The 576716-nt window shown below is 36.0% G+C and overlaps 8 protein-coding genes across 11 annotated transcripts; 4 read left to right on the forward strand and 4 right to left on the reverse strand.

Moving 5' to 3' along the window:
* Positions 1–23036: 23036 nt before the first annotated feature.
* LOC145662111 (methyl farnesoate epoxidase-like) lies at positions 23037–402471 on the forward strand. Of its 3 annotated transcripts, none has more exons than XM_081727445.1 (9): positions 23037–23290; positions 184319–184434; positions 233323–233571; positions 235701–236119; positions 243310–243409; positions 297473–297653; positions 302379–302493; positions 310705–310843; positions 402245–402471. In XM_081727445.1, the coding sequence occupies exons 2-9, from the start codon at positions 184347–184349 to the stop codon at positions 402352–402354; spliced, it is 1401 nt and encodes a 466-aa protein (XP_081583571.1). In that variant the 5' UTR covers positions 23037–23290; positions 184319–184346; the 3' UTR covers positions 402355–402471. The 3 variants fall into 3 exon arrangements, with proteins under 3 accessions (XP_081583571.1, XP_081583572.1, XP_081583570.1); XM_081727444.1 differs by lacking the exon at positions 402245–402471 and adding an exon at positions 334752–335384 and having other exon boundaries at positions 23074–23290; XM_081727446.1 differs by lacking the exons at positions 233323–233571; positions 402245–402471 and adding an exon at positions 334752–335384 and having other exon boundaries at positions 23073–23290.
* LOC145662843 (uncharacterized) lies at positions 46204–61675 on the reverse strand. Its single transcript, XM_081728760.1, has 4 exons — positions 61060–61675; positions 53626–53774; positions 51913–52069; positions 46204–49144 (listed from the first exon to the last, which is right to left on the reverse strand). Exons 1-4 carry the CDS (start codon positions 61121–61123, stop codon positions 48666–48668), a joined length of 849 nt encoding a protein of 282 aa, XP_081584886.1. The 5' UTR covers positions 61124–61675; the 3' UTR covers positions 46204–48665.
* Positions 75741–94971, reverse strand: LOC145662844 (uncharacterized). Of its 2 annotated transcripts, XM_081728761.1 has the most exons (6): positions 94848–94971; positions 87308–87441; positions 85962–86210; positions 85061–85481; positions 82108–82283; positions 75741–80670 (listed from the first exon to the last, which is right to left on the reverse strand). In XM_081728761.1, exons 2-6 carry the CDS (start codon positions 87416–87418, stop codon positions 80548–80550), a joined length of 1080 nt encoding a protein of 359 aa, XP_081584887.1. In that variant the 5' UTR covers positions 87419–87441; positions 94848–94971; the 3' UTR covers positions 75741–80547. The 2 variants fall into 2 exon arrangements, with proteins under 2 accessions (XP_081584887.1, XP_081584888.1); XM_081728762.1 differs by lacking the exon at positions 87308–87441 and having other exon boundaries at positions 94848–94958.
* LOC145661679 (uncharacterized) lies at positions 97526–98983 on the forward strand. The gene has a single exon (XM_081727006.1). It carries the CDS (start codon positions 97526–97528, stop codon positions 98981–98983), a length of 1458 nt encoding a protein of 485 aa, XP_081583132.1.
* On the forward strand, positions 99458–100744 carry LOC145661680 (uncharacterized). The gene has a single exon (XM_081727007.1). The coding sequence runs from the start codon at positions 99458–99460 to the stop codon at positions 100742–100744; it is 1287 nt and encodes a 428-aa protein (XP_081583133.1).
* Positions 117647–118615, forward strand: LOC145661681 (uncharacterized). Its single transcript, XM_081727008.1, has one exon. It carries the CDS (start codon positions 117647–117649, stop codon positions 118613–118615), a length of 969 nt encoding a protein of 322 aa, XP_081583134.1.
* Positions 402472–419307: 16836 nt separating the features above from the next.
* LOC145662112 (farnesoate epoxidase-like) lies at positions 419308–450551 on the reverse strand. The gene is made up of 3 exons (XM_081727448.1): positions 450428–450551; positions 427396–427534; positions 419308–419554 (listed from the first exon to the last, which is right to left on the reverse strand). The coding sequence occupies exons 1-3, from the start codon at positions 450539–450541 to the stop codon at positions 419373–419375; spliced, it is 435 nt and encodes a 144-aa protein (XP_081583574.1). The 5' UTR covers positions 450542–450551; the 3' UTR covers positions 419308–419372.
* A 1480-nt stretch (positions 450552–452031) lies between these two features.
* On the reverse strand, positions 452032–464714 carry LOC145661682 (methyl farnesoate epoxidase-like). The gene is made up of 3 exons (XM_081727009.1): positions 464385–464714; positions 458125–458224; positions 452032–452216 (listed from the first exon to the last, which is right to left on the reverse strand). The coding sequence occupies exons 1-3, from the start codon at positions 464712–464714 to the stop codon at positions 452032–452034; spliced, it is 615 nt and encodes a 204-aa protein (XP_081583135.1).
* Positions 464715–576716: the final 112002 nt, after the last annotated feature.

Genomic DNA, 576716 nt, shown 5'->3' on the forward strand with positions numbered 1-576716 from the left:
GTGTAGTGCTGGTTTCGGCTGTTTTGGAACTGGTTCGTTGGATGCTAACCAATGATGATGGCGCCATGGAGTTTCGTACAGGAATCACTTCTTATCATATGTCAATACCCTGTACAGAAATGGCTCCTTCCTCAGACGAGACAACAAAGAAACACAGGTGTCTGCTCGTGTTGTCTTCTGGCCCGGAGTCAAATCATATGGGATCCATCAACCCAACTTGTAGTGCTTCCCAATTTGATGGAGGTGCTGCCGAATGGTTTCTCCATTCACATTGAGTTGTAGTCCTAGTTCCTCATATGTCTAGCCACTGTTCGTTTCAATTGTTGCTTAAAGATCTTCATTTTGTACGTGTGTTTGTCTTCCGGTATATGGTGTGTCTCCGAGTGTTTCGTCACGTCTTTAAGCATGATAAACCACCGCTGCACTGTCCGAGTAGTCACGATACCCTCACGAAAGGCCTGGTATATACTCCGCCCCACTGCAGTGGCGTTTTACCCCAGTTTGAACTCGTACAGCATATAGGTTCTTATGACGCTCTGTTGATGTCCCATGTCCACTCTGTCCTTACGCGAGTTCACGGTGTAACTGAACTGCCACAACCAGGTAGTATGTTGGACAACTGACCTTCACTCTATCTCCATCCGCATTCAGTTCAGTGTGTGAGGGTCAATTGAACACATACCTCCACAAAAGCGGCGGAACTTTCTTGGTTACCTTTATATACAATGTTCCACTCTTGAAAGCGTTTGTTTGTTGTTCTGAAAGAAAGGAAATATACTACAGCATATTCATGTTTAGATCTAACATTAAACGTACTAACCTCCATTGGATTTAAAGCAGACATGAACAGAATTTCCAACATGTAGAAGGTGGGTACAAAATCGACAATCAGTAACTCCACGATTGCAGTCATAGACAGCGGCTCCGAAATAGAAGCTAGGTGCAAAGTCGACAACCAATACATAACATCAACAATTGGGTGTTTGAGCTCGTTGAAGATTTAGTATATGTTTCTTAATTCACAGTAATATTGAGTGTAATAATCTCAGGTGCACTATAAAGAGTAACAAAGTCTTGAAGAAGTTAAACAGCGTTGAACAATCGATCATGAACCCTGAAACATTACAGGTTCTTAGTTCAAATAATTGGAGTTGTTCGATCCCTCTAGGCATTGAGTAAGAAACGCACTGTAGACTCTTCTTTGGAAGAACACTAATTGTTAGGTAAAAGTTGAATCTTGTTGTTTCTTCTCAATTTAAAACTCAATAACTTTTGAGTCCTCGTGTACAGATCACATTTAACTAATCATAAAATATTTTGCACAAAATGTTGTGACTTGGCGTGAGTGCGTTCTGAACTTTTTCCAAGTGTTGTGATCATATCTCAAAATTTGTTCCACGCTGTCCATGGGATTTATAATTTGTCACCATCAACAACGTATGACCCTAGAAGAACCAAGTAAAATATTTGGTTGACGAAGAATGTATCAATCGTGTATTTTTTCAATTTCATATTTTCTGTACTCTTCTGGTCGTTTACACAAATTATTTTTTTTTTCACTTTACACAGACATTTATTGACAAACTTGTTTTCGCCAAAATTTGTCTTAGGTGTGATAGAATCAGTTTACAAAGTCTTTGAAGCTTAGGACCTGATAAATTTCTTTGAAAATAGAAGTACAACTACTTTTGCGAATAATACTTTTATAATAAATGTTTCTTCTCCAAAATTAAGTGCAATTGTAATCTTCTGATTAACGAAACACTCAAGTTATAAACTTCGTCTTAAAGTGAACCCATATTTAAAAGAAACATTAGAAGTACATAAGATCACTATATTCTTGAAGCAAGAAATTATTGCATCTACTTCACAGATATGTATATTGTATTATTCATGATCATGTAGAAGCTATCTCCTTTATCAAACTATATTTTTCAATGCTTCATAATAAATTCTTCCAATAACTTGAAGTTAGGCTGTGTATTAATCCCTTAATCATCCAACCGAAGCATTTCTTGAAGACATGATTAAGAACTATACGTACACAGTTTACCTCTGCATCACAAGTCACTTTCGATGGTTTGGTCCTCATAGCACAAAGAATATTATTTTTTTTTCCATTGCATAATATCAAGAATGTAACAAAGGTAAGTTTAGATTCATTACTTAATAAAAAACACATGCAACTTCTTCTTCCATCCGTCTTGATTCCTTAAGGATTTTACATTTGTTTCTGGATCCAAACAAAGACCTTTGGTTGGTAGATCTGACGAATGAGAATCTGCCTGGAAAGAGAGAACACTTTTAGGAACCTACACCTCTTAAAATAGATATTTCAATTATATTGTCTCTCAATTAATGGTGCCATCACTGCGATGGTATCATTAATGGTATCATTTAATGGTAATGGAACTGAATTACTAGCTGGGGATTGTTTTTTCCATGATTATACTTAAGACTACATGACTCATCAATAAATAAAGTATATCAACGCTGATTTATCAATGACTATGCAACTTTGCTAGTCAAGAATATCTCTTGACAAGACAACACACTTGCTGCTAATATTTAAGCAAGTCTTCATAAATGGAAGTTCTTAAAATTTATTAACATTTGGATGAATTATTTTGTATATTCATAATTTCAACCTAAGAATCTAATGAAAACGAACAACAGCAATAATTTACATTTAACAGTTAATATTGTGCGAAATCTCTGATAGCAAGACAGAACGCACCAATCTCCCATAATGAACGCACTACACCCATAATCTCAAATCAAATAATATCAAAGTCTTACCAATTCTTAAATACCGTCTTTTGCATTCAAATATGGTAGTTGGTTGAAAGTATATTTTAAATAACCCAAGTACATTAACTAATTGTAACCAAATATTAGTGTTATAATTTTAAAAGGAGACTAAAACCTTTGACAGAAAAAGTTTCTTTTATTTACGACACCCAATGTTGTAGTTGGGCTAGTACGCAGTACGGAAAAAACAGATAACTAAGCGTATTCCTTCTGTCGGCTTAGGTGCCCTCAGTAAGGGGGGGGGGCAATTGTCCCCTCTGGATTTTAGAAAAGGGTTCGGTTCTTTGTAATACATGTCAAAATATATTTACTGCAATTCAGTATTTAATATATTTACTCCAGTTAATAAAGCTATGTAATGCGTCAATAATAACATGAGGTAACATATGCATCAAAGTGTTTATATTGGAGACTTCGCTTGTGTCGGTCTCCTGCCTATCCCTTGGAAAGAATCCTGCAGATACTCTTATCTTCTATATACATCTCCGTTCCCTAGCAATTTTGTACTACATACTAAAGATAAATATGTTGATTCCCAAGTCGGAACGAAATCTAAGCCGAGAATTCGATTATGGAAGGTTGTCACTAGTGAACAAATCTTGAACGTCAAGTTGCAACAGACCTTTTTGCTTATAATTTGCCATTTTGTTTTAGTTTTCCAAAAGGAGTTTGACAATGTAATTGGAACGTAAGGCACCGAGAGAAGGAAATAATAAAATAATACAAGGAAAACGTTATTGATATTCGCAGATTAGACTCAGATGAAACAATGTTTCGGGAAAGTTGCTCATTCCATGCTGCATCTCCAGTTCTATTGAAATATCTAGACAATTCTTTCATCTTCCAGTGAAGTAATTTTCCCAAAAGTGGTTTGCGTACTATGAAATAATTGTGTACAGCAACAAAATAAGTTAACGGGAAGGTCATTTAAGTCTTTTGTACCTAAGAGTAATTTCTGTATTCGACATTTGGAACTTTTTTTTTTTCTTGCCACACAAAAATGAAGGTAACAAGCAAATATCTAGATATTTAAGACTATCTAGAGCCAGTCCGATTTCTTCGAGGTGGCAGAAGTGAACTCTGAAGGGGCCAATGACAAAGATATCAAGGAACCACTGTTGCCAATCTCGGAAAACAAAATTATCGATTTTTGCGTTTAAAATTATCGTATATTACAAAATATTATGGTATATTCGTTATGAACGTGACAATTGTAGACACAAGTATAATACTGCTAATAATAGCAATAAAATATAATAAACTTACCTAGTAATCTCCAGTTTCGAACTCCAAATCGGTGTTTGCAAGCCTTGCTTGCACACAGATGCAATGTATATGACATATACACTTTTGTATAAAGTTAAGTCCTTGCCTAGCCTACTTGTAACAGAATTATCTTTTCCTATCATTATGTTGCACCCATCGGATGTGAAGTCTATTACATTTTCGAATGGGATATTACTATTTGTAAAAGCATTATAGAGGAACTCATAGAGACGATTTGCAGTTTCACCTTCATGTGCAGCTTCCACATTTTTCATCACAATAAGTTTGCAATAGCTGCCGAAATTTTGTTTGTATTTATTTCCCTACTATTTTGATCAAAACATCATATATAAATACACATTTTTTTTTGTCGTCGAAATATCTGTAAATTCATCGATTATTAAACTGAATTCTGTTTCTGTAACATATCATTCATTTCCTTCAAATGCATTTACTAATATGACACCTTTTATCACACCTGTTGTCTTAGTTCTACCTAATCGAATCTTTTTTAGAAATTTTAGAATCAGGGAACGCACTTTTAATTACATCTGTTAAATGAGCTGCCATGTTCATAGAAAGAGTAAGTTTGGCTTAAAAAAAAAAAACATTACTTCAGCTCGCTTACCTTGTGTCTTCCAGGTGTAAGAAGTAGACGTGGATGATGAAAAATCGCGTTTTCTTTAGGCAAACCTTACTCGTTTCACTAAACTTACATGTTTTTTATCCTTCAGTGTGAATTTTACTACAGTCAACTCAGCAGTAAATTCGGTTCTGCAAACGTTCCCCGGGGTTTTATACACGTTATCACTAACAGGTTCTAACCACTCCATGAACACAGCATCTGTTAGCCACTCTTTCCTGAATTTTTGTTTTAAGTGTTGCAACTCACCTCGTACCTTTATAAATTACACTGTACGTAATTTCACTTTCCACAACTAGATCCACGATTACGTGTTGTTTGCCACGGTGTAGTTTGTCACGACTGGATTTTGGTGTTGTTTGCCACGGTATTTTTCTCTCTGATTTATCTTATATCATAATCGTGAAGATTTATACAAAATTGACTCATAAGTTGAAGGTTGCCAGATTACTATATTATAACAATTAAATCTATTAAATTTATAAACAGGATATATACAATACAAACGGTCTCAAATCCTCTAATCCTAGTTCTGCGTATTCATTAAGCATTTCTCTCCAAAGGGACTTTAGGAGTGTTTTAGTTTATTCTCAAAATTTAAATTATATCTGAATTTTCCATTTCTGACTTTGACCGTAAGCTATTTTAATGGATTTGTATTTTCGGTCGTTTGACATTAAACAGCACTCGATTGCAAATTAATTTGTTTTAATGAGTAGGCTGATTCTATTGAGATATATTTATATTTAAGCATAGTTGAAAACAATTTAGAAGGATACTGTTACGCATTTATAGTCATGGCAGGAAATATTAATATCTCTATTTCATCAGTTTGAAGTGTGATCTTACACTTACATTTGTTTTATTAAGGTTTTCTATTATATTTACTTGCTGTTGTTTCATACTATCAGGAAATATTTTAAGATATAATATCAATAAACCTGAGTTAAATAAATGGTCTTCGTGAAATAAGAACTTTTTTTAATCTTTGGAAGTATAGTTTTGTTTTAATAACATTTTTAATATTTTATATATGTTCATGCATTGAAAACAACATTATTAAACAAAGCAAAAGAAACAGTATTTAGTAAAAAAAAAAATCAATTTCGGGGCACCCAAACACTTGAAAAATGCGAAGCAATCAATAAACACAACATGTTACAAAATTAGACGTCTTCATCTTCATCGGTGGTTTTCCAAGTAGATATTCCATTGTAGAATAGTAATGTTTCGTTAGGCACACACTTCATCAACTTCTCTCGACGACTCACTGCTCCTATCACTCATTGTTCATAACTTTTAAACCATCAATGTAATAACATATCTCATTCACAAGAGAAACGATAACGGTTTGCGCAAGTGACGGAGTAAGTGTCAACACATACAAAGATTTAGTTTTCAACCGGAAGCTCTGCGCTCCTAGCGCCATCTGAAAGCCGGATTATACGTGACATGACATGACGTGACATCTTTGAGTTTTACGTCTCACGCATATGCCGGTTAGGCTAAAGGAGACGGTGATGATGAGAAATGTATGAAATGGTGGAATGAAGAAAGTGGGAGGAAACGGGAGAACCCCGAGGAAACCCACGCACACGGTGTTTGTCCACCACAAAGTTCACTTGGCGGGTACTGTTTTTCCACTCACCGATTTAATTGTACTCTATAGAAAGCCTGCTGCAGGATATCAGAAATGAGTAAGAAATAGCAGAAGGGCTACATGAGCTTCGTAAGTTTACACATTTGTTTTACAGTTCACATTTTGTAACTTTTCCTATTCCTAACACCGCCTGAACATATATATTTCCTAAGCAGGGGCAAAAGTGGCTCAGTGGTAAAGCATTCATCTCTGGTGCTTGGGGTCTCTGGTTAGATTCCAGCTCACAGCTGTGGGCTTTGTGGTTGGCAAATACTGTGTGCGTGAGTTTTCTCGGGGTTCTTCTGTTTCCTCCCACTTTCTTCAATACACTAGTTTTTATTCATTCTCATCATCATCATTCTTTGTGTTAATTTGTTTGAAGCTTAATGTTCTCTTTCAGCAGCGTGTCTGATGAGACCTCTCTCTTTCCAAAGACGAGAACACTTACCACTTGTCTCAGGGAATCAGAAACAAAATTGCCTGGCAACCGTTCCTTTCAATCCAAGTGTGTGTTTATCTTCACGATAATCAAATCTGATAAGATCGTAAGACTGTGGCAAAATCGTGGCAAACAACACAAAAATCTAGTCGTGGCAAACAACACCGTGGCAAACAACACGCCACCAGATCCTCACCGATTCTAGCTTCTTCTTCTTCTTCTTCTTTTTGCATCTAAAGGAGCTCACTCACACGCGCGAATAACAAAGCCTTCTATCCGACATGAGCAATAATTATATTTCCGCCTCCATGTAAATACATTGTAATTGAATTTAAAGAATGGCTGCAGGGAGTTGCCTTTCGCCAATTCTCCAATCGTTATTGATTTATTCTAGCGAGAATTACTGTTAAAAACCTCCCTGTGTTTTATAATTATTTAATTCACATCTACAATTTATTTGCAGATTCAAAAACTGTAAAACAGTGTGCGTCGTAAAATTATTGTATATTCACCTATTATCGCAAGAGCATTATCGTATTAAGGTTTAAATTATCGTATATCACGATAAATTATCGCATGGTTGGCAACCGTGCAATGAACACAACAAAACTATTTATTTATTATTTATAAAATCTCTAACAGAGCTGTAACTCCTTTTACGAAGGATATACTCTGGTGACAAATATTATGGTATAAAACTCCAAAACTACGATGGTTGCTGTGAGACATTTGTTAATCTAGCAAAAAGCATACCATTTTTACCAGAAGTAAGTGAAATGCCCTAAATTGAATTTAAGTTGATAAATAAAATTGCAAGGATTACATATGTTGTTTTAAGTAATTTTTAAAAAGTTCTCTAGAAGTTCTGTTTCAAAGGGAGTAAAAAATAATTTAGAGTGAACAGTGCCTGCTACAGTCGTCCCTAGCTACAAGTTTAATTTAAGACGTCCATCCGATCATTATAATTTATTTTGCATTTCTCTTGTAGAATTGGATTTTGCATGTGAATAGGGCGACGTTTGTACCAAATGACATTCGTTTTGATGTACGAAGGGACAATACTTTGAATCTAATGATCACTATTTGCTGTAATGATCTTACAAATATATCTAGTTTTGAAACCAAGATGCCTAATTGCATATTCATCACAAGTTCTTTCAGCCAATGATTTGATAAAACCGTGGAATGTGCTGGAATTCCCTTATATTATTCTGTATGTAGTGAATGATGCCAAATGGTTTCCTTTTAAATGAGAATTTCAATGCAGGGAGAAGGAAAACGTCACACGGAGCTAGATCCGGTGAGTAGCTGCAATGGTGTTCGACGGGGACGGTGTATTTGGGCAAGAAGTAGAACACAATTGCTTAAGTGTGACACATAACGTTTTCATGATGTTAATGCCACATTCAGATGCCCACTTGTCCAGCCGGAATCGCGTAAATATTGTAACACAGTTGCGTAGACCTCCTTATTGACAGTTTGCCACATGGAAGAAATTTGTAATGTACGATCCCGAACATTTAAAAAAAGAAAAAAACACAATACAGTAGCATTTTCACTGAGATCGGTCTTGTCTGGCCTGATCCAAGTCACTTCCAATGGGATGACATTAGGGGCCGCGGTGGCTCAGTGGTAGAGCATTCACCTCTGATGCTTGGGTCACGGGTTCGATCCCAGCCCCCGCCAAGTGGACTTTGTGGTGGACAAACATCGTGTGCGTGGGTTTCCTCGAGGTTCTTCCGTTTCCTCCCACTTTCTTCATTCCACCATTTCATTCATTACTCATCATCACCGTCTCCTTTAGCCTAACCGGCATAAGCGTCGGACGTAAAACTCAAAGATTTCATTTCACTTTTTGGGATGACATTAGCTCGGTATTCCGTACCGTAAACCCATGATTCATCCTTGTGTTGATACTGGCTAGACTTGTTTAATTGTTGGCGATTTTTTTCTTGGGTGACGATTGCTAATGTTGACATGAATGTCCTGGTTCTATGTGACAATTTGGCACGAAATTTGCCAATACACGTCTAGGTCTTGTAAGATTTGTAAAATTTGGAGTGGATGGAAATATTTAAGTCCCTCGCAGTCTATGATCAAATCTTCTGCACCGAAAGCGCGTACACTAACCGTATAACCACGGACCTCTGCATTGATTCGAGCGCCATCGAGCTCTTCACATGATTTATAGACTCAATGCTGAAAAGAGACATTAAACTAAAATGTAAATTCTTCTCTGGATAATCAATTGGAATTTTGTATTCATGTTTTCGATATGCTAATGCGGACAAGATGTCTTCTCTAATGACATCGTTACTGTTATATGAACCTGCAAATAAAGGCCCTTTAATCAAGAGGTCAATAGAAGAAACACTTATTTTATTCTACTTGATAAGGAGCTTACCAAAGCTGCCTAAGTAGTGCACGTAACCCACTCGGGTCAAGACAGAGTCTTTCGCCAGTTGAAGGAATTATATTCCTTAAATGTTTCAGCGAATCATAACCTGAAAATAAAATAAAATAATAATAACTGACATGCAATTCAAAGCAATTTAATTACTATTATAAAAATTCAGAATAACACATGTTCGAATTTTGACAGTTTTTAAATAGTCATTACACATTTAAAAACTCGAATCTTTTGGTTAGCTAAGTATTGCAAAAGCCGTAGTGAATTTGGTGCTGGCGGTACTAGTGTAGCTTTAAAAAATGCTTTGATTCAGGAAAGCGCGCAATGTGTGTGGTAGTACATCGCTGTGAAAATCCAGTGAAATTTTCACCATGTATTGCACAAGGATTTTTCGTTATGTAGTACTATCAAGACACGGACGGGAACATTTTTATCGACAGGAAGTGAGCTGAAGCATTATCATATGGTTAAATCCGAGTGTGAGATGAACCTCTATAGTCCATAATGGTCTGTTTAACGCATAAACAATGGAAATCAATATCCACATTACCACTTTGGACTTCTTCCTTTTGGAGTACATCAAAGACGCACTGTTTTTAGCGAAGTGCTAGATCCACAAGAACTGAAGGACCGTATTGAGAATACTATTATTTCTGTAACCCCTCAGATACCCCAGAAGACGTAGGGTGAGCCTGAATACAAGATGAACACTCTCCATATAACACAGGGAGCTCAGTGGAGCTATACTGAGCTATGGTATAACTGCTTCCAATAAAACTTGGCGGCTTTGTATCACAAATGTATGTTTTTCTTTCTAGCTACTTTTCACTATATTAAAATAAGTTTCCAATCTCAAACTGTGTACAGGAGTGGCGGGTTCGCTTTCAGGTATAAGCTCACGGAGCTCAAATCCCCATTAAACTAAATTCCCGAGTTATATAATCTCGGTGTTCTAACTGGACGTTAAATTGCCGATTAGCACATATGACACAAATTCATGCACACGCTGGTGAAAGGGAACCAATTTGAATCAATTTCTGATAAATTGCAAGAATGATGACTTCTATATGTAAATACATTTGTACTACATTCTGTAGGATGTTGATAACAAAAGAATAGTTAAGGGTAATTTGCTAGCAACAGTATTTCCGCAATAAGTTATTGTCCCTTCACCAGCCAAAGATTTTTTTTTTAAATTAAAAAATCAGTATATTGTCCACTGGCATGTAGGTCCACTTTTTTAATATCTACAAAAGTTAAATGTTATCATGATTCTGTAATATACGTAGAGTTTGGTGCAAGAAAGAGACATTTCTTTTTTAAAAGGAACGTTTTAAGAGCAACATAAACTTCTTTGAATCCTTCCTTACCAAAATGCTCTAACACGGGGGTTCTCAGCCTAGGGGTCGGAATCCTAGCGTCGTGAGAGGAATACATGGAGTTCAGAGTGACGACGCCAGGTTTAATTCCTTCAGAGACGCAAGTGCACGGACATACTTTTTTTTCTGCGGAAGGATAGCTACCTCATTAGCAAATGCCGCCATGTGCATTTGGTCCTCCATCTACAATGACTGCAGAACCGGTCGAATGTGTAAGAACATTCGGATCAGTTTTGGTACTTGGACTGCTGTGAGTGGCTCGGTTTCATAAAAATGAAATGAATTGGTTTTGCCGGCTAGGCTAAAGGAGACGATGATGATGAGAAATGAATGAAATTGTGAAGAAAGTGGGAGGAAACAGGAGAAACCCGAGAAAGCCCACGCACACGATATTTGTACACCACAAAGACTCGATTTCGTATTCGAATCGAAACCGGATACTGTGTGGTTAGCTATTTCCGACCAGAAAGCAGTACTATGACAGCGAACCCCAACCTAGTTTGCCGAATTTTTCCGAAAATTTAAATCGGCCTGTTCTTTTTGTGTTTGTCAAGTGTTTACATACGTCTTCGTATCATTAGCAGTATAAGTGTAATTTGGTTGAATATCCGCTAGATTTCGTCGCTTGAGCTCTGCCAACTATACCCCAGTGCCTTGCTAAAGGGGTATTTTTTTTGTGTACCGAAAATACTGTAAGCTTTATATCACCTGAGCTACCTTACAATAGAACGTGTCGGGGGGCGTCCGTCCTCTTGCATCCCTCTCGTGTAGTTATTAGGAAGTCACGAATTAAGTGAAAAAGATAAATGTACTTAGCTGTGCTCTATTTGTTGATATTATCAACAATGGAGAAATGCTTTCGCCGACAACTGGAAAGATACTGTATTGGTTTCGTTTTAGATCGTTCGTTATTCTTTACGGAGTTCGATAGTATGTAAACCTTACATACACATATAAGTGCAAGCGATAAATAACCATCGTCAAGAAGTTTATTATAACCCGAAAATCACCTATGACCATGGGATCGTGATATAAAATAGATTTAAAAAGCCTATTGTAACACATTTTAATTCAATATACAAATTGTAGCATTAGAACTTTATAAGAGAAAATTCCTAATATTAATGAAACAATTCAGTTTCATTTCACATTCTGAAACTACACTAGAGTCCCGTTTAACCGAATTTGATGGGGCTGATGGTGCTACGGTTGAACGAGAATTTACTTAACGGGGCAGACTATTAATTATTTTTCAAAAGCTAACAATTTTTCTTTTGCCCCTTTTTCGTAAGTGAAAAGAGATAATGAAATGTAGCTTACCATAATAATAGATAGAAAATAAGAATCGGAAGAATTTTCAGTGTTGCCATCCGTAGAAGTTACAGTGTGACCAGAGTTTGAATTACCCAAAAATCTAGGTTATGGCAGCGACTAGAAAAATGAACTGTCTTTGTTCCTTGTTAACTACTTTTTAAATAATATTTGCATTTATTTTGTAATAACTTACATAAGTTAATATAAAATAAATAAGTTATTACAAAATAAATACAAATATTATTTAAAAAGTAGTTAACAAGGAACAAAGACAGCATAATACGTAAGTCATCGATTACCGCTGAGTTCATATTTCTAGTCGCTGCCTTAACCTAGATTTTTGGGTAATTGAAATTCTGGTCACACTGTAATTTTTACGGATGGTGACACTGAAAATTCTTCCGATTCGTATTTTCGGTGTAGAATAACACTATATATTATTGTGGTAAGCTACATTTCATTATCTCTTTTCACTTAAATCAAAAACGGGCAAAAGAAAAATTGTTAGCTTTTGAAAAATATTTAGTAGTCGGAAAACCGGAAAATGTTTTTCTTTTGCTGTACAGTACTTTATACTGTATGCTATAGAAATCTCAATCAATAGAGGTAACTTCTCTTTTACAGCACAGCACAGTGCACGTGCTAAGAATAGATGGTGTCTTTGGTAAATAACTGTTGGACCAAAACAAATACTGTACTAATTGTTGGTGTTTCTAGATAAAAGTCGGGCACAGATAAAATCTTTTCTTAACAGATTCGCTTCAACGGAACTGTAATATATCATTAGCTTCCAAACTATGCTGGATCCAATATTGAAATTGGGAGAATTACCATTTTTACTTCCAGCATAGGATAAGAGCGTTGTTTGTATAAATAGAGGGATAAGGGCAGAGATGAAGCCTATTCTTGTGAAATCCATATCAAAATCATTTTTCGCTGGTTGCTGTTGTTTCTGTTCCGACGCCTCTAACAGAGAGAACACAGTGTCCTTATATATGACTAATGTAATCACCGCTAGTACTTTCGTACTAGATCTAGTACCTTTTATAATATTTTAATGTTCTAGTACGTTAACCAACAAATCTAGTACTTTTGCCTCCTCTTCTTTTCTCATAAATACATTTGGGAGACAAAAAAAAAAAAAGCATTTCATGAAAATTTTGCAATGTATACGAAAATTTCACTTATTTCTTGTAACGGATGGCATCTAGTATCTCCCCGAACTACGTTCATGGCTACAGAACCGAGTACCTTATTTTAGTCTAAATTGTGATAAAGGCAGAAAAAACGGGCCCTGCAGAGCTTCTAACCCCGTTCGCTCGCTGTCACTCGCTCAGCTATATTTTGTGAACTAAGTAACACTGGAAATGTATGTGCAAGATCGGGGGAGATATTAAATATTAGCCCTGATAACTTTCTTCTGTCTGTTTTTTTTTTTTTTTTAATTATTATTATTTTAATAGTGTTATTTACAAGAGCAGAAGTGGGACATACTTGCCGTCCGGTCGCCTACTCCAACGAGAAGGAATTCTTGCAGTGGTTAGTTGTCCCTCACTTGACAATTCATAGAGCTCGGGAAACTGAATGATAGATCAAGTGCTTCTTTTTGAATAGCGGTAAATGCTTTTGGGACAAGTATTAGGATATACATAATGTGTGTATTTGTTTGTATGTATGTCGATAGCTAAAAATATCATACAACGATACGTATGCACCAAAAAAATCCTGGCGATACAAGTAGTTGATGGAGAAATGATTTCAACAAATTCCTTCAAATGGGAAGTATTTCATATGTCAATGGAGTTCTAAAATATCCTGGTAGTGACACGTCTTTGAAAAAGACGAAATTCGTTATGTTAACTTCTGAGTGTGACCCCTTTAAGCCAATATTCTACAACTGCTTCAAGTTTGAAAATGTTATTATTCCTGTTGTTTACCTTCATTTTTAATATTCCCGCGCAAACAGTAGCTTGTAAGTGTCTCTTCACTCCTCTCATTTTTATACTTTCTTCATTCTCACCGTTGTGATTTCTCCGATTGGGAAGAAAAGCGTGATTAACTATCACCATCAAAACGACGAACACGTATTTCAGATTTTCACCGTTTCTGATTTTCACTTAACGCCTTGTATACCACATCGTAATTAAAAATCACATATAATAACTTTCTTTAAATAATATGTAAAAAGTTATTATGACTCTTATTGAGACGTTCGGGTTGCGAGCGAAGCGAGAACAAAATTTTTGACAAATCCATTTCTTTGCAAACCGAAATATTATTGATTTAATAGGGCGCCAATACTTTTTCTGAGCGATGCGTCGTTTACTCATTACCAACATTTTTCCTTTCTTATTCGGCGTCCTCTTGTTATCAGCGCTCGGGACAACCGCCCCTCGAGCAACTGCTCTGATGGGGATTATGGAAATATCTCAAAATAATATGCCTTATTTGTTTCTCTCCCTCGCAGAATTTCTCTGTCATCAAATATGTTCCAACAACTTTGAAGTCAAAAACAATTGTCGTTCAAAGACTTGTTCGTGAACTCTGAATGCCATGTTGTATAATTTGTGAAATGATCCGATATTTGTAGATTATTGGTTACTATACAATAACTATTTCAAACAAAATTAATCAACACATTTGTCGTTTGTTTCAGATTAACTTCGCCCCCGTTCTCACTTAATGCAATGATTTCGGAGAAAGAGGAAATTTATTTTCCTGACGTGAAAGAATTACCAGCATTTAAAATTTTGAAAATATTGTGATCTTTTTAAACATAATTATCTATGAACATTTTATAATTCAGATAGCAAGAAACCTTCTAATAATATATTAATACCGTAAAATGCCATAAATAGGGTGAAAAGGGAGCAGATAAAATTTTAATACCGGTACATTTCCCCAGATCTAATACTTTTTTCTGCATAGGTTAGTACGAAATATTTTTGTTGGGTTGTCACACTGTACCTAGGTATATGAATCTTCGTAGTTTACATAGCATAGTTCGGAACTTGAAAGACATTCATCTGCAAAAAAGAATTAACCGGATGTTTCTATCGGATGCAGGCTTTTAACTTGACTTAAGCTCTGAGTCATTCTGTATTACTACTAGACAAAAATTAAATGAAACGCCGATATTTACTTTAACATTCGGTGAACCTTGTAGGAAATTAATAAATGGTACATGGGCGTCCGCAGAAATTTTTTCAGGGAGAGGACAACTGTTTGTGTTATGTTTCACAGTACTCTCATATTTGCAAGGGTTATATTTAGTGGATGCCTTGCACGGAACTAAACCCAAACCGTTCCTGTAATCTTTACTGCAAACGTAGTGTTTGTCTATATTAGTTTGAGCTCCGTTAGTGGTGTATTGTATGGGAACTCACAGGTGCCTATTAGGTGAACGTGCGTGGTCTCCAAAGAACAATAAAGTCAGGAAATCGGGAAGGAAAGGTATTTTACATAATGAGATAAGAATGCAAACAAATTAATTTGAGAATGTCTCCATCTTACAATATCTTTATATATTCTTCCATATACCTTTAGAGCAACAAATGAAACCAAGTTTGAAGAAAATAACCTTAGGTACTGCCGGTTGACACACCCTGTGTGCAAGTTTATATGCGAAACGCAAAGAAGTCGATTAATAATTTCGATATATTTAAAAAGTCCTTAAATGTGTCGAAGAAAGTTGATTCGACTAATATATGAAGGGCTCGGGGGAAAACACGGTAACTGACATTTTGGGTATTTTGAAATTTTAGATCTCTGTGTTCTTCATCATACGAACAGTCGATTGGTGGCGAAAATTCGTCAATCCTCGAATAGCTGGCAGAGTAATACGCGTTAAAAGTGTTTACTCTTACGACTTCCTGCAAGTAAATTACGGTAAATAGCAAAGATGGCAGCAAGAAGGTGGCAAACATGATTTTGTCACTTATCGTGTTTTTCCCCCCGAGCCCTTCATATTAATGCCGTTCTTCATTGACAGATATTGTTTGTCAGATATGTCAAAAATCACATTTAGGTTCCAAAAGTCAGAGGGGGCCAAATACCCTCCCTTGCCCTCCTCTGAGGACGCCCAGGGAATGATGAAATAAATAGTAGAAGATGGGAAAATCCTTGAGAAAATTCATACAAACCATGTTTTTAACCACAGATCAGTCTTCTTTTGTAAATCATACGGTATTTTATAACTCAATTGGCCTGTGATCAACCAAGTAACACTTGACAACAGAACTGAGTAAAACCACTGACCAACCATTCACTCTCAATGAAAAAAATGGGTGCATGTCAATAAGGCAGAGCGTCTTTAAGGGGGGTAAGAGAGGAGCTTCCCCCCAAAGTTACCGATTTCTTAACAAGTTGGCAAATTAAAATACCTAGTTGGCAATTTGCAGAACACCGTTTTGTTCAATTGACTTAACCTTTTATTTGGCAGTGTTGCTCTCAAGCAACATCGTATTCTATTGCGTTATCTGCACGAATTATAACTTCAGTGATCATTTAATTGGCATTATTGCTTTCATGTACATGATTTGCGGGTCGCTTGTTTAGATATTTCTATTCTTCATCAAGAAACTTTATCTCCTACGTTCCGCGAAAGTTCATTTTTTTAATTTTTTTTTTATTTGTGGTTACTTGCTCTGTAGGAAGATATTGCGATGAAACTGCTGCTAATTACTGAAAATATTCTTGATACTTGACCATAATAGAGCAATGCTGCTCAGTAGCAACACATAAGACTTATTTTATGGAAATATTGCTTTGAAATAAACATCCTGTATTTTGTAACCAAAGTACAAAAATACTTTGAAAATTACGAAATTATGATCAGGAAGACACGGTTCAACCATAAAAGCAAACTAAATATTTTAATGGTAATGCTATCAATGCTTGCCAATTAAAGGGTTAATTGGTGTAACATTTTCTTAGGTACTCAGTTGCTGTAAATTATTATCAGTTCTTTTCTAGACTTGACATAAATTTTATGTAGTTTCGTATCTTGAAATAAATTGATATATTCCTTTAAAGCTTAGTTACTTGTTGGAAGTGATCACACTTCACTTGTGATCTCACATAGATTGTGGAGATTAATGAGAGAATAATAAGAATTAATACGAGATATTAATGAGATAATAAAAAGAGAATAATTAATGAGAGAATAATAAGAATTAATAGAGATCGTATTAATAAAATAAGAGCAAGTCAGTGACTGGTCAGTAAAAACTTTTTACTGTACTGTGCATACTGTATAGTATGTAAATTTCACAAATTAAGAATTGGTTTCTAATAGTAAAATATCATAGGGAAGTAGATTTTGATACCAGAGTGAATATATTGTGTAATCGTGTCTACTTTGTGTGTGAATAGACCTTTCGCTTTAAAACAAAAGGTGATCATATTAATACAGAAGAAAGCAATAGCTGATTTCAGTTCTGTTTTGCAGTAAGACTTTCTATTTACAGGGCTTTTCGAGTAGAGACAACTGAACAAAATGTGTTTTGGAAATGGTATCACAGTAAGTTTCTGAGAGCGTTCGGTGGGGGAGAAAGTTACAATGGATGAGTGAAGCAGTGCCATGCTGTGGGAGGAGAGCGGGGCAACGGCCCCGGGCGCCGATGTAAGGGGGCAAAATTCGAGAGAAAAATGCATGTGCACATGTACAAAATGGAAGGTAAAAAGTAATTAAAATTCCTCAAAAACAAGGAAAACTATTGTTTAATTTTAAAATTTTTCTTACGTTTCGCGCCAACTATGGTGACGCTTCGCGGCTGGTTTGTCGAACTCACTCATATGTACAGGGTCGCTGTCCTATACTGTCGCCCCGGGCGCTGAGTTACCACGGCACGGCACTGGAGTCAAGTCATTTTGTCACTTCTCCTATGAACGTAAGTACAAGATTCCACAAGTCACATTTTTGGGGGGCAAACAATAGGCCTACGTCTACTAGGTGAAAGCATAGACCGGTGTGTGTTTCGCTTCATTTTCATCCAATCGTGTTGCCTTTCCTACTTTATTTTTAATCCCTTGTTGCTTCTTTCGGAAAGTTAAACAAAAATTGCAATTCTTCCTTTCTTTATAGTATTTGTAAGTCAAAGCATTGCGTAACTATTGTATTTTACTTATGTAGCTCACAGGGCCGCAACTTCGGGGCAGGAAACGAGGCAGTGCCCCGAGCGCATGGCTGGAGGGGCGCATAAAAGGGAGGTTAGATATTAGTATTTTTCCTGCCAGTATTTAATACATTTCATCAGAATGCGAAATCATGAAATCGAAGGGGAGGAATTATTTTGCAAGCTTCTGACATTATTTCACTGTGTTATCCACCAGCAAGGTTTTAGTGGGGGAATTTTGTCAAAAAATATTTAATGAGGAATTTCCCCGTTCCCCAAGGATTTCGTAACCTGTTTTTCATCATAAATTTCACTATTTCAATTCGATAATAAATAATGAATTTAATGTAGAATAAACTCTCATACATTAAAATATGTACCTGGTATAATAGTGCATTTTTCTCTTCTCTAACTACATGCATTACTCATTTTGGTAGAAAATCATTCTACAAAAACATTCTCTCAGGTTTTCTCCCTCTTCTCTGTCAGCCTTGTTCCGCACCCTACTCAACAAGCTCCGGCGTTTTACCAAAGGTCCTTAAAATATAAAGTAGATGAGCTAAGGAGGTGTGCAGGTTAGCCTGATCTCTCACTGAACCCCTCAATTGAAGTTTATGTAAATTAGATTCCTACATCACAAGCAGTAAATATAGCCTATCTTATTCTACGTTTTTTAATGCATTTCTACAACCGATTGTAGCTTTAGAGGTTCTTCTGAGGTTTGGCTGGCGAGGATTACCTGACACAGCCATAAGTTGTCATATTATCAGTTGTACATCGTGGGTGATGATAATGATCCTGAGTTGAGATGTAAAATTGGACTCGATAGCGGAACAATGGCTGTTCGTATTGTATCTCAGACGGGGCATAGAATGGGACGAATATGAAAATAAGGTTGTAATTTTCCACAGGGTTGGTAAAAGTGAGATTAAGATTTTCGAAACACTTGGCAATTTTTTTTTTTTATCAAAACTTGGCAGTTTCAAGTTTCATCCATTCCCCAATCTTGTAATGCTCACTACGCCGCTGCAAGAAGGTATGTTAACAATGTTAAATACAAGTAGCTATTACGTAGCATGTTATCATATCAAATAAATGAACTGCCCTCGTGATATTCTTAATAACTAAAAACTTTTTCCACATCATGACACCGTAATCCGAAATATATATATGACAAATAATATTGACAGGATTCGCCCTTTATCATTGGTCAACATTGCACAAGGCATTACATATTAATACTTTGAAACAAAAGCGATCAGTACATTCAATGTGCACCTTTTATTCCAAAATATATATATTCCTACAAGAATCTGAACACTATGGTAAATTTTACAAATGAATTAACCAAAACATTAAAGTAAGAAATTATCAACTCACCTCACGTCAATCTTCTATTTCTTCTACAATTAATTTAATCATGTGTGTAGGCATGGTAACAATTTTTAAATTATTACAACAAATAAGTTCAAAATTTTATAATTTAAACGAACTTCTATTTTGTTTTCTATTGTTCACACAATACTCTGACACGAACCAGTACAAATTATTTAAATTTTCTTTTCTTTTTCTTTCTTTTCCTAGATTAACGTCCAACGTTATGCATCGAGACTCAGTGAGAACGTTATAATAAGATAGATAATGATGATGATGGTGGAATGAAGGAAGTGGGAAGAAAATGGGAAAACCCTAAAAAAACCCACGTACACGGTGTTTGTCAACCACAAATTTCGCTTGGCAAGAGTTGGGATCGAACCAGGAACAACACACACCAGAAGTGAGCCACTGCAGTCCAGTATTTTCTATACTAAGAATATTATCCCCAAAATGCTCAACAGAATGGGGAAGGACTTTCGCAAATCTTTATTAAATGTACATAGTACAGCATAGGCCTATGTGGCCTATTAAAATTGACAGTGGCGCACTCTGGGGAACGTACGCAGAATTTTATCACGGAGGTTCAAGCACTCAGTCTTAAATCTTTTCAGGATAAACGTATATATAGGTTGAACTTGATAACAAAAGCCTGGAGGTGATTCCTAACACTGAGATAAGGGGAAAAGTATATAGACCAACCAGAGTGTAGAAATGCTTCCTTTTGGTGCTATGCCACTTGATTTTTTTTTTTTTTTTCGTAAAATGCAAAAACAGTCACAACTCGAGATGTCGGATTGAAGTCTGTAAAGTGTCCATTATCTTTAATCGTAGATTCCATTAATACACAATTGGATGTAGTGGAGGGGCAGCGCAAGAGTGATCCCCAAGAAAACTGGAATATTCATTCAAATATTTTATCATACGTTGAATGAGGAAGGTGAACAATAATCAAGTACAAGATTACAACAATCAAAAGTAATAGTACATCATTCAAATTACTTAAAAGCACCAAAAGAAGGCGACTTAAAAAAAGTTGAAATCTTTTCTAAAATGATTATACTTTATTCAGCAACTCAGAGAAACTTCAAAAAATCCTGTGTCGGGTTTGGTCACTATGGCCACATTGATAGCCTATCTCCAACGCCAAAAGGTTTCATGGAAAAAATGGTATTCACTTTAACCGACTATAATAAAGGTTGTAAATACAGCAGAGATATAAACTAGACCTCGTTAAAAGGATATTTCATTAGTTGTTCTTATTGTGTAAAAATTGAGAAAATTTACACTTTCTCAAAATGGAGAAAAGGGAAAACCCACAAAACTTCTCAGAAGTGAAAAATTGAGTTTTTGAATAAATATCTTTATTATAATATTGTAGGGAGAAGAATTGTGATAAGGCATTAGAAGTTGGACTTGCTGCGATGAAGAAGATTGAGGGAAAGCAATTCAGTGAAATTCATCTGAAACGCAAGTCAACTGTAAGTCTTTGGACAGCTTAACAAGATCAGTGACTGTCCGTTAGGGTGGAGAGTTATGCACTTTTGTTGGAAATTCGATGACGGCTAGTGCGGAAAAGGTGCCGTTAGTGGCACCGGCCTTACTGAATTTTTAAAATTTTTTTGGACTACCCCTTACCCTGCCCCAACGGACTTGAGGTTATTAAGTGTTTGGTTAGGCAACATGCACAACACCAATGACAGAAAAGCTACTTGTGGTCGTTTTTAGAGTTACCTGATGGCTATAATACAATTATGTTATTAAAAGAAACTTATAGCAATGCCAGTAAATAATTTTAAAATGTTTATGAGTCAAAGTACAGCCATATTAGCTCAATTGTTGAATTATGTCCAGATTTTGTTTGGAACGCCACGTTAACGATGATTATAGGCATAGCTCTTGATATAACACGATTTGTTTTTGGCAACTCTTCGCTTGTTATGTACACCGACAGCAAATGCCATCTAGCGGCAGGCTACATAACTTCCTGGTTGCTTACTTTAGCCAGGCTCTTCGAGCGTCGTCGCAACGTCCGACTCCGTCCAGAATATTCACGCACCTCCTGCTCGCCTCGTCGGCTCCAGAACCTACGTTTCTAGAAAATTCTCGCTCGAAGTTCGGCGGTGGTATAAATATTGCGTACTTCGGCCAACCAATCCAACAGGCCAGTTTATTGCAGCTTAAGCTTTAACGGTTTTAGTTCGCTACTGTTTCTCTTAAGAGAGAGAGATTTTGCATTGTACCTAAAGTTACCTTAGTGCGATACGATTCAGAGACATTTTGTATACTTTGGTTTCCAAGTTCGGAAGCAATGAAAAGCAAGATGAAGAAAAAGCCTCATAGCAGACCAAAGCGAGAAAGTGTGAAACGAGGCTTATTTGGCACTCCAAGTGAAATAAGTGATGTGCAGTTACCCACGTACGCTGACCTTATGCGACATTATCATTGGTTCCGAAGTGGTTTAAGTGGTGACGAAAGTGTAACTAAATTACCCTGACTGACATTTGCAAACTAGTTGGACAAAGAGTTGTACATATTTGGCGTAAAGCAAGCATTCCTGTGGTTTCAGAATAAGAGTTTTTGACATGCTGAAAACATTTTATAATAAGTGTCACACCAAGGAAAAACATTTCAGTCGATAAGGACATGAAGCAACACTTCCTGCAGGTTGTGTTGCACACGCGGAAAATTCTCTTTTTGATATTGAGTCTTGCAAATGTAAAACCGCCGAAGATTGTAACTGCGAGAGGACACGCAAGATTCCAAAACGAGAATTCAAGTTTCTTTTGGACCAGAGAACATATCGGAAAATGATCATTGTTAACATTGACGTCCGAACAAGCAAATCTCTGTCAAAGATGTTTTCCCGTAAAGTGAACAGATTTAAGGGGCAGATAACCAAGAAAGACGCTGGAAGCGTTGAAACAAGTCCATCAACTATGGAGGGCATGGATGTACCAAAAGGGACATAGAAGATGAAGTACCCCATCAGGATTCTCCCGCGCCTATAGTCGGACAATTTGTCCATGCCGACCAGATGCCGCAGTGGGATTACCGGCGCCGGACACCGGCGTCTTTCCGCTCGATTTTCGACCGCGACGATCAAAAAGAGATTCCTTCACCAAAAGAAAACAAAGAGAGTTAGATGGTAATTTGTTGCTTTAAAATACGAATTAGGGCTTATATTTCCCTCGTATAAAGCTTTCTCGAAACAGACGGCAGACAGTCGGACGACGACTGCAAAAAGAGACTGCCGGCAATTTCTTGAAAAGCGACGTCGGCACGACGTCGGCGAAAGTTGCAATAACGCGTACCAGCCGCAAAGAGTCGAATTTTGGAAAATGAATATAGCCTGTATATTCTTTAATGATGAAGTAAAAATTGAAACTGTCCGAAGGTTTTTCTTGTGGGTGGGCACTAATTCCATAAAACATGTCTTGTGAAAACGGAGTCGGCAGAAAGTCGGCATACAGCGGACGGAACTACAGCGGCAAATGTTGTCGAAAAGACGCCGAAACGTTGACGGCGTGCCGACAAGTAAAGGAGCCGAAAGAAGGTCGGCAAACAGCGGATGGACCGACCTTGAAAAGATGCTCGGACAGGCGCCGAGCCGACAGTGCCGCTGAAGAGCCTGATTGCAGAAATCGTAGTCTGGTTGCGCTGCTTGTATGTTCGGTTCGCGTTCTTCATTTGTCACATGGTGATGCAGTGTGGGTGAAGGATTCAAACTTCAAACAAAGTTCGTTGAGGTTGAGTTTACAAGTGGGGAAAAATGTTTATAAATATAAAAATATTCGTTTAAAGTATATATCATACTGCATCACTTCCCGAAGGAGCAGGACGCTCATAGTTTTATGGATTATTCATTGAGTATGAAGTGAGAGAGCAATATACATTTGGTGAGTTAATTTAATATTATGCATATACATTTCAAATTGTCATAAATTTTATATGTTGTGTTACATATGTTAATTGGTCGATTCTGTTATAGTATGTTCCCGCGCACTGGCGTCTGTGGCATGTAAAATTTGGGGGGAAGGTATCAAAGAAAGTGATTTAAATGGTACTACCTAGCCCAACCTGTGCATTAACTTCGATTCTATTTGTTACCTTTCTGCTTACCTTCACGGACCCCCTAAGGTATATCAAGAACTCGATTAAATTTGTAGGGTCCGCGCTGGTTCAGTGGTAGAACGTTCACCTCTGGTGCTTGGGATCCCGGATTTGATCCCAGCCATCGCCATGTGAACTTTGTGGTGGGCAAACAGCGTCTGCGTGGGTTTCGTCGGGGTTATCCCGTTTATTTACACTTTCTTCATTCCACCATTTTATTCATTACTCATTATCACCGTCTTCTTTAGCCTAACTGGCATAACCGTGGGACAAAAAACTTAAGGATTTCACTTAATTTTTTATTTAAAACAACGAAGGACAGTTAAGAAACTGTAGTACACGATTTTCTTCTTGAAATTGCAAAAGGTTGCATGCCTTAGTTTTTAAGGTAAGTGGCTTCTAACTCAACGGCAATGTATTTCTACACAGTGTACGAGAGCTGTATTTTATGTTTAGAACTGAAGCGTTACTAGTATGAAACCATAACAAGTGATATCGAAATATGTATGACTACCAAAGCCCACATGTTTTCACTACCCTAGCTTACGCGTATACCCACCGTCGCCGACGCACTTGTTTCCTTCGAATGCACACCCGCGCGGGCCCACCAACGTTGCCCTGCTTGACTCAGTTATATAGAATTCGTGCTTTTTAGTGGCCAAATAGCACCAGGGGCGGATCCAGGAGGTGCGATCAGGGCGATTGTCCCGCTTTCAAATGAGGAAACTTTCTTATTTTATATATAAACAAACCCATTACAGAGTTTGGAGTACTCAAAAGTAGCTCTAAGTAGTAGTATTACAACCTCCCTCCCTCTCCCCAGAAATCCGTCCTGGATCCACCCCTGACTAGCACAGATTGGTTTGTGTTTTTTGCACTGTAGTTTTTATGCCCCTAACCTAATGTAAAGTAATCGAACGTAACTTAATCTAATCCAACCAAATATAACCGATCGGAGTACGTTTTGGTACATTTTTTTTCGATTTTCAAATTTGTTCTGCGATACAACAGTAAATCCCTAAATTAAGGTTAGGTTAGATTGGATAATTTTTAGATTAAGTGCTCTGACGTACTGCTAGAGGTGATAGCTTGATTTTGTCTTTTGTGAAAGTTGTTGCAGGGAAGGTTCTAGATTACTGGTCCCCCATACAGGTTAGTAGCTGTGTTGGTTTTTTTCTGCACTAAAGTTTATACATTTAATTTACACATTATTGCCGAGCGAGCGTTAGCGAGTGAAGGCGGGTTAGAGCCCCGAAGGGCACGTTGTTTTCTGTCTTTATTACTGCTCAATGGGAAGGGGGACCAGTGATCTAGAACCTTGCCATTGTTGCATAATAGAGTGAGAAAGTGACCCGCAACCTTTTCTTATGGCAAAAATACTTAATAAAGCGAGGTGGTATACAGGCTGGACTCTTATAATACAATCAAAGGAACGCTATTTCCAAGCAGAAATCCTACTCCAGGGGAAAACGTCAGCGCGGTGAGTGGTACACTGAGAAAATTAATCGGTAACCAACTGGAGGTTAAAGGATAACTTGCCTGCTAGAAGCAGTTAATAATTTTATCTATGCCAGGCGTGATATTTTCATGTCGCCCAGTGAAAATATTTTAGAAGCAATAAGAAGGAAATTGGTGAAATAATTAAAATTTTTCATCAATTATTCCGGGTGGTGCGCCGAAAATAAACCTGAACGAACACAAGTTCGGATTTGTACATAAGTTTTAAGCCTAAATAACAAAAAGGAAGATAATTATCTTAGAGAAACGTGGACAATTTCTCATAATGCTTGTGCCATGATAAGGTTTGTGTTCCTTTAGTATTCTCTAGTATTTAGTGTCTCTTTAGTAACCTAATAAGATCCACTAGATTATATACTGCAGGACTTGTTTCACATGTGAGCGAAAACTTCCAATTAAAAAAAAAAAAAACAGGAGAAATGAGGTAGTGGTTAAACGCTCTTGTGTACAGGTTTACTTGTGGCGCAATACTAGAAAAAAATTGAAAAATTATAATTCTTTCACCAGTTTATTTTGTATTGTCCCCTAGACGGTTTCCAATGGGCGGAATATATTTTACTCGGCATAAATAAAATTCAAGGGGACCTCTAGAAGTAATTGTTGAAAAATTATAATTCTTTTACGATTTGCGTATAAATAAGGCTTCCAGATGTCTAGCATAAAAACAGCGCAAAAGAACACAAAACAATCTGTGCTGGGTGGCCACTAAATAGCACGAATGCTATCGAACCGAGTCAGATAGGGCGAAGCTGATGGGCCCGCGCGGGAATACGTCCGAAGGGAGCAGGCACGTCAGCGATAGTGTGTATGCGCAGAAGTGAAGGTAGTGGAAGGAAGTGCGTTTTGAGAATAATACAAGTTTCAACAACACTTGTTGTTGTTTCATACTAGTAACTCTCCACTTGTAAACAAAATACAGGTTCTGCACACTGTGCAGAAATATGATGCCGGTGTACACGGTGCAGAAGTAAGCTGCCCGTGGAAAATAACATCTAATAGAGCCATTTTTCATATGCACTCATTTGTTTTATTCGTCGTAAAGCACTTGTAATGATTTAACATTAGTAAACCTAAGATACAGTTGTATTACATTGTATGTAATTAAGTTACCTGTAGAAATTCGTTCCTTATAAACATGTCTTTTCATGGAAAGTATTGAAATTTACTTGTAAATCTTCCAAAATGTAATGCACCAAAACTACACCTGCACCAGACTGTCTTATTTTGATTTTTTGCGGGCCGCGGTGGCTCAGTGGTAGAGAGTTCATCTCTGGTGCATGGGATTCCTGGTTCAAACCCTGCTCCTGTCAAGTGTACTTTGTGGTGGACAAACCCGTCCTTAAACCCGTCAAACGTATGAGTGATAACGTCCCTCGGTGTCGCCGAGTCGACTAGCACAATATTCACGGAAAATATTTTCTAAAGTACATAATTGCTTATTTTACTTCAAAAGGCTATAAGCATAATCCATACATTAATTTGTTCTATAACTATCTCAAGCTAAGGTAAGTTTTTTTTTAATTCATTTACTGCATTCAGAGCTTTATAAAGGTCTTATGTTGAATGTTGTTGTATACCTTAACGTGAAAGGATATAATTCGCCCAAGGAAAGTCTAAAATTTGATAAAAATCACTTACAATGTGATCACCTTAGTTGTACCAATAATATACTAACAAATAGGTCAAAAACCCAGGTGGGATTTAAAGTGGGTTTTTTCAGGTGGGTCCAACCCGAAAAACCCCACCGGGTTTTTTCGGGCTGGGCCCACTTGGGCAAACTCTGTCATGAACTTGGAAATTTTAAGCGTTCAACTTCTTAATTTTTGATCTTTATTAACGGATTTCCATCAAGGTAGTAATTCAGCAACAAAAACAACTTTATTGTCCATACATCTGATCTATTATTTAATCGTGGAAAAGGGAGACTCAAAACAGGAGCGTAGTCAAGCAAAATTCGTTTTGTAGCAGTTACAGCGGTGATGTCTGATCTTGAGTTGTGATTTTGTGCAGATAGTTGCACATTGACTGATACTTGCAGTAAAGTTTTCTTTCTTGTTTAAGAATAGTGACAGTGACAGTGATTTATCATACAGTATTAATGGTGTTACAGTGGAAAGTACAACGTTTAATTGCTTCTTATTATCTATATATATAAAAGAGAACGCACAAATCCTTTGTGAACTCATCACGCTAATACGGCTGAACCAATTTCTTTCATTTTTGGGGGGTTATTAGGATTTGGACCCTAGATGGTTTTTATCATATCACTTTAATTTTTAATTACCAGTGTCTTGAGATAATTGACCATTCAAGTGTCCATACGTACAAATCCTTTGTTATTAGTTCATCATAGGTAAAAATAAACGTATTTATATGCAACCCGCATGACCATGTGACTCGGCGGGTTAACATAAATGACAGGCGCTATAATTTTAACATTTACTGCAATTTGAAAGCGAAAAAGTAAAAATTATCTAAGTAACAAAGTTTATTGCGTTCCGGGGTGACCGCAGCGAAGCGGGGTGAACGCTGCTAGTAATAAGATAAATGAAGGCAAGCAGTTTGTTAACTTTGATGTGAAGTTAAATGTTTTACGGTATAAGTGATAATTCACAATCTCGTCTTTAGCTCCGAATTTATGACTTTAATGTGAACAGTTGAATTTCATAACGATTTCTGAGTAATCTAAAATACTACTAGAACTATACTTTGTTCAAAGATGCTTCACTTTATTCGGTTTAGCTTCAATAAACTTATTACAAGTACCTATTTAACTGGAAATTAAGACTATTTAAATTCAAACAAAGACTGAAACATAAAAATAAAAATTATAAATAAAACTTCGTTTAAACTTAAGCATATGTAATAATAAAATAATTTGTTTGCTGTATATTAAATATGTTCTTTTAATAACGTAATACGGTTTATGTATTATGTCTTATTCTTTAAATGTTGGAGTCTCTGCTGCCGAGTTATAGTTTTGTGATTTTTTTATAGCGTTTTTCAAAGTTATGTTCATTCGATTAAATTCTTATTACAGATGGTTTGTGTTTTAGATATGTTACTCAAATTGACTCATAGGAGAACATAAAATGTATTTGTTTTGCAACTTTTATCATTTTTGCCCACCTGATCGATTTTACCCTTAGTTTATTTAAGTATATATGCATTTTATTTGTTCCACTAACAAGGTTTTATTTTAAGATGTAATATTTTGTATTCAACCGAATACAAAATTCTCAATTGCCAATACAATAGTGCCGCAAAACCCTGACGCGTATCGAAGTTCTATTTCAAAGTAATATAATGCTATCTTCACTAAATATAATATTCTATTTTAATACATCTTTTTGTCTGGTGAGGGACTTAGGGATTTATTGTTTAACTTGCAGCTTCAAGGTAATGTTTCAAAGATTTGTCAAGAAACTCCGATTCCTATCATTGGATATATGGCAGGATTTCTTTTCTTTTCTGATTTTCGCTTGGGGTGTAATAAAGATTAAGTAAAAGTTAACTGTTTCGACGTAATTGAATTCTTCATCAGTGACTAAAGTTTTGATTACTCTTACAGGTTTTCTTATACATTTTTAAACGTTGATTTGTATCAAAGTAACGTATCAGTCTATTCTGTTCTCCGTGTTCTTCGCTTATCACTGTCATAGTAAAGTTGCTTTGTAAACATTTTGTAACATCCATTAAAATTAGATACTATAAATAGCTAACATGTTTATTAGAGAATTTAGAAGCAAATGACTGCTTCCATTTTAAGAATGAAATATCTAGTTTAACGTCTCACGATCACGCACTGAGGCTAATGTAGACAGTGATGGTGAGAAATGAATGAAATGGTGGAATGAAGAAAGGGGGAGGAAACAGAAGAACTCCGAGAAAACCCTATGCGCATTGTGCTTGCTCACCACAAAGCTCACTTGATCTGGAATCGGTGCTTTAGTTGAGAACCGTCCAAGTTGAGAACCGGTGCTTTAACTTACAAACCATAAAATTGAAATAATAATCAGTACGTCAAAGGGCCAAAGCTTTTCTCTGCTTCTAATGTGACTACTAGCTCAAACACGTTTTACACTCAGTTAGCTACTCTGATTTCACTCAAGGTAAATGCACCTCGCTGCCTACTAGCTCCGAAGAATGTAAAAATGTCTCACTCAGTTGACGATCTCTGGTCTAGGGCTTAGAGCGTTGGACTCATGTATGTATAGTCCCGGGTTCAATCCCCTGATGGAGTACCCCAAATTTTTGCAATCTACCCAGCGTCGTGATGTACACTGGGATCATTTAAATAAAAGACGTATCGGCCATTTGGTCTAGAATTTCCCCGGTACACCTGTTGGAGGCAGGTAACACAATGGGTTGACTACATATTCGTCACTCAGGTAGACGTAGTTCCTGCAATCTCTAACATATAGCGTTGAAGCCGGTTCATTGCAACAAGGTCTATTACACTGTGGATTCATACACATAATCCCTAACGGCTGAGCTATGCGGATAACTTATATTTTGCAGTATTATTATATTTTAATTAGTTTATTTGACTCTGTGAATAATTTTTCGAGTTAATTTTATATTCACCATCTATTTGCAATAAATTGAACAGAATATCAAAAACTCTGCAGTATGGAAATGGAAAGTAGAATTCACATTAAGGGCGGTGGGATACTGTCATGACTCTTTATAACATTTTTCTGTTTTTATTTCAATTGTTTCATATTGTTCACAATGTGTAAAAACTCACGGAGCTCCTGTTCTATTGTGTTTTACAGGACTATAAAAGCTTTATATTTTACAGGACTATGAAGTGCTTTATAATTTTCAGGGTTAAAATTTTGTATTGATTTTAAGTTTAAGATTTTATGTCGAACCCAGAAATGTGTCCCAGTATAAACCGTTGAACCACTTAAGTTTGACGTGAAACAAACCCATTCCACAAAACTAAATTCTTTCCCTTTTATAAAACTATACATTTTTCGTCTTTCTTCAAATGATACAGAAAGGTAGTAACATAATTTTATGGATTATTAAATTGACCCTCTACTGTACTTTTAGAAATCTGTTATGTTGCAGCCGAATTTTTTTTTTTAATTTCAATTAGCAAATTACTATAGGAAATTAAGGAATTACCATTTCGCATTGCATTGATAATCCTTTTCTATACTATTATTAATTAATATTTCCAATTATTCATTCTGAATCATTCTAAACAATGCTTTTACCTTTCTGTATAAGAAACCTTCCTCAGATTCATATTGAAAATAAGTACGTCACTTTATGTGGTTTTATAAACTAGAGAAAAATTTAGTTTTGTACATAAATGTTTATTTCACATCGCTACGTTAAGTGGTTCAAAAATTATAAAGCGAGAACAATTCTGAATTGGGCATAAACTTTTAACCTTCAGAAAGGTTAAACACAATTTTAACCCTGGAAACTTTGTCAATATATGGACAACAAAGCAAAAGAGGTTATAACAAATTGAGTCATGGTTATTTCAACTAATAAAGGAGGATATATTAGACGAGATACTCGGTTACTAGAATTAACTTACCCTATTACATTAACCGAGTAAACGGGTTATTTCAATTAACTGAACAGGTTAAATTAACCGATCTACTCGGTTAAACATTTGCCCTACCTTATTACATTAATCGAGTAAATATGTTATCTTAACTAATTTAATTTGTTATATTAACCGATCTACTTGGTTATACTTTGGTCCTACCGTATTACTTTAACCCAGTAAATGGGTTACTTTCAGTAATTGAATATGTTATATTAACCAAAATACTCGGTTACTGCAGTTGATGCACCCTGTTTCATTAACCGAGCAGTCGGTTATTCCAACATACTAACTAGGTTACCGGTTACAAGCTATGATTGATAGTGGTAACTACGTGATCGGTTAGCGTACCCCTGTGAGTTATTACACTATAACCTAGCAATATTAACGCAAGATTGGTATCACCTTCTCTCGTTAACCTTTTTGGCTTGGCTGCTTGCACACACGTCTCTGTTTTCCATATATTGACAAACTAACTTGGTTACTGTCCACCTTTTTCTTGTTTACTAGTAACTTTTTTTTTTTTTTTTGCGTGTAGGCTCGGTTTGAATCTCTCCGTCACCATATACCTTTTATTACAGTATTTTTATTTATAATTTTTACTTCATTAATTTTTATTTAAATCTCATTTTCCATTGGGAGTGTGACCCCTGTACTTTAAAAAATTAGAAAATCATTGACCTTTAAAATTCTTTTTCCAATAGTTGATGGGAAAACAACAACTTGAAAAGACCGTATTCCGACGGATTGCTGCGGCTTTTTTTTTTTTTTTTTTTCGAAGAAAGCGTTTGCAACTAGCAAATTTCGATTGCATAGAACAGTGTTGTTCCTAGTAGTCGTGATAGTGAAAAATGTGCTTTCAGGGGGAAAATGTACTGACTGTTATAAGTTTTTCACATTAGGCCCCACAGACATGTTAATTGAATTATTCTTAACGTTCATTATTAGCTGCTCAGTTGTTATTTTTAGGTCGCTTTTAAGCATTTGTAAGTCATTCACAGATACTTTCCCTCTATATAGCACTTAAATCGTACTGAGAATTGTAGAAATGTACTGCGTATGTACCGAGTGCAACATTACTGGTGGGAATCCGCCATGATTTTCATTGCAGTGCTACGCATCTTTTCTGCTGCCTGTCGACTGGTCGGAAAGGCAACTTTCCACCGGCGGCGCCGGCGCATTTTATGCGCCTTTCCGGTTGTTTGCCGACTGCTCGAAAGGACCTCTTTTCGATGTCAGCTTCTCAATTCTCCCACAGTCGGCATCCGACCTTTTGCCGCAGTCGAAAAGTAGCCCTTTGCCGACTGGATATCAACCCTTCAGGAAGGCAAAATTTTCACCACCTTTTACAGTAGCTTTGCGTAAGTTTGCCTCCGTGCTATGATTTCTCATGAAGGGCACAATTGCAAGTTCTGAAAGTATATAATACTTTCATGTCCCATTCAATTTTTTCTTTTTTGGCTGAGAGTGCTGCAAAAAAGCAAAAAGGAACAAATTTTATACTGGGACACACAAAAAAATGCAAGTATTTTATACTTCAAGAACTTGCAAGGGTGCTCCTTGTCGAGAAATCATAGCATGGAGGAAGACTTAGGCAAGACTAATGTAAAAGCTGATGAAAATTTTGCCTTCCTGAAGCGTTGATTTCCAGTCGGCAAAGGGCCAGTTTTCGACGGCGGCAAGAAGACGGATGCCGCCTGTGGGAGAATCGGGAAGCCGACGTCGAAAAGAGGTCCTTTCCAGCAGTCGGCAAACAGCCGTAAAGGTGCAGTAAAAGCGCCGGCGCCGCCGTCGAAAAGAGACCGGCTTAAGGAGTCGGAAGAGGGTCGGAAAGAGGTCTTTCCGACTGTTTTGCCGACTCTGGCGGTCGGCAACAGTCGGCAAAGAGTCGGCAAAGGGCATTTTTTTTTTACGCTTTTCGACCGCTTGCCGCCTCGGCAAATGGTCGGCAATTTTGAACAAGTAGATCGTCGTGCCGCAGCGGACGGGTACCGGCTGCCTACCGGCGGCCTGCCACCGTCGACGGCGGCAATCCCTCTTGCCGACCGCGGCATCCTGATGGGGTTATAGCATTAGGGATATTTTGGGCCCCGTATTTCGGAAATATCTGCGTATGGGCCCAAACGCCAAAATACGGGTCTCCTACTTTGGCCTCCCGTATCGCATATCCGGACCCCAGCCCAATCGGTTGTGTACAAGAAAAGTCATTCGATTCCTAGTTATAGCATATTGGGATATTTTGGGGCCCCTATTTCGGAAATGTCTGCGTATGGGCCCAAACGCCAAAATATGTGTCTCCTACTTTGTTCTCCCGTAACACGTATTCGGAACCCAGCGAAATAGGTTGTGTACATGTAACGTCGTTCGCTTCCTAGCTATAGCATGTAGGGATACTTTCGGGCCCCGTATTTCGGAAATTTCTGCGTATGGTCCCAAACGCCAAAATACATGTCTCCTACTTTGGTCTCCCGTAACACATATCCGGAACCCAGCGAAATCGGTTGTGTACATGTAACGTCATTACTTTCCTAGTTATAGCATGTAGGGCCACTTTGTTGCCCCGTATGTCGGTAATTTCTGCGTATCGGCCCAAACGCCAAAATACGTGTCTTCTACTTTGGTCTCTCGTAACACATATCCGGACCCCAGCCAAATCGTTTGTTTACACTTGAGACCGTTTCCTCGTTAGTTGGAGTATTTTAACTTACTTGATTGTTCCGTTCTCTACATTTTCCTTTCTGTATACAGGGTAAATTTGAAGGTCATTTCACAAAGTTTGAGAGAAATATCAACTCACATGAACAAGGAAAATTCGTGTAAACGCTTCCTTAGAATCGTTCATTTTCAAAGTTAAAGACTGCCGGAAGCGTTGGAAATGGATCTTTGAAAGAAATGTTTCCAAAACTACTAGCCATTGAATATCTCCTTAGACATGTAATTTTTCTTATACAAAGGTGCATGATTCAGAAACTTTAAGTGACGGCGTAAAGGACTGCAGTAAAGGAGATGGAGGATTCCAGAGTAGTCAATTAGGAAAGGAGTTTCTGTTTCATAAGTTATGGAAATTACGAACGTCACCATCAAGTAGCGAAAAAATGTTGACAGACCATCCATATCTTGAACAGAATCAACATTTTTTTTTTAACTCTGCGTAGTTGGATAGCTACAGGAAACATTGAGTGTAGTGGACAAAATGAAATGAAAGGTTTTCAATTTTATAAAACATTATCGTGCCATATAGGCAATAATAGGCAGGTGGTTAATGCCATTTAATGATTTTGGAAGACTTAGTGCAATGATTTAGCGGGAACCAGTAGCATAAAATTACAAAATAATCGTTAAAGATAATTTCTGAGTAAAACATAAATCTGCATCAGATTGTTATTGGTAGTATAGTGAGCTTATACTGCATTGCCTATCACATGGAGATCATTACTTAAATGATCATGATATTTCATTCAGATGTGGCAGATGGGAGAATAAGAGAGACTGAATAAAATAAGAACAATAATAATGTTTGCATAATGAAACTAAATTACATATAAGTCAATACTCAAATAGTATACAAAAAGAAAGAAACGTACAAATATAACAATATTATGTAAATAACCAATAGATAATTTCAAATTATCGTACTATACCACACATTAGCTACACATTTTTTTCTGAATTTATATTTAAGTCCTGACAACTGTTACTTAGACGCTTCTTCGTTATCATGTTGAAGCTCGAACTCATTCGGTTGAAAAATGATCGAATGAGTCCGATTGATGGATAGAATTGGAATGAAAGCTGTATGATACCTTGTTTTAAAACTCTGACACTTTATATGCACGAATATCCTTGCTTGTAAAACTATCTTTGTTTTTCTCGAAGTTCGTGACACAGTGTTGTCAAGTTTAGAAAGTTCAAATAATACTTCTTGATAAATAATGTTCTTACACAGAAAAATGTCAAATATTGATTGATACTGTTTTTCTGTCCAGTTTTGCAAAATTCATGTTTTATTTCTCTACAACACAACGTCACAAAATATTTTTATGTTCTGCTCAAAGCAATGGATAACAGAAGCATTGATAGAGGTCAACCGAATGCTATGTTATGGTTTGTGATTCATTGTTATGGGAAATATATTTTTTTTTTCCTTTCGCACAACCTCGACCATACATTATAGTCACTAGAAGATTTGTATCGTCGTTCGATGTGATTACAACCAATATTGAATATTTCTGGCGATGTTAAAAGGGACCAATTTGTAATGACAATGGATCTAGGTCCTTACAGTAGACACTTACTGTCTCTGGTTCGATCCCCGGCAAAGTAAGCCCTTCTGCTGGACAACATCGTATGTGGGTTTTCTTGGGTGCTCGCATTTCATCTCACATTCTCATTTAAGCAAGTTTTTCATCATAATTCACTTGCTTTAGTAATTCCCTCCCATAGCTAAAGAGCATAAATGACAATATCTGTGGGACGTTAAACAGAAAGATCTCAATTCATTTCATTTTTGATCAAAATATGAGAATTTTAAGTGTTTACACACGAGAGATCTCAGATTAGTAAAGTATAACTCAAAATATAGGTGAAAACGAATGTTTGTTATTGTTCTGCAAATCATTATAATGTTCTATATTACGACTCTGTGAACATTCACGTTTAATGAGACTTCTTATAAAGTGTTGACGTGACATGCATTATACACTTTTCAAGGTAGATGTTAATTACTGTAGAATTTTCTCCCTCATTAACAATAATATACAATTAATTGCTCCTCGAATTCACAAGGAGATATTTTTAAAATTTCCTTTTTGGATTTCATTTTCCTTAAACATTTAATATACTTGAAGTAACTTGTAAGATACCGGGTATGTCTTCCTTGTTCTAGATACCAAGAAGTGTATTGTATACGTACAAGATTCATCTTTTGTTTTGTGTATGTAAGTAAACGTTCTGCTTAATATGCAAAGAGTATTTTCGTCATTTATTAAGTTTTCATATGAAAAGGCAAAACTAATTTCAAAATTACTTCATTCCTACGGTTCTTTAGTTTGTGTACTATTGTTTACAGAAACAAATGAAATTTAACTTACCATAATGATCTATAACATATTGAGGCTCGGCATAATACTATCACCTCATGATTGGCACAGTTAAAACCTGAGAATGTGGGGCTAAAGACTACGAGATAAGCAGTACTAAATTCGTCTGCGTAGTGAAATAACTAATGCTAACAATAGCTGTAATGAAAATTTTAATCTAAAGATTATTGACCATCTCAAATATTCTCTGCAAGAGTATATTTTAATAAAATGATAACGAATATAAATCAATGGACATGAGCCAGCGTACTTGCTTATTTTTTTCAAACATTCCCTTGTTGAACACATTTGTTTGTTCCAGAGCACCAAAAGGCTCAGTACGCACTTATGGACATTTTAAATGCGTACTTTTGAATAATTGTGAAAGTAAGTTTCAGGAAATAAAGATGCTAAAAATAATAACCGTAACTTAGATCATGTAATAGATGACGGTTTACGAATATTGTTGTATCTTCATACATTCGACTAATGTAACCTAAAATGACTTAATCAATCCAATCTAACTTTATTATAATAATCCTTCGTCCATATTTTGTTATCGTTTAAATTACAACAATTATTATAATCTTATCTATGTTTAAATTTTAATCGGGTATTCACGTTAGTAAAAAAACTGTGAAAATATATCCATACAGGGCTATGGTCTAACGAGAATGAATCAGTTGGGAAATGTTATGCCAAAAGAAATCTATAATATTATCTGTTGAAACATTGGTGTAGCTAATACTACTAGTTCCGTGGTTCGGCCCCAGGTCATGTGAATTCGTGGTAGGCAACATTGAATCTGTGCAATATCTTGAGGATTTTTCAATTCCTCTCATATTGTCATTTCAACAATTATTTCATAACTATTCATTTTGATCCTGAGTCGCGCTTGACCTACAGGCAGTGATGTAATTTTTCCGGAAAATTTTGAAACGGAAAATTTTCTGGAAAATTCTCCAATTCATAAAAACATACGCCAGTTATTCCTACATCGTTGCTTAACCGTAAAATTGATTTGTAATAAATATTGTCTGAAAAAAGTTTCATAAAGTGAAAATCTAACGGTTCTTCATTTCTGCAAAAATGTTTCAAAAGCTTCAATGTATTCTTCCTTCGAAATTCACTTTTGACCTCAGAAAATCATATTTCGTGAATTTAATACGGGTAATACGATGTTTTCTCATAGCTTTACACAGAGCTCCTTCGTGGCTAAGTGGTTAGCGTACGCGCCTTTGGCGTGGGAGACCCGGGTTCGATTCCCGGCGGGAGCTCATGTGGTTCGGATTCCACGTTAATCAGTAGGTCCACGTCTCATATAGCCTCGCTGCTGAAAGGGGCGCTAAACTAATAACAACAACATAGCTTTACACACAATAAAAATCAACGCATTTCTTCTTATTTTCTGTTACAAAAATAATTTTCATAAGAAACTGGAACTTTTATGTAGTTACTTCAATACATAAGTGTATATGTGAAGAAATGATGGAATTTTCTATTTTTGAAATAACTGATAAATTCACAAAGGTTTCTTTTCGCTTTCCTGTTATATTTTAAACAATGGGATGGAATATTTGTACTCTACGAACTCGATTTATGTTCCCTACACTTCACATACACAAAGATATATATGTACACACACACACACAGAGAGAGGGAGATAGAGAAAGAGAGAAACATTGTGTAAGTTTTTACTTGTCAACTTGAAATATTAGAAAATGTTGTTTCCCGAAAGCTAATTGGAAAATGTTGATGTCCAACTTTCCTCTACAGGAATTCAATTTTATTGCTCAATGTTCAGTTAAATATAGTGGAAAATTTTCCACATAAGATCATAATGTTCAAAATTGTTCGGATTATTAAAAGTTTTCCACTTGTTTCTACATCATAATGAAAATTTTCCGATCCACGAAAATTCCTTTCACTTGTTTCAACATAGAAATAAAACCTTTCGATTTATTAAAAATTGTTTTACTTTTTGCGACAAAATGATGAAAATTTTCCTACTTATAGAAAGTTTTTCAGTTTTCCAATACACGACAGAAAATTTTTCGATTCATGTAAAACTGTTTGACTTGTTCGTGCGTAGTACCGGAAATTTTCTGAGTCATGAAAATTTTCAGATTCTTTAAACGATCTTCCACTTTTTACCTTTCTATACATGAAATCAATCAATTTTATGTTTAATGAGGAATTGTTACTTGATCACTGATATTGTTTAGAACGGAAAATTTCCGTGGATAATTTTCCACCTCACATCACTACCTACAGGACAAAAGTGTCATATAAAACATTTTTTCATTTCATTTCATTAAGAAGTTTAAATTTAAGAATAATAGGAATGGAGAAGTGTTGTAAAAATAATAATTCTAATAATAAGATTATCAATACTACAAATAAATAACATACAGCGTAACTCTCATAGTACGATGGCTACCATTTATATTTTGAGCCTTGGCAACACTGATTGTAGTTAAGCGCCATTTTTCGTTTGCATAGAAGCTTTTGACATTGTTGATTAAAACGTACTCCAAATGTTTTGTACGTAGCTTTATTTGTGTTGTGTACGTTGACTTGAAGATTGCGTGACAACGGAAAAATGAAATTAACTCGTGAAAATTTCCATGCGATGATTTATTACGATTTTCGACGTGGATTATCAAGACAAGAGTGCATCAATCAGCTTACTTTCACATTTGGCGATGAAGCCCCACTGTGAAACGCTAGTATAACGATTTTAATCGTGGCCGCCATTCGCTCACTGACAAATTCAAGAAAACATTTATGCTGTGCAAAACCTAATACTGCAAGATCGTCATGTGACATACTGTGAGGTTGAGGCAACCTGTGAGAAAGGTTTGTTCTCGTCGGATCCCACATAATTTTACAAAACTCAAAGGAAAAAAACTACTCAATAAATACAATGGCGGTGCTTCAAGAGACGTATATAAGATTGTAACAGGTGACGAATCATTGATATATGCATATGAGCCGGAACGTAAACAGCAGTCGACTGTATGGGTGTTTCAAGATGAACCAAATCCAACAAAATATGTTTGGTGCTCGAAGCACATCGAAACAAATGGTTGCCTGTTTTTTCGGGAAAACTGCTCATGTGGTAACTGTGTTTTAGAGGAGCGTAGAACGGTCAACTCTGAATGGTAGACAATAATTTGTTTACCGGAGGTCTTCGGTCAAATACGAAAAACAAACAAGCGCCGTCGGATCATTCTTGATCAAGACAACGCGAGCTCTTACACATCTCGTCTAACAATCGACTATTGAGCACTCAAAAAATCGAATTGATGGGTTATCCACCGTACAGTCCTGATTTAGCACACAATGACTTCTTCTTGTTCCCGAATGTCAAGAATAAATTGGGCGCACAATGATTTTCGTCGGCGGAAGAAGCTGTTGATGCGTTCAAAAACCATATTATGGAGGTACTTCAAGAACATTGAAGAAATGCTTTAACAATTGGTTCGAAGGAATGCAAAAATGTATTGACCATAAAGGAGAATATTTCGAAAAACAATAAACCAATCTTCAATGACAAATTACTGTGTTTTTATTGTTAGGCTCAAAATATAAATAGTGTCTCTCGTAGTCCAATATAGTTAATATTGCTCGTCTGATGCCCCAATATTTGTAGATTCGCCAGCTAAGAAGAAATTGAATCTAAGAATAAACCATACACTACTTGATATTTAATAATTTAGTCTTTCGAACTACTGAGTACCGAGCGAGATATATTGGAAACTATATTTATAAATGACGGTGTTAATAATTTCGTTTCGTATCGACCATGTTCTGCTATTTCATATAGTGTTAATAATTCGTTATTTTGCAAAAAAAAAAAATTAATAATTTTAATTCATCTGAATAATCACTCCGAGATAAAGTATACTGTTCGAGTTTTATTTCGGATTAGTCTTGCCATCAGACTCGATAACTTACTGGGCTTCGATTCCCCTCCGGGGAGCCATATCATAAATACAGCGTATAATCATTAAACATCATTTATGACTACAACATAATACTGGATCGGATTGTTATTGGTAGTATAATGAGCATATAATAAGTTGCCTGTCACATGGAAACCATTATACTAATGATCATGACATTTGATTCAGATGTGACAGATGGAAGATAATCTGAATAAAATAAGAACAAGAATAATGTTTTCAAAATGAAACTAATTATTTTCTCTGAGTATAAAAGAAATAATTACATAAAGTAAGTCAATACTCAAATAAAGTACAAAAGGAACGGAACCTACAAATACAACAATATTATGTAAATAACCTATAAATAATTTCAAACTGTCATATTATACCATACATTATCTACACTTTTTTTTCTGAATTTATACTTAATGTCCTGACGACTATTACTCAGAGGCTTCTCGATTATCATGTCGAAGCTCTGGTTGACCAATGATCGAATGGGTCCAAAAGATGAACAGAATTGGAATGAAAACTTTATGATACCTGGTTTTAAAGGTCTGATATTTTATATGTATGAATCCATGTTTCCAAAATCCATGTTTTATTTCTCTACAACACAATGTCACCAAATATTGTTATGTTCTCAAGAAAGTAATAGATAACAGAAATATTTGTAGAGGTTAACTGAACGTTATGTTATAGTTTGTGATTGGTCGTTATAAGAAAGTTTGCTTTCCCTTTCACACAACCTTCACCATAGGCTACTGTCACTTTTGGATGTTTTCATTATTTTACTCACCTTCCGTGAGTGAAAAATATGTTTTGGACTGTGCATTGTGTTCCATTTCAATTATATAGAAGAAAATTTATGTATTATTATGATAAATCACTTATTAACAACATCAGAAATGCGTTCGGATCAAGACAATATTGTAAATCTAAATCGTTAGTGATGCCTTGATTATATTTGGGTGGATCATATTAGGGTCACAGATAATATTGCATGTGTTACCCCAGGATATCGTGACGGATGTAATGGATCGGCAATTTGAGAGACTCTTATATGATGTATATAGCGCTACGTGGTCCAGAAATATTTAGAATACGATAAAATTTTGAATGTCCGCCATGTTTTGCGGATCTCTATCCGACGGAGACGGAACATATCTAGATGTCCTAGGACCTTGAATTGCAACTCAAAGCCTACTATCTCGGACCCTGGATGGCGTTGGTTAGATGCAGTGCTAGAGTTTGATGAATTACCACAGGAGGTGCTGAATGGCCTCATTTACAGTATGTGAGCATGCTTAAAATGTCTTTAGTCGTTCGGTGTGATTACAGCAGGTACTGAATACTTCTGATGACGTTAAAAGGGCCGATTTGTAATTGACCGGATGAATGAAAATCCTTACAGTAGAACTTTGCTGCGATTCTGTGTGATTTGACCTTTAGTGTTGTTACTGGTATCTTTTTCTCAAATCTGGCTATAATTGTAAGCTGCTGTCGTTATTTGGAGTCGTGTACCATTGATGAAGAACTTGATGCCAGTAGTCATGAGACTTCCGAAGAATATTACTTAAATGTTAGATCGTGTATAAAAGTGCACGGCCATAGAGACACAGGAAGAGATACGTGAAAGAATAGGAAAAGAAAATAAAGCTAGTAAGAAGAAAGAAAGAAAAAGGGAAAGGAGGAGACTAAGATGACTTTTTGAAGAATAGCTCATTAGAAAAGATAACAGAAAGAGAAACGATAAGAGGGAAAGAATTACAAGAAAGAGGGAAAGGGAAGAATAACTAAAGAAAAAAAAGAGCGAATAAAAGAAAGAAAAGATGTTGGGATGATTAATTAAATATAGTTAAAAGCCTGCAATACGTTATGTGTGACGTAGACTTATCAATTTTAACATCGAAAGAGGGAGAAATCTGTCTATGAGCCTGTTGCAGCTAGACACATATTACTACATACAGCACCGATCTAGATCTAAATCAATCCACCACATGCAGTACTTTGATCTAGTTCAGTCGATGAGAAAATGTATTACTTTTCGTGAAATTTTTGCAAAAATAGATAACTTTGGACAGTGATTGTGCACTCTTTTCTACAGAGGTTAACGATGTATTGTAAGTTCGAAATTGAAAATTTTATAGTTGTTTCAACAACTGAATATTGTAAAATATGGTTTATCTTAAGTTCTTTATTTGATTTCAAAACAGTTTGGTTATTCTTATCACATTTTTTTTTTACTTATTTACCTTCATTAGAAGCTAAGAGCCACAATTGATCAGTATGTATTAAGAAAACGATTGATTCTTCAGTCATAATTGGTATTCATTACTACCAAAATTTAAGTGTAAGATAATGTGTAGTTTCTTAGATTCATATTTACACAATAAATATATTCGATTATTCAATGTTACTGTAGGCTCCCAAACTTAAGAAACTAAACCTCATTCATACCACCATCTACTCATAATAACATACATTAAATTGTATTAGGTACATTATTCAAACTTTTCTTAAAGGAAAGGTATTAACTACAATTGAACAAATATTTTTATTATAATTATGAAGAGAAAAAGAAAGAAAGAGGAAAATACTCGATTTATAAGTAACAATTGATCTTTCATCAACATCAAGTTATAATCCATGACATATTTTACCGAAGTGTGATAACTTACAAAAGAAAATTATAATTTATTCAGATTACATCTGTTAACCGAGTAACATAGTTTCTACAACTAACTCTGAAATTCAAAATTTACTCATGAGAATTCTTATTATTGAAGTGAAGTTCACTTCGGTTCACAACAACACATGAGATTGTTATTAATTTAAGTATTTTAGATATGACACATGTTCAAAATTTACAAGATAATTAAATATATTTGAATAATCATTAAGCAGCTTTGCATATATGCAAAGTTTACTTTGAAATTGTATTGCACCATGTAGTTTCTAGTTCGGACATAGAAAGCAGCTATGCGTATCAGCTAAAATGTTCTTTCACTAATGAAGTTCTGAATTTCCCGATAGATGTCATAGTAAGCCAGCGTTTGACTCTTTGTATTAGTTGCTGCACACCGAGTTGTCATCTTGTCATCTTTGAGCTTTCTTTGTTCGTTTAGGTGGATAGATTTTGAACTATTGATTTCTTTTTGTGTTAGACAGAAGTATAATGAGTGCAAAAGTGCAAGTACGCTGACATTCATTGCGTTTTATTGGTTCTATATGGTTCTAATGGACTTTGCAGATATCAACGTGCAACTTTGCCTAGACACTATATGCAAACACCATAAAATATCCCATAGATCCCATATTATTTGCATTAATGGATTTTAAATAAACTCACTTGTTTCCTACACTGAAACCACTCCATTAAAAAAAAAAAATCAGTCTGATCGGAAAAATGGTCCGTTAAAGGGTTAAATTCAACCTTAACACAATGAATGATTAGAATTATTAATATAATACGAATTCTTAAAACCTTGAGCTACTGAAGGTAGGTAGAACCCTATTTTTTATAATTTAAAATACGAAGGAAAATTCTCCTTTGGTAATAAAATAAATGTAACCCTTCACACAGAAAATAGTTGTTCTTGAAAAAGATCTTTTATCCGAGTTTTTAGCCCTCATATTTCTTTGTAAAAATGAATAGTATACACTTTGCGCTAACACAGCGTATATTTGCACTTAGCATCTTTATTCATTTATATCCTTTTTCTTTCTTTCTCAATTTAAATCGCCACAATTTAGTTTCAAACTTCGACATTAAGTAAAAGGCATGGCAGCCTATAAAGTCACAAATCAGGTAATATACGTTATCTCTCGCTAGAAATTTTATGTTCAAGGTAATTGACTAAGTTATTTTCAATTTTATCTTTTAGTATTCAGGGAGCTTCAGGGAATTTCAGGAATAAGCAATAGTTGATGCAAACAGTATCCAGTAAACACCTTGAGTAGGTCGGGTAGTAATCGGATTTCACATTAAAAGGCCAGTAAATTTATTTGGTTTAAGTATTCCCACTTTGCACATTGCACTATTAAAAATCACTTGTATCTTGTAGATTTCTAAATGAAAGGGGGGGGAGTAAATTAGAAGATTAAAAAATTTCATTGGATCAAGATTTGATTAGATTGATTTACAAATATTTCACCGTAGTCTGCAATCTTTACTTTGATTTCCATACATGTGAGTTAGTAAAATACAATAGAACACAATTTTAAAGGAAAATATTCCAGACAATTTGCACGCACTGATGTCGGCGGTATGATAAACTAAGGCACCATCTAATGTAGTCCGGATAAACAAGAGTAGGCATAGCAAAGCACGTTGTATCATAAATCTATACATTAATAACTACGCCTGAAGTCATTCATCTTAAAATTCACATCCATACATTAATTTCATATATATATATATATATATATATATATATATATATATACAAATACGTGGTGCTGAATAAAATTACTCTTAATATCACTATTGAAATATCAAAATTATATAAACCCCAACCGGAAAGCAACCGCGTTATATCAACAAGTGCATACTCTAAAACAACTTTGTACCATAAAACTGAAGTAGTAGGTAGGTCATTATACAGGGGGATGGAAAAAATCACTGAAAATTTTCAATAGAAAAAGACCCTTCTAAATAATATATTTAATTTTCGTAATCAGTAAGCTTCAAGAATACAGTGCAATATAAATATTGGCGCTACTGACTAAATTCACCTTTGTTGTGAGGTGACAGTTTGAAAGCTATATGCGGAAAGATAATTGGGACATGGAAAACCGAATACTCAACTTATATCTTCCGAAAACGAACTAGATTTAGCGCTTGTCAGAAAGTTATTGATCAAAGGATGAAATACGGAACCATCAATCCAGACCGTACGCTCACAAGTGCTGAAAATTTGGAGGGAAAAACCGTTGGCTATAGATCAGATGTCCAAAAGGTATAATCCAAAGGTACTTGACGCACGAAAAATCACTCCTCACGATCGGCACAGGATCAAATTTCAAATCTTTCCCCGAAAATCTAAAATAATTTAGGTTTAAGCTAACTATACACAGTATATATATATATATATATATATATATATATATATATCCTGATACCGATGGAACGACCATACATTGGCGATTTGCATTCCATCAGGCGACCTGGTCGATCAGGTGACACTATATGGTCGTCCAGTGTGAAACCGTGTTAAATGGTGTCCTCTCACCATCACACTGAGAAAATTTTTGGGGTTAAATTAGCCAAAATTCGGTTGCCAGTAACCAAGTTGCTTTGTCAATATAGAGCATGCCCAGAGCTCGGTTACTGCAACCGAGTGCTACTCGGTTAATTAACTGTCGTGCATTTAACCGAGTAGTTGGCTAATTCAACCGAGGGGGTAATCAACCAAGTAGTACAGGGTAAAAATAACCGAGCAAAATTCGTTAATGTAGCAAATGTACTTGGTAAAAATAACCCCCTGTACTCGGCTGCCTTAACCGGGTATTATTATTCTTGCCAAGGTACTTGGTAAAAATAACCGTCTATGCTCGGCTGATTTAACTGAGTATGTTGGTTACTGTTGCCAAGGTAGTTGGTAAAAATAACCTTCTAACTCGGCTGATTTAACTGAGCATGTTGGTTACTGTTACCAAGGTAGTTGGTAAAAATAACCTTCTAACTCGGCTGATTTAACTGAGCATGTTGGTTTCTGTTACCGAGGTAGTTGGTAAAAATAACTATCTAACTCGGTTGATTTAACTGAGCATGTTGGTTACTGTTACCAAGGTAGTTGGTAAAAATAACCTTCTAACTCGGCTGATTTAACTGAGCATGTTGGTTACTGTTGCTAAGATAGTTGGTAAAAATATCCTCTCCACTAAGATAATTCTCAAAATATTTTTCAGATCTATAGCTCTTGTCCGCGCCAGTCTAATCTCCAAAAGACACGTTTCTTAGCATAAATCTGTTGACAGAAGATAGGTACATAAATTATTGTGAAGTCAAGTTTTGATTGTTTCCTTAAGGAGATTTATGTCGAGAAACGCGTCTTTTTGCGAATAGAATGGTGCGGATAAGAGTTATAGTTCTGAAAAATATTTTACGAATTATCGTAGCAGAGATAATAATTTTACCAACTACCTTATAAACAGTTATCAACTAGCAGAGATGTTTTAAATACCAACTACCTTAGCAACACTAACTAAAGAAGGGAAAAAAAAGCTCTGGATGGGCCACTGTGTTGTCAGAAGTTCCTGTCAATAGCAATACGCATTTACGTAAGACGACGTAAGAAATGAAATATGAAAACAAATATGAAATAAAATATGGAATCAAAATATATATATATATAAAAAAAATATGAAAACATTTAATTTGAACTGAAATAAACAAGAGTACGGTTCTATTTTCAGTTCAAAAAATGACAAAAACGCAAAAGAGTAGAAAAATTTTTTCCTGATATTTACGGAACATAACCGTAGCTAACTCTAGGAATTTCTGACACTCAGATATTGCAAGAGGGAAATACGTATTACTTATTGAAAGAAAATCAATTATTTATGCTACATAATACACTTTATTTCATGAATTCTAGTAAGTAGAGAAGAAAGAAAACAAAGGAAAGCACATTTATGACATAGATAAGATTCAACAAAACAAATCTCTCTTCGTAAGAGAAATACAGATAATTCAAAGCTTACTTTTTTATTTTTAGGTAGTCAATACTCTCTTTCAAAACAAGTACCTGATTATTTACATTGGTACCCTTATAACTTTTAACAGAAAAAGAAAATATTTGAACATACACATATATCTTATATAGGCCGAATTTGTAAGTGCAAGTAAATAATTTTGCAGACCACCTATGCTCACTTATAGCTTATTCTCTTTTTGTGCCGCATTGATTCGAGATTGGTTGTAGTTTGACGTCCTACGTTTGTACTTTGATGGCTAAAAGAGGCGTGAACTTATTGATTAAAATGAATCCGAACCACTTTTTCGTTCAACTGTACTCCACCGGTAATCGAATTAGGGACCACGCACACAGAGGGTAAGGATTCTAGCCACTGGACCAAGTAGGGTCTGTATTGGTTCTAGACTCAAGAATAAAAACACGCTCAATGGCATAGGAGAGCACTGAACTAGTTACTTTCCTTTAGCATAGTTTTTTTTTTAATGCGAGTACAAATTGGGTGGCATTGGCTAAGTGGTAGAGCGTGAGGTCCGTGGTTCGATCCATACTCGCGCCAAGTGAGCTTTCTGGTGGACAAACACCAAGTTTGTGAGTTCTTTCAGGGTTATCCCTTTCCTCTCATTTTCTTTATTTTACCATTTCATTCATTGCTCATTATCACCGTCTCCCTTAGCATCAATGCAGAAACGTGGGACGTTAAACTAGACATGTCATCATTTCAAGCGATTACAAAGAGTTGGAACAGTTATTTACTTACACCTAAAATTCCGGAGTACGATCATAATTAACATGTTTACCAAATATGAAAACTTAATAATAAAAAAAAATCAATATAACATTCATAACATTTATATAGACTTGAAGGTCTTCCTAAAGAATATAAAGGTAAAACAAAACAACTGTCTAATAATGAACATTAATTCTCAAACGCACTATTGAACACGTTCAATGAAAAGTCACTCGAGAAAAATCTCCTGACGTGTCTCTGCCGTGACTACCCACACATAAAACTGATAAATGTTAACTTTTAAAATATGGACAGTTTCGTCTTTATGAACTTCACATTTTAACATAATGTTATTTTTAAGTACAACGTTTCCCCTTCATTTTCAAAATTACATTTCAAAAGAGCTGGGGAATTTGTTTTGAAAGCCTTACTGAGAACACCATTTTCCTGAAATGTCGCATATGATAATTTTGAATAGATCTTGATTTTATTTTATTTGGAGGTACCAGCAACAAGACTACATGCGACACGGACCTACAGCTTAACCTGGAATCCGAGCAACATGAGCTCCCATCGGGAGTCGTACTCGGGTCTCCCACTCAAAAGGCGTATATGCCACCCGCTTAGCCATGGAGGGAACTCAATTACATTAATAATGTACATGAAACTGTATGAAACTATTTGATATATTTAACTTCAAAATTAAATTTCTCATATATTTCATATTTTTATATATAGTAGGACGTCGATAATCCGGACGTCAAAAATCAGAACGTGGTCCCTAGAAGCTAGTGACAGTACACTAATTGAGTTTTCTTTGTCTGAAGTCAATGACTTTACAAAAGCTCATTCATATGTAATTATTTGGCATACATATTTTTATTTTCCCTTAGGCCTATAAAAGATAATTTTAAGAGTGTTACAAGAACAGTGTAATTTAGTGTACAAGCAGGTTCTTCAGAAACATTAAATGTAAATAGTCTTACGTACGGTATTGTAATTACTGTATGTACTGTATAACACTGTATCGATAAAAGTGCATACCGTACAGTATATTTAAGCCTAAATGGCTTTCTTCTGGTCATTTTCGAAAATCCGAACTACCTGTGGCCCCAAATAGTTCGAATTTTCGACGCCATACTGTAATTTAGTATTTTTCATAACAGACACTGAAGGCCGCACTTTGAGATCTTCCTCTTTGCTAAGTAAATAGTATACGAGCCTTTGGCGCGGGACACCCGGGTTCGATTTCCATCGGGATGCTACGATAAGCTGTAGGTCCACGTCTCATAGAGCCTTGTTGCTGAAGGGGAGTGAAAACTCAAAGGAACTGAATTTATTAGCTTCTTATTTCTCTCAGCCCAGGGGTGGAGGTCGCATGTTTTCCATCCCTGGGCTAGGAGAAATAAGAAGACAATTATAAGTGACAACGAAGTATCACATATTGCTTACCGTTCATATTGAAAAGTTATTATAACAATTAATGACTGTTACATTCAAGTTACACTTTTATACATATTATTACAAAAGCTATGAAACTAAATATACTTGGATGGTAATTATTTAAGAATTGTTGTTTCGTAAAAGATAAAAGTCAGAATATAGAACATGTATATTAAGCTACTCCAATGTCACTAAGGAGAGTGTTGATGGCTGTTGATTCCTTGTCGTAAGTTGACGATAAATGGTAACATGATCTTTGAAGAAATGCCCACACATCATGAGATTCTACCGAATAACTAGCATTTAAGGACCATATAATCTTAAAACAGCAGTCCACGGCACTTATTATATTTGGTAACGTATATACCACATCATCGACTATTACGTGAAAGCCACTTACTTCATTCAGTTCTCTTCCTACAACCATGACGTATGGCTGTACTGTTAAATGCAGATCTTTGAACTTCGCTTGCCTTGCACTTATGCTGTCTTTTAGTTCTGTACACGTTTGTATTCTTGAGATGAAGCCCTCTTGTACTTCGGCCTTAGTTGGTCTCCAAATCTTCTGCGAAGTTTTCACATGAACGCTATTTACGTTCATAAGATAGGGTATGAGTAGAAAAGCTGCTAATGTTGATACTTCTTCCGAATCTGGAATAAAGTTGAAAAGTACTAGTAAATAAATTTATAAATGAATTTCTTACAAATAAGATTTAGTTCCATTGCAGAAATATAATATTCTTTGATGACGACAATGACAAAACCTTCACACACAGTATTTGTCCCCTACAAGTTTCACTTAGCATGAGTGGGATCAAACTAGTGACTCCACGCACCAATGTGAGCGCTGTAACATTCAGCTACTGAAACTGTACGAATTCTCTGCATAACTCGGCTTTATTATTGCCGTGTCACGAATGAAATTTTCTCAGTTGCTACTAATTATAATTGTATTGTATTGTATTGTATTTATTTTCATCCAGGCCCCGCCAAGTGAACTTTGTGGTGGACAAAAACCGTGTGCGTGGGTTTTCTCGGGGTTCTCCCGTTTCCCACTCCGGGGTGCTCCCACTTTCTTCATTCCACCATTTCATTCATTACTCATCATCACCGTCTCCTTTAGCCTAACCGGCATAACCGTGGGACGTAAAACTCAAAGATTTCATTTTTTTTATTTTCATCCTTTTTCATACAAATTGTTCACAGCGTGAACGTATGAGTTGGACACGTCATAAGAACACTGAATGTGTACATATGTATAGGTTTAAATCTACATGCAATATTAAAATAATGTGAATTTATGTTAAAAAAAAAGATACAATTTTTCATTATCCTAATTTACATACATCGATATAAAACAGCATAACAGTTAATAAAACCTTACATTATAGATATACAAAATATATATACTTTAAACATTATTTACTACAGGCGAGATATTCTTCTACAGAATAGAAACAGTGCTCGAGTAGGTAGGACTTGACTGCTTTATTGAAACCAGATATTTTGTTTTTTAAAGTGGAAGGAAGCTTGTTATAAATATTCACTGCCATAGGAAATGTACTATTCTTATGTACTTTTAAACGTGAGGACTCTACATGAAGGTCAGACGCTTGTCTTGTATTATGCATATGAATAGTTCAACCGGAACCTGCTTGTATCTATCTGTATATCTTTTCTTACAAATTTTAGAAGTTCATATATATATAAACATGGAAGAGGTAAGATTTCCAGAAATTTAAATAGAGGTTTACAAGAAGGTCGAAGTTTACTTCCGGTCATAAACCTTAAAGCTCTCTTTTGTAAAACGAATATGGAATTTAGCAGTGCAGTAGATCCCCAGAATGTAATACCATATTTCAATTTAGAATGAAAAAGTCCAAAATGAGTTGTGAGCAGAACATGTTGACTGAATGAAAAAAAAAAAAAAAAAACTAATGCAATTTCCATAATATTTCAAGCGCTTTTAACCGGAAAGACATTTTTAAAACAAAAAATCTTAGGACTTTGTTTAAGAAACTACAACTATATAAGTATTTATCCAGTTAAAACCCCAATGACTAAAAGGTCTGCCCTGCAGAGGCAAAGTAGGGCTGGGAAGTATCGTTCTGAACCATCTTTGCTGGTATTGTCCCATAATTTGTTTGGTACATCTATAGACAAACCTTGTTTCTGAAGATCTTACCAAGGGATTGAACAGTGACCCTGCCGACAGAAATAAAGATAGCATAATAGCTATTGAAGAAATATGTTTCTCATGCAGGAACTACATGCCTTGATCTAGTTTAATTTCCTGCTGTTGTGACTGTAGGTTGAGTGAAAAGAATAGATGAATGATAATAATAGACTTGCTGGAAGGAGAGTAAGAGGAAATTGAAGTACCATGAAGAAACCTATACACACCATTAATACACAATTGGTTACTCAGCAAAACCAGATATACACAAAACACTTGTCATATTTTTCAAGAAGAGACAGAAGTGACGAATTACATAATGTAAACAAGTAAGTATTATTCCACAATTTAAAGGTACAGTATACTTCAAATATACAAATGCAATAGTAAAACCCTGAATCAATTTGCGAAAACTGTTTGAGCTACCTATTACCGTTTTTGGGTTGTAGTCCTTACTGTTGAAACAGGAGGTAGTAGATTTCTACCACTTCCGGTTCAAGGAAATGGGATCTAATCTTGCGATGCTAAATCAATTCCCAAAAGCCGCTTGTCGATACCACTGACTATTTCTTATTTATGACCATTAATGTTGAAACCGGAAGTAGTAGTGAATTTCTACAGTTTTCGGATTTAGTATAAACGCAAGAGTAGAGATGGTTTATTTTCTTGAAATCGTTAATCGATTTCCGGAAACCGTTTGTCGCTAGGCATTACCATTTTTGAGTTATGACCATTAGTATTGAAACCAAAAATGGTCCATTTCCACCATTTTCGGTATAAGTGAATGGTTGTTGAAGGAGATGCAACCAATTCTTTGGATGCTGAATCGATTTCCGAAAGCCGTTTGTCAATAATTCTCCCAGTTTTTGCTGTGACTGACAGACAAAAAAAAAAAAAAGAAACTCTCTTTATATATATATAAAAAAAACTTACTTCAACCCTAAAAACCTGGTTTAAACCATAGAACTTGCTTTCTAGTTAGTACAGATATTTTTCTAATCTTTTTTCATATTTTCCTAAATGATATGTAAAAAAGAAAGTCCATCTTTAGCGTAGAAACTTTTCTTTCCTTAAGCAATTCGTTTCAGGATTTCCATGAACTTACTTCAATAGAATTAATAAAACAATTTACTCTGGATGCACACTTACGTTAATTGTCAAAGCATAGTAATACCCTTTTTTGGGATCACTGTTTAAAGGTTCTGCTTTGTTACATACTTTTACACAGGGAAAAGTTACGTACCGTTCTTGTACTGTAGGAAATGAAACAGTCGACCATCAGAGTTTCGTGGTTTCTTCTTTTTCGTGGCAACGTCAAAAAGTTTTGATTTTAATACTGGGAAAGTTTCAAATAAGCTGATTGTGTTGTCTGAGTACATGTACTCATAGTCCTTAAGGAGCTGGTAAGAAAAAAGTAATTATTTTCATTATTGTAGTAGCTAATTGCAATATAAATTAATATTACTTACAAAGACATTAAGATATATTATCATTACGGTGTTTCGCTGCCAGTACTTGAGCTAGTTAAAGAAACGTGCCTGAAGAAATTACGCCTACGCCTTTTGCCTGTACTTCGTTAAAATACAGAATACTAGTATGTTTGATTCTTTCTTGCTTACAACAAAAGGCCTGCCATTAAGTGAATATTGTATATCTTTCCACATTTACTAGTTCGACAATAAGAAACATTTAATAAATGATGTTAGTAAGCATGCATCCAAAATCTAAATGAGATAGATATGAAATTTATTCCAATGAGCAATCCTGCGAGAAATACTGATAGCGAAGAACAGAAAGTAGATGTTATAACACGACAAGAATACCTTGATATATTTCCAAGACCAAATGAAAAGCGTATGGTTACTTCTGTTAACAAATGTTCTTTTATGCATCATTTTCTATTACATTTTTAAAATTAAGATCTTAAGCCATTAAATACATTCAATATTAAATATAAGTTCAAAAACCTCAAGGTATTCTAATATCAACTTATCCCGTTTGTCGTGGATGTCAAATAGAAGGAAGACGTGTGGTCATTTATGCTTCCCTGTGTGTGGTCATTTATGCTATTATTTTCTGTTGTGCTTACTGTATACTGTGATCGGCAAAGAAGCGGGAGGTATCATAGTTGAATTTTATGCAACTCTGTTTCAAAGTAACTGTTTATATAAGGAGCCTGTTTGATTTCTGCTGTTACGACTAAAAGGGAACAGTTATTCGCCAATGGGAATGTCTCGTCTAACAATCATTAACGGGGAAATTAGAACATCTTTAGGGTAGCACGTATGCTCCTTGCTCTCTGGTACTATATTTTATTAGGTTTACAATAATAATTTCTAAACCTATATTTAGTCACAAACACCTTTGTTGGAATTTAATATCCCAAAATGCCATTATGTAAAAGTTATTATGACAAAAATAGCCTATGTGCGCAGGTCATCACTACTGGAACATATGTATTAGGTAATTTATCACAAATGGAATAGTATTGTGCAATCAGAGTTATTAGTTAACTATATTTCAAATCAGAAGTAATTAAAGGTATAAAACACATTCTAAATTTAACATACTAACATTATATGTTCCAGCAGTGGTGAGCTTTTCTGCTCTAAAACATCTCAATAGCTCAGGTGTAAATAGAAAATAGAAATAAAAACCAAATAGGTATTATAATGGTTGGCTAAGCTGAAATTGGTGTACAATTAATGTTAGAAAAATATATTTTATAAAATTTCCCTGACTTTCCCTGATTGCCAGTCTTTTCCCCTAACCTGCAACATTTTCTCTCAGTTCTCTCTGAGAAGTAGGAACCCTGTTCTTACACTTATGCATAGCATCGTTTGGAAGTGTAATATAACTATACGATACCTTTAAATACTTCAGAAGCTTTGTCATTTATATACTTCAGATATGTTAGTAATGATAAAACTACGAATAAGTAAAATATACAACTAACCGCAGAATCACAGTCTACTAGTGGATGCATATCTTTCTTCCACATGTTCCAATGTTTCCTGAACAATGCTCTGTGTCCCACTTTTGGAAACAGAGAATTTATGTCTTCGCCTTGGAGCATGGCCATTATGTTGCTAGTAATTTCATTCTCTGGAAAATATATTAAATAATTACACTTCTGTAGGACAAAATAAGACTGCAAGGTGTGATGTGATTACGGGGGCAGACTACTAAAAATGATACAAAAGCTAACATATTTTCTTTTGCCTGTTTCTCGTAAGTGGAAAGAGATAATGAAATGTAACTTACCACAATAATAGATAATGTTATTCTACACCCGAAATATGAATCGGAAGAATTTTCAGTGTTGCCATCATAGAAATTAAAGTGTGGCCAGAATATGAATTACCCAAAAATCTAGGTTAAGGCAGGACCAGAAGAAAGAACTCAAGGATATTTGATGACTTATCATGTACTGGTTCCTTGTTAACTACTTTCTAAATAATATTTGTAATTATTTTGTAATAAGCTTTCTGTATTTGTATTTATTATAAATTTTCTGTATTTGTGTTTATTATAAAGCTTATTAATCATCTCTGCCGATGTTTGAATGGTGCAAAATTTCAACGTTTTCTGTCTTAGTTTTTCAGATATTTCCAGAGTTTTAAATGCCTCACCCTATATATAATAGTAGCTTCACATACCCATTTCGCGGCGTCTGACCAACAATTCCACCCTAGTAAACAGAATTTTCGAAATTCCCATTTTTACTAAGATATCAAAAACCACTGAAACACGTGTCAAATTATTTAAAATCAGAATTCCAAATACACAACTTCAAAATTTCTAACTTAATGGCCCAAAAGGGTATTCCGAAGAATGCTAATGATTAGGAAATATGCCCATCTTATTAAAATACTTTCCCCTCTTCCTCGTCGAATTTCCATAAATCATTCCTTAGAGATACTCTATGTCACGAATCCTACGTCCCTTCAAGTTTCTAAGTTAAGCAATTTCCATCTTATTAAAATATTTCCCACCCCATTTTCCCCCTGCCATCCTTTTATTTTCTTCTAGGCAATATGTCAAAAAACCCCGAAGCACGTGTCTAATTATTTTAAATGAGAAGTCCAAATCCCAAATTCCATGTTTTTAACCTTCAATGTTTCGACATATCGATATTTACTATAATACTTACAAACACACACCTCTCTTCATTTTCTTTTTTTTCTTCCCATTTTTTGTAAAATATAATAAAAAACTGAAACACGTGTCACTGTTTAAATCAGAAGTCCAAATACAATTCGTCAAGTTTCTAACCTTAAAGAATTAGGAGATACGGTCATCTTTACAATATTTCCCACCCCCCTTTCCCACATACCCGCCGAATTTCCAGAAATCCTTGTTTAGTACTACCCTACGTCACAAACCCTATGTACTGACCAAATTTCAAGTTTCTAGCCTAAGCGGTTTGGCTTGTGCGAGGGTCAGTCATTCATTCAATCAGTCACTCAAGATTTTGCATTTTATACATAAAGATCTGATATTGACCCATTGCACGATGGCACCATACTTCAAAAGAGGTTGGTTTTTATCCAAATTAATATTAGCTTTCGTATAAAGTAATTGTATCACCATATAGTATAAGGGAATCGTTTAAAAAATCACTCTCCATTATAAAGAATATTGTATGTACACAGCCTTAAAATTTGTAATAATTTCAAAATCGAATAAACTAATCACCATATAGTATAAGGGAATCGTTTAAAAAATCACTCTCCAATATAAAGAATATTGTATGTACACAGCCTTAAAATTTGTAATAATTTCAAAATCGAATAAACTAAGTTGAAGGTTATGAATTTGTACTACTTCCGTTGGTAATGAGTGCTGCGTCTCAAGCACTTACAGCAAAAGCCAATAACTACCATTATCGAGCATCGAACAAATGAACCACAGTGGGGACTTGTGGTCTTGCACTATTAACTTTGTCCTCTGGTTATTATTTTGACTAAGACACAGCCACAACAAGATTTTAATAAAATCTATTTAAACTTTCACTTATTAAAATTTAACTTTTTTAAATACCGGAAATCAAATACGGAGTAAGTTCAATATCTGAAAGGAGCATGCAGCACTGAACACTTTGACCTTAGTAGAAAAAAAAAATATCTTTTTTTTTTTAAGATACTTTCAATATTCACACTCTAAAACTATAGTATGACTTACTGAAAGACTTTATGCCTAATTTCTACCATCTTAAGACGTATAGTACGTATAATAGTTAAATAACAATAAAATACATTGTATTAACACATTTTACATTACTAGATCCTAAAGACAACTTTCAACTTTATGTCGTTTAGCATTTATTAAAAATTCAAATTGTGATAAAATTTAGTTGTGATTAAATTTACACTTGTTGATCTTCCAATTAAGATTTAAGAAAAGTAATATTAAATTATTAGAAGACTAACATTGCCCTGCAGACAAGTAGGACAAATTCAAAGAAACAAATTTTATCACATGATCTCACCCCACTCCCTTCTTCTTTGCTCCTCCGAGTGCGAGTTATTCGTTAGAAAATCTTGTTTTTGAACAACCATTCTTTAAGCTATCAGAAAACATTTGAAGAAATCGGTGTATAAACTGAATTTGTTACATGAAAACTTTTATCTAAATTTTTCTAAATGATTATTGTAAGCATTACAAAAGATTTTTTTTTTCTTTTGCGCAGCGATTTGACCTCTTCATTATACATGTAGTAAAAGCTCTGTTATTACAATTTTGCGGCTATTTACTGATTCCTTAATTTTAATATTAATAAAAGGAAACAGCTACTATGGAGGCTAGTCGTGAATGTATCATATCCAATTAAAAATCTGCGGAGAACACATAATCACATATTCAATTTCTACAATATTTATTATTTTTATATCTATACCGTTGGAGAAGGTAACTTATATTATTTATTTCCATTACTTTTACTTTCGCATTCTCTGTTTATTTATATTTCTTTTCAACACCCACATTATACCTAAGCAAATAGATTATTGACAGAAAGCTTCAGACTCTCCGCGCTCTCGGTCCAGTCGTAGCGTTTTAGCATCTTGGAACCTGAGAGGATGCAACTTTTGATAACATATACACTGGTTAACTCATTGTAGATTTACTACCGGTATTTTATATTTAAGTCACAACAACTTTTCACTTGCACTTACTAGAATCTCATAAAGATGCATAAGCTATTGAACATTTCATGGACACTGTTAATTATCAGAGCTGCAACATCGTACACTAACACTAATTTTTATTTAATAAACACGGAGGAGAGGAAAGGACTCAAAGCAAAAGGGGAGAAAATACAAAACCTGAGACTTTCTATCAGTAAACAAACAGATTCACATTATGGGCCTCTTCTATATTCGCTTTCTTTTCATATTAAAAGCAAGAATAAAACAACTCCTAACCAAAATTGACACTTTACAACACAAAGATATATATACTAGCTGAACGTACTCGATTCGCTGCGTCAAACAAAAGAGCCCCTTTCACCTTCAGTGTTGCTAACAACCTCTGAAGAAAAAAGGCTAGATGGCCCTAACAAGTAAGCTTTTTTTGATTTTGAGCTGCTAACCTAATTATAGATTCTAAATGCCTTTTTGTGTGTGCGATTAAAAGTAAGTTATAGTAAAATTTGAAATGTTGAATTTTATTCAGTGAAGACTAACAGGTAACATATATGACTCTCAATAACAAATTACTTTGTGAAGGTAGACAGCCAGAATTATCAGTCGAATATAAATAAATCATAGATGACGTCGCAGCTAGCAGAGGTGTGGAACTGGATGCACCGTCGTTGGATTGCGTATTGGTTGTGTAGGCTGGAGGGCGCCATGGTTTAGTGGTAGAGCATGCGCGTAGCCTCTGGTTTGATCTTAGCTCGTACCAAGTAGGGTTTGTGGTGGACAAACACCGTGTGCATGGGTTTTCTCAGTATCCTCCCACTTTCTAGATTCCACCATTTCATTCATTTCTCATAACCAGTTGTTTTAACCTATGTGGCGCGGCATATTTGTGGGTCGTAAAACTCAAAGATTTTTTTTTTTTCTTTGTGTAGGCTGCCATTCTCCCAATTTTCAGTAGTATTTCTTTCGATCCTTACAACAGTATAATTTCTCCGCAGACCCACACGAATCATCATGGTTGCATTGAGTGTTTTCAAGCTAATTAGAAGTCCTATTTGTTTCCTTTAATAAACTAAAACAATCTCCGTAGCATGAAGAACCGAAAAAGTTAATAAATTTGTATGAGGAAACTCTCATTCTTGCAATGAAATGCGAAATTTAAAATAATTTAAAAGCACTTGACCGTTACGGGAGCGACATTAAAATTATTTCTCAGTCGACAATTATTGTTAAGTAGCTGTAAAGCTGTAGGTAGGAAGAGAGAAGAAGAAAAATTAAGAATTTGTTGCGTAATAAAACACCCTTTCATGGGAAATCAATTAATACGATTGTATATAATGACAAATATTCTTCTCTTTTTATGTTTACACTTTATTTTGAAAGAAACAAAATGAAATGAAATCTTTGAGTTTTACGTCTCACGGTTATGCCGTTTAGGCTAAAGGAGACGGTGATGATGAGTAATGAATGAAATGGTGGAATGAAGAAAGTGGGAGGAAACGGGAGAACCCCGAGAAAACCCACGCACACGGTGTTTGTCCACCACGAAGTTCACTTGGCGGGGGCTGGGATAGAACCCGGTACCCCAAGCACCAGAATTTCAAAGAAACAGTATTGCGTAATAAAACACCCTTTCATGGGAAATCAATTAATACGATTGTATATAATGACAAATATTCTTCTCTTTTTATGTTTACACTTTATTTTCAAAGAAACAGTATTTTTAGAATTAATTTAAGGGCTAATAAAAAAGGGAAAAAATGGCAAAAGAGCTTCATCAAATCAGCTATATTTAAGATTTTCGTAAATTTGCATAGCTAAATGCCTCTTTAAATAGGCTAATTTTTTTCTTTCCGCATCTTTTCTCCTCCTTTTCACTAAAATATCAATACAATTAAACACGTGTCAACTTATTTTAAATAAGAAGTCGAAACATAGAACTTTCTAAGCTTAAGGGATTCAGAGATATGGACAACTTATGAAAATAATTTCCACCCTCTTTTCCACACCGAAGCCGTCAAATTTCCAAAAATTCTTCCTTAGTGGTATCCTACGTCACAAATCATATGTACTGTCAAAATTTGAAGTTTTAAATTCAAGGGTCACTCAATAATAATGCCAGAAAGGATCATAAAAATTTCGCTAGTATTTACGAACAGCCTCAATTGTGCTGATACATTTCATTTTTCAACACTATGATACCTCCCTTGCATTGCTTTTGCAAATTACAAATCTTGTCATTCAGTTACACCAACTATTTCTCAATTAATAGTTATTCTGGTCAAATTCATTCATTCACTTTCTTTCGTCTTTATAATCATGCATATTGTACGAATTTGTGCTTGTGAACAAGACTCGTCAGGGTAAAAGATACATAAACATACATAAGTCTAATATACATACAAATTAAATTGAAATACTAAGCTACGTCTACTATATAAAAGAAACACAAAAATAGGCATTGCAAATACTATCAGTAATCAAATTCATTTAGCTACACATCGTATATAAAAGAAATGAAATAGATATCAAAGGGAAATTCAGTTTGTAACATGCCGTGACTTTCGGCATTACATACTGCATTAAATACCATATTTGCCGTCACTGTCATGAAGCCAACAAAATAAGCCACAATTCGGTGCTGCAGTAGTTTTGGCGCACCACACTTTGGAAGATTTACAGGCAAAATTTTAATACTTTCCATGAAAAGACACATTTATCAGGATGAAATTTCTGCAGGCTACAGAATAAAACAAAATAATACAACTATATTTTAGGTTTACAAGTGTAATATCGTTACAAGTTCTTTACGACCGATAAAATAATTGGAGTTTCTATTTTCCACCGGCTGCATATTTCTCCACAGTGTACAGATCCTGTATTTTATGTGTAAAAGTGGAGCATTATACTAGTATGAAACCATGACAAGTGTTAATGAAACTTGTATCCTGGCTTAAACCCACTTTCTACTACCCTAGCCTTCGCGTATACTCACCATCGCCGACGCGCCGTCCCTTCGGATTCAACCCGCGCTAATGCGACGGCGAGTTAGCTTCGCCCTTCCGTCAATCGGTTAGATACGATTCGTGCTTTTAGTGGCCACCTATCATAGGTTGGTTTGTGTTTTGTGCACTATAGTTTTTACGTTACACATCCGAAAGCCGTATTTATGCACAACTTGTAAAATAATTGTAATTTTTTAAGGTAATAGTTAAGAACAGCTACTTCTCATCTCCCGTGCACGAGGACACATCTTAATGTTGCACTACCTAAACACCCTAAGTACAAGGGCAAGAACTCAGTCTATTACCTACTTTTTAACATCCTAGATAGTCAATGAATAATTCCTGAAAGTATGGCGTTTCTCGTCCTTCCCTAAATGGGAAGTACGGCTCCTTAACTATAACCTTTTTTAAGAACTCTTTTGTTTGCCTCCTTGAATTTTATCTATGTCACGTGAAATATTTTTATGCTGCCCAGTAGAATCCTTTTAGGACACAATAAGAAGAAAACTAGTGAAAGAATTTTAATTTTCCAACAATTCTTTCGGCTTACGTCCAGTTTCAAACCTTCAAAAATGCAGTTAAACCATTAATGATTGTTCGATTAGGTTAGTTTAGTGCTCCCGGTAATACTTTACTTACACGAACTGTGATTTTAGCCGCTTTTCATAGAAGTTGGTTTTCATTTCATAATATATTCTATTTTCTTGTGTAATTCTGTAAAAGTCAAAGCGGAAATATGGTATTCAACGTACCGATTCACCATCCTATACGACTATCATGCTCCTCGATCATCGGAACATTCATCGTATTGCAAATAGTATCAACTTCTACATGCATTTTCTCTGTGTTAATGAAATTCGTACCCTTGCCAAAACCCACTTTCTAATACTCTAGCCTATTAAACATAACTTTACTGCCAAGATTACACACATAAATATCACCTAAGAACTCCAAATCATTTCTTACTTAATTTCTCTCCTGTACTTTTTTTTTTTTTTTTTTTTTTTAACGGAGGAGAACCTTTAAATTTAACCCATCCTTCCTAGTGGTGCGCCAAAAGTAAACCTGTACGCACAATTCAACAGCATTATCACATCAAATTTATGTGTGAGGTGTTTCGTACAGACGTAAAGTGAAAGCTACGTTTTAGTTTATGTTAAGAACTAGCAAGACACTGCTATTTTTCGAAGGTCTATGAGCCGGGTGTAACGATACATACATACATGATCAACACAAACTTACCTTCGAATAATGGTATATATTGTTCCAATTTCCATGTTGTTAATAATGTTCTTGTTTCCTGCATCTTAATCGATTTAACGGAAATATTACACCACTTTCCTCTGTGATTACACTATTGCATACACATATGCCGCCTTACAGATAACCGCGACAGAACAGCGATGTTATTTTTTCTTTATCATAAAGCAGAGCGCCAATTTCCCTGCAACGGCAATTTCATTGTCTAAAATACCACACGTACTCGGTAATTATCAAATGCGTTGCGTGTTTACCGATCTCTCCTTATTTGAAGTAGCCGAGTAAATTAGTTAGATATAATTTTTCAAAATTAGTAGCCTAGAATTAGGTTAAAACAGCAAAGTATGATTTAACCGAACACTGCTAGGTTACAATAACCCAGAGAATTTCTTCAATGAGAGTATTTTTAACAGAAATTCGGCTACTGTCAAACGAGTTTTCATTTAACCCTGGCTTAGCAAACCCTCCATTTTCTCAGTGCACTAGTGCGTAGAAATCAACTTTGAAAATTGACGTTGGTGGTCCCAACGGAGCTGAGATAACTTTTTTTTTTATAACTGCAGTTCCGGGTTTCATCGGTAGGTGCGCGACAGTCGCGAGCGTATAGCTTGTCGAGCGTATAGATCTATATACATCAAGGCGCGTTGGACCACCGAAAGTTCTCTTTCGCAGTTGGCAGGTGTGCTCACCCTTGGCTCGTGCATGCACTTTGTTCTGTTTGCAGATAGAGAGATTTCTCATGGTTACGGAAGCTAGGAGAAACAACATGAATGAAGGAATCAAACAATGATTAAAAAATAACTGAAAAAACTGACAGAATATTTTATATAGTAATATACAAGACGATAAGAATAAGTAATAATGTTTTTTAGCTTGTACATAGAATACAAGTGACTATCTACAAATAATTATTATAATACGTTGTATGTATTAATCGTGTCGGATGTCAAATACTTTTACAAGCAGAGTTGGGCGTCTTTGGGCCACTTTCACGTAACAAAAGTCGAAAGTTACTGGCAGAAGTTTAAAAATGTTTTATATCCATTTATAAGAAAATTGTCAGTCGTTTTATACTAGTTTCCTTAAATCTCGGATCTGTTTCCCGCAGAGCCGTAGCTAGAAGGGGTCGCGCGGGGCGGTCGTCCCAGGCGCTGATAGCTAGAAAGCTCCGAAAGAGCAAAAAGAAAGAAAAAGTGCTAGAAATGATTAAAAAAAGTATTGACGTCCTATTAAATCAATGTTGTTGTCGGTTTCCAAAGCAATAGACTTGTTAAAAATTTTCTTGCTCGCTGGGCTCTCAACACAAGAATTTCACTAACAGTTGCAACAAGTTTTTACTTTTATGTAACAGTTTCTAACTATAACACTCCGATTTTGATAAAATTTGGCAGTTAGATACTACACATAAAATACACGAATACGTGTTGTTTTTTTTTTTTTTTTTTAATTTTCTACGGAGAAACAATTATTGGGGACAAAAGCCCCTACCCAATATTTCGAAAGTTGACGCCCGAACGCAGTATGAAGTGGACCGAAGTGAATGAAATTGTGCACAGATATTGTACCTAGTAGATGTAAAATGAGGGAATACTTGTTTCGTATTTTCCTGAAACAAAGAAATAAATGGGTGGGGCAAAGACCCTTCCAAATATTTGATTACAAAATATGAAAAGTGCTAATGAGTATACTTTGGAAGTGCCTAAATTGCATAGAGAATCGCAACGAAAGTGTGTTAAGAAACAATACACAAAAATATGCTAACCCGTGTTTTGTAGTTTGTGCGGAAAAACTGTGTGGAAGCCAAGGTCCTCTCCTAAAAAAGTACATAATAAAGCAGAAGCGCAGGAAAGAGTGGACCGAAGCGAATAAAATATACATAGATCTTGTATATGTAAAATAAGACAATACGTGTTTCGCAAGTAGCTAGGGGCCGCTAATTTCAGTCTTTGAACTTGAACTTTTGAGGGCAGAAACACGAAACCTCGAAATTCACTGTATTGATTCCTACTTTTAGGTCATATAACTAATGGTAAAATTTCACTATTTTCGTACTAGTTATTTCTACATATAGCGTATTTTATAGTATTTCGGGGTGCGCATTTAACCCCTACAGTGTTTTCCCCATAAATAAAAACACGTGTCAATTTATTTATTGTTTACTGTTGATGTGCAACTTTGAAGCAAATCAGTACGGGACACTTGGGAAACACGAAGTGCTTTATTTTACATATACAATATCTACACACAATTTCATTCGATTCGGTCCACTCCTTCTTGCGCTTCTGCTGTAATATTTACTTTCTTCGGAGGGGCCTTTGCCCCAACACTATTTTTCCACAGAAACTAAAACACGTGTTCGCTTATTTTTTGCCTATTGTCCCTACAGAAAGTGTTGTAGTAATTCTCTTTATCGTTTAGGCACTTCTAATATATACTTATTCGCACTTTTGATATTTCATAATCAAAGGTTTGGAAAGGTCTGTGCCCCACCCACCTGTTTTATGTTTTTTTTATTTTTAAGAAAATACGAAATACGTATTCCTTCGTTTTAATTCTACGGTATCTATGCATAATTTCATTTACTTCGGTCCACTTCTTGCCTTTCGAGCGCCAACTTTCAAAATTTTTGGTTGTTGCTTCTGCACCCTAAAACTGTTTTTCCGTAAAAAAGAAAATACGTATTCATTTATTTCATGTGTAATATCTACCTGCCAAATTTTATCAAAATCGGGAAGTATTACATGCACTTGCGAAGTGTTACATGTTAATACTTAAAGAAAGTTATTGCTGTACATGGTTTTTAATGATGATATGATATATATAGGGTGCTAAGTAATGATTTATAATGTACTCAAGAGCGTTTTCAAAATCAGAAACAGTCAAAGTCTGAGTCTGAAATACGTTGATGGTGATGAGTTTGCTTACTTAATCATGCTTTTCTACCCAATGGGATTAATATTTCTGTGAGAATGAAGATACGAAAATGAAAGGAGTGAAGACACACGAGAGGGAATGCAAGTTGCTGTTTGTGCGGGAATATTAAAAGTGTAGGTAAAGAAGAGGAATAATAGCACTTTCGAACTTCAAGCAGTTGTAAAAAAGGAGTGAGCGAATTTCCTCTTTTTCAAAGACTGATCACTACAAGTGTATTTTTTTTTTTTTTTCATTCCTTTGATAGGCTATATGAAATGCTTCCAATTTGAAGGAATTTGTTGGAATCATTTCTCCATCAACCACTTGTATCGCCAGGATATTTTCGTTTGTGTATACGTATCTAGTTTTGAGGTTTTCCTATTAGCATACATACCAAACGTATACACATATATAGTATACTGTATATGTGTGTATGTGTGTTACTGTATTTTTAATATGTTAATTAATAATAAGCAACCTTAAATTCAGAACTTCTATTCATTAAGATATTAAGTAAGTACTATTATTTCATAATGTAGCGAACTATATATTTGGGATTTGAAATACAGCATTAAACATATTCTTTAGCTCCATAGATCAATATTGGGAAATTCGCAAAGAAGGCTCCTTCTAAATGTCCATTATATTTCACAAAATATATTTTACTGTAAAAGAAATGAAATTAAAATCCTATTTACTTACAGAATAAAATTACAAAAATTTACAATTATTACTAGACATTAATGCTATAATTGATTTCGAACATCTTAAAAGCACATAGTTTCTAATGTACTGAAATTTCATTTCTTATCGATAGTATGAAATATTGCAAATAGTTGTACTGTAAGTTTCCATAACTGTTCTCCAAATGGATTTGTATAGAACCAAAGGGAGTTTTGTCAAGTTTAACAAAAATTCCAAACTAAACCTCTTGAAAGTAGCTCTTATTTGTAAAAGAATACATAATTATCGCTTTTGGCTGTTGTAATGCTCTTTTAAGCAGCTTAATAAAAATTCAGTGTAGCCTCATAACAAAAACTGCTTTTCTTATGTTAAAAAAAAGAAAGCTTGGTAAGGTGTCTGTACTGGGTGCCGAAATCTGTAGTTACGGCTCTAGTTGACGGTATTTTTAAAAAAAGAAAACTCTGTTGACATGTAAAAAGTTCGAACGGAGTGCCTACAAAACGGAATACCGAGCTCATTCATATTGTACGGTATGCTTTAACAATGAGAATGGCAAATAACTTTAAAACGTCGGCACAATCAAGCCCTTAAATGAGATATGAAGTTCCTTTTCTGAACATTTGTAATCTTTAGGTTGAAATTGGTAAGGGTAATTTTAATTTTTCATTGTTGGGTAAAGACAGGAAGAGTGTGCTAATATATTTACTGATACAGTCAACTGCTTTCGACCTTTTTGAAAAGTACGAGTAACTTCATGTGTTTAGGTACAACTCTTCCTCGTTGTTCAATAACTTATTTTCCTCCTTAATGATTCTTTGTTTTTGGCTGGCTTTTCCTATGTAAAAAAAAAAAAGAAAGCTTGGTAAGGTGTCTGTACCGGGTGCCGAATTCTGCTTCACCCCTGGCGACGAAATCTCTAGTTACGGCTCTGGTTCACGGTATTTTTTAAAAAATATGTTGGCATTAAGAAGTTCGAACGGAGTGCCTCAAAAACGGAATACCAAGCTCATTCATGGTGTACGGTATGCTTTAACAATGAGAATGGCAAATAACTTTAAAACGTCGGCACAATCAAGCCCGCAAATGAGATATGAACTTTTTGAATTCATTTCTGAACATTTGTAATCTCTAGGTTGAAATTGGTAAGGGTGATTTTAATTTTTCATTGTTGGGTAAAGACAGGAAGATTGTGCTGATATATTTACTGATACAGTCAACTACTTTCGAGCTTCTTTAAAAGTACGAGTAATTTCATGTGTTTAGGTACAACTGTTCGTAGTTATTTCATCACTTATTTTCCTCCTTAATTATTCTTTGTATTTGGCTGGGGTTAAAATAATTGAAGTAAATGATGTAAGTTGGTTCTCAAAATAATTTAGTGCAAACATTACTACATAATTATTGGTTAAGTAATTAAGTTCTATTATTGACGGTTTTATTCAAAATAACTTATAATCTTTCACACTGTGTGTAAATTAAAGAAACTTTTTCGAATAAAAAAGTAATTTATCAATACTTGTATTTTCATTTCCAGTATGTCTTTCTGATAATGTTTGTGAGATTTTACATGTTACAAGCTTTGCTTACTTAATATCTATTAATATCATCACTGAGCAAATCAGAATGTTTTAATTTAGAAAGTTGAACATTCACATTCAACTTGATAAACTAGTCCTATTTTACCCCGACCGAAGAAGAAGAGAGTTGTTCCGCTGACAGCTCTCATGGTTTATTTATACTTTTCTCGAATAATCTTGATTGAGTACGAAATTTTAATTATGTTGTCCTCACTACGCAAATTGAATGAAAATTCTTGTGATTACTGTATCTTGTTTTCTGGTTCGTTGAAGTGATGTCTGAATCTCAATCAGCCTTCACACTTTTGAAGACTTGGACTAGGATGTTTTTTTTTTTTTTTCAAGGAAAGTCCCCAAAGGATATATTGTCTGCACCAGAGATGGAGTAGGTCAGTGGGTCAAGTTTTGTGAGTGGGTCAGTGGGTCGTGGTCAGCAGGGCGTGACCCACTGCTACCTACCACCCATCGTGACTCACTCTGACTCACCGACACACTCAGACCGACTGATTCACTCTATTCAGTGCATAGTAGACAGCATCTTCTGAACACTGGTGAATGTGCCTGTGTTTCACTTTCAAGGCCTCCATTTTATTCCTTTTTCATTTTTTTCTGTTTTCTTATCTGAGATGAGTATATCTATGTGAAAAAAGAACTTCAGGTATTTTGGATATTGATATTTGTAACAGGTGTAACAATAATATTACTTACTACCAGGCTTTCGAGATACAGCCTAAGAGTTTTTAGAGGAGCTAACTACTGAAAAAAATACATTTTTGAATCACCTGTAATACATGAATTATTACATAAAAACGAATGTAACTTTGTGTGAGTGATGATCACGGACAAATGGCAACGCTAAATGAAACGAATTGTAGATAGTTAGATAGTTAGACCCTAAACCCAACTGGGATGTTATCATATCACTTTTATTATAATACATGTACTAAAGGGGGAGAGGAGGTTCAAGTTTTTACGAAAAATTGAGTATCTCACAAGCCGTTCAACTTAGGGAGTGAAATTCAGAGTATTAACTCTTTATTAAAAATAAACAGAACTTGTTCTAGCAGTTTTTAAATTTCTCTTCTATTGGGGAGAGTTTCTATATATGGGAAATTGGTAGTGTGCTTGAGCGATTGACCGTAGAAATTCAAACGCGATTAGTGATAATTTCACAGCATTGTTTAATTGCAAGTGTAAACTCTTGAGTCAGTGGACAGGAGGACGTGGATCTTGGGTTAAAGTTGATTACCATGGGTTTTAATGGGTAGTGGGTCAAAGTACGTCACGTTAGGTAGTGGGACATATTCGATCACGGTTTGTCGAAGTGGGTAATGGTGGATGGTGGATCACAGTGGGTCATTGTCACGATGGGTGGTGTGTCAATGGGTTATGGGTCAATATTTCATTGACCTACATCTGAACAGTGATTAGAAATAACGAATTGAAGCAAGCATCATTCCTTCTGATCACTGTTCAGACATTTTCTCCTTCATGTATTTTCCTTGGAACAACTTAAACATGATAGTCTAAACTAATACTTGAAGGCTCTGAAGGTTGCTTGAGATTCCACCTTCACTTCTTCAAGCTTTACGTATTATAAGAAAAGTAACAATGCACTGTAGTGCCTTTCTTTGCTAAACAAACGCATGTTTAATTAGATGCATAACCGCGGTCTTAATTAATGCGGATAATCAACACTATTGCATTCGCTGTCACTACTGGAAGTAAGATTTCTTTATAGGTTAATTGGTATTTTAGGCTTCAAGACTTTTACTTACTCCCGATGTGACACTCGTCAATGAGCACGTAAGGTTTTAATGAAAAATGAGATTGAATTAAATTGTTTTATTACGAAGCAACAGCCTGTGAAAGAGGTTTGATTTAAAGAGGATGAGTGTCAAGAAAAAAAGAGTAGATTTTGTTGCGGAGGATGATAGGTAAATATAAAAGCTTCATAGTAACTTTACGTCTTGGTAAACTATTTTTTAAGGGGATGACAATAGTTTCAAGAAGCAAAGAAATATGAAGTTTGTTTACAGGGTGTCCAAAAATTCCCGTATCATAGATTGTTCAATGTGCCCTTTGTTGAATTCTACCCATGTTTTGAAGCGGAATGGTAATGGATGAAAATACGGGGGGGGGGGGGGGGGCAATTTGGACAAATTGCTTCCCTGATATATCCTTTGTTTTTGTGCAAAGATGAACCCCGTCGCGAATCTATACGCTGCATTACAACAGAGATTAACCGTACTCCAGAAAGCGTAGTTCATCGAACTCAAAGCAAGCCTCGGGCTCCTTGAGGATCAATACAGTTTGCCTAAAAACTAGTGTTCAAGTAATTTGGTATGAGCAAGACGTAGTGTGCTAGGGCACCACCTTGCATGAACCCTGCTTTCTTTATATGTTCTAATAACAAAGTGCAATATTCTTATCCATGTTCAAGAAATGACCACACAATACTAGTTTGTATTCATGATCGTGGGAAGGAACAGTCGCAGCTTAAATGGATGTAGTTTTCTTTGGGATATCGTGAATGGCTGAGCGTCTTGTCTTATCCTCCTGTCTCCGTTTCGTTTTTAAATACCGTATTTACGCAATCCTAAAAGGCACATTTTTAATTATTTTTCAGCCCCAAAATTGAGGTGTGTCATACATTTGAGTGTGCAAGTGTAGGCCTACATTATGCACTGTCAGTAAGACCCAATTTACAGCAGAAAACGATTGAGGTTTGCCGGAGATAGCTAATCTCGTTATTCATGATTCTGTGAAAAATGTGTACTAGAAATACCCACATTTTCTGAAAAATGGGAAATTGTTTTATCTGGAAACTGAAAATGGAAGACGAAAAATTTTCATTGTGTTTTCACATGTCTATTTATCTTTTTCATTCTTAAAAGTCAGTGCCGAGTAGTTTTTTTTTCGTCTCACATTTGAGGGCGTTTTAGACTCGCGTAAATACGGTATCAAAAAATGTCCTGCAACTCGCTTTAATTGAAACCTACGCTTGAAACTGCTAAACTTTTATTCTTATGAACTTTCAGTTAAGATGCATATTCAACAATTTTTCCTATGGCCACGGACTGTCATCCCAACGAAACTATGTTGGGAACCTCGGAAACACTTAATATATACAGAAGTGAACGTAATGTTTAAAATTGTAAAAATAAATAAATAAATAAATAAATAAAAAATAAAAAAAATCTCACTAATTTTTACCGCAAATTCAGTTTTACCAATTTCTTGTATATTACAGCACTTTTGAAGTATTCTGTAGATATATAAATGAAAGTCAATGCTTTACTTTTACATAACAGAAAATTACATTTGAAGAAAAAAACGCCATACAGTTTACCACAGTTGCATATTCACCCATTTAAAGGAAAATAAACGTTTTATTTTAAAAGAACTGAACACTGTTTGCAACTGAAAGAAATGTTTTCAAACCTCAGATGTTATTTCACTTAACCCATCTCAGGAATTTTGCAGATATTTTAAAGTAACATGTATACAGAGTGTATCGATCACCCGTCCCAGGCTTTTTTTCGGCTCGTAGTGCACGTATACACTCCAAACAACAAACAGTGATTCTTTCATATTTGGTTCTTCAATTAAGTCAAACTAGAATCAGGTATTCTTATTATGATAATGCCGTTAAGCGATCAGCTTACTGCTTCACATGGCATTTGATACATAGATTTTGTGTTCCAAATACTTCTCTGAAACACAGACTGTCACAGCGAAAGCAAGGAATGAAATTACCTGTTGCGTGTAAGTTAGAAGTTGCGAAAATGCTTCCCCGATATGTATGGAAAAGCTGAAATGCCATGTGAAACAGTTAGCTGGTCGTTTAATATCATTATCACGGTAAGAATAACTAAAACTAGTTTGACTTAGCTGAAGAACTAAATATCAATGACAGGTTCAACAAAGATAAACAGAGTGCTCTGAAAGGTTATTATACGAGTTTAAGAAGTGATTTTCCAATTTATTTGTTAGAACACCTGTGTCTACAAGTATATTGTAATCTTGGAGTTTTATTTCCCACGCTTATGCCGGCTAGGCTAATAAAGACGGCAATGATGAGAAATGAATGAAATGGTGGAATCAAGAAAATGGGAAAAAACGGAAGAACCTGGAGGAAACCCACACACGGTGTTTGTCCACCACAAAGGTTACTTCCGGAGCTGTGATCGAACCAAGAACTCTATGCAGCAGAGGTGAACGCTCTACCACTGAGCCACCGCGGCCCGTAAGTCTACCGTGAACAACAACTTACAATAAGGAACAAATTGCAAAGTTCTATACAAATTAGTGCACACTGATGAAGAAATGTTCTTTTCCACCACCACGAATACTGAACGCTCATGAGATTGGTGTATCGTGTGTTCATGTTAATCCCAAAGTGATATGTGAAAAACGGAAACGAGTTCTGGGCAAGTTGACGTCGGGCTAGGGTTACCAGACATCCCGCTTTTCAATGCAAGAATTAACTGTCCCGAAAAAGGTTTTCAGGACGCCTGTTTTCGCACTTCAGATTGAAAAAGAATCAGCCCGCAAGAACTAGTATGTCTCACCTGAAAACGGAAGGTAGTATTTTTGACTCAAATGATGACGCAACAAAGAAAAGAGTATCTCTTCAATCATAAATGGGAGAGTGTGTCGTAATTATCGCAATATTTAGGGCCTGTTAAACACAAAAGCTCGGAATTCGGAACAAGGGACACCAGGCAGCTCTTCCGTTACCTCTCCGCATTTTTTATACATCCTTTGTGGGGCTTCATTTGTGCTAACTGTATATAAAAAGAATGAACTGGAAAATTGTAAGTAGCTACTAATCTGGAAAAGACAGGTATAATCGATTCTTACCAAATGAGTAGGAACCGTGATATTAATGGCTATATAGCGTGAGATTGGTGTCCCGGTTTTTCGCTTACAAAATCTGGCAATCCTACGACGGGCGAAAGAAGTCGGAATATAACATTGATATTCTACGTGAGTGCTACTGGTCATTTTGTACCACCCCTCTTCATAGTCGTATTTCCGCGCCAGAGAATGAGTGAGGGACTGTTGGTTGATGCTCCACCTGAGAGTATTGCTGTAGCACAAAGTACTGATTGGATAACGAGTGATACTTTTTTTTTAACTTCGTTGCAACTCTTTGTGAAATTCTGTCATCCTTCCCCTCACATCCCAGTTTTGCTAATTGTTGATTTACATGGCAGCCATAAAGAACTGAGAGTGATTAAATATCACAGGATTCACCACTCAGTATTCCTCCACATATCACTCACAAGACTCAAGTCACTGATAGGTATTTCACCAGAACATTCTGGGTACGGATGAGACGACCTTCAAGATTAATATAGGTCAACGTACACAAAGCTCACTACTAATCCAGCGAGAATGCTCACTGGGTACGTGAAGTTGACAATCATCATATCTCGAGTCTAAATGTCTGGTGTGGTATAATGGGGGGCCAAATTGGTCCTTATTTCTTCGAAGGTACTTTAACAGAAGTAGGATTCGCTAATTTTTTGTCAGATGTTCTTTGTGAGCTCTTGGAAGAGGTCTCATTAGCAACTCATGAAATAATGTGATTACAAGATGGTTACTCTGCTCATTTTGCAATAGCTGCCGGATAAACTGTTGCTCATTTATTTCCAAACAGGTGGATCGGAAGAGGAGGCCGTTTCCTGGTCAGCTCGTTCTCCGGACCTGACTCCTCTCGATTTTTCTTTTGGGGACGTGTCAAGGAGCTAGTTTAACAAGAGCGTCCTATTACAAGGGAAGACATAATGAACAAGATCTATAATGTCTGCCATGGACTAAGAGGAAATGAAATGTTAAGAGCAATCTACAATGTCCCGGTGCGCATTCGAATGTCCATCGCACGTGCTGGACGATCATTTGAACATTTATTGTGAGTTTTATTTTTTTTTTGGGGGGGGGGGGTGAAAGGAAGTACGATATTTTGGTGAGAATATTCAGAACTTGCAGTTCATGTTATTTATTTTATTTATTATCTTCAGTTTGTTTATTTGTACTATTCTTGAACAATTGTTTGTGCAATGAGTTCCGAAAAGTGATTTATTAAAATGTTTACATAAGTTAAGAAGACGAAGAGAGTGACAGTGACTTCGTAAGTTTGAATTTTTGGGGAGATGGGGGTTGTTGTTGGACTTTACATCCAAATTTGTTTCATACGTAGTATAAAACCAAAGAGTGTTTTTCTCTGTTTTTCTGTTTTAAATTGGTTCCGATTCCGAAATTTAAACTAGTACTGTCCTGCAATATTGTTTTCGTTTCTTGATAAGTGGACGAGATATGCCCTAACGTTTGACACTGAATGTTGTAGAGTTTTCAACAATTGTTTAATAGAACATGTGGTATCTGATATTCTTTTGGAGTCATTACCAACTAAAACTGTTTTTCTTAGTTGCAATTCAACAGCAAATAACACATAGATGCCAAACGGTAGAGTTTAACGAAAAATGTTCCCGTAAAAGTTGTTTCCTTTTCAATAATACTTCCAAATAAATAGAAATTGATACCACTCTCCATTTGAACCTTTGGAGTTGATCCCCTGTGGAAGTAATCTCGCTACGCCACTGAATATGAAAGAATGACAGTTTGATTCTTCACATACGATTTGGTCATTCATTTTTTGTTTGTTTGTTTGAAGTGTCTACCTGCACTACGAAGTACGAACTGAGAAAAATGCGTGGGACGGGTGGTCTGATAGCAATTCAACAACAAATAACACACACAGATGCCAAACCGTATAATTTAACGAAAAGTGTTTCCTGCAAAATTGCTTGTTTCTAAATAATATTTCCAAAGAAATCGAAACTGATACCACTTTCCATGTAAATTTTTTGAAGTTGATCCCCGTGGAAGTATTCCATTTAAATTTTTTGAAGTTGATCCCCAGTGGAAGTATTCCCGCTACGCCACTGGATACGGAAAAACCACTATTTGATTCTTCACATACAATTTGGTAGTACATTTTTTGTTTGAAGTGTCTACGTGCACTACGAGGCGAGAAAAGTGCCTGGGTCGGGTGATCTGATACTCCTTGTATATATTAAAAAGCTGAACGAACAGAATAAAGAGCTCGTCGCTCCATCAGATCAATACATACATATCTGTTACCATAACTAGAGGTGCGTAAAACATCTATACAAAGCTTTGCTGGAATTCCGCTTCATTGTAAGGCTAATTGGATGCCCAAGCAAACGTTGGTACTTTTGCATGAATGGGCGCAGAAATTGCCTGAAACTGTATGCAAAGAAGCATCTATACTGGACTCCGAAGAGGTACTTGAGTGAATTGTCTCCAGAAGAACGCCAGTTTGTAAACAGGCAGAAATACATCAATTTTGAAGAAAAAGAGTTGACTACGGTATAATCCTCAATGTCTAGATACGATATATCCAAAAAAAAATTCTATACTCCATCCGTTCTACCGGTTGCAAAAAGGATACGTTTTGATGTCCATCTTTATGGCTGCCATGTCCATCAACAATTAACAGAACTGGGATGTGAGGGGAAGGATGACAGAATTTCACAAAGTGTTGCAACGAAGTTAAAAAAGTATCACTCGTAATCCAATCAGTACTTTGTGCTACAGCAATACTCTCAGGTGGAGCATCAACCAACAGTCCCTCACTCATTCTTTGGCGCGGAAATACGACTATGAAGAGGGGTAGTACAAACTGACCAGTAGCACTCACTACTGGTGCATCTCTGGTGCAGATATTATATCCTTTGGGAACTTTCCTTGGAAAAAAAATCATCATAGTCCAAGTCTTCAAAAGAGTAAAGGCTGATTGTGATTCAGACATCACTTCAACGAACCAGAAAACAAGATACAGTAATCACAAGAATTTTCATTCAATTTGCGTAGTGAGGACAACATAATTAAAATTTCGTACTCATCAAGATTACTCGAGAAAAGTATAAATAAGTCATGAGAGCTGTCAACGGAACAACTCTCTTCTTCTTCGGTCGGGGTAAAATAGGACTAGTTTATCAAGTTGAATGTGAATGTTCAACTTTCTAAATTAAAACATTCTGATTTGCTCAGTGATGATATTAATGGATATTAAATAAGCAAAGCTTGTAACATGTAAAATCTCACAAACATTATCAGAAAGACATACTGGAAATGAAAATACAAGTATTGATAAATTACCTTTTTATTCGAAAAAGTTTCTTTAATTTACACACAGTATGAAAGATTATAAGTTATTTTGAATAAAACCGTCAATAATAGAACTTAATTACTTAACCAATAATTATGTAGTAATATTTGCACTAAATTATTTTGAGAACCAACTTACATCATTTACTTCAATTATTTTAACCCCAGCCAAATACAAAGAATAATTAAGGAGGAAAATAAGTGATGAAATAACTACACTGAGAAAAAAAGGACTAGGATTTCCGTGTGGATACATCGTATTTACGCGGGTGCGCTCCTTAAGTAATGCAATTTCATGTATAAAAGTACAGCAGGAGGGAACACCATGCCAGGTCTGGAGTTCGTTGTCGTCGCGTCGAATTATCCGTGACGTAATGAGTCACAAATGACGTAACGAAAAAGTTTAGCACAGCCTGTTAGTCTGGTGGTTACCTCCTGCTTTTCTGTCATTCACAAACTGTTTTTACGTGAGTTAACAACAGTCTGAAATGTTGAATTGTGGTCACCAACAGCTGAGAAGGACGGAACTGCATTACTGACAGTACGTTACCAACCTCATGTAGTGGAGGTACATACTGCTTTAAAGAAGTAACTCAATTTCAATTAGTGGTCACCACAAGTTAAGCAGGAATCAACTCCATTACTGGCAGGTTGGTACATCTTGCTGTACTGGTGTGTCCCCTAACTAGCATGGTGTAACTGAAGTAGTGAATGTGTGGGCCACCCGTATAGAAAGGGTGTTCCGCAAGTAAAAGCATGACGGCACAACATGCAGTACTGTGTTCCCAACACAGTACTGCATGTTGTGCCGTCCTGCTTTTCTAGCAGTCAATACCATGCATAGAATGTACGGACCAACAGATTTTACGTTGATTCAGCACGTACCTGCTGACTACATATAAGCGTAATGCAGGGTTGCATATCATGTAAAGTCAAGACTGAAGAGTTAATCTTGAAAATGATCTTCCTCCGATTAACACTTCAGCTTTTACTTTACAGGTTTAGAATTCTACCCTGCACTACGAGTTACATAATCAACCGGTACGTGCTGCACCAACCAAAAATCTGTTCGTACTACAATGCAAAGGGTCCTTACATTCCTGCATGTTTGTGCTGTATCAATTGCCAATTTCCAACAAAGTACTTACCTTTACCATGGATCTAAGGATTTGTAGTTGGGTCTACGGAAACTTCCTTCTCCACATATTTACGTTGTATTGCCTTATACTTATCACATCTATGGATCAGCCCGTTAATACCATGACACAACTGTGGGACTTTCACTTTCAAAAACTTCATACATGGTCACTAATCTGTTTACCAAAGCATCCTTGTGGTATGAGTCCAGAATGCTTTGTGAACATTGCACATAGCGCAATTGGAAAAGTGTCAAGCAGTGGCGTACGCATGGGAGGGTTTGGATTTTTAACACCCTTGAGAAAAAATATTAAAAAATAAACATTCACAAACTGGTATAATATTAAGATATGAGATACCAGCACTTTGAATTATATGAACTAGGAAACTTGAAGAGCTTCTGCTTACGCCACTAGTGTTAACAATTGGGGAACCCACCTTTCCGTCACTTTCCTCACGTGCAGAGTCTCACTCAACATGGTGTGAACGGACCGCTACTCACCTTCACCTCTCTAGCTAAAGAATTAGTAGTCATACTTCTATCTTCAAGCATTAAGCTGCTAATTTTGTTGCCAAACTTAGGTCTGTAGACACTGAGTGGCGAACTTTAGTCATCCTGTATACTTGTGCGATCATATCTAAATTCTTTCTTCCAGCGTTTTACTGTAACAAGATAGGCATCCCTCACTATATACCATAATGAAATAAATTATTTTCAATAGCGTACATTTTAAACTTCTGTGGGAGTAAGACAAACTTAACGCTTTGGCATTGTTTATTATAATTTCAGGATTCTCACCTACCTGGAAAAGTGAGGGAATTTTAAGTATGGACTTTTACATTTCTGTTGGATTTTTCTTTTTGCCTTACCCCGAAATAAAGTTATTTGTTTTGAAAAATTTTCTACCTAAACACACAGACAGACAGACAGAGAACGAGGTACGGTCTACTGTCTGCTTTGCCTGCTGAGAATGGACTATCGTTCGTCCTCATGACCGGTCCATGAACAAAATATAACTTAAAGAGAAGTGGGTACCTACAACCAATTCTTTGTACAATTATAAGCGAAACACATATTATGAATAGAAAACACCAGTTGAAATTTTACAAACGTCTTGTATTATGGTGAAAAATTTACATAACTTTACACATTCTCACACATGAAACATTGTTACATTCTTCAGGAGAAAAGAATAAACATTGTACTGAACTACTATATTTTACTTCACTTCTAATTTTAAAGCATTATTGCAAATTACTTTGTTACAAAATAACAAAAATGCAACACATGAAACGTATGGTAATTGAAAAATACAAAAACTTGCCATTCTCGTTCAAAAAATATTAATTGCGTTTCAATATGGGAGTACAAGAATTGTTCCAACAAATGTAATACAACAAATAATGTAAACAAAATTACAAACAAAAATACAACACAAAATTATGAAATACGAATAATGTAAAGATTATGAACTTTTACGATAAAGTGTAAATAGACACTTAACTAAGTACGAGGGATGTTCAATTCCAAGTATTATTTTCTATCATGAGCATGAGAGTACACACTTACTATTACTTATAGTGTGCTATAGACGCTGGACAAAGCGTATCATTTGTTAAATAACCTATAGACATGTTCGAATGCATATGTGGAATTTGATGTTTTTGAATAACATAAACGCGAGTGAAGTTTACACATGACTTCAAGCTGAATAGAGTTAAGATAACCATATAATAATCTGTATAAGTTCTAGGATGCATATTTAAAAAAAGAAAAAGAGAAACACACCTTGCATGTGGTGCTTTATTATCTTTGTTGAATCTCCCTTTCAATATATCTGCCTGCGCTGGGGCCTTGCTTTCGAAAACTCCTATTAAAAACTAAAAGAAATAACATAATGTGATTTTTAAAGCCATGTAATACGAAACACTCCGCATGTCCCTAAACCACTAAAATTCTTTCACCTTAACAGCTCGAACTGTGTCCTTTCGTTTTGGAGATGTAAACGTATTAAAATTATTTCCATTATAAAAATAAATTTGTGTTCTGGAGAACAGAGTGGAATTGAATCATTTAGCAAAGTAGTGTACACAAGAAAAGTGAGAAGTGTAAATTATTAAAAAACGAAATATTTTCTTCGATACGTTTTACATCTTCGGAACAAAAGGACACAGTTCAAGCAGTTAAAGTGGCAACGTTTATTGTTTTGGGGACATGTGGAATGTTTTATTTTAGAACTTTAAAAGAAATTCACACACTTTCAATTTATTCTAGTTTGCAGTAGGAGTATTCGAGAGCGGGACCAAGGCTCCAGCGCGGGCGGATATATCGAAATGAAGAACTAACAAATACAATAAAGTACTACATGTAAGATGAGTTTTTTTCCTTGTTAAGGTAATTCTGTCAATAGTTAACCTTTGAATAGTGTACATAAGTACAAGATAATCTCAAACGAGGTTGCTCAGAGTCACAGTCTCTGTTAGCACTTGGCAAGTGAGATTATGCCCAATACTACTTGGAAGGGGTGTCGAAATGTTTTATTCATATATTAACATTGAAATATCTCTCGGTCAAAGGTGTACTCGTCGCATTGGGAGGATGACAGTCCCTAATGGATGGTCTAACAGAAACTCTTCTTAGAGTGAATTGTAGTACTCACTAATTGTAAAATGCCGGATGATTGGACTCATCTGAATATTTTACTAATTTTCGTCTTCATATCAAAGAAATTTCACAACACACTGTTCCACGTCAACACTCACATACTTTTCTACCATATCATCTAACAAGTGATTTGTGTGACTCATAGATTTTGCATATAATTGAATAATAGTAAATAATTGCCTTTTATAAGCATGACATAACAACATTTGTGTGTTTGCATCTCTTATACTCATGAGAAAGAAGCTTTTTACAATTACAATAAAACAGGAAAGACAAAACCTATTAAATCAGACCTAGTACAGTTCCCTTTAACTTCCCAAGAAAAAAAAATTCACAACACAGTGTTCCACGTTCACACTCATATACTTTTCTACCACATCATCTAACGAGGGACTTGTGTGGCTCATAGATTTCACATACAATGGAATAATAGTAAATAATTGCCATTTATAAGCATGACATAACAATATTTGTCTGTTTTCATCCCTTATACTCATGAGAAAGAAGCTTCTTACAATTTCTATAAAACAGGAAAGACAAAACCTATTAAATCAGACCTAGTACAGTTCCCTTTAACTTCTCAAGCAACAAATAAATAAATAAACAAAATAAAAAATAAATACATAAAATATAAAATGATGGAACTCCATGTAATCTAAGCTAGCCAAGCTATTCTAAGGGCATTCTGACAGTTATGTATATCTTACTGTCGCACATGATAGTAATTGCATTCGGCACTAAAGAAAACAGAGCAGAGGGTTGAAACCAGTCACTCTCATTGGTTCTATGTACATGATATGCAAAATAATAAGTCCAATTCCACTGTTTGAAACAGAGAACATAAGAAAAAAACTCATCCATCATCAGCAACAAATATTTTAGTAATTTGTGCAAAAGCAGGAGTGTATCAATGCATAGATCTACTGTGACAACAGAAGAAATATGTAACCTCTGACCCTTAACTTTAATCCACTTCACTACGAACAAGTTTGATTGCCGCAGATCAAACCGCTCACACAGGAGGTGATTAGTTAAATTACTAACTGATACTTTCTTTGCACATGCAAAGGCATCCAACGTTTTGTTTTCAATAAAAATATCATTGAGGAGTAGCTGTTTTCTTAATGCTATTGTTTTAAAAATATTCAGTCGGTTACAAGAGGCCTTTGCAGAAAGAAAATCTGTAATCATAAATTGCAACTGTTCTGTGGAATCAACACAAACTCGGCGATTAAGTAGCCTATCCATAATTTTACGTTACATATAAATACAACTCCCGCGCACCTCACAGTCTGTGGGTACATACGCTCTAATTATCAGACCCAAGTGTCTTATCAATACCATCATCTCAGCAGCTGATGTTTTAATTCTTACATTGCAACCATCAACAACAATACAGTTTGTGGGTTTTGAACCTGAGTCGGGCCATAATTAAAAGCTTTCAATTGCTTTCTAAAATGTTAAGTGAAGTAAGTTTAGAACGAATTAGTAAAAATTCAACAAGAAATGGCATGACATAGCGACAGCAACCTTCAAAATAATCGTGAAGAATATCAACAGACACGTGGTCAAAAAGTTGAAAGCCATGCAATGTATCAAGAATGACACATCTTTCTTTTATACCAGTTTTTGATTTATTCTGTAACAATACAGCATGTTCATAATTTACTATTGTCCTTATGAAGAACAGATTTTCAAAACACATGGTCTGCAACTGTTTTTTATTTACTGAACATATTCGACACCAACAGTCTGCAACAAAACTTTCCACAAACCTCAAAATACTGTTTAGACCAAGATTATCGCCTGAGAAACAAACATGAAACCTTATATTACCTGTGTGCACATCTGTGGATACATTAATACCAGTATTACGCAAGAAGTTAAGTTGTTCACTTACTTGCTTAAAAACTGTCATTAACAAACTGTACTCTGTCTGATGCATGAAATAATGCTAAGAGAAATATGTGATTCAATTGTGAAAGCAAATGGCCAGCCAGAAAAGGTAGTGATAAATAAACAGCACCCAATTTATGAATGGTATAATGGCTACCAAGAGGATTGCTTATCTCGGAATAATAATAATAATAAAAAAAATCAACGGGAGCATTAAACTATCCTGCTCTTCAGTTTTGGCCATGATGTCTAGCCAGACTCTGCTTTGTATTATGTTTTCCATACCAGCTGTACAATTTTGTAGCCGTTTCAGGTTCCGCAAAATTGGTTTTAAAACTTCATTCATACATAAGAAATTCTGAAAAACTGAGGCGGAGTCTTTCTGCTTCTCACTTGTTATTCTCTGGAGTTTTTCTGCTTCTCATTTGCTATTTTTATTATTTTGTCACGGACCCTAAGGATGCCACTAAACTGTGAATAGTTTTTTCCAGGTTCCTTGTAGTCAAAATCGGTAAGTAACTGAAATAAAAAGCAGTGTTGATGTCAGAAACCTATTAATATCTATGTCATATATAGCCTATTACATAGAAACTACTGAATTATTAACATTTGGGAGTAACTATATAAAAGTGCCTTTTCTCAAACCAGTCAGGTATTAATGACCTCACCATGGAGAATAGGTTTGGAAACCAGAAGGATAAAGATTTGTTTTTCACAGTTAAAAATCAAATCGCGCTTTAGGTAAATTAAGGTAATCTGCTATATTCTTGCTAGTATTCATGCAGTTGAAACATAAACCAATCATATATATATATATATATATATATATATATATATATATATTGTTCATTTTTATTCGCGGATCTGATTAGCCAGCGAGCCGCCATTAGGTCATCAGTGATTTAAGACATTTAAGCTACACATATTATGAAATAATTCAAAAGTCATGTGCGTCCCTAAATTTGTTACAAAATTTCATATATAGGAAATAGATTGTCACGATAGTTGATCAGGCAAAGAAACAATTTTTAGAATTTATGTTCTTTCGTCAATTACTCGAAAAACATTAAGCAGATTTTGATGGGATTTTAGTGGTAGATAAACTTACTGGCGAACTTCAACTAAGTTTGACTGTTTGGTTTATAATTGTTTTCATGTTCCCACGAGATACGGTAGTTCTGGGTTTCAGGCCAGGCATAGAATATGAGGTCTTATCAAATCCAAACGCACTACAAAATGGTTGTATATATTAAGGTGCTGATGATGATCACCTACACTTCCCCCTGCATCACACTTTATTGTATCATCTAGGAAACAGAAATGTTTCTAGGAACGTTAGCGAATGGCACTAAAGTATTATAAATCATGACGGACCGTATAGCTGACAATCTCAGTTTGTGAATTGTGAACATATTTAAGTAGGTACCCTCGTTAGCTTTAAATTGAAGAATGGAGAAATATACAAATATTACGTTTATTTCCAAAATTCTTACCTGCGAAGACACAGGACAACTGATATAATTTAACCCTTGAAGCTATATAAAATATACTCCAACTTACACACTACAAAGTTTCTGACTTGCTTCTTGAGAAAGAAAAAGATAACGACTTACTCAAGAGAAACATCTAAACCAGCTTTCACATATACAAAAAAAAAAAAAAAAAAAAAGAAAGAAAAAAGAAAAAAAGAAACTTAATAGAATGAAATATAAAACTTGTTTGCTCTCAAATTTGATCTTACACTTTTTGTAATGCAATATTTTGTAGTTTTCTCTTACAAGAAAAAGCATACAATTGAATTTCGTATCTATGAGACAATTATTCGTCAAAACTGAAGCTGCTGCTTGTGAGGGCTAAGATTCATAAGAAACGATAAAAATTATTCGTATTTAGCATTTGATTCGAATATTGTGAAAAAATAACCAATGCACTAACATATCCCCCTACACCACTTACCAGTTGATATCCCTGTTGTTGCTTCAAGGCTGGGTATTTATTGAAATACTCGCTCAGAGTAACTTCAGTATCTTCTAAATATTTTAGCCGAGAGTCTACGGTTTCCTTCCAATACAGGGACCATGGCTGGATTGCATTACTCAGCCACTGCAGGTGTTCAGCCACAGATGGAGCAACTGAAAGAAAGTAAATATTGAGATGACGCTTCAGGTATCTGATTTTAATGCTTTTTAATATTTTATCTTTTGTAAAAGTACTAGAGACCAGATATGTAAAAAAAAACTTTTTTTCTTTGGCAGAAGGTCGTCGATGTTGATGGGAACTATTTTTGATCTTCCACGTACGTCTAAGGTGACATATCGATGTTCGAAAATGCGGGTGGAAAAGGGACAGAACTTTCTTGGTTACCGTTATATAAGAGTGGCATAACATTATTAAGAACTAACTCTAAAAATAAAAAATAAAATGTTCTAAGGTATAGACATTTCTTATGTATATGAATTCCTTCTATTACGTTTCTTATTATAGATTTATTTTATTATAACAACTGTATACAATTTTAATAATAGGTAAGTGCTTCTTCTGTAAATAAGATTTTAGTTTAAAAACTGATCATTTATAAAATGTGTTAGGCATATCGTATTTTTTTCTGACCTTTACAGTAAGTATTAAGAGGAAACGGTGGTAATGTATAAAAAAACGTGGATGGCAAATTGTTCATGATTCTCTCTTGAAGGCAATTTTGAAATCTGGTTCCTGCTCTATTTCGCTTAGTATTGATTGTAGTAAATAAATCGAAGGACTTGTGGCAAAAGCAACCCTTGTTGAAACAAGATTTTTTTTTCAGAAAAATGAAAAGAAAGCTGCATGTTTTACAAGGTGTCAGAGACACGTATAAAGAAACAGATTTGCAGAGTTTCTCATACTGTATACTAGAGAAAGCTCTCTTTTTATTCTTCAGAGAAATTTTGTATTTTAACAAGGGTTATTTTGGAAAAAGCCCCTCAATTCATATTAAAACTGGATAACTGTAATTAGTTTATACACAGACTTAATTATCAGGATTATAGACTTACAGGCAGACAAGATTATATATATATATTAATCATTATCAGCTGCTGATATATACCGCTTGTGGGAAGGTAACTCTTGGGCCGCGCCGTGATCAGTTTCACACACGACAGAATAAAGTCGCTTTAACTCAGGCACTATTAGTCCTACACTAATATAAGCATGCATTTTTTGGAAGAGCATAAAATGGCGAAAAACGTTTAGAAGACACATTTTTCCAAATTCGATCTTGTAAATAATCTGTGGCTAAAAACTGACTTCACACGCAACCAATACTAAGTGAAAATAACAAGAAAACCATTATATTTAGCTCAAAAATGCACTGAAATTAATTTGAAGACAATTACGCAAACAAAATGAAAAAACTTTGTATGCTTTAGCTTCAATAGTTACGAAGATATAGTGAATAATACAAATGGCTAAAATTTCGGCTTTCTGGCATCCGGCTCTGGTGTTTTTGTGATCAGTGATGGGTATATATTCAAAAAAATATCGGATGCCAAATTGTTACATGATTTGCCCTTAGACCTCAATTTTTTAGCCCCGATGCTTAGACTATACTAAGTAATAAAAGTACTTCTGAAAGAAACTCACATTACATCCAGTGCTTTATTATCCTTATTAATTCTTTCTTTAATATTTCTGCCTGCGCTTCTCCCTTGGTCTCGAACATTCCTACTACGAACTAGAAGACACTGTGATTTTTAAGTTTTGTAATATGAAACACTCGACGTGTCCTCAAAACAAAACACATTCTTTCACCTTAAAGTTCGAATTATATCCTTTCGTTTTGGAGATGTAAAACGTATTAAAGAAAATATTTTGTTTTGTTTTAATAATTTACACTTCTTTCACTTGTTTCTCTTGTTCATTTACACACAAGGATGTAAGGTGAGTATAATCTATTCCAGCCTGTTCTCCTAAATACAAGCTTGTTTTAACAATGACAACAATACGTTCACCTCACCAGAACGAAAAGACACAGTTCGAGATGTTACGGTGAAAGAATATTCAGTGCTTTGGGGACATGTGGTGTGTTTAGTATTACAGGATTTAAAAACAAAAATAAATAAATAAAAGAATAATAACAATAAAATAGCATGTAAATAAATAAAAATATAATACAAATTCTAGTATATAGTAGGAAGATTTCAGACCAAGGCTCCAGCTCGGGAGGCAATATTGAAGAAATGAAATATTAACCAGGATAAAAAGCACGAGATGCAAGGTAGGTTTCTTTTTCTTCGTTAAATATTCAACCTAGAGCACCTACACGTTATTAAAATTACTTATTTACACTTGTATAGTGTGTGTTTTTTGTCAGATCTTACTAATAGTTCTCAGAAATGGAATAACGGGAAAATTTTAGTGTTTACATGAGTCATTCGGAAACAAATGCAATTAGCAGGATTTGGACGTGAAAAGAACATAGCAAAAATTTGAAAATTTAGTCCTAATACAGCAATACCCATACATCAATTCGCGGGTTGCACTTTTCTTGTGTCTCCAGCTGCTCTAGTGGCTAGCACATATGCCTTTAGTGCGCATGGTCCCGAGTTCGATCTCCGTTGGGAGACCACATAAAACTTAATTCCACCATCATTCACTTTCATTAACCATCCAGCTCCTTTTGCTAAAAGGGTATAACTGTGGGCCGTTAAACTTAATTATTGATAATTAATTATATGCACTTCGCTTGGGAGATAAAGTCACTATCACAAAAACGATATCTTGTCTTGTAAGCTGATAAAAGATTCCATTCACCAGAGTGAACCTTTTCTTTAAGGCTTAAGTGCTTTAAAATATTTAGCAGATAAAGTAAATATATTATACAATAGATCCTAGCACTTTCAAAATATTTGGCAACTGAAAAAATACTTACCGACTTCAGTATCATCTTCAGTACAGCTGGAATCTGTTAGTGTTGCTGGTGATGAGGGTCTTGAGTTTCTTGACCTACTGAATCCAGGAAGCTCCCCAAGTTTGCGGAATCTTCTGCGCCTTGATATATAAGCTTCATACAAGATGCCACCAGCGTTCCGTTTCTTTCGGTAAGGGATAGCACTTAATGAAGAAGTGAAGTAAATAGCTGGAAGCTCCTTCGGAAATATTTTTCTTATTTCAAGAGCTAACTTAGTAAAGGTTTCTGCGTGAACTTTTAAGGATGTGCTATCACCTAAGATCGCTCTGATTATTATTCCACCAAGCTCTTTTCTCTGCCTCTGTGTTAAGAGTCCACCGGTTGTATTTCCTGCTGCAATAAGACCTTTCCCATCCATGGAGCTCTGTAGTACTTTGAGAACCTGTAATATAAATCACCGAAACATATATTGCATATTGGATGATCTAATGTTCATGCTTAATAGAAGAGAGTTCTATTCGAGAAAACAGATACAAGCTTGAACAAAGGTAATGTATAAAGAGCGAAAGGTAATTTAAAATCTTCAAGGAAGCATAGTGCAAATGCTGCTACTTAATTTGTCGAAATACTTTTGTATGAACAGTGACTGAATATACAAGGAATTGTTCACAGTAAAATAAACATGGTATGATAAAATTGAGAACAATGAAACTGGGACTATGTATGTGAACAGAGTGAAAGGTACCTTTTTTTTAAAATAACGAATTGTCATTGAGAACTTGGTTATTTCTCACATCTATGGTTTCGAAGTGGCCTCGTTTAGCAGTGCATTACGAAGCGTCTGGAAGTACGTTGCTCCGTAAAGTGAGCCCAGCTATACGTACAAATATAAAATAAAAAGTTCATTATATCAATAACTTACAAAATTATCATCCTGTTCCCTGTTTACTTCAAAATCTTTCCTTGCACACAGTAGTTCATAAAGCTGAATTTGCTGATTTGAAGTTGCTAATTCTTCTCGTCCAACAATTGGTTCCGAAGTGTCCGGTAAAGTTTTTGCTGTGTTCGTTCGACGCTGTAAAAATACTTCTTCTGCACCTGTTGCTTTTAATACACTCGTAGATATGTCCAGTATGGAATCTTCAAACTCCGGTTCAAAGGAAGGATTAACCTACAAATAAACATATTAAATACATACATACTGGAAAGTACGGTTGAGAATCATTATTCAGAAGCAAACTTAATACACTAATAATAAACTTTTTAAAAGTTACAGGAAAGCGTATGCAAGCCACAACAATTAAATACGAATTGTCACTGTCCGGAGAAAAAAAAATCGATGAGTGATTAGAAAAGCTTCACGAAAAGCTGAGTATTTTACAGTAAAAATGAGAAACAAACTTTATAAAAAGACGATATGAAACAGTAAAATTCTAGGAAATTAGTATCTTGAGCTAAATTGCTAGAGCTAAATTGGTGTAACCATCCTCTAGGCTACTACTTTGTGATTTACAAGTTTCGGTCCGAAGAGATTGGACTTCATCACCTAACTAAGGGTGGTTATACTACGTACTTAAAATTTCAAACCTATTAATAAAAGCAAGTATTTACTGACTGCATTCTCTGTCTTTCCCAAGGCATCAATAAAGGAAAAGTCTCTGTGTGGGACATCAGAAGGCAACTAACGAAAAAAAAGAAGAAAAAATACTCGGATCTGACAACACGGAGCGACCCAGCATTGTGCGTAGCTAAAGACACCGTAATGCAATAGGCAGAAAATTCAATGAAACTCACCTTTGAAGCAGTTAATATATTATTCATTATATAACATTTCACGTATATTCAACTAAAAAAAAGTATTCCTCATATAAGCTTAGCACTAAGTATGAGATTTAAAAAAAAATGGCCAAAATTACAATTAAACTGGAAGTCTTGACAATAGTTGATTGTTGTTGCACATTGTAAAACAAAACCATAAGAATGTAACAATACAACACTATCTCCTACAGAACCCCATCTCCCTGTTTAACACAAAGATGTGACTTGTATATTCTTCGCAGGTAATTATACATGAAACATTTTCAATGGGTGCTTAGTACAAAGTATATGCTCATGATCAACTATTCGCACAACGTACATTATGCAAGAAGAATGTTATAATATATTCTTGTTCTATAAACTACTTTTTCCACACTAAACGTTTTCGTACCAAATTTCTTTGTACAAGTACTGTGTCAACTCATAAGTATTATTTGGAAATGCTCTTACATTTTGAGTGTCGACAGCTTGAGACCAAACAGTCCAGTTCTCCCAGAATTTAGCACGGAGGCCGATCTGTGGAATAAGCTGCTCCATGTCCCTTTCATTCAGGAAACGCATGGCTGTTATATCAATACAGTTTTCTTATATAGAAAAAAAAAAAGACAATGTATTAACTTGTGCTAATAATTATTTACACACAGCAATGAGTTGATGAAAGTGTTCTTATGATAATCAAGACTTATGAGCAATCAGAGCAATTTCTTCATCTTTTTTTCCTTCGAGGGAAGTTCTACATAAAATATCTCACGGGACGAAAGTAAACAAATTACCAGCAAACACTAACTGCTGTATGTTTAGTTTAAATGGATCAAATAATATTTTACTGCAATAAGTAATTAGGCTACATGCTGGAATTGGACGAAAACAATGCTATTTGCAATTTTTATTAAATTTTATAAAAGCTGCAAGCTGTTGTCATTATTTATTGAAGTTCGGCGTCCCCTTTCAAACCAAGGCTGTGTAAGAAGTGGGTCTGCATTGGACATCGAACCCAGGACCCCGTGCACCAAAAGTGCGCGAGCTAACCACTTGATCAGCTGTCTAAATGTTGAATATTTGCTACTTGTGTGGTTACATTTTTGCTAAAAATTATTCAAACGGAAACTGTTAGAGAATTCTACCTTAACATTTGTTCAAGCATTAGAAGCCGTAATTTAATTATTCGCAGCATTAAATAACGATCTAACGCGACAGGGCATAGGATGTATTGTCAGGGGTGTAGCCACAGAGGGAAAATGGACCTGGAACCTCCAAAGGAAGTTCATCTATTATGTTTCTATGAAACATGTTTAATACTTATAATAAATGAAAGTTTTTAAAATAATATATTGCAAATACAATTATTTTCGTTAAACAATTAAAAATAAAACGGCATTTAAAAGACGAGACTGTTTATATACTAGTACATCATAGGAGACTGATTTAGTGCTTCCACGTATCGTGTCTTGGGCGCGAGACTCGGATACGATTGCGGGCGGGCACGTTGTAGCGTAGCTCCACTTCTTACATAGTATTGGTGATGAAACGGACGCTAAAATAAACTCTCACAACAGCAATTTGTGAGAATTCATGATTAACACTGACAACGAGGGTGGGCAAAAACCTTTTTTTTTTTCATTGAAAAAAACACAAACTTTTTTTTGTTTGTTTAAACCAGGATTTTATGGTTTAAATAATTAGCACCAGGGTGGATTGATTTAAATCAGTCTGATTTAAATCACGATTTTAATCAAGATTTAAATCACTTGATTTTTTAAATAAAAATCGTTGATTTAAATCAAATCCGAAATGAATTAATTTAAAGTGAAAGTAAGTAAAATCCCGTTTCTCTTCTGTTATTTCGATTATGGAAGATAATAATCATAATACAATGAGACTCAAATGTATGTAAGCACAGTATAAAAACGATTACCATGTAGGGAACGAACAGGGAAAATCCCGTTTGAACGGGTTACGGGTGAACCCTGCTTTCTTCTCTTTGTAACACAAGGTTTTAAAATTTCTATTGCAACGGGGAAATCACCATAGACATTTAAGATGAAAACTCTTTTGTGTCCACGTCTATTTGTTTGTTTCCAGATAATAGGGGCGTATTTAGAGGGGTCCGATCCCCTCTCCGAAACAAAAAATAAAAATTGATTTTAAAATTTTGGGCGAAAGTTATGTACTAAATACATAGAAGTTCCTCGGGGTCGTAATACGACAAATTTTGGATGCGTTAAAATATCGAATAATACTTTTGATAAAGTGGATACTTGATCCCATTGCAGAACATGCCGCAATCTGCGAGTGATCGCAGAAAATTTGCCGGGCCTGTGCACGAAAAATTGTCAGAGGAAATAAAATAGCCAACAGAAAAGTATAAAAACGTGCCTGCTATGTACAGATGTCTTAAATGCACGAACAACTCGTATTTGAACTGTTTTTCACGTCACCTAAAGCATATTTTTAACAATCACAAGTGTTTCTTCTGCTGGAACTGATCAGCTTGATTTTTTTATTTTGGAATTCCTGCAGAAAATTTTTGACTTAACAAAAGCTCATCGCATAAAGACAAAGAAAGTTCTGCTATCGGCTAATATATAGGATCAGAAAACGAAGAAATTAAATATCGACTAAAAGCAGGGAATTCGTGTTATTATTCAGTTCAAAATCTCTTATCGTCGCGAATTGTGTCGAGGAATTTGAAGCTTTAAAATATATAAAACGATAATTATGCCTATTGTGGTGTATGGTTGTGAAACATGGTCGCTTACGCTGAGGGAAGAACACAGACTGAAAGTATTTGAGAATAAAATCCTGAAACGAATATTCAGAGCCAAAAGGAACGGAAATGAGGAATGGCGAAAACTTCATGATGAGGAACTGCATAATTTATACCGTTCACCAAACATTGTTAGGGTCATCAAAACTTGGAGGCCCAGGTGGGCAGGACATGTAGCGAGAATGGAAGAAACTAGGAACGCTTTCAAAGTTTTAACTGGAAGTCCAATCGGAAAACGACCATTAGGAAGACCTAGGCGCAGATGGGAGGACAATATTAAGATGGATCTTGCAGAAATAAGAATACAAAATAGAAACTTAAAACAAGTTGACTAAGGATAGAAGTCAGGAGAGCTTTTGTGAACATGGCATTGAACCTCCGAGTTCCATAGGTCATAGAGTGAGTTAGTTAATTTTAGGCGAAATTTATGTACTTTATATGTATTTCGTGCCGCTAGCTAGTTCCAATTGTTTAAAAATATGCCCCTGCCAAATATCAGTAACTTTCGTGAAAAGGAAAGTGTCATGTTGATATACATTGCTGTACTTTTTCCTTAATGCTTAAGAAACATTGTTTAGTATTGAAATAGGTTAACGATTGAGAATTAATTCAAAATTAAAACCCAATACTTTCCCTTAAATGGCATAATTGACATTTAATACTAATTCCTAATGTTTTTTCTTCAGTTCGCGACTTGTATTATACGAAGAAAAAGATTTGATTTAAATCAAAAAAATCGATTTAAATCAAAAAAATCAACAAAAATGATTTTTTTGAAAAAAATCATGATTTTTTTCCACCCTGATTAGCACTATATATTTATATCACATGTGGAGAGAAATAAGTTTGTTTCGCCTTTGAGTTATTATGCAACAACGGGTTATGTCGGAAGGGGTCACATAAGCTTCAAGCGGAATCTAAACTGCTACTCGGCTTACATCCAAGAGAAATTATCCTCCATTTAAACTCGAAACCGAGAATAATTATAGCCACAAATGCGATACTCTACCACTCACTCACGGACTCCTGATAAAAATGCATTGTACTGATCTTTACATACTTGTTAATATAATTATCAAGAGTCATTTCAGAAGGACAAAAAGATAAACAGTTGCACAAGTGAAACCATTATACAGAATTACATACGGATAATTTCAAAATACTGCAGAGTACATAACTAATTTAGTCCAAGTTAGTTCACTACGACTTTTATTAGTCCAAGTTAAAGAAATATAACAACTTAATTTGCATATCAGTAAGAGAAGTGAATAAAGATACGAATTGGCTCTGACCCACTTATACATAAATAGATACCAAAGATACTTCTGATTTCAATAAATGTCTCTCGTGAAGTTTGTATGACCCCCCCAAAAAGTACAGCATTTCGATCAATAGTACACATTATTAAAACGAAACAATATTTAAGCTTTTGATTCCAATTGCATAACAATAATAACAAACTATAAAAAATCACAAAAGAAACATTCATAAACTTATACAAAAAAGAAGTTGCTTTTGTAGTGTAATCTCTTTGAGTAATGAATGGGGAATTTGGATCTAAATATAATACGAATAATATAAGGGAGTGAAACGTGATAACCCACAAATATGAGTTCATCAAGATTTTACGAACACTTACACTTTTATGAACATTTTTCGTTTTCTGGTTTAAACCAGTTTTCTTTTCTTTTTTTTTTTTTTTTAACCAGCCAACCCTGCCACAGCTCCTTTCAGAAATTCACCTTTGCTATAGAAACTAGGCTACATAATATTGATTATATTTAATTAATATTGAGCATCCATCAACTTTAACCTCACAACCCTTATTGGGAGGTCACTTGCTGCAACTGAGAAGCTCCCATGCACCACGGTCCTCAGCTAGTCTCTGCCTTGGCGTAACAATTTTCTGTTTTGATATCCTCCTCACTTCCTCTTTCTTTCCTTCCACCATACCCTCTAGCACGTCCCTCATAATACAGTTCCTTCTCAGTCAATGTCCCAACCAGTTCCTCTTCCTCCTCTTAATTACATCTAATTTTTTTTCTTTCTCCCATACTAATTCTAACACCTACTCATTAGTTTTTCGTTCAACCCAGAAGGGTTGTAGGATTGCCATATTTAAAAAATGAAGATCCGGGACGCTACTAAATGCTTAAAATGAAAAGATGTGTTATATACTAACTTCCTTCCTTCCATTAGATAGAGTTGTTCAGGTATTGCGTAATCACAGTTTTGGTCATTTTAGTAGACCTTCTCTTCCCTAGTTAAGCAAACGAAAGCAGATGATTTATCCCTTCTCCCCTGGTAAGCAATTTCTTTTTCTCAGGATCTATTACGTTTCGAGGCTTTCAGAGCCTGTTTTAGCTCTTCAAGATATGATGTTTCCTTTAACACGTTTTGTCTGTTCGTTTTTTTTTTTTTTTAAGAACTGTTAATTCATTGACAATATGTTCTGGCGGCGTTTGTTATCTTGAAGAACTTCTTTCGTTTATTTTTTTAACTTAATTAAATCCATGATTTATGTATTCAAGTCTTTTATTCTTTCTTCAATTTTTCAACTTTTGAACTGCCATACTCAGAAGTTGAAGAGAATAATTATATACCTAATCTTATGAAAAAAAATATGATATTTCCTTCCTTTCTTCTTCGCTGAAAGCAGGGACATTTAAGCGTCCCGAGAAACATTTTCAGGACGCAGATCTCGATTCCGTGACAGTCCCGGAATTTCCGGGACAAATGATGACCTTTCATTAACCATACATCAAAAGTATATAGTTGAGTAAATAAAATAGAGTTTTTAACTAAGTAAAATGGGACAATCACGAGGAAATGCATGTTTACGGTGTTTGTCTACTAAAAAAAAAACACTTGAAAGAAACTGAAATCGAATATGGGACCCATTAGAAGTGTCACCGCAGCCCTGAGTATTTGCATTAATATTAATTATACATTTATTGTGTTTTTCCCAATTCTGGAGGTCTTTACAACGGCAATAACGCAAGTGAGACGGATAGGGCAATGCACATCAAAAATTCCTTAGTGTGGTACTTTTATTTGAGACTATTCTGGGGTTAAGTGCCGTATTGCCGAACCAATTTTAGGAAATTTACCGGGTCAACTGGAGAACTTATTTAAGTTTGTGAGGAGGAATGAGTGAAAGTCAGGTAAGTGAAATAGTAAAAGTGAAGAACGTTGTCTTTGTTGGCTGTTTTTGATGTTGTAAGCAGTACTGTATGTGGAGGCGGAAGGACTTTTTCGCGGAGAGGTACATTTCTTATGATATAGTAGCGTGAAAGACATGACGTTGGGGAAGAAGGAAGAGCATTTCGAGGGCTATTTAGCGAAGTATTTATTTAAGGAAAGGAAACCCCAGGAAACTGTTGTACACAATTTTCTTCTTGAAATTGGAAAAGTTTACAAGCCTGAGTTTTGAAGGTAAGTGACTTCTAACTGAACGGGAATCTATTTCTGCATAGTGTACAGAAGCTATATTGTATGTTAACAAGTGAAGCGTTGCAAGTGTGAAACGATGACAAGTGCTCTTGTAATTTTTACGATCGCCAAAACCCAGATATTTGTAACCATTCTCGCTAATGCATACACCCACCGTCGATGACGCGCCTGCACCTTTCGGATGTACCCCCTCGCTCCCCTCGGCCTTCCTGCCATGACTCGGCTAAATAGCATTTGTGCTTTTTAGTGGCCACCTAGCACAGGTTGGTTTCTGTTTTGGCATTTATTCCGAAATTGGGCGTCCGCTTTCGCCACGTTTTTTTCGCTGTTATCTCTTTTCCACACTTTCTGCAATTTGTTATTAGGTTCATTAATCCGTGCTCTTCACAAACTTTTAAAAGATTTTGCTCGTTATCAACGTATTGCTTCATAAATGTTTAAACTGTTAGTTCATTGCCCTTGTACACTCGCCATTTTGATAACATAAATGCTCGTTTCTTTCCCACAATGCAACTGTTCAGTTACCTTGCGCCAAATAGTTCCCTCCGCTCGCCGTATAGTCCCATGTTTATAACCGCTTATATATAACAAATAACCAGATCTTTCGAGACTCTTATATATTATCAAACACACAAACGATCAAATTATCCATATCCTTCCTGTAAATTTTAAAAATTTTGCTGCAAACGGACGCCCAACTCTGGAACTTAACCCCCTGTTTTTGCGTTTTAGTTACTATGTCCCTAACGTAAAGTGACGTAACTTTATGCAACCCAACAAAATATAGGTGAATGCGGTAATTTTTTTTTTTTCGTTTTCAAAGTGGTCCTACGATACGGCACAAATGCCCTATTCTGTATTTCACCTTCAGTTTAAATGCTGGTGCAGATTAAGAATACTCCATCAAATTAAGATTGCATTTATCTCTTTTCTTACTTGAAACGATTCCCTACATTCTGGACTGTTCTTACATTGGCGCATGCCCAAATAAATCCGTACAGATTGATAACATGGTGCAAACTGATGTGTCTTGGAAATTATCATGTTTCCCTATTACATAGATTTATTTAATTATGAAACCTACTTGTAGTGCCTCAGAAATTGTTTCCTGGCATAGGTGTAGCTGTACCGAAATACTAAGCAGTAGGCCTACGGTTTTAAGGTGTAAACAAAATTAACTACTCTGATGACTGAAAGGCAAGGTTCTAGAACACAGGTCCCCCTTCTCATTTAGCTGTAATAAAGACAGAAAGCAACGTGCCCTGCGGGGCTCTAACCTGCCTTCACTCGCTAACGCTCGCTCGGCAATACTATGTAAATTAAATATTAAACTTTGCTACAGGAAGGAATCAACCTAGCTACTAATCTATATAGGGCGACCTGTGTTCTAGAACGTTCCCTGATTGAAATGCATAAAATTCATATTCGTATAATTAATTGACAATAGCTCTGCATTAGATAACTCACTCACTAAATTTGCTCAATCAACATAAACTAAAATAAATCTCAGTATGCAGCTAAAAGTTACTTGCGCATATAGAATGTAGCATGTGCCCTCCAATATTTAAACGCTATCGACGCCACTTTTATACTTTGTTAACAATATTCCCCATCTCGCCGCACCTTTGAATAACGTTCAATGTATAAGTGTGACGAGCTTTAAACTTCTTTTCGGAAGTAGTAAATACACAATATCAAATTAATATTTAAGTTAAATTGAAAGTTTGGAACCAACTTTGTAAGGTTCCATTGCTGGAGTAGTATACTTACTTCTTCATCCATTACCTTCAACGTATGGTTCTTGTTTTTTAGTCCTAGCTTCCTTAGCAACCACGTTAATAGCTAGTTGTTTCCCTCTTTAAGTGTTGCCAACAAGTTGACACAAGAAGTCGCTAAATGGGAGATGAAATGACTCCAATTTCGGGTGAAAAGTCGCAACAAAATTATTAATGGAACTCTCTCTCTATCTCTCTCTCCCTCACTATATATATATATATATATATATATATATATATATATATATATATATGTGTGTGTGTGTGTGTGTGTGTATATGTTTTAAATTTGTGGTCAATTCAGATTGAAAGAATCATATGTAACTAAGAATAATTTCATTTTTAGAACGATATATGTATTTTTTAATTTATGATCAATTTCAGTTCAGCAAAATCAAAAATGAGTTTAGAAAAACGAACAAAGAATTGAATCTTACATCCACTTCACTTTTACTTACGTTTCTACAAATTATCAACTTACTCTTGCTAACGTATTATTTTTGCCTTTAAACGGAAGCTCTGCAACATAAAGGACATTATAAATTGGAATTGGTCTCCGTTAGCGGACAAGAGATAACAGCAATCGTAACGAAAATATGGAGACACATGCTATATACTTTCCCAGCTCATCAGTGCTTACGCTAATTTAAATAAACAAAAGGAAAACAAACATATATCTAAGCTGATTCGACTAATAGTACTTCATTATAGGACAAGTTGTTGGTAGCACAAAAGTCGCTAGTTTTGTACGTAAGTCGCCAAATTCTCATTCAAAAATCACCAAAACAGTCGCTAATCGAAAAAGATATTTTTGTCGCTATCCTGAAAGTTGAACCCCCTAGATTTAGCAACTTCTCCCCCGAATTGGCATCACTGCCCTCTTTTCCACACTTTTTCGTCGCAGAAGAACTAGACTGGCTGTGATTGGATAATTTTATTCACATGATTGATTTCGTGTTAAAAACATCTTTCCTCTCTCTCCTTCTCACAGAATGATATGACGTCATATTACTCTCGTAATGTAGGGAGTCACAGATTTAGAAAGAATCAGGAGGGAACAGCCGTAGGAAGGTGGTCACAACATTATATACGTAAGTTCCCACCGTCGGAATGGGTATGGCGTTAATTCTAGATTTGAAATGGTGGTCCCACAATACAAAATTTTCGCTGGACGGTGGTGTAGACAGTACTACGGATGAAACAACATTACTTAATGAGGTGACGCGCGTAAACTGGTAAAAACAGCATTTACATGCCGACTGGAGTATGCATTTCTCTCAGTGTACGAACAGTTGTACCTAAACACATGAAATTACTCGTACTTTTAAAGAAGCTCGAAAGTAGTTGACTGTATCAGTAAATATATCAGCACAATCTTCCTGTCTTTACCCAACAATGAAAAATTAAAATCACCCTTACCAATTTCAACCTAGAGATTACAAATGTTCAGAAATGAATTCAAAAAGTTCATATCTCATTTGCGGGCTTGATTGTGCCGACGTTTTAAAGTTATTTGCCATTCTCATTGTTAAAGCATACCGTACACCATGAATGAGCTTGGTATTCCGTTTTTGAGGCACTCCGTTCGAACTTCTTAATGCCAACATATTTTTTAAAAAATACCGTGAACCAGAGCCGTAACTAGAGATTTCGTCGCCAGGGGTGAAGCAGAATTCGGCACCCGGTACAGACACCTTACCAAGCTTTCTTTTTTTTTTTACATAGGAAAAGCAGCTTTTATATTATGCTACACTGAATTTTTATTAAGCTCCTTAAAAGAGCATTACAACAGCCAAAAGCGATAATTATGTATTCTTTTACAAATAAGAGCTACTTTCAAGAGGTTTACTTTGGAATTTTGTTAAACTTGACAAAACTCCCTTTGGTTCTATACAAATACACTTGGAGAACAGTTATGGAAACTTACAGTACAACTATTTGCAATATTTCATACTATCGATAAGAAATGAAATTTCAGTACATTAGAAACTATGTGCTTTTAAAATGTTCGAAATGAATTATAGCATTAATTTCCAGTAATAATTGTAAACGTTTGTAATTTTATTCTGTAGGTAAATAGGATTTTAATTTCAATTCTTTTACGGTAAAATATATTTTGTGAAATGTAATGGATATTTAGAAGGAGCATTCTTTGCGAATTTCTCAATATTGATCTATGGAGCTTGTAGAGACTTTTATAGTGAGTTTGTATCATTGCCATTATATTTGCATAACGTTTCTCTTTTGTTTATAAAAACAGTGTATGTGTGTGTGAGTTTCAGCAAGTTGAGCACCAAGAGATCCATACAAGACGGTCCTCCGGAATTCGTACAAAAAAGACAATATAACAGTAAGTTGTAAGTGTTTCAGTTGTTGTGTAGTTAGTGCAAATAAACATTTATTCATTTATCACCATTAAGTTGTATTGTGAACATTTATTCATCAAAAGACAAAACATTGGTCCTCCGGGCCGGATCACAGTGAACTAGCGTTTGATACAAACTGTGAATGTATGTGAACAATTGTTACATTGCTCTTTATGTAGTTCTGTTCATGTGTGCAGTGACGTTTATTAATTCTTCTGGAAATTATGTGAATAGACATAAGTGAGAACACGCTCATCAGTGTGGACTTTTGTTTATTAGTTAGTGTGGACTTACAATATTTTTCAAGATGGAGGACTCAGACAGAAGCAAGTTAGTGAAACAACGTGGTGTGTGCAAAAGTCAACTGACAAGAATTCAAAACTACGTAAGTAATATTAATTCAACAACTACAATTAGTCAGGTGAAAGTACGTAAGACTGCAATGATTGAGTTGTACAAAAAGTTCGATGAAGTACAATCACAGTTAGAAATAAATTACGAACAAGTAGAGGACGATGCATATAGGGAGGACTTTGAAACCAGTTACTATGGTGTATTAGAGCAACTAGAGGATTTTATTATTCAGCGTAGCCAAGAATCTCATTCAAACAATTTCTCGAAACATGAGAATCAGGTATCAAATGATCAATTAAAATTGCCTCGTGTTGAATTGCCATCATTTGAAGGACGATACGAAAATTGGCTTTCATTTTCAGACAATTTTAAAGTTATGATTCATAATAACGATAACGTGTCAGTGTTGCAAAAGTTCCATTACCTTAGGAGTGCATTGAGAGGGGAAGCGTACGATTTAATAGCGAATCTGCAAGTTACAGAAGCTAATTATAAAACTGCATGGCAATTATTAAAAGACAGGTATGAAAATAAGCGTTTGATTGCAGCTACTCATGTCCGTAATTTGTTACATATTAAATGTATCACAAAGGAAACTACATCAGAATTAAGAGAATTTATTAATACAGCTACTAGTAACTTGAATGCATTACGAGCTTTAGATTTGCAGACACCACTAGAAGAGGTTTTGTTAGTTCAACATTTCGTTTCTCAATTAGACAGTAACACTAGGCGTGCGTGGGAGTTACAAATCACAGATCATTCTTTCCCTCCCTTATCAGAGTTCTTTGCTTTCTTAGAACGTAGGTGTCAAGCATTTGAAACTATAAAAAATACACCATCGCAGGAAGTAATGTCAAGGTCAAGGGGCGATAAAAATAGACAGAGTACTGAACCAAAACAAAAAGAAAAAACAACCAAATCATACGTGACAACAACTCAGTCTTTCGGTAACTTTTGTAAACAAAACCTAATACATCAGCTGTTTAAATGTCCTGCATTTTTAAACGCTGAAGCAAAAGAAAGACAAGACTATGTTCGAGATAATTTATTGTGTTTCAACTGTCTCAAAAAAGAATGTAAAGTAAAGACGTGCAGATCAGGTGGCTGTAAACGCTGTTCCAAAAGGCATAATACCTTGCTGCATTATGATGTAATGTCAAAAGCAGATGAGAAATCCAGTGTTGCTAATTCACAATCAAGAAATTTTTCGAGTCATTCTAATACGAATAGGGAAAATATAACACAAGGTTCTTATTGCATTTTCAAGGGAAAACCAAATGTTACTGTTATGTTATCTACTGCTATAGTAAATGTACGAGATGCAAATGGTAAATTACATCCATGTAGAGTATTATTAGATTCTGCCAGTCAAAGTAATATTGTAACTGAAGATTTAGTTCAAAGGTAGCGTCTACCTAAAAATAAACACCGAGTTCCAATTCAAGGTATTAATAGTGTGATTAGTGAAACAAAGCATTGTGTAGATGTACATATAGAATCAAGAATTCGTGAATTTTCAATTGATGTAAACTGTTTAGTTTTGCTCAAAATAACAGATAACATTCCAAGTAGGCCAATAGATCATGCTGATTGGAACTTGCCGACAAACATAGTGTATGCAGATCCTAATTTTCACCAACCAGATACTATTGACATTTTGTTAGGCGCGGAAGTGTTTTTGGAAATTTTGCGATCGCATAAACTAACTAGACCAGGGAATTATCCAGTAGTACAAGAGACTGAATTTGGGTACATTTTGGCGGGTAAAGTTCCTACAACAAGAGATTCTAGTATACCACAAGTGTCATTTTTTGTGCAAGAAAGTAGCCTTGATAGACAGTTGCAGACATTTTGGGAGCTCGAAACTATACATTCAACAGTCATGACTCAAGAAGAAAGGCAATGTGAACGACACTTTGAGGAAAACACTACCAGAGATAGCAGTGGTCGATTCGTTGTACGTCTGCCAATTAAGCCAAACCATAAACCATTAGGAGAATCATATAATTTAGCTCTTCGTAGATATTACCAGCTAGAAAGACGGTTGCAGCAGTGTCCAGAAATTAACGAGCAGTACTGTAACTTTATGAGGGAATATGAAGAATTAGATCATATGAAACCAGTGAAAGAAGAACATGAAGATAATGGTATGAAATGTTATCTGCCACATCATGCAGTATTGAAACCATTCAGTACCACAACAAAGCTAAGAGTGGTTTTCGACGCTTCTGCAAAGACTTCAACGGGGGTTTCATTAAACGACATACTTATGACAGGACCAACAATCCAGCAAGATTTACATTCAATTGTCACGAGATTTCGAACCTTTCCTATTGCTTTTACGGCGGATATTCAGTCAATGTATCGAATGATTAAAGTTCATGAAGATGACATTGGACTTCAAAGAATTCTGTGGAGATATTCATCAGTAGAACCAGTCAAGATTTATGAGTTGCAGCGGGTCACATATGGTGAAGCATCATCACCATATTTGGCGACTGCGTGTCTTCGAAGGTTAGCGGAAGAAGCAAGAAGTAAATATCCTCAAGCAGCGACAGTATTGGAACGTGATTTTTATATGGATGATGTAAGCTCAGGATGCCATAACGTTGAACAGGCGTTAAAGCTTCAGAAAGAACTTATTCAATTATTGCAAAGCGGTGGGTTTACTTTAAGAAAATGGTGTTCGAATGAGCCAGCATTGTTGGAAGTAGTGCCAGAAGAATATAGGGAAATTCACTTACCGTTTGAATTTGAGTCCGAGTCAGGTGTTTCAACATTGGGTTTATCGTGGAATCCTGCATCAGATAAGCTTCTCATCACCAACAAGTCAGTTAAAGAATGTCTCACGACCAACATACCAACCAAACGTCAAGAGACTTCGACAATAACAAAAATATTTGATCCTTTAGGACTTATAAGCCCTGTAGTTACTCCGTTCAAGATTTTCTTACAACAAATGTGGATCCATAAGATCAATTGGGATGATCAAATACCATCAGAGTTCTATCAGCAATGGTTAGATCTGTGTCATCATCTTCCAAGTGTTAACGAAATACAAATTGATAGATGTGTAGTCAACTTGCGTACGGCTGTTGCATTTATGTTAAAACTGTGGACATTTCAGGCAAAACTACTGTTAAACTTTTGGGTTCTAAATCGAGAATAGCTCCTATTAAAAAGGTAACGTTACCAAGACTTGAACATTGTGCGGCAGTACTTTTGAGCAGGCTGTATCGAAAAATAATTCCGATATTAAACATTTCAGTGAATAGTACTTACTTCTGGACCGATTCAAAAATAGTGCTTGCATGGATATCATCTCCAGCTGCCAGATGGAAGGAGTTCGTGGCAAACAGGGTTGCAGAGATACAGGAGATCACATCAGTCAACCAGTGGCATCATGTGTCGTCAATGGACAATCCAGCCGACATTATTACACGGGGAATGGATCCGAAACAGTTGAAGGAAGCAGATATTTGGTGGCATGGACCCGCATGTCTTGAATCATCTGCATGGCCCGAACAATCAGAAGTGGTAGACGAAGATGTTCCAGAAGAAAGGAAAGTAACGAGCATATCTTTAGTTAGTTATGAAGGTGACATAAGCTTTCTGGAAAAATTTTCATCATTGTGGAAACTATTGCGAGTTATTTGTTTGTGTCGTCGTTTTATTTACAATTGTAAAAATCACAACGAGAAGAAAGTAAGAACTATTTCCACACTGAGAAAAAAAAAATGTAGGTGGCATACTTAAAAACGTAGGTTACATTCGTAATTCCTGTAGTTTCTGGACTTAACGTACAACCGTATATAACATCCTGCAGCAAACGTATAGCTGAAAAAGTATGTATTATACGTACTGTCTGCACAAGTGCAATGACGTCATTCGTGTGACGTTATCTGCAGTAACAAGTATATACGGAGGTAATATCTAGCTTTGTGACGTCAGGGTCGTATGTAGCATGTGGGTTAATAATGACGACATACACTGACTATCAGGACGGAGCATGATTTCAAGAAGTATGCAATATACGTTCTGTACGTATGTTTCTTGCGTTCAACCCCGAGACAGCATCTATATTGTACTTGTGCCCCATACGTACGACTAGATACAGTATACGTATTGTACGTATGTATTATACAGATTTTCCTTATGTCGCACACAGCTTGTCCAGATACAGCATACAGAATATCCGTATGCACCATACAGAGTGCATATATGTAGCTTACAGACTGTCTGCATGCAGCATATAGATTATACGTATGTCGCGTACAGGTTGGCCATATGTAATGTATAGATTGGATGTATATAGCTAATAGGTTGTCCATATGAAATATACAGATTTTACCTGTATCGAATACGTATTGCCTTCTTGTAATGTATGGATCGGACATATGCAGGATCTAGAGTGTACGTATAGTGCACCATTATTAAAGTGCTGCAACATACTGCAAAGTGCATGATACATTCTTACTGTAATGTTGTCAAATATTGTTTTGCTCTGTATGAAAACAAAAATAGCTTAAAATATGGTTGATCTCCTTTGTGCCAATAATAATAAAATTAACAATACTACACTTTTCAAATCTTAGTTTGGAGCAGTGAAACTGTCCAAAGAAATGTATTTACCTGCAGGGTGTCCTATAAGTTTGGGCTTCCTGCTAATTCGTTGGAAAGCTACTGCAAAGTCAAGTGTTGAAAAGTGACACAAGCGTTAATTTTAAAATTATGGGCACAAAGCAGGGGCGGATCCAGGACGGACTTCTGGGGGGGGGCGGTCGGCGGTAATACTGCTACTTTTAAGAGCTCCAAACTTGTTATGGATGGGTTTATTTATATATAAAATAAGAAAGTTTCCTCTTGTGGGGGGGGGCGATCGCCCCGATCGCCCCCCTCTGGATCCGCCCCTGGCACAAAGGAGGTTAACCATATATTAAACTATTTTCGTTTCCATACAGAGTAAATCAATATGTGATATATTACTGTAAGAATTTATCATATGGTTTGCAGTTAGTTAGTTGCAGCACCTCAATAATAATGCAAAATGCACAGCCTTATACAATCCTATATTCAAACTCAAACAAGATTTACGTACAATCATTTATTAAGCTGTTATCATCCATTGCTTGTACGATATAAAGATTATTTTACCTCATTCTTTTCCTTAATAGTATCTTCTACTAAAGTGCAGTTGTTACCACAAGAGGCCTGAATAGAATTTTCCAGAAATAACTTCTCTGTACATTTTAATTAACAGGTTTTTTTTTTTTTTTAAATGTCGCAATAATTAAAAGTGTGGTGTCAGCCGGAAACGCATTCGCTTACAATATTATTCCTACTCAGTACTCGCCATTAAAAATGAAACACCAAGAAGGAGACTGGGTAGATGCGCCAAAGTTCCCAGGCCGATACCTAATAGTAAGTGCAGAATACTCTTAAACGTTCGCTGTATTCGCTGTGTGACAACGTGGTGACAGCGGAGGCGTTGTGCAGCCATCGACTAAACATATTTATTCTTCCCTGCTATAGACATTCTGCAAATTTGGACTTTCCTGGATGCATCCTTCTTAGTGCAACATTTTAAGGAAAGAGCAATTTAACAGTCTCATACATTGCTTAAAGAAAGAGCAATGATTCTCAGAATTACTCGGAAGATATATATACACAATAATTTAAAACGGTTATTTCAAACTTTGCAATTCAAAGCACGAAAAGAACTATAGATAAAGGAACACTGATTTTAGCCAAATAGTAATTAGTAAACTCAATCACACTCAGTACCATTAGTTGCTTGGTGTTATCCGTAAGTCAGAGATCACGGTATCTCATTTCGTATAGATTTTTGCATTTGTTTAACGCTAAAAATGTATTTTATCGCTAATTGAACCCAGTACCATATATATACCGACAGGACGTACCTTAGTCACAAGGTGACATGAGTGAAACACTAAACTATTCGATTGACACCTGCGGCCTTGTCAACACTAGAGAAAGTTACAAAGTGATTAAGTAAATACGGAACATAGTTCATACAAAGTATAGCGATGTATGAAGTCTCCGTTTCATACGACTTGGATAAAGGATACATCTGAAATAGCAACAAAGAAATATATAATGATTTCTCTGGATAATTTGGATTAGTCCAGAATTCGAACACACACACGCTGGTAAGTCCAACATTTTTTTTTTTTAACTTCTTTCTTCGGATTCCCAATAAAGTTGACTACTGAAAAGCTGAGTTATAGATTCTGTATTAAAACAACACCTTCGCTAGACATGTTCAGTATACACATTGTCTTACATACAGAACAATACATTAGTTATTAATGCATGTCTGAAATAATAGTGCTTCGTATAGAATTTTACTTCATCCAATCGCAATAGCACAAAGATAAAAAATATTGCTAGGGATAATGTTCTTATTACAGAGAAAAAGAATTAAAATGACTTAACATTAACAATCATTTTCTTTAAACAGAGATAATATTTTATTATAATTTATGGAAGAAAGAAATAATTTGTAGTACAGTTTCTTTATTAGGGTTATATATTCGTACAAAATAATGTAAGTACAACTGAGTCTGTCTTCAGAAAGGGCGTACTTTTAGCCACAACCTACACTGCTTCTTTTGACTGTCTTTCAAGCAGAATCCTGGTTTGATGCACGAAATACCTGCAACAAAAATCAGAAAATATTTAAAATGTTATATTCAGTGTGCTTAATTTGGTTGTACTTAACAATACAAAGTATCTTAACATTTTTGAGATTAAATGGACAAAATCTGTTAGGTCAGGTATGGACTTTTGGGTTGCACGTAGAAAAACTATGAAGTGTTTATTGATGCTGAACAACAACTCAAAATGTATTACCATTCAAAAGTAAGTGGGTACCTCAATGGTGTTCGGGCTACCATGGGGTACCTAATGTCTGTATTTTTTAGATATATGAAAATATATGTCTCTAAAATGTAAGGAACTGACATCTGTTTACCGAAAACCTCAACTCGGTAAGCCTTATGGATATCGAGATATGGGAAAATAAAGAGCGACACTACAGAACTGTGGAGTTTGCGTACTAGATGGTGCAGTTTCGGAAACGTAATTACGAGGGCTTACAACAACCTCAAAAGTAGTTTCAATTAAATACACTACACACACGCCCTGATGGGGGTTTTCGGGTACCATGATATTCCCAGAACTCTCATTTCTAAATATTCTAAAATATGTCTTAATAACGTTTTAAAGAACGTTAGAGGTGTGTGTTTACCGAAACCGCAAGTCGGTACGCCTAACAGTTACCGAAATATGGTGAAATAAAAAGCGACACCATAGGTACGTGGAGCTTGCATATTAGACAGTACAATTTAGAAAATTAATTAAAATATGACTATCAAGATATTGTCAAATAAAGGGAGGATCCATATAGTTATGGGGTTTTCGTGTTAGGTGGTAAAATTTCCGAAACCGATCATGTAAAGTTAATAAGCATCAGTAGCAATTTCATCTTAAAATAATTAGGTATTTCCATGGAGTTTAAGAACATCATGGGGTCTACCAAGATTAAATTTTAAAAGTTTTGTAAAATATATTTTGACATTTGTAAAGAGTATTAGAAATATGTATTTACCTAAAAGTTCCAGCTAGTACATCTAGCAGCTAGAGAGACACCATACAATAAAAGCGTATTAGATCTTGAAATTTCAGAAAACAATTATTGATCCTAACAAAAGTTAAATAAGATGGTACTTATATGGGTTAAGTGAGAACCTCAGACTCGTCAGTACAATTTCGATCGAAAGATTAATTCAGCTCTAAATTTTCTTTGGACAATTCCAAGCGTTCATCGGGCTCTGAAATAAAGTGAACATTTTTTGTCAATATCTAATATAGCAAGCGAGATATAAGGAATTATGTATTTTATGACGTCGTAAAAATAGAGACCCACATGGATTTGTACTTTTGAGTATTTGCTGTAAGAAGAAGAAATTTCAGAAAACAACCGTATATACCTTAATAGACAATTAAATGGGCGGGGGCACAGTGGCTTAGTGGTAGAGTGCTTACCTCTGGTGTATTGGGTTCTTGGTTCGATCCACGGCCAAGTCAGTTTGTAGTGGACATCGTATTCGTGGGTTTTCTCGGGGTACTCTCCTCCCACCTTTGCATTCCATCAATTCTGTCAACAACATTCACTTGCTTTAATCATAATCTCCCTGAGACTAAAATGCATAATCGTGGGTCGCTACACTGAAATATTTCCTTTTATTTAATTTTAAAATTAAATAGGGAGTTAAGTATGATCGTATTTCTATGGGTTAAGTGAATACTCCAATAGTTTCTGCAAAAAAAAAAAAGATAAGTTAAATACCCTACCACTAAGCTACTGTGTCCCCGCCCACTGAATTGTCTATTAAGGTATATACAGTAGTTTTCTGAATTTTTTTCTTTTAGGAAAGACCCAAAAGTACAAATCCATAAAGATCTCTATTTTCACGTCATAAAATATATAATTCCTTATATCTTATTTACTATCTTAGATATTGACAGCGAATTTTCATTCTTTTGCACAGCTCGATGAACCCTTGGAATTGCCTGAAGAAAACCTAGGACTGAACTAATCTTTCGATCGAAATTGTACTGAGGTACTGATTTAACCCATAAGAGTACCATCTTATTTAATTTTGTTGCGACCAATAATTGTTTCCGAAATTTCAAGCTTTTATTTCACAGTGTTTCTCCAGATGTTAGATGTACTAGCTGGAAGTTTTGGGTAAATACATATTTCAAATACTGTTTACAAATGTCAGATTATATTTTCAAAAGCTTTTAAAATTTAATTTTGGTAGACTCCATGATGTTCTAACACCCCATGAAGATATCTAATTACTTTAAGATGAAATTGCTACTGGTGTTTATTAACTTTCCATGACCGATTTCGGAAATTTTAGCATCTAACACGAAAACCCCTTAACTGTGTTGGTCCTCCCTTTATTTGACAACATCTTGATAGCCGTTAGTCATATTTTAATTCAATTTCCGAATTGTAGCGTCAAGTATGCAAGCCCCACATACCTATAGTTTATTTTCCCATACCTCGGTATCCATAAGGCTTACCGAGTTGCAGTTTTCAGTAAAAAAAAAAAAAAAATCAGTTCTTTACATTTTAGAGACATGTATTTCCATATATCTAAAACGCAGAAATTAAGTACCGCATTGGAACTCCATTGGAGTACTCACTTACTTTTGCATAGCAGGGTAAAAACGCCAGTGGTTCTCACTTTAAGGTTGAAAACATACTATTTTGTCTCTTCTCTGAGCATCGTGAATCTGTCGGAGCTGTACCATAGTTGGAAAGACTCACTGATCCTTCCTATAATGACCATGTAGTTAGAATTAAAAAAGGAGTAGCCGTTGGAGGAAAAACAATATTTTAAAATCCTTGCACCAGTAGTCGTCACCTTAAAATCAAAATGTTCCAGTAGTAGTCAGGATTTTCTACCAGTGTTCGTCACTCAAATAACTTGACATAATTTATTCAAAAACGCACTGTGTATCAGTTTAGGGTTAAGAATACAATATAAAGTAGTAAGCTTAATAACTTTGCATCACTTTTAGCACTCAAGAAATAAAATAAAAACGTTTTTACATACTTTTTAAAGCAATTTCAGAGAGAAAAATGTTAACTGAATTCAAAAGTTAACTGTATATCACTTCCACGTTAAGAGTACAATATTAAATACTATGTTTAATAACTATACGTCACTTTAAACTCTCAAGAATGAAAATAAACGTTTGTACATACATTTTAAAAACAATCTGAGAAACAAAATAAGTTAACTGAATTCAAAATTTAATTATACATCACCTTAAGCTTGAGAATACACTATAAAATACAGAGATTAATAAAAAATGAAATCTTTAAGTTTAACGTCCCACGATTATGCCGGTTAGTCTACAGGAGACGGAGATAATGAGAAATGAGTGAAATGGTGGAATGAAGAAAGTGGGAGGAAACGGGAGAACCCCGAGAAAACCCACGAGCACGGTGTTTGTCCACTACAAAGTCCACACGGCGCGAGTTGGGATCGAACCAGGGACCCCAAACACCGGAGGTTAACACTCTACCACTGAGCCACCGCGCCCCCCTGAGATTAATAATAATGCATTACTGAAGAATGAAAACAAAAATGTTTTAGCTACCTATATTGTATTTACATGTTACCGGTATTTCTCATTAACTTTTTTTTTTTTTTTTTTTTTGATACCTCATGATCAAGTGTAGGGATGCGCAAGAGAAAAGATTTGAGATTGTCTCCTCTCGAAAAGGTGCCGCGAAAGTTATGTCTCGTCTCGAAAACTGGATCCGTTTCTATTGGAAGAGCTCTATCTCGTCTCGAATTTCGTAACAAAAATTCTGTCTCGTCTTGTCTCGTGCGCATCCCTAATCAGGTCCATAGCCAAAAACTTCATTTCGGAGGGGGTTCGATAGGGCTTTGGGATATCCGAATTTAGATATAGATAATCGATATTGACAAACTATCGAAACTTGTTCGAAATATCGAAAAATACAGCAATATCGAAATATAAACAATATCAAAAATCGAAAATATAGAAATATGAAAGAGATCAAAAATATGGATATATCGATCAAAAATGGATATATGATCTTGGAATACGATTTGGTGGAATAATGAGGGAGAAAAATAATCATTGATTAAATATTAAATTGAAAAGAAATAAGAGCCTGACGCTCAAATACTTATCTATCCGGCACCCATCTTGATCCCCATAAAATATCATGAAGTGCTTGATTGATTCTAAACCCAATAATAGTAATAGTAATTTAACAACAAACACAGAATATATAATTTACGCACCTTGAAATGTAGAAAGTAGATTGTAATCCCCAGCTTTCCAATAGACGTTTGATTTCTCCAAATGAAGATTCGGATATCTTGTTTCTTCTCAAGCAATAATGGGTTACAATAATCAGTTGCAGTCCAAAGCCAAGTCACTAAGTTAAGCATGAAAATAAAGAATTCATTAGTTAGATGCATACAAAATCCTACGCATATAAATCCGAATCTACTTGTATTAAATTGTAAATTTAAACAAACTAAATTATACTACTTTGGAAAGCGTCTCCAAATATAATGTTTTCATTCTAAAGTGAAGGAATTTTTAAAATCGGATGACCCGTTTGCGCTGTACACTCGCTATGCGTCCAATGTGAAATGAAAATGCAACATTGCCATTTACCTGGACCCACAACATAAGTGAGTGAAGTTACTGTCTTTTACGCTAACATGTCGATGGCCAGCCCCCGTTTCAAACAGTAACTTCATTCACTTATGTTGTGGGTCCAGGTAAATGACAACGTTGCATTTTCATTTAAAATTGGGTGCATAAAGAGTATACAGCACAAACATCTCGTCCGATTTTTTTAAAAAGTGTTCACTTTAGATTGAAAACGTCATATTTCGAGATGTTTTTCCTCTTACATTTTGTTGTAACTCTGATAATAACAGAGTTATCCTATGTCAGGGAACGTTTGAGACATCCTGTATACATCATAAGAAGTTCCTTTCTAAATTCTACACGGATGTGGTTTCATTGAATGTGAGGTGGGTGATACACATTAGGCCTTTTGGGAGTACGTCACACGGACGACCGTAATTTTGTGTTCAAAATTTTTATGAATTGATGGGATATGTGATACATATGGCCACGGACTAGAATTTTCTCAGTATGTCAAATATGCAATCAGATTTCATGCAGCTTAATTTGGTGAAAAGCTATTGCCAATTGAACGTTACATTTACCTCTTTCTTGCAGATGTTGAACCATGCCGTTAGCACGTGAGGAATGGATCGAAATAATCAAACTGTGGGGCGGGAGGAGTATATGTGCAGTGGTTGCCGATTGCAGTCATCCACAATGTGACTCTGTGTCACATGTTTCAGTGTCACAGTAATTAACTAAATTTGAGAAGACGGGGACATTCGTGAACATACATCGTAGCGGTTCAAACTCGCGGAACCTTTTTCCTTCCCCATTTTGAACCGGTACATGAAAATGCCATTTTCTCCATGTTTGCCTGCGCCGATTTTGAAAATTCCTTCACTAATCGATTTCTCTCGTCGAGTACTACAAGAAACAGTTAAAATCTCGCGGGCCCTTTTTTCTTCCCCATTTTGAACTGATACATGAAAATGCCATTTTCTTCATGCTTGCCTGCGCCGATTTTGACAATTCCTTCACTAGTCGATTTCTCTCGTCGAGTATTACAAGAATCAGTTAAAATCTTGCGGCCCTTTTTTCTTCCCCACTTTGAACCGGAAAATGAAAATGAGATTTTCTCTATGTTTGCCTGCGCCGATTTTGAAAATTCCTTCACTAATCGATTTCTCTCGACGAGTACTACAAGAATCAGTTAAAATCTCGCGGAACCTTTTTCCTTCCCCATTTTGAACGGGTACATGAAAATGCCATTTTCTCCATGTTTGCCTGCGCCGATTTTGAAAATTCCTTCACTAATCGATTTCTCTCGTCGAGTATTACAAGAATCAGTTAAAATCTTGCGGCCCTTTTTTCTTCCCCACTTTGAACCGGAAAATGAAAATGAGATTTTCTCTATGTTTGCCTGCGCCGATTTTGAAAATTCCTTCACTAATCGATTTCTCTCGACGAGTACTACAAGAATCAATTAAAATCTCGCGGTCGTCTTTTCTTCCCCATTTTGAACCGGTACATGAAAATGCGATTTTCTGCATGTTTACCTGCGCCGATTTTGAAAATTCTTTCAGTAATTTATTTCTGTTGTCGAGTACTATAAGAATCAGTTAAAATCTCGCGGGCCCTTTTTTCTTCCCCAAGCCAATATTTTTGTATATTTTGAATGTATTCAAGTATGGAACAAAAGTATTATATAATTCCCTTATTAGGTTTCTCAACTTCATATTTTTCAACTTAAATTTTATTTATTTTAATTATTTATTTTCTTGTGACTCAATATTTAATTGCAATCGTTCATTGGGGAGAAGGGTGGCCATTCTCAAATATATAAATATAGTATTCTTAAAATTTATGTGTTCTCGTACTATTAGTTTCTTCCACTAGACCTGGAAATTGAAAAATTAATACCTGGAAAACCTGGAAAATTCAGGGAAATTGAGTTCCATATTTATATATGAACACTGCTATTTACAATTTTTTTTTCGAATAGGGAGAACTGTACAAAAGGGTGTTTTGGGAATGGTATAACAATAGGTTTCTGGGAGTGTTGTTCGAAATGAAATCTTTAAGTTTTACGTCGCACTATTATGCTGGCTAGGCTAAAGATAACGGGGTGTTGTTCGCAGTGTTGAATTCAGACATTTACACCCGGGGGGGAATGTCAACTGCTCGGGGGAGGGTTATTTTTCTGTATTTTTTTCAAGAAAGCAGCATATTTAACAATTCCATTCACATACACATCTTACCTAATATTGAGACTAATTGCTGATAAATATTCAATGAGATTATAATTTTAAGAAAACAATCGTTTGATTTCATCTAAAACATTAAATAAAGACTGGCAAAAATAGTTTAGACTAAACTTTAACTGCTATTTACAGTAACTATTTTTATTATTTCCTATATTCAGTAATTACTGTTTGTTACTAATGTAAAAATTTTTAAAAAGATTTAAATTAACTGAAATATTTTTTCTCCTAAAACAAACATACTTAGGAATATCTTAATAAAAAGTTATCATTCTTTCTCACACTTCTGATTCTAAATAAAACATATTAGCCTTGGTTTCTTCACTGCATATACATCAATAGTTTAGTTGACGAAATCTTCAGTAGGATTAGTGCCGTGTCGTGGAAAATCAGCGCTTGGCGCGAGAGTATACGACGGCATCCCCGTATATATGAGTGAGGTCGACAGACCAGCCGCCAAAGGTGGGAAAATTTTAAAAAGTAAACCCTGCTTTTCCTTGATTTTGAGCACTTTTCATTACTTTTTTCCTTTCATTTTATATATGTCCACATGTATTTCATTCCTCTGTTTTTCTTTCCTTCTTTTTTCTTTTTCCCTCCCGAATTTTTCACCCCTTACTTCGGCGCCCGGGGCCGTCGCCCCGCTTGCCCCTCCCCCATGGAACGGCACTGAGCAGGATCTTGGCCACCTTCAATAGCAATCTTTCACTTATATACTATTATCATATTGATAAATTCTATATAAGTCTCTAATCAAGGAGGGATAACTGTTCCTCCCTGATCCCTCTAAATGACGCCCACTGAATCTCACCCTTTAACTGAATTATTTTTAATTAAAGAAAGATGTGTTTACTTTAACAATCGTAAAACACATTTACGTCTGTTACTTCCGATGCGAGAAATGGGATTTAGGCGCCCTATTTCAAATAATGTAGGAACTGTATATTTTCAAGAACTGAAGTCTGCTGACATGAGAGATTATATGGAATGATCGAAAGATCTTCCCTATCTTTCCTTTCGTATCTCAACCTGTGCTAGTGCTACCAACTAATATATAATATAGGGCGAGAGTATAGTACCTACTAAAATACAAACCTTTCTTCAACAGTTAACAATTTCATGTTCTGCCAAACTCAGTCATAGCGTTAAGAAATACAAGTTTTATTCACTATTTGGTATTCTATCTTAGATGTTACATGTTAACATTTATATAGAATGGGTCTGCGTCATTTATATGTATATTGAGAGATCGGATTTCGTCTGCACGTACACGGACAGAAAAGCAAATAATTGGGTGAAGTAATTTCTACATTTTGTGACTGAAATTTTGGGAGTTTCTCCGGGGGGGAATGAATTTTCTTCGGGGGGGAGATTCCCCCCGGGCTACCCCCTGAATTCAACCCTGGTTGTTCGGTGGGGGTCAATGTTGCCAATTTTGGGTAAAGTCGCTAAATAAGGGGAATTCGACCTCAACGATAGCGTAGGTTGACCATAAAATTTTCAGTTAAAAACGGGACAGGTTCTTGCAACCCTAGACTTTTAGATCTACCTTTGTTCTTATCAGTGCCTTGATATCAGATTTCCTCCTCTCTCTCTTTGTTACAGAACGGGTACTTATGAAAAAGGAAAGACACGTTGAAATTTGTTCAACACACAACCAACTGCTAAAACCTCTGCTGCCTTTCGAGCAGTACTGCGAACTATAGAGTATGTTTAATATAGGGAATTTCAGTTCAATTTTTGCCTCTTTGTTATTATTAATTATTAATACTTTTAAAAGGAGTAAAGATACTGGGTTTGTTATTTACTTCTTTCATTTACATAGAACGGGACGAATACTACTTTTTCCATCTACTGACGGGACGGCCGGGACACGCCACTAAAACGGGACTGTCCCGGTCAAAACGGGACGTATGGTCGCCCTACGATAGCGACAAAAAATATTTTTTTCCGATTGGAGACTTTTTTGGGTGATTTTTAAATGACGATTTACCTACTTACACATTTAGCGACTTTCTGCTCCAAACAAAATGTTCATCTGTAGAGAAGCATTATTAGTTCAAAACAGTTTTTACGTTCTTTTTTTCTGTTTGTTTGTTTTAATCAGCGCAACTGATGAAGAGTTTGGAAATACAGCATACTCACTGCCCCACAATCCTGCATTGTTATGTTACCCTTGCCCTCTAACGAAGAACAACTACAAACTTGATGTCCTTTAGTTCGCAGAGTTTCCGTTGAGAAACACACGTAATACATCATTACCGATAGCAACAAGATTAGCTATAGATTGCGTGAATAAAGGCGAAGAAGATGTTTGTTATATTTGTCCTTTGGGGTCTTTTAATTATTCTGCACTTTTTCTTTTACAAAAAAATGATCCCTGAATTAAAGGATTGGTTGCGCCCTATTTACAAAGATGTGAGTAGAACCAGCGGCGCAAATCTGTCTTCAACATTGGGAGGGGGGGGGGTAAGACCGTTACCATACTTTTTTTTGACGATGTCCAAAATACTTATGAAGTTGAAAAACAATGTTGTGGAGGATCAGAGTTGTTTTCAGCGTTGGGAGGCTGCAGATTTGAGGCTTATTCTGGGGGACATCTATTTTATCTCACGTTCCTTTGTAGCAATCGGACAAAAATAATCAAATTTCTCCCAAAAAACACATTTCAAATCGGATTATTGGGGAGAAGTCCCCCTCAGTTCCAAGATTGGAGGGGACATGTATCCGTCATCCCCCCCCCCCCCACGGATTTGCGCCAGTGAGTAGAACATATTGTTTAGTTTACATCTACAACTTTAAAACAATGCTTATAGACAATGAATTTCTCTATTATTTTTTATAGCGACTTTTCACCCAAAATTGGAGTCGTCATATCCCGTTTCGCAAACTTATTGCCAACATTTTGGAAACTGGTTGCGAAGAGAGCTACAATGGATGAGTCGAGTTATTTCGTCGCTTCCGCTGTGAACCTAAGTACAAGATTCCAAAGAGATTAAGAAAAAATGAAATGAAACCTTTGAGTTTTACGTCCCACAGTTATGCCGGTTAGGCTAAAGGAGACGCTGATGATAAGCAATGAATGAAAGGTGGAATGAAGAAAGTGGAAGGAAACGGGAGAACCCCGAGGAAACCCACGCACAAGGTGTTTGTCCATCACAAAGTTCATTTGACGGGGGCTGGGATCGAACCCGGGACCCCAAGTACCGGAGGTGAACGCTCTACCACTGAGCCACCGCAGCTCTTAAGAGATTAAGAGTCACAAACATAGTCACTTTCAATTTTGTAATATATATAGGTCTATATATTGCATCACTGACTAATAACTAAAATCCTTGGATTGTATATATAAAAGTCGCCCCCTGCCCGTAAAAAGCTTCATTCGAACTCGGAATCGAACAATTGCATCTGTAAAACAGTGCTGATTTGATTTTAACGTTCCTTTCAGCAGCAAGGCTGTATGAGACGTGGACCTACAGATTAACGTGGAATCCGAACCACATAAGCTCCGGCCGGGAATCGAAAAAATGAAATGAAATCTTTGAGTTTTATGTCCTACGGTTATGATGGTTAGGCTAATGGAGACGGTGATGAGTAATGAATTAAATAGTGGAATGAAGAAAGTGGGAGGAAACGGGAGAACCCCGAGAAAACCCACGCACACGGTGTTTGTCCACCACAAGGTTCACTTGGCGGGGCTGGGATCGAACCCGGGACCCCAAGCACCAGAGGTGAACCTTCTACCACTGAGCCACCGCGGCCCCCGGCCGGGAATCGAACCCGGGTGTCCCACGCCAAAGGCGTGTTCACTAACCACTTAGCCACGAGGGAGCTCATCTATAAGGCAGTGTAAGCAAACAAAAAAACGCACACTGGATGTTTGCGCAACTGAGGATCAAAACATTCTCAATGGAGTATGAGAAATAGTTAACGCCAATCAAAGTGTGCTTTTGCTTATTTATTACTTCGTTAATACTTAATTCCTTCTAGAAATAGTGAAACTATACTATGAAGAAACACTAATAAACTAATAACAATTACGTTGTATTTCTTACCACACCACGACCATTTTTACCACCCATAGAATTTGAACCTAGTACTATACTGCATTAGTCACGCCGTAACGAAAGATGAACATCTGGCACTCGTAGCTGTTGAAGCTACCTGTATATCACGCGGCCTGCGTTGGTACTCCTCAACATAAATACCTCACAGCCCAAAGCCAGGAAACATCACAGACAGAAGACAGGGGCACAAGCAGTGCCTGACACTTCACGAACTCTAAACCCGCCAAGACTCAACTCAACATGACCTTCAATTACGTTCTAGAAACCAAACCAATGCTAAGGCACAAACTTACCAACTTCCTATATGAAAACACAAGAAAAAAAATCTAACTTTTTTGGTTCCAAAGTGATGACATAACAATAATACTAAAAAGGTTTTAATTTTCAGTAACCCAAACATTAATTAACTAGGGAACATAACAAAGCAAAAATAAATAAAAATAAAAATAAATTAAATTAAAAAATAAAAATCTGACAAGTAAACTCTCCCTGACTACTTTTTTTTTTTAAAATTTCAGTGAGGCTGTAAAATATGTTAGTATCTTCGTAAAATATATATATTTCAATGTAAACAAGTTCTTTAAACAAAAGAAAGCTTTGTAGTAGAGCGCTTACCTCTGACGCGTTAGGTCCCTGGTTCGATTCCTGCTCCCGACAAATAGCCTTTTGGTGAACACTGTAGGTGTGGTTATTCTTAAGACTTTCCAGTTTCCTTACATTTTCTTGATTCCACCATTATCATGTATCTCATTGTCACCTTCTCTCTTACATTGATGTACAATCATGGGGCGTTAAACTAAAAGAAAAAAAAAAAAAAAAATTGCAAATATCCTAGTAAAAATGAGTTTTCTAGACTACACAAGTGGCCCCGCGTAGGGTAGTCGCTAGCGCTCTCGCCTTCGGTGCGAACGGTTCCGGGTTCGATCCCGGGGGAGAACTCGGTCGAAAAAGTATCAAAAGATTTTAAGTCCAGCCATCCTGAATGAGGTTTCCTTGGGTTTTCCTCATTCACAGCAGGCAAATGCCGGAGTGGTACCTAACATATAGGTCCCAGGCCGTTTTCTTCCTTCCCCAATCCTTTCTTCCCTTCCTTTCCCCGGATAGTGTACTCGCCGAGGAAAGTCATCCCTCATAAGGGGTAACAAGGCCATTGATGCCGAAAGCCCAGAAATCTAAATCCTAAATCTTCACTACACAAGGAAATTTCCTCCCGCCAAGTGAACTTTGTGGTGGACAAACACCGTGTGCGTGGGTTTTCTCGGGGTTCTCCCGTTTCCTCCCACTTTCTTCATTCCACCATTTCATTCATTACTCATTATCACCGTCTCCTTTAGCCTAACCGGCATAACCGTGGGACGTAAAACTCAAAATTTCATTTCACAAGGAAATTTCCGCGCTGAAAACGGTTTATTAGCAATTATGTTAAGCAGTCCTGTAGTAAATCTGCACCAAGTAATAAATCGTCACATATAAAATGGAATGAATAAACACATAACATTCATTTTGCTACCTTGAAACATAATATGTTTCAAAACATTAATATTCAAAGTTTTTTCAAAATTCAGATTCACCCATTCCATTCTCCTCAATCATTTACGAGTTACAATAGTAAGAATTGTAGTCATAAACTACATTACTTACTTAGTACTATATTAAAGCAAGTTACACTAAAAGAATATATAATTAATGGGAATATTTAACTAAAGTAATAGTTAACTATTGTACTTACCCAGGCTTCCCAGGTTTCCTTCCTCTCTTCTGTTCCGTTTGTAAACAACCTCGTTTCGCAAGCAAAAGACGGTAGTTCAATGACGTCAGCCATGGCGAAAGAAAGAGTGTCTATAGGCGGTCTGGATCTTACACACAGATGGACGTATATAACGTATAGCTGAAGTATTTAACATACGTATACGTATGTAAAATACAGAAGATTGTTAGATATCAGACATCCTGCAGAGACATGATGTAATATCTAAGCGGGTAAAAGGCAGTACCTATGTAGTATATGGATAAAGTACGCTCCGTACAGATTTCCTTAGTAAACATAACGAATCCTTGTATTTGTACAATATACCGCTGTCCGGATAATGGATTTTTCTCAGTGCACTACTGAAATTGGTGATACTTTACAACAATGCATTAAGTTAATTCAACAGATCAGTTATTCGCAAGAATTCAAGGACTTAGCTTTATCAGGCCAAGTTTCATTCCAAAGTGAACTTAAATCTTTGTATCCATTTATAGATAATGAACAGTTGCTACGAGTGGGAGGGCGACTAAAAAAACTCCGACTTACCGTATGATAGCCGACATCAGATCATCTTACCACCTAAAGAGCATCTCACCAAATTGATAATTGAAGCGGAACATAGAAGATTGTTACATGCTGGACCGCATTTATTGATTTCATCATTGAGGCAAAAATATTGGATCCCACGAGCTAAACAAGTCGTTCGATCTATCATTCATCAGTGTCTAGTTTGTTTTAAATTGAAAGCGTCAGCCTCAGAACAACTCATGGGTCAATTACCATCAGCACGAGTACAGCCAGCTCGAGCTTTTATTCACGTAGGGGTGGATTTCGCCGGTCCCCTAATGATTAAGCAAGGAACTAGATCTCGTAAAGTGACCAAGGCGTATGTTGCAATATTCGTGTGCTTAGTAACCAAAGCGATTCATATGGAGTTAGTGGGTGATTTGAGTAGCCAAGCATTTTTAGCAGCTCTTCGAAGATTTGTATCCAGAAGAGGCAAATTTTCGAACATCTATAGTGACAACGGAACCAATTTCATTGGAGCTCAGCGAGAACTTAAGGAGCTTCAACTACTCAGTTCACAACAATTTCAAAACTCAATTCAAGATGTTGCAGTGCAAGAAGGATTTACATGGCATTTCATTCCACCCAGAGCAAGTCATTTTGCAGGCATTTGGGAAAGTGCAGTGAAGTCCTTTAAGTTTCATTTAAGAAGAATAGTAGGTTGCACGATTTTGACATTTGAAGAACTCAACACAGTTATAACACAAATAGAAGCCTGTTTGAATTCAAGACCAATCACCGTTCTATCCAATGATCCCGATGATCCTTCACTTTTGTCGCCAGGACATTTCCTTATTGGTGAACCTTTGATGAGCATTCCTGAGCCAGATCTAGTGGATATTCCGACCAACCGATTATCAAGATGGAATCACCTTCAGAAGATGAAGCAGCATTTTTGGAAAAGATGGTCTCAGGATTATCTACATGAACTCCAGCAGAGAAGAAAATGGACAACAAAACCACCTAACATTTCTATTGGAGATGTGGTTCTAATCAAAGAAGACAACTGTCCTCCATTGTCATGGAAATTAGGTGTTATTCAACAAGTGTTTCCGGGAAAAGATGGACTAGTGAGAGTAGTAAGTGTAAAGTGTAAGACAGGGACTGTTAAAAGACCGATTACTAAAATTGTACCTTTACCTAAAAATGATCATGTGGATTGTGTGTAAATTGATTGACTTGGTTCAATCAAGAGAGGGGAGAATGTAGAGACTTTTATAGTGAGTTTGTATCATTGCCATTATATTTGCATAACGTTTCTCTTTTGTTTATAAAAACAGTGTGTGTGTGTGTGAGTTTCAGCAAGTTGAGCACCAAGAGATCCATACAAGACGTGCCTCCGGAATTCGTACAAAAAAGACAATATAACAGTAAGTTGTAAGTGTTTCAGTTGTTGTGTAGTTAGTGCAAATAAACATTTATTCATTTATCACCATTAAGTTGTATTGTGAACATTTATTCATCAAAAGACAAAACAGAGCTAAAGAATATGTGTAATGCTGTATTTCAAATCCAAAATATGGTTCGCTACAACATTTTGAAATAATAGTACTTACTTAATCTCTTAATGAATAGAAGTTCTGAATTTAAGGTTGCTTATTATTAATTAACATATTAAAAATACACTAACACACATACACGCATATACAGTATACTGACAGCAGTTTGGAGCCAGCACTTCTGAATCACAAAGGGGACCTCCTTTTACAGGACAACGCTAAGTCCCACGTGACTAGGATGACCCAGAACACCACTCTACGTCTTGGATGTGAAACACTATTGCATCCGCCATACTTCCCGGACACTGCACCGTCTGATGATAACCTGTTCCATTCCTTGGATGCCTTAGAGAACGCCAGTGCAAATCCTTAGTAGAGGTGCATTTTGATACCTTCTTGACACCTTCGCTTCACGGTTCACCAAGGTCTACCGTGATGGAATTCATGGCCTTCCAGTACGTTGGCAGAAGGTCATCGATGCTGATGAGGACTATTTTTGATCTTTCAGGTACATCTTAGGTGACATATTAATGTTCGAATGTGGTGGGTGAAAAAGAGACAGAACTATCTTCGTTTCCTTTATATTTAGAAACATTTCTCTATGAATACAGCCCCTTAACTTGAGAATCTGTAGCTTCCTCTTCTTCTGTTGGCTCAGGAAATTCTTCATTCATTTACTTTATGATTCCTCCTGTGTATATATATTGGTTTTTCAGTTGTATTCTTGGCTTCACTTTATGTGCGAGCCTTGCACCTTTGTGTAGATAAATATGTAACTCAAAATCAACTTTTCTCAAGTGATATTGACTTTTCTCATGTGTATATTGGCTTCATTCTATATCTGGGCCTTTCACCTGTGTGTAAATAATTCTTCTAATAATATGGTTAAGGTTAAGGTAGGTTAACATTTCACATCCATTTATATGTAACAATAAATATAGAGAACGAATACTTTTATTTATGGTATCTATTAATGACGGTATCCTATATAATTCCCTTCTCGTTTTGTAACATGCGCTCACAAAAATTGTTTTTTTTTTTGGCTTTCCTTTGTGCTAAGCTTTCAATAGTTTTTTTTTCATAAGATGTTGATTTAGCAACCTTGCTCTCTATAACTAATGTTGCCAAATCTGAGAGCCTTTCCTGTCCCGTGGATGAACGTAAGTATGTTTTAATGAGTTTTAGTTTGCTGAAACTTCTTTCACAAGTTGCCACACTGCATGGAAGGATAAGAAAATTCTAAGAGCCACTGAGACGTTTGGACAGACACTTTGAAGGCCATTTTCGGTAATCATGTCAAGTATATTCCTTGGGGTGGACTTCTTGATGTCCGGCAAGAATACAACAGCCTGGTCATTAAGACACTTAATTTCTACACATAATTCTATAGCACTCAAATCGTCTTGGTATTTCAAAGCGATATGCGCGCGCGATTTTTTCAGGTCCTCCGAAGGCATTTCACACAACTAGCTTCCTCTGAGAAAGCTAAAGTCCTTGTTTACTTCTTTGAGCCTGTCCATTCTACTAAAGAGTTCTTCCCGTAAGAGGTCAAGAATTCTGAAGAAAGATTGTCTAAGGCGATCTTCTACAGTAAAATGTCTTCCTTCATCCTCTGCTGACATTCTCTTCTTCTTCAAGATACACTTTTCTCTGAACTGATCTTCTACATCGATCAAATTAACAGTAACCATCGCTTCCGAGAGCCATCTGTTAAATCCATAATTCTAAACCTGGAGATTGTGTTCAAAAGATCAGATAAACAATCAAGAAACCTTTGCAAACTCAAATCCTCATTCTCAGTGTTTCTTCTGGACATGTTTCTAGTGGGCACTACCCACCGGAGCTTTCAGAATGCCCTTCCGCAAGAGAACAAAATAATACGTCTATAATAATAAATAGAATAGTACCGTTTGAAAATAATATGTGCCCCTCCAAATACTAAGTATGCCCCCAAGGAACATTTTTTTTTAACGAAACACAGCTTATTCTCTATTTCTTTGTTATCTCTATTTATTTCATGCAAAACCGAGTCCCAAAATACTAAATTAATTACAAATTTCAGGTCTTTGATTGATTTCAATAAGTTTTCGGCAACTGATTTGACTTCAAAATTAGAGGAAGTGGCTATAGTTTCACCAAATAGGGCGAGAACATTTTTCAGCTCAGATTTCCTCCCACTTTCTTCATTCCACCAACCATCCCATCATCGTCCATTAGTGTTGCCACGAGACGAGACGAGACGAGACTTCAAGGTGTCATGTCTCGTATCGTGCAAAGCATGTCTCGTCTCGAAAAAATGTGCTCGTCCCGTCTCGTGTCTCGTCTCGAGAGGTTCTGTTCCGTCTCGTCTCGTCTCGTTTGTCTCGTTTTGTCTCGTAAAAATATAGCAGCATACCATGGGAACGAAAGTAAAATGTAGCAGGCTGCACCATGCTAATCAAGATACAACTAAATTATTACCCAGAACACACAAGACAAGAAATGTCACGGTAGCTACACCGTGAAGCCTTCACCTCTGGTGTATGTGGTAGTCGGTTCGATCTCGGTTAGTGCCATGTGAGCTTTGTGGTGGACAAACATTGAATGTGTGTGGGGACCGCGGTGGCTCAGTGGTAGAGCGTTCACCTCTGGTGCTTGGGGTCTCGGGTTCGATCCCAGCCCCGCCAAGTGAACTTTGTGGTGGACAGACACCGTGTGCGTGGGTTTTCCCGTTTCCTCCCACTTTCTTCATTCCACCATTTCATTCATTACTCATCATCACTGTCTCCTTTAGCCTAACCGGCATAACCGTCGGACGTAAAACTCAAAGATTTCATTTCATTTCATTTCATTTTTCGAATGTGTGTGTTTTCTCGAAGTTGTCTAGTATCCTACTACTTTCTTCATTCCACTAATTTCCCCATCATCATCCATTCGGCCAAAGTTGCCTAAAGGTCTTAAAAATAAATTCAAATAAGCTCACAAGGCCAGGACAAATAGTTTACAAGATAATATATCTCTACTGTTAGTTGTCTGAGGCTTCTCGACCTTGGCTTTTTTTTTCTTTTTTACATTCTGAAACTGAAATTTGTTTCACCAGTTTCAATACACGAATATACAGTAAAATGCTCATAGGTACGTCGAAGATGAAGATACTAATATCAAATAATGTTTACACGACAAGCACAGTTCGATGTAAAGGTGTCACCATCCCCGACACTACCGTATACTATCAACCACTTGCTTTATAGTGTCTGTATATATATATATGTGTGTGTATATATATATATATATATATATATATATATATATATATATATATATATATATATATATATATATATATATATTAGCGAGAGAGAGATGGATAGATACCGTATTTATCCATGTATGCCGTGCATCTTTTCTGCACAAAAACGAAGTCAAAAAACAGGGTGCGCGGCATACACGAGGAAATGTAGAATTGACTGAGCCACCAAGTATTTAAAATCACCGGGAGTTTTTATTAGCCTAATACTGGAATATTGTGAGTAATTTTACAAGAGTAGAAAAGTTTTAATATAAAATGACAAGTTGCAGCTCATCTTTCCTCTTTGCATCAACCGGCCTTTCAAGAACTACTTGCGGCGACTGTACACTAAATGGATGACAACTGCAGTACACGAAACTACGCCAACTGGCAGAATTAAGAAACCTGCACTCCGCCTTTTGTGCGAATGGATTATTGAAGCATGGAATTCAATTCCAGAGGATCTTGTCTTCCGCAGCTTTAAAAAATGCTGCATTTCCAATGCCAGCGATGGGAGCGAAGACTTTAGTCCGATGGTGATACGTGCTCCAGCTCCTCGGCGACGAAGAAAGCTAGGCACGGGAGTGATTTCTGTTAATAATCACAGTATTGTTGGATTGTCTCTGTGTATAACAATTTTAATGATTAAAAGTAGGATGAAAAATACATTGTACCTTTTTTTTCAGAAAATTGATGTGCGCTGCTTACATGAGTTTTTATTTATTTATTTTTTTTCAATTTTAACGTTCCAGAAATTGGGGGTGCGCGGCTTACACGGGGACGCGTTATACACGCGTAAATACGGTATGTAGATAAATAGAGAGATAGATATGTGTGTACACTTTGATTTCATATATTCCAGCCTTTAGGTTTCACAGTGTTAACCCATACCAATCAAAAAACCACTTTCCATTTTAGCATGTTTAGATTTGTTGCAATTTTTTTTAAAAAAAAGCTCGGAACCAAATAATTTTATTGAGTAATGGAAAGTATTTGATTGAAATTTTATATGTTACTGCACAGTAAGCTCTACTTAATGTGCCATAGTAATGGGAGCTGAACGACACATCGGACGAAAGAATGCTTGGAGCCAGTTTTCACCTCCATGGTTCAAATCTGTTCCCATAACCGCGGGATGTGTGATACTATATGGTGGTTGCCCCGTTTGTGTAACAAACTCATGACAGTACACCCAGACTAGCTAGTGGTCTAAAAAAAAAGTTGATTTTTGGGTGGCCATTTTTAATTAAAGTTTCTTATATTGTCGTGATCTATTCGCAATCATACAACGTACATCTTCATACCAAGCCGAGCGGTCTGCGGCGATAGACCATCGGCTTGAAGTCCCCGAGTTGAGTCCCGGAAGGGTCATGTGTATGGATTTTAACAGCATTTGTTTTTTCGTATTGTGTCAGGGGGGGGAAGTCGTACGGGATAAAAGGATTTCAGTCTGAAAAAATTGGAGAGAATATCCTCCCCCAAGATACTTTCATGGGAGTAAGGAATTAGTAAAAATATAGGATATACATTTTATAGCAGGTTTAAAAATATGGTTTGGGTATCCTATTTCTTTTCTGTTAATTATGTTCTTCAATGTTCGAATTTTGATCATTCTCATGTTATTTTCTGCTTTCAACGGAGTTCCATGAATATTATACCAAATGTTCTTTACATTTATCAAGTTCGAAAGGTTTTATGCACCTGTAAGAAACCATTTTTGAAGATAATTCAGGTCCTAATGAATATTATTCACTAGGAAAGGGAAGTATTCCAGTCCTCTCAACGTGGAAGCAGAGGGCAATTTCGCACTCTGGTCAGATCAAACATTTCCGCGCAACAAAAGGAAGGCCCCCCTGTAAAACCTCTTCACCTCCAGTGGTATTATTAGTACCATAAATTTGCTGAAAGCAAACAATTTGAAGAGTTCGTCGACAGTATCTTTGCTTTCCTTTGTCCTTCGACCGGCTTCCAAACAAAGAGGTGAATTTTACATGAATGCTGTATAATAAGCGAGCGATTGGTAAAATGGTATAAGTGTGTGTTTATGTGTGTGTATGTGTGTGTGTGTGTGTGAGAGAGAGAGAGAGAGGGGGGGAGGGAGGGAGAGAGAGAGAAGACAAAATTTTAGTTGCAAGATGACATACTTCAATTGCCGTTTCGGTTCATATAGCAAAAAGAATACCGCAACTACAGCCTGTGATGAGTGTAGACCTTACCCAGTTTTCCAATTGAATAGCTGGTGGTGGTAGTTCGGTTTCTTGACCTTGTAAAAATCTTCCCTGTCTTTGATTTTGTTTGCCACCATTCCAGCCAGAAATGAAAAAAATGAGAATTCCTAAGTTTACAGCAAGGGGAATTGGCGACAAGACATTAAGGATGATATTCTTGGAAGCTCATGTATCACGATTGTTTCATTCAATAGACAGAGGACAATTTTCTATGAAGGCTTTTCAACATGTTTTCTCACAAAGGGGATTTTCCTTTTGCAACCTATATGGACCACTGGCAATTTCAATCTTGGCCATTCCCGCCAGCGTTTTCATTTTCGAGACACGAGACGAGACGAGACATTTCACGAGACGTCCCGTCTCGTGTCTCGTCTCGTTTTCGAGACGGGACAAGCATTCTGTCTCGGCTCGTGTCTCGTCTAAAAGGGTTCTGTTTCGTCTCGTGGCAACACTATCGTCCATACCAGTGTTTCTTTCAGAAAAAAATCTCCGAAGGGGTATTTTCAGGGTCTGGGGGGGGGGGTAACGTTGGAAACCAAAAGTTCAATGATTTCTGAATGCAAAGTACTCTCGATTGAAAATATGTTCACAGAGGAGTGGTGGAGCGTATGGACGATTTAAAGATAGAATTTTCTTACGAAGAAAATAACAGACATGTATAGAATACTCAGTTAATACTTGATTGAAGAATTACATTCGTACTTGTAAATCTACTTTATAGCACATTTATGATTCTAATGATTATAATACCATGCGATTTTTTAAAATTAAGAATTTGTAGTCCTACCTATTATGTTCCTCACAGCTAACCTGCCGACAAAGCTGAGATGGACACCATTGTTTGCAGTTCAATCACTAACACTTCATAATATCACTAACACTTGATACTTACATTGGGAAAGCTTCCAATAAAATGAAAGCTACATGGCAAATTATTCGGAAAGAATCTGGGGAACGAAAACCCTCCTCTAAGATAACTAGCGTTTCTTGTCAAAATAAAATTATTAAAAATCCGACTTAAATTGCAAATGCTTTTAACGATTACTTCACGAATGAAGTTGAAAAGCTTATCACTAATAACGTGAATAATAAAATATCTAGCAAACAATACGTTAGTAGACATAACGATATTTTCGAAAAATCATTGTTCTTGCACCCAGTAACTAGTCAGGAAATCTTAAATACTACACTGAAAATGACAAATAAGAGTTCTTCAGGATATGAGGAAGTTCCTGATAAAATTCTAAAGCAATGCACTTATGAAATTGCTGATATCTTATACTTCATAGTAAATAACTCAGTAGTGGCGTTTTTCCTGAGGTATTGAAGCTAGCAGTTGTTAAGCCCTTATATAAAAGTGGCAAGAAAGATCTTACATCGAACTATAGACCAATATCATGTCTGTCTACCTTCTCTAAACTTTTTGAGAAACTTATGTATATAAGACTAGTTAGCTTTCTAAATAATTTTAACTTAATATCTCCTGCTCAAAATGGCTTTAGATCAAATAAGTCTACTGAAACTGCTCTTTACTCCTTTCTCTATTCTGCTTTAAATTCAATAAACGCTAAGAAATATACAACCGGCATATTTCTTGATCTTAGCAAAGCTTTCGATACAATTGATCATCAAATTTTACTTAAAATATTCAAAGATTATGGTATTAGGGGAAATGCTTATGATTGGTTTAAATCGTATATCAACAGAAGGCAAACTGTTGAAATTAACTGTCAAACTTGAGACACTCAGGGAGTAAGCAAATGTTATTCAGATACCAAAGAGCTAAAATTTGGAGTTCCTGAAGGTTCCATCTTAGGCCCTATTCTATTTTGAATATATATAAATGATTTGCCACAATGTTTAGACTCTGCTAAAATTCGTTCTGTATGCTGACGATACAAATATATTAGTAACTGGAGAAACTTACGTTGAGTTATGTAATGCAGTAGATTCCACCATGTCTGCCGTCAATGACTGGATGGATAGAAATAAACTAATACTAAACACAACAAAGTCTTCGTGCATGTGCTTTCACGTAGCAAAAAAACGAGATAAGAAAACGCCCTTGTGTAGCAATTAACGGCAAAACGTTGAATTACGTCTCGGATATCAAATTTCTTGGCCTTTGGGTGTCAGATACATTAGATTGGAAAATTCACATTCAAAAATTATCTAGTAAATTGGCTCAAACCTGTTACATGTTAAAGCTTTTACGAAATAGTGTCAGTCAACATGTTCTGCTCACAACTTATTTTGGACTTTTTCATTCTAAATTGAAATATGGTATTATATTCTGGGGATCTACTGCACTGCTAAATTCCATATTCGTTTTACAAAAGAGAGCTTTAAGGTTTATGACCGGAAGTAAACCTTGAACTTCTTGTAAACCTCTATTTAAATTTCTTCAAATCTTACCTCTTCCATGTTTATATATATATGAACTTCTAAAATTTGTAAGAAAAGATATACAGATAGATACAAGCAGCTTCCGGTTGAACTCAGATATTCATATGCATAATAAAAGACAAGCGTCTGACCTTCATGTAGAGCCCTCACGTTTAAAAGTACATAAGAATAGTACATTTCCTATGGCAGTGAATATTTATAACAAGCTTCCTTTCCCTTTAAAAAACAAAACATCTGGTTTCAATAAAGCAGTCAAGTCCTACCTACTCGAGCACTGTTTCTATTCTGTAGAAGAATATCTCGCCTGTAATAAATAATGTTTAAAGTATATATGTTTTGTATATCTATAATGTAAGGTTTTATTAAGTGTTATGTTGTTTCATATCGATGTATGTAAATTAGAATAATGCAAAATTGTACCTTTTTTTATACATAAGTTCACACTATTTTAATATTGCATGTAGATTTGAATCTATACATATGTACACATTCAGTGTTCTTATGACGTGTCCAACTCATACGTTCACGTTGTGAACAATTTGTATGAAAAAGGATGAAAATAAATACAATACAATATTCACATACTTATACTGAAAAACTGAACTGTGAAGCACGTAAGTCTGTGCTGTGAGACAATTCTTCCTCCCGAATACACGCACCCAGTGACATCACAAAATAACTTCATTCTCACGTTTAAAAAAAGGCAATTGGTATTAGTTATTTCAAAAGTACTTTTCACTTCATGTAAACGCATTATTCTTTGCTTTTTGGTTGCATAACGTTCCATAACTTTGGAGAGAAATTCTTCACTAGTAACTTCTTCAATGGAAATTCTCATGCAATGGTCCAAGGAAGTTTCCCCTATTCGATTCCTCAACGGTGTCATTATTCTGTTCATGGCACTGAAAGATCTTTCAATGGTGGCTGTTTGATATTGGCAATGTTAGAATTTTTGCACTGGCTTTTTTAAGTTCATCGTATCCAAAAGATGTTAAAATGTATTTTAATGGCGATATCTTGTCATTCACATTTGGTGCCAGAAATTTGAATGATTGAAGATCTGCGTATAAGTGATCTTCATCTATGCCGGCTACAGAGACTTTTCACATCTGATTCTTTGATATGTTGAATAGAATCAAATGATTGAAAAAATGAACACCCTGAAATCAAATCAACAGCTTGGTTATTAAACCTTCTGCCCATTTCAGTGGCTACAGCATCAGCGAATTTAGCAAGCATTCCCAAACATTTCTTTTCTTCAGATGGATCTGACTTGATTGTTCGGATACCTGAAAGTTTAACTTTCATTTCGTCGTAAGTAGTAAAAATGGTACTAGATTCTTGTCTTGCTGCTTTATTTGCATCTTCAGAAATTGACTTCAGGTGAGCCTCAGTACGTGAAATCAGCTGGCGTAAATTCGCTAACTGACAGCCTTCCTTTTGCAGGTACTTACTTAGATTTGACACGGACCCCAATATCTCTACCAACAAGCACAATGTTAGAAGAAAGGTCGAGTTTTCCATTTCAATTAATATTCCACCTGCCAAGGAACAAAAATCTCCACCTTCTTTATGTAAGTGCTCTAACGTAATCATTATTGATCCATAACATTTTTTAATGGTTTGAATGGTTTTGTGATGACTGAGCCAACGTACATCCAATGGGTTCTGGAATTTTCAAAGTAGGGTCCTGTAACATTTTTTGAACATCTTGAAGAGCAGCTGCTCTTTTTCGAGATTGGCAGAATATCTTGCAAATGTCCATCACAACGTAAAAAAAAAAATCTTTTTACACATGGAAACAAATTTTTTGCACTTGTCACTGAAAGGGCCAAAAGCATGCGCTCTACAATGTATGTACGGGACATTTCTCTGCATTTTCTGAAATTCTCTTCTGCACCCCAGAAACACTACCAGAGAAATTGGAACCCCCATCGAATCCACATGCCACAAGATTATCAAATGACAAATTTCGTTTGGTTATTTCATTTTCAATACAATTTGTAATAGTTTCGGCGGTAGTGTCCTGAAGCGTAGTTATGCATAGAAATCTCTCTCTCACTACGCAGCTGTCAGTAACATATCTCACACAGACAGAAAACTCTGATTTATTCGATGTGTTAGTTGATTCGTCAGCCATTAACGCAAAAGGTTTCTCTTTAAGTTCAGCAGCAAACTCCTCATCTAACACTTCTCCCATGCACTCCAACATCTCACAAGCTGTGTCTTTGCTGCAGTATGTTGCACGCTCACTCTTTATCTGAAGCTAGTCGTTTAAACTTTGGATACACGGAGCCATCAAATTTCTTACAATATGTTCATATTTACTCGTATGAGCCACTTCTTCTTTCACAAGAAAATATAAAGTGCGCAAGAGAATTTTTACAGCCTGTTTGTTTTCTTCGATTTTAGTGCTGCTTTGTTGCTGTAAAATTGAACGAATAGATTTATTTTCTTGTAAAATTCGAAGATTTTCTTTCACCATCGCACTATTTTGTGATATTCAGAGGAAACATGCTTGTGGAGTTTCCCTGTATCAGTTGCTTTCCTGAAATTTGTGAACGGATCTGTAATGAATACGCCTTTAGTTTTCTGTGCTACATTTAAATCATTTCGATAATATCTTGAACACACACTACAAAATGCACCTCCTCGATTTTCGTCATAAACTAACCACTTGTATTTATCTGTCCAAGAAGTCATGAAACGATATTCATGTTTCGATCTTCCCTGTACAGCAAAACATCCGGTGTTAAAAGAAGTTGAAGGAAGAGGTTCCTGTCGGTGAGATGAGGAAATAGTGGGAGTGCCTTCTGGTACTCTTGAACTCTCTTCGAGCGATGACCCATGCTTTATTTTTTGGTAAAGTATGACAGTAAAGTACCTGCTTTTCGTTTTGTGCTCATCACTGTGATTTTCAATCTGCCACTTCAAGTAGAATAAATAAATAATAAAAACGAACAACAAAAATGTAACTTGAAAGTTAGTTACAGGACGCAAAATCGAACAATCACGCAATAAACACTATTGTCTCTACCGACTCCTCCCAGCGCACATTTTTCAGGTTTTACAAGAACAACAGAAAATTGAAGTTTTCTTGTGGAATTGTCAAACAGCCTGCATTCAAAGTTTTGAAGTAAGCCATACAATACTTCACACGCCAACAGTACGTTGCAGTTATAGACCTGTCTCAAAATTGTCCCGGAACCCATTTCTCTCTCTTATAGTAATAAAATGAATTTAAAATAAATATAGAAAGATAAACAGGCAAGGAAAGAAGCATGTTTTTTCAGAGGTGCATTTCAGGCCTGGGGTTAGAGGAGGGATAAAGCGAACCGTCTATTCCAGCTATGAGCCGATTGCCACGAAGCAACAATCACTACCGCCATACGACCTAACTTCATTGTTTCTGCCCAATACAATTTTGCAAAAGGACAGCTTACAACCGTTGTTTCGGTCCACTCTTTACTGCGCTTCTGCTTTATTATGTACATTTTAGGAGAGGACCTTGGCATCCACACAGTTTTTCCGCACAAACTACAAAACACGGGTTAGCATATTTTTGTGTATTGTTTCTTAACACACTTTCGTTGCGATTCTCTATGCAATTTAGGCACTTCCAAAGTATACTCATTAGCACTTTCATATTTCGTAATCAAATATTTGGAAGGGTCTTTGCCCCACCCATTTATTTCTTTGTTTCAGGAAAATACGAAACAAGTATTCCCTCATTTTACATCTACTAGGTACAATATCTGTGCACAATTTCATTCACTTCGGTCCACTTCATACTGCGTTCGGGCGTCAACTTTCGAAATATTGGGTAGGGGCTTTTGTCCCCAATAATTGTTTCTATGCAGAAAATTAAAAAAAAAAACAACACGTATTCGTGTATTTTATGTGTAGTATCTAACTGCCAAATTTTATCAAAATCGGAGTGTTATAGTTAGAAACTGTTACATAAAAGTAAAAACTTGTTGCAACTGTTAGTGAAATTCTTGTGTTGAGAGCCCAGCGAGCAAGAATATTTTTAACAACTCTATTGCTTTGGAAACCGACAACAACATTGATTTAATAGGACGTCAATACTTTTTAAATCATTTCTAGCGCTTTTTGTCTCTTATTGCTCTTTCAGCGCAATCTAGCCATCAGTGCCAAAGACGACCGTCCCGCGCGATCCCTTCTAGTTACTGCTCTGCGGGCAAAGGATCCGATATTTAAGGAAACTAGTATAAAACGATTAAAAATGTTTTATATCTATTTATAAGAAAATTGTCAAACTTCTGCCAGTAACTTTCGGCTTTTATTATGTGAAAGTGACCCAAAGACGCCCAACCCTGCTTGTAAAAGTATTTGACATCCCACACAATTAATATGTATGATAATAATTGAAACAACGTATTATAATAATTATTTGTAGATAGTCACATGTATTCTATGTACAGTCCGCGGCATAAAATTTGTTACAAATAATCTAAGTCCAAATTAATAACAAACTCTTGCCCAGTTTTCTTATGCATTCCCGCAATACATGTATCAATCGATTAGTTGCTTCTAGTATTTATTACAACTCCTCCCCGTCCTCCACCTCCCCTTGTCTAAAGCAGTGTGTGTGACGTAGTACACTCTTTCCATTCAGCTGAAAAAGAAACAGGAATCAAGTTTACAACGTTATAGCTTTAAAACAGTTTTTTCCATTCGTTTGTTCTGAAATATTTTTAAGAGCCTAAATTAAAGGAAAGTCACACAATCTTCCCAGAGCTTCATAAATATCTTTAGTTTCATTCTTTTCTTTCTTTAAAGAGTGCAAGCTAGTAAGATGCTCCCTAAGAAATCTATTGAAATTGCCGAGAGCTCTAAAATATCTACAGACAGAAACGAGTTTTATTCAATGATTCATTTAATTTCTTTTCAGTAAGTGCATGCAAATGTTTCAGGGGCGTCATTTGGGCAGGAGAGGAGGGTGTAATTCCCCCTCTCTTGAGCTTCATAAATACGTATTTTTTGATCAAATGTATAGTAATACACTAATAAAAAGTGAAAATCTTACGTCGCCGGAGAATCTCTTCCTTCCCCTCCCCCCCGAATAAAGTCTAAAAGACACTGGTTTTAACAACAAACCTATAGAGTTACGATAGCACATTGCTAAAGAGCTTACATTTGGTTTCAAGAGTCGAAGGTTCGATCTCAAGCCATATGACTTCCTGGGTGACATTGAGAGAGAGAGAGAGAGAGAGAGAGAGAGAGAGAGAAGGGGGGATTCAAGTATGGAGACAGAGAGGGATGATTTGTATACACAGATTTAGAATTGGGGGGAAAATGATCGGAGAGCATTCGTATTATGACGAAAATTCTGATTTTGTGAAAGAGAAGAAGGGAAGTTTTCGAACTGCGAGGATCACATTAGGCAGTTGTCGAATTAATGTGGAGAACTCTTTTTAGAGAATCAGATGATTACGAAAGGAGAGAAAGATCTTCAGAACTGAGGAATTAAGATTTTAAAAAGTCAGATTTCGGCGACGGGTTTCGAACCATGAACCTTGTGGTTATCGAACCATGACTTTATCCATTCTGCTACGGAGGATTCTATTACTCGTTCACATACGTTTCCCTTAGCTGCGTTGAAAGCTACCTTAAGGGGATATTCCAAAAGTTGACTCGGTAGATGTGCCGTTCAGTTAGGACGTAAACCTCTTGTAACTTAGTTACAATGTGCAAAATGAACTTCCTCTTCTTCAGAACACTTTTTAAAGCTTTAAAATTTGTTACTATTGTTTCAATTAAGTTACATTTGATAGAACCATCTGATAAAGTAGTGCCAAGCCCTGTGCGTCATTGTCTGTTAGGTGAATAGTTAATGTAAGTTACTCCTACGTGGATGGTCCGAGCTTCCAATCAAGACCATTCTTATTGATTATTTTATTTGAGCTACGCTCATACTGTATATTCCACAAGTTCAAGTTTGAAGTAATGTAGTCACAGCTAGTTTAATTCGAAATAATTTTCCAATATTATATTTGTTACTAAATTTAAATGGCACTCCTCACTGTTTGTAGCCCTGCATAAATGCAAAATTGTTTTAAAAGTATGTTTTACTTTCAAGTATTATTGATTTTTTTCAAATTGTCCTTCAAATTTATTTTACAATTATTTTCTATTTCTTAATTATAACATATTTTCTATTTATATTGTATTCTATGTTACACGTTTATTATTTATATTTTATGTCTTACCTGTGAAGATTAGCTTTTGACAATTCAGAGCAGCAGGGACATACACAGGATGCAGGCCTTTGCAATCCAGAGCTTTTGCCCCCACGAAATCACTACTTTTTTGTATATGTATTATATATGTATAATTTTATAGATGGTGATAGCAGGGGCGGATCCAGGGGAGTGTGTTTGGGGTGATCGCATCCCCCAGCATAGGGAACTTTTTATACTTTTTATTTAAAAATAAAACACATCGTAACTATTTTTCATCTTTGTATTATAAACATAAATTAAAACCTAAAGTAGATAGGCCTTACTTTCTTAAGAAAGGAGCTCCTCCGTGGCTAAGCGGTTAGCGTACGTGCCTTCGGCGTGGGAGACCCGGGTGCGATTCCCGGCGGGAGCTCATGTGGTTCGGATTCCACGTTAATCAGTAGGTCCAAGTCTCATATAGCCTCGCTGCTGAACGGGACGTAAAACTCAAAATCAATCAATCAATCAATTTCTTAAGAAAGTTAATTCAACAGAAGAGCTCTTTCTCATTTCCTATTTTTTTCTTTTCTTTCTTTTCTTTTCTTTCTTTCTTTCTTTTTACTTTTCTTTTTTTGCAATCCGCTCTTACCTTGATTTGACTTCGAACGACCGCCCCTCCCAAACAATCATCCTGGATCCGCCTCTGGATGATAGACATTTTAGTAAAATATGCCCTCAAACGCTGAAATAAATTTCTGTCAAGCTTTCGATCGCTGAAATAAATTTCTGTCTACGGCCCTGCAAAACAGTGACGATTTTAGGGAGTGATCAGTTAGTAATGCCTCCCTGGAACAACGACACTTCCCCAGAAGTCATATCTCCGCTAATTCAGAATGTGATTTGTGCATTATCACTTTTCACTCTCAGTGTCTTGAAACGCACCAAAAAGGAACTGTTCTGAAGTATTTACTGGTTCTCCCTATGACCCCATTTCAATATGGCCAACCTTGGACATATACATATCTGAAATATCACCTTTTATGTCAGTGATCCCGAAAACTATCCATTCGACACAAATATAGGATATTTTCGATTCTTTATTCCTGTCACCCTCCCATTGTCAACTCGAAGCCAACCAAGGCTTATTTTGGACTTACGCAGCATCCACAGTGTCACTTTTCATCTTTGCATATGAATTCGACACTAATTTCGTTCGTATTTGACTACTTTTACATGTCACCTTCACCTCTTGGTAGGGATTTTTTCAGTATCTCGCCCCTACAACTATGGAGAAATTTCAACGAACTAAGTATAATTATAAATTATCATCTGAAACACAACAGTACGGGTGATCTTTTTCGCAGAGGAATTCGTTAACTACTGTTTCAGTATCAATGTATTAGCGTTTTTTGCTGTCCATGCTGAAGATTGCCAAGGGCTAAACTTCATCTGCACTATTGTGCAATGAATATAGGTTTTAGTGGTTTAATTTACTGAATACTCGCTTAGATGTTGCTCTCGTCACAGGAAAAGTGATATATAGTTATAAAAGAAAAATGAAATGAAATATCTAATTTTTACGTTCCACGATTATGCCGACTATGCTAATGGAGAGAGTAATGGTGAGAAATAAATGAAATTGTTTAATGAAAAAAGTGGGAGGAAACGGGAGAAACCCGAGGAACTCATGCACACTGTGTTTGTCCATAATAAAGTTCATTCGGCGTGAGCTGGGATCGAACCAAGGACCCCATGCACCATAGGTAAAGTTATAAAAGAATAGGCGTCTAAACAAATACGGAACACTCCTATCAATGAGAGTTATATACGATTAGATTTTTAGTTATTTCATTCTAAGTTAAAATTTCAATCAATCATGTTCTTCATTACTGTTGGAAAACTTAAAGTTGTTGCTGCAAGAACGTGATAAATCTTTTAGTAGACTTCGCAGTCCCCTCCACAGATTCTTTTTCATGTAAGACTAAAGTAGTCTCATTCTAGACATCGAGGAAAAATAGTGGAATTACGAATTTTCAATGGGCCCCGTTTTACTCTGGGCTCCCTCAACACACTGCCGTTAGTTACGTCACTGTTCAGGATGCATGATGCAGCTTCTGCTTTTAGGAATACTTTCTAAGGCAGTACGAGTTTTTTTTAACTGCTGTGTGAATTAAGTTGTATTTGCTAGAAGTGTCGGTTAAAGGAAACTAAAGATCCTACACTCAAACACAAATAATCTCTTTCGAAACTCTAATGGAAAACGAAACGAATCGTCCTAAACATGTTACGCTTTTGAAGAGAAAAAGAGGAAAGCAGTAGTTGCACATACGCTTAATGGTGTTTCTTGGATACAAATTTATAACTTACAAAAGTCATGTTCACGTCATGGTTTGATAGATGAAGGGTTAGTAAAAGGAATTCTTACGCTGGTGGTCGTGGGTTCGAATCTCTGCTCTTCTTGTTACTTTTTTCTCTTAGCTACACTTAGTTTGTGCATTCCAAACCTCGAAGTTTGGTTTGGATTATTTATGAAAGCAGGTAGAGAATTAATTGTAGTCGAAGTTAGTTTCAAATATGAGATTATAATTACATATTTTGTCTTTAACTTATTACGTATCAATTTTTATATCAAATTTTCCAGTCTTTATTTAATTCATCTTCCGGTGTAATACAATGAACATTTGCAGAGCGACGTCAGTCGGACGAAAGTACTATATTCCATTGTTACTCTAATATACCTAGGTATTTGTTCATATATTTATAAATTGTTTACTAAGTAAAAACTTATGGCGGTCCACATTATGTGTCATATAATAGACCGTACGAAGGCGGACATAGCAGAATGCGTATTGCAAATATCCCTGGTGATAAAAAGTAGGGGTCTTCTTCACTAGATTCGAACCACTGTTACAGGCGGTTTTGGTTTACATAGTAAGCATAATACCACTCGGCCACCAAGTCTCGCACGTTAGCCTCTTTATTAATGCAGAATATACTGAGACACTTACATTCACTGGTGTCGCGTAATGTATTTCATAACATTTTTTTAATAAGTGGGTCGAATTAGGTAGCCCTCGAGAGGGCTGATGGTGTTGTGTGCGAGCATTTATTAATAGTGTGTATAGTCCCCTTGGGACTCGATTACAGCTGCCATACGCCGTGGCATTGAATCCATCAGGCGAGAGATATAGCGTTGGGTGCAACAGATCGACCACGCGTCTTCAACACGCTCCCAAAGATCATTAGATGTTCGTGGAGGATTGTTCGACCAGGTTTCCCGCAATGTTCTTGCAACAGAGGCCCACATATTTTCAATAGGGTTCAGATCTGCTCCATGAGGAACCCAGTCAACTATTTCGACATCAGGTTGCCTCTGCAACCATGTCTGAACCACATTTGAGTTATGTTTCGAGCTATTGTCCTGTTGCAAATATAATATGCCGTCACCTACATGAGCTTTTATTTCCAGAAGCGTTTCATCCAGATGTTCCACATACTTGTGGGCGTTTAGGCAACCAGGAATCCTGTAGATTCCTCGGAAATTTGCAGCCTTGCATATCCATGCCCAACAGTAGACAGTTACATGCCCCATTCGACCAGAACGGGAAACGTATTCAGAGGCATACCTTTTTCCAGGGGGGCGGTAAATACGCTTCGGCCCGAAGTGTGCACTGGAAAATATTTTTTCGTCTGTGAAAACGACCTCGTCCCACACACGTGCAATATTTAACTGTGCAAACGCCAGACGGTCAACCATGTGGTCTTCTGTTAGTCGCTCCTTAACAGCTGCCCTGTATGATCTCAAACCAAAGGATTTGAGTCTACGACGGACAGTCGTAACATCGCCTGGGAAATTTGTTTCCTCTCGTAACTGTCGGGCAGACATGAAAGGGTGCTCAAGGCATTGGGCATTTAAACTCTGGTCTTCTTCGGCAGAGGAAACTCTTTGTCACCCACTTCCTCTTTTACGTCTTACATCTCCTGTTTCTTCATATCTCCTCCACCACCTCCGTGCTGTAGCACGGTTAACGCCATATCTCGCGCCTACCTCGCTATAGTTCATGCCCGCATGCTCAATTAAAGCAATCACGCTGCTTTTAACAGAAGCTTCGTAGTGAGCCATTTTCACAGCAGAAGCAAAATGATAGCTTTGCTTAGGTGTTTGAACGGAACGTGCTTCATGTGACGTCACGTAACAAGGCGGAGTTTCCTCGCATTGCTGTAGACGATATCGTACGCCCTCTGCTGGGTGTTTCGTGACGGAAAAATTGCTTTTAAGCAGTTCATGACGACCGCTTTGAAATCAAATGTAAAGTATGAGAATTAAATTTGTCATATCTGTAGTTTGGTGTAGAGACAAAACAAAATTGGAAACCAAAGGTTTAAGAACAACTCAGATTATTAATATAAAACAAGTCAAAGATTATTAACTTGTATTATCATACAAGAAATGCGAGAATTTTGAAACAAAGAAAAATAACTTAGAAATTTGCAACTGAAGACAAAAAACCTAACTTAAACACACTAAAGGGTATGAGTAGGGGGATTAATGGGGACGTCAGCAATGAGGCTATATGTCCCCGTCTCGATTAACGCGAGGGATGGATTTTACCATTTCACTTTGACGGAATAACGTAGAGGATGGAGAGGAGGGGGAAGATACATAACAGCTATAAATATAAAAATAAAAGTGACAATGTTCGGTGGTGAATAACTCTTGAACTACCCGATTGTTCTCAATCACATTTTGAACATAGATTAAATTCGAACCTGGGAAGCTTTTTGTTATTTCATTTTGATACTAGCAGCGTTCACCCCGCTTCGCTGCGGTCACCCCGGAACGCAATAAACTTTGTTACTTAGATAATTTTTACTTTTTCGCTTTCAAATTGCAAGCGCCTGTCATTTATGTTAACCCGCCGAGTCACGTGGTCATGCGGGTTGCATATACATACGTTTATTTTTACCTATGATGAACTATGGAGACTTGAATGGTCCATTATCTCAAGACACTGGTAATTAAAAATTAAAGTGATATGATAAAAACCATCTAGGGTCCAAATCCTAACAACCCCCCAAAAATGAAAGAAATCGGTTCAGCCGTATTAGCGTGATGAGTTCACAAAGGATTTGTACGTTCTCTTTTATATATATAGATTAGAACTTGCGGAAGAGGAGGGGAGGGTAAATATATGAAAATGAATAAAACTTAATAACTCTTGAACAATCCGACTGATTCCAATCAATCAAACATTCAATATAGATAAGGTTCGGACCTGGGATGTTTTCATTTTTTGCCTTGACGGCACAATGTAGGGGAGGGGAAGGGGGGACTATGTAAAAAATAAAAATAAAAATGCTGTCTTGGTGACTTCATCACGCTTAAACCACCAAACTGATCTTAATCAAATTATCAACATAGATGAGGTTCGGACCTGGGGTGGTTTTTATCATATCCTATTGATGGTAGAACGTAGGGTAGGAGGAGGGGAGGGGAGATATCTATAAAAATGAATAAAACTTAACAACTCTTGATCCACCTGACCGATCTCGATCTAATTTTCAACATAGTTCGGGCCTAGAAACTTGTGTTTTAATATTTTCACTTTGACGGTAGAACATAGGAGAGGATACGAGAAGGGGAGATTAATATATAAAAATAAATAGAACAACTCTTGAACTATCCAACAGATTTCGATCAAATTTTCAACGTACATGACATTCGGGCCTGGGATAATTTTTGTCATACCGTGCCCCCAACATGGAGAGGGGAGAGGGATACATAAAATCATCGAAAATGACCAATATCAAAGAGTGCTTTAGTAATAGTAAAACCATAACATATTACTATTTTTCTTTAATTTAGCCCAGCGAAATCGGGGTGCGACTTAGATTCGAGGACGTCTTAAGTTCGAGTAGTTATCGAGAAATAATTAAAGATATTAACGTGTTATTGAATTACTTTGCTAATAATAATAATAATGATAATAATAATAATAATAAAACTATTATTATTATTATTATTATTATTATTATTATTATTATTATTATTATTATTATTATTATTATTATTATTATTATTATTATTATTATTATTATTGAAGATTTGATCATTCAAATATTGAAAGATCAAAATATTCAAATACCTTAAGACAATTAAACGTGTGTCATCGCCGACTAATGATCACCAAAAATTCTAAATTTAAACAAAATATTCACACATGGTTCCGACTTGAGAACCTCCAGATTATTAGCTAGCGCCTTGAGCACAGATCCACGCTCTATATGCGCTAAACGGTATGTTTTAGTATGTTTAAATTAGATTTCCTTGCCTCCAGTTACAAAATTCTAAGTTAGTATTTTTCGTTCTTTCAAAATTTCTTTCGATTTTTTTAAATCATATAAGTCAATAATCTTTGGCATAGTTTATATTAATAACGTGGTTGTTCTTAAACCTTTCGTTCGCTATTTGGTTTCTTCTCCACACCAAACTACAGATATGACACATTTAATTCTCATACTTGTCATTTGGTTTCAAAGCAGGCACCATTATCTGGTAAAGCAATTTTGTTCGCCACGATTCATGAGTTTTGTAACAAAACACGTCAAGAAATGAGTTAAATGAAGGCTACAAGAGTTTATATCAAAGTTGAATATTGTGAGCTACTGACAAACATGTAATAATATCTCGTATTTGAAAATAATGTTAGCTACTTTTAATTCACTAACTGGTATTAGATTTAATTCAAGCTTAAAGAATTGGATTGAACAAACTCAGTGTAGCTTAAAGAAAAAGAACGTAAGAAGAACGGACGAGAATCGAACCCTGGACCACCAATACAAAAGTCCTGTTCACTAACCCCTCACCTAACAAGCCATCAACTTCTATAAGTTTTAAATTTGCAAGCAAAAGATACGATTATACGTTTGTGCAATCAATGTTTTGCTGTTCTCCTCTTCAAGAACGTAACATGTTTACGACGATTCGTTTCGTTTTTCATTAGAGCTTCTAGAGAGATGATTTGTGTTTGAGTATAGGATCTTTTGTTTCCTTTAACTGACAGTTCTAGCAAATACAACTAAATTGAAACAGGGGGCCGCGGTGGCTCAGTGGTAGAGCGTTCACCTCTGGTGCTTGGGGTCCCGGGTTCGATCCCAGCCCCCGCCAAGTGAACTTTGTGGTGGACAAACACCGTGTGCGTGGGTTTTCTCGGGGTTCTCCCGTTTCCTCCCACTTTCTTCATTCCACCATTTCATTCATTACTCATCATCACCGTCTCCTTTCGCCTAACCGGCATAACCGTGGGACGTAAAACTTAAAGATTTCATTTCATTTTTTCAATTGAAACAGCTGTAAAAAAAAAACTAGTACTGTCTTAGAAAGTATTCCTAAAAGGGAGAAACTCCATCGCACCCTGAACAGTGACGGGAGTGCGTTAAGCGAGGCCAACAGCAAAATGGGGTCCATTGAAGATTCGTAGCTTCACTTTGAAGGGTTTTAATTAATTTCACACTTTTTCCTCAATGTCTAAAATGTAACTACTTAGCCTTAGATAAAAAGGAAGTTGTGAAGGAGCTATAGACTGTGAAGTCTACCGAAAAGATTTATCACGTCCTTGCAGCAACTATTTGCAGCAAATATTTCCAGCAAAAGGGAATAAGTACATCAGACCTAAGTTTTCAGAAACGCTAAAAAACCTTCCCGAGGGGTATTTGTATTTGTTTCAACAAGTGTATAACTCATTAATTGTAGCAAAAGAACTGACAAACTCTAAGACAAGAAGAAGAATCTTGTATTGTAGCACTGCAATTGGTGAGAAAAGCTTAAAAGTGGAAAAAATATTTTTATGTACTTATTCCCCTTTTCCAATCAGTGGTTCAATTATGATCCTATATTTTTGAGGTGTTAAAAATAATAATAATAAGAAGAAAACTTATTAACTGGTAGGTTACGCTGGACTCTTAATTGTGTATATGGAATAATGGAACGTGGGGTTATACAGAGGATTTTGGATTTCTGTTGGCGATCAATTAATCTTTACCCTAGTAAGGAATACTGATTGGTCCGGATTTCGAACAGTAACGAAGATCAAGATTGATTGAAATTTCAACTTAGAATGAAATAAATAAAAATCTAATCTTATACAACTCTCAATGATAGTAGTGTTCCGTATTTGTTTAGACGCCTATTCTTTTATAACTTTACCTACGGTGCATGGAGTTGTTGGTTAGATCCCAGCTCGCGCTGAATGAACTTTATTATGGACAAACACCGTGTGCATGAGTTTTCTCGGGTTTCTCCAGTTTCCTTCCCTTTCTTCATTAAACGATTTCATTCGTTTCTCACCATCACTGTCTCCATTAGCGTAGTCGGCATAACGTGGGACGTTTCGTTTTTCTTTTATAACTGTATCTCACTTTTCCTGTGACGAGAGCATCATCTAAACGAGTATTCAGTGAATTAAACCACTATATTCATAGCACAATAGTACAGAATGAACTTTAGCTCTTTGGCAATTTCCAGCATGCAGAGCAAAAAAAAAAAAAAAAAAAAAAAAGCCAATACATTGATATTGAAACAGTAGTTAACGAATTCCTCTGTGAAAAAGATCACCCGTACTGTTGTGTTGCAGATGATAATTTATAATTATACTTAGTTGGTTGAAATTTCTCCATAGTTGTGGGGGCGAGATACTGAAAAAATCCCTACCAAGAGGTGAAGGTGACATGTAAAAGTAGTCAAATACGAACGAAATTAGTGTCGAATTCATATGCAAAGATGAAAAGTGACACTGTGGATGCTGCGTAAGTCCAAAATAAGCCTTGGTTGGCTTCGAGTTGACAATGGGAGGGTGACAGGAATAAAGAATCGAAAATATCCTATATTTGTGTCGAATGGATAGTTTTCGGGATCACTGACATAAAAGGTGATATTTCAGATATGTATATGTCCAAAGTTGGCCATATTGAAATGGGGTCATAGGGAGAACCAGTAAATACTTCAGAACAGTTCCTTTTTGGTGCGTTTCAAGACACTGAGAGTGAAAAGTGATAATGCACAAATCACATTCTGAATTAGCGGAGATATGACTTCTGGGGAAGTGTCGTTGTTCCAGGGAGGCATTACTAACTGATCACTCCCTAAAATCGTCACTGTTTTGCAGGGCCGTAGACAGAAATTTATTTCAGCGATCGAAAGCTTGACAGGAATTTATTTCAGCGATTGAGGGCATATTTTACTAAAATGTCTATCATCCAGGGGCGGATCCAGGATGATTGTTTGGGAGGGGCGGTCGTTCGAAGTCAAATCAAGGTAAGAGCGGATTGCAAAAAAAAAGAAAGAAAAAAGAAAAGAAAGAAAGAAAGAAAATAAAAGAAAAAAACAAATTTACAAAAGGAGAAGTAGCTCTTCTACAGAATTAACTTTCTTAAGAAAGTAATGCCTATCTACTTTAGGTTTTAATTTAAGTTTATAATACAAAGATGAAAAATACTTTCGACATGTTTTATTTTTAAAATAAAAAGTATAAAAAGTTCCCTATTCTGGAGGATGTGATCGCCCGAACGCACTCCCCTGAATCCGCCCCTGCTATCATCATCTCTAAAATTAGATATAATTTACAAAAAAAAAAGTAGTGATTTCGTGGGGGCAAAAGCTCTGGATTGCAAAGGCCTGCATCCTGTGTATGTCCCTGCTGCTCTGAATTGTCAAAAGCTAATCTTCAAAGGTAAGACATAAAATATAAATAATAAACGTGTAACATAGAATACAATATAAATAGAAAATATGTTATAATTAAGAAATAGAAAATAATTATAAAATAAAGTTGAAGGACAATTAAAAAATACAATAAAACTTGAAAGTAAAATATACTTTTAAAACAATTTTGCATTTATGCAGGGCTACAAACAGTGAGAAGTGCCATGTAAATTTAGTAACAAATATAATATTGGAAAATTATTTCGAATTAAAGTAGCTGTGACTACATTACTTCAAAATTGAACTTGTGGAATATACAGTATGAGCGTAGCTCAAATAAAATAATCAATAAGAATGGTCTTGATTGTAAGCTCGGACCATCCACGTAGGAGTAACTTACATTAACCATTCACCTAACAGACAATGACGCACAGGGCTTGGCACTACTTTATCAGATGGTTCTATCAAATGTAACTTAATTAAAACAATAGTAACAAATTTTAAAGCTTTAAAAAGTGTCCTGAAGAAAAGGAAGTTCATTTTGCACATTGTAACTAAGTTACAAGAGGTTTACGTTTTAAGTGAATGGCGCATCCACCGAGTCAACTTTTGGAATATCCCCTTAAGGTAGCCTTCAACGGAGCTAAGGGAAACGTATGTGAACCAGTAATAGAATTCTCCGTAGCAGAATGGATAAAGTCATGGTTCGATAACCACAAGGTTCGTGGTTCGAAACCCGTCGCCGAAATTAGATTTTTTTAAAATCTTAATTCCTCAGTTCTTAAGATCTTTCTCTCCTTTCGTAATCATCTGATTCTCTAAAAAGAGTTCTCCACATTAATTCGACAACTGCCTAATGTGATCCTCGTAGTTCGAAAACTTCTCTTTCACAAAATCAGAATTTTCGTCATAATACGAATGCTGTCCTATCATTTTCTCCCCAATTCTAAATCTGTATATACAAATCATCGCTCTCTGTCTCCATACTTGACCCCCCCCCTCTCTCTCTCTCTCTCAATGTCACCCAGGAAGTCATATTGCTTGAGATCAAACCTTCGACTCTTGAAACCAAATGTAAGCTCTTTAGCAATGTGCTATCGTAGCTCTATAGGTTTGTTGTTAAAACTAGTGTCCTTTAGACTTTATTCGGGAGGGGGGGGGGGAGGAAGAGATTCTCCGGCGACATAAGATTTTCACTTTTTATTAGTGTATTACTATACATTTGATCAAAAAATACGTATTTATGAAGCTCAAGAGAGGGGGAATTACACCCTCCTCTCCTGCCCAAATGACGCCCATGAAACATTTGCTTGCACTTACTGAAAAGAAATTAAATGAATCATTGAATAAAACTCGTTTCTGTCCGTAGATATTTTAGAGCTCTTGGCAATTTCCATAGATTTCTTAGGGAGCATCTTACTAGCTTGCACTCTTTAAAGAAAGAAAAGAATGAAACTAAAGATATTTATGAAGCTCTGGGAAGATAGTGTGACTTTCCTTTAATTTAGGCTCTTAAAAATATTTCAGAACAAACAAATGGAAAAGACTGTTTTAAAGCTATAACGTTGTAAACTTGATTCCTGTTTCTTTTTCAGCTGAATGGAAAGAGTGTACTACGTCACACACACTGCTTTAGAAAAGGAGAGGTGGAGGACGGGGAGGAGTTGGAATAAATACTAGAAGCAACTAATTGATTGATACATGTATTGCGGGAATGCATAAGAAAACTGGGCAAGAGTTTGTTATTAATTTGGACTTAGAATTTTTGTAACAAATTTTATGCCGCGGACTGTACAAGCTAAAAAAACATTGTTACTTTTCCTTATCGTCTTGTATATTACTATATAGAATATTCTGTAAGTTTTTTTCAGTTATTTTTTAATCATTGTTTGATTCCTTTATTCATGTTGTTTCCTCTAGCTTTCGTAACAGTAAGAAATCTCTCTATCTGCAAACATAACAAAGTGCATGCACGAGCCAATGGTGAGCACAGCTGCCAACTGCGAAATGAGAACTTCCGGTGATCTAACGCGCCTTGATGTATATAGCTCAGTGGTAGAGCGTTCACCTCTGGCGTTTGGGGTCCCGGGATCGATCCCAGCCCCCGCCAAGTGAACTTTGTGGTGGACAAACACCGTGTGCGTGGGTTTTCTCGGGGTTCTCCCGTTTCCTCCCACTTTCTTCATTCCACCATTTTATTCATTTCTCATAATCACCGTCTCCTTTAGCCTAACCGGCATAACCGTGGGACGTAAAACTCAGAGATTTCATTTCATTTTGAAGTATATAGAGCTATACGCTCGACAAGCTATACGCTCGCGACTGTCGCGCACCTACCGATGAAACCCGGAACTGCAGTTATACATAAAAAAGTTATCTCAGCCCCGTTGGGACCACCAACGTCAATTTCCAAAGTTGATTTCTACGCACTAGTGGTGGTGAGAGGACACCATCTAACACGGTTTCCCACTGGACGACCATATAGTGTCACCTGATCGACCAGGTCGCCTGATGGAATGCAAATCGCCAATGTATGGTCGTTCCATCGGTATCAGGATATATATATCCGTGTGTGTGTCTCTGTGTGTGTGTGTGTGTGTGGAAAATAAGCATTATAAGTCAATAAATAAATAAATAAATAAATAAATCCCTAAACAAACACTTACATTAATAACTAAGACCGACAATGACTGAATAGTTTACTACTAAATGTTACAATTTACGGAATCGCTAAAAGTAAGGACATTAGTGGGAGGGAGGGGAGGGAGTAGATAAAACTATTGTTTGGAAAAGTTCAAGACGATAGTTGGAGTGAGAAAATACAGTTTTTAAAAGGGAGATAAATATACGAGAATTGCTACCGAAAACGGTATTCAAAACTAACAAAAAATACGACAAGTGTCGATTTTAAAGCCAAAAATTTTATCTTCATAGGGCGATCAATTGGGGCTCAAATACAGACACACTAGTTCCCTATCACAAAAGATGATAGTCCGTGTCCCGGATGAGAACTTCGCAAAGAAAGAAATCTTTATGGAACTTTCACTACTCGCTGTCTCTGGCCCAATCCGCCGAGGTTACGGCCAGTCTATACTGGAGGTCTACTGTGCTCTCTTAATTTTGAAATTTCCACCAAACAAAATCGTTCGAAACCCCAACGAAAGCGAAAGGAAGAAATTGGTTTGAGACGAAGAAAATAGCTCGAAAAAGGGAAGAAAGAGACGGAAATATTAAGTGCGATAGCCGAAAATATAAAAGAAAAAGAAAATTAAAAGTAATTTTGCACAAGCAAGTTATGGTTGAGCGAAATCTTGCTAGTCAATTCCATCGAAAGGTTCTGATCCCTTGAGCGTCATTATTTTAAGTTACTACTATAATTAGAAACAGAGGAAATAGGGAAGAGGAAGCGGCGCTTTCATACGAACAGGGTACCGATAAAAGAAAGAAATTATACACTATTGATCGCCCTATGCAAATTCCTATGCAAACTCGATCTACGTTTTAGTAAGTAGGAGTAACTCGAAGATTCACTTGAAGCAAATCAAACAAGAGGCAGTGACTAAAAATCCAAGTTCCGTAGTCGATCACCCAATATAGTCAGTAATTTGTCAACAGCATTCTATATTATAAATTTAGTGCATCACTGTCAAAATAAAATGTATTATATTGTTATTCATCGGAATCCACCTCGTCCCAAAAACGCTAATGTTTGTCCGCATTCAAAATATGTGACTCCCCGAAAAATAACATACACACAAACACACTTCGAAAAGCAACTCGTCCCTTACTTTTCATTAACACTGTTAAACATCTGTACTAAAATTTAATCATTTCATTAGTGAAAACTGTTTAATTTTAATGAACTTGACTTAAAATATCGATTTCTGATTTATAAATTTAAATCACTATAAACACTTTCTGTCCACTACAAAATTTCGGAACTGATGGTCACCGTTTTACCACTCCTTCCTTATACATACATCCTCACACACATACGCACCTATCTATGTTACCAAGATACAAAGGGCTTCATACTTTGCTACGACGCAAATTCATACAAGAAGAGGAATCAGTCAACTCTTCAATAATAATAATTAAATACTCACTTACGGAAGAGGGCGCAAGCTTCTGGCACCGAAAATAACTAAATATAACTTACATGTTAGCCTATAAGCACTTTAGTGCATTTATACATTTCCAATATATCGTAATTACCAGTCCGTTCCGGAGGAAGATAATTAAAAAAAATAATAACTCTTGAGTAAATGTTTATTAAACGCTGACTAACAGAAATGAATACCCGAAACTTCATATTCCCGTTCTACTCTCAATAAATACTCACACTCCAATATATGCATATATCGAATACCGTTATGTCGTAGCTAATCATATGTCGATTACATTATTTACTATATATTTGCATATGAAAAGTTTTAAATATTGCATAGAATTTTCAATCCTGTATCGCGAATCAAAATTTCATTTATAGAGCAGTCAACAGAAAAATTTTAATGATCTGTGCCGCAGCTACAAATGCCATTTCATAACACGTAGTTTTAATCAGTGTTTACTGTTTGATTTGTTTACTGAAGTTTAATTTTTGGAAAATCTGGAGCAGATAGGCATATATTAAAATAAATCTACGGTACCATTAACTGTCATTGCAGATTTAATAATCATATACATGAAAAACCTGAATGATTTTCCAGACTTGAGAAAAATGTAGTGATTTTAAGATCACTGATCACCTTAAGTTCCCCAGCAGAAGACAAAATGAATCACGAACCGCGAACTTCGGTTCCTAGTTTCGTACAGAGGTCACGGAGAAGTCTCGCCTCGCCTACAACACATAAAAAATAATTAATGTTGAAATTTTAAGAATAAGACAATAAACGCAAATGTACGCATTTTATATGGAAGGTACTGAATATATGTGGGAGGAAAATTACTAAGCGACAATCTCTGAAAATTATGCGCACTGAACACTTGATAATTTCATAAAACATTACTGTTTTACTTCACTTTTCTTCACTATTTGTGTATCTAATAATGCGGCTTCCAGCAAACTTTGAAAATTTTATTTTTGTGGTCTTGCGTTGAAATATTTATTTTGTTGATATATTTGTGCAGCTCCAGGATTAGGTTTCGCACACACCAAGTACGTCAACAAGAAGACAGCGCCAAAACTACAGAGGTCCGAGGTCATTGACCAATCAAAATTCAGATTTTAACCAACTGGAGAGTCGACTCAAATGAAGAAATGAATGAAACTAGATAAATCTGGTTATTAGTCGAACATACGTATCTCATCGGGCTGAGCGGTGAAGTAAATATCCCTTTTTTACGCGCCACTGGCAATGAGATCGATGTTCTCATCCAACAAATAAAAAAACTCATTTAACTTAAGAGGGAGAAGGAGTGCGCCACAGCGGCCGGAATATTGGTGTTCAATTTAACATGGGATCTCAACCATTTTTTAGGCAAATCATGGTTTCATTTCGTTCTTTCGCAAAAATGTCTCAATAGCTCACTCAATATGATGCATCTCATTTTAAAGGTGCAATATGAACGCTGTGCGTGATATTTTCTTCTTATAAATACAGATAATTATAATCCAAATTTCCATAAGAAAATGATCAAAAGTAAAGGGAAAAGTCTTCTGTTTTATTACAGTAAGGAAAAGAGCTAAAAACTTCGGACTTTTTTGAGAATGGAGTACTATCTTTGTATTTGTGCGCTACTGTACTATTTTTTCGCTATTTCCAAAGACATCCATTACACAATCGATGAGAAATTATATCCTTCATAATTGAATCTACAGAAATCAGATTTTTTCGTGTTCACGTACTTGGCCGTCTAACTGCTAGATGACAGTATAGTCATTCCTCATCCCACTTTCCTTCTCAGCGGGAGCCAGTCCTTTTGAAAACCTACTTTGAACTTCTTAACAGGGGCGGGAGGAAGGAAATCATTGTGAAGAACGGGAACTTCAAACACGAGGAATGGCAAAATTTATGACCTCTTTGGTTGATGGTTTCTGTTTGAGCAGTACAGTGTATTTGTAGATGGTTTCTATAAAGTAATTTGTGTTTGTGTAGCGATAAAGTCAACCTTTCGAACCAAAGTCTTTGTTTATCTATTCCAAGAGAGAAATGAAAAGTTCCTGCAGGACTGAGAATATACATGCAAGAGAAAAAATAAGCTACATTATTATAATCTTTAGGATAGATTAATCCCCGAAATATTCTTTGTTTACCTTTCAAACAATCATGAATAATATGGTATAAACAGTGTGCGAATTAGATAATCTATATTGGAGGGGGGGGGGATAAAATTAGACCAACAGGACATAAAATCTGAAGGTGCAAATTTCAAAATGAGACAATAATGCCTTACCCCAATATATATATATATATAGGCCTATATATATATATATATATATATATATACAGGGTGGGCCATTTTAATTAATCCACGGAAATATCTGAAAAATGATAAAACATAGAAGAAATGTTTCAAGTACACGTTATATATTGCTAAGGGGGAAACCCAATTCCGCCAAAAGTACCCCTCCCCGTCCCCCTAAATGGGGGTAACGGGGGGTAACTTTGAAATGTCAAATGGGAACATGGGTCGAGTAATACCTCATTCGAAAGGTCTTGGAAAACTAAGTAACGCTGTACCAAAAGATGTTCCATATTGTGCACCGGTTTCAAAATGGCCGCCATAATATGGTTCGGAAACTCCAGTACCCCTAGTGTGAAAACCATGGAAGGTAAATGAATGGAACAAAATTGAAATACGTAAATATCATAGGGCATATCGAACGGTGTGGTTCCTGTGATCCCAGTGGCCTCCCTAAAGGGGTCTTGGGGGCTAACTTCAAAATTTCAAATAGTAACATGAGTCGAGTGGTACCTCGTTCGATAAATCTTGCAAAATCTAACATATTGCAGGAGAAAACGATTGAAATGGCAGTATTCTCAAAAGGCCGCCGAAACATAGTATCCGTGTCAGAGAAAAGGTTTAGTACCCGTAGTATGAAAGCGATTGGAGATAAATCAACAAAAGAAAAACTGGAGTAGCTAACTGACGTAAGGCACATCGAGAGGTGTTGTCGGGGTGACTCCAAGGGCCAACTGAAAGGTATCCGGGGCCAACTTGAAAATTTCAAATAGCAGCTTGAAGCGAGTAACATCACGTTACACAGACAAATTAATATCAAACAGCTTCTGTAAGAAAATTTTCGACATGAGACACCGTTTTCAAAATGATCGCAAAGACATGGTGACTGTGTCTAAGAAAACGTCTAGTGCCCATAGTATAAATCGGGTTAGACATAAATGAAAATAACGAAAATTAAATAGGAAAATCACGGAGGCGTTCCAAGGCTCGAGAATAATACAACAGAGATAAAAATATTAGAGTAAAATTGCCATAATGTATAGAGAGAAATCCAAGTCCTGCAAAATAATCTCTCCCTGCGCTCTGTATGTGAGTGGGGTGGAAAGTAAAGTGAAAGTTCAAACGAGAACTCTACTTTAATTCGTAAATTAAGGCTAACCTTATAAATAGGTATGGTGTGGTTGAAACATTTGTTTGTAAGGATGACGCTGTAGTGACTAAAAAAAGAGAAACTTTTATGCAATGCGTGGTGGCTATTCAGAAAGCATTTTTCGGGGATATACGTACACACCGTTTCGTCCCTCAAGCTCACAATATGACATGAATGCTAATAGTTAATCAAAATGTAACTGGGGCCATCCGCGTTAACTTAGTGCACCAATTCTCTATGCATAAAGTCTGCCTTCCAAACAGCATTGGGTAGGTCAAGCGTACGCCCGAACCGTTGTTCGGTCGGACATTGAAATTTTGAAGTTAGCCCACAAAACCCCTTTAGGGAGACCACTGGGATCACAGGGATTACATCATTCGATATGCCCTATGATATTTATGTATTTCAATTTTGTTCCATTCATTTACCTTCCATGGTTTTCATACTACGGGTACTGGAGTTTCCGAACCATATCATGGCGGCCATTTTGAAACTGGTCCACAATATGAAACATCTTTTGGTACAGCGTTACTTAGTTTTCCAAGACCTTTCGAACGAGGTATTACTCGACCCATGTTCCCATTTGACATTTCAAAGTTACCCCCCGTTACTCCCATTTACGGGGGACGGGGAGGGGTACTTTTGGCGGAATTGGGTTTCCTCCTTAGCAATATATAAAGTGTACTTCAAAAATTTCTTCTATGTTTTATCATCTTTCGGATATTTCCGTGGATTAATTAAAATGGCCCACCCTGTATATATATATATATATATATATTACAGTGGCGGATCCAGGATATGATCAAGGGAAGGGCTAAACCATAATTTGCCGTTTTATCCAGTGTAAAGCAGAATTGAAACCCATTTTATCCAGTGTAAACCTGAGCGTCAAGGGGGGGGCTATAGCCCCTTAGCCCCTCCCTTGGATCCGCCCTTGTATATATATATATATATATATATATATATATATATATATATATATATATATGTGTGTGTGTGTGTGTGTGTGTGTGTACATTCTGTAATAAATAAGAGATTTATTAATTTAATAAATCTACCGACAATAACTATGCACGTATATATTTTCTGACATACACACACACACCACCAAACATTTCTGAAAGTGTTTAAATATTGTACTCAATGTTGTCCCCGTAGCTTTCTAAGATTTATTTAGTTAATAATTCGGCCCGAGCGATAGCCATAATCACAAGCATATGTTAATTTTTCCACTCATATTGAAATCTTCCACTTTGCGTTATTACATACAGGTAGAAAAAAAAACTTCAGTCTTATGAAAACCACTAAAATTATCAGTTAAACCGGACATACTTTTTTTTCAAAAAAAGAAAATCTAGATATTAGCCTATCAAACAAGAAATGGATTGTTGCTGTAGCCGATTTCTGACATCAATGTCAAATCGAAGGCCAAATATTTAAAATCTCTCAATTCAAATTTCGAGCTTGTGCTTCTACTACCCGCTAAAACTGAGCTTTTTTCCCTCCAAATATCGATTCCGTGATGGGGCTCAGGAAGTCAATACTTACAATTACTTTACTGTTAGGTTGCAGATGAGTTGATTCACTATGGGCTACGTTATTCAAATAGTTTTTCAGACAACATTATTAGCGTGGACAGCAAACTATACAGGGAAAAGAAAGATGGAAAAATAAAGGGTTAACTTTTTAAAACACCGCTCCAGTTGAAATGCTTATACAGACACGGACAATGACACGGAGTACCAATCGTATTAACAAATGCTGAAACAAATCTTCAATTATGCACTTATTCAACTAAAAATCACCTTCACTAACATGTCTGCTCACTAGGTGCGTATCCCCAGCGTGTACGTTAACATATACTTACGAGAGAATACCTATATCTCATATTTTAAGTATAATTTCAGAAGTTCATTTCCGTAAACTGTAAAAGGCAGTGATTACTATGCTAATTACCATAAATTAAATGCAACTTTTGAGTTGCATACACACAAACTACTAGGGAATGAAAATCATGTGCTAACAAAGAGTACACTGGAAAACGAAATAACATGTTATAACAAAAATTAAAATAAGATGATAATCGATACAAATGTAGAGGATGAATATGACATGTCCGAACTTCGCCAAGTATGGTGGAAGAAACTATTTGCTTACTTCTTTTTGGCCTACCGCTAAGAACATTTATAAATCCATATGTGGCTTTGTTATACGCAATTAGTACATTCAAATTATTTAGAACATTAGTACATTCGAACCATGACGAACTGAAGGGTACGAAGGTACAGTTGCAAGTAACAACCATAGTCATAATAATATAGTTCAACTAAACAACGTTGAAAATAGTGGGTAATTAGGTTGTAAGTAGAAATGACCAAAACTGAATAGTTTACATCGATCATTCCGAAGAAATTTGAAGTTATAGAAATACTGAGCATAGTTTGGGGGGGAAAGCGAGCATCCCCGGTGGGGATACTTCAGCTGACTTCTTTGGGGGGAACACAATGTGATTGATGGGGGAAATCCCCTCATCCCCCCGATAATTCGCACCCGGGTATAAAGCCCTATACATATATATATATACAATGGCGGATCCAGGATATGATCAAGGGAGGAGCTAAACTATAGTTTGCCTCTTTATCCAGAGTAAACAGGATTGAAGCCCATTTTATCCAGTGTATACCTGAGCGTCAATGGGGGACTATAGCCTCTATAGTCACCCTTGCATCCGCGCCTGTATATGTATACTATTTACAGTGCCGAATCTACGTATAAGCTAAACAAGCTATAGCTTAGGGTCCCGCTCTCTTGGGGGCCCTATAATCTAAAGAAAAACTGGATATAAATTTCTAAAATATAAGAAAATTAAAAAAATAAAATAAAATTTATACATACGTAGCAACAGTGTTTCCTGCTGTTTAGGCTATGTTCATGTAATTAATGGGGCTCCTTCTACTAGTCCGCTTCCTAAATTATCTCTAGTTTCTTCATTGCTGTATGTAGGGTGCCTATGTTCATCTGGACACATAAAGGACCCCATTGCCTTCAACAGCTTGGGGCCCCACTAAACCTAAATCCGACTCTATCTATTTATGCATGTTTGCTCCCTCTCTTTTCGAAGCAGTGTTTCTTTGATATTGCTTCCAATTCCGGCAGGTTTTACCAAGGGGGCAAGAGTCCTTACTCATTCCAGACATTCAAACTAAGGACTGGACTACTTGCTTTCAACATTCTGTCCCCCATGTTTCCCGGTCTGAATCAATTGTCTAAAGCCCATAAAACATTCAAATTCAAATGTAGATGTTGCTCGTCAGTGTCGACATCTAAATATTTCTCAATCAACGGTAGGGGTGTTTGGTACTCTCAATCTGTCTCCCTATTATTAGCAGAGAAACACTCTATATTCGGTAGTATTTTTACGGTACCTTACGGTACCTTACCAAAATAAACACCCTATGCCAAGGACGCAAACATTAACAATAATAAAAAAAGATAATAAACATTTTAAAGACATTCTTTCATTAATCAAGTCGCACTTAAAAGTAAAAAAAAAAAAAAAAACAATTTTGTTTATGCGACTAAAAAAATGGGATGCGCTGTAATATAGGCTTACAGTTACTTTATAAATTCTTAAAATGACAACAAAATTCTTAAACAAAGTTATTTTTAACTTTTTAGTGGGAATTGATTAACAAAAGAATGTCTTTAAAAGGTGTTTTATCATTTTTTTATTCGTTGGACACATTTTCCAAATCCTAAAGTGATATGCAACCAGGGAAACCAGGGCTAGTTAAAGGCTAGTATTTATTTTAGGATAAGGAAGTTGAAAATAATAAAAAAAAACATTAAAATTTGCTTTTAAAATAAGTAGATATATTGCAAAGTGTGAAAGTAACAATGGAATATTGTATTGTCACCGGACTTACGTCGCTCTGCAACAGTTCTTAGTTCTATGACGTCAGCAAATAAGTTCAATTTATACGACCACTTATTTAATGTTTGTAACAAACAACTGTTACGTCCTTGTACACTCATGTCCAAAATGATTGTCGCATATCTATAGCTGTCTTCTTGTAAGAATATAATGTAATAATGATTTTGCTTGGTACTTTTAATACTGATACTATGTGTACAATCGGGAAATGTATATGTGGTAGATTTCATAGGAAAATAATTATAAAACAAAAATTAGAATGAGTAAAACAAAATGTTGATAAATGGACAAGAAAGTTTTATTTTCGTTTTATTGTTCTTATTTACTGCTCTTTTGACATGAAATTTCCTACATACATGTCTTTGCCGATTGTACTCCCATGCGCAAAAAAAATTGCGCGTATACTGTAACTCAAGATTTTTCGCATTTATTCCATTTTCCTTACGTTTATGGGTAAAATTCAGTTATTAGTATGTGGAGATAATAGAAAGCAATTCATCTAAGGAGATATTTCCAAAAAATATAATAAAATAATAAAAATATAAGCAAAAAAACAAAATTATGCTCGGTTTTGTGTATACTGGCAACGATGATTTCTAGGGATTTTTTCAGTAGCAGATCACAATTGCGGAGGGAATTCAGTAGGGGAATCGAGGAGTTGGATCAAGGAACTGGATAGTGGACTAATATGTTGCATTTATTGGTTAAAACCTAGTGTGTAGATTGCCTGCCAAATATAAATTAGCTTCTGTAACTAAGATGTCGTACGAAAATATAGAATTAAACAGAAAAACTCTTATCTTAAGGTTCGAAGCGATACGCACCATGGTTATGAAGATTATTTCTTAAAAAAAAAAAAAAAAGCCAACACAACGTAGCCTCCGTGGTTAGGTGGATAGAGTGGCGGAGTCGTAGTTATTTTATAATTTTGACACCACATCGAATCCCATCCCATCCCATCCCATCCCATCCCATCCCATTTTTTTTTACTAAACATTATAGGAAGTGTATAATTTTGATGTTAATAAGAACCGAAACAACATAATAAGGAAATAATTTATTGGTAGTATCCTTTAATCGACGTATTTATTCAGTATTAGAATATGTGTACTATTGGAAACAGTTATTGTTTTCAGTTTATAGTCTTGCATGTTACTTCCCGTTCTTGAACAGCAGACAACTCACTTCGGGTTTGTGTGTTAGGAAGAACATAAGCGACCTTGACAGTCTGTCAAGTCTTACCCCTTGTTACATCGACCTGCTGTTAAATGATCGTTTATGTGTGTGTGTGTGTGTGTGCTTGTTTTTTGCTTTTTAGAGTATTGACTTTCTCTCTCTCTCTTTTTTTTTCATATCCACAAGTGCAAGAATGTTTTCGTTGAACGTAACTAAATTATACAGATCTATGTATACGGAACACGAATATAGAATAAATATGAACGATAATCATACCATATTTCTACATTATATAGTAGCGTGAAAAACTGATATTAAAATGATATAACAAACAGGCATAATATTTTTTTTCTAGCATTGCAACACATTAAACGTAACTCATTAAATTTTGGGAATTACAAATTATCACCTTACGTGTCGTTGTATTCCTATTCTTTTTCACGTTCAAGCGACGAAAGAAGAAATTGTAGTAATAGTGATAAAAATCGAATTCGAGATTTCAATGAATTCAAGTTTCACGCCCCCACATATCGAAAAAGTGATTTTGATGTCTGTCCATCTGTTCGTTTGTTGGTTCGTCATGCTTTTACATGCATTCAAATAGAGGCCATACTGTTCGACGTATCTGGACCTAAGTCTAGACATGAAGTTTTTATAACACTTTATCGTTTCGAATTCTATATTCTCCGACACATAAAAATAAGGGTAGTTTACTGAAGAATGAAAATTTAAAATAATTAAATTGTTTCAAAAATAGCTGTAAAGATTTTGCTTATTTTTTTTTACAAATATAGTTTGAATCATTGCTCTGAAAAGAAAATACATAAGGTGTAATTTACTGTATGTGATGCGTTTTTTCGAAGAATTTTCTCAATCACATTTCATAAATAGTTGTATCATTAATAACCTAACAATATGACACAACTCGTTCGTCCTGTAAACATTCAGAAGGGGTAGTTTACTCTTCTCCGACGATTTTCCCATTAACGCCTGACCCAATTTTGTTCATATTTCATAAATAAATGTTACATATATAACCTAACGTTATGGTTTCATTCCATCATCCTGAAAGTCTAAAAGTGGTATATTACTTTTCGGAGCAAGTTTTATCCTACGATTTTGTCGAGAACGACTCAGGCAATTTTGTTCGTATTTCATAAATAGCATAACTCGTTTGTCCTGAAAAGATACACAAGGGATATTTTATTCTTGGGGATGACTTTTTTGACGATTTCTCAGAAAGTACTCAGACGCTTTTGCTCATAGTTCACATACAATTATTTCCTTAATAATTCTAATATATGGCATAAGTTATTTCTAACAGAAATATGACCAATGGGTACTTTACTTTTGGACATAAGTTGCTTCGAACAAAGTTTTCCAAAAACACATTATTTTCTTCGCATTTCCCAAATAAATGTTTCAGTAATAGCTGCAGCCTAACACGAGTCAGTTTAAGAAATTCGAGAGAGAAAATTCAGTGCGTTTCATCCGTACCCATTCTTAAATATATTTTTAAATGTTACACCTAATCACAATTTTCCTAACAAAATCGAAACTTCTATTTAAATGTGCCTTGTTGTTGCCAAATGGTTCAAGTCCATTGGTTCTGGATTTGATTCCCGGTGAGAGCTAGTGTATTTTTATCCAACGTTAAGGTATAGGTGATAAGTAGGTGCAAAGAGAAAAGTGTTGAAACAACCCTAACCAACCTAATAAATAATACAAAGAAATAATACAATATTACGAAATTATAGAAGAAACGTTGTTAATATTAGATATTTGCGTGTGAGATTGTCCAACCGATGACTGTCAACTCCAAAGGTAAGAAAGTGAAACATCCAATACCAGGTTAACCAGTGGTCTCTAGGTAGACCTATCCTGCTAGGAAGTGATTAAGATACCAATAAATGTTGTAATCGCTGGGAGACATGTTAGGAGAATACATTGTGAGAGAGACTTTAATTCATGAATAGTCTGCACCTTCGTTGGTGTATTGAAGTGCGTAGGTGGTGTGTGTTTAGCACATCGGGTTCCTTTGTTGTTAGTCCCAGCTTTCTAGACCGGATGCAGTTATTCCCGGTAGAAAATACAAAAAAAAAATATACATTTCTATTACTATTAAAGTAAATAATTACACTCATTCCCTCAATGTGACACTTGTTTGTTTAATTGTATACAGAGTGCTGATCCGTGGAAGAATCGTACATAATAATAGATAAAATAAACTCGACAAATATTCTTGTAAATAATAGGTAAAAGTTTGCGTCACACTGTTCATTTTGCTGGACATGCCAGTGTACCACATTATCCGGTTGTGGCACACTGGAATATAGGGTTTTGCTTTCTAATTTTTCCCAACTATTTTAACTGCTTCAATTGAAATGAATTTATAATAATAAGAGAGTGAATTTAGTCTTCTTACCCTTCGATTTAGAAATAAGGTCCGCTAGAATTGTATATACAGGGTTTTCATAAAGTCTGGACGGATTTAATTTGCTTATAATTTTCATAAAAATGCTCATAATGAAATCAAATAAAGTGCAAACGGTAGCGGAAGGATTAAAATTTTAGTTGGCAACACTGTTAGATAAGCGGCAACTCTGAACACGTTGAGAGAGGGAGAGGGAGGGCAAGGGTCAGTTTCTTACCAAATTCCATCCATTGTTGTTTCAATGTTGACTGTTAAAAGTAAGTTGTAAGCTGTATTGGTGTGTGTGTCTTTTGGTTTGGAGAACTTAAAGGACAAAATCATTTCGGATCAAACACGGCGGAACGCTGTGAGTGGATTCCAGCGCCGCCTACGCGAATGTGTGGACGTAAATGGCGCCCAGTTGGAGGTGTGGCGTTGAATGAACTGAGCTGGTGCAGATTATAGGTAAAAATGTAATCCTTCCGCTACCGTTTGCACTTTATTTCATTTCAATATGAGCATTTTTATGTAAATTATAAGCGAATTAAATCCGTCCATACTTTATGAAAACCCTGTATATAAAAAATAATAATACTCAGAATTTTATAGAGTGGTTTGTTTTATTCGAAATGACATACTTCCTGCAACTGTTTGGGTTGGATTTATTTTAAATCAAATCTTTAAGTTTTACGACCCACGGTTATACCGGCTAGGCTAAAGGACACGGTGATGATGAGCAATGAATGCAATGGTGGAATGAAAAAAGTGGGAGAAAACGGAAGAACCCCGAGAAAACCCATGCACATGGTGTTTCTCCACCACAAAATTCACTTGGTGCGACCTGGGGTCGAACCAAGGATCCCATGCACCAAAGGTGAACGCTTTATCACTGAGCCACCGCGGCCCCTCTGAAATTATTTATAGGAGAGAGTGACTACTTTTATGAAAACTTGATATCGAACACAATTGTTTAAAAATACCAGCTTTTTGTGAAATATTGCTTAATATTCAGGAAAACTTAAGTCAATAATAAAATAATAATAATACTAATAATAATACTAATAATAATAATAACTATTATTATTATTATTATTATTATTATTATTATTATTATTATTATTATTATTATTATTATTATCATCTTAAATTAAAAACTCTCTGGACCTAGTGCATTGGCACAATTCCACGATTCAAAAAAATGTGTTTACTTATCATATAAGTGTAGAAGGACTTAATCCCTGTTGCTTTCAATATAAAAAGAAAGTGTCCAACTGTCAAATGATATGCTACATAAAATGCCCTATGCATCATAATGTAGTATAGAGTCATCATTCCAGGTTGTCTAAAGAACACTTTCGTTTTAGCAAGAAAGGAAGAAAATAGAAAATACTGAGTTTTAACCTAGTAGAAAGTTTGTAGATTTAAGGGAAAATGCACAGAGTTGTTGGATATAAAATGTAGTTCCGATTAATGGAGTAAGACACCGTAAATATTTTATTGTTTGAAATATACTGGGAGTGACCAAGCCATTACATATGGAAATATCGAAAGAGATACGTTAATGGTGTTAGTTTCAAACGTTTTTAGAAATGAAAAAATTAAGGAAATCTCTAAAACTCTGATATCACAGATCCAAATTGACTGACTGTTAAGTAAAACTGCTAAATCTGAGTAAAGCAAAAAAAAAAAAAAGTATTAATGACCTGTGTTAGTTTCAGACATATCATTCTCATATCAAAACTACGATAGAAGTAAATTATGAATAAAGGTGAATTCACAGTTCTGGAATACCAATAAATGATTTTGCTAGATGTAACTTTTCAGAAAACTTTTTTATAAGGCTTTAGATTTATTATTATTATTTTTTTGTTTGTTTATTAGCTTCTCCATGCCGTAAACGTCGCCAACTCCTAGTGGCTCACTTGCCGGTAAATGGCGATCGTCGATATAGCGACGCGTCGAAGGATTGCCGCTAGCGTGCCACTAGTGGCAGGGATTCGTCGAGTCGAAGCAGATATCTAGAATCGGGGGTATTGAAGTTACCACAACATAAGAACGAGGACTTCATTTTGGTCCGCGCTCGTTTGATTTGTCACGGAGAATCGTAAAGGGACCAACATGAACTATCCCAGTCATGTGCATGCGGTTATTATTATAGGAAAGGAGGGCAAAGCGGATCACTTAACTTCAAGGGCCTCAAATGGCAACTAAAATTAAGACCAGGAAACCAAAGTTTTGAGGAAATATTTTATGATTATTAAACTTTCAAATAACAATACAATAGTAACGAGAATTGCATATACATAAATGATATTGCTTAATTACTGAACTACTGCAATTTATCCACTTTGCCCCACCGGTAGGGCAAAGTGGATCATGATAGTGGGGCAAAGTGAATAAGCAAAACTCATACATTAAAAGTCAGTGTTTAATACAGATATGCAAAATAGAAATTGTATAGAAGAACAATATATGTGTACACAGTCTAAGACAATAAAAAAAGACACCTAAATGAACTGCTGTACCTACCAGAAGATTAAAATGTTTAATATTTTGTGAGTATTAGCGTAACACATTTAAATATAGAATTAAGTCTAGACAAAGCTTGCATACGCATGATCCCTAAATATGTTTAAAAAACCTCAAGTCCATAGAAGTCTTTTTTCTTATTAAGTAGGCATCTAGTATCTTTCAATCTATAGTAACTCTAATGAGTACAATTTACGTAGTAGCAAACAGATTTAAAAAAACAATAATAAGGCTTAAGGCTGAAAATAACATCACATCACACGCTTGGTTTACACAGATATCAAATGTGTCCCTTATAATAATATATGTCTTGTTCCTTATAATAATCGGTACAGTTTTCGTGAAACCATGACAGACAAATAGAACACTGAATCCAGTCTTCATTAAGTGGATCTGAATAACATTCATGACAGAACTTGCATTGGTAACTACCGTCTTCTGGTGATTTTGAATGTTTTTATTTGTAATTCCAGATGTACTTGGGAGAGCTATACCCGCAGCAAAACATTTCTTCTTGCAGGAGAACCTTGAATGGTAGATTTCCTTCTTTTCTCTGGTACTTCCTTTACGGAAGTTGCACCAGTACTTGGTTCGGTAGACATAGTAGACTTGCTATACTTCTTCGCAATCTTCTGTTTTAAACATTCCTTGATAGAGGTACTCGTTAGTTCCTCTGCACGTAGGGACCTCAAGCTTCCCCCTCCCCGAACAAAATTTCACCGTACGCCACTGTAGTCATTAGTACTGAACATGTATGGAACATTTTACATAAATTGATTCGAGGCAAAAAGTAGAGAAACGAAGAAACAAACAAAGATCTGAAGTTAATTAAAATCATTTTAAAAGATGTAAAATCAAACTAATAGTTTCTTAACAGTTGTATAGAATTTCATAGTTTAATATAGGATAAGTTGCGTTAATAGCCGCTGCGATTATTTAACTGAACTCTTATCTTAACCCAACTTACTACTACAACAACTACTGATGTTACTCTACTACGACTACCACCACTACTACTATTACTACTGCTATGTTTTTGTTCGGCGAGTGTTAACGGAACAAATTTAATATGAATTTCAATATTCAAATTAGCTGTGTTGCAACGTATACGTACCGTCAATACCACATTTAGTGCCAAACAGATGTTCTAAAACAGTACTGTATTATGCTTGGGGCAAAGTGAATCGCTATTCGCTTTGCCCCTTCTAAAATTATTCACTTTGCCCCACACTACCACGTGAGACAAAAGACTGTCTACAGCATATGGACGACGTATTTACGATAATTCTCAAACATGATAACAAAGGTAAGATCCCACCCTGTCCATGTATAGTGTGTTCGCAAACATTCTACGGAATAGTAAGAAAATATTTCAAAATCCTTACCTCTTGAATTTTTTAGCAAAATGCGTATTTTTTTTCTTTCTCCTCTCTCGTCGAAACAACAACACGTACACATAAAACAGTAACGCCCTTCTTTTCTTTCACTAGTGACGTCATAAACTGGGGCAAACATTTCCTGCCCTCTGTTTTCAGTTGACTGTAAATTGCGTTATTCGCTTTGCCTCATATATCCACTTTGCCCTCCTCTCCTCTATATATTATTTTTCCCTGACAAATTGTTATTATAAGGACAATATTTGAGCTCCGGGGGTCAAGAGTAACTCCTGCCTTTACATCATGAAGTGAAAAATCTTGAGGTGGGTGCGTATAATTGTATGAATTTAGTTGGCAACTGTCGCCGATCACTAGCAAGTGAATATGGGCGAACTATGAAAAAAGTAAATAGACGCTTGCCATTTTGTTATAAAATTACATGACGGGTGCATTTGATTTGATTCCGAACAGTTGTCTTCAAATACACACGGTTAAAGAAGCACTCTGATTAGAAATATTAAAAAGACTTCAACGATTTATCACTCTACAAGCTGTCTTCATAATCGCCTCCGTGACGAATTCGGAAGAACACGCAATTAGTAACCCTAAGGTTGATGGTTCACGCCCAGCTCAGAGCACTTTCGTTTTATTTATTTATTTTTTTTTTTTGTTTTTAGACTCATCTTGATGCAGAGAAATTACGCATATAGGCGATTTAACGTATGTTAGGGGAATAATTTTGTGGTTCGTTGGCGTTCCGTCGCTTCTCTGCCGGTAGTGGTATAATTTTCAAAACGGAAGTGGGACCAATTTTTGGCTGCGGGAACACCAATTTTTGGGGACATGTCACTAGTTGCCTATCGGTGGTCCACCGACGCTTACGGCATGGGATTGTCCTCTCACGAGTGAGGCAGATTGTAATCGACCAAGAGTGTTTTGGAAAAATGGGAAACATCTTCCGACTTCGACTTCTGAATAATCCGTTTAGGATCAAGTCGAATCAAGGCTGCGCCACGGGAGAACAAGTGAGGCAATCGTTCCAAGCACTACGCTCGACAGCTTCCGTCTCATTCACGACTTAGACTCTTCAGGAAAAGTAACAAGTTTATTACTTGTAATTTATGCTTTGAGTCAAAGTATTTTGCAATAAACCATCGTTTTGTAAGATATTTTTACGATTGTATACTATTAATTTCGAAAATTGTACTCATAATATAATTTCCCATCATGGATTTGAAAAAATCAAAGTTGGAACAAAGAAACATATCCGATCCACATGTCTCTTCATGTTTGATATGGAAGTCTCATCTTCATTATTGACCCTTAATTTATTTTAGTCCTAGGCAACGCGAATCGACGGGATGGCTCTAAGTGGTTAAGTAATCAGGAAATTCCTGCTGTTATTTCACGAAACACAACAGATCTTGAGGGAAAAAAATTTTTGCTTACCAGGGGGAGGGAGTAAATCATCTGCTTACGTTTGCTTAACTAGGAAGAAGGCAAGGGCGCCGATCCTGGGGGGCCGGCCCCGCTCAAAGCTCAGGCCTCCTTTGTATTTATGAATATACAATATTTGGCATTATTTGAGTGTAATTTGTCTTAAAATCCTCATATATATATCTTCTGCATTTAAATGCCCCCCCCCCCAATTTAAAGAGAAATTGGCGTCCTTGGAAGATCTAGTGAAATGAATAAAAATGTGATAACGTAATACTTGAACAACTCTATCTAATGGAGGAAAGTAAATTAGTATTCAACACTTCTTTCAGTTTTAAGCATTTCAAAGATTCTCGTAATTTAGTAGCGTCCCGGATTTGCATTTTTGAAGTACGGGAACTTTATCTATACCTTAACGTGGGAATCGGTTTCGGAGCATGCACTTAAGCCGCTTTGCCATAAGAGGCACAAGGAGTTTTTCTTTCGATTTCCTTAGGAATATTGCGAATGGTATAACTTTTAAAACTATGTTTAAAAGAGAATACACATTGACATAATACGATGATAATCTGATACCTAGGAAATATATTGAATTGTTTTTAATTTGTTCTCACGCTTCCAAATCAGTACTTATGCTTTTTTTATTCCAGCCTTTTAATATAAGCATTTCAGACTATTGTCTGTTCTAGGACGATACAATTCTAGTTCATGTATATGCTAGCTTTGGAAATACAGTAGAGTTTCGCTTATCCGACATAAACAGGCAGGCAGAACGCTGGATAATATGGATGAGTTAACAAAAGACCTATTAAAAGTAAAACTTATGATATAATTTTACATATTACGCATCTAATAATAATGTTTTATAACAAATAACTGCACTGCACTGAATCAGGGACGTATCCAGCGTGAGGGCCTGAGAGCTGTCTCTCTCCGAAACTCAAGCACTTTTTAATAAACTTGCCTTTACCCTTTTGAGGTTCTTTTATATCAGTTTACTAGTAGTCAGTGTCCAAACTTTGGGCAATGTGCTGTTGTCTTGTTATAATTCTAAGAACATACCATAATGCCATTATACCAGGTGCAGTGGCGTATTTAGGGGGGTGGCTTCCGGGCTTAAGCCCCCCACGAAATCTTACTTAGTATAGTAAAGTAAATGAAATATCTTGGAGAATTTTCACATTTCCAGGCAAAGCCCCCCCCGAAAGTTAGCAAAGCCCCTCCCAAAACAAAATCGTAAATACGCCACTGACCAGGTGGAATTAAAGAACAGTTTTAAATAGGATTAACATTTCGTTTCCGTTCTGTTTTTAACTTTAATATATTAGAACGATACACTCCATGTCTTCTTGCTATTTTTGTTATGTGATATACGTAGCAGACAGTTTTCTTTAGTTACATTTCTCTCGAAAATATGTTTCATTTTGTTTGTGCTATAATGCAGTTACCAAAATAAACCGGTTTATAAATGAAAAGTAGGAAAAAGTTTAAGAGAGGTACAGAACTGTTGCATTATTATTATTATTATTATTATTATTATTATTATTATTATTATTATTATTACTATTATTATTATTATTATTATTATTATTATTATTATTATTATTATTATTATTATTATTGATATTTAAAAAATTAGAATTACGTGCTTACGAGGATTCGTGTTGGGCCCCCTCCGAATAGAAAACCTGGATACGTGTCTGCACTAAATGATAGACGTATGAGTCAAGGTGTAGACGGGCGCGCTAGGTGGTAGACTCCACAGCATGAAAAATAGATTAAGACCACAACTTGCAGATCTTCTTGCCGATTGGTGCTATTTGCAATGATATATCGGATCATATGGTATGTGGAACAAAGGATGGTCGGATAAGCGAGACCATGGTGTATTGGTGTTTCACGCACCTAAACATGTAAAATGTTTGTATAAACAATTATCTTTCACTCCCTAGCTAAATTTGTGGGTATGATCACACACCTTGCCTCATAAAGTATAGTCTTATAAAGAAAAAAATATATATTTTTTTTTAGCTAAAACCTAAAGAAAAGCCAACTTCATTTTCTTTTTAATAATGGCATACTAGTCCACTTCATCACGATAAATCACGTTTGGTACTAAGATGTCTTTTCCTGTCCGTATATATCCTTCACACTTCGTTGGAGACAAAATTGTTTTTTCCCCAAGAAAACAGGATGAGAGAAACTATACAACAGCATGAACAGAAAATAATAGCTATTAACAATAGTTCTCTAATCCTGGATAAATACGTCATTACAGCAAAATATCAGTAAGTTGTCCTTAATATATTGCTTCGGTTCTTATTAACATGAAAATTATAATGTTTTGTAAAAAAAAGAAAGAAAGAAAGAAAGAAAAGAAAAGAAAGAAAATAAAAAGAAATAGGATGGGATGGGATGGGATTCGATGTGGTGTCAAAATTATAAAATAACTACGATTCCGCCACTCTACCCACCGAACCACGGAGGCTACATGGTGTTAGCTTCTTTTTTTAAAGAAATAATCTTCATAACCATGGTCCGTATCGCTTCGAACCTTAAGATAAGAGTTTTTCTGTTTAATTCTATATTTTCGTACGACATCTTAGTTACAGAAGCTAATTTATATTTGGCAGGCAATCTACACACTAGGTTTTAACCAATAAATGCAACATTTTAGTCCACTATCCAGTTCCATGATCCAACTTCTCGATTCCCCTACTGAATTCCCTCCGCAATTGTGATCTGCTACTGAAAAAATCCCTAGAAATCATCGTTGCCAGTATACACAAAACCGAGCATAATTTTGTTTTTTGCTTAAATTTTTATTATTTTATTATATTTTTTGGAAATAGCTCCTTAGATGAATTGCTTTCTATTATCTCCACATACTAATAACTGAATTTTACCCATAAACGTAAGGAAAATGGAATAAATTGCGAAAAATCTTGAGTTACAGTATACGCGCAATTTTTTTTGCGCATGGGAGTACATATACTAACATTATAAGAAATACCGGGCGAATTCATTCCAAATTATATTCCTACAACAACATATTTATAGACATGCGACAATAATTTTGGACATGAGTGACACATGTGAAGAAGGTGACACATCTTTTAATTCTATTGTTGATGAAGTGGTCTATTTCCCCAAATAAAAACCAACATCAAGAAGGGTATATGCTTTCTCCTGCCCTTCTAAGCCGGTCTCCAAGGCTGAATGTAACATTGCGGCCCTTTCCTGTAGTAATAGAAAAAACTCAGGATGGTCAGCCACTGGTATCGAACCCAGGACCATTCGAATTTGAAGGCAAGAGAGAGGGTAAAACTGGTGATCATATTTTGAAATAAGGAAATTAATTCCACTAAAAAAGAGTCACATTGTCAATACATTTCAGATCTTGGTCTGGGGTTTCTGCCTTTCAATTCCAAGTTTTTTTTAAAAAAAAAACACGAAGGCCCTAAATAAATTAGAATATCGACTCTCCCGTGTTTTTTTATATTGGCATGGTTCTTTATTTTATCAGACTCTTCCCGCACTATTCTGTTATTTACCACAGGTAGAATCCCTTGAGAAAGAGACAGGCGACAAGTGCTTTAGTTCTCTATGGTATGTTTGTGACCGTTGTAACATTTAGATATTTGAGTGGCTCAGACACAGAGCTGACGGCTGATATCATGTTGATCCCTCTTATTTATTTTTTTATTCAGTTCTGTTTCTCTTTTAGCCAAAAGAAAGGGATTTCACTCTTCTGTCCCATTTGCAGCCGTAACCATCCCCCTCCTGCGCTATCCAACTTTGACCACATGCAGGGGAAAACGAAGGAAAAGGAGGTTTGCCATTTGCTTTGACGGCATTTCAGCAACAACCCCATCTGCTGCCAAAATAAGTAAACATTTTGCCTTGCAAGGAGAAACTGAGGAAGGCTGATATATTCGATTTGTCAAGGTCACTTGAGTCCCGCCGACTCTTAAGCATAAAAAGCATAAACAGTGATTTGTTAAGTGCAAATTTCGAATTTCCTACTTGGTAACAAGGATATGTAGCCAAGTAATTGTTTTAAATTAAAGATGCCAATATATGGAAATAATATATTCCTTAAAAAGACTTCCTCCAACACATTTCTTCCAAATCCCAGAAAAAAAATCAGGTATTTAATTTAAGAGAAAAAGTTTATCAAATCGAATTTATGTTTATATTTAAAATATAAGTATTTGATACTTTAAACATGAATAATTACATGTGGACTTGTACAAGGATTGTCAAAGATCATAAGGGTACTACTATTTTCTTAAGAAAACAATAACGGTAATTCTGGTTATAACCGTCAGGTTATATGACTCCGTAGATGACATTAATCTCCCACCTTCATCGTATGTCAGTATCTCATAAAGTCTTTATGTTCTGACACGAGTGTACGTATACTTCTGTTGGAAATTAATTCCCATCACCCGTACCAATGAAGGGGACACTGTGGCTCAGTGGTGGGGTCTCTGGTCTTACCTTTGATGCGTGGGGTCTCTGGTTCGATCCCAGGCTAAGTAAGTTTCTGGCGCACAACATCGTGTACATGGGATTTCTAGCGTTTCGTCCCACATTCTGATTTCACCAGTTCTTCCAACCATTATTCAGTTGTTTTAATCATTCTCTTCCATAGCTTAAAGGGCAGAACGTGGGATGTTAAACTGAAAGATTTCAATTCACTTCATTTTGGAACGAAAAGCGAGAATTTTAAGTCTTTATCAACGAGAGATCTCAGATCAGTAAAGAAAAATATAACTATTAGGTATCCAAAGTATAGGTGAAAACGAATGTTTCTTACTATTCTGGAAATCGTAATAATGTTCTATATTTAAGACTATGTGAACATTCTCGTATAATGAGACTTCTTATAAAGTGTTGTCGTGACATGTATTGTATACTTTTCAAGGTAGATGTAAATTACTGCAGAATTGTCTCCCTCATTAACAATAATACACAACTTAATTGCTCCTTGTATTCACAAGGAGATATTTTTAAAATTTGATTTTTTGTATTTCATTTTCCTTATTAAACATCAAATACACTTGAAGTAACTTATAACGTATATATTTACTTGCTCTAGATACCAACAAGTGTGTTAGATAGATGCAAGAATCATCTTTTGTGTTGTGCGTGTAAGTACATGTTCTGCTTGATGGGTATGGACTATTTTTATTTATTTATTGAACGAATTCCCAGATACCAGTGTTGGGCAAAATCAATTGAAATCAATTGCAATTGATCAATCAATTGAAAGTAATTGCTCTGAAAATCAATTGCAATTGATTTCAATTGCAATTGATTTCAATTTGTAATTGACAATTAATTTCAATTGCAATTGAATTCAATCATAAAATTTGCAATTAAATTTTCGTCAATTGTTAATTGTTAATTGGTCACCAGGCAATTGAAACTTTTAATTGTTAATTGTCAATTGCAAAGGGTGCAATTGAAACATTTAATTGTTAATTGCAATTGACAATTGAAACTTGTAATTGTTAATTGCAATTGAAATCAGCAATTAAAACTGAAGATAAGAAGATCTGTGTGTATTGTGTTGTCCACTTGTTACTGTTTTACATATTTCAAATAAGGTACTTATAAGAAATGCTGGATACCTACCATCCCTCCCCCCCCCATGGGAAGAAAGCCGGGAAACTAAGTATTTTTTAAAATATATTATGTTTATGGTTCTATTCCCCTCGAAAGAACTCTATATGCCCGTCATGCATACAATAGGAATGGGCACCAACGAGTTCGAGCGAGTTTTCTTTAAAACTCGACTCGACTCGAAGCAGACATCTTTGAGCTCGACTTGAGATCTCGGCTCGAAAATTTTCCCCAACTCGACTCGAATTCGGATCTAGTTTCCAGTCGAGTCGAGCCAATTCGAGCTAAATTCTTTGTGTAGTTCCAAGTACTGCTATCTTCAAGTATCCTACATAGACAATATAATTATCAATGATACTACTACTACTACTACTATAATTAATTATCATTATAACCCCCTGTACCTGTATAAACATGGAATATAGGCGGTTTGTATCTGAATACTAAAAATTAGTTGACTGTCGATCTCGGTCGTCAAGAAATCTTCAGGAGGCAAGGACATCGGTCACGAGGTTCTTGGTTTGAGTTCAGGAGGAGCAAGTATTCGGGCTCGAGCCAAAAATCATTAAAAGTTATGGGACTCCAGCCAAATATGTTCAAAACTGCTCGACCCGGGTTTAGGGTTGTCAACAGCTGAAGCGGCTCGCTCACAGCTTATTCACTTATCGAGCCGAACCGAGAAGTGAGCCGAGCCAACAGCTCATCCAACCGAGCCAGCTCGAGCCGATGGCTCACACGAGCCGAGCCGAACCGAGCTGATTGCTTACCCCAACCGAGCCGGTTCGAGCCATCGGCTCAGTTAAGCCTATGGACTCGTTTCAACGGAGCCGGTTCAAGCCATTGGCTCAATTGAGCCCAGTCGATGGGTAATCCCAACCAAGCCAGTTCAAGCTGTACGCTCAGTTGAACCGATCCGAGTCGGTTGACATCACTATTCCGGTTGGGCTTCTACTTTGGCTAAAAAATTGGACCGTGCAGTTCTCAGCCTTGATGGTAAGAATTACAAAAAATGATATGAAATCTTTAGTTTTACGTCCCACGATTATGCCGGTTACACTAAAGGAGACGGTGATGATAGGAAATGAATGAAATGAAGAAAGTGGGAGGAAACGGGAGAACCCCGAGAAAATCTACGAGCACGGTGTTTGTCCACCACAAAGTACAAACTGCGCGAGCTGGGATCGAACCAGGGACCTCAAGCACCGGAGGTGAACGCTCTACCACTGACCCACCGCGCCAACTGGTAAGAACTACAGTATATACTTATATTGGTGCTCACGGCGTCATTAACTTGTTCCACCACCAACGAATTTCAAGGTACTTTGTTTTGCATCTTTTGTGCGTGTTTTGTGTCGCTTTATGCGCCTATTCCCACATTTTGTGCATCACCGGAAGTGGGTCAAAATGGGCCTACAAATATGGCGGAACAAGTTATTGCTCTTCCGCCACCAATGAATTTCGAGATCGTTTCCTTCACATCGTTGTGCCGTTTTGTGCGTCTACTTCCGTTTTGTACGTCGTGGGATGTGGGTTAAAATGAGTCCTCAAGGTGGGACGAAAACGATCGAGAGTTCCGCCACTATTAAATCTCAAGGTCGTTAATTACACATCGCGTACCCTTTTGTACGTCTATTTCGACGTTTTGTGCTTCACTGGAAGATGGTCAAAATGGGCCTCGAAGGTGGGACGAAAATGACCCACTGCTCCGCCACTACCGAATTTCGAGGTCCTTCCTTTCGTATCGACTACTGAATTTTCGTGTTGTTTCGTGCCCCCATTTCCACGTTTCGTGCGTCATCAGAAGTGGGTCAAAATGGGCTTCCAAGATAGGACGAAAATGACCCACTGTTCCGCCACTATCGAATTTCGAGGTCGTTAATTTCACATCGCGTACCCTTTTGTGCGCCTATTTCGACGTTTTGTGCGTCACTGGAAGACGGTCAAAATGGGCCTCGAAGGTGGGATGAAAATGACCAAGAGTTCCGCCACTACTGAATTTCGATATCCTTCCTTTTGCATCGACTAGTGGATTTTCGTGCCGTTTCGTGCCCTTATTTCCACGTTTTATGCGTCGCCTGAAGTGGGTCAAAATGGGCTTCCAAGATGGGACGAAAATGACCAAGAGTTCCGCTACTATCGAATTTCGAGGTCGTTAATTTCACATTGCATACCCTTTTGTGCGCGTATTTCGACGTTTTGTGCGTCACTGGAAGACGGTCAAAATGGGCCTCGAAGGTGGGACGAAAATGACCCACTGCTCCGCCACTATACCTACCGAATTTCGTGGTCCTTCCTTTCGCGTCGACTAGTGAATGTTTCGTGCCCTTATTTTCACGTTTTGCGCGTTACCAGAAGTGTGTGAAAATGGACCTCCAAAGTGTGACCAAAATGACCCATTGTTCCGACACTGTCGAATTTCTAGGTTGTTTCTTTCGCATCGTTTAGTGATTATTTTTTAAAAAGTTTTCTGTGCCTACTTCCTCGTCTTGTGCGTCACCGGAAGTGAGTTAAACGGGCCTTTAAAGTGGGAGTTAAATGGCTCACTTTTCCGCCACTATCGAATTTCGGGGTTGGTTCTTTCGCATCATTTAGTGTGTATTTTGTACCGTTCTGTTTGCCTACTTCCACGTTTTGAGCATCACCAGAAATGCGTCAAAATGGTCCATCAATGTGTGAGAAAATAGAGCCATTGTTCCGCCACTATCGAATTTGGGGGGGTCGTTTCTTTCGCATCGTACAGCGCCTGCTGTGTACCGTTTTGTGCTCCTATTTCCACTTTAGTGCTTCTATTTCCACTTTAGTGCGACAAAAAAAAATGGGTCAAAATGGCCTACAAGTATAGCGGAATAACTTAATGCTGTTCCGTCACTATCGAATGTCGAGGTCGTTTCCTTCACATTTTTATACATGATTTGTGTCGCTTTGTGCATCAGTGGGAGAGGGTCAAAATGGACCTTGAAAGTGGAATGACTCTGCCATATTTGTAGGTCGCCTTTGACCCACTTTCGTTGGTCTACAAAACGTGAAAGTATGCGCAGAAACGGTATAAATATGCACTAAACAATGCGAAAAAAGCGACCTTGAAATTCGATACTGGTGGGAGAGTGGATCAGTTTTCTTCCCACATTGAATGCCCATTTTGACCCACTACCATTGAATCACAAAACGTGGAAATAGGCTTACAAAACGGTAGAAAACACGCACAAGACGATGTGAAGGAAACGACCTCGAAATCGTTCCTGACGGAACAGCATTAACTTGTTCCGCCATATTTGTAGGATAACATTGACCCATTTCCGGTGACGCTGAAAACGAGGAAATAGGCGCACAAAACGACACAAAAATGGAAATTTAGCTTAATTACATGGAAATTTTAAGTTTGTAAGCTTAATTATATGGAAAATTTTATACATTTTTCCTTTACGTTGGTCTACTTTACATTGATTTGGGACTTTTAAATTTTATTCAGTTTTCCACTGAAAAGTATCTATAATTCAACAAGTTGATTTGATCTTGGGGTTTAACGTCCCGGTCAGCAGCGAGGCTATATGAGACATGGACCTACTGATTAACGTGGAATCCGAACCACATGAGCTCCCGCCGGGAATCGAACCCGGGTCTTCCACGCCAAAGGCGCGTACGCTAACCGCTTAGCCACGGAGGAGCTCTATAATTCAACAACGAAATAATTATTAGTTATAATCATAATAATTATCTATATAATTGAATTCATTGTAATTTGGTCCATAACAAACACTTTACCATTTCGTACTAGCTGTTATGCCCGTTCTTCGAACGGATCAGATAAAATATCAATGTAAACAAACTGAACAACGGGAGAACAATTAAGAAACATTTCTAACATTGGATATATTTTGTGTGAATATATATCCAACAACGTATATGTGTTTTCATTGGGAAGGCCGATGAGGGCTGAATTTGAACGTAAACACTATCGGGGGTGTCACTATAGGTCTGAGCAACCCCGATAAATATGGATTCGACACAAATTCTAGTAGTTTTGCATGTCCCAGTGAACGCCCCCTCAGACCCCCTTGGTTCGTTTTTTGAAAAAATCTCCTCTGGCCCCCACCAACCCCCAACTAATACAGCGAAAACAATGAATGTGACACTAACATCTGCCATTTTCTACTACTTTTTACATATGCCGGTAAAAGTCCCTATAATTCTCTGGTTCCAATTTTGAAAAAAAAAACAATGCCTCTGGCCCGCAGCCGATGGGGGCTGTATTTGGAAGTCAACGCCTGTGGAAGTATCACCATTCATCTCAGCGACAGCGAAAACTATGGATTTGACACTAATATCGGTCACTTTCCATTATTTTTACATGTTTCGCAATTCCCAACCCCCTGTGACTCCCGGCCCGCATACAATGGTGGCTAAATTTGGAAATTATCGCTAATGAAAGTATCACCATTGATCTCAGCCACCGCGAAAACTACGGATTTGACATCGGTCATTGTGGATTATTTTTACATGTCTCGTGATCCCCGTTATAATGCCCCCGTTTCTTAGCTGATGGGGGCTAAATGTAAAGGTAAACGCGGTTTTGAGTTTCAACAATGAGCTCAGCTACCCCGAAAACTATGAATTTGACATTAATATCGGTCATTTTCGATTATTTTTTTTACATGTCTTGGAATTCCCCCCTCTGGTGACCCAAGGCCCGCATACAACGGTGGATGAATTTGAAAGTCATCGCTAATGGTAGTGTCACCATTGATATCAGCAACCGCGAAAACTATGGATTTGACACTAATATCGGCATTTGGGATTACTTGTACGTTTCGGCATCCCCCCCCTTCCCGTTGACCCACGGCCCGTAGCCGAATACGGTGAATTTGGAAGTTAATGCGATCGGAGTTTCACCATTGATCTCAGCGATCGCGAAAACTATGAAATGGACACTGATATCGGTCATTTTCTACTACTTTTGCATGTCCCGGTAAACGCTCCCCTGAGACCCCCTGGTTCGATTTTTTTCGAAAAAGCTTTGCCTTGGTGTGGGACCTGGACCAAGGTATCTTTGACCAAAATTTGGTAACTCTCGGTCGACTTGTCTGGTCCCCAGGCCGGTACCGGTAAACGTCCCCTGGAGACCCCCCTAGTAAGGAATTAAAAAAAACTCTTCGTCTTGGTCTAGGGGCCGAGACCAAGCTACCCGTGACCAAATTTTGAAAAGTTTCGGTCCACTCGTCTCGTCCACAGGTCGCACAAAGATAGACAGATAGACACACGAACAAGAACAATTTTATTTATATTAGAAAGGTCAGATCCGCCGTTATTGTATTAGTGCGGTGCTTGAGCTATTGATCGTAAAAATTCAAACTCCGATGAGTGATAATTTTATAGGCTTGTTTTATTACAAGTTTAAACTCTTTAGTCAGTAGAGAAGAGGGCGTGAATCATAGGTCAGAGTTGATGACAATGTGTTTTGGTGGGTCTGTGGGTCACAGTGGGTAAGAGTGGTTTATGGTGGGTGGTGGGTCAGTAGGTCACGGTGGGTCGTGGGTCACGACGGGTGGTGAGTCAATTGGTCGTGGCTAAAGTTTTCATTGCCCCACACCCTCTCTGAACTACAGTGTTGAAAATTAATCAGTGAAAATCAATTGCAATTGATCAATCAATTGAAAGTAATTGCTGTGGAAATCAATTGCAATTGAATCAATTGCCAATTAATTTCAACTGCAATTGAATTACAGAATTCAATTGCAATTACTTTCCACTGCAATTACTTTCAATCAATTGATCAATTGCAATTGATTCTCCTTTTTTAATGGCCAACTGCAATTAACAATTAACCATTACTTATTTCAATTGTTAATTGCAATTAACAATTAAATTTACGGATTAATTGTTAATTGTTAATTCAATTGAAATTTGCCCAACACTGCCAGATACAGCATAATTGTGAAATTTAACACAAGGAAATGTCAACAAGCGGGAAAAAAAGAAAAAGAATTTAAAAAATGAACAACAACAGTAAGATCAATAGTATTACCAACGATTGCACAAGTAATATTATTTGGCCAGCACGCGTTTTATTGCTCTTTCAAGTACCGGGTAGCTCGAAAAAATGACAACCTCACTAGTTAGATTATTATAATAGTTCGGTACTAAGTGAAAAAGAGACCTCTGTATAATTGTCAACTTAGGGCGTGCAAGATGGAATAGGTGGGTATTCCGGCTTTTGCGGGAAGGGACATGTAAGGATAGTTGTTGAATTAGGGTTTTTGATCTTAGGTTCCCATCAACAATTTTATGAAGACATATTTGTCATTTATTAAGATTTAATATGAAAAGATAAAACTAATTTCAAAATTGCTTCATTCCTACGGATCTTTAGTTTGTATAATATTGTCTACAGAAACAAATGCCATTTTATTTACCAAACACATTGAGACTCAGAATAATATTATGATCTCGTAGTTGGCATAGTTAAGACCTGAGGATATGGGCTAAGGACTGCGAGATGAGCAGTATTGAATTCGTCTGCGTAGTGAAATAACAAATGTTAACAATAGCTGTATTGACAATTTTGACTTAAAGATTACTGACCATCTCAAATATTCTCTGCAAGAATATCTTTTAATAAAATGATAACGAATATAAATCAATGGACATGAGCCAGAGTACTTGATTATTTTCTTTTTCAAACATTCCCTTGTTAAACTCATTTGTTTGTTCCAGGGCATCAAAGGGTATAGTACACACTTATGAGCATTTAAATGCGCACTTTTGAATAATTTGTAAAATCAGTGTTAGTAAATAAAGGCGTTGAAAAAAGATGTAACTCTGATCACAGAATAGATAATAGTATTACTTATATTGTTGTATCTGCATACATTCGACTAATGTTACCTGAAACGACTTAATCAATTCCAATCTAACTTTAGAATAATAGCCTTTGTCCATGTTTTGTTTACAACTGTTACTATCATCTTAAGGGTGTTTAAATTTTAATCAGGTATTGATGTTTCAAAAAAAACTATGAAAATATATCAATGTAGAACTATAATCTAAGTATGAATCAGTTTAGGAATGCCACACCGAAAGAATAGCATAATATTTCGAGACGAAATATTGGTGTAGCTAATACCACTAGGTCCGGGATTCGATCAATGCATGTTGGAGAACGCTGAGTCAGTGCAATATTCTTGAGGTTCTTACGTTTCCTCTCACATTCTCATTCCAGCAAATTATAATCGTCACAACTATTTGCTTTCTTTGATCCTCAGTCTCGCTTAGCCTACAGGTCATAAAGTCAGATATATATATTAATTCATTAAAAGGTTTAGTTTTGGAAATAATATGAATTCAAGGATATTATACAAAAGACAATGGTATTAATAACAAGATTTACAACATTACAAATAACATTTTTAGTACAGTGTAACTGTCATAGTAGTTATAATCAATGTTCCTCGTCTGATGTCCCGAGATTTGTATTCACACAAGCTAAGAAGAGATGGAATCTAAGAACAAATCTTACATTTCTTGATATTTCACAATTTAGTCTTTCCAATTAGTGAGTTAAATTAACTTCTTGGACCATCGACATGCTTTGACCCATGCTATAACCCAGAACCGGAAATGTATAAATTTGTTCTAACCACTGATTTTCGCGATTGGTCAACTTAGTAAGATATCTGAATGCCAGGGATGTAATGGAGGGTATACGCGGGTATACGGCGTATGCCCACCTCTAATTTTTGGGAACCACCGTATAGCCACCTAAAATTTACGAAGTACGCGGGTATACGCTACATTCGATCCGTAGCGTACTCATTTCAATGGAACAAACAACAACTGGTTTTCATGTACTGTATTTCAAAACAAAAAAATCTCACTAAACAGCTGGTTATCAGGCTGTTGCCGCGAATGATGTCTAAATTCAAGGGCACCGATTTCTCTGTAACTTTGGGGGGTCCCAAACATAAAAAATACATATAATAATACATATAATAAGAAAAAATACAAATAAAAATACATATTTATAAAAAATACAGGGGGCCTACATGAGCTTTGGGGGCCGAGCGGGCCCCCCAGGATCGGCGCCCTTGTGTAAATTCTTTTAAAATGTTTGTGTTTTCGGGGTATGGGAATCTAGTTTTCCGAGAATCTCTTCTATATTGGAAAACAGCACTCTGAAGCTGCACCCTTTAGCATGGGAGACCCGGGTTCAACTCATATGGTTCGGATTCCATGTCAATCACTAGGTCCCGTTTCATATAGCCTCGCTGCTGCAAGGGGTGTTAAACCTAAAATCAACTCAACTCTGAAGTTCAAGATGTCCCTACCTTCTGAAAGCTGATTTCTGGTATTATAATAAAATAAAGCCAAGCTGTTTCCAAATGTTTTTCTTGGAAACTCTTAGTTCTTTTGTTTCTAAAGATTAGTGAAAGACAGGCTTGAGTGGTTAGGTGAGGAGCAAGGAGGGTGACGTGTAGGTCCTATATTCATGTGGTGACATTGAAGTTGTTCTATTTTGACATAGCAATGACTAAAGTTTTCATAGCCTCTTTGATCCAAATTCAAAGTCTGCCGATTGGATACAATTTGAGAGGGACTATACGGGATAGAACAAGTGTCTTTTTGATCGTGGAAGGAGGTTCCGAAAAAGAAAAACGTTTGCTTTACTTTAGTTCAAGGGTAAAGAGGAAATTAAATTAACTTGCGCCAAGAAATCGTTGATCTCCACAAAAATAACAAAACACGTGACTTATCGTCGGTCTAGTTTAAAGCATTCACCATCGTTCCCAATATCATCAACTACAACAGTGAACCTCGGATTAGTACTGCTCATCTGTAATCGCAATTGACACCAAAGAAAGCGGCGATTGATTTCGTTAAATATTCAGCAGCTAGTAGGGTCTACTAGTACTATTTCTGCAACCTACTGGGCAAAAAAGGGGTAAAAATAAACATTTTTCTTTGTTGTTTCGTTTTCGTTTAGCTAAAAAATATTTGAAGAAAATTTGTTAACAGTAGGGGATAGAAAAGTCAGGAGCTTGTCTTGTAGTGTATGAGCGTGTCACAGCAATCTTCAATCATTTCAGTGCGTCATTTCGGAAATATTTGGTTTATAGCGTGTAAACTTTCTTTGTGGGTTTACGAATTAAGAGTCGCTTCACAATTTCGAAGATGTCCAAGAAATTGTTAGAATTGATTAAGAAGGGAAAGAGACAATAGTTACGTAAATTCCATTGGTGAAAATGTAAAAGCAAAGATATCGAGAAATAGCGAAGAAATTCCAAAGAACATGTTAGTTTGCCAGGTGTAACTTCAGAGAAAAACGTGAGTATATTTATTTATTCACAGTATGAAGGTTGTTATGGTTCTCCGACTTGATGATAAAGATGTCAGAGGGATAACGTCCTTCGTTAAAGGCATTGGAAAGAGACTACTTGCGATCTATAAATTCCATTCCGACATTTGCTGATGCGAGTGAAGAGAGACCTCTCTTAGGATAGCTGATCTGCAAAGGCTTTTTCACACCTTCTTGACCGATTTATTATTATTATTTTATTGGACTTTACATATGTATGAACGGCCCTAGATTTGAATTTTGCTGGAAACAGCTGTTCGACTAATTCTATTTAAAAAATCTATAGCCAGCCATTCTCACTGGTTTTTCCAAGCTCTTCTTTGACACATTAAGTGAATGCTGGAATAGTACATCAGCTAAAAGTCCGGGCAACGCCCTTTTAAAATATCTTTTATCTGATAGTGTGCTCAAGGTTTAATAATTTAATAAGCAGTGATGAAACATCTTTCAATACCTGAGAAAATGTCTGATCACGGAAACTGTAATCTAACTACACTGCTTGACAAATGCTAAGGAAAAGTGGCGTTTTTCGGAATAACTCAGACATTGGGGAAAGAAATGAAACAGTACATATGCAGTAGAGAAACAACATGGAATTATTCTAATGGAGAATGCTACAGATTGCGCCATATGGAAAAAGAAGAAAACGAAAAAAGAAAAAGATGCTCTACGGAGCATGTCCAGATACCCACGCAAAATGAGTCTTTTTGCCAGAAGAACACAGATATGAGTACTTCAGTAAGATGTGTGACCTCTTCGGAACCAATGCACATTTTGCATCTCTTATTCGTGCTGTCTACTAAACTAGTGAGGAGTCCACCTGGGATATTGTCCCTTTCCTCTCGCAAGGCACCTGTCTTTTTTGTATGGTTCGGGGAGGGGAAGTTCGTAGTGAACCACGTCTGTTAAGGATATCCCAGGCATGCCCAGTAGGACTAAGGTCCTGAGAACAAGTAGGCCATTGCATACATGTAATATATTCACGTTCAAGTGTGTCCCATACCTCAGGGATCTTGTGTGGGCGCGCATTGTCGGCCGTAAACAGAAAGTCTTGACCTATCGCACCTCAGAAAACGACGAATATGATTCAGGAAAATTTCTCTGCAATACCGCTGCGATATCTGGCCACCTCGCTCAAAGGTGTGAAGAAGGATTCTGCCATTGTGAATAATGCCTGCCTACACTATCACACCTTGGCCTTAGCTATCACGTTCATGAACATTCTGTTGTGCATAACGTACGTTTTCGCTCTCTCCCAGTTGCTGGTGGCCAGAATCCCTTGTCACAGTAAAACGGGATTCGTCGGAGAACATCACTCTGGACCACTGTTGCTGATCCTAACCAACTTATTCCTAACACCACTGTAATCGTTCGCGACGATGACATGTTTGAAGTGAGATACATTTAATAGGCTTCCCTGCATACAAACCAATCTGATTTAAGTGCCAAAAAATGGTTCTGACAGATGCATGTGTACCGACATCGGTTGCAAGATCTGCAGCTATCTGACACGGAGTGCGGTCTCCGTTCCTTTTCGCGACTAGGGATACATATCAATCATCTTGAGGTGTGATCTTCCTTCGACGACCACCGGCATGCTTTCGCATTACATTTCCACTTTCCGCACCCTTTTTCAACAGGAGATGACACTTTCTGACACTCCCATTGCTATCACCACAGTAGTGACATTTTGGCCAACCTTAGCCATCCAGCTGTACGTCCACGATCCTACGCACTCATATGCTGCCTTGAAGCCATTTTGCACTTAAATATTGCCCCACTACAGTGAATTTGATATAACTGAGTTCCACCAGCTACGGCGCTATTTACGTCAAACACCTTACTCACGGGCGTCTCTGGGGGGCAAGGGGGACGCGTCTCCCCAATATTTTGAAATACAAAATATTATATTTTATTCTAAATTAATTTATTTACTAACGACAGAATATCATGTAAATAATAATAATAATAATATTTATTTGGAATATAATATTCAAGCTGTGCAACGATTGTAATCGAAAAACGAAATTTTTGAGTTTTACGTCTCACGATTATGCCAGTGAGGCTAAAGGAGACGGTGATGATGAGTAATGAATGAAATGGTGGAATGAAGAAAGTGGAAGGAAACGGAAGAACCCTTAGGAAACCCACGCACATGTGTTTGTCCACCACAAAGTTCACTTTGTGGGGGCAGGGATCGAACCCGAACCCCAAGAATCCGGAACCCCAAGAATCCGGAACTTGAACGCTCTACCACTGAGCCACCGCGGCTCCTACGATTGTAATCGAGTTCTTGATATACCTTAGGGGGTGCGTGAAGGTAAGCAGAAAGGTAACAAATGGAATCGAAGTTAATAAACAGGTTGGGCTAGGTAGTACCCTTTAAATCACTTTCTTTGATGCCCCCCCTAATTTTACATGCCAGAGACACCAGTGACCTTACTGCATGCACTTTCGACTGAATACAAAGCTTTCGTGCACTGTTTCTTATAGATACTGGGTCCAGCTCAACTACACCCTCTGCATTGTATTTGACTGTAATTGATCGGCTGCCTGGAATGTTACGTGACACAAATAATTGTTCCATAGCATTTTGTCAAGTAGTGTAGAAGAGCTAGATTTGCGGGTTTTCTTACTTGCTTCTTCGGATTTAATTTTTTTAAAAAATCACTTTTGAATTTAAAAAGTGGAAAAGCTCCCACTTCTAGTTTACAACTTTTGTTTCTTTTAAGAAAGACTTTTAGGAGAAGAGCATTTTTGTCTTGATCTATTTTTCCTTTTTTCCATGATGCGTATTTATTCTATTTTATTTAATGTACTTTATTTTATTTATTTAACAATCACAAATAACCATTTTTATAATGGATATTTAACAACAATAATAATGTAAAGGATTTGGGAAGATATCGGCTAGGGCCTGTTTAATAGGTACCACACCCGTGTTGTCAAGAAATACCAAGTTCAAGGGTTTGGGGAAAGTAAATAAAAAATTTCACATATTAAATCAAGGTCTCATAAATACTTGTGGATTGATGGGTCAAGGTTTAATAAAATCTTGCGTAACATCCCGACCATCTTGAATGTGGTATGTTTCGAAAACGTTTTTTCTAATATATATATATATATATATATATATATATATATATATATATATATATATATATACGAGGGCTAGTCAAGAAAGACTTGGACTGATTTTTTTCTAGGCAATTTATTATTACTCAGCAACAGGCACATGATCCTTTTCAAAGTAGTCCCCGCCCATTTGAGTGCACTTTTTCATTCGAGTCTTCCAGTCCTCAAACACGTGTCGCAGGCCATTCTTTGAGAGGTCCTTCAAAACCGCCTCTGATGCCTTCAGAACCTCGGAATTATCGGAGAAGCGGCGTCCACGCAGTCTGGATTTTAGGGCAGGGAATAGAAAAAAGTCGCACGGTGCGGTAGGCGTCTCCACCATCCTCAAACCTTTGCAACAGCTCCCTGCAAGTCTCCACTCGAACGGCCTTCTGCTCTGGTGTCAGGAGTCGCGGAATCCATCGCGCACACACTCGGCTCATGTGGAGGTGGTCATGCAAAATTTTGAAGGCACTGCCATGAGATATGCGTAGTGCGGCTGCCAGATCGTCGATACTGATGCGGCGATCTTCTCTAATAATGACTGCTGCCGTGTTAATGTTCACCTCAGTAACAGCTAACGCTGATACACCTGGTCCACCAGCTTTCGTGATTGTCATTCGGCCCTCTTTAAACTCTTTGAACCACCAGAACACGGTACTTCGTGGCAGAGCGTCATCTTTGTAGGCTGCTCTCAACATTCCTAGAGTTTCTGTTGCACTTTTCCCCAGGCGATAGCAGAACCGTATAGCTGCAAATTGTTCATCTCGTAATGACTCCATTTCTTCTACAGGCGACTTCTAGAGGCGGCGCAGAACATCACCTGCAATAAAACGTCGTGGTTACCAAACATGCAATGATTCCTTAACAACATTTTATATATATGCACAGCAAGACCCACCCTACTTGTATGCCAAACTATGAAGCTCCAGCGTTAACAGAACTGCCGGGAAAAAAATCAGTCCAAGTCTTTCTTGACTTGCCCTCGTATATATATATATATATATATATATATATATATATATATATATATATATATATATATATATATGTGTGTGTGTGTGTGTGTGTGTGTGTGTGTGTGTGTGTGTTTGGGAGTGCGTGTGTGTGTAATAAGGGGTGGAGAGTATACCCACTTAAAAAATTAGCATTACGTCACTGTCTGAATCTAACAAAAGCAATTAAGCTGACCCACTTACGTATAGACTGCAGGAATTCAATTAATTTGTTTTGCGTATTAGAATTTTCTTTTTCTTTTTCTTTTCTTTTCTTTTCTTGTTTTTCTTTTTTTCTTTTTCTTTTTTTTTTTTTTTGAAAACATTCAAGAACAATTCTTTAGGGTTATTATCTAATAAAAATTCCTTCTGCTTGTATATAAATGGTTTGATCTTTAACAGTGGTCGCCCAACTTATGGATCTACTATACCTTTTCAAATCCTACTGTTATCTACCAACCAAAAGAACTACCCAAAAACCTTATGTTTGTTCATTGCGTTCACGATCTGCAGAAAATACGATCTATCGAATTTGTTACCGCAATCTACCAAAAATGCCCCCACGAGCTACTAGTAACTCGGAATCGACGGTTTGGTGACCACTGATCTAAGCACTAGGTTTGCACCACGGCCCTTAATTTTCTTTTAACGACTCTTCTAAACTAAGATTTAAAGCATTATTTTACAAAAGCGGAACGCTAGAAAAACAATAATAGTAGTATATTTAGTAGACATAAATAAAGCATGTTATTGTGTTTGTGTTGTTAGATATAAATCGTCAAGAATTAAATTAGATATGAGGGTAAAATTCTAACTTATGTTAAATAATAATGAGTGGGTAGAAGGTACTATTTTTATTCAACCGAACATATTACAAATTCAGCATCATCGTATTACTCAAACAAATTTAGTATTATTCTGATTCATATTGCTAATCGACTCCCATCATAAACGTAATCTTTTCTCGAACCCATAGCAAACAAAACTGTCTCAAGCTTCCCAATATCGCCCTGTCTTACAGAAATTCACACTTTCCTCTCGGATTTTGAACTTACACGCCATAAATTGGTGAAGTAAATATCGTATTATCAATAGAGTAGTTGTTATACTCAATGAAATCGCGCCAAGCAACACAACTGATTGCTAATTCCGATTATGTACCTATTTGCTCCAGAGTAACATCTTAATCTATTGTGTAAAAACTCATCCTAAGGGTACCAAATTTCACTCTACTCTCGTAATACTAAATCTAAGACTAGATTTGATTAAGACCATTCTTTTATACTCTTTTTCCTATGTTTTCTTTTCTTTCAGTTTTTCTTTTAACATCTCTTTACTTTTGCCCTTGATCAAAATTTCCGAGCGGACATGTCCTGCTACTCCCAAATTAACTACGTTCCTGCAATTAATGATATAATGGTTCGGATACGGTAGAGGAGTGAACTCACTTCAACTACGTGACAAGGAGTTCTAAATGCAAATAAGGGCCAGTACATTTTCACCATCTCTGTAATATAGTTTGTAGGAAGCAATAATATTCGCCACAATTGAATCAAATGCAACAGCTAGAATTTGAATCTTTGTTCAAGAAAAAGTGCAGTCAATAATCATAGAATAAATTTTGCATATTTTTGATATCTTATTTCATTCATTATTGGCAAAATTTTAGTTTTGGTCTGGAAGCATGTTTCTAAAGAACAAAATTAAGAGCACTCTATAATGAATGTAACGGTTTACTTAAAATATGCACGAATCAATCCCTGATTATTTACACAACTTGTTCTTACACAAAGTTTGAATATTAATATGTTGAATCTGATAGAATTATTTTGAATGTTGTTGTTTCCCAGATAATAGATTAGAAAGGTATGGGAAACGTGCTGCCTTCTAGTGCTAGTAGTCGAGCCTTTATACTTTCCTTAAGAAATGCCGGGAGAAAAGCATTACAAATATCAAGCTAGACATTTAGCATATATTCAGTAAGTGTGAGACATATTTTTTCAATACAACCTCTAGACTAATATTCCAAAGAAAAAAGTCTGGGTATAATGTTAATCATGTTAAAATCTTGTTTCAGATAACATTTCGATTTATATCAACCTAAGATGATTACATGGATTCTATTCTTTGGCATCGTTATGCTGTGGACATTATTCAGCAAGTCAAAGACAAGCAGAAAAGGATTACCTCCAGGTAGGCTTCTTAAATTCAATATTTATCTTTCTTCTCCTAACGTTTGAATATCTCTTTGATTTTGAGTTTAGCGTCCTTTTCAGCAGTGAGGCTATGTAAGCTACAACTTAACATGGAATTCGAACCACCTGAGTCCTTACCGTGATATAAGCAACCCGTGTCTTTCACCCTAAAAATGCTTAGCCAAGAAGGAGGTCAATATCTCCTTCGAATTCCAACATTGTTTCTCTGTGAGGAGTATATATACAGCCTCAAGAGAATTGCAAACGACATAAAGTATCAAGAAAATCGATGTTATATTGGCCGAAGTACAAAGAAGAACAAGAAGGAAGCTTTGGCTAACAATTGGGGTGCTCAATATCCCAAGGACACATGTGCAACCTATTAATTTTACAATTTCCCTATAAATTCATCATTCTGCTGACAAGGTATCTCTCTCCTTTAAATGTACCACTCTTCAGTTTTACTGTATAATTTTCAATGAAAAATTGTACCCTCGAAAACTCTCAAGGTCACAACCTGTGCTCAACACCCACCTTTTACACCGCTAGCCAGGAGACAATTCTGATCACTAGCTTCTACACTAACTTTTCACCGTAAACCCAGCAGGACCTTTGTCACTAGAACTCATGATGTTTATGAGAAGGATCGTAGAATATGAGTGATAAACCTCGAAGCTCTGAAGCCTAATATCACACCACTATCCATCCTCTGAAACAATTTGTTAGCCGTGCTAATGGCAAACGGCTTCTATAGGTTAAACTGAAATTGTCAACATTAAATACACTTGTTTGTTTAAAATTATGTAGAAGGCCTTTCTCCAGAACTCTACCTACTTACTAAAAATTATAACAAAGTAATAATTCAATGAAAATTTTTAATTAAAGAAGAAGGATCGATAGGGAATTGAAACACGTACGAGAGCTTCAGCAACTCAATTCAGTAAAATTTTGATTTTAGTAATTCTGAATAACTTCTGCTAATACTACTAGTTACAATAATAATAATAATAATAATAATAATAATAATAATAATAATAATAATAATAATAATAATAATAATAATAATAATAATAATAATAATAATAATAATAATAATAATAATAACTGATATCACAATTTCAGTACGTGTAATTTAGACAATATCGTGCGCATCATAAGTAAAAAGGTTTATAAAATGTGTATTGGAGAGGTTGATTCATACATATTGAGCCAGAGTCATTCTGTAACTGTGCTGCACATGCTCAACCCACTGCCGTAAGATTCCCTTGAGACAAGCAAGCAACAGTATCTCGTTAATCACGCAGTACAGTTGTATGTTAGAACGTAGTCTGATAATGCCGAAACTGAACAGATTCTGACAGGGGTACATTCTGACCCTTTCCGACGCTAACTTCACGGTGTTTTGCGTCTTAGAAAAGTGTCAAGTGTGTAATTTTTTTGAGGTCATGTCACTATTAATCTATTATAGGAATATATGCGGAATAGAGTCCTGGGTTCACCACACAGTCCTGAACAGTTAGAAGTATACCTGCCTTGAAGAGGACTCCACCCTTATTGTCTATGGTTTGGCGTATGCCGACCTCCGAAAAACCTCACACACAGGGGTACGATGGCCAGCTGATATAGTATATTGCAGACGATAATCAACCGTGTCCTTCACAGAAATTTAGGTTGACAATCGTTCGCAAGAATAGTGTGCATAATCTCAGACAATATCCTGTGACTGAGAACAACTACAGAAGGCTGCTTAATGTCATCTCGCTGGTGATCAGTGGAAATTTGTTGTTACCTTTGATGAGGAGTGGAATTACTTCAATAATTACGGTACATTTAGTGCCATTTCATACAAACCTATTGACATCAAGGGCCGAAGCATGTTATTCCGGTAGAGCGAAGAGAGTCTCCCAAAAGAATAAATGCTAATGGCTGGTTTCTCGTAGAGGGCCAAAATGAGTCTCCAAAAGCTGGCACAAAAACTCAAAATCAACGCTGCTTTCCAAACTCACGTCCTGTCTGAAATAGGTTGAACAGCACTCAGACAAAGCATCCAGCCACAGAGTGATAGCATTGCTGAAATTCTATTGCCCATGAAACAGGATACTGGAATTTCGGCAATCTTCTTTTCTGATAACCATGTCAAGAATAATAACGTTAGCCCGTTTTCCGGTTTATATCCAGTCGAGTCAACAAAACATTGAGAGGTCAAAGGTTAAAGGTAAAGGAACTTGGTCCGGGGTCAATGAACTAGCAGTACATATGATCACCGCCTCAGTAGTGTAGTTATCACAGGAGTTCCTTGGCCCCAGCAAAATTTTGGCAGGGGAACGTAGGACCACCACTTTAAATTTTTGAAATAGTCAAAATTAAAAAAGAGCCCTGGTGACTCAGTGCTAGAGCGTTCACTACTGGTGCATGGTGACCTTTGTTCAATCCCAATTCGCGCCAATTGAATTTTGTGGTGGGCAAACACCGTGTGCGTGGGTTTCCCCGGGGTTCTCTCGTTTCCTCCCACTTTCTTCAGTCCCCCTTTCATTCATGTCTAATCATCACCGTCTCTTTTAGCTTAGCCAGCATAATCGTGGGACGTAAAACTCAAACATTTCATTTTCAAAATTAAAAATTTTGATATGATAGCATAGGACCAGGGTATATACCTGTGTAAGTTTCAGGGGTCCACCTCGTTCTCTTTTATGGGTAAAAATGACCAAAAGTTCCAATTTTGGAGGTTTTTCACCCAATGATCAGGTTTTATTTTAAAATTTTATATAGTACTATAGGTCCTTAATAAATACCAATATATATTTGGGTGGTCCATCTCGTTCTTCTAATGAGTTAAACATTGTGAAAAATTAGTAAACACATGTTTGCCATGAAATCTGTTATTGATACAATGTATTCCATTTGATAAAATCCTATTAAAATATTTGATTATATAAGTATGTACAGAAGTTCATTCCATTTCAGAGGGCATGACACATTGGAGCACCCCTTTAAAGATTTAGGAGTGTACATTGCCAGATCCCTTAAACTTTGGAAATTGCTAAATTAAAAAAATGATATAGTAGTATAGGACCCTACGAAACATCAATGTACATTTTTGTGGTCCCTCTCGTTCCAGTTAACGGTTAAAAAGTTGCAAAAATTAGTATAAACACGTGTTTGCCATGAGGTAGGTTATTGACCCAATTTATTGCCTTTGATGAGGTGTTATTACCTTATATGATTATATGGATATGTTCACCCAGCCACAAAAGTAATTCCCCCCCTAAGCGCTCTAATTCCATTACTTGGGGTCCAGGTCTTTTACAGTTGTGAGAGCGCCTAGGCAAAAGCATCCCAAGTTACACGTAAATTTTCTCGGCTCTGACAGCAGTTGGTAGCCCTGATCCAGGTGTTTATGGAGTAAAATTGTAAAGTAGGTGACTAACGAAACACTTCTCCATATCAATCTCTCTGGTTCAGAGCGTGTTGTCCAATGAACATCATATGTTAATTTCAATATTGCTGTATATGTAATGTATTTTTTCATCATACTGTATAACCAAAGAAATAAAAACACTGATCATATCTGAATCAGAAAATGCTTGAAAGTAGCTGAAAATATCAAATCTAGAACAACTACTGGAAATAACTTTGTAAATGATTGCCTCCATTAAGAGTTCTTCTTCAATTCTCCTCATTCCAACATCTTCTTCTTTCTGGAGGAAAGAATATCTTGCTTATCACACTGAGTGTGCCTTGAAATTGAAATTGAAACAAGAAAGCTTGAAAAACCTTCAGCCTGGCCTTGACTCGAACCCGGGTCTACCAAATAGAAGTTTAACACGCGAACCACACACCCAACGCGCCATTTAAATTTCAATCCAAATTAACACCTAGTTAAACTCGTTTCATGGAAAAATATAAACAAAATACTCAAATATAACAAAAAGTACATAAACAAAATAGAAATAAAAATATAAATAAGAAAATATAACCAACTTGTGTGAGGGTCTTAATGACTTACTCGAGATTTCCTTGTTTAACTAAAAAAAACAAGTTATATACACGTTGCTCAATGAAGAAAGTATCACGAAATGTTCTTCAGTTCAGCCTACGTCATCGGCATAGCCTTAACTTTTGGAGGGGCAACTGCCCACCAGAGAAACTCTCCACCGTTCGAGGGGGCCCATTTTGAGACAAAATTTTCTTACTCCATATACGATAAGAACATGAAATTAGAAATGAAGTATCAAATAGTGTCGCTACATTACATAAAGAAAACAGCACACGAAAGGTAAATAGAACAAAAATGTGTAGTGGATCCATTTGAGTAATATTTATTCGTATGGCTTTGAGATTTATCAATATTGTCCCCTTAATAAGTTTGCCATGTATGTAATGGGCCGAAGGAGTAACTAACGGAGCCGCAGAACTTGCCGTGCGGGAGGGCCCACAGGCTCCGTTGGGCCCATAAAGATTAAGAGAAAAGTTTAGAAAGGGGACCCCATAATTAGAAATCAACTTTTCCATGGTGCCCAAATAAGCTTATTAATGCTTGACCCCCCAGAAAAGAGTTGAGTTGATTTTGAGTTTAACGTCCCGTTCAGCAGCGAGGCTATATGATACGTGTACCTACTGATTAACGTGAAATCCTAACCACATGAGCTCCCGCTGGGAATTGAACTCGGGTCTCCCACGCCAAAGCCCCCCGGAAAAGAATCTAAGATACGGCGCTGGTCATCAGTTGCAGGGATGGTCCCGATTTACATTACATTTCATCTTTAATATAACTTCTAATTTCCAAAGAAGAAAAGACGATAAAATTATTTTCACATTCTTCAAGTTGTACCAACACGAGTAGAAACAGACAGTTCTATGTTTATGTTCCATAACTACTAGTTCATTTTCCTATAATCATATATGGAGTTTGTGGCAAATTTGGGCCACATAATCATGAGGCTGCTGTTATCATGAGGCGCAACCCACTAGGGGTTCGAATTACTCTGACGAGCAAGGTCGGAATTTTAATTGTCCACAGTCAGGAAATCCGAACTGAATATCTATCGGTAAGACGTGTGTTCTGGTGCTCTGCAGCTAAGTGCGGAAAAAGTGGGAAAACTGCGCGCGTCGGGTCGCGAGTGGTATCGTTCGACGCGGTGCGTTACAACGAACACGGCAAAGAAAACGCCAATAAAAACGGGCCAACGGTTCAAAATTTATAGGCAAAAAACTGGCTAAAATAACCCCATATAAATACATAGAAACCTGAAAATGGAAGGAAAAAAATTCTAAAAAGTAATTAGTGCAACGTGTGCATCCGGTTTGAGGTGGAAAAGTATCTACTTTACACGGCAAGGTCAATGTAAGTACTTTCAACATCTTACTGCATGCAAGAACATTGCTTTCAACTTTTATTGTAAGCAACATAAACTTACTAGATACAACGTTAAAAAAAAAAAAATTGTAAGTCCATAGTGTGTAAAATGGACCAAAGTGCCAATTTCAGGACCTCGTAGCGCCCAAAATTTAAGGACCAGGGGATTGACTTTTTTTTGGAGGTGGGTCCTCAACCCCCTTCACTCTCCTCCCAAAGTGCCCCCTCCCCCATCCGAATTCAGGAAATTCTACCAAGGTTGTCGTCTGGGCCAACTTGGTTTGACCTTTGACTTCATTTTTGGGAGAATATCGGTGACCCCCCTCCCCCGAGATATTTTATATTATTTCATTTCTGTTTTTTTTAAAGTTATTTTCCCCTTACCCCCCGGAACTTACCCCTCTCAATCCCCCCTGATAGTTTAGGGTGTCTACAACTAACATACAAAGTTTCACAAAAATTGGTCGGTAAATAAAAAACTTTTGCCCATCGAGTTTCTGGGGTATTGTAAAAACTGGCTAATTTAACATCAAAAACAGGTTAATATAAGGGGAACAAAATGTTTCCGAGGTCGCCGCCAAGTAGTGCAAGAGGTACACCAACTAGGGACCAATCACCTACAAACCCAGTAGTAAGGGTCCAGAAACCGGAAGAGGGCGAAGCTCGGAAAAGAGAAAGGGAAGATACCTCTCCACAGGACAAACCATCAAAAAGAACAACTGAAGGAGAAACTACGGAAATGGAAACTATAACACTATACGAGAAAAAAATGGTATTCCTAGAAGAACTACTAGATTGGAAAAAGATCGGTAGGAATAATCTTAACAAACTAAAAAAGAGAGTAGTGATTTGGGTTAAAGATAGGTCGGTACTAGAAGGTAAATTAGAACAACTAGAAAAAGAAAATAAAAGACTAAATGCATCAAATCAAGATCTACTACGAGAAAAATTACAGCTGGAAATGGATATGAGGAAAGGGAAAAAAGGTAATAAAGAAGAGGAATTGAGAATCATTGAAAAACAAAAACAAGACATAAATAGAATGGAAAAAGAAATAAATCATCTTAAGGAAGAAAACAATGATATAAAACAGGCGAGAGACCATCAAATAAGACATATGGAGGAGGAAATAAGAAAGCTAGATGAAGACAAAAAAGAACTGAAACAAGAAGTACAAGAAAAAGCCAAAAAATAACGAAACTAGAAGACGAAATGAGACAACTAGAAAAGGTACAAAATAAAACAAAAGAAGAATTAATTGAAACACAACAGTTATTCGGAAAAGCGGAAATAGCAAGAGAAAGTGACGGCCACCGTTTTAGAATGAAAATACAAGACCTACAACAGGAGCTGTTCCAACAAGATGCTATGATGAAGGATTACATAAATAAATTAGGGGAGAAAATTGAAAAAATCACCGTTGAAAAAATGGAAACGGATGAAAAGCCGTCTTGGACAGAGATAGTCAAAAGAAGAAGGCCCACAGAGAGGGAACTAACAATCCAAGAAGTAACAGCCAAAACCAAACCAGCACTGATAATAAAACCAAACCAAGGAGAAACAACCAGACAGACAGCTGAGAGATTAGCAGGTACAATTGACCCACGAAAAGAAAAACTAAAGATTACAGGACTAAGGACAACCAGGGACAGAGTAGTAATAGAAACAGCAACAAAAGACGACATCAAAAAGATTATGGCTAAAGATGAAATTAAAAGAAACTTCCAATGCGAAGAAACCAAAAAACGAAATCCAATGATGATAATTTATGGTATACCTTCTGACTTAAAAGATGAGGAGCTTATACAAGCTCTTATTGAGCAAAATTTCGAGCAAGAAGACATGGAAGAGGCAAAAAAGATAAAAGCCAGGTTTAGAGCTGGCAAAAAACAACAAAAAAGATGCCATCTCGTCATAGAAGTAGAACCAAAAATAAGAAAAATCTTAGTAGAGAAAGAAAAAGTGTACATTGATTATGAAGCACATCGCATCAAAGACTTCCTGGTAGTACCACAATGCTTCATCTGCCAAGAATTCGGACATGTAACAAAGTATTGTGATAATAAAGAGAAATCAAGATGTCGATACTGCGGCGATCTAAGACACAAAAGTGAAGAGTGTGATGAGAAGGGGAAAAAAATCTGCGTACCTTGCAAATTACGTCACAAAAATTGTGAGAACCCTCAGACCGAAGAATGTGTTTCATACAAGGTAGCACGAGAGAGAATAATCTCAAAAATCAACTATGGAGAGTGAAAAAAATACAAACAAGGGAAAGAAAAAGAGTCCAAGTAAACGAAGAAGGGACAAATTAAGATTAGAACAATTTATTGAAAGAAAACACAAACAACAAATACTTAAATCCGATAAAGCGACGCAAACGGAAATTATAAATATAGAAATAGAGAAAAACATCAAAATAAACTCGATAACACAAACTGAAATGCATAGATTTATAAACAGAGAAAAAAGGAAAAATATAGAAGACTCCAAAATCCAAATTGAACCAAATGGGAGAAAAATTAATGATAGTATTACAAAAAAGGGTGAACTAGCAACACTGCTAGAAAACAGGAAAAGGAACAGTAAAAAGACTTTTAAAGAAGATGATTATAAGTGCATGGAAGAGGTACCAAATATTTATACTTCCTTTGTACATGGAGAAGAAAAATATCTCTTCCCAGTACAGGAAGAAAGAAAGGAGCAAATACAAGAGAAGACAATATCTAGTACAACGTGTGGAAGCGAAGACACTGTAGAAAAGCTAGAAGAAGAAAATAAAAGTAAAATGCAGGGAACAAACCAAGAGCTATATGAAGAAATAAATCAGACATATAGGCTAGCAAAACTAGAAGAAAAACAAATATTGGCTACAGCACTGAGGCAAATAGTAAGAGATTTGCATGTAAATGGTAGATCAATAACTTATCCAACTCTGGAAGAGACAGATAGAATTGAGCTAAGAATCTATAATTTACCAGCAAATGGATTTGAACTTCTAGATCTGGTGGATCAAGTTTTTGAAAGACGAGGAATATACTGGTCCTTAGAAAATGTTTATAAACAACTAGTTAGAGCACACGGTAGAGTATATTATGATCCTACGAAATCAGGTGCGGATGCTTACGTTTTTACGAGATATGGATGAAAACTATCCCACATTAAAAATAATGCAAAATAACGCACAGGGAAGCAAGGTGGCAACAATGGAATTAAGGAGATTAGCGGAAATAAAAAGAATAGATATTGTGGCAATACAGGAGCCATATCTTCTAAATAGCAAATTAACAACCTTTCCTGTGGGAAGTAGGATCATCTATGGAGGAGAAGAGCCAAAAGCTGTGACTGTAATCATAAATAAGGAAATTGAAATACTGAAGCTAACTCAGTATGTAGATAATTGGATAACAACAGTGGAAATTAAGTGGAAAAAAATTAAATTTTGGATAATTAATGCGTACTTTCAATACCGCCTACCAACTCAAGATTTTGTAAACAAAATACAGAACATAATAGGACAAAGAGGTAATAATAGTATTCTGCTGTTGGCAGACACAAATGCAAAGTCGACAATTTGGGGAGCACAAAAAAATGATGACAAGGGTGACTTAGTAGAAGATTTAATTATTCAAAATGGACTGCAAATCTTAAACGTGGGAAATAGACCAACCTTTATAGGAAACAGAGGAAAATCATACATAGATGTATCATGTGCAACCACTGAGTTAGCAAACAGAGTAAAAAATTGGCAGCTGGGAGACAGTAACACGCTAAGTGATCACGAAATTATAACCCTAGAGATTCAGGCAAACGAAACAACCAAAGTAGCAGAGACATATAATATAAAGAAAACAAACTGGAATAAGTTTAAAGATAATTTAAAGTTACCACAAATAGAAGAAGATAGTAATATTACACAAATAATACAGGAAATAGAGTTAGTAACCAAAGAAGCACTAAAAGATGCTACCCCAAAAAGTAAGGAAATTAAGAAATACGAAGACTTTTGGAACCCCAAACTCCAGAGGTTGAAACGAATAGCAACATCAGCAAGAAAAAGCTACCAATCAACACTTCATCCCATTCTGAAGGAAAGGAGATTGGAAAAATACAGAATTGCTAAAAGGGAATACAAAGAAGAACTATTAGAGGCAAAAAAGAAAAGTTGGGATTTATTCCTAAAAAAGAATATAGAATCAGATCCATGGGGAACACCCTACAAACTAATTACACAAAAAGTCAACCCTCTAATATTGAGCACAGTTAAAAAACCTGATGGAATGCTAACTACGAACAGAGAGGAAACATTAACGGCATTAGCAAATAAGTTCTTCCCAAAGGATATAAAGGAGACAGATACGGAAAGTAACATCGAGTTAAGAAACAAAATGATGGAGGAAACCATTGATACTGTACCCGAAGAAGATCTGGTAACAAATGAGGAGATGGAAAAGATAATGAAGAAACTTAAAAACAAAAAAGCACCAGGAATAGATGGACTAAAGAATGAAATATACAAAAAGGCAAAAGATATTTGGACACCATATCTAGCTAGACTTTTTAACTGGTTACTTAAGAAGCAACTTTTCCCAGATTCCTGGAAAGTTTCAAAGTTAAGTATCCTATCTAAAGGACCAGAAAAGGACGCCTCAGAAGTTGGATCTTATAGACCCATTTGCTTGCTTAAAAACATTTCCAAAATTTTTGAAAGAATAATCCTAAACAGGTTAAAAAAATATAGAGACGTTAAGGATGATCAATTACAATATGGTTTTAGAACTGGAAAAACAACAGAAGACGCCATAAATAGATTAGTAGACAATATAAAGGAAAAAAGGTACGAACGAAAATATGTCTTAGCACTCTTTATAGATATTGAAGGAGCTTTTGACAATCTTTGGTTTCCCTCTCTTCTAGAAAATATCAGAAAATTAAATTTGCCTAAATACATAATAAACTTAATAAGAAATTACTTATTAAACAGGAAAATCATAATACCGAACGAAGAAGGAGACATAGAAATTGAGACCGAGAAAGGTTGCACACAAGGTTCTATCCTGGGACCAACTTTATGGGACATTGAGCTACAACCATGCTTGGAAGTATTAAACAAGATGCAGGAAGTGGACATAGTTGTTGCATTTGCCGACGATATTGCAATAACAGCAAGCAGAATAGAGACGTTAAGGAAATAGCAGAAGAGAATTAGAAATTAAAACTGCAAAAATAATAGAACAATTAGACAAGTGGAGCAAAGATAGTAAACTAAAACTATCAACGAGCAAAACTAAATACCTAATTTTTGGAACAAAGTTACAACGAAACCCAATAATAAAGCTAAATAATATAAACATAAAAAGAGAACAAAAGATAAGATATCTGGGAATAATATTAGATGAAAAACTAAATTTTGATGCACATTTTAAATATATAACAACTAGAGGGAACAGCATAGCAAATAAATTAATTACGATAGCTAGAAACAAATACAAACTACCATTGAAAATAATAAATTTGTACCAAGAAACCATTTTAGCAGCTGCAATAACATATGCATCAAGTGTTTGGATTGGGAGAACATTAGAAAATAAAACATATAAGAATAGATTAAATAGACCACAAAGAAACATACTAATAAGATTAAGTGGAGCATTTTCATCAACATCATATAGCTCATTAAGTATAATATTAGGAGTAAAACCCATGAATATTGTAGCTCTGCAGAGGGCAGCGAACTATTGGTTAAGAAAAGGAAATCTAGACAAAATCAGGAATACATTTGATAAAGAACTAAATACCGAAAAAGAAATTGAAGATCATATGATAGCAATTTGGAATGAAGATTGGCAACGGTATGAAGGAGCTCACAGAGTACATCAGATATTTTCAAACATAAAAGATAGACTACAAATAAAACATTTAAATCCCACTTACGGAATAATTCATTTCCTAACAGGACATGGACCGTATGAAGATTACTTGTATAAAATAAAATCCAAACGAACACCAAGCTGTGAATGTGGAGAAATTGGCACACCAGAACACCACATTATGTGGTGCCCAACAATGGAAGATGACGTGATACTAAGAAGGGATATTCGAAACAAGACTTTACAAGAAATATTAACTAGTAAGGAAGATTGTGAAAAATTGAAAAAAATAACTAATGAATACTCAGATATAAGAAATATGTACAAAAGAAATTTAAACAATGGAGAGAATTAAAGTGATGGGTGAAAGAAAATGAACGAATGTGAGACTTGTTCCTGGACCGGAGAAAAGACTCCAGGAGAGGAAACACAGGAAATGCGTGTCTCCCACCGGGAACAAATTGAATGAATGGATGCACCTCCAGCCAAGGGACTGGAAGAGGAATTCCGGTGCAAGAGTGTGTGAAGAAGAGTGCGTGAAGTGGAGAGTGGTGGTGGGTTCACGGGAGGGAATAGGGTAATGGCAAGAAAGGACAAAATGGAAAACACCGCATTTACCGTTTCGGGCGCCAGGTGAAGTTGGTGAGGATAGCACTGGGATACAACGGACCGGGGTCCACACTAAGTGCTCCGAGTGGACCCCGGACCCAGTCTATAAGAACCAGCCAAGATACCAAGGAACGCAAAATGAGCGGTTAAACGAAATAAATAAATAATGAATACAGTATTAGAGTTAAATGAAAAGATAAATTTTTAGTATGTGGAAGAGAGAAAGTAGACAATAAATGGAAAAACATACAGGCTGAAAAACTAAAAGCTTAAGTTAAGCCAGAAATTCGTATGGTGCAAGGTGAAGTTAAATATATATATATATATATATATATATATATATATATATATATATATACGAGTATATATAAATAGAAAGTCATATAGGTGAAAAATGTGTCAGTGATTATTAGTGTTAGTCACAGCAAAAGCATACAGTGTAGTGTAGTGTTAAGAATATTAGTTTTGGTGCACAAGTGTTAGTGCGGAAACACAGGTGAAAACCATTAGTGCAGTGAAAGAAATAGGTGAATACCAAAGAAATATATTTAAATATATATAAAACATATGGGTGAAAAACCTAATCATACAGGGAAAACCTGCAAGAAACAAGAAGAAGCCTAAGGTAAAAAGAAGAAGCAGCCAATAGGTAAAAACATACATACGCAGAGAACACAGATACCAAACACACACACAGAAATACACAAAAAACAAGCAATCTAGATTCAAACTTATTTGTTAAATTCTTAGTTTTTTTTGTTTGTTTTTCGTTTTTGTAAATTTTCCCTTTTTTTTTGGTCTCTTTTCCTTCCCTATCCTTTCCCTCCCAAATTTTCCATTTTTTTTTCACTTATGGAAATAAAGAAAAAAACAAAACTACTATAGAAATCATTCGCAATGATGATAACTCGTCGGTTTTCGAATGCTCTAGGTAACCGACTAAGAGTAACGCGACTGAGCGAATGTAAAAAAAAAAAAAAATGTCCACAGTATTTCTGTGTTCGTGTTCCTGTACTGTTTGAAATACGTCGAAAAGACATGAGGTGCCAGAGGTGAACAATACTCCGTTTCGGGCGATTTGTTTGAAAGAATTTGTTAAAGCAGGAAACTCCCATTGCAGCTACCTGGGTTCAAATTCCGTCGTGCTAATTATTAATTTTTCTGAATGGGAGGATATTTATGTAATTGGTATTTTAAATATGTTCTTCCTTTATTATTATTATTATTATTATTATTATTATAACCACAATGGAAAGAAAAAGTAACATAGTCGAAGGTATTCATAGGAATATAAAAGATATAGAGTATTTCAGATGTTTCTTAGGTTTACACATGAACGCAATAATATTATTACGTTTATGGATTTACAGATAGAATTATCATTTCATGGCAACAAGAAATGGAATATAAAGATTTGTTAGCTGATAACAGTAATGAATTTAGTTTGGCCCTTCTTCTAAGTAGAAAGGTGAGTTGACTTCTTAAACAGAATCATTCCCGTGACTAGCGTTTTAAGTTCGATTACAATTTGCAGTCTGTGCACAGCTACGTACAATTCCTTGGGACTCATTTTTGGCCCTTGGCGTGGGAGACCCGGGTTCGATTCCCGGCGGGAGTTCATGTGGTTCGGATTCCACGTTAATCAGTAGGTCCACGTCTCATATACCCTCGCTGCTGAAAGGGACGCTAAACTAAAAATCAACTCAACTCATTTTTGGCCCATACTACAACAGTAAGGACGTGTTTGGCCCTTATGTGTTAATCAATTCTTGTCCAAACACGTTACTTGCCAGACAGTTACGAAGGTTGATACAGATGACGTAATTTTGTGTTATTGGCGTTTCACCTGTAAAGGAAGTTGTCTCAACTCTTAGACCCAGAGAAATTGAATATTTTTCATGTTAGTATAGATCAGAAGTATCATTTTTATAGATTGTAAAAATTTACTGGATTGCCACAACCGGAATCGATCTCGTGTCCTCAACATTACGAAACTAACATTTAAGCCAGTACTCTAATGCAACACTGTTGGTAGAAGGAGAAAATGGAGCTGTAGTGAATTCAGTAATTACACACATTTACGATTCCAGTATAATAATGCTGAAACTTTCTGATTTCAGTCGTGATAAAATAGTAAAGTATTATGCAGAAGGAATAGTCCAGAAAAGTAACTTTAAATTGGTAACTCATATATACGGAGGCGCTGCCATATGCTCTCGCCTCGGGCCCTGAATTTTCACGGCACGGCAATGGACAGATACTTATATTGATTGGATTGTGGTGTTTCAGGGCACTGAGTTATTGTTTAAATTTAATTCATTTAACGAACCTCTCTGCTCATTGCATTATAGACAGCATCTTCTGACGCGACAAAACGTCAATGAACCACAAAATTACTGCCCCAAAATATGTTAAATTGCCAATATGTGTGATTTGATTACATTAAGGTGAGTCTAAAAACACTAAAAAGTACCAGAAAATTACCTCGGAGGAGATTCAAACCAGCAACCATATGATTACTGGGCGGATGTTTTTTCCGACTTCGCCACGGAGACGATGAAAGAGACATCGCTTGTAAAGAGATAAATCGTTGACATCGTTTTAATCTGGTCAATCAGAGTGCTCTTTCAGCCGTATATATGAGGCGATAACTTTTTGGGATAAAATAAAATGCGTTCGCCATGTAATTTTACAACAAAATCGAGATATCTGTTTCGACTCGACGAAACCCTGCCAGCAGCGTGACACCGTCTCATCTCTATATTGACGATCGACGTTTACCCGCAAGTGAGGCTCTAGGTGTTGGCGACGTTTACGGTATGGGATAGGTTCTTTTTCATATAGCCTTGCTACTGAAAGCGACGTTAAGCTCAAAATCAACTTAACAAAAAATACAGTGCTTCGCATCATATATCCATATATGCTTATCAAGCGCTTTATAATAATTGCTAAAAGCTTGTTTATTATATGGAGCGCTTAGAGCACAGGGCAATAAACCCATTAAGTTGTGAGAAAAATATACATAAAATTTGTAATGTAAGCTTCTGTATGTTGGTCTCCGTACCTTGATTTGGGAGTTTCAAATTTCATCCCCTTTTAAACTGAGAAGTATCGATAATTCAACAAGAAAATAATTAGACCATGATAATTTAATTGAAAGTCATCGTAAGTTTGCACATGACATACACTTTACCATTTTATATCGTAAAGGTAAGATCCGTCATTATTGTAACAGAGCGGTGCTTGAGAGATTGACAGTAGAAATTCAAGCTCCGAATAGTTAGAATTTCACGGATCTTATTACTGGTTTTATTAGAAATATAAATTCTTTAGTCGGTAGAAAAGAGGACGTGGATTATGTGTCAGAGTTCATGACGATGTGTTTTGTTGGGTCACGATGGATGTTGGGTCAAGTTATCATTTACTCACGCCATCTCTGATCAAATCTGTAAACACAAACTAAACAAAGGCAATACTACTACACAAAACCCTTAACATCTTAGCTATTCATGACAAAACTATTGCATGATCCGAATAACTCTAATATATCCACAAACCATCATTTATCATATTTTACCGAAATACGTTACGACTTTTCTGACAATCTGATATTTGAAAAGTTGTTAATGCGCAAAGTTCATTGATCTCATCACTTATTCATTTATTCTCTTATGATCATCACAACCTTTATTGTATTTCCCATAGATATAGAAAGGTGAAATTTAGTATCCAGGTTTGGTGTAACGTGCAAGTAAACCAATGAAAAGCAACAGGATAATATTTTCCTCCTCCAAACCACCTTAAGTGGAGTGTGTTGATTATTCAACAAAAAGACTTGAAATCCAATCAGAAAATTCATAAAATATAAAATATGTAGCCAAGTATTGACTTTGCAATAATAATAATAATAATAATAATAATAATAATAATAATAATAATAATAATAATAATAATAATAATAATAATAATAATAATAATAATGAAATGACAGAATTACAAATCAATTACGTAAACGTTTTTCCATTTAAGAAAAACTGACTGCCACGACGCTGGGCCGAACTTGAGAGGGCAGGGGGCCACTGCCTCCCAACCCCATTGAAACTACCCGCTGTTCAAGGGGTTCCCATTTTAAGACAAAATTGTCTTACTCCATATGCGATACTAAAATGAAATTATTAGTGAAGCATCAAACTGGTTCACTACATTACATAAACAGAACAACAACACACTAAAGGTAAATAAAACAATAATGAGTTGTAGGCCCATTTTAGTAAAAAAAATGTCTACTATTAGAGACACTAGAAATAGTATATATTCGTATATTATTGTCAGATTTGTCAATATTTTCCCCTTAATGAATTTGTCGTGTATGGAACGGGCCCAGAGGCGTAGCTAATGATCGCGCAGACCTTGGTGTGCGGAAGATTCCAAGAATTTCAGATATCCTCTGATCTTATTGGCCGATACAAATAGTACATCAAGAGTCATGACCTACATATAGCGGAAATTAAGGCAAACTGCTGTCTGCCCTCGTGGCCGATTGTTCTAGGGCAACGTTCTAGTAATGAAAATACTTTTTGGCATGGGTTCAAACCTTGCCCAAGAATTTTTTAAATTTTCATAACACTTGTTTCATTAAAATATGCTTGCAGTTATACTGTACGGATCCATGGTAATAATTATTATTATATAATAAATATAATAATAATATGTACAAGTAGTAGTGGTAGTAGTAGTAGCATCATTGATAATAATTTTATTATTTTTGTAGGATACTTGAAGAAAGTACTTGAAACTCCACACAGCATTTGGCTCGATTTTCTTCGTTTTGACCCAACTCGAATCGAAACTCGAGTCAAATTCGAGTCAGGTTGGAGGAAATTTTTGGACTTGAGTTCTCGAATCGAGCTCAAAGATGACTTTTATGAGTTGAGTCGAGTTTGAGTGAAAACTCGCTCGTGCCCATCCCTACAATTCTTCTTTACCTTCTAGTTTCGAAAGAAGAAAAGACAATAGAAATTATTTTCACATTCTTTGAATTATATCAACACGTCTAAAAATAGTGCGTGCTATGATTATCTAACATAACTACCAGTTTATTTTCATATCTTTGCCTGAGGAATTAATGGCAAAGTGTGAGAACAGAGAACTGCCATTACAGTCATACAGGTTCGAATGCCGGTGTGCCATTTTTTATTTTTCCTTGATTGGAAGGTATTGTTTACGTAATTGGTATTGTAATTCTGTTATTCCTTTATTATTATTATTATTATTATTATTATTATTATTATTATTATTATTATTATTATTATTATTATTATTATTATTTCAAAGTCGAGACTTGGCTACATATTTTATATTATATCAATTTTCTGATTGGATTGCACTACATTAAAATGGACTTGGCGGAGGGAAATATCATCATGTTGCCTTTTATTTGTTGCATGCTACACGAACCCTGGATACCGTATTTCAGCTTTCTATATCTACGAGAAGTACACTAAAGGTTTTGATGATCATAAGAGAGTAAGGTTCGTTAAATTAATTAACTTAAAAAAATAAGTTAGTGCCCTGAAACACCAGATTCCATTCAATATAAGTATCTGTCCAATGCCGTGCCGTGAAAAATCAGGGCCCGAGGCGAGAGCATATGGCAGCGCCTCCGTACATAAGATATGTCAATTTAAAATTGACTTCTCTGGAATATTCTTTTTGCATAATACTTTGCTATTTTACCATGTCTGAAATCAGAAAGTTTCAGCATTATTAAAAGTGTGTAATTACTGGAATCTTAAAAGTGTGTAATTACTGAAGTCACTACAGCTCCATTTTTCCTTTTCCCAGAACAGTGATGTATTAGAGTAGTGCTTTCAGCATTAGTTTCATAATGATGGGGACGCCAGTTCGATTCCGGTTGTAACTGTTCAGTAAATTTTTACAATCTACAAAACTGGTACTTCTGATGTATACTAACATGAAAAATATTTAATTCCCCTAAGTCTAAGAGTTGAGACGATCTCATTTACAGGTAAAATGCCAACACAAAATTACGTCATCCGTATCAACTTCATTCCTAACCATCTGGCAAGTAACGTGTTTGGACAAGAATTGATGAACACATAAGGGCCAAACATATCCTTATTGTTGTAGTATGGGCCAAAAATGAGTTTCAAGGAATTGTACGTAGCTGTGCACAGACTGCAAATTGTAATCGAACTTACAACGCTAGTCACGGGAATGATTCTGTTTAAGAAGTCAACTCACCTTTCTAGTTAGAAGAAGGGCCAAACTAAATGCAATACTGTTATCAGCTAACAAATCTTTATATTCCATTTCTTGTTGCCATGAAATGATAATTCTATCTGTAAATCCATAAACGTAATAATATTATTGCGTTCATAATGAGTAAACCTAAGAAACATCAGAAATACTCTATATCTTATCTGTTCCTATGAATACCTTCGACTATGTTACTTTTTCTTACCATTGTGGTTATAATAATAATAATAACAATAATAATAAAGGAATGACATAATTACAACAGCAATTACGTAAACATTATCTTCCCTTTCAGAAAAATTAGTAACTGCTACGACGGGATTTGAACCCAGGTAGCTTCAATGAGAGTTTCCTGGTTTCACAATTTTTTTAAAAAAAAAATGCCCCAACCAGAATATTGTTCGCCACTGGCACCTCATGTGCTTTCGATGTTCTCCAAACACTGTAGGAACACGAACACAGAAATACTGAAGACAATTTCAATTCCGACCTTGCTCTTCAAAGGAATTCGAATCCCTGGTGGATTGCGCCTGATGATCAGCAGCCTCATGATCATGTGGTTTCAATTTGCCACAAATTCCTCATATGAATATAAGAAAATAATCTAGTAGTTATGGAACATAAACATAGAACTGTCTATTTCTACACGTGTTGCTAAAATTTAAAGAATGTGAAAATAATTTTGTCGTCTTTTCTTCTTTGGAAATTAAAAGTTGTGGTAAAGACGAAATTTAAATAAATCGGGACAATCCCTGCACCGATGACCAGCGCAGTAACTTAGATTTTTTCTGGGGGTGCAAGCATTAATAAGCTTATTTGAGCCCCCTAGGAAAAGTTGTTCTTCTAATTCTTGGGACCCCTCTTTCCAATTTTATTTTAATCTTCGTGGGGGCCCCAGAGCCTGTGGGCCGTCCCACACGGGAAGGTCTGCGGTTCTGTTAGTTACTACCTGGGCCCATTCCGTACTTGATAAAATTATTAAGGAGACAATATTGATAAATCTCTAAGCCATACTAATAAATATTATTTCTAGAGCCGCTAATAGTAGGCATTTTTTACTGAAATGGATCCACGACTCATTTTTGTTCTACTTACTTTTTGTGTTTTGTTTATGTAATGTGGCGACCCTATTTGAAGCTTCGTTTCTAATTTTATGTTCCTATCGTATATGGAGTAAGAAAATTTTGTCTGGAAATGGGGACCCTCGAACGGCGGGGAGCTTCTCTCGGGCGGGGCAGGTGCCCCCTGCTCCCATAAGTTATGGATCTGCCGATGACGTAGCCTCAATTTGAAGAACGTTTCGTAATATTTTCCTCCTTGAAGAACGTCTATATAACATGTTTTTGAGTTAAACAAGGAAATCTCGAGTAAGTCAGTAAGACACACAAATTGCTTATATTTTCTTATTTATATTTTTATTTACATTTTTTATATTTGTTTTTTCTGATATATTTTAGTATTTTCTTTATATTTTACCATGAAACGACTTTAACTAGGTATTAGTATGGGCGGAAGATTAAATGGCGCGGTTGGTGAGTGGTTAGGCATTGAAGTTCTATTTGGTGGACCCGGGTTCGAATCTGGCGAGGCTTGTAAATTTTTCAAGTGTTTCTGTTTCAATTTCAATTTCAATGCATACTCAGTGTGACATGCAAGATCCTCTCTCCTCCAGAAAGAAAAAGATGTCGGAATTAGGAAAATTGGAGAAGATCTGTCAATGGAGGCAATTATTTACAAACTTATTTCCAGTAGTTGTTCTGGTTTGATATTTTCAGCTACTTTCAAGCATTTTCTGATTCATATGTGATCAGTGTTTTTATATCTTTGAATATACAGTATATAATGAAAAATACACTACATACACAACAATATTGAGATTAACATATGATGTTCATTGGACAATACGCTCTGAACCAGAGAGTTTGATCTCAGAATGGAGAAATGTTTCGTGCGTCATCTACTCACAATTTTACTTTCATACACACTTGACTCAGTGATACCAACTGCTGTCAGTGCCGAGAAAAGCTCCGTGTAAGTTGGGTTGCATCTGTCTAGTCGTTCTCACAACTGCAAATGAGCTGTACCCCAAGTAATGGTATTAGAGCGCTTAGGAGGGGAATTACTTTTGTGGCTGGGTTTACATAGGTCAGTTTTTTTCATAAGGTATAAGAATATTGGTGAGCACCTTCATAAATTTGGGAGCGTTACCTAGGGCTAGTCCTTAAATTTGATAAAGATCAAAAAGTAATAATTGGTAAATGTTCTCTAGAACATAAATAATTACCACCATAAATTTGGGTGGTCCATCTCGCTCCCTTTCAATGTTAAAAAATTGGCGAAACTTAATACGACTTCATGTTTGCCATGGGATGGGTTATTTCCCGAATTTATTCCCTTTGATATCTTACCTAGATATGAATGAGTATAGGGGTTCATTACCTTTCATAAGACAGGGGTACATTGGTGGACCTTTCTTAAATTTTGTCATGGGTACACCAACTTACCCATTAAATTTGGGATTACCAAAAGCAAAAATTGGTAAATATTTTCTAAGATTCATTATAAATTTAAATGGTTCATCTTGTTCACTTTCAAGGTAAAAAAATTGACAAAGATAAATACGATCACCTGTTTGCTTTGACTTTGGTTATTAACCCAATTTATTTCTTTCATGAGGCCTTATGATTATAGGACTGAGTATAGGGATACATTTCCTTTCAAAGACATGGGTACGTTAGTGGATTTTTCTTAAATTTTAGGGATAGTTCACCGACTCAGGCACGTAGCCAGGATTTCGTGAAGGGGGAGGGGTCCGTGAGATGAAATGCTGTGGTCATCACACCAGGGGCTCGATCATTCTAACTATTTTACTGAAACATATATTGGTTCGTTTAGCCAGTATTTCGTAATGGGAAGGGGGGCGTCACATGAAATTCTGAAGCCCAGGAGCTTGTTCAATCTAAACTAGTTTACCATCAACATATATTGGTTTGTTAGGACAATAAAATGAGGATATGTTGGCAAGTATTTTAATAATAAACTAAGAAGAAATCTTGAGTAAAATAATAATTATAATAAAACGTATTGAAGATTTTACAATATTTACGTCCTTCCTCAGTTTATTCAAATATAAGAATTTTCCTTTCATTATGACCTCAAATATTATAATAAGTACATGTTCATTGTTATAAAAAAACTACATACTTAATAATGCCTTGTAAATTATTTTACAATATCTACGTTCCTTCCTCTGTTGAATCAAATGCTATCAGAAATTTCCACATAAATTTTTGTTCTTATTATTTCGTCAACTACTTTCGGTTCCAAATGACAGATTAAAGGAACATTAGAATTTTTTTTCTTGAAATAATATGTTTGATACTGTAAGGATACGATGACGAAAAATTATGATAAAATATGTACACACTGTTACACAACGGCACTATGATTTCGGAAGCTTAAAATCTTCCCGACTAGTAGCAGAAATTCTGGGAATTCAGTAACATTTCTTGAAATTTCAAATTCCCTGACTCTTCCAGGATATCTCGCTTAAGCCGAGGGTCAATTGTTGGTGTAGGTATATCCAACATACTACCTGGTTGTGGCAGTTCAGTTACACTGTGAACTAGCGTAAGGATAGAGTGAACATAGGATTTCCACAGAGCATCATAAGGGCCTGTATGCTGTACGAGTTAAAACTAGAAGTGAACTAGAGCTGCAGGGAGGCGAAAGATATGCCAGGCCTTTGGTGAGAGTGTCGTGATTACGCGGACAGTGCAAAGGAGGTTTGACATGTTTAAGGACGGTGGCGAAACATATGCTGGAAGACAAACCCATGTAGAAAATGAAGATCTTCAGGCAGCAATTGATTCAAACAGTAGCCAGACGTAAGGAACTGGGACTACAGTTCAGTGTGAATGGAAAAAACATTCCGCAGCTCTTCCAGCAACTTGGGAAACATTCAAAGTTGGGTCGATGGGTCCTACATGATTTGTATCCGGGCCAAAACACCTGTGTTTGTTTGCTGTCTCGTTTGAGGAAAAAGCCATTTCTGGACAGGGTGTTGACATGTGATGATACTTGGGTCATGCTCGAAGCTTCACGGTGCCGTTATCATTGGTTGAGCCGGTCCAAAACAGCCGAAACCAGCACTGCACCAAAAGATTGTCGTCCTGCGTGTTCGGTGGATTTCTTGCGGCATCATGCATCGGGAACTACTACCAGCTGGTCAGAGCATCAACGCAACTGTGCACTGTCAGCAGTTGAGCCGTGTTTCTAGAAAAACTCAAAACTCTGGAGACATCACTTCCGAATCGCAAAGTGGTCCTTCTCTTACAGGACAACGCTAAGTCCCACATGGCTGGGATGACCCGGGACATCATTCTACGCCTTGAATGGGAAACACTATTGCATCCGCTGCCCGGATATTGCACCGTCCGATTATCACCTGTTCCATTCGTTGGACAATCACCTTAAAGGACTCCAGTTTAAAACCCTAGTAGATTGTAAAATGCACTTAATTCATTCTTTACTTCATGAGCCAGCAAGTTCTACCCCGATGGAATTCATGCCCTTCGAGAACGTTGGCAGAAGTCGTCGATGCAGATAGAGACTATTTTGATCTTCCAGGTAAGTCGTAGGTGACATCGATGTTCGAAGATGGTGGGTGAAAAAGTGGCAGAACGTTCTTGATTACATTTATAATTTATCTTCTTTGATGTGGTTTAATAAGTCATTAGAACATATAGTTGTCTACAGGAGTTCATTTCTTTTTATAGGACATGTATACTTGATGTTTCCTTTTCACAATTTTTGAAGGTACATGTATCAATACTATGAACTTTGCTAACAACTCACTGTCTAAGGTCATTATTTTTAGTGCAATCTGATTTTTTTATCCTTGAAAAGTTATTTTTGACGCAACCAGATTTTCTGATCATTACTTTTTGTGCAATTAGACTTTGTCATCACTGGAAAGTTATCCTAGTTGGAATCTGATCGGCTGATCGTTTTAAAATTTTTGCAGTATACAATTTTAAAAGTTATGACTAACATTTCTCAATCATTGTTTTAATTTTTATTTTAAAATGTATAATTTGAAAAATATTGGTTTGAGGGGATTTAGTGGAAACATTTTTTGTTTACAAATTTAGTTCGAAAGCTTTAATTTTAAATTATTTCTTGCTTGAAAATTTTAGTTTTATAAATTTTAGTTTGAATATTTTCGTTGCACGTTTTTAGCACTCTCCGATAAATATGATCAAAGAAATCAAAACAGCTTATTTATGAATAGAATAGTTAAAAAAACTGATAAATTTGAAGGTTAACCTTGAAGTGTGAAGTAATTCTGGGTGGATTTTAGGTTGTAAATTTTTATTCAAAAATTTTTAGTATAAAAACTTTTGTTTTTTAAATTTTTATATTAAAACCTTGGTTTGAAATTTCTTAATTTGAAAGTGGTATTTTGAATTATTCAGTTTCAAATATTTTGCTTTGAAACTTTTTAATTTGAAAAATGTGGTTCCGTTTTTTGCTTTTAGTCCAGAAATATTGTTTTAAACTTTTTAGTTTAAAAAACTTTGGTTTGAAAATTTTAGTTTCCAATTTTGTTTTAAGATTTTTAGTTTCAAAATTTTGTTTTGAATTTTTTCAATTTGAAAAAAATTGGTTTAATTTTTATGAACATTTTCTTCGATAATTTCCATTTGGAAATTTTGTTTGAAAATATGTTTGAATCTTCTAAGTTCAAAGTGTTAATTTGAAAAGATTGAAAATTTTGGTTTGAAAACTTTGTTTGGAACTCTTTAGTTTAAAAATTTTTGTTTCAAACTTCGTTTACAATTTTAGTTGAAAATTTTCAGCATTAAAGTGAAGTTTTGAATTTTTTAATTTGTACAATTTTATTTTGTAAACTTTTATATTCAATTTTTTTTAAAACTTTAGCTCGAAAAATTGTTTTCGAGACTTTTAATTTAGAAAATTTTGATTTGGAACTGTCTATTTTGGAAACTTTGTTTGAAATTTTTAGTTAGAAAAGTATGTTGAATATTTTTAGTTTGAATTATATTGTTTGAAATCTTTTAATTCGAAAGTTATTTTTTAAAAATATTTAGTTTAATATTTTCTTTATTCATTGGAAAAGAAGCATTTCGATAGCAGTAATAACTGTTTAGAACAATAACCTAGCTACAATAGGTCATAATAATGCAAGAGTACATGTCATTAGAAGCTTGTACAGCATCAGCAGAATTGTATTACATCCATTTATGTCGCACACATATATATTTACTTTTCGAGACATTATTCTTTATAACGTCATCATGGCTACCTGTCTGCAGTTTCAAAACACAAGTATGATCAAAATATTTACCAATATTACTGATTTAAAACAAAATGAACATTACACTGGTATACAAATTTTGATCAAGGTCGTGCTTATGTTGGTTTTGCTTCGGTTTCTTAATAATTTGCACCCGCTGAACACGAGTATGGCAGTTATTTTCCCGTAATGTCAAAAGTTGTGATAACATAAGCATATCAGATTTTGTTAAAACAGTAACATATTATACAATTGTATCTTATGAGAACATTAAACTACAAGCATAACACAAACACTGTAGTCGTGCTTCTGTTGATTTTTCGTCGGTTTCTTAATAATTTGCACCCGCTGAACACGAGTATGACAGTTATTTTCCCGTAATGTCAAAATTTGTAATGATATAAGGATATTAGATTTTACTCAAACAGTAATATATTATACAATTGTGTCTTATAGGAACATTGAATTACAAACATAACACACATGTTGGACTTCAACTTTCTGCGTAACAAAAATCTACATAACAATACATAAATACTAAAATATATGAATATTACATTTCTTATAAAAAATATATACAAAATTACTTGAGATTGGAGGAAAGTGTTCATCAAGTACTGGAATTCCGTAGTCAAAAGTGAAAGTTAGTGGTTCTTTTTCTTTTGTGGGAAACGTTCACTTCGTCATGGACTAACCCCCAAATATAATCACCCATCATTGCATAGTCCCACATTTCTTGGTATCTGCTTTCCATTACCTCAATATCCTTATGGAAACGTTCCCCTGCTCTTCGCTGACATCTTCTTAATTCTCCCTAAAGAAATCCAAGTATGAATTAGCATATGTAATTTTAAAGGCATTCTACATCCCAATGCTCGATATTGATCAATGAGTGTCTTAACTTGGTGTTCAAACGCTTTACTTCGGTTATGCACAAGAAATCCCGTCACCAATTTATGAAAGGCCTCCCAAGCGTTTCTTTCCAACTCCGTTGTTTTTTGTTTAAGTGGAGCACTATTAAGCATGACATGAATCTGAGGCCCTGTTAAAATTCCTGCCAGAACTTTTGCCTCTGATAAAGCTGGAAACATTTGTTTGATACATTGTAGGGCAGGTGAATTGCGACCACAAGATTTCACAAATTGTTTTGCCAATCCCAGCTTAATATGTAATGTTGGCATGAGAATCTTCTCCCTGGGCACTAATACTTCATTTATCACATTATGTGTTCCTGGAATAAGCTCCGTTCTTTCAGGCCACACGGTTTGATCATAATGTTGGTTAGTTGTCCGACTGTTCCACAGACATAGAAAGCACAAATATTTAGTATAACCACTTTGCTACCCAAGAAGAAAACCAATAATTTTGAAATCCCCACACACGTCCCATTGATGTTCCTTATATTTTGTTTTCTCCAACATCAGCTTCACACTTGAATAACTCTATTTAATCAATTTACAATTCTGCTATGTATCATTAGAATCTATATTCTCTGTTTCGTACTCCGAACAATTATCTTTAATAACAGATGCGATACCACCTAGCGAGTATCGAAGTAAAAGGACGCAAATTACTCTGCATAAATCAGTATAGGAGAAAAATAAAACATGTTTATATCATTGAAAACATTGATACTACATAAAAATAAGTGCCAGATTCGTGTTCAGGGGGTCAAAATACATAAAAATTAATCAAGAAATAATAATAAGCAAAATTTTGTATACCAGTGTTATGGATTCTTATCTACCCAAATGATGCCTACAAAATTTGGATTAAAATTCCAAGTAAAGCTCAAAAATGATAAGAATATTGTTTTGCCTCAAGATATTTAGCCATGGACGATTCTAAACAAGAAGAACTATTACGTTTCCTAAACAAGGGGTGTGTATGCTTATTCGACAGAGTAGTCGTTGGAAAGAGTTATCAACTCCAATTTAGTACACAGTATGATTTATGTTCATGTTTAGAAGGTTGGTTTTAATATTCTTACGTTAGCAAATTGCATTCCAATGACGTGTTATCATGACATCAACAATAACCCTATGATATTTTAAAATTTATCATGCGAATTAGAGCATTCTGGTTGGAAAGATGTGTATTATTAACGATATAAAGAATTCCTATTTGTCAACTGTTATTCCATACATGTATTTAAAATAAAAAATATCATGATATTTATCAGTGCTACATCATCCGAAACTGTCATTCGATTGGGCAAAAATTTTGGTGCGTAATTGGATCTCGAAGAATTGGAAACACGACTCTACCAAATGAATGATTATTTCATGATGAGTTAAATGTGATAATTGTCAAATCATTACGCTTAAATGATGAAGTGGTGCTGCATACAATTCTCGATGAGAAAGTGGTGTTGTTTTGTGAGAAAAGAACATTCAATGTACTTCGCAATATGGTGTAGATAACACAAACGAAATGGACCATATTCATAAATGCATTCCACCGCGCGAAACTTTCAGTTGAAGTCTGCTGCAACACAGACGCGTTTTTTAAAAAGTATTGTTTAAAAATGTGTTACGCATCTTGTACAACATGTATATAAATTACGTAAATCTCATGACACATACGTCCATTGATAAGCAGTTTATTTCTGATAACATGGGCATAGACCTTCCACCAAGTGGCATTGTAATAGATCTTAGAAGATTGCGATTCGAACTTAAATTATATCCTAAATACAAACGAATGGAAGAAGTACAAAATAAATTGTATCAACAATATCCACATTCATTATCTGACATGGTTGTATGTGGCTAACAAAGTGGAGTGGACATGTGGTTATAAATAAAATTATCACTTTTATTGATTTGCTTTTCATTTCAACTACAATCCACAGGTATCAACAGCAAATATCACGTTCTAACACGTAGTATTATATCATGATAATGCAGTGATGCCAGTTGTTTGTGTTGTAAACTGTTCCGACTCCGTTCAAAACGGACCCTTAACAAAGAATGCAGGAATTCTCAGACCAAAAAGTTGCAAACCAAATATTTCAAACAAAAATTCAAAACACTCCCAAACTAAAACAATTCAGAAAATTTTGAAGCTAAAAAAATTCAAACAAAAAATTCAAAACATAAACATTTCAAAATAAAAGTTTCAAAAATAATATTTTGAAACAAAAAAATTACAAAACAAAAATCGAAAGGAGTTTCTAACTAAAAATTACAAACAAAATTTTCAAACTAAAACTAATTTTCAAACTAAAAATTCATAATCCAAAATTGTTCTAATTAAAAATTCCAGAACAAAACTTTAAATTTAAAAATGTTGAAACAATCTTTTAAAACCAAATCTTTTCAAACTAGAAAAATTCATATCATTATTTTGAAAGTTAAAATTTCATAAAAGTTTCAAACTGAAAATTTAAAAATGTTTAAAAAATTTTCAAATTACGACATTCAAACATAATTTTAAAATAAGAAACCTTCAAACCAATTTTTTTAAACTAAAAATTATCGAAACAAAACTTTTAAGCAGAATGTTCAAAAGAATTTGTATAAAATGCTAGTAAACGTTTTAAACCACATTTTTTCAAAATAGAAATTCAAAACAACGTTTTGAAACAAAACAGTTTAAAAAATAAGTAAAAATGAAAAAGTAGAGAAATTTTAAACTAAAAATTTTCATAGAAATTTTTCAAATTTAAATGCACTAAGAATGATTTCACTTTTCAAATTTAACCGTCAAACTTTATCAGCCTTTAGTTATTCCATTAAGAAATATACGGTCAGCAATTAACAATTGAGGCTTATTCCGGAAGAATGGCACATTGGCCTCTGTGCCCTCTTTCTGGAAATCATTGAAAATGGAAACCTCATGTTATACTGTATGTGGTGCGAAAATTTCATCTCGATATCTTTATTTTTGGCAGACTGGCGATATTGTTTCTGTAAGCCTTTGCACTACTATTTTGGCGCACAGCTGACTTCAGACCCTAGCAGCAGAAGCTTCTTTCTTATTTGACTGTTTAAGAAAGAAAATTTCAGAAATTAAAACAGTAGTATTGTTATTAGATGCTACAAGTGGACAAAACCAACAATACAATAACAAAATGTTGACTGATTGACTTATTTTAGTTTAGCGTCCCTTTCAGCACCGAGACTATATGAGACGTGCACCTACTGATTAACGTGGAATCCGAAACACATGAGCTCCAGCTGGGAATTGAACCCGGGTCTCCCACGCCAAAATAACAAAATGTTGTTTTTGGTTCGCTAAAGTTCATAAAGTGGAAATAATTGTTTATATTCTGTGCGTGGACACTCGTTTAGACAGTGCGACTGCAACTTCGAGTTTGTTCGAAACAAAATAAAAAAAACTCTGAGCGAATTGGATCTGCTAAGCCATTTTAGAAGCCTTCGTTATCTGTCGACAGAATCCATCTCCTTTTGAACTGGCAATGGATAAAGATTTGATTAAGGATTGGGACTCAGCTCTTGCTCCTTTCTTTCGTTCCAACCCATCATCAAAAACTTCAAACCACACCATTGTGTAATATGTAATAATAAAGTACACTGTATCAGGCGTTCTGCTGTGTTCTAGTACGTACATGCCAACATCTTATCTTTCAAAAACTAATATCGAAGAATTGAGTGATATTGACCCTAAGCCTGGCCCTTTTGTTGGAGTGAGCGAACAGAAATAGAAAGATGTTCGGTCCTTAATGAAGTTCTTGTCACCTGAAGACAGTGACTGGATTGAATATATATTGAATGATTATGAAGAGGACTAAATCCATAACACATCTATTGCCACGGGTAATAGCTTATATTTGCTTTATTTAGAATAAAGACATTATTGTGATGCACTAATAGTGTGCTATTTCTTCAACCAACAAGGATTTTTGAAAAAGGGTACATAACATTTTATACAAATACGTTTATAAATATATAAAATAGTATATATTTTCCACTTAATACAAGCTATTTATTAGTCAAATAGATCTTTTATATTAAGAAAGACTGTAATAGGTATTTGCAAGCTTATGTTATTGTTATATACTATGATAAAATTTTTAAGGCTCTTTTTCTCCATTCACGAAAACGGTCTATGTGCCCTTCTTCCCGAATAGGCCTCACTTATCTGATCCCATTTGTGAGTGAGTGTTAAAAAAAGTTGACAGAAAATGGATCAAATTAAAAATTCCTAAACCAGAGTTTTCAAACAAAATTTTTAAACAAAACTTTCGAACCAAATTTATGAACAAAAACTTTCAAACTAAAATTTTAAACGAAAATTTCCCAACGTAATATTTTTCAAACCAAGATTCTTTAAATTACACATTCTCAAATAAAAAATTTAATCAGTGTTTTAAAATTTTTAAGTAAAACTTTTAAAAATGTATGCAGTATGGATTTGAAAGTCATCAGCCAATCAGATGGCAACAAGAATATCTTTCTGGTTATCAACCAATCAGATTGCACAAAAGTAGTGATCAGGAAAGCAGGTTGCGTCAGAAATAACTTTTAGTGATATCCAAATAGATTGCACCAAGAATAATGACCTTAGACAGTGAGTTGCTGTTAATGTTCAAAGTATCGTTACATATCAATTGATTTATCAGGTAACAGGTCTTAAAAGTCCGGTCTCAGAGCACACTTCTAAGATACAAAGTGTGAAATTGGTAATCCCTAATAGCAGAGACAACTTGCAAATCTCTTACTGTAAGCTTGAATTCCAAGTCGGCTTAAATTCGCCTTGATTGCAAAACGTGCAAGCATGTCGCAAGCTGCATTCCAGTAACGAAGTTTCATGGGGGCAACCTTGAATATAGTGTTTCATTCAAGCTTGATGTAGATGTTTTGCAAGTCAACAAACAATGAACGGCCAGTGATGGAATGACGCTCTCATAGGGGTGTAAGGCATCGCATGGAAATACATCAAAATGCTGGTTGTATGAATGCATGCATGCATTTCAAGTGCAAGTGTAGAAAATTAAAATTCAGTAACGGGCCAACTGGCCGAGAGGTTTCTTGCTACTAGGGATATATATCAATAGGTAGCTTTCATATTTCAAGTCTAAAATTTATATCTAGGTAAAATCAAACAATTAGATTTTTAGTAGCGACAATGATCTTTAACTATGAGTTGTGACTAAAGTTCAAAGTATTGATTCATAGCAAACGTTGTCTATTAGGATCCTGGTACTAAATTTTTACACCAATAACCTTAGATTATGAGTTATCACTGTTTCAACGTGTTAAGATGGTCAAAATACACAAATTTTGGTTAGGGTATAATTTATTTTATTGAATGTTAAACACAACATTCAAGTTCGCCCTTTATACAGAGAACATTTGAATCGTATTTTTTTTTTTTTTTCGTAAAATCGACACATGTCAAGTTTTGTCAGACGCGAAGTTAACAATTATTCTGCACGCTACGCTTAGATTTTTATTTTGGGAAATATATGCACCTCTCAAGCTGTTGACCGCTTGGTATATTATAAATAAATAGACGTTTTCGGATAAACTATAGTGTGTAGTGTAGTCTTTCTCATTTGTCTCAAAACTTGCTTTTTCTGACATGTGTTGTTTAAGAGAAAAAGTTTCATTTACTTAATTTTATTTATCACAACTGCCAAATTGATTTCATTCCCCTTTCTAAATTTAAGAGAAGTGCATCAATATACCTAAGTTCTGTGAAGAAACGAATTAACCATTTGCGTAACTATAATGATATTGTTGTAATTAGATCTCAACTAAAAAAACGTAAATTAGGTCAATAGCCTCCAGTTTGAAATGTTGGAAATTTTTTACGCTTAGAAAGGAATAAGCAGATCAACCCAAATTTACATTGGGGTCTAGAAACGTTTAGCTAACTTTGTTATTTAGTAATTCCTAAATTTAAGATTTCCTGTGTACCGTCACAAATTTTGGAAAGGGAGCATCAAAGTACTTCTCCCATACGTTTAAGATGTTGGCACCAATGTACCCATGTCCAGGACCTCTTTACTTATCCGTATCACCATGTAAGGTAATATAGTCAAAAAAGAAAACCAGTTAGTAACCGAACACGTAACCATAGTAATAGTTGGCAGTTATTTGCCCATGAAAGGAAATGAGATGATGAACCTTAATTTATCAACTAATCCTAATGAATATTTACATTTTTTTCTTTTGGCAATTCTCAAATTCAAGGGGTAAGTGTACTCCTTCAAAAATTTAAGAAAGGTCCACGAGCAAACATATGTCTTATGGAAAGTAATGAACCCCTGTACTCATTCATATAAGGATATGAAGTAATAAATCCTGATTAAAGGGAATAAATTGGGCTAATATCCAACCTCATGATAAAGAAATGGTCATATTAATTTTTGCAATATTTTAACCTTGAAAGCGAACGAGATGAACCATCCAAATTTATAGTGCTATTAATTAATGTCCTACAGAATATTTCCCAATTATTGTTTTTTGATATTATCAAATCTAAGGAGTGGTCCTTGGTACCCGTCGCAAAATTTTAAAGAGGTGTATCAACGTTCCCATGCCTTACTAATTTTTGGCAATTCCTTAACCAACAATTGGAACGGGATGAATTACCGAAATTTATAGTGGTATTTCGTAGGGTCTTAGGTTACTATACCAAATTTTTAAGTTTATCAATTTCCACAATTTAAGGAGTGGGTCAATGTATCCCTCCAAAATTTTCAAACGGATACACCAATATGCCCATATCTTATGAAAGGAAATACACCCCTGTACACTTGTATAATTTAATAATAGGTTATCAAAGAGAATCCATTCTGTCAATAACAGACCTCATGGCAAACACATGTTTACTAATTTCTGACAATGTTTAACTCATTAAAGGGAACGAGGTGGACCACTCAAATTTTTAGTAGTATTTATTAACTTACTATGGTACTACATCAAACTTTAAAGTTGTCTATTTCCGAAATTAAAAGATTGGTCAATGTCCTCTCCGAAATTTTCCAGGAGTTGATCACTATTCCCATGCCCTATGAAAGGGAATGGCACATGTGCTCACTCATATAACCATAATAAGATACTAAGACCTCATCACAGAGGATAAATTAAGTAAAAAGAACCTTCAAAATTTGAATTTTTGGTAAATTTATTTTTATAAAGAAGACGAGATGGACTACAAAACTTACAGAGGTACTTACCCTGGCATTATGCTACCATATCGAACTTTTAGATTTGGCAATTTCCAAAATTTAAGAGGGGTGGTCTTAGGTACACCTGCCAAAATTCAGGAAGTAGGCAAATATACCCCAGCCAAAATTTTGACGGACCGTTCTTAGGTGGCCCTAGGTCACTGACCCCGTGCCAAGTTCCTTGACCGTTCACCTTTGATTCTACAAATTTTTGCTGACTCGGCTACATGTTATTTGAGATACTACTGCTTTTGTGCTTTTGGGCTCCTAAAATGGTGCCTATGAAACGTTTTGTAAAACATTTACGTATCGATAACATCGATTATTTTAGGGTGTATGAAAATTATACGATATTTAAGAGAATAACATGTCTAAATTCAGAAATATACTTTAGTCCGAGCGAAATAATTAAAAATATTCCAATCTATGTTAATAATTGTATTAAGAGGAAGAGTCTGTAAATGAATGAGTGAACTAATATAAAAATTGTAATAGATATTTCAGAAGCTATACATGATAATACAATTTATTAACCGATTTTAATTGGTCGAAAGAAGTTTAGATATGATCCTAAGAACAAGAAAACAGTACAAAAATTTCAAGTTAGTAATATTGTAATGTGTTTATAAATATTGAATCTTTATGTTTTATTATACATAAAATTTCCATTTAAAGAGTTTCTAAATAATATGGCAAGTGATATTGAATTTTAAAATAAAGTACAAAACAGAATTGAAACCAGCTATTGGCTTTAGAAAGCTAGATTTAGATAAAGAATATGGTATTGTAAAGAGGGAACAGATAAGCACTACGTTTGGTACGAGTATTTTACTCGAATGTGAAACTAAAATAAATATAAAATTTTCGCCATATCTGTCATATCTTTCCATTAATTATCGAGTTACTACATTGATCTTCAACTTCATAATTTCCTATTTTACTTTTTATTTTGTGATCTAAAACAGTTCCATTACCATTTTTATGTTATACTATTAATATTTCGGTGTAATTTTATAAGAATGGTTTGTTACTATTGGCTCTATTTATTCTATTATTAAAGGTTCTATTCCCTGTGCTTGCTATTTAATTTGTTTAATCATATATGTATTTATTCTGTTATACGTGTCACATTAACTTATAGAACAATTATACAATTGAGCTATATTTCGTATCTACTCTAGCACTTTTATTTACAACCGAAATATATTCTCTAAATTTTTTTGTTCTTTTTCTTCATTAACTGTTTAGGTACTTTAGAATGTGTTGGTGCAAGATAGAGACAATCTAAATTCATGTCTTCCTCTTGTAACGTAATTTCTAACACAGTCTTCATTTTTTTTAAATATAATCTCCAAACATAAATATAGAGTATTTTTTTTACATTTATGAATAGATACAATAGAGTCATTTGTGTTTAAAAAATGTTATTTGTTTTCTAAATTTTAATTCTGCTTCTTTAAATTGTTCTTGTAATTGTTCTTGTATTGTTCGGCTAATTCATTATCTATCTATCTATCTATCTATCTATCTATCTATATATATATATATATATATATATATATATATATATATATATATATTAGATAGATAGATAGATAGATAGATAGATAGATATGTGTGTGTGTGTGTGTGTGTGTAAAGAGAGAAAAGTAATTATTATTTAATTGAAAAGGATGTAATATAAAGTTAAATAAGAGAAGAGTTAGGGACGTACAGTAACACAACGTATATCATCAGGTGTAAGTTCTCTATTCGATGTTAGTTGTTTCCTTTATTAATAATTCCATTTATATCCCAATCAACAGTTTCTTAAGCTTACTCACTTATTAGATTCAAAATACTTTGAGTGTTTCTTTAATTTTAGTGACAAGATTTTAATATATTCGTCATCCATGTTTTCACTTAATGTTATAATCATTTTTCATTGTTCTAGAAATGATTTAGTACTAACAATCTTTTTATATTCATATTGTTCTTGCTAATGTTCAATTTAGATAAAAAGCCAGTTATTACAGCAGACTATTTAGCTGAGGACGTTATAATTGAATAGACAGTAAGTGGAATAAATTCATTAATCAAACCAGTTGTTACAGATATGTATACAGAAAAGTGATTAAGGTGTAATATGCTGTACATATTTAACAAAAGTTAATATTTTGTTTTATTTCTTTCAACTATATTGAAATTTTCGAATGATATCTTCTATTAACTATATTACTTCTTCCCTTGGAATATTTTAGGCAATTCAAACTCATTCATTTATTATATAATAAAATGTTAAACTGTTTTTTAAAAAGAAGTTATATTATGAATTACATAACAGTAATAACGATTTAAGTATAGAAGTTGTTGCATTTTACAGTCCTAATTTCAAAGATTACACGTAGTTCATGGATGGAATATGGAGGTTAGACTACATTTATACCAGACGGACAATACAGCTTAAAGAGTTCTAACGGTTATTTACAGTCTCAATCCATAAATATAACCTTAACAGAAGATCATAAAAAATAGTGCAAAGTAGAAATAGGGAATATTAATGATAAAATGGGAAATATAGTTACTATTTATGGATTCTATTTTGCACAATTATTAGAAAAGAACAAGACACATACTTGAAGAAAATTACCAGAATTGTATTCTTTTGAAAGAATTTAAGTTCATTGTAATATAGTTGAGCAATGCTTTTTTAAACATAGAGATTATACTTACAGAAACCATATTTAGCACCAATGCAAAGCTTAAACATAGTATTATTTATGAACCCGCTTATCTCTTATTTTTCTCATAACAAGAGATTAGATTGATGAATTTGAAACAAAAGTAAACAACAACAGTCATACTTTTACAAACAAAAATTTTGTAATGCCCCAGTATTCTGAATCTATACCGAGCATTACATATAATTCAATTCGTGTTTTTGTAGTTGAATTTTGTTTATTTGCATTTCTGAAAAGGTCAATTTAAAAATATTAATTATGTTTAGTGTTAAATATTTAGATATGGGAATTAAGATTTGTGGCCCGCATTATCCGAAGAAAAGGATTAAAAGAAAAAGAAAATTTATTAAATTAGTGGATATCTGTTTTCTCTGAAAAGTTTTGTATGTCCGAAAAAAAGAGATAAACTTACTAAAGATAATTTTAAATAATTCTTAAATATTATGCTATAAACGTGCGGGAAAATTATAATAAAATCGTTACTGAGGAACTTATAACAGGTAACTTAATAATTACGAAATAAAACAAGTTATTGCTTATTTTGAAGGTGGAAAAGTAAAATAAAGAATGGCTATGGGCTAAGTAATTTTTGTTTGGGAAGCTAATCTTCCATTGGAATCGCAATTCAAAATTTCTTATATTCATTGAATATGCATATTGTACTTAAATCTACATAATCTACTCCGACAAAAGATTCATAAAATGGCGGTACATTTCTATACTGGAGCAATGTGTTCACAAATGTGGTAATAGTTTGTTCTGTTCTGACACCTCAAGAATAATGTATTCACGACGAATGGTATTTTACGTGGAGCTGTGCTGCAGGATAGATATTCATCATCAGTAAATTGTTATTATAACGTTGGTATTAACTGTGTAATCCCTGGTATTAAGACATTGGTTTCGATTCCCTGAAACAATATCATCTAGTTATTAAGGTATATGAAAAGATAAATATAAAACTACGTAATGAAAAGATAGTAAAGCAAAATAATAAAATAAAGAAAATATATTAATAAAAATTAAGGGAATAAATATAATAAACTAAAATGAATGATTTTCGATATAGGGAAAAGATTTTAACAAGATATTGGGATCACTGTTAATACATCTACTACATCCATGAACCTGAAAGCAAAAATATTAGTAGTAATTAAAATATATGAACATTAGAATAACTTTATAAAATCAAAATTACTAGCTTCACTAACATATTGGATGTTAAAAAGACAAACTATACAACAATTGCTCGAACAGTCAATTAAAATACATTATATGCATAGGAGCCATATATACAACGATATTGTATATCTGTGCGAAAAATTACTCCCATTTTCTTGTAGTTATTTTGGACAACGGTGCTTAAAAGTGCACAATTGTTTTGATAAGAAGAAGAAAAAGAAATGTAGAATATATGTTGATTTTATAATGGTAATTCGGTAATGTGAGTTGTTAAAAACAAGATAGCTAGTTTGCTTGGTTGCTATGACAATGTTTTTTTTTGTTTTGTTTTTTTGAGAATAAAAAGTTAATGGTGTTCTGCATTTGATGTCTCTAATTCTCAATGCATGCAATCAGTAGTTTTTACAAGTACAGGTAAATAAACTTAAGGTGTTTATCCGTGTTTTCTTATATTGCAATTCGGACTGTGGGCATATATAACGAAATTAAAAACATAAACGTCATTTATCGTTATAATTATTAGTATTATAATAAAGTCGCCAATGAAATTGGATGACACAATTCATTTTACAGTTTTATTGTGTTTATGAGAGTGAGTTGGAACAAAACAAAACGGAGAAGAGAAGCTTCCCAGGTGCTAAAATATAAATAAATATATGTCGCATAGTGTTGAAGAGAATAGTGAAGTGAGTGTGACTGTTTACAAGTGTTGTAATCTAGTGTCGAGCGCCACGGACGATCCAAGTGGTACTAATAGGAACAGTGATAGGTTATAGCGTGTGACGTCTGTATTTATTGGTACCAATGTTTATTGGTACAAATGTTTAAATATTGATGAGGCACAATTCAGTGATAATCAATCCTAACAAAACTTACCTGGGAAATTAATCTTTACTCTTTTAATATACAACTGCAAACCTAATGGATACTTACCTTCTGGAAGTTACTTACCTGGATTCATGCTAAATACTTAAACTTAGTTTCCCTGTTCGCGCCAAGTGACTTTGTGGTGGACAAACACCGTGTGCGTGGGTTTTCTCGGGGTTCTTCTGTTTCCTCCCACTTTCTTCATTCCATTTCATTAATCTCTCTTCATCACCGTCTCCTTTAGCCTAACCGGCATAAAACTCAAAGATTTCATTTCAGTTTTTTAAAAACTTAGTTTACCTCAAATACGTCTGGAACTTGCTTTCTGTCTAAATTTATCCTTATATAGCTTAACCTAACTTTCTACTTTTCGGAATTGATAATACTTACCTGAATTCTAAAAGCAAATAATAAGTATATGTAAGAACATTCACTTATGGAAATGTCGAATATAAAAGTGGAAGATTATCTGAGTATTTTTACACGACTGTGTAAACATTTGTAAAACTAATTGTTCAATTTCATATGTTGATAGAATCGATAATATAGTGTTTTGGTAAAATCAACATTTTCATTTAAATTCTGATGGTTTTATTGTTAACGACATTGTTAATACATTCTTTATGTTATGCCTTTTTCTGCATTTTACATGACATTGTAAATATTTAGCCTCATGTGATCTTGCATGTTTCTTCACGATCTAACCTAAGGTTTTTCTCGATTCCGCAAGCCGAGATAGCGACGTTTAACTGTGCCACAGGTTGAGTTTTTCATGTTTTTCAGGATGATGAAAAATGGAGAATTTCACCAAAGAACTTCAACATCGTAATACGAGGTTAAAACGAAATATATATATAAAAACACTTCGCTTTAGCCCTGATTCGTTTTACGTATCTTTAAATTATCATGTTATTATAATAAACATATCAGCTACTAATTACTAACCATAAACATGAATTGCGTCCAGATATCGTCGATTTATTCTTCTGTTTTATACGTACATTAAATATCAACAGCAACCATATCTTTCGTATACGTATCCTCTAATTTCGTGTGTATATCTCCGTAAAGAGCTTTCCCATAGCAACTAATAATCTCGACAATAACAACATGTTCTATCAATAACAAACTAATAATCTTACTCATGACAACATGTCCTGTCAATAACAGCGTTCTTTCTTTTAATTATATCTAAGCTATATGCTTAATTATTGCGCCTCTGATCAATGTTGATAATATAGGTACAGATTAATTATAATAGGGATATATCGCTGTAGATGTCGCCCAGAACGGGAATTCCGTAACAGTATTACAGAGAAGGAAAGAACCCTGTATATTTTCAAAACATTCACTTTTTGAATAGCCCTCGTACTAATTATTATTACATCAATCCTCGTATTAATTATTATTATTACATCAATATAAATATTTTTCTTTTCTCTTCTTTCTCCATATATATATATCAATTCATTTATAACAACATTTTTCTTTTATTACTAATTACGTATCATAAAACGTCGATTCATTATAAATATCATTTATGGGTCTATTCAAAATTATAACTAATTGATGACTTACGCAGAGTTACTAGTTAGTTGTTCCTCTTTTACATTGAACGATAACATCCATATACAAACAACATTATTTATAATTAAGATCGTCATCTTATCAAAACAACAACAAGATCAGAAGGCAATAATTACATTTAAAGGCTTCAATTTAAAATCAATGTCATAGATTTCAAGTTAACATAATCAAATCTCTTTTGAACATGTAAAGTAAAATAAAGGTAAACATAACACTCAAAGTTAATACAAAGATAAAATAAATTAATCACATCATAACATGTTGCAGAAATATAAAGTCCAAATGAAGTATTCACAACACAACTCGTAACATCTGAGAGAATAAATTAAGAATTGTTATCCAAATTTAATTTAGTTAACATATCAGGGTTGAAATTTTAACCAGCTTTAGCCGTTTACCTGCTCCAGCTTTTCATATCTAAATTATATTTATCATCAATATTATTCACAAATAAATTAATAGGCGAATTTTGCGTCGAATAACCGTGGGAACCTTCGGCTGGTATGGGATTAACCCCAACCATATCAGCGGGTTTTAGTTTAAATTATGATTAACAAATGGGTCAATCAAAGTACATTGAACACCACAATCTTGGTTATTTTCACTTGATCCATTTCCTGTTTCATTCATTACTTCGGTCCTATTCCGACAGTTCCTGCCATCTCGAGATCTCCAATTGAATCTGTTTTGGGTCACACTGGTATGCATGACATTGTTACTGTAATTACGTCTTCCACGAAAGTTTCTTCCGTTCGTCCAACTGTTCCTCGGATTATTATAATTCGTTCCATTTCTACCGCTAGAATTGAATCTTCCATTAGCTCCAGTTCCAGTACGTATAACAGATCTTTCACTAATTCCAATGCCAGTATTGTCACGTGACCTCTCATCGCTGCGAAGATTTTCGGTATTTTCATTAGTTATATTCAGGTTTCTGACAGGAATTGGATTGGGTGGATTACGATTACTTCCGCTAGGGTTCGGGAATTGATTCTCGAAGTTTTGAACTAAAATTATCAGATGATTGAAGTTTACGCATTGAGCAGACAACAGAATCTGTTGTAATTTATACGGCAATAAAATGCGTACGGAAGCGATTATTCTGGATTCTGGCTGAAACGGATTGACGAGTTTAAGTTCATTATATGCATTGATTGTAAAATCCGTAAGAGATTTATCGACCCGAGGTGAATAGTGTCGAGTTCGCACCATCGCATCACGGTTAGCTAACAAGAAATCATTTTCGTAATTAGCCAACAGGGCCCGTTTAAATTCTTCGTAGGATTTTATATGGTCGCGAATAGCTTTAAACCACAAGGAACAAGGAGGAAGTAACAGATGTGGTAACAACTTCATAAATTTAGATTGATCTACACCCATAATCTCGCACTCTGCTTCAAATTTTTCTAAGAACGAGCTTGCGGTTTCGTCACACTTACCGCTGAATTTAGTCATGGCCTTAATTTCACTGACCTTAACGTTTATTTTGCTATAGTTATGTTTTTGTTGGCGTTGATAATGGTCTGGAACCCTTTTGTACTTATTTATCTCCTTTCTTCTTTTGCGATCTGGACTTTGGAATCGCCTTCTGTGGTTTTCCACAACTAAACCATCATCAGTAGAACTCTTAGAAGAAGATATCCCGTCAGTTTCTATTAATGGAGTTCTCGGGCAGTGATGCAATGCTTCCTGTTGAAGATGCAATGTTCCCTGTTGATGATGCAATGTTTCCTGTTGATTGGGAGTACCCAAAGCCTCCTTATACATAGGATTATTGTAGTCACATTCCCTCTCTTGTAACGATCTGATTTCCTCTTGTATGTTGGATATCAGTATGCTATGTGAATTGACCTGGGCAGTAATATTCACTATCTGATTTTTTTGTTGGGCTGTCGTCGATTCCACGGCTTCAACGGCTTTCTTTATCGACTCTGTTTCTAGAGCTAGTTGATCCTGTCTATCTTGCCATTTGTTACTAAATTGTTGAAACCTAGTATCAACTTCTCGCGTCATATCATTTGTAATTTTGTTGGTAACTTCATCAGCTAATACTTGCAAATTTTCTTTCAAATTGTATTGCAAGCGATCAAAATTTTCTTGCACACCTTGTACTTTATCTGAAAGAGATTTATGCTGCGCTAGTATCTGTTCTAGCTTTTCATCGTTTGATTTCAGCTTTTGATCGTTCAATTTCTGCATCTGTTCTAACTTTTCATCATTCAATTTTTGTTGTTGATCCAATTTAGTTTGTTGTTGATCAAATTTAGTATCAAGTAGTTGACTAAACATATCAATAAGGTTAGAATAGGAATGTTCAGACAGAGTTACGGCATTTCCAGGTATGGTTTCATTTGAAATGCTGGGTACTTCTTCAATCTCGGAATTCTGCATATTAGCAATTCTTTGTATTCTCTTCCCACTTCTCAAAGTAGTGAAACTCATAAAATACGTATATACATAAACTCAGTTCTTACTATTCTTCGGAACTAAATAGTATAGTATAGTCCCGTGTCTTCGGCACCAGATAAAACGAAATATATATATAAAAACACTTCGCTTTAGCCCTGATTCGTTTTACGTATCTTTAAATTATCATGTTATTATAATAAACATATCAGCTACTAATTACTAACCATAAACATGAATTGCGTCCAGATATCGTCGATTTATTCTTCTGTTTTATACGTACATTAAATATCAACAGCAACCATATCTTTCGTATACGTATCCTCTAATTTCGTGTGTATATCTCCGTAAAGAGCTTTCCCATAGCAACTAATAATCTCGACAATAACAACATGTTCTATCAATAACAAACTAATAATCTTACTCATGACAACATGTCCTGTCAATAACAGCGTTCTTTCTTTTAATTATATCTAAGCTATATGCTTAATTATTGCGCCTCTGATCAATGTTGATAATATAGGTACAGATTAATTATAATAGGGATATATCGCTGTAAGGTTAACACAATAACATCTGGTCTTATATATTATTTCTAAAGTATTAAAGACAAATGAAATCTTTAAGTTTAACGTCCCACGATTATGCCGGTTAGGCTAAAGGTGACAGTGAGAATGAGAAATGAGTGAAATGGTGGAATGAGGAAAGTGGGAGGAAATGGGAGAACCCCGAGAAAACCCACGAGCACGGTGTTTCTCCACCACAAAGTCCACACGGCGCGAGCTGGGATCGAACCAGGGACCCCAAGCTCCGGAGGTGAACGCTCTACCGCTGAGCCACCGCGCTCCCTTATTAAAGACAAATAGAGAAAAAAAATAAGTATATGTTATGGTATATATGTGAACAGGCGTTTTTAGATAATTGACTTTATAAAACGGAGCATTACAGGGAAATGTTTTCTGGCTCCCCAAAAGCCAGGATGCTGATGGTGTTGTTTATAACGATTTTAGATACCAATTAAAATAGTAATATGATAATGAGTTTTGGAGTAGCTCCAGTTCGCTATGAGAGCCATTGTGCAATGAAAGTTCTGAAAATTAAAATGATGTTCGTCTTTGAGAAATTCTCAATTATTTAAATGGTGGTACATCTGTTCACAATTTCACCGTCTATGGCATGACAAGCTAAGGTTGCATGACATTGGACATTATTAATATTATGATAAAATCTTGAATGAAATAGGATTACACAATTCATTTTACAATTTTATTGTGTTTATGAGAGTGATGTGGAACAAAACGAAACGAAGGAGAAGAGAAGCTTCTCAGGAATTAAATATAAATAAACAGGTGTCGCATAGTTTTGAAGAGAATAGTGATGTGAGTGTGACTGTTTACAAGTGTTGTAATCTAGTGTCGAGCGACAGGGACTGATAGGAAGTGGTACTGATAGGAATAGCGTGTGACGTCTGTCATTATTGGCATCATTTCAAATGTTTAAATATCGATAAGGAAAAATTCAGTTACTAAGTAGACCAGAAGTCGGATATGCGAGTCCTGCAAGAAGAAAATGAAAGATTCTGAAAGTAGTGAATTGGAAGAGGAAGTTTCTGTAGTAGAAGACGGGAAATCTAATGTGACCAAGTAAAAAGAGAAAATGAAGGTAACAGAGACCCATAACGAAATTAGAAGAAGGAAAGAGAACAAACCAGAAAACAGGAAAAATTTATGGCTCTGAAACAAGGAAAGTAATTTCAGAGAACCTAGGTGACAAAATTACTATGAATTCAAAGAATGATGATGGTGATTCAAATGCAATGGAAACTTTATCCACAGCGGACATGATGAAGATTATCTTCCAGCAATTGAAGAAGAGCAAAGATAAGATCGGAAAGAAATTACCTGATTTTGATACACGCTTAAATACTATAGCTAAATTTGAACAGGTTTTAGGCGTTTTTTAAAAAAAAGTCTCCGGTAAGAAATAACAAAAGATTTTGAAATAGTAAAGAAAGAAATACTGGAAGTAAAGAAGAAAGAGGAATCTAATGAGATACGCATTGAGGGAGTTGAAGAAGCACTGGATGAACTTTTAAAGAAATGCGATAACTTGGACACGAAAATCGACCCAGTCAGTGTATCACAGAATGACTACACTAAAAAGGTGAACACCAATACGGTAAAGTTGAAGAAACTGGAAGATCTTAATCGGCGAATGAATAAGGTAGAAAAGGAAATGCAAGAATTGAAGATATTGAACAAAGACTCGTCTGACTCGGAGAATGATGAAACGAGAAGTGTGAAAGAGATATTAAAATACCGATTGTGAGTAGTTCAACGATGTGTAGCAACACGGTGCCGACCACTAGTAGTAACTCGGTCGGTCATTCATATAATCATGAAATGGGAACTATGTCAAGCGTAATACCTAACAATTTCCGATTTGAAACTCCGGCTTGTACACCGAGCATTGAAGTAATTTCTGAAAAACTTACACCAATACGCACAACACAATAGGGTGGATCAAATTTGACGATGACACGTAATCTACTAGGAGGAAATAATCAACTCGCCGCTAGTCATGACTTCAATGTTAGCGATTTAGCGCAGTTTTCCTAAGTTCAATGGAAATTGAATGGCACAGCGAAAACTTTCATTGAAGAATTGACGAAAACTCTGGGATTATTTAACCTAACAGAAACCCAGAAGTTGACTATTGTGTCTAAATGTCTAAATAGAGCCGCTGAAACTTGGTCTAGATATATTCAATCGCAGGTGAGGAGTTACAATGATTTTGTTCGACTTTTTCATCTCAATACTTATCCCCTAATGTTGAAGGCGCACAAAAAAGACTATTAGAAAGCATGAAATACGATCAGAGTAAGCACCAACCCATGTATGATTTCGTACGGGACGTAGTGGAACGATTCCAAAGTATTTCGAACAAGGTGGATGATGAGGAATTAATGAATATTGTATTAAGCAGTATACCCACAGAAAACGCAAAAATCTTGGGAGTTGCTTTTGCAATGAGATGCTTTTGAAACTAGCCAAAATCCAAGGATTGAATCATAATAACGATAGGAATGAACCAAGGGATACCGGTCGAAACAATGTACAACGCGTGCCACGCTTAAAATATGTCAAACAATTTAAAACCTATTCAGCTTCACAGACGGACGGGATAGTATCACCGAATATCTCTCCTGTCCCTCTATGGGTAAACGTAAATATTCCTATGAGAAATTCCTTTCAAATCAGAAATACCTTTCAAAGATTATGAAGATTGTCTCTTAAAAGGTAAGGAAATATACGAAACACAGAATACGATTGGAAATGAAAAGCATAATGTGTATTCAGTGGAAGAAAGTAAATTAGCATTAAGTCTTCACGATGATAAAAGATACATATTAAAAGATACATACATATTCTAGGTTGCGGACGCTATAAGAGTGGTTTAAAGAAAGAAGATTTAATAAATAAATTAAAATAAGGATATTTTAGAGAAATGTATTTTTATAGCGAGATTTATATTTTGGCCAGTCTGATATTGAGTGCCAAAATCAAACTCTTGTATTCTTATACGCTATGATAATTCAGGTATAGTAATTTCCGTAAAATGCCTTATGTATTTTTGTATATAAAAAGTTAAAAATGTTAAAGTGCGCTCAAACTCATTTGTTGACTTACTTTTTTTTTTTTTTTTAGAAAATATGTTAAGAGGAGCAAAGGGCCACATTAAAGAAACGAAACTCTGCCGATATAAAGATAACTTCAAAATAGGAAGCACGTGTTTTGTCGTTTTTGCGAGAAAAGTGTTGCAGGGGCAATGGTCCCTTTCGAAATGATAAAGGAGTACACAATCCTTACGGAAATTGGAATTCGGTGGAATTCCTTGTAACCGTGATATGTTGTAGATATTGTATTCCTGAGAAAAAGTCTCAATCGACACAACCAGAAATCACCGACCGTTTGGTCACTACGCGACTAATATTTTTGAAAACAGCCGAAGATAACTTTATTTTAGATTTCGGAAACGGAAAAGCGTGATATGTTGTAGACATTGTGATCCTGAGAAAAAGTCTCAATGGGCACAACTACCAATCACTGACATTTTGGTCACCACAGAGCCGCTTTTTGGAAACAAGAACTAAGACGAAAATATAAGACACGGAATACTAACAGGAATTAAGAACAAAATATATGGAATCCACGGTATTAGGTACATAAGAAGAAATTGAAATAACTAATAATGAAAAAGTTGAAGCAAGAATTAAAAATTAAAAGAAGACCTGAAGTTCCAGAACTGGACGGATTCAAAAATTAAATTTATAAATGAAGAACTGATATCTGGGCAACGTAAATAACCAACTTATTTAATATTCTACTTAAAAACAAAGTTCCCTCGTCGTGGATGAATCAGAATTCTTAATTTATTTTTTTTAAATGTCAGGATAAAGATTAATGAAAAGTTGACTCTCATCGCCTTATTTGTCTCGTAAGAAATATCTCAAAAATATTGAACGAATAATATACAACATGATTCAGAAGCACAGACACTTGGAACAATATGAATTGAAATACGGATTGAGAAGGGGAAAATCTGCTGAGGACACGCTGAATGCATTTGTAGATCATTTGAAAGAAATAAAATGGAGAAAAATATACATTGGATATTCTTTGACTTAGACTTGACCTTCGGCAATCTGTGGACACCATCTCTTACTGAAAGATTAAACGAATTATATTATACCGCGACATTTGATATACATAATGAAGAATTACTTACTATAGACAAATAATCATTCATGAAGACCTAGGTGACATTAAAGTAACTACACCTTCAGGGTGTCCAAAAGAATCCATACTAGAACCAATCATGTTGCATATAGAAATTCAACCATGTCTGAAAAAAGTAAATCAACTAGAAGAAACGGAACTGCTCATCCAATTTGCAGATGATTTGCAATAGTCGTCTCAGTGAACTCCAGGAATGAGCTAGAAGGAATAGCATGGGTAATCATAAAGCATTTACTCAAATAGTGTGAAGAATGAAAATTAAAAATTTTTGAGAAAAAAGTATATAATATTCGACACTAAATTTCAAAGAGGCCCAGCTATTAAAATATAGAACCCCAAGATTGAAAGTTAATCCAAAATTTGTATACCGATTAATAATAGACGACAAACTAAATTTTGGGGATTATATTAAATATGCAACTCAAAAGGGTCAAACGGTATGTAAACAACTGATATTATTTGCTTTAAGTAACTATAGATTACCAATTAAATTAAGCAAGACTTGTTGGGAAGGGATTTTTAATGTCTCAATAAATTACGGATCCGTTGTGTGCGCACATACCATATTTGGGAATAAATCATTGAAAACTAAAGTAAATCATCCAGAGAGAAATTTATTAATACAACATATGCCAACATATTGGATCGAAATCCGGACGTCGACGTATATAATTTATATCCACACATAGCTCACGTAATAATAACCATGTTAGCATTGGGGCTATTTAAATTGCAATCTCATAATAAAATTAACCATTTAATTTTAGGTAGAGCAATAATTTGTTAAGATGGTAATGTCTTAAGTGGATAAATAAAACTATAGATATAAGATTAGATAATTACCCAAAAGTGGTGCTCTGGCCTTATAACAAAAAATAATAAAGTCTCTCATATTTAATTAGGAGTTAGGTTTTGATGTGAATGAAATTGGTAATGTAGTCGAATAATAGAAGAGTGTTATCAATTCGTAACCACCATGTACTCACCAAGGTTTTGATCGGAGATTTAAGAGGTCGAATCTTCTTCTATGATGGTCACTTCAAAACTCTCTCGAGTTCACAAGTCTTTCTGTCCACTCAACTTTTCTTCCTATTTTTTGGTAGCGTCAGCTCTTCCGCTTACAATTACATTTTCAAAAATTTCCTCATGACTCGAAGTAGGAAGTGTTTGTTATTGAGTTGACACATTGCTGCATAACATAAGTTATATTTCCTATTAAAAGAATGTTTTTATCCAGACATAGTTTTGAGTTGTTTCGAGACTTCCTTAATTGCTCTAGACATATGAACGACCTAACAGCACCAGAATAGGAATTGCATTTTTATTTCCATTTAAATATGAAAATTTACAAAATATTAATATCAAATTAATAAAATATAATTTACCCCTTACCAACTAACTTCAGTAATATTACAATAAGGCTCTGTGGTACCTACGGTACCATAATTAACAAAGCTCTGTGCGTTCTATTATGTATCAAGCCGTTATATTTGTCGACATTTCAGAAAGCGGCTACCTATTGGTTTAAAAATGATAATAAAAGTAAAACAAAAGCTCTATTAGATAAAAGTATAGAAAATGTAGAATAAATAGGAAAGATAATTGGCCAAAATTGGAATAAATATTGACAGAAAAAAGGAACGACAAGAAGATTATATGACTATCTTTGACAAGTATTTGACTTAATTTGGAAGTGTCTATGTCTACCCAACTAGAGGACTCATATACGTTTTAAGAGAGCGCGGTCCTTACAACGCGCATCTATTCAGTGAACCAAACAGAAAGTGACAGATGTGAATGCGGAGAACGTGGAAGACAAGAAAACAGTGTACTGTGGTGTCCACTCCTGGAACAGCACATAGAGTAGTGATGAAATCAGACAAAGAGTGATTATATACATCTTAGAAAAGGAAGAAGATTACATAATCCTGGCACGTGTAGCATAGAAACTTTCAGAATTATCAAGAAATGTATTTCATAGAGATAACATAAATTAACAGTGGCAATTCAAGTACGGAAATACAGTATGGAGAATGTATATATTATGGAATGAGGATTTCTCCCGGATCGAAGGAAACTCCAGAACGCCGCAGGACTTCCGCGCCCTAGGAGGAAGGAATGAATTAATAGTATATGTGGGCTTAGCGCATCTCCGGCCTCATTGTCCGATATAGAATTCGTAATGCTCCAAGAGTGTGATGTGACGGGTATCGGGTCATTACTGTGTACATATATATATAGGAGTGTCAAGTCGTGAAAAGTATAGTGTAGTATTAGTGCTGTGAATCAAACACAACCAGGTGACTACAGTCTTATAGGTAAAAACCAACCATGAAAGAAGAGCCAAGAAACAGCGGAAGCCACTCGTAAAGCAAATTTAGACTAGAGTCAAGCCTAAGTAGGTATGTAAAGTAAAAACGAAATAAACTCTCACAGACTATATATTCAAGATTAGTTAAATAGGAAAGTGGTTTGTTTAAGTGCTTGTTGTTCTGGTTTGTTAGTCAATTTTTTGTTTGCTTGATGTTTGGTTTGTGTTTTTCCCCTCTTGTCCTTATCTCCTCTTCTTTCAAATAGTAAGCAAACATAAAAGGAATACGTTGAAGAAGAAAAAAAGGTTGCAATAATAATATCCCGTTTCGATACAAAATCTTGAAGCACCAAAACTTGAAGTGGCTAATCTGAGCAATGTAAAAGAATCCTATCCTGATTTTGATTTTTAAATTTCTGTATGTATTTTTATTTTCAGAACCTTTATCACTTCCTTTGGTGGGTAATGTCTTGTATATGACGTTTCTTTGGTTACGAGTTCGCTCTTGGAAACTACTGTTTACTCATATATCAAAGAAATATGGTCCAGTTGTCACCTTTAACCAGTGTGGACTTAAACAAGTTTTTATCTCAGAAAAAGAAGCAGTGAGCAATGTATTAACTAGCAGATGTACCCAAGGCCGTGATATGATGCCAGTTTTAAAATATGCATATTCCGGAACGGGAGGTGAGAAGATTATTAAATCCTATATAATTATGATCATAATTGTGGTGAAATTTTAATTTTGTTCGCTGTTCATATAAAAATCAATAAGAAGCAAATGAAACCTTCGTAATCAGGAAACATAATTTATACGCTTAATTTAATCAAATAGATGTCAGAAGTCATAAAAGCATAAACAATACACAGCGTTGTGTGAATTGATACTGTATTAAATTGTTGGATCATTTTGTACTTATGGATTAATGTGAGCGTAGCGAAACTTTCACCACTCGACTCGGCCGGCATTTCTGTGACTCTCCGCCTATCTTTCTGGCGTTTACACTTAGTCGATTTGCGTTCGATTCAGTTGAATTGACGTCACTTTCAACTTAATCGACCGTGTAAACGGGACTTCAACTTAATCGCTTGTTGATCGAAGGCGACTAATCGACTGGCAACTGAATTAAAAGACGTTCTATTTTGTGTGGTTGAAATAATTGAACACATCCAACAATCTGATTCGGCCTAGTTGCTTCGATTTAGTGGCAAATGCAGCGAGTCGATTTAGTCGTGCGACTAAATCGACTAAGTGTAAACGCCCAATTTCTATGATAACTCTCTTAAAACTTGTCCGATTCTCACAAAACATAATATGTCTTATTGTAACTTGCAGAAATTACCATATTGTTTGGGAATACAAGTTGTCAAGAGCAAGGGTATAAAAGAGGATAAAATCTATTTCCATGTTTTAACTTTGAACATACACAATTATACATGTAACTTAATTTTCCAATGAAAACCTCATAAAAATTACTCGCTTTTGACAACACTCTCCGTATATCTTCTTTCTCGCATTGAAATGTCCTCACACCTTGGAGATAAAATTAGGGTGAACAGATTCTGACAAGCGCAAAGTAGGACACAGTATAATAGTACATGATACTTCACTGCGTTGACAATACGTATGTTCTTATTTCATTTAACGTGATCCTTAAGTCAACCATTAATTAATTTATTTATTTTTTAAAAAAAGCACCCAACAAAAATGTTGAAGGAATTCAACACAATTCCATATGCTTGATGAATGACAAAGTGGCTTATTTTTATGAACGTACAGTGAAACTTTGTGTAGGGCTGAAGATTTTTCAGACCGAGGGATTATTTTAAGGAATGAGGGAAAATTTAGACCGGAACAAGAGAACTTCTACTTAACTTGGTTAGCATTACTATCGTGACTTGAAATAGAAATCTTTCCTATCTTACCAATATCTCAACAAGGCCTTGTCAGTAAAAACAATGTATTGCAAAACGATTATTTGTTGATTGTTCTCTTTCTCTAATCTTTTGAGGTGTTAAAAACACAGCGGTTCATCATTCAGGAAAAGACTGACTGTGATTCAAAGCATTGTGAATAAGGAAAGAAACATAAAATATTGCAAATAAGTTAACTCAGGACATTCCGCAGGACACTTTAGAAAAGAAGGACATTTCTCGATTTTCTAGGCACATTCGCAACATGCAGAACAGCTCTTAAAATAAAAACAGAACTGTACAGCAAAAATCAGTACGTCTGATCACCCTAGGTAAAATCCGCCAAGAATCAAAGAGTGGATTCACTCCACCTTAATTTTAAAAAAATCCATGATAAGTTACAGTTAAAATGTTCGACTTTTGTGCAATACGTTGTACATTTTCTTTTATGTTGCCTTATTACCCCCTCTCTAAGCACTGATTTAGAGTTAGCAAAGAATAAAGTAATTGATTTACTCTCCCTCGCCTCCGTATTTCTTTTAAAATTCCATGATAAAATTTACAAAATTCATTCGGTTTCGATATAATATTATGCATTTTTTGTGTGACTGTTTTTCGTAACGGGCACTGCTTAGGATTAAAATCAAGGATAAGAGATGAATTTAGGCCTGTAATGTAACGTGGTACTGATTACCCTTTCCATTAAAATGTAATCGAGATATTTTTCGTAAAAATAGTAGAATTAAGTAATGAAAATAGCTTTAATAACGAAAAATATAGATCGGTAAACTATCTGCGTATTAACATCAACTTAGATTTATTTTACATGTATCAATCAGTATCTGAAAACAAGTAGATTATGCTCATTGTCATTAATAACACCTCTGTTTAATTTCCAACAGGAATTGTGTTTACCAGTGGAGACCTCTGGTGGAAGCACAGAAAGGTATCTATGACATTTTTGAAAGAGTTTGGTTTTGGAAAGAGGAGCATGGAATCAGTGATTGTTGAAGAGTGCGAATACTTTGTTGCAAGTGTAAAAATGAAACTTGTGCACCCAGGAACGGCGGCAGTTCAAATGGAAGAAATATTTCATGCACCTGCACTAAACACCGTATGGAAAATGATAGCAGGACATAGGTTCAATTATAATGATTCTCTTTTACTGGAAATGATTCATATACTTACTGAATTAGAAGAGAGAATGACTAGGTCAGGAATGATTTTAAATGCGTTCCCTTCGCTTCGTTTTGTAGCACCTAATTTCACTGGATACAACGCACAAGTAAAATATCGTAGTTTACTTGCTTCGTATATTAAGGTAAGTTATGGGTTGTTTAAACATTTTGTAATAACTTATTTCTTGTATATACATATTAAACCAATTTCCTAATTGTTAACCAACTTCAAGTAAGGGGAAGATTCTTAACTCGACCCGTTTATGTATGTATGTATGTATGTATGTATGTATGTATGTATATGTATATGTATAAATAGGTGTATAAGTATGTATGGATTGAAGGTCAGGATAACTCAGAAACGCCTGGAGGTATTTCAACGAAACTTGCTAAATGTATCACAATTAGAAAAAAATACTGTGAGGATAAGAGGCCCTTCACACAACTAAGTTAAGTAGAAAGGGGCGACATAGAAAAATAATCATAAACAACTAATATTAGTTTCGAAGCCATAATTGTCGGGATCACTGAGATGAAGGATGATACTCCTGATCCCGTGGGATGATCGACATGGGATGAGAAGGGGTGAAAAATAATAATCCAAAAGCGACAGAGATGATGTCAACTCCATAGTTTGTGGAGTCGTAAAAAAGACCGAAACATTGGAAATGACCTTGGAAGAGAGAATGATTAGATCAGGAATGATTCTAAATGCTTTTCCTTCGCCCTGCATCAGAGGTAAGCACTCTACCGCTAAGCTACTTTACAGCCAAATAGAAAAACAAAAAATAATAAATCGTAGTATACAGTACTAAATAATTGTTTTCAAGAAAAGTACTTTTAAAATAATAAATTCTATGTGTACGTAACTAAATAGAAAAGCATGGTAAGCACTCTCATATACTTCTATAATTCTATATAAAATAATATGAGTATTCCTGTGTGTGTCTATCATAAGATTTTAGCATAGCAACGAGCTATCAAATTTGATTTTATCGCATACGGAGCCTTTTATCGATTTTATTCTCGAGATGGGTTGCATTGAATCAATTCTATCCACAATTATGGCATTTTTAAGAATCTTGCATATATACAAACAACAATATATATTTGTTTTCTGGGGGTTATATAATATGAGGTGATAAATAAATGAGCAATAGAATGGTTACGATATTAATGACTTCTTTGCTTCACGCTTTTCCATCCAGTTTTGAATTTCAACCAGGCAATGACGGATGTTCACAACAAGTATAGGTATTATACATTGATTGTATTTGAGAGCGTTCCTAATATTTTTCTTTCTAGTCATGCGTACACAAAATCTATTTTTAACTATTTTCTTGAAAACAACTATTTTGTACTCCCTAGTACGATGGTTCACTTCGACGGAAAGCATACTTTGAAAGTATTATTTTTTAAATTTTATTGTTTTAACGGCCCACTCTTATGTAATTTAGGGTAAATGAAGATGGATTAATGAAAATGAATTATTATGAAAATAAATTGTTTGTCTTCTCTCATCAGGAATATAACCCAGGATTATGAGCAATAAAGATGCACGCACCAGCCCCTAGACCAGTAAAGAGGATCATAAAATTTGTCTGTATATTTTTTATTCTTTGTTTACGATTGTGGAATTTAGAACAGAAAAATCTAACTGCCTATGTAAATTGCAGTACACTTGCACTTGTAAGAACACTTTGATTTTATTTATAGATGGAAAAGTTTTGTCTTCTAGCGAACCATCATCGTCGGGGGACGGATGGGGCTGACAGGGGGGCTAGTTATTTATTCATTCATATACTAGCCAAAATCTGATTGTTCTTGCATGCCCTCTCAGCAGCTAATAGCGCCACGAGATTCGCGGGTGGTTGGTTTGGATCTTGGGAAGTGGATTTCGCGAGGATATCTTCCTCCACCTAAGGTGGACGTACACGCATTCTGACCTCCTGTTGTAAGAGTCCCGTGTTTGTGTTGTCCGTAGTCCGTCTTAGAAAGTATAAAAAATAAAAGAACACTAGAATAAGAAAAAAAAGTAAAAGCACAAAAAGACACAAATTGCACATTTTGTTTTCGTTTGGACTGGTGGGCTCTATTCTTTTGTTCGACAAGGTGTTTCTTTAAGTTCTAATTCTTCTTTCTCAGTCGCCATGCGTTTTTGTCAACAGAAATGGATTTCTTGTATAACCACTCCCCTTGACAGCGTCGGTTCACGGTGAGGGCGTGCTTATGGGATAGCCAGGGGGCGTAGCGTAAGTTCTCCTCGCAAGCGCCCTAGTGTAAAGTTGCGGCGTTTACACATATTTTCTGTTTATAAATGTACATTTAATAGAAACTTTTAATGGGTACTAACAAAACTGACAAAACTCACATTCTCCTAAGAGCCCAAATAACCGAAAACGAGACAAAGTCTCAAGTTGTAGATAGCATAGAAAAGGCAAATATTAAAGAGCCTGTACTCCGATATTTTCAATTAAAGACAAACATACTGATAGTACCAATGCTGATAAAGTTATTACCTATTATCTATTCCATAGGTTAAAGATATCAAGAAATTACGGAATGCCACTTATTGGTGGAACTGGTCGACGATAAGCAAACACCGAAAGTACTCAAATTGACTAACATTTGACCAGTGAACATGTTGGTAGAACTCCATTACTTACTGAACGTTTCTTGCGAAGTTGGAACCTCCTAAACGCACTGAAGAGGAGGTTAAATTAGAGCTAGCTGATTAACATGCTGCAGGGGTTAGTCGCATCAAAAGTAAGAAGTCAGGTAAACCCGTTGCTACTCCATCACTAATTCTTACTTTCAGTTTGCCTACACTTCCGGACAATATAAACGCTGGTTGGTTCGTCCATATATCCCGAGTTCCCTTTGCAATTTGAAATGTCAATACTTTGGGCACACCAGCACGTCGTGTAATGCGAGTGCATATCTTTGTGCAAATTGTGGCTAGGGTAGTCAGGGTGTGGAGCATGGAGAACGACAAATCCCTTTTGTGTCAGCTGCAAAGATGAGCATTCTGCTTGGTCTCGAGACTGTCCAGCCTTTCAACGTGAGAAACTGTCTGGCATGTCTGGCATATAAAATTGGGAAGGGGGGAGGAACTTCAGCGAAAATGATTTAAATGGTACTACCTAGCCCAACCTGTTTATTGTCTTCGATTCCATTTCTTACCCTTCTGCTTACCTTCACGGACCCCTTAAGATACGTATATTAAGAACTCTGTTATAATCGTTTCACAGCCTGAATATTATATTCCAAATAAATATAATTATTATTATCTATATGTTATTCTGTCGCTAGTAAATAAATTAAATTAGAACTAAATACTGAATATTTTTATTTCAAAATATTGGGAGACGCGTCCCCCTCGCCCCCCGCCAGAGACGCCAATGCGCAGATCTAATGATTGTTCAGAAGATCACTGCTGCTGACGCTAAGCGGTGTTTAAAGGAATGCATCTCTTCTTCGCTTTCTACGCAGCTATTTCGTGTAAATCTGTGGCAATCCAGACATCTGACGTTTCTACTCAAAGAGACCTTGTTCACTATCAAAGTCTATAAATTCTGAACTCAATCGCATCGGTGGGCGAATCTCCCAAAATCCCATGTGTTTCTATTAGTGGCACCGAAAGTGATCTTGTTTCCGACAAAAGTTCAGAAATTCAGACCCCAGTCGCAACCCTCGAAATCCCTACTATTGTTAGTATTATTGATAGAGATGCAAAAAAGCCGGCTTTTTTGAATCGATGGTTTTTTTTTTCACATAAAAAGCAGGCTTTTTTGGGAAAAAACGAGAATTTTGGAAATTTTGGCTTTTGTCATTTTCATGATTTTTCAGTCCAAATAGCTTTCTTATAGTATATTCTATAGTTAGATAAGAATTCAATGACCTAATTGCCATATTTCGCTCTAAAATTCACCATCAAGGTGGATGGAGCACATGTTTTACGAATTAAAGCTAACATGAAGAATGTAGTATTTGAGGGCAATTTTAGAGGTTATTTAACTTTATTTTAAGTTTTGAGTTATCGACATTTTTCTTCTCGGGATCATTTCAGTTTGTCATCCGTGTTTCATTTCTAAGAGCTTAGTACTCTAGCTTCTAGCGCAAAAGTTAAACTTACGTTTTCTATATATCCGTCAAAGCGTACGTTTTTCAATATATCCGTCAAACCGTACTTCCACATTTCTGTTATACTGTAGCTGTGCAACGATTTAGCAATAATTTTCCAGATACAACCTTGAATACTAATTTATACAAATAATCAGTAGTGGATTTAGAAAAGTACTTTGGGAGGGATTTCTCTGATTGTTTCGTTTTCTAAAATGTCCTAATTTTATTTGGGAGGAGCTTGAAGTTTATGAGTACAGGTATAACTAATATTTCGTTTCGTTTATATATTTAGCGATAATCTTCCGGATACAACCTCATTGAAGATTACTTTATACTGAGAATCAGTGGCAGATTTAGAAAAGTATTTTGGGAGTTTTTTTCTTACTAATGTTTAGTTTTTCTAAACTTCCGTAATTTTTATTTGACGGGAGCTTAAAGTTTATAAGTAAAGGCATAACTAATAGATATTTCGTTTGTTTTAGACATTAAGTAATTTTGGGAAACAGGCTTCAGTCCGAAAGACCGCCCACCTAACCTTCGCAAAACCGTCACTGCTGGTAATTAGTAATAATAACGATTTAAGAACAATAAGAAAGGAAGTCGGCCAACTCACAGTACACGCACTATTTCTATTTCACAGATGGAATGAAGTAAAGCTTTATCAGAATGGTCGAATGCTGAGTTCAATCCCGGACTTCCCGATAGAAGCGCAAAAGCTCCACTCAGTCATGTTTGTTGTGCAGTTATATTTATCTTAAGTTAAATATATTCCGTAGTCCTTTTTTCTGGGGGGGGGTGAGGAGAGTTCCATAATGATATGAAGGATGTGACCCAAGAACATGATAACTAACAAATTTTCAATTGCTGAGTTATGCAGCACCAGATAGATAGCAACGCATACCGCTTCGTTTAATACTTCATGTATAGTCTTATGTGAAAAATTAGCTTTCCGACTTTCAAAATGGATTGTGCAGCAGAAAATCTCTAATTTCTTAAAATAGTAAAATTGTGGGTTACCATGTTCTTGCCTCATACCCTTCATATGTTGAATCCCTCTTGTTAAAAATTCAGAAAACTTGAGGACTGAGTAAACCGTGATGGTGGTTATATAAAACTGTAGAATTTCAAGAATATACAAAACCAAAAGCTCTAGATGTGCAGCCTTTAATTGTATCGTATTAAGTATTTTTCTTGTTTTAATTTTATTTTGTTCCAAAAAGAGGGTATAAAATATTTTGAAAAATACTACATAGAATTTTGCTTGTTATTTGTGTATTTTTAAAATAAGTATTTACTTTTTGGGTTGGCTGGTTTACACCAGCTGTTTTTTCTTTTTTAAAAAAATAAACAACTGGTTTAAACCAAAAAAAAAATAAATAAATAAAAATAAAAAGAACGAAAAATGCGAATCGTGTGAACTTCATGGTGACGTTTCCCCACATCAAACTATCTGCATTAGATTTATTTCCTTTTCACCTTTTAATCAAAGTGTCCCATGTTAAATTCTCTGTCGAACCACAACCTTTCTTTCATGCGTAAACAAAGTAGCGGTTCGGATGTCACTTTAAGCGAATGTCTTCTTCTTGATAACCTCGGTATTATGTAAGAATGTTCAGCCTGAACATACGAAACGAAACCAAATTGTATATTTCTGCATGCCTGAATGCCTGTTGTTTTATAAAGAAGCCAAGGTTACTTAAATATATTGATAGAAACTGGCAAAATTTATCGATTGCCTACGTAGCTTCCAAAATTAGCTTAGACTGGACTTTCAATTATATGTACGTACTAAATTTGTAATTCAATACCTCAGTTTTAGCGTACTGATTATGATACGTTGACCTTTAAATTTTACATGCAAAGCAATAACAGGATTTTTCCGTTATTGTTTTACAATTAGAGTAATGACGGGATTTTCCCGATGGCTACAGCGGGAGTTTCCCAATTTAAGAAATTTACTGACCGGACTTCTTTAAGCTTATGTGACCTCTTCCAGCATAGACTAACCCCATTGTTGCATAATAACACCAAGGCGAAACAAACTTATTTCTGTCAATATGTAATGTAAATACATAAAGCAAAATATCTAAACCCAAAAAAGCCTGGTTTAAACCAAAAAAACCTAGTTTAAACTCCCCCCAAAAAACGTGGTTTTGGCATTTTCAAAAACAACCACGGTTCTTGTCAACCCTGCTTATTTTTGTATGTAGGAGGTTAGAAAAAATATTATTATATACATTGGTTAATCGTTTGGAATTCATAATGTAAATATGTTGAGAAGTAAAACTGTTTGAAATATATTTTCGAAATTCATGGTTTATTTTCGAGGTTTTATATTATTATCGATATCAACCACTAATTAAATGACTTTTTGTGTTACAGAGAAGCGAAACAAAACATGGTTTATCAATTTAAAGCAGAATTTTGAAAAAAGCCCAAAATTTCCCAAGCAAAAAAGCGAAGCAGAAAAAACCGAGTTTTTTTCAAAAAAGCCGGTTTTTTTCCGAGCCCTTGCATCTCTAATTATTGATATTTGTTGGTAGTGTTATATATTATTATTGTTATATTTTTATTATTTTATCTTCTTTTTCAGATTTTTACTCTTCTTTTGCGGCAATATGTTTGCTAAATTTCGATTTTGTATATTTTTTTTTATTTAAAACAGTTATATTGATCGTGATGGGAGGAAATAGTCTCTATTACTATTATAACTATTTTTTGTTATTAATATATATTTATTGTTATTATATACTGCATTGTTGTAAAATAACTAACATTTCCAAACTTATATTTATATTCTTGTATTTCAATATACAATTATATATTTTATTCTAGTATACTTATTATTTTATTTTTTCTTTTAGACTTTTAGTTCTGTTTTGAAGCAATATTTTTTATATATATTGATAAATTGTTCTTATTTTATTTTTTAAAGCCATATTGATTGTGATGGGGACAAATAGCCTCGATCCTGAAGTTCCCGTCAAATAGTAATCAAACAATCAATCAATATAAATGCAAGATTTCTAAAATATAAGTTATTCTCTCCCTTGATGTGTCTAATGGTAAACAAATCTATAAATATAGTAGATCCATTATCGAGTATGATCTCTTGCCTTCTGGAAATACTAATAACACTGATAAATTAATTATTTTTAAGTTTATTAAATAATTTCCGTGTTAAAAACTCATATTGCAATAATTTCAGAAACAAATTGAGTATCATCGAGAATCATCTGTCAATGGCTGTGAACGGGATCTCATAGATAGTTTACTAAACGCAAGTAAAGAAGATCCTGATATAACAGGTATAATTATCCATGTATAACCATATGAACAGTTTGAGTTTCTTTCTTTATTTCTTTACATATTTATGTGTTTATGTTTAAAGAATGATGAAAGACACTTCCACGATTTAGTGAAATATATATTTCTCTGTTCGGAGGGAAAAACAAATGATTTAAGTTTTAGCACCAAAAATAGAATTCTTTGGTAAAATGGCATTTATGTTGATAATGATATTTGCATAGTGGTAAAAATAATACTATTCTTTATGTTCTTCCGCCTTGCATTAAAGGTTTTAAGCCATACAGCACTAGTGACCTTGGTATCCCTTCCAGACTCAATCTCTCCCTTCTGTTGATGGCAAAACTGTTCAGCGGATTTTTCTAGACTTAGAGTAAGCAGAAACAGTTCTTGGCAATATCTGATTTAAGGTGTACGAACGTTAGTACCTCACTGTGTGTGTGCATCAACATGTTTCACGTTCTTTCTCGAGAAGTTTGCAACACTGATCTGCGTTTGCCATCTCTTTTGTCTTTATTTTTATTGCTGCTTCCAATGATGACATCCAATTTAGGTCATACGATTTACAAAAACAAAATCTTCTCTTGGGTTGGCAACACTCTTCATCCATTTATGTTTGTCAGTACACAGGCAGATGTCACCCTTTCTCTAGTTCCTTCGTACAAAGTTTCGTTTCCCTGTCTCTTTTAGTTTCTCTGTCATCACGGTTGGAATTTCTAAATTGTATTATAATATGAAAACGTCATTTCATGACTTTGTCGTCAGGTGTGCACGGGTTAACGTTCTCATAGAAAGCTGCTATTTTACTAATGCGTGTTAAAGGTCATATAGAATGCATTTGGGTGATGCATTTGGTATATATATATATATCGGTTGAATGCTAATTTGGTGCATTTGTTGTTTGGGGATATTCTACAAGTACTTTGGAAGATTTTCACCTCAGTATATGAACCGGGGGTTGCAAATCAATAGTTTCTGTTGAAATTTGCCGGCTGACGAGAGGTGAACGAGAAAGTTTTAGCTAGACCTACTTCCACATACCGTAGAGCAATGAAATTTTGCATGTGTAATCCTACATACCTATGGAGGTCATGTGGTAATGTAGAGCTCGAATTTCTGCACCGTTGCTGTTCTATAGGTCTGAACGTGAACTAAGGTGTAGTGCTCCAAAATTCATTCTGCACATCTGAAAGCAGCATGGCAACATTGCAGAAATAATTCTCCCTAGGAAATGACTGTATGGTAGGGAAGAGGTGGAATGAATATACTTTGCGGTCAAGAGAAGACATGAACTATGACGGATTTCTTGGTCGTGAATCTGTTTGGCCAAGATTTGGGCAATGAACGGGTGTTTTTTTTTTCAGGAGGCAGACAATTTTTGTCAGCATGCCATGCTCCGGGATCCAGCAAAGCACACAGCAATGAGATATAGTATATCCTGGTAATTGTGGTACCCTTTGCCTGGGTAGTGATAGCAAGTAGTGATACCCCATGCTGATCCGGTAATTCATCACTTTGGTCGCTCAGAGTTTAACACGGACTTTCTTTGGTGTTGGTACGTCAGCACTAGTGCTCTCACCGGGTCGGGTCGGGTCGGGTTGAAGACCGACCCGACCCGACCCGTGATCCGATCCGATTGACCTGACCCGACAACCCGACCCGAACAACACAACCCGACAACCCGACCCGAGTAGCCTGACCTGACAACCCGACCCGAGCTGACCCGACTAGCCTGACCCGAACCGTTTGAGAGCACTATGGTCACGACACTGGGTAAACGCCAAGATGCACTCCCATTAGGAATTAAACCCGGACCACGTGTACCGAAGTCTTACACGTTAACCACTAGCTAGATCAAGCGGGGGATTTGTATATGCATCTTAATGAATATTTGGCACTTTTGAGGTTTGGTTATTTCTTTTTATAACTGATACCAATGTCCGACGTGGGAGATCTTTTTTCTTGCTTTAGTTCTATGTGACGAAATTTTTCTTCAAGGTCAGTGTTCTCACCTCCTCGGACGGCAGGGGCTCTTCTCGGAAGGCAGTAGGAAGAGTCTATTGGAGGAAACAAAATGAAATAGTTTAACAATGATAAGGGTTGAGGAAACGGAAGAACACCTGTGATATTTCCAACCCTTCAACTTTCATTCCAAAATAGGTTCTTATGATTCCAGGACCCACGCCACTTTGATTTTTCTTTCTCGGTAATTCAAACGTATTTTACAGTATATATAGTTGCAAGTAAGAAGATACATAATATGAATTTTGTAATTTAAAATTTAAAAATACAGTATGATAATTAATTATAAAGTACTAATTTTATTTCATCACTTTCAGCCCAACAAATGAAATTCAAACAATTCGCACCCTGGGTCTTGGTCATCAATACTGCGTCTTAATTTTTGTATTGCACAGTCAAGTCTTGGTCCTGCATTTCGTAGTCTTGGTGGTCTTTCATGCTATACAAGAGCCAAGAATGCTCGCCTCATCGGTACAAATGAAGACTACTATCCATTTCATAAAGATAGGCCCCTGACTTGGCGGTGCTGCCATGACATCCAGTCAAAACTTATATTACATTGTCGTACCTCGTTGGAATTGTTGGAATGTTGTCTTTTCAATACTTAAGACATACAAATTTTCTTTGTACTGTGTAGTGAGAAAAAAATCGAAATTAATCAAAAAGTGCGTATTTTTTCGTACTTTTTTGGTAAATCAATATTTGTAGGACTATATCTCGGAAAGGAGATAACATGAAATAATTTCCTGTGCACAATATGTAGATGCATATATTACCTGTAAGTTCTAAAAAATTCATTACTCAACACGTAGCAATTTTCTTGTTATTCAGTAAAAAGTGAGACATCATTATCTCTGAATTGCTGCGGTGTATTTACAATCTGAAAAAAAACTTTTAGAAAGATCTTAAAGTAGCTTTTTCAACCAAACTGTTTTGACTTGTTTTAAAAGGTAAACAATCACAAATATGACATTATGATTTTCTCAGCTTGCGCCCTTTCCTATCGCAGTTTATACGGAGTGCTACGTTGCCACATTTTCCTGGCCCTATACACTCTCAGCCGGACGGGTATTTAAATTTGTCATGCACACTGTCCGGCACTTTTTAGATATTTTTAAAATGTTGTCTCCACAGATTTTGAATCAATTTCTTAGAAATTAACAGGATATACGATAAATGTGCCAAGTGTTCAAAATTAGAAAAGCGAACTCTTATTTTGTTTGGATTTGCATGTGATGGTCCTCTAAAAGTTGTTGCTTTTTGTCAGTTTTTCACTTACTGCACCCAGTACAAAATACACTTGCACAGAAACAAATACAAGCACAAACTTTATTATACGACACAACCAGTCTTGGGAAGTAACGTAACGCAAGTAACGCGTTACTTGTAACGCGTTACTTTTTAAGTAACGTTTCCTAGTAACGCGTTACATTTCTTCCAAAGTAACTGTAACGGTAACGCGTTACAAATTTTTAAGTAACGTACTTAGTTTGCGTTACTTTTTTCGCGTTACATTTCGAATGAGTAACTACAATATATGTATATTTTTTTTTCGGAAACAAATGTTTCTTTCCTGTAAGTGAATTTCTCAGAATGAAACAATCGAGCATGAACTACGTATGTCAAGAGAAACAGAGAAGTTTGTAGTGTCACTTGCTGTTTTTGGAAGATAAGGACAGCCTCCGGGAAATCACGTGTACTGATTGGAAGCACCTGGAAGATTTTGTCGTAGATTTCGCAGCTCTAAATCTATACGTTCTGTGAGTGACCTACGAATGCAATGGTATCGGTAGTTTATTACTTTGATTGGTGTTGTTTTTATAAAGATGGAGAACGAAAATATTTTATTGTTCGAACATTTGAAAGAAAACTTTTTCTTAAAAGCTGAAAATGATGGTAGACAGAATTTAAAAGTAAAGTGGTGCCCCTGCGGGAAATATATATCAACAACTAGGGTGCCATAATTAACGATATACAGTAAGGGGTTAATATGAATAAACTGTGTTCTGATGAGCAGGCCTACTTTATTGATGTAACGTTTATTGTATAATATTAGAGTTCTTTTAGATCAGTTTGCGTATCCTAAAGTCCCGTTGATTATAGAGTTTGGAACAACTAGCTTTAAAAAGCATGTATCGATTTTAGAGTTACTGGCAAGTTTTGATTCACCCCCAGTTCATGTGTTCTCATTTTATTAGTAATAGTGTAATGTTTCTCTATATTCTGTATTTTTAATTTTACATAACAACATTGTTATTATTTTATAATTAGTTTAGCAGAATAATAATAAGAACCATTTTTTCTAACGCATAGGAATAAGCACGAGTCAAGATTAAACTCGACTCGACTCGAATTCAAGTCGAGTTTCGAGTCAAGTCAAAGATAATATTCTCGAGTCGAGTTCCGAGCCGATTCAGTATTTCGCGTCGAGTTTCGAGTCCAGTCGAGCTTGATAAATGACTCATTCGTTTTAACTCGTCTTGAAATCATGGCTTGATTACACTGGAAAGCGAAAGCCATAAGAAATGTAAGCTAAGCGGTAATATGGAATACTTTTAGCGTTGCTCACTAGAGGGAACACCGCTCGCATCTCGTTTCGTCTCGATAGCGAGACCACAAGAGATTTTTTATAACAAGCTCAGTTCAGCTCGACTTAACTGAGAAGATGGCTCGAGCCGGCTCGCTTGGGGTGAACCATCGACTCGAGTTGGCTTGGTTGGAATGAGCCATCTGCTCGGTTCGGCTCAAATGAGCCGAGGACTCTAGCCGAGTCGGTTGGGTGAGCTGTTGGCTCGGCTCACTTCTCGGTTCGGGTCGATAGTGAATGAACTGTGAGCCGAGCTGCTCGAGTCGTTGACAATTCTAAACCCGGGCCGAGCAGTTTTGAAGATATTTGGCCAGTGCTCTATAACTTTTAACAGTGTTTGGCTCGAGCTCGAATACTCAACCTAGATCCTCAACCCAAATTCAGAAGCTCGTGAACAATGTCCTTGAATCCTAGACTTCACGACTACGGAGGTTGGCAATCAACTAGTTTCTTACAAGTAAACCTTACGTTTGGGTGAATCGAGTTGCTGACTGAGACACATATGAGAAAGTAGTACTAAATGTGGTCAGTATTTCAGTGAAGTTTTAGGTGCGAAGCTCCAGGGGTTTAGGAGATACAGCTACCAGAACATCACATGGAAGTACAGAATAGTCTTCATACAGTTGGAGGTAAAAACTCTGTAAGACCTCTTGTAACGACAAAAGATGAATAACAAATATATGGGTACATATTAGGACTAAGGGGAAGTCATATAGTAAGGGTATACCTGACGGCGGCCATCTTGAAATCCGCCATTTTGAATTAAGGTTAAGTTTTTAAAATAGGAATAGGGTCATGTGATACATGATTTAAGGCGCAAATTTAATCAGAAGAACAATGGTGACGTTAATTTTGATTTACGCGCAATTGGTAAAAAGTTACAGGGAAATTAAATATTGTTGCTGCATATGTATTAGTCCTTTACCCCACCTTGTAAATTTTGTGTTAATGATAATAATTAAATAAAAAGCAGATGAATAAATATTAGGTCTATGGTAAGAGTTGCCTTGATGGCGGCCATGTTCAAATCCGCCATTTTGAATCAGACAAAAGTTTTAAACAAAACGCATAACAGTGACACCTTATTAATAGCAAATTTTACCATAACTCCAACGGTTTAACCATTTTTGCTTTATCATTAACCAGCACAAAATTAAATGGATCTCTCCTTACGACTACTGCTTTGACGGAATTGTTAACGACAAATGTGTTAAGTGTAACTGGATTGCCTTTGTCAGGTGAGCTCACTGTGAGCAGGGCATTTGTGCAAGTCATAAAGCAAAAATGGTTAAACCGTTGGAGTTATGGTAAAATTTGCTATTAATAAGGTGTCACTGTTATGCGTTTTGTTTAAAACTTTTGTCTGATTCAAAATGGCGGATTTGAACATGGCCGCCATCAAGGCAACTCTTACCATAGACCTAATATTTATTCATCTGCTTTTTATTTAATTATTATCATTAACACAAAATTTACAAGGTGGGGTAAAGGACTAATACATATGCAGCAACAATATTTAATTTCCCTGTAACTTTTTACCAATTGCGCGTAAATCAAAATTAACGTCACCATTGTTCTTCTGATTAAATTTGCGCCTTAAATCATGTATCACATGACCCTATTCCTATTTTAAAAACTTAACCTTAATTCAAAATGGCGGATTTCAAGATGGCCGCCGTCAGGTATACCCTTACTATATGACTTCCCCTTAGTCCTAATATGTACCCATATATTTGTTATTCATCTTTTGTCGTTACAAGAGGTCTTACAGAGCTTTTACCTCCAACTGTATGAAGACTATTCTGTACTTTCATGTGATGTTCTGGTAGCTGTATCTCCTAAACCCCTGGAGCTTCGCACCTAAAACTTCACTGAAATACTGACCACATATAGTACTACTTTTTCATATGTGTCTCAGTCAGCAACTCGATTCACCCAAACGTAAGGTTTACTTGTTAGTATTCAAATACAAACCGCCTATCTTCCACGTTTATATACAGTGTTGTTATAATTATTATTATTATTATTATTATTATTATTATTATTATTATTAATAATAATAATAATAAAAGTTGCAGTAGTAGTAGTGTCATTGATAATAATTATATTGTCTATGTAATATACTTGAAGAGAGTACTAGAAACTACACACCGGATTTGGCACGACTCGACTCCAAACTCGACCGCAATTCGAGTCAAGTTGGAGGAAGTCTTTCGAGTCGAGTTCTCGGGTCAAGTTCAAAGATGTATGTTTCTAGTCGAATCGAGTTTCAAAGAAAACTCGCTCGAACTCGCTCCTGCCCATCCCTACGTGTAAGGCAGTATGGCATTTTATCAATGTTACATTATATAAAAATATTCGTATAACAAGTAAAAATTTGTCCTTGCATTTACATAAAGCCATTCAGAAGTGCAATAATAATAATAATAATAATAATAATAATAATAATAATAATAATAATAATAATAATAATAATAATAATAATAATAATAATAATACCGGTAGTAATAGTACTACGGAAAATTGAAGTATTTTTTTTCAAATATTTAAAGTTTCGGACCTAAAAGTAACGCGTTAGTAACGCGTTACTTTCGAAGTAAAGTAACAGCTATTTTTGGGGGGGAAGTAACGCGTTACTAACGCGTTACATTTTAAGAGAAAGTAAAGTAACTTGTAACGCGTTACATTTTTACAAGTAACTTACCCAACACTGGACACAACCTTAGTTGATATGTAATATTGAGTTTACACTTCACAGAAAATCTGTTTTCAGATCTAGGAGTCCCAGTACTTCTCTTTAGTGTTGTACATTTCGAAGCACTTTCCCCCGCAAAGTCCAACTTTATATATCAGGCAATAAACCAGGGATGCAAATAAACAACAAAAGTTTACTCGCCCAAGAAAAAAGTTACTAGCCCACATCACATAATAAAAATAATTTACTTAACTTCCATATGATATTAAATACTCGTCCGCACCGATGAACCACATGCCCCGGGCGAGTGGTCATTTGCATTCCTGCAATAAACGCTAATATTTATTAAAAACTTCCTTTCACCTTGCGGATGCTACGTACTTGTAGTTTGGATTCTACGTTTATCAGTAGGTCCACGTCTCATATAGCCTCACTGCTGAGCAGGGCGTTTAATTCAAAATCAACTCAACTTTTTTTTTACTATAAAACTTTATCGGTAAAAACAGCTGAAACACTTTATATGCGGAATACTCTGTAGATAGCCCAGATTTTGATCAATTCCCGGGACACCACTAAACAGGGGTTTTGCGTTTACTTGAATTTTATCGCTCCAAGCTACATCAGAATCTGTATTTGTTTTCTCTCTTTCCCGGCGCAGCCTCAGGTTCACTTGAAACCGAGTTAATACCTTGTTCACTCCCGAATACGCCACTGAGCACAGAATAATCAATGCCATTACTATTCATTACTAACTCATAACCGTCTGAGTCGGAGTCATCATCAGTTCTGCAATTTCATTATCGCTAAAAATTTTGCCTCTTCTTTTTGTAATACCGCCGCTCATAAAGGAATATCCATATATATATATATATATATATGTGTGTGTGTGTGTGTGTGTGTGTGTGTGTGTGTGTGTGTGCAAGTTTTTGACGCCTACGAACCGAAGGGAAGTGTTGAAGACGTAATCAGTGCGACGTGATTAGACGCAAATACAGCCCTCGTCAGCTACTTACTCATTGCATTGTTTTCTTTCAGCGAAAGAAAACAGAGGACCCATTCTGTTACTGTACATTCGGCAGGGGAATTGATCGCAGAACTTGGGTGAACACGTGATTGCCAAGGCTACATTTTTTTTTAACCTTTAACATGTTCCTAAGCTGGAAAGTGTGTACTGATAGATCTTGAGGTAGAAATGGAGCCATTGTTAATAAGTTTTCAGGAAGATAGCAGGAGCAGCGATGAGTCAACAAACCCATTACGAAAGTGAATGAAATAAATAGATTAAGAGATGAGTTACTTCAACGTTTTATTTTGATTACATTGAGATGTAATGCATTATTATTATTTTTATGATGTTGTGAAAGATTATAATAAATACTTTTTCCTATTACATTCTTTATGAAGTAGGCTTCGCGTTACAGGCTTCCTGAACGCGACAACACTGTATGACAGCGGTGCCGCACTTCCACTTACTGATGCTGTATCTTCATATAAACGCGGGGAATTTCAAGATTGGGCTGCAACATGGCTCACCGCTTAACGCAGAGAATATGTTGAAGTAAAAAATTAAAAAAAAAAAATAAATACTCTACCAACTAAACCTTTTTTGTTAATAGTTTCAAATATTTGGAACACTAGACTTCCAAACTTTCGAACAGTGTTTTGTACGTTTCTCTACCTACCATGGTAAAGGAGATCAGAGCGTCGTACATTTGTTTTAATTACACAAAAAGTATCAAGTGATGAAAATTGAATTTTTCACAACTTACAGTTAATGGATGCATCTACATATTGTACACAGGAAATTATTTCACGTATCTCTTTTCTGAGATAAGTCCTATAAACATTGATCTACCAAAAAAGTACGAAAAAATACGCACTTTCTCATTAATTTTTATTTTTTTCTCACTACATAGTACAAAGAAAATTTGCATATCTTAAGTATTGAAAAGACAACATTCCAGCAATTCCAACGAGGTACGACAATGCAATATAAGCTTTGACTGAACGTCATGGCAGCACCACGAAGTCAGGGGCCTATCTTTATGAAATGGATAGTAAGTGTGATTTTGATGATGGTTTTTCATACTATACGGAAAGCAAGAAAATATGCTAATCGCTGCTTGGTGATCACCAAAACAAGGCCAAGAGCAAGATTACTATGCACTTCGTCTTGCATACCCAATCTTTATCTTATTCTTGTATCGATGTTCTGGGCTTGGTAAAATAAAATGAAATATTCAGTTTAAGGCTCCTCGATTCTGCACCGAGGCTAAGGGATATGGTGACCATGAGAAATGAATGCAATGGTGGAATGAAGAAATTGGGAGGAAACAGGAAAACCCCGAGAAAACCCACTACACGACGTTTCTCCACCACAGAGCCCACTTAGCACAAGCTGGAATCCAACCATGGACACTATGCACCAGAGATGAATTCTCTACCACTGAGCCACCGCGGCCCTGCTTGGGCTTGGTCGTCCATATCCAACCTTTCTTTTGGCCTTGCTTAAACAACTTCTAGTTTTGTTCTAAATCCAGACTCCATATTGGCGTAGATATTAATATTACAGTCGATTAGTAAAATCAATCTTCCACATTTAAAAATTAGAGTACACACAAGTACAAAAATAAGCATTTACCATAAAAATACTAGCTGCAAGTGTTCAAAATAAATTTATGGTTTCTATAAAATCAATTGAAAATTGCTATTTTTAATTAGGCAGCTAGTGAAAAACAGCAGCTTTCGACTCCAGCCGAGTTTAAGCTCAACCTAAACTCAGTTAACCAAAGTGAACTGACCCGACTGACCCGACCCGAGCTGACCCGATTGACCCGACCCGAATAACCCGACCCGAGCTGACCCAATTGATTCGACCTGACCCGACCACTCGACCCGAGTTAACCAGACCCGTTTGAGAGCACTAGTCAGCACGTTGTCATTGATTTGTCTAGGTTTTCTCTGGACTTCTTTACTCTCACCACGCGAAGACCGAGATGATACCTTCTAGAAGGCCAGGGCCAGTTCTTTCTCAAATCCTAGACCCACCTAAAATACATATGTGAGCCCGGAGTAGGAGGTCCTAACCCTTCCTTGAGTCATTCCCTTGCGTAAATACCTGCGCAAAAATGCAAGCCGAAACTTACTCGACGATCGGACACGCCCAGCTTGAGGAGTCTGAAAGTACAATGGTACTTTGGGCTGTCATCTGAATTCTTGATAAGGATGTCAGAGAAGGATGTTTTCGATACTTCAGTTTTCTGTTCCACACGGAATTTGTCTTGGTTCAGTAAACCTCGTTCATGATTTGTCCCCAAAATGCGGAGACTTTATGCTGGTTCATTTCAGTCAGAACATGTGTTTTAGTATACAGCATTGATTTTGACGTTTCGCTCCACCTTTCGAAGGCGCAGAACCACAATCATGAACCCTTTTGGGAAACCGTTCTAGCTGACTGCGTCAGTTGTTGGACCCACGACTCTGTGCCGTATATTTCCGTATGATACGATTTACAGTCGCATGACATATACGAAAATTACACACTTGACACATTTTTACGACGCGCAACGCCGTGAACTTAGCGTAACAAAAGGGTCAAAATGAACACATCCTACAATCTGCTTAATTTGGGTGCATCATACCACGTTTGACTACACTGTTTTACTACGTGACTAACGAGAAGTGTTGCTCGCCATGTCGTAATCTCACGGCGGTGGGTTGCGGATGCGCGGTGCATTTAATTATGGCTTTGGTTCAGTGTAAATGACTCAACTTCTGTAGTTTTTGTGCAGAAAAGTCACCTATACTATAATTAAACCAATCAACAAAAATTGGGAGCTCAACAGATGAGTACTCAAACATCAAATTTTTGCAACGCATAAAACAATGGTGACTTCAAAGTCGGACTGCCAAAAGGAAAGAAAATTCTATCTTCTCTACAGACCTTTAATCGTCCTTGTTCCATTCGATTGTCTAGTTGCTTCCGTCATCATTTGTGAGATATGCTGCACATTGATCACAATACTCCAAATTTATCGTACTTTATTTTTGTTATGTATTTTACTTATTATAGCTTTTGTCTCGTGACAATATAGGTATAAGAAGAGACAATTTTCTCCAGGTGAGACCGAACAATATTTTCCCCGCGGACAAGGCGCCCTAACTTTTATCTCATAATGGGTACACGATAATGTTTTGTACTATAACAAAAACTTGCAATACAGGTTTGTAAAAAATACAGATAATTGACAATTTACTTCACTGATTTGAGGTGAGGTGATTTTGAGTTTAACGTCGCGTTCAACAGCGAGGCTATATGAGACGTGGACCTACTGATTAACTTGGAATCCAAACCACATGAGCTCCCGGTGGGAATTCACTTATTTGATCTTTCTTTTCTTTTTTTTAAGTTTTACGTCCCACGGTTATGCCGGTTAGGTTAAAGGAGACGGTGATGATGAGAGATGAGTGAAATGGTGGAATGAAGAAAGTGGAAGGAAACGGGAGAACCCCGAGAAAACCCACGAGCACGGTGTTTGTCCACCACAAAGTTCACTTGGCGGTGGCTGGGATGGAACCCGGGACCCCAAGCAACAGAGGTGAACGCTCTACCACTGAGCCACCGCGCCCCCTCACTAATTTGAAAACAAACAAGAATTTAGTAGTAATTAAAAAGTAAATCTGTATTTTATTTATAATTATATTCGAATATAACTTGTGACATTAATTCTGAGTTGTAAATCACAATCAAACGATAATCAACAATGGATAGACACCCATTCGGTTAGTCAACTGTGTTTTGCAAAATAACTTTCTAGCTTATTTTGGTCCTTATAAAAGAATAAAGAATAAGACAATAATATGAAAGAAAATTCAGAAAGTTATACAAATTTTGCATTACAAATAATAACTGATTTCCTGTTCCGGGGAAAACTATGGCTTCCACGTTCAAATATACTCCTGAAGAACGTTAACCAAAGAGCCGTCGAGAGTTCATGACCTATCGTCATCGCAGATGGTTGTCTAAAGAATACAACAAAATTGTAATACGTACGAATATCAGGGTAATATAGAAGAAGTGTTGGTATTTCGCAATCAAGTCAAATAATGGTGTTACCGGTTGACTTAATATATTGCTTCAAGTTGTCCTGAAACAGAACAACAACATTGTGCAATTGACAATAATTGATCCTGTGGTTTTTAAATTTCGCTCACACGTTCAAATTGTTGTGGATACAAAGTTGGATTGATGGTCTAACCATGTGACAGAGAATTAGTGCGTGAGCAGCGGTCTATAACATTCCACGGACATAACCGTTTTGGTTAAAGAAGATAGATGATAACTGAAACAGAATGATCACGAAAGAGTTAGTGGAACAGAAATGCGCGAGAAAACTACTAAATCCCGCCAATGAAAACTCACGGAAACGATTTGTGTACAACAAACTGACATGACCCTGGATCGAACCAGGATTTCTTCACACTAGAGGTGAGCGGTCTAATATGAGTCACGGTTCAGCTTTAAGTACCGAGCATAGCATCACTATCAGAAAACAAATAAAGTCTCCCCACTCTTCTAGTGGGCGCAAGGAAAGTAAAGGGAAACAATTTCACAATCATGCCTATCATAATCATCCTTCAATCTAAAGAGCATAACCGCGCGACATTGAACTATTCTTTTCATTTTATTTCCAAGAAACAAACATGAATATGATAATCAAAGGATATCGCTTTTGCTGTAGTAGTGAAGGTTTTGGATTAGTAAATATAGTAAATCTTTCTCATTCAAATTTAGTGCTCTGCTCAGGAGATGACCATTTTCCTGATGAAACAAAGAAATTCAGGGATTTGGTCGATTCTTTTCAGCCCTAGTAAAATCATGTGATACACATCGTCTGACCCTGCACTGTTTCCAAAGCTGGTGCAGATATTCGCGACTCATTTTTGCACTCAGATTAAATTATTCTCACAATGACAGACATGTTATACTATTATTGGCCTCAGTAGTCATCATGAATATTTCCTTGTCTATGGTTTGTGAAACAGGGATTTAGGATTTAAATTTCTGTGCTTTCGGATTCTATGGCCATTTAGCCCGTCACGTTTGAGGGATGACGTCCCTCGGCGAGCACACTATCCGGGGAAAGGGAAGGAAGAAAGGATTAAGAAAAAAAGGAAGCGATCTGAGACCTATATGTTAGGAATCACCCCGGCATTTGTCTGGTGTGAATGAGGAAAACTCAGGAAAACGTCACTCAGGGCGGCTGGCCTGAAAAAGCGTTTTACACTTTTTCGACTGAGCGCCCCACCGGGAATCGAACCCGGGACCGCTCGGTTTGTGAAAGACTATTACGTTCTGTGTACTGAAAAGATTCTCGTTGTTCTTAAATTTGTTAAACCACATGTTTCACTGTCCTCTCCAAAACTCTTATGTACACAGTTTAGTTATCTTGCCTGTCTTTCCTGGAGTTAAAAATGTGACAAACTACTTGGTGGATTACTATAAATTTTGATCAGAAAGTGAAGAGTCAAAAGCTCTGAATTGAGTTCGTTGACGGTTGCGATATTCAAACCGGCCACTTCTGGTTCTCATATTGAACACTGTAGAACAGAAATAGTCGTGTAGACGATTAAGGATCCTAAGGATACATTTATCGCCATCCTTAACTCGCTAATAAAACCGGATTTCATAGAAATTTACTACAAATTTTGGTTTCAATATTATTCTACATAGAATAGGAACGACAACGTACTGGGAGGAGTTGAAGATTGAGAAACAGGGAAGAAACATTTCCAGGTGCAAGTATTAAAAACATAACTCATTAGTACCAGATCCTGCCAAAAGGTACAATACTTAATAATAATAATAATAGTAATAATAATAATAATAATAATAATAATAATAATAACAATAATAATGCTAATAGATTTCTTAAAATTCAACTCCACACGACTAAAACTCTTTATGCTATAATGTATTAGAAGGTTTTATTATGTTTAAACAATAAGTTTGTAACTTACAACTATGCCGAATACAGCGTAATTGACACTTGATTCGGTAAAAGCGTATTTAATCTTTCAGCTAAAACTTTATTTACTGTCCTGAAGAAACTCGATAACAAATCACTGTGCTGTTTTCATTAAGGTCAGCGTTAACGATATTTCGATCATTCGAGTGGGTTGGCATTCGAGTAGATTGACTGCGCAGTACTCTAAGGAAGGGATGGTTGCATAAGAATTTGTGATTAATTTTGAAGAGTTTTTATTTTGACTAGGGAAATAACGTAGGTATAGAGAGTCAAGACACAGATTTCAAGCATCAGTGCGCTGTCATCTCTGTTTTTCAATTTATTGCCTTATATGTTAAGTTAAAGACCATAACATCTGTCACTTATAGCGTAGATCATCTTACTTTTTAAAATTGCCCCTTTAGCTTATTTTTCCAAAAAAACTAATCTCCAGGCATTATGTAGAGAGAAGAGAAAGAAAGATACAACATCTGTAAGATTTATGTAATTCACTACTAGCGCTTTTCACTCTTCAGGAATTTACTACGACATGTTTCCTAAGTCCTAAATTTGTGCACGAATTATATCATTAGCCTCACTGTAATTATTTGGAAATGGAAACTGATTACGCTGAACGTGAATATGTTTCGCTATCGTAAAGCAAGAACCGTAATAAATGTAAATAAGGCTCTCATTATTATATAAAACACAGAAGTATTTATTCCGTATATATAACATTATAATACAGTAAGTAAGCAACATCATAATCACTAACGCCCGCAGAATTTTTTCCAACGGGAAGGGGGGGCAAAAGACCCATATAGAAAAATCTTTGAGTTTTACGTCCCACGATTATGCCGGTTAAGCTAAGGGAGACGGTGATGATGAGTAATGAATGAAATGGTTTAATGAAGAAAGCGGAAGGAAACGGGAAACCCCGAGAAAACCCACGCACAGGGTGTTTGTCTAACACAAAGTTCAATTGGCGTGGGCTGGGGTCGACCCAGGGACCCCAACCAGCAGAGGTGAACGCTGTACCAATGAGCCACCGCCTCCTCTGACTCAAACGGGCCCGCGTCAAAAAGGCCCGAGTCAAAAGGTCTCCGCAACAAAAGGATGCGAGAAAAGACCCGAATCGAAATAAAACTCATCAAAAGGGCCCTGGTCGAAAGGGGCCGAATCAAAGCGCCCATCATAAATAGAGCCCGGGTCAAAAGGGTCCCACGACAAACTGACCCAAGTCAAAAGGCCGTGCGTCAAAAGGGCCCAGGAGAAAAAGGGTTTCGCTACAAAAGGTCCGTAGACAAACGGCACGAGTAAAAAGGCCCCTCATAAAGAGAGCCCGGGTCAAACGGGTTCCACGACAAAATGACCCAAGGAAAAAAACCCTGTGTCAAACGAGCTCGGGTGAAAACCCACGCAACCGTGTTTGTCCACCACAAAGTTCAATTGGCGTGGACTGGGGTCGAACCCGGGATCCCAAGCACCAGAGGGGAACGCTCTACCACTGAGCCACCGCGGCCCCTGAGTCAAATGGCACCGCGTCAAAGAGTCCGGGTCAAATGGTCTAAGCAATAAAAGGGCGCGAGTGAAGTCCCGAATCAAAACGCCCCTCATCAAACGGGCCCTTGTCAAAAGGAACCGAATCAAAATGCCCCTCATAAAAAGAGCCCGGTTTTTTCTTTTTTATGCCTCCACTTAACTCTGCCTTGGCCGATTATTTTCGGACTTATTTATGGCAGACGCAGCTGCCTCTTGCCTTTATTCTCTCTCTTATACCTAATGATTCTTTATTATCTCCATGTCTTTTCGGCTGTCCAACCTCAGCAGATTGAGGTGAGGCACATTTCTTTTTAGCATGGCACCTAATATTTAAAACCATGCCCTTATATTTCTGTTTTTTTGTTTGTTAGTTTGTTCTATTTTCCTTTATTTATCCTTTTACATGCAGAAAATAACCTGAAAGAAGAAAGAAAATAATTGATTACTACATAATATAAATGATTGGGAAGCAGCGCATTCATCACCCTGAAAAGTAAAAATTTAAAAAGAAGAAAGGGAAAAGAAAAATGAAAAGGAAAAAAGAATAAAAGAAAAAGAAAAAAGAACAAAGAAAGATAAAAAGAAAAAAAGAAAAAGAAAAAGAGCCCGGGTTAAAGGGTCCCTCGATAAAATTATTCAAGTCAAAAGGCCCTGCGTCAAATGGGCCTAGAAGAAAAGGAGCCTGCTGCAAAAGGACCCGAGTCAAACGGCCCCGGATGAAAAATACCGAATCGAAAGGAACCGAATCAAAACGGCCCTCATAAATAGAGCCCGGTCAAACGGATCCCACGACAAAATGACCCAAGTCAAACGGGCCCAGGATAAATGGGTCCCGCTACAAAAAGTCCCGAGTCAAACGGGCCCGAGTCAAACGCCCCTCATAAAAAGAGACCGGGTGCAAAGGGTTCCACGACAAAATGACCCAAGCCAAAAGGCCCTGCGTCAAACAAGCCGGGGTGAAAACCCACGCAATGGTGTTTGTCCACCACAAATTCAATTGGCGTGGGCTGGGGTCGAACCCGGAATCCCAAGCACCAGAGGTGAACGCTCTACCACTGAGCCATCGCGGCCCCTGACTCAAATGGCACCGCGTCAAAGAGCCCGGGTCAAATGGTCTCCGCAACAAAAGGGCGCGAGTGAAGTCCCGAATCAAAACGCCCCTCATCAAACGGGCCCTGGTCAAAAGGAGCCGAATCAAAATGCCCCTCATAAAAAGAGCCCGGGTTAAAGGGTCCCTCGATAAAATGACCCAAGTCAAAAGGCCATGCGTCAAACGAGCCCAGGAGAAAAAGGGGCCTGCTACAAAAGGGCCCGAGTCAAACGGCCCCGGATTAAAAGATCCCGAATCGAAAGGAACCGAATCAAAATGTCCCTCATAAATAAGCCCAGTCAAATGGGTCCCACGACAAAATGACCCAAGTCAAAAGGCCCTGTGTCAAACGAGCTCGGGTGAAAACCCACGCAACCGTGTTTGTCCACCACAAAGTTCAATTGGCGTGGGCTCGGATCGAACCCGGGATCCCAAGCAGCAGAGGTGAACGCTCTACCACTGAGCCACCGCGGCCCCTGACTCAAATGGCACCGCGTCAAAGAGCCCGGGTCAAATGGTCTCCGTAACAAAAGGGCGCGAGTGAAGTCCCGAATCAAAGAGTCCATCATCAAACGGGCCCTGGTCAAAAAGAGCCGAATCATAATGCCCCTCATAAAAAGAGCACGAGTTAAAGGTTCCGTCGATAAAATGACCCAAGTCAAAAGACCCTGCGTCAAATGGACCTAAAAGAAAAGGGGCAAGCTGCAAAAGGGCCCGTCTCAAACGGCCCAGATTAAAAGATCCCGAATCGAAAGGAGCCGAACCAGAACGCCCCTCATAAATAGAGCCAGGTCAAACGGGTCCCACGACAAAATAACCCAAGTCAAAAGGCCTTGCGTCAAACGAGCCGCGGTGAAAACCCACATAATGGTGTTTGTCCACCACAAATTCAATTGGCGTGGACTGGGGTCGAACCCGGGATCCCAAGCACCAGAGGGGAACGCTCTACCACTGAGCCATCGCGGCCCCTGACTCAAATGGCACCGCGTCAAAGAGCCCGGGCCAAATGGTCTCCGCAACAAAAGGGCGCGAGTGAAGTCCCGAATCAAAACGCCCCTCATCAAACGGGCACTGGTCAAAAGGAGCCGAATCAAAATGCCTTTCATAAAAAGAGCCCGGGTTAAAGGGTCCCTGGATAAAATGACCCAAGTCAAAAGGCCATGCGTCAAACGGGCCCAGGAGAAAAAGGGGCCTGCTACAAAAGGGCCCGAGTCAAACGGCCCAGATTAAAAGATCCCGAATCGAAAGGAGCCGAATCAAAACGCCCCTCATAAATAGAGCCCGGTCAAACGAATCCTACGACAAAATAACCTAAGTCAAAAGGCCCTGCGTCAAACGAGTTTGGATGAAAACCCACGCAACGGTGTTTGTCCACCACAAAGTTCAATTGGCGTGGCCTCGGATCGAACCCGGGATCCCAAGCAGCAGAGGCGAACGCTCTACCACTGAGCTACCGCGGCCCATGAGTCAAACGGCACCGCGTCAAAGAGCCCAGGTCAAATGGTCTCCGCAACAAAAGAGCGCGAGTGAAGTCCGAATCGAAACGCCCCTCATCAAACGGGCCTTGGTCAAAATGAGCTGAATCGAAATGCCCCTCATAAAAGAACCGGTGTTAAAGGGTCACTCGATAAAATGAAGCAAGTCAAAAGGCCATGCGTCAAACGGGCCCGGGAGAAAAAGGGGCCTGCTACAAAAGGGCCCGAGTCAAACGGCCCCGTATTAAAAGATCCCGAATCGAAAGGAACCAAATCAAAATGCCCCTCATAAATAGAGCCCGGTCAAATGGGTCCCACGACAAAATGACCCAAGTCAAAAGGCCCTGTGTCAAACGAGCTCGGGTGAAAACCCACGCAACCGTGTTTGTCCACCACAAAGTTCAATTGGCGTGGGGTCGGATCGAACCCAGGATCCCAAGCAGCAGAGGTGAACGCTCTACCACTGAGCCACCGCGGCCCCTGACTCAAATGGCACCGCGTCAAAGAGCCCGGGTCAAATGGTCTCCGCAACAAAAGGGCGCGAGTGAAGTCCCGAATCAAAGAGTCCATCATCAAACGGGCCCTGGTCAAAAAGAGCCGAATCATAATGCCCCTCATAAAAAGAGCCCGGGTTAAAGGGTCCCTGGTTAAAATGACCCAAGTCAAAAGGCCATGCGTCAAACGGGCCCAGGAGAAAAAGGGGCCTGCTACAAAAGGGCCCGAGTCAAACGGCCCAGATTAAAAGATCCCGAATCGAAAGGAGCCGAATCAAAACGCCCCTCATAAATAGAGCCCGGTCAAACGAATCCTACGACAAAATAACCTAAGTCAAAAGGCCCTGCGTCAAACGAGTTTGGATGAAAACCCACGCAACGGTGTTTGTCCACCACAAAGTTCAATTGGCGTGGCCTCGGATCGAACCCGGGATCCCAAGCAGCAGAGGCGAACGCTCTACCACTGAGCTACCGCGGCCCATGAGTCAAACGGCACCGCGTCAAAGAGCCCAGGTCAAATGGTCTCCGCAACAAAAGAGCGCGAGTGAAGTCCGAATCGAAACGCCCCTCATCAAACGGGCCTTGGTCAAAATGAGCTGAATCGAAATGCCCCTCATAAAAGAACCGGTGTTAAAGGGTCACTCGATAAAATGAAGCAAGTCAAAAGGACCTGCGTGAAACGGGCCCAAGAGAAAAAACGGCCCGCTGCCAAAGGCCCGAGTCAAAGGGCCCCGGATTAAAAGGGCTCGAATCGAAAGGAGCCGAATCAAAACGCCTCTCATAAATAGAGCCCGGTCAAAGGGGTCCCTCGACTAAATGACCCTCGTCAAAAGGACCTGCGTCAAACGGGCCTTTGTCAAAAATGGGCCGGCTATAAAAGGGCCCAAACGGCCCCGCGTCAAAATGTCTCCACAACAAAAGGGCCCGAGTCAAGAGGCCCGAATAAAACGCCCCTCATTAAAAGAGCCCCAGTCAAAAGATCTCCGCAACAAAAGGGCCCGAGAATAGTTGGTTAACGCAAAAATTTGTGATTTAGGTAGCGATAATAATCATAACAATTATAATGACTGCCTGCATTTTTGCATTACGTTACTATACTGAGAACTTTTGCGAAGACTGTTAAGGAATGACAACCAACGTCAGTAACAGAGGCGACTTTTGATGGAAGTTTCAATTTTAAAAATTAACGTTTTACGAATGTAATCCACGAGAATTGCGCAAATGTATGGTGGAATTTCATTTACGGTGGAAAACATTAATGGTCTCAAAACAAACGTTCAAAAAAAGAAAAAAACACAACCACATTTTGTTCATTGTTATGCAAATTTTATTATATTATTATTATTATTATTATTATTATTATATTATTATTAATTTTTCTATTATCACCATTAATAATAATAATAATATACAAGGTCAGTGGTAGCCCATGCTTTCAAACCAGTATACGCCACTGCTCGAAACTATTAACTTTATATTAACATCGGTTGTCTTTCGATCATTTTATGTTACTCCGTCCCACTCCCCAAGGTGTGCAGGGGTGCCTTCTTAATCCTTGCCCCAAGGCAAGAAAAGCAAACAATATTTTCGCAAACAGCCAGGCTTAGAGAGGGAGTGACTAAGAACGCACACAACTCGCTGTATAGCTGCAAGAGACCCATGGGTAATTAGTTGCCCTCTTGTTACAAGACGTTTAGTCAGTACCTATCAAGGTCAGTTCCAGCAGCAACAACTAGTTCCTTCTGTTTACTTTTCACGAATATTTTACACCTTCATGCGTACAGGTCACATTGCGTAGATTAAATAACATGTGTCAAGTATATATTCCCAAAAAGATATGAGTACTCAAAAGGCAAAAACATGTATTATTTTTGTTTTCCCCTTTTCTATTAGCCAGTGAAAGTGTGTATGGTTGTTTCACATCCCTCTTGTAGTTTGCTTACTATTCCTTCTTTTTAGTTGAGCTTTTGGCTATGAATACCACGCGACAAGTCGTGGTTCTTATGATAATGGCGTATTTTCGCCCCGAGAAATTATGGAAATGTACGATGAACGTAGTTTGTAGGAAGATTTTAGCATCAATTTGTGACACACATGCCTTTTTTCATATAGCCTCGCTGCTGAACGGGACGTTAAACCAGTGGCGGAGTACACACACACATTATATATACACAGGGTGGCCCATTTTAATCTTTCCACGGAAATATCTCAAAAATGTTTGAGCATAAATAAACTGAACAAAAACTAAAATAGGAAATACCATGGGCGATGTTGAGATGCCCCCAAAGCCGCTTTTCAAGCGGGCCCGGGGCTAAATTAAAAATATGAAATGGAAACATGGGGCGAGTGAGACTTCATTCGATAGATCTTTAAAAACTAAGAAGCGATGTGGCAAAAGATTTTTCATATCGGTCACCGTGTTCAAAATGGCCGCAGAAATATGTTACCTGTATCACATAAACGTCCAGTAGCATTAATATGGAAACGGTTGAACATAAATCAACCAAACAAAAACTCAAATAGGAAAGTCGTGGGGCAAATCGAATAATGTTTTCGCGGTGTCCCCAGGGCCGCCTTTCATCTTAGCCCAGGCCAAACTTAAAAATTTTATATGAAAATATGGGTCACGTGATACCTCGTTCGATAGGTCTTCATACACTAAACAACGTTGTAACAAAAGATTGTTCATATGGGCCATCGTTTTCAAAATGGCCGCCAAGACATCTTGCCTGTATCAGATAAAACGGCCAGTACCACTAATATGAAAACGGTTGAAGATAATGACAGATGAACAGAATAAAACTCCTATAGGAAATCACAGAGGGTATTTATCATTCCACGGCTCGAAAATGTTGCAACGGAGGAGAAGATGATTAGAGTAAAGGTGCCATTATGCAAAGGAGGAAATTAATTCCTAGAAAACGGTCCAACGATAAGTAGGTGAAGGGGACGGGAAGGAACGGGAAGGAACGGCGAAACAAACGAGAACCTTAGTTTTTGCAAATTGTATCTACACAACAAAATTATCTGATACATGTTTTTTATGAGATATATGTCTGTAATGGAAAAAAGTAGGTAAAATTCTTGTTAAACGGTACCTTCCATTTTGATTGCAGGAAATAATTTGTGCAAAATGAATCAACTGAAATGCGAAACCAATTTGTCGAACAATGTAACTTTAGAACAATGTGTAGAAACGTTGGTTTTCTCAAAAGTCGTCTGCAGAATATTGGTTCATTACAGTAAAAGTCACTTGTACACTCCAAGTGTTTCAGGAGCTCCTCCGTGGCTAAGCGGTTAGCGTACGCGCCTTTGGCGTGGGAGACCCGGGTTCGATTCCCGGCGGGAGCAAGTGTACGGATTGCACGTTAATCAGTAGGTCCACGTCTCATATAGCCTCTCTGCTGAATGAGACATTAAACCCAAAATCAACTCAACCAAGTGTTTCAGATAAACCATATCTATTGCAAGTAAATGTGGGGGTTCTCATTTGAAATTTTACCATTCATTTCCACTTCACCTCTTACGGAAGGTGATCGGAAAGATAATTTTCTAAGAATTAGAGTTCCCCTTCAGCATTATAACTTATACTTTAATAATCTCTTTCTCCATAGGATCATTCTCGAGGCGTGGAATGAATAATACCCTCTGTGATTTGCTATAGGAGTTCTATTCTGTTTATCCGCTATTATTTTCAACCGTTTTCATATTAGTGATACTGGACGTTTATCTGATATAGGCAACATATTTGGCGGTCATTTTGAATACGGTGACTTATATGAAAAACCGTTTGCAACATCGTTTTTTAGTTCTTAAAGATCTATCGAATGAAGTGTCAGTCGCCCCATGTTTCCGTTTAAAATTTTTAAGTTGGCCTCGGGCCCACTTGAAGAGCGGCCCTGGGGACACCTCGATATCATCATTCGATTTGCCCCATGGTGTTTCTTATTTGAGATTTTGTTCAGTTTATTCAACCGTTCTTGAGATATTTCCGTGGAAAGATTAAGATGGGCCACAATGTATATATATTAAACCTGTCAACTTGGCCACCTGTCTATCTTGGAAGTTGGCCGCATTGAAACAATGTTTATCCTATGATGATAATGATAAATTTACCTGCATATCTTGGCCACGCAAAGTATAATTTTGTTGTTTTTCTTAACTGTTTCGTATTCCCATACGCGAAGCAGATGTTCTGTATTTGTAAGTGGAGACAAAGAAGCATAGGTTCCCAAGATTTGTTCTTGCAATCAAAGGCCAGAATACTACCCTGATAAAGGGTTGGGGAAGGAAGACTTGAATACGAAAAAGCACGTACAGGAATTCCGAAAATGATTGCACGTATATGTTTACCCTATCTGTTTTGGTAAAATCATTAGCTATAGCCTATCAGCTTCGTTCATCAGTGGGAAGCTTTAGTAATTCCGGAAAATTCTCAAGGCTAAAGCTAACCATCTCAATTCTCAACTATTGGCACATGACTTCTTGTCAAAAGGTAGTGGAGGTTTTGAAATATGAATTCCCTTAACATTTCTCAAAACATCTTTTGCTCCGAGGGAAACACTTGTAGCTCATTAACAAAAAGTAATTAAATGATTAATCTATATACATTATTTTAAGGTAGCTGCCGTGCCATTACTTATTAACAACCAAGTAATACTAGAAATCCTATTCTAAAAATACACGAATCACACTTATTTTCTGTAAGTTGGCCACTTTTCAATGGAACCAATGTTGGTCAGCATAGACAGGTTTCGCTGTACATCTATATATATAGTATTTGTGAGGCATATGTTTACTCTCTTCCTTTAAGTATGAAATTTTATAATTAGTGAAATTTGGTGAATAGTTTTTTTTTTCGAAGCATAGATTTCTGAATGGTACCTCATTTGCAAGAAATGGGGACATTGCTTCCCCATACCATCCTTAGGGATAGTCATTTCTAAATACCTTCGAAATGAACTGTAAAGTAAAAAAAAAAGATAGAAGTAAAAACCAAACACCTTACAACACCTAACTTAATACCTAATACCAAATACCTTACCTAATTAATACCTTACAGTCTTGTAAATGAGCTCCACACCTTATTCTTCATTTCGGCGAAAATATTAATAGCTCTTCCTTTGAATTCAAATATCCTACAAAGCTTCCATACCAAGTTCTTTATTGTAAGTGTCCGTAATTCAGAAATTTTGTTATGCTCCTTGTTAAGTAAGTTAAACTCTTTTCAGGGCATTCATTGAATGTTTACAAAAAACTGGAGTTGATGGAATTCTCAATACCATATCTAGCAGCTTCGTTGTTTCCTGATATATGCTTTGAGGTTCATTACTGAGAATATATTTCAAGTATTTAGGAAGAGAAATGTGTTTGTTCGATCGGAACATATGTTGATAAGTTCATTCTTAAGCTGATCTGAGCAAAAAGTATTAGAAAAGGTGGATATCAAGTCATTCAGTTTGCCCTATGGAATACTTTTTTGATGCATACTAAATATTCTATAATTTATTAGTTCTTTAATGACCAGTTTTTGTATTCAAATCTTTCATCTGCACAGTTATTGAGTGAAGAATCTAATATAAATAAAGTAGTTTGTTTGTGTGTCTATCTAAATATCTTGTGTCTGTGTGCGCCAGCGGAGCAGACGAGTAGACCGAGTTACCAAACTTTGGTCACGGGTGCCTTGATCCAGGCCCCAGACCAAGGCAAAAAGATTTCTCTTTTTCAAAATTCGAACCGGAGGGGTTGGGGGATTTACCGCAACATGTAAAAGTACTGGTCACTCTCGCGAAAAATATAAAAGTGATAGAATTGCCAATACATCTAAACTTTTCGTTAGGGAGTCTTATTTTTTTTTATTCTGATGTCGGAGATATATAGGGACAATATATATATATATATACAGTTCTTCAAGGATACAACAATTTAACATATTATAGAGGGAGCTCGAAAGATGGTTTAAAATAAAAACAAATAAGAAGAAATAGCGGTCTATTTCTGTCACTTACAAATCCAGCTTAAAATGAAGATAGGTAGCCCTGTAAACGTAGACAGAATAGCAACTGTCTTTTCGCAAGTACTACAGTGAAACCTCTATCAACGGACATTTCCCGTAACGGATATATTTTGTAATCCCCAAACAATGTAATAGGAAAAAACATATTGATAAATCTCTCTAAAGCGGACACTTTCTAGTACGGACACGGACAGTCTTTCCTGTCTTTTATAGGTATTATTTACCTCCGTATTACGGACACTTTCTCTAGAAACAAGTTGGAAAGTGCAGTAAAAATACATTTTTAGTAATTCATACGGTGTCATCAAGGAAGCATTGTGACATTTTGCCTCCTCAACTGGCTGCTCAGTAACCCAGACGAAGTCTCTGTTTAACAACACTCTCATGTCCTTTGCTCACATCCACTCCCACCCAAACTGTTTTAGACAGAAAAGTGTTTGACAGTGACCCACAATTTGGGATGACACGTTATAGTACTGTTCCGCTGGAATCTGTAAGCAAGCAGAAGACAAGTTTGGTATTTTTGGCCCGCGGGTACACATATTATCAGAAAAAGACACTACTGGACTGCAATTAACTCAGAAATTAAAACAATATAACGAAAATGTAGTAAGTAGTAGCAAGTGCAAAGACCAGAGAACTATATCATCTTATTTCCATGTTGTGCCTCGAACATAGAGTATTGGGTGGTGGAGGATAATTCAGGCATTTTTGTAATATTCGTAAATACAGGATTCATGCATTTGTTTTCTAATTTTGTATTACCTTGTTTACTAATTTACGTCATAAAATATTGAAACCTCTCTAAGGCGGACACCTCTCTATAGCGGACAATTTTTGATTCCCCATGGCTGTCCGCTTTAGAGAGGTTTCACTGTACTACATAACACGAGTCTTTGGACTTCGCACGTGGTTGTTTGTTTCTGCTACGCTTCTATAGGAATAAGTTTCAAGGTTTCGCGAGATCCATTGCTTTCTGTCTTTCATACGCAAGCATTTAAGAAAAGCTCAGAATAAATTATAGGAAATTTTAAGTTCAGAATCTAAATTGCAAAATTTTAAGTTAGTAATTTAGGCTTAATGGCTTAATACATATAACATTCTAAAGGGTAGACGCTGTCTACCCTGTCAACCCTCAGGCCTTGCCACTGCGTTAAACTCAAAATCAAAACTCAACGCATACCTCTTTTTATTTAAAAATATTGTGTGGTATACATATGCGGAATTCAAGATAGCTACTATGATGTATACTAAATCATTTAACAAAGTTTCTACACCAATGACAAATTTTAACATTTGCTTTTCCTCCGTCTATGCATCTCTTTGTTACTGCCCTATCATGATACGTTTTTTCTATTAGATACATATGTCAAACATAGCACACTCTGTCTCAAACAAATGATGTGTAATAAATGAGTTTACATTCTCATTTGTGGGAATATTCGAGCCTAAGTTGAAGTGTAAAATCATAACCTTTTACATTTAAAACAATATTGTGTGATATGTAATATGGCGGAATTCAAGATGCCTTCCATGTTGACCACACTCCAAATCAATACAGGTTTTGCAATAATACCATTTGTAACATTTATTTTTCCTCCGTCTGCGCATGTCGTTATTATTGTTCTGTCCCAATACTTTTTACTAACCCTGTGTGCAGATCCACATATGTATTCTCACAGTAAAATTAAACTAAACTTTTCCACAGAATATTTTTCATGCTATACTTTGATCCAGGGGTAGAAATGGAATTTTACAAGTAAGGAGAAAATCAGCAATAGTTAAAGTTTGATTGGGCTATGTCACGAGAATACAAACTCAGAAAGACAGGAGTCAGGAGCAGACTGGCCAGAGCCGTTAGGCTGCAATCGCGGCCTAGGCCCTCTCAGAAAAAAATTATGAAACAATAAAGAAAAAGAAAGAGAGAAAAGCTAAAACAGAAGAAAGCTAAATAATTCGGTAGATCACTGTTATTATGCTGCCAACACAAACTCCTCTTCCATCCTTTCATCAATCAGTAAGTTATCTTTTTCAATAAGGTCCTTTTGTTACTCGATTTGCGGCTAGGTCCATCTTTCACTATGGTCTTTTATTATCAGATACCGTGATTTAGTTTTACCTGGGGCCTTGGACCCTTCTTTCAATATATTGGACAGTTGGGACCTTCTTACATTACATTGAGCAGTTGTGGCTCTGAGTCCTTTATTCATTATATTGGACAGTTGGGGACCTTCTTTCATTTCATTGAGCAGTTGGGCTCCTAGGCACTTTCTTCATCATGTTGAGCTGTTGGGACCTGGAACATTATTCATTATGTTGGGCAGATGGGGCCCTTTCACCGTTGAAGACTGGGGTCTGGTTTGTAGCGGAGTCCATATTTAACCACAGGCTGATTGGTCCTTTATGGATGTTAATACATCTTGTAGGTCTATATTTGATAACTCAAAAATGAAAAAACGGCGTATTTTTAAAAAATTATTTTCTATCAAAAACGTTTACAAAATTGCAGGAGAAAACAGGGGAAGACGGCAAGAAAGCGGGCATTTTCAGCATAATGGTTGATTCTATTTAAGATGTTTCAGTGCTGAATCAGCTTACTATAACAATTCTATGCGTTATAAGCGGTCAAGTATTTGGGCGCTGTTAGCAGTTGTCGTAAAGAGTGACACTATAAGACAAGTAACTTAAAATGAAAACAAAAGAGTACTTTGTGCCACCAATGTTTTGATCTCTGATATTGTAAGTTGCTCTTTTGATGGAGCTGCTAACTTGAGTGGATGCTATAAAGGAGTTAAAGCATTACTGGAGAAGGATAATCCTGAAATCATTTACACCCAATGCATGGCTCATGCTCTTAATTTGGCTATGACAAATTTGACTGAGTAGATCCCTGAAGCTGCAAACTTATTTGGTGTGGTTGAAACCAGTACTGTGTTCTGTCTGAATACTACAAAAGAAAGAATGTTTGGAAGAAATTGATTGATGTAAGCCACGAGGAACATGACAAACTACGAAAAGTTCAACAAGTTGGTGCAACACGATTGTGAAGCAAAAACAAGGCACTGAATGCGGTAGTCGACACTAACGAGTTTCGCTACGAAACATGAAGTCAAGACGAGACGCTTTCTTGCCGTCTTCCACTGTTTTCTCCTGCAATTTTGTAAACGTTTTTGATAGAAAATAATTTTTTAAAAATACGCCGTTTTTCCATTTTTGAGTTATCAAGTATAGACTTACAAGATGTATAAACATCCATAAAGGACCAATCAGCCTGTGGTTAAATATGGACCCCGCTACAAACCAGACCCCAGTCTTCAACGGTGAAAGGGCCCCATCTGCCCAACATAATGAATAATGTTCCAGGTCCCAACAGCTCAACATGATGAAGAAAGTGCCTAGGAGCCCAACTGCTCAATGAAATGAAAGAAGGTCCCCAACTGTCCAATATAATGAATAAAGGACTCAGGGCCAGAACTGCTCAGGGCTGTCTATCATCATCAAGATTTCTTTCATTTTTATTGTTCCTCAATGATGATGTACAGGACAGGAGTTTTAATGCGAAATCAACATTTCAAGCTAAACTTTGCTGAATAAATTGACAGAATTTAACACTGTAATGATGTGCTCTTTGTTTCAGGACTTGTTTACAGAAACGAAGCATGTTTCAAAATATCTGCAGTCTCACGGGTTGGACTATCGTACAACCTGGGGACTTGTAGACTACTTGCTGCAGTAGCTTCAGAAGAAAATAGAGGCAAAAGATGTCTGTTTAAGCTTTACGAAAATACAAAAATATTTTGTGTGAAAAAACAACAGCTTGTGCAATCTGGTGTAGAGATAGGAATGGAAAAAGACTTTCCGCCCAGAAGAATCTTAAAGAAACAGAAAATGTCAGGAGAGCTTGCGGCAGTTGAACTGGGAAAGAACTTAAATATAAGTGAAAATGATTTATTCAGAATAAAAAACTTCAACGAAAATTCTGAATACAGCTGTTACATGTGTCAGTGATAGATTTCAGCAGCCAAATGAACTCCAAATGCTGGATCGAAGCACTTTTCGGAAATCGGGAAAAATGGTGTGTCAGCAGGAGCTTTCAGAGTTCTTGCGAAAAAACTAAATATAAAATATGAGGAAATATACAAAGATCTCCAGCAGTTCTTTTTCGTGTATTATGTCACAAAACGTTCTGGTTTTTGATTATCCTGAAGAGAATGATGCCCCTGAATCCGTGGAAGATGATGATCATCATGCATCTGAGCATGCTATGGGAGATGGGACATTTTGGATGGGATTCACGGCAAGAGTTATAATGATGCTGCAAACACCTTGTGTCAAAAATTTTTGTCCTGTGCAGGGAAAATTTTGTACCAATTTCTGTCAGTCTAGTCGATTTTAATAATTTATACATTGCATACAAACATGCGTTGTCTCTACCATGCACACAAGTGACATGTGAAAGGTGCTTCTCAAAGTTAAAGTTAGAGAGTAAACAAATCTCAGAGCTAATTTGTGTGAAGACATTTTGGACACATTTTTACTAATGAAAATGGAAAGAGATATGTTAAATTTAGTGTCTGTGAACGAAGTTATTCAGGAACTCTGCCATTCATAATCTGAACTGAAAAGAATCTTAACGTTTTAAAATTATTAGTTCTTTAGTTGTTCAGCAGTTTTTTTTTTTTTCATTTTCAGTAAAACGTCGTGTTCATTCCAGAGTCAAAAGTTATTATTAGTTGTTTGTAACAATTTTCAGTAAGCTGTTCTGTTTTTCCCATAGTAAAAAGCTATTGGCTACTATTTGTTTAGTGTTTCAGCTACTATACAGAATGTGTCTAAAAAGTCCCATGACATAGGTAACTCTCCTATTATCAGAGTTACAACAAAATGTAGGAGGAGAAACCGTCTCCAAATATAATGTTATCAATCTAAAGTGCAAGAATTTTTTAAATCAGACAAGCCGTTTGGGCTGTACGCTCTATATGCGCATAATAACATGAAAATTAACCGTTACCATTTACCTGGACCCAGAACACAAATGAATGAAGATACTGCCTATTAAAAACTTTATTTGAAGACGGTATCTCCTCTTACATTTTGTTGTAACTCTGATAATAACAGTTATCCTAAGTCAAGGGGACTTTTTAGACACCCCGTTTTCTCTGTGTATTTCTCTTTCGACAGTGCTTTGACTTAATTCAATATTCATTTATGAATTGATCTATTTTAAAATTTTACCGAAATTTGTCTGCAGCGCGGCTGTATAAGATAGACCAGGTTTGTTTCGGGGAGGCATGAGCCCTCGAGCTCATAGCTGGTTGCGCCACTGATTGTACGATATTTTAGAAATTGATATTATAGTCTGAGAGCCCTCCATGGTAACCGCGGCCAAGGCCCTAATACACCCAGTCCGCCTATGACGGGAGTGCAAGCAAACTTTCATGGAGAACGACTTAAGCGAAAGCGTTTGTTGCAAACCAATCAACAAGCAAACAAAACTAATATCACCGTTCAAATTTCCTTTTTGTTACTAATAACCACAGATATATTTCCTTTTTTGCACAAACACTTCAATTTACTAAGGACACAAACCCCTTGTTCATGCTTGATCTCCAATCTTGCTTTGAACTAAAGCTTTTTACCTGTGAAACAGTATTTACCGCGCCCTTTTGACGCGGGACCTTCCTGACTTGTGCCACTTTGACGCGACGCCCTTTTGACTCAGGCCCGACTGACGCCTGGCCGTTTCAACCCGTGCCCTTTTGTAGCGGTGCCCTTTTGACCAGGGCCCGTTTGACGTAGTTCCCTGTTGACTCGGGCCATTTTGTCGCATAACTCTTTTGACCCAGGCTTTTTTGACGCAGCGCCCTTATGACTCGGGCCCTTTTTTCGCGGAGACTTTTTACCTGGGCCCTTTCGATGTTCTTTTTGACTCAGACATTTTGTAGCGGGACCACTTTCGACCCTGGTTCGTTTGACGCAGGGCCCTAATGACTCGGACCCTTTTGTTGCGTAGACATTTGGCCCAGGCCCTTTTGACACCGGGCCGTTTGACTTAGGATTTTTGTAGTGGAGCCCATTTCACCTGGGCCCGTTTTACACTGAGCCCTTGCGATTCGAGACCTTTTGTTGTGGAACTCTTTTGACCCGGGCTCTTTTGATGAGAGGCGTTTTGATTCAAACCTTTTGACTAAGGCCCTTTTGTTGCGAGGAAATTTAATCGGCCCATTTGACGCAAATCTGTTTGACTCTTCCCCTTCTGTAGCGGGACCCCTTTTTGACACGGGCCTGTTTGACGCAGGGCCTTTTGACTCGGGTACATTTATCATGGAACCATTTTAACTCGACCCCTTTTTATGAAGGGCGTTCTGATTTGGGCCCTTTTGACTCAGAATCTTTCGTTGCCGAGATCTTTTGACCCGTTATCGTATTGACTCGAGTTCTTTTGTAGCGGGACCCCTTTTGACCCGAACTCGTTTGAGCCACGTTCCTTTTGACTCGTGCTCTTTTGTCGTGAGACCCTTTTGACCCTTCTGTTTTGATGAGGGTCGTTTTGATATGGGCATTTTTGACTCCTGCTCTTTTGTTGCTGAGATGCTTGACCGAGCCCTTTTGACCCCTGTCGTTTTGTTGCTGAGACCTTTGACCCGAGCCCTTTTGTCGCTGATCCCTTTTGACTTGTGCCCTTTTGTTGCGGAGCCCTTTTGACTCGAACCCTTTTGACGTGAGACCGTTTTGACTCGGGTCTTTTGTAGCGGGGCAATTTTGACCAGGGCTCGTTTGACGCAGGGCCCATTTGTCGCGGACCCTTTTGACCCGGGCCCTTTTGATGAAAGGTGATATGACTCGGGCTATTTTTTGCGGAGAAATTTTGAACAGCGCCCTTTTGATGCGGGGCCGTTTGACTGAGCCCTTTTGTAGCCACGATAGTTTTTGACCCGGGCCCGTTGGACACAGGACCTTTTGACATGGGTCCCTTTGTTGTGGGAACCTTTTGGTCAGAGACTTTTTACAAGGGGCGTTTTGATTCGGGCCCGTTTGACTGGTCCCTTTTGGAGCGACGTCCATTTTTGATCCGGGCTCGTTTGGCACAGGACCTTTTTACTCGGGTCTTTTTGTTGTGCAACCCTTTTGGCCAGAGCCCTTTTTATAAGGAGCGTTTTGATTCGGGTTCGTTTGACTCAGGTCCTTTTGTTGCAGAGGCCTTTTCACCTGGGCACTTTTTACGCGGGGCCGTTTTGACTCGGGTCCTTTTGTAGCGTGGCCCCCTTTACCCGGGCTTGTTTGAGGCAGTTCCCTTTTTACTAGGACTCTTTTGTTTTGGGACCCTTTTGACCCGGCTCTTTAGATATGGGTCGTTTTGATTCGACCCCATTTGACTCTTGCTTTTTTGTTGCTGTGACCTTTTATCTCGGTCCCTTTTGATGCATGGCTCACTCGGACCCTTTTGTAGCGTAGCCCCTTTTTGACACGGGCCCTTTTGACGCAGAGCTTTTTGACTCGGGTTCTTTTTTGTGTGATCCTTTTGGCTAGGGCCCTTTTTATGAGGGCGTTTTAATTCGCGTCCCTTTGACTCAGGCCATTTTGTTGCGGAGACCTTTTCACCCGGGCACTTTTGACGCGGGGCCCTTTTGGTCTGGCCCTTTTGTAGCGGGTCCCTTTTGTTGCGGGCCGTTTTGACTCGGACCTTTCTGTGTTTTCCCTTTTGTCTGCCCTTCTGACATGGAACCCTATATATAAGGCAGCAGCTGAAATACCTGGGACAGGGGGCCTGGTGGAGTATGAGTAAATCAATGATCGATCGATCCAGGACGCAGTAAAATTAATTACACCACTGTTCATATCTCTTTCTTTAAATTCTCACAACATCATGTCTGGAGATGAATGTTTTGACTAATGGGCTACAGTGGCGAAAGGCGATATACGCTATCAATATTAATGTTATGGATTTTAACTTAATATATATAGGGCAATAAAATGAAAAACTCTATATCGGTATTTTGCCCCCCCCCCTTCGTTGGAAAAATCCTACGGGCGTTAGTGATTATGATATTTCCTCGTTACTGTATTATATTGTTCTATATACGGAATAAATACTTCTGTGTTTTGTATAATAATAAGAACCTTATCTACATTTATCACGGTCCTTGCTTTACGACAGCGAAACATATTCACGTTCAGCGTAGTCAGTTTCCATTCTCAAACAATTACAGTGAGAGGAATGAAATAATTCACGCACACATTTAGAACTTAGAAAAGTGCCCTGCGAACATGTCGTAATAAAGTCCTGAAGAGTGAAAAGCTCTAGTAGCAGTTGTTAGCAGTTATTAACTTAACATATAAGACAGTAAATTGAAAAACTGAGAATACGAATATTTTCAGAGGACAGTGCGGTGATGCTTCTAATCTATGCCTTTAGTTCCTATACCTACGTTATTTCCCTAGTCAAAATAAAAACTCTTCAAAATTAATCACAATTTCTTACGCAACCATTCCTTCCTTAGAGTACTGTGCGGTCACATACCCGTCATGGCGATGTAAAGGCACTTTTGGCGACGAGGATACATTTGAACATATTCATATATCTTTGGGGTTCTGACTTCCCCCGAAATCTTTATTTCTACCTGTAAATACATTCCACTTTCAAATTCGAATATACGAGTATTTTATCTCATACTGAATTTGAGTTCAAATGGAAGCTTTCAGCCTTTGTGCACATGTGCCTGTTGATAAACGTGATGTATATATTCTCTGTTTTAGTTATATTTTGACCATTCTCCATTGGTTGCGGTAGAGAATTAGCGAGTAAAAAGGGGTAACTACTTGTAGAAAGGGGTAACTACTGCTTGTTTCCATTTTTGAAATAATTTTCGTAGTCGAAGTTGCCAATGTGATTCGAATTTGATGGAGTACGGTCAGTGATATACCTTTTAAAACCAGATTCTGCGTTGCGTAAGTGTACTGAGTCTAGGGGACCCGAAGATATTCGGTGGTTACTAATGTTTCAGAAGCATTTCCAGTGTATGGAGTTAAATTTAAGAGCAAGAGGTTGAGATACTTTCCCTCCTCCAATATTCCAGAAAATAATTCCGTGAAAGCTTTTGTGAAGTTATTCGATTTCGTTTAATGTGATGTATATATGATTTTTCGGACTTTTCTGCTTAATATTTAAATTATTCAAAAATTGGGTCAAATTCATCGTTCAACCTGAACCTATGTTCTACGGTAACTTTCGTAAAAAATATTCGAATTTGGTGTAATATATGTATGTCGTATAGGATCTATTACTTATGAGGCACATAGTCATCACAGTGGCTTAGATTTAAAATTAATCAAGGATCAGAGAAGGACTACCGCGATATATTTCATAGAAAATGTTAGATTTTTACATAGTACAATGTGTGTGTAGCATTTGAGTTTTCACTTTGTCTTAAAATAAGTCTAAAATAGGGACGAACTTGATCCAATAAAAGCAGATATCATTATGGTTTAAAAATAAGTTTTACGATTACTTTTGTGAAAATTATTCAATTTAGAAATATGCTGTAGGACATATGTCTTTTTTGAGGAGTTCACATATTCCCCTTGCTTGGAGTTTGTCAGCCAGACATGAGAATTCAGTTAATGTTCGCTTCCAAAATTTTAAAAATAAATTTGTTCTGTTACCTTTCACAGAAAGAGTTTTGAAATGAAATGAAATGAAATCTTTAAGTGTTACGTCCCACAGATATGCCGCCTAGGCAAAAGGAGACGTTGATCATGGGAAATGAATGGAATGAAGAAAGTGGGAAGAAACGGGAGAACCCCGAGAAAAAGGACCTACAGGGTGTTTGTTCACCATAAAGTTCATTTAGCGCAAGCTGGTATCGAACCAGGGACCTCATGCTCCATAGAAAACACTACCAATGAGCCACTGTGGCAAGAAAAAAGTTTTGAATATAGCTTTTGTTTCGGAGGGGGAATTCCTGGTCGTCTGTACTGTTTGGAGTTGAAATGTTTCAATGATGAATCTTCCTGGATTTTACATTAAACAATTTTCAGAGAATTTTTTATAAAATCATTCTGAATTTTCAGGGTATACTCAGTGCCATGCAAGTTCTATTGTTTAGGGTTACAAATACTGAAGAGGAAATAGAAGGATCGCACTTTTGAACAATACACGACAGCATCACTAGTTTTAACCATGGTTTAACTAACTCTGGTGGAAAAACACCATGTGACACTGTAGTTTTCAAGATTCTCCCTTTTCATCACACATTATTTTTTCCACCATAATCACGCATCTGATCATCACTGTTTCTCTTTGCTAGAAGCATAATCATGAGACGTTAAACTTAAAAGATCACTCATAATAATAATAATAATAATAATAATAATAATAATAATAATAATTATTATTATTATTATTATTATTATTATTATTATTATTATTATTATTATTATTATTATTAATACTAGTAGTAGGAAAACGAAAAACACTTTCTGCAATCTACTAGATTACTGTTCGTGTATAATTTGATACTTAAAAGTATATAAAGGGACGCGCAGAAGTGTAGTTCTCTTAAGTTTAGAGTTCTCTCTTTTTGGGCACTGACCATATTCCAATGTAGAAGAAATTCTTTCAATCCTTCTTCAGCAATATTTGCACGAAAACATCTTTTGCTCCGAGAGACATCCATGTTGCAGCGACAATACTCCTACTGACCCCTTTTTGACATTAAATAAAGATTGTTTTATTAAAATAATAACTAATTTATACCAATGCATCAATACTAGAAAAGGAAAGGACATGAATGGGACATTAGTTCTCTCTGGCAATATAAAAATGAAATGAAATCTTTAAGTTTTACGTTCCACGATTATGCCGGTAAGGCTAAAGGAGACGGTGATGATTAGAAATGAATGAAAGGCAATATAATAGACATATTCGCAATTCCGTGTTTCAGGAAGATAAAATCCTTTCAGCATCATAGTAATGCAAGATCAACTCTAGCAAAATTTTCCCAGGGTCAATGCAACCCAGCTTGATATTACACATGAAATATTTCTGTTATGGATGTATGGTCTTTTACAGTACAAAAGTTCTAGCGTTATAAAGGGAACAATTATACATGTTTTCTTGTTCATTTTTCTCACATGCAGTTTCAGAATATCAAAGGATCGGTTTCTTTCCCCCGGAGCCGCAAAACAATACTCAAATAACGCCAACCGACAACCATCCTCCTGGCTAAAACCATCCGTCTATATGATCCACGATGTTGCTTTATACATTTCTTAATTGCCAAGAGTTATATTGCATAGAAATAGCTCTGATGGTAAGGGTAATCCAGATTTTGGAGGAAGATTATGGATCCCGCAGACCCATTACCAATATACGTCCCTGCTAATCAAAATTTAATAATTTATTCGTTGGATTACTGTATGAATATACTCAAATTTGCAACATGAGAAGTTTCTACATCTTAAGCTCGATGCTTTGAAATCACAAATAATAAACTATTTCTGCAAATTAAAGGAATACAAACTTCAAGTTTAATTAAAATCAGAGACGTTTTAAGAGAATTATCATATCATAGACGGAAGAACATTCGAACGGACAGGCGTTCGGCAGCAATCCCATCAACTTGGGAAGCACTACAAGTTGGGTCGATGGGATCCGCATGATTTGACTCCGGGTCAAAAGGCTACGCGAGAAGACACTGCGTCTCTTTACTGTTTCGTCTGAGGAAGGAGCCATTTTTGGACAGGGTGTTGACATGTGATGAGAAATAGGTTCCGTACGAAGCTCCATGGCACCGTCACCATTGGTTAGCATGAAATGAACATGTTCCAAAACAGCCGAAACCAGCACTGCATCAGAATAATATCCTTCTGTAGTTTGTGGACTGCTCGCGGCACTCTCCATCTAGGAACTGCTACTTGTTGGTCAGAGTATCAAAGCAACTGTGTACTGTCAGCAGTTGAGCCCGTGTTCAAAAGAACTCAAAACTCTGGAGCCAGCATTTCTGAATCATAAATCTCCAGGGTTCTGGATTCTCCTGTCAAAGGACAACGCTAAGCCAGACGTGGCTAGGATGTCCCTGCACACCATTCTTCGCCTTGGATGCAAAACACTGTTGCGTCCGCCATACTACCCACATATTGCACCGTCCCATTATCAATTGTTCCATTCCTTGGACAATCACCTTAGAGGGAAAGTGTTCAAAATAGAGTTCCCTAGTAGAGTTGCAAAATGCACTTGATACATTCTTCGCTTCACGGTCCACCAAGTTCTACCGCGATGGATTCTATGGCCTTCCAGAACGTTGGCAGAGGATCGTCGATGCTGATTTGGACTATTTTTGATCTCCCAAGTACGTCTTAGGTGATATACCAATGTTCGAAAGTGTTGAGTTAAAAAGCGAGAGAACCCTCTTGGTTACTTTATAATATTGGACGCGTCATCAAATTTCCAGAAAACCGTCACAAGGCATTGCTTGCTTTCGTTACATAGTAGCTCACATAATTCGACTTAAGGTTCACCCTAACTTGATGAGATGGTACATTCTGCTGACCTAGGTTTAAATTAGTATTACTTCCTGTACTTTTCATGGTTCTAAATATGATTTTAGTATCGGAAGGTTTATCTGCAATATAGTCCTTCTTTTGTTTATTCTAAGGAAGAGGCGTTATACACTGTAATATCTTGTCTAATGCATCGTTTAATTCATCTACAGCTGGTTGTTCTCTAAGTCAGTTTCTGCAGGTGCATTGGTCTCCGGTGTTTGCAATATGAACGATCGGAGAGAGGAGGTAGAAGCTGGATTCATTGACTAATCAACATAAATTAGATGCAAATGCTATGTGACATGTGAAAATAAATAAAATTCTTCTTAAAATCTAAAAATTAACGGAGAATATTTTATCCGATTCCTCACCTTATTTAAATAGAAAGTCCATTCCCCTCTCTTTGATTGCAGCAAATCAGTCTATTACATGCTGGTTGAAGTCTGGTATTCCCATTATCAGGCCATTTTCGATGGAAAGGATAACCAATGCTGATAACCTTTTTGGGGATATTGCCTTTCTTTAAAATATCTTAATTATTTTCAATATAGTAAAGCACCTTTCTCCTTTTGCTGACGTCATAGATACAATTAATATTAATTTCAGAATCTTTGTAGATTTAATAAATATTTTTTCTAAATTATTGCGAACAATTAATTCTAGCAAACCCACAATCGCTGTAAGTGATCCAAATTCCTCTGCAGCATAGACTGAAGACGGAGATTAGTATTATAAAATTCTGTAAACTCAACACACTTTATTCATAGTTTATCTAGGAAAATTTAACACTAACTGGAAATATGTCTGGTGCAAACAACATTACTCTCATGAAACGTCCTTTGAATTTAAGCCGGGTTTTAGCTTCGCGAATTATGACATCATATACTTCTTTTGCTTCTCTGATCCATTGTGTGCTTTCACTCTTCTTTTTCGTTCTTCCTTTGCAAATTCCATTCCCTTGCTCTTGTCTTCATCAATTTGATTTCTGACTGTATTAATGTTCCTTTCAAGGTTTAAAATGGCCTGTTGTGCGGAAGACAGATCAAATTCTCTGTTTTGATGATACCCACACAAAATTTTTACACGCGATATTATTTTGTTGATTGAAATGGTGACCAAAAATTGAAATGGTGACTGATATGATTATTTTATGCCATCAGGGTGTATCTGCCTTTTTCATCTCATTCATCGTTAGTATTTTATTCATGCATTGAATGATGTCTTTTTCATGATCAAGTACGGTATTTACACTTCTATACATAAAATGTCAACGAGTATTACTCCCCCGAGGTAACCATTTGTGAACTACGGAACTCGAAACTGCGGTTATCTCTGGACTACCAGATAAAAATGTGCAAATGTATTTCTAGTTTACGGAGGTTTGATCGAAAGTAAATTGACTTGATGAGCACAGCAATGTATACATGTATATGCGACATTAAAAAAGTTTCTTTAATTATTGCTTGTACCCCCTCAAGAGAACCAGACATAACAGAAGCTCCGTCATAAGTTTGTGCAATTATTTTCCGTGAATTTTCATGAAAACGTTTGAGGTTTCAATTATTCAAGCAAATAAGAAGCTAATGTTTTAGCACAAGGTGACCAGACGTCTCATTTTAGCCAGGACAGTCCCTTTTTTCAACCGTTGTCCCGTTTTTCTCTTATTCTCAAACGGGAAGCCTAAATGTCCCGTCTTTAAGCAAAAATGACCGTGGTGTCCCGTAATTATTAATGAAAATATAAATGGCCAATGCAAATTCTACACCCTTCCGTATCAATATTCATTGGGAAGGTTCAGCCGTGTCTGGAACTTCTGAATGTTCAAATGAGAATTGGGTGTCCTGTAGTTCAAGTGGGAATTGAGTTTGATTTTTGAGTATTCAAGTAGTTACAAGTATTGTTGGGTAGTACTTAAGTTAGAAATGATGTGTTATCATTCTTACTTGGGTATTTTGTAAATTGAAAACACTGTTGAGTACCAAAATGCAATCTGGAAATCAGTTATTTACCCTCCCTCCGCGTCACCGATTCGCATGTATCCCGTTTTTGCAAGTAAAGATTCTGCTCACCTTGTTTTAGCATCATCCTTTTGTGCTGAAATAAAATTTCAAAAACGTTCTACTGGTTGCTCTTTACTATGTACCAGAAAATAATAACCTATAATAACCAGGAAATAACTTGGTTAATTTCGTATGTTATTTTTGCCTTACAAACCTCAAGCATTATTTGTAGGAGCTCATTCTGGATCGTTTTGGATATCCCTTTAAACACTGTAGCTATATCTAAGTGGTTTCTCAAAGCAACGTCAAACTTTAATCTGAAATCTATTAATACCCTAAAAACTCTTGGGCTGGAGAACGAGTCAGTTTCATCACGCTCTCTTAGAACTAGTTCAAAAACGCCATGAAAACGAATATACAATTATTACTACTACTAACAGGGGAGAGTTCCCGATATCGCACCAGGTTCTAAATCGCACCACCTGTAGTCTAAAAAGAACCGTATTACTAACATACCATCAGGTAGTTAAATTAAATACTTAAGTATACTCCCATAATTTTACAGTAAGATGACTACGTTCAGTAAGTTATGTGTGTGTGCAGATGCAGTGGAATAAAATTTTAGTATTCCTTACTAATTTTCGGGGTATTTCACAGTAGAATAGGAATTAAAGTAAGATAATTAGCTTATGTTTCAATAAGTAGTAATAAACAAAATACCATTAATATTATAGTGAGAAACTCACATTATTCTTTTTTAATTTGTGAGGTGTATAAAGAATCATTTGTTTTAAAAAATGGCTTAGTTTCCTATATCGCACAACTACAGTGTGTCCGAAATCGCACCAGTGAGATTTTGGCACCCGCGGTGTGTTTTTCTTGGTTTCTTTCACACAAAGTGGGTACATGACAATATGGAAAATGGTCTCCCGAGTCTCTGAATCGTGCTTTGAGAGAGTATATAGAAAATAAAGTGACGCTGCCCAGTCCAGTAGCAGTAGGAAGTAGGACGACCAATAAGCAACCAGAAAGAACAGAAGTTCTCTTATCAAGTCTATACAAAAAGCATTTTGAAGAACAACGGGAAAGGCATTTAAGAGTATCCAAACGTGTGGAGAGACCTAATCTTTTTGAGCGTTCAGCTAGGTCTACATGTGCTTCAGGAATCCTTAACACCAAAAAGTGTACTCCAAAAGTAGATACATCAAAATTACAATGATCCGAGCTACATATTCGCAGCGTTTCAAATGTGGCTTTTGAAATCAATGAACAAGATTGGTTTTACAGCCTTTGCCAACAAAATTTAGTCGAAGATATGGTATAGTGTGTTTTGTGTAAAGTCTGGATACATGAATCTTGTGCGGTGTTTCAGTAGATGAACGTGCATTCCAATGTGATTTTTGTGCACATAAGATGTAGCTGTCTGTGTTTTCCATATATATACCTGTAGATATATTTACATTTATATTATTATGAACAACATTGCTCATGGATTATCGATCACTGAGTCAACAATATGGATATTTTCTTTAATGATATATTCTTCCTCGTACTAATAACACTGAGATAAAAGAATGTGATATGTCATGGAAATATTAATTTACTTATAAGTTATGTTTCACTTAGCTAATTTTTAAGGTGTTATTTCTGTGCTCGGTTATTTATATTGCAGTATTTTGTTCTCTTTTAAGATATATTACAACTCATCTTAATATAACATTAATAAAATAATATGATATTCCATGGAAATAATAATTTGTTTTACCCATATGCCTTACTGTAAACTTTACATGTATTCAAATGGCAGTGCGATTTTGGCTTCACACAGTGCAATTTGGGAAACATGTTGCGTAAATCGTACCAATCGTAGGCTTCTAAAATATCATAATTTTTATCATGATAATGATAAGAAATTGTTATGCAATCACTATGAAAGAATTGGAAAACTATAAAGTTCAATACAATCAAATTTCTTCAAATGTAAAAAGTGGTGCGATTTTGGCTACTCTCACCTTTTTTTTTTTTTTTTTTTTTTTTTTTACCTTGAGAAACTTTCATTGTTGCGCAACGCTGCAACACTAACATTAACCTTCACTTCTCTAAATAAGATAACTTTATAATATATAGCAACAACACCATTTTATAATCAATACACTTAAGAATCCCACTTATATCGAACCAAGGATAAGAAATCTTATTTTGTATAATATTCTTAGTTTAATATTGGTTAGTATTAATTAAACTTACTATGAATAACGCTATGCTGAAGTCTTAGCTTCAGCACATGTTAGGAATATCTGCTGTAAAAATAAATAAAAGTTTTAGGCATATAAGGACTGCATTTCCAAGACATGCTAAATCAGTTTGTTAGAATTCTTCAGGAAGGGCAAAAACTTATATCTTTTTACAATGAAACACTGTGACAAGTGATATTGCAAACAGAATTTACCACAGAAAATAATGTGTTTTGACAAAGAATAATTACAAAATATAACGTAAGAGGTTGCATAGTATAATCTCCCATATTTAATTCAAAACAGGACATTTTTGGATTTAGTATGTTTTGGAAATACATTCCTCTTATAGAACGTGTTGTTGCTCGTTTATTGTTATTTGTGACTTAATAGTTTTTCATAAGTATAATTCGTGTGAAGAAATCGGAAATGTGTTAATTTCATTCCAGTATTATTTTGATTTATATCGATGAATCTAAGTAAACCACAAATATGTAATCGTAAGTCAAGTAACGTACACCTAACGAACGCGTTGCTGTTCTCAACACGTATAGTGGAAAGGCAAAGCTATTCACCACATCCATACTCATTGTCGGTGTCCCCGCACAGACAAAGAAGCAGCTGTGAAGGGTTGTTAAGTAAGAGAGACTTCAGGATTTAGATTTCAGGTTTTCGGGATCTATGGTCATGTTAGCCCGTCACGTTTTGAGGGTCACGTTTTGAGTATATTATCCGGGAAAAGGGAAGGAAGGAAACGGCCTGGGACCTATATGTGAGGACCCACCCCGGAATTTGCCTGGTGTGAATGAGGAAAACCTCATTCAGGCTGGCTGGCCTGAAAAAGCTACTTGCAGTTTTCCGACCAAGCGCCACCACCAGGAATCGAACCCGGAACCCCTCGCATCGAAGGCGAGAGCGTTAGCGACTACTTTATCCGGGGCCACGGTTGTTAAGTAAAAGAACCGCTCTAAAGCTATGTTTGAAAGTTGGACCAGTGTGCATGGGTACAGATTGAGCCAAGTCGTGGTGAAAATCAGAGTGACATCAGGGAGTCCAGGAAGCTTTGGCGATGAAGTCTAACGATATCTGATGATGACTTGTTGGATAACTACCGGTATGTTACGACAAGAGGCAGAGAGAGTTTATGACACTGACGATTTCAGAAGGTATTCCGAAATATGTCTCCAATCGTACTAACGTGAGTTACTAGTTCTGAAATCATTATTGGTGAAGTATTCATTAGGGAAGGGAGTCCTGTTTTCGATTGGACTTGGAGTACATGAGGTTAATGCAATTACGAGAACAAGAAGAAGAAAAAAATCTAAAATTTCATCGCATGTTTTAAATAATAGCAGGTCCCAATATCTTCACAGAGCCAATGATAGAGGGAATATAAAATTTCGGCAGACTTTACCAGGGATGAATCTACATAAAGTTCGAAATTGTGACGCTGAGGAACTTTTAAGTGATAAATTGAACGAGCATTTTTTATATGACTACGAAAGTGTAAAATGTTTCACACTTTTTATATCACAAGTCGTCGGCGTTCAGATTGGAGAGACGAGAACTTAAACCTGAGATTAGAATTTTACAATCCTAAAACTTTCCCGGTTATGCCACTGTAGTCTTCGGTTGAAACTACCCACTAACCCTGAGTGATATTCCATATCCCAAGATCCCCCGGTTATGAACTGTGACAGCAAGTACTAAGTTTCAAAACCTAGCATCGTTGTAATAGCATCTAACAATCCTCGATTAAATTAAAATGGGCTCCCTCTTTTAATTGTGTCATAATCGTGAGTGCTGAACTCAAGATTTTGTTTTAATTCAGAAACAGAATTCTAATCATTAGTGTTTCTCCAAAATCACGAGTATTTTCATTCTTAGAATTTACAGTATGCATATATTTTCAGACTTGATCCACTGTATTAAGAAATTATGTCATAGTAAGTTCTCCACGAAAGGCGATGCTTCCGGCCTAAGTTCATCATTTATAAAATTACACACATATACGAGGGGTTTACGTTAAGTAAGTACCGTTTGAAAGAAAAAGTAAACAGATTTATCCAAGTCAAATTTATTTTTACATGAGAGAGCGCACGTTAATCTATTTTTCGACACAGTTTAGTCCAATGTTCAAACACTTGTCAGAGCGGGTAACTAACTTGTTCAAACTTTCCTCAACGAAGCATCGCACCTGCGTCGGCAATTATAGGGATGTAAAATACCTGGGTATTTATTTCAGCGGGTAAATACCCGGGTATTTACCTAAAATAGGTATTTTAGTGGGTATTTTACGTTTCAATTAGCAATAAATGGATTTTATCGTTCTCAATGAAAAATATAATGGTCATTTGTATCACCTGCAACAAGAGCACCAAATAACCACCTAACGAATCATTTTTACTAGTAATTAAAAATGAATTTGATATTTATTAAGTAATACCGTCGGATTTCCCACCTACTCACGACAATTTTCTTTCTACTTACACTAAATTTCCTTCTATTACCGTTGGCGGAAAATAATTATCTATTCTACCCTGTGAATTCTTACCTTGGTGGGCCTCTGAGGCGTCCAATCAACTACGCGGTAGAATTTGGTAGTGGATCAAACCGACACGAAAATTTAAAATTTATGACAGAACGTAACGATGACTAAAGTAAGTGAAGTCAGTTGTCACCAAACCAGTCATACACTATTATTAAGTATTCTGCCTGCCAGCAGCTCCTGGTATTAATGACACGGAATTTAAGTTCTTCCTTAGGTTCGCCTCTCATGAAACTTTCTCCATTTTTCTCAATCTGGCTCATCTTTTATTTTACAATACATTCTCCAGTTTTTCAAATCACCGATGAACACACTAACTAAAGTATTTAAGTAACAGAAGGATCTATATTACTAAAGAAATACGTTTTCTTTTGGTTTACCAAATTTATTAATGGCGGAAAATGAATTATTAATAATTGGTTTCCTATTTTAAAGATCTAAAGTTTACAGCAATTTTATTATACATATATATTGCTAAGATTACCTTAAAAATTTTTTTGAATATTAATGGTGAAAACAGCCTTTTGAATAACTTAAAAATCTGAATTGATATTACAGATACGGCTAGTTACTTTCTTCACGAAAACTAATGTTATTTTTGGTATTTTATCTATAGGCAATGAGATGTACTGAGTTGTCGAGTATGCAAAGAATTGGACCAATAAGTTTTTTTTATGTTTTAATCCTGGTTTACGAAATTAATAAATTAATATGTTTAAGAAACTACACTGTAACAACGAAGTTGTTGATATAGTCATATCATAATAAAGAAACTCGACTTTAGTAACTAATAACCTTGAAAATACTTAGAAACTTTAAAAAAATACACATTTACCGATTACGAAAATTGCAGAATAATCAAGATAATTAAATTTAATAAATTGGTCGATTAAATTATTTACTAAATATGCCGTTGAAAGAAAATTATCCATAAAATAAGGAATAACATTTCGTAAAAAACTTAAGTAACTAATTCCTGATTTATAGAAGTGTTTACAAAATGGAGTTTAACACTAACAATAATGTTCTGTAAAATAATTTGTTGGAATAGCATATTTAAAATTTTAATGTGATAAACAACATTAAGCTGTATAGTAACTCAGTAATATTTATACTTTAAATTATTCAATATAGAACAGCAATTAACCTCTACCATATTTGAAGTACTATAAAACGACCACAAATTTTACCGTCCTACTCAGAATCAACCGTAAAATCAGAGTCGGAATCATCACATAATTCTTCAATATCAATATCACTATTATTACCTTCTTTACTTCCTTCTATGTCACCCATTTCTCTGTATCCTCTTCCAATGTATCTGGTGTTTTGTTCTGTTCCATGCCAACAGCTGGTGACTTGGTCCTTGATGACACTAGTCCTGAGTGTTGCATCCGTGAAACTTCAGGAAATCTCTTATTTAAAAGCTTCCAGTTATAAGAAGGATGTGTTAGTTTTTCTATCCTTTCCAATGATAAACGATTTATTGTTTTACTAAATGTAGAGAGAGAGTTCTTTCTGTGGCAGCAGATGTAGCCGGAGCACAAAGGTTTCGAATGGCGACATTAGCTAATTCAGTGATGACTCGAAACCCTCTTCACCAAAGTAGTGAGCTAGTTTGTTCCACTCCGTCCCACAAAAACTTCCTTGCCCAATTTCCTTCCCTGTCCCTATAGTCAGTCAACTGTGATCTCAGTAAAACAGAATTCAATCCCATTTGTTTTCCAATTTCACAAACGAAGTTTACTCCATCCAGCAATTCTTTAGCGGTCAATATGCAGCCGTTAAAAGTTGGATTGAGGAGATCTGCAGCCAGGTGAATTGGACCCAAGCCGGGTTCACTTCTTTGTTTAAATTTTTCCATCATTGATTGTTCTTCTGTTTTCGAAAGGATTGGTGATGGTAACTGTTCTGTCAGAGTTAGATGAAGGTTCTGGAATTTTGAGTGCACAGTGTCTATCTGATACTCATTTTACTCGAAGAACTTAAGTAAATCCACTATAGGTTTCAAAATGGCTACAAGGTTTTCAATACAAATCCAGAATACATCATCAAGAAGTATTTTCTTGATTTCTGAAGGTAATGACGATTCCTCACTCACGCGAGCGTCTAAAGCCCAGTTTTATTGACAAGCACACTTTGGAGGCATTGTAAATGGTTTCCCCATCTTGTTTTTCCAGACAACTTCAACGAAATTGTAACCCTTTTCTCCCTTGAGTTTTGTGTACATAGTGCTACGTTTGATTGTTTTAACAACATCAATTACACTTCCCAGTAATGTATTTACCGATGAACTTCCGATGATGTCATAACAAAGCAAATTGAGAAAATGAGCAAGACAACCCAAAGATACTATACTAGGATACTTCTGTTTTACTAATTTAAAAGCTTCTCTCATGTTGGACGCGTTGTCTTCTAAGATTATTAAAAATTTTTCAGGGTTATGTTTTGACAGAACATTCATAATCTCTTCAGACAAGTAATGTGCATTGTGTTAGTGACAACGCAAAATCAACAAAAACAGGTTCAGGCTTTAAAATGACGAAATAACTGATAGATTCATTTCTTAAGTTACTCCAACCGTCACACTGTAAATATAGGTTTTTTGATTCCTCTAACTTCATTTTAACTTCCCCTTGCATTTCACTGTGTTGAGCATCCTAGTAACTCGTAGCCAGGCGATATCTTGATGGGAGAGAATACGAAGGACGAATTTTCTTTTAAAAAATTCAATCCACAAAGAGTGGTCAACAAGTGACAGGGGACACCACTAACGAAGATCGCTTTTGCAATGCTTTCCTTCAACGCTTCCTGTAAGACTACATTAAGGTTCCATACGTGGGCATTTGTTTTAAGAAACATCAATATTAAGATTATATCAAAAATCCGAAATAGTAACGTTGAATCTAAGGAGCCATAAAAAATTAAGAAAAGCCTGTATATTTTATGGAAATTGATGTATTTTTTTCGTATAATAAATGCGACTATACCTACTATATCAAACTCACTTTCTCCTTTCATTAAAATTACTCCAAAATGTTCTTTTAAGTTGGAAACTAGTAGACATAAGATATCATCTTTTCATGATAATTTTGGTCGTCTTTATTCAATTAGGTGTAGCCTGTGATATGCAATGCTTTAGATACATGACCCAGCTTTCGTTTATCCTTTATTCGTATGACGGTTGTCTGAGTTGTCTGTGAAACATTTCTGAGAACTTTAAAATTTTCCAAATTGCACATTTCGGGAAAAAATGTTGGATTGAAAGAGTCTCAAAACATCTGTTCTCAAATGAAAATACACAATAACTTGGTAGGGTTCTTGAAAATCGGCGGCGTATCGCAGACTTTATATTTAAAACTGTCTTCCATGGATTTAACGAAGAGGGATTATATACGATTTTTATGTTTGGACAACCTAAGGCTTGAAGTCATACTACAATTTCTTAATTGTTTAAGTCTTGGCGAAACTAATCCAAGTTTGAAAACCGTTCACACCTTGGTGAAGAAAGGGCATAGGTGGATAAGTATAGTAAAATACCCCGAGATCAATCTTGAGACGAAAAGAGGGTGGTAATGTAGGTACCCCCAGGAGACAATAATTTCTCATATTTCAACTCTGACTCTGATTTGTTCGTGAGCAATGACGTAAACTCGGAAAAGTTAATTATTTCTCAAGATTGGCTTGATCGTTGTTGTTCAAACTTAGATGCATGTATAGGTGTACACGAGGACTTCGTTTGAAAATTGTAACAGCTCATCCCCAGCATTTCCCCTTTTCAAAACACTTGATTCAATATTTTCATCTTCTCTTTACCTATGAAGTTCTTCGAGAAAAATATTTTTAAAAAATAGGTTTTAGATGTCATTGTAACCTAGAATAACATATAATACCCAAAATTGTATCGTGGGTGAGTCATGGTCAAAATTGCTTGCAAACCCACACCGCACATGAACGGGGTCAATTGGTTATTATTTTGCATATTTATAATGAATGAATGAGAAAACACGCTCGACAGGCCCCAATATATTAAAAAAGGTCACTGGTATGGTTAACAATTCTTAAAACGTCAAAATAATTGAACTTTCAGAAAATACCCAAAAAATGTAAATACCCATTTTTTATTTACCTACCCACTGGGTATTTACCCGACCCACATCTCTAGGCAAGTATGCATTGTTTCGTTTGAACTCCACCACAGCGCTAGTGTCGGCGCTCCGTGGATGTGTGATAGTTTCACTTGTTCATTGCCTCTCCACTTACGCCAGTACGGTTCAATTGTCGAGAGTGTACTGTGTCCTGCATAGTGTTGTAAAAAAACGGTTTTTTTTCTGTGAAGTTTTCTTTCAATAAAAAACACGGTTCTTTTTCATGTTTTAATTTTTTTCTGGCAACTATTATTTATTGATTTATGTTGCAGATTATTGAAATAATCAACAGAACTTGAGTCGAAGCCCTCGTAACTTACAAATCGTTTGTTTCTTTGTACCTGTACGAGCAAAATTATGTGATTATTCCTTTCGTGGCCAGGTCATTTGGTGTTTTCCTACACTTTCAGTTAGTGACTTCTTGCTCAGAAACCATTCATTCGATTGATACGGTTAAGGCCTTGTCTTTTAGAAAATGGATGTGGCTATGTTTTGGTGTAAGTTGCATTGCAGTGTTAAATACGGGTGGGAAATTGAGGGAAATGTAAGGGTGAAAATTTACAAAAAATTCCCTAACTGAATTTCAAAATTTTTTGTATCTAGCACCACTACTGCTATAGGGATTCAAGTCACCTAAAAAAATTTTGGTGTGTTGACAAGGTACAGTGAAATCCTGAAGTCACTGGCTGCCATTCAAAGAGGGAAAGAAAAAAATCTGTCATCATACACATGAAATTTTGACCCTTTTTACGCCTCAGAAGCTAAAATCAACAGATAGGCCGGGACTACAGCTTCTCTAATTATCCTATTGAAACTTTTTACGTTGCGTTCTGTAGGGCAAAGAGGAAACTTTCAGATAGTGGTACCTTTCTTTCAATGTAGCCAGCAAGAGGAGAACAATAGAGGAGAAAAGTGAACTTTTCCGAATTTTTCACCTAAAATCGGGAATTACTTGCTTTGTCAAAAAAACACTACCATCAGACAGACGAAAACTATCTGAAAATAAACCTTAGTACTCCACGAATATATCCTACAAGTACCATGGCGATATCTAACAAAGCAAGCATGAAATGTTTTTAGAAAAAGTATCTCATTCTACCTCAGAAATTCACAGTTTTCTTAAATTTTCCAGAACATAGTTTATTAGAAACCTCAATTGTACTTCCCCTAATTATTCTAGTGAAACTTCTTATGGTGCCCTGTGTAGGCTAAGGACGAAGCTTTTGACACTGTTAAGTTTGTTTGAGTGTAGCCAACAAGAGGGAAATAATAGAAACAAATAAGGAAATTTTGCAAAATTTGCCCCTAAAATCTGGAATTAAAATTTTCTGTAGCTGGCAACACTGCTATCAGACACACACACACACACACACACACACAAACTATCTTAAAATAAGCTTTGGTATCCCTCTAATATATCCTATAAGTATTGTGACGATATTTAATGAAGTAAGCAAGTCAAAAAAAATATTTCATTCTACCTTAAAAAAATCAGTTATCTTTCCAATTAGAGAACAAGATATACTGGAAACCTCAACTGTACTTCCCCTAATTATCCTATTGAAACTTTCTATAGTGTGTTGTGTAGGGAAAAGACGAGACTTCCAGAAACTGGTACGTTTGTTCCGATGTAGCCAACAAGAGAGAAATAATAGAGACAAAAAAGATAATTTTTCAAAAATTACCCACTAAAATCTGGAATTAAAATTTTCTGTAGCTGGCAACACTGCTACCATACAGACGCAAACTATTTTAAATTAAACACTGGTACACCACTAATATATCCTACAAGTATTATGGCGATATTTAAGGAACAAAGCTTCTAATTACCAAAAATATATTACGGTAAACAGAAAAGTACGGGAAAATCAGGGGTTAGAACCTAAATTCGAATTTTTCGTGCGCCCCTAATTATTTCATTGGAACGATCTGTACTTGCGTTTGTTAAGTAAGGACAAATGTTCGATTGGCGTAAGTTGACTTGCACTAGGACTTATAGGTACGGATTTATAAACAAAAATTTCGATTTTTTTTTGACCAAATTTAGGGAAATTTTAATTGCGTGCAGGCCCGTCCAATTGATGTCAACAGTTAGGTATCCATCCGAGGTATCTATCTGGCAAGTCTTAAGGGGGTATTTTTACAACGAAGGAAGCTACAAGGAAAAAAGAAGTAAAGGAAATTCGAAATTAGAAAATTCTCGAATTTTTGACTGGTGTGAAATTTGAGAAGGAAATTCGACACCAGAAGAAAAATAAATTAATATGATTAACTATGGCCCAACCATATTTGGCAAGAATAATATCCTAATATCTTAATTAGTGTCCACACAGGAGCGGATTAAAGAAGTGACACACCCGCGTGTGCCACTTTGACCACCTGGGCCACCGAGTGTACATTTGATTACATTTTTCTGACTACTAACCCGTGTTGTTTTTGTAGTTATAATCTCGACGAATATAATATCGTGGTTGTATACAATAACTTTATAAGGAAAATTTTCTCTCCTTTTTACATCTTAGTTGGTGAGAAATGCAGGGTGTTTCAACATGAATATTGGAGTTTTAAGTCTTCGTAGTACTTATTACATTTTACGTACAATTATGAGCAATGCATCAAGGAAAAGAGCACCTCAAAAAGTTTTTGCTACAAGTGTTCGGTGTGAGATTCATTCGTCACGCGGCACACATCTACTAGGTAGGCGAGAGAGGCCCATAAACTTTCCGCCATATGGCACAAAACACATTTAATTTAGGGGAGTCTCGTTTCAACTGTACCATCTCCTGAGGATTTGCTGCCGGTCAGATGCAAACATTATAAGTGTTCACATTAGCTCTTAGATGAAATTTCGGTTTATCACTGAAGACGACACGAGCCAGAAAATCTTCATTGTTATGCAGCAATATTTCACTTGCGAAATTGGCACGTAAACCGTAGTCTGTAGGCTTTAGACCTGTAGCAATTGCAAACGATAAGGACGCAGTTGCAAGCGTCTCCTTAATATTCTTCACACAGACAGTTGCACTGTACAGATTCAGTCTTTATTAAAACACAAAAAGCTTTCTGCTCTCTAGTCTCTATTTTCGCTACTTGCTCTTTCTAACGGCAGACAGGAGAAACAATGCATGTACATGCATGCGTACAAAATTGTTTGAGTTGCTCTTTCATTTGATATAATATTTCTAATTGTAAGTTAATTGTAATAGATACTACAAAGTTTCAACCCCTAATATTAATTTTGAAACACCCTGCATCACTTCAACTTGTGTCATCCTATATTCATGTTTTTTTGTATATATATATATCGTCAGAGCCGGCCCTAGGCAATTTGTCGCCCCGTGCAATGGCATAATTTGCCACCTCCCCCTTTCTCTAGAAAGAACAAATCTTAAAAGTCATGGTTTTAAGTATGCTACTCCAGCATGAACAACGAAAAAAATGGTAAGTGTAGTCGCACTCAGAAAGGCTTAAATACTTACTAAAAATGCAATCCCGTTGTGTCTGTTTTTTCTTTAAATATTAATCTATTATGTTAGTGAAAGATAATGCAAACACACCTGCAGATGAAAGATGTTAATCCTTTTTATAGAATTCAATATCGAGCTTCAATCTCAATGTATCAGTTTGCAATTCCAGTGCAACTAGCTGTTTCATCTTTATTTCTTGATTTTCTTCTACATCTGTTAACATATTTTTAAAAAAAACTTCTTTCTATCTTCAATGATAAGGAACTTGTTTCTGACAAAAAAAAAACAAAAAAAACTAGTTGTTATGCCAAACTGTGATAACTTACTAAATGGAACAGACAACAATCAAGCAATTTGTGCTCGGATTTATTCGACCATTTGCTTTAGCATTGTGCATATGACCTTAAACTAATGCAACCTAAACATAATTTATGAACGTAGTATCAAATAGGCCAGCTTAGTAAATGTAACTACCATGATCATGAAGTCTGTTGCCAACAAGAAATATTATATTTAAAAAATATACTTATGACAGATTTTGAAGGACCCTCCAAACTTGCCGCAAATGCACGTGTTACATATATGGTAGAGCCGACTCTGCATATCATGTATATCTAGTCGACAAATTATTTATATATGATGTTTAGAAAAATACTATTAGGCAAATTAGTGTTAGTTTTTACCTTTAAACAAGTTATTTGAATTTTATACTGTTCGTGACATTATTTTCATACTTATTAAAGGCCTGCTTTCACGAAAAAACAAAATTTCATTTCTACATTTATTTCTTAGTTGATATTGATGAAAACTGCTGAAATCCGAATTGTTAATAGGTATAGTATTCATGTAAATTGTAAAATATTTGTAGCGTATCAATATCTAGCGTTTAATTTATGTTACATTTTACGGTGATTACACCTACATAAAAATATTTCATACATAAATAGACGTAAGATGCATTACAAATAACTATTTGAAAAAAAAAGAACAAAATTTAGAAAAAAAACGAGACACAATGCTTTTTTCTAAAAAACGTACATTTCTGAAAAAATACGAACGTTTTTTTTTCTATTTACAACACTAGTCCTGTGATCGTTTACAATGTTTAAAAGAATTGTTTAACCCGCGGACTGTGAGATTCGTTCTGTTATCCGGTTTCTGAATGCAAGGAACGTTGAACCAGTCGAAATTCATTGTCAAATTGTAGAGACTTAGAGTGTCGTCTGATTACTCGTTCTTGCACCTAAAGCTCGAACTCGGCAGTAAGAGCTTTGAAAGTGATGGGGTTACAGTTGTCTTCGCTGGCGGGATGTTTCTAAGAGGAAGATTTGAACAATTTGTCACCCGGTATGACTAGTGTTTGAACATTGGTGGAAACTGTTGAAAAATAGGCCCGCTTTTGTTTGTGTTCAGTTGTGCAAAAGCTTGCGAGTGCATTTGTTCCACTTTCCTAGCTCCTTGATCATTGTCCTGTCTATATGGTAAGGGAATTAGCTCCCGCTTGCACCTACGACACCCATCGTCGAACTGGACCGCGGTACTAATGCATTTTATGTATCAGCAAAGTGTCATTTAAATCCAATCCCATTTCCGGAAGTTAATATGTTCACATGGTTACGTTACACCTATCCTAACTATAGGGTCATTTATGGACATTTTTACACGTTAATCAATAACTCGACAATATTCGAAGTGTTACGATAATTTTATTCTGGAAAATCGATAATATTTGACAATAATCCTTGCCCTAGCTATAAAACACAAAATCCTGCCCGTGAATGCAGTACTTGTAAATGCAAGAACACATAAACGGAATGGTGAGAATCAGTAGATTATGGAATTCTTGCGGGAGAACTCAACACTTACTATTGGAGATGTCGATGCTATAAGAACAATGAAATCCTTCATATCTTTGATAACACTGTCCATTACAACAAACATAAAACGCAATGAAATGCAAGATGTTAGGTAGAACATAGGACAGCAGTTACTATGTTTGACTGTTAATTGTCACAAATTAGAAAGCCTAGTTTTATCCTACAACGTGTGTAGGAGGATGATGAAAGGTTTTGTATTTTTTAAATACAATAATTTCCAAACTAATTTTAGTGTATGAAACATAATACAAACTTGGCGTTTTAAAGATTATAGCATTTTCAAACTTGGTTTACTTTTATGTGTATTTTATATTTTTCAGATGACGCTATTACTGACATTATTTCTGATATCTTTCTCGGAGGAATAGATACATGCAGCAACACACTAAGTTTCATTGTTCTATACATGATTTTATATCCTGACATTCAACGGAAGATGCAAGAAGAAATAGATCAAGTGATCGGAAGGAACGAAAATCCAAGCATTGAACATATGAATAGGTAAGAATGAGAAACATATTCAAATTAAAGCAAATATTAGCATCCTTGAATTTTGTCCCTGTAAGAATGTCAATAATCTATAGTGAAAGTATAGATGTAAACTTCATTTTTGAAAAGTAGTAATCATAATAAGAGAAGTGTAATTTTCCAAAAAGATCGAAATCAAGTGATGGGAGGTAGAATATAATTATTTGAGTGTTAATTGTTATTCAAGTAGTACGCCAGATTCTATTTTCGTTCTAGATTATAACTTAACTAAACATCACTACTCTCAACCAGACACGCAACAAAGCCATGAAGTTCCCATCGTATTTTACAGGATCTTCACTTGTTTCAAATAGGTTGTTATCATCTCTGTGGCCTCTCAAGGAAATATTTTGATCATCATGCAGTAAAATAGTTTTTATTGTGGGCACAAGTCGGGATCTATTTTCCAAATCATGTGTCCTTCTACTTTCATTCAAATGATTTGTGATACTTTAATTAGGAGTTTCTAAACTAGTCATAAATGACAACTCTGTTTCGAATTTGTCATGGTAGATATTTGTGTATGTTTGCAAAAGTTCCCATCCTTGCCACAAAACATTGCATATTTTTGTAATAGCTCGATAACTAACTTCTTTAAAGGAACTGTTTGTTGACCATCAGTTAAGGTTTGATTGCAGAAAACAGCACAATGTTTGCGAAACAGTCCATTCTTGCTCTCAGAGAATACAGACCAAAGATACTTCCGAGTTTAAGATGTACAGATACCGGAAATTAATACCCTACCTTAGGAACTCAGGGATTTCTCAGAATTTCATATTTCACGAGATCACTTAATGCAGATATGTTCTCTAAGTACCAATATCGCCAAACTGAAGTTGAAATGTTTAGTCTGTGGCTACACCAACGTGTCACTTCAAGGATGACACAATAGGCAGATCTTCAAGAAACACACATTTCATTAACTGATGTTACCTGCGAAGAATTGTCACTTTGTTTTTCTCTTCTTAATAACAAAACGATTCAACATGCATCAATGAATAACATTTAACACAACCACAAAATAAAATAACTGAAAAAAGCACTTCTTCGCGTACTACAGAGGCACAAAACCAACCATACTATAAGCAAACAAGCAGTGCAATCTTCAAAATCAATAATTAACAAATCACTTTACACGTTTTAATGAAGAAGTGAAACGCACAAATGAGCAGAAATATAGTTTTACTCAAGATACTGCTAATGTTTTTTTTTTTTTTTTTTTTTTTTTTTTTTTTTTTTGCATGCGTAACAATTGATATAACAACTCGATTTTGCGAATCGGAGCAGAGAGTAATAAAGTATTTACTCGCTAACCGCTACTATATTGTTGTCGGCAACTTTAAACTTTCGGAAAATAATCTGTTTTGGCGTACTATTTATTTCTTTAACAATATTTCGTGAACAAGGTACATGTGGTATTTATGAACCTGTTGAATGCAGTTATCAGAAGGTCCAGAATTTATTTCGTCTATCGTTTTTTTTCATAAAATTAAAAAGATATTCACTAAGTCGTTACAATCTTTCCTAAATTGAAAAATCATAACGAAGCATTACGAAATTAACCAAACAAGCGAAGCTATAGTGGATAGTACTCTTGCTTCGCATTCGGGAGATCCTAGGATTATATCCGATAGTCTTTACTGACCTTTTTCCATGGCTTTTATTAAAAAGATCACTCGAATTAAGCGATGGTATCTTTAAACACAGGCCCTGGTCGACAGCCTCCTTCTGGATATGACACTCATGAAAGCTAAGTTGTTCTATGGGAGAGACTCCAGTATTACCATGAACTGGAAACGCATCTCGATTGAGGGACACTCGAAACCTTTCTTTTAAGGAAATCTTGAAACATTTTCTCACAGCGTTTGAAGAAGAGGCTTGTTAGGGACTATGGTATATAATTTAATCTTCAGGTATATAATTTAAGCCCCCTTCTGCATCCGCTACTGTTATTAAAGTGTTCGAAATAAAATGACTCACCATATTTTTTATCACACCTCGTAAAAGCTCTCGATAATTATCTACCGAATTTGAAATCCTAAACTATAAATTAATCAACATGATTAAAATCAATATCAACATGTAAAATGATTTCAATCAAGTAATGTGTTTCCCAAATTTATACTTACCAAATTTGATTCCTAAATTTTCTGAATCAAACAAATTTTTGTGGTTGAGAAATTTTGAGTAGAAGATTTACGTAAAGGTAGCTGATTGTTATGCAAATTATGGTTCATCTTTGCACCTTTACGTTCAATTGTTTACAATAAGTCTTTGTTGACAGGAATGTTGTTTGACCTTGACTACACTCGTGCACATGTGCGAACAATGGTTGGAATTTAATACGGATTTTTGTGTAATAAATTAGGTTCATTGAGAGCTGAGTTCTCCTTGTTCTTTGTTGGCAGAGTAGTAGTTCGACCTTAAATGCTCACGTACGTAGAAGAAAATTCTTTAGGGAGCGCAGCTGCATGCTAATTTTCTATTGTTGAGAGGAATTTCATTTGACCTTGAGTATGCACACGCGCATGTTTTAGAATTCCTAAGAACAGGTCGGCTTTTATTGTCCTTTTGTTGGCAGAGAAGTAGTTTAACCCTGAATGCTCACGTACACATGGAAAAAATTTTAGGAATTTTTTCTAATGTTGACAGCAATGTAGTTAGAATGTTCACGTGATTGGATATATAAGTGAGTACGGGGACATGTGTGAGCTTGTCGTTGTTAGGAGGACATTTTGTTGTGACGTAAACGCTTAATTACTGAGTTTCAGGAGACTGTTGTATGTATTCATCTATGGCCCCCGTACGGAAGTTAGTTTTCAGCGATCTTGACGGCGAGGAGACGCAATCATCTCCTGCGCGAAGGAAGAAGTTAAAGCCCGACAAGAGGCCGGATTCCCCGGACTGCGTTGAAGTAGTACAATTATCATCTTCGGATGATGAAATTTATTCATCATCGTCAGATGAAGAAGGAGAATTTGATTAACAAAAACACCGTCTCCAACGGTTTTCCTATCGCCACTTGCATTATCATCGGTATTAACAGGTTCGACTTGAAAATTTTGGAGTTTAAGTTGCTTATGCAGTAATCAGTAAATGGACCGTGAATGTATAATTGACGCTTTACTAATTGGAAAACTGATAAAATTTTAATTCGAGGTGGGTGTACAGAGGGATTGGATAACCAAATGGGACATAAGTGCCTGTTTATGAGTCCAGAGGAATTAGAAGAACGTGCAATGAAATCTCTGCTTTACGTCGAATTGGAAGATATATATTATGTATACGCAAGATCGCATATTATTGGGATATTTACTCAGGAACATTTTATGGAGCATTTTTTGATTTAATTGAAGAAAAGACGCTAATTTTATGAGTGAAATAGTGAGAATTTTTGAAAGTAAAGACAAGAAGAAATAGTATGGAAAGTTAAGGAAGTGACTGTGTTCCTGTAAATAGTATCTTTATTAGTAAAAAATATTTCGCAAACTGATTGACTGAAGTGATTGTGTTTGAAAAAGATGTATTCTCATGTTGGCGCTTGTGATTATATTTGTGTATCTTGTAGTGACAATAATACTAGTGACCTGTTTTAAAAACTATAAATGTGTACTTACGTTTAAATATCATCTCCTGTGAACAATATAGGTTGAATCTTAACACCAGTCTTTGCTTCTTCATTATATTATAACTTTTTCTGTACAGCATTTATCCAACGAAATAACTCTTGTTGATTTGTTTGAAGTGTTTGAAGAACATGATAGCGAAATCTCAAGTATAAACTGTATACGAAAAACTCGTGAATGTTTAAACAACATGGAGTTTGTCGGACAAATAATTCCGTTTTTTTCTGCAACGAAAACATGAAATTTCACCATGTGTTAACGAATACACTATTGACATACAAGATTTTAGGATTTCAAATTACGAATTTATTATTCGAAAATTTTGTTTAGCTGCATGTGATGATACAGTAAATTTACATTGTTTAGTACAATCTCCATTTGAAGACAATCAATTATCTTCAGGATGTCAGAAACAAATTACAGTAGTCAACCGTTTACATTTATGATCCGATTTTCTGTACCTTGTTTTAATTCATAACACTGTGATACGTTTTGCTTTGGAAGGCAATAAATTAACAAATATTATATCGAAAACATTTCCTTGTATAAACAGTAATAAAACATCTCTTCATATATACAATCAAAATTGATTACACAAAACAAATATTTGGATTTGACGTCAGAACAATTTGCTGACAATATATTTCATCACTATGTGTGATCCTCAGTCAAAATTTAAAACAGTATTTACATCATGTTATAGTTTGATATACACCTTACCAATCATGCTAAATTTGAGAAGGTTTACATTAACATGATCCTTGAAAATTCTAGAAGCTTTTAAACACATTCAGCAGTTCACCGACTTTTATTTTTGAAGATTTTAAAATTTAACAGGCGGGTACCAAACATTTAAGAAGCTAAACACTCCACCATTGATTTATGAAAGACAATATTGACATGTGTGGCTATCAATATGATCATATACTGCAATTAAAATATATCTTAAAACAAAGTGACGCACAACCCAATCACATTGTGAAGCGTATTACTTATATTTATATTTTTCCCAATTTATTTACTAACACATAAATGTCAAATATATTAAAATGGTATCTTCGTATTGTTCCAGAATGCATTATACCGTTGCGGTTATACATGAAGTGCAAAGGATAGTGTCTGTTGTGCCTGTACTTCCACGAAAAGCCACTGAGGATTTTGAGATAATGGGATATTCTATTCCTAAGGTAATATTAAAACATAGCCTCTATGTAATGAATTTTTTCATTTTAATGTATATTGTGTTTCACACTAATTTAAAATTTATCTTAATTAATGACCAGATAGTCAGAATTTAAAAGCAATGTTGTAAAAAATACTTACTTTACCTTAAAACAAATTGAAATATGGGGTATTTTAAAACGTATAACGCATTATAATACTTTCGATTAAATTCAGTTAATGCTAATGTATTAATTGCGCAAGGTCTTAATATAATTGTAAAATAGTAGGAAAACTTCTGCACGTTTGAAATGTAATGTCAGTTTGTATTCTGGTCAAAATACAGCAAAAATATATGATGTATACTGGAATAAATTTGTTTAGAGAATGTGGTTTAGCATTGTACCTTCATTTATATAACAGTGCTACTGCACTAAAACTAATGCTACTTTCAGTAAAATATTTTAGGATTGTAACTTACTATTTGTTATTTTTATAGCTATTCTTTACCTAAGGATAGGAGAAGTCAGTTGAATACCAGCATAGTTAATGAAAATTCTAATATATCTCAAAAATGATGTATTACAAAAAGTAAAATGTCTCACCAAAAGAATGTCTGACCTTTCGCCTAGAAACGGCGAAACGTAGAAGGTTGAACATACTTTTGTTTGTGAGAGATGAGCAGGTTAGTTAGGTACGTGTGAAGTGCTCATTTTTCTGTAATATAAGGGTAATATGAGCACTTCATAGGGCAGACATAAGCAGCATTTTTTAAAAAATCTTTTCACATAAAATATAAAGTATGTACAAAAAATATACAAAAGAAAAAATAAAAATTAAATGATCACAATAACTAGCAAAAGATAGTTGCACATACACTTAAAACAGTTCATTCCAAGAGCCCTATCTACTGGTGTGAAGCAAAAAACTGGGCACTAAATCTACTACAATAATCACCATAAACTCGTGGCACTGAATGTTTACACAAAGTAAATGATACCTGTGGGATATTTACTCAGGAACATTTTATGGAGCATGTTTTGATTTAATTGAAGAAAAGACGCTAATTTTATGAGTGAAATAGTGAGAATGTTTGAAAGTAAAGACAAGAAGAAATAGTATGGAAAGTTAAGAAAGTGACTGTGTTCCTGTAAATAGTATCTTTGTTAGTGAAAAAATATTTCGCAAACTGATTGACTGAAGTGATTGTGTTTGAAAAAGATGTATTCTCATATTGGCGCTTGTGATTATATTTGTGTATCTTGTAGTGGCAATAATATTAGTGACCTGTTTTAAAAACTATAAATTTGTACTTACGTTTAAATATCATCTCCTGTGAACAATATAGGTTGAATCTTAACACCAGTGTTTCCTTCTTCATGATATTATAACTTTTTCTGTACAGCATTTATCCAACGAAATAACTCTTGTCGATTTGTTTGAAGTGTTTGAAGAACATGATAGTGAAATCTCAAGTATAAACTGTATACGAAAAACACGTGAATGTTTAAACAACATGGATACCAGTCTCGGCATATATCACACTTAATCCGTTCTTCACCTTTGGAGTCTTCAATAAACTTTCCGTCACAAATATGGCAAATACTATCATTCTCCTCACACTATGTGGATGAGTCTGTCCTCTTTTCTAGCGTAGCATTCCTGGCGTTTTCTCAATGTAACTATTATTATCCACTTGAGCTTTAGATTTCGTTATGGATGTCTGCTTGTTCACCTTCGCACACAGACTGTGACAACACCCCTCCCATACAGGAGTCTGGTGATAGACTGGAAATGGATGAAATGTAAACAATCGGAGTATGAACTTAAAGCTTGTAGAATTTATATCATCCAAGTTATTAGAAATTGTTATTACGAAATATACTTTAGTTAACATCTGCGAAAGCTACTTACGTCAATTTCTCTCATTACTTTCAAAAAATAAGTATGCTTATATTACACTGAATTCAAATGCTCATATTTCACCGACTGCGAATGATAATTTAACCTTTTATATTTGGCAACTCTTTTTTTAGAAAAGAAGTGAACGAATGACTAGCCTTGTGTTTCTAGACATAAATGACTATAAATCCAGTGACAAATTGTATATAACGCATGGATAGCTAGTTTTAGCTTATTATCCATTCCCTGATTTAACTATAGCTCCAAAAAGCTACATTTTTAAATTCTACTTACCTGTAAACTTGTCTTTTATTTCGCAACAACTGCAGCGAACAAACCTGGGCTACCTTCTACAAGTTCATGAAACTCCAAACAATGCTACGAACTTCGTTGATTTCCTCTTGCGCAAGATATGTGTGTGTTGTGTGAGTTTAAGCTTCCTGCTGCTCATATTTTCGGACTGCTCTTAAGAAACTGACTTCCCTATTATTAAACATGCGGGTTAGATGCACTGACGTTTTAGTCAACTGAGACTCGAAGTTTAGTTTCGTCTTACACTGTACTTAGATGTTATAAACTGATTGTAACTTCATCAATCACGGAATTCAAAACATTACATTGTGCGAGATGGAACAAACGCACAGGAATTACTCTAAATTTATGATTATACTTTATACAACAACAATATATTTACCACTTGACTAGCGATAACATTCTTCGGTTACTTTCTTCGAAAGCGAACGTTACTTCGGTAATTAATGCTCACGTTTTTATAAAAGAGAATCAAAGTATATTACCGGTACAACTTTGGACGAATTTTATGTATATAAAGCTTTTGATAAAACTTTAAAAATAGCAGAAAGGTATCCTTGAGTACTTTACAAACGGAAACAGAAACGTATGAACGTTTACCTTGTGCCAAGTTTGAGGTCAAATATAACTCACAAGATGAGTGGAAAAATGAGAACATTCAGCAAAACCGTACTCTTAAAAACGGATTTAAAATAGCGGTAGTTCCCTCGTTGCTAAGCTGTCAGCGTATACAGATTTGACATGCAAAGCTCAAGTTCGTTTCCCGGTGGGAGTTCATGTGGTTCGGATCACATTTTAAGCTCTAGGTCTACTTCTCATATAAGATAAACTCAAAATGAAATTTTGAAAACGTTTACTGGAAATACTGACTTGTAACCAAATATTTGTATTGGACATATATCATGGTTTGAAATATTTCGTTATTAAAAATTTACTATAATGAAATATTCTACCTTACGTTTGTAATATTTTCCTTTCCTCATTCACTGATTTAAATATTGTCTGTTGATAAAACGGAAAAAACGCGTTATGCATATCGTTTACAAACAACATATGAATAGCTTAGAGCGGATATTGCTGCATCTGATACATTTTAAAATATGTCGCAAAACACCTCACTTTAGACTAAGAAACGACTAGAAATGAACGATAATAATAAAAGGAATAGTAAAAGCACGGTACATTCATACCACAAGCAGTATTCGAACTCTTTACAGACAGATCTTACGAAACCCAGCCTAATACCTTAAACCCCTCGACCATACAACTAAGTAAGATGAGCTAATATTGTAGCAATTATTAGGAGGTGTATCGAACGGTGTTCATATAACCGTCTTCAAAGAATTTGTATCATACTCTGGTGAAGTGCTATTGTGATACATTGTTTCATTCAACACAATATACTTCTGATCAAACTCTGCGAATTTCACTAAACCTTATTGCTAGATGACATAAAACATGCAACATATTTATGATGTTGACCATACTTGTTCCACCAAGGTTAACATAGAATGTACAGTAGATACATCGATATCAAGCATGAACGGAAACTTAAGATGTTTCTTTCACTTCCAACTTCATACTTACAATTTGGGAAGACAAAATACATTTGGCGTGTTACTTTTTGAGCTTTCCTTGTACTTGTTTAAAGCTTTTACAAGTTTTTAAACAATTTTAAAACGCAAAACTGATTTTACCAGATAATCATCTACTTAATTTCTTCAGGGAAACTTACAGCAAAAAAATCTGCAAGTTTATATCTATGATTTTGATCATAGCAATTCGATATTTTCAGTTAATTTAATTTTATATTTAAATAGCGTTAGTAGAGATGGTTGAAAATGAAACTGTCAATCCTTTTTTTCGAAATTCAAAATAGCGTTGTACAGAAAAGTTGGGTACTGATGTAGTAGTAATTCTGCAAAATTAATTAAAATCACACACGTATTGAGGTTGGTTGTACATTTTCTCGGCACATTTTCTGGCAAAAAACGTTCGAACAACTAACATTTACAAAAATGTTAAAATCTGAATTCTATTTTTTCAAGGGGTTTCTGAATGAAATCCTTATAAACGGTTTTTGTCTTTACAAATAGTATCATATACAATTTTTTTCCGTTGAAACGTGTTGTGATTGGAAAGTTTTAAGACGGTTAGCAACACTGGTCAGGAGGAGTAAATATAATCGCCATGGAAGCGGTGGGTTGGTGGTTCCTTGAGACATGTTGAAACATGCACCAAGATATCTTTATTCAGTACCGCGTAGCAACCAGTTGAGTGCGGGTGTGCGTGTATGTCTTAAGTGCGCAAAATGGATGAAAAATTGGAACAACGCGTTTGTGTGAAATTTTGTTTTAAAACTGGGAAATCTGGTTCGGAGACTTATGAACTCTTAGAAACAGCTTTTGGGAGGTAAATGTCCGAGCCTGTCAAACATGTTTATCTGGTTTCACAGATTCAAAGATGGCAGTGAGTCAGTAGGGGATGACACCCGGTCCTGCCGGCCTTCAACATCAAAAACTAACGAAAACATTGTGAAAGTTGGTGATTTAGACTTACAATTAGGGAGATGGCTGAAGACCTGAATTTAAGTTTCTATGTGGTTCAGTCAATTTTAACTGATGATTTGAACATGCGTCGAGTGTCCGCGAAATGCATCCCAAACATTTTGTCACACGAGCACAAAAACACTGAATTAAAGTGTCCCAAGAACTGTTTAATTGAACCGAAATGCATTCAGATTTCTTGAATAGGGTAATAAGAGGTGATTAATCATGGGCTTATGAGTATGACCTAGAAACAAAGTCCCAATCTTTTCAGTGGAAAAGCCCAGATTCACCAAGACCATAGAAAGCCCGACAAAGTCGCTCGAATGTGAAGAGAATGTTGGTGCTTTTTTCGATTCTTAGGGTATCGTGCATCACGAATTTGCCCATAGAGAGTAGACAGTCAACCAGAAATACTACAAAAGTGTCCTTCAGCTTCTGCGCGAAAATGTGCGGCGGTAAAGGCTGCTCTCTGGAAAGAAAAGAATTGGATTTCGACTTGTACCTCTCTTCTAAATTAAAATTGTAATTGAAAGGGAAGAGATTTGACTTAATTGAAGATATTCAAGCAAATACGGAGAGAGTGCTTCACACCATCACGGAACATACTTTTCAGGAATACTTCCAGAGGTGGAAACACCATTGAAATCGGCTTATTGATTCAGCAGGGGACTACTTTGAAGGAGATCCATCACAATAGCCTGAAAGTACTGCCATTTTAAAATTACATGCCCAGTATTGAAACGTTCCAATCAAACCTCGTATATATGTTTCGCTACAATAGAAAGTCCCCAAAATTACATAAAATAAAAATATTAGTTCTCATGCATGAACACTTCAGTTTATACGGAATAGTAACAGTAGGTGCTATTAGTGCAACGTTTGATAAAGATTTCTATATACTTTGAGCCGAGTTGAGTTGATTTTGAGTTTAACGTCCCTTTCAGCAGCGAGGATATATGAGACGGGACCTACTGATTAAGTGGAATCCGCATGAGCTTCCGCCAGGAATCGGAGCCGACTCTTCCAGGCCAAACACGCGTACGTTAACCGTTTAGCCACGAATGAGCTCTTCTATATACTTTATTGCTTATACTGAAACTCATGAGGACTTCTTTACAGGTGGACGTAAAATAATAATTATGCCTTCGTTTATGAGTATTCAATTATAATATTTCTTTGCGTTTGATCATATACGGCCATAAAGAACGTAAATAGAGATACCCTTAGGAATTTTTACCAGAATCGCAGACTTCTCATTGTGAACTTATTTATACTGTTTTGTCTGTAAACCTTATAGTTCTTTCCTGGAATTAGATTATTTACATCAGAATGGCAACTTCTGTTGAAAAAGAAGATACAGTGACAACAATGAAAGCAGCGATCCCAATTTGGGAGCGCCAAGAAACCTGAATCGAGTAACTTCACCAACATATGAAGATATGACATGTTACTTTCAGTCTCCCAGGTGTAGTATTTCGGAAAAAAAGGAATTGTTTCGGGAATTGCTGTAGAGTAACAACCCAAATTAAAGATATTGGAAAAGATCTTCGTTACCAGTAATATCTCGTCAAAGATTCATGTAAGCGATTATAACATACTAGGTGAAGATCAGAAACACATAAAGAAAAACATTAAAAGCAAGAAGAGCATCATTTTTAAAATTCTGTTAGTATGTTCCAAAGTAAAAGGAGAACCCGTCCAGATTGATAAAGTGCACTTGTGAAATTATTAGGAAGGTTCCAATAATTGAGCACGATTTTCTTATTGACCAAAGAGCAAACATAAATATAGTTATAGTAAACATAGAGAGTGTAATACAAAAAGATAGAAAAAGCTAATTATAAGAAGATTCTATGGAAAAGAAAACTTACAACAGTAATGTCACTCAACTGAGAACTTGGCCAGGCGTAGATTCAATCTATTATGTCTCCATCTTCTCAATCTAAAATGATATTGGAAGGTCCTGCCATCGTGCCTAAATTTATAATACAGACATTGCCAGAACTCAGAACAAAAAATATAATGAAGAAGATCCAATACCATATCTCAAATACGTTTTAAGTTACCTGTATTTACCTGTTAGGGGGTGCAGGTGAAATTGCAAATTCTCTATTACAAGATATTTGTGTGGTTATCAAAAGGAACATGACGAAAGTGGGTGACAGAAAGAGTGTAAAGGAAGAGAAAGATACAATCTGAACTTCGTATGTAAGAATTTGGTGAAATTGGTAATATAGACGTTCTCTATTGTGATGGAAGGTGATATAGAAATAGAAGTATTCAACAAGTAAAGTTTTGTAGACAATTTTACAGGCGAATCATAATTGAGGAAAATGTTTTTCTACTCGCAGAACCACATTAGAAATAGGATACAAGCATTTGAAATTCCTCCCTTGAATTTCGATCAAATAAACTACGTGAATCTATTTGGGGCATTGTTAAGAGGTGTCACGGCTAAGGAGTTAAAGCTCATGTTAAGAACAGAATTACCAAAGAATGTGAAACTTCTGAAATTGTTCGATTACACACAAACATTGAAAGTTGTATTAAGCTAAGGACAGAATATCAGAAAATGTTGTGGATCAGCAAATCCACAACATTTTCAACTGATGAAATGAAGAAATTGGGAAAGTTTCTATCAAAGAAGGATTTCATTGCTACACCGGACTCCGAACATTAAGGACGTGCTCAATGGTTGGGTGGTCGGTCTTAGTTTGGGTGCACTCGACCTACAGGCACCTGTTCATGGCGACTTCTGGGTTGTTTCTAATTAGAGACAAGCGAAAAATTGTATTATCAAATCATCATTCCTAGATTTATAAGAATATGTTTAAAAAATAATTTTCTTAAATTCACTTTTACGATATAAATCGGTTTTGATTAAAATCGAACTTTATGCTGTCGAGGTTCTCAAAATATCAGTTGGTCAAATGTTTTGAGCTTTGAAATAAAAACTTTGGAGTATTTCTTGTGAATATGACTCTTCCTTTAACGAAAATATGATAGTAATAACCTTGAAAACAGCAAAAAGTCCTAGTTTTGCATGAGTGTCTAAAACTGGCGCCAGTTTCATTTCAAAATGTTCTTCCAATTGAAACAAATTTTGCACACTTACTTCATATTTAGTACACAACTTTTTGGCACAATGGTGTTTTCAATTTTGGAAAAGAATTTGAAAGTCTCATTTTTGACCCATTCTGGTATGCAAGGGCGCCCATCAGGGGGCAATTTGGGGCACTTGCCCCCTTAAGAGGAAATTGTACTTGGGAATATCGAAAACCCAATTGAATTTTGACATTAGTTACAGCAAAATTTGAAACTATATTTAAAACGTCACTTCTACTTGACCCCCCCTTGGAAACCACAACATGGGCGCTTTTACTTGTATGTAGTTGTATTTTATAGATATTCATAGGGAAAATGTTAGGAGAAGGGGAAAGAATAATTAATATTGAATAATTGCTTAATTTGCAGGATACGATTCTCTGGCTCAACCTGTATTCAGTCTCTATGGACAAAGAACATTGGAAAGATCCTGAAAACTTTAGACCAGAAAGGTTCCTCAATGGTGGAGAGTCAGTTCATCAAGAATGGATAACTTTCTATGGTGGAGGTTTGTTATGTTTAGTTTATTTTACATGAACATAAACTAGAATAAAGTAAGAATTATTAGTATTTGAAACCAAATAAAACTTAGATAAATATATTGATAAAATTGAACTAAAAGTGTTTCTAGTAGTTTCGCATTTTTTTTCTTTTACATTTCCAGTGCAAGACTGTGGTAACTTTAAAATGTCAAATTTTTCAGGTAAGGTAATTCAAATTGTTTGTATATAAAGAATTTTTTTTAATCTTTTCTGTTCTGTTAATTATAATGTTGTTTCACTACGTCGGCTACACAGAATTATTATTTGTTGCAAAGAAAATCTTTCTTAATGCATAAAAAGTACAATTATTGGACACTAGAAAGTATCTATTTAACACGTATTTTTAGGTACGACAGTGTTATTCTGAAGATGCATATTACATGGAAAATAATAATTAGCTTGTTTAACTTTGACATGCTTCATTCTATGTTTTCATTAACTTAAATTAACTCAAACTTCAAATTAATTTAAAAGAGAACAAGATTTCAATATTTGAACGCTGGGTACAATAAATGTTCTTAAACAAGAGCCATTAATTTAATTTCAGGGTTGTATTTCCCTATATATATATTGACTCTAACTCAGTATCCTCACCGCAGGTACTCCGGGAATATTGTGATATCCTCACAGCGTTATTGCTTACCTGATCTCATTAGCTTGTTTAACCGTTATTGTATGCGGTTTGTGTTAGGATATCGTGAAAACAGAGATCAAAAAGAACATAATCTATGTCAGGTTTTTCTTTAAACTTGAAAAAACTGCTACAGAAATGTACCAAATCTTACAAGGAGTACTCGATTAATAGTTTGCACCTTTCCAAGCTGACAGAATAATCCTTGTCCTCCTCGACCATCTGTAGGTTGGAATGAGGTGAAAATTGCCGTGATTAATACACTTGCTTGATGTATCATCAACTGACGAGGTGCCGTGAAATTATGAGGAGTGAAATATCTGCAACAACATTTCACTAAATCTTATGAAAGGATATAGGAATTTAGGATGCATCAGCGTAATTAATGTTGAGGTTTCTCTCGCAGGTTAGAAGGACTCCCTTATCCCTATTCACAGGATAATGGAGAAAATAGCCGCCAATGACCCGACATTCCTGGGCATGGAGAATGAATGATGAATTTACGTATATGATCAGAAATCAATTTAATGTTATTGTAATGAAAGTCACATACCTACATTCCCGAGACCATAGAAGGACACGAAACTTGGTTCTAGATGAAAGTGGTAGTAATTGTTTTCTTTGTTTTTTTGTTTTTTTTCAAATGTCCTAGAGATGAATTACGAATTTGTATCAGAACTGTCAGTAAGAAGGTTTGTACTGTTATTTTACAATGGTTACACAAGTCTGTGTATCTTAAATGGCTCAACAAGTGGACATTTGGACAGTGGCGTTTGCATCATTATAATGTTCCATATTAACTTCAGTAGTGAGGTTGGACTTCTTCGCCAAAACAAAATCCTCTCTCTCTGACTCCATTGTTCTTATTTGTCGGACGTAGCTCTGTGTGAGATTTTTCCTGTTCTCTACACGGGAATACACGTTAAGACGAAACGTCGATTGAACTTGGGTGCATTCTTAAGCACATCTGCAGAAGTGCTTTTAAAAGATGGCACCAAAGTTGGAATTGGTCTCTAGATGCAACAGGAAAGTACTTGAAGGGGAAAGGCATCCATAAATGGTAAATCATCCCTATAATTGCAGCAGGGCAGGAATTAAACGCACGATCTTTCTATTGAAGTGGAATATGTGAACGTTCATCAGTAGGGTGAAACGATAATGGCCATTTTTATTTTTTTAAGTTTTGTAATAGTGCGAAAAAGTTGCCTTTTAGGTTCGAAAAGAAGAAGAAAAAATTCAGTTGTTATACTGAAACATCTCGAGGTGCCGCAAAGAGCTTCAAGTTTGTAAAAAGAAATTAAAAATTGAAAAACTACAAACTTTGGTAAATTATTTTTTATGGTTTTCTCGTACATATAATGCTACGAAAGATAGTTGTAAATTCATATATAAGTATTTGAATTGGAAAAAATATTAATTACAAAATATAAATTAAAAACATTATTGTGGAAAGGTTTGTATTTTTGCTGATTTTGAAATTTTTGGGAACTATTTTTGCTGTAACAAATAGTAGTAAATGAGGTTAAAATAAAAGCTCGTGGAATCAATCACATATATTTTTATTAGAATACTGGTACACGTAAAAAAAATATCATAATACACTCTTAAAGACAATGAAAGTTCTTTTGAAAGTTCATCGTTTAAAATACCCACAATGATTACAAATGTTATAGCTGCAAAGTGTTTATTTCTACTTCATTGACACATTAAACTTCTTTTAAAAATCAAATTTTGGCATGTTCTCACGTGAGTCAATTTTCGGTCTTATATATCCTTCGCTTGCGAATGAACCACAGACATTTTGAGCCGATTCGGCCACCAGTTTCATAACTCTTTTCATTGCTTGCGTGGATTGGGTGCAACAGACTTGCGCACACTTGAGATCCAAGATTGCGCACACTTTTCAGTTAAACAGATCAAGATCCAAAAATCCAGGTTTGCGCACAGTTCTTTCTACAACGTTGCCAAACTTAGATGTTTACAGGGTGTCCCAAAAGTAGGTTTACAGTACCGTACTGATCAGGCTCATTGCATTTTATATCATTTCTTATTGTTATCTTTCAGATAGGCTTAGTTTCTTTATTATTTGTTTTTAATGTGTTTTTACTTACATCTTAAGCTAGGAAGTGCCGAAGCAAATAAACCCATAAACTAGAATGTTATACTTGATCAATGCAGGGGTGTATACCTACTTTTGGGCCACCGTGTATTATTATGAAAATGAAAAACTATCTTTGTGTTAACCAGATCAAAACAGCATAGTCAATGTGCCAAAAATTTACTTTACTTTCTCTGACAAGTATGAACCACTATTTGAGATTCAGCATCCACGAAAACGGACTTTTCTCCTTTCGCCGTAATAACATCTTGGATCTCTGCAATCTGCTTAATAGCTTGGATAGTGCATATGAGTCGAGTAGGGGCTAATTTATTTCGACAATTATACATTGCTTCTCTGCAACTCCTCATATCTTTATTAGGGTTGGGCACGAGCGAGTTCGAGCGAGTTTTCTTTGAAACTCGACTCGACTCAAAACTCGAACCAAAAACACTGACTCAGCTCGGAACTCGAGCCGAGAAAATTACCTTTGACTCGACTCGTGCCCATCTCGAATCTTTATGGGTAAATTGTACACAATCGTCATCTTTGAAAGCTCCTGCCTGATAATCTTATTAGGTTTCTCACTAGCATATTCCATTGCTTTTCTCTTACATGCTTCGTTTAGAATATGCTTCTGAATGTCAAGTCCAATAGTAACTTCAGAGTATGATTCTGAAGTTACTATTGGACTTGCACATTTTACAAAATTATTGACCTGCTGTTAGATTTTGAAAACTGGGGAAAGCCGAAAATGTTACAATTGAATCATTTAGAATAATTTTGATTCCTGATATCCTGAAATTTGTCTTTACAAATAAAAGTAGGTGGTGGTGTTTCCCTTCCAAGTACGAATAACTAGTATTTCAGATTTAGCATCCAAAAATATCATTTTCTTTTCTTCATTAGACCTTGTGCACAATTCTGTTTTTATCACCTGGCAACGTCGATTCCTGTGCGCAATCCTGGCCACAGATACTGTCAATCAACCTCTTATCTGGCATTTGCTGATAAAGAAGATAAGTGTGCGCAAGTCTGTGACTCTCCGTGGAATAAGGAAGCCGGGAAAAATCGATAAGCAGGTCCACTTGACTATTTGAATGAGCTTCAGATGTCTTCCGTATAAAGTCTTTGAGAGAGGTAGTGGGAACATCTTTTACCAAGGGGGGTTCAGTTACGTCATTTTCAGTCCATGATATCATGTCGATAAGGGAGTCACAGACTTGCGCACACTTATCTTCTTTATCAGCAAATGCCAGATCAGAGGTTGATTGACAGTATCTTTGGCCAGGATTGAGCACAGGATCGGGAATCGACGTTGCTAGGTGATAAAAACTTAATTGTGCACAACACCTAATGAAAAAAAGAAAATGAGATTTCTGGAAGCTAAATCCGAAATACAAGTTATTCGTGCTTGGAAGGGAAACACCACTACCTACTTTTTTTCAAAGACAAATTTCAGGATATCAGGAATCAAAATTATTCTACATGATTCAATTGTAATATTTTTCGGCTTTCCCCAGTTTTCAAAATCTAACAGCAGGTCAATAATTTTGTAAAATGTTCAAGTCCAATAGTTACTTCAGAAGCATATTCGGAAGCTACTATTGAACTTGACCTTCAGAGGCATATTCTAAATGAAGCATGTAAGAGAAAAGCAATGGAATATGTTAGTGAGAGATCTAGTAAGATTATCAGGCAGGAGCTTTCAAAGATGATTGTGTACAATTTACCCATAAAGATTCGAGATGGGCACGAGTCGAGTCAAAGGTAATTTTCTCGAGTCGAATTTGATAAATAGCTCGCTCGTTTAGCTCGTTTTGATATCATGGCCTGATTAGATTGGAAAGCGAAAGTCATATGTAAGCAGTAATGTGGAATACTTTTAGTGATGCTTTTTACAGGGGTGCATTTCATCTGTTACTTTCAGTGTATCTCGTGGGGTACTTTTAGTGCATTTAGTCTCGTCTCGAAAACGAGACGACAATAGATCTTTATAACGAGACATTGTATATACTGTATATATATACACAGGGTGTTTCAGATAAAACATCCAGTGCTTATAAATCAGAAACGGCTGGGAATAAAAAGATGAAACAAAAACTGAGGCAGAAAAATGTCATAGGGCACATCACATGGTGTTGTTGTGGTGACCCCCAGGGACCTCCTTGAAGGGGGCCTACAGACCAACTTTAAATGTTCAAATGGAAACATGATTCTATCATACCTCATTCGGTAGTCGAATAACGAAACAACTTTTGTAGGAAACAATTTTCGGTTTGGGCCACCGTTTTCAAAATGGCCGTAAAAAGTGGTTCCTGTATCAGACAAAACGTCCAGTGCTTATAAATCAAAAACGGCTGAGAACAAAAAAATGAAATAAAAACTGAGATAGGAAATTGTCATAGGGAACTTCACATGGATCCACAGAACCTACTTTTTGCGGCCATTTTAAAAGCGGTGGCTGAAACTAAAACTTGTTTCCTACAAAAATTATTTAGTTTTTCAAGGACTACCGAATGAGGTATGATTCAATACATGTTCTTATTTGAAAAATTGAATTTAATCCCTGGGCCCCCTTCAAGGAGGGCCCTGGAGTCACCACAACAACACCATGAGATGTGTCCTATGACATTTTCCTATGTCAGTTTTTGTTTCATCTTTTTATTCCCAGCCGTTTCTGATTTATAAGCACTGGACGTTTTTATCTGAAACACCCTGTATACATATACAATATATACAATGTCTCGTTATAAAGATCTATTATCGTCTCGTTTTCTCGGATTGTCTCGGATAGTGATGTCAACCGGCTCTGCTCGGTTCAACTCAGTGAACAGCTCGAGCCAGCTCGGTTGGAATGAAGAGCCATCTGGTCAGATCAATTGAGCCGGTTTGGCTGGGATGAGCCACCAACTCGGCTCATGTGAGCCATCAGCTTTAGCCAGCTCCGTTGAAGCGAGTCCATCAACTTCGTTCGACTCAGCTCAACTGAGGCAATGGCTCAACGAGCTCCTTCCTGGCTAAGCGGTTAGCGTACGCGCCTTTGGCGTTTGAGACCCGGGTTCGATTCCCGGCGGGAGCTCGTGTAGTTTGGATTCCACGTTAATCAGTAGGTCCCGTCTCAGATAGCCTCGCTGCTGAAAGGGACGTTAAACTCAAAATTAATCAACCAATAGCTCGAACCGGCTCGGTTGGGGTGAGTAGTCAGCTCGGTTAGGTTCGGCTCGGTTGAGTGAGCTGTTAGCTCGTCTAACTTCTCGGTTCAACTCGACAGTGAATGAGCTGTGAACCGATCCGCTCGAGCCGTTGATGACCCTAAACCCGGGCCGAACAGTTTTGAACATGTTTTGCAGATGCCCTATAACTTTCAACAATTTTTGGCTGGAGCTCGAATACTTGCTCCTCCGGAACTCAAACCCAGAACCTCGTGACCGATGTCCTTGCCTTCTTAAGAATTCACGACGACCGAGATCGACAGTAAATTAGCTTTTACTACTCAGATACAAACCGCGTATCTATTAAAGATTATACACGGTGTTCATATAATAATAATAATAATAATAATAATAATAATAATAATAATAATAATAATAATAATAATAAATGCTTGATCAAGTAAAAAATAATTGTTCAAGTATAACATTCTAGTTTATAGGTTTATTTGCTTCGGCTCTTCCTAGCTTAAGATGTAAGTAAAAACACATTAAAAACAAATAATAAAGAAACTAAGCCTATCTGAAAGATAACAATAAGAAATGATATAAAATGCAATGAGCCTGATCAGTACGGTACTGTATACCTACTTTTGGGACACCTTGTAAACATCTAAGTTTGGCAACGTTCTAAAAAAATGTGCGCAAACCTGGATTTTTGGATCTTGATCTGTATAACTGAAAAGTGTGCGCAATCTTGGATCTCAAGTGTGCGCAAGTCTGTTGCACCCGTCGATAAAACCTCTGCGTCAAAGATTATCTGTGGAACTTTAAACTTCCTGAATCTTTTCTGTTCTTGCTTTTAAAACACGTCGTAAACCGAGTTCTCTTACATTTTTGCACTCACCATATAGCATGGACAAAAGGAGATTTTCTGCAGCAGCAAAGTGCCCATTTCTTTGAATAACTGGATCTAGAACGTTCTTCAGATCATCAGAGAGGTAGCGTGAATATGAGATAAGCTCAAATAGATGTTTGGAACTATAAGTACATGAAGGTTTCAACTTAATGTTAAACCACATAGGTGCATACACTTTTACAACGTACTCAGCTAAAGTCTTAAGGTTCTCAGTTGCCACAAACAATCTAAGTATAGGTTTGCTAATGTAAGCCAACTGGAGTGAACAAGTTTTCCAGGGTTTCTTAAAGATAAATCTAGCGAACAATTTCCACTTGATACAGCGATACACATGTCCAACAAATACTTTCGATCCGTACTTGAAATCATTTATGTTCTCCAAAAGAGGAAGGTTATTTTCAATTGGCAAGAATGTAACCACAGCAAGATTAGTACAGTTTTGCAGCTGCTGACCTATTTCGCCTTCAAATTCATAGGGTCATTTCGTTTTACCATCTAAATGATAGAAAAGATGTCGCAAATGCAGCTCATTTCCGTGAAACCAACAAACTAACCATTATAAAGGTGTTCCTATTTTATTTTCCATCGAAGATATCACATCATTATTATGTTCAGTATTTACAACGGTTCCATCACACCCAATAACGGCAAAGTTCAAAAGTTGTTCGTTGTGTTATCTAACCTCAAAAAACTCCAGTATACTGTCGTCTGAGTCCTTTCCAGTGCCAGATTTAGGTGTTACGTGACCTAAAAACTTTGAGTTTGGTTCTTCTGTTAGTGAAACGTGCTCTTCTGAAATAACGTTTTTGTATAACTTAGTTCCTTTCTTTTCTTGAACAATTGATTTGTCTTTTCTTCCATCAAAAAACAATCCTCATTTTCAATTATCTGATAAAGACTATCATTAATGACATTTCTTTGAATTTTTTTTTTTTATCTTGCTCGTCTAAATTTCATCCTGTCTATTACTTTGGTTTTGTCTTCCCCTGTGATTAAACCCAAGTCCTGTAAAGCAGCACTAGTTATAGCTGCAGCAGCTCCATCTGATATTCCGGTACGGTCACAAGTGGAAGCTGCAGGTGGCAATTTCGTACGCATTTGAGTGCTTATCTTTTTATCTTTTTTCAGTTTAAAAGGGCCTGGTAGCTGCTCTTCAAAAGTCAGGTCTATTTGGTCTCCAGTGCTGTCAATGTCGTCAGTAACTGTTTCTGTTACACTACTACTTTGTGTCCGTTCTTGATTAAACTTAACTGTTTTTGTATTTCTTTACTTTTCCTTGCTTCTTTCTTCTCCAAAGCTCTTGTGATAGCTCTGTCAACAATACTAATAACCATTTTCGTGGTAGAGCGTTGATCGTTTTGAAAGTCTTGTTCTAAAACGCGTGCTTTTATTTCTTCTATACAACTACAAGTATCAAAGTTTTGACACTTGTAGGCAGCAATATCAAATAAACGTTTAGCTTCTCTAAATTTAGCGAGGTTCGAGTCAAACTTATCTGACCCTTTTCTACTTTTAGACCTTAATAAATTCCTATATTTAACATGACTAACTTTTATCAATTGTGAAATTCTAAGGTTAGAAACAGTGGGAATAGAAGCTTTTGGTCATATTTGTTCTATTTTAGGAACTAAAATCTTACATATTTCACTTACAGTAGGATAGTTCCCTGACGCAACTTTGAAGTTATGTCTAATAAAACAGTAGCACTTCATTATATCTTCGTAAGTAGGCAGTACAACTTCACACAAATCACTAAATCTTCATAAAATAGGATATTCCGACATTTGTCTTGTATTCACTTGCTTAGACAGCCATTTTAACTCACAACAATAAAGTAGCACACAAACTAACATAATATTACGTTGTTCTATTACACAATAGACGCCAACTCAACTGAACTCGGCAAAGCTACTGGCACCTAATCTGAGTTTGACACCACACGGAAACACTGTTGCCAACTGCTATTGGCAAAATGTGACTAAATTTAGCTCCTAAAGTGTGTTTTTACAAAATTTTATTAATCTTGCGGCACCTCAAGACTTAATCCAAAAAGATTATATATATATATATATATATATATATATATATATATATATATATATATATATATATATATATATATGTGTGTGTGTGTGTGTGTGTGTGTGTGTGTGTGTCTTTTTGACATACAATTGCTTATTTGACAGTATTTGAAATAAAAAATATGTGACTTCTTTTTTAAAAAAATTAAAATGTAGCGAAAATTGCACTTTTATGAAAATTTATCGTCCTTGCGGCACCTCAAGACGTGCTCCAATATTTTTCATATTTTATTTTTATGTTATCAACACCAAAAGCCAAGTTTTCCGTGCTATTACAAATTAAAAACCAAAACTTGTTTTTTTCGTTCCACCCTATTCAGCAGGTTGATATCTGGTGATGTTTCCAATTAGTATTTTTATCAATGGTTTCTTAACTAACAGTTAGACTTGTGCGGTTCAAAGATTCCCAGTTAAAATTATTTATGGTATTTTGTATTAACTGTAACTGGATTGTTAATATAAGAGGCTACTGATTAAATACAGCGTATAGGAAAGAGTAATAAATATAGATTTTCGTATATGATATTAAGATCTATAAATAGCGTAGTTTTTGGAAATTATAAGATATTGTTACGTAATGAAGAACAAATAAAGCAAACTAAACGTAAGACTGCCAGACGTCCCGTAAAAAACGGAACAGTCCCGATTTTGAAACCCGTGTCGCGCGTCCCCGTAAATTTAGTCGGGACAGGCAAATGTCCCGTATTTTAATACCGTCCCGTTTCTCCTCTCAATATTAGCGAAAAATTAAAAGTTTTGACAATAGCTGGACCCTGTTAGTAGTAAATGAACAATAAGCTGTGACAGGTAACAGCTTGGATCAAATCATCACACCACTTTCTCTGATTTCTTAGCTACCAATAGTGCTCTCAAACGCGTCGGGTCGGGTCGGGTCAGCTCAGGCCTGGTTGTCGGATAAGGCTGGTCGGCTCAGGTTGTCGGGTCATGTAAGTCGTGTCAGTCGGGTCAGCTCGGGTCGGGTTGTCGGGTCGGGTAAGCCGGGTTGGGTTGTCGGGTTGGGTCAGTCGGGTCAGTTTACTTTGGTCTTGAGCTTAAACTCGGCTGGAGTCGAAAACTGCTGTTTTTCACTAGCTGCCTAATTAAAAATAGCAATTTGAATTGATTTTATAGAAACCACAAATCTATTTTGAACACTTGCAGCTAGTGCTTTTATGGTAAATGTTTATTTTTGAAATTGTCTGTACTTTAATTTTTAAATGTGGAAGATTGATTTTACCAATCGACTGTAATATTAATATCTACGCCAATATGGAGTCTGGATTTAGAACAAAACTAGAAGTTGTTTAAGCAAGGCCAAAAGAAAGATTGGATATAGACGACCAAGCCCAAGCAGGGCCCCAGTGGCTCAGTGGTAGAGAAGTCATCTCTGGTGCATGCTGTCCATGGTTCGATCCCAGCTTGTGCTAAGTAGGCTTTGTGGTGGAGAAACGCCGTGTACTGTTTCCTCCCACTTTCTTCATTCCACCATTTCATTCATATCTCATGGTCACCGTATCCCTTAGCCTCGGTGCAGAATCGAAGGACCTTAAACTGAATATTTCATTTTATTTCACCAAGCCCAAGGACATCGATACAAGAACAAGATAAAGATTGGATATGCAAGACGAATTGCATAGTAATCTTGCCCTTGGCCTTGTTTTGGTGATCACCAAGTAGCGATGAGCGTATTTTCTTGCTTTCCGTATAGTATGAAAGACCATAATCAAAATCACACTTGGTCTTCATTTGTACCGATGAAGCGAGCATTCTTGGCTCTTGTATAGCATGAAAAACCACCACGACTACAAAATGCAGGACCAAGACTTGACTGCAAGACAAAGAATAAGACGCAGTATTGATGACCAAAACCCAGGGAGCGAATTGTTTGAATTTCATTTGTTGGGCTGAAAGTGATGAAATAAAATTAGTACTTTATAATTAAATACCATACTGTATTTTTAAATTTTAAATTACAAAATTCATATTATGTATCTTCTTACGTGCAACTATATATACTGTAAAATACGTTTTAATTACCAAGAAAGAAAAATCAAAGTGGCACGGGTCCCGGAATCATAAGAACCTATTTTGGAATGAAAGTTGAAGGGTTGGAAATATCACAGGTGTTCTTCCGTTTCCTCAACCCTTATCATTGTTGTTAAATGATTTCATTTTGTCTCCTCCAAGAGACTCTTCCTACTGCTCGGGTCGGGTTAGGTCAATCAGGTCGGATCACGGTTCGGGTCTGTGGGGTCGGGTCAGTCAATTCGGGTCACGGGTCGGTCTTCAACCAGACCCGACCCGTTGAGAGCACTAGCTAGCAAGCCAATTAAACCCACAGCACAAAGTTGCAGTTGTCCGTCAGCAGTAAACCAGATCTGAAATCTTTGGTAAAGTGCACCAGCTGAGCTTTTGTTCATAATAGCCAGGGGTGGACTGGCTATGTAAAAAGGGCGCGGTCACATACTCTGGGAGGGCGCCGTCCATCTGAGGCTTTCGCTAGTATGGAATACCCCCTCCTAATAAAAGAAAGTGCCGGGGGGCTTCCCCCGGAAAATTAGTACACCAAAAACAACAAAAGATTAACTAGCTATTGCAGTTAATCGCGATAGAATTATACAAATTCAATATTTTCATGAACAGACAAAGAGACTTTGAGTACTAAATACGAGGCGTGTTTTTTAAGTAAGGTCCGTTTTGTTGTAGACACTAGTAGTTCGGGCGCATACCGCAACTAGCGTGTGCGTCGTGTACCGACATGCCTCGGGAACAACTGTGCTCAGTTTCAACTCTGTAGCTGACCTGTACGGTTGTGTTCTGTGCTTTCACAATGTTTAAGACTATCAAGTCGCCCGCCGCGTGTGAGGTTTGCTCAGTGATATGGTTTTTGTCAGCAAGTAACGTGTCTGCTGCAGAAATTCATCGACAGATTTGCGAAGTGTACGGTGATACTGTTATGAGTGCAAGCAAAGTGCGTAAGTGGGTACGAGAATTCAAAAATGGCCGTGACAACGTCCATGATGAGTACTAAGGTCGCCCTTCTTCGATTACAGACGATTTGGTGGCTTCAGTTGAAGCGAGGGTTCGTGAGAACAGGCGCTGCACAATAACAGGTCTCTCAAACGAATTTCCTGACGTGTCGAGATCAGTGCTTTACAAAATTGTTTCTGAACACCTAAAGTTTAGGAAACTATGCTCCCGTTGGGTCCCGAAACTCCTAAAGAGGACCACAAAAACCAAAGATTTGAGTGTGCCATGAAGTTCTTAACTCGTTATGACGAAGAAGGTGACAGCTTCTTGAGTCAGATCGTAACTGGATACGAAACATGGGTTTCGCATATCACGCCCGAATCGAAGCAACAGAGCATGGAATGGAGACACACACACGCGCTTGTAAAGGTGAAGGCCAAACAGACTCTGTCCCAGCGCAAAATCATGGCGTCGGTGTTTTGGGATAGGCATGGTGTTTTGTTGGTCGACTTCATGCAACGAGGAACCACTATAAATGCAGAAGCATACTGCCAAACCCTGTGAAAGTTACGCAGAGCGATTCAAAACAAACGACGCGGCATGCTGACAAAAGGGATTGTTCTTCTCCATGACAATGCAAGACCTCACACTGTAGATCAGACGCAAGATTTGTTGGACAGTTTTGGCTGGGAAGTTTTAGACCACCCACCCTACAGTCCTGATCTTGCGCCGAGCGATTACCATCTGTTCCTCCACCTCAAACAACACCTCAGTGGCATCCGTTACAATGATGATGACGATGTGAAAACGGCAGTGAACTCTTGGTTATTGAAGCAGGCGGCAAGTTTTTATGAAGAGGGTATTTTGAAATTGGTTGAGAGGTATGATAAGTGTTTGAACAAACTTGGCAACTATGTCGAAAAATAGAGTAAAGTATGTACTTTCTGAAAATACATTTACTTTTTTGAAATAACTTTTCGTTGTGTACTTATGTTCAAACAGCCTTACTTGAAAAACACGCCTCGTATATTAGGCCTATATAAATCTGCACACTTTAACTGAGACTACAAAAATCACACCAGTTGTTTAAATTCTTCGGCTACATTTGTTAACAGCCTAATTATAACTGACTATTTGAGTTAAGTTTGGGGCTTATGCTATTTTTCCTTTTAAAGCTATGTCCATCATAACATTAACTTATTTTTAATCTATTTTTAAAACCGTTAATAAAAAGTATACATGAAACATTTACTACAAATTAACAAAAGTAAATTGAGAAATATATACCTACCTAGCGAAAAAAGACATTCAAAAACAAAACTGGAAAATGAAAGTAAAGTCACTGCTTTATGCGTGAAGGAGCCTTCGCATGTCCTTGCTTTTTTCACACATTTTGTCAATAATAAGATTGTTGTCTATTTTGGTCAGAATGTCTCTTTCTGAGTTCATCAAGAACAATGATTCCAGATGCTCATCTGTAAGTCTTGAACGGAGTCTTGTTTTTATGTAGCGCCACTAGCGTCTCTAACGGCGGGAGTGGGAGGGAGAGACATGTAAAAATGATCCAAAATGACCGAGATTAGAGTAAAATCAATATATTTCGAAGTCGCTGAGATCATTAATGGTACCTCCAAAGTCTAAAACAGAAAGGGCAAGGCCGTAGGCTGAGTAAAGACGGGACTGGGGGCGGAGCATTGGGGGTGGGAGGGTTGATATATAAAAATCATCCAAAATGACCGATATTAAAGTCAAATCTATAAATTTCAGGGTCCCTAAGATCATTATAATGACATTCCCAAAGCAAAAACAGAAAGAGCGAGGCCGCAGGCCGAGCAAATACTGGGATTTGGGGTGGAGCGTGGGGTTGGTAAGGGTGATATGTAAAAATCGTCCAAAATGACTAATAGTAAGGTCAAATCTATATATTTAGGGGTAAATATAATATCATTAATAGCATTCCCACGGCGAAAACACAAAGAGCGAGGCCGCAGGCCGAGCAAATACCGGGGTCTGGGGTGGAGCCCTAGCTGGCCAAAGGCTAGCGAATTTATAAAATAATTATGTACCTTTGCTTTTTTTTTAATTGTGTTCAGAGAGGAAACTGTGCACTTTCCCGAGGAGGGCGCAAAGGCACTGATGTGAGGAGGGCGCAGCGGCCATCGGGCCGGTACTTGATTATGGCCAGTCCACCACTGATAATAGCCTACATTACATGTGAAGTGTTCCAATTTTGTATGAACGAGAATGCCTAAACCAAAGTGTACGTTTTCTTCCAATTTGAAGGAGAAATACCCTTTTCTGAAAGCAACGCAATTGAACTATCAAGTTGACTGATAAAATCTGCCATGCTACTTTGTCCATTGCACACAATGGAAGATAACAGAAATTATAAATAATAGGCTAGGGGCCCAGAATTGGACTTTGGTTTGGGACTCAGGAACAGTGATGCCAATTTATCCTATTTTTGGCTAAATCTAGCCTATTTGGAGAGGTATTTAGCCATACAACTCTACGAAATGATTATAGCCTTAAATATAGCTTATTTTTATGAAACTCTTTTGCCATTTTTGTCTTTTTATTAGCCGTTGAATTAATACTAAAAATAGATTTTCTTTGAAAATAAAGAATAATTTTTAAAAATTAGCCTATTTGTCATTTATGTTATCGTATTAATTGATTAGGCAGAGGGTGTTTTATTACGCAACAAACATTTGTTTTTCATTTTTCTTCTATCTCTACTCACAGATTTACAACTACTTAAGAATAATTATCGACTCAGAAATAATTTTAATGTCGCTCCCGTAATGGTCTCGTTTGCTACTTTTTAATTATTTTAAATTTCGCATTTCATTGCAAGAATGAAAGTTTTCTAATATAAATTTAGGAAACTGTTAGGTTTTTAAAGGCCCTGAGATTGTTTTTGTTTCTTAGAGGAATCAAATAGCATACTTAATTAGCTTGAAAACTCAATACAATCTGGATGATCCATATTGATGTACGGAGAAGAAGTATTTGTAAGGACTGTGACCTGCTGAAAGAAGTACTACTGAATATTCGGACAATAGCAGTCTACGCAAACACAACAACCTGCAATCCAACGATGGTGCATCCAGTTTTAGCACCTCGGCTAGGTGCGACATTATCGATGATGACTTATTCAATTCAACTGATAATGTGGCTGTTGACTTTCACAAAACAGATGAGTTGTTGATGGTTGTAATTTAAATTCATGTACTGTATGTTGCTTGTTAGTCTTCAGCGTATAAAATTCAACATTTCAAATTTTACTATAACTCACTTATAATCTTTCACAAAAAAGGGGTTTAAAATCTACAATGTAAGTTGCAGATTAGCAGTTCAAAATTTAGCCATTCTTTTGCATAAAAAAAGCTTAATTCTGAAGGCCATCTAGCCTATTTTGTTCAGAGGTTGTTGGCAACACTGCTCAGAAATGTGTAAATGCGGTCTTGACAATCAAACACAATACTAGAAGAAAAAACAGGTAAGTTTTCATCATATTAAACTAACAAACGTAATTTTAGCAAATACAGCCACGTAAGTAATTAAATAAATTCGTATTAATAAACGCACGAAGAATATAGAAGAAAAATTGCATCACTGATTTAAATAAAACGAGATTATCTGCATATTGTTTCTCCGTAAAGCATAAGACGTCACCTTTAGTTTTTAAGCCGATTCTTTTCTAGTTGCATTGTAAATATCTTCAATTCGTACAATTAATTGCAGGGAATGAAGAGAGAAAAGTAGCTGCAGCTGAGGGAACTTTCACTTATCATGCTGTTGTTCATAACCAGAGCTACAATTCATAGGATTGTGTTGGAGGGTTGGGGGGGAGATCGAAGTTGCCCCGTATTCTCATGAAAAATATGGCAGGCTTAACTAAACGTAATTAAATTGTAATGCTGAGCTTTCTTTTGTCGTTACCTTGCGAAATTGCGTACAAATAGTAACTTTCGAATACTTAGTTTCGTCTTGATGAAAAATGAAAAATATTATGCATTTTGTAAAATACGCAAAAAAAAAATGGCAAATACAGCAGATTCAAGACTGAAAGTCCACAGGTGAGAATTAGTTTTGTAAATTTCATTATAAAAGCAGTGCTCGAAGTGGAAAATCTAAGGAAGTGGTATGTGCAGAGCAGAGTAAACATACAGATTAGGTAATTCCCTCTACTTTTTATATGTTAGTCGTTTCCCTAATCATTCGCTGCACCGAAGCAAAACAACTGAATGAGGAAATATGAACAAACGAGCAACGAAATTCTTCCTTACATTTCATAGTGGTATTCTATATAGTCTACAAGGGAAAAGGTGTAATGTAGATTACGTATAGACTACAGTAGACAATCGCGTAGACGTAAAATTATAGTTCACGGCACATCACTGGCTTCAACGTTCATGAATTTTCACATTCAAAAGTAGAAACTTAGGGACCAACTTTTCTTTCTGTTATTATTTTCTTATTTTCCATTTAATGCCCTTAAATATAAACAATTACGAGAGTTGTGAACGGGCAGTTTTGAAACTAGCTCAGCTGTGATCGAAGTCAAAGTATAAACAGTGAGTAACATACACTTGAATTCAAGGTTTTTAATAGTCACATCCTCAACTCACTGAGTTCAATTTTTGAGTTGAGCTCAATTTCAGGCGTAACAGAAGAGAAACACCCTCTGATAATTTAATTATCAAAATATTTACAGTGGTGCAGATTAATAACGTCCAGGATTACAATTGGAATATATCAGATTAAAATATATTATTTTACAAAGAAAGAATAGTATCTAAGGAACTCATTTATGCATCCAGAAAATATAGAATATATGCATCCAGAATCTGTAATTATAGTAATAATATAGAACGTGATGTCTATTTGTTCTTCTTCGAGAGTAAGTCAATAGGTATCTGCAATCAATTTTTATTATTTATTACCACAAGAGTATAATGTTTTTATTCATATCATTTTTCAACAATATCATATCATTTTGAATGCATTGATCCACCATTGCACAAGCTTTCCGATACCATCTTCGTAACAGTTTTTAGCTTCACTACAACACATGAATGCACCGCTTCCTTCACCTGTTGATCGGAACTGAATCGATGACCTCTGATAGCATCTTTAGCTGAACCAAGAAGATAATAATTCGACGGAGCGAGATCGGAACTGGTGTAGGATGCTCCAACATCTCAAAACGCAGCATCTGAAGAGTTTGAGATGTGTGGGCGGTGGTATGTGGACGCGCATTAGCATGCAACACAAGCACGCCTTCCGGCAATCGACCTCTGCCTTTATTGCGTGTTGCTGGCTTCAACTTGCTTACTAGCATATCACTGTACTTTTACTGTTTATTGCTGACCCCTTCTCCAGGTAATGTTTCAGAATTGGTCATTGTGAGTCCAAAAGCACTGTGTGCATCACTTTCCTTGCAGAAGGTTGACTCTTGAATTTCTTCTCCATAGGAGATCCGGGATGCTTTCACTCCGTATTCTGGTGTTTGCTCTCTAGGTCAAAGTGATGAATCCAAGTTTCATCAAGAAATGTTTCACCTTCGTTAGCATAAAGGAAAAGAAGATGCTGACAGATTGTCACACGGCTTTGCTTGTGTTCTCAGATTGGGAACCAATCTCGCACAGATTTGAATGTTGAATCTGTTATGTATGTTGTCATATGCAGAATCGTGGCTAATCCGCATATATGTTGCTACTTCATCAACAGTCATTCGTCTGTTATACAGAGTAAATGCATGGACTCGTTCATAATGTTAGCAGTTGTCGCTGTAGCTTGAGGCCCTATTGTTTCCTCATTTTTCACACTCATTCGACCACTTTTGAACTGTTTAATCCACTAGTAAACACTTTACTGTGCCAACACATTGTACCCGTAAGGTGCTGAAAGTCTTCTGTGAATTTCCGCTCCGGGTGTACCTTCAGACCACAAAAAAATGTATGATACAACGCTGTTCTTGTTTGGTACACACATCGAGTGGCGCGGTCATCTTTACCTCGCAACAGCGCAAACCTGACTGGAGTGATAACGCTGCGACCTACGACAGGCGAAGTCAATGGCGACACCTACAGTCTTGTGTGCACACAATCTCAACCTAGAAAGAAATAGAAAAATACTTGTTACTTCTTGACTTACCCTCGTACAATAGAAGCATCCAACATCTTATGTACCCGGACACCTAACAAACTTTTCTCAAATATTGAAAATCTGTGTAATTTCAAATAGTGTCCCTTACTGCTTATTCAGCCCCTTTATATTATACCCCTCTCTCACCTTTGCTCCGTCAACCCTTGCACCTCCCTCTGTGTTGTGAAACAATTATCCTTGCCCAATATGTTTAGCGAAATGGAAATACACTAATAGAATAAACTATATAAAGCATTAAGAGATTTGTTTGGACAGAAGAAACATTAGTTTGCAGACATATTTTATATGTTGTGGAATTCTCAACTTGTACGAAAAGAATAAATGCATCTTCAAGTACCAGAATAATGCTTTAACATTTTGTCAATCCATATGAAGTTGCTTGACAGTAAGGAGGGTTGCTTCATCATTTTCAAATATACTATTACCATGGTATATATAGGGGTATGACAAAAAAATCTAAAACGTTTGCAAAAATATGAAAATTATATCTAGTATGGTGTGGGGCCTCCATTTGCGTCCGAAACAGCTTGGATCCGACGTGGAATGGACGTATACAGCTCCTGGATCGTGGTAGGTGGAATTTTGTACCATTGTTCCTCCAAAACATGCACCAGTTCCTTAGGAGATGCTGGTGGAAGGTAAGGAGACCGAACACGTCTTTCTAACTCAGCCCACAATGTCTTAAATATGTTCAGATCTGGCGAGTGTGGGACCCAGGGTAGGTGATAGCTCCAGGTCATGCTTCTCAAACCATGATTTCACCCTTTTTTTAGCCTGACAGGGTGCCAAATCATCTTGGTAGATGACATCAACCATCAGGGAATAATATTCGAGCCATGGGTAGAACCTGGTCCCCCAAAATGATCACATACGCCTTAGCATTCATAATTCCATGTAGGGCTATGATGGGGCCTACAGGAAACCATGATATCACTGCCCATACTATAACAGAACTACCCCGATGCTTTACAGTTGGGAGCAGAGTCTGTATCATAGGCCTGCGACGGTTCTCCATACATAAACGCGATCGGTTGTTGGAAACAAGGTGAAGGTCCATTCATGGGACCACATTACATGTTTCCACTGCTCATGAGTCCAAGCCTTGTGATCCTTGCATTACTGGATACGCCTCTTCGCATTTAATGCTATGATCAGGGTTTTGGCGATAGCGGCCCTGACACTAATTTTCATTTTATGAAGTTCCCGTCGCACTGTTTTCGATGGAGCCGGGTTCAGTAGGCCGGAATTGAGTTCAGACGTAATTTTCATTGAAGTGGTCTTCTTTTTAGCTGCTACAATCCGTTTTAATGCCCTCCGGTCCCTATCTGACAGGATTGTCTTTCTACCACTGTTGTGCTTTGCAGACGTCGTTTGCCCAAGAAATGTGTATACCCTCGTGACATTGGACACAGTGCATTTCGATTCCCTCACAAAGTTCGCCACTGTTGCCAATGAAGCTCCAACCAGACGGGCACCAACGATCATGCCTCTTTGGAAGTGAGTCAGGTCGCCCATTTTACCGCACCACTTTCACACCACGAAACTCACAGGTGAATTAATTACTCCTGACGGAAGAAGAAGGTCCACATGGCACATTGAAAAAATACGATCGGCAACCGCAACACGTGTTGTACAGTGGAGGGCCAAATTTACGTGTACTGTTTGAAGTGTTTCTAAATTTTTTGTGTGCCCCTGTAATTATACTATGTTATTGGCGCACTACTATACACGACAGTGAGCTTCCAGTTAAAAGAAATATTACTGCGAAGTTTAAATACGTCACATCATTTACACACAACAATCATTTAACAAGCACATAGTTGCTGATGTGAAGGTTTGCCACTATTTCTTTCGGTGCGGTATAGCATTATTCTTGTCTTTGGCACTGGTGCCCAAGACACACGCTCTATTTGCCCCACAATAGATACCTCTGCTAGTCGATTGTCGTCGTACAGTAGAGATTTTCTTGATTAATTGTTAATTGGTAGCGGAGTAAACGCTAATTCGCCTTATATTGTAATTTTTGTAAATAATATCCAAAATTTAAAATTATTGGGCTATGTAGAAGAACTTAATAAAAGTCAAATACCTAAATGTGAAAAAAACTATTATTTTCATTTTAAATGCATGAAGATAGATTTAACATTTACCACATGTTAATAATGTTGAATACATGCGCCATCTTGAATTTTAGCCCATCGATTTAGGCCACAACATATGAAGAATTATTTTCTGTTTTCTTTGAAAAGAACACGAATTTTAATAGTTATATTTTACTGACTTTTTGTTTAACTCTATATAATAGTCTCTTATCTTAAGAATATTAAATTTTGCTGTAGAACAAATTTAATATAATGAAATATAACTGATGTTAAATGTATGATATAACTCTAATAGAAATTAATTTTGAAAAAGCAAAGAACATTTAAATAAATGTAAAGAAGAGATCGGTAAAATTAAATCATTAAAATTCCACTTCATTAAAGAGAGAGTAGAAAAAGAAAAAAATCCCATGTGAATCAATGGGCTGAAAGCTAAAGGTGGTACACAACACTCTTAAACCAATTGCGAAAGGAGGATATTTCACATTTTGAGACAGCAAATAGATAATAAACTGATATACGTTAATTTAATTTCTTATCTCTAAAGATAGCAGCCAAAGTGATCAGTAAAATATAATTTCAAGATTTTAAACATTCCCTTACAAATAAGTTTGCAGAATTTCCCTTTCTTTTTTTTTTGACTGCACGATAATGGGAATAGAACACATGTTGTTACCTATATTTTGGTGTGTTTATCGAATTCGAATATAACATAAATAACACCTATAACTTTAAGTACCGTTTTATGAAAAACTGAAATTAACGGTTTCATTATTTTTCCAAATGGGTTAAAGTTACAGTGATGTAAACGTAAACAGTAACAGCGTATTCAGTAAAAATGTTAAACTTTATCAATGACTATGTGATTTTCCGAACTAAATTTGTTATGGAAAAGTTTTGTGTATTGTTACTGTGTAGTTATAAGGAATCGCATTAATGGTAGCGTAAATTAGCAACTGTGTATATTATTTTTAAAGCAGTACATTAAATATAAGCCACGTCTTTAAGATGGTTGTGTGCACGTAGTTTTCGTAGCAAAATGTCTGTTCTCTTTAAGACAAAATTAAGATTTGTAGAAAACATTTGAAAGACAATTTTGTGGATTCAAAATATTTGTTCTTGCCTCTTCAGTTTTACTAAAGTTCCATAACCTCTCAGTCCAATTTTCCATTTTAAGGGGTGATACTACATCCTTACCTGTATCTTATTGTCATTGTAGGGTGCACGGAAATAATCGATGAAAATTTCAAGTTTCTATGCCTAATTATTTCGGAAATATGGAGGATGGATACAAAGTCAATCAAATTTCTTCCCTTCAGAGGCCAAGTATCGCATAATAGTACAGCGCTAATAGAAGAGGAGCAGATAACAAGAAGATGGAAGGAATACATTGAAGAACTCTACAAAGGAGACAGAGTGAACGAGGAAGAGATAGAAAAGGAAGAAGACCTCGATGAAAATGAATTAGGACCATCAATTTTACAGTGCGAATTTTAAAATGCTTTGGAGAAAATGCAAGACGGCATAACCCCAGAAATAGACCTAATACTAGTAAAAGTGATTAAGAATCTGGGAGTAGCAACAAAGAAGAAATCACTCAATCTTATTAATGAAATGTGCTTCTCGGGAAAAATACAAAGATACTTCGAGGAAAGCATATTGATACCTGTCCCGAAGAGAAAAGGCGCTCGGAAATGCGAAGAACACAGAACGTTAAGTTTGCTTTCCCATGTATCAAAAATACTATGAAAAATTATCGCGCAACGAAGAGAAGGGAAAATCGAAGAACAGCTATCGGAGAACCAGTTTGGATTCAGCAGAAAAATAGGAACAAGGGAAACAATACTGAGCCTACGGTTGATCACAGAACAGCACATTAGAATAAACAAACCAATTGTGATTATATTTGTAGATATAGAAAAAGCTTTTGACAACGTAGATTGGAATATCATGTTCAGAGTGTTGAAGAATCTCAAAGTGGATTACAGAGACACCAGAATAAAATACCACCTTTACATGAACCAGACAGCTGTTATAAGAAGAGATCAGAACGAAGCAAGTATAAGTAAATTAGTAAGGCAAGGATGTGGACTTTCACCTCCCCTGTTCAATGTCTAAATATAAGAGGCTATGAAAGAATTCTTTGATAAAAAACGAGAAAGGCGTAAAAGTAAATGGTCACGTTTTCAGTACAATAAGGTTTGCTGATAACATAGCACTGATAGCGGAGAACGAAAAGGACTTGCAGGAAGCCCTTTCAAACTTGAACGACTTGCAGGAAAAAGCATGCAAAATGAAGATAAATAAGAAGAAAACGAAAGTGATAAAGTGCACAAGAGCAGGACAGTAAGGGGCAAACGTATGGCTAGATGGAGAGAAAATCGAAAACGTTAAGACATTCCCTTATTTAGGAAGTTAATATTCTCGGTCAGAAGAAGTGAAAAAGACGTAAGTTTCAGAAAAGCACAGACTATACAAGCATTCAATAGGAAAAGAGAACTGCTAACGTCAAGAAATGTGTTGTTGGACGTTTGTAAACGATTTATTACGACCCTGGCATGGAGCATGGAGCTTTATGGATCAAAGACATGGACATTGAGAAAAGCTGAAATATCCAAGCTGGAAGCATTTGAAATATGGTGTTGGCGCATAATGTTGCGCATTCATAGATAGAAAGGAAAAGGAATGAAGACGTACTAAAGGAAGCTAATAAAGGACGTCAGATCATCAAGATAATAGGAAAAAGAAGAAACGCATGCTTTGCCATAATATTCGGCACTCTGATTGGATCACTGTGCTGGTAGAGGGAAAGGCAGAAGGAAAACCAGGAACAGGAAGACCAAGAACAGAATATTTAGATGCAGTTACGAAAAAGACATTTTTGAGATGTACAAGAAGAAGAAGACATTTTTGTGTGCAAGCTCGGGTACATGATGAATGTTTCTACAAAATTTTGAAGTTTCGGATATCAGTTGCTTGAAAATTTCTTAATTTCCAAGTAACTTTTTATCACTGTTAAGGATCACATTTAGCAAGTACAATATTTATAGAAGTTCAAATAAAATTATTATTTTGTCAATGGTAATTTTTGGGGAAAATTTTATATAAATGGCGAGCCTGAACCATGAGAAAGTATCTCCGTTTTAATTCAATGGATGTATTCGTGCTCAATTATCACAACTTTTTGATAATAGATCATCAAAGTAATCAGATTCAAGAAGAAAAGCTCCATGCAACTGATAACTTTGTAGAAAAATAATTTTAAATACTTCAGTCGCTTTATCGTGAAAAGGCAACATACATCTTTGATTTCATTATTTTACCATCTCATAAAGGATATAAATGAATCTCATTTGACTTTTACACTCATTAAATCAAATATGTAAGCGTTTCGTAATTTAGGTCTTTTTTCTTTGAAGATGTACGTTATTCGAGATTTATAAAACCTTTGTGTAGATGAAACGCATATGATCAGATATGCAAATTGATAGTTAACTTGTTACGGAATATTACTGCTTGGATCAGTAGAATTTAGTTCGTTTTTAAGCAGTAAACCTAATTGTATTGATATCAGTTATGCTCTGGGATCATGCGATTATATTGATATTGAGAATTGATTTAATGTTCACAGAATTCTAATGATTTATTTTGATTTTAGTGCATAATTATGAATTCTACATTTAAATTTTATATTAAAATGATATAATACTAAACATGTTACATATAATTTTTATCCTTTGTTTTCAGGTCGAAAACGATGTATGGGTGAAAATGTAGCGAAAATGATTCTTTTTTTAATGACAACGGTGACATTTTCGAGATTTACTTTTAGCATCCCGCCCAACGAACCTGCCCCTTCAACAGAACCGATTGATGGGGGAGCCATGAGGCCTAAACCATTCAGCGCTCTTATTAATCAAAGGACTTAGAAACATCATGAAGAGAAATAAATAGAATATTCACTAGACTAGTTTGGTATATATAAAGTTGTAGAAGTTTTTGTATTTCGTAAAAAAAAATGTTAGCAATGAGAACAGAAATCACACGATCGATGTTTATTTTGTACGACTTCAATACTTCAAAAGGAATCTCTGCCTAAAATGGAAATATAAGACGAGATGTAGCACTAAAGTGAGTTGTGAAACCCACACAGATTTACCATTTACATTTACATATCTAGATATCTAGAAATCTAATCAATAATAAAAGGTTAAGGGTTGGTTTTTACCAGTAGTATGTCACGATGGTATTTTGCCGTTTTATATATGTGTTACTTTATTCATTGTTACTTGCAAACAAAATCATTTAAATAAAGATTATTACCATACGAAATGTAGTCTCTGAGAAAACAAACTAACTATTTTCGTATTTATTAGCATTTTCAACAACATCTTCTAATAACATACAATTAAAAGATATGTTATCTGACTTAAATTTTAATTTTATTCCTCTCAAAAACAAAATAAAATACAATTTCTATTTTTTAAGTCCTACGATTATTCTATTTGTAATAAAGGAGACGAATAATTAATGAACATGGATGATTATGAAATTATTGGTCGAATGAAAATGTGACAGGCAACGGAAGAATCCCGAGAAAATCCACGAACAAAATGTTGTGCATCACATATTCTCTTGACCAAACTACTGATATCCATACAAGACATGATATATCTACCACTGAGTCACTGCGATTTGATCTTTTTTAATGTTGCAAATAAGAACATGAAGCATAATATGTGTGCCTTATATTAGTGATGCAAGGGTTCGGAAAAGAACCGGCTTTTTTGAAAAAAAAAAACTCGGTTTTTTTCTGCTTCTCTTTCTTGCTTGGGAAATGTTGGGCTTTTTTCAAAATTCTGCTTTAAATTGATAAATCAGATTTTGTTTCGCTTCTCTATAACGCAAAAAGTCATTTAATTAGTGGTTGATGCCGATAGTAATAAAAAACCTCGAAAATAAACCATGAATTTCGAAAAGATGTTTGAAACAATTTTACTTCTCAACATATTTACATTATGAATTCCAAAGGATTAACCAATGTATATAATAAGATTTTTTTTTAACCTCCTATATACAAAAGTACGCAGGGTTGGCAAGAACCATGGTTGTTTTTGAAAAATGCCAAAAACTAGATTTTGGGGGGGAGTTTAAACCAGGATTTTTTTGGTTTAAACCAGGTTTTTTGGGTTTAGATATTTTGCTTTATGTATTTATATTGCATATTGACAGAAATAAGTTTGTTTCGCCTTGGTGTTATTATGCAACAACGGGGTTACACTGGAAGAAGTCACATAAGCTTAAAGAAGTCCGGTTAGTAAATTTGTTAAATTGGGAAACTCCAGCCCTAGTCATCGGGAAAATCCCGTCATTACTCTAAATGTAAAACAATAACGGAAAAATACTATTATTGCTTTGCATGTAAAATTTAAACGTCAACGTATCATAATCAATACGCTAAAACTCAGGTATTAAATTACAAGTTTAGTACGTACATATCATTGAAAGCCCAATCTAAGCTAATGTTGGAATCTACGTAGGCAAGTGATAAATTTTGCCAATTTTCATCAATATATTTAAGCATTCTTGGCTTGTTTATAAAACAACAGGCATTCAGGCATGCAGAAATATACAATTTGGTTTCGTTTCTTATGTTCAGGCTTAACATTCTTACGTAATACCGAGGTTATCAAGGAGAAGACTTTCGCTTAAAGTTACATCCGAACCGCTACTTTGCTTACGTATGAAAGAAGGGTTGTGGTTCGACCAAGAATTGAACATGGGACATCTTGATTAAAAGGTGAAAAGGAAATAAAACTAATGCAGATACTGTGATGTGTGGAAACGTCACCATGAAGTTCACAGATTGGCATTTTTCGTCCTTTTTATTTTTTATTTTTTTTTGGGGGGGGGGGGTTAAACCAGTTGTTTATTTTTAAAAAAGAAGAAACAGCAGGTGTAAGCCAGCCAATGCTAAAAGTAAATACTTCTTTAAAAAATACACAAATACCTAGCAAAATTCTATGTAGTATTTTTACTTCAAAATATTCCATACCCTCTTTTTGGAACAAAATAAAATTAAAATATAACATAAGATAAATACATAGATTTATTTATATGACACACTTAAAGGCTGCACATCTAGAGCTTTTGGTTCTGTATATTCTTGCAATTCTACAGTTTTATATAACCACCATCATGGTTTACTCACTCCTCGAGTTTTCTGAATTTTTCACAAGAGGTATTCAACATATGAAGGGTGTGAGGCAAGAACATGGTAACCCACAATTTTACTATTTTAAGAAATTAGAGATTTTTTGCTGCACAATCCATTTTGAAAGTCGGAACGCTGATTTTTCACATAAGACTGTACATGAAGGACAGTGTTCGAAATCAGAGATGGGCACCCTCACTCATTTTTGCCCTCAAGAGGGCCGCCCTCACCCTCACTCACCCTCATTTCGGTAGATCAGGGTGAGGGTGTCTGAGGGTGAGGGTGATGGGGTCGACTGAGGGTGAGGGTGGGAGAGTCGGTTGAGGGTGAGGGTGTCTGAGGGTGAGGGTGAGGGAGTCAACTGAGGGTGAGGGTGGCTGAGGGTGAGGGTGACGGAGTCGATTGAGGGTGAGGGTGGTTGAGGGTGAGGGTGAGGGTGGCTGAGGGTGACGGTGAGGAAGTCGATTGAGGGTGAAATTGAATGATGGTAATGTTGAGGGAATTGATTGAGGGTGAGGGTGAGTGAGGCTAAGCGAAAATGCCCATCACCAGAATGAATTCCTGAAGGATGTTTGCTTGAAAGTTATTTATTTGGGAAATGGTTGAAGAAACAGCAGTTTCCTGCGAACTTCAAATAGAGTAGGGCCGCGCTGCCTCAGTGGTAGAGCGTTCACTTCTGGTGCTTGGGGTCCCGGGTTCGATCCCAGCCCCCGCCAAGTTAACTTTGTGGTGGACAATCACCGTGTGCGTGGGTTTCCTCGGGGTTCTCTCGTTTCCTCCCACTTTCTTCATTCCACCATTTCATTCATTTGTCATCATCAACGTCTCCTTTATGCTAACCGGCATAATCGTGGGACGTAAAACTCAAAGATTTCATTTCATTTTTCAAATGTACCGTGTATGCAAAAGGTGAACTAAGCGCCACCTTACATACTTTTAAGAAAATACGTTAAAGGCGACCAGCATTAGGTATCCTGTAACTAATTAGAACGTTTCGCACAATCGAAAAGAGAGGAAAACCAACACAAACATAATTTCACTTTAGATTACGGCTACCTTAATGCTGGACATCAACCTTTAAACGTATTTTTCTTAAAAGTATGTAAGTGGCGCTTAGTTCGTTTTCGCATGACACGGTACAAATAGAGTAGCAACCTGTTTGGCACAGAGTCACGTAATTAGGCCACAAAACATCAGTTGGTGCAGTGTACGAATTAATGGGGATGGTGAAAGGGATATTCCGTGTGACAAAAATGTAACTCCCTCCCAGAAGAACACTTTAATTGTTTCCCCTCTCTAGTATTTTTTCGAGTGGTCATATAGCTAGAAAAGAAAACATATTTTTTGTAACCAAACAATAACATAGCATTTATGTCTGACTTAAAAGAGGTTATTAACATTTTCGCAGTCGTTAGAATCATATACTTTGTTTCTTGGAATAGTTACTTACTCATGCGGAAAACACATTCTTTTTGTCAGAAGCAAACTATAGAGGCTCGAGAGGGGTGGAAACAGGGGTGGACTGGCCATAATCAAGTACCGGCCCGATGGCCGCTGCGCCCACCTCACATCATTGCCTTTGCGCCCTCCGCGGGAGGGGCTAAGACCCGTCTTAGCCTCGGGAAGGCGCACAGTTTCCTCTCTGAACACAATTTAAAAAAAAAAAAAAAAAAGCTACATAATTATTTTATAAATTTGCTAGCCTTTGGCCAGCCAGGGCTCCACCCCAGAGCCCGGTATTTGCTCGGCCTGCGGCCTCGCTCTTTCTCTTTCTGGGAATGCTATTAATGATATTAGATTTACCCCTAAATATATAGATTTGACTCCAATATTGGTCATTTTGGATGATTTTTATGTATCAACCCTCCCACCCTCACTGCTCCGCCCCCAGTTCCCGTCTTTACTCAACCTACCGCCTTGCCCTTTGGCCGAGTTTGGGTGTTTGTATATCTTTCTTTGGGCGTCTCCAGGAAATTCAGATATTTTTGGAAGAATCCCAGAAACGACTTGGGGTGTACTTGGAACAAAACCCAAGCGTCCGTCTTGAAGCTATTAGGATAACTCGATGGAGAAGTAAAAGCAACGCTGCTGTAAAAATATTTGGACACTTTCATTACTGGGCATTCGACCAAGGATGCCAGACCAAGAAAATCAAAACCAGTATATGTGGAACTCGTATCAGCTTTAAGTGTGATTGGCAACTCGCAAGAATTCAAAGTCAGACATGATGCAATGTCTCTCATTCAAAAGTTGTGCTCCTTTAAGACTATCATTGTGGCTATGATCTTTTTATTGATTTTTCAGCATACCACACCTTTATCAGACTACTTGCAAACAAAAAACTTAGATTATGTCCAAGTATGGCGCCTGATATCCTCAACTCAAAATAGGTTGAAAGAATCTAGGGATCAGTATGACAAAGTCAACAAAGCAGCAAAACACTTTGCAACAGAAATGTCAAATAGTATTGAAGGACTCATTACAGATGTTCCTAGTCTAGAACAAGTTATTATAGAAACAGAATTGCCTGAGGTAAGATGTAGAAAAAGAGAGAAAATGGCAGGGGAATCAGCTTCTGATGAAGTAATTGAAGACTGTAAATACAGATTTGAAGTAACCGTTTTCAACTGTGTTCTAGACCAAATTTCTAACAGCATGCAGGAACGATTTGCTAAAAATCAAAGCTTATACTTAGATTTAGAGTGTTTTGATCCTAAGATGTTAAACAGTTTAAGTCTGGCTTCGTTGTCACTGAAAAGAATCACAGAATTAATTCCTGATTGTGAAGAGGGAAAACTTAAAGAAGAGCTTCTTTCGTTTTCATCAATGTGGGAAGAGTTTTCAAAATCCCCTTATGAGAACCAAGAAAAGAATCAAGAAGCTGTTGAGGTTCGTACGATTGAAGATTTGATTGAAGAGGACAAGTTTTCTGAAGATTTCATGGAGGATGAGGAGGAATATTTGGGGCCGACTGACGATATAATGGATTTAAGGTCTATAAAATGTGATGGAGTGAAGTGCAATTCTTGCTTTAAGTGCGCCTTCGATGTGATTCTGCAGTACAGTATGTACTCAAGACTCTACACAGAATTATTCAAAGTTTCTAAGTATCTTCTTACATTACCGACAACATAAGTGTCCTGTGAGCGAGCATTTTCAAAGCTCAGATACATAAAAACAAGACTCCGTTCAAGACTTACAGATGAACATCTGGAATCATTGTTCTTAATGAACTCAGAAAGAAACATTCTGACCAAAATAGACAACAATCTTATTATTGACAAAATGTGTGAGAAAAGCAAGGAGATGCGAAGGCTCCTTCAAGCATAAAACAGTGACTTTACTTGCATTTTCCAGTTTTGTTTTTGAATTTCTTTCTTCGCTAGGTACACTGAGAAAAAAAGGACTAGGATTTCCGTGTGGATACATCGTATTTACGCGGGTGAGCTCCTTAAGTAATGTAATTTCATGTATAAAAGTACAGCAGGTAGGAACACCATGCCAAGTCTGGAGTTCGGTGTCGAACTTGACTCGCTGTGATTGGATAATTTTATTCACATGATTGATTTCGTGCTAAAAACTATTACTCTCGTAAGGTAGGGAGTCACAGATTTAGAAAGAACCAAGAGGGGACACTCGTAAGAAGGTAGTAACAACATTATATACCTAAGTTACCACCGTCGGAATGGGTATGGCGTTAATTCTAGATTTGAAATGGTGGTCCCACAATACAAAATTTTCGCTGGACGGTGGTGTAGATCGTACTACTGATGAAACAACATTACTTAATGTGGTGACGCGCGTAACCTGGTAAAAACAGCATTTACATGCCGACTGGATTATGCATTTTTCTCCGTGTAGGTATATAATTCTAAATTTACTTTTGTTAATTTGTAATAAATGTTTCATGTATACTTTTTATCAATGATTTTAAAAATAGATGAAAAATAAGTTAATGTCATGATGAACATAGTTTTAAAAGGACAGAAATATGAAAAATAGCATAAGCCCCAAACTTAACTCAAATCTTCAGTTATAATTAGGCTGTTAAGAAATGTAGCCGAAGAATTTAAACAACTGGTGTGATTTTTGTAGTCTCAGTTAAAGTGTGCAGATTTATATAGACCTAATATATTTAGTACTCAAAGTCTTTGTGTTTGTTTATGAAAATATTGAATTTGTATAATTCTATCGTGATTAACTGCAATAGCTACTTAATCTTTTGTTGTTTTTTGTGTACTAATTTTCTGGGGAAAGCCCCCCGGCACTTCCTTTTATTAGGAGGGGGTATTTCATACAAGCGAAAGCCTCGGATGGACGGCGCCCTCCCAGAGTATGTGACCGCGCCCTTTTTACATAGCCAGTCCACCCCTGGGTGGAAAGGTCACGAAAATTCTGTAATTCTTGGAAAAGCATTCCTTGTAAGACGTGTCATAGTCACAGGTTCTCATAACATTCGTTGTAACGGATGATCTATAATTTAATAGAATGACGTATTAGCTTCTACATGCCTGCTTAGCAGTATATATATATATATATATATATATATATATATATATATATATATATATATATATATATATATATCGTTTTCACCACTGAACTTAAAGTATTTTAAATTTAATTGATAAGTTTGAGATTTGATTGCCTGCTTAATTGCCATTACACATTATGTTTTGCCACTCCCATATGGAAACATAATTAGTGGTTAGTTCAACTTTAACTAATACAAATTTAAAATCTTCCTCATCGCTAGTCTAGTGGTTAGCGTGTGTGCCAGTGATGCACAGGGTCACGGGTTCAATTCTCGGTGAGCGAACACAAGGACTTAATTTTACCTTTATTCATTTGCATTAGTCACCCGTCTCCTTTAGAATAAAGGGCATAGCCGTGGAACCTTAAATTACTCATTCTAATTTCGTATTTAAGGAGCTTGGCTTACCAACACTTCTTGAGGGTAAGGGATAGTGCATGAGCGTGGCTGAGGGTGAGGGAGTCGATTTAGTCGGGAGTCGGCCGAGAGAGTAGATGTAATATTTGTAATGTGTTATAATTATCCACTTGAAGAATGTGACACATTTGAGGCTGGTTTTGGAAATGGAAAGGTTTTTTTCCATAGATTTTCATGAGTGATGTTTGAGGCTGGCATTTGTATTTGTTGTCTAAGTAACAAATTCCATTGCATCTTTTTTTTTTTTAACAAACATCATAGAGCAGCGTTCCCCAACCTTTTCCAACTTGCGGCACACTACGGGTGTTACTTGGATTCTCGCGGCACACTTATAGATATTATTATTTGTAAATACAAAACACAGTCATATATATATATATATATATATATATATATATATATATATATATTTTGTGATTTACTTGTTTTTCCCCGTGGTAAATCATTATGCTTATTTTTCATTCTAATTTTAAAATAGAAAACAATTGCAATGAAATATTAGACTCGGGTTTTTAAAAATACGCTTTCTTTTCAAAAACTGTATCCAACCTTTTACTAAGAAGGAAGATCACTAAATAACAAACGAACAAACAAATCTCTTTTACTTTTAAAAACATAAATGTAGGTAATTTGTCGAGAGGATTAAATATTTTAAATTTTCAAGTTACGAAATAGTCTGCAACAATATAGAAGCAATAATGGTCATAGCAATGATAACAAATACTTTTTTTCAACATTAGAAATGCAGAACAGTAATCCGGTATGAAACTTAAAATTGTAGATTCATAGTAGAGGTTCATAGTAATGTGAAATACAAATATATATTTTCCCTTAAGTTTTGCAATTTGATTGCCATAAAATTAATAATTTTGTTTCGATTCCTCGCGGCACACCAGTGGCCCGTTCACGGCACACCAGTGTGCCGCGGCACACCAGTTGGGAAACGCTGTCATAGAGTAAGGAAACCTCTTGAATTTACAAGGTAGGAAATTTATATAAAGTCTTTTTTCGAAAGCTACTCTGAAACAACGGTGTGTCGTTTCCCACAACTCGATTTTGGTGTAGTTTGTCACAATATTTTTATTCAGGATATAACAGTTCCTATTCCAGTAAATATTAGCACATATCTGACGAAACAGCTAAATGTTGCCGGGAACTTATATTCGTATTGATCTCTTGCAAAAAAGTGGTGAGTGTTCTTGCCTTCGGGACGAGATAAGTCTCATACAATCTCGCTGCTGAAAAAATATTTAGCTCCAAATAAACACCAAAGCTCCTAAATTTCACGATAACTTCTCTTTTAACGGAGTCATTTATATTAACTCATTTTATATAGTGTACTTTTATATACTTAAAGTAATGTATAGATGAATCGAAAAGTAGAACCACATTATGCTTATCATTCTCAAATGTATTACACATAACTTCTAGACTCAATGTGGTGGTATGACGTAAATTTCATACTCACAAACATCTTACTTGAGCTTTCATTAACTTTAATATTTGTTCTTTTAGCAAAATACAGGCTATAAAATTGTAAATCAACTGTTGTAAAAGATCCTATAATTGGGGATGATCGTCTCTGTTGGAGTTAGATTGTTAAATAAATAAAATAAAATAAAATAAAAATATAATCAACTCGCCCTTTCAAATTTTCTATTCTTATATTCGGATTTAATAAAGAATTGTTTATATTTAACGTATTCTAGCAGGACAATGTGTTCTCAAGCACATAATTAAAAATAGAGGCTGCTCTTGAGGGAAGTCACACTGGTAAAAAAAAAATAGTTTTCTTGCCTCAAAGTAAGAGAAAGAAGATAATCTGATCCAGTTAGAAAGTGCAGGGCACAATTCGGAACAATATTGCGGTGTCTCAGGTTCCCAAATATATATAAGGAAGGCTTGGTGCAATATAGTGCGAAAACCTTTATTGTTCTCAGAAGAAAATAAAAATTCCAACTTTACTACCATACTAATTAATGAAGGCAATAACAGCACTTATGGTATTTATTGGCATCTAGTCTCCTTTTTTAAAAACTTGTCAACAGTAACGGGTCATATGATATCCAAGAATATTTTTTTTTTTTTTACAAATTTGGCTTAGCACATAGGTGACCAAACTTTCGAGCAAGCCACTCGCGCTCAACTGAGCTCGGGTTCAATAATCAAGAGCGAGCCCGAATCGTAACAAAATAAGTCAGAGCAAGCCGAAATGAGTGCGAGCACAACTGACCGAAGTGAGTCCGAGCGAGCGCAATATAAAATGACTATCTATTTAATATATATATATATATATATATATATATATATATATATATATATATATATAATATAAATAATAATATACCGAAGATATAATGTATTCTTATCTATATTATAATATATAAATTTCAATCACTTGAATGAGAATCATATTTAACCTTACTTATTGTTTATTAAATACATGAAGGTAACTGTATGAGGGAGACGATTGACGGTGAGAGTGGCTGAGGGTGAGGGTGTTCGATTGAAGGTCAGGGTGAGGGTGGGTGACGGAGTCGATTGAGTCGGGAGTCGGGCGAGAGAGTCGATGTACTATTTGTAATGTGTGATATTTATTCACTTGAAGAGTGTGTGACATTTGAGGCTGGTTTTGGAAATAGAAATGTCTTTTTCATAGATTTTCATGAGTAGTGTTTGAGGCTGGCATTTGTATTTGTTGTTTTAGTAACAAATTCCATTGGTTTTGTTTTTTTTTTTTTTTTACATAAACATCATACAGTACGGAAACCGGTTGAGTTTCCAAGGTAGGAAATTTATATACTAACAACTAATGAACCCGTGCGTTCATAGAAATATCTAGCGAAATAGGTATTATTATTTTAATTGTAGGTTTTATAAATCCAAACAAACAAGATTAACACTTAAGTGTGTTGAATGTCGACAGGATCATGGTTTCTCAGCCCATTAACTTGTATGATTAAACATTCTATTTATTCTTTGAAATAAACGAAAATTTTAGCAAGTTAATTTTACTGATTTCTTCTTGACATCTTTAAATGTATACTACGCAAAATGTTACTACTGTATGATGTAATTTTAATATTTATGAACAGGAACGTACGCAGGAATTTATTTCGGGATGGTTCCAGAGCTTCTCGGGGAGGGTCCAAACATAATTTTAGGCTAAATTATATTAAAAATTGTAAAATTGCCCCTAAAATAAGACTAAATTTACAAAAAATTCAGATTTCGGGGGCTCCGGACCCCCAGGACCCACCCCCTGCGTAAGTCCCTGTTTATAAATAAAAATTAAAGCAACATAACATTATATATAAGAATACTTTTAAAGCAAGGGACACCAAAATAGGCCAGAAGGAGAAATTAAAAATCAAAAAATTTAAATCACGAACATTAAAAAAGAATACTTTCTCTAATAAAACAATGGGCTAGAATAAAAAAGAAAGTGGCAAGTCGACATCCTAGAAAACACACACACACACCCTTTCTTTTATTAAAGTCTTTTTTCGAAAGCTACTCTGAACCAACGCTGTGTCGTTTGCCACAACTCGAGTTTGGTGTTGTTTACCACAATACTTTTATTGAGGATATATCAGTTCCTTTTCCAGTAAAGACTACCACATAACTGAAGAAACAGCTAAGTGTTCCCAGGCACATATATTCGTATTGATTCCTTGCGAATGAGTGGTGAGTGTTCTCGCCTTCAGGACGAGAGAAGTCCCATACAATCTCGCTGCTGAAAAAAATGTTTAGCTCAAAATGAACACAAAACATCCTAAGTTACACGATAGCTTCGTAAATTGAAAATTGCATTTCTCTTTTACCAGAGTCCTTTATATTAACTCATTTTATATAGTGTACTATTTTTCCGTTATATCATGCTACTTAAGAACCGGTTTTTATATACTTAAAGAAATGTATAGATGAATCGAAAACTAGAACCACACTATGCTTATCATTCTCAAATGTATTACACATAACTTCTAGACTCAATGTAGTGTTATGACGTAAATTTCATAGTCACAAACATCTTACTTGAGCTTTCATTCACTTTAATTGGTGTTGTTTTAGCAAAATACAGGCTATAATCAACTCGCCCTTTTAAATTTTCTATTATTAAATTTGGATTTAATAAAGAAATGTTTATATTGAATGTGTTCTAGCAGGACAATATGTTCCCAAGCACAAAATTAAAAGTAGAGGCTGCTCTTGAGGGAAGTCACACTGTTAAAAATATTAGTTTTCTTGCTTCAAAGTAAGGGAAAGAAGGTAATCTGATCCAGTTAGAAAGTGTGGGGCACGATTGGTAACACTATTGCGGAGTTTCAGATTCCCGGTGCAATATAGTGCGAAGCCACTTATTGTTCCCAGAAAAAAAATTCAACTCCACTACCATAACATTTTTTTAAAGGGGAGAAAAGCAGTTATGATATTTATTGGCATCAAAAAAAAGAGAGAGAGAGAGAGAAATATTCAAAGGTGCACACACACTTGATGCAAAATTTTAATCTTGCTATCTTGAAAACTAAGGGTGTTTATTTTTATTTACCTCACCCCTCCGCCCCCACTTGGCACCGGCAAGTTTACCATCCGGTTTCGAAACGCATCTGGGGTGCTCTTTGGTCCATGCTTGACTTGACCAATTAAAAAAACGGGTTCAATACGTGTTATATGAGCTTAATAAGCGTTTAAACACAGCTTATTCCATGGTACCGATTCGTACCATAAATTTCCAAAGGGTTAAACACTACTAAGCAAATACCTGTATTTTCGAAGTGACGGCTGTATCGAAATGATTAAAGATTGGTGTGACATGCTCATACGCTACAAGTCTTTCCTGGCTTTTGTTTTCTACCTCTTCCTGATAACAAATTTTCTCCAATTTTCTTTTTTATCTGAAAGAAAATGAAATAACGAAGAAATATGTTTACTTTTACCCAGTCCCTTTTTTTTCTTCAGTAGGTTGAAGAAAAACTACTACTAGTACTAGCTGCTGAGTATTTATCGAAATCAATCGCTCCTTTCTTTCATGTCAACTGCGGCTACAAATGAACAGTACTAATCCGAGGTTCGCTGTTGTATTCGGTGGTATTCGGAACGACGGTGAATGCTTCAAACTAGACCAACGATAGGTCAGATGTTTTGTTATTTTTGTGGAGGCCAACGATTTCTTGGCGCAAATACATTCATTTAATTTCCTCTTAACTCTCAAAGGAAAGGCCACATTTTTTTCGGAACCTCCTTCCGCGTTAAGAAAGGAACTTTTTCTATTCCATATTGCCTTGCTTAAATTGTATCCAATCGACAGACTTTGAATTGAATTTGGAATTTGGAAGGTAGGAACAACGCATGTGACATCTTGAGGAAAAATCACTGCATGTTCAGAGCGCTGCTTTCCATTATAGAAGAGATTCTGAAAAAATTTGATTCCCACACCCCGAAAACGCAAATATTTTAAAAGAATTTAGACATCATTCGCGGTAACAGCCTGACGACCAGCTGTTTAGTGAGATATTTTTGTTTAGAAAATTTCGTGAAAAGCAGTTGTTGTTTGTTCCAATGAAGTGAGCATACTATTGATCGAATGTAGCGTATACCGGCGTACTTCCTAAATTTTAGGTGGCTATGCGATAGGTTCCAAAAATTAGAGGTGGGTATACGCCGTATACCGCGTATACCCTCCATTACATCCTTGAAACTAATACGCTCATTTATCCTCAAAGTTGAGTTTTTAATAAAAAATCCTACGGTCTACTACAACGAATCTTTCTTGACACCTAACATTCCCCACACCGAGTTTTCCGTACACCGAAGTTTCCTGCTCCCGAAGGCTTGGTGCAATATAATGCGAAGCCACGTATTGTTCCCAGAAAAAAAGGAAAAATTTCAGCTGCACTACCATACTAATTAATGAAGGCAAGAACAGCACTTATGGTATTTATTGGCATCTTGTCTCCTGTTTTTAAAACTTGTCAACAGCAACGGGTCATATGATATCCAAAAATCCTAAAAATAGTAAAATCTGTTTTTCTTTTTTTTACTTTACTTGAATGAGAATTACATTTACCCTTACTTATTGTTTAGTAAGTACATGTAGATAACTGTGAGTGTAAGGGAGTCGATTGATGGTGAAGGTGACTGAGGGTGACCAGAGTGACTGACGGTGGTTGAGGGTGAGTGTGAGGGAGTTGATTGAGGGTAAGGGTGAGTGAGGGTTAGCAAAAATGCCCATCTCTGGTATGGACCATGATCCTGCGATAAAGTCTCGATGAAATAACTGCTTGACTGAAAGTCTAAAATTTACCTAAAAAAGCGTAAGTCTCAAACGGTTTAATAGAAAATATGTATTATGCAGTACTTCGACAAAGCTGCTGCAATTGAGTATTTTAATATATTTAATGGCAATAATGTATTTTGAACTGTGTACAATACAAAATAATGTATACCCATATTGTGGAGTGTGTACTCTCTATCATTTTATTGTAAATTAATAATATTTAAAAAACACTAGTGCCTTTGTTTGGCATGCTGTTTTCTATGACATGCTGAGATTTGCCACCACGATAGATTTTTCAGAGGGTTTAGAGGTTCAGACCCTTTGTAGCAACGGCGCTGATTATTATTAGGTTATTACAAACATAATTTTTATCATTGTTATAACTTAGTTTGTTGTAACATAATTGTGTTATTTACTGTGAGTTTATGTCCGGTTAGCTTTTGTCCGCTTCTGCATCAATATAGGTGAGCTTATGTCCACGATCCGCCACTACATGCAAGAACCACGTCAGGATGGAAAACTTGCTAACTTAATTTCAAAAATGTATATGTTAATGGTAAAAGATTCACTTTGGAAAAACTGGAAAAGAACGGATCCCTATCAACTCTCCCTTCCAGATGTTGGTATGCAAGGAACAAGTTTAAATAATTCGCCTGGGGCGAATTCCAAGAAGCAGGAGTCTCTTTAGGAAAAAGCGAACTTTTCTGAATGCGCAGCTGGTGACAAAAACACAGCCTCATAGCTGCCCTCCCGAAGTCTCCTAATCTTCCTCGTGGTGTTGATAGAACAACAGCGAAAGGCTAGAATTGATCCCTCCCCCTGCACTCAACCATGTGTCAGTCTGCAAGAAATCTTTGGTAACAAATTTCCAAGAAAAAGTGATTACCGTACTTGCCAAAAGGAAACATCCCAGCGGAAACAAATAAATACGGTGGTCTCAGTATTGAGAACAATACAAAGATTGGAAGCGGAAAAACTGGTAGGTTGTCTTCAACTGATCCAAGTGATTTATTCAAAACAACTGGGCATTCACAAAAGTGCATTTGCACACGATACCAGGGAGTAATCTACACCCCGCCAATACCCCCTAACACCCCTCCAAATTTCTTTACACACACCCCTGGATGGAAAAGGAATACTCCTCCAAATCCAATTGTATCAATCAGTATCATATAGGTTCTTTATTGCATCAAGTTAAAAAAGGTTTAGCGTTTAGGAAAGAAGGCAACATTCTTATTTATTTATTTCACTTCAAAATACGAAGCGACCTCGTTCTCATGTACGGCTTCGAGAACCACATGCCCTCATTATTTCGGGCGGTGTTTCGATCAAAAGAATTGACAAAACAGACCTACTCATACCTACCCTCCTCGACTCCACAGTCGTTTCCTAGAAAAGAGATTGATGGACAGATGCAGATGACTGAAATTGGCAACGTCTTGAGCGGTCATTCACCTACCTCCTCCTCAGTAAGGAAAAATGTGACAATATAGCAGGGGCGGATCCAGGGGGGGGGCGATCGGGGCGATCACCCCTCCAGAAGAGGAAACTTTTTAAATTTATATATAAATAAAATATATAGTTTATTTTTGACGCTCTTAAAAGTAGCTCTAAGTAGCAGTATTACAACCCCCCCAGAAGTCCGTCCTGGATCCGCCCCTGCGATATAGTAATAAGTCTATTTCAGAATAAGTTCGTAAGTGCTACTCTGCAACAGGCTCGCAATCAGAGGGGGGCTAGAGAGGGCCTGGCCTTCCCTAAATTTTTCATGTCTTCTCCAGACCTCAATACAAAATGCACAATTTAAATATTTGTAAGAGAATTTTTAATGACTTGGTCCCTTCTAACATATTCATGGCAGCCCAAAGCTCTGTGGCTGGTTTCGAGCCTCTTCTGCAAGTGGTGTATCAACGGACGGACGTTAGAAGGGTGTAGCCAAACGTTTTTAGAAACGAAGAGATCGATCGAAGAAAGAATTATATATATTTAAACTGAGTCTAATGTTATGCAGGAACACATTTGACGCTAGCTTAATTTTTTGTAAAGTATATTTTTATTCACGTAAATTCATTGAGCAGAACAGGGTTCATATCGAGTCACTTTTTTAAACTAAAATTTACTTTTCTTCAAGTTGATCACTAAAGGTTACTTTTTTCAAATTTGTCACTAAAAGTTACTTTTTTGAGAGGTAAAGTGACTTTTTCGTGTGATTTGTGTTTTGCCTTGTCAGTTTTCTAAGAAAAATATATAAACAAATGGAAAAAGGCAGAAACTTGTTACTCATTACTCTTCTGAAAGCTTCAGTACTTGCTGCCACATGTGAAACAGCCAGCTTTATTCTCACTTCAGCTTTTATTCTTCCTAAAGCACAGTGGACGGTTGGTGGATGCATAAGCTCTTAAGGTGGGGTAGAGAACCCTTCAGTGTCTGTTCTTTCTTCTATCGTAATAATCTTTTAGTTTTCTCTCGTAATAGTTAACGCTCCGTTCAACGTTGTGTTGTGCGTTTGTGTGGTTCATCATGTTCGTCTTGTGTTATGCTTCTTGTATGTTCTTCTTAAGAGTAGGTGATGAATTTGATTATTTCACGTTTTTGAGAACTCTTAATGCGAAGTTGAATATAATGTCTGGGATGAAGAAATTCGGAAATAGGCCAGAACTGGATTCACTTACTCAGAAGCTTTTTACATCTGCTAAATCTGCTTACCGTAAGTACAAAGCATACTTTGAAAACCTAAGAAAGGAGGAAGCTTAAAAAGAAAAAGTAAAGAAGAAACAGAACAACAAACAAAGAGAGAGGTGATGGAGAAATTGACAAAGGAAAAAAAGGGGCATGATGGCATTTTGTTAACTTTTTCGTGTGCTTTTGGACATTTTTTGTCACTTTTCAACTATTTACAAGAGACCAGACCACTATGAGCCCTGGGATTATTAAAATTAGGATATATTAAAGAAGACAAAACAGAAAGATACAAAATATTTGTAAATTGAAAAACTGGATTTCTGGAAAACAACTAAATCAATGAATAATTTTCTTATGAAAGATGTTCAGAGCGAATAACGTAGCCAGGAAGGGGCAGGAACGGAGATTAAGAGATCAAATAATATTACAACAATTAACGTTAACAACAGGGTTAGAATATTAAAATAATGAAATTGGAACTATGCACAGTATTAATTACTAAACGAATGTGATTTCAGCATCGGACGAGGATTTTTTTTCCCAATTAATATTTTGAAAAAAAAATCACCCACTAAAACTTGCTGGGGGTGAATAAATTGAAATAATAGCAGAATTTTGCAAAATAATTACAATAATACGTATGTAATTAATTCACATGTAGTTACTGGGTATAATAGTGGAGGTTAATTCCCAATACAGTGAAACCTCTCTTAACGGGCATCTCTCAATAGTGGACATCTTCATAAGAGGACAAACTTTCTTATTCTTCCATGGTATAAATATGTGTGGTGTGGTGTTATGAAATAGAACCCTTCGTTTTAGGAACACCTCTCATTTACGGACAAATAATCGGCTCCAACGATGTCCGTTTTGAAGCATTTCACTGTATTACTTACTTTAATAATAATAATAAATGCTCAAATGGGTGAACTTATTTTATTGAACCTACCTCTGCAAAGAGCTGATATTATTATTATTATTATTATTATTATTATTATTATTATTATTATTATTATTATTATTATTATTATTAAATAGTTACGTATTTTAGATATCATATTTGAGATAAGAGATAATATTTTGGTGACAAAATTACCGGTGACGAAATTACCGTGACGAACTTTCCGGTGACGAAGTTTCCAGTAACAAAATTACCGCCGCCCGTCGGACATAAGCTCACCGGTAGTCTTATATTACAGGGGCGGAAAAAACCTCACCGATAGCAAACATTAGCTCCCTTCAGGGACATTTAATAAAATTCACCGAATATTGAAATTTAGGCGTTAGCTACTTCCTAAGCGGAAAATGGAGCTACTATCTTATATCATTTATCAGGTGTAAAAAAAAAAAAAAAAAAAAGTTTGGGAGTTGCGTTGTATTAAACGTGGACAGACCTTGAGGAACTTGTAACAAAATACCCTGGATATTAAAATCTAGACATTGACTACAATTACAAATAGGCCTAATAATTCAGTAGAAAGCAGAGCTACTAATGTTGTATAGCAGTTATCAGATATCCGAATAAAATAGGAATGTTGCAAGTTTAATGTGTTAAGCATCGGCGACAGAAGGTGTAATTTTTGCCCTGGAAATTTTGGGACCAAATTTTTCTTATAGGCATGCCTGTAGCCAAGGGGGGGCGGTCCGGGGGATCCGGAACCCCCCCTTCGAGACCAGAAATGGAAAATAAATAGGGAAGGATGAAAGAAAATGAAATGAGGCAAAGAATGATCAGCGTTAAAAATAAACTACAGGAAGCTTTTGGTTACTCTTTCTTATGAGGAAATTTGTATTACTTGCAATACATGGTTGCGAGGTGAGCGATATATCCTGTATGAGTCAAGGAATTCGAAATTTCTAGAAAAGTTGCGGAATTCTCAGAACTTCTGCTACTAGTCAGGGAGATTTCAAGCTTCCGAAAGCATAGTGCTGTTGTGTAACAGCGTGGACATTTTTTATCATAATTTTTCGTTATCGCACCCTTGCAATATCGAATATGTTATTTCAAAAACAATTTTCTACTGCTCCTTTAACCTGTCATTTGAAACAGACAGTAGTTGAATAATAAAAACATAAATATATGCGGAAAAAAGTTCGGTTAACATTTGATTCAACAGAAAAAGGAACGCAGATATTGCAAAATATTTTACAAGACATTATTGAGTATGTACTTTTTATAATAGTGAATATGTACTTTTTATAATAGTTGAGATCATAATGAAAGGAAAATTGTTATATTTGAATAAACAGACGAAGGATGTACATATTGTATAATCTTTTTCAATACGTTTTTTTTTTTACTCGAGATTTCTTCATAGTTTATTAAAATACTTACCAATATATCCTCACAAATCAATATATGTTGATAGTAAAGTAGTTTAGATTGATCGAGCTCCTGGGTCTTCAGAATTTCATGTCCCCTCCCACCCCCCCACCCCCCCGTTATGAAATCCTGGCTAAACAAACCAATATATGTTCCAGTAAAATTGTTCAGAATGATCGAGCCCCTGGTGTGATGACCACAGCATTTCATGTTACGGTCCCCCCCCTTCACAAAATCCTGGCTACGTGCCTGTTATAGGTCGGACAATTCATCACTGCATTAAAATATTTTGATGATTAGGTATGCATACTTACATAATATAATTTGGTTACCTAACGGAATTCGTGATTCTGTTTTTTTTTTTTTTTTTTTAACGAATTCATCATACTTAGATGTAATTAGGGCTTGCTTCTTAGTGCTGTCGTCGTGTTTGCAGCCTAACACTCAAAGAAATCTCTTTCTAATTTACTAACACAAAGGTTTTTCTTTTGGTTCATAAGTTCATGTTTTGTTCTTAATAAATAAAATAAGAAAGAGATTCATTTGATGAGCCTTGGTCTGCAAGATAATAATAGACTTAAGACTTGAACTCTGCAACATTCTTAATATTTTATTCTGATGTCTAATAACTCCTATATGACGTTAGTAATATAGCCTACTTTCTATTGAGAAGGTAGGCCTACTAGTAGTCAAAGCCCAGATTTAAATATCTGGAGCATTTTATTACAAGTTCCTCAAAGTCAACCCACGTTTAACACATTAAACCCTGCAACATCCTTATTATTTTATTCTGATGTCTGACAATTGATATATAGCATTAATAGCTCTATTTTCTACTGAATTAGGTCTACTACTAGTCAAAGTCTAGATTTTAATACATCTAGACTTTCTAAACCCATCATACGTTTTTCTAAAGGGGGAGAGCGGTAGATCAGTGGTAGAGCTTTCACCTCTGGTGCTTGGATCCCGGGTTACATCTCAGTCCCCGCCAAGTAAATCTTGTGGTGGACAACTACCTTGTGCGTGGGTATCCTCGGGGTTCTTCCACTTTCGTCATTCCACCATTTCATTCGTTATTCATCCGTCTTCTTTAGCCTAACCGGCATAATCGTGGGACGTAAAACTTAAAAGATTTCATTTCATTTCTTTCTAAAGGAAAATGAAATATTTCTGAGTTGATTTCAGCCATAGTAAAAAAAAAAAAAAAAAAAAAGGAGACAGCCTTTCACCAAAATTTCGTTTAATAATATTTCTGTGCTACAAAATTTCCTGCACCGAAAGTTTCAGCATAGGGGAGGGGGGTTGGATTACTTTCTTCAGTAAAAGGAAATAGTACTCTTTTGTTTGTCCAAATCCGTTTTCAATTTATATTTTAATATTCAAAATCTACTTCATGTTAACATTCAAAATCTGGTTTTCATTTTTGTCATATTTTCTGTTTGCCATTTCTCAGGTGCTTTTTAAAATTTTATTCAGGTTTATTTTCCTTTGCAATTAAATTAGTTAACCTATAAATGTATTTAATTATCATTATTGTATTCTTTATTGCATTAATTATCTTATTATAATATAATTATATTATTAGTGGTGAGCTTATGTCCGGACAGCTTTTGTCCGCTTTTGCTTTAACAAAGGTGAGCTTATGCCCGGTGAGCTTATGTCTGCGACCCTTTGATATTCTTTCTTGTGTTGGTGAACTCGAGCGCGAGCGATCCCAGTGCAAAATGGCCATTTATTATATATATACAACTATATGAAATATAAATAATATTATACCGTAGATATAACGTATATCTACGTAATATAAATTTCAATCACTTGAATGAGAGTCATATTAACCCTTACTTATTGTTTATTTAGTACATGAAAGAAACTGTGAGTGTGAGGGAGTTGATAGAGGGTGGCTGAGGGTGAGGAAGTCGATTGAGGGTGAGGGTGGATGAGGGTGAGGAAACCGATTGAGGGTGAGGGTGGCTGAGGGTGAGGGAGTCGATTGAGGGTGAGGGGGGCTGAGGGTGAGGAACTCGATTGAGGGTGAGGGGGGCTGAGGGCGTGTCTGAGGGAGTCGATTGAGGGTGAGGGGGGCTGAGGGTGAGGGTAAGGGAGTCGATTGAGGGCGAGGGTGTCTGAGGGTGAGGGTAATGGAGTCGATTGAGGGTGAGGGTAATGGAGTCGATTGAGGGTGAGGGTGTCTGAGGGTGAGGGTGAGGGAGTCGATTGAGGGTGAGGGTGGCTGAGGGTGACTGTGAGGGAGCCAACTGAGGGTGAGGGTGGCTGAGGGTGAGGGTGAGGGTGGCTGACGGTGAGGGTGAAGGAGTCGACTGAGGGTGAGGGTGGCTGAGGGTGAGGGTGACGGTGTCGATTGAGGGTGAGGGTGGCTGAGGGTGACTGTGAGGGACCCAACTGAGGGTGAGGGTGGCTGAGGGTGAGGGTGAGGGAGTCAATTGAGGGTGAGGGTGAGTGAGGGTTAGCAAAAATGCCCACCTCTGTTCGAAATGGGGAAAAAGCAGAGGCGGTATGTTTTACTATGATTTTGACTCAACATACCGGCTATTTAAATATTGCCTTGAGCGAAGAAAAAAACAGAGACGGTATGTTTTCGTTACTAAAAAACCAGAGGCGGTGTGGCATACCACCGCATACCGTCTCACTTCGACCACTGATGAAGGATTAAACGAAGCGATATGCGCTGCTGTCTATCTGCCGCTGCATAACTCAGCAATTGAAAATTTGTTGGTTACCATGTTCTTGGCTCACACCCTTCATATCATTACGGAACTCTCCCCCCCCCCCCCACCACCACCACCAAAAAGCAGGACCACGGAATATATTTAAGATAAATACAACTGCACAACAAACATGACTGAGTGGAGGTTTCGCGCTTCTATCGGGAAGTCCGGGATTTAACCCAGCATTCGACCATTCTGACAAAGCTTTTCTTCATTCCATCATTCTGTGAAGTAGAAATAGTGCTTGTATTGTGAGTTGGCCGACTTCCTTTCTTATTGTTTTTAAATCGTTATTATTACTAATTACCAGCAGTGGCGGTTTTGAGAAGGTTAGGGGGGCGGTGTTTCGGACTGAAGCCTGTTCCCCAAAATTACGGAATGTCTGAAAAAAACGAAATATCTATTAGTTATGCCTTTACTCATAAATTTAAGCTCCCGTCAAATAAAAAAAAAACAAAATACTTTTCTAAATCCGCCGCTGATTCTAAGTGTAAGAGGTTGTATCCGGAAGATTATCGCTAAATATATAAAGGAAACGAAATATTAGTTATGCCTGTACTCATAAACTTCAAGCTCCTACCAAATAAAATTAGGATATTTTAGCAAACGAAACAATCAGAGAAATCCCTAACAAAGTACTTTTCTAAATCCGCTACTGATTGTTTGTATAAATTAGTATTCAAAGTTGTATCCGGAAAATTATTGCTAAATCGTTGCACAGATACAATATAACAGAAATGTGGAAGTACGGTTTGGCGGATATATTAAAAAACGTAAGTTTAACTTTTGCGCTAAGAAGAAGAAAAATATCGATAACTCCAAAGTTAAAATAAAGTTAAATGGCCTCTAAAATTGCCCTCAAATACTACATTCTTCATGTTAGCTTTAATTCGTAAACCATGCGCTCCATCCATCTTGATGGTGAATTTCAGAGAGAAATGTGGCATTTAGGTCATGGAATTTTTACCTAACTATAGAATATACTACAAGAAAGCTATTTAGATAGAAAAATCATGAAAATGAAAAAAGTCAAAATTTCCAAAATTCTCGTTTTTTTCAAAAAAAGCCGGCTTTTTATGTGAAAAAAATCATCGATTCAAAACAGCCGGATTTTTTGCATCTCTATCTTATATACAACTGAATTTTTAACTTTTGATGTATCCATTTCCATTAAAATAAACATGGAATTCTCCAGCTTTAATCCATCAATTATTGTTTATAACAGTTGACAAGGCAAGCGGAAAACTAATTTAGGAACTAAATATTACCAAACCACATTTAAATAATTGACGTTGTAAGTACAAGATGATCACGAAGTATTCTGTAGAAGACGTTTAAACTGAAAACTGCAAGATTACAGACATGAGTGAATACTTTCAGGTGCGTCCCAACACGAGGTTATGTACGTTACCTAGCAGAGCCGTAGCTAGTGGCCGAGCGGGGCGGTTGCCCGGGGCGCTAATAGCAAGCGGGCCCCAAATGAGCAAGAAGAAAGAAAAGGTGTCGGAAAAGGGTAAACGACTCGGCGCCCGTTAAAGAATTGGCTCCCTATTAAATCAACATTGTTGTCAGTTTACAAAGAAATACATTTGTTAAAAATTTTCTTGCATGCTCCGTTCGCAACCCAAAATCTTCAATAAGAATTACAACAAGCTATTACTTATTTCTTAGAGAAAGTTATTATATATGATTTGTTAATGACGATGTGATATATAAAGTGTCATGTAATGACTTATACTGTGTGTAGGAGAGTTTTCAAGAGACAGTTAAAGTCTGAAATAAGTGTTAGCGTTGTGATGGTGATGAGTTTGTTTAGTCAATCACGTTTTTCTACCCAATTAGATTAATCAGGATGGTGAGAATGAAGGCATGAAAATGAGAGGAGCTTAGAGACACACGCAAGCTCCTGTTTGCACGGAATATTAAAAATAAAAAGGGGAATAATAACATATTCGAAATCGTAGAGTAGGAGCTAAAATGGTCTGAACTTACCCAACGAATATCGTCTTTTTCAAGCAGAGATTTTTTCTACTCCATTGACATACGATATGCTTCCAATTTAAAGGAATTTATTGGGATCATTTCTCCATTTCAAGGTCTTCCTAATGGACATTTTCCGATTGGATTTCCAATCAAAACGTTGAAAGTGTTCCTACTTTCTTTTATTCTCGCTGCATGACCTGCTCACTTGAGCCTCCTACATTTGATCACACTAACAATGTTTGTTAAAGGGTAAATTATACAGTTCCTAGTTATGAAGTTTAAAACATTATCCATTCCTGTTTCTCTTGGATCCGAATATTCGTCTCAGGATTTTATTCTAAAATATTTTCAATTTGCATTCTTCCCTTAAAGTAAGTGGACATGTTTCGCAACAATACAGAACCACAGACATGATTATCTTTCTAAATATTTTGAGCTATAAATTCCTCGACAGAATTAGCGATCACAAAAAAATTTTGAACTGAATAACAACACGAATTCCCTCTTTCAGTTGACATGTAATTTCTTAGTGGATATGATTTTGGTCTATTTATATTGATCCTAGATTCTTGAAAGTATCCACTTTATAGAAAGTATTATTTGATACTTTGACACATCCATAATTTGTAGTATTACCATCCCAGTGAAGTTTCATGTATTTAGTTTTTTCTGCATTTAGTTCTAAGCCTTCAAGCAATTAATAATATTTCTGCATTCCTTCTATTGTTCTCCTATCATCTCGTATCAGATTTACATAATCAGGATACGCCGTAACTTGGTGAATATCATTCCGCTCTAGGCCCTGGTTGCTATCTTTGATTTTCCTTATAGCTTACTCCAGAATAAAGTTAAATAATGATGGTGACAACGCATCTCCTTGTTTCAGGCCATTCTTGACAAGGATGTTCGTGGACAAAAAACTTCCTAATCGGACTTTACTCTGGGATTGGTTTAAACACATCTTAACTAATCTAACTAGCTTTTCCGGTATTTCAAATTCTGCAAGAATGTTGTATATTTATCACCTAGTAGAAACGTAAGCCTTTCGAAAAATCAATAAATAATTTATGTTCCGGGGTATTGTATTCTCATTTCTTTTCATGTATTCGTCGAATGTTAAGTACCTGGTCCATCGTTGTGTGATTTCGTCTAAATCCGCGCTGATAATCTCCAATAATTACATCCGCATGTTGGATCCATTTTGCTAATAAAATGTTTGGGAGGATTTTATAGGATGTTGTCACAACAGAAATTCTTCGATATTACAATCCGCTTTGTCGCCTTTCTAGTGAATTGGAATAATGATTGATTCTTTCCACTCTTGTGGTAATTCCTCCTTGTTCCAGATAAGAAGAATGAGTTTGTGTATCTTGTTTCACAATTTTCCCGTCTAGCTAAAATTACCTCTGCCGGAATTTCGTCTACACCAGGAGATTTGTGTTTCTTGAAATCCTCTATAGCAATTTCTTCTTCTGTTCTGCTAGAGTCTGAAATTTAAGTTATGTTGTGCATTTTCCACGAACATTAGTTTTTTGTCTGCGTGTTAAGCAGATCCTCAAAGATATATTTACATTTATTCAAAATGCTATCTGTATCAGTAAGAATTGTTCCATCGACTCTCTTTAACATATACGCGCGATGTTGATACCATTTCTGATTTGTTGATGCCCTTGAACATGTTTCGAAATTTTCTTTTCCTATTATCTCCAAATTCATTATTTGAAACTTTCAAAAAATCGCGTTTCTCTTTTCTAAATATTTTGGAAGTTTCCCTTCTGAAGTCAACGAAATTTAGTGTAGTTATATAGTTCGGATTTTGTAGCCAGTTTCGACTCTTTTCTCTTTCCTTTAAGTTTAATACATTCCTGGCCGAACCATGATTTGTTCCCACAAACTTCCCACAATTTTTCTCTTGCAGAAATTTTAATGCTATTCGTAATTTAAACACAAGTGTTCCCAACATTAGTGTTCCCAAAACCTTCTAAAACCAAGAATCTATTCGAAACTTCAATCTTGTATTCCCCTCTCGCCTAGTTCTCTATTTTCCTTAAAGTAAATCTCTCTATTTTCTGATGATGAATATTCTCTTTGTGCAACTATAATCTCTCTCTCTTGTTATTGCTGCTACCAGTTAGTGATCAGTGTCACAGTTGGGTTCTGTGAACGGGCGAACATCAATTATGCTGGACTGCCTTCCTCTATCTACTAAATCATGATCAATTTGATTCTGTGTTCTTCCATCTGGCGTGGTCCATGTGTATTTATGAACTTCAGTATCTGGGAATTTTATGTTCTTCACGATAAGGTTTCTGCGTGTTCCAAAATACACGAAACTAACACCGTTGTCATTACTTTCTTTATGCAGACGTTCTTTCCCAGGGGGTGCTCTTAACCTATGTCCAGAGCCTCTACTTTTACGCTCTCTTCACAGTGACGTCACCAGCGAGGAACTTCGAGCTTGTCGTCTGCTTGGCGCGCAAAGATTTGCTAGTAAGACCACAAGCAATTCGTTATATATTTATTTAGTTTGGGTTTTTCCTGTGGTGAATTATGTTGTTTTCTTTTCCCGTGGCAAATTTTTGTGGACACATCTTTCTATTGTACGTTTTTGAGTACGTGGACCAATATTATTTAATAAAGAAAAAGTCAATATCTCGGAAAATTTCTTTACCTGGGCTTGGCTGTACAACATGCAATATTGGAAGATTGTGTGGTGAACTTGAGTACTTGTGTACATATTTATTATTACGTGTATTTGTGCCTTTCCTTTCGTGTAATATAGTGTTTTTTGTTAGTGTGTATGTGTGTTTGTGAATTCTTATGCTGTAGCAACGTGAAGGAGTCATAATAAAAAAGATAAAAGATACAGGTATTGTTTACCACAATTTCCTTAAGGACTCTCTCCTTGCTAAACAATGGGTTCACGCTGTAAAAGAAAAGATAAACTTTAAAAACGCGACTCTTTGTAGTGTGCATTTCTCAGAAGAACATTATTTGCGAGATCTGAAATCTGAACTTCTAGGTTTGCCGCCCAAGAAAATTCTGAAACCAAATGCAGTTCCTTCAGTCCAACTAGGCATTCAAAGTCCAATTCCTGCACAAAATGAAACAAGTTATGTTGAAGGTTGTCTTTCATCTCCAAGTGTTCCACCTGATAGAACAACAAGATATGAATCACGAGAAGTCAGAAAACGGGCTCTGAAAAACGTGTCTACACTTTCTCCGAAAAAGAGAAAATTAGATAAGGGAACAAACAGAATTTAGAGATTTTAATATTGAAATGGAATAACTAAAAACAAAATTAGTAATTATGGAAGAGTCGAACAAAAATCTCAAAATGCAAATTATTAATCTCAGAGTTAGAAATGTTGTGTTGCGTTGTACCATAAATAAGAAGAGTAAAGAAATCAACTCTGAAAAGAATAATCTTAATGATAAAGTAAAACCTGGTGTTAAATCAAAGAAATTATTTTCACTCCTACGCAAATAGTATCTTATAAGTAAAAAAGAAAAGCGCGCATTGGAATAAAGATGACGTGAATAAAGCTCTGATGATATGCACTTTATTTATTATTATTATTATTATTATTTTTAAATACTGTCTATACATCCGAAACAGCATGAACTTTTCACTTACAGGACTATCCACTTTCAGAAAGTGGGTCATCCTTCGTGGATCTCTCGTGACTCGGATGGATTCACATAACCCCTAATTGAAATTAGGAACTCAGGACATACATTTTGTACACAAATTCATACAAGAGGTTAGAAAAACTACGACGAGGCGAGACGAAAAAAGTTTTTGTTCGAAAATCAAGTCACTACAAGACGAGAAAACCTCATTTCTTGTCTTGCTAGCAGGCCCGTATCCAGGGTGTCTCGGGGGAGACGCCCCTCTAAAGTTTTACTGGTCCCCCTAAAATTTTCACTGTAGGCTTTCAAATGAACTATCATATGGCTGGATCGAGGCCCCCTAACTTCTACCGGCCTCCCTACATTTTCGGGCTGGCGATTGGCCTGCTAGTTAGCATGCAAAGTATTTAGATATAAACCAAAATCCATTCTTCCGGACTGTATACTATTGATGTCACGAAGTGCAATTATAGCGTCAACAATGGGTACATTAAACATAACCTGTGGTGGATAGTCGGCATGATGTTTAACGCGGATGGTCTCATTTTAACATTCATATGGAGCAGATATGAATTGCCAATTTTAAACTTTAAGCCTCAGTGCCGTATATTGAACAAAATAAAATACATTGATAATTTATTATTATTATTATTATTATTATTATTATTATTATTATTATTATTATTATTATTATTATTATTATTATTATTATTATTATTATTATTATTATCCATTGTTTTAAATATTTATTGAAATATTCCTAGGCCTAACAGTACTCACAAAGTAATCTATTCATGCTGGGGGCGGAACTCACCTTTCATTGGTTTCGCAATTAATTTAACTCCAGAGCTCGGAAATTTCAGAGATTACCCTGGTAAAACACATATTTATCTGGAACTTTGCATAAATGCATTCACAGTAACATTTCGGATATAAATAAATTTAAAATGTAATTATAATTCAAGAACTCTCTCATCAAACAATAAATAAATGATCAAACAATATAGGTACATTGTTAAGTTTCTATAATATTAACTGCATTAAGAAGTTCTATTTAGTGCTAGATTATTTATTTATTTATTTATTCGTAGTTTTGTGTGTAGGTGGATGTTGTGACAGCGAAAATATTATGCATAAAGAAAGAAAGAAGACATATTCTGCCTGCTTCTTACGCCACTATACCTACTTGCTTCTCCTCGCTGGTGACGTCACGCAAAACGGAGTGCGAAGCGTCTGAGCTTATAGCCCAACCTTTCCTTCTACTAACCTTGGTTCTTTCCCTATAACCTTTTTGAAAATATTCTATTGTCCTACCTACGCATTGAAATCCTATAATAGAATTTTCACATGGTATCGCGGGACTTGGTTGAATACCCGTAATACTTCTTCTTAAAAAGTATCTTTTATGTCACCATCCTTATCTTCCGTTGGGACATGTGCATTTAAAACAATAATTGCACAAATTCAATCCTTAAGAATAATAAATGAAAGTATTTCATTTTAACAAATTCAATCCGTATAATTGTTGATACGAAAAGAATCGAAATTAAAATGCTATTTTTGTGTGGTCACATACAGAATAAAATTACAAAAGTTTACTAACATTCTAAAAGCACGTAGTTTCTAATGTATTGAAATTTCATTTATTATCGATAGTATGAAACGTTACCATTCCATAACTGATTAGACGAGTAAATTTAGCCCAAAAAGGGGGTAACCTAAAAGTAATTGTAACAAAAGGAATGTTCATTGTGTCTGGTCCTATTGAGTGTCCTGAATAGCATATCAAAAGTCTAGCAAAAGCTGATTAAGGAAAGCCGCCATTTTGGACCGCCATCTTGGATGTTTTCATAAATCATTTTGATAAACTTTTCTTGTAATGTCTTCGCAATGAATCAAGCTAGAGACTTGGTTCTTGTCCCAAATCGAAGCTAATAAACAATACAATCACCGAAATGTACATTTGTTATAATTATACGCAGAGTTATTTAAATATGGTTACTGTTAGACTGAAAGCGTTGTTGAGTTTTTCTTATTTTGTCAATTTCATGGCTAATAATTATGAAATCCTCAGAAATACTTGAAATCACCCCGAAATGAAATTAATAGACCCTAGTCTTACCTTCCCATCGATACCATAACTGTTTACTTATGCTGAAAGTAAGGGAGCTACGTGGTTCTATGTGATGCAGGGTTTTGTAATTTGAGTCACTCACATACGAGATTCAGGTACTGTGGTTAGACGTCAATATAAGAAGGAAGTTGGCAGAAACAAAAAATGATATTTTGGATAGCTGGGTAAAAAGATGTAAGAATTCTTGGTCACATACTGCTTCATCAGTCCTTAATACTATTCTAGCTCAGAAAGCAGTAAGTACAGAACTTGAAAGCACTTACATAGTCATGGTACGATTAACATTTAAACGACTTGTGAAAGAAAAAAGGCTTCCGAAATCCTTCATGACGTAATCAGTAGGCTTTATGGAAAATTTTGGACAAAAAATTAAACTGAAAGCAAGCAGAACTGCTGCACTTTGGATGGCGTACATTGAAATGTTGGATATTCTGAAATCATTTATTAAAGCTGTTAGAACAGGGGATTGGGAAATTCATTTGCATAGGTAAATGAAATGCTTCCTTTTCTCGCAGCATGTGTCCAGAATTCGTATTCAATTCGTATTCGCGTTCAGCACGAATAAACTTACAAAGCATGTTAGAACTTCAAGATGTAGCTCCAAACGTACACACAGCTTTCATGAGTGGACTATATGTTGTAAGGTGGAGTAATAGGTTTTGGCCATACTCTCCACGAATTTAATAACTGAGCAGGTACTAATGAGGAACATAAAAGGCATTACAAATGGGTTAACACATAGCAAAGGGATGGCACAGTAGCAGCAGCTTGTATGTGTAATGTCACAACCAATTTGTGCAGTGCTTGACAAGGGGATGCAAGAGTTAGCTGCAATTCAACAGGCGATGACTGAGCAACATATAACTGACAAAATTCCACGTGTAGAGAGACAACGCAGGCGCACAAAAATTATGGAATTTGTGTAATAATACATCATCCTCACTAAAGTCCAAGAAACGTAATTACAGGCATCACATATTTTTCTATAGAAACAACTCCTGAAAAGACTGGTGAAGTAAGGAGCAGAATTCTTGTTGATATGAATGATAAATTGGTTACACAATTTTCATTCAAGAGAACGAAATGGTGAAACCAATGAAGCCAGTACAGGTAGTTAAGGCAAAGAATGAGAAATTTTCCATACACACTCAACAGCTTTTCCAGCATCTTCTCATGTGTGCAAAAAGCAGTGAATTCGATTTGAAGCATGTTTCCCATTACGACCTATATACACTTCTGTTCAGAATTTCTGTCGCATGTCTTTCAAAATTAGATAAACAGAAATAACTCTTTTTCTTATGATAGAAAATGCCTAAGGTCTTCTTAACCTCCTCAGACCTGGGGTATCATATGTGATACCTTGAATTTTGCGTCGTGTTTTCAAACATTCTCAACGAAGAAAGTTGTTCCTGTGGTATCACCAACTATACGGCGTGCGCTCTGTGATCGTAAATTGTTCTCTTGGTTTTGTGCGGTTGTGAGTCGTGCAACAGGGATAAGAATGGCAGAGCGCTCTGGGCGAACACACGTGAGGAGTTCTCGTGCTAAGTTTCACTTATTTCATTATTTGTAGTTGATATTACTGAATAATATTTACGATCTATAGTCTTACAAGATATGCCATGTGTTTTTATGAAATGTGATAGAAGTTATTACATCATAATAGTAACAAATAGTAAAGGTATAGAATATGATACCGTAGATCACAACCGATACAAATGTAGTTACAGGAGGGTGTTTTGTAGTTACGAATGTAGTTACAGAATCCAACTGAGTATTTCAGTATATATTTCGGGGATTACTTTTTTGGAAACGTAGCGAAGTATACGGACATGCGAGGTGTACGGGATTTTGGGAAATATTTCAATATAATGCCACAAGAGATCAAAACTGTAATCGGTTGTTCTATTGCAATGAATCTATTCGGACTACCAAGAACGGGAATGTTATGGGACAGAACAACTAAGATACGGCTTGTGTCAGACAATATTAGCAGAGACAGTTTTTCCAGCTCAGAAAAAATCTCGAAGTTGTGGACGATGATTCAGTTACACTTCAGCAACGTAAAGAAGACAGGGTCTGGTAAATGCGCCCAGTAGTGTCCCAAATTACGAATACGTGTAGAGAAAACACAAGATCTAAGCAGGTTTCGATTGACTAACAAATGATTCCTTTTCATGGTAATGTAGCTATGAAACAATACATAAGAGGAAAGCGAAAGCCTAATCCAGTAGCACAAAAAGTATTTGTTGTCTGTTCAGAGAATGATTTGCCCTTCGATCTGCATTTGTATGAAGGAAAAGAAATAATATTGTTTCTAATTTTTTACAAAATCCAGAGACATTTGATGTTGGTAAGCGTGTCGTTCTTAAATTGTGTGATAGTTTCCCAGATAACACAATTATACACAGACCGCTACTTTACATCCATCCCTTTATTGGTAATATTAACTTACAGAGATATTCTGGAAATAGGAACAATAATGAAATCTTGCATTCCAAAATATGTACATTTGAAAACCGACTCCCAACTAAAATCCGAGGGTAAAGGCAGCTACCATCAGGTGATTCGAAACGATGATAAGGTAGTAGTAGTAAAATGGTTCGACAATAGATCTGTGCTCTTTGCTTCTTCGAATATTGGAGTAAATCCTGTAGATTAATGTCACCGTTGGTGTAAAAAGAAGAATGAGTATGTGCAGGTTCCAAGACCAGCAATTGTCAGAAAGTACAACCTTCATATGGGCAGTGTTGATATGTTAGATCGTGTAATTTCAAGTATTACATCAAATCAAAGACAAAAAATGAACTGTAAGATGTATTTTTCACTTCGTCGGTTTTGCAGCAGCAGCAGCGTGGATTCAATACTGTGAAGAGGCTAAATGTCAAGAAAAGACATTCCTGATTACTATGAGTTTATGTTATCAATTGCACAAGATCTGATATTTGATACGGGTTCTGCCACTGAAGCAAGTTCAACAGAGAATTCCAGTAGTGAAGAAAATATTAGAAAGAAAAGAAAACCAGGGGTAATTCTTCCTGTGCCTCCTAAGAAAGCAAGAACATGTCATTCTGAACATATGCCAGAATATAATTCCGAAACACAGGCTAGTAAGTGAAAATGCAGAATGGAAAATTGCAGGGGGTTAACATTTATACGACGGTCCTCTTGTCACATATACACCTCTGTTTTACCATTGGAAGAAATTGCTTTGCTGTATTTCACAAAATGGAAAACAACATACGAAGATAACTTGAAATTATAACTACGAAAACAATTTAAAATATTCAGTGTAACCTTTTAGAAATAAGAAAACTGTTTACTTTTCTGGATTTATTATTGGAATACTATTACAGTAAATGTATATTGTAATATTTAATATTTTTATTTTATTTATTTAGAATGTAATCGAAATTAAAATATCGTATAGACATGTAACCATAACATTGTTTCTTACTATTTTCACTGTACACTTACATAACTGCTAATGTAAATGGGAGGCAAGGAATTCATGTATTTGCTTGGTTAAGACCTAAGGTATCAAATATGATACCTTACTGTGTGACGCACCCACAGTGTTGATACACCAAATGACCACATTTTCTTACTTTCTGGTCATGAATGACCAATTTAATTACAGTCGTGTAAATTTTTACCTGCTATCACAGCCTCAGGTCTGATGAGGTTAAAAATATGCAGGAAAAGAAAACACCTATGTTCGAAAAATATTTCTATAAAAAGTTAAGAAATTAAGAAGTTATAATTAATAAAATAAATCTTGGAAAATTTTATCGCCAAATTCCAAGTTCCATTTTCGTAAGCGTGGAAAACGCGCATTGAAATTTACAAGGAGAGAATTTTTACTTTATTAGAAATACAACATAAATCTTTCATACTGTTAGTTATTATAAACCTTTCACACGAAAACAAACAATTAAAATGGAATCAGCCACAAAGTATGCTAAGCGATCAGGCACGTTGTGGTAGTGATTTTCTGATACAAATCTACTAAGGTAACGAACTTTAACATGCCTTCGTAGAGTAGATGGTTCGAATCCCATACCCTACATCTTTTTTTCTAGAAAAGCTTGATTCTGTCAATTGTTAAACAACGGTTAGTTCTAATAATGTTCTTTAGTATTAACCTCTTCATTCTATTTTTTTTCTGAATATTTCCAAATAATCCAGAATTAAATCTTTTAGAAATAATTTTAAATTATTTTCTGAACATAAATAGCACTTTCCTCCTGTTGGATTCTTATCACGTTACTTTTATTTAAAGTAGTATCCCAAGGTAAGGGAGAATGTTCTTATGTCAAAAATTAGTATCTCAGAATCTTTTCATGTTACCTTCTCATAAATCTTCTCACGAAACTCAGTATATAAACACAAACTCTGCTTCTAATCGGGGAATGGGGAGATTTTGTGTAAAAGATTTGCATAATGGGTTTTGGGGTGGACAACAACAGTATGTGTGGTAGGGGGCCGCACGGGCTCGGGCCGGACTCTGGCCTACAAAACATATATAACTTCGGTCCCGGGACGGGCAGTAAATTTTTAAATATACAACCATATTTCTCGGACCTCGGTTTAATGTCCTTAGCCTCACAGTATTAAACCCCACAATATATATATAAAATACATAATGAATATTGAATAACATGGAAAGTAAGATAAAATATGTCTGCTGTGTGAAGCATAGTTACTCGTTGTAGTTTGTTCCGTTCCCAGAGTTCGGTGGCCCGAAGTATTGAATGTAGTCTTGAGGACTAATTATTGGAATGAAACTACCAGTATTATAAAGTCCTGTTTGGGGCCTAGAAAGAATATATTTCAACAATATGAAGAATGGAGCCCCAACATCATATTGTCTAAATGTGTATTGGGGCCCCAAGAATGCCGAAATGAGAGTGACTGTTATAAAGTCTACTAGAGCCCTCTGTTAGTCGTTTCACAGATTATTCCAACACCATAAAGAAACAGAATGCGTCCGCACCCTGGGGCAACATTACCACGAGTAAATCAAGCTGACAGCTTTTTGAACAAAAGCCACCCCTTCGTCGTAAAGGTTGTACAAGACTCTGTTAAACTTGTCTTGTAAAAGGGCAAAGGGGAAAGGACGTGATTCGTTAGTCGCCTTTTTCTTATCGAAGACTTAAACAAACTCATATATTTTATAGGACATCTATTCAGCAGTACATTCTATCACACATAAAGAAAAGGCGAAAACATTTATGTAATGATTGACTCAACTCAAGATGCATCGTCACTGGAACAGTTTAAGTTAGTGTGATTGTTCGCTATTTAATCAATGGAAAAGCATTTGAATGTCTTCTGAGTACAGTATTGTTTTGGCTCATGATACTACCGGATTGAGTATATATCAGTTGGTGATAGACATGTTCGATGATAAGCATGGCGTGTCTATGGCAAATGTGGTGGGCTGTTCGTTTGATGAGGCGCCAAATATGAAGGGTTGCTACGAAGGCGTACAGAGTTATTTGAAACAGGACAATCCTGAAAATGTTTACACACATAATACGGCTTAAGTCTTTAATTTGGTAATGGTAGATTCCACAGAGCAAGATGAAACATCAGTAAATCTATTTGGTCTCATTGAAACGACCGCCGTATTTCTGTCTGAATTACATAAGCCAATGGATGTGTAGACTGAAGAAGTAAAGCAGTATTATACTGTAAGTGACAAGCTTGGAGGGCTTTAAAAAATTGAAGCTGCTCGTTGGTGAAATAAACAGAACTTTAAATGCGATCATTGATACCCACATTTATCAAGGGAAAGATCAAGATGCAATAGGCTTCCAAAGCAACCGATTTCCGACTTTTCTACTGTTCCTGAACTACGTTACAATCAGCAGAAAGTTCGATGCAAAACAAAGTTTCAAGCCCAGATCTTGTTGCATAAATGGTTTGAATTCCAAACCATTGTGATGTGTGGTGTATACGATAAGCAATTCGCGTGAACAACCCCAGTCCCAAAAGTCGCAAGCTCTGAATTACATTATTGCTTGGAATCTAGTAGCAAAATTACATGAAGAGCTACGCGAGAAACTTCAGCACCAGGATGAAGAATTTGCAAAATATATGACAAAGCGGAAGACTTTTTCAAAGCAATTAATCTGCAATTAAAGTAATATTATAGACCTACTGACATTGAAATTGAAGAAGGTTTTCCTGTTTGTCGGCTATTGAAGAAGAAAAGAACGGCTAATGAAAAGTCTTGTAATGAGAGAAGCAAAGACTTAAGCCCATCAGACCTCTTTAAAGTGGAACATTATTATGAGATTTTGAATTTAGCAGCAAACAGTGTGGAGAAAAGGTTTGAACCTCCTTCTGAATTACTTCAAGATTTGCACTAGCTATATCCTATATGTTTCAACAAAATAAAGGAATGCGCTTGCAGCACTTACAACAAAGTTAAATCTTTATAGAGCTCAACCGTCAAGAGAACTTGTATACACGACTCCAAAAGTGCATTACCACCTGCAATTCTCGTTTTCCTGCAATAGCAGGCAACCCAAAAAGCTCAGCGGTTGGGTTGGTTGCAAATTCGAAAGGCGTTGGACCAAACCTCAATTTTGTCACAAATATATCAGTGTGCCAAACTGCAAATAAGAGAATAAAACAAATTATTAAGAATGACAATTTTATTATTGTGACGGAGTTGGATGACATCAAAAGTTTCAAAATGACTTACTTAAGCAGTTCAAACAGGATGAATGGTAAGAAACAGATATAAGAAGAAAGCATTTCTCTCTTTCCCCCCACCCCACCCAAAAAAGAAACTCGTAAAAAGAAAAGTTATATAATATAAAGGTTTCATATAAAAGCCTCACAGCACAAAAAGAAATAGCTAAACGAAAGGAAAAAGAGACAAACAGAATAGAGGACACCAGTGGCGTAGCAGACTTGCGGCCCTCCCATGCAAGATAAACAGATGGGACCCTAGTTGTAAACCCCATTGTTATAATAATAATAATAATAATAATAATAATAATAATAATAATAATAATAATAATAATAATAATCATAATATTATTACTATTACTATTATTATCATTATTAAAAAGTCGATTCCTTTACAAAATCTTACTCTGCCTAAGAGCATGAATGCATATAGCGATCATGTGTGCACGTTTTGTCAATGAGCGGTCCCAAAGCCCAAAAGGGGTGGAAATCTCCAAGAGAGAGAAATAAAAAACTTTCTTATGGTAAGTGCTTTTGCACGTGATTTTTTTGTGTCTTTTTTCCGGGAACAGAAAAGTTCTGGCGCCTAAGAAATTATACTATATAATATTGCAAATTAGCAAGTGGACTTATATACATTGCAATTAATGGTAATAAAGATATTATGATTAGAAAACAATATTGTAAAAAGTAAGTTTAATTTCTTCATCCATCGCAAGTCTTAGAGGCCCCTTATACCTCGCCGCCTCCCGAATATCGATATCGAAAATTTACAATGATATATTCAGGTCCATATATTTGCGATATCGAATGTTGATATATGATAATATAGATATCGACGATAGCGATATATCGACATATCACATGCCCAGGTCTGAGATGCTTAAAATATACTGGAGTCAACAATCAAATTCTAAATAAGTTCTCCATTTCTGTATTCAATGTAGAGGGGGAAGGATGTGAACTCGAATAGAAATTTTAAGAAAAAAAGTTAAGATAAAAGTAGGTTTTCCGTTTCCCCTTGAATACAAAACTATTAACAGAAAACTATTACTGTAATTTACCTTTTACTTCTGTTTCTGATTTTATAACAAATCAGTACACATACTTTACATAGTATACCAATACACTATATAACTTTTCACAACCAAGCAAGCAGAAAGATGAATTCCTGTGATATTAAAGTGGAATGATCTACAAAATAGTCATAATTCATTGGCCACATTTCTATCAGTGCATTGGTACTGACTAAGAGCTACAAGACTAACAGAACTAGAAATTAGAGATTTCATTCCTTTTTTTCTCAAACTAAAAGACTTCTGCATTTTCCTGAGACTTTCATTGTCTTCATATAAGTCCCGTATCATGGGCTAATTCTGGCTACCGCGGTTTGGAGGTAATCGGTAAACGAAAGAGTAAAGTTTGTCGACTCTAAACCCTCGACAGTTTGTGAAAAGATATTTCACCGCTATTAAAAGATGATCATCGGGCAGCGGTCTTTACCTTTGAAAGATACTGCTTATCAAAATGTTTCCTAGTAACTTCAAATTTTCTTGTTTTTGTAGTGGGGCGCGGTCACTTAATGGTAGAGCGCTTCCTCTGGTGCGTGGGGGTCTTTATTCTTTCGACCCACGGCAAAATGAGTTGTGTGGTGAACAAGATCGTATCCGTGGGTTTTCTCAAGGTACTCCCGCTTCTTCCCCACTTTCAATTCCACCAATTTCTCTATTATCATTGATTTGCTTTAATCATTGGGCACGGTGGCTCAGTGGTAGAGCGCTTCCTCTGATGCGTGGGGTTCTTATTGTTTCGATCCCCGGTCACGTAAGTTGTATTGTGCACAAGATCGCATCCGTGGGTTTTCTCATTGTACTCCCGCTTTTTTCCACGTTTAATTCCACCAATTCTTCTATTATCATTGACTTGCTCTAATCATTGGGCGCGGTAGCTCAGGGTTAGAGCGCTTCCTCTGGTGCGTGGGGCCCATATTGTTTCGATCCCCGGCCAAGTAAGTTGTGTGGTGGACAAGATCGTATCCCTGGGTTATTCCAGAGTACTCTCGCTTTTTTCCACGTTTAATTCCACCAATTCCTCTATTATCATTGACTTGCATTAATCATGGGGCGCGGTGGCTCAGTGTTAGAGCGCTTTCTCTGGTTCATGGGGTCCTAATTGTTTCGATCCCCAGCCAAGTAAGTTGCGTGGTGGACAAGATCATATCCGTGGGTTTTCCCAGAGTACTTTCGTTTTTTCCCACGTTAAATTCCACCAATTCTTCTATTAACATTGACTTGCTCTAATCATTGGGCGCTTTAGCTCAGTGGTAGAGCGCTTCATCTCGTGCGTGGGGTCCTTATTGTTTCGATCCCCGGCCAAGTAAGTTGTGTGGTGGACAAGATCGTATCCGTGGGTTATCCCAGAGTACTCCCGCTTTTTCCCACGTTAAATTCCACCAATTCTTCTATTATGATTGACTTTCTCTAATCATTGGGCGCGGTAGCTCAGTGTTAGAGCGCTTCCTCTGGCGCGTGGGGTCCTTATTGTTTCGATCCCCAGTCAAATAAGTTTGTGGTGAAGAACATTGTATCCAGAGGTTATCCCAGAGTATTCCCGCTTCTTCCCACTTTTTATTCTGCCAATTCTTCTATTATCATTGAATTGCCCTTAAACATTGGGAGCGCTGGCTCAGTGGTAGAGCGCCTCCTCTGGTGCGTGGGGTCCTTATTGTTTCGATCCCCGGCCAAGTAAGTTGTGTGTTGGACAAGATCATACCCGTGGGTTTTCCCAGAGAACTCCCACTATTTCCCACATTTAATTCCACCTATTCTTCTATTATCATTGACTTGCTCTAATCATTGGGCGCGGTAGCTCAGGGTGAGAGTCATTCTTCTTGTGAGTGGGGCCCATATTGTTTCGATCCCCGGCCAAGTAAGTTGTGTGGTGGACAAGATCGTATCCGTGGGTTATCCCAGAGTATTCCCGCTTTTTCCCACGTTAAATTCCACCAATTCTTCTATTATCATTGACTTGCTCTAATCATTGGGCGCGGTAGCTCAGTGTTAGAGCGTTTCCTCTTGTGCGTGGTGCCCTTATTGTTTCGATCCCCGGCAAAGAAAGTTGCGTGGTAGACAAGATCGTATCCGTGGTTTTTTCCAGAATACTCCCGCTTTTTCCCACGTTTAATTCCACCAATTCCTCTATTATCATTGACTTGCACTAATCATTGGGCGCGATAGCTCAGTGTTAGAGCGCTTCCTCTTATGCGTGGGGCCCTTATTGTTTCGATCCCCGGCCAAGTAAGTTGTGTTGTGGACAAGATCGTATCCGTGGGTTTACCCAGAGTACTTTCGTTTTTTCCCACGTTTAATTCCACCAATTCCTCTATTATCATTGACTTGCTCTAATCATTGGGCGCGATAGCCCAGTGTTAGAGCGCTTTTTCTTATGCCTGGGGCGCTTATTGTTTCGATCCCCGGCCAAGTAAGTTTGTGGTGGACAAGATCGTGTCCGTGCGTTTTCCCAGAGTACTCCCGCTTTTTCCCACGTTTAATTCCACCAATTCTTCTATTATGATTGACTTGCTCTAATCATTGGGCGCGGTAGCTCAGTGGTAGAGCGCTTCCTCTGGTCCATGGGGTCCTTATTGTTTCGATCCCCAGTCAAGTAAGTTTGTGGTGAAGAACATTGTATCCAGAGGTTATCCCAGAGTATTCCCGCTTCTTCCCACTTTTTATTTTGCCAATTCTTCTATTATCATTGAATTTCCTTAATCATTGGGAGCGCTGGCTCAGTGGTAGAGCGCTTCCTCTGGTGCGTGGGGTAATTATTGTTTCGATCCCCGGCCAAGTAAGTTGTGTGTTGGACAAGATCATACCCGTGGGTTTTCCCAGAGAACTCCCACTATTTCCCACGTTTAATTCCACCAATTCTTCTATTATCATTGACTTGCTCTAATCATTGGGCGCGGTAGCTCAGTGTTAGAGCGCTTCCTCTTGTACGTGGTGCCCTTATTGTTTCGATCCCCGGCCAAGTAAGTTGTGTGGTGGACAAGATCGTATCCGTGGGTTATCCCAGAGTACTCCCGCTTTTTCCCACGTTTAATTTCACCAATTCTTCTATTATGATTGACTTGCTCTAATCACTGGGCGGGGTAGCTCAGAGGTAGAGCGCTTCCTCTGGTGCGTTGGGTCCTTATTGTTTCGATCCCCAGTCAAGTAAGTTTGTGGTGAAGAACACTGTATCCAGAGGTTATCCCAGAGTATTCCCGCTTCTTCCCACCTTTTATTTTGCCAATTCTTCTATTATCATTGAATTGCCTTAATCATTGGGAGCGCTGGCTCAGTGGTAGAGCGCCTCCTCTGGTGCGTGGGGTAATTATTGTTTAGATCCCCGGCCAAGTAAGTTGTGTGGTGGACAAGATCGTATCCGTGGGTTTTTCCAGAGAACTCCCACTATTTCCCACGTTTAATTCCACCAATTCTTCTATTATCATTGACTTGCTCTAATCATTGGGCGCGGTAGCTCAGGGTGAGAGCGCTTCCTTTTTTGCGTGGGGCCCTTATTGTTTCGATCCCCGTCGTATTAAGTTTGTGGTGGACAAGATCGTATCCGTGGGTTATCCCAGAGTACTCCCGCTTTTTCCCACGTTTAATTTCACCAATTTTTCTATTATGATTGACTTGCTCTAATCACTGGGCGCGGTAGCTCAGTGGTAGAGCGCTTCTTCTGGTGCGTTGGGTTCTTATTGTTTCGATCCCCGGCCAAGTAAGTTGTGTGGTGGACAAGATCGTATCCGTGGGTTTTCCCAGAGTACTCCCGCTTTTTCCCACGTTTAATTCCACCAATTCTTCTATTATCATTGACTTGCTCTAATCATTGGGCGCGGTAGCTCAGGGTTAGAGCGCTTCCTCTTGTGCTTGGGGCCCTTATTGTTTCGATCCCCGGCCAAGTAAGTTGTGTGGTGAACAAGATCGTATCCGTGGGTTTTCCCAGAGTACTCCCGCTTTTCCCACGTTTAATTCCACCAATTCTTCTCTTATCATTGACTTGCTCTAATCATTGGGCGCGGTAGCTCAGGGTTAGAGCGCTTCCTCTTGTGCGTGGGGTCCTTATTGTTTCGATCCCCGGCCAAGTAAGTTGTGTGGTGGACAAGATCGTATCCGTGGGTTTTCCCAGAGTACTCCCGCTTTTCCCACGTTTAATTCCACCAATTCTTCTCTTATCATTGACTTGCTCTAATCATTGGGCGCGGTAGCTCAGGGTTAGAGCGCTTCCTCTTGTGCGTGGGTCCTTATTGATTCGATCCTCGGTCAAGTAAGTTGCGTGGTGGACAAGATCATATCCGTGGTTTTTTCCAGAATACTCCCGCTTTTTCCCACGTTTAATTCCACCAATTCTTCTCTTATCATTGACTTGCTCTAATCATTGGGCGCGGTAGCTCAGGGTTAGAGCGCTTCCTCTTGTGCGTGGGGCCCTTATTGTTTCGATCCCCGGCCAAGTAAGTTGTGTGTTGGACAAGATGATACCCGTGGGTTTTCCCAGAGTACTCCCAATTTTTCCCACGTTTAATTCCACCAATTCTTCTATTATCATTGAATTGCCTTAATCATTGGGAGCGCTGGCTCAGTGGTAGAGCGCTTCCTCAGATGCGTGGGGTCCTTATTGTTTCCATCCCCAGCCAAGTAAGTTTGTGGTGGACAAGATCGCATCCGTGGGCATTCTCAGAGTACTCCCGCCTCTTCCTAGTTTTCATTCCATTAATTCTTCTATTAACATTGACTTGCTTTAATCATTGGGATCGTTGCTTCAGTGGTAGGGTGCTTCTTCTGGTGCATGGGGTCCTTATTGTTTCAATCCCCGGCAAATTAGTTGTGTGGTGGACTCGATCGTATCCGTGGGTTATCTCAGGGTACTCCCGCTTCTTCCCGTTTTCATTCCACTAATACCGCTATTATCGTTGACTTGCTTTAATCATGGGGCGCGGTAGCTCTGTAGTAGAGCGCTTCCTTTGGTGCGTGGGGCCCTTATTGTTTCGATCCTCGGCCAAGTAAGTTGTGTGGTGGGCAAGATCGTATCCGTGGGTTTTCCCAGAGTACTCCCGCTTTTTCCCACGTTTAATTCCATCAATTCTTCTATTATCATTGACTTGCTCTAATCATTGGGCGCGATAGCCCAGTGTTAGAGTGCTTCCTCTTATGCGTGGGGCCCTTATTGTTTCGATCCCCGGCCAAGTAAGTTCTGTTCTGGACAAGATCGTATCCGTGGGTTTACCCAGAGTACTTTTGTTTTTTTCCCACGTTTAATTCCACCAATTCTTCTATTATCATTGACTTGCTCTAATCATTGGGCGCGGTAGCTCAGGGTGAGAGCGCTTTTTCTTGTGCGTGGGGCCCTTATTGTTTCGATCCCCAGCCAAGTAAGTTGCGTGGTGGACAAGATCATATCCGTGGGTTTTCCCAGAGTACTTTCGTTTTCTCCCACGTTTAATTCCACCAATTCTTCTATTATCTCTGAGTTGCTTTAATCATTGGGCGCAGTGGCTCAGTGGTAGAGGGCTTCCTCTGGTACGTGGTGTCCTTATTGTTTCGATCTCCGGCCAAGTAAGTTTGTGGTAGACAAGATCGTATCCGTGGGTTTTCCCAGAGTACTCTGGCTTTTTCCCACTTTTCATTTCACGAGTTCTTGTATTATCATTGATGTGCTTTAATCATTCGGAGTGCTGGTTCTGTGTTACGGCGCTTCCTCTTGTGCGTGGGGCCCTTATTGTTTCGATCGACAGCCAAGTAAGTTTGTGGTAGACAAGATCGTATCCGTGGGTTTTGCCAGAGTACTCTGGCTTTTTCCCACTTTTCATTTCACGAGTTCTTGTATTATCATTGATGTGCTTTAATCATTCGGAGTGCTGGTTCAGTGTTACGGCGCTTCCTCTTGTGCGTGGGGCCCTTATTGTTTCGATCGACAGCCAAGTAAGTTTGTGGTAGACAAGATCGTATCCGTGGGTTTTCCCAGAGTACTCCCGCCTCTTCCCACTTTTTATTCCACCAATTCTTCTATTATCATTGACTTGCTTTAATCATTGGGCGCGGTAGCTCAGTGGTAGAGTCCTTCCTCTGGTGCATGGGGTCCTTACTGTTTCGTCCCCCGTCGTATTAAGTTTGTGGTGGACAAGATCGTATCCGTGGGTTTTCTCAGGGTACTCCCGCTTCCTCCCACATTTTTCACCAATTCTTCTATTATTATCATTGACTTGCTTTAATCATTGGAGAGGTCTTGGTTCCTTAAGCATTGCGGTGATGTCAGAAATCAGATCCGGGTCCCAAATATTTGGGTTGTGATGTAAACTGACGTAAACCTCAGTTTTTGGTTACGCGAGATAAAACCATTAATACAACTATAAATATTGTTCTATCTTGCGCAACCAGGTATTGAGATTGAGCCAATTCGGGACCTCATTTCTGGAGCTTTGATTCCAGGAACCGATTTCGGACGTTACCCTGTGCTCAAACGACTAGGACCTTTCTAATGTTACCATCCGCGTCCAACAACCCCATGTTTAAAAGAGGAATAGGAAGGACTCGCGTCTAAAACTTCGGGACCCCGTTTCTTGGGGTTCAATGCTAGGGATCGACTTCTGACATCACAATTGTGCTCAACGGATCAAAACCTTTCAAATGCCACCAACTCCGTCCAACAACTTCATGTTTAATAGGTGAATAGAAGGGACCCTAACACATAACGTCAGGACCCTATTTCTTGACCTTCGTGGCCTGGGCCTGATTTCTGACATTACTACTGCACTCAGGGGACGCGGACGTTTCCAACGCTACCACTCGCGTCCACCAACTCCATGTGTAACATGGCCCCCCTGACGTAGGAGAATCGACTGCATGCTTTTCTCATAATTATTCTCCAAATGGATTTGTATACAAAGTAGTTTTGTCAATTTTAACAGCATGTCTAAAATAAGCCTCTTGAGAGCGGCTCTTATTTATTAAAGAATACATAACGATCGCTTTTGGTTGTTGTAATGGTCTGTCCAAGTAGCTTGGTAAAAAAAAAAAATCAGCGTAGCATAACAACAAAGAGATGTTTCTCTTATATGTTAAAAGCACGAAAAGGAAAACTCAAAGCTTCGTAAGGTGAGTGTCGGGGGAGGCCGAATTCTACTTCGCCCCGGGCAACAAAATTTCTAGCTATGGCTCTGAGCTCCAACACTTATCGGTCTTTCAGAGTCTCATCCCTTACCTACAACAACGTAGTTTGATTAACCTGTTATACCAAAACGTTTGGAAAGAACCTGTGAGTGTGACTTATTGATAGCTATGCAATATATTGACAGAATGCCAATCTTCAGTTTAGCAACGAAGCTCCCTTAGGCGAAATATCACGTGGCTCTCTACTTTTGTCTGTGCCTTGTAAATCGTAACATTGTGTTTAAAGGCAAACAGAAACAAGGTCAGTTGTTTAGTAGCACAACTGATAAGACGTTTGTGTCTTTTACACAAATAATTTTTAAGATTGCTGTTTGAAGCCTTTTTGCATTATACAGTAGAAAACAACATATCCAGATTCAGAGAAGCACACATAAATGTTAAAGGGTGAAAAAATATCTTCATTATTCAGATGCTTTTATTATTATTATTATTATTATTATTATTATTATTATTATTATTATTATTTACCAGAGTTAGTAGAACAGCTTCTCTTTGTTGATAAAAATCGTAATTTGGCATTTATTAAAAGTAATATGACTGGGTCTAGAGACAGAAGAGATGGGATCTTATTGCCAGATATAAAGATGAGAACTTTGTTCAACAATGACTACGTATTAAATAAACAAATGTATTGATTGCACCTTTTTAAAAGAAAAATTAATATAATTACAAAAAAAAATGCATTTATTGAAAAACTCTGGGGTAGTAAATGCATACTCTTAAATCGGCTTGAGAGCGTTTGGGTCCAAATTCAAGTAAAGCTAAGGTGTGGGAGAGCCGAGTTCGATTCCCAGTGGGACGTCATGTGATTCGGATCCCACGTTAATCTGTAGGTCCACGTCTCATATAGCCTCGCTGCTAAAAGGGACGTTAAACTCAAAATCAACTCAAGTAAAGTTAAAAGAATGATAAAGTTTTCAACTGTTTGCCGTATGAAATTCTACGTTAAATGAAACTACATATCTGATAATGAAAGCATCGTCAGAAATACAGTATCCAATAGAGCAAACATTTCGTGGAGGATTTCTCTCATGATAAATAAACCTATTGCAAGTTGTTGAAAAAGGTGCGTAATGCAGAAATGCTATTTTATCGCGTGTGAACTTGAGGCTTCTGGAAGCGCAAGTTGTGAGCACACATATTCGCATCCTTGATTATCATAAAATAAAATACCAATTCATATTTCATAACATTCACAGACGGCACGATCAAGCACTGAATCTATTGAAAACTTACTACGTAATAATTAATGAGTGATTACACTTTTTCTTTTAAAGCTCATGGTATAGGGTATCATAATATAAATTGTTACCCATGTAGTGTGTACTAATGTTTAGAAAGATGGATTTCTTTAAAAAGAAAAAGATTGAAAGGATTACGGTGGTCTCGAACTGCCGCGTAGAAGACATGTAATTTATTAACCCGTCTCGCAATTCACTTTTTTTCTAAAGTTAACTGTTGCACCGAACGTGCCTCATTAACTTGCTTATCTACTTATTAGTACGTTTCTAATTACTTTTATTCGCTTTTTACTTATTTAACTTGATTTTCCAGTAACCTAGAACGACTGGGACACGCACACAAAACATCGAGGACAGTTAAATTTCGAAAGCTCTTCCACACGGAATCGAACCCGGGACCCCGTTTACCAAAGGCTCACGTGCTAACCACTAGACCAGTGGGGAGGACACCCACTCGGCCACATAGTTAGAGTATGCTCTTTACACTTTTTCATCCTATCTAAAGTATACGCTAATCTTCAATTTACATTGCCGATTTGGGTTTTTAACGAGAATTGTTATATTGCAACTTAATTTGGATGTAGAGGGCCGCGGTAGCTCAGTGGTAGAGCGTTGACCTCTGGTTCGATCCCAACTTGCGCCAAGTAAACTTTGTGGTGGATAAACACCGTGTGCGTGGGTTTTCTCGGGGATACTCCCGTTTCCTCCACATTCTTCATTCCACCATTTTCTTAATTTCTCATCATCACTGTCTCCTTTAGCCTAGCCGGCATAAACGTGAGACGTAAAACTTAAAGATTTCATTTCATTTAATTTGGATGTAAAATCCTGAGTTAATTAGCATATAAGGACTTTGCACTACTATGTTGGTAGGAGATGAAAGTTGTTATTGATTTCTATTTTTCGCTTCTTTAATCTTCATTTCCCATTTCTTTTGCATAAAATTTTAAAGAAATATTAGATACTAACTTCTTTCTCCCAAGAACACTCAAAGAAAAAAATATACGTAACGAAACAAAGTTATTGGGGAAAAATATGTTACAGTATAAGAGCAATTTTTCTTTTTAACACAGTTGTACCTGGAAGATCTAAAATAGTCCCCATCAGCATCGACGATATTCTGCCAACGTTCTGGAGGGCCATGGATTCCTTCGCGTTAGAACTTGTTGGGCCGTGAAGCAAAGAATGTATCAAGTGCATTTTGCACCTGTATTAAAGATTTGAGCTGGCTTCCTCTAGGGTGATTGTCAAAGGAACAGTCCTACTAGGTTAATTATAATGTATTTCGGATGAGTACGTTTAATGAACACTACCGAATTTGCAACCGAACCATGGGGAAAGAAAGGGTGTGTATTAAACTTTTGGCATGATCCTAGATGTGTCTCGGAACTCTACAGTGTCACTGGAAATTATTTAATTTGACCACCAAGTTTACTATTCATTTTCAAAGTGACTTAATGAATCTTTCAAGCATTCTCTATATATTCCAATATTTCTGAAAACATATTAAAAAAAAGAAACGCTATTTTCATATTACTGATGGACTTCTGGAAAGGGAACTTTATAATGCTAAGTTCTTTTACTACGTCGAATATTTTTATCTGTGATCCCTTTTCTTTCTCTTCTTCTGTCTCTTTTTCTCTCTGTCTCACTTCTGTACCTCTAACAGATATCTATTCGTTTCAATTTTTTATTGAGAAGTGTTTAAGTTTCTCCCTACATTAATTATGAATCTCGTTTCGTCTCATTTTTATTCTTTCACTTTATTGATACTAATACATGTATATTTTGAAATTAGCATTGTGCTCATGTTGTTGTTGATTTTAATACAGGAGAAAGGAAACGAGAAGAGAGAGGAGTGGTCTTTTTACCAGACACGATTATGGGATAAGAAGGGGTATATTGGATGGTCTAGCTGCACGGTGTTAGCTGTCACACTATTTTTTTTTTCATGTGTATAAGTTCAATAATTCATCATGAATAGAATCAAACCATGAGTGTTTTTGTAATGAACAAAAAACAACATGAAATGTGAAATCTCTTTTAACAAACTGTTGAGATTTCAGAGTCGCCAAACTTTACACTTTTGGGTACCGATTACCTTGAATCACTCAGTAGCCACAATTATTCCGAGATAGGAAGCTTATATTTAAAAGAATGACATTCTCAGCAAAATGCAGAAGTCTTTTAGTCTGAGAGAAAAGAAGGAATGAAATCTTTCATTTCTAGTTCTATTAGTCTTGTAGCTCTGAGCCTGTGGCAAAAGTACTGATAGAAATAAGGACAATGAATTATGAATATTTTGTAGAACATTCCACTCTAATATCACAGGAGTTTCATCTTCCGGTTTGCTTAGTTCTGAAAAAATATAGAGTATATTTCTGTACTATGTAAACAGGCACGTAGCCAGGATTTCGTAATAGGGGGGGGGGGGTCCGTGACAAAATACTGTGGTTAGCAGACCACGGGCTCGATCATACTAAACTATTTTACTGGCAACATATGTTGGTCCGTTTAGTCTGTATTTGGTAATAGGGGCGGCGTGACATGAAGTAGTGTGGTTACACACCAGGGGCACAATCCATCTAAACTATTTTACTGGCAACATACCCATATTGGTTTGTTAGGACACTAAAATGAGGATATGTCGGTAAGTATTTTAATAACAAACTATAAAGAAATCTCAAGTAAAAAAAAATATGTAAAACGTTTTGTAAAAGATATCAACTTCCGAGGTCATTCGAACTCAGTTCTTGTCTTCTTTCTTTTTCTTTTCCTCATCTTCATTTAATGTCGTCAAGGATGACAATGAAATCTCTTTCGACAGTAAACACATCCTATAAAATGGATTAGTGTTGCCGAGAAACTGAAAATTTCTTCAACAAGTGTAACTGGAATCTATGTTGCCATGCTCATATTATTGGCGATTGGGAGCATTTTTTAAGTTCTACCTGAGAGTGTCTGTTCGAACCAGTTTATCGATCGTCATTTGTAGTCCATAGGATTAGCGTGGAACTAGATGGAATTCGAAATGCTCCATTACAATAATATACATTTTTAACTTGAATCCCCCCGTTTCCTCCACACATAGCTCCTCATAAGAAAGAGTAGCCAAACGCTTGCTGTAGCTTTTTATTTTAAATGCTGGTTCTTCTTTTTCTTTTTGTTTCATCCTTCCTTAATATTTTTTCGTTTCTGGTCTGAAGAAGGCGGGGGGGTCCGGACCCACCCCTTGGCTACGTGCCTGATGTAAAGTACCTGTACTGTGACTGTTTGTGATGACAATCAGAAACAGAAGTAAAAGGTAAATTACAGTAATGGTTTTCTATTAATAGCTTTCTATTAAGGGGGAAGTATAACTAGTTTTATTTTAACCAATTTTTTGCCTTAAAATGCTTGTCCAAGTTCATCCTCTTCCACTTCCACCTTGAGTACGGAAATGGAAGAACATAATTAATTTTGATTGTTGATTCTAGTACATATCAAGCATAATTTATCGGATCTCGGCCTGTATGATATGTCGATATAATCGATATCGTCGATATCGATATTAACACATATCAACGTTCGATATCGTAAACATATCGACATCAGTATATCATAATCCTAAATTCTCGATATCGATCATCGGAGAGGCGAGGTAGAGGGAGCCCATAAGACTTGCGATGGTTGAAGAAATAAAACTTATTTTTTACGACAATGTCTTCTAATGACAATTGAAGATTTTGGTGCAAAAAACCGCCAAGTCTAAAAATTGAAAGTGTAAAGGAAATATCTTAACAAAGGGTTCTCTTCTCTTTTTATTTCTTTCAAGTTTGGCACACATATACTAGACCGAAAATAAATCGACAAATATTTTTTGTTTCTTTCGGAAAATAGGTTAAGGGGGCAAAGGGTCCCTTTTCAAAACGAGATCCCCTTGATTAAAAGGATCACATTAAAGAAACGAAACTCTGCTGATGCACAGATGACTTCAAAGTAGAAAATATGGGTTTTGTCGTTTGCGAAAAAAGGGTTGCAGAGTCAATGCCCCTTCGAAACGCCGGGAACTCCTTGAAACCGTGGTATGTTGTAGATATGGTGTTCCTGAGAAGAAGTCTCAATGGGCACAACCACAAATCACTGACCGTTTGGCAACTACAGGGTCACATTTTTGCAAACAGCAGAAGGTAACGTTATTTTGGATTTCGATAGAATTGCTTGAAACATGATATGTTGTAGATATTGTGATCGTGAGAGAGAGACTCAATTTGCACAACCTTTAATCACTGACCGTTTTGCCACTACAGGATCACTTTTTAAAAAGAGCTGAAGGTAAAGGTATTCTGGATTTCAGTGCAATTGCTTGAAACTGTGATATGTTGTAGATATTGTGATCCTGAGAAAAACTCTCAATGGATACAACCACCAATCATTCGGTACCTACGGGCCCACATTTTTTTAAAACAGCAGAAGGTAAGGATACTCTGTAATTTTGGTAGAATTGTATGAAACCCTGAAAAGTAGTATCCCACAACCCGGAAAAGAGATTTGGAGAGTAGCGACCAACATCATTTAAGAATAGACAATATTCAGATATTTATCCTGCGGGACAAAGGAAAACCCTGGAAAGCTCTAGACAATTTTTCTCAGGACAAAGACATCTACAACTTATCACAGTTTCATTCATTTATACCGAAATCAAAATATCGTTATGCCAAGGTGTTTTTTTTTTAAAAAAAACTGTATCTGTAGTGACCAAACGCTCATAATTCGATGATTGTGTCCATTAAGATTTTCCTCATGATGAAATCAACACATCTTAGTTTTACTCAACCTTACCGAAATTCAAAAATCGTTATACTCGGCTGTTTTTAGGAAAGTCGCCCTGTAGTGACCAAACGATTAATGATTTGTGGATGTGTCCATTGATGCTTATTCTCAGGATGACAATATCTACAACACATCACGGTTTGTCACTTTGACCGAAACTAGAATATCGCTATCTTCGACTCGGCTGCTTTCAAAAAAGATGTTTCGTACTGACCAAATGGTCAGTGAGTAGTGGATGTGCCCATTAAGAGCTTTTCTCAGAATCACCATATCGACAACATATCACAATTTCAGTCATTTTTACCGAAATCCAGAACATCACCTATTTCGGTTACATTCAAAAAAGTGGCCTCGTAGTGGCCAAACGGTCAATGATTAGTGGTTATGCCCATTAAGACCTTTTCTCAGAATCACAATATCTACAACATGTCACAGTTTCAGTCATTTTTACCGAAATCCAGGCCATCATAATTTTTGGTTACTTTCAAAAACTGGCCGCGTAGTGGACAAACGGTCAGTGATAATTGGTTGTACCCATTAAGACCCTTTCTCAGAATCACAATATCTACAACATGTCACAGTTTCAGTCATTTTTACCGAAATCCAGGCCATCATAATTTTTGGTTACTTTCAAAAACTGGCCGCGTAGTGGCCAAATGGTCAGTGATTAGTGGTTATGCCCATTAAGACATTTTCTCAGAATCATTATATCTACATCATATCACAGTTTCAGTCATTTTTACCTAAATCCAGAACATTAACATTTTCGATTACTTTCGAAAAAGTAGCCTCGTAGTGGCCAAACGGTCAGTGATTAGTGATTGAGCCCATAAATACCTTTTCTCGGGATCACAAGATCTACAACATATCACCCCTTCAATCACTTTTTTCCGAAATCCAGAACATTACCATTTTCGGTTACTTTCAGAAATGTGGCCTCGTAGTGGCCAAACTGTCAGTGATTATTGGTTGTGCCAATTAACATCTTTTCTTAGAATCACAATGTCTACAGCATATCACAGTTTCAGTTATTTTTATCGAAATCCAGAACATCACCATCTTCGGTTACTTTCAAAGAAGATGGCCTCGTTGTGGCCAAACGGTCAGTGATTAGGGGTTGTGCCTATAAAGACCTTTCCTCAGAATCACAATATCTACAACATATCACAGTTTCAGTCATTTTTACCTAAATCCAGAACATCGCCATTTTCGGTTACTTTCTAAAATGTGGCCTCGTAGTGGCAAACGGTCAGCAATTAGTGGTTGCGCCCGTTAAGACCTTTTCTCAGAATTACAATATCTACAACATATAACAGTTTCATTCATTTTACCGAAATCCACATTACCATTTTCGAATACTTTCAAGGAAGATGGCCTCGTTGTGGCCAAACGGTCAGTGATTAGGGGTTGTGCCTATAAAAACCTTTCCTCAGAATCCCAATATCTACAACATATCATAGTTTCAGTTATTCTTACCGAAATCCAGAACATCTCCATTTTCGCTTGCTTTCAAAATGTGACCTCGTAGTGTCCAAACAATCAGTGATTATTGGCTGTGCCCACTAAGACCTTTTCTCAGAACCACAATATCTATAACATATCACGGTTTCAGTCGTTTTTACAGAAATCCAGAACCACAATTTTCCGTTACTTTGAAAAAGGTAGCCCTGCAGTAGTCAAACGGTCAGTAATTATTGGTTGTGACCATTAGGACATTTTCTCAGAATCACAATATCTACAACATATCACAGTTTCAGTAATTTTTACCTAAATCCAGAACATCACCATTTTCGGTTACTTTCAAAAAGTGGTCTCGGTCAGTGATTAGTGGCTATGCCCATTAAGAACTTTTCTCAGAATCATTATGTTTACAACGTATGACAGTTTCAGTCATTTTTACCGAAATCCCGGCCATCTACATTTCCTGTTACTTTCAAGCAAGTGGCCAGGTAGTGGCCATACGGTCAGTGATTATTTGTTGTGCCGATTAAAATCTTTTCTCAGAATCACAATATCAACAACATATCACAGTTTTAGTCATTTTTACCTATATCCAGAACACCAACATTTTCGATTACTTTCCAAAAAGTAGCCTCGCAGTGTCCAAACGGCCAATGATTATTGATTGTGCCCATTAAGACATTTTCTCAGAATCACCATATCTACAACATATCACATTTCAGTCATTTTTACCGAAATCCAGGCCATCAACCTTTTCGGTTACTTTCAAGCAAGTGGTCTGGTAGTGGCCAAATGGTCAGTGATTAGTGGCTGTGCCCCTCAAGATCTTTTCTCAGAATCACAAGATCTACAACATATCACAGTTTCAGTCATTTTTACCGAAATCCAGAACATCACCATCTTCAGTTACTTTCAAGAAAGTGGCCTCGTTGTGGCAAAACTTTCAGTGATTACTGGTTGGGCCTATTAAGACCTTTTCTCAGCATCACAATATCTACAACATATCACAGTTTCAGTCATTTTTACCGAATCCAGAATATCACCATCCTTGGTTAATTTCAAAACAGTGGCCTCGTAGTGGCCAAACGGTCAGTGATTAGTGGTTGTGCCCATTAAGACCTTATTTCAGAATCATTATAGCTACAACACATCACGGTTTCATGCAATTCCAATGAAATCCAAAATAACGTTAAGTTCTGTTGTTTGAAAAAATGTGGCTCTGTAGTTACCAAACGGCCAGTGGTTGGTGGTTGTGCTTATTGAGAGTTTCTCAGGATCACTACATCTACAACATATCACAATTTCAGTCATTTTTATTGGAATTCAGGATATCACTATACTTGGCTGTTTTCAAAAAAGTGGCCCTGTAGTGGCCAAAAAATCAGTGGTTGGCGATTATGCCCATTAAGACTTTTTCTTGGAATCACAATATCTACAACATCACGATTTTTGTCATTTTGTCCAAAATCTCGAATGTAGTTTTCTTCGGCTTTTTTTTTTAAAGTGGCCTTTTGGTGGCCAAACGGCTAATGATTTGTAGTTGAGCCCATTGAGACTTTTTCTCAGGAACATCATATCTACAGCATAACACGGTTTTAAGCAATTCCACCGAAATCCAATTCCCGTAAAGATTGTGTGGGGTCCTTTGTCATTTCGAAGGAGCATTGCCTCTGCAAAACTTCTCTCTCAAAAACGACAAAACCAGTATTTTGTACTTTGAAGTCATCTTTGCATCGGCAGAGTTTCGTTTCTTTAATGTGGACCTTTTAAATCAAGTGGACCTTGTTTTTGAAAAGGGACCCTTTGCGCCCTCAACCTGTTCTCTGAAAGAAACAAAAAACACGTGTTCATTTGTTTTCGGTCTAGTATATGTGTGCTAAGTTTGAAGAAAATCGGATGAAGAGAAACCCTTGTGAAGCTATCTCTTTTATAGTTTTACTTTTTGGACTTGACAGGTTGTTTGCCCCAAAGTCTTCAGTTTCTTTATGACTTCAAATTGTATTGTAAATAAATGCACTTGCAAATTTGCAATATTATATACTGTAATTTCTTAGCCGATAAAATTTTCTGTCCCCGAAAAACAAGAAAGCACCTGTCAAAAGCAATTCTTCGAACTTTCTCGTAGAATTTATCATATAATAAGTTTTTTTTTATTCCTCTCTCTCAGAGATTTGCATCCCTTTTGGCCTTTAGGGCCACTCACTGACAAAAGGTGCACACATGACCGCTATATGCAGACATGCTCTTAGGTAGGATCAGAGATTTGGAAAGTAAACGATGTTATAATAATAATAATAATAATAATAATAATAATAATAATAATTGTTATTATTATTAATAATAATAATATTCTTATAACAATTAGGTTTACAACTAGAGTCCCATCTCTTTATCTTGCATGAGAGGCCCGCTAGTTAGCTAAGCCACTGGTGTTCCTTATTCTGTGTTTGTCTTTCTTTCCGTATCGTGTGGATGTTTGTTTTTGGGCTGTTAGGCTTGTTGGCTGTTAGGCTGAGATGATATGAGTTGGTCGCGGCAGTAATGTTATCTATTATATAAAAGAGAACGCACAAATCCTTTGTTCCCTCATCACGCTAATACGGCTGAACCAATTTCTTTTATTTTTGGGGGGTTATTAGGATTTGGACCCTAGATGGTTTTTATCATATCACTTTAATTTTTAATTACCAATGTCTTGAGATAATTGACCATTCAAGTGTCCATAACGTACAAATCCTTTGTTAGTTCATCATAGGTAAAAATAAACGTATTTATATGCAACCCGCATGACCGTGTCACTCGGCGGGTTAACATAAATGACAGGCGATATAATGTTAACATTTACTGCAATCTACTATGGTTTTTAATGTTAACATTTACTGCAATCTACTATGGTTTTTATCATATCACTTGAAAGCGAAAACTTCCGGGATGACCGCAGCGAAGCGGGGCGGGTTAACATAAATGACAGGCGATATAATGTTAAGATTTACTGCAATCTTCTATGGTTTTTATCATATCACTTGAAAGCGAAAAAGTAAAAATTATCTAAGTAACAAAGTTTATTGCGTTCCGGGGTGACCGCAGCGAAGCGGGGTGAACGCTGCTAGTTTTGTATAAAAGTAATAGTTACTCCCGTGACCAAGTTGTGTCACCCCGTTATCTTATCTGATATTTAGTAATCAGAGAGATATCAGGAGTTTATGGAACTGGTCTATAAAGACTCCATTCAGTGAGTTCAGTCACTGAATACCAAATTTTATCGCAGATTTATATTTGTTCTTCGTCAAAATATGCTTAACCATTTCCGAGAAAATTACATTGTAGGAATTATGCAGAACAGTAAATCAGTGGTGACGTGAATTTTGAACAGGATATAAGCCTACTAGTTAATGCTGTGCCTTCATATCCAATTTCAAAACTAACAATATTAATTTAGCATCGACTACAGGATAGTAGCGTTAAGTTACTTCAACTACATTTGAATTTATTTTAAGGCTTTGAAACACCCGAGGCTCAGAGAATATAAATGAGGGAAATGAGTCAATTGGGCCATAAACATTTCGCTAGTGAACTAAGGAAGAGTCTTGGTAAACTCCTAAGTTGAAATATTTGCCCACTAGGGATCGATCACATCATCTTCCTAATCTGAAGTAATTGTAATACCGCTAAGCTCAAATGCACATGGTTGATCATACTTTTGTTTTTGTATTTACAAGCAGTTTTATTAACTACCTAAGTAAACTACATACTTTTTTGTAATGTAAACTGTTACAAACTGGTATTGAATAATGCTTCTGTGTGTTACAGCTGCCAAGCACACAAGTGAAATTAGCTATTTTAACAAGATAATATAAACGAAGCGCTGTTTTTGAAATTTATAATCTTCCACCTTTTCTGAAATAATACTGTCCGTTCTACCGTTTAACACAACATAAAATAATTTGCCTTGTCACGTAATAATACTTGTTTATTAAAAGATTTAGAAAGGTAACGAAAGTGTATAGTATATACAAGTGTTTGAAGTGTTATATTTAATGTATTCTTTTGTTGTGAGAGTGAGGAAAATCATTACAATAAATAGAATAAGTTCAGTTTACTTTTAATGGAGTTTCCACTAGTCTGTTTGTGAAAACCTAATATAGCAGTATGCATATCACCTTGATTCGAAAGTAGAGCTAAAGTTCTGGTAGCTCTGGTTTCTTATATAACAAGCAAATTTCTCAAATAACTAGCACCATGATATAAGTGCAAATTTCAACAAGGCACTTTGTCCCTGTTGATTTTCAGTATGTGTGTGTATATATTTATCTGCTTCTACGTTCCACCTAAATCAATCAGCCACACATATTTTAAACGCCGTGATTAAGTAACTACTTATATTAGAAAGGAAATCAATTCTATAAATGTGCCCTAGTTGTTTGAGGTAGTAAATTCTTATATTTTCGCTGTTTTGAAAATAGTAAAATCATGAACAACAAAGACAGAAATATTCATCTTGAACACACACACACACACACACACACACACACACACACACACACACACACACACATATATATATATATATATATATATATATATATATATATATATATATATATATATATATATATATATATATATATATAATTTATGTGAATAAAGTTTTTCATTCATTGGAGATGGCTCCCTCAAAATTTTCTTTGGCCCTTCGTTGGCGCCCCCTGAGAAATATTCTAGCTACGCTACTGATCCCCGGTGGGGATACTTCAGTTGATATCTTTGGGGGGGACAAAATGTGACTGAAGGGGAAAATTCCCCTCATCCCCCCGGTAATTCGCACCCTGAAAACTAGGGTACCATAATTAACTATATACAGTAAGGGGTTAATATAAATAAACTGTGTTCTGATGAGCAGGCCTACTGTACTACTAGAAAATAGTTTGTTGATGGTATGTAATATTGGAGTTCTTTCAGATCAGTTTGCGTATCCTACGCTTCTCTATATTCTGTATTTTTAATTTTAGATAAGAACATTGTTATTATTATATAATTAGTTTAGGAGAATAATAATAAGCAGCCATTTTTTTCTGCCTTGGGATGGGCACGAGTCGAGCTAAAACTCGACTCGAATTCAAGTCGAGTTTCGAGTCGAATCAAAAGTAATTTTCTCGAATCGAGTTCCGAGAGGAATCATTGTTTTTGACGTCGAGTTTCGAGTCGAGCCATTTATCAAACGGCTCTCTCGTTCCGCTCGTTTTAGAAAGACTTCCAGCATTTATGCACAGCATAGGTTGGAAGGTCATTTCTATATCAACTTCATGAATTAAAGGGAACTCGTATGCCTCGAAAGGCATTTGTTTTGTCCTTCAAAGTCAATAGAAGAATGAAAAAGCTGATACTAGGAGTATTTTAACACGCGACTCACTACAACGATATAACAGAATGTTGCCTCCGGCTGTTAATAAAAGGCTTAACTAGCTGGAACTCGCTAGTATAGTAGCAACGTTCTATGCTGTGTAAGAAATGTTCTGTCCATGCGCGCCGACTACGTGGGTGCTCTCTGGTTCCAACACTTACACAAATAATCTTGTCAGGGCGCTGCAGGCAAGATTTTTAGGTTCATAGAAACATAACAAAATAAATATTTCTCACTTGTCACTATCAAAAAATAAACAATTAAAACATAGAGATTGAAGTTAAAATTTCTAACCTCGAAACCATAATTATTTCTTTCAAGTTTGTTTGTGCAAAGGCAACAAAGGAACACACTAAGCTAGTCACTTTATACTTTATGTCCACAACAAAATCCTTGCAAGTTCTTTCTGCTTTAAAATTATTTTCTTTTATAATGATTTTTTCATTTTAATTTGTATGAATGTAGTATTTTCTTTTAGTAACGTGTTGATAATATCACTGCCTCTTGCACTCATTGTGCATCATGTAAGTTGTTGAACATATACACTAAATATCACGATTATATATGTTGGAAATATGCATTACAGTAATTAAACTTGAACCCGGGGGATTAAACCTGTTTCTTTACGTTTAAGTCAGCCGTGTTACCGACTGAGCTAGGACAGCTCCAACTTATCCTTATATTACCGGTATATTTTACTTTATCACAGCACATCCCTTGATGACAGTGTTCATAAAAGATTTTAACTGAAAAGAAATCAACCAAAAAAATCGAGACTCCCCTGGAAACATATAATACGCCCCGCCATTGATATGCACCCACATACATTTTGGAAAGTCGGCGCCGTTGGTTCTATCTGTTGTGTTTGAAACCAGTGTTTCTTTCAGAAACTATGTTCCGGGGGGGTGAACATTTCGTATTCCGGGAGGCATTGTTGATATTATTCTGTTTATTATTATATTATAGACGTATTGTTTTGGTCTCTTCCGGCGGACACTCTCAGAGCTCCGGGCGGGCAGTGCCCCCTGAAAACACTTCTGGAAGAAACACTGTTTGAAATACACCTAATGTAATATAAATAAAATAAAAAGTTTGTTTCTGTGTCTGTCTGTCTGTATGTATGTATCTGTGTGCTGCCTGGAGACCAGACGAGAGGCCCGAGAGTTACCAAATTTTGATCTCGGGTACCTTGGTCCAGGTCCCAGATCAAGATGAAGCGTTTTTTTTTTTAATCGAACCAGGGGGTCTCAAAAGACGTTTACAGGGACATGTGAAAGTAGCAGAAAATGACCGATATTAGTGTCGAATTCATAGTTTTTGCGGCTCAGACATCAATGGTGAAACTTCGACTGCATTAACTTCCAAATTCACCCCATTTGGTTGCGGGTCGTGGTACCGTAGAGGATATCCTGACATGTAAATATAATCCAAAATACCTATATTAATGTCAAATCCATAGTTTTCGCACTCGCTGAAATCAACGGTGATACTACTACAGGCGTTGACTTCCAAATACAACCACCATGCGAATAATGGGTTTTTCAGATAGTTATTAATAAATGCAAGAAATAAATTATTAATAATAAATTGGAATAGATAGGAATACATTTTGAAATAAAGAAACGAAAGTGTAAACATACATAACCATATCTGACTTTGCATAATCTATCCTAAATCACTAATCACTGCACGATCACTAATCTAACAAGAAGAAAGTAGACTTTGGTAAATTAACTTCGGGATCATTTTTCGCGAGGTAGTGTTGCGCATTTAAAATACGAATATTTAGGGATGCTCACGAGTCGAGACGTGTCTCGAATCTCGACTGGAATTCGTGCCAAGACACACTTTGTAAAATTCGAGACGTGTCGAGACAAACGTATTTCTCGACTCTAATTTTCGAGTCGAAACACGGGTCGAGTCGGGACTGTTCGTAAAACTTTCGACTCGACTCGAATGTCTCGAAAATCTTTCTATAATTTTTAAAATTATTTTGAAGAAAGTATTTACTCAGAAACAGCCTTAAAACCAATTCCAGCATTTATTACTTTAGAAAGGTACAGAACGGATAAACTTAATAGTTAATCTTTCGAAATCAAGATTTTATTTTCAGCTCAATTCAGTTATTTAAAACTAACAATTAATGTCGTGATATTTGATTTTACTTCAAATATAATAATAATAATAATAATAATAATAATAATAATAATAATAATAATAATAATAATAATAATAATAATAATAATAATAAAAAATAATAATAATAATGCTCTGGGGAACATCCACGTGACCATCCATGTGTCTGGTGGAGCTCGAGCAAGGCACAATGATGGCCGAGGCGTATCGCACACTGCTTGCAGACTACGTATACCCCTTCATGACGACCATGTTTCCCAACGGTAGTGGCATTTTTCGACAAGATAATGCACCATGTCACAAGGCCAGGAGTGTGATGAAGTGGTTCAGGATATGTTCAACAATGTTCTATATCTGTTGACGGTGTGCGAATTACAAGGTTGATGAGGGAAATCCCCATTGGTAATACTGGATGTTGCTATAACCAAAGGAGATTTCTCTCTATGTCAAAGAACTATGTGCTGTGTAATTAAAATGCTATGAGTAGTTTTATCTGTAGTGTGTATAAAATAAATTATTAAGAAATGCAACCTATGTGACTTTATGATTCCAAAAATGGCTTTGGTTCGAATAACATCATAAAACAATAAAAAGAAACTAAATTTCATTGTCAAACCAGCATCCTTTGAAACTCAAACAGAAAAAGGCTGACACGTTTGTGTCTTTGTTCGGAACGAGAAAACTCATGGAACAATGATTAGTCACTGATGAAACTGGCATTAAGAGAATTTGTATTTGTATAAAGGATTTTTATACATACATATAAGCACCAACCCTCGGAATGAAATCTTCTGAAACACTGATCTCGATGCATGGTTTAACATTTTATTTGAATCTGGAACACTATCACAAAATATTTAAACTTGAATCGATTGGAAAATGGAAATAAAAGCTGTTTGTAAGAATCATTTAAAAAAATAACTTTAGGTATTCCTTGTTCTTTAAGGATAGTCCTCATTTGAAATAATAAACACTGGTATACTTTCGAAGGCAATAATTTATTCCGAGTTAATACATTTTTAAATAATTTCAAAAACTGTGTTTGCATTTTTGAGACATTAGAAGAGACGAGGCATTTCAAGAGACGTCTCGTCTCGTCTCTGAAACGAGACGGGACAAGTAGTCTATCTCGTATCGTGTCTCGTATTAAAAGGTTCTGTCTCGTCTCGTGGCAACACTAGTTGAAAGAAAGAAACAAATATGTAAAGATACATATATGACTACTCACACGGATAAAGTAGTCATACAGGTATTTTAACCTTCTGACTACTTAACCCCCACTAATTTAAGATAATCTACAAAAAATGCAAGAAAGTAATTATTAAGAAGAAATATAAACATATAGAAATGTATTTTGAAAGGGAAAAAATCAAACCCTACCAGCCGTAATATGAAACTGGGTTGCTCACTAAACAAGCAGACACCTTACCGAATTATCTGATGGAGAACTTGCAATTTGTGGTTTCGAAGCTTTATTTATACTGTGTGTGTTACGTAACGACGCTACGGGATGTCATTACTAGTGCGACCACCTCATTCAAGACCCGTTTTGTAGATTGATTGAGAAAAAAAGAGTGATTTCGTAAATCTACAAAACGGATCTTGTATATACAGAGTGTAACAAAAAGGTACGGCAAAACTTCATGGGTGGATTCCTTATGGGTAGGCAAGCAAAAAAGTTCAGATGACCATATGTCGGAAAATGCATCGTTCCAGAGTTATGGCACTTGAGCCGCCTAATGGTGTGAAATAGTCACATTCTGATCACTCCTTAATGTGTCTCAATTTAAACCTCAATATCTCAAACTCTAATTAAGGTTGGACGCGACAAAACATAACCAATTTTTCCATCGAAGGTCAAGATCTAAGGGTTTACTTGTCCCTACCATAAATCCTTCATTGTAACTAGATTTCGGCGTTGCCGCTCCAACTCAGGTAGAACTGTATAAAGCTCTCATTATGGCTAACCCCATTACGGTTATCATAGTAGCATCGTACAGCGTTTGTCCCGTTTGGCATCTAGCTTTTAAAGCGTGATTGAACAAGTATATTTCGGTAGCTAGGCTTTGCAATCAGCCCACGTCATGTGACAATATATTATCTCAATGGAATGACAATATATTATGCCTTTTGGGCATCAAATTTCAAAATTTTGGGTGTGGGCTTTTGCATCCTAAAGCCGTTTTTCCGCAGAATAAAAAACCGTATTCTTTTATTTTTTGCGTATTGTCTCTACACAATGTGTCGTTTCAATTCATGTCCTTCAAGCACTTCTGACATACTGTTTTAAGCACTTTTGATGTTTCACGATTAAAGTTTTGGAGGGGTCTGTGTCCCACCTAAACGTTTTTCTTTTTTTTCAGGAAAATACTTTGAAGCCTACGACTTGGTCTTAAACACCATGATCAGAAGATTTGAGGACTATATTTTCGTTCTGCTGTAGGATAGTTAACAGTTGCTGATTAATAATACTAATGTAAAATCTGTTCACATATCTCCAATTTAATCTAAATGTATTCAAAGGACATACATTTTGATATTTTAAAAGCACAGTTAAAAATACTTTCCTTGCTTCACCGAAGCAAAAATGATTCTTTAAACGTATGTTCTTTCTAGAACAGCTTCTCTTTATTGATAAAAATCGTAATTTCGCAGTTATTAAAAGCAATATTTCTGAGTCTAGACGTAGAAGAGAGGGGACCATGAGCATTAAAATGATGACAAAAATATAGTGAAATCTCAGTTTCAAATTTCATGTCTACCTTGAATCCAAATACCTGTGCCGTCATTTCCTTCAATGTTGAAAGGGGCCGAAATTTGCAATTGATCTAAATTTTTCGCTTATATAATCGTTAATTCCCACTATTTGTTCATAAAATTTTAAAGAAAAAAATGAAATGAAATCTTTAAGTGTTACGTCCCACGTTTATGCCGGTCAGGCTAAAGGAGACGGTGAGGATGAGAAATGAGTGAAATGGTGGAATGAAGAATGTGGGAGGAAAAGGGAGAACCCCGAGAAAACACACGAGCACGGTGTTTCTCTATCACAAAGTCCACACGGCGCTAGCTGGCATCGAACATGGGGCCCCAACCACCGAAGATGAACGCTCTACCACTGAGCCACTGCGCCCCCAAAATTTTAAAGAAATATTAGTTACTAACAAGTAAAACTTCCGATGTGTAACACTTCGAATTTGATAAAGTTTGGCAGGGAGATATTACACATGAAATAAACGAATACGTGTTTCCTATTTTCTGCGGAAAATCAGTTTTAGGGGGCAAAGCCCCCACGCAAAATTTTGAAAGTTGACGCCCGAAAGGCAAAGAAAGTGAACAGAAGTAAACGAAATTTTACACACATATTGCAGACAAAATTAAGGAATAAGTGCTTCGTATTTTCCTAAAAAATACGGAGAGGTGGGGCACGGACCCCTCCAAAACTTTCATCACGAAATATTGAAAGTGTTAGTAACAGTATGTCAGATATGTGTAAAGGACATGAAAAATTGCAACGAAACTTGGTGTAAGAACAATGCGCAAAAAATTAAGGAATACGGGTTTTTTTGCGGAAAACCGGTATTAGGGGCAAAAATCCCCACCCACATTTTTTTTTAAAATTGAGGCCCGAAAGGCCAGAGGAAGTCAACCGGAGTCAATGAAATTGTGCACAGATATTGTAGACATAAAATTAGGGAATACGGGTTTCTTATTTTCTTGAAAAAATGAAAACCGTTTAGGTGGGACACAGACCCCTCCAAAAATGTGATCGTAAAATGTCAAAAGTGCTCATAACAGTATGTCACAAGTGCTTGAAGGACATGAAGAATTGGAACCACACATTGTTTAGGGACAATACGCAAAAAAAAATAAACGAATACGGTTTCTTATTCTGTGGTAAAACGGTTTTAGGGTGACAAAAGCCCCACCCAAAATTTTGAAATTTGAGGCCCAAAACGCAAGAAGAACTGCACCGAATTGAATTACATTGTACAGAGATATTGTAGACGCAAAATGAGATAATTGGGTTTCGTATTATCCTGGAAAAAGCGGTTGAGTGAGGCACGGACATTCTAAACCGTTGATTACTAAATATTAAAATTGCAAACAAGTATACGTCAGACGTTCCTAAAGATTATTTAGAATTGCAACGAAACTTCGTATAAGGACAATTTCCAAAACAATAAATGAAACGTGTTTCACCTTTTGTGGAAAACACTGTTGGGGCCTAGGCCACATCAGAAAAAAAAAGGAAATATTTTCGTAATAGCACAGGAAGGAGTGGACCGAAGCAAATGAAATTGTGTGTAGATATTATATACACCCTATGTAAAATAAACACTTTCGTATTACTCAAGTGTCCCTATCCATTTTGCTTCAAATTTGGGAGATCAAGAGCAAACTGGAAATACATTGACACGTGTTTTTGTTTATGCTCAAAAACATTGTAAGGGTTAAAAGTGCCTCCTGAAATACTATTTTAAAAAACGCTATACTGTTTGTGCTTGTAGTTGATCTGAAAAATTTAAAGAAATCGGATGGAGAAACGACACATGTGAAACACGAAAGGCCATAGTTCATACACCCAATATCTACATACAATTTCATTCGCTTTCGTCCACCCCTCTCGCCACTCAAAGCCTCAAAGCCATCTTACCTCTACTTGTGCACATTTCATTCATTTCGGTCCACTTCTTCTTGCCTTTCTTGGTCAACTTTCAAATTTTTGAGTGGGAGCTTTTGCCCTCTAAAACCATTTATCCACAGAAAATAAAAAACGCTTATTCGTTTATTTTTTGCGTATTGTTCATACAAAAAGTTACGTTCAAATTCTTCATGTCCGTCACACACACCTGATATACTGTTATTAGTACTTTTGATATTTCTTGATCAAAGGTTTGAAGGGGCCCGTGCCCCACATAACCATTTCTTACAGGAAGATACGCAACCCGTATTCCCTCAGTTTATATCTGCAATATCTGTGCAAAATTTCATTCACTTTGCTTCAGTTCTTCTTACCTTTCGGGAGTCAACTTTCAAAATTTTGGGGTGGGTTCTTTTGCCCCCTAAAACCGTTTTTCCGCAGAAAATAAAAAACAAGAGTATTCGTTTATTCTTGGCGTATTATTCATACACAAAGTTATGTTGCAATTCTTCATGTGCTTTACACACATCTGACATACTGTTACTAGCACTTTTGATATTTCGTGATCAAAGATGTGGAGGGTTCTTTGCTCCACCCAACCCCTTTTTGCAGGAGTATACGAAATCCGTTTTTTGTTGTTGTTGTTGTCATTTTACGTCTACAATATCTATGCACAATTTTATTCACTTTGGTTCACTTGCTTTTGCCTTTCTGGTGTCAACTTTCAAAATTTTTGTTAGGGGATTTTGCCCCTAAAATGTTTTTTCCTCAGAACATAAAAAACCCGTGTTCGTTTATTTTTGCGTATTGTCCATACATAAAATTATGTTGCAATTCTCTTTGTCCTTTACAAACATCTGACATAGTGTTACTAGCACTTTTGATATTTTGTAATAGAAGTTTGGGGGCTTCGTGTCCCACCCAACCGTTTTTTCCAGGAAAATACGAAACCCATTTTTTGTCATTTTACGTCTACAATATCGCACAATATCGTTTACTTCGGTTCACTTCTTTTTGCCTTTCGGGTGTCAACTTTTAAAATTTTGATCGGGGCTTTTATATTAAAATTTTGCATTATATAACTCTTTTTCTTTTTTATGAGATTCTTTCTTGGGGGTGAAGGAGAGAAATGGTTTCCTCTGATATTTGTTTCTTGCCATTCATCTTGTTTGAACTGCTTAAGTAAGATCATTTTGTAACTTTTGATGTGATCCAAATCTGTTACGATAATAAAATTGTCATTCTTAATAATTTGTTTTATTCTCTTATTTGCAGTTTGCCACACTGATATATTTGTTACAAAATTGAGGTTTGGTCCAACGCCTTTCGAATTCGCAACCAACCAAAGCGCCGAGCTTTTTGGGTTGCCTGCCTTTGCAGGAAAAGGAGAATTGCAAGTGGTAATGCACTTTTGGAGTCGTGTATACAATTCGCAAACATGTAGGAAGCTTTATTTGTTGGTGTCGAAACCTTCAAAAAAAGTGGACAAACTACCAAACAGGGATGCATCGAAGTAAATTTCAATGATGAAGACTCAGAATCAAAGGAAGGGTAAGAAAATGTGAAAACTGATAGAGCATGTAGTACATGCATGTTCTGTGCAGTAGTTATTCTTTTTGGCTTTATACGACAGACGAGTTCATTAAATGCACTCTGTCGCCTATAAACATGCCTTAACATTACCATGTACACACGTATGCTGCGAACAAGTATACTCAAAACTGAAACTAATTAAATCAATATGTCGCTCTCTCCTTTCTCAGGACATATTGGAAACGTTTATGTTAAGCCTCATAGAATATGATGTCTCTAGTAATATCGATGTTGAAAATCTGTTAGAAGAGTCCTGTGAATCTTCCGTAGAACTGGAGAGGTTATTGCACTTTTAACTTAGAGAGTATTCGTGGACTGTATTATTTTAAACACAAAGTTCGATGCACAATATACTTATTTATTATATTGAAAACACACAACTAAATATAATAATTGCTATGCATAAGCAACTACACACTATGCAGTCACACACACCACGTGGACACTTATGAAAAAATATCAATCATCCATCGTTGCCAGACACAAAACAAAAGAATAATGTAGTGCAGCCGAACATATCGCCCACCTTGAAATATCATTTCAACAGTACATATTATTCTACACGATACTCAACACTACACATTCTACATATTATTCTTCATTAAATGGAAGTGGAGAATTTTTTACAATTGGTCGTTTAAAGACACCTTTGCTAGTTTTAATAGTGACAGTTCTAACAATATTATTTACAACAGGATGAAAACTGTACAGTGTAAAGCAATCCACGCAATGCCATTTGATGCCTTTTTCACTTATGTTTTAATATTTGACTCGTGAAATATGTATACAGTTAATTATTACCAACTGTTGTAACTAGCGACTGTAGGAAAATACTCGAGCGGTACTATATTTCTTTATTGTGCTTCCTTATAGCTTGCTAAAACTTGTTGTAAAGTACAGTGTAAAATTTAAATGGCTGCTATTTTCATTAATTCGCTGCAAACTTTGACATAAAGTGTTCTTCCACTTTAATTGTTTCACCAACAATCGAATAAACTTTGTCCACAAACTATAAAGTAAATTTTCATTTATTTTCTTTAAACAAAATGTATTTTCTTTCTAGAATAATAGCTTTAGAATTGCTGTGGAAAGGAATATGCCACGCTTGTTGGTAATTTCTATCGACAGCTACTTTAGAAAAACCTTTTTTTTAACATTGCCACGAGTAGTTATTCTATTTAATTTTACTTCTTGCGCTTATACGATCAGTCGGAATTTTCTTTGAAAGAGAGCATTTAGATTTTACTCAAATACATCATCCTTTAACAGTGTTGCCAGATCTACTGATTTTGCAGGAGATCTCCTGCTTTTTCTACGTTCTTCTGATCTACTGCGAAAGAAAATTAAAAGTGAACAATCTCCTGCTTTTTCCTTACTTCGAGAAGTTAAAGAAATATATTATTATTAATGTTGAATTTTCAATGTTTCCTCATAAAAAGACGAAATTTCTCTGTTATAATACACAAAGCTCTGTAGAGCATAGTTATAGAGCTTTACTGTATATAATATGAATCCAAAGAATACAACTGTACGTCATCTTCTATATGCATTATGGTTAGCGTTTTTATGACTTTCTGAAAGATTTACAAGTAAGTGTTGTTTAGATTGGGACTTGGGTTGGAAGAGTGGCTTAGATCGTTTCTCCACGATCGTCAGCAAGAAATCGTCTTACGCCACGATCATATGTGACTGCACAACACAGCTACGTTATCGCTACGTGCATGAAAAGACATTTTCCCACTCCACTTTGCTCTTTCACTACGGTTTACTTCACACATGTGTGTATCAAATAATATTAATATAAATAGGGACTTTTCCTTTTCATTTGCTCAACGTAGTTCATCGGAAATGAATTCTGGACTGCTTGTTTTGACTACTGCCCCCTTAATAATGGCAAATTTTATTGCCCTCCCCTCCGGATTTACATTCAAACACCACCATTGTATGTGTCTACTGCTTTCTCCTGTTTTTTGTCTTCGAATCTCCTGCTTTTCCAACTGGCTGGTCTGGCAACACTGCTTTAATAACAATATGACATGATTTGGTGTGATAATGCAGTGTATTTAGGAATTATAGACCAGTAGTTTATTGTTAATAATTTCTTTGACAGGAACTGTTAATCTGATGAAAATCTTTCTATTACCGGTTGTGTGTCCACCTCGAGGAAGATTGCTCATGCAAACCGTCTGTTGTCGAGTCAGTCATAGGAAGGATTTGTGATTCACGTGAAGGTAATTCTTCCATTTTTTGTTTTATGCTTCTGAAATAGGAAGTATTACAAAACCTGTAGATTTCTGTCTGTGAACTTCACTATCTGTAGCATATGCCTCTACATAATACAAGGAAAATAAAGGTTTCATTAATATTATTAGAATGTATGTCATTTTCAAGGGTTGCTCTTGTCCTTTCCGCTCGTAGCAGTAGTTTCCTTCTCACTGCCAACTACAAAAGGTAAACGAAAACTCTTTTTGAGGCACAAGAAGCGTTGATTACAATGTAATTCTAATATAGTTTGTTTTGCCATCATCTTTGCTATTTTTGTTCCAGCGTAAACATTAAACTAATTACTTCAGCTTTTGACAAAATCTGGTCACAGGATGTACTCATTGAAAACAATAATAAATTTACTTAGGATTATTTCAATTGTTCGATACTTTTATACAACGTGCAACACAGCGTATGTAAACTTTTTATTAAAGCAAGCACTTATTTCGCATCCTCTCTTTTGTTGGAGGACTATGTTACATGTATTATTTGTTGACACAGTACGTCTCATGTATGCTTTTTGACAAAGTTCCATTTAAGATTTTTTAACATTTTACAAAGTATTATAGCGTCCGATTTCCTGTATACCCTTTTTGTGTAGTCCCTGATGCTTATACCAAACCGGAGCGCAGGTACACTGGTACCGGCTAGTATCACGTAATAAATAATTTTAAAATTAATCCTCGGTAAATATTTGATACTATTATATGATTATGTGCCATGTACAATTAGCATTTTTTGGAGGGGTCTAGTCACTAATTCTCACTGTATTTTTTTTAAAAAATGTTTCTTTTCCCTATCCTCCCATGTCCACTCATTTTCTCTTTGTTTCGTATGTGCTTATTCTTCCCGAGTGAAACTTAGCTCAGGATCTTACCATGTTCCAGTTTCTTATAACGCAAGCTGTGTTAGCATTTTTCTCAGCAGTATTGGCTAGGCATAGAGGTGTGTTGGTATTCACCAACATATCCCAATGACGTCCAATTTTGCTGTGCATTATAATATTGCAAGGATTCCCACATCACGACAGACGCACGTGTCAATTCAACACATGCTATTATTTATAAACAATCTAGCAGACAGCAAGCCAACACGGAGAACACCGAGGAACGCCGAAAGCAGACGGACCTCACGGAAGGACCCGAGGAGGACAAATAAAAGGAGGAAGACCGAGGGACCCAGCATCAGTCTGTAACGTACATTCATTAGCTTATGTAAATATATTAAAATCGTGCTATGCATATAATTATTTTCTTCAAATTTACTTATTTTACAGATATTTTCCGTATATTAATTTGCATTTAGGATAGAATAAGTAAAGGATTAGTTGTGGGAGTAATTGTGTATGGTTTATTTCATTTTTTGTTTATTACGTATTATTATTATTATTATTATTATTATTATTATTATTATTATTATTATTATTATTATTATTATTATTATTATTATTATTATTATTATTATTATGTGTGTTATATAAATGTCATGGGAAGGATTAAACCAAGACAGAAGTTGAATTAAACACCTCGATTGAGAATAATATGTGCAGAAAGCATTGCTTTGGAAATCTTAGGAAGCTGGACGGTACATCGCATGAACCCAGCACACAGAAAAAAAAAAGAAAAGTTGGGAGATTCTTTGTCTCAAGGAAAAAAACACCCAAGAGTGAAGTGCAGCTGGTCCAGGGTTACTAACTATAATTTTCAGAAAGAAGAGAATATGGATGGATCTTCAGTGTGCATAAACCTGCGATAGATACATATGGGAAAATTACTATGGTCAGAGACGATGTGACATGTAGACTCCAAGTCGGGTGCAGCCATTGTTCAAGTTTGCTTGCTGGAGTTCGTAAGTACATGCGAAACTTCGATTACAAAGAGGTGTGAAAATTTTAGAAGTTAACCAGAAGTAACACTTTTTGAGCAGCTAGCGTCACTTCCAACGGAAATTCGGCCAGCCAGAACCAAACCTAGAATTTCACAGCTCCCCTCACCTCACCGGAGAAAAACCGAGGAACGGAGCATTCCATGTAGAATCCTTCACCCCTGTAGATAATTTTACTTCCACCAGTAATTCTTTCAATATTGTAAAGATTTTCTTGGTATTTCGTTAGTGTAGAATATAAGTTAGGTTAGTCGCTGTATGGTGTTATTTTGTGTCGTATCAAAAAAAGGTTTATTTCAGTACAGGACGACAAGTCCGGCAGTACTTCATGGAAGGAATGCATGATAGATGTAAGAGCATAAACATCGTGTATCATAGCAGGCGACGTCCTGAGGGGAAAAACTGCACCAACATGTGAGAAAATGTAAAATTTCTATGTTTTTAAGATATGACAGCATGTCACACTTGCAAATAAGCTGTGTTATTGTATATAGGTGTTAATTCTAGTGTGTGGTATGTTGACAAACATTTTAATTTAACAAAAACAATGAAAATATGACAACTTCACATAGCAACCCCTCGCACAGGTGAGTGGTCGCGGAGAAATCCCGCTAGGTGGCAGGACAGGCAGGTCTGCATGAGAGCAGCGTGTGCTCTCAGCTGAAAATTAAACAATTTTTGTGAGAAAAACGTAAAATACATTTTTAATAAGAACACGATTAGTGTAGTGCTATGCATCATTCTAAAGCTGGACATTTCAGCTATACTCTGGGTACATCAGTTTGCGAGTATCTATTAACAATTTTAAATGATGATGATCAGAAACATTTAAAGTGCAAATTCAGGTCAGAGGGGACAATGAACTCTGTAGGCAAACCCTTTTCTTCCCCACTTCACCCCGTTATAAGACTCGCAAAAGCTGTGAAGCGAGCCCAGCTTTTTGTGTGGAAGGTGGTTTTGATAAAACCAAGGAGGCAGGGGGAAAAGGCAATTCGTGTCTGGTGATCGGAAGAGAGGTATAACTCTTCGCGCTCTCATATAGAGAAATTCGGCTCTTGACGTACAAAGGAATTTGTGACTCTGTTATACTAACAGACAGTGTTAGCCACGAACATTTAAGCTCATGATATGAGTTATGTGCGCGAACATTTTGTAAATACATAAACCAAAACTATTAAACATATATATATTCAAGATTTATCGTAGTTCAGATATTCATCGTAAAATGTGTATATATATTAGCTCTCGTTCTTAATCCTGCGCAACGAACTTCGCAACTGTGTGCGTTAAGTACAGGACAGTGGTGTGCGAACATTTATAAAATATGAGCAGGATATAATAATCTGTTAAGCGTACCCTATAGTGTCATCTTCCCTTTACTATTAGGGTGGTGAAGTTAGTCGTGCAACAGCCACCTAACAGGCTGGATCGCGTTAGGTTAGGCGAAACAACCTGTGCTGAGATCCCGTTCCACTGCAGGCACAAGATTCAGAGAATTGCTAGTTGTTCTCTGAATATTCGACCGGAGGCGAACCAGGAGGGAAGCAGAGTATTGTCGTGTTTAATGTGGAAGAAAACATGACCCCCGTGGGACCTACGTTCTGCTAATGGGAAGATAGCAGAGCGAACGGCAAGGATCAACAAGACGACCAGGAAGACATCCAGGAGAAGAGGAGAACCACTGAAGATGCGCTAAATCGTGCACGAACATTTAATATAAACAAATAAGGTCTTAGTTTGAAATTAAACATTTCGGCGAAACAATTCTGAAAAGTTCAAAATTTATTTATTTATTTATTTTTTTTGTTGTTGTTGTAAAGTCACAGTGTATAGTGTTGATGCGTGTGTTATTACACCTCATTAAAAGTTTATCTCATGAATTTCGTGTGCACTTCATTCTCCACAGGAAGTCTGACAAGGTATGTGCTCAGTGTAATATTATCATGTCTTTCTTTCAGCTGTCCTGGAGTTGTCAATGTCCGGTAAAATACGGTCTCCCACAACCAAGTGTTGTTGTGTGAGTGAGAATTAGTATTGCCTCTAACCACCTGGGGAAACGCGTAGACCTGTAATTTAGAGTCTCTCTTTTGATTTGAAATGCTATCCTAAATTACTTGCATTTTGCTCATTAAATCACTTTATCTTTCTATATTAAATATTTTGCTCTACCGACATTTTAAACTTAAAAGCTTTACCGACTTAGCTAGTTATTTACATATTTCTCAGAACATTAGCATTTCAAGATTAGCATATTCAAATTTATTTAAATTAATCTGCATAGTAATTAATTCATTTTTCACTCTACGGCCCTTCCCCTTTACAAGTCGTCCAACTGATCAAATCACCTACACCGCCCTGAGGTCGCACTGCACTAGGGGTACACCCATCCTTCCCGAGGTCGCACTGGACTAGGGATCCTCTCAACAACAAAGCCTTGCGAAGCTGCCTTGAGCTGAGGGGGCTAACCTTCCAAATCCACCGAACCGGCAGGTGCCTTGGAGACTGCCTTGAGAGAAGGGGCACCGTGCAAAACACATACTCCTCTACTTGGACATTAACGAGAAAATAGTACTGTTCTCTTTGTAATCAAAGACATTTTGTATTTATCAAATTTTATAATAAATTGGTGAAGGGATAAATCTAGGTCCATTATTGATTGTACCAAAATCATTACAATATGCAGGGTCCCAACGCGTCCTGGAAAATCTGGAAATAAAAGTGTATTGTGGAAACGCCTTGGAAAAGTCATGGAAGCAGAAAAATGGTGAAAATTCTGGAAATTATTTATGAACTGGAAATGTCCTGAAATTTGTTGTATAACAGTTGTTAGAAGTGTATATAAAATTTGCAGAGCTATAATGAATGAAATACTGTTAGGCTACATTATTTATTTCAGAAGGAAACACGTTGATCAAATTTAAGTTATCAGTCTTCTTTTTTTCATTAGAAAGACATGAAAGAGAAATAATTTATATTTTTGCGTGCATTAATTGAATTTACGTATTATTCAAAAATATGTATGAATAACGACATGCAAAAAGTGTTAAATGCCATGGTAATCCTATAAATAAGAGTTAACTATTTCTTTTTCTTTTCTATATTAATTCTCTTTTAAAAATTTGTTTCCCGTTGCTCATTGGGATGAAGTGTTGCCTTTTCTTAAGATACATTTATATTTTTTCTGTGCTTCAGAGCATAATTTTCTATTGCATAAACCGAACTGTCCTATATTTTTTCAATGTCATGCTGGGAGGCCTGCTGCTGGGAATCATATTCACGCATTTGTTCGCCTCCAGCACCCTGAAGGCGTCCTATACCTATACGGCAAGATAATTACCGTATTCTGTAGCCCATTGCTTCCAAATTTTCTCTGACTGATTTGATAAGCACTTCATGGATGTGAAGATACTTGCACGATCCCCGAACATCGTCAATCTCAATCCCACTAAGCACATCCGGCAAGGTGTCGAAAGGATATACATGGTATGCATCCTGCTCCGATCGATTTCTGTAGATATGGGAGGATGTAATCATGGATCAATATGGCTCAACAACGCTTCCCGCACCTTGTAGGTGTCCCCCACACCACATCACCGCCGTCACCAAGACAAAATATGGTGCTATACGCTATTAGCCAGCTACCAGTAATTGCATTGCTCATATGAGTGAATATTTTCATTAAACTAGGATCTTTGCTTACTTCTTCCCCTATATGGCTGATATATAAATCATTTTACAAAACTAACGCTGAGAGGAACAGGTTTCTTGCAGTTTCATTTACAGTTATTGAAGTGCTTGCAGAAAATAAATGTTCTTATTTTACACTTTCTATTAGACATTATTCTACTACGTATGTTCTTTTCTTTCTGTAGAATGCAGGGGCGGATCCAGGGGGCGATCGGGGCGATTGCCCCCCCAGAAGAAGAAACTTTCTTATTTTATATATATAAATAAAACCCATCCCAAAGTTTGGAGCCCTTAAAAGTAGCAGTATGCCAACCCACCGCCCCCCTCCCCCAGAAACCATACATCATCTTGTGTGCAACATTTATACCGAATGGTTCAAGAAAATAAGTGCCGTTGCAACATTAGTATCTATGCTAAAGAACTGTTAGAAAGAATTAAAGAAATCTAGTGGTTACTTGTATATAAAATTCCTTTACATACTACAATATTTCGTTGTCATTTAAAACAACATATATTCTTGCTTCAAACTTTAATTAGTGAGCACAATGAAATGTATGCCAGTCTTTTCAGAGAATCATTGAAACCTAAACGTTATTTTCTCGTTCATTACTCTTAGAATTGTTTCATTGTAGGAACTTTACTTGTAGGAACTTTAGTTCATGTGTAGGCAGTGAGATATGACAAAACATAAAATATATAAAATGTACACCCATAACATTGCTTCACGATGAAATATTTGTAAATCAATAGCAATAAAACATCAATTATTTTTGCTTCTGCAAAGATCAGGTTTTCAGACAGATGTAATTGTTGGACCAACACGAGAAGCAAATAATGAGATCCTTCAATTTGTTGCCGATAATGATTACTTTCTCACGATGTAGGTGTCTGTGAATAACATTAAATATGTTTGTCACTCTATTCTTATCAGGGTTGCCACACTCGAGACTCGCGATGATGCCAAACACGGGTCTGAATTATGCTAGATTTTTGTAAATTATGCCAGATTTTCAAATTATCTTTCGTAACTAATTTTAAAGACCCGCCCCTACTTATCTTCATTATTTTAATGAAGTGTATTAAGTATATTCATGTACAAAGCTAATATGACGCTGTTAGGACTGCTAATGAAATAAATTGATAAATGGCACATTATAGGGAAGGAAGGTCGAATTTATGTTTTGTGAATGGATAACATTTTAAGAAATATATACACAACATGCCGCTTCCGACACAGCTCGGAAACATTTCTTTTAGTGTATTACTAGCTGTCCCCTGACGCTCAAATCTCAAGTTGTAAATTTAAAGGGACAGAAACACCCCAGATAACCACACATTCAGGTGTCAGTTGACAGTAATAAAACTATGGGTAAGCAAATATGGTTTGTAGAGTCACGTTTTGCTATTTTTGAGCATTTCTCTGAATTCCGCGCAAATACTAACTGGTCTCATTGTTCCAACCATCGCTTCAACTAAGAAGAATAATTCCCGACGGTCCTTGAACTATCTAAATTTTCGTTCTTTTTCTGTTCATCAGAGGGAAGAATGAAATTATGCTAGATTTGGCCAAGATCCTAAAGTCAAGATGCTAGATGTTAAATGCATGTGAATTATGCTATATCTAGCACCAACATGCTAGATATGGCTTCACTGATTCTTATTGTATCCTGTTTCAATGATCTTCCTCAGTTTGCACAGATTAAGTATGTTTTGGTGAACGGTGAGAAAAGCATAATATTTGTATATAGCTTATCAGAAACAATTTGCTATTGTCGACACTACCTTGCATATGAGGTTATATTAAAAAGTGATTTGGTTAAATTCAAGAGAAGAATTGTTTCACTACTATCCTCTGCATATGTATGTGGTCTCTAGTAAAGCGTATGAAGTTTAATTTTGTGTAATCCTTTGTACAGGGTGATGGATTAGGATAATATAATCAGTGATAAACCAGGTCTGGTTGATGATTGTGAAGCTTTGGAACTTCAAATTTCATTTTCACGCGGTTTCGATACTTAATATATATCGGGTGTACTAAAAGTGGCTCTTATATTCTATGGAAACTGTTCTAGAGATCAAGAGAAGACAAGAATTTGTTTGACGTTTCCTTTTTCTTTTTCTTCTCTCTTTTTTTTTTTACCTGGAAAGCCCCCTTTATTGGTTGAGCCCCTTAAAGAATCAGCATTCGAATTTATTTATGGTTTTTAGGAAACTTTGGATGAACACGGGGCAGGAATAACGAGAAATCCTGGGATATCGGGTAGGACCTATTCATAAGGTAGCATCCCGCTATTGTAAGTAGGACTCAGGGAAAGACCTGTAAATAAACCACCAAATTGGATATACACTGATACTGTTTTTTGCAAGTCTTTTCCTAAGTCCAACTTACCAAATAGCGGAATGCTATTTAATGTGTAGATCCTACCCGAAACTATCCTTTCCCCATGCTGAATCAAAATTATCTAAAAGCCATAAATGAGATTCAAACTGTTTCGTTAGAGTCCTACTAGTACAAAAGGTCCAAAAAAATATCACACTTTTTTTTTGGTCTTCTTTTGACTTCTAGAATAAGTTCCCGTAGAGCAGACATATACATATAGTATTTAGATCAATGTTCATTGATTTTTTTTAAAAAAATTCATCCGATGTAGATTCTTTTGTGATGGTTATTCTATTACCCTATTGTTGAAATTTTCGTTCAAGAATGGGAGAATTGTTACGTACATTTCTTAATGTTTATATATTACAGTCTGTTAAATCGTTATTTTTTTCATTTTTATGCATTAAGAGTGATTCATTTAAGATGAAAAGTAAATAATGTTACATGTTATTTACAATTGCAGTACGCTAACGATACATACCTACTTTTTGAAAACATTTCTGATGTAATATGAATACATTGCGAATTTATTTTCCTAACAAGGAAAGACTCCCAACCCTGAGAGCTAGATTACTTCGAAAAATATTTATTTCGACGTCACTGAGAAGAGAATGATAGTCGTTCGGTTCGCCTCGATGTTGCCAGATCTACTGATTTTGCAGGAGATCTCCTCCTTTTTCTACGTTCTACTGATCTACTGCGAAAGAAAATGAAAAGTGAACAATCTCCTGCTTTTCCCTTACTTCGAGAAGTTAAAGAAATATATTATTATTAATATTGAACTTTCAATGTTTTCTCACATAAAAAGATGAAATTTCTCTGTTATAATACACAAAGCTCTGTGGAGAATATAGTTATAGAGCTTTACTGTATATAATATGAATCCAAAGAATACAACTGTACGTCATCTTCTATATGCATTATAGTTAGCGTTTTTATGATTTTCTGTAAGATTTACAAGTGTGTTGTTTAGATTGGGACTTGGGTTGGAAGAGTGGCTTAGATCATTTCTCCATGATCGTCAGCAAGAAATCGTCTTACGCTACGATCACGTGTGACTGTACCATATAGCTACGTTATCGCTACGTGTATGAAAAGACATTTTCCCACTCCACTTTGCTCTTTCAGTACGTTTTATTTCACACATGTGTGTATCAAATAATATTAATATAAATCGGGACTTTTCCCTTTCATTTGCTCAACGTAGTTCATCGGAAATGAATTCCGGACTGCTTGTTTTGACTACTTCCCCCTTAATAATGGCAAATTTTATGCCCCCCCGGATTTATATTCAAACGCCACCACTGTATGTGTCTACTGCTTTCTCCTGTTTTTTTATCTTCGAATCTCCTGCTTTTCCAACTGACTGGTCTGGCAACACTGGTTCGCCTTTGCTTTGTTAAGGGCTAAGGGGTATAGGAGGTTCAATTTTCACAGAAATTGAGTATGGAATTATTGGCTTTAAATGTAATGTCTTAAAAAGAATTAGAGATATCAACATTTACACAACGTAATACTCACTAAAGACTGTACCGAAAACAGCAACTAGTATTACCATCAGTCAGTATTGCCAACTAAGCATATAAGTTACAAATTTTAACTATGCAGTATTCTTAATTGCAGTATTTGTCTATGTTTTGTAAGTAGTTTAAAAAAAAATAATAGTAGGTATATAGTGCTATTTGAAGTTTATAATTTGTGCTGAGTTGGCAACACTGATCGATAAGTGATAACACTGCTTATTGTTGTTTTCGATACTGACTTTAGTGAGTATTACGTTGTGTAAGTTTTGTTTTGATCGCTTTAATTACTTTTAAGATATTATATTTGAAGTCCATTTTTTCCTATGTAGTCGATTTGTGTTAAAAATGATCTTCCGAGACGCGTATGTCCACAACAAGCCAAATGCGAATTGAGTGACTATTATCATCATTCTCAGTGACTTCGAAATACCTATTTCGCAAAGTTTGAACGAAATCCATCTCTCAGAATTGGGAGTCTCTCTTTTCAAAAAAAAAAAAAAAAAAAATCCCCAATACATTCATATTGTCAGAAATGTTCTTGAAAAATAGTTTATGTTACGTGGGTCTATATTTGATAAGAAATGCTTTTACTTTCCTTTTATTGTAAACTAAATATAATTTTAAGTTAGAATATATCCATCTTGCGCAGGTAAAACAGTAAAAGTCACAAATCTGACCAAAATGAGATAATTCGATTATTGAGATCTATAAATAATGATTCCCATCTTTAGTACAATTTTGTCAGTCAATTCTAAACCTGAGTTGAATAATCGCGTCTTGAAAATTTTAGTATATGTCTGACAGGAAAAAATGTTCCGTGAACAACAACGCTTTGTGACGTACTATTTTTCCTGCTCACGCTAGGTATTTAATTTTACGCTTTTTATCTAAAATACTGTGTGTGTGTGTATGTATAACCAGTAGCGTAGCCAGGATGTGTGTTTGGGGGGGGGGGGAAGTGCTGTTATAGGTACATATAGAAAAATTACAAACAATAAAATACATATACATAAAAATATATAAAAAATTGCAAACATCAAAGTACCCAAGTACCTTGTCGGACCTCTTTGGGGGTGCCCGGCCCCTCTTGGCCCCCCTTCCCTACGCCACTGTGTATAACTATATGTTCCCTAAATGTATATATATATATATATATATATATATATATATATATATATATATATATATATATATATATATATATATATATATATATATATATATATATATATATACTGAAAACGTTATTTGCATACCATGAGAAATTTGTAAAATTTTCATTTAATATTATTATATTTAAAAAGGTAGAAAGGCAATATATTGATATTTATTTCCAACCAATTATTGTTTGCTTTCTTGACACATTATTCTCGCTAGTGTTGGTAGATAAGGTTTTTCTTTTCTTTTCTTTTCTTTTCTTATTTCTTTCTTTCTTTTTTTCGTTTTTTTGTCCTTTATACTTATAATGGTTTACCTTGAAACAGATGTAAATCACAAATCATATATTGATTGACTTTAACGATTATTAAATATTCAGTTTGTTAAATATTATGTTTTATGTTCTTAATATCAACAAGGGCAAACGGATGATTAATACTAAACCATTCGCACTGTTACGAGGAGGAAGGTGACAGTTTCCTGAACCTCATTGTTACTGGAAACTGCATTACACCCTCTGCAGAGAATGGTGGAATGAAGAAAGTGGGAATAAACAGGAGAACCCAAGAAAATCCACGCATAAGGTGTTTGACCACCACAAACTTCACTTGGCTTGAACGGGGATCGAACCCTACGCACCAGAGGTGGACGCTCTACCACTGAGCCACAGCCGTCCGGTGTAGTTCCAATGTAACGCCCAATGATTACAATTTCCGGTCCTTCTACGCAATGGATATCGACAAACCTGTGCTATGGTGAAATAAATGCCTGAACATGCGTGGTGATTACGTTCTACAATAGTCAAGGTACGTAGAGTATAATGTAATCTCGTTTTTCTACTTTCGTTTGTAATCTTTAAAACCCAAAATCGAATAATTGAAATATTGATCATATTTTAAAATTTTGCAGAATAAAATCTGTGTAAGTTCTACATTTGATAAATATTTAAGAACAATTTTTAAATAATTATCAATATAACACTGTTACACAGATTTTATGTAGCAAAAATTAAAATATATATTTCAGGTATTCCTTTTCGGCATTTGGGCTACTTGCCAACTATAGTATAGTATAGTTGTTTTTACTATAAAGATAGTAAATTCAACCCATATATGGTTGAATGCATGGAAAATTTTAAACCAAATATTATGGTTGGCATTACTATATGACGTCATTCATGACGCCAAATGGTAAATTCAACCATATTTTTCAACTATAATAGGGTTGAATGAAATAGTTGAATTTACTCATATATGGTTTTCGGTAGGTTGATTTTACCACTAAATAGTTGTTTCAACCATATTTTATGGTAAATTGAACTATAATATAATTGTCCAGATATTAACTATATTTTTTAGTAAATTTAGCTGTTTTTCTTTTTTTTATTCAACCATATCATTTTTCTGTGTACTTAAACTACGCAAAAGGATGATGTGGGTGACTTGAATAAAAGATAAGAAATTAAATTTTGTACTTTATTATAAAAAGAAGATGAGGATGAATTAATGGAGTGAAATTTATTAAAGATCCGGAGTTCTTAATTTGAAAGGGGATAATTTGAATTTCGTAACGCCGATCAACACATTGACCTAAAGGGTCTCGGTTTTTGATCGGTTGTATCGTTAGCTGAAATCTAACCAAATGAGACTATTAAATTATGAACATGCCAATGCAAAACTATATGTTTAAATAGAATATTAGCTTCCTTTTCCAACAAATGAACCTCTTTGAGAAACAAAATATGGTGTTGTTTACTCACGTTTTAGTGCTTGCTGCTGTCCAGAGGTACTGGGGCTTGGAGTCACTTTTGGCTGAATATTAACGGCGCACTATCACACTTGGGTTTGAGTGTGCTTCGTACCCGCCGGAGGTCTTCTCCTGTTTTCTTCTTAGCGCTGCCTCGCAGTCTCGTTGATTCTTCTCGCTGCTCGGCGCTGGACGCCGTGGTCCTGGGTTCGTTGTTTCGTTGGGGTCTCCCTCTATGGAACTGGACTTGTAAGCTTGAAGTCCTCTTTGGAGATCATCTAGTGCTGGACGTCTTTCGAGACTTTGACGTGTGTCGGCTCAGCTACCGGTGGGCTACCGGTGCTGACTGCTACATCACGATGGCAAAGGCGTCGGGTCCTCTTGAGCGACGCACGGGACGAAGTGGAGGCGTATACACTCTAATGGGTAGCTATGAACTGGATGACTAAACTTCCTAAAATTTAGTATTTATACGGATGAGCATCCTTGTTTACTCAAATAGATATTTGATTTTAAGCTGGTGAAAGTACGTTTTTGTGTGACATCCATGTGCTTGTTTCTAGAATTAGGTTCGTTGTTTCCTTGAATAGTTGTCTATTCTAAAATCATAACACTGTCTGGAAGTTTACAGTTTCAACCAAGAAATACTAATTTCTTAATAATAAAATTGCTTTAAAATAAACGTATAATTTAGCCCGTTCTGGCTGCATGTTCGCTACAAAATATATTTTTTAGAACCACTGCTTGAAAAATGTCGAACCTCTCTCAAGCAGTTTAAGAAATTACGCTGGAAGTAGTATGCGCTATTTCAAATTATTCATGTTTTACAATCTTCTGGTACCTACAAAATGAGTACTCAATACTTAAAAGTATATTCTCGTACTCTACTTACTTCGTACAATTCCTTACATCGGTGCTGAGGGATTGTGAAACTAATATTTAGATAGAGGGCATTGGATAAACAGTTTCATAGCTGAATCAGAAATCGCTGGCCATTGCAGTGGGCATTGGAATCCCCTGACTTCTCACTCTCGGCCACGTAAAAGCAATTGTGTACCAAACCAAAATCAGAAGAATCCATGAATTGAAGCAGTTCATTGATCCTAATCTGCCAGTAAAGACCCTAATATGCTCAGAAGGGTGCACGAGGAGAGGAAAAGACGCCTTGCATATGGATCGAACGAGTTGAATATCCTATGAGCACGTACTGTAACTGTTAGTCTTCAACTTTGACATGTAAATCACTTTTACAAGACAGAAGATAGGTAAAACCTGGAATAGGAGTTGTGTTCTTCGTAACACTCTTGTCGTAACATTCATATCACTTTATCCCTTCAGATTTCACAAGAAAAGTCAGTTGGGTTCAAGATGGCGGATATCGCGCCGTAATGGCCATTTCTCCTTGCCGTTAAAAGTTTATCCTCAGTAGTCATAGTTCAGATTTCATCTCAATCATTGCAATCACTTTCAACTTATAAATCAAGATCTTTCTTGGCTGTATTGTTGTAGTATGTGTCTTTGTCGCAAGAGACTCAGGTTTAATTCCAGGTGAGAACTCACTTGCTTTGAATCGCATATTATTGTAGGTTCAAGTTTGACCTAACCTCGCTGCTGAAAGTGACGTGAAAATCTAATCAACCAACTTATGAATTAACCTACAGAAAATATGTAGTCTGAAAGCATTGATAAAATATCCCGGGTAATCGGTTTTAGGAATAACATCACTGGAAAGGAAGTATCATCTGTAGAAAATTTAAATGCTAAGACTCGCTATAAAAGCTGAAAAATCTGGGAAGCATTTTCAGATTGTCTTTCCAGAAAAAAGTGTAGAGCATGATAGGACAGAGATATGGTTTGGAGAGCTGGAAATTCGATACTTTAATCACGCCTTGGGTAAGAGTAACCAATGCAACGGCAGAAAATGTAGTGTAAGTGTATTTAATCAACATCAGTATGCTTCGACGGATGAATTGGCCCCACTTGACAATTTTGGCAGGTGTACCATTATATTTTTGCTTTTGAACGCTTGAAAATTTTGTCATATCGAGATTATCGTGAAATTAGTGTATGTTTGCCGAAGTACAGCATCCGGTAATACGAATTCGGTATCACTGCGTGGAGGAATGAATTGTAGTGATATCAAGGAACTCGAAAGGCTACTCAACATTTTCTCATTCCAAGGATTTTTGACGGTATTACGTGAAATTTACCATATTGATCATAACATCCAGAAGTGGCAAGTTGAGGGCCAGAGTGGTCCATATGAACTTTTATAGAAAGAAATAAACGCTAAAACTTCTTTCTTAGAACTAGTTTTTCAGTCAATTTTTTATATTGTTATTTTTCGGCGACATATTATCTAAGTCAACTAAGAATAAAAACAGAAAGGGCAGGAATAAAAATTAAAATTAATTAAACATCAAAGCCAGTGTTGCTGATATGTCATTCTAGGAATTACGGACATGAACAAAATAATGATATGAGTGAGTCATGTATTATTAGCGCCTTCAGTATCTTTGCAAGAAATGAAATCGAGACGAGACTGCATACAACCTCGGTCTCGTATTGATCGACAGAAGGCGGTCTTGTAAGGAATGTTAGTCTCGACAAACAGATGTTTGTCTTGATCTGGCGAAAGTCGCGCGCACATAGTCAATTGTTTTCTCATCAATTTCTGGCCTGCTTAGTGATTTCCTTTTACAAACAGACTAAGTTACTTTAAATTGTGTTTATCACTTCCGAATTGAGTGCCAGCTTGGTGAATGTCACTTGAACTTCGTTTAGTACTAACTCTAGAATGTTTTACATGAAATTCCGGAGCACAAAATTTGCTCCTGTCTTCGTTTACTGCCATCTTGATTTACTGTCGTCGTAGCTGTAGCTAAACATCAGTTTTGCTAATCACTAAAACTTTTTAAGTTTTTCTTTCATTTAGCGTAAAGTGCGTGTCACTCTCCATATTTAAGCATTTGTTATATAATTTTCAAATTGAAAAAAAAAATGTACAATACCTATGCAAACATGGATAACTATAAACTAACATGTACGTATTTAATAACCGTGTAACCTAATACATACTCTTAAATCACAATTGTGATATACATATATGATATATATGCAGTAAACTTTCTAGGTTGAATTTCTTTTGATAGTCAAAAATAAAAAGCTGCATATTCAACCTTTAATTTTGAAATTAGCTCCCCACTTTCTGTACTTGCCAAAAAAAAGTAAATATTTTAAAGCAACAATATTACTGTAAGAGATAAGTGGATTTTTAAAATAAATATTTGGAATGTTAAAAATTAATTGGATGATTACTAATTTAAGATTAATTGATTTGATATTGAGAAATTAACGTTTTGTGCTCGCAAATTTTAAACGTGAAAAATCTAATACCAAATTTACAGACATTTTTAAAAATAATATTAAAACAATCTCTCTCTCTCTCACTCTCTCGTTCTTATATATATATATATATATATGTGTGTGTGTGTGTGTGTGTGTGTGTATGGCTTGGCGGGCAACACATATTTTCTCAGAAAGATTTTTGGAATTATAAACAGACAATTATAGATAAATAAGAGAAATACAATGGACCATAGTAAAATAACGTCCATTGCAATGTCGCAAGCTTCTTACGCTTTCTTGTCAGATGTATTATAATTGTTTTACATTATTTCTGATATGTTTTCCTACTAATTTATAACTATTTATAATTATTGTTACATTCTATGTTTCAATTATTCTAAATTAATGCTTATTACCTGAGATTCAATTCACTTTTGTCTACTATTAATACTTTTCCTAACCTCGACACATTTACTTCTTTCCAAATTCTTAAACGTTCTTCATCAATTCACCTTAAGCGATTTTTGTCTGCAGATATATTTTCAATTCTGTACAGAAGTAGAAAGTAATCTCCACAACTGATAATCACTTTTATTATTATTTCTTTTTCTGTAGTTTAACTTCCTACTATTGTGCACCGAAACTAAGACAGATGATAATGAATGAAATGATGGATTGAAGAAATTGGGAGAAAATGGACAACTCACTTATTCACTCCAAGCTAAGAAAACACACACACACACTGTTTAGCTACCACAAAGCATATTAGGGCAGGTATAATCGAATCAAGGATATATTTGTACCAGAATTGACTTCATGTTTTAAATAATTTTATTTATAAAGTATCTTCTATATTATTTAGAACCAACAATAGAAGATACAACATATAACTACTTATAAAATGCCGAGGATATCAGCCATAAGTGAAACTTCTCAAGCTGAAAGCTTACTGCCATGAGCTTTATTGAGCGCTGGACCAAGCACATGTACACCAACAAATTACAAATTTAAGACTTAAATATTACCAAAGAAACTTGAATCTTTTCGACTCGTTTAGACTTTACAGTTGTCTTTGTAAACCCATCTAGGATACAGATTCTTTCTAAACTAGTGAAGTTTTTAATAAGGAGTCCACACAGACAATCTCATATTTATTTGCGAAACCAAGAAAATTGTCTTATAGCTTTACACTTAATATCTACTGTACTATGAATAAAAATTATGCATTACATAAACACATATTGGTCCTAACTTCTTGCTTGAATAACGGCGCGGAATGGCTTAGGTCTCATTGCCAATCCATCAATTTGTTCTGTCGAAGGGGGAGGTTCGTTTGTCGGAATGCTGAATGTAAATCTCGAAAATAACATCGTAGTCTTTAAGAAGAGAACCATTTTCGCTACACTTTCGCCCACACATCTTTTTCGACCTGAATATAAAATAAAAGAATTATGTACTAACAAGCAATATAATGAAGTAATCTTAAGCAAATGGTTTGTATCTATATTGTATGAGGATATATGGTACTACTGAATCCCATTCGTGGCTCCTAGAGCACGCTACTTATTACAGTAGCTTTAAAAGGGCGAAACAATAGCGTATATCGTATAATTCACGATAAAAGGCTAAAGAGATACATCATCTAACAGAATATATGTACAAAAATGTTTAAAAGTACTAAGAAACTACTTCTATTCTCGAAAGATCTGGAAGTTTTACTCCTAATAGGGTTGAACCAGAAATAAGGTTCCCAAAGAGTTCCAGCCGCACGGGAAAGGAGTTCCAGGACTTTGTAGAAAATATTTTAATCGATTTTATTTTTAGGCAGAATGAGAATTTCCGTTCTTCCTAATCTTTGGAGACAGGGAATTCTTTACGAGGAGAATTTTTTTTAGAGAAATGCAGCACCGAAAAGCTTCACTCCTAGCGTGTTTGTATGCAGATCGGAACTCATGTATAAAATGGCTGTTGTAACGAGGGCGGGAACTATGTCCAAGCAGTCAAAATGCAAGGAAAATTCTCACGAGGACAAAATCACAGAAGTATTTATGGGATGTACAGTGCACATCCTACATGATTATTTTTTCCTTTCAATTGTCATATATTCTAAAATGTTATCTATATTTGTTTAACTGAAATAACTTTTTCTTTCTTTTAAAATGCTGAAAACTCAATGAGACGTAAAAATGTTATAATAAAAGAGCAGATTAGCTTTAATTACTTTCACACATACCCATATGAAAAGCTCTGGATATTCCTATTTATTATACCTTTAATACATTTGAAATACATTTAGGATATTGCTGTAAGACCATTCATTTTAATTACGAAAAGTAACTGTGATGCTATTTGATTTTTAAAAAGTCGTTCTCGTGTGGTAGGTAGCGTATAGCAGTCTTTTATTTTGAGTAATATATATATATATATATATATATATATATATATATATATATATATATATATATATATATATATATATATATATATATATATATATATATTAATTCTGAAATACTGATCAAGATATATTAAAGCAAAAATCAAAATGTGAAATACATACAGTACTTACTCTGTAACAGTCTTACCTCTTTTATTGGGTTTTAAGCATTTTTAAAAAATGTTATTTTCGTAAAGTGAAAAATTTCAGATAACATTTTAGATGCTTAACATTTGAAGAAAAAATAAACATTCTTTTATTAATCTGAGCCTATGATTCTATCGTTTGAATTTAGTCCGTTTTGTCTGAATTTTCCTTCGGGTTTGTCCTCTTGAATTTTGTCCAACATTCGTAATAATCTGTTTAGTAATTCTAACAGAGACTGCAAGAAGAATGACTATTTCTTCAAGTTTCATCATAAATTTTAGACGTTATTCTTCTTGTTATTCTCGGAAAAATGACAAGGATATTATTTATTAGCAGTGTCATTCACATCTACTTTGGTAAAGATGAATGTGATTTTTTAAAAATAATTGCGGGCAAATGGAAAATTGATTGACTCAGTTGCAAGAAAGCCGTTTGACATTGTAACTGAAACGAATATAAAATAAACTTAATTCGGTATAATACTAAATTATTTCACATCAAGATTTTATTCACTTTTTCAATAGTTCATGACTAAGATGCTAAGGGTCACAGTACATAAAATATGCCACTTTTCACATCCTCAAGGCATGTTTGCCCATATATTAAGTAAACAATGGAAGAGGATGCATAAGGTGACTCTTAAGAAAGAATGATAATGTTCTACATCACAATTCCATTTTCGGTATAACCTTATTAGCTGATTTGTCTTATATACATAATTCTATACTATATGCAATACTATCATATATACTTCTATTTTCATATTTATATTGTCAATGTAAATAGCAGAAATACAAAATATCAATATCGAAATACTTGTATGTTTTTTGTAGTTTCAATCAAATCCAAAGGTCAGATAATCGGGGATAAGGGCCGTCTTACGCATTCTTTTGCTTTGTTTCCTTAATATGTGGCTAAAAATGTGTTGAGGATGTGAACTGTGGCACCTTCTACGCACTGCAAGCAGTTTCGGTTTTAGCGGGTAGGACGGTTGCCGGGTAGGCACGAGCCTACCCAAAAATTTTGAAAAAATATATAAACACTAAAAGATAGAATAAAGAGTAAATATATTTTCCACTTTTTATATTAATGGTAAATAATTATTTAATAAACATCATCAACCACTGCTATCAAAGTAGTTTCATATTGGCATTTATCAATCAAATGTGTATATGTATCCATACGCGAGGGAGGTGGCCTACCCAAAATTAAAATCCTAAAGCCGCCCTTGACTGCGAGCCTTAGCACGTTGGAGGTGAACTACAGGAAAACTGAATAAAATTTTGTTGTGAAATGACTTGATACTAGATCGAAGTAAGTTCGCGTTGCTTTTGTTTCAGCTACAATGTCAAACGGTTTTCTTGCAACTGAGTCAATCAATTTTCCATTTCTCTGCAGGTAGTTTTTTTAATCACATTAATTTCTATTGAAGTAGATGTGAATAACACTGTTAATAACAGAACTGTATCTAGTCATTTTTTCTAGAAGAACAAGTAGAATAACATCTAAAATTTATGATAAAACTTGAAGAAATAGTTATTCTTCTTACAGAATCTGTTACAATTAGTAAAGAAAAATTCTCTTGAGGAAATCCCTTCCTGGACAGAATTCCTCGTCTCGAAAGATTAGGCAGAACGGGACTTCCCATTCTGCCTAAAGATAAGATCATTTAAAATATTTTCTACAAAGTGCTTTAGGGCCTTTTGGCAGAATGAAAAGACACCATTAAAAAACTTATTATTTGGTTCTTAAAAGATTTTGAATTTTTGTTTATAAGTGCCAATATAATAAAAAACAACTTACTTTCGATAAGATAAATTTTCAAGCAAAGCACGCAACCCAAGATTGAACAGAAAACAACCTTTACACGGCTGTGATTGTCACAACAACGTTTGATCAGTCGATATCCAATGATTTCATCTCGTCTTCACACCAAGCATGAGAAAGTCGACGCTAATTCGCCCTGGCTGAAGAAGGAAATCCAATGGAATCGTTCGTTACGTCAACGAATTTTAGTTTAAAAAAGTAATTAAAAAGACGTAAATAGTATACGACCTTAATTCAAGATTGCACCCCCCAGATATTTGAACACCCCTCTAAGTTCAAAATTCTGCATAAATCATTGCCTGCAACAACGCTGTGCGCGGCTGTTCCCTCACTCTCGATTCCGCCCGGCCGCGCTGCGCCGCTGTCTTGATTCAGCACCCGTCCGAGATGGAGGTGCCTATTGTTGCTCCCGCCAAATGCGAGATTCGCTCCGTAATTCATTTTTATACGCCAAAGGAACTCTACCTGTCGATATTCATCGTCAGTTGACATATATATCCGTTCAACACGTCCTAAAGTTGTGCAGGGAACTTAGTGCCGGTCGGAAGGACTTCCACAATGAAGAACCGAGTGACAGATCGTCAGCTTCGGAGGCGATTGTCGAGATGGTCCAACGCGAGGTGCTTCAAAACAGGAAGATCGCCGTCCGTTAACTTGTTGCTCGGATTCCTGGGAGTTCTTAGAGTACAGTGGAAAGAGCTTTGAAGAGGTAAAACGCTTCCTCAATGTTAACAAAATGTGGTTGCGACACTTGCACAATCCTCAATGGTTGTGGCCAGTGTTGAATTCAGACATTTTCACCCGGGGGGAATATGAACTCCTCGGGGGAGGGGAGTTTGGGTGAAGTAATTTCTACATTTTGTAATTGAAATTTTGAGAGTTTCTCCGGGTGGAATGAATTTTCTTCGGGGGAGAGATTCCCCCGGGCTACCCCCTGAATTCATCCCTGGTTGTGGTTTAACCTGTGAACGGCAAATTAGAAGAGTAGTCCCTGGTGAGACTACGATAACGTGCTCTGTAAAACAACCTAGAGAAGAGACAAGCGATGATGCAAGGAACGTAGATGGCAAATTCATGTTATTTAGCTTCAAGACTAAATTTCGAGCTTATATATAAGAGGTATGGGAAAAGAAAAGCTGTTATACCTAAGTTAGACATTCATTCTATGTATCGAGTGCATGATGTGGAAGATAACGTTTCCAGAAAAAGTAAGCTTAAAAGAAATTGAAAACAAGACCTAATTTAGGAGCTACTGTAAAGTAAGTATTAAAAGTAGAACAGAACGAAGAGAAGCAATTAAATATTTTAATTTTCACTAGAATTCTTTAAAGGAAAATAAATCACAAACTATTGAATGTAATGAAGAGAAAAACTTTCCGCTTTTATATGGTTTTGTGATCACGACGTTTGTTGAAATGTGCCTCATCTTGTTCAAAATTCCCCTATGCACTTTTCCTTTGTATTTTATGTAAAGGCTACAAACTACAAGGACTATATATTTTTCTAACAAGAATTACGTTCTGTTACAATAAACCTTATTTTATTATTCCTTTTATTTTAGCTTACCTTAGGACTAGGCTAAAAGTAAGAGACCGCATCTTTAGCATTTAGCTATACTCAAAACAGACGTTTGGGAACCAGTTATCAGGAGATAGGGAACCAGTTCTTTACTTCAACGAAGATGTAAACAGTAGAATAGCGCAAAACTCAGACGTCTGTGTGAAATGGATAAATAAGGTGTAAGTTTATCATGAAGATGGAAAAAGTACTCAACAATTATGTTTAGAGAGTGTATAGGAAACAGATGACACTGTAAACAAGTGCTTGTGTGAGAGAAAAGATCCAAAGATTGCCTGTTAGGTTACAACATCGCTTCATCTGCTCTTAAAAACAGAGTAATAATGCCACAAATCATCTCTCAAACTTCAAATCATGACATACAGATCAGTGTTGAAAAAGCCAATTCTCGATCTCGGGACATCAGGATCTCTTGGATCACGGGCTCTTTCCTCAGCTCCACTTCCAAACAACAGGAGAGTTTCCAGATTTATTCTGAACTTTCAGCAGCAAGCTTGACATTCGGCTCTCAATCACAGAAGTGTGGGCGTCCTCATCAAGAACCATATGCAGCAAGGCGATGGTCATCAACAGCATCTCTCTGTATACAATCGACAAAGAACAATGGCCACAAAACAAAAATCCCTTTAACGAACGACTATTCATTTCGTCATTTCAAGGACAGGTGATAGGTATGGGATGGTAGTCCTAGATGTCCAACACTAGAGCTGAAAGATGGTTTGTGATTGGCCTCCGAGATAGTTGAGAAAATGAAATTTGAAGAAAAGTGATGCTTTAACAAGAATCTCTTTACTGAGCAACGATCGAAATTTCTCCAGTCTGGATTTAGCTCGGTGGGATAATGTCAGATGTATAATCGGCGTCTTAAAGAATATGCGATTAACCTTAAATGCAACTGTGATGACAAATGAAGTTTGTATCAGGTTGGGTTGGGTGAATTGTGACATCGTGAAAGGCAACACAACATGGTAGCAAAAATTTAGTTTCAAAATAAAGAGAAGAAGTTATTCCCAACGTAATCTTTCAGTACGAATTGAAACAATATGAAAGATGGAAACAAAACAGTCAGGTGCAAAAGTATTGCAAACTCAAGCAGTATTAGGTAACTATCCAAATATTTAAATAAAATTATTAACAATTGTATTATTGTTAAAGATCTTACAGATTGCTGTTAGTATATGCAATGTACTGTTCAATTAATATGTAAAACATAGGAAAAGAAACACTCATAAAAAATTAATTCATGACTTTACTTAAAACCAAACATTAGATGGAACAAATGCTTCGTTGATCTATTAGATAACATGGGGTCATTTCGTACTTCATGAACTTGCCATGAGTGTTTAGTGGTGCCCATCCTCGCTATCCGAAAAAAAACATTATCTGATGGTCAACTGGTCGTAGAGGAAATAAATAACAATAGATATCTAGCCTTCAACCAAAAACTGATTTATAGCGATAATTTTACAATTACTGTAACCTGTAATAATCGTGATTTACCATAACCTGTAAAGCTGTTGTGATGGAACGTTAACAAGGTTATACAGAATTGATGATAATTTCGCTATTACAATGCATATTTTGAAAACAAAACCAAGCCAATGCACTAAATTTTACGGGGTAAAACGAAATAATATAAATTTTATTATTCCAAAACGTAATCGTATTAAGAACTATAGAGATAATAGAAAAGAAAGCACAGATAGCACGCAAACAATAATAAAACGTCAAGGTTGAAGTACAATATGAAAAAAAAACAAAGAAAAGAAAGTTCCAAAGTGCTGACGGTAGAGTGAAAAGATTGAAGGAAAAATCCAAAGTATGTATGATGGAGAAAATATAATTCAATTATGCACGAAGAAATTGTGAGAGTTATTTATACACGAAAAACACTAACACTGTCAAAAAGGTGAAAGGTTCTTTTATGTTTAAATATAGATGAAAATATCATAGGCCTAATTCAAGGGACAAAGATTCTCCATAGTTAGCAATAAACAGAAAAACCTTAAACTCTCCATAAAATAACACCACTACAAAACTAGTATAGCCAAAACAAACATAGAAATCTATCCTAATATACTCTGCTTAAAACAGACCAGAAGAAAAAAAGAAAACTATAGATATTGTTACAATGATTGGGGCGTTACCATCACTTCCTTAGTCAACCTAAAGAGAAAAGAAAAAATTAAGGGTACTGAAATCAAAACGAGATACTTTGCAACCCGAAGTACCCAGCATATCCATACTTAGTTATTCCTAGGAGTAGGCTAAAACTGAAAGGTACGGCGTTTGACTATACTCAAAACAGATGTTTTGAGACTGGTTAACAGGAGGTAAGGAACCAATTTGCCACATCATCGAAGATATAGGCATTAGAATAGGTAGAGTGCAAAACTCTAAAGCTATGGGTGTGGTACAAATTGATAGGGTGTAAGTTTATCACGAATATAGAACCGATAACCAACAGTTATATTTAAAGTATACTGTACAGAAGACAAATGACAAGGCAAACAAGAGGCTTTTTGTGAGAAGGAAGGGTGTCAAGAATTGCCCGTTACATGCCAGGCTCTAGAAATCAGAACAATGATGTGACGAATAGTCTCTCAAACTACAAACCACGATGTAGAGATCAAGTTAAAGGAGTTGCAAAACCAGATCTCGAACACGGGATATCAGGACCTCTCCGTCCTGGACTACGGGATCCTTGCTCAACTCCACTTCCTGACGGTCGTACTCTCCATTGGCCAACGTGAAAGTTCCCAGGCTTCATCTAATTTCCAGGCATTTGACTTCACATTGGGCTCTCCAAAACAGTAACAGCGAGAGGTGATGACCACCAACAGCGTCTGTGCAAAGACAGTTGATGAATAACGAACACGAAACAAACGTATTTGACATACGGCCATAGACAATGTATTCGTATCCAGTTTTGGCCCACGTGAAGTTACGTATTGAAAATTCAAAAATGAGTATCCTCAAAAATGGAAGAATGAGTTAAAAATGTAAGTTGTGCATTACTCTATTTTGTACTACTCAGCTCATTTAGCTTCACCTTAAACATTAAGTAATTCTAGTGTACTTCGTTCAGTAAACTTCTTTTGCTGCGTAACGGTAAGTGAAAAACAATACTGCTATAGTAACATATCTATCTCACGAAAAACTTCAAATTTGCTAAGAGATGTAACACATTTAAGTAATCCGTCATTCATATTACTCCTTAATGATTAAAATGGTACTTGTTCTGTTTAATTTTCATGTGAAAGATATAAATAAAGACTAACCTCTGCCAAAGAATGATGTCCATTCTTGGTGAAGTGATTTACCGTCATTCAAGAATCTTTCTGGTCTAAAGACTTCAGGATCTTCCCAGTGGTCTTTATCCACGGAGAGTGAATACAAGTTGAGCCATAGAGTGGTACCCTGTTCATAAGATCAATTATTTAATGTTAGTTATTCTCCTATCTATAACATTTCCCGTAGGAATATGTAACAAGAAAAATATACTACACAAATAAAATAACTGCTAATGTTGAATTAATTTCACTATTTTCTTTTTATAAATTCAGAAAATTCATAGCAAAAATCTATTGTTCTCATTGACAAATATCCTCAGGTACATTTTCAAGATATTTGTAATAAGTGGACTGTTTAAAAATATTTAAATTTTAACAGATTTTCATATTAAATTTTCCGCATTACTTGAAATTTCGACATTTCGGCATTTGAAATTGTGTTTCTTTCATAAAATCATTTCAAATTTCTTAACTTAGTGTCGCGTTATAACATTTCCAAACTTAAAGCAAATATTGAACACAAGCGCAAAGGGCTAATCATATGTTCATGAATTTTATATAGTCTTAAGGGAAAATGAAACTCTCAACAACGAAACAACATTCGCGTCAATTATTTGGAATATAGGTATTAGACTTGATGAAATATTCGAGCTATGTAGAAAGATTTTACCATACCAATGTTGGAAAATCTTAACCATTCTTTAAAATTGTATTCCTGTTTATCTTTAATATATTCATTAGTAACTTTTAAAACGGCGCTCCTTATTAGTATGGTCAGACTAGAAGGTACACGACAATAGAGCTATTGTTTGATTAATTGATTTATTACTTATTACTTGATTTATTACTTTCTTGTCAGGTGTGGTCGGACAGGTCATTAGGAGGGTAAAGATTTATTGCTAGACCATTACGTAGTCAGACTGGTACTTGGAAAGGTTGACCGTTAGGAGTAGTTTCTAGAAAGTTTGAATGACCTGTATCACGTGATTTCTTTATAGGAATCGTTTCTATAGGGTTGGATCGTATGCCAAAACATGCTTCTTGTAAAAATACTCTGAAATATGAAAAACTATGAACAATCTCTGATAGTGATCAAATTTATTATTTCATTGAATTCTCTCGTACGCATAGCATACTCATTAGTAATTATTTACTCTCGATTTAATATGAAGCTGATTAGAACACCTATGCAGTGATCAAATTAATTATTTTTATTGGATCGTATGCATGTCATACTCATTGGTAATTATTTATTCTTTCCTATTATTTAATTCGATCATTCATTTACATAAAGTAGAACAACTATGTTGTGATCATATTAATTATTTGTTCTTTTGTATTATTTGTAATAATACTCGTTGTTGTAAATGGGAGGGAATAAACTTTATTCGTGCGGAACATATTTTCATTTTGATTCGAGGAATCGTATGTATAGCATACTCGTTAAGAACTTGTAGAAACTCTTGATACCGGAGCATATACAGAGCATGGTTTTCGTACGTCTTTTCCTGGTGAACTCAAGAGACGTTATTCGCGCGCTTTTTGGAAACCGGTTGGGTGAAAGATGGCGTTGTCGAGTAATGATTGTATACGTACGTGTTAAAACATGAAGACAAATACAAAAGACTGATGCCACGCCGTGTAGACATCACAGAATGCCTACAAGATAATAGAAACAAGTTTGATGCCGCGGTGGGTGCACATAAGACAATGTAGGCGGATAATACAAAGAAGATTGGGGTTGTGGTAGGTCAACATGTTGAAAGTTGCTCCTATGTTAATTGGCAATAGAAAATTAGTTTGGCTCTGCAAATGGTGAACACGTGATTACCTTGCGGGTATGAAAATACTTTAAATACTGACTTTAGTGAAAAATATATAGAGACACATCATACAATTATTTTAAGAGGAGCCTTGCACAGTTAACACTGAAGCATTATCTAATGTTGAAAGAGAAATATACGAATCATCGTCAGATGAAGAATATGATTTTGATGCAATAGAATTACCAGTGCTAACAGTTTCACTAACCCCACCGCCATCTCCAGTTGTATTATCAAGAACATCTCGATTTTGGGGTTTACATTGTTGTTGTAACAGTCAAAAAGTTGATCGTGAATGTATAAATAAGGCTATAAAAATGGGATTTCAACGATGCATTAATATACGATGGATGTAGAGAAGGATCTTATGATTTTATCATCATTTTGTATGAATGATGCCCCAAAGTTATTGCGAACCCGTGCCTGGAGTACTATAACAAGTCCTAGTGTTGAAGAAGATGTGTTTTACCTGTAGCAAACACGCATATTATTGGAATATTAAGAAGAGAAAAATTCTATAAAACGTATGCGGAATTATTAAGTGACAGACTATCTCCCGAAAATACTGGATATGTTCATAAGACAGACAGAAATCGGACATTCCAGATTGAAAAAAATGTATTCGAATAGTGATAGTGTTTCATGTGTGTTAGGTAGTGGTGAAAATGTGAATTGTGTATTAAAAACTACAAAAGTATATTTACGTAATAATAGTAAAATTGAATGCATGGAATGCAAGTTAAATCATCTTCATAATTATACTCATCTTCATAATACTGGAACATTTGCAGTGAAGTACTTATCTGTTGATAAAACTCTCAGTGAACTCTTTGAAGTGTTTGAACAAGAACATAGTGAAATCTCATTTATACGGTTTATGTGTGAAAGTTCTCATTTAAAAAATACAGAATTTGTTGGACAGATTACTCAGTTTTTCATTCATCACACAAATGAAATTTCACCATGCGCATATCAGTATATTATCGATATTCAAGATTTTAAAATATCTGATAACGGATTTATCATTCGTGAGTTTTGTTTAACTACATGCGATGATACAGTAAATTTCCAATATCCATTGCTTGGTAAAATCACCAATAGAATAAAGTTTATCACTAGGTTGTCAAAAACAAATTGTCTGGTTAATTAAATTTACACGGGTTGAAATGGAATAGCAAAACTGGATATAGTGCATCATGCGTACGAAACATCGTATATCAATTATGTGCAAAGAATTCAACCTTTTATTGTAAAGGTTTAGAGAAATGCATTAGATAATGCCATTGATTTAGAAAGAAAACATTGTCCTCCATTACATGAATTATGTGGAAACATTTAACGAATATTGTTATTTTCACACAAATATTGTAGAGAAATCAAGATATGCATATCGTAATGCACAACAATCAAATATCAGCACCATTAACTAATGCATGATCAAGATTGCAATGTTTTTATTAGGAATTGTAAATAAAATGCAGGAATGTGTTTTAAAAGATATTGAAAAATTAAAAAAAAATGTATATATGATAAAAATTGCAAATATATAACAAAGAATAAAAATAAAGATAATTTGTGTTTTCCAAAATGTTTACGTTTAAAAAACGATATCATTCTTTTCCAATTTCTCTTGTTAAACATTTTTAAACATGAAATGAATGAATGAGAAAAATATGATACAAAAATAAAACAAATATCCGTATAACAGAGTTATGTTGATGTTGATGATTATTCGTAAAATATATTTTAGTGTTTTTTGATAAAAAGTTTTTTTATTTTCTTGGGAATGTCCATAGAAAGACTATCAAAGTAATATCCATGTTTCTTCTGATCGATGTACACTGCAATCTAATGTGATCCACTTGAATGAGATGTATCGAAATTAAGCAGAATGCAGCAGGAGGTTCTACCGTTACAAGAAGTCTGTCAATAGGGTAAATCCCAGTAACACTTGCACCAGTCACTTTATCACTTAGTAACACTTAACAATTCGTCACTATACATACTAAAGATTATTATATTTAATCGTAGTAAATATGTAACTATCACTATTATTGATATGTAACACAGTCATACACTTTCACGTTTTCCCTATACAGTAATGCTTCATGAACACTGTACCTACATTGTCCGAAACGATGTTTATTATGTGCTACACCTATGAACGTGAAAAAGTAATGAAGTATACTTTGGACAGTTTATTAATTCTAAATTTGTAACAGTAATTTCTTCACCATTCCAATCTCTTATAAGTAACAGGATCTGTTTTAATGCATTTATCAACAATAAAATATTTCTTACGACCATTTAGGTAAATATCCTTTTTCTAATATATGTTTATGCATGCTAACACGAACATAATAACCAGGACTAAATTTGCAAGTTATATTCTTTTTATTCATTTTATTTCCGAATAATGTTTCCCACACTTGATTCACATTCGAAACATTTACTTGTGCAGTGCCATTTAAATAGTTGAATGATATGAATAATTATAACTATTTACAATTTGATCTAATACATTAATATAACTATAACTATTCTTTGGGGTAAAATAACGATACAATTTTTCCTTTTATGTGCGTATAAACCGTTCTGCTAAAGCACATTTAATTTCGAAATGAACACTATAATGATTAATTTCATATTCTTTAAATAACTCTTCTACGTGACGATTATAAAATTCACTGCCCAAATCTGTTTGTACACACGGGCAACTTGATTTTTTTAAAAAATGTTATTGCTTTTACCATTTCAGGAACTTTCTTCGTTTTTAACGAAACAGAATACGCATAACAAGAAAAAATATCAATACAACAAAATATATTCATAATTATTATTATACTTTGCAATATTTTACATGTCTGCTAAATTCATTTGTAATGTTTTGTTTGGTACACTAACATAATACTTTTTATGTTCAAAAACTTTACGATCTGGTGCATGTACAACTATCTTGAAAACTAACCATTTCTTAATTTTCGTTTTAGATAACTTTGTTTTGCATTGTAATGTTTGTATACTTGAAAAAAATCAGGATTTGAATAATCATAATTTACTTATGATAATTTTGTCATTTTTACATACTATATTATTTCCAATGTTTAAATAAATTAGCTACTACTGCAGGCTAGGTGATTTCCTTACTTTACGAGTACGTTGTAGACTACTATTCTTATTCACTATTGATGCTAATGTGCTAATAGGTGTGACAATAAATTCTTTCAGAATAAATTCTTTAAGCTGTTCTAATAAATTTTCAAATTCAAGAATACCTATAGGATTTCTGGAATATTTTCTTGTACGAACAACATAATTTACTAAATCTATGATATTTGAACCTGGTATTGTTTTTCCATGAATACGTACTATACCAGACTTATCCCACTGAATTTTATCAGAATTTGTTAATTGTTTAATAATATATCTGTTTTCCTACGAAGTGTTTTCGGTACTAATTGTAAAATATCTGATATAAGCGATAAAATAGAAGTAGTGCTTTCCTCTTTCAATATTTACGATTATTTTTCTTTTTGAATGAAAGGTTAAGTAATAGTGTTTAGTGAACTTGAAGTATACTGTAAATAACGATGTAAAACTTGTTGATATAATCTCCACTTTTGTTGTACACTAAGATGACGACGTTATAAAAGTTATTCATTTCTTCATCTAAACCTGGTTGAGGTGAGTATGGATTTAACATTGGATTGAATTTCATGTACAACAGTTTCAGAAACTAAAATCATTTTACGTAATTCTGACACACTTAACGACTAAAAATACTGCTTCCTACTGTTTCAAGAAGTGGTCCCAAGATAAACGGTAGAAGTGCAGCACCTTTTTATAATAACAACTTCTTTTTCTTCAATGCAGTACGCAGCTGGATAGAGCACGTAAGATCTTTTTATGTCTATGCAAACGTTGCTTCTGACGAGAATTTAAAGGAGTGTTTACTTTATTGTGTTTTAGCTACTTGAGAAAATTTTCTTATTAAATCTCGAACCATTTTGGAAAATTTGCTTTCGTTTTGTACTCTTGCATTCGCACAGAGCACGGAGTGTGTTGCAGTGTCGTTTCACCTTCAACATCCTGATGCAGATTAAACAAAAATTTCTGTATACATGTCTACATTACCGTGTACATACATGATTTCATTGGGAAAAATATTTGTACGCATTCGCAATGCATCGTTTGATTTCTGTGTCAAGTCAAACAATAAATGTGAGGCTAGCGGGTTACTTCTTCGAACACATTCACGATTTCTTTACTATACCAAGGGATAATTTACCTTGTTAAATATTGTGTTTGTAATTTATAACGTTGATTTTTAAATACTACAATATAATGTGCATTTAAACTAATATTACGTGAATTTTTTCCTTTTGGAAACAAATTGTGAATAATAAATATTACAGTTAACTTTATATGATGTGCATACTTTGCAAATAATTTAGCAACATAACCATTAGTTTCTGACCTTAAATCATCAAGTATTAATAATGAATTTTGTTTGATTTCAAAATTCTTCATGTCAAGAATTCCCTCTACTAAACGTATTTTCATATTTACATCTCATTTTGGTATTACTGCACCTTAACATCAAACAATGTCATTAAATTTTATACTAAACATTTGATTACGTTCCTTAACTAAACGATTTAGAAAACGTTTCTTCAGCCTTTGAAGGACCAGCGATTAAAATAGTAGAGGGATCTTGAAACTTTAATATCTTGTACTCAAATGAATGCATACAATAAACCATTTAGTTTACAGGGGTTGCTAATAATGTTCGCCAAAGTGTGAAAATGGTACTAGTGGGACCTTCTTTTGCGTCCAAAAGAGTTTGAATCCGACGTGGAATGGACGTATACAGCTCGTGAATCGTCGTGTGTGGAATTTTGTACCGTTCTTCCTCCAAAACATGATCCAGTTCCTTAACGGATGCTGGTTGAGGGTAATGAGACTGAACACGCCTTTGTAACTCAGACCACAATGGCTCAATGATGTTCAGATCTGGTGATTGTTTGACCGAGGAGAGGTGTCCTAGCTTCTGGTCATGCTCCTCACACAGTGATTTCATCGTTTTTGCAGCGTGACAGTGTGCCAAATCATCATGGTAGATGCCATCAACATCAGGGCCATGGTTTGAACTTGGTCCCCCAAAATGGCCTCATACGCCTTAGCATTCATCATTCCATGTAGGGCTATGATGGGGCCTGCAGAGAAACACGATATCACTGCCCACACTGTAACAGAACCACCGCCATTCTTTACAGTTGGGACAAGACAGTCTGTATCATAGGCCTGTGACCGCGTTCTCCATACATAAACAAGACCGGTTGTTGGAAAAAAGGTGAAGGTCGAATTATCGGACCACATTACCTGTTTACACTGCTCACGAGTCCACGCCTTGTGGTCCTTGCACTACTCGATACGCCTCTTCATATTTACTGCTGTGTTCAGGAGTTTGGGGATAGTGGCCCTGCCATGATTTTTCATTTTATGAAGTTCCCGTCGCACCGTTTTTGATGAAACCGGATTCTGTAGGCCTGAATTGTGTCCAGACGTAATTTACATTGCAGCGGTGTTCCTTTTAGCTGCTACTATCCGTTTTAAAGCAATCCTAGCGCTATCTGACAGGATTGTCTTTCGACCACTGTTGTGCTTTGCAGACGTCGTTTGTCCATGAAATGTGTATGCCCTCGTTACATTAGGTACTGTGTCTTTCGATACCCCCAATATGTCCGATGTTCGCCACTGTTGCCACTGAAGATCCCACAAGACTTGCACCAACGATCATACCTCTTTGGAAGTCTATCAGGTCGTCCATTTGATCGCACCACTTTCACACCACGACACTAACAGGTGAACTGGTCACTGCTACGGAAGAAGAAGGTTCATATGACACGTTTCAAACAAAAAATATCGGCAACCGCAACACGTGTTCTACAATTTACGTGTCCTGTATGAAGTGTTTTTAGATTTTTGTCCATCTCCTGTATGTACACACACACACACAGTAAACACCGAGCTTCCATTGGAAGCGATCCAACAAAAAATCACTTGCTATAATAATATTAAACCTTGAAATGATTAATTAAACCATGAGTTCCACAGAAAACAATCCAATAAATGAGATAAGCTTCTACAAGAGGCAAGTAAATTAATAAATTTAATTAAAATTAAATTAAACAGAATTTAAGAATAAATTATAAATAAACAAAGAATAAATTAATAATAAATAATTTGAAGGGTTCATAGCACGAAGAGAGACATTCATACAAACCACATTCAGTCGTTCGTGGGCCTATAACCGTAAAGTACACTTGCACATTTTCGTAGAGGTTCCTCGTCAGTCACGTAATCTTCGTCAACACGTTTCCGTTTTTGTTGACCTCACGGTATGTCTTTGTAACTGTACAAATAAAGATACGGAACCCTGGTCTACGCAGGATACTATTTGGATTTTCTATTACTGTGGACTCTAATTTTCCAGACACTAATTTTTAGAGACTCACGAAGTTAATTTTCCGAGAGGTTCTATTATTTAGTGTTATCCCCCTAATTTTGAATATATGCCGAACATCCCCTCGAGCATTTTTTAGCCTCAGAGCACATTTTTTGGCGCCTAAACCGAAGAAACTTGTAAACTCCCAACCTTCCGGAATCTCACTTGACAGATCACCCAAATACTTTCCTAACGGTAACAAAGGTTCATCTTTTTTCTGTAGGTACATGAACCTGTCGGTGTCATAGTAGATTGCTGTCTGGTCCTACAGTCGTCAGGATTTCGTACAGTCTCTTTAGCCCACAAAGAAATAAATGCCTCTAGTATTACATTGGAAAACTCTAATGGTAGGTTTTCAGTTTCAATGTTTTTGTATTGGATAATCATATGGTCATCAACAACTGGGACCACACTTTGAATTTCATATCTTGCCGTTGTTAAATACGTAAACGTTCTCACTTATCACTAATGATTACACTGTATGATATGTCTTGCGTTGCCCCCATTTATCATACAATGAATAAAGGTATAGTTTTGAACATTGTCTCAACATTCATCCTAATGTTGTCATAATTTAATCGTACGCCTTCATGGGCATAATATTTTTCGATATATTTTTGTTTGCCTTCTCTACTAGTACAGTAAGCAGGAGAACAGAGGCTTTGTGCTTCATCTGAAGTAATGAATTCACATAGGTCCCGAGCAGACCATTAGAATTAGCCTTTTCAGGATCGAAGAGTTCAAATTCCCATATCTGATGTATATCGAGAATTTTGTAACTTTTTGAAGAGCAAGGTGTAACTGCTGTACAAAATGTTTCTGTGAGAGCACGCTCAGCATCACTATGACTACATTCGTTATTTTCTTCTTCCTTGCATGTGCGTCAAAGACGGATGAGTATAATGAAATGAAATCAATTTTACGTCCCACGATTATGCCGGTTAGCCTAAGAGTGATGGTCATTATGAGAAATGAATGAAAAGGTGGAATGAAAAAAGTGGTAGGAAACTGGAGAACTCCAAGAAAACCCACGAGCACGGTGTTCGCCCACCACAAAGTCCACACGGCGCGAGCTGGAATTGAACCAGGGACCCCTCGACCTCCCGCAGCGTATGGCAATAGAGGTCTTTTGGAAGCAGTATGGTGCATTTCATTACACCGTGAATACTTCCCACATCTGGAACGTTCGGCGCCGTATGTATCTTAGGTGATTTAACCGGCATAGGTTTACCTGCCATCACATCGGAACTTCTTACATCGGCATACAAGATTCGCTCATCACTCATACACTTGACATAGAACGAGATAACTCCGTGCAGCCACTGTTGTAACAGTTCTTGGGAACAAGAAAATCAGGCAAATTAGTACAATGTTTTTCAATTAACCTTTGTACTTCCTTATCCGTCTTTACCTTATTGTCGCAAGAACATACCCATATTTCTTATAGGTTAACACCTATACTATTCTTGTACCTAGCGCGCAGCATGGTTTGTTCATATCGTTTCTCCATCTTATTGTACGAGCCCTGAGCATTGTGCAGAACGTTGTCACGGTATAAAGGGAAACAAACCCCACAGGCATGGAAATAACACAATAAAAGTCGAAGGCAGGTTTGAGTCATTCGTGCCATCCATCGACCTTGTACTTAGAAATATACTTTTCCACACCTCTCTGGCATTGTGGATTTTTATCCCTAATTGGTCTTCCATATACATATGCCATTTCATAGCTTTAGTACTATACTTGGTCTTATGATGAAAACCCAACGCGGGAATTACAGGAATAGTGTTTTCCGATAAGTGCAAGGTACGGTATGTTCGCATCGCAAGACTTGTCATAGTACATGAAGTAATGAAACATTGCAAACCCTCCATTTTCTCTTGGATTATAACGGTAAATTTCATGACCGCTTCTGAGAGAATTCTAACGTCATTTTGACAATAAGACAGCACTCTCTCGTGCAGGTTAAACTCCTCGCCAGTTACTTCAAGTTCTTGGTGTCAGGCTTCCAGTTGTCTTTCTCCCGTACTTCGCGCCTCAGGGTCATAGTACACAAGCGGAAGATAGGGCCCGACATAATTTTGATTCTCATCTGTATTAAACAAATATGGGAAATCTCATCTTTAAATTTTGACTAAGGCCTAACATTTTCGGTAACTTGGATAATTTAACGCCAAAGAAAAGGAATGAATCACGGAAAAAGATGCGATTTCCTACGCTGATATTAAAAATCTGACCCTGGATAAGAACACTGGGAATAATATGCTGCTCTTCTATTAGAGATCCTAGGGAGAAGAGGTCATCGTAGTGACCACTATTACGGGCGATCGCTATTATCTTTTGAAAGACTGGACGCTCTACTAACACATGGTCAATAAAGGCAGTCATCGTCTTAAAAGAAAACGAAAGATTTCCAACATTATCACCGCACGTTTTACAGCCCTGATCGATGTCTTTCCTTACACAGGTGTGACAAACATGACAACAGACCAGCACAAATTTGTGTTCCCTTTCACCGCGCTCATTCGGTGCCTTCAACATTTTCTCTATATCATCATAAAGCTATTGGTATGAACAGGCCTCTGTCTCCGTATAAACCAGGTGCGGTTTGTATCAACATATGGACGGCACGTTGAACGGAAATGTTCACCACACATGTGATCGGATTTTCTACGACTGTTGTCAAACGTGAAACCACAATCGATGCAGACTTTTAGATTAGTGCATATAGATCTATCCGCTTTATTACGCTTCACATGGTTCTGAAAACACATCTTCAGCAGACTCTATTCTATGCATTACATTGTATTTTGTTTGCAGTATAATCGCGTTGGTGAGTATGTTCGCAAAAGAACACCGAGTATCACACTTGTGTTTACGGTATATCATCATGCAATCACAATCGATGCAGACTTTTACATTAGTGCATATGGATCTAGCCGCTTTCTTACGCTTCACATATTTCTGAAAACACATTTTTAGCAGTCTCTATTCTATGCATTGCATTGTATTTTGTTTGCAGTATAATCGCGTTCGTGAGTATATTCGCAAAAAGAACACCGAGTTTCACACTTGTGTTTGCGGTATCTCATCAAAGAGTTCCAAACAATAACAATACATCCATTTACTGAAAAAACTTGTAAAATTGCGAATAGGTTCGAAATGATCAACAGTGTTTTCGCTTTGATAGTAGATAAAAAATATTTAATGCCCCCTCACCTGGGTAACGAACTATATATTTCCGATTACTCCTTTCATGCCTCATAAATTAAGATTTGATTCCCATCTTTCAAATATGATTGGAAAGCATCAACATCTGCGAAGTCACAGTCTCCCTTACTTTGAACGTTAACTCCTGCCATCTTGCAGAGAACATTTGCTCTAAGAAGCCAAGTTTCCTGGTCTCCTCTTCGTAAATTACATAAAATTTGTTTACTTCATGTGTTTGGTCATGGCCAGGGCAGACAGTAAATATTCTTATTTTCAATATCTATTAAACGCTTTTCCAAATGGTCTTGGTATTTTGAACATTTGCCAAAGGCACTCATACTATTTCTTCCCATGCTGTCGGCTATGTGGAATCGAAACAGAACTTCTTGCCTTAAAAGGAACACTTCATTCGAATTTGGTACATGTTCGATTGAATTGAGGACTGTCCTTGCAGACAAATTGCCTTTTCTTCTGCATGGAAAATACACTGGTTTATTGTTGGTACTGTTGCTACTATCTCAGAGAAGCGTGCATTGGGGATCACATGATCCAAAGCAAAATCTTTTAAACTTCCGATATAAGCCTCTGGGTTATCAATATTCCTTTTATCACCCACATATCTAACGGCAATTTCATGGCCCGTATGATGAAACTTACGAAACCTTTGTCTGCTTTCTCTAACAACTTCGAAATTATTTCTTCGATTTTACCCGTAATTAATATTATCACTGCTACTACCTTTGTACTACCACTATTAGCACTACTAGTAGTACCACTTGTACTCTTATTGTTGTTGCCATGTCAAACCATTGGTGGAACACTAGCATATGACGGGCTAGGCTGAGAGAAAAACATTTGGTCCCCATAATCGTGATTATCCGGTACACAGTATTGAGGGAAAATGTGTACAGGATTTTCACCCTCAACATGTTGCGTGGGTATAACCACAGCATTGTCCTCATTTTGAATCAATCTCTTCATTTCTTTAAGTGGTATTTCATCGAAATATAGACTGCTAATTCTATCTATTGTATCTACGAAAGCTAAATCTTCATCGGTTAATTGATTTATATTATTATGACTCAAGTGATTATTTTCTTGAGGGGTCATAACTATGGTATTATTTTCAGATGTGATTAAGCAGGGTTCCGAAACAAACCGCGTCCTAAAATCAAAAAGTACGATAATTATCTTTCATCCTATCCACGTGACCTTCCCCACACAATAAAATAAATAAGTTTTTGCTGAGCCTGATCGTAAGTTTCTTTATTATGGAAAAACCCATACCCACCCAAGTCTAGGAAATCAGCACTGGATACACGATACTAGGGAATTAATATATCATTACCTTCAAAAGTACGAAGGGCGCGTAGTAGTGCATCGCATCTCTCCGACCCCCGATGTCCCAGGCTCTGCATCTGCATCATACATTTCCATGTACTGAAGACCCTCGGGTAGTCGTTTAGACCGCGCAGCAATTCCTGGAGGTAAATTTTGTCGATCATATGACTTTCTTCGCTTGGGCAGAAGAAATCTATCCAAACGAACAACGTTTGAAACAAATAAAACGAACAACTACTTAGAGTTATCAAGTTCACTTTAATATATAACTTTAATAAGAAGAGAGGCAAATCAATTATTTTCAAGCTTCAGTCAATAATATGCGAAAACAACAATCAGTTATTTTCAAGTTTCAGTTAAATAATGATATGCAAAAGAAAGCAATCTGCTTAGTTTATGAAGAGAAATTGATAAATTATCACTATATCTAGATTTAAATCATTCTTTCTTAAAGAAATAGGTAAAAAGTAGTCTCTCTTTTCAGAATTAATGGTTAAAACAAATGAAGAACAATTAGAATATTATGATTTCTTTCTTTTTAAAATTCAGTAAGTATAAGAGATATAAAATACAAACCTCTGAAGCTTTAGTTGATTTTTATATCTCAAAACATGAATGACGTCTCTACTTCGTAGTAAAACGGTTCAAAAATGGTTCCTTCTTAATGCTGTTACTGTCACACGGGGTTCAGCAAGGCTTCTTTCTCCGCAATATAATAGGGTTTAATGAATATCTAAGCTCTTTATTTGTCTTTAAATTTTTTATATCTATAATATTTTATCATAAAAACAAATGGTTAGCAGACAAGGCGAGGGTTTTTACGACGTTTTACGTACGCTGACGTGAAAGGAAATAATGCCCACACACGCGAAATCCACAATATATCAGGTCCTTTTATGTATCGCGCCACCGCCACTACCACTGACACGTAGCAGCAAAATTCTGAGTTAGAGGTTAATTGATCGGTGGATGTTCTTCAATGCACACATATATGCGCGATTGTTCCTATAATTCTATACTTTAAGGAGGGTATAATACTGTTTATTTCAATAAATATTATGCTTGTATTACTTGTTTCCAACGTGCGATAAAGCCCTATTCTTTCTTTCAAACTTAATTTCAGGCACTAGTTAATACTAACAGAAGCAAGACATGTCTTTCATGAGTTTGGTTTCTGTCACCCACAAAATTTATGCATTTTCAATACTCCGATAAATATGCATGTATGCTATGGTAATCTTAACATTAAGTTAAACTATTGAGGGTCAATACAGAAATGGGTAAACATGACGTTATACTATTGAGCTGAATACACGCATAACTTCTCGCAGCAAAGAAAAAACTATTTAGTTGGGGGACACTACTATTATCAAACGTGGGCATAAATCCTTTTCTTAGTACTGCACTGAACGTTTCGTTTGGAATTCTATTACAAAAAGGATGGAGTAAATGGTCATTTAGTAAAGCAAAACTAGTTGGGGGACAACTACTATCAAACGCGGGCATAACCCCCTACTCGTAGTATAGCAATAAACGTTTAATTTGGTATCCTATTACCAAAATGACGGAATAATGGTTTTGCGTGAGGGAAAAGTTTAGGACAGATTTATTGTTAGAAGATGGGCATATTCCCCTCCCCTTCTCAATGAGGCAAGACGTGTTTGCTTTGGAATGTTTAATACCAAAATACGAACCAATATTTCTTGTGTCCTGCAACTACTTCCCGTTCTTTCCCTTTCACAAAATTTACAATTGCAATACTGTTGCCCCGCAAGTCAAAAATGACCCTACGTTGCTACTATGATCAAAATAATCGATCGTATTTCTTTTGAATCTGGAAAGTGCTACAAATTTACAAGAAGCCCATGCCCATCCACATAAGAAATAAGCAATGGCAATTTGTGCGATATTCAAATTTTACTCTGAGAAACTGTCCACCGCAAACTGAAACATCAATTTCTAACTACTTACCTCATTATATCTACATTTTTTCGGTATAAGGACACTTTTTCGAACATGTGAAACACTTTTAAACATTAAATACTGATTGATATTTCAAATATCACGCAATATATCTCTATTATAATTTTTAGTTCAGTTGATTCTTTCCATTGGGAAGGCAAAAGTCAATCTTTCTGTTGAAGTTAATAACTGTACACTACATTAAACAAATCAATATTAACTACAGATGTGTTTGGAAAATATATCGGCTATATATCTGTTTTAAAGTGCTTTTTATGTGTAAGTGCTTATTTTCCGGAAACATTTTCCAATATCATCCCAGGTTCTCAACAAACAGTTCACACAATGTTATAACATATCTACATTATATTTAATCACCATATTATCTACAAACAATCAAAAAATGAATATCCCTATTCTGTTTAATCTCGCTTTCAGGATTCAGCATTCAGTTATAAAGATTACAAGAAATTCCACACTTGGTTTCAGCACTAATCTATGAACGGTACTAAATCATTTTTCCTTCAGTGGTGGCTTTAAGGTACATCACTACACATTTCTAAAAACCTGACTTTTTTCGTAACTAGTCAGATATTTCCGTGTAAATAAGACGGTAACTTGTTCAAAACGTATCCTATTAAGTTTTGGATCCTCACATATCCTTACTTATTATTGGACAGATCACCGTTCTACCAATGTTTCAAGTGTCTAGAAATAGACACAGAAATGTGTACACCCGTAATAATAATAATAATAATAATAATAATAATAATAATAATAATAATAATAATAATAATAATAATAATGAAAGTTACTAATCATATAACGTATCTTGTGCTATACTCCTTTCTTGGTTAAGTAGCCCACGAGACGAAGCAAATATACACATTTCAAACAATATAGAGTTTTAAATTGTCTATCAGACGTAACAAACGCATACTCTTCCAACAATTGAGCTTGCTTATCCATCAAACAATTCTCAATTCACTTTTCCCTTTACATTAGTTAATCAGTCACATATCTATAGTATATCGATGTATTATTTCAATTCATGAACAAATATAATATTCACAAAATTCGGGGGTAGTGGTAGCCCGTTAACTTTCTGAACCAATCTTTTGAAACAGCAAATATCTCTGAATCGTGGGAGCGCTATGGTTCAATAGTACTCTTTTCGGGTTTGGAAAACACGATGGCTCAGTGACGCAACTGTGGTGTGTGGGGTTCCCGATTTGATCCTTGGGCAAATAAGTCGACAAAGACCATGTCTGAGTATTTAGTAGGGATTCTCAAGTTCTCTCTCAATACAAATATATAAAAAAATAATAACAATAATGTAAAAAACTTACTTGTATTTGACGTCACTTAAACAAGAAAAAAGTAGAAAACCGCGTTAAAATACAACTTCCTGCACCATGAAAGCTAATTACTCGTAAATTTTACAAGGTGCAGTGGATTTATATATACTTTACTTATTAACGTTATAGGGGGATACAACGTACATGGATTTTCGTTTGTATTGCCGCTTAGGTAGTAATAAATGTCGGTGTACAAAGAGGAAAAAAGGAAGGAACATTCCATTTCCAGACAAAAAACATCAGACAACTTGTCGAATCTATAATCATCAATCCGCAATTTTTCTGTCAATAATATAACAAAATACATCCAAACAAAACCAACGTGAACTCCCAATAATCAGAACAATGTTCTTTGTTTTGTGATAGCTCCACAAAGAGTTTACCAGAATACCTATGGAGTTAGATGGTTATTGAATTGTAAATTTCTTCAAAATAATATTTTTATCTGATAATTTCACACTGTTTAAAAACATTAGTCGCCAGGTTTTATTGCTAATGTCTGAAATCGTGGTGAGCAACTATCAATACGAGACAACTGTTCGGGTTTAATAACACATGTCGCGCCACAAAACATTCAAGCTGAAATACACAAAGGGTAGCGAAAATCTATTTAGCGTTTGTTCCCTCTAAAAGGAATATTTGATTCGTGGTGGAACCAGGAATATTTCTTTAGACCGACATACAACAGCGATTTCATACTAATTTAAATTTAATAACCCACACTTTTCAATGAGAAATATAAGCCGATGTTAATTTTTTTTACTGATTTAAATTTATTGCCTTCAATTCAACGTATATCTCAATAATTGTTTTATTTCTGTCAAAAAAGAAAAGAGCAACCATTTCTATCTCTCAATACACGAAGACCAATAAAACCATTCAGCAAAAGACAAAGCTGTTCCACATATTGCTTAATAACGGCCAATTGGTCACCCGAGAGATAGGTGTTGAGAGTCCAAGCATTTGTCCGTGTCATTGGGTTACTTAAAAACAAGTCAAACAAAGACTTGTTCAGGGCAGAGGGGTGGGCGGGGGAATTTCAACTCGCAGAAGGAGTTGTCCCGACAGACAGAACGATCGTCCATCAGTGGTAAAAAGAAAGAAAGATTGGGGCAATCATCTGTACACAAGAGGTAAACCGTTGTCAGACATCGCGAGGAAAGGAGAGAAGGGGCGTTTACGTGTCTACAACAAGGAAACTCTAAGCATTGTGGGGAAAGATGTAGGCAAGTGATTGACATGTGTCTATCTGACCATCTCCCTGGTTCAAGTAGAACACTTTAGTATCAGGTGGTGGTGGAACGTGGCTAAACTGCACATCCGTTACCAATCAGATAGGATACTTGGTTTCTGCATCCGGAGGACTTTCGACAAAACACCCTGTCAGTTGAGAGAGAGCAGTACTAGGAGATATAAGATCCCCTTATCAATGTGTTCGCATCTAAACGAAAAAAATGAAAAATAAATAAATAAATAAATATTAATCTTTCTTAGCTTTCCTGCACATCTTATTCCTGTTCAAAAATTATTAATATTTTGAGAACGATTTTAACATTTCAATGCGAGTTTCATAGCACTTTTCTAAGTTCTCACTCAATGACTGTTCTGTTATGAAAAATTATCTAACAAGGACTTTCTGCAAGAATTTTCAAGAACGAGTATTTATTGCGAGCTTTTTAGTAGGATCACAATTAAAAATTGTTCATCTATTAAATTACAATAAAGGAAGCTTGTGGGGTTTTGGGAGGCTTCTGGTGAACTAAGGCAGATTTTAATTTTATTATGTCATAATTAGAAATTGTTCATCGATTAAATTAAGAGGAAAAAAGCTTGTGGGAGCTAGGGATCGCATTTCAAGGATTATACCGGAGTTTTGATGGTCCGAAACAATTTAGGAATTTTAGGATAGAACAATTTAGGATAGGAATTTTTAACAGGGAGAAATTTTTAAAATTACAAGTCAAATAAGTGTTTGAGTAATTTATTACGAGAGAAATAATTTTTAAAATTTCGATTAAAGAATCGTATAGGATAATGTTTCACACAGCAAAGAGGTCATTCAATCTTCCAGGAATCCTTAAAAGGTCGGGTAATAAATCCTCCCCATCCCAGAAACCTGGCCAGGGATACCGGCCACACAGGCAATAAAGTAGTCAAGTAATAAATCAAGTAATCAAACAATAGCTCTATTGTCGTGTACCTTCTAGTCTGACCCTACTCTTTTTTATTTCAGTAACGTATTGGTAACGATTTTCATAATTTTCAAGTAGTATAACACTAGTTATTGGGAAAAAGTCCGCTTTCGATAGAGACTTAACATTTTTCTTCCAAATATTCTATTATTGGGAGGTATCCTAATTTGATTCTTAGACATTCGTCGCTACGGTCATATACTGTTCCATACGGAAACTCAGCAGACAACAGTAACCAGCTGTTTATGGGATTTTAGTTCATCGTTGGGAAACGGAACCAAAGATATCTCCTGCACTGGATATTGCAAAACAAAGATATTTCTGCTGCATACTCAAAAATGATTCAGGAAAGGACACTCTTTGGCTACTGTACTAAATAGAAAAAGGAACCGTATTCAATTGACAGAAATATAGCTTTGCTAAATATTGTTCGTAGTAAATAAAGTATTAGTTTGATCATTTGTAAATAATAGTTATCAGTGTTAATATTAGAATGGCTCGAATTTACCACTGAGGTGAAATGGAGAAGATTTTATCATTGTTCCATGTTCACGTTCCATAGTTTATTAACCTCAGTAGCTTCTGGGGTTTAAGCCAGCAATTTTTTACTATTTTAAATTAAATGAAATATCTTGCAGGATTTTTACATTTCCAGGAATAAAATCAGCAGGCCTCAAGAAATAAAATTGTAAATACGCCACTGATGCACCTACTTCATTAACACCGCGTGAGTGTTTTATCACACTGCGAAATTAATTCCGTCGTCTAATTTAACATTATTTAACATCAGCGCTGTCTCATACCACTATCATCGCCCCTATGTTAAAACTGAAACACGAACCCTATGTGAAGACATAACATGCTAAAATGATAGTCACGCTGAGGCCACTGGGCTATGTTAAATTTGAGATGTATTAACAAAATCATGTTTTGCTAGATAGTTTCGTCACATTCAATGTCTTCAAGTTAGTATAAAAAGCAAATTAAAAATTTATGTACGAAAAGCCTCAGCACGAGAAATATATAACGAACAGATCGTAATGAGGTGAGTGAAGAAAACTCTCAAGCTGCTTGTGAAGGAAAATTTATATTAATCCGAGAATAAAATCGATGAATACTGTGGTCGCTAGCGATACACTCACAAGCGTGACCTTTAGTGCTTATCACATTTACGAATTCTGAGAAGATTAACAAATGACTGTGTATGTCGTAAATTATTTTCCTGCAAACAGACAACTGCACATTAATGGCCAGTGGCTAGTTTACTTCTCTTTGTTCTTCATGGTAATTGTTGAATATCTTAATGTTCCGTTTAAGAAGCGCCATAATGGATAGGTAAAGATTTGAGACGAATACAGTTTACTAATCATCCGTCATTTTGTCTTCCAAGTGAATTGAACAGTGACTTGCTAGTGAATTGAACAGTGACTTGCGATGGAGATTCTTATTTCTTCTGAAGAGGACATAGACATTAAGACAACAACGAATATGCTGGCTGAGTTTCATTTCAGGAAGATATATTGAGTGATGATGGTGTGGAGATATTTTTAGAGAAGCCGTCAACTGGGCTTATTGGTTCTGCACTACTGATTTCTGGGAATACTCTTTGCTTGAAACGTCGATTGTTTTGCATTGGAACAGATTTCCGGGAAGTTAGGATTACAGTTGGAAATGGAAAAGCAAGTGGGATTGGAATGTTCGAAATCAGTAGCAGACTCTTTTCAAACTGGTACGAGTTTTAGATTCGTTTCTCCTTTTGAAATCTTGGACGATCCTAGACCAAGCAGAGTTATCACTGTTGGATTAACGCAGCGTTGGTGGTATCTGTACAGGACTCCACACCATGACTTCCCTGCCACAAGTTGCCCGAATAGCAGTCGTCACATTCCAAGACGAGGTGGTGTGCTGGAAATGATTACAATTTAAGAATCAGAGCTCTGAATGTGGGAATCCACTTTTAATATATAATATCCAACCGTGATGAATTCCGAGGCCTTGATGAACTTAAATTAAGAATTACGGACTTCTTTGAAATATTCACTGACTTCATGCTTTTGATATAAACTACTTTAACTAATCTCCACGTCACCTGCATTCAAGAGTTCTCAACATGATATTACTTGACAATTAACATTCAGTAGGCAGTGATGCTCCACTGAAAAGTGAAATGTTCCCAACTTTTGTAATTTCAGGAGATTTCCCATTGACCTTCTTCAATAACAACGTGTAGCTTCTTAATTCTTTGATGTTTTATTTCTTCAATTGCGTTAGTAATCACTTTATTAACAGCAAAAGAGCATTAATGCCTAATACCAGGGACAGTTAGATTTCGAGTATCCCTGCAGTAATTGAGTTGTAATGTCAGTCACATCAAGTATGGCTCTTTTTCGAGCTTGTGAGACAGAATCGTAGGTTAACAATTCCTTAGGTATAAAAGCGAATTTGTTTACGATACGTTACGTATGGAAACAGTGTGTGGTTTCCATGACGTTACCTTGGAACGTTTATTAGGAAAACTAATGCTACTTCCCCAGCAATCTTATAGGCACGACCCCACAGGAGGATTACCATTTGGATGACGATGTTAAGAAGGGTGCGAGGTGCATAAACATCTAGTTCCATAGAAACAACACATGACCCATAACAAAAAAGAATAACTATTAAATACTTAAATTCACAAAAGTTGAGTCCTCATCAATCGAAAATAAATTACGTGTTTAAAATTGTGAGGATTTTTTCTTGATATAATATGTATTTCTATTTTCTTTAATATCTTTTTAACACCAGAAACTAACAACAAAGTGGACTCAAAAACGCAGCAGAACGAAATGGTGTACGTTCAATTCAATCAGAGGAAAAACTTTCACTGATATCCTTTTCGCAAGAATCTTACTAAACATCCACAAGTATGGGAGTGGTTTGAGCAACTGAAAATTTCAAGACCGGTCGTTCTGTATATCGTAGGACTATGATAGTCAGAGTGGGGAGTACTGCATACCTATGTTAGAATAACGGTAGTGTGTATCGAAAAGTACTGCAAGGTAGTCTTACAGGAATTGATTTACTTTTACCTCCAGTACACTTCGTACAACATGACTACTGTACTAGCAGTACATCACACTTTACTGCATACTGATACATCTTTTACATTTCTATGTCGAGCTGTTCTCTTTACATTTTGCTTACAAGAAAAAAATAAGCAAACTTTATTTAAAAAATCAGGGAAATAATTCTGAAGTTGAAACAAGCATTTACGGCACTTGCACACTCAATGCACTTAGGGATGAACATTTTCTGTATTCATAATTTACGAGATAATTCCTCCAAGATTTATCTCTATCACGAAGACATAGGTAAGAAATAGCCAAACGAAGTATGCACTTTCTTCACCGAGTACATTCAGAACGAAATACCACAGACAGTCATTGAGCTCAACTTGTCTAGTGACGCTTGTAGTTGACAAAACCGCAACCATATTCTCATTGGAATTATTTATCTCTAGTTTCGAATACACGTTTTCACGAAATTTATCATTATTTTCCAATTCGTTTCCATTCCTTTACGTCTTGCGATAGAGAGTTTGGTGTAATTAAACGGGTCCTACAACATTATGATTGGCTTTATGTACCATTAGAGAGTGTTCGTTTGATCTGTGAGCTAGGAAAGAAATTTATTGTGCAGATGGTTGAAATGGCTAATATTCTCAACTTCAAGGCATGCTGGCCTTATTACTATAAGCGATCATGTCTTTCCAATGAGAGTTTGGGACACGCTGTTCCACGTGATATGAAAATGTCCTTCAAGCCCAGTTCAATCGGTGATCTCTTTTTTACAGCAGTGAATACGCAGGAACTGTAGCAACATTCACGTACATCAGCAATCCTTGGAAAATCATTTTTGTTTAGCTAAAGTAAGACATTACTCTCCACCGGATTCTTCTATTCCTTATGGAAATACGAAACTACCGATCATGGCCTACAAAATTCAAGATATACGAAATATACCGGCTGAACATCAGGCCTCCTACCAGAACATCTAGTGTGGGAAGTTCTTGTTGAAGATGACTGAACGAGAATGTTTACACGTAACTAATCTGCAACATTACACGCATAAAACAGAGATGCTTTAATGTAACATTTTGTACTTGTACGTGTGGTCTTTTGTACAATGCTCGTGAAATAAGCCATACCTTTCCGTTTCGTAACAATAGCGTATCCAAAATTTGAAGCTAAACTAACCTAATTTAACCTTTACAACCCTAACCAAACCTAACTTATGCTAATATTTTTCTGATAGTCGTTTTGCGTTGAGAAATGTCTTAAGTCAACCATACTGAGTTTTTTTTTTTTTGTGTACATTTACTTCTCGATTTAACAGCTGATTCAACAGCAGCGATAGTCGGCCTATATGGCCGTTATTTGCGGACCTGAGCGCAGTCAATTATAACAATGTGTAAATTTTTACCTCTCTTGTAAAATATAGTTTGCATGACTTACGACGTTTCTCAAATCAGCGATTCAAATATAAAAATCATTTGCCGATAAAAAACACATTCTCGTTCCACATGGTAGGAATACAAGTTGTTTGACTTTAGTTATACACTATAAAATTGTAATTTAATATTACCTTAGGAATTGTATATCCCATTATCTCGAAGTCTTCGATTGTGTTTCGTGGTACAATGGGCAATACGGACACTATTCTTTGCACCTCATGTATCACTGCAACAGTGTAAGGCATTCTGAAACAACACAAAAGAATTATTAATTACTGATTTGAAGTAGTTGTTTAACAACATATCAATAATGCAGTAATCTAATTGTGCATAGTTATATATAGTTATAATCAGGTAACATTATTTGAAATAAACAATTTACTTCACGGTATGAATACAATTTCTGAATTTTCAACGAATTATTTACATCATTATTGTATATTCACTTTGCAATTCATTCAAATTATATTGCACATTCACATTATCATGAGTAAAATTTAAGATATTGCTATTTTTAAAATATGGACTAATATAGTTAATATGCTTTGTAAAGAAATTATTCTAGTTAGCAGGAAAAGACAAAAATGATTCTTTAGAGATACAAGTATTAATTAAAAATGTTTTTCCTTACTCGAGTTTCATTTTTCCTTAAATAAAACCATACATCATCATTACTATTGATTCATTACCTTTTATATTACTAAACTGTATACACTTAATGCTATGTTGACTAGTAAAAGTGTCCATTCTTTAATATCGCATGTGTTTAAATTTGTGGAAAACATGTATTTAAAGGATCTTTTGTAGCTGACAGAGATCGCTAATGAAAGCTTGAATTCACTGCTCAAATCTATCTGTCATTGAAAAATTTCTGTGCTTGGCGAACTACACTTCTAATAGGTTTTTTACGCTCCCTGAAAAATACCTAACCTTATCAAACGAGAAAACATTAGCAAGCTTGCCAGAAAATAAAATCCTATTCTTGTCGGATACTATCAATTTCGTTGAGTTCAATAATTACCGTATTTATCCGTGTATGCCGCGCACCTTTTCTTAAAAAGTACGGTCAAAAAACAGGGTGCGCGGCATACACGAGGAAATGTAGAATTGACTGAGCCACGAAGCATTTAACATCACGGGGAGTTTTTATTAACCTAATACTGAAATATTGTGAGTAATTTTACAAGAGTAGAAAAGTTTTAATATAAAATGACAAGTAACAGCTCATTTTTTCTCTTACATCTACATGATCGGCCGATCACAAAAATACCGTACATGTATTGCCATCTATTGGCCAAGTCTTCCACCATGCACTAGTTTTCAATAAGGATCAATGTATGGCTATTGCAGCTGATGACAATTGACTAGCTTGCAGCGTACTTGGAAATTCTTACTATGGCCACTTTTGGCGCCCGGGCATCCTTTTGTAAATTCATGGTACTAGTGGTATTTGAATCCCAGTCGTATTTGTTATTCTGTGAAGCAGGTACTATTAACATTCAAGTACCCCGTGTTACGTTGGTGAGTACCGATATAGGCCTACGCTACCATACATGAAAGTCAGTGATTTGTGTGGTTTTACGTGCTGTTCTTAAATTGATGTACGCTGCTTACACGACTTTTTTTTTTAATTTTAACGTTCCAGAAATTGGGATGCGCGGCTTACACGGGGGCGCGGCATACACGCGTAAATACGGTATATGTCATTAACATATGCCAATAAGTGTATACGTTTTTACCTTTTCATATGTTCAATACTTGGATTGGCATTTCTGTCTAAGATTTTATCTATTTCTTCTTGAACTTTCCGTTGAATGTTAGGGTGTAGCATCATATACAAAACAATAAAGCTGAGTGTGTTACTTGCAGTATCTATTCCTCCAAGAAACATATCAGCAATTATGTCAATAATTGCATTATCTGAAGAATAAAGACAGTTACATGAGAACACACCTAAATTATTGCTTAAGTTAAAATAAAATCTAATTATTCAGAAATTCATACTTAAATTAACATTGAACGACAAAGGCGTCGTAAAGTAAAACGACTGAACATGACCGAATATGGCTTTGTTGTAAATGTGAGGTAATTAGTACTACATTTTGTCACGTGTGAGAATGATCGTTGATAAATCAGATTATTAACTTTGTGAGTAAAACCTAGCAGCAACGAGAAGCAACTACCGCATTCCACTATTTAATTAGAGGATTGTCTGCATTGTTGTGTCGGTGGTGATATTCTACTTACTAGAAAATCTGTTCAGACATGTGACCATATTGGCTATGTGAAAGCTTGGTAAAAATCATAAGACAGAAATAATTTTATTAACTGTCATCGTGGTCCTGTGTTGTCATCTATACAATCAGTGTCAAAACCTTACTGAATTAGAAAGGCTTAATAAATGAGGTTTTGCGAGTAACAAGAATACGCGATACCATGCCTACCACTCTAATCGCTTGTATTGCGCATGACTATCTCCCAAAGTGTAGGAGAAATGTTCTATGTGCGAAGTATTACATAAATTTGCTTTTCAAACGTGGCGCCAGCAAATTTTCAAATAGAACCAAATCCGCGAGTGTGTGGCTTACGGGAAAATGAAAATTTGAGTGAATTTGGAAAATTTCAATCCAAAATATCCCTTTACGAAATGTTTGGTCCCCTGAACCGGTTCATCTGCATATATTCAGATATAACACCTTGAAATATACTTCTATCTCTTCGTTTCTCATGCGCGAAATCATATATAATACGTTGAATAGTTACGAGGGAGAAAAGTATTTTCGAATCCTGTTTGAACATGCAATATATAATGTTGAAACAAGAAAAAATCGCGAATAAGTAATGTTTTCTTAACCACAACACTATTCATCAAAGTATCATTTTATATACAGCGTTCTTTTTCAGAACGGAACAAGGTTTCAGATGTTCCGCTTCATACATGTGTGTGACTGATCCCTAAAAACCCTTTCGGGAAGGGGGAGTTGTGCTCTTCTGGAACAGCCTAGGCTACAATTACCAGGATATAATCTAACTTGAAATATACTCCTGTCCAGTCCAGTGGAGTATTTAGGGGGTGGCTATCTGTCTCAAGCCCCCCCCCCCCAAATAAAATTGTTATATGCGCAACTTCATTAAAATTTGTCAGCACTCAAAAGGAAAAATCCAAGTGCTAATTCACGTGCTGTGCATAGCTCCCGAAACAAAATCCTAAATACGCCACTGCTCCTGTCCCTTCATAACGTATGTATTAAGTAATACTGCAATATCTTGAATAGTTGCGAGGGAAAAATATTTCCTATTCTTTCTCAGTTCCGAAGCTGAGATCTTCCAATGGCATTAGGATAACTGCTTCCTTGTAACTATTCAGTATATTACGTGACTTGGCACATAAGTTACGAAGGAACAGGATTGTGTTTCAAGTTAGATTGTATCTGGATTAACACAGCCAAGACAGGTTGAGGGTTTAAAAACTTCCCTTATTGACTATTTTGAAGTGGATATTTAACGGCAGTAGATATCTAATTGAAGGCATGGGTAAATGAAAATCCTGCCGGTCTTTCTGTCCTCCTGGCAGCAAACGCATAGTCAGAGCAAGCGGCAGGAGGTATAGAAATTCTCAGGAAGATCAATTTAATGGAAAATGACACCTGTTGCTTTTACTCTCTCTGGTTAAACGAACTTGTGAAATTTAGGCTTTTGCCCCTGTACTATATCTTTGTTTCTAACAAAATTTATTTTCTTTCAATATGCTCCAAGGAGGATTGGAGCTCAAAGTGAATTCCGCCCCTGAAAGTAATATAGAAACTCAACTGCATGAAACATGAGGAATATAACATCTGATACTCAGTAAAGGTTTTACAATGACTGCATAACAAAGAAAGGCTATAAAAAATATAAGGTAAATTTTTCGTTTTTTCCCATATCTCCCTTTTTCCCCTCGCCTTGAGAAAATGGGGAAAACATTTTTATTTTCAAACTTTTCAGTTTCGACCCATTACAACACTAATCTGCATTCACTAAACTACGAGGTCTCTGAAACATTAACTATAACTAGATAACTAATGAAATTCCTTCTACGAATATTGAAATGAGGGAATCGAGATTAGAATCGTCTCCTATCTATCGACCACATTTTTCTTTGTATATTTATAATGCTTCTGTACCTACTAATAATAGTAGTATAAATGAAATCAGTTTCAACATAATTTGGGCTAGTTTTCGGTACCAGATTTTAAAAATAGAAAAACCTTACTTCTTTAACATATTTGAAAAAAAAAACATTTACACATGTTTTTGTGCATCACACTTTGAACAGATTACTTCGCATTTGCCTTTACGCCATCTCATTTTGAAAAATAGACTTGTTCTTATATCGGGTGTTGCAAAATAAGTGTTACAACTCTTGGGAGATGACTCCTGCCATTGAGACAAGAAAAAAAGTTCTCTTGAACTTTCGGCTATCGGACATAGTTTCAGATCTACAAGGTGCCGAAAGCGTGGGAAAATGACTTTCGGACGCCAATAGTTCCGAAACTATCCAACGTAAAGAGGGCGGGTAAAAAATTCACTGAAGAAGTCGTACCTGCTGTATTAAATTTTGCATGTTTCACAATCCTACCATGCACGCGCAAGGGATTCCCCAAAGGAACGTAGGGAGTCCCGGATAATCTGCCAAATAAAATTTGTCTAAATGGATATGAATTGAAAGGGTTTCTACCAGGTAACAATAATTCGTTTGTATTAAGTCGATATCTGGAACAAATACAAAATGGCGGACACCTTCATGCCCGTTGTGTGTGGTTGCATAATCGCCAGGTACGGGTGCTGGCCAACAGTGACGTTCTGAGTATTAAGTGTAGCGAATTTGTACTCAAATGCTCTAGAAAGACATCTGGAGTGTCAGTAGAGAACAACAGATGAAGCAGGGTGATTCACATGTGTGGAAACACTTAAGAAAAATGCACTCATACTCAGTAAACTTGAGTTCAAAGCGTCGGAAATGTAAGGATTAACGTCAAGAACATGAAAGCCATTGCAAATTCACCAATAATATTCTCTCTATCCGATGCAATATGATGTGCACGGTTGCATGCCAATAAGGATGCAACAACTGAGGCCAAGTTGAAATTATGCAAGAAGACTCACAAAGAAACTGGATAAACTAAATGAATGTCAGTAGTGGGATCACATGATCAATATTAAAATATAGCCAATGTCTGTGTTGATATCAACATGAGCTAGTGAACAAATGTCAACATGTCCCACTTCTGCTGGGACACCGTCCCAAGTGCAAAAACGAGGAAAATAACGTTGTACATTCTGCTATTACATCTGGTGCACATTTTGGTAGAACGTAACTAGAACACGATTGTATCAATGTCCCTCTTTGTTTGGGACATTGTCCCACAGTCGACACATATGAAAAGAAATCTCTTAATCCATTTTTCAAATTCTGATAGAGCGTGAAATTAAAAAAAAAAAAACTTGTATCATGTCCCACGTTTTCTGGGACGTATGACGTACTCGAAACATAGGAAAATACCACCAGAAATTCGTATCTTACACACACAGTGTACATGCCAAGACACAGACGAAAATTAACCAATTTGCACATGTAACACTACCGCTAGAACACCATACATATGAAAAATAAAACGACATGAGAAATAGGAAGAAACGTCTTAAGACGTTCACAACTTCACGTTCTGATTGTTCACAACTGTGCAGTGGGAGTAACAAAATGAAACATGCAAGCATATTCAAAAAGGCTGTACAAGAGCGCTTGCCAAACAAAGTGGGTACTCCTCAAAGAAACGAATACAGAGAAAGTGAGACTATCTCGAAGCCTGAGGGCTAGAGCGCTTTCTTTTGCTCGCATGGTCGCAGTTTCCAATCCTACTGGGAGCCCAAGGCCTCAGATTCAACACCCGAGTAGTTATTTTCCTACTTTTCGCACGTAGGACGGTGTCCCAGCAGAAGTGGGACATGTTGACATTTGTCCATTAGCTACATGTTGATATCAACACACACATTGGCCACATTTCAATATTGATCATGCGATCCCACTACTGATATTCATTTAGTTTATCCAGTTTCTTTGTGAGTCCCCTTGCACAATTTCAACTTGACTTCAGTTGTTGCATCCTTATTGGTATGCAACCATGCACATCATATTGCATCGGATAGAGAGAATATTATTGGTGCATTTGCAATGGCTTTCATGTTCTTGACGTTAATCCTTACATTTCCGACGCTTTGAACTCAAGTTTACTGAGTATGAGTGCATTTTTCTTAAGTGTTTCCACACATGTGAATCACCCTGCTTCATCTGTTGTTCTCTACCGACACTCCAGATGTCTTTCTAGAGCATTTGAGTACAAATTCGCTACACTTAATACTCAGAACGTCACTGTTGGCCAGCACCCGTACCTGGCGATTATGCAACCACACACAACGGGCATGAAGGTGTCCGCCATTTTGTATTTGTTCCAGATATCGACTTAATACAAACGAATTATTGTTACCTGGTAGAAACCCTATCAATTCATATCCATTTAGACAAATTTTTATTTGGCAGATTATCCGGGACTCCCTACGTTCCTTTGGGGAATCCCTTGCGCGTGCATGGTAGGATTGTGAAACATGCAAAATTTAATACAGCAGGTACGACTTCTTCAGTGAATTTTTTACCCGCCCTCTTTACGTTGGATAGTTTCGGAACTATTGGCGTCCGAAAGTCATTTTCCCACGCTTTCGGCACCTTGTAGATCTGAAACTATGTCCGATAGCCGAAAGTTCAAGAGAACTTTTTTCCTTGTCTCAGTGGCAGGAGTCACCTCCCAAGAGTTGTAACACTTATTTTGCAACACCCGATATGTATATATATATATATATATATATATATATATATATATATATATATATATATATATATATAAGAACATCAATTACCTTTAATTTCGTACTTGCTTCATTACAAACGCTCAGTATTTGTCCAAAATATTGTAGAATGTATATTTACAAGTTTATCCACAATCTATACCATTATACAGGGTGTTTCAAAGCAACACCGACAACGTTTGGGGGGTGATTCCTGACACCAAGAAAAGACAAAAGGTATAGACCAACCTGGATGCACATATGCTTCCTTTAGGAGTTATAGGTTGCTGAAAACACGAAAAAAATAACTTTAAAGGTCCTAGCTTCAAAACTATGGGACGTATCGTAGTCGAGTCAAGACTTCACTTAGGAACTAGTATGTGTCCTATCCAAAAAATTAATTTTTCATAAGCCTAAGGTACTCACGAAGCAATTTTTAGAGATGGAGTTTGGCTACGGGCATATAATTTGAAGTACTCACCAACTACCCCTATAAAAACTGTTGCAGAAGTACCACAGGATTCTGTAACTTGGATATTTGGATAGGGAACATACTACTTCCTAAGTAAAGTCTTGACTCTATTACGATATGTCCCATAGTTTTGCAGCTATGGACCTTTAAATCTTTGTGTGTGTGTGTGTGTGTGTTTTCGGTAGCCTATAACTCCGAAACTAAGCATTTGTGCACTTAGGTTGGTCTACACTTTTTGTTTTATCTTAATGTCAGGAATCACCTCCTAAACAATTGTCGGTGCTGGTTTGAAACACCATATATATATTGTGATAATATGGCAGTATATATTGTCTCAAAGAATCTGAAAAGTATTTACCTTTCGCCAATTGATCTAATATTGTATAATATACTCTTAATATACCGGGAAATTCTGAATGTCTCTAGCATCGTCAAAAATAGTACAATATCATACTCCATACTAATATTTGTCTATACCTGTTATTTCAGGATCTTCTTTACTTGCACTAAGTAAACTGTCTATAAGATCTCGTTCATAACCACTAATGTGTGTTTCTCTATGTTCCCCAATTGCTGTCTGAAATAACGGAAATGTGTAAATTACTGCCTCACAAATGTCTTCTATATTTGGAATTTTAAAAAAAAATATATTATTGTGAATACATGGAACATAAATGGCAAAGTTAGTAAAATATTTAAATAAAAAATATCTAGCATACATCTAGCATATACACAGAAAATTAACCAAGAAAACAACTATTTTAGAACAATTATTTCTTATTGATACACATGCTGATGTCGATTTATAAGACACAGGAAGAAAACTCAATTAGGAAGTTACAAGATCCTTCATAAGCTACATTTAAACAGACATCCTGGCTGGAGAACATTGTTTTAGTACATGTTTAAAGTTAAAAATAATCAAGTTGTTAGAAAAGAAACGTCTTTAGGGTACCAATCTAAATTAACACAAAGATAAATGCAAATATACAATAATAATAAATTTGTATTAACCCATTTGAACCCAAATTAATTTTTTGTCGAATTTAATCTTCGTTCCTGCGAGATTGGTAGAAAAAGACGTAAATAACATATTTAAATACGTTATGGTCCACGAAAATGTCATGGACCTCTTATTTGGTAATATTCCATTTTTGGAACAACGGGCCTGAGAGGGTACAGGTTTCTGAAAGAAAATATTTGAGTTAAGCCAGGCTAAAGTACTATTTTGTTGAAATTTTAGGTTATAGATCTTACAATAAATTGCAATATTCATTAAATACAAAGTGTACAAATATTAAAACATGTTAATATTATCCATATCCACATAGCAACAGATTTTTTTTTTTTTTTTTTTACATTATACTTATTTTCCAATACATTATATTCTTACTACTGATGGAAAATAAAGAAGCACTTCCTTGTTGTGTTACTTTCATACTGTCCACATCTTGATTGTCTTTCTGATTTTACAATGAAATGTCCTTCTTTGTCATATCCCACTTCATTTACTGCTCGCTTGTTGACTGGTCGCACTTGGTTCGAAATAGGTCTTCCAACAATTGCAGGTTGTTGATATTACATTTCTTAACGTGACTTTCCAGAAGGCTGACTTTCATTACATGTACTAGGTTTCGGAGCTTCATCCAACAAACCCTTAGCTGGCTGCTTTGCATTACCGTAAAAGAAGCTTCTCCTTTAGCGAGCAGCTGATTTCTAGATAGCCTCTCTATGTCTGTTTCATCTTCTTACACACTATCTTCCTCCGAGAACTCTTCATTTTCTGGTGGTGTGATGACAATAATATGCTTTTATCTATGTGCGAAAATTTATTGTTTTTTATCTCACTGCAGCAAAGTGAAATCCATAATAAATGTTACAAATATAATCGGGCATACCTAACAACTCCTATATGTACCATGCAGTAAATGACCGATCAAGACACCTGCAACTCTATTCGCTTGTCATATTTAACTGAAAAAGAGCTCCGTCATGTCTAAACGGTTAGCGTACACGCCTTTGGCGTGTGAGACCGGGTTCGATTTCCGGGGGGAATCATGTGGTTCGGATTCCACGTTAATCAGTAGGTCCCGCCTCATATAGCCTCGTTGCTGAAAGGGACGTTAAATTCAGAATCAACTCAACTCAACTCAACTGAAAAGCGTACCGCATTGTTGTAACAATTAGATCAATCATTTGTTTATAAATTCCTCCTCCTCCCTGAGACCAATAAATTGCGAATGCAAGCGCAAAATGCCCTCAAAAGTGGTACAAATGGCATCAAATAAAAAATACGTTCATAAAATGTACGAAACAATTACTAATTCATCAAATAAAATAACCATATTCTATAGTTTTATGGGTACATTTACGCCCGTTGTTCCAATAATGGAACAAACAAAATGCAAACTTCATGTACCCGTTCGAGCCCGCTGTTCCAATATTGCAACATTCAAAATTCTAAACCACTTTTATTTATAACAATCATAATTAATCGTTGCATTTCACATGCACTGAAAACTTAATACTTCTCCTTCTCAAATAGTATTATATACTTAGAAAATTCATAAATGTACAAAAAGAGTTACTTGCCTCCTATGAGACGCCATAATTTGTTCTTAAGCAACGCAACTTATGTCGACAGTACACATCGTTCGCGCCAATTCAAGACAAAGGCAAGTTATCTGCTAAACCACTGATATCAAATTAAAAGGTCCATACAAAAATTGTTACTTTTATTCACGAAATATGATAAATAAAATTAAAGTAAAAAATGTTCCAATTTTGGAACAACGGGTTCAAATGGGTTAAATTTGAAAACCCACACTCTATCGCTTTTGCAGGACCATACTAAAAGTAAAGCAGGCATTTTAATTTGAGGGCTTTATTTTCATACATGTTTAAACTAAAGTGGACATAATCTTACTGCTCAAAGTTAGTATGATATGTCTCCATGTATCCAAATGTAATTATTTAACAATTTTGCATTTATATATTTACCTTAATTTTGACGGAGATATCTGTAAAAAATAAAGTTTTAATATTTCATCCTTGTTTTATTTATCTTGTATGAAATAGTATTTCAATCACATTCGCTATGTTCATTACCCAAGTTCAACTAGTTAGATGATTGTTATACAATTATTGTGCTATAGTTTAATTGAAGTATATTTATGAAATATTGACATATTTATGTTTGTGAAAATGAATGTATTTGCCATAAAACTTTACAAAATATAGATTGTTTAACTACTAAATCAAGGAAGAAATTGAAGAGTAGAAATTAATTCGGAATTTTGAAGCTAATTCGGAAAAGAAAGGAAGAAACTGATTGGGGCTTTGACAAGAAATTGTATTGTAAGAGATAGGAAGAAGGAATTGAGTTAAGTAAAAGGTGCTATAACTAAGTATTCCCGACTCCAACAAATTTCACAGGGGGCTTTTGCACCTTCAAAACTTTTCAACAGAACAGAACAATTATGTATTCACATATTTAAGTCTACTGTATGTGTGTGAAGTTTCGTTGAATTCATGAATGATCTTTTCAGGGTTATGCTAAAGATGAACGAAAAATATCACTTTCACCTGACAACATGCTTCTATAGGACTTCTGCCCTCCTAAACAGTTTTCCCCAGGGAAGAAAGCAACACATGTTCACTCCTTTTATATCTACTATTTCTCTATGAAATTTCATTACAGTTGTTCGTGTCTTTCTGTGGATTTCTGCATTGGTTAGATTCAATTTCAATACAGCTTCTGTCGTCTTAAGTCGTTTTTCTGCAGAAATGAAAATATTAGTGTTCGTCCACTCTATGTCTACTTTCTACGTACGAAATTTCATGAAAATTGAAGTTCAACACTGTGCGGAGGTTCCTTGTAATTATTTCTGATTGCTAAAATAGTGTGACGTAGAAATTTACCAGTTGCTTTCCCCTTTCTTTATTTTGCCTAAACCTATTTGCCTACATCACTACCTTTCTGTACTTTCAGAAGTGCATTGAAATCTTCCAAGTTTGATATAGCTCGAATTAGTTCGGTTTAACTTGTATGTTATACAGGATGTTTTAAAATAAATATTTCACTTTTAAGGTTTTATAGTATTTATTACAATTAACTTACAATTATAATAATACATCAAATCAGAGAGCAACTCAAACAGTTTTGTATAAATGCAGTCGCATGCATTGTTTCCCCTATCTGCCGTTAGAAAGCATTAGTAGTGAAAATGGCGACTAGTGAGAAGAAAGCTTTTGGTTTTACATTCTGCAAAGACTGAATCTGTAGTTACAGTGCACAAAAAGAGAAAAACGTTGTTTTAACGCGTACTTAGAGAATTGAAAACATCCATAGAGCGATACTTATTTGATGGTGTTAACTCATATGCAACGAAAGATCAAAATATTTTGGGGCAATAACCAATTGCGCAGTGCTACCAAATAACAGGAATATAGTATATATCTAACTAGTCTGCATTTACAGAAACTGAAGGACAAGATAAGTGATGTGATCCCGAATATCCCGGATGAGCACCATCAACACGCAATTCTCGATTTCACTAGACTCCAACAGTTCTTTGAATTGAATGATGCGAAATTCAAGTATGGCAATGAATCTTAACAAGGAGAAGAAAATTGGAACCTTATGGTAAGTGCAGGAAACATTCTCTGTTAACTATCTAAATTATTTTCGACTTACAGAGTATTAGTTTCCTACAAAACTTTTGGGCCTACTGTATATGAAGAGATAACTATGTGCAGGAGATGTTTTTGCAATTGAAGGGTTTGGTGCAAGGAGGAGGCAGCTCCAGTTTTTTCAGTATGTAGCAAATTAAAAAAAAGTTTTAAAAATTCACGCCAACTCGGAGTACAGGCAGCTCCATCTGCCGCATTTCTTTGGAACTAGCGGGTGGAGCTGCCTCATTCTTGTACCATTCTTGTGTGATAGGAGTGCAACTCAATAGCGGTACAAAGTGGAGCTGCCTCCTCCTTGCACCAAATCCTTCAATTACTCTTTGCAAATACAGTGAAACCTGTCTATTTTGGCCACCATTGGTTCCATTGAAAAGTGACCAACTTAGACAGGTGGCCAACTTACAGAAAATAAGTGCGATTTGTTTATTTTTAGAATAGAGTTTCTAGTATTACTTGATTGTAAAATTTTAATAAGCAGTGGCACGACAGCTACTTATAAATAATGTATATAGAGTAATCATAAAAATATACAGTACTAGAAAATATTACTATAGTATGTTTAATATATGTGCATATCTTTTTCTTCCTGAAAACTAGTCTGGTACATTTGATTATTCGGATTGAAAACACAATAACACAAACAACCATGAAATGGACGCGTATGTACGCAGTTTATTGAAATTGATATTATAGCACATTAAGTTATTCAGATTGAAAACAAGAAAAGCTGTTATAAATTGAGAAATTCATATGCAATTTATATGACTTCTTTTCAGTTGTTACTGAATGGTGGTTCATTCTAGACGTGTTTGTTTTATTCTTTTTGGCAGATATGCACATACTAAAATTGTAGTTAACTACCTCTTGTTAATGAGCTAGAAGTGTTTCCCTCGGAGCAAAAGATGTTTTGAGAAATTCTTGAGGGATTTCATATCTCAAAAACTTCGCTATATTTTGACATGGCGACTAGTGCTAATAGTTGGCAATTGAGATGGTTAGTTTTAACCTTGAGAATTTTGTGGAATTACTAAAGCTCCCCACTGATGAGAGGAGTTGATATAGCTAATGGTTTTACCAAAACAGACAGGGTAAACAAATACGTACAACCATTTCCTGAATTCCTGTACGTGCTTTTTCTTATTCACGTCTTCCTTCACCACCCCTTTATGAGGGTAGCGTTCTAACCATTGACCTCCAAGAACAAATCGTGCGAATCTATGCTTTTTTGTGTCCAGTCACAAATACAGAACATCTGCCTCTCATATGGGAATTCGAAAGAGTTAAGAAAAATAACAAAACTGTATTTTGCGTGGCCAAGATACGCAGGTAAATTTATCATTATCATCATAGGGTAAACATTGCTTCAGTGTGGCCAACTTATAGAGTAGTAAGTAACGAATGCTTTATGGGAAAATGCAGGTTCAAGACCAACTAGGCCAAGATAAGCAGATGGCCAACTTAGAGAGGTGGCCAAGTTGACAGGTTTCACTGTATTTATCAATTATTTTCCTTATTTCAAGATTTTAAAAATCCTGTTATTCTTGACATAAATTTGAATTAAAACTAATGACTAATGTCTTTAAAATTTTTGTACTTCATTTTACAATAAAATAATAAGTCAAATTTACTCAATTTAGATCAAAATATGAACTTATTCTTTAGTAATTTACTGTGCAGTATTTATAATAGAATATAGTCATCATAATTTTGAACAAGTATACTGAGTTTTCCACCAATAAGAGTTACTTTACCATCAGTCATATGTGTTTAATAGTTATAATACTAAAATTTTAAACTCACTCAGTCAATTTAATTATTTAGTCAGTGATAATCTCTATACTAATATTGGTATTCTAAGCAAATGATTTGTGAAATGAAATAAATAATTTTACATACATTAAAAATTCAATTAAGAATCATTTTTAACTAATCATTTTTTAAACAAATTTCTTTAATGAACGGGAAGAAATAATATTGTCTTGATATGAAGAAAGGTTTCCATAGAATATGTTTGAACAATAAAGGAATAGAGTTTATACGTTTACCTTAAAATGGAAACGACTAAGATTGCCTAATTTTAGTTGCGCATTGTATCCTGTTAAATTTGGTAGTATAAAACGAAGCGACGGAAAAGCGTTTAGAATCATTAAAGAATTTGTCACTGCATGTTCAAATTCAGCAATAATATTAATCACTTCCAATAAAATTGGATCATCGTACTGGTATTTATGTCCTTGAACCATGTTCCAAATGCAATTCAATACGGGTACATGAAATGCTTCTTCCATTTGTACTGTTGTCGTTCCTGTTTTCTGAATCTGCACTTTTAAACTTGCAACGAGGTTCTCACACTCTTGAACAATCATTGACTCCATGTTTCTGTTCTTAAAACAAAAGTCTTTCAAGAATTTGTTACATACATCTCTGTGCTTACGCCAAATTTCTCTGGTAGTAAAAATTATCCCTACAAGAAAAAAATGTCAGGCGTTTTAAAATAACGAGAATATTATAACTTTACTGACAGATTCTGATACATCCTCAAGCAATCTTAGTTGACAGTAATGAAATTTATCTACATATGTAAATTCGTGGTATAATAGACATCAGAAAACTTTACGACACTGCATAAATTATGTGATTGCAACAACTTGTAATTAAAACTACCAAAAACTGTTGCTGTACAATTATAGAAGCGAAGGAAAGATACAATCATTATAAACACTTAATGCACCATTTTAAGGTGTGTGAAAAATCTAACCATGTCGTTTATTCTCCGGGATAGTATGAGATATCAAATTGCTCTAAACAGTATTTTGATATTACATCTGTTGAAGACCATATCTGAAACATAGATTTGATTCTTATCGACACATGTTTTGAAATAAAACATATTTAAAAAGTATAATTTTCAATTATCTGTAATTTTGTTCCTATTCATTCGAAATACGTCATACCAAGATCATACATAGTATTCAACACTAACTCATAAGATACTTTAGATATGTATTCCTGTTCTGTACTAACAAGGCACATTCGGGAGATGTCACCTCGGGATTCGTGTAAAATTGATTCAAACGTAAATTTCTCAGCTACCCAATGTGTATTGCAATAATTTTAGGGGCCCAGTCATTGGGGGTAAAGTGAGTACTTTTCAAACATTTTGCTGCATATCTAGTATATATTTGTATTTAACTGACAACATATTGGTAATTTGTACGCTTTAAACTTTCTGCTAGAAAATAAATATAGAGTTATACAAAGATATTTTAAGACAAGATAGAGAAAAACCAAGGAATATTCATTGTCTGAGTTACTCACTCCACCCCGAATGTCGAGGTGAAGTGGGTAGGTGCATGAGATGAAGTGGGTATAAAGATAGCTTTAAGTTTACAGTGAGAACTATCCACCAGACTATTTAGCTCAAGTAAAGATATAAATCCTTATCTCCAGTTTTTGTTAAAAACGAAATTACATGGATAGCAATGGGCAATGTGACAAATGCTATCAATTCTTCGAAAGTAAATTGTAAAGAATATTCACTAGAAAGGTGAAAAGTGATACATTTTCTCGACACAATGTGAACTAGAGTTATTTTTTTTCTTACACTAGCATAGCTGAAACAATGGTTTATATTTTTCAACACAAGGAACACAACCATCCTTCTCCACTGGACACTCTAGGGTGAAATAGACAAGGACATAGTACGGAATAAAACAACAGTCAACATTTGCCACACACAAAATGCAACTTAATAGAAGTAGAAATACAGCATTTATGATACCAAACACCACATTTTTCGCAGAATATTCAGTTGAGAAATATGCTAGACGTTGCACTGGTGAAAGATTTTTCTGCAGAACCTGCATGTCTTCTAAGGAGGTATTTTCTGTACGCGAGGATTCATAGTGAACAGACTTCCTCGAGTTTTCCGTACTCAACTTCATGTTATTGTCTGGACGTTCAGATTGAAGAAACATCCTAGATTTTGTCCCTCTCAATTTCGGAATATGGTCTGAAAACATCAAAATCTAAGATCCCTACATTGCTTTCTTCTCCACTGAAGGACTCTTGTAAGATGAAAATAGAATCTCTCGTACTCCTGTTGGTGGTGATTCTTGTTTGTCGAGCTCCTGCTTATTAATCAGGGACGTCCATTGACTAAATTGTAACAAGTTTATAATCGGATATGGCCAATCTGTTTAGTGGAAATAAGTTAGCAGCTGTCGTAGCCTTTCCCCATGCTTCATTTAGTAGGTAACCAAACTGAACTTTAGCTAATGATCTATCTGCATGTGAGAATAGCCACTGGTTGCATACTTGCTTAAAGAATACACAGAGATCGGAAGAAAGCCTTATGAGAAGACTGCAACCATGAGTCGTGTGACATTTCTTGTTGAATGGACTATTCAAGCACTTCCAATAACTTCGAATGAGCTGCAAGACCATTCATGACAAGTAAGCAACGTCAATGTGACTTTAACTGAGCGAAGTGTTTCAGAAAACTCAGAATTGTAGCCTCAATATAGTTACTGAGATCAGTACTAACCACGAGCGAACCTGATGATAAAACATTACGAAATTAACTCCTAACCATTTTCTCTTTGAATATAACAAAGGCAGGAACAAACGTGTTCATAGCATTGCAGCAAGCAATCAACGTCACGTTCCTATATCCTTACCCCTCCCCTATCCCAGCCTAAACCTTAGATTAAAGTAGGGGTGTTCGGAATTGAGATTTCAATTCCGGAATTCGGAATGTCAATAATTCCGGAATTTTTCGGAATTCCGTTTTTCGGAATCTCGGAATTCCGAGATTCCAAAATTTAGTATCGTGTTCTGGATTCCGGAATTCCGAGATTCCAAAATTTAGTATCGTGTTCTGGATTCCGGAATTCCGATCTTCCGAAATTTCAGATCTTGTTTCGAGATTCCGGAATTCCGAACTTCCGATATTTGGGATGAAGTTCCGGAATTCCGATTTTCCGAAATCAAATCTGTTAGAGGCTTTATATTTTAGTATAGATATGTGGGAAATACCAACTGAAAATGTTCGTTGTGTAACAACAGTAGTGTCAATATTGTAAAGGCCATTGTTGACGAGCGATTTCCAACATTTGAGTTGTTTCGGCCATACTTTGAATATTAAAGTAAACAAAGCCCTTGAGCTACAGGGACCTTCGGAAACAGACAAATTATGAGTCAAAGCAGGAAAATGAAACATGCGCTGCAAGAAGAGTCAGATGCATTAGGCCTTCTGCGTAAAATACTTCCATCATGCACGCCAACAAGATGATTGTTTACTTTCCTTTTGATGCTGGTAGTTTTAACACGCGAAGAAGAAATAGCAAAAGTTCTGTCTCAAACAATATATAAAAATCTTATCCTTCAGAACGAAGAAACAGAATTATTAACTATGATTATTAATTAGAATTATTAACTATTATCGTCCTTACAAATGCTCTGTGACAGTATGTCAGCAGAAACATCTGTTAGAGCGTCGGACATATGGCCATCATATGAACACATTTCAAAAGATTTTCAAGTCGAAGAATCTCAACTGATAGACGATATATCATAACAAGATGAAGCAAGTACGCAGGAAACACATCTTTCATTCTATGACTTTTTGACTGAAGAGGGAGATAGTGAACAGATCTTAGAAGCAGCCTCAAAGAAGATGAAAGAAGCATGAAAATGGAAATTTTGTCTCTTCTGAAATCGCGATTCGAGAAGAATGAAAGAAGCAGAATTCTGTAGAAAATTTGTGCTTTCTTAGATCTCAGGTTTAAAGAAGATAATTTGGGTAAAAATATTGAGATAACAAAAGGTAGAGTACTGTATAAGTTGAGACTTATTCCAGCAGGAAATCCTAAAAAAGATAATCGAGGGAATGTTGGTACTAAAAGATTAGACAGTTGCCTAAAACGAAGGACATTTGGTGACAGGATAAAGAAGGCAGTCACATAGAATAATTGAACCTGTACCTAAGCCTTAGGGATGCAGATTTGGAGGAAGAGCCACTACTTTGGTGGAATAATCATTCCCACCATCTTTCAAGATTAACAAAATTAGCGAGAAAATATTTGTGTACACAAATAATCTTACCGATGAGCATGCTGGGCAGTTAATATTTCTGTCCATGAACAAAGCTATTGTCCCAAAAACATTTTAAAATACTATTGAATATAAGCTAAATTTTCTCATTGTTTCACATCTCTGGCTTAGTATAACAGGGGATTCATAAATCAACACGAAGTACAGAGTCCGACATAATTATTCTAACATAAACATGTTTACTAGATTTATCATTTCTATAGGTATGCAAAGAAAGTAGACAAAATTACAACTGCTACAAAATAAATTTGAGTCTTCTACTAAATATATAAACTCATGAAAAGCATCGAATACTTATTTCCACTACCAGAAAGGATGAAAATTGTTTGCATCTGGATATCAGCGTTCAACAGAGAACAGCTAGTAATTAGTTATGTTCCCCTTTCTATGGATTACTACGATAATTTTTTAACATGACTGTACTTTTTTGTGCTGACTGCAGAGTTCATATTTCTCCACTCTGAAGAAGTTCTTTCAGATGGTCCTTACTTCTAATGTGATGTTTCCTAACACGATCTTCGAGCTCGTTCCAGATGTTCTCTGTAGGATTTAAATCTGGTGATTTGGTCGGTATCTTCAAAGTGTGAGGAGTGTTATATACCATCCAAAGCCTCATAATTTCCGCAGTATACTTTGGATCATTGTCCTGATGGAAGTAATAACCATTTCCCAATTCTAGCTTCTGTGCATTCCTCTTAAGATTGTTTTCAAGAATTCTCTTGTATTCAAACTTTTCCATGATTCCATCTATAAGCACCAGTTCCCCAACGACTGATGAAGCCATACATCCCCACACCATCACACTGTTGCCTCCATGTTTCACTGTAGCTACCATGTTCTTAGCTGTATTTGATACCCTTCACACTGTAACACGTCCATCACCCTTGTATAAGCAGAATTTGTTTTTATCCGACCAGAGAACGTGATCCCAGAATTGTGTTGGCTTCCCCTATACAGGTTAACAAATTTTAGACTCTTTTTCTGATTCACACAATTGACATATGGTTTCCTCGTAGGAAAACTGGTATTGTAACCGGCACTATGTAAAACCCGTCCAACTGTTCCTGTGTGCATCACAGTGCCAGAATATTGTTCAAGGCTTCCTCTAATCTCAGATGCCGGATTCTGCTTGTTTGGCTCCTGTCTCTAGTAGTAAGTTTAGAAGGAGCGGCGTATCTCGGCTTATTCACAACACTATTAGTCTGTTTGAAGCGCTGAATGATGGAGAACACCATGATTTTGCTTCTGTTGACTGTACTATCAATTTCGGAGAGGGGTTTGTGTTGCTTGTACAGATTAATTACAACATTTCTCTCTTCGACTGTTGTCTCCCTACCTTTACACCCCATGCCACTTGTGAATGCTTAGCTTTACACTACAATTGCGAGCTGCTGTTGCGAGGCACAGTATGAAATCAACGACTGTGTGGTGGGGGCATAAAACATGCATCCAGTCATGTGTCTACTCGTTTGGAGACGTTATGTCGTCCTATAAGTGAGACCGCAGGAGAAATATAGTAGACTCTATATATTGTGTGCTAAATACATGCATTATGATATTTTAAATATAGTTTCGGAGACACATAATGGTAACGTTTATATGTTTACAAATTCAACACTACTAAGCAAATATGATGTATGTTGTTTATAATTCATACAATGTAAATAAAGTATTAATTATATTATTCCAATACTTCTGTCGGTCTCTGTATCTGTTTTTTCTTATTTTCAAAGGTACGGTAAATTTAAGCTATTGAGAAGGGCATAGTTACCAGTGTCATTATCACTGCATAGATGTATCTGTATATTATTCAAATAACATTCCCTTTGAATTCATAATGTTAATACATTATTTCAATATAATATTTCAATTAATATATTTCTTAAGTTTCATAATATTTCGTATTTAAAATGTTTGTACAGCATAACATTTTCTTAGTTTTCTAATGTTACTAATATATTGTAACGTAATATATGCGTAATATATATTGTTATTATGTTATTTGTATAACATTTCCTTATGTTTCATCATGATAAGTACTTTTATGATAAGTATAAGTATTTTAATTTGTAGTTAATGTACATTTCCATTCTGCCTTTTACATATGTCCTAGTAAAACTAACCAGACTGAAAACGCTATGAAAGGATAAAAGAATTTTCAAAAGTAACATTTTGTAGTAGAAATAATTTACAGATACAATCAGGTTTAATGGCATCCATCAAATATATAGGATATTATTTCTAATTTTTAAAACATTTATTCTTTTGAAAATTGTCGCGAACATTACTATCCTCTCAGGAGTCGGGATCAAAGAACTGATTTTATACATCAGAGTCCGACGAAATAAAGGTTGTTCTATAACCGCGAGTACCGTGTTCAGAAAAGTTTTAAAATGTTGTACATTGATAGTATTGGATTTGAGGTAATGTGTATTATTTTTAGTTTTTGTAAATTAGCTGTAATAATGTATATTCTAATCTATGAAAATTTATACGAAATTTATATTGCAGTAACCAACATCTTAAAACATAATAAGGTATTTTTTGTTTGTTTATTTTATTGATCTTATGAACAGGTAGCCTAACTTATAAGAGTAAGAATCCGCTATTATGTAAAGCTCTGACAGAAAAAATTATGGTAGAAACTAAAATTATAGGTTTCCTTTAAATTAAAGAAATTTGAGAGGATTAACATTCTATTGATATGGCATTTCATTATTACTTTATGTTGAAAGCTAGATTGATTGTATATTTTTCCACTGCTTTTACAAATATTAAATACAGTTATTACAAATATATATTACATTGTATTTCCAATCTTCCGTAGTTCAGATCTATCATATTTTTATTTCTTCTTTATATTAACGCAAAATACATTTGACATTAAGGAAAGTTTGCATTTTGTGTATTAAAAAAGGTATCATGGTATAATTGAATTAATTTTTGTGCCATGTTATCTACAAAAAATTACATAATTATGGTATAGCATTATGCAAAACCTACGTTATGAAAAACTATTTGCTATCAGCTAGTTACGGGACCGACTACGTATGTGAGCTCCGAACCACATGTTTTCGTTGAAAAGTTGTTTTCCTAATACAAGAAAATAAAAACTAAGAAAACTATGAGGGAGAAGACCTAGATGCTTTGTCTTATAAAAATGGATGTATGTTTGTTCCAGCATAATTCTGGAACACCTGAAGCAATTTCAACCAAACTTGGTACACATATGACTAAACTAACTAATTAATTCTATGGCCTATGGAACCCGGAGGTTCAATTCCGCGTTCACAAAAGCTCTCCACTGACTTCTATCCTTAGCTAATTGGATCCAGTTTCTACTTTGTATTCCTATCTCTGCGAGATCCATCTTAATATTATCCTCCCATCTGCGCCTAGGTCTTCCTAATGGTCGTTTTCCGATTGGTCTTCCAGTCAAGATTTTGAAAGCGTTTCTACTTTCTACCATTCTAGCTACATAACCTGCCCACCTAAACCTCCTAGACTTGACGACCCTAACAATGTTGGGTAGACCGTATAAATTATGTAGTTCCTCGTTATGAAGTTTCCGCCATTCCCCATTCCCATTCCTCTTGGGTCCGAATATTCGTCTCACGATCTTGTTCTCAAATACTTTCAGTCTATGTCCTTCCCTCAGTGTAAGCGACCATGTTTCGCAACCATACAGAACAACAGGGATGATTATCGATTTATATATTTTAAGCTTCAAATTCCTCCACAGAATTCGCGAGGACAACAGATTTTGCGCCGAATAGTAACACGAATTCCCTGCTTTTAGTCGACATTTAATGTCTTCGTGAATATGATTTTCCTCGGTTAATATTGATCCTAGATAATTGAAACTATCCACTTTATGAAAAGTATTATTTAATATTTTAACGAATCCACAATTTTCCGTATTACGGTCCCGACACACTTCCATGTATTTAGTTTTCTCTGCATTTACTTCTAAATCCATGTCCCTGTAAGCGTTTAATAAGATCTCTGCATTTCTTTCTATTGTTCTCCTATCATCCTCTATTAAATTTACATCGTCAGCATATGCCATAACCTGATGAATACCGTTCAACTGTAGGCCCTGGTTGCTATCTTTGATTTTCCTTATAGCGTACCGCGGTGGCTCAGTGGTAGAGCGTTCACCTCTGGTGCTTGGGGTCCTGGGTTCGATCCCAGCCCCAGCCAAGTGAACTTTGTGGTGGACAAACACCGTGTGCGTGGGTTTTCTCGGGGTTCTCCCGTTTCCTCCCACTTTATTTATTCCACCATTTCATTCATTACTCATCATCACCGTCTCCTTTAGCCTAACCGCCATAATCGTGGGACGTAAAACTCAAAGATTTTATTTTTTTCATTTTTTTCTTATAGCGTATTCCAGAACAAAGTTAAATATATAATAGTGGCGACAACGCATCTCCTTGTTTCAGGCCGTTCTCGACGTGAAAGCTCGTGGGCAAAAATTTTCCTACCCGGACTTTACTTTGGGATTCATTTAAACATATCTTAATTAATCTAATTAGCTTTCTCGGTATTCCAAGTTCTGTAAGAACGTTGTATAATATTTCTCTCCTAACCGAGTCATATGCCTTTCTAAAATCTAAAATCTCTTCGTGCGCAGAACGAGCATTTCAGCTACGTATCCAGAACCTGGCTTCTAAACATTAAGGAGTACGAGGGTGAATATCGACTCAAGCGTGCAAGTAAATATATAAGTAATGAATACGAAACTCGCAATCTATGGCTTCACCCTGTTTCTAAGTTTTTCATTTTCTATATGTCATTTTGAAGCCACGCAGGGAAGAAACTGATCGATACTCTATCCGTATTGCACTAGTGACCCAGCTAGCAACGATGTATAAACATGTTAGAGCCTGCCCTTTGATAGAACATTAGAACAGGACAAGAATCAGTAAATGAAGTCTTTACACTTTGTTCAATGAGTCCTTCTGCTCAGCTCTTTTCGTTTTGCAGAAAGACGGAGTATTGCCGCCACTGACAATGAGTAAAAAAGAGTAAGTTTCATCATTACATTGTCTGAGTGTTGATGTCTATCTCATAATCATGTTACTTGAAGATTTCAGATGCTGACATTTCAGCATACCGAGGTTCCGATATGCTAGATCGATGTACCGTTATTGGGAATTTCGAATTTCAAAGATTCAGAAGTGCTGAACCGAAGTCCTCATATTCTGGAATTCATAAATTTCTAGCTGAAGTTTCGAGATTCCGGAATTCCGAGTTTTGGAAATTCCGAAATTTCTGACTAAAGTTCCGGAATTCCGAGATTCCTGAATTCCGATATTTCGAGGTGAACTTTCGGAATTCCGAAATTCCGGAATTTAGAGATGAACTTCCTGGATTCCGAAATTCCGAGATTACGGAATTCCGAAATTCCGAGATTCCGAAATTACGGAATTCCGAGATTCCGAAATTACGGAATTCCGAGGTTCCGAAATTACGGAATTCCGAGATTCCGAAATTACGGAATTCCGAGATTCCGAAATTACGGAATTCCGAGATTTCGGAATTCCGGAATAACTAAATTTTTAATTCCGATTCCGGAATTAAGATTTTCATTCCGAAGTATTCCGGAATTCCGGAATCCGGAACACCCCTAGATTAAAGGCCTAAATAAATAGAATTCAGGTCAATTTACTTTATAAATTGTGTTATATAAGTATATACACATCAATAATAAATTATACATCATTATTGAATGTGTGCAGGACTCCAAAAGTGCATTACTACCTGCAATTCTCCCTTTGCTGCAATAGTAGGCAACAAAAATAACACGGTCGTTGGGTGGCTAGGAATTAGAAAGGCGTTGGACTAAACATCAGTTAAGAGAATAAAATAAATAGTTAAAAATTAATATTTTATTATCGTGAGGGCAATGGATGACAAAAAGTTAAGAAATTATTTTACTGAAGCAGTTCAAACAAGACGAATGCTAAGGAATAGATATAGCCTAAGAAGAAAACAGTCTCCTTTCACCAAAAAAAAAATGTAAAAAGGAAAACGGTTACATAATATAAAGGCTTAATATAAAAGCCTAACAGCACAGAAACATCCACACTATACAGAAAGAGAGAAAAGCACAGAATAAGGGACAGTAGTGGAGTATCAGACTTCCGGCCCTCTTATGCAAGATAAACAGATGGAACCTTAGTTGTAAACCCAATTGTTATATTATTATTATTATTATTATTATTATTATTATTATTATTATTATTATTATTATTCATAATAATAATAATAATAATAATAATAATTAATAATAATAAAGCAATATCAGAAATTTTGGAAGGAACCGAGTTTTTAAAAATAACGAGTTTTTGTTCTTATTAAAAACTCGTTTCTTTTTCAAAATTGCTGACTGCCTAAGAGCGTGTGTGCACTTTTTGTCAATGAGTGGTCCCAAAGGCCAAAAGGGATGGAAATCTTAGAGAGAGAGGAACAAAAAGATTCTTAACATAAATTCTAGGTCAAAGTTCGAAGCAGTTCCTGTGAGAGGTGCTTCTTTTCTTCTGCTCTGTTTTCGAAAACAGAAAAGTTCTGGCGGCTAAGAATTTACAGTATATAATATTGCAAAACATTATACATTACATTACATTATGTATGTCTTATTTACATTTGAATTTGTGATCATAAAGAAATTATCATTAGAAGACATTAGTGTAAAAAATAAGTTTTATTTCTTCATCCATCGCAAGTCTTAGTGGCTTGCCCCCGAATATCGATATCGAAAATTTAGGATGTTGATGTATCGATGTCGATATATTCGCGATATCGAAAGTTGATATATCGCAATATCAATATAGACGATATCGAAATATCGAGATATCGCACAGACCTAGATTCACGAAAAGATGCAATAATAATAAAAATAAAAATAAAAATAAAAATAAAAATAAAAATAAAAATAAAAATAAAAATAAAAATAAAAATAAAAATAAAAATAAAAATACGAATATATAGAGGATGCTTGATACATTCATTAAGTAACTTTTAAAATGAATAGGAAACTCGGCGATCAAATAAAATACTCAACTTCCAGTAATACTATAGATCTCCGAGACACATCTAGGATAATGTCAAACGTTTAACATATGATTTGTTTCCGCGTGGTTCGGTTGCAAATTCGGCAGGGTTCATTCGACGTACTGATGCGAAATACATTCTAATAAGCACAGTAGGTAGCGCAGGTCATACCTTCCATTCCAGACTACTATATGCAAACTAAACAAACAGAAAGAAATGAAATGAAAGAAAATGAATTAGCGCTACTTTACTGCTAAATTTCTATCAGAAACACCCTATATTAAAAGTCCAAACTATCATAATCAAAAGTTACAAATGTTAAAAAGGAAAATTAGATGTCCCTTATAGATGTAGCAGACCTTGCATGTTTCAAAATTTCAAATGTGTATAAAACACATTGAATTATAGAATGGAAACAAATTTTGCATCAAACTAATATAAATAAAATCTTGTTTTGAAATAATTAAAGAGGGGGATATTTTCTAGTCATTTCGGAAGAATTACACTGGTCGGCAAAAAACTTTTTTCGCTACCACAAACGAAAACAGGTGATTCCTATGCGTTTCGAATTCTGAGTTCGAATCCGTAACCCGTTTTTCTACAGGACGTACCAGTTTTCAGGGAGGAGGGGAGTGTTTCAAAATCTGCCCAAAGATGCTATTCTCCGCTCATAATAATTTACACGTTATAATTTAAATATCAATATAAATTATGCAGATAAAATTGCATAAATGTTATAAAGTTTAACACTTACGTGTCACTTGGTTTTACTACTCCTCTTGTGATTACTACAGGCTGTCTCGCGTGTCACATTCCAACAGAAGCCTGCCAACATATTCACACTCCATTTACCATTGTAGCGGCTCTGCATGGTAGCTATTTGCTCGTGAAACCTTAACCCGTGTTCGTCAGAGACCTCACCCAAGCTGTACATTTCAGCGAAGATGTCCAGGTGGCAATGCAGGAAGTGTAACTTTAGAGACATACTCGCTAAAGCTCGGTCATACATACTCGCTTTGCCATAAGGTGTCAAGTTCTAGAAAACTTCCTTGAGGAATTCACTTCCCTTTACAGCACACACCTGTTACCAACACATACTTCAATTGAACCGGTATTATTTCTTCCATTTAACTTTGGACAGCAAACACACAATTTATAAGAAGAACTCTATTACTACTTCTATTCTGGCAATCATGTACATGGCTAATTATATACACTTTGCGCACATCTATACATGTTAGAGACAATAACAGAATTTATTTTCTGAAACATAAACAGCGGAAACTGTCTTGCAATAGCCTACCAATTAAACTTTTCATTTTCCGAAAATACTCACTGTTTACAAATGTGAATTTTTCCACCCTTTTAAATATTATGTTTTGCAGTGTAATTTAGTACGTACAATGTATTATAATAGTGTCCCTGTTGTTAATTGTACATATTACCTGCACTAAAAGTAATTCACATCTGTGATAGAGTGCGAAAATATTTCAGGCGAAAGTATTTACAATGAAGACTACAATTTACTAGGTAATTTACAAATATGAATATTGTTGGAAATTATTTAAATTTTTTTCATAGCATTTGAGTGAACACTACTTTTGTACTGTAATGTAGTACAGTGGATTATAATGGAAACCTTGGGCGTAGTTGTACATATTACCTGCAGCAAGACTTTTTCAAATATTTCATATTTACTGGACAATTTCTTGCAGTCAACCTGTATCTCTCGTCTTGTATTTTCAATAAAGACTACAATTTGTAGGTAATTTATAAAAATGAATTTTGTCAAGGCTTTCTGAACATTAGTTCATAACATTTGATTCAACACTAGTTTTTGCAGTGTAACGTAGTACATCTTATTATAATGGTGTCCTTTGGTAAAAAATGTACTTACTGGGCAGCAAGACTTCTTGAAATGTTTATATACACTGGGCAATTACATGGAGTCTTCCTGTATCTTTACTCTCATATTTTCAATGAAGACGATTATTAACTAAGTAATTTAGAATATGAATATTATTGGAGGCTTTTGAAAATTTGTTTATAGCATTTTAAACAAACCACTTTTTGCATAGTAGCATAACAGTGTATTAGAATGGTGTCTTTCTCATTTCTTAACACAATTAAATAACAAGACATCATTTCCTTAATGATACTAAAAAACGCATATATATAACCCGATTACTATTCCGATTTTAGAGGTGTAACTCGCTAAAGCTCGCTTTTGCCATGAGGTGTCATGTTCTAGAAAACTATTCCTTCAGGAATTCACTTCCCTTTACAGCAGACACCTGTTACCAACACATACTTCAATTCAACCGGTATTATTCCTTCCATGTAACTTTGAAAAGCAAACACACAATTTATTAGAAAGAACTCTATTACTACTTCTACTCTGGCAATCATGTGCATGGCTTATTATGTACACTTTGCGCACACCTATACATGTTAGAGACAATAACAGAATTTATTTTCTCAAACATTAACAGCGGACACTGTCTTCCAATAGCCTACATATTAAACCTTGCATTTTGCGAAAACACTCACTGTTTACAAATGTGATTTTTGCAACCTTTCAAATATTTATTCGTAGCATTTTTTAATATTATGTTTTGCAGTGTAATTTAGTACAATGTATTATAATAGTGTCCTTGTAGTTAATTGTACATATTAGCTGCAGGAAAAGTAATTCATATCTGTGATATAAGGGTGGGAAAATATTTCAGTCTTCCTGCACATTTATTCTTGTATTTACAATGAGGACTACAATTTACTAGATAATTTACAAATATGAATATTGTTGGAGATGGTTTAAATTTTTTTCACAGCATTTGAGTGAAAACTACTTTTGTACTATAATGTAGTACAGTGGATTATAAAGGAAACCTTGGGCATAGTTGTACATATTACCTCAGCAAGATTTCTTGAAAAGTTTCATATATACTGCACAAATTCTTGCAGTCTCCCTGTATATTTATTCATGTATTTTCAATGAAGACTACAATTTGTAGGTGATTTACAAATATGATTATTGTTGGAGGCTTTTTAGACATTTGTTGGTAACATTTGAGAGAACACTACTTTTGCACTGTAATATAGAAAAGTCCCTTATAATGGAACCCTTCGGCATAGTAGTACATACTACCTGCAGCAAGACTTTTTGAAATATTTCATATTTACTGGACAATTTCTTGCAGTCAACCTGTATCTCTCGTCTTGTATTTTTATGAAGACTAAATTTGTTCGTAATTTACAAATATGAATTTTGTTAAGGCTTTTTAAACATTAGTTCATAACATTTGATTGAACACCAGTTTTTGCACAGTAACGTAGTACACTGTATTACGATGCTGTCCTTTGCTACAAAAGTAATTATTGGGCAGCAGGACTTGCTGAAATGATTATTTATACTGGACAATTACATATAGTCTTCCTGTATCTTTACTCTTATATTTTCAATGAAGACGTTTATATACTAGGTAATTTAGAATATGAATATTATTGGAGGCTTTTAAAAAATTTGTTTATAGCAACCTAAATAACTCAACTTTCTACACTGTAGCAGAGCATTGTACTAGAATAGTATCTTTCTAATTTCTTATTACAATCAAATAACAAGAAATCATTTCCTTAATCATCCTAAAAAAAACATATAACACGATTACTATTCCGATTTTAGTGGTGTAATTCCGCAGACGCGGTCTGATTTTTCCCCTCACATGCGCTGTACTCTACACACTTGAACGCAATTTCGTGATTCCACCATATATACAAGTTGTGTAGAATTAGACGCCCCCTTATAACATTCCTAGCACTTTCTTACACCGAACATGACTATTTTTTCAAGTTTAAGGGCGGATTCGCAAACTACGCATCAGAATAAACATCACCTCGAAATTTCAACATCATAGATACAGCCATTACAAATTTCACATTTTTTCGATTTGCGTCGCGAAACGAAAACGAATTTTAATGCTCTTTTTTCTATCATAAACTATGTTCCTAGCTTCACTGCCTGACAAAATATGACGTTTCTATGGTGTGTGGAACTACTCTAAAAACCAGCATTTCAAAACGACGAAAAATTTCGACACTTCATTTACATGGAAAATGTCGCCATTTTCGTGATATCGGAATTTTCCCATTACTCATATCCCATGACGAACAAGTATGGAAAATTTGGTGTTGTATGTTTTGTGAAAATATGCAAACAATTAAGTGTGTTTCCGACTTTAGAGGTATATAATTCCGCAGACGCGGGCCCGCTACGTACCAGTACTATGTGAGCATTAAGTAGGAAGTCCTAAATCTAAGGAATTGAGTAGTGTAGGGGAACTACGTGAGCCTACTGTGCAAAAGACCTGGGTTCGATTCCCAACAAGTTTTTCTCTCAGTTTTTCTTCCTTTGAAAGTATATTTTTATAGCATAGGTGATTGAAAATAAGCTTGACTTTATTATATACGGCATTTCATTCCAACCGGACCCGCAACTAAAACTATTAAATCGAAAGGGGCAGTTTTCCACGTATCTTATATATTAAAATTATGTACGCTGCCGACGAAACAATTTTCAAATGGTGCCCATTTTTGTGTGTGTGTGTGTGCGTGTATGAGCGTGTGTGCGCAGTAGCGTACGCAGGAATTTATTTCGGGAGGGACCAAACTCAATATCAGTGTATTTTATATTGAAATTCCTAAACTTGTCCCAAAAATTAGGCTAAATTTACTCAAAAGTTGGAATTTCGGGGGTGATCCGGACCCCCAGGACCCACCCAATGCGTACGTCCCTGTGTGTGTGTGTATTTCCTTAAAATTAATATTTTATACTTTCCATTTGTGGTATTCACTTGAAATTTGGCATACGCATATATCTTAACGAGGAACATAAAAGGGGAGAGAGATATTTTGCAATCGTTTCCGGATTGAAGCAGACACTGTTGTTGCGAGACAAAATGTATTATTGTCTTGTGTGGACACTATATCGTCAAAATGATGCCCAATATTTCTTTCAGACTCTGTTTGAGGGACACTGCCTCCTCAGAGCGCCCCTGGCAAGATCAAAATAATACGTTTATAATACAATAACAAATAGAATGATATCAGCAGTGCCCCCGGGGTAATACTTCCCCCACCCCCGAACATTGCTTCCGATAGAGTCACTGGTGATGCTCCATTTCCAAAGCTACCTATGTTTGATTTTAAATACTTCAGTATCGTCTCGAAACTTTACACGAACATACTGCCTAGTTTCGAGACCATCTCAACAGTTAGCGTATGAATATATCCTTTCCGTCTATGTTTGTAATAATGAAAATATTTTGTTCAGGCAATGCCAACAGAAACTATTTGGTAAAATGAAGCAACGTGATAAGAAAAAAAACGCAAGATAAAACAAGGTTTGCGTGGATTCGAACCCAGACCTGCTACTCAGAAAGCTGACACTTTACCGCGGAGCTAACTTACTACGTTGAAATCTGTTTTTTCTATTCTCCTCAATATACCACATAAGAGGCCAAATGAAGGCAATTCAAAAATATGGCAATTTTGAATTCAAAATGGCGACTTCTCCAATGATTTTGTTTGTTCACTTAACTGAACTACGTCCCTAATAACATAGCGAAACTTGGCTTACCTACCAAGAGCACAACTTACAATTTTCATGGTTACAAATTTTTGAGCCACCATTCTGAATCGAAGATGACGACTATCCCAACATGTCGGATTTTTCCCCTCATATGCGCTGTACTCTACACACTTGAACGCAATTTCGTGATTCCACCATCTCTACAAGTTGTGTAGAATTAGACGCCCCCTTATAACATTCCTAGCACTTTCTTACACCGAACATGACTATTTTTTCAAGTTTAAGGGCGGATTCGCAAACTACGCATCAGAATAAACATCACCTCGAAATTTCAACATCACAGATACAGCCATTACAAATTTCACATTTTTTTGATTTGCGCCGTGAAACGAAAACGAATTTTAATGCTCTTTTTTTCTATCCTAGCTTCACTGCCTGACAAAATATGACGTTTCTATGGTGTGTGGAACTACTCTAAAAACCAGCATTTCGAAACGACGAAAAATTTCGACACTTCATTTACATGGAAAATGTCGCCTTTTTCGTGATATCGGAATTTTCCCATTACTCACATCCCATGACGAACAAGTATGCAAAATTTGGTGTTTGTATGTTTTGTGGAAGTATGCAAACAATTAAGTGTGTTTCCGACTTTAGAGGTATATAATTCCCCACAGGTGCCGGCCGCAACGTACCAGTATTATGTGAGCATAAGAACGAAGTCGAAAATCTAAGGAAATCGGTAGTGTAGGGGATTGACGTGAGCCTACTGGACAGGAGACCTGGGTTCGATTCCTAACAATCTTTTTCTCACTTTTTCTTTGTTTGAAAGTTTATTTTCATAGCATATATTGTTTGCCTATAAGGTTGAGTCTATTATAAAACGCATTTCACTCCAACCGGTCCTGTAAACAAACTACTGAACCGAAAGAGGCACTTTTCCACGTATCCCGTATATTATAACTATATACGCTGCCAACGAGAAAATTGTCAAAAGGTGCGTATATATATATATATATGTCTGTGTGTGTGTTTATTTCCTTAAAAGTTATAATCTTATACTTTTTCAGTTGTGGTATAGACTTCGAACTTGGTATACGCATCGATCTAAACGACCAGTATAAAAAGGGAGATTGTTTGCAATTATTTCCGGTTCGAAGCACACACTATCCTCGCGAGACAAAATGTATTTTTGTCTCGTCTGTATACTATATCGTGGAAATGATGCTCAATGTTTTTTTCCAAAATGTTTTTGGGGGGTACACTGCCTCCTTGGGGCTCTTAGAGTGCCCCCGCAGGAGACCAAATAATACGTGTATAATATAATAATAAATATAATACTATGAGCAGTGCCCCTGGGAATACTAACTGTGATCCTCCTGAACATAGTTTCTGAAAGAAACACTGGTATTGCCCCATCTCTAAAGCTACATATGTTTCTTTCTAAATAGGTGGCTCAGTGGTAGAGCGTTCACCTCTGGTGCTTGGGGTCCCGGGTTCGATCCCAGCCCCCGCCAAGTGAACTTTGTGGTGGACAAACACCGTGTGCGTGGGTTTTCTCAGGGTTCTCCCGTTTATTCCCACTTTCTTCATTCCACCATTTCATTCATTACTCATCATCACCGTCTCCTTTAGCCTAACCGGCATAACCGTGGGACGTAAAACTCAAAGATTTCATTTTCATTTTTTTCTTTCTAAATAGTTGAGTATCGTCTTGAAGCTTCACACGAACATACTGCCTAGTTTCGAGACGATATCAATAGTTAGTGTATAAATATATTCTTTTCGTCTGTGTCTGTAATAACGAAAATATTTTGTTCACGCAATGCCAACAGAAACTATTTTGATAAAACAGAGCAACGTGATAAGAAAAAAAAGTAACAAAAAAGAAGGTTCGGCGGGAAATCGAACCCAGACCTGCTACTAGGAAAGCAGACACTTTACCGCGGAGCTAACTTACTACGTTGAATTCTGTTTGTTTTATTCTCATCAATATACTACATAAGAGTCCAAAAGAAGGCAATTCAAAAATATGGGAATTTTGCATTCAAGATGGCGACTTCTCCAATGATTTGTTTCTTCACTTAAACTGAACTACGTCCTTAATAACATAGCGAAACCTGGCTTACCTACCAAGAGCACAACTTACAATTTTCATGGTTACAAATGTTTGAGCCGCCATTTTGAATCGAAAATGACGACTTTTCCAACATGTCGGATTTTCCCCCTCACATGCTCTGTAATCTACACACTTGAACGCAATTTCGTGATTCCACCATATCTACAAGTTGTGTAGAATTAGACGCCCTCTTATAACATTCCTAGCACTTTCTTACACCGAACATGACTATTTTTCAAGTTTAAGGGCGGATTCGCAAACTACGCATCAGAATAAACATCACCTCGAAATTTGGACATCCTAGATACAGCCATTACAAATTTCACATTTTTTCGATTTGCGTCGCGAAACGAAAACGAATTTTAATGCTCTTTTTTCTATCATAAACTATGTTCCTAGCTTCACTGCCTGACAAAATATGACGTTTCTATGGTGTGCGGAACTACTCTAAAAACCAGCATTTCGAAACGACGAAAAATTTCGACACTTCATTTACATGGAAAATGTCGCCTTTTTCGTGATATCGGAATTTTCCCATTACTCACATCCCATGACGAACAAGTATGGAAAATTTGGTGTTTGTATGTTTTGTGGAAGTATGCAAACAATTAAGTGTGTTTCCGATTATAGAGGTATATAATTCCACAGACGCGGGCCCGCTACGTACCAGTACTATGTGAGCAATAAGTAGGAAGTCCAAAATCTAAGGAATTGAGTAGTGTAGGGGAACGACGTGAGCCTACTGTGCAAAAGACCTGGGTTCGATTCCCAACAAGTTTTTCTTTCTTTGAAAGTTTATTTTTATAGCATAAGTGATTGAAAATAAGCTTGACTTTATTATATACGGCATTTCATTCCAACCGGACCCGCAACTAAAACTATTAAATCGAAAGGGGCAGTTTTCCACTTATCTTATATATTAAAATTATGTACGCTGCCGACGAGACAGTTTTCAAAAGGTGCTCATTTTTGTGTGTGTGTGTGTGCGTGTATGAGCGTGTGTGCGCAGTAGCGTACGCAGGAATTTATTTCGGGAGGGACCAAACTCAATATCAGTGTATTTTATATTGAAATTCCTAAACTTGTCCCAAAAATTAGGCTAAATTTACTCAAAAGTTGGAATTTCGGGGGTGATCCGGACCCCCAGGACCCACCCCCTGCGTACGTCCCTGTGTGTGTGTGTGTATTCCCTTAAAATTAATATTTTATACTTTCCATTTGTGGTATTCACTTCAAATTTGGTATACGCATGTATCTTAACGAGGAACATAAAAGGTGAGAGAGATATGTTGCAATCGTTTCCGGTTTGAAGCAGACACTGTTGCTGCGAGACAAAATGTATTGTTGTCTTGTATGGACACTATATCGTGAAAATGATGCCCAATGTTTCTTTCAGACTCTTTTTGGGGGACACTGCCTCCTCAGGGCGCCCCTGGCAAAATAATACGTTTATAATACAATAACAAACAGAATGTTATCAGCAGTGCCCCCGGGGTAATACTCCCCCCACCCCCGAACATTGCTTCCGATAGAGACACTGGTGTTGCCCCATCTCTAAAGCTACTTACGTTTCTTTCTAAATAATTGAGTATCGTCTCGAAGCTTGACACGAACATACTGCCTAGTTTCGAGACGATATAAACAGTTAGTGTATAAATATATTCTTTTCGTCTATGTCTGTAATAACGAAAATATTTTGTTCACGCAATGCCAACAGAAACTATTTTGATAAAACGAAGCAACGTGATAAGAAAAAAACGTAAGATAAAACAAGGTTCGGCGGGGGATCGAAACCGGACCTGCTACTCAGAAAGCAGACACTTTACCGCGGACCTAACTTACTACCTTGAATTCTGTTTGTTTTATTCTCCTAAATATACCACATAAGAGTCGAAATGAAGGCAATTGAAAAATATGACAATTTTGCATTCAAGATGGCGACTTCTCCAATGATTTGTTTCTTCACTCAAACTGAACTATGTCCTTAATAACATAGCGAAACCTGGCTTACCTACCAAGAGCACAACTTACAATTTTCATGGTTACAAATTTTTGAGCCGCCATTTTGAATCGAAGATGACGACTTTTCCAACATGTCGGATTTTTCCCCTCACATGCGCTGTACTCTACATACTTGAACGCAATTTCGTGATTCCACCATATATACAAGTTGTGTAGAATTAGACGCCCCCTTATAACATTCCTAGCACTTTCTTATACCGAACATGACTATTTTTTCAAGTTTAAGGGCGGATTCGCAAACTACGCATCAGAATAAACATCACCTCGAAATTTGGACATCCTAGATACAGCCATTACAAATTTCACATTTTTTCGATTTGCGTCGCGAAACGAAAACGAATTTTAATGCTCTTTTTTCTATCATAAACTATGTTCTTAGCTTCACTGCCTGACAAAATATGACGTTTCTATGGTGTGTGGAACTACTCTAAAAACCAGCATTTCGAAACGACGAAAAATTTCGACATTTCATTTACATGGAAAATTTCGCCTTTTTCGTGATATCGGAATTTTTCATATTACTCACATCCCATGACGAACAAGTATGGAAAATTTGGTGTTTGTATGTTTTGTGGAAGTATGCAAACAATTAAGTGTGTTTCCGATTATAGAGGTATATAATTACATCCCATGTTACGAAATGAATTAATTAACCTGCCCACAATGGCTTTGTAATCAGGTGACTTATGATTCCCTAGAAAGTTAGTGCATACTTCTCGAAAGGCCTCCCAAGCCTCAGTTTCCACTTCATTAAGCTTAGAAGAAAATGTAGCATCCTTAGAAACGTCTCTGATTTGAGGTCCCGTAAAAACACCTTCTTTCACCTTGGCCTTGCTGAGTCTTGGGAATAGTTTTCTCAGGTGATTAAATGCTTCACCATCCCGGTTCAGGCCCTTGACAAAGACCTTCATAAGCCCTAATTTGATGTGAAGGGGCGGTAAAAATATTTTCTCCGGATTCACCAGACGTTCATTAGCCACGTTCATCTCTTGAAACCAGTTGCTTCCTTGGCGGCCATTTTGTGACGGTGTACTGATCTTTGACTCGACTATCCCAATGACAAGAAGCAGCAGTGCTTTGTGTAACCTCCTTGTAAACCGGTGAGGATGGCAATAACCTTAAGGTCAGCGCATACAGACCACTGGAACTGTTCGTACTTTATTTTCTGCAATAGGTTTCGCATGTTCTCGTATGTTTCTTTCATATGTATAGTATGAGCAATAGGGATGGCTGCCTTTTCATTGCCATTGTGTAGTAACACTGCCTTGAAACTTATCCTAGAGGAATTTACGAATAGCCTCCAATCTTCAGTGTTGTAGTTCAACTTCATTTGTCCCATAAGCGATGGAATGTCACTGCAATACACCAAATCACCTTCCTTTGTAAAATTAGGAACTTGGCTCACCTCTCTTTTCCTATACATCGATATATTCACATCTTGTTTTAGTAGATTCCATTGTTGAAGTCGTGATGCAAGCAACAGGGCCTTAGACTTGGGAAGGTTTAAGTCTCTGATCAGACCATTCAGCTCTTCCTGACTTATCACATGTGGTTCATTAGTGTCAGGCACTGGAGCGTAATTGGGATCTGACTGTGTACTCGAAGATGGTGCAACATCCTCACAAGCAGCAGGTTCTTCATAGGATGAAACACTGCACAGGGTGTATGAGTCTGGTGGTACGGGTACAGGCAGACAAACATGTTTCACAGGTCTCCTCGTGAAATCCAAGTTAGAATACTGTATTTTATGCTTCATGTTTTTTGAGAAACATTTTATATGAGTCAAGCAGAAGCAACAGTCTGAAGCATGATCACGGGGCTCGCGCCAAACCATAGGTACGGCGAACGGCATCGATTATGTGTACCTTTCAACCATCCTGTGAGAGTACGCGCACACGAGTTACAACTTTGTTTCGGAGCCCAAACGCGATCCTGGTCGCTGATTTTACACCCGAAGTACAGATGGTAGGCTGTCTTCAGGAACAGTGTCAATGGCCTACTTCGTTCCATGAAAATCACTTCCCCACATATGTAGCAGAATGAATTTGTCGAATTGTTGCAAGTTCTCGGCATGTTCCTTTAACACAAATGTCAATACTTCACGCAGAAATATTTTTCACCTACGGTATACACAGACACAGCGTAACACCACATTTTAACACGAAGATCAACTCGAAACTGAAATATTTGTTTCACGCGATAACGTGGTGTATGTATTGGTGCCCTTTTTCAACAATATGTCTGTCGTCTAGACAAAAGGGAGCCGACGAATGATTGTAAGTTGATTACGAAACCTTTCTCCGTCAATAACGCCTAGGTTTTAGTGTATGCAGTGTGGAACGACAATAAATCTTTGCAACCCAAGGGGAGGGGGCACGTTTCCGGTGTTAGTGATCTAGAAAAAAATGTTCCTGGGATATAGCCTAGTAACAGTTCTTGGATTAACAAAAATTCAGAATTATGCACTCCAAACACGGAAAACACATATTAAATACGAAAAATACGATTTTTCTGTCAATTACGGAAACAACACCCCGCCAAAAAACCTTACGTGCTGGAACTTTCTCGATGAGATATTCGTAATCAGCGTCTTGAAATCTATCCGGTACATCCTTCCACCCTCGTGGGAGGATTTTCATGTCGACCAGTATTATCTGTTCCGAACATCCAGTGTCGACTTCATCTATTGTGGATATAACGTTGTAAGTCGCATAGTTGCAGTCATTATTTTATTGGAAAAACGATATTACCTGACGGGGAATCGACCCGAGATTTTCCAGGTGGAAGTCTTGTACGATAACCGCTACTCCACCGATTGTTTTACCCAAATGTTTAAGAAATGGTGTAATGTTTTTTCTGGCAACGATAATACGAAAAGTGTATATTGCAGACCAATGAAGTATTTCGAATGTCCTCGTAATTTAACGAATGTCGTCCCTTTTCTCAACCAACTTCGTAAATCATCTCTATCATGATACAGGTGTTTGCTTCCACAATTTTAAGAATTGTCCATCTAGTATGAAATGAAAATGAAATGAAATCTTTGAGTTTTACGTCCCACGATTATGCCGGTTAGGCTAAAGGAGACGATGATGATGAGTAATGAATGAAATGGTGAAATGAAGATAGCGGGAGGAAACGGGAAAACCCCGAGAAAACCCACGCACACGGTGTTTGTCCACCACAAAGTTCACTTGGCGGGGGCTGGGATCGAACCCGGGACCCCACATCTAGTATGAGAAGTTGATGCTTCACGATCACTTTGTTAAAAGAAATGACTTGGACGTGACTAGGATTTACACCCATGTAGGATAACTGTACTGTTTCAAGTCCGCTGCGTTATAACTACACTACCATGCTACATGAAACTAAAGCCCAAATATTGGAACCAACCAACGGGATTGGAACCGACGGAATTACTCCTGTAAGGTTATTTACAACAAAATGTAACGTGCCGGACATAAGTCTTTGACCAGGTAATGGCGACTGCCCAGGAACCAAATGCAGAGTATTAGAATTAAATCAGAGTATTAGAATTAAATCTTTTATATCTGTAGTTTGGTGTGGAGAAGAAACTAAATTGTGAACCAACGATTTAAGAACAACTCAAGTAATTAATATACGCTACGCCAAAGATTATTGATTTATAGCGTCATAAAAGAAATACGAAAGACGTTTTGAAATGAAAAAATAACGTATAGGTCTAACTTTATAAGCGGAGCCAAAGAAACGTAATGTAAACACAGTAAAGATGAATCGTTTAGAGCGTAGTGGTCGTAGTTCAGTGGTCAAGGCGCTTTGCCAGTAGTTTCGAGGTTCTCGGATTGGATCCACCTCAGAAACTTTTCATTTAGGATTCTTGGTGGCGATTCAGTGACGATGACACCCCTTTGATTATCTTCAAATACTTCTCGGATGTTTAAATACTTGAACTATCAAATCTTCAGGAATAATAATAGTAATAATAATAAACTAATAATAATTATTATTATCTCGTAGCAGATTAAAAGTTAGAAGCTTATCATGCCATTACAAGCAAAAACTTGACTTTTGGGAAGAATAATTCGCTTTTCTATGTTACAGCGAGAAGAGGAATTTCTCATATCGTTTCTAGAACAAAACTAAAATTGAGATGAAAATTAACATTTTACATTCCAGACGGGACAATGCTAACTCAAATTATCGTCTCACTTTGGAGATGAGAATCAAGATGAGACGAAAAGTATCGTAAATATTTCTCGTCTTATTTCGATGCTCGAAATAGTGTGTGTCCATTCCTTAAGGAACAATTTCTCTGTAGACTGAATCTTATATTCGAATTTGTTACTTCGTATTTCGGAGCTCATCGACTTATGGCATGTGTAGTTATTTTGTAGCAAAGCTTTTATCATTAACTTTGCATATCCTGATAGTTATTTTATTATATGCCATATTCTTTAGTGATATTCAATTCTTTTTATTACAGTTATTTTCCTTAAAACGCACAGTAGAAAACTTTCTACATGAAACTTTAGTGGGAGGGTTTGGTTTAAAATTTGGTTAGTTCCACAGATGTATCTTGGAGGTACGGACCTCCTTCCCCGAAATCCCGACCTTTTTTGTCAGTTTTGCCCAATTTTAGGGCAACTTTAAAAGTTTTAATACCATTATTATAATTAGTATTTATTATTATTGACGTTTTGTGAATTTAATGGTTCACCTTGTTCTACCTAGATGCCGTCCAGTGGGCATTGTGCTGAACAAACGCCGTGTGTAGGTTTTCTCTTGGTTCTATTTTCTCCCACTTTTTTATTCAACTGTTTCTAACATTCTCATCACCGACGTCTCCTTTAGCTTAGCCGACATAACCATGGAACGTAAAAACTTGAAAACAATTTTTTCTTACGGCTCTTGTGAGTTCAGTAGCCCTACTTTCTATATGAAATTTTCCTGGGAAAATTTCTTTTAAAATTTAGCTAATTGTAGGGACGTATGTTCTGGTGGTCCGGACACTTCTCTCCAATTCCGACTATGTTGTAACTTTTGCCTAAAGTTAGGAGCGATTTTACAGATTTTAATGCAATGTGTCCTACAGATTTTTTCTTCTATACGGATGAAAAAAGAGGTAATTCCTAACAATTTATTTTATTCTCTTATTTGCAGTTTGCCACACTGGTATATTTATAACTAGGGATGGTACCGAGACCGAGACTAGTCTCGGTCTCGTCTCGGTCTCGTCTCGAATTATCGAGACGAGACCGAGACCGAGACGGACTTTTTTATACCGAGACGAGACCGAGACCGAGACGGACTTTTAAATACCGAGACGAGACCGAGACCGAGACAGACCTCTATAAATCGAGACGAGACCGAGACGAGACTTAGGTCAGTCTCGAAAGTCTCGGTCTCGTCTCGAACATTGATAATGATAGATACTAAAATTGCCTTCACTCAAAATTTGTTTCGTTGCTGTGTTAGATAATATGAGAATGGTTGACTGATGTACATTGGCGTATTTAGGGGGTGGTTATCGGGCTCAAACCCCTCCCGAAATAAATTTGTGATAATTTTTTGCATTGCACGTACAACGCAAATGTTTCTTACTGGTTCCTCAAGCCTCTCCAGAAACTAAATCCACTGCTGATGCAAATAGAATTCTCTCTCTCTCTCTCTGTATATATATATATATATATATAAATATATATATAGTGTCACGGTGCCACCCAGGTCCGCCCTGCATAGGTCCCGGGGCTCAACTTTAATTTTAAATGGAAGCAAGGGGTGAGTGGTACCTCGTTCGATAGATCTTTAAAAACTAAAAAGCGTTGTGGCAAAGATCTTTCATATCGGGCACTGTATTCAAAATGGCCGACAAGACATGTTGCCTCTATCAGATACAGTTAAAACGTGCAGTACCACTAATATGAAAACGGTTGAACATAAATGAACCGAACAAAAACTCAAATAGAAAATGTCATGTGGCACATCGATTGATATTGTCGCGGAGGCTTCCAGGGCCACCCATCATGGGGCCCCAGGGCGCAACCTCAAAATTGTAAATGGAAACATGGGGTGAGTGATACATCGTTCAACATATCTTTAAAAACTGAATAGTGCTGTTGTAAAAGATTGTTCATATGGGACACCGTTTTAAAAATGACCACCAAGACATGGTACCTGCATCAGGTAAAACGTCCAGTATCACTAATATGAAAACACCATAACAAATATTCGAATAGGAAATCACAGAGGATATTTATCATTCTATATCTCGGGAATGTTGCAACAGTCAAAAAGATGATTAGAGTGAAAGTGCCATAATGGAAAGGAAGAAATCTAACTCCTAGAAATTTATCCTAACCTCACTCCGTAAGTGAGTGAAGCGGGAAGGATCGGTGAAATTGCAAATGAGAGCCTTAGTTTTTGCAAATTGTATCTACGAAACAAAGTTATTTGAAATGTGTTTTAATAAGAGATAAATGTCTCTGTAATAGGATAAAGTATGTAAAATTCTTGTTAAATGGTACTTTCCATTTGATTGCAGGCAATGGTTTGATGGAAAAATGAACTAACTGAAATGCGAAACCAATTTGTCGAACAATGCAATTTTAGAACAATGTTTACAAACGTTGGTTTTGTTCAAGAGTCGTCTGCATGATATTGGTTCGCTTGTTTTCCTTCTGTCTTCTTGCATGTGATAGAATATGAGTTTCACTGAGATGTCCACAGTTACATTCCGAATAACTTTCAACGGTAATTTCAGTTGTGATCCTTAGTAACGAAACGTTACATACTGATGCAGATATGTCCCAAAAATCTTGCACGCATTGCGTTAAATTATCAGGGGCGAAGGGGCGGGCAAAATGTTGTTAAACTTGAATTTCACCTTATTTCACTTTATTTTTATTCATTATAGTACCAGTCATTTGTACACACAAGTGTTTCAGACAAACCATATCTATTGCAAATAAAAGTGAGGTTCTCATTTGAGATTTTACCATTCATTACCGCTTCACCCACTTACGGACAGAGATCGGAAAGATAATTTTCTATCATTTCCTCTTTTGCATCATGTTAATTATACTTTAATAATCTTTTTCTCCGTTGCATTATACTCGAGCCGTGGAATGATAAATACCCTCTGTGCTTTCCTATACGAGTTTTATTCTGTTCATTTATCTCCAACTATTTTCATATTAGGGGGCTAGTGGTACTGGACGTTTTATCTGATACCGGTACCATGTCTTGGCGGCCATTTTGAAAACGGTGACCCATATGAAAAATCTTTTGATACAATACTATTTAGTGTTTCAAAATTTATCCAACAACGTATCACTTGACCCATATTTCGGTTCAAAATTTCTAAGTTTGGCCCCCTTGAAAGGCAGCCGTGGAGCACTGCGAGAACATTACTCGACGCGCCCCATGCCTTTCCTCTTTCACTTTCTGACTGTTCGTTTATCTCCAACTGTTTTCATATTAGAGGGCTAGTGGTACTGGACGTTTTATCAGATACAGGCATCATGTCATGGCGGCCATCTTGAATACGGTGACCAATATGAAAAATCTTTTGCCACATCGCTTTTTACTTTTTAAAGATCTATGGAACGAGGTATTACTCGCCCCATGTTTCCATTTAAAATTTTAAAGCTTGACCCTGGTACCCCATGAAGGGTGGCTCCGGGAGGCGCCGCGACACCAATCGGTGTACCCCATGGCATTTCCTATTTGAGTTTTTCTTCGGTTCATTTATGTTCAACCGTTTTCGAGATATCTCCGTGGAAAGATTAAATATATATATCCGTGGACCCAGTATATGATCAAGGGAAGGGCTAAACCATAGTTTGCCGCTTTATCCAGTGTAAAGAAAGTAGGATTGAAACTCATTTTATCCAGTAGTATACCTGAGCGTTAAGGGGGGCTATAGTCCCTATAGCCCTCCCTATGATCTGCGTTATATATATTAAAAATTCTGAAATTTTGTACCAAGTTGGGAAATTCTTTTAGATACTCTGCAATATCACTAGATAAACAATGTTGCCAAAAGCAAAATAAAGTTGTATTTTCTCAAATTGCGCTACGTAAAGTATTACATATTTCTAATTTAGTTATTTAACAAAACCACAATAGCCCATATATTATTTAGTGTAACAAAGGACAACACAGTACCATTAACATCAACATTTTGGAAATATCTAATAACACAAACGGCATGGACGGTGCAATGCGCATCAACTGTATCTTAGCGTCAAATACTGTGATCATGGTATAATATATTTCGAATGAATGAGGGAACAAAGTTACAAGAAACGAAAAATTTAAATGTTTCTAAAGACTTTACTTCGAAAACGCGCTGACATATCACGCCTCATCATGCAGATGCTTCCAAAAGACTTAAATGCTTATAACGCCATTTACAACAACTGTTATTTCAAATCGTTTCAGAGATACCAAACACATTGGTAGTGATTGTTATACTGCTTAAAATGACGTAGGCCCTATTTGTATTAAATTTTTATAATGATTATTGCTTTCCTTTGCTTCTATAACATTACAACAATAGTTTTTGATGGTTTTAATTACAACAAGTGTCAGTTACATTATTTTAAGCAGCGTTGCCCTCTTAAATAAATTGCTAAATATTATTCTAAATATAGTGCAAATAACGTAGATGAACTGCAAGATATTTTAAAATTACTCGTAGTTTGTTTTATGGTGCAAGAATGCTTTCAAGAGAAGACGTTTTTCATAGTCTTTGGGCTACTTATAATGTTAATGCTCCAGCAATATATGTAAAAGCAAATTGTAACTGAAATTAAATGTAACTGATACATTTTCAGTAACACTAGTTGTTCCCCGTAAGCCTTAGGCCTGGTGTACACTTCAGATTAAGACCGTGTTTAATTAAAATTTCTAATTACACACTAATTACATTTCACTTGCTTTAGTTTGACCACCGATCACATCAAACTCGACCCACACCATATAGCTATATGCAATTATTCAAGGACATACAGTTAGTAATACACAGTGTTCACTTTTGTTTTGTTTTGTTTTAGTTTAACGTCCCACAGTTATGCTAGGGCGGCTAAAGGAGACGTGGAGCTAATAATTATAGTGGAATCCGAACCACTTTGGTCGTTCAACTTTACCCCTACCGGAAATCGAACTCGAGACCACGCGAACCGAAATCAAGAGTGCTAGCCGCTAGACCAAATGGGGGTTCTCACATTATGTTGATTTAAATCATTCAGTCAGTGTTGCCAGATCCGAAGATTAAAAAATAGCGTGTCTGTACTCCGAAAGTAGTGAATTCGAACTATTTGTAGCCCAAATATATAGAAATGAATACTGATGATGCTAATGAAATAATTTAATATGAGCTGGAAAATGTGCTGGACGTATTGCAAGAAGAAATTATGATCGACGGACAAAAACAATTCTAGACTGGACACCACAAGACAAAAACTGCCTAGGAAACCCCCGCATACAAGAAGGTGTGACGAAATCAAGAGCCACTGAGGAGTAACCTGGAAAAGAATTGCCCAAGTTACATAGTTGTGAAGACTTGGAAAGACTTCATCCAGCAATGGATTGATAATGGTTGATTATGATGGTAGTGATGATTTTATTATATCTGAACCTCGGAGGTAAACTAAACCAAGTCATAATTTCGTAATTTTACAGAAGCGAAAAACTCGTTCCTCAACTAAGACTATATATATAACTTTTACCAGGTAAGGTAGGGTAAAAATGGATCCAAAATTTAATGAAAGTCGTAGAACGAAGAAAGTATTTTTGACTATTCAATCCATCATGTTGCAGCAAAACTACGAAAATTAACACAAAAGAAAACTAGAAAGCTAAGAATCACTTGTTTTGGCGAGTGAGAAAAAAAATAGATACAGATAATTCGAATTACCTATATACATATATAATACGTATTGTAACATTTCTCCAAGAAAAAAAAAAGAACTTTAGTCTGGACACTGAAACAGCTGATTAGTAATATCCGCATACAGTTAGCAACTATGATATATGTTAGTAGGTCAGGTTCAATGAACATTATGCTTCGTTTGTTCATCGAGAATTAACAGCGCCACCTATGAACTGTGGTCGAAATGACAACCCGCGATTAGCGTCAGAACAGAAGAAAAGGTAATCGTCGACGGATCTAAAATTACACTTCGGATATAAGAATACAAGTTAGAAATTGTAATAGTTAAATGGATTTGAAGTAAATTTTGTGAATAGTGTTGGAAATTAATTTAAGATCCGCTTGTGAAGTGGTGTGAAAGCAAAGCCTGAAATGTGAATAATTATATAATCGTATTATAAGTGTGTGTTTGATGTGGCATATTCAACGGGACCGTAAGTATGTTCTAAATTCTAACCTTTTTATTTTTGCGCCATTTTGGACCGATTAATACTTCGATTCCGGGGGATATGTTCATCGGATCACACGTAACTATTTCTTTAGTTATATTGAAATTAACATATAAATTACTTGAAACAATTTTGGATTTAATATTGAAAGCTTTAAATTATTATTTGGATAGAATTAATTCATGGGCATTAAATTGTGGAATTGTTCACACCGCTATCAAAAGAAATGAAAGGGGAAGATTTCAATTTAAGTGTTGTTTGTTAAGTGTTAAAAATATTTATATAGTTGTTGCTATTATTCTAGTTGTTACATATATTGGAAATAAATTGTTAATCATATTGAAATTATTGAATACTTTTTGCTAACTAAATCATTTGCCTTCGGTTCCGCATCAAAGGGAGATTACATTAAACCCTTTCGAGAATAGCAGTGTACCCGTTATGGCGCATTACTGCTACATATAAATTAAAAGTTACCTTTTCTTCTGTTCTCGGTAACAAACTTTGATGCGTGAGGGAATCGAACCTGTCTTTATTGAAGGCAAACAACTTGATTTAGTAGGAATTATATGCTGGGTAATATTCTTTGTGTTTGGTTTAGGCAGATAACTAGAGAAAAAAAAAAGAAAATGAGTATTTATAATGCGCAGAGAGGGTTACGAGTTAACCAATTACGGCGTGCGACAGCACCTTACGTTCCGGTGGCAGACCCACCCCTTATAGTTTTTGATAACGAGAATCATGAGGAGGGGAGAGAAAGACAGCCAGTTGCGGCTAACATAGAAAGACATTGGAATCAACCAGTGTTGCGAGCTCCCATAGTTTGTAATTTTCTGAAAGTATTTTTCGCTCTTTAGAGAAACAAATTAGTGAAGTACCGGAAATAGATGGAACGGATGGGTTACTGGTTTGTCATTTCCTATTAAAGCTTGATATGTTAATTGTTAAGGAAATAGCTCCTGTAGAAGCTATTCTAGTTTCAAGTCTTCAGAAATGTAGAAAACAAGCGTACGAGGAATTACAACGTTTACTTACTATCACTACAGATTGGGAACATATTTGCCATTCGTTATTGGTTAAGTTTGTAACTCCTTTGGTAAATACTGAATTTATGAAATCGGTTTTGTATAGAGTTATGCGGGAAGACGAAAATTTATTAAATTTCATTCAAGAGAAGTTTAGTACTTTGAATATTTTGGAAATGGAAATGTGTGAGGAGGAAATACGTAAAATGATTAGTAATTTAGTAACTCCGGAAATTAGAAATTTGTTATTAATTTTAAGTGTTCCGAAAACAATACATGAGTATGTAGACTTTGCTGAGAGTTTTGAAATTAATGAAAAGTATAGTCAAGATTATAAAAGGGTTATGAGGAAGGACCATATGCCTCCCCCGAGATTTAAAGCCCCTCTAAGGAGTATGAACACTCACCAAACATTGGAGAGTAGAACATTTAAGCCTAGAGGAAATTTTTCGAGATCAAATTACGCTTTAGGATTTCATAGTGCTTCAAACTCAATCAAGGAAGACGGTAATGATGGAACATTATTACAATTACCTGTTAGCATTTGTCATACGTTGTTTCCCTGTATCATTGACACGGGATCAAGTTTAAATTTCGTCGAGGAAAAGGTTTTAGAGGCAATTCGAACAAAATGTCAACCTGTGGTGAAGCAAGTAAATTATTCCGTCACTATAATGCAAGACAAGGAACTAGTAGTGCATGAATTGGTACAAATTATATTTTTCATTAATGGTGTTCGGTTTTCTGCCTGGTTTGGTGTAGTGAAACATCCAAAACTTAAACTATTAATTGGAATAAACTTTCTTCGCGAAAATTTTGCACATATTAACGTTAATGCTCAAGAACTTTGGTTTGAGAAAGTGAATCTTAAAGTGGGATTAAAGCCTTTAGATTGGGAATCTTGTGTTATGAACAGTAAGCTGTGCGATTCTCCATATATTTTCAGGTCTGTTCGGAATGCCCCCAGGCAACTTGGCGCCTCAGCCTGGGAGTCCTACGGAGGTAACAGACCTGATTTTCCACAACATGCATCGGGCAGAGCAAAAGTTCAAAATTCACCACAGCCAAGGAGTTTTGGGAAAAAGAGCCAGACCAGCAATGGTAGAGGAAGGAGGCAGAGAGGAGAAAGGTTCCGTTGGAAACTTCGTGCGTGGGACTGATGTCGCCAGGAACATCGACGGCGCATGAGAATGTGGGAGAACCAGCTGGCTCCAGGGTTTCCAATCCTACGTATAGAGATGTCTCCATGGAGGAGGCCGAAATAAAATCAAAAGGTATTAATGATTTTGAGAATATTGTTAATGAAAATTTAATTGACTATGTGAAACATTTAGCTATAGAATTTCAAGATGTTATAACGGAAAAATTAGGTCAGGTTAAGGATTATCAATATGAGATTCAGTTAACTGATCCTTCTCCTAGCATAACTCAGCCTTATTCAGTTCCTAAGCATAAATTGAAAGAAATTAATCAGTATATAGACAAATTAATAGAAACTGGCGTTGTTGAAGAGATTGATAGTAGTCCTTACATTTCACCATGTTTCTTGGTGACGAATAAGGACAATTCTAAGAGGCTTGTCATAAATTATTTTTCTGTCAACAAGAAGTTGTTATTGACAGCTTATCCGTCACCTAATTTAGAGGGCATTATTTCTAATATTGGACGTCATAATCTGTATACAACGGTCGATTTAAAAAGTTCGTTTTTTCAAGTAAACATTAAGCCAGAATGTAGAAAAATAACTGCTTTTGCAACACCTAATAGGCTATTACAAATGGTTAAGCTCCCGATGGGTTTAGCTGTTAGCCCATTTATTCTTTCTAGCTTAATGCATAAAATCTTTAGAGATCTAGAAGGTGACTATTTAGATATTTATTGTGACGATTTGATTATTCACACAGATTCAATAGAAAAGCATAAAGAAATATTAGAAAAAGTACTTAAACGTCTTCGTGAATGGGGGATTACTATCAGTCCTCATAAAGCAAAAATTTTGAAGTCAAAAATTAAAATCTTAGGATATGAATTCAGTAATGGGGAAATGAAAATAGATGAAGATAGAGTCAAAGTAATTAGAGATTTGCCTAAACCAAAGAACAAGCGTGCTTTAAATAAGATGTTAGGATTTTTAAATTACTATCTCAGATTTCTGAAAGATTATGCTGATTTGTTAACTCCATTAAATGCAATGAGGTCTCCCTCAGTTCCATTTGTCTGGGGAAAGGAGGAGGATGAACTTTTAGAGAAAATTAAGGAAGCTATCATAAATCACGTGATTCTTAGAGTCCCAGATATGGATGCTCCTTTTGTAATTCATGTTGATGCTTCGATTAAAAATTATGGGGCCATATTAAGTCAATATGATGGAGAAGGTAAATTAAGACCTGTTTATTTTCTTAGTAAACGTATACCCCTATCAGACTGGTCCAAGAGCATTTTTGAACTTGAATTGAGAAGTTTAGTTCACGCTCTTGATAAATTTGATATGTATTTACATAAAAGGTTCACGGTCTATTGTGATAATTCAGCTTTGACTTGGACTCTTCGAAATCATAAGCGTCAAAAGAAATATGGTTCCCTTATAGAAAAGGTTAGTAAATATCAGTTTGATATAGTTTATTTGCGTAGTGGACACAATAATTTAGCGGATTATATTTCTCGTATGAATAATTATATTGATTTTACCCCTCCTTCGAAGGACATTATGGAAATTGAGACAGTAGATGGGAAGAATGTACATTTAAATTTTGTAAATTTTTGGAGAAATCCATTTTTCCATAGACCTTTGAGTGAGCATCAGCGAGAGGATCCATCTTTGCGTACTATTATTCAAGAAATTGAGAGTGGTAAGAATAAACATCCTTATTTGATTAAAGATGGTGTATTGTTAAAGAAAACTAAGGGGAAACAATATGGTGGCTTAAGAGCGGTTATTCCTGAGTCACTTAAGTATAGTATTATTAAATATCATCACGAAGACCCTGTGGGAGGTGGCCACAGTGGATCGCAACGTACGATTGCTAAAATAGCTAGTAGATATACTTGTAAAGATTTATTTCCAAGTATTCGAGAGTTTATACAAAAATGTCAAATTTGTCAATTTTGTAAAGACAGGAATACCACTCAATATGGTACTTACTACTCACATAAAGAAAGATATCCGAACAATTCCGTATATTTAGATATAATGGGTCCCTGGCCTGTTAGTAATGGTTTTAAATATGTTTTGGTATTAACAGATGGTTATTCACGATTTGTGATTATTGAACCTCTTAAAAATTTAAATGCGAAATCGATCTGTTTAAAATTAGATAAGATATTCTACTCCTACGGATATCCAAACAAAATTATATGTGACAATGCAAGTTACTTTCAAAGCGAATACTTCAAGAGTTACTTGTTTAGTCTAGGTATTAAACGTATTCATACGTCTCCTTACTCCATGTCCAGTAATTTGACAGAGCGTCAAAATAAAAACATTAAACAAATAATAAAATGTTACGTACATAAAAATCAAACTCAATGGTCAAAGTATATATATCAGGTACAATATACTTTAAATACTAGTGAGAATAGTGAAACGAGGAAGACAGCGAGTGAATTATTTTTGGGACGCAAAATGTTTAATCCTTTGGACATTAATTGGATCTTAGACCTAGGTATTCTTGAAAATTCGCAAAATAAAGAAGAACTAAGTAAAATTGTTGTAGAAAACATTGAAAAGGCCTGGAAAAGAAAAGAGAAGATTTATTCAAAGAAACATAGGGACATAGATTTGCCAGTAGGCGAGAAAGTACTTGTAAAGAGAATAATGAAGGCTTCTCTTGAAAAGAGATTTCAGCCAAAATTAAGTAGTCAGTTCCATGGCCCATTTGAAATCCTTAGTTACCCAACAAAGAACACCGCCTGGTTACAGTTAGTTGCTGATAAGAATATTAAGATCAAAAGGCATGTTAGTTTCATTAAGAAATATTATCCTAGCAATACTAATAACTCTAACAATTCTTGCAATTTTAGCAATATTAACTATCGAAGACAGCTTGAGAATTTTGATTCTAAAAATTGTAACGCTAGTAATAGCTCTGAAATAAATAGTAACAACAATGATAGTAATCACTCTGACTTTGTAACATGAAAATTTTTAAGAAGAATTTGTCATTAATTATTGTGTTAAACTTATTAATGTAATCTTGTTGTGTTTGTTGTATACTGTGCTTGTTGTTCAATTCTGCAGGTTTAGAATTGGGTAGGTTATGCCATGGCTGTGAACGTCCTTGTGAACGTCGAGACCCTCGTCATGTCAAACCCTTTCATTCTTATCTGGCGCCCAATCCGAGCCATAAGGTCGATGGAAAAACTCTGTATGCACAACATACTGGTTATTTGTCATCTCTTCAGTAATGGATGGACACTCGTCATCTGAATTCATCGAATGGAAAATGGAGCTCCTGTTGACATCTTCTTGTGAAAGACTTTGGTGAATTTCGTGGTGAGTTTGTTCCAATTCTTCTGCATGCAGTGATTAAGATAAACAATATTTTTTTCTTTTCGAAATTTCTCTAACGAGTTTATTAAAAAAAAAACTCGACCGTGGGGAATTTTATATGTAACATTTCTCCAAGAAAAAAAAAAGAACTTTAGTCTGGACACTGAAACAGCTGATTAGTAATATCCGCATACAGTTAGCAACTATGATATATGTTAGTAGGTCAGGTTCAATGAACATTATGCTTCGTTTGTTCATCGAGAATTAACAGCGCCACCTATGAACTGTGGTCGAAATGACAACCCGCGATTAGCGTCAGAACAGAAGAAAAGGTAATCGTCGACGGATCTAAAATTACACTTCGGATATAAGAATACAAGTTAGAAATTGTAATAGTTAAATGGATTTGAAGTAAATTTTGTGAATAGTGTTGGAAATTAATTTAAGATCCGCTTGTGAAGTGGTGTGAAAGCAAAGCCTGAAATGTGAATAATTATATAATCGTATTGTAAGTGTGTGTTTGATGTGGCATATTCAACGGGACCGTAAGTATGTTCTAAATTCTAACCTTTTTATTTTTGCGCCATTTTGGACCGATTAATACTTCGATTCCGGGGGATATGTTCATCGGATCACACGTAACTATTTCTTTAGTTATATTGAAATTAACATATAAATTACTTGAAACAATTTTGGATTTAATATTGAAAGCTTTAAATTATTATTTGGATAGAATTAATTCATGGGCATTAAATTGTGGAATTGTTCACACCGCTATAAAAAGAAATGAAAGGGGAAGATTTCAATTTAAGTGTTGTTTGTTAAGTGTTAAAAATATTTATATAGTTGTTGCTATTATTCTAGTTGTTACATATATTGGAAATAAATTGTTAATCATATTGAAATTATTGAATACTTTTTGCTAACTAAATCATTTGCCTTCGGTTCCGCATCAAAGGGAGATTACATTAAACCCTTTCGAGAATAGCTGTGTACCCGTTATGGCGCATTACTGCTACAGTATGTCCATGTTTCGCAAGTAATTTTTAATAAATATAAAATTTCAATGTAATGAAAGCAAAATTAGTTTTCTCGAATAAAGATTGCATGCACCGTTGAGAGCTCAGGAATAAGATTATTCTATGTTACGGCACTGGATATGTGCTTACGTAATGCATTACGACCTTATGAACTTGAACTTGTATAAGAAACAGAATGCACTTAAAATGAGACGCGAATTATACGAAACATCGGGGTTTGAATCTAACTTGTTTTGTGATCCAACTCGAGACCTCACGTAGCAAAGATGAGTGTAGTAGCTCCCACCACAAGGTTCAGGACATTCGTGTTATAAAGTGTCAATTAAACACGGAGATGTTAAATGGTAATAAAGCATTTCATCAATTTCAAACAAAATACGTATATTGTAGTAATAATTTACCCTATTAATAATTTACCCGATTTGTTGAGATAATGAACTTTATATTCTGTTTTTAAAATGACAGTCACAGCAGAATGTATTGAATAATAAATGAGAAATTGTAAAGTTTCAATATTTGTACGATTAAATACATTCTTGCTGCTATGTGTTGCGTTATCCGTTAGGAGGTATTGAACAATTCTGATTCAGAGGAAGGAAATAAACTACTGTATAGTACTGGAGTTAATTTAATAGAGTTTAATTGTATAGGCAGTTCTGAGGCTATATGAGACAAAGTCTATTGCTGAAAGTGAAATATGGGTTCTATTAGGGTTTTAGGGTAATATACCCACTGATCATTGAACCTGGAATATGCGCATGGAAAGCATTAGCACTAGCAAATTAGCTATGAAGAGGTACACCATACCATAATTCTAAGTCAAAATGAAAGGAAAAAATAAGCGGAAACGACAGACTGTACGAGAATAATACTTTCACTATTTTAATTTCACATTATTCATTTCGAGACTTTCGAGACTTTCGAGACGAGACCGAGACTTGGTACTCGAGACCGAGACCGAGATCGAGACAAGCATCTGTTGACCGAGACGAGACCGAGACCGAGACGGTGATTTTTTACTCGAGACGAGACCGAGACCGAGACCGTTATTTATCAACCGAGACGAGACCGAGACTGTACAAAGTCTCGTCTCGTCTCGTCTCGATACCATCCCTATTTATAACAAAATTGAGGTTTGTTCCAACGCCTTTCTAATTCTCAACCACCCTAACGACTGTGTTTTTTTGGGGGGGGTTACCTACTATTGCAGAAAAGGGAGAAATGCAGGTGGCAATGCACATTTGAAATAGTGTATACATAGAAGGGAAGTACAGATACCCACTTCACCCCATTTTACACTTTTTGTGTCGTTACCACTTCCTTACTATCTGATGCAGGATGTGCATTAATATCTTTTTTCATATGCACTGAAAAATTGCTTTACGATATGGTACAATCTGCAATCCAAAGCTGTGTGATGAACACTATACACAGCTTAGGTTCTCATGCTTAAAATTTGTAAGAACGAAAAATTTGTTAGTGTTTTAATTGCCTCGAAACAAATGCGTCCCATATTACACATTTCTTGCACGTTGTATTCGTCACTCATTAATGCAGTAGGTGCCTCTTGAATGACTGCAGCGCTGACAATATCTGGTTCTCTCTTCCATGTTATTACGATGTTGCCCGATCTTCATAACCTTAGCATTACCCACTTCACCCCAATGGCTCTGTATTGTTGTTCCGTACTAACAAGGTACATTCAAGAGATGTCACCTCTCTATTCGTGTAAAATTGATTCAAATGTAACGTTCCTCACATCCCAATGTGTATTGTAATAATTTTAGCGGCCATTACAGATAACTCGCAAATCTATGGGCCTTCATGTATCCGGAATTCAGTCATACACTACTATAACACTCGGACACAAAATTGCTTTTAGCTTCTTTAGGTGTAATTGGACATGAATGTAGCCATATAGAAAATAAAATGGATCAAGTACTGCTTCTCTGACACATGTTACCCATCCCCCGACGCCATCTTAGATTCGCCATACTGGATTCAACTTTCGATTTTTCAAATGGAAATAGATGGAAGTGATGCATGAAATTCATGTAAAATTTTCTCGGAAATTCGTTGGTGTAGTCAGTTTTAATATAGCTTGTACCAAATTTCTCAAAAGTAAATCCACACGTTAAGCGGGTTTGCATATCCAGGCTCCTAACTATGAAAACATCACTCTAACCCCAATCATTTTACAGATTCAACCTGATGTATATAAGTTATTAGGACGTAAAATTGAATATAATTTATACGAAAAAGACTTTTATACATTGCAAGACCTGTAACTGCCAAATATTCATCACAAACTTATAGTCGTATCGACATAAACAAAAAGAAGTGTGGAGCAGGAAAATACTTTACCCAAAAGTCAAAAGAGACGCACTGAAGACATACGAACTGGTTGAACGGTTTGGGTCATTAGTCTATCAATTAGTGATTTTGGTGTTCAAACCCTGAAGGGAGTACTCGTTTTTTTGTTTTTTTTTAAGTGTGTTTCTATTTTCATCAGAGAACTGAGAACATTTCTTTAAATAAATCTTTGGCAACTACTTTCCTCTCAAATTCCATTAGAAGGGAACATTATATGAATTGCAAATCTAAAATCCACAGCTGAGAACAAAATATTATGTTCAATATTTCATTATTATCCTTTGATTTGTAATGAAAAACTAATTATAAGCATTGACGATTTCAGAAGATTCTCCCCCGGTAATGGTCAATATATGAATGAGAGAAAACTGATAAAACATTATTAGTCCACTTTGAGCATGATCGAAGATAACTTATGGCCACGAAGGGGGAGATTTATGTCGACAGAGTCTCAAATTCTCCCACAGGTCATGCCCTGAAATCATCAGTGTTTGAAAGGTTTCCTTAACAAGTAGAATATTACATTTATTTCTCGTTCTACGTTTTGAAATGGAAAAATCATAATTTTAAAGTGAATTATAATACGATAAGCATAAAGATTTATAGAACTAATGAAGTAAATATTCTTGTGTAAGTTATCGATTTCTAATCAGATGAAAACTCGAATATTCGTTTGCATGGCACTTTAAAGTAAATCCTCTCTGTATATAATTCTTACTGGAAAGTATGTTTAACTTCAATTACTTAATCAATATTTTTAATAATATATTTTTATTGTAATACTTTTACTATTCAATGTTGTATACACTTCATTTCCCGAAGCAAAACCTCGCAAATGTATAGTAGACTAGTGAATATTATCAAATAAATTATCATTTTGTTTAAGTAAATACTGCATCGCTTCATTTGAAACTTCGTACTTTAAATAATAATAATAAAATCATAGCCATACCTTTATCACAATTTCAGGCTTAGTCAATAAATGAATTCGACGTGGTCTCTATTCGAAGTTCTACCTAATCGAATCCGATAGAAATACAAAGAGAAACTTCGAGAACAAGTAAAAGAAAAAGATTACTTTGGTGTTATTGGAAGTAACTTTTAGGAGTTCTTTACAGTTTACAAGCAAATGCCTTAGACAGTTTTTTCTTTTCTTTAAGTTAACTTATTCACTGAACGTATCTGAGTAACTTGTCTCTATTTTCTACTCGGTTATATACGTCTTATAATCATTTCCGTAAATCTTGAACGACAGGAACACGAATACAAAAACATCTAAGAGAATTAAAATGCCAAACTCTCCCACCGAGAATCGAACCCGGGACCCCATACACCGGAAAGCAAGTGAAATGCATTTTTTAGTATCTGAAGTTTACACCTATTTCATCCTGCTGTAATAATGTTTACCGTATTCGTTACTTTGAGGAATATGTTATTCATATAGGTTCTATTACATATTCGTTCATAAATATATAAATTATCAGAATTATTCATGATCTTCCATGGAAATTCACTGGTGCATGCGCAGTAGAAACAGAAGAATGCAGTTTATTGATATTAGTCAGAATGCAAATTTCTAACAGGCTATCAGAATTCCTTGCAGGTTCCTCCTGAGTAAGCATGAAGTGGGAGTAAGGGGGCGAAAGCTACTGGCAGAAATGAATTGTGAAATAAATTTATTATTATTATTATTATTATTATTATTATTATTATTATTATTATTATTATTATTATTATTATTATTATTTGTCATACTGCTAAATCAATTTCTTCACTGCTTTCTCGTCACAGCCCAAAACCCAAGCGATCTGAATGAGAGTTTGTTCCACTTTTACTCGACTATAATTTTTCCTCACAGACTAACAGATAGTTCTCTACTGCCTTTAGAGCTAGGCATTTTGACAACTTGTAGAAATTTGCATTGTGATTCGTATTAGCAATGACAGTAAAGTGGATCTTTCTGTTTCTACTGTGCATCATCAGCATCATTATATCAGAAATATTCCGCCATTACCAGCGGGTCACTTACCGCAGCTGAGAAGCTGCCATGCTTCACAATCTTCTGTTAATCTCTCCATCTTCACATAGATTTTTCTGTTTTGATATCGCCAATAGCCTAATTATGTTTCTATATATACTAATTCGTCCCCTCCCTCTCTTTCCTGCCACCATACTCTCTAGCACATCCCTCATGATACAGTTCCTTCTTAACCAATATTCCAACCAGTTTCTCTTCCTCTTCTTAATAATATTTTTCTCCTTCCATTTCCAACCCTCTCATTCGTTTTCCTCTCGACCCAGCTATTTCTCTCCATTCTTCTCTATGCACATATTTCGAAAGCCTCCTATTGTTTCTCATCATTTCCGCGTAATGCCCATGTTTCTGTTCTATAAATACAGTAAAATACAGTACACGAAGCATTTTATGAGTCTTTTTTTCAACTCTAAGGCCCCACAAAATAGCATTTTCTTCATCCTAAAGGCTTATTTCGCCATTTCTATCCTTGCTTTTACTTCACGTTCGCATGTCACATCACTAATAATACTACTCAGACATCAAAAACTAGTCACCTGTTTTTTTCCCGCTCCTACTTCTATTTTTGACACCGATCGCTTCGTTTCAATCACCATGGATTTTGTCTTTCTAACATTTATTTTCATCCCATATTCTTCAGAGGCCTTTCTCAAGTTTTCTACATATTATTAATTTTCTTTTTAGACTCTGCAACAACAATCATATCAACCTCAAACAGTATACACCTCATCATTCTATCTCGAAATTCCGAACCGAAATTCCATCTTCATTATGAAAACTCATTTTTCCTATCTCTTCTACACAGCTATTAAATAATGTCGGCGAAATATATAATATCTGTTGAACTCACCTTTCAATTACACTGTCTGTCTACTGTGCATGCGCTAGTGAATTTCCATGGAAGATCATGAATAATTCTGATAATTTATATAATATTTACGGACAAATACGTATATGAATAACACACATCATTCCACAAAGTAACGAATGCTGTAAACATTATTACAGCAGGATGAAATAGGTGTAAACTTCAGATGCTACAAAGTGCACTTCACTTGCTTTCCGCGCTGGTCTAGTGGCTAGCACGTGAGCCTGAGGTGTATGGGGTCCCGAGTTCGATTCCCGGTGGAGGAGTTTGGCATTTTAATTCTCTCAGATGTTTTTGTATTCGTGTTCCTGTCGTTCAGCATTAACGGAAATGATTGTAAAACGTATATAACCGAGTAGAAAATAGAGACAAGTTACTCACGTCAGATACGTTCGGTGAATCAGTTAACTTAAAGAAAAGAAACAAAGTGCCTAAGGCATTTTTCTGTAAACTGAATGGAACTCTCAAAGGTTAGTTCCAGTCCCACCAAGGTAACATTTTTCTTTTATCTGTTCTCGAAGTTTCTCATTGTATTTCTATCGGATTCGATTAAATAGAACTTAGAATAGAGACCACGTTGCATTCATTTATTGACTAAGCCTGAAATTGTGATAAAGGTATGGCTATGATTTTATTATTATTATTATTTGAAGTACGAAGTTTCAAATGAGGCGATGCAGTATTTACGTAAACAAAATGATATTTCATTTAATAATACTCACTAGTCCACTATACATTTGGGAGGTTTTGCTTTGGGAAATGAAGTGTATACAACATTGGATAGTAAAAGTATTACAATAAAAATATATTATTAAATATATTGATTAAGTAATTGGAGTTAAACATACTTTCCAGTAAGAATTATATACAGAGAGGATTTACTTTAAAATGCGATGCAAACGAATATTCAAGTTTTCATCTGATTAGAAATCGATAACTTACACAAGAATATTTACTTCATTAGTTCTATAAATCTTTATGCTTATCGTATTATAATTCACTTTAAAATTATGATTTTTCCATTTCAAAACGTAGAACGAGAAATAAATGTAATATTCTATTTGTTAAGGAAACCTTTCAAACACTGATGATTTCAGGGCATGACCTGTGGGAGAATTTGAGACTCTGTCGACATAATTTTCCCCTTCGTGGCCATAAGTTATCTTCGATCATGCCCAAGGTGGACTAAATGTTTTATCAGTTTTCTCTCATTCATATATTGACCATTACCGGGGGAAAATCTTCTGAAATTGTCAATGCTTATAATTAGTTTTTCATTACAAATCAAAGGATAATAATGAAATATTGAACATAATATTTTGTTCTCAGCTGTGGATTTTAGATTTGCAATTCATATAATGTTCCCTTCTAATGGAATTTGAGAGGAAAATAGTTGCCAAAGATTTATTTAAAGAAATGTTCTCAGTTCTTTGATGAAAATTGGAACACACTTTAAAAAAAACAAAAACATTAGTACCCCCTTCAGGATTTGAACACATAAACCCCTAATTGATAGACTAGTGACCCAAACCGCTTTTTTTTTTTTTTTTTTAATGAAAATTTATTGTAACTCAAGAATCAATTACATTGAAGCAGTTAGGCTTTTGGCACAAAGAAAGGAAGTTACTAGAACAATGAGTTGGCTATAAAGTTTGCAAATAGCTTATTACGTACATCCTTTGCTAATTTGGAGTATTCTTTTTGTAAATACTGTACATAGAAGGCTCCCCCTGCTTCTAAGTTGGAATTAAAAATATATTTGACGGTCGTTCCTATATACCAATTGACACTATGTTGTTTACTAACAGGATAAAAACGATAATCAGGTCTTAAAACTATGCTAATATTTATATTGCGTTCCGAACTACGAGTAAGAATGGCTAAAAAGTGACGTAACTGAGACCAGATTTTTGTGGATTCCAGACATGTCGTGATTCTATGAATCAACGTATCTATATTGTTACATCTATTGCAAAGAGCATCAGGACTAAAACCATATTTGTTTCTCTTTTCTTTAGTATCAATAACATTATGGACAATCATAAACCAGATAGATTTGCTGGCAACACACAAGGTCAAGTCATTGATATTGGCCCAAATATTGGACCAATTACACAAGTACTCATCTAACACAATTTTAGGTGGGACATATAATCTAGTCATTTTAAAAACATACAGCTGTTTACTACTTAAAGTTTTAAAATCAAAAAGCTGCGACAGATATATATAATCACACAAAACAGTTTCCAAGTACTTACAGCTTTGAGGGAGGTGAGCCATACACAGGGGTAGACTCCTCTCTGTTCGTGCTAATACGTAAGTGAGCAGTTGTTGTGTTACACTATTCGCTTCGTCTGTGTACAAGGTCATTGAGCGAGTAACATACAAACTTGCAGCTTTTTCTTGCACATTGAACAGACCGATGCCACCATGTGAATGTAAACAACACATTACATCATATTTAACACGAAAGACCTGATGTTTCCATAGAAACCAACCACATAAACTTTGAATTTGTTTTCCTATGAGTTGAGGCATAGGTAATACATTTGCCAAATACCAGATTTTGCTTAAGAGATAAACATTTATAAATTTAGCTCTAGAATATAAACATAGATTTCTGGATTGATTTACATAACCTGAATGACGCAGTGTGTTTACAATATTCGTATAGTTATGATCAATAGTGTGCATTATGTTTGAATAAAAGGTAATTCCTAAAATTTTGATACTGTCGGCCTGAGGGACGGTATCTATATCATTAAAATCAATACTATTGTTTATGTTTAACATATGCGATTTACAAACATTTAATCTAGCCCCAGATGCTACCTCATATTCACGAACACATTCCATCATGAGAGAATAATCTAGTTTTGAAGAGACAAAAACTGTTACATCATCTGCATAACTAGCCACTTTTATAGCAGGGGTAATAATATTTAGACCAGTTAGACGGTCATTCATAGCATATAACAGGGGAGCAAGGCTAATAGCAAAACTCAACATTGAAAGGGGATCACCTTGTCTTATTGAACGTTTGATGGGAATGTTGTTGGATAGGTGACCGTTAACATTTAACTTCGTATGAGCATCTTTATAAAAATATTTCATCCATGTAACAAATTGTTCATTAAAACCGAATTTTCTGAAAACAGACCATAAGTACGAGTGTTCAATATTATCAAAGGCGTTTTTAAAATCTAAATTTATCAGAGCCGCTTTAAGAGCGCAATCATTACAAATAGTAATACTATCTCGAATAGTTAATAAAAGGTGATAGATGGTTTTCTGTTTAACAGCCACATATTGCAAATTTTGTAATAACTTATCCATGTAGTCCTGTAGTCTGTTTTTAATACATCTACTAAAAATTTTGATATCTGTATTAAGAAGGGATATAGGTCTATAATGGCTAACATTAGATGGTTGAACAGTTTTAGGGATAAAGACCATGACGGCTGGATTAGGGCGCTTGATAGTCTCTGAAGCAAAGAACCATTCATTTACAATCAATGTTAGTGTATCGCCCATTATATCCCAAAATTTAACATATAAACGGCCAGAGATAGAGTCGGGCCCAGGAGATTTTCCTTTTTTTGCAGCATTTACAGCTCTTTGTACTTCATTTTTAGTAAACGGAGCACATAAAATTTGATTGTCTTCATCATTTAGCACTGCAGGCACACTGTCAAGTAATTTATTTTCGCAGCCGGTAGCAGCAGCGACCCCAAATAACTGGTAGTAATAATCATACAGGGTGTTACGAATATTGTCCTGAGTAGTTTGAATGGAGCCTTGAGCATCTGTGAGTGACGTGATAAGTTTCCTCCGTCCACGTTTGGCTTCTGTTAACACATGTGTAAGAGAGCATTGTTCTTCTTCCGGAAACCCTGGAACTTTACTACGTAACCTAATCCCTTCCATTTTCTGTTTATGGAATTGTAATAATTTGGCTTTGTATTTACGTACAGAGATAAGGGCCGAGCGATTTGTCATCGCTTCAGTTTGTGCCTCTAATAGACATTTATAATAGAAATTATAAAGTTTTCGCTTATCAGCATAAATTTCAGAGGAATACCACCTACAAAAGCTTCGGATTTTGTCCTTACAGTATTGATTCCACCACTCAATATATGTTTTAAACCACTTCCTTTGTTTAAGCCAATAAGCCCACTTTTTAGAAAAGAGCTGACAAAATGACTCATCATTGAGCAGACTTTCATTCATGTGATAATATCCCCGTTCCCGAGCAATCTTCTGGTCATTAATTTTAATTTCCATTATTAAACAGAGATGATCAGTGAAACACGTGGGATATCGGTATACTGAAACAACCTGGGATTTGAAGTTATCATTTACATAAATCCTGTCTATCCTTGAGCTCGAAGTTTTTGTAATAAATGTGTCCCCCCTTAAATCTGGGTGTTTGAAGTCCCACACATCTACCAAAGACAAATTCTTTACCAATTCATTTAAGGTAGGGCAATAATGGTAAGTTGGTTCTGTTGTGTGAGTTATACTTGAATTATGATCTCCGCCAAAGATAACATTATTTGGGCCACTAAAAAACGGCGCTACCTCATTTGCATAAAAATTATTCCGTTCTTTTCTATTATGGCTTCCACTGGGCGCATAAACATTGATTAGAGTGATATCATTAACCTGACCTTTGATAATTCGACCATTAGGATGTAATTCTACATTTGTAAGCGGGATGCCTTCTTTAACCAAAATTGCAGTACCAAGGCTATTATATGTACAATTATTATATACATTATATGATGGATGTACGTTTACAATCTTTGGACCAACTTCTTGGAGAAAAGCTACATCTATTTCAGATTTAAGTAGAAAGTCATTGAGAGCTTCAAGTTTGACTGGCGATTGTATTCCGTTGATATTTATAGTTGCTAGTTTTAAGATAGTACACATAAATATTGTTATAGGAAGTTGTCTAATGTTAGCAACACACTTCATAATACCACACCACTATTTGGCTGCAAGCACTGTGTTTCTGAATGTTTAGGTAGGAGTAGAAACTGTGGGTGACTCACCTGAAGAAGGAACTGCGGTATCAGGTAGATATTCCGTACTCACTAATTTAGCTACAGACGACCGGGTGATCCTAGGTGATACTTCTAAGGGTCCTTGATCCGTCTTCTTAGGTTGTTTTACTTGAGCTATAGCCGTTCCTGCTTTCTTCCGTTTCTTGTCTTGAGAGGCTTCCTGGGAATTCCGGGCATCAGATCCTGTTTTCCCACTAGGACAACTCACAGGGGGGAAAGGATGATCTTTTTCCTTGGACTGAACTGGACAAATGGGACTTACAGAGGAAACTTCCGATACACTATAGATGCACTCGAGCTTCTGATCACCATCAACAACACTAGTGGAGGAGGAATCACTGTCTATCAAAAGCGTCTTTCTATCTTGTTCAGTGACAACTTGATGTTCCCGTTGAAAAGCAGACTCAGCCAGTGAAGAAGTACCATGTAAAGCTGGAGGGGCTGCAGATGAGGTCCTGTCCTGACTATCACTAATATCCTTGGGAGAGACGTTTTCCTTAATTGCTCCGGAACATGGTCGGCTAGGAACACTGTCTTTTGGCACTATCGGAGTAGTGTTTAGAGAACGGCCCTGTATCACAGGGGTAGTAAGCTCAGTCATTAACTTTGGAAAGTCAACATCTGACGTTAAAGTAGGCAAATTAGCAGGTTTAACCACATTAATTTCTTGGGTTGGCGAAACCCGAGAGCGTTCCTTATCACTTTCAGTATGTTCCATGGTTGTTGTTGAAACAAAGGCCCGTTTTTGACGCTGAAAACATTGATCTTGTAAATGATCTCTAGATTGGCAGTAATAACAAGTACGGTCTTGACCAAAATAAGTTACTAGGAACTTCTGGTTACGAATATCCAGGAAGGACGGTATAGGTTTAAACAAATACATAGTCACGATCTTTCGTCCAGATCTAACTTTATAAATATGAGTATCGTCATAAATTTCGTCTTTTATACTTTTACATTCTCCATAGATAGACAAGGCACGCGTGACATCAGTATCACTATATTCCGTGGGAATAGCATGTATTCGCACATAGGTTAAAGGTCGATCAGCTAATTCTAAAGTCACGGGGTATGTTCCACTATCATCTTGAAATTTAACACTATCACCATGATCTCTTAATAATTTGTCACACAACAAGTCAGACAATAACTTAATATACACACATTTACGATAAATATCCAACTCAATACTCAGTATTTGTTCTTCCTTTAACTTAAACGTAGTTTGAATAAACTCATGGATTTTTATTGTGGACGGACGGTTAGGAATCGCACGAAATCCTAATTTTAATGTATTTACACGTTTGATAGACATTTTATAATTCTAAATAAACTCACTAGTCACCACTAAACTGAAATATATTGTAATCAAGTCAGCGTAAATTCCAAGCAAACACAAAGTACACTGGGCGCATTCAATGCCTCTCGCACGATACGACACTGGACGGACGACCAGCGAAAGACGTGTTACCTCTTGGGCAGCTAACACGCGAGTGACTCGACCAGTTCGTATGTCTTCAGTGCGTCTCTTTTGACTTTTGGGTAAAGTATTTTCCTGCTCCACACTTCTTTTTGTTTATGTCGATACGACTATAAGTTTGTGATGAATATTTGGCAGTTACAGGTCTTGCAATGTATAAAAGTCTTTTTCGTATAAATTATATTCAATTTTACGTCCTAATAACTTATATACAACAGGTTGAATCTGTGAAATGATTCGCGTTGGAGTGATTGTAAATGTTTTCATAGTTAGGAGCCTGAATATGCAGACCCGCTTAACGTGTGGATTTACTTTTGAGAAATTTGGTACCATTTGCAAGGTATTGCATGTTAAATGTCAGGCACTTGACGAATATTACACCAAATAAAATGTTGTGCAGGGCCCCGTGTGTATATATAATCTTTTACGTCATTTATTGTTGACGGAATATTCTCTGAACGTACGTACATATAGACAGACAGAGAACAATACGGAAATGATAGGTCTTCACCCAAATCTGGTCGTATCTGCGTTTACATCGGGCATTTTGACCGCAATATAATACTTCCTTGTTTTAGCATAACATGTAAGTACAAACACTCACAGAAATGTAATAAGATTATAACATCAATGTTGTAAAGAGTTTCTATATACCTACAGTATTTTTCCAGTTAGAAACTGTTTAGATTTGCCAACATCAAAAACGTAAGCGTAATTGATATTCTGCAAGGTCTATGCGCGAAGTACCTGGGTGAATTTAACATGCAATACCTTCTAAATGGTACAAGCTACGGTACAATTCACTACAATTATTTGATGTATCACTTGCGCCTATTTCCATTTGAAAAATCGAAAGTTGAATCCAACATGGCGGGCGGGATGGGTAACGCGTGTCAGAGAAGCAGTACTTGATCCAATTTGTTTTTCATATGCCCACATTCATAACCAATTAAATTTAAAGAAACTGAAAGCAATTTTGTGTCCGAGCGTTATAGTAATTTTATGATTGAATTCCGGATATACGAAAGCCCAGAAAGATGCAAATTACCGGTATGGGCCGCTAAAATTATTACAATACACGTTGGGCTGCGGAGAACTTTGCATTTGAATCTACATATTTTATACGAATCCCGAAGGGACACTTCGCGAATGTACCTTGTAAGTTGCATTATTACTGTGTTAGAGGCCTCCTTAGTTTAGGCATTTATGATAATGTAGCATTCTTAGCTTGTAACATTAAATAACAAATATGGAATTGTAAGTTGTCATTTGACACGAAGATTTAAAATATTTAATAATCTGACGTAATGCTGCTTTTACAATACAACTTCGTGTGTAAGCAGGACGGCTCATCTAGTAATATTGGCGATTATCTCAAATGATTTTCCTTTCTTCATATTCGCGTTGTACAGTACTTCTGTGCCTTTCTATCTACAGATATGTTCAAATTATTAGACTCAACATTCAGCTTCTGAATATTTTACAGTTCTTACAATATTACGTGAGGAAACACGTCCAAACTTAGCCCAAATTACTGTTTGTAATTCTTTCCTAATTTCTAGGCGGCGTGGCATATGCTTTTCAGTATCAATAAAAATAAGTGCGTACGTGACATTCAAATATAATCGCTATACAGTGTATACATCCAAATTGGAAACAGATAATGAAATTGAATAGTTACAAGAAAATTATCTCTCACACAAAGATTAATATTTCGTTTGAAGTCCCTTATTCTTTATTAAGTCCTTTATCCTTTGTGGCGTGCTAGGTACGAGTTCAGCACATTTTGCCTTCAATTCAGCATCATGATACCACAAATTGTTGATCTCGATAAATTGATGTTTGGTTGTAATGTGCTTCTTTAGATATTTCTTCTTGAAGCTCCAAAGGTTTTAATCGAGTTCATAGCAGAAGTATTGTTCGGCTACAGAAGAACACTAATTTCATTGTTCTCGAAGAATTTTGTCACGACTTTGGCCCGGTGGCATGGGGCTCCATCATGCTTAAAGATCAAGTGTGCATCATCAAACCAGACTGGAGTCTGGAGAAGAAGTTTTTTTGAAGAACTTGTAGGTATTGGTAGTGCTTCATTATTCACTCTACTATATACAATCTCTCAGATCCGAAGACAGATATCATACTCCAAATCAGTGACCCGTCCAATGCCTTGCCTAGCAACGTGGGGAGGGTATATATATATATATGTATGTATATACCGGGTGATTCAATAAGAACGTACCAGGTCTATATCGCAACTAATACTGCACGTAGAGCCTTTGCATCACTAATTCGTATGAGTAGAATGTAATAAAAATAGTAACGACACCAGTGGCGAATCCTGAATATCTCCAACGGGGGTCATCTGCAAAATTTGACATGGAAACAGGGGTTGGTTGTACCTCCATTGAAACAAGCGCACAATGGGAGAAAAGTCGAGAGGAAACACCTTGGCATATTTCTTCCTCGTTGGCAGCAACACGATCGCATTAATAGGTGAAAGTCAGATAGTACGAGAGTGTTCCCTCTCGACGTTTCTCCCATTGTGCGCTTGTTTTAATAGGGGGACAACCAACCCCTGTTTCCATGTCAAATTTTGCAGATGACCCCCGTTAGAGATATTCAGGATACGCCACTGGTGTCGCTACTATTTTTATTGCATTCTACACATACGATTTGGTAGTTTGTTTGTTTGACGGCACTATGTGCATTATTAGCTGAGATAAAGGCTGGCTACGGGTAGTCAGATACAAGTCTGCAACAACGCCTCTAGCGGCTAAATGGGAAAGGATATGACAAAGTTTGTCCTCTAAAAGTTGTTTTACATTAATGTCCGTTCGAACGATTCCAGCAGTTATACCACTTTCCGTTGCAAATTTTGAAATTGCCCCCCGTTGGAGGTATTAACAAGACGCCAGTGGTCTCGCCACTATTTTTATTGCATTCTGCACATACGAGTTAGTAATGCAATTTTTTGTTTGAAGGCTCTACGTGCAGTATTAGCTGCGATATAGGCCTGGTACGTTCTTATTGAATCACCCAGTATATATATACTATATATATATAGGGTGTTAATGAACTATGCTGACAAACTGTAAGAGTGATTCCTAACATCAAAATAAGACAAAGTTCATATGGACCTGTAAGTAAAGGTGCATAGTTTCAGAGCTAGGGATGTCCAAAATCGCAAAAAAAAGCCAAATTTCGAGAGGCCCTATTTTGAATTGTAGAAACTGAGGATGGTGGTCCTTTTCAGCGTAAAGGAAGTCATTCATAAAAAGGTCCAGAAATACACACTTCATTAATGTTCAATGGGTGTACAGAGTATTTCCTGCAGGAAATTCCTAGACCTTCTATTAACCGAATTTTGAGATATGCTCTGACTTTATGATTCGTCTAAAGTAGGCAAACTATAACCCCTGATAGCAGTGAACACGGAATTCTTTAGCACGATTTCGGAAGTGTTAAGGATCGTCAGCAGCAGGGTCTCTCGTACTTGGGAAAACGCATGCTGCGATGTTTTCTTTCACGCTTATAAGTGAAGAAAACGTGAAATATACCATGACGAAATACATCGAATCATACGTTATTCTGAACACTAAAAACCAGAGCTGCCGGTTCCTAACACTTTCGACTTCCCCCCGAAGCATTGGATGTCCATTATTGTCAAGGCTTACCTCCAGACTATTTTGGATCCCACTTGAAATCAGGGTATATCTGAGAATTACACTCTGTAGGGATTACCCTATACGTCTATTGACAATTGATGAAATATGCACTTTTGGCTTATGTAGGCGTGGTTTCATTTACGCTGCTAAGGACCACCATCCACAGTTTCTGGAATTCGAAGCAGGGCGTGTTGAAAACTAGCTTCTGCGCGATTTTGGACAGTCCTAGCTCTCAAACTATGCACTTTTCACCATAGGTCCATATGAACTATTTTCCTTATACTGATATGAGGAATCGCCTCTTATAGTTTGCCGATATAGTTCATTAACACCCTATATATATACCCTCCCCATGTTCCTAGGCAAGGTATTGGATGGGTCACTGTTCATCTCAGTGACCCCGAAAAATGTGAATTAGACACTGATATTGGTTGTTTTAGTTTATTTTTATATATCTTCCTCCACCAAGTTGCCGGGGGGGATTTGAATTTGAATTTAAACGGAATCCAAAGTTTCACAGTTCATCTCAAAAACCACCCGAAAACTACAGATTGGACACTAATATTGATCATTTTCGATCCAAAAAGGCGGGGGTTCACATTTCGTGTCCATAAAGTCTGTTGCCTTCCCATGTATCTTCGAAACGACTAAGAATATGATAAAACGCGAAAACACGCCCATCATTATTTTAAGGGGCTTGAATTTTGAGTTATAAAAGTTCCACCCCTGACACCCCCAGATAGGAGTACGAGGATAGTGTTTTTGCAGTTTATCATATTCTCAGTTGTTTTGAAGGTACACTGGGTGGCAATGAACTTTATGAACACGAAATGTGAAAACCTGTCATCTTTGATGGAGTCAACACTTGGATACTTGAAACTTTTGGTAAAATGTTTCTCTTGTTGAGTCCTTCCCAACGATATATTGCTCGACCCCCTTTGAACTTTAAAATTTTCAAGTTGACCCTACGTACTCCTATATGGGAGCGTCTGGGGTGGACCTTTTATAGCTCAAAATTGAAGTCCCTTAAAATAATGATGAAAGTGTTTTACGTTTTTTTCATATTCGCAGTCGATTCGAAGGTACACGGGGTGGCATATATATAGGGTGTTTAAAACAACACCGACAACGTTTGGGAGGAGATTCCTGATACCAAGATAAGACGAAAAGTATAGACCAACCTTGGTACACAAATGCCTAATTTCGGAAATGCCTCCTTTTAGGCTGCCGAAAATATGAGAAAATGAAGTTAAAAGTCCATAAGTTCAATACTATTGGACCTGCCATAGTCGGGTCAAGACTTTACTTAGGAACTAATGTGAGCTATCCATAAATGCATGTTTCAGGATCCTAAGGTACTTACGCAACAATATTTGTAGAGGCTGTTTGGGCATGGGCATTTAACTTGAAGTACTCAACAACTGCCTCTAGAAATATCGCAGAATTCTGTTACGTAACAAGGCAGCGTAAATCTAGCCGAAAATTGTTCCATAAATTTTCCGAGGGCACGCGTGAAATAACAAGGCCCTAAATTTTCTAAATAAAAAAAAACAGATATGGCCAGTTTCCTTTGTTATCAACACATTAAGCATTATATGATTCTGTGATAAAAGTTTCACTGATCGTGTTAATTTCAAGTTTTTATTTTAAAAGAAAACATAATGTCTTACGGGTATTTTAAATTATATAGTTTCGATACAATAACTTGAAACAGTGTTATATTATTTTTACGTTTTTGGAAATCAGTGGCAGAACAACTGCCGTCAAACAAACAAAAAAAAAGTTAATTCAATTTGCTCCTAGTCGATGATCATATTTATGTCTCGCCGTTGTTTACACGTTTTGATCACATAAATTGCAACCATCCGGAACGATTGAATATTATTACTATCATTAATATTTCTAGTCAGAAATAATTCTTCAATTTCAAATATATCACACATTTTTCTGTGGATTTTATTTCTAGATATAACCAAATTACTAAATGTGGAACTTATTAAAACCACGAAATAATATACAAGGCAACCAAAGAAGTTCTTGTCAGTTTTGACATACCATTAATCTTGCACGGGAAACGAAATTACGCACGAGATTATCGAGCGAGTAAAAGTTAGCCTGACCATCGACTTTTAGTAAGACAAACACGTTGCTCACAGATAGCAGTCATAGCTCGTTCACTGTAGAAGACAAATGCAGGTATCGAAACAGTTTGTTGGCGTGTGTTTGTAGTATGACTTTAAATGGATCTGTCAGGTGCCGCATTAAATCGACACCTATGCCAGGGATTTGAGGAGAAAACCGAGAACGAACGTGCCGTCAGGTATTGGTTTCAGAAATTCCGTTCGGGAGATGTGATCCTTCCGGATGAGCCTCGCAGTGAACGTCCTACATGTGTTGGATGACGAGACCCTGAAAGTAGCCATCAAGGAGAATACTAGTATAACTTGTAATGAACTTGCAGAAAAGTGTCATTCTTCTGCTGAAATAGTCAATCTTCACCTACATGGGATAGGGAAGTCATACAAATTAAACAAGTAAGTTCCCCACTCATTGTTGGCAGCCAACAGGGAACAACGAGTGACAGAATGTTTTTCTTTGCTCAACAGCACTTGAACACACCCATCTTTGATCGCTTGCTCACTGGTGACAAAACGAGGGTTCTCTATAATAGTCACAAGCGTACCAGACCTCGGTTGTTTTCACTTTACACTGTTTCTCACACCTTAAGGCTTCCTTTGCACCCACGAAAGGTTATGCTCTCTGTATGGTCGAATTGTTGGCAAATGGTGCATTACGAGCTCCTTCTACCTAGTTAGATCACCACTGCTGGCCTCTAGTGACAGCATTTGCAAAGGTTGTACCGTGTATTGCGGGAGAAGGAGTCGGCATTGGTGAATCGCTAAAGTGTGCTGCTCCGCACGACAATGTGAATCTACGTGTTGGAAAGAGGACTCAGGAGACCCTTTAGCTACTTGGTTGAGAGACACTGTGGCAAGCACCATATTCACCACACCTTGCTCCAACAAACTACCACCATTCCCTCGATAACCACCCATTCCCATTCCCATGGGAGACGCTTCGCAAATGAGAAAAACATGCTGGATGCATTCATAGTCTTTTTTTGCATCCACAACCACCGAGTTATCCCAGGGTATTGCGCAGCTGCAGGAACATTGGCAAAAGGTATTGGATGGTGATGGAGATTACTTCGAAGCCTAAAGATATGTACCGTCCACTGTATTACTCTTTGATTATCGCTGCTCTAGAACGGCAAGAACCTTGAATAAAGACAATTTAATTCCATGCGTTATTTGAAACTTTTCTCTGATACAGCTGGAAATATTTCTTCTCGCTCTAAAGTGAACATGATATTAATTGTTTGCTTTCACTAATAGATAAATGACGTGATTTTAGAGTGTTTCGCTCTAGAAAACTGTTATGTGTGCATAAGCACTACCTGAAATTATTTTCCCATACTCCAACTTCTTTTATATATATAAAAATTCCTACGCGTACACTGTAGAATCTGAAATAAGTACAGTTAGAATGAACACTAGGTACTGAGTGATTCCTTGAACACATTAGGAAGGTATTATAATTTTTGAGTTTTGCAGCTTTGAAGTTCATTTTCTATCGTTTCTGGAAGCACTGAACTCATTTTTCGAACTATGTTTATAAGACTTTTTTTTTTTAATTTCTAGGTTTCCTAGGAGATGGCTGTTTCCTTTGTCGTCATTTTTTCAACAGAAATTAAAGTTTTATCTTCTCGACAAATCGGGATTTCTTGATGATACTACACGTCAGGGGTGTAGCCACGGTGGTGCCCATCGGCGCCAGGTCCCCCAAATGAGTTCCTGACTCATCTAATGACCAGGCTCCTCTAAAAACTCAAAACTCTGGAGCCAGCACTTCTGAATCCCAAAGGGGTCCTTATGTTACATGACAACGCAAAGCCCCACGTGGATTGGAAACACTATTGCATCCGCAATACTCCCTGGACATTGCACCGTCCGATTATCATCTTTTCTCTTCCTTCGACAATCACCATAAAAGATGCCAGCCCAAATCCCTAGTAGAGGTGCAAAATGCACTTGATACCTTCTTCGCTTCACGGCCCACCAACCTCTACCGTGATGGAATCCATGGCCCTACAGAACGTTTGCAGAAGGTTATCGATCTATTCTTGATCTTCCAGGTACGTGTTAGGTGACATATGAATGTTCGAAGGTGGTGGGTGAGAAAGCGATAGAACTTTCTTGGTTACCTTTATAGATAGGTTCTGTGTATTGAAATAGTTATGCACAAAGGTATAATGCTTGGTCCTGCACAGTAGTTCTTTGTTAAACATAATAAAAAATTACCTGTAATATAATTTATGAAAAATTATTATTATTATTATTATTATTATTATTATTATTATTATTATTATTATTATTATTATTATTAATAATAATAATAATAATAATAATAATAAGCTAAAAACAGTGTTTTTAGTTTTCCAGAAGGAAACCAAAATTTTCCATTTTTTTTTCAGGCTTCAAAAACACTAGCTGCAACACTTTTTTTCGTAGATTGTAGCTGGCCCCCCTTCAAAAACGACGGGCCCCTCCTACAGAAACCTACTGGCTACACCCCTGCTACACGTTGTAGTATGCAACACATTTTATGACCTGAAATATAATACTGATCCTACCTCCGTCTCCAGAATATCCATATTTAAATATTGGCATCGTTTCACGGCTTTGTGTACATCTGCTAATTAATGCTTTGTTTACTGCTTCTTTCCCGGAGATAACAACTTGCTTAAGTCCACACTGGTTAAACGTGAAAATTGGTCCATATTGGTTTTCAATGTGAAGAATTACCAGTTTCCAAGAACGAATTCGTAACCAGAGAATGAATAGGTAAAATATATTCCCAACCAAAGGAAATGATACAGGTTCTGAAAATAAAAATAAAGAATAAGATGTTAAATATTCTTCCACATTAATGGAATATATACTTTTGAATTTTGGCACTAGAAACGAGGGTTCTCCCTTGTTATGTTACAGCATCTACGTCAATTTTATTCACATTAACAAGAATGATCCTTGAAAGTATGAACAAGTTCCTAGTAGTTTGCTACACGCTGATATTTATCTCCAACACTTAAACTGTTAAATTAAATATAACACTACATGCGAGACATGTTTTCTTGCTAGGATATCTTCTTTGAAGATGCAAATTTCACGTTCACATATAACAAATAAAGAGGCATTAACCCGTGTATTAACTATATTATTTTCACATTCTATATTTGCAATCGTATATGTAATACTATGTTAAAGTATGACATTTAAAGGAGTAGTAAATTTTCGTACACTTAGATTTAAGATAGAAACAACTGGCAAAACAATTTCTTTCTGTTTCTTCCTTTTTAACTTGGCAGTGCAAGGACCTTCGTCTCTTGAAAATTTGAAATCAGAACGTTACGCATTTTACATAATTTTCATAGATTACGTGATCTATACTTTTTGCATTTCCTATGTGTATGCATTTAGCGTACTTAATTTAGCCTTCACTTTATTATTATTATTATTATTATTATTATTATTATTATTATTATTATTATTATTATTTGTTGTTGTTGTTGTTGTTGTTGTTGTTGTTGTTGTTGCTGTTGGTGTTGGTGTTGGTGTTGTTGTCGCAGATTAAAATCGTGCTTGCAAGCAAACTTTTATAAGTGTCACACTCCGATTTGCTTGAAACTCCAGCAGTGAATAAAGAAATCAAAAATAGTTCAAACAGTACGTGTTATATATATATATATATATATATATATATATATATATATATATATATATATATATATATATATATATATATATATATATATCGATCAACGAAGAGGATGAAGGTTATAAACATCCTCCTAAGGGCAATATGACCTTTTTTTTTTTTTTTTTTTACCAAGGCCATAACTAGTAACGCACAATGTGGATGTGGCACAATGTCCTGGAGTGTTCGTGCATAACGTTATAAATTTAACTTCCCGATTAGAGACAAGAGTCGGAATCGAACCAATACTTGTTACAAATTTGGCAGCCCTGAACAGGAACTGAGTCCATCACGTTATAGTGGACAATGCAATATAACACAAATCTGCTTAATCTTCACTACTGATTTCAATTACAATTAACAATTGTAAGTTCCAATTGCTCCATTGCAGTTAACAATTAAAAGTTTCGATTGCACTGTAGCAATTAACAATTAAGAATTACAATTCTCTGGTGACCATTTAACAATAGACTTAAATTTAATTGCAAATTTTATGATTGAATTCATACGCAAATATTAATTACAAGAAATACATTAAAATTAATTACCAACTTAAATCAATTACAATTAATCTTCAGAACAATTACTTCTCATTGATTGACTAATTCCAATTAATTTTATATCATTAATATTCAAAACGGGTGACAGAATGATAAATTTCGAGGAAAGAATGGTACGTTTAAAAAGTTGCGCACGGGTCCTCGGGGGATTCTCCTTGTTATCCTTTGTCCTTCGATCAACATAAGGTCGAATTTCTTGATAGTGTATGTAGTTTGCGATTCTTTTGAAACTGAAGATGTATTGTTCACATAAGAATGATGTTTGAATTCAAAAGAGACCTTAAAACGTTAGGAGAAGAAAGTTTAAGTGTTGAATTAAAGAATCCTACCTGGAGGTAATCCTTTTCTGTTTGTCTTTGATTTGCTTAAGAACATCACCAGCATAATGATACCAAAAAATAGAATCCATGTCATCATCATAGGTTGATATAAATCGAAATGTTATCTGAAAGAAAATTTTAAGATGATAATCATTATATCAAATTTATGAATTGTTAGAATAAAAATTGTATCAAAAATATATGATACGAGGCTGATTCAGAAAATAATATCTCAGCCAACTGCTTGGAGAATAGTACTGCAAACATCCTGAACTGCTTAACATTAATGCACTGATGTTTAAGGTATAGAATGCTGCATGTTTCACCTTCCTATCTTTTCTTTTTTTCTTTTTTTTTTTTTTTTTTTTTGTTCCAAAGTAATGGAAAAAATCTATTTCATCGAGTGGTGACGTCCGGTTGAAACAACAGGCAGTCATTGAATTTCTTACTGCGAAAGGTTGTGCGGCCAGGAACATTTATAGAAGGCGACAAGTCGTGGATACACCATTACAACCCGAAAACGAAGTGTCAGTCGATAATAGTGTAACACCACACTCTTTCGTAAAAAAAAAAAAAAAAAAAAAAAAAAAAAAAAAAAAAAAAAAGTCTCTTCTGCTGGCAAAGTATTGCAGACATTCTGCATAATCCGGATCTTGTTCCCTGCGACTTTCGGCTCTTCTACAAACTTAAGGATCACCTTAAGGGTCATGTTACAGTTATGACGCAGAGGTGGAAGCGGAAGTTCGGTAATGGTGTCGCCAACACCCACCGTATTATCCACCATTTGTAGCTGACATTGCAAGCTTTCCACCGATATCTGCATCTGTGCTGTCAAACTGAAACCGTGATGTTAAAAAAAAAAAAAGTTATATTCTTCAAGTTGACAAGTAGGGACATTGGACTATAATTTTTTTTCGGTAGAGGTCAGAGCAGCGAGATGTGTGACAGCGAGTATTGTATTGTGCTGCCATCTATGAGAAATGTTGTAAGTTATCGCTACCGATGACTCGTCGTATTGCAGTTTTGGTAAGGGGGCCGTTAACACCGTCAAATTCTTATTGTTAATTTATTTGTTCGCAGTGATTTTGATATTATGTGATTTAAGTGAAAATTTAACGAAGTGTAATTCAAGGGTTTGTATAGTTGTAAGGAGATATTGAAAATAAGGATGCAGCCGTATGTAGAAATTATTAGTTTAAGTAGTATATTTATCTGTATTTTGTTTGTAGTTAATTTGATTCTTTTTCGATTACTGTTGCTTTTGGCATAAGGTCGTATCCTTATTGCCCGTATCTTCCGTCTGCCTTTTTGAAGGGATTAAATTTATATTTTGGACAAACCTTTCGAAATTAGTAACCTTTGTTTCGTCAAATTTAAACGTAACATTTCACTATTGCGAAATCAAATCGGGTCGGTTGTTCAATTTAATATTCCTGTATTGCATTTTCTTATTTTATTATAATAAATTGTTATCAAATCGAAAGGCAACTTTTCATCCATTTCATTGTTCATGCAATACTATTCTACTCACATATCTTGTCTCTCGTGCTTTACGCACACATAAGAGACCGTCACAAAACACAAATAAAGGTATCACCTTGCATGCATTACTTTCTGTATCAGCCTCGTATATAACTAGGCCAATATTATTTATAATGACTTTTTTCTCGATTTATCTTAAGGTAAGTGTAAAGGCTTTACTATGGGCAATAGATTGCAACACGTTTCCCGTATCTTTCTAATGTGTTTTGTAAGCAAAGACAAAATTCAAAATAGCTGAATCAAATTTAAATTATTAATATTCAACGTTTGTGCGAAGACAAGATGAGTAAAACAGCAGGGAATAATTCGTGCATATTTTAAATAAGCCGTTTTATTTATTATAGAATGAACTTAATTTCAGTAATCAGGAACGTGCTCCCAAACTAATAACGAAATTTTGCCAGTAATGACCGAAGTAAGATATTAAAATTATTCTCTGATTACAGATTGTAATGTACATACAGCACCGTATGCAAATCCATTTAAATCATGTTATACATACTATAATTATTTTGTGCCTAATTTACATATTAAACGTATATTTCCCCTATAATCATTTGCATCTAGTATAGGATAAGTAAAGGATTAGTTGTGATAGTAATTGTGTATAGTCTATTCCATTTTTGTGTTTATTATTATTATTATTATTATTATTATTATTATTATATATGTGTGTTATGTCAATGTCATGGGAAGGATTAAAACAAGTCAGAATATTAATTAAACGTATTGGTTTTTAATAAAATATGAGATGAAAGCAATGCTTTGGGAAATCATAGGAAGCTGGAACGTAGATCGCATGAACCCAGCACAGAGAAAAACAAAAGAGAAAAGTTGGGAGATTCTTTGTCTGAAGGCAAAGAACACCCAGGAGTTAGAAGCAGCTGGTCCATAGTTGCTAACTCTATTTTCCATAAAGAAGAGAACGTGGGTGAAATTGCAGCATTCATAAACCTACGGAAGATAGGGATGAAAATAATACTATGGTCGGAGACGGTGACATCTGGAGACACCGAGACGAGAGCAGCCATTGTTAAAATTGCTCGCTGGAGTTCGTAGGTACATGCGAGATTTCTATTACAAAGAGGCGTGAAAATTTAGGAAGTTGACCAGAAATCACACCTTCTTGGCATGAAGCGTCACTTCCAACGGAAATTCGGCCAGCTCGAGTCCAGTCTACCTTTTCGCAGCTCCCTCCACCTCACCGGAGCAAAACCGAGGAAATTAGCATTCCATGTAGAATCCTTCACCCCTGTAGATAATTTTACTTCCACAAGTGATTCTTTCATTATTGTAAAGATTTTCTTGATGTTTCGTTATTGTAGAATATAAGTTAGGTTAGTCGCTGTATGGTATTATTTTATTATAGTATAAAGAAAGGCTTATTTCAGTTCAGGACGACAAGTCCGGCAGTAATACATGAGGAGAATGCTTCATAGATGTAAGAGCGACAACATCGTTGTCATGGCAGTCAACGTCCTGGGGAGTAAAACAGCACCTACAATGGAGAAAATGTATAATTTTTATGTTTTTGGGCTATGATTGCATATCATATGCACAGGGCAGTTGTCTTAGTGTATATAAATGTTTATTTTAGTGTGTTGTGTATTGACAAACATTTCGATTAGCCAAAAACAACGAAAATGTGAAAACTTCACTATAGCAACCCCTCACACAGGTGAACTGTCTCAGAGAAATCACGCTAGACGGAAGCACTGCGGGAATGCATGAGAGCAAGGGGTTCTCTCATCCGAAAAGTAGGTAATTTTTGTGTAAAAACTTAATGTACACGTTTATTCATAACAATTTAAGTGTAGTGTTACGTATCATTTAAAAGCTTGACATTTCAGGTATACAGTGTAAGCCCCAGAGATGGAGTTGCCGCAAAATGCCATATCGCCAAGCGGTGTCGTAGGCCTTTTCAAGGTCAAAGAAGATTGCTATCAGGTGTTCGTGATGACAAAAGGCATCCTGAATAGCACTTTCAAGATGCGGCAAATGATCAGTGGTGGAACGGAAGCGCCGAAAGCCACATTGAAGATTGGAAATGAGGCCATGGTGTTGAAGAAACTAGACTAAGCAGGTATTGATCATCTTCTCCAAAAGTTTACACAGACAGCTAATCTCATTTTCACGAAGCTTTGCACCCCTTGTAAACAATGCAAACTGCAGTGCACAAATGTTGCCAACTAATTAAACAAAAAATGTTATATGCAATTTTGTGCTAAGAAATGAATAAACAAACTGAAGGGGGAAAACAATGAGATTAAAAAGAAAATGGCATGGGCTTGTGATAAGAGAATCAAGAACCATTTTCTCTCGTTTGCAGTGGCATACGCACTGCTCTCCTGAATCTTTGAACTACTATATAAACGCATACACGCATCAGGAGGAAGAAGGGCAGAACGTTGAATTTCTTCTACCAGTGTAAATTACAACTAAAACTTACTATCCCCACTCCGAACGTTTCCTCTAACTGAGAATCTACCTAAAATGTTAGGATTCAGAGCCACTATTACATGATGACTTAGTGTTCCTACTAGCAGATCTATGGTTGGATGGATGGATTAATGTTTATAGTTTCCTTCAACAACAAGGTTCTATAAGATTTGGACCTACAGCCGAACGAGTGATCAGAACTACATGAACTTCCTCCGGAAATCGAACGCGGGTCTCCCGCCCGACGACGAGTACGCGGATCATATAGCCACAAAGGAGTTAATTATCAGATCTAGAAACATGTACAGTTGTACTCACGACTTCTATTCAAAATTGAGCTCTTGGGAGGCCGCGGTGGCTCAGTGGTAGAGCGTTCACCTCTGGCATATGGAGTTCCTGGTTCGATCCCAGTTCGCACCAAGTGAACCTTGTGGTAGACAAACACCGTGTGCGTGGGTTTCCTCTGGGTCCTTCAGGTTCCTCCCACTTTCTTCATTCCAACATTTCATTCATGTTTTCATCATCACCGTCTCCTTTAGCCTAGCCTGCATAATCGTGGGACGTAAAACTCGAAAAATTTCATTTCATTTCAAAATTGAGCTCCTCGTACGTTTCTATTATAGGCGAGCGAGTGTTTGGAACAAGCAATTGTTCATTCTGCAAGAACTTGAAAACTACTGAGTTTACTTATTTATTGAATAAAGAATTTATTATTTTATTTCCTTTGTTATATGTAATAAAATACCTATAAAATATATTTTGAATCCTTGTGACCAAGGGCGCCCATCAGGGGGCAAGGTGGGGCGCTGGCCCCCTCTTCCAAAGAGGAAATTGTACTTGGGAATATCAAAAACCTAATAGTATTTTTACATTAGTTACAGCAAAATTTGAAACTATATTTGAAACGTTGCTTATACTTGCCCCCCTTGGAAACCACAACATGGGCGCCCTTGCTCGTGACTTATCCTTTCATTTTATATCTAACAGAAAATTTACGCCATAAACTAATATCAGTCATGAGAGTATGAAGACTCTACCGACATCTTATTCAACAAATTCCAAGACACTTTTTAGATTCTACATAGGAATAAAGACACATTATTTAACATGCACATAGTACCTCCTCTTAATTTCACTGCAGCCAGAAAAAAATAAGACTCAAAAGTTATGAACATTTATCCAATATTATAAAAATTCTTAAATGTTGAAGATTCCATTGCACATTATTTCATTTCTGGCACCGAATATTCGGTTTTTGCATCTTTTAAATGGTCATTTATTCTGATCGCATTTTAAAAAAGAGATAAAAAATTATAACTGAAAAAATTAGCCTTATTTTACTTCGTAGTGAATCACTAAAACAGGTTTTATCCTCTTTAACTTCTCTCTATCCGCCTCACTCTCTCTCTCTCTCTCTTTTTCTTTTAATTGACTATTTCCTCATCTCTAATGAAAGGTCAAACAAAGATCTGAAATACTATAAGGAACTTATTATTTTCAATAAGAACAGCGAGTTCACTTGATTTCTCTTTTTTATTTTCTTAGCCCATTTTCATGCAATGACAGAACTGTTTGACAACCATTCTATGTGAAAAACTGAAAAATAACTATAAGTTAGCAACATTGAAAATGAGACTAATAACAATTTATTCTTCCATGAGCAAATAGTACACAGCAAATGCAATGTATTATGGTAATTCATGTATTGTTAAGGCACAATAAGAACATTTAGGTTTCGACTCAAAATATGTATCTATATGGGACCGAAATCTTGAACCAAAATCGAATTTGTAAGGGAAAACTGTTACAACAAATGACAAAACACACGAAGTGCGCGCCACAATTTAAAGATATCACCCAAGGAAGCCAGCAGGTTACCTGCTGCTCCGAGTTATTCTGTTAAACATAAACAAGGCAAACCCGTAAGTGCAGAAGAAAAGCAAATACTTTATCAAACGATATCAACGTTGTTCAATTCACTTGAAGGGAATTAAAACTTACAATAGCTAATTTTCATGTTCTCATAGAATATTTATTTACTTACTTTGTAGTACTGAAGTTAGTATTTGTACATTCGCATGCTATACAATGTAAGAAAGTACATCAATAAATTGAACTAAAGGGGGAAAAGTACCATCTGTTTTTCATGGATATGCTTAATGATTTAGGTAATAGATGAAAAAGAAATAATCTCCCATAATGATAAATATGCTTGCTGTTACATACCAGCGCCATCTCTTTATCGTTCAGTTGATAATTTGACATAACTCATTGTAATTTCATCTATAATTACAGTTTGGAGAAAAATAACAATGTTCAGTTGCTCTTAAAGGAGGGGGGATTATATAGTATTGGGTATTTTGCCCTATATCACGGCAATGGTGTAAGAGTGAGACGAGTAATGCACATCGCAGTAGCAGAAATACATGCACGTGCTGCAGCAGAAATATTGCGGGAAACGGACGAAACAATTTCCTCTTCACCAATCAGCAAATAGTCGTGCGCGCAGTGATACAACATCAAGTTACGCGGTTTGTTTTTGAAAGGTGCAAAGGACTGTGAAAAACGCTTTAGTCAAGGCGATCGGGCGGTAGCTTCCACTGGACGTGGTAGGTTTAGCAGGCTTCAAAATAGGAATAATGTATGCTTTACGCTAGGCAGCGGGGAAGGAGTCTTCAAGCCAGATGCGATTGTACAGGTCAAGAAGATGTTGCTTGCCATCGTCAGGAAGGTGCCTGAGCATAGCATAACACATACCATCAGGGCCAGGCGCCGTATCCTTCGTTGAATCCAAAAACAGCAGCAAGTTCAGCAGCAGTAAAAGGCAGATTATAAGCTTCAGCGGTTGCAGAGCGGACCTGAAGTGGCGTACGTTCGGTACGTTGTTTATAAGTGAGGAATCCAGCTGAGTAGTGAGTAGAACTGGATACATCCGCAAAATGACGACCTAATGCAGCAGCAATTCTGTCCTGATCACTGACCATTACACCATCGATAATAAGGGATGGAACCGTAAGGGAGGAAACATGGCCCTGGAGACGACGAATCTGCGACCAGACCGCTGTCATGGAGCTACCAGCAGTAAGAGAAGAAACATAAGTGCGCCAGCTATGACGCTTAGCTTGCTTAATCAGATAGCGGGCACGAGCACGAAGAAGACGAAATTGAGCCAAATTATCAGCTGTAGGAGCACGATGAGAAGTACGGAGTGCTCGACGTCGGGCCAGAATAGCGGCACGAATCTTCTCAGACCACCAGGGAACGGTGCGTTTACACCGGGAACCAGCATAGATAGGAATAGAGTCGTGTGCAGCTGCCAGGATACTGTGCTGAAAGGCCTCACAATGACCATCAACAGTAAAACAAGGTTCTAAAGTGAAACGAAAAGTGGCACAAAAATGATCCCAGTCTGCTTGACGTAGATTATAGGCAGTGAACGGAACAGAATGGATGAGCGGAAGGCCACTGACAATAATAAGAAAGTGGTCATTGCCACAGAGATCGTCATGCACGCGCCAAGTAAGGTGGGCACCAAGTTGAGGACTGCAAATGGAGAGGTCCAAATGAGAGTAGGTACCAGTGGGAATAGTAAAATGTGTGGGACTGCCATTATTGAGTAGCAATGAGTTAGTGGTGTCAAGGAAAGTGGCAATCTTTTGACCTCGCGGCTCATTACGAGGAGAGCCCCACAGTGCATGGTAGGAGTTAAAGTCACCCACAAACAGAAATGGGGATGGAAGCTGTCGGGCAATCTGTTCAAGATCGACAGCAGTAAAGGCGTCATGACGCGTAAGGTAGACACAACAAAAAGTAACAGGTTGGCAAAGAAAACACGAACAGCTATAAGCTGGAAAGCACTGTTCACATGTATGAAAGCAGAATGGTAGGCATCAGAGACTCCGATTGCTACACCACCTGCTGCACGACCCGCAATAAGCTGATCATGACGATATACAGTATAACCAGAGAGAACTGAGTTGCTAGTAGAGATAAAACGCGTTTCCTGACGACAGAATATGATAGGATGAAACAATGTCAACAAAAGCTTAAATTCCTCGTAGTAAGTGAAATAGCCATTTAAATTCCATTGAAGAAGAGGCATGTTCAACAAGCGTCGAGAACAAGAAGCGAGGTACTTTTCTTGCCTTTTTCACGGTCTTCCACAAGGGTAAAATGATCGATCTCCTCCTCCACCATATCATCCATAAGAGACTCCTCATCACTAGGTGGACTGCGTGACGTATGCTTCTGTTTCTCCGCCCCAGGTGGGCTAGAAGACTGGGTACGTGAAGATTTCTTCGGTGGCTTGGTAGAAGAAGCTGTGGAGGAGGTAGAGGTATCCTTGGAAGCTTGAGCCTGGAGCTGTTTTTTTCGTTCCTTCTTAGTAAGGGGTTTGGTAGGAGGCTGGCTGTTTGACTGCTTCAAAAACTGAGCTATGGATTGATTAGGGGCAGACGAGGTAGAGCCAGCAGCCTAAGCGACAGGAGGTGAGAAGCAGAAATTGGTTTAACGATTCGTGAAGGCGAAGGATCTGTCAATGGAGGCTTAGGGTACGAAGCGGAAGATGATCTGTGCTTCGTACGGGATAGTCCTGAGTTCACAGAAGAAGCAGAGGTACGGGACGCCTTGGAAGAGACTGGCAAACTGGAAACCTTAACTTCCGTCTGGGTAGCGGAATCTACTGTCTGAGTACCTTGTGATCTGCTGGTCATCAGAAGGGAAGAGAAACTAGTGCCGAAGGTAACCTTCGGCTGTAGCCTTCGTTTAGCCTGAGCTGCGGAGATCTTCTCTATTACCATGAGTTCACGGAACTTCTTCTCAGCTATAAAAGTAGGACAGTCACGTGACCAAGCTGGGTGGCCACCTTTACAATTAGCGCACTTCGTTGGGGCCGCACATGGGGCCTGACCACGAGCTGCGGAACTACAATTGCCACAGATGGCAGAGGCATGACAAGAAGGGGCTGAGTGTCCAAAATGTTGGCAGTTAAAGCACCGTAAGGGTAACGGTATGTACGGCCGGACCTTCAAACGGTGTTAAGCAACGTTCAAATGCATCGGAAGGTCAGGTAGGCCGAAAGTAAGGATGTATGAATCTGTGGGCTGTACCATACCATTTTTCTTCGTGTTAATTAGATGGACGTCAGTCACATGGCTATCCTTAAGTTCGTCACATATTTCCACCTCTGGTAACTCTCTCAAATCGAAGCATATGATAACTCCTTTGCTGGTATTTAATTGCCGATGAGGCTCAACCAGAATAGGAACAGGTCCTAACTGTACTAGCTAAAAGTAATTGAGATTATTTATCGGAGGTCGTTTGAACAAGTAACGTCCCATTGCGTAATTTGCGAATATGTCCAGGAGGAAACGTTTCTGTGGCAATATGATGTAGCTGACGATGGACTATAAATCCTTTGATGATTAAATATCTTGGTGCAAGACCAACATTTTCCTCTCTTTCTCTCTATCCTGAGCGGGTGGTTGATGCAAAGCAATAGTTGAAGAAAGCCCAAAATCCTCTCAGCTTCCCCGTCTTGGTTTGAAGCGGCTAACGAGCCTACCTGCATGAACCTTGTCAGCAAGCTAAGCTGTGACACCAAATCAAAATGACAAGTAGGCAGAGCTACTTGCACCGCCGACTGATGGGTACTTTTGAGAGGACCCACGTCCCACCGTGTAAGGGGAGGAACCAATGGTTCATTGGAGATTCCCGCACCGCAGACTCCCAGCATTCCCTTTTAGGGCATCACTCCTTCCGGTCCTGCTGGGTGCGCATGCGCTTCACTTCTCCGTCCCACGGCCCCGGGTCCTGCGTCATCCAAGCAAATCCAAAAGCAAAACCAGTCCATAGCAAGGTTGTCTTCTAAGGAGAGCAGTCCATATCCGAGGCTTATATTTTAACGACGCTCGATCGCAGGTTTTAAATGCCGGGTGATCGGCCCGATACAACCCCCAACCTGGAGGAGCAATGGCTGATTGCAGTTCCGAAGAACTGGGCGATGGGGGCGCCACATCCCGACGCTGTGAGGGTGAGGGAGTCAACTGAGGACGAGGGTGAGGGAGGGTTAGCAAAAATGCCCATCTCTGGACTATACCTTGTAATTTAAACACTATCGTCATATCATGCGCAAAAGACTAACAAAAATTTAGACTACAAGATATATTGTGGTTTTCAATAATGCAATGACCTATTCGCATGGAAGTTTGTTGTCTATAATAAAAAGAGTCAATAGAGAATATAATAATTATTTTGCATTTTTGTATATGTTTTGCAGGGAGACCTATTTTATATGGAGTTAATATCCTATCTTTAGTTTAGATGTATAACTAACAAGGAGAAGGCACACTTTGGTAAGTGAACTTCGGGGCCATTTTTGCGAGGTGGTAGTGCACATAATTATATATATAATATTTCAAACTGGGAGAGTGCAATGAGCAAAAATGACGGAGAAATACCGTCTTAAAGTTTTCTACTCGCCGCATATATCGTACGACGCGCATCAAGTGACGGCGTCGCAGAGTGAGAAAAATCAGTGACTCAAGTGCAAAGGGGTTCGATTCTCATTCGAGTGAAACCATTTTTTCTGTTTTTTTGCTTCAACCAATAAAGTAGGCATTTGCAACTATAAGTAAAATATTATCTAATTCATCATATGTTTATGATGAATAAAACAATAGAAATTTTAAAATCACTTATAAAATCTTTCAATGCTCCATGTTAACTAGCAAGAAATTTTAATTTATTCCGTAAATATTCTGATATTACGGTATTGTATTATGGTTATGACAGCCGACGGCGCCAATTTCTCTGTAAATGTAGGGGAGGGGGCATTCATAAAAAAATACATACAACAATACATGTATCAATAGATCACATATGAAAATACATATTCATAAAAATACATGGGGCCCACATGAGCTTGGGGGACGGGCCCCCCGGCCCCCATGATCGGCGTCCTTGACGGCAGTCGTTGTGTAATAAATTTTCTTGACTCTTCGTGTCTACATCTGTTGACAGTGTGCGATTTACAAAGGAGTTGAGGCGGAAACCCTGGATGTTGCTAATACTGGATGTTGCTATAACCAAAGCAGATTTCCACCTCATTCCCCTTGTAATTCTCACACTGTCAACAGATGTAGACACGAACCTTCAAGAACATTTTTTACACAACGACTGCAGTAACAGTAATATTTACGGAAGAGATTAAATTTTGTTCCTAGTTAACATGGAACATCAAAAGAATTTACAAGTCAACATGGAACATCAATAGATTGAAAATTTCTATTGTTTTATTCATTATAAACATATGGTGAATTAATATTTTACTTATAGTTACAAATGCCTACTGTATTGGTTGAAGCAAAAAACTAGAATTTTTTTTGACTCGAATGAGAATCGAACCCGGAACAATTTGCACTTGAGTCACTGATTCTTGTCACTCTGCCACGCCGTTACTTGATAAGTTTGCGCGTCGTACGATATATGCGTCGAGTAGAAAACTTTAAGACGTTTTTTCTCTGTCATTTTTGCCCATTGCGCTCTCCCAGTTTGTAATATTAACTCTTTAAATGTCCACTACCACCTCGCAAAAAATGGGCCCAAAGTTCAGTTACAACAGTGTGCCTTCTCCTTGTAAGTTATTCTAAAACAAAAAAATAAAATACTTAGGAGAACATAAACTTCAAAAACACTAAAATACAGAAAGTAAAATACTTTGAAAAGAATCGCAACTGACTTGGGAAACGCTCTAAAATATAAAAAATAAAAACTTTGGAAAAATATATGAACAGACTTCTAAAAAGGGCACTAGAAGAAAAAAAGTGATAAAATCACTAAAATAGTTGATAATAACGCCTAAAAGCCGAAACTAATTTATTACTATTATATATAAAAACTTTTTTGAAGTCGTGTCAAGCCTAACATATTAATACCTCACAAAATTACCTTCCAAATAATTTTATGTTAGACATGAATTTCCTAAGATCCTAGATTATCACGGGAAGATAGGACTTCACGGATCAATTCCTTTTGTTAGTAACCGTTTCTTATTCTTGCCAAGTTAACACTATGTTTGGAGACAAAGTTCGAACCCTGTAGACTAGGTTTCCACTTTCCATATACTAGCTTTAGTAATACATGCAGTGGGTCACGTGACAATCCCTATTTTGCCTAAAACTTCACTTATGAAATGCTAATGGACCTTTGTCGAACTCGAACTCAAATTTAAATTTAAGTATTTAAATATGATCTAATCTACAATTACCGCCTTTTGTTATAATTTTGACATTCATCAAACAGAAAGTGAAGTCTAATTTAAACTATTATGCATTTGAGTACATCTGAAACCATTACAAATTCTCATTCTGAAAAGTGTAGTCAATAAAAACTTTGTACTAAACAAATAAAATTATCATTTATAAAATTGTATAGAAGAATATAAAAGGAGACCACAATAATTATATGATAGAAAAATACTTATATAATCGAAAGAAAATGGTAACTTGCAGTTTTGAAGTTCTAGTGAGTGAAATACTCTATTACTTTTTTTCAGGCAAGAAAACCTCTTTCCCTGTTGACGGACTAGAAATACTATGCTTTTCGGCTACAATAAAGCTATGATGCATTCTTGAGCAAAGAAATTTCATTTTGTAACTTAGTTCCTAAAAGCATGATTTTCAAAGCTGATCTATGAGTACAAAGTGGAATTTCGCATCAATTACCTGAAGTGCTTTTGATTTGAGTAAATGTTAGTTCTGTACTATTGCAATACTATTACGAAAAAAATTGTTTCCATTGTGTGTGATGCGCTAATTTGTATATTCTCACGGAACTTCTTTGGCAGGAAAAAGATTCCGGATATGAAACCATGAATTGTAAAGTATTAATTATAAATGTTGGCTTATTTCTTAATAAAGCTGGTTTTACACGTGTCTGCATTCTAGACTTAGGTCCAAAAACCTTGTGATGGATGACTTATATTAATACACGTGGCCTACATCGTACATTAACGAAAGTCTTCCTTACAAATAACCGCTCTACAAAGAAAGGGCGTTACGGTAAATAGTAAGAAAAACACGCATAATAATAGCACTTGTGAGTTTTCTCACAGGACAAATGTGTTACGTGGCTTCTTACAATTAATTATTACTCTATTTCGGAAAGAAAAAGGACTGAAAATTACAGGAAATATGATACTTTGCCACATGACTGAAAATAGGGGGAAGCAAGTAAATTTTATGGGCAATTGAAGAATATGGTCATGAAAATGTTCCATCACCGTTCTTTTTATAGACAAATTATTAAAATTCATTTCATACTGGAATATATTTAATAAAATATGTATTGTCATATGATTGTCTGTCTCTAACACCGGAATTGTCGTATTATATGGAATTGTACCTTTTTTGTTTTAGTTAATTTGAAAAAAAAAAACTTCTAATTAAGACGTTTAGTTAGCTGAAATTGAGAGAAATTTATGAATGTCGATAATACTAACCATTTCTCATTATTTTGGCCACCATCAGCGGCGCAAATCTGTCTTCAATATTTGGGGGGGGAGGGTAAGATCATTCTCATAATCTCTCTTTAAGCAATATTCAAAATATTTATGAAGTTGAAAAACAATGCTTTGGAGGATCAGGGGAGCAGAGTTGTTTTCAACATTGAGAAGTGGGCAGATTTAAGGCTTATCGTGGAGTGGAGATCAATTTCATCTCACTTTCCTTTGTGGCAATCGCACACAAATTATCACATTTCTCCCCAAAACACATTTCAGATCGGATTATTGGGAGGTGGGAATTTCCCCCAGTTTCAAGATTGAAGGGAACATGTCTTCTTCATCCCCCCGGGATTTGCGCCAGTGGCCACCATCGATGTAAAATAGACTGTGGAAAATTTCGTACAGATCGAAGAAAAAGGGTAATCTTTTCGATTTTGAAATATTATATTCCATGTGGAAACATTCCTTTTTGATTCATTTGAGAATGTCAAAGAGGTTAAATAGTATGTATTTTAAAGACCTAACTGTTGTTGATAAACGCACCAAATGCAATGTTGCTCCTTTTTTTTTTTTTTTTTTTTTTTACAACTAAACACTGCAATTGCCAGGCAAAATAAATAACAAAAAGGCGAAATAAAGTTTAGGAATAGTACTTAAAAATGGTCGTCAAAATTGATGATAAAATTATTTCTCTTTTCAATTTGACATCCCCTGATTATTACGTTTACACTAAGGGAAAAGAATGATTGAGGCAAATGAATGAGGTTGGAAGAATAAGTGGAATGTGAATGTTGTAGAAAATAGGAACACCCGGAGAAAAGCCACGGATACAATCTTGACCGCCTCAAACTTACATGGATAAGAATCAAAACAGGGATCCTACGCACCAGAGGTAAGTGCTTTACAAGTGAGCTACCATGTCTCCGTTAGTTTAAATTGCAAAATGAATATATTCTTTGTACTTTTGTCATTAATTTACCAATAAGGACTGCAAATAGCACTTATTACGTACTAATAGAAAAACGACATGATTTGGAAAGTATCCATAACCAGAACACATAAAAATGAAGGTAAAGAAAATCACACATCATTAAAATATTAGTATCACAAACATAAAATTGTAGAGAAAATATACTCATGAATACCATGACCAAACCTACGTTAAAAATAATGTTTTATTAGGTAAACCACATCTTGACACACTGATGAAACAGTCATGTTTTGCAACACGTAGTTCGCTTTTGACTGCAAGATATGACACGCATTATTTAAGATTGTCCACACAAAAATTATGTCATCTGTCCGTTAAGATATGTTTGAGTTATGAAGACGTTCGATCAACATCAACTGATTTGGCAAGACCATATTTTAAGCACGTCACAACCTTTCGACTGATAGCAATATCAACCGTACTTCCACCCTGTAAAACTTGTAACACTCCCCTGCACGTCACAGTGGTTCAGACCCGAAGGTAAATTCTCCGAAAGAAGAAAAAAATCAAAGTCCAAACCGCAACGACTATACAAAAGAGGCGGTCACGGAATATGGTCCAGCTAGAAGAATTTTTACCTTCAGATTCCATTAATACTACAATTCAACCATTATAATGTTAATTTAAGGCTAAAATGTTCAATAAAAATATTAAATTCCAATGGTAACAATTTATTATAAACAATATTCTAAATAAGATCCAGTTAATAACACAGAAATTTGATATAAATTTGAATATTAATGATAGAATTCAACATCAGACTGAGTTACCCATGTTTAATTCAATTTCTGACAGATCACTGAAAAATGTTAAAAAATACTACAAAATATATATAGATATGCACCAAATGACATGGGAAACCCGTTTATACTATTAATTTCCTGAAATTCGATAGTTGAATGTAACCATAACTGGAGGATATGCAATCCCGTAGGATCAACACTTTTGCGGTCGACTGTAAAGCCAAAATTAACAAAAATTCAACTTTTTCAGATTATGCTCAATAATGATAAATCGATCTATTTTAACTCAGTACCCTGAACTACAGATAGTTTAAACGTTTAGAAACCTCCAAATACTTCAATTTTTATGTCTCTAGCAAAAATCCAAATACATAACTTTCCTGTATCAATAACAATTTTTAACAGTAAAATTCTTGGAAAAACATTGACCTTACGATTATAAATCACTTTGTCTATTCTTATACTAATTACCAATAGAATCTAACCGGAAATGAGCCAGTGGTTAACTGCACCACCAAACGTGTCCGAGCCGAGACAAACGCAAATTAATTGCAATAAAAAAATAAAATATACAAGTAATAATTAATAGAAATCTACAAGCAACCGAATTTAAACCAGAATTCGACTTTAAAACCAACTTTAAATTGTAAACGGACATGGTCAGCACGAACCGCGAAGCAAAGTCAAAAATCTTGCAAGTTGACTCAAAGTTAACAAAATATTTTTAATAGTGATTAAAAATTTATGTAGCTAATTCTGTATTTAATTCTGATTATGAGAAGAAAGGAAACTACTACAAGAAAATACAGTGTTTCATACCTTTTCACTTTAAACTGTCGATCCACGTCTCAATCAAGACCAGAGCCCAATTGTTTTCCCAACAAAAAGACGAATTAAACCTCAAAATACCTTACGATTAATAAACTGATTCCAGGTATACAAAAGCCACACGAAGAGGAGTTAAAGGCTACTAATATGAGCCAACTCGCGACTTGTTATATATATATATTGTTATGAGCAAGCTTAACAAAGATATTTTTAATTATTTTATGTTTATTATTAATAAAATTTGCATATGCAATCTATAATTTATATTCAGATTTAATATATACATTTAATTAGTTTAGTTATTCTTATACATTTAATTTCAAGCAATCATTCTGATATTATTTTATTTTATTTGAAATTTCATTAAGTTTAGTGGCATAACAGAAAACTGCTTTCTTTTGTATATTTGTTGGAACGTTCCATATGATTTTAGAAACTTCAGGGAGATAGAGGTTAGTGACCTCTTCAGTACCAAATATTGCCAACCTATAGTATCTAAGAAATACTATAAACAAGATTCTTTCAATGTGTTATAACTATTATAGAAATATATTATAAAAAAGGAAAGAAATTCTAAGGATGGACAAAACAAAATTGGCGACAGAAAGTCGCTGAGCAATCTTTTGTTAAACTATACACACCTAGATACGAATTTTCGAATACAATACGTGAGAAATTGTTTCACTGACCGCGATTTTCACACTTTTAATGGAACCGCTACCTCTCCGGTGGGGGTGGTTCAACAGTTCTGGGTGCCTAGTCAGCGAACCTTCATCAATTCAATTTTCATATTGTTCCAGGGTTACCAGAAGGTACTGATATATGAAATATATTTTTGAATATAAATTCCAACCTCTAACAATTCTTGGACAGATCCGATATCGTTATATTAACATATAGAATCGCGATCCTTACCGTATTTTCTTTATAGAATAGCTATTTTGGCAGCTTGCTATTCTTTGCTTAATTTTTAACTCAGTATGTTGATTCTGGCACTTCCAGCATGCCTTGGAGTGTGATGGAAGGTAGCAGAAGACAATTGTCTACCACCAACAAGTTATTTGGTATTTTTTCTGCTTTTTAACAATGACAACTCCACCCAAGTTTAGAAAAGTAAAATAGGATATTTAAATATTGGTTTTCAACTTTTGTTACATGTCAATTGTAATTCGTTAATCAGTAATAGTATTAATTATAAATGTAAACAGAAAAGGATATCGGTCACTGAGAGAGGTTGTTTACATTCGAAAATGAAACAGTAACCGCTAGAGGGATACACCTGTCAGGCCTTTCGCGCAAGCAACCCTTTGTGAAAGAAAGTCCCGCTATCCTCTGACAATGAAAAAAAAACTTTTGGAAGCCGCGAAGGAGGCGAGTTTTGGTAAAAGATAGCTTTTGTGTGTGTAACAAAAGCAAAGGAGAGTAAAACATTTAGGTTGTTGAACATCGACTGTCGCCAAAGTCAGACAATTTTTTTTATGAGAAACTGAGAGTTGAACTCATATCTTCATACATACATAACTTCAGCAGTAATAATAGAGCTAATTGTTATTTGGATATCTGTTATATAAAGATATTTAATTCTGAAGAACTAAATTTTATTTGGCTATAGTGACATAAATTTATAGCTGAACATGTCTGACAAGTAAACGAATATCAGTTTAGCATACCAAAAGTGAAAACACGGTGTGTTCATAGCTGAACTTCATTTTTACAGCAGTGAATTGTTATTTTATTAAACACAAGGCATATGACTGAGTTAAAGTTGCCAGTGTGTTTTATCAGCAGTTTCTCTGAAACTAAAACTTAATTCTCAATAGAAGACAAGAATTAAAGACAGTGACTCCCAAAGAAGAAGGATAATTGGACCTCTCCCGGAGAATCATCTGGAGTGAAGTGTAATTACAGTGACTGTGCATTGAAATATCTTGCTTAAACGGTTTAGTGACAGTGAACATTTGAATGTGAGAGAGATCTCTATTATTATTTTTGTTTAAAAAAAATCATTTAAGCAGTTATCAAGTTGATAAAAAAAATATATCTATTGAATATCTATTGTGTATATATCTATATATATTGCGTGTGGTGTTGTTGTGTGTTCAATAGTGAAATTAAAAATAAATATGTGTGCATTTTCTAGAAAGTGTGTGGAGTTTTTAATTGAATACTAAGCCGCAGGGTGAGTACAAAATAACTTGTTTTTTTTTTTTTTTTACTTTTCAGGCATTTCAGGATATGTTGTGTCTGCTGGATTTAACTAATGCAATTTGATGATAAATTCACATTTTCTTAATATTAAGATAATATCTTACCTAGTCAGAGCTTCAAGCAGCATTACTGTCCCTAACGGGGCAATGGGACGTTAATATAGAACTCATGTTTACAGGAATGTAAATTCTAACTTTATTTGTATTTTGGCTCTACCGACACTATATTATTTTTTTTTATTTTTTTTATTTTGGCTAATCAAAATTTTATTAATTATTTACATTTACATATCATTTGCATATGTTATACATTCCTGTGGTGAGAGAATGAGATGGGTATTGAAAGCACCTCCCACCTGTCTCATGCTCTTCACAATAATTTGGCGCCCATGCGGGTAAGCTTGATCACGCTGGTAATTGTGTTACATACAATCACTCCAGCGTGTTGCTAGACTAAATGCTGCATCTGTCATTGCAAATGAGAATTTATCATCACAAGTCAAAATTAACTGTTCGCGAATATATTTTCCCATATCTGGTCCAAGAATTGTTACATAATTAAGTATGAAGCTCATTAATACAAAAGTTATGTTTTAGATGTAAACAATAAAGGGGGAGATTTTTTTATAGGATTTCAAAAATCGAATTTTAGAGATAATTTTGAGAATTTTTAGAGAAAGTTAATGGTATTGACTCGGTCACAAAAGAGAAAGATGGATGAAAATCTGGTATTCTTAGATTATGCACAAAGGTTGAGTCCTTCAGAGGAAGACATAATAAATGTCCAAGAAATAGGTGAAGTATCAGCAGGTGATAGGAGAGAAACATTAGAAGTTAGGCAATCAGAAGGTGATAAGGTAGAACGTAGTCAAGAAGAGACAGGAGATAAGGAAAAAGCTAGGCCAAGTAATCCTGTAGTACCACCATTATGAATTAATGAGGAAATGAGAAATCTAATGGAGTTTATAAAATTAACGATAATTGCTTCACAGAAGGAAATAGAACAGAAAATTGATAATACTGAAAGGAAAATAGATTGTACAAATCGTAAGTTAGTTCAAACGAACGCTTGCCAAAAAGAAATAGAAAGTAAACTTTTGCAGGTTGAAGAAAAATTAGAGAATACAAATACAGAAATTAGAAATGCGCGTAGGGATTTTGAAAATGCTCACAAGGATTTAGAAGAAAGATTATCTAAAGCTCTCGAAAATACAAAGCAACAGTTACATAATGATCTTGAGAAAACAGTAAATCAAGTAGATGGTGCATTAGAAAAGGTAAACGATAGGATTGAGGCCACTGAAAATTCAATTGTAAGTGTTAGGACAGAAATAGGCTCAAAACTAGTCACATTAGAAGAGAAAAATAACACTATTCAAAATGAAATAGTTCACACAAGATCAGAATTTGAAGATAAGTTAGAAAATGTAATCGCAGGACAGGTCATTTTGCAAGAAGACATAGAGAAAAAAATTAGTGAGGCCAATACTGTGTTCAAACAAGATGTAATAGAAAAAGTGCAAAATTTAGAAGGAAAACTTATTGCATTAGATAATGTTACCAACAAGAAAGTTCAAGAATTATGTAATTCAATAAGTAGGTTACAAGATAGGACACAAGGCGAAGAATGTAGGGGAATGCATGTTAATAATGAAAATACAGACAATGGTAATAGGTCAGACAGTGTAACCTTTCAATTAGAACAGGAATTGCCATCATGTTCAAGGGCAGTAGGTGATAATACGTTCCAACCAATAAGCTCACCACCTGCACAGTCACTAACTCAGATGGATAGTCAGGTTGCCTTGGCAACGGCTATGAATTCCTTTTTACATAGAGATTTAAAGTTACCATGTTTTCAAGGATTAGAAGATGAAGCCCAGACTTATAGCTTCCTTGTTGACCTAGAAAATTATTTTGAACTAACTGGTGTCAACACTGAAGCACGTCTGTCCTTCATCTCTCGCACATTAAAAGGTAGTGCCTTGCAATGGTTTAAAGTCATGAGAAGCAAGATTGTTAAATATTCAGACTTTATAACAGCATTTAAAGCCACATATTTGAACCAAGAGAGATTAGCGGCTTTAAGAGCAAACATATTGACAAGTCAATTCAATCCAAAAGTACACAAAAGCGCATCGGAGTACTTGCTCCACTTGCTACACTTAAATGCGGTCTTAGACCCTCCCCTTGAAGAGAAAATCCTGTTAAAGGTTCTTCCGCGCCAACTTTCGCCTTCTCTTTTCAGGATTATAATAGCCGCAAAACCAGAAACTATTTCAGAATTACTCACGCTTGTGACTGAAGTTCAGTATTCATATCAGGATAGGATTAATGTCCCTCAGAGGAGGAGCATAAATATGCTAGAGGTCACACGTGAACAACACGAGACCACACAGCCACAAAGGAACAATCGTGTTCACAGACAAAACCGTGTTCCTTACTCTAGAAATGCAAGAGGTCGCGTAGAAAGGACTGAAAGAAATTCCAATGTAAATGAAGAGACCTCAAGAGGGCGTGGCCGAAATAGTGAAAATCAATCCACCAGAAATAACAGACAGAATTCTCAAAACGCATCTCATCAAAACACGAGACCACAGAGAGGTACACGGGGTGTAAATTCAAGGAATTTTTACAGCCGTAGTAATAATAATAATAACAGGAACACATATGATGACACAGAACAAATTCAAGTATTAGAAACATATGACAGCAGACAAACTTCCAACACTTACACAGCACAAGGAAATACAACCAGTGCAAGGGAAAACAATCTCAATGAACAATGAGAATTTCCAGCATGCACTGAGGAAGAGTTGATACTTGACATCCAAAATAACGAACCCAGTATCCAACTAGTGGTCCAACCCCAGTGCGTGCTCGATGACAGTCAAAACAGTAATAATGGTAGTATGATATACAATGAAAAAGAAACTTCATTGAAGATTTTAGAATATAGGCCATTAGAAGAAAAAGAAAATTGTGTCACTTGTGCAAAGATAATAGAAAAGAAATATTTTGATCAAAGTAGTGACATAGAAAATAACTCAGTTAAGTTAGTATTAAAAGATGATAAAAATGTGTTAATTAGTAAACCAGTATTTGAACAAGCAAACGGGATATTTGATGAATTGCTTGATATTCGAGACGAGCCTGTGACTCGAAACAATATTATACATTTACCGGAAATTAATGTAATGATTTATGCGCAGTCAATCAATGCATTGCTAGACAGTGGGTCATCCATCTCAGCATTGAGTGAAAATCTTTGGAACACAGTTAAGGACAGTAATCCCGCACCTCCTTTTTTGAAAAGTAACAATATGAAAGTTACTTCTGCGTTTGGTAGAAAGGTAGCTGTTATATTGGGGCAAACTCTATTAGCATTGTACATTAATGGGAAACTATTTCACACAGCAGGGATCATAGTGAAAAACCTTAATCGTGATTTAATCCTTGGATCTCAGTTCTTTGTAGAAGCACATGCTGTGTTAGATTATTCTAGAGGATTATTAGTATTACATAAGCCACACTGTAGAAATAAATTTTCGAGACGTGGAAGTAGATAACCAAGATTTAGTATTGAGATATATAGAGGAGACAATTAACTGTGATGCTGATAATGCAATCACGGTAGAGAATTTTAGTGAATTAGAGAGGCATGATGAATTGCAACAACTGGTTTATGGCAATTCAAGGGAGCAGCTAAATGAGACTGACCCCAAGCCACAGTTGAAGCTTAGAAAGTTTCCAACAATCAAGGAACTGCAAGAAAGAGTATTGTCACCCTCAGAATGGTTACAGGTGGATACGAAAACCACTGTAGAAGAAATCCACGAACATGTAAACGCTTATGTAGAACTTAATAATGATCAAAAGGCCATGTTAGCTTCTTTGTTAATTAAACATCGTGATATATTTGACGAGAAACCTGGAACAATCAAAGGGTATGAACATTGTATTGAAATAATTGATCCCACACCCATTAGGTCAAAAATGTACAATTTTCCCATGAAATATCAGAATCCAATTCGGAATGAAATTCACAGATGGCTCGCATGGAAAATTATAAAAAAATCACCTAGTAGCTATAGTCATCCACTTGTGGTTGTAGAGAAACCAAATGGGCAGACTCGTCTATGTGTGGATGGGAGGAGGCTTTCGCAAGTTATAAAAGGACAGACCGACAAACCATTGGTCCCTCTTGACATCTTACAATCACTTAGTAATAAGAATTATTTCAGTAAACTCGATATAGTTGAATTCTTTGTAAACGCGAAAGTCAGGGAAAAAGACCAACAATTTTTAGGTTTCGTATATGAAGGTATATCATACTGTTTCATGAAACTACCATTCGGAACAAAAACCAGTCTGTCATCGTGCATCAGAGCACTTGATCAAATTCTAGGAAATGATGTCAAATCATTCTGTAATACTTATGTTGATGATACAATTATAGCATCTACTAGCTTCGAAGAGCACCTGTCTCATTTGGACCAGGTGTTGACCTTATTGAAAGAAGGAGGAGTTACACTCCGGCTAAAAAAATGTGAGTTCGCGCAACCAAAAATTAAGATACTTGGTTTTGAATTGTCTCAAGAAGGAATTGGCAAGGATGAGAATAAAATTAAGAAAGTAATTGATTTTAGACCACCTAAGAATGTAAAAGAGTTACGTAAGCTGTTAGGTTATTTAGGATTTTACAGATGTTTCAGTGCGAAATATTCGGATGTCTTGTATCCTCTGTACGAGTTGCTAAAGAAAAACGTTAAGTTCAAATGGAGTTCACAGCATCAGGAAGCCCTAAATAAAATAAAAGAAATATTTCAAGAGAAGGTAGTGCTTAAAAAGTCACTACCTAACAAAGAATTTATTTTAGAAGTAGATGCGTCTGATCGAGCGAGTTCCAATTTGTTGTATCAAATAGACGATGATGGAGAGAAAAGAGTGATAGGAATGTCCTCGAGAATATTTTCTGGCCCTCAGAAACATTACACGACGACTGAAAAGGAACTTTTGGCATTGGTTGATGGGGTAGCAAAATTTAAACACTATTTGATAGGAAATAAATTCATAATACGCTCAGACCACGAGGCCTTAAGGTTTATTTTACTATGTAGACTCACCAATCAGAGAATTTTAAGATGGGCACTCTCATTAGCGAATTTAGACTTCATTTTTCAGCATGTAAGGTCCCAAGATAATATGGCTGATTATCATTCAAGATATCCACCACATAGTAATGTTGAATTTGACATTGAAGCCAAACCAGTTTTGAAAGAATCATTAATGGGTATCTTAGAAGAGATTCCATGTGAAATGAGAAGTTTAATTAGCATGTTACCTGAACTACAAACTTCAGATTCATTTCTAGGTCCCATTAAAAGACAAGTAGAAAATGGAGAAAAGAATGGTAAAGTTTGTGGGAAAAGCCACCGATATGAAATATTGAATGGTAGTCTATGTAAGAGAGATAACATGGGCATACGCATATGTATCCCGGAAGTCTTAGTCAAACCTTTACTAAATTATTATCACGAACAAAGTGGACATCTTTCAGCTAGCAAACTTGTGCCTCAGTTGACAGAGAGTTTCTTTTGGCCAAAGATGCGCACTGTAATTAGGAAATATTGTGGCTCATGCTCCATATGCCAGAAGGCAAACCCTCCTACTTGTTATTATAGAGGTCCTATGCATTCAGTTATAGCAGAGAAGCCAGGCGTCTTTCTGAGTGCTAAATTCTGCGGTCCAATCACTAAGGGATATGGTGGTTATCAATACATATTAGTATTTTTAGATGTGTTTTCAAAATTAGTAGGTCTTTATGCTTGTAAGAGAGCAACTACATCCATTGCATTACAAAAATTGAGAGATTTTCTCAAACTATGCCCAAATGCAGAAATGCTAATCACAGATAGAGGGACCCAGTTCCAGTCCACACAGTGGAAAAATGCAATGAAAGAATTAGAAATTAAGCATGTTATGAGTAGTGCTTATTTTCCTCAGGGAGAAATTGCGGAAACAGCTGTAAAGTCTACAGTCCGTATGTTACGTAAATATTGCTCTCATAACCAAAAAAAGTGGCCACGATTACTTACTAAAGTAGAAAGGTGCTTAAATACAGCAAAACATTTAAGTACGGGATTTTCTCCCTATGATATACATCTAAACATATCACAAACAAGTGATATAGCTCGTCTGTTTGAGGTACCGGAAGTGGACAGATCTGCTGAAACCAAGTATTACGTGGAAATTGCGCAGGAAAACTTGAAGAAAAAGGCGGAAGCAAGAAAAGCATACTTCGACAAGCATCATCGGCTTGTAGAGTATAATATTGGAGACCTTGTACTCGTTCGTCTCTTTCCAAAATCAGATGCCTTGGCAGGGGTGTCCAAAAAGTTAATGGTTTTATATAGTGGCCCCTGGAAAGTAGTCCACAAGACAGACACCAATGTCTATACACTTGCAGACCTCAACACTGGCAAGGAGATAATTAAGAGAAATGCTTTTCTATTAAAAAAATATAACATGCGAGAAAGTGATACACCTGAAAAGGAGAATGGAGAAACAAATTCTTAAGATGGTAACTGCAACGTATCATGGGATATATAGATATTAATTAATTAGTATTTATATTATTATATTCACACATATACTCACATTAGGTTAAAGCATATTTTTATATATATAGTATTGTTAGTAATATAGTTTTGCATACAAGTCTATAGATAGATAGGTAGACAAATACGCATAAATTTTCTAGAATAGTTGTATTTTATTAATTCTATTTAAAGTGCCATATATAGTATTCACTCTAGGTAACTCTATTTATGTTTAATTAGCATAAGTGAGAACGTTGTGATATCTTTTCACAAGTATATCCCAACCTTCTCAAAAGGGGGATTTGTTATGAGCAAGCTTAACAAAGATATTTTTATTTATTTTATGTTTATTATTAATAAAATTTGCATATGCAATCTATAATTTATATTCAGATTTAATATATACATTTAATTAGTTTAGTTATTCTTATACATTTAATTTCAAGCAATCATACTGATATTATTTTATTTTATTTGAAATTTCATTAAGTTTAGTGGCATAACAGAAAACTGCTTTCTTTTGTATATTTGTTGGAACGTTCCATATGATTTTAGAAACTTCAGGGAGATAGAGGTTAGTGACCTCTTCAGTACCAAATATTGCCAACCTATAGTATCTAAGAAATACTATAAACAAGATTCTTTCAATGTGTTATAACTATTATAGAAATATATTATAAAAAAGGAAAGAAATTCTAAGGATGGACAAAACAAAATTGGCGACAGAAAGTCGCTGAGCAATCTTTTGTTAAACTATACACACCTAGATACGAATTTTCGAATACAATACGTGAGAAATTGTTTCACTGACCGCGATTTTCACACTTTTAATGGAACCGCTACCTCTTCGGTGGGGGTGGTTCAACAGTTCTGGGTGCCTAGTCAGCGAACCTTCATCAATTCAATTTTCATATTGTTCCAGGGTTACCAGAAGGTACTGATATATGAAATATATTTTTGAATATAAATTCCAACCTCTAACAATTCTTGGACAGATCCGATATCGTTATATTAACATATAGAATCGCGATCCTTACCGTATTTTCTTTATAGAATAGCTATTTTGGCAGCTTGCTATTCTTTGCTTAATTTTTAACTCAGTATGTTGATTCTGGCACTCCCAGCATGCCTTGGAGTGTGATGGAAGGTAGCAGAAGACAATTGTCTACCACCAACAAGTTATTTGGTATTTTTTCTGCTTTTTAACAATGACAACTCCACCCAAGTTTAGAAAAGTAAAATAGGATATTTAAATATTGGTTTTCAACTTTTGTTACATGTCAATTGTAATTCGTTAATCAGTAATAGTATTAATTATAAATGTAAACAGAAAAGGATATCGGTCACTGAGAGAGGTTGTTTACATTCGAAAATGAAACAGTAACCGCTAGAGGGATACACCTGTCAGGCCTTTCGCGCAAGCAACCCTTTGTGAAAGAAAGTCCCGCTATCCTCTGACAATGAAAAAAAAAAACTTTTGGAAACCGCGAAGGAGGCGAGTTTTGGTAAAAGATAGCTTTTGTGTGTGTAACAAAAGCAAAGGAGAGTAAAACATTTAGGTTGTTGAACATCGACTGTCGCCAAAGTCAGACAATTTTTTTTTATGAGAAACTGAGAGTTGAACTCATATCTTCATACATACATAACTTCAGCAGTAATAATAGAGCTAATTGTTATTTGGATATCTGTTATATAAAGATATTTAATTCTGAAGAACTAAATTTTATTTGGCTATAGTGACATAAATTTATAGCTGAACATGTCTGACAAGTAAACGAATATCAGTTTAGCATACCAAAAGTGAAAACACGGTGTGTTCATAGCTGAACTTCATTTTTACAGCAGTGAATTGTTATTTTATTAAACACAAGGCATATGACTGAGTTAAAGATGCCAGTGTGTTTTATCAGCAGTTTCTCTGAAACTAAAACTTAATTCTCAATAGAAGACAAGAATTAAAGACAGTGACTCCCAAAGAAGAAGGATAATTGGACCTCTCCCGGAGAATCATCTGGAGTGAAGTGTAATTACAGTGACTGTGCATTGAAATATCTTGCTTAAACGGTTTAGTGACAGTGAACATTTGAATGTGAGAGAGATCTCTATTATTATTTTTGTTTAAAAAAATCATTTAAGCAGTTATCAAGTTGATAAAAAAATATATCTATTGAATATCTATTGTGTATATATCTATATATATTGCGTGTGGTGTTGTTGTGTGTTCAGTAGTGAAATTAAAAATAAATATGTGTGCATTTTCTAGAAAGTGTGTGGAGTTTTTAATTGAATACTTAGCCGCAGGGTGAGTACAAAATAACTTGTTTTTTTTTTTTTTACTTTTCAGGCATTTCAGGATATGTTGTGTCTGCTGGATTTAACTAATGCAATTTGATGATAAATTCACATTTTCTTAATATTAAGATAATATCTTACCTAGTCAGAGCTTCAAGCAGCATTACTGTCCCTAACGGGGCAATGGGACGTTAATATAGAACTCATGTTTACAGGAATGTAAATTCTAACTTTATTTGTATTTTGGCTCTACCGACACTATATTATTTTTTTTTATTTTTTTTATTTTGGCTAATCAAAATTTTATTAATTATTTACATTTACATATCATTTGCATATGTTATACATTCCTGTGGTGAGAGAATGAGATGGGTATTGAAAGCACCTCCCACCTGTCTCATGCTCTTCACAATATATATATATATATATATATATATATATATATATATATATATATATATATATATATATATATATATATATATATATATATATATATATATAAAGGAGAACTAGTTACACGCGGTTACGACACAAGGTAAACGAACTGGCTCACTTCTCCTTCTGCTGACCATTCTCCGATCCCAATGGCACCCTCCGTTGAACTAAACGTTCAACCAAGGAGGCACATGCCACAAGGTTCAAGCAGTGTAGCCAACTAATACCTGCCTCATTTTTTTAGGTTACAAACTCAGATATTTCTATATATTTTAATAGCATTTCCGCATCGATAAAATTGTCACAATCAGTTACTCATTCTAATATACTCTTTCCAAATAACAATATATCATATTCGACATACAAAAATGCATATAATTGTTAATAATTTTCCTTTTTTATTATATAACATTCTTTTCATTTTATTTCTCTTCTTTTCATATTCTTCATTTCTTCAGCACATTACAGTATAATTTGAAAGAAATTCTGTAGCTGCTCCAACGCTGGTACAAACTTTAGAAATGTTCCTGATTTCCTACAGATTGTGATTTCCCTTAGCAATACATTTACACCATCTAATCAACACTGTATCTTCCTCACTAATAACACTATTTTTTATACAACATCAAACACACTCATAGTAGATACCCGCTGAACATTCTACTCTTCCAGAGAACCTGCTTAAGTTGATATCTGAATAAAGTGTTCATACATCAATGTTAGATCGTTTCTTACTCATGTTTGACCCAAGAATTTCCGAGTAACTTCAATGAAACAAGTGTCTCTTCCATCAAAGTGTCGACGACGACCTTAATTTTGTCCAAATGCTCAACATAATAACAAGCTGCACTTTCCCTGGCCCAGTTCGTCAGAACCGGACTGGGAGGCAACGATATACTCGATGCAATCTCTTTGAAAGCCCTGTTTAGCAAGCTATTTTTCAAACAATCATTTCTACAGTTCAAATAATTCTGTCAATGTTTGGAACAATACCTGAACTGTCACCGCTATCCTCTGCAAGGCGTGTGCTAAGCCCGTAAGATTTAGCATTTGGGGAATATGATACTAAGTGCCTCACCTATTTACTTCATACTATAACGATGAAATTTAAATTTCAACTGATGTAATCCCCTAAAAAGCTGCCACTGCATGCATTGCATACTATATCGTGATGCTTTGGAGTGGCAGATACTCACATATTTCTAATGCTAAACATATCTCGGAAATAACGCATTAATTAATTGGCTGCTTTAACATAAACACCAATGTTATATGACACGTAAATGCATATTTTGAAGATGATCGAAACTATTTACACGGACAACAAGGAATGGTTTAAATTTATCACTAGATCTCAAAATCCTGAAAGTTATGAACTATAGGCATTTACACATACGAATGAACAATTAACGAATGGACGGGCAAATGAACGGGACATACACAGTTCAGACCTTGCATAGGAACTCAGCTAACTGGCGGCGGATGTAGCGAGGAGTGACATCTTGCAAGATATCGTGAAACTCGGTCTTCTTGTAACCAAAGCAGATCTCACAACTTCCATCATAAATAATATCAATGCGATCAATACCGAGAATGGAATTGCTGCTACTGGCTGACAAATACAAGATGTAATCGCAGTGGAATTTGTTATTGGACAGCAGATCTTGATGGCTGCTTTAGTCGCTTTGTGAGTCAGTTTATTCGAGTCCATGATGTCCATGTGCGAGAAGCAAATGAGCGAATCTTGAGACACAAAGAAGCAATAGTCGACGAAAAGCAGCATTCGTAGGACCTGGAAGCAGTTACCTTTCACAATTGTGTCGAACTATGATATCAATATCTGCATGATGATTGACCTGCTCTTGCTGTACTATAAGAAATCAACCGCACGAAGTTCAGGTTGTTTAGAAATGGGGTGAGCAGGATGATTATTGCCAGAACAATCGTCCCATTCTGTCTCGGCCTCTTGCCTACTCACTGTTGTTCTCACTGCCTCGCCACACAATAGAATATTACCACCATCGGCCAAGTTGTTGTTGTGGCTGATCTCCGTGGTTCATGTGATATCAAATATTATATGAACATCCGTTGGAACTTGGTCACCAGCATAGTTTCAGGATTAACTTGCCACTTGCGAGTCTATTAAATGTTGACACAATTCTTCCAGATTCATAGTTGTGTGGGCGGGTATTCAAAATCTTCACATTGGAGTTGCCATTTTCGGCCATCAATAATAGCGACCACACTTACTTTTTGCGGAAATAATTGAGGACGATTGGTGTGTGCAGATCTATCACACACTGCCATTTATCTTAGTAACTCACCCGACACATTTAACTGAACTATTCTTATTAACACAATGGACACACACAAAAGTATTTGTTTCCTGAAAAAATCCCGCTAAATCAGAGAAACAATGGTTTCTACAATGTTGAAAAGGCGTATATAAGAGATCGTTTCGAGCGATGTATATTCAATTGCTTACACCAACAAAGTGAGCGCTCGAATTAAAATGATAGGGAGCTGTTGATTTGGTTACGCTAAAACCAAGTTCCACAGTAGTCATTAGCAACAGTTCTCACAAAGCAGCAAATCACATATTAATCCAACTTGCACATCAAGTCTGCAATACAACACAAAATTTTGGAGCTCAGTTTCTGGTGATCCGGGGAACAGGTCCGATTTCTGACATCACCGCTGTACTCACACCTAAAACTCAAATTCAACAGGAGAACAAACATAATCTGTGACCAAAACTTCGGGATACCATTTTTGAGAATTTTGACACCTGATAAGTGCTCAAGTGACCCAAAAATTTCCAACACTCCCAGCCGGGTCCAATAACTCTATATTTAATAGACGAATAGAATCAAACCAGAAAAGAAAAACTTCGAGACCCCCATTTCTAGTGTTCGGAAGCCCATTTTCTGATATTACCGCTGTGCTTATGGCACCTGGACCTTCCCAACATTACCACCCTCGTCTACCAAATGTATGTTTAATAGGCAAATAGAGGGAACCCTAGCCAAAATTTCAGAATCTCATTTCTGGTTCCTTAGGTCCAGGGTCCCATTTCTGACATCAGTGACGTGCTAACACATCCGGATCTTCCAACGCCACCGCCCACGTGGAAAAACTCCATGTTTAATACTCAAATAGAAGAGACCCGAGCCAATAAACTTGTAGATTCCATTGTTGACCCCCTCGGGCCTAGTCCTCATAATTGACCACTGCTGTGCTTAGGCGATCCGGACGTTTCCAACGCCGTCACCTGTGTCCAGCAACTCCTCTTTTAATAGGCGAATAAAATGAAGCTGAGGTCAAAAGTTAGGAATTCCATTTTTTTAGGGCTACGGGGCCCAGGCCCTTCTGAAATTACGATTGTACTCAGGGCACTCGAATCTTTCCAACGCCACCACCCGCATCCAACAACTCCATGTTTAAAAGAGAAATAGAAGGAACCCAAATCCAAATTTTCGGGATCTCATTTCTAGTGCTTCGAGGCTAGGGCCCAATTTCTGACATTACCTTCCAACGCCAAACCCTCGTCCAAAACTCCATGTTTAAAGGGTGAATACAAGGGACCCGTGTCCAAAACTTCGGGACAGAATTTTGCATGACCCAGGAGCATCGTGGCATTCGTGGCATCACCACTGTGCTGTGACTGGCCTTCACAATATCAACACCTGCGTTCACCAACTCCATCTTTAACATGGTTTCCCTATGATAGGAGGATTTTAATGGAATTTTCTCCATGTTTTTGAAGGGAATTCAAAATGCCGTAATGTAGGTAGTTAGAATACCATAATATTCCCATTTTGATTAGTTCAAAAATGCATAATTTAAAATACAATATACCTGTATTAAAAAGTACGACAAATACATAAACAGTGTAGTCAAATCAATAAATTATTACATCTGCCTGCAGTATAACCCAATTGTGAATAAATAAATATACCTAGGTGCAACATAATATGGAATGTACAAACTTTAAGTGACATATTATTTATAGTGTATAAACTTTAAGTAGTATTCACAGGAAACTATAACTTCTCCTAGGGTGATAGAATTTCAGGGAGAAATTTTCTGTTACAGAACAGGGCATTCGACATGGAATATTCAGATTTTCTTTCTCCCTATGACGGATCAGCAACATTACTAGTTCTGAGTGAAAGTAAGAAATTAGATGTTTTAAGTATATTTTTTCTGCAATTACTTTATTCTAATACCTGACTTGCACTGTAGGAATGTGATTTCATTGTTTAGATTCGGATTCACGAGATAAATAATAAAATAGATTTCTGAGAAGCGAGTGTATTTTCTGGGTAATGAGAAACTGGAGTGTAAGGCTCCTAACTACTTGGTTCGTTTAAAGCAAATGAAATAACATAGACATGATACTTGCGACTGCTTGCAGACTACGTACACCCCATTATAACAACCATGTTTCCCAACGGTAGTGGCATTTTTCGACAAGATAATACACTATGTCACAAGGCCAGGAGTGTGATGAAGTGGTTCGAGAAATACACACTGAGTTCCAAGTGATGGCTCCCCTTCCCCTAACTCGCCGGATCTGAACCCAATCGAACTCATCTGGGATGTGATTGAACGTGACGTCAGAGTGCATCGCTCTCCTCTCCGGAATATACGGGAATTAGGTGACCTGTGTGTGCACATGTGGTGCCAACTCTCTCCAGCGACCTACCAAGAATCATTGCGTCCATACCAAGACGCGTCGCAGTTGCTATCTGTGTCAAAGGTGGACATACTGACAATTCGATAGGCAGTCTTAATGTTCTGGCTGATGTGTGCGTATATTTTAACCCGTACACTTTGTATCGACTCGAGTCCGGACAGAAACAGTCGAGTCGAGACACGAGTCGAGACAGAAACATATTTTTGAGTCGAGACAAGAGTAGAGACAACATTTTCTCGAGAGGAATCAAGACAGGCTTAAATCTCGACTCGACTCGTGCGCATTTCTAAAAGTAGTTTAGTGTTGAATACCATGGTCATGGTATGACTAAGCCTTTATTTCCAAAAGAAATACTACGATAAGTATCATATATAGTTACTTGTATGATTTGTAATGGACGTGTAAATTATTTTGTAGTTCAGGCACTTAGATATCTCAAACCTTTCCGGAGATATGATAAACATTGCTGAAGTTTCCAACACTACTTAAATGGTTTAATTGCGAGAACTTACTGTAATTATAGCTACTAAAAACTATTCCTATAATGCTATAGAAGAGAAGGGAAAGAACAATCATTTTCCACAAATACGCCATTTTCAGCAGGATAGGATATATAGGTGTAACGCAACCTTGTGAACACATTAACTTCCGTAATTGGGATTGGATTTGAGTGATACTTTGCTGATACAGTAAGTGCCTTAATACTGCTGTCAAATTCGACGATGGGTGTCGTGGGTGCAAGAGGGAGCTAATCCCTTACCGTGTAGACGTGGCAATGATCATTGAGCTAGAAAGACGGAACAAACGCCACTCATAAGCTTTTACACAACTAAACACAAACAAAACGGACCTAATTGTGAATCTAATTGCTGTAGTATCTGAGATCTAGTATGAAAAATATCAAAGCATTTAAATTTTTATATGCTATGACCATCGTTACGCACTTGCTTTCTTCGCCGTTTTACCATGTCCCTACCTTTTCCTCCTTGTAATATCAGTCATGATTTTTTGCAATAGTTTATTCACATACAGAATTACTTTGTGGCCTAAGCAGCAATTTTTTATACTTTGCCCTCCTGAGATATTACGCTCCAAACATTGCATCAATATCACAAACTTCAAATTTCGGACCCCCATAAATCCATGGTGCCAGTAGTATCATAGGTGTGGGTATTTCTGCAGGCTCTTTTTTCATGTAATATTATTCAGCACAAGACTTATAAACCTCCCACTTTATGCCATTCCAAAATGCAGCCAATTTGAAAGTGTAATTTTTCTGTAATTTTTCTAGTGATTTCATGTGTTGGTTTGCAACCCTGCATATTTATTTAAGCAAGAGTGTATGTTCTCTGTATACCTCAGTCTCTCATCTAAACATTCGTTTTAGTTTGGTGTTTGTCTGATACGTAGGCGAAGGCGTTGTACCTTCAAAACAATGTACCTTGTCTTGTCTTATGACTATTATCAGTCAAATAGGTCGGTGCACCAGCTCACTAGTCATATGTGCTACAAATGCTAAATGGTCAAAAGTGTATCTCAAACAGAGGATTTATGATTCAAAAGCAGAATAGAATAAAATACAGGACACAATCGGAAAGAAATGACATATGTCAGGAAAATAGTCAAAGTCAGGGAAAGGTCAAAATCGGGAAAGAAGTTCAGACAAGGAAAGAGGGCGAAAAGCCAAGATGAACAGGGCAAAAAATTAAGGGTAAGTGGGAAGTATAAAATGAAAAAAGAAAGCGTATAAAGAAGAAGGGGATGAATGTACGTGTAAATGTAACAGAAAGTGTAAGTGTAGTGTAGGTGTATAGCAAGGCCCACTTAACCTTCTTCCTCACGGAGCATCACCAGACACGAGACGCTCACTATAACAGCCACTGCCGAACTCCCAATGTACCTTTGAACGCCTGTACCTTTCTTGAATTCAGAGCTATCTAGGTGCAGTCATTAAAATTCGTTTGAAAGAGGAACGGAGCAAGGGCACTACAAACACGATTGTCAGTTGTTTACTGACTGTTGTGCCGAATAGTGTTCGATTAAATTTTTTCATCCCCAAAACGAAGAATTTTTGTAGTTACCTTTTGAGTTCTGTGCTCTTCGGTTTTCGTAACTTCTGATATTTATTTGCCCAACCTTGGGATAGAATCATTCTCTTGTACAACAGTATATTTAGTTTTAACTTCTGTGTAATATTTAAGCTAATGGAGAACTTTTTTCGTAATGGAGAACCTCTTGTACCTATGAACATTAATGCATCGTGTACTTTTGAACGATAAATAATACTATTCAAAGATATAATCCTGGCATTTAATATTTATGGAATTCTAGAGATTGTAGGGAAAGTGTACAGCAGAGCATTCAGTACTAGTAATATAACTAGTGGATTTAGGGGAAGGTCGGATAGTATCGGACAGTGTTCACTATTTTCGAAACAGGATGGCGACACTCTTTAGCCACTTGTTAGTAGTTCTTTGTGAGGGAAGCATGGCGCCAACATTTTGAGATAGTACGTTGAAAGGTGTATATGTGGTGCGACGATTTGTAGTTTTGTGCGATTTGTGGCTGCACGTATTTAATTTTGTCGGCTAATTACAAAAACAAAGGTAAGTGAAATATGAACTTAAGTAGTTTTACATTTTTGTTCTAGTTTTGTATCCTAATTGGCAATATGTCATTTCCTTCATTGCAAGACAAATTATATCAAGACTCTTTATTATCATGCATGTTGGTCGGGTGGTATCGGACAGAGCGTTGGCGGGCAATATCGGACAGCAATATTCCAAGTTTCGATGCGAAATCTTAAAGTTCTTTCATGTTTTTCAGGTAAAAATGGACAAAAAGAAAGGTAAATGGTCAGAGGAAAATATGAAAACTGAAATTGAAAAAGTGATAAGTGGTGGGATGAGTACAAGAAGCGGTGGGATGAGTGGAAGCAAGTAATCAGTTTTCCATCCCGTAAAGCACTTTAGGTGACAGGGTAAGAAACCGCCAATGGGTAAATTTCAGGACACTTTTACGGATGGACAGTATGAGTTGCTGTATAATCTTGTCAAAGATCTGGACAGCCAGTTGATGCCTCTCAACAAGAAAGAATTTTTGAAACTAGCATTATATTTCGCAGAAAGAATCGAAGATTTGGAAAATAGATCTCGAAGAGTGAACATAGTGTTCTATGGTGTCGAGGAAAGTGCAAGTGAATCGTGGGACGAAACAGAAAACAAAGTGCGGAATGTGATTAAAGATAGATTAAAAATCGATTTGGCGGATAATGATATTCAAAGAAGTCAACGTGTAGGAAGAAAAGTCAGTGGTCAAAGTCGTCCTATAGTGTTCAAGTTCTTGCGAGATAAAACGAAGGAAGCAATTCTTAAATCTAGGAATAAATGAAGGGGCACCAAAATTTATATTAGTGAGGATTTCTCTTTTAAAGTTAGACAAAAACGCAAAGCCCTTCAAACGTATGTTAACGAAGCTAGACATCGAGGGTGTTATGCTTATTTGCAATTCCGGTATGCGTGCATCGATGGGAAGAAGATTTCACTACAGGAAATGACAAATAGCGATAAAAATCTTTCCAACGTGCCAAACAATCCTTCTGCCGCCGAAGAGCCTGAGGCAAGTCTGGACGAAGATGTCAGTGTACAGAGAAGTACTCCCCCCGTCACTACCCCAGGGAGTAGCCGTACCAAGCAGATCCCATTTAAGCGGAACTCGAATTTCAATCGGTGAGAAACAGGTTTCCAGGAACTGCAACTAGTAAGTACAACACAGTTTTCTGCTAATGAAAATAAAAATAGATTTCTCGTGTCAAACAATGTGAACTTGACAAGCGCCGTGAAAAGTTCAAGGTCAGACTCAACTATGAAAACTGATGTATTAAATTGTGATATAACAGTACCATATAACCAGCATCGCACTATTAAACTTTCAGTGTGTTACCAGAATGTTTGTGGTCTCAGAGGTTCAAAAAGTCAAGAATTCTTTACAAGTATTGTATCGAATACATACGATATAGTAGTCATTAGTCAAAGTTCCCTAGCTGCTAGTTACTCAGACTCTGAAATATTTGATGATCGATATTGTGCTTTTCGTCAGGACAGAAATTTTAAGCTGGTTAACAAGAGTAAAGGGGATGGAGTAATAATAGCTATTCTTAAAAAATATAATGTGTACAATGTAAGTTCCTGCGATACATTCTAGAGTGTGTTCTTGTTAAATTAGTATTACATTCTTTAGATGTATTTGTCTGTGCCATTTATATTCCACCGGATTCAAATTTAAAAATTTACGAAGAGTTTTTTTCAATTTATCGAGAGTAACTGTCCACCAGGAAGCACAATTCTCTTCATCGGAGATTTTAATATTGCAGAAGTTACAAATTCTTGTTTTGATCTTATGTCCTCAACAACCAAGTGTAAAGATGTGTATAACTTTATGTCCTTATACAATTTATAATCATTCAACGACATACAAAACACAAATGGCCGCACATTAGACCTAGTACTTTCTAATATCAAAGATGTAGTTGTTTCTAAATAGTATCCACTTGTTCGAGAGGATAGACATCACCCAACAATTCTAGTGTCTTTAACTCATAATCATATTACTAAATTAAAGCAAGTTCCTAAAGTAACTGGTTTCAACTTTAAAAGGGCTGATTTCACAAAATTATATATAAAATTGTCAAACTTGTCTTGGGATTGCCTTTCTCAAAATGATGATGTTAATTGTACTGTTTCAAAATTCTACGAAATGATTTATAACGTATTCAGCCGATGCGTCCCTGCTAAGAAGCACGTCAATGCCAGTTTCCCTGCTGGTTTATCTATGATATAATAAAAAAAATCAAACGGAAATCTTACCATCGTAAAAAGTGGAAAGAGGGGCTAAACAATATTGAATACCATCGTGAACAGTTCCTGGAACTACGGAGAGAAATTAAATCAGAAATTTCGAGAGCGTACAAGGCATTTATTTCACATTCTGAATTTACTGTAGAAAAAGACCAAGGGCAGTTCTGGTATTTTATTAAAAGTAAAACCAAGCATCTTTCGTCAGATTCTCTAACATATAATGGTAACGAGGTAAAACATAACAAAGAAATTTCTCAGGCATTCGCGCATTATTTTCAGTCAGTATATAGTAGTGTACCCGCTAAATACGACACGGATTATCTAATAACAAATAATTCGAAATGTACTATATTAGACACCTTTCATATAAAGGAAATAGAATTAGAAGAAATTGAGCAGGCTATTAAAGCGCTGAAACCGAAAACATCTTGTAGTATAGATGACATTCCACCGTATGTGGTGAAGGGTTGTTTGGATATATTCAAACATCCACTCCACATTATCTTTCATATGCCCATTAAAACCAATATATTTCCGAATAAATGGAAAGAAGGTCTCATTTGCCCTATTCCTAAATCTAGAAACAGGAATGAGATAGAGCACTTCAGACCCCTAGCCATCCTATCTCCCTTTGCAAAAGTTCTAGAAACCATATTATTCAACAGAATTTTAAATCATGTAAAGCCTGTCATATCTGAACATCAACACGGATTTTTAAGAAATAAATTCACAGCAACCAATCTAGCAATAATAACGGATTACATAGCAAGAGAGTTAGACAAAGGCGGTCAAGTGGACGTCATTTATACGGATTTCAGTAAGGCTTTCGACAGAGTTGACCATGACGTGCTACTACAGAAATTGATATCTTTCAATTTTTCTAAACGAGCAATAGAGTACTTCGCTTCCTACTTGTTCAATCGAGAGCAAGCTGTTCTTACAAGGGGTATATTACCAAGAAATTTACCACATTATCAGGTGTTCTTCAAGGATCCCATTTAGGTCCGCTATTATTTCTTCTTGTAATTAATGATATTTCAACCTATGTTAAAAACTCTCACTTTCTGTTGTTTGCCGATGATCTCAAATTATATTCTAAAATAAGCACAATAGATGACTGCACACAACTCGAGCAGGATTTACAGGGTGTTGAGCAATGGTGTGCCAAAAACAAACTTTCATTGAATATCTCTAAATGCAAGTCTTTATGGTTCTCAAGGAAAGAAAATCCCATCAATCATCTGTATATAATTAATGGCATATCTCTGTGTAAACCAAATTCAGTTAAAGATTTAGGAGTAATTTTTGATTCAAAATTGACCTTCTCTCATCACATCGATACAATTTCTAACGCTGCATTCAGAAACCTCGGTTTTATCTATAGAATTGGTAAAGAGTTTAGAAACGAGTCAACATTCACTAAACTTCATAATTTGTACGTAAGGTTCCGATTAGAATATGCGTGTGTTATTTGGACACCGAATGTAAATAAATACTTACAAGCAATAGAAAACATACAATTTAAATTTCTAAAAATGCTTATGTACAAGAAAACAGCTTTCTATCCTAAACAATTTCCCTACGTGGACTTAGTAAGAAGTTTGAATTTCCTAACGTTGACGAATCGACGAAAGATGTTTGATTTACTATTTTTATATAAAGTATTAAATAATAAAATTGACTGTTCAGAGCTACTCACGAAAATATATCTGAGCGTTCCAACAGGCAGAACAAGACCAGGGAATACTGGTATATTTTTCTCTGAAAGGGCACGAACAAATATTCTCAGTAAATCTCCGCTGTGGAGAATGTGTGACTCCTACAATGAATTAAGTCATAAAACTGATGTATTAGATATATTCAGTATGTCAGAATATGTATTTAGAAACAGGATTATTACCGAATACTTGACGCTCAAAGTGAATTGATTAATTGTACGGGTAAAAGTATATATGTATATGTATGTATTATACGACACTATAATTAGGCATTAAGCCTGTTGTGTTGTTTTCTAAATAAATAAATAAATAAACTGAACCATAAATTCAACAGAAATAAAGGACTAGCCAGGAAAGATTTTTATTATTCTTTCATAAAGGGACATCTCGATTTAAGTTTGAGGTGCGCGGAGTCCACAAGTTTGCAACGGGCTATAAGATTCAACAAAGAGCTCTTTGGTATATTCTTTGACAAACCCTCTGAACTTATGAGTAAATATTATTTTAAACCATCAATAATTTTTAATGCTGATGAAACTGGTGTGTCAGTAGTTCATGAAAATCAGCTAACAATTTTGTCTATAAAAGGGAAAAAGCAGGTAGGGAAATTCACATCTGAAGAGAGAGGTAAAAACGTAACAATTCTTCTGTGCATAAACGCGTTAGGTGATCAGTTTATCCCTCCATTGTTTGTGTTCCCAAGAGAAAGAATGGACAAAGAACTTATGAAAGATGCTCCCGAAGGAATCGTATTTGATGCTCAGCCAAGCGGTTGGATCACAAAAGAAATGGATGTCAGCTTTTGTTGAAAGAGTGAATCCAAATGAAGAGAATCCTGTGTTCCTCATAGTTGATGGATATTCTTCTCATACAGATCTGGATGTAATTATCTTTGCTCGTTCTCACAGCATTCACATAGTATGTCTCCCACCTCACAGTACACATCGACTGCAGCCCCTAGATAGAGTGATCATGAAACCCTTCAAAACCACATACAATGAAGCATGTTCTTTTTGGATGAGGAAGTACAACAATTTAAAGATAACGCTAAGGGACATTTCTGGACTGGTAGCGACTGCGATTTCGAAAGTGTGTCGAATAGAACTTGCAAAGTCGGCATTTGAATGTACAGGTATCTTCCCATTTAACAGGAATGTTTTTAGTGATTTGGATTTTCTTACATCGTCTTCTGAAGTGATGGAAATGTCTACTGAAGTTGCGCCTCCAACTCAATGTTACTCGAAGAAAGTATCACCAGAACTTAATCCATCAACATCCAGACACACTGTATCACCGATCACCTCATTTCCCACTTCCAACTCCGTAGCTTCATGGTCTAAGCTCGGCCAAAATTGAAACATTCAATTCATCTATGGCAGTACTTCGCAACCTATGTAATGTTCCAAGTGGCACGTGCAACCCCCTAAATTCGGCCCTGGTTACAACCACCCCTGAAAAGGAAGCTCTCGGAAAAAGAAAATCATAAATAGACAAGAAAACAGATACCGTTGTGGAAACCTCGAATTTTAAAAGAATTATTGCAAAGTGATTCAAAAGATGATCTTCCGAGCATTAGTTTACCTGATAGCACTAGTGATGAAGACTTAAAAGCCTTGAGGGAAGTTATCGTTAATTCAGAAAAATGTTTAGAAGAAATAAAGAAATTCCAAACGAGCAGTTGTGCTATTGGTGATTTTGTGTTAGTGCTGTTCTTAAATAATAAAGGAGTCCCTGAAGATTTTGTTGGTGAAATTGTAGATGCAGTATTGGGTTTGAAGAAGCAAGATAATATTAAAAGTTGTATCTACTCAAGTTTCTTGTCCAAAAGTTTTTTTTTTATAACTTCCCTTCCATTTTGAATTAAAATTAATAACATTTCAATTCTGATGAACTTCTTATAGCTAAACCTTTTATTGCAATTTATAACTGTTAATATTTATGGCTTCTTTTTATATTATTGCCGCAGAAACGTTGTAATTATCACTTTCTTCAAAGGTACAAGTGGGTCTGTTCAATGGTACATAATGCACCATAATGCACCTCTGAACAAAACGGATATGTTCTTATTATATCTTATAAAAGCTATTCTAATTATGTAACACGTTTAACAATTATCCTATCTGATAGCGAAGAGATGACACTTCAAGTATATGACAAAATTTGGGGAAAAAGTGCTGAGTATTGGCCTCAAAATTTCGAAAACTCTAAAAGTGTTTACAGGTACAGTGCCTTCCCCTACGTCCTGAGCAACTGTAGTTTTCGTGAAAGTTTGCAAATGGAAAAATTGACACTCCACCGACAACAAAGATGGCCGCAATTCAGGAACTCTTGTACATACGACAACGTAAATAGTGTTATTTATCTTCTCATACACAAGGTTCATCACATTCCAATTTGTGTAATTTTCAGAGATAGTCGAGCAATCATATCCGCCATCTTTGGTCCACTTCAGATGGATTGACCCAGATACTGTTCTTAAGTTTTATCATCTTTATTTCTTAAACGAACTTACTTTGAAAATTATTTTAAAATGCGTATTCAACATGTTCATAAGTGCGTACAAGACAAAACAGACTAGCAAAAGAATATTTGAAGGAACGTTTAAGCAACTACCATTGCTTATGCCCATTAATTTACATTCGTCGTCATTTCATTAAAACATATTCTTGCAGATAACATTACACATATCCTATAGACATCAGATATATCGGGTAAATGATCACATAACACTAACCTGCCATTTAAAATTGCCATTCAACTGTTGTCAATGTGTATTATTTCATAAGTAGACGATTTCAGTACCATCATCTCCCAGTCCTTAAACCCATACAGTCTTAGGTTCTAACTACGCCAATCATACTAATATACCCCGTCTCAGTGTGTTACATATTGTTATAGTAATTAAAACAACATATATTTATGTGCTATAAAATACTAAGAAATATTATAGAAACAGAAGATCCGTAGGGGTGAAGCAATCTTGAAATTAGCTACATCTTTTCATATGAAAACTTAATAAATGAAAAACTATCACTTCGACATTAAGCAGAATTTGTACTTACATGCACAAAACAAAAGATGATTCTTGTATGTATATCATATACTTGTTATTATTTAGACAAAGAAATATATAAGATATATTCAACCGGTTTTAGATGTATAAGGAAAATGGGACATAATTTTTAAAAGAATTTCCTTGTGAATGAGAGGAGCAATTAACTTGTGTATTACTGTTAATGAGGGGAAACACCTCTGCAATAATTTACACCTATCTTGAAAACTTGAGTAAATAATTACATCAACACTTCAAGAGTTTCATAACAAGTCTCATTACACGAGAATGTTCACATGGTCGTAACTACAACACATTATTATGATTTGCACATTATCAAACATATATTTTCCCCTGTGCTTTGATTATGTAGTAGTCAGGGCCGTACGGCCCAGGCCGGAAACAGGGATTTTTTTTTTTTTTTTTTTTTTTTTAGTGGGCCATCCGCCTTGTATCGTAAGTATCGATAGACCTATATCTACAAAATGGCACACGTCACGCATTCCCCACATACGGGAGTAGCGGAACGGAAGGACGATAATACGTCCAGTACCGGCAATAAAATCAGGTAATCTCAGACCAGCATTTCTAGCCCATGCTCTTCCGAATAACACCTTTTACATTTTTCGTAATTCAAACCTTCAAAGGTTCCTGAGTTCCCACTGCTTTATAATTTAGCTAGTAGCGAAATATTCAGCTAAATTGAAATCCCAGATGTTGCCATATATTGAAACTAAATAATAATATACATTTTACAGCACCGTTGTCTTCAGATAGAAAATATGCGGGGTCGGATTAAGACCATTGGGGGCCCTGAAGCGGAAAAATATAAGGCTGTCCATCAAAAACTTTTATGATGGGCCCTCTCTCAACATGCTCAAAAGTACCCATGAATTATATAGTAGAGTCTAATGTCATGTTTTTTTAAACTTTTACGGTGAAAATGTCTTCAGTAATTCTTTTTAAATTTCTACCCTCTTTGTCACAGAGCCCTGGAGCAAACAATGGAAACAACGCATTTTTTTTTTTCTAAAAAAAAAAAGAGGAAAATATTTATATCTTTAGAAGAAAATCACAAAAGCAATCACTATGTTGCAGATGAGTAGCTCTATAATTGATGCATTTTAAAACGCGTGTTAACGGCATTATAAGGGGCCTTGTAGAGATGCAAATTTAAGCCAGTTTGTTTCTGTTCCGACAAAAATGCTTCAAGAAAATAAATCAAATTCATTCATTCGTACCTTACATAGGGTTTTCCTAAGGACTGTGTGGTTTAGTGTGAAGTAAGTCCTTTGTAGGTCCATGGCCTAGGCTTGTGCGAAGTAAGTACAATATACTATACATTTGCTTTGAGTTATGTGTATTGCCAGTACAAAGTACTACATGTTGGGGGAGGGTGCAATGCACACACGTGCATGGGCCCCTAGAAAGTACCTTCCAGTGGGCCCCTGGTTTGCAGTACTGCCCTGATGGTAGTTATATCTTCTTTAATCGTGCTGAGCTTTCTCGTGGGTAAACAGTTAAAATTTTTGCTTTTGGTTCGAATGATATAGTTTGGTTCCCAATAAATGTATTCGTACACTCGTGCCAGAACATTATGCTCACCATGAGAGACTTACATATAAATGAAGATGGTGAAACTGCTACTATCTTTGTACTCGAGTGTACAAGAGAGATAGCAGAAACAACATTGAAGACCAAGTTACAGCAAACGGTAACTTTAAAAACCTGCCTCCATGCGTTTATCAAGTTAAATGTATATACATCGGTCCCATATAAATTCGCCGGAAATATTCAGTATGAGATATAATCACGCTGAACGACTATATCGATTTTGTAGTACGTTCTCATACTATATACTGCGCAGCTTTATAGTAAGCTCATGCTCAGCAGCTTTTATAGTAAGTCATCCCACTGTAGCACGCACACATATTTTAACGGTAGATTTTGTGCTAGAATCTGATGTCCTAGGGTATCTGGACGTGTTCCGTCGGATAAAGATCCGTGAATCATTATTCTATTTCATAAGGCATGAGTATCTTGATGTTTTCTTCTCAAAACTAAAGAGAGGTGTGTTAACCCACCGATTGAAATTGAGAATTGCCAAAAAAAAAAAAAAAAAAAGAAAAAAAAAACTTTCTCTAGTTAATTTGGGTGGTACTGCTTATCTCGTTCTATGATTTTAAAAATTCAAAATTATTTGTATTGACATGTTCTAACCACGTGATCCGTCATTGAACAAATATATGATTTGATGAGCTTTTCGTTATGTGGTTGAGTACAGGAAACTTTTACATTATATCAAGGTATAATGTTTCATGGTTGAACATGCAGATTTTTGGACATCCTGTGTATATATTCACATTTTTGTTAGTTTAGTAGAGATTTCGGAAATATGTTGAAATTTATTGTGGTACTGTAAAGTTAATTCGCAAAATTTTTATTAATTCGTCAAAAGATTAACATTTAAGTATATATTCCATAAAGAAATATGTAATAATGTCATTTTCAGAATTTTGCTTATTTAATCAAAAAATATTGCATTATTATAGGAAATAAGTGTATTTTGTAGTTTTCAGTGGTTTTTAGTTTATTTCCAATGGAATTTTGATATAGGGAATCTTCTTAAGAAAACCTCGAAATTTTGTTTCATAATTTGTTCAAAAAATTTAAGTTTAGAAATTCAGGCATAATGTCTTCTTGGCACATCCCTTTGTTTCGGTGAAAATTGTCTGCTATCGAATCATAAAAATCTCTGCTGCGTTTGAAATTAGCGGCGCCTTTGATGTTAAGTAGAAAAATCTCTCGTCTTATCATTACGTCGGCAGTAATAGCCAATTATGTCCTTCCTTTTATTCATTGTCTTTACCACAAATTAGCGTAGTAAACCAGGCACAGAAAATCTTGTCATAAAAGTTTTGGAAAAGTGTAGAAACCAGAGTAAATTTCCAGTAAACTAAACTGAAAATTAGTGAGGAATGGTCACTCCTTTCTGTGAATGAGGAAGTTGAATCTTGCAATGTGTTGTTTAGCGAACAGAAAAATTGAATGCTGAAATCGTCATCTCATAGTTGTAGACTGAGCTTTCAGCCATCTTCGCACGTGTACGCCAGTCTTGAACAATAGGCTAAAGCAATTATTTTGAAAATGCACTGATGGAATTTTTTCAAGGTTTCTGCACAACTAATCAACAACTAATTGGGTAAAGAATAAAATCCTCTCCAAAGTTTCAAGTAAGTACACCTGTTTTGAATATGATCCAGTGCTTTATGATCAAGTTAGGAAATGAACCGACTTTATTGGCAACTGAAAACCTCGAAATTAGTTTTACATTTGGTTATAATAGTCGAATCTATTGTGGATATATAGCTTCGAGATGAAGTAGTAAGTTTTCAAATTTTCCCCAGAAGAAACACTCAATGGGGGGCTGGGGAGAGACATGTTAGTCGTATCGGTTGTCATAATAATAACAAATGTATGTACTGCACGTATATATGTTTACACAAAATATAACCCTTGTTTTTAGGCAATGTAACTGCTCAATTCTCTTAGCTTGAATTTTGAAAAATTCTCATTTGATAAATATGTTTAGAAACACCTAGAAAACAAAAAATTAAGTGGATTCCCATTGCATTAATTTTCTTCATCACGGCACAAATGTATTTCATGTGTATATTTTAATATACCTTTAAAGTGAGATTTTCCTTAGCAGCTTGTGTCTCGACCACTATATTCTGATAGCCGTAGTAATTCATATTATTAGTAAAACACTTTGGAATGTAAAGTCGAAAAATCTTTTATCACAAGAAAACAGCTGTTCTGATCACTAATAAAGGGTGGTGGCTAGAAAGTGATTTTTTAAATGACAATGTCCATGCATGTTTTGTTTTATTAGGTTAAGTTAATTTAGTTTAATTAGGTAAGGATAGGTTAGGTATTTTATGTTATGCTTATTTTATGTGATTTTCTTTTATGTTTTGCTGTGTTTTATGGCAAACATGTGGCAGTAGAAAGGATGAATGTCCTATAAATGAGAGAACCGTGCTACATGTGTGAAATTGCAAAGAATGCGTAGACCCTCCAGCCGGTAGTAACCGTGTAATTTGACACTGATACGAAAGAAGAAAGATGGAAAGGTAAATGAAAGATCTAGTTAACGTGAATAAAATTAATGTGATTTTATAATTTTATTAATATTGTATAACCAATCTGTTTCATAATCTTTTAGTTTCTTCAATAACCTAAGAAAACACTGAAAAATATGTATAATACAACGAATTAAGTAAAATTAAAGGAAAGGCATGATGCAAACTGAATTTACATGTCAATAATGTTTGGTAAAACCAAAGAAAATTTATACTGTAAAACCTAGTAATATCTGATCCAAAAAATAATACTGTTACCAAAATTCTCATTTCTTTATTTTTTTCTTCAGTAAACTTTTATATCCAATTTTGAGCTATTATGTAAATAAAATGTACAAGACGTGAATCGAATATTTTCTTTCAAAGTAAAAAATGGGAAATCCAACTCTACTTTTAATTAGTCAAGAGTATAGTTATGTTTACAACCTGTATGGTATACCGAAAATGTATTCAGTACATGAAAATGTTCTCATTTCCAAATATGAAGAATCACAACTGTAAAAGATTCAGAAGTTTTCTGAGTACAACCGGAAACTAAAGCAACCGAATTCTGAACAAGATTTTTTTTTTTTTTTTTTTTTTAGTTTTCTCAAAATTCAGTTTGGGTATCTTTAAATTTCCCGTTGCACTAAAATTCTGTTTGGAAGTTATTGTGGATTTTTTTCTCTGTTATGGCCATTACAGTCGTAACTTCAGATTTCCATAGTCCTCATTGTCAAGGCAACTGGGAGGTTGACATCCTGTGTTGGTACTTTGTAGTACGCAACCTTTCTCACGTGGGTTGCGGGTGGCGGACTGCAGGCCTGGATGTAGAGCTGCGAGTTGTGATGGAAGAGGCTCTGGAATCATTTTCTTTGGGCAAATTTGAGTTCAATTTTCTGGGAATGATTGGTTTGGTGAATGGATTAGTGATTGTTGGTGGCATACCTGCACGGTGCCCCGTAGGTTCGCGGCCGCCAGTCAGTGGTACACTACGCCTTAAAAATGACGACAGCTAACGCCGTGCAGTTAGGCCACCCAATATACACCTTCTTATCCCATAATCGTGTCAGGCAAAGAGACCCTCACTCTCTCCTCCTTTCTTCTCTCCCATACTAAAATTACCTAACAATATGAGCGAAATTCTTATTTCAAACTACACATGTATTAGCTTCGATAAAATGAACTAATAAAACCCAGACGCAACAAGATTCATAAGTTGATCTAGGGAGAAACTGAAACAAACACTATGAAAAATTGAAACCAATGAATGTCTATTACACAGAGATGAAGAAATGAGGTAGAGAGAGAGAAACAGAGAAAGAGAGAAGAGGAGGGGAAAGAAGAAGAAAAAGAAAAGGGAGAACAAATAAAACTGTGAAATTCAAACGTAGTAAGAAAAGAACCTAACATTATAATGTTCCGTTTCCAGAAATCCAACAGTAATATAGAAATAACGTTTGTTTTTACATATTTTTTCAGAACTATTCCAATATATAGAAAATACTTTAAACATTCATTATGTAACTTTCATAATGGATAGCATACTCAATTTCAAGTAGAACTGTAGATCTCCGAGACACGTCTAAGATAATGTCAAAAGTTTAACGCACATGCTTTATTTCCACGTTGTTAGATTGCAAATTCGTTTTTCATATTGGACGTACTGATCCAAAATAGTACATTCTAATGTATCCAGTAGATAGCGTTTCATCCACCATTTCAGAATATAAATGCAAATTGAACAAAGAAACGAAACGAAAAGAAAAGAGAAAGAAAGAAAGAAAGAGAAAATTAAAAAGTTCTATCTTACTGCTAAATTTCTATCAGAAATGCCCTATATTAAAAGCCCAAGCTGTATCGTAATGAAAAGTTACAAATGTTGGAAAGGAAAAGTTTATCTTCCTCATAGACGTAGCATGATTCAAATTTCAACGTGAATAAAACACACTTAATTATAGGATGGGAACAAATTTTGTGTCGAACTAGTATAAATAAAATTTTGTTTTCAAATAACAAAAGATGTTACCATTTTCTAGTCTTTTCATAAGATTTATCTGTTCCGAACATCCAGCATTGATTTCATCTCTTCCGGATATAACGTAATTTTCATAGATAGAATGAGCACGCTAAGAGCTCAAACGGATCTTCGTTTCAGTCTAATGATGTTGGTTAGGTTAGAGAACACGACTGGGTCGAGGATTCAAATCCGTAGTGACCCGGCAATTCGACTGAGACTCTATAACCCAGAAGATAAAAAAAGAGATTTTACTTATTCCCTTGCGTTTAAACAGAATTTCTGTCAGAGATGACCAGGACTGGAGATGTTCTTTCCAGAGAACGAAAAACACGACGCCGCAGTTAACAGTTAATTAGATCAGGTATATTGGGCTCTTGCTCCATTTGACTGTCGAACATGAAGTCCATGTGTGTGTGTGTGAGGGAGAGAGGGGGAGAAATAGAAGATTCAAAGATAGGATAGGGGAACGTCAAGAAAGAGAGAGACGGAGGACGAATATAAATATGAAACATATTTATCATTGCAATGTATGATGTAGAACGCACAAACGGTTTGCTCGAATTATCGCAGTGATGCTTTGTAAGTCCTCCGTCAGGAGATGAATCTCTGTTTGCAGATATTATTTTATGGAAAAAGATCATACTACCTGAAGGGGAATCGAACCAGTCTTTTCATTTGGATGTCTGGTACGTTACCACTACACCACCGATTACTTTAGCCAAACTTTGTTTAACAAATTGTGTAGCATCTCTTTCTAATAACTATAACACGAAAAGTGTATACTGCAGATCAATGATGTCTTTGGAATGTCTTGGTAATTCCCTTGCCCTTTCCCAACCAACATTTGTAAATCGTCCTTGTCATGATACAGGTGTTTGCTTCCACATAAAATCGAGGGAAAAAGTAGAGAAATAAAACGTATTTTGTAGTAATTTCGCCGTGCATGTTCAAGAGTACGCATATAATATATATATATATATATATATATATATATATATATATATATATATATATATATATATTGCTAAAACCTTAAAAATAGGTTTGCAATCTACCTTAAACGTGACCGGTTTTGTGACGTAAAAGGCAGTTAGAAACTTCTGGAGGCATGTCGAACGGAGACCTCTTGTCTGGTTTGCAAACTCCAAACAATTCTCATACATGAAAACTACTGACCAGTTCCTCCAAGAAGTAATTTAAACTAATGCAAGTCTTGGGGGCGTAGATAGCGTAACTCAGAATTAGAAACATGGGAGTAGAGATTCAAAGATAAAATTCGACAACACAGAAATAATTTAGAATAAGAATTTAATGAACTGATCTTGAATGACTGAATAACTACAGAGCATGATGTGGACTGGTATGACTTAAAGACTAGAGAAGACAATGCATAATCACTTACTTTTGGTAACGATGACGAGCAGAACCTCTGATGGACAGAATGACGGAGTGACTAATTATGAATAATTTGACTCGCAGAGTTTCGACGTCAAAATAGAACTTCTCATACCCGGAAGAGAATCCGGTAGTATTTATATGATTTTTCCGTCATGTCCACATTCTTGCGCATTCTTTCTGAGTCTTCCTAGTTCTAGAAGTCATAGCCGGTCATTTGCATTGTAGAAGTCAAGGCACTCTAAATTTTCCATTGGATTATGAATCCTAAAGAATATTCAAACTGCCTCCACTTCATACATTGCCTATTTTATACACATTTTAAAATTCAATTAAATATTTTGTTTCATTACATTGTGGTACACAATATTCCCTGTGCTTTAATTAAATATTTTGTTTCTTTGGTGGTTGAAACAAAAGCGTGAAAAAAATAAAAAGTTAAACCAAACCAAAAAGTTACATAAAATGATAATAGTAATAATAATCAAGTCTTCTTAAAATATTGACCCATAAATTATGAAACACCCTATATGTGATATGAAGTATCCTATATGTAATACATGATGTATAAAATGAACGTCAAAATGAATAAAAGAAAAATAATGCTTGATTGAAATTTAAAAAAAATGTTCTGAAATATTGTCCACATTGGATTATCCTGTATATATATATATAAAAAAAAACATTTTATTGCAATGGTAAATAAGTCTCTGCAATATTGTGCGTTAGAGTCTGTTAAAAGCAGACACATAACAGTTCAGAAACGTAAAACAAGCAAAGATGGTATGAAGTCATATTAGATAACAGATTATGTTTCTGTCGATTTATCACTATGTCTGTGGGAACAAACAACCATTCTCTGTTGTTGGCTCAGAGACCAAGTTCTCAAGAATGTTCTCAGCTCGTTGCCAACTGTATTTAAATTCACCAAGTTTTAATCACTCAAAGTATGTGGATATACACAACTTAAGAAGTATATAATCACTGGAATAAGCGCTTGCACACAACACTAAAAATATATTGTTTAGGAACATACACTCACTCACTTATGTCATCACTAAATATGTATAAATAATACGAAAAAAAAGTAAATTAAATCACTTCACTATATATCAGTAACTCTAGAATATTTAGAGTTAGCATCACTCTTGAATATTCACAGTTGATAGCGGAAATGCAGCGTAGTAGTTTTCAGGACAGCGGAAGCAGGGGGGGGACTGGAGATCCGTAGAATGACACTGATTGGTAGAATCCCCTCGTAAGATGCTACAGAGCTGGTGCTGAATGCATCTTGTCTTTATTTGTCTGTGTGTGAAGTCTCTTGTCAAAAGTGTATTGAAAAATAATAGTTGCTGTCTTCGGTGTTTCTTATTTTATTGTGTTCATGGTGCTTCCTACACAATATAGTGATAGGTCCTTTGTGGTTTTTTTTTAAAGTTCTAGTGGATTGTGAACAAAAGTGAAAAAAATGTCGTGAATTCAATTACAGTTCAGAGGTGTTGTGCATCAAAAGTGAAACCACTGTTTCCCTTTTCTTTTTCCATCCTCACTTCTTTTCATAGCTAGTCCTGCTATAATTATCTTGTAGAAATTATCCTCTAATCAGTCAGTCATGTTGCTTTTAGTTGTTATAAAAATTTGTGACCTACATTGCCTAGGAAGGGTATATAGGGTAAAGGAATGCTCTGTTTTAGATAATAGTCATTTGCATATCGCAAACGGTTAAACGTGTTTCATTCAAAGAAATTGAAGTAAAGTTGTTGCTGGATAGAGGAATATTAGAAACATAATTCTAGGAATAGAAATATTGACATCGTCATATAAATGTAATGAATTTGACGTAGATGCAATTATAAACGCATTGTCACGTGACTCGAATGACAGATTAGAAACATAATGAGGTACGTGAGTGCCAGTGGGTTGCGGTGTTGCCAAGTTTTGCATACAACATTTCAAGAAGGTGCAATCATATTTGAACAACAGTCTTATAAATATTATAACTGCAATAATTATACAAACTAATGTCGTAGCTTCGATGATAAAAATAATGTGTCCGTCCATTCTCTGTAAAAGAAAGAGAGTGAAGGGACTACTAAATATTTTGACCATAACGAAATAAAATAACATAATATCTACAACAACTACAAGCAATAATAAAACTTATTTCCTATTTCTCAACTACTTTCTTTTGTGTTCTCTTCGTCTGTCTGAACCTTAGAGATCAACTATAAGTTTCTATAAACATCATGAACAAAAGGTACGTTATTCAATCTTAACCTAGCTCAGGATATTGTAAGTTTTATGTCCTGAACAGTTTCAAGCCTGTAAAATAGGGAGAGAGGTTGAATCTCGTGCCTCAATACACTAGTATTGCTATTAATATTGTATATCCTTAATAAAAATATTCCAATAAAAACTAAATGTTCCCTGCGCTTTAGTACGCAGACCAAAAATAACATACTCTTAACATGATTATTTGAAACTAAGACTAACAAATTTAGCATGACGTCTCACACCTTGGTAGCCTTAGATCATGAATTGAGTTAATTCAAATAAAAACTAAATACATCTATGAATTATTACCATAGTCATTCTATCTTAAATTATTTAAAGGAAACTTAAAATGTTCTCAAAATCAATACTGAACTTTGGAATGAGGTGTGGAAGTGTACTTGTGCTTTCATGCAAGGTACAGTGCCCACATTCCTATGAACTATCTCTATTAACTTACAATACTAACTTATTTCTACTAATATTTGGAAGTATTTAAGTAAAAAGAAAACTAATATTTTGTTTCTCTTTTCTTTTTTTTAAATATATTTTCCAGGTATGTATGCTGTTCATGATATACATAAGCTTAAATACATAAATATATTGATAAGGATAAAATAAATACACATAGTTCGGTAAGTAGTTCAATGA

Source organism: Thermobia domestica, chromosome 10 (genome assembly GCF_964235325.1).
Source record: "Thermobia domestica chromosome 10, izTheDome1.hap1.1, whole genome shotgun sequence".
Lineage (NCBI taxonomy): Eukaryota > Metazoa > Arthropoda > Insecta > Zygentoma > Lepismatidae > Thermobia > Thermobia domestica.

Excerpts from the sequence above, each read along its gene's own strand:
- LOC145662112 (XM_081727448.1), bottom strand. The coding sequence starts at position 450,541 with ATGCCTTACACTGTTGCAGTGATACATGAGGTGCAAAGAATAGTGTCC. Across the intron at positions 427,535-450,427 it reads TGGGATATACAATTCCTAAG|GGTACCACTCTATGGCTCAA; the intron begins GTAATATTAAAT and ends TCTTATGAACAG. Across the intron at positions 419,555-427,395 it reads GACATCATTCTTTGGCAGAG|GTCGAAAAAGATGTGTGGGC; the intron begins GTTAGTCTTTAT and ends TTTTATATTCAG.
- LOC145661679 (XM_081727006.1), top strand. The coding sequence starts at position 97,526 with ATGGAGGACTCAGACAGAAGCAAGTTAGTGAAACAACGTGGTGTGTGC.
- LOC145662843 (XM_081728760.1), bottom strand. The coding sequence starts at position 61,123 with ATGCAGGAAACAAGAACATTATTAACAACATGGAAATTGGAACAATAT. Across the intron at positions 52,070-53,625 it reads TAGTAGACTGTGATTCTGCG|CTCCTTAAGGACTATGAGTA; the intron begins GTTAGTTGTATA and ends TTTTCTTACCAG. Across the intron at positions 49,145-51,912 it reads TTTCCTACAGTACAAGAACG|ATTCGGAAGAAGTATCAACA; the intron begins GTACGTAACTTT and ends ACTTTATTCCAG.
- LOC145662111 (XM_081727444.1), top strand. The coding sequence starts at position 184,347 with ATGATTACATGGATTCTATTCTTTGGCATCGTTATGCTGTGGACATTA. Across the intron at positions 184,435-233,322 it reads CAGAAAAGGATTACCTCCAG|AACCTTTATCACTTCCTTTG; the intron begins GTAGGCTTCTTA and ends TTTTATTTTCAG. Across the intron at positions 233,572-235,700 it reads TGCATATTCCGGAACGGGAG|GAATTGTGTTTACCAGTGGA; the intron begins GTGAGAAGATTA and ends AATTTCCAACAG.
- LOC145661682 (XM_081727009.1), bottom strand. The coding sequence starts at position 464,714 with ATGGAGTCAATGATTGTTCAAGAGTGTGAGAACCTCGTTGCAAGTTTA. Across the intron at positions 458,225-464,384 it reads TTAGTCGTTTCCATTTTAAG|ACAGCAATTGGGGAACATAG; the intron begins GTAAACGTATAA and ends CCGTTATTTCAG. Across the intron at positions 452,217-458,124 it reads AGAAGATCCTGAAATAACAG|ATAATGCAATTATTGACATA; the intron begins GTATAGACAAAT and ends TTTATTCTTCAG.
- LOC145661681 (XM_081727008.1), top strand. The coding sequence starts at position 117,647 with ATGGGTCAATTACCATCAGCACGAGTACAGCCAGCTCGAGCTTTTATT.
- LOC145662844 (XM_081728761.1), bottom strand. The coding sequence starts at position 87,418 with ATGCGTTTCCTGAATGAAAGGGACATGGAGCAGCTTATTCCACAGATC. Across the intron at positions 86,211-87,307 it reads AAGCTGTCGACACTCAAAAT|GTTAATCCTTCCTTTGAACC; the intron begins GTAAGAGCATTT and ends GTTTATTTGTAG. Across the intron at positions 85,482-85,961 it reads GGGAACAGGATGATAATTTT|GTTCTCAAAGTACTACAGAG; the intron begins GTAAGTTATTGA and ends TTTATATTACAG.
- LOC145661680 (XM_081727007.1), top strand. The coding sequence starts at position 99,458 with ATGACTCAAGAAGAAAGGCAATGTGAACGACACTTTGAGGAAAACACT.